The 576,716-nt window shown below is 41.4% G+C and overlaps 3 protein-coding genes and 1 pseudogene across 6 annotated transcripts; 2 read left to right on the top strand and 2 right to left on the bottom strand.

Annotated features, from left to right (window-relative positions):
- The first annotated feature begins 125,200 nt into the window (after nucleotides 1–125,200).
- On the top strand, nucleotides 125,201–141,767 carry LOC127029485 (probable tRNA methyltransferase 9B; annotated as a pseudogene).
- A 10,479-nt stretch (nucleotides 141,768–152,246) lies between these two features.
- On the bottom strand, nucleotides 152,247–164,674 carry RFC3 (replication factor C subunit 3). The gene is made up of 9 exons (XM_050900967.1): nucleotides 164,588–164,674; nucleotides 163,290–163,427; nucleotides 162,037–162,104; nucleotides 158,567–158,664; nucleotides 156,835–157,016; nucleotides 156,452–156,588; nucleotides 156,224–156,322; nucleotides 155,133–155,202; nucleotides 152,247–153,459 (listed from the first exon to the last, which is right to left on the bottom strand). Exons 1-9 carry the CDS (start codon nucleotides 164,672–164,674, stop codon nucleotides 153,268–153,270), a joined length of 1,071 nt encoding a protein of 356 aa, XP_050756924.1. The 3' UTR covers nucleotides 152,247–153,267.
- An 86,468-nt stretch (nucleotides 164,675–251,142) lies between these two features.
- Nucleotides 251,143–514,492, top strand: STARD13 (StAR related lipid transfer domain containing 13). Of its 4 annotated transcripts, XM_050897253.1 has the most exons (17): nucleotides 251,143–251,901; nucleotides 285,890–286,036; nucleotides 291,608–291,742; nucleotides 341,270–341,303; nucleotides 475,500–475,571; nucleotides 477,651–477,732; nucleotides 485,610–485,673; nucleotides 490,941–492,319; nucleotides 493,747–493,920; nucleotides 495,981–496,140; nucleotides 500,174–500,372; nucleotides 503,472–503,679; nucleotides 504,598–504,712; nucleotides 505,499–505,720; nucleotides 507,688–507,905; nucleotides 511,044–511,220; nucleotides 511,599–514,492. In XM_050897253.1, the coding sequence occupies exons 1-17, from the start codon at nucleotides 251,143–251,145 to the stop codon at nucleotides 511,714–511,716; spliced, it is 4,263 nt and encodes a 1,420-aa protein (XP_050753210.1). In that variant the 3' UTR covers nucleotides 511,717–514,492. The 4 variants fall into 4 exon arrangements, with proteins under 4 accessions (XP_050753210.1, XP_050753228.1, XP_050753219.1 ...); XM_050897271.1 differs by lacking the exons at nucleotides 251,143–251,901; nucleotides 285,890–286,036; nucleotides 291,608–291,742; nucleotides 341,270–341,303 and adding an exon at nucleotides 365,401–365,524; XM_050897262.1 differs by lacking the exons at nucleotides 251,143–251,901; nucleotides 285,890–286,036; nucleotides 291,608–291,742; nucleotides 341,270–341,303 and adding an exon at nucleotides 391,070–391,241.
- An 11,009-nt stretch (nucleotides 514,493–525,501) lies between these two features.
- Nucleotides 525,502–571,777, bottom strand: KL (klotho). The gene is made up of 5 exons (XM_050915121.1): nucleotides 571,028–571,777; nucleotides 538,239–538,749; nucleotides 533,417–533,685; nucleotides 529,701–530,817; nucleotides 525,502–525,839 (listed from the first exon to the last, which is right to left on the bottom strand). Exons 1-5 carry the CDS (start codon nucleotides 571,775–571,777, stop codon nucleotides 525,502–525,504), a joined length of 2,985 nt encoding a protein of 994 aa, XP_050771078.1.
- Nucleotides 571,778–576,716: the final 4,939 nt, after the last annotated feature.

The raw sequence follows: 576,716 nt of genomic DNA, 5'->3' as shown, positions 1-576,716 counted from the left end.
CTGTTATGAAGTAATAAATGCAGTATGAAAGACCTAATGCCAGTCTAATCACTCTGCAAATCTTGATCTTAAGTGGCAAAAATGCCTGTGCTGCTCAGTGACAAAACCCAACACTGAAGCTGAGTGGGGATAAGAAATAGAAATGCTTTAATACTCCTTGTTTTTCCTTTCCATTCCAAAGTCTTGGTTCAAAAATCTGGTTCATGTCTGCATTAGAAAGAAGTGATGTGCAATAGGAGTGAATCTGCAGAGTGGGACAGCTGGTGCTAAGGATCTGCAGGTCACACTATCCCTATTTCAGGGAGCAGTACTTCAGGTAGCTCTAGTCTCGTCCGATGGACTGAATGCTCACAACTGGCTGGAACACACTAAAGGCTCTCATTTTGTTTAGTTCAACCAAGAGCAGTCCAGCTTGCATGCTCAGGGACTGCTCCATGACCCAGAGCAAGGTACACAGGGACGAATGGGAGATTCTCTTCAAAACGTATCCTCAGTCTGCACTAAAGCACTGATCTAGATTCACTAGGCATTGTTTTCAAAGACTTGCTGTCAAACAAAAACTGTGACTGGGCAGTTGACTCTCTGTGGCTTAGTCTATACTACTGAAATTAGATTGTCAAAGCTACCTAACAAACATGCGGGTCATACCCAAAAAAGGAACTATTTTGTAGGCAACGTTACACTATATTTCTAAACACCAGCCTTTATAATGGGCATCTTTTACCAGAATAAACTGCCTACAAGATTGCATTTTCCACACTCTGTGCTAATATAGCTACTTTAGCAAGGATTTTTCATTTAGACATTTCATAAACTCTGTGAAATCTACACCATTCTGAACCAAGAAAAAAAAAACAAGACGGAATCAAAGTACCTAAACCTTCCCCTGGTGGACCAGAACACTTTTCATAAGCACATTTGATTCCAGCAAAACAAATCTGACCTCACACACTGAATGCCTGCTCCATGCCAGTCTTAGCTGCACTAATCGGATATTTGTGTGAGCTAGAATCTGCTTCGAGTAATGCTTAAATGATCATGGAAAGAATGTGGCCCAACTGTGAGAAATCTTTAATCCCCTTCCCGCCCCCCCCCCAAATGCAGGTGCACACAGTAACACTATGCAAAACTTTAAACACATCTTTCCTTTGACCTTTTGTGCTCTTCAGCTTCTTTTGGTATATAACTGATTCCCTGTGTCACATTATACATGAATTAACTAATTAACTTCATGTTCTTCATAGCATTAGGTTACTAAAGAAGCAGACAACAAGTCTGTTTTGATATCTGAGGTCTGGATCCAATAAAAGATATGGGTACTTGAAAATAAAGCTCTGCAAGGCCTCTGTCAGGGCTCCTGGTTCTTGGGGTGAAACCCAGAGCTGAGATGTGGTTTCAAAAACGGCAGTTATAAAAGAGACATGATACCTTCAGTAGCAGTCATCTAAGTCTTGTCATTAGGAAACACTAAGCGCAACGGTAGGTCTTAAACTGTGTCCCTCAACACAGTTTAACTGAGGCAAGACTGAAGGAATATACCTTCATATATATTTTCATATACATACATGCATACACACACACACACATATATATATGTATGCATACAGTCTGGATCCACAGCACAGTGTCCTGCTCACTGGACAGAAAGCTACAGTTGGTCTTTGCAAAGATGGAGACAGTCCCTTCTTTGCAGTAAGGAGAGCTGAAAGTGCCAAGGTGGTGATGTAGAAAATAGGAAACCAAGGCCTCTTCCTTCTTCAGCTTGTGTGGTTGCAAACAACACCTTCTAGTAGCTTCTCCTAAGTCTACAAGCAAGAAACCTAATCTGGACGTGGTCAGCGTCTATGCCTCTTCTTAACTTAATCACACTACATAGCAAAGCTCTTCAAACTCTGGGCAAAATCAGAGAGCATGTGCATCTCAGAAAGTGTGGTAGTCAGGGCACTTACATGCAAAACAGAAGACTCAGGCTCTGACATTAATATCCAGGATCCTTTCTGGGGTTTTATCCAAATGAATAAACAACCGGATAACTGGTACCACATCTGCCCTGCCCTCCAGAAGGTACCATCATTACAGAGGAAGACTGATTCCTGCTCCTGCCCTTCTGGCTCATGAAGCTTGCATTTTTGTCCCTATAGGTCCCGGCACAACGTCCTTGCCCATCACCTGCAGAGACAGACAGTGCTCTGCTGGAGTTAAGGTAGAACCAAACTTGCTGAATGGGAGCACTGGTGGCCCTGGTCTCCTGAGAGACTGCACCAGCCATCACTGTGGAGAGGAGGACCTCCTTCGTCAGCTGTATGTTTGAAAGTGAATTGTCAAGTTTCCTGGGAGAAATAAACAGCTGGATGCTCAGTTCAGACTAAATGGTAACATTTCCAGCCTTGCACTGGAGCGTAACTTTGGGCACTTGAGAACATCTTGTTACTAAAACTCAGGTCTTTCAGCTGCTTCAGCAAGCCAGGCACCACGGGGAGGGAAAGGAGAAGTGCTCTCTTGTACCAAATTACATGTAGCCTGCATCCAAAGTTCTTAAATACTGTTTTGTTCCCAATGTCCTTGAAAGTGAAACTGGGCAGAGAGCAGCAGCATGAGACTTTTGCAATCACCATTCAGGAACTTCTCAACTGTGCCTTGATCTTGTTTTACACGATGATGGCCTGTTCCAGACCCAGCCTAAATTCTGATGAGACAAATCCCCAGCAGGAAGGCCAGAAAAAATTGATCCCAGGCTGTGATCATCAGCCATCAGCTTCTGGAATACATGGATGCAGCTCACACAGGTTTCAGGTGTTTTCAATCTAGTGACACATGAGCACATCTGGATATGGGGACAACAGCTCTCTAGTTACTGCATGAAATCTGGCTGGCTGGTTACTTGGGCAGAATAAAAGTGTGATGTTGGTAATGCAATAAAATGCTTTAAATCTGGAGCTGTGGGTAGAGCTATAGATGTGATTCTTTGCTTGCTGCCCTACCTTCACCACACTTTTATTTTCTCCAGATGGCTCTGATTTTGGCGCTGAGTCCAGTTCCTCTTCTGGCTGTCACTGCAACAGTTGAACTACACTCAGGAGGTCAGGCTAGACTGCCAGACTGTCTGGCAGTGATGCTCCTTGGAGAACCGTAGCTGGCCATTTCTCTGTTGGAGGGACTAGGATGCTCTTCAAAATGCTGTAGTACTACATTTTCAGAGAGGGAATCCCCGCATGGCTTCTGAACAGTTCCACTTAATGATGCACCACAGGGCAACTTGATGACAAGTTTAATAAATTGCTCCAGGGCCAAAAGTCCAGTGGTACTGAGCACACGCAGAAGTTTATCTGAAATCTTGCATCTTTGTACAATGCAGATGGCAAACACGTGGGCAGTTACCCAAATTTGTCACCCCATTGATCTCAGAGCTATACTTGAGTCTGGCAGAGATATCACCTGGAATGGCTTCACTTACGGTTTCTGCAGTAGTCTGTTACTGATGGACCAGCTTGGAGAACCGGGTTCCATATTTGGAAGGGTCAAGGCCTGAACTGGCAGCACACACTTGACTTCAGCTCCAGGCACTGCTTGGAGCTAATCAAATTCCTACCTGTTTTATGGGAAAAAAAGTGCACCTTGTATTTTGTTCCAGTCCTTTTAAAAGGGGAAAAGAAAAAAGGGGGTCCTTCAGACCATGGCACTATCCTTTTTCTTCCCTTAAAACCAAGGGCTGGTTGAAGCATGGCAGAATCACTGCTCATTCTGCAGGAGCGCATGCATCATTTCTGGGGCATGTGTGATAATCGGGCAGTAGAGGCCACTTACACATGGGAGTTTCCATAGTCCTCCACAAGCAAGGAACAAGACCATTACAACTGTCTTCTGCAACACCCTTTGCAAAAATTGTGGAAGAGAGACAGATTAATATGAAGATATCCTTAAACAACCCTCTGATATGGCCAGTGGGAGACAGCCTGGTCTGTGTACCTCACATAGACACACTGTTAAAAAAGGTGAGTGAAATGCATTTAAGCAGGTAGCTGGAATAAACTAGTTTTAAAATATCTGATATTGTTCATTCTACTAATTTTATATGCAAAGTAAAATGATTTTAAATGAGTTTCTGATGAAAGAATAAAGTTATAAATAAAGCTTAGAACCAAATGGTGAATTATAATGATCTACTGAATGAAGAAATCTGCTCAGTACAGTTTATTAATCAAGCAGTTGGAGAAAAACCATTTACCTTGGGTCTGTGAAAGTAAAGTGGTCTTCACCAGAGTATGAAAGTTCCTGAAGTAGTTTGTACTGAGAGAGCAAACAGACAGAAGAGGCACAAATAAAACCTGCTTTCTCTCTCCACATCTTCCCTTTTCCTGGAGAGGATAACAAGTTACTCAGATTTCCCTAAATGTGACATTGGTCATTAACATACCTAGAAACTTTTAACTGAAAATGACAGCACCTTTTTTTGTATGACTTTTCTCAGAAACACACCTATCCATCTTGGACAGAGAAAGCATTTGCATTACCAGAGGACAGGAGCTGCACTCTGATATCCTTCTGTGTCTCTGGGAAGACAAACTGATCTCTCCTAACTTTAGATATCCAAGCAACAGACACCAGCATCTGACCTAGCTGAGAGCTCCTTTGGTAAGGAGGGAAATAGATACCTTTAGAGCTACCTTGGCAGCTACTTCAGGATAAGACGAAAAGCACCTTAGAAGCTCTTGTTTCTTTCCATTGACCATAAGGAAGCTCTAGATGGTAAACTCAGATACAGGTGTCCACCCTGTAGATGTCCACAGCTAGTCACTGAAGTCCCCAGTAGGGGAATTGTGGCATGCATCCCTGAGTGAAGCTGAAAAAAAAATTGTTAATCTTTACACTCTTACGAGCCCAGAAATGGATAAACAACAGAGTTATTAGGCCTCTCCTTCTGCCGTTTCCTGCTTTGTACTTCAAGGCCCATATCTTGTGAACATTAGCACAGGTGGCTGGCTGTCATACTTTGAGTAATCCACTGATTTCAAACGTAAAAGTGCATATGTGCACGTTTTAGCATGATTAAGGCCTACACTCAAGTTATTTCAATACTCCCATGACAGTTTAATTACAGAAAATAGCCACTGAATCTGCAGTTTCTGTTGAAAGGCTAAAATAAGGGTTGGGAAACAAGAAAGAATTTACATACTCTAAAGGGCTTTTCTCTAGTCTCTATTTACCTTCTCCCATGTAATTTCTATCATCTTTCTCAGTAAATTTAATCTAAATAGCTGTAAAACCAGTTTAAACCTCTTATATGGACACTGTTATTCAGAAAGAAACAGGACTAAATTCAATTTCATTTACATCACTTCTAAAGTCCAAAGGGAAGTAAATTATAGTGACTGAAAGTAAGTTTCATTTTGCATAATAGTTTCCACTGGCATGGGGGATTAATGTAACTTCAATAATCAATTTCAAAATCACTATGTTTAATTCAGATCATTTTCCCTCAGCATCAAAATGTAGACAGGCTCTAAATAGTAGTTATTTGCTATAGTGCATAAGCCCTTAAGAATGGATTAAGAATACTCTTTAAAAAATAAAAAAGAATCAGCTTCAGTTGCCGGAGAACCACAGGATGAAATGTAGCAGTTCTCAATCAGCCATTAATGACGGCCAGTATCATTAGGCACGCCATGCTTCACCAGCAGTCTTCTGACACAATGCACTATCATGCGATAACAGAAAGGTGGAAAACATCATTTTTAAAGCAGCATGGTCACACTGAATTTGAATGACCTGATTCTGTAGGGCTTGAAAAGAACGGTTTGCTGAGCTCGACTCCAAACACATCCTATCTCGTAGGTCACAGATTAGACTTTGATACAAGCTTAGGTTTTAGAACAGCTTTTGCGTTCCAAAAATGTTGTTGCAGACATGGGATTGAACTGTTAATTTGGCAGGATATCATTCTTTTCACTAGCACTGTGACATATGGGGGTGGAGGAGGAGGAGAGATGGGAGGGAAAGGTGGTCGTTTTGCATCCCTGCTCAGCTCTCTCTTTTTTTTAACACAGTCATCCATTGCAATCCCTCATTGAATAAACTTGGCAATCACAGGGGCCAGATGTCAAAGCCTGGCTTTGACTGTAACTCTCCAAAACTGGCATGTGGCTGTGCCATTGGCTTATTCATGGGCAGTCCATTACTTATTTTAAAACGGTAAAGGTGTTGAGTTAGCTTCATTGTCTCTCTGCATTCAATTCAATTATTTGCAAAATAGCCATTTTCTAGCCACAGAAAATTCCAAGAAGTGGTCAAGAATCTGTAACTCCATCCTTTTTTTTTATACTAGGATGGATCAAATATTATATGGTTAATTAGCTACTTCCTTAGCAATCTAAAATTGCTAATCCTGTTATGGAATCCAAATACCTCAATCTGTACGGAATTCGGAGAGCTCACCTTAATCTGCTTTTGTGTTTCCAAATCTATTGTGGATGCCTGTAAACAGTAAAGAAATGTCACAGTAACTTGTGCATTGATAGGGTCAGGCTCAGAGATGGCTATATATCAAAGCTAATTAGAAAAAAAAAATCTTGGAGGATATGAAAGCATTTTTCTGAAGTGCTGCTCTAGTCAACAGCTGCAGATATGTACCAGAGATTGCCACCTTCTGTGGGGAGTCTCAGTTTTCTTATACAAACTCTTCAGCATGAACAGGGACAGCTGAGCTGGGCCCATAATAAAAGGGTTTGGATTTGGATTCCTTTTGTGGAAAGAGCAATCTGCTACCCAATATATTTGAGATGTATCTATGGAGCTATATATTGTTGCCCAGTAATGGGGGAGGGATGTGGGAGATGTGTCATCATTTCAGCTCTTATAAAAGAAAAATGAAAGGTATTAGTTGGAGAAAAAAATGCCATTAATACCAAGAAGAATGAAGACTGCAAGGAAAAAAAAGCAATTGAAAGAAAATGCATTACAGTATTGTTTTTAAATATTCATTTCTATGAACTAAAGCTACTGTTCATTTTTATTGACTAAAGGTGCTTCTCATTAATATTGGAAACCTCTATATGGAATCTACTACATTTTAATTATTTCTTGCCCTGCCTGGGATATTAATGTTGTGATTACCCTTGAAAGAGTGTTACCATTGGTGATTTATGCAAAACTCAGCCAGTTCTATGGCTCTATCAGTTTGAATTAAAACAAGCAATGGAGGAAGTATGTTGCTATCATGTAAGCTGTAGATCATAATTATATTCAGTAGTTGGTGCGGTCAGTGTACTAAAAGCATTACCTTCGGTCAGTGTTCTGGAACCCTTCCTTTCCTCGAGCAGCAAATCACTAAGGGAGAAAAAACTTTGAGATTTGGCTCCACGGTTTTAAATTTAGGACTATAATAATCCCATAAAGTAATGTGTTTCATCTGCTGCACGTTGTTTAGATTCAGCATTTCAGGCCAATGCTTCTATAGTTTAACTGTTAATGGCTGAGCTGGCCAGAAAGTGTGTTTAATAGATACAATTTCTGATTGTGTTAAGCTCTCTATGATCCATCTCCTGGCACTCTGTGCTGCTGGATTTATTTGTACCCACTGAAACAGAGTGTATTGCATTTGCATGGCAAGGTTTTGGTAGCGGGGGGAGCTACAGAGGTGGCTTCTGTGAGAAGCTGCCAGAAGCTTCCCCTATGTCCGACACGGCCAATGCCACCCGGCTCCAAGACGGACCCGCTGCTGGCCAAGGCCAAGCCCGTCAGCGATGGTGGTAGCACCTCTGTGATAACATATTTAAGAAAGGGGAAAAGTTACTGGGCAACAGCAATTGCAGCTGGAGAGAGGAGTGAGAATATGTGAGAGGAACAACTCCACAGACACCAAGGTCAGTGAAGGAGGGGGAGGAGGTGCTCCAGACACCGGAGCAGAGATTCCCCTGCAGCCCGTGGTGAAGACCATGGTGAGGCAGGCTGTCCCCCTGCAGCCCATGGAGGTCCACGGTGGAGCAGATATCCACCTGCAGCCCGTGGAGGACCCCACGCCGGAGCAGGTGGATGCCCAAAGGACACTGTGACCCTGTGGGAAGCCCGCGCTGGAGCAGGCTCCTGGCCGGACCTGTGGCCCAGTGGAGAGAGGAGGAGCCCACGCCGGAGCAGGTTTGCTGGCAGGACTTGTGACCCCGTGGGGGACCCACGCTGGAGCAGTCTGTTCCTGAAGGACTGCACCCCGTGGAAGGGACCCATGCTGGAGCAGTTCGTGAAGAACTGTAGCCTGTGGGAAGGACTCACAGTGGAGAAGTTCGTGGAGGAGCTGGAGCCAGGGAAGAGTGTGAGGAGTCCTCCTCCTGAGGAGGAAGGAGCGGCAGAGACAACATCTGAAGAACTGACCGCAACCCCCATTCCGTGTCCCCCTGCGCCGCTGAGGGGGAGGAGGTAGAGAAGATCAGGAGTAAAGTTAAGCCCAGGAAGAAGGGAGGGGTTGGGGGAAGGTGGTTTAAGATTTGTTTTTATTTCTCATTACCTTACTCTGATTTGATTGGTAATAAATTAAACTAATTTCCCCAGGTCGAGTCTGTTTTGCCCATGATGGTAATTGATGAACGATCTCTCCCTGCCCTTATCTCGACCCACAAGCCTTTTGTTATATTTTTCTCTCCCTTGTCCAGCTGAGGAGCGGGAGTGATAGAGCTGCTTCGGTGGGCACCTGCTGTCCAGCCACGGTCAACCCACCACACTGAGTTACTGCAGATGCTCAAAAGACTCATTTATCTCAATGACTTAAGATATCTGGAGGTCAGAGGGTGTCGTGGTGAATCCCAAGGATCTTGTTTCTCTAGTTACTAATTTGGCTATGGTAATTTTAAATCTCCTCTAGAGTTGGCAGCTCTTTCCTAAACCTATTCCAGACCCTGTCAGAGTTTGCTTTCCTGGTCGACAAGGGGCCGTTCTGCTTTCCTGGACAATGAAAGGCCAGACCGTGATGCCTGATCTTACTGGCAGCTTTGCTTTAGTCTATCCAAAATATCAGGCTACTTCACTGCCTTAAACTGGGATCACTGAATCTTTGCTCTGAAATTGTCAGGGAGCCTATGGCTACCACACAATATTTGCCATTTGATCCCCAGAACTGGAACATTTTGGGGAGAGAGGCAGAAGCTGTGGAGGCAGCTGCTGGTAAAAAGTGAAGTTTTCACATGGCGGACCTGTGGACAGCATTAAGCAGATGTTTGTCATTTGTAAAAAGAACATTTCTCTGTTCTCCTCCTGGCTGTGGTCAGTCCCACTGGAAGCCACATGAAAGTTGTAGTAAAAAGACAACATCAGAGCAGTGATGCCAAGGGGCAAAGTGAAGAAGTTTATTTTATTCTGTTTTTTCTTACTGTCCCAGGTTAAATAAATAAGAGAGATACTGAAATACTCCACAGCAAATCTCACTCTAGGTTTCCTCCACAGGAAATGTGGTGAGAAAAGGATAATATGAGGCCACATTTGTCATCAGTGATGACCCACCCCTTGGGAGATGCGCCTTCCCCTCAGTCCTGTTTTTACTTCACACTATAGCTACTGAGGCATCCAGGTGTGAAAATGCTGATCACAAATGGAAGTTAAAAATCTGTGTTCCTGTATGATATCTAGGAGAACTAATCAGCTTAAAAAAGGAGTCACAGAAGTCAGCACGCTGTGTGAAGGACATCTAGTCCAACCAGAAGAAAATGTAGAAAGTGTGTCCGAAATCTTGTCCTTCTCTTGTCTTTAAGGTACATACTTGCATTTTTAACTTACTCACTTGGTTGAGAATTGGTTTTACAGCCTAAAATAGTTGTGAAAACTGTGCTTTCTCTTAAAATATGACTGCTGAGTCATAAGCTATATGACTGCCTTGTCCTATAAGACAGGGCAGTGTTGTTCATTTTTTGTACAGAAATGAATGAAACAGAGACTCTGTTCAGCAAAGGAATGGCCTAGGTCCCCTGCAGCCTGGGAAGGTTCAAACTCACCATCCCAGGAAAGAGCCCAAACCTTGGGATAGCACCACTTTCTGCATCGCCTTCTGAAACCAGGGAAATAACAAGGAGGAATACGAGATTCATTCATGCAGTCTTCTGCAGCCTCGGGCAGGGTGAAGACCCTCCGTTGTGAGATGGGATATAACGGAGTTCCCTCAAGGCAAAGAACGACTTGGGCCCAGGTCTCCAGCTCCATGGGTGGGTACCAGCATCTAAACTGTTGCATAAAAGGCATTGGGTTGTACATCTGTTATCCACTTGAATGAGTTTTGGTTCTTCAGAAGAATACTTACAGTAATATATGTTCAGGAATATGTTTTGCAGCCAGAGAGAATAAAGGTGCTTCCCTGCAACCCTCACTTCAGTTTCTGGCATCTGGAGATGGACAAGAGTTTCAACTCGGCCCTTCTTAATGTTTCTTGTCAGCTAGCTCTAGACAGTGTCCTGCTCAGTGTGAGGTTTTGAGTCCCCAGACACCATTGGGCGTATGCACGGGGTGTGCTACATATGCCTTTCAGCTTCCACTCTGGGACTAAATCATCCACTCCGTGCCTCTTCTCTCCTATACCTTCTCTTTTTACTAGAGAAAAAATCAAATGCTTGCTTGTATTACACATCGTTTACAAAAGCACTTCCTCATTTCCTGTACTGACAGGGAAATTTGATGAGGTAACCTAGAAAAAACTGTCTGAAGACACAGTATAAAAAAGAGAGCAAGAGGAAAATATGTAAACAGAACACAGGAAGCTACCAGTTTAACCACTGTTATCATTACTCAGTATGGTGTTGGTGAAACACTGAAGAACCCATCACAATTATCTGGAGTTAGAATTAGAGTCTTTCATGAAAACCCCCACATGTGTGCACACCAGTGCGTAAACTCAGGAACATTACATATCTGCTGATGGCTACTGAAGAGAAGTTGTAGCTGTCTTTGAAAGCACCTGGATGTGCGCTTGCTGTGCTCCGTTCAAACAAGTATGTGAAGTCATCTAAAACATTCTGCTTCTCTGCTTGATCATCATTACAGAGTTTGTTATGATATGGTTTCCTTGACAGGGCTGTAAGTTATCATCCTCCTCTGTGTACAACACTTAACTGCGGGCAGGAACCACAAGGAACAACTTATCACCTCGTCATTAGGCAGATTATTGCTATCCAGAAACCGCTCCACAGGCACTGTGACTAGACCCAGAGAGTGTTCTCACACCACCTGGGAGCATGTAGATTGGCACCCTCTCCTCATCACTGGGAAGAAACACCAAACATCTTTTTCCATCTGCACTGTAGGTGATATAGTACCTACCTCCTGCTGTCTGAGATCACATAGTATTTGCCATAACAAGTTGAATAATGGCTTCAGCACCAACTATTTAATGAAGGAACATATGTACTTTTGAGTGGCTGTCATCAAGATGGGTACTCTCAGTGTTGACACTGAGAGCATCCCAAGTGCTGTCAGAATAGCTGCGCTTTGGATCACAGCTTCTGGAAACTATTTTTGGCACAGCAAGAGAGGAGCCTCTGGATCGTTCTCCTCCAGCCTGACACCACTGTGGACAGTAGGCACACGTAAGAGGGTGAGGGAATGTTCTCAATGCAGCATATGGTTTACCATATAAAGGCAAGCTGCAACACGCTCTGAAAGGCAAGTGGCCAGTCCTTGAATCCTTCCCCATTGTACTGCCTCTGGCTTAGCCCCACACAGCTCATGGCTGGACTAGGACCTCTACCAGCCTGGCCCAGCGGGGTGACCATGCCAGGCTACTGCTGTGGGCCATGAGTACAGTTGGCCTGTTCTGACCCCATGAAAAAAGGGCAAGGAGGGAGAGCATGTACAGAAGTTGAACAGTTGACTGGAATGCATTTTATTTCTGTGAAGCTTTTTATTTATAATGAAAAAGGCCTCCAAAAAAAAGAAAGCAATAAACAGCAAAATGTTATGTTTGAGGTTTCAATCCAATCCCCTCCAAAACAGCCACCCAGAGCACCTACTGACTCCGCTCCTTGCACAACTCATACCATGGGTTTTACACTAGATGTGAACCAGTAGGTAACAGTGTCCTCCTGGACCAGGGCCAGAAGTTGAGGTTATTGCTGCTAAAGCCACTTTGTATACACTGCATGTTCTCTAGGGCTCTCTGGACTTCAGCCTGGCTGCTTACTGCTTTTAGGCCCAGGACTGGGGGAAGTCTGAAAGCAGAGGCCATTGATGGCGCTCCATCAGAAACAGCTTTTAACAGTGTACAGTTAAGGATACAACGTGTATGTGAAGAGGGAAGAGGATGAGTGGTGTAAAAGGGGTGGAGAGATCACAAGGGTACCTTTGGAGATCTCTGCGTGGGCAGGGAGTACTGGGTTGAAACCACACACACACTTCAGATCAGCTCATACTAGTGAGCAGTAAGTGTGCTCCAGATGACAACTTCCAAACATGCAACAGCTTGCAAGCAGATGAGGACTGGGAAAGAAATCCGGTTGTGCCCCAAAGGGACAACATACATGTACCTTCGGAGACTTGTGCTTTAAAATTTAAGTTTTAAAAAGAAGAAATAATTTTAAGTAGTTTTCTATTTAAAAGCCAGAGGGGCAGAATTACAGTTCCTGCCAAAGGAAGGGGAGTGACAAAAGTCTTCTTGGGCCATGTGAACTTAAAACTCATCAAAGAAGGTTAAATATGAATGAATATTCATCAATATACAAACTATTATTTAACCAGTTGTCAAACTGATTCCTGAAATATGTCTTTGAAGTCTAATCATGTATAAAATATATTGTGCATTTGTGTGTGTGTATGTATATATATGTACAAATAAAATATTTAGAAATTTTATATATGTTTGTGTACAATACATGAATTAAGAATAATTTATTTTCCCATTCCATTTCCCATTTCCTGTTATTTTAAGTTCCAGGTTATTATATTATTGCTTAAAAACATGTAAGACCACCTTTCAAATACAGAACACCAGATTTTTTCTTTATTTGAATGATGTGCCATTCAAAAACTCTAAATCGAATTTTAATTTAATCTACCCTATTACATGAGGTAAAACATACAGCCTTAGGGATGAAACACATCTTCCAACTTCCAACATTTTTATATTACAGACATGTGGTGGACAATCTGGTTCCTCTGCAATAAGAACACTAAAAATGTGAATGGGGTTATCAGTAAAAATACAGTAGTTCCTTTGCACATAGTTGAGGAAAATTCAGTTGATTCTAACATGAGTTCAGCATAAGGATCACCAGTTAAGAAAACTGAAATTGCATTTCAAACTACCTTTTCTCTTTTAAACTTGCATAGTAAAGAGAAGAGTATTGTTCTCATTTTAAGGCTCTACTTTCAGCACTTTACAATAAGCATTTTAAAACATTTTGCACTTCATCTTTTTCTTAAGAAAAAAAAAAACAAAGGCTGTTGATGGAATGAGTAACAGTGGGATTCATTAACATTCCTAAGAGATTCTTGAAGAATCACAAGACATCCAATGCTTTCAATCTGTGTGCAGTACCTCTTTACATGATAGCTTACTACAATTATGTCAACATGTCAATGAGAAACATGAGGCTATTGCAGAAAGTGTGATTGAAGAATAATCCAAGAAGATGGAAATTGTTCCAGGAAGAAAAGGCCCCCTGAGGAGCTTGCTAAAACCCTGAATGAGCATGCTTTTCACTGAGGGTATATTTTCCAAATGGCAGTACAGGAGGAAGCCTTTAGGTCTAATCAGCTTCATCATAAGACACTGAGATGTGAGCAGTACCAGAGCTTCTTTTTACAGCCTGTCAGCAGAGGCACAGCACCCATTTCTTTAGTATAATGCCCTAAGGAATGTAATGCATTTACACATCACCTCAAGATTACAGTCATACAAATACTATTGTCCTTTTACTTGGGCCTATGAGTCTCCCAGAAACGCTTGTGCAGCTAGTAGGCTTCTGAGGCAACAGTGCTTTACTGCACCACACTACCACTTTAACATCTTCCCTTCAGTCAGGTCTGATCTTAGTTCAGATCAGTTTGGGAATCAGAAAGGGTCTTTACCCAAAAATGTCATGTGTCCCCAGAGCCACCTAATAAGAAAACAGTCATGCAAATATGAAATAACCAGTAAGGAAGCAGGGATATTATCACAGTCCATAGCTATTTAAGAGGCAGAGTGAATAAGACTAAGACTGAATGAGGCTAATTATGTTTGCTATCTATGGACCTTGATGACTAAGAACAAAATAGCCAGAATAAAGTGAATGGAACCTCTTGGCTGACTCAGCAAAGTCTTCTTTCCTGTTGTTCTGCATGTCCCACTAGTCTCTTCCCCAGCCACAAATCCCTTTTCTGGGATGTACGCATCTTAGTGTCCCTATTCACATCCCCTGGGGACCCTTCACATTTCATAGAGACTTAGCACTCCAGTCAAATTGCTGAGACAAACCTTTGCTGGCAGGTGCATGCATAAGCAAGAAGTCAAACAGAATACGTTTTGACCCATCGTTTGATCAGAGAATGCTTTCCAAGGGTCACCCCATGTTAGAATCCTTGTTCAGCTACAACCTTCGAAAACTAAGCAAGGTCTACTTGCCTAATTGGACCTCCTAGACTGGGCCCCTTGTGAAGAAGTACAGTAACCTTCCACACAATTGTCTAAAAACACAAAAAATCTAGGAGTACATGCCTAGCTCTTCAGCTGAGTGTGGGGAGCAAAGGTCAACCATTCCCATTAACAGATATTTCCCCATTTTTCCCCACATTTTTGCTAGCTCAATATCTTCTAAAGGAGTCATCCTATCAGTCCCCTTCCCAAGCAGTCATCCTATCAGTCCCCTTCCCAAGGCTCTGTCTTTTAGAAAGATACTCCCCCCAGCAACCATCACCAGATCACCTAAACCAAATGGAAGCCTAAACCCATCTACCAACTTGGACGTAAGTAACCAAGAATACCATAGGGATAATAGCTAAAAGGCCATCCACTCTGTGACAGAGCAAGTCAGATCTTGGAGAGATTCTAGGAATCTCTTTCCAACAACTGAAATGTAAAATGCCCCAGACTCTCTTACCAGGGCACTACTTCATTTTTCAAAATTAGCTGCACTTTGACAGCTTTGATGAACCTGTAACTCAGATCATTAACCTACTTCCTCTGCCTTTCTGCAGGAAATTAACAGAAAGGTGTCTTCCAATTTCTTACACATGTACGGCTTTTCAATGGCTTAAAAGGATTTCCTCTACAGCACCTACTAAAATAAGGTTTCACTCCTCAGCTGAGACTCTTCTTGCCAGATGATAGCTCAGAATGACATTTTTTTTATGGTTCAATATGTAGGCATCTCTGAAAACTATGAGTTTAGTGCCAACAATAGATTGACTTTTAATGAGTATAGCATTTACCAATGTCCCAGTAATTCACTTATCACATACTATCATTAATGTACCAGTAATTGTAAATTGCTGCTGCCTACAGAAGCTCTCCTCACAGGGTGCTGTGAAGTCAGCATTTTTGCCTTTATGTAGACTGTAGCATCTTGCTTGGCTTGTGAATCTAATGTGTCATTTATTTTTACTGCCTCATTTGTACATTGTTCCCATTTCTTTCAGAGGCTGTATTCTGCTTTCCATGACCAAGCTATCCATCTTTATAAAGGGATAAGAATCCTTTTAAAGAGGATAAGTGCCAAATGCTGTACTTTATTGAGGTTGAAATACAGGCTGCCACACTGTATTCTGAAAAGCAAACAAAAGAACAAATTGAAGAGCTGTAAGATTTCAGAAGAGCTGTTCGGCAGATAAAACATCTCTCTTTATCAGAACCACTGGGATTATTAAAGGTAAATGCATATGGCTTCATTCCCCCTGCACAATTAGAAACTCCTTTTCTGGACTGTATACAGAGTACAGCACGCACAAGCTCCCCAACGTCTCAGGACAGTACTTAGGTGCTATAATAATTAATCAAAAACAGAAACAGGAAAAATTATCACTACATAGTTTATGAGAAAGACTGTGCAAATATAATTTCGTTGTTTAAAGTATGTCAGGAAAAAGAAGAACGTAAAGTCTTCTGAACAGCCGCGGATAAATGTGCTTGCCAGGTCTTTGTATTTCATCAATCAGGAATGAAGCCAGATTTTTTTTAGAACTGAGGCTTAAAGACAAAGCTCTGTGAAGAGGAGGAAAATACAGTATTCTGCAGTTTCCACTGATCTTTCTATGCCTGTTACTGACTTTTTTCAGAGATTCTTTGCAAAATTAACTTTATTAACTAATTAGCAACAATACTAATACAGAGATGACTAATCACAAGATGAAAATTCTATAAATATGCCAGTGATAATTGCACAAACCTCTCAGCAAACAACCAATTACCTCTATCCTTTCTCCTCAAAGAGGAAAAATACAAAATTTAAATAATCACAGTGTGTTTTCAATATCATATTTGCTCATAGAAGAGTTGCATCCACAGCCTGGAAGCAAGCAGTAGGTAGAGTTAAATTACCATTTATTCTAGAATAGCCTTACTTGGCCTTAATCTAGGTTTGGAGGGCAAAAACTGGAGGGGAAAACACAGCCATTACAGAGGAATTATAGTAATTTGCAAACAGAAAAGTGGGTCAAAGCTGCTGCATAAATTATTCATAATTAATTGTTTGTTCAGGTTTATACTGGATAGATTTGAAGACACACTGAAATTGAGATCAGAATTGCTGTAAAGGTAAAATTACTTTAGCATGTATCCGAGAACAGCTATAATATTTTACTTTATGAAATATCGAGTTGACATTTATTTATTCATTAGGGTTACCTGCATTACAGAACAATCCATCCATCGAGGAAACTCTAAGCACGAAATGCCACAAAGAGAATGTGCATTGCATTAATGGCTAGCATTTAAGGAGAGTGAATATGAGAGAAAACTTGACTAAAAATATCCACTAGTACTAGAAAATCACACTACAGGCTTGAGCCTCCCCGGTAATAGGGTGCAGGGCAGTTTGGCAGCTGCAGAAGCAGAATGCAAGATGTATCTGTCTTTAGGACTGATTCATCCTTTCTGCTGGCACAGTCTGTTTTCCCCAGCATGAGAACATTTAATCCAGCCTCCCGGGGATGTTTACACTGATAAATAAAACAGGTTCTGTTTCAACCTCGCTAACTAGCTGTCTCCCATTCACATCCACTCTAAGTGGTACTAGCCATAGGCATGGTGGGCACAAGCCTGCTGGGGCTATATCAGGCCCAGATATGTGCTCCTGCTTTATTTAGAGGTATGGCTGTGGAAGACGTAAGGAGGTCTCCACTGGCTCCCCCCTGCACTTGCCAGTCCCCACCCCACAACGGACATCTGTCAGGGAGGAGACCCAGGCCAAGCCTTTTGGGTACCTGATCAGAGCAGTCTCTGCAGACCAACCCCTCAGGCAAAGACTGGGCACAAGAGCCCCGCAGCAGCAACCTGCCATAGGAACTCGTCCTCCAACAACGTCTTTCTGGATCCCAGCAGGGAAGCACAGATTTGGATAAGATGTGCTTTTTCTGGGAGAGCTGCTTTATTTTTCCTAATTTATTTTTGGCAACTGCTTTGGTTTAACAGGCACGTCGTGGGGAATTCTCCTTCTCTTGAGACAAATTTGTCCTTGACAGAACTTCACTGATTGGAACAGTTACATGCGGGATAAATCTGGCCAATTATCTTTTCAATTTGGGTAAACATCAGTTAGCTGCTTTAGCATCATTTGCTCAGATAATCAATATACACAGCAGACATAGGGAAATGAAGGCAAATCCATTGCATAGCTCCACTGGACACAGCTGAGGATATACGCTATAACACTTGGGCAAGATTACGGAAGTGCTACAACTTCAAAATGTATAGTATGTTTCTCTCAGCAAAGGACTGTTCCTGGCTTTGATCACGTATATGTCCAACAGAACACTTTCTAAATGCTCATGACTTCCACTCTTGTTTTTTCAGTACAATTGGTACAAAAGAGAAGTACCTTTGGTGCTTAATAGTGTGCAGGATTACATAGCATTAGAAAGATGACCTTTTTATTCTTCTCTGCAAGTTACATAAAGTGCTTGTAAAACATGCTGAGCATTGCTCTCCAGGCTGCTGAGTGGCAGAGAAATTATAGCAGCTGAAAGGAAAAGGTACAGGTTAGATAACTATTTTAAAAGAACTTTTTTCAGCCTTTTTTAGCAGCAGACGGCATTTTATTTATTGTACGCTTGGAAAAAGCGGTACATGGAATCTTCCTCACTTTATGCATCAGTTGAGGGGAGAGAGATCCTGCTTGAGAAACATGCTCTGTTTTGTAAATGTTAAAAACTTGCATAAGATTTTTGCATGTCCTTACTCAGTACTACAGCTACCATCCAGGCTGAACTCTTCTTTAGAAATGCTACCTGCCCATATATCCCCTGGCCACACATGGCTCGGGTCAGAGCGGTCACCCTCCCTGGCCTCAGATGATATCTGGGCCTCTCATGCCCAGCTGACCCGGCATCAGTGCTGAACACCTTCCTCTCTCTCCTCTCTCTCTTGCTGCAGTAATGAAGGTCATCTTTTTCCAAAACCCCCCACTCTGTTAGAGCTAACACCTGCAGAAACACATGAGGGTGGATGCAAATTATCCACTGATGTGTCTGGAAGTCCCAAATCCATGTAACGCATAGCTAAATCACAAGAGACAGGCAAACCTGTAGCTAAAAGGATTGAAATCAGTACAGAGAAGTCCTACCTCTGATCCCTGTCAAAAAGGGATCTTGCCCTCTAGTAGCTTCCAGGACCTCCTCATGAGGGCCTAGGATGTAGTGGTTCTCGAGGTCTCCATCTGGAGATGAGTGGCTTTGTTATTTCTCCCCTACCACTTTAATTAGAGTTCAACCCATAGAAAAGCAGTTTCTTGGCTGATTTGGTGACACCATTTCCCAAGTTATCACCAAGAACAAGCCACTGGTTGCTAACAGCTCTTCTTTGCTTGGCCATATGCTTTTCCTTTGAAACTTTGGCCCAGGATGGAGGTAAAAAAAAAAAGCAGAGAAGTCACAGGGCAGACTTACAAACAACTAAATGGTCTTTTACTCATGGGACCAGTCAGGGAAACAGCGTGTTGTTTGACATGGATGTGGGCAGACATGCACTGAATAGTCACAACTAGGTTACCCTCTCAGCAGAATGAAAATAGCAGTACCAGCATCTTACCTTCCTCAGGTCCTCATCCTGCAAAATACTCCTGGCCTCTCCCTTCTGCCTGCTAAAGCTGCTCTGGCCATGTGAGCCCCCCAGGCATTTGGATTGAAGTCCAGCATTATGTCACCAAGGAGGATGCAAGTGTTGCATTGAACCTGGGCCCTCTCTCACCTTACAGAGTGTCCCCATCCTTGTGAATAAGGAATAGGTGAGAGGGAAGGTAGCAATACTTCCTCCTGGGAGTTTTCCCTCCCCGTTACCTCCCTTCTTGCTTAAAATCTCACATGAATTGTCCCAAGATAACTGCATTTCTCAAGGAATATAGTCCTTGAAAAAATCAGCTCCTCTTGTTAGAGTCATCCTGGACTGAAGTAACGAGCCACCTTCTTGTCAGAAAATGAAGATCCTCACACTCTGACCCTAGAGTGACCTTCAGGAATTCCCTCTTCTCCCTGTCTTCTCAATGCCTTTTCATTATTTGTTCTCCTTTATAAATTTCTCCCTGTAGAGAGCTGCTTCTCCAGCACCCCAGAGAAGCCAGTATACCAGCAATTTTGACAGAAAAGGTGAAAGGGAAAGGGGATCAGTGACAGGGCTTAGTGGAGAGTCAGGGGTGACAGATTGCTGTAGCAAGGTGGTCCATGCTATAATCTGAGTACTGCATCAGCTTGTGGAGCGCATCCTTTGGGCGCACGTAAGTGGGGCAGGAGGTCATGGGACTGGTGATGGATACAGCTTTCCACAATCCCTCCTACTCCAGTGCTAGGACTATAATCACACAGGATGGGATCCTACATACTGTGTTTCATATTCTTACTTTTACATTTGGAAAGGTTGTTCCAATTGTCAGCACCCTCATGACCCAGTGTCCCAATTACCATGGCTTTCAAAGTGTGTACTTCAGGGACCAACAGTCTTAATTTAGTGCACGGTTCACAGCCTTCCCTGTTACCTCAAGAAAATGTTAGAAACCACAAATGGTTACATACTCTTTGTTCAGCTGCTGCAAGTTTGCTGCAGTACACTTGCATCACCACAGTACAGAAGTAGCAGCCAGAAGAGCAGAGCAGGGGAGGCTGCCGTCTGCACCAGCCCTATCCAGCCCAGGACCTTGTGAGGGAATGGCACTTTATTCCACCACTAAATAGGATGAATAAAATGGGGAAAAAAAAAAAAATCCCTGTTGGCCTTTCAGAGGCATCACAAAATTGACTAAAGATGCTATTTTATTCTTGTCAAATTTAGTTGGCACCATAATTTTATTTGCATTTGATTCACAGACACAATAAAGGGGAAGATATAACACTAGGCAGAGGCAAGTGTTATGTGACAGGAGTATTAATCTCACAAAACAATCATCTGCATCAAATGACTGGGGCAAGAAATAACAGTCTCTTAGTAGCACTTTGGTGTGTCACACACCTATTACAAATTACATCACATCATTCCATAAAGAGCTGTTGAAATATTTATTTGAACAATAAATCTTTTTTTTTTTCCAAGATAAATACAATCTAAGTTGATGTCGAAGGTTATTTCCTAATATTTCTCTTTCTGTATTGGATCCAGTATTCTTAACGTAACAAATCTCTCTCAGTCAGATACAGTATTTCATGTGTTAATAATTTTAATTATTACCATTAAATGTGCATTAATTATCTGTGAGCTGTATTTGAAACTCAGATGTCCTTATCCAAACTGCAATCTGCTGGACACAAAAATATGGGCAAATGTGGTTTGATTTGATTTACTAACCAAGGAAGAACTCACAATTTCATTAAGAAATAGCTGAGGAAGGGAAGCTTTCTTCATTAATAAAAACAATTAACGAGTTGCCCAGCTGTGTTACAAAGCAGCCTGCTACTTCCAGGCTGGCACCCTGGCAGACTAATAACCCAGTGCTAATTGGGATATACTAGGCGAGACATTGAGCTTCTGGTTCTTACTTATACCAATCTCCATTCACAAGCAGATTTATTTCAAATTTTTACTTAAAAATAAAATAAGAGCTTGATTTATTTTGAAGTATCAGCCAGTCAAATCCTTGTGATATGAATGTTTCTGGGGACTCTGAGGAAGGTTTGCCAAGGAAGAGTGCAGCCTCGTGCTGCTGGTGAGGCTGTCACAAAAAGCATGTACCAGCAGGGGAAGGGAGCTGTGATTCCTGTTCCTTCGTCCTTGCTCTCCGAACAAACATGGTGAGAAAATAAAAGCATTGCTCAGGGCAAGGAACAGTAAGTGGGGCTCAGGGATCTGATCTTGCAGTAGCTGTGGAGCCAGACTTCTTGCAGGATCTTCAGGGAAGCATTAGGGCTTGCTAAGCACCTGTGCCTCTTTCCTCCCACCTTGATGGTGCAGTACCTACAAACAAGAGAAGTATTGATGCTGAATGCTTTCCCACAGGGTAAAACCCCCTCTCAGTAGCTGCTGCTTGTACTCCCTGAGTGAGCTTCTCACCTTAAAAAAAAAACAAAAACAAAAAAAAACAACCAAGAGCAAATCAAAAGCAAAACAGAAAAACAAAAGTGAACCACAGACACACACAAAAAATCCAAAGTCCCAGGTTACACGCTTAGTCCTACTTATTAAGAGTTACTGTGGTTCCCCAGCCATGTATGCAGCACAGCTGCTTCTTTTCATACCCAGAAAGCTCCTCCACACAGACCATTTGGATTTGAGTCAGCTGCTGCTGCGAGGCAATTGGATTCCCTAGTATCCTATCTGCAAACACAGTACCCAGATTGGTTTGGTACTCTTTGCCTAACTCCAGCTACTTGCTTCAGTCTGCATCCTCAGAGCACGCCCAACAGACACCAGCAAAACCTGGGTCATCCCAAAATGCCACCACTTAGCTTGATACTATTACATTACCTAACTTGCAGCCACCTTATTTATTTGCTTGACTCTAGCTTTCAACCCTAGGTGATTAACTAAGCCTTTCATTCATCTTTGGGAAATTAAAGTATGAAGCTTTAGATTCCTAGAAGTTCTTAGGTGACTGATGGAACAGATGATTTCTAGTGGGGAGTGCAGAAATACGTCCTTTCCTGACTTACCTCCTACCTATAGAGGCATCTGTATCCTTCTCTGACGCTCCGTCCCAACAAACAAGATCACACAGCAAGTCAGGAAAAGAGGTGCTAAAGGTCAGGGTGTCCCCTTGCAGCGGTGCAGACGTAGTACAACTTACTCTAAGTCAATTAACTCAAACTGGGTGTAAGAGAGTAAAAAGAAGCCATTATGTCAACTCTGGCATAATTTTCCACTTCTGACTCATAAATTATTGGCTGTACTCTGTCAGACAGCACCCGTCCTTTCATGTGAGGCATTCTTTCGATTGGCAAATGAACCAGCCTGGGGCAAACAAACAAAATTACTCCTTGCTTAGTGAAATTATATTTGCCAAGCCACACAACTGAGTAAACATCCTGAAGGAAAACCATTTGTCATAACCAAATGTATCACAATGTAAATATTATATAAAGAATGTAAATATCCCTTGAAGGTGCCCCATAAATAAAATGATAGAAAAATTAGTTTAGTTGCTCAGGTACTACATGTATAGTATGGTAGTCATCAATCTGTACAGGTAAAATTTAAGCAAAAAGCAATGTAATCGATCAAATCTGAAGCTTTCCTGCAAATGGAGGGAAAATTGCCTTTTAGATGATATACAGTACAGCATGACTGAATGACCATTGACTTTTAATCAGCTGGGACACAGGCAAAGCCCACCAATCATGAAGAATTTCCCTGTTACTGGTGGGAATTTTTTAAAGATTTAGTATTTTGCATGTGTCTGACCACAGTGTTTCAGTGCATGGTTTCTTTTTGAGATATTTTTTGCTTAATGGCTATAGTTCTACACAATCTGCCCATGCAGCTGTGTAACTGTGCTTAACACTTGTGAATTACTTCCAAGGTCACTCTTAACTAGCAAAAATATTTCGTTCATTGTCTTTTTTTTTATAGAATAAAGCATGTTAGACCACAGCTGGTGAAATATATAGATTAAAATGGAAACTCTAAAGGGCTATCTCTGAGCTTCATAGATTTAGGTCAAACCTAGCTATGAAAGTTCATCTGCAAGAAAAAAATTCAGATCTATCAAAGACTGAACTGAAGGTATCAAGGCTTCATATTTCACATCCCTCACATGGCAAATTGGATTACAATTGCAGAAATATACCTTCAAATGGCAAACATGGTGGGGAAAAACTAATGTGATCTGGCACAGTGAAGAAGCCCTTATGAGATGGTTCCACTATAATACAGTTTCCTCAACGTAATTACTTAGGCACAACCTCTGCATATAATGAAAGACAGTATTTTTCCTATTTGTCCTTGTTATAGATGTCACAAACCATTACTGATCCACCCAAACAGCCCTGCTGGGTACATGACCAATTGGTTTGTAGCGGAAGGCATGGTGACTTGCTTTTGGGGCTACAGTTGAGAAAGCCTAATTCCTTCTCCGACTCAAAGGACAGGTATGAAGGAGGCACCTGGGACAATGTCCCCTCTGCAGTCTGAGCTCAGTTCCCATGTCCAGCGACGTAACTCCTTTGCTCCCCACAAATTCCTGGCCTTTGTCATTACTCACTACACAGGCCAAATAATAGTACCATTTGATGGTCCCTTTTGTCTTCATTCTGCTGTGCCCGGGCCATGGACAATGTGTCTGGCTGTGCCAGGCAAAGCCTCTCAGGAGGGCTGTTATGGCATGGGGATGTGAAACTCTCCTTACTGCCTAACAGAGGAAGCCTTATCCCATGCTGAGAGAAGCAGGTGGTCTTACCTGGTGGCTCTGGGCACACCATGCCATCTCCTGGTGCCCAGGGCTGTGCTAAAAGAGACCCAGTCTCATTTGGGGAAATGTGCTGTTAGAACCACAGCCAAACCTCGAGTTGTCTGTAAATCTCACTTGCCTGAAATACAGCAGGTGCAGCAAGTGCAGCTCGGGATGCACCCCCTGCCCTGAACTCCATGTCCTTCTCTGTGACAGCTCGGTGTGCTCAGCACAGGGAAGGGGGATGCAGTCTCCCTATGCTCTCCCGGTGACGGGATGCTGGGAGCTGGGTGATGGAGCAGCTCAGCTTCAGCCTGGAAGTGCCTGCTATGAGCCGCCGGTGACTCCTCCCAGAGCTAGCTGATAGTGGAGGTATAGCACACCCCTGAAATGCTGTATTTTCTGCCCACTCTGCCCAATCATTAGGTAAAGACTGTCTTTTACAGCATGGCTATACATTGCCTAGATTAATGGAGTCTTGATCTCAGCTAGGGGCTCCAAACTCAACCACAGTTCAAATACAATAAATGACCCAACAACAGGCTTTGTGGGCTTCTGACAGCTTCTTTGGAAAACAAGCCTGGAAAATGCCTATGCAACTCAGAGAGTGACTGGGAGGTTGTACTTCTCTTAGTAAGTAGAAGAAAAACAAACCCTGTTACACTATTTCATGGTCTCTGGAATGTGTAAAGAGCTAGCACACAGGATAGCATAATAACATGCCAGTAAAATCAGAGCACAGATCACACCTGGAAAAAGCAGGCATCTGTTCACATTCTGAAGGCACTTTCTATAGCGCCAGAAAGATGACAGGTTTATGGTCTTTAAGTAATCAGTTAACTAATGTACTTTACCTTGTATTTCAAATAAGTTTAATAGTAAAAGAGGAGAATCATGAGCCTCTACCTATTTTGTAGCTGAAGGGCATCAATCATATACAATTTTGAAATGTTTTTCAAATTAATTGGAGCTTAAACCACTGCAATAAGAAGTTGGCATCTTTTCACTGAGGCACTGTTATAATTTTGTTATATAGCAATGTGAGTTACAAAATGAAATGTTAAAATTACACAGACCAGTAGATAAAGTATTTACTGAAAATCTATCTGGCAAAGAGGGCATGATTTGTTTAAAACACTGCCTGAACAGATGTAACAAACACAAAATGATGTATCTTCAGCCCACCTTCAATGCTCTACTTCAGTTTAATTAATTTTCTTCACCTCCTTATGTAAAACTTAGTGTCCGTGAAAATACCGGCAGCCTTAGAGAATGAAATTGTCTACCTGCTGCGCTACAGTGGATTGAAGAGATCAGGTCTTCGTCTTCTCTATTTTGCCCTACCACTGCGATTCAGAAAATGGCAGAGCCTCATTCACAGTACCTGAGTCGGGGGCGGGGGTGTCCCAAGAATAGACAGCATAGCAGAGAGAGCATAGCATAGCACAGCATAGATAGCATAGTGTAGCATAGATACATAGCATAGAACAGGACAGGTCAGGAAGCAGAAGGCAAAGGTGACAATCATTTTTCTGCCACGCTGTGTAAACCAAGGCAACGACAGACCTGTCCTTTCTACAAATACCAGCTATCACTTTCACTAGTACAGCTGATACCAGCCCAGGCTTGCAGGTATCCACACTCAATACTGAGATATATTGTCAAAACTGAAGACACTAAGTCTTGGATTAAGTTCCCTAGCAGCCTCAGCCCTGGTAGGAGTATATTTCCCTGGGCTCATGTCTAGGTGGACACCTCAGTACCAGGAGAAGCCCACCCTCAGACGTGACTTACATGATCTTTCTGCACTTTGTTCCCCACTTGAATAACCTGGAGCTTGACAGGCATAAGCAGCAATGCCTGGTGAAGAAAGAACTGTATGCTGACTGCTGATTTCTGTTTTATTTTCTTTGTCTTGGCATAGCAGTGCCAGGTTCAACACTGCACAATTTTATGGAGGGTTTGGGACAAAATGAGACCTATGTTACTTGGAGCTGCCTTAAGCCTTCTCTGGACAGCTGGCATCCTTAGAAGAGGTAGATCAAACCAGGTTCACCACCACTTGTAACAATAATGTCTATTAGCAGTACTCTTACTGCTTTTACAATAGACACTATATGATCTACTGTCTCCCTTCCCCAAACTCCCAAGTTTTACAAATAAGCCTTGCCCTTATGCAGCAGATGGGAAAATCCAGCAGCTCTCTGAAGCAAGAGGCCTACATCACAGCCTGAGTGACTCGATATTTTTATGAAGATCTTCATTGGAAAAATGCACAGCATTTATCTTCCCTATCTTTGAGGTCTGCCAACCACTTCACTGCGACATGCTGCTGGATTTATCAGGGCCATGGCAGGATGCAATTGAGATGCTCTGTCCCCACACACGCTAACAGCCTGACTTTCACAGGGAAGAAGAAATAGATAAGGGAGGACACTTCATCTTCTGGAGAGTGCAAACCTAGATCTGCAAAAGAAAGGAGTCTGGGAACACATGCTAGATAACAAGCAGAAGGTCTGACAGGTGCACAGCTTCTGAAATGGCAAACACAGGCAGTACAATCCTTATGGAGAAAAATATCAATTAATTTATGAAATTGCACCAGCTTACATGAAGGGTACATAGAAAACATATGCTTTTAAAAATCCCCCCAGCCAAAGAACACCTCAGGCTGCCTGCAGAGTCATGGTTTGCTCAGCATAGGCACACTTTTCTTTCTTTCCCTACCCCCACACTATAATATTTTCCCTCTTTGCTTTACAGCTTGTTGTGTAGAGGAATATCAACCCCTGGTTTAAGCAAGTCCCTGTGTGACACATCTCTGAAGAAGTATCCTGCACGCTTGCCCTGCTTTTACACTCCCTTCTGGACAGATGCTATTAGCTACTTCTGGACACAAGATGCTGGGCTACACAAACCTTTCACAAGCTCTCCTGACCTCAGGATGAATTTCAGCTCATTGCGATGCAGGGTAGCCATAAGATTTCCATGATGCCACTTGGTCTCCATATTAATAGTCCTCCTCTAAACCTCTCTTTGCAGATGTTCAGCATCAGCTACTCAAGTGACATCCACTGACACATGACTGACACATGACTGACACTGCTGCCAGGGACAGCCTGAGCTCCTCAGAGCCACTTTCAGCTCAAGCTCAGCCGTGGGACCCAGCTGGAGCTGCAACCCCTGCCACCTTGCAGCCCTGCCTGTGTCAGCCAAGGGGCCCCGGATCACCACCTTTCCTTAATCCTGTTGAGACTTTTGCTGAAGCATGATCAAAAGTACCTACTTCATTATTATTTATTGCCCTCTTTCCTCCTTCCATATTAAGATAAAAGTGATGGCAGTGTAAGTATAAACTACTGCCTCACATCACTTTAGTGTACCTCAAGGTACTAATCCTGAGCAAAGGAGGAGAATTTAGTACCTTCCAGGAATTTCACTGCTATGATGTACGGTCGACAGTCACATAAAAAGCCCAAGTTCCCCTCTCTCACACATGTTTAGGAAAGTTTCCCAGAGGACGGGAGAACATTTTCCTCTAAATCTCTGTCTTCATAAAGATTTTCCTCCCTCTGTTTATAGTTGTTTATAAAATACTGTTTTCCATGTTTCTATCAGCAATAAACGTCTAGCAAATGTATAAAGCTACACCTTATAAGAACTTGTCATTCTGTTTCTTTCTTAAAAATACAAAGCAAATCCAGTTTCAAATGTCCAGAAATTACAGGAACATAAATATGCTGGACACGTTTGTCTCATGGATAAGGTTTCATACATAGTGGGTGAGGCTCTGGTTCAAGATATAACATATCAGGAGTATTAAACTGGCTGCACATAAACACTTTTTTTTGATCATATGCTTTATACAACATTAGGGATTCAGCTTACATTTTCTGTAACTGTTAATTAAGAATAAGCCACAGATGTGTTTTCAGATATGAATTTCTCTGAGATAGGAATGCTGAAATCTAATATGCAAGGTATGGTCTTCTGTCTAACAAAAACATGTTCAGCCAAAATTAGTTGTTAAAAAAATCTAAAACTCTAGATCTAAATCTAGCTTTATTATTATTCATTATTCTGCAATTCCATTCTGCAAATTGTTAGGCCTGCCTAAAACTTGCACCACTGTGCAATGGCATGCAAGTTTCGTCCATGTACTTTTGCCTTTTTATTCTGTAAATATATCACTTGCAGGAGTTACCACCTAGAAAGAGAAGGGACCTGCATTCCTATGGGCTACCTAGTGCTTGTTGGCTCCGTAGCCTAAACCACAAATTTTTGAAACCTTGCTTGTCTTCAGAGGTGTACAAGCCACTGGGCTATAGGTTGCCTAAAATATGACTGATACTGTTTGTGTTTCCAGGGTCAGATAAAGAGATTTTTTGTAAATAGCAGAAATGGAGAGATACATGTGTCCAACCTGCAGTTAGGCAGGATTTTTTGAGGGGTACGACTTAAGCCACAGTTCAATCCTCATTGTTTCCAATTCATTTGGTGACCTGCAGCTGGCAGTGAGATCTGCATCACGAGTGAAACCCGGCCAGGCCCATTTCTGAACAGTGGTACATGTATCAAACACATCTTGACACTCCTTTGAGGAGCAAGTGGGAAAACACCAATTTGAAAAACAGGAGCGAACTTTCCATTGACTGCCAAGGACATGACAAGACATATTTTTCCTCTGGTTCCTGGGCAGTCTTGTCCCACAGAGCTCTCCTGGAAGGACTTGCTGGAATTAAGGATTTACAAGCCTGTCTCCTCTGGACTCAACTGAAGTAGCATAAAATGCCATGAGAGCAAAACCAAAAATAAAAATAGAAAAAGAAAAGATTAAAGGAAAAAAGTGTGTATGGTAGGCAGAAAAAAACAATGCTAATTTATTTACAATGGACATGCTACACAAAGCACAGCTGTATTATCAGTATGGAAAGAATACTTTTTCCCTAAAAGAGTGTGAGAAAACCCTTAAAGACCAAATAGCAGCAAAATGGAAACACAAGACTTGCCTGTAAAACAGGAGCCAAACATCTCACATTTAAAGAGAGTCCTATATCAGTACAGTAGCATTCAAAACAGAAGGGTTTCCGTTGACTTTGGTGGGTTTTGCCTCAAATCCTGTTGAATCAGTTCATCGTTGGAAATAAAAAAGCTCTATTGTTCAGAAACAACCAAAGAAACTCTGCTGTTGGTATGCTCCACGGAGGCAATCATCAGGAGAAAAATGTGCCATCCTTTCCTTCCCTCTGGCAATCCCTGGAGAAAACAATGGCTGCTGCCAACCACCAGTCCCAACATATTTACAATTTACTTTCCTTATATATACATGAATTAGACCTTTGTGTCAATATCTTGTATTTTTAGTTTACCTAACATTATTACTGTACCTATTTATGTCCTAAAGAATCTCTAATTAATCAAATTATCCATCTAGTCTGATTATTAGTGGTAACTGACCCTAGAGGTTGATTAATACATTCTCAAATTATTCAGGAAGGCTCTTGAAAGAGCCTACAAAATTTACCCTTTTTGCAACCACAAAGTGCCTTATGAGGCCTACAGCTGCCTGAGGGTTGAATATAATCAATAATCCATAAAGATAATTGTTCCCACATGATTGGTGAAGAACCTCAAGCTGAGTGCATAAGGGCTAACACAGTAATTGATGTTTTTGTTGGGTTTCTACACTTAATGCAATTTGCCTTGAACAAGCCAACTCATCCCTTCTGTTGGACAGTAAATATAGATTTAAGCTTTCCTCCAGGGTATTTCACATAAAGGAAAAACATACTTTATGCTCTGTTGTTAGTTAAAAGCCTGAGTTTAGCAAAATTTATATTTTAATTGCCCAAGATATCGTAACTAATAACACTAATATTCTATAGGCATATAGTAACTTCCATCTCATATGTTTTTCCAAGTGATTAACTTTCCAGCATTGCTTTGAGGCAGTTAATTATATTTATCCTAATTTTACAGATGAGAAAATCATTACAGCCAATGCCATGTGTTCAAAAGCATTGAGTCAGGATTAAAAATTGGGCAATTGTCTTAGAAATGCTAAGACACTAATTTTTAAAATGTTGATTTTTTTTTTAAGCTTTTTGAGTTTTCAGCTTTTAGTGGGCTCAGAAGTCTTAACATCAGGCTTTTCTCCAAAACTCTAAGAGATAAAAATTTCAAGGAAACTTGAACATCTTCCTGACATCACACAATTTGAAACTTTAAGGGAAAGAAAAAATATGATGAGGCTCACTGTGAAACAGTGAGAGGAAAGTCAAAGTTTGCTAGAGTAAACCAGAACTCAGATGTCTCAGCAATTGTGTCTTTTTTTATTCTCAACTTCATCAAACTTATGCCATGAGAGTACAGCTTATCCTCTCTTTTGGTCCTGTCGTGGTTTAACCCCAGCCAGCAACTAAGCACCACGCAGCCACTCACTCACTCCTCCCCTCACACCCCCGGTGGGATGGGGAGGACAATCAGAAAAAAAGCAAAACTCATGGGTTTAGATAAGAACAGTTTAATAATTGAAATAAAATAAAATATAATAATAATAATAATAATAGTAATAGTGATGAAATAGAAGATAACTAAAAGAGAGAGAAATAAAAGACAAGAAAAACAAGTGATGCACAACACAATTGCTCACCACTCGCTGACCAATGCCCAGCCAGTCCCTGAGCAGCAATCAGCCCCCCCGGCCAACTCCTCCCAGTTTATATACTGAGTATGACGCCCTATGGTATGGAATACCCCTTTGGCTAGTTCGGGTCAGCTGTCCTGGCTATGCTCCCTCCCAGCTTCTTGCACACCTGCTTGCTTGCAGAGCATGGGAAACCGAAAAATCCTTGACTTAGGATAAGCACTACTTAGCAACAACTAAAACATCACCGTGTTATCAACATTATTCTCATACTAAATCCAAAATACAGCACTATACCAGCTACTAGGAGGAAAATTAACTCTATCCCAGCCAAAACCAGGACAGGTCCCTTGGACTTTCCCATGTTCTAGAAGAATTTCAGCAACAATATTTCTGATTTTAGATTTAACTTTGCAAGAGTAGCATGCATGAAACACAAGCAGCACCATCACTGAGTGACTCAAACCCAGGTGTCCTCTCCATGTTCATGCACTGGCTGGCTCCAGACCTCACATGGTCTTCACAGGGTGGCCCCTCCGCATCCCCAGGGCTGCCCCGGGCAGGCTGCACTGCAAGCACTGGGGCTGCCACCAAGGACACCGTTGCAGGGTTTCTTGGCTTGCCAAGCCACCAAGCGCCACTGGCAGGTGGGCACATCAGCAAGGGAAATAAGCACAATTATTTAGAACAATGAAAATATGGCCATTCAGGCTCTCATTAATCTTATTAGACTGCAATACTTCCAAGTACCTTAGCTAAAATGCTGCTTCCTTATATCACTGCTGACTGCACTACATGGCGATAATTCCTGAAGCTGTTTTTCTTCAGAGAGATCCTCAGAGACTCAGAGAGATGGAGAGGGACAGTGAAACTAAGCTGTGGGTGTTTTCTCTTTCTGGAAGGAATGAGGCTCATAAGCAAGCACAGAAAAGGGTATTAACCCAAGATTCAATTATTACCAATGAACAGGAAGTGTTACGAAACTATTACAAATGTACCAAAACCTTTAATTACATATATATGTTTAAAATCTAAAAAGAAGAAAACAACCTCACAAGAAGCCAGCAAATTACTGCAGCTTGGTTGTGTCTTTTGGAAGAATACAAGTCTGATGCTTCCTCTGGTTCCTCTAGCATCTTTCTCATCCTACACTTCTGTCTCTTCATTGGCCTTCTTGAGATCTGCAGACATTAATGTTTTGCCCAGACAATGTCTCATCATGTTTGGTAGAGGAGAAGAAGTTTTCTGCTTGACTTTACAAATCTTAGGTGATATCACAATCCCAGAGCTTTTCAAGAATTTTTTTTCTTTTGTTTTTTTTGCCTCCCTCTTTCCTCTTCCCCACAGGTCTGTAAGACTTTCCTCTCAAGAGTACTTTGTTGCTGCACCTTCTGTACTTCGCAATGCTAATGGTCAGATTTGTAAAAACAGCAGCACCCAGGTGGTCCCCTTCTTGCTCCAGGTCTCCACAGTGGCTTATCAGAAGGAAGATGAAATATGTATGAACCTACTAGCCAGTTCAATAATACTTCATGACCAAAAACGCTCTATATTAACCAATGATGAAGGTACCTGCCAGAGAAACAGCATTGTCCTTCAGGCCCTTGAAATACTCAAGTGCCCTTAAAGACCAAAGGTGAAGGATTACATCAGCCTCCATAAGCAACGGTAGAGCTGTGCCCATCTTTGAACTGCAAATCACTGATCTCACATGGGGAAAAAAATCTATTTGTCTCCTCCTGCAGTTACGAATCAAACATCAGGAGAAGACTCTAGCCCCTTTTGGCTAAGGTGGCACCTCGTTGTGGTCACCCAGAGTTTCCTATGATCACAAACTCTGAACGCACACACTCTTGTTACCATCTCAACTTCCCCCTTTATTATTAGCTTTTAAGGTGTCCTGAAGAAGTCTGTGTCTTTTTATTTATTCCATAGTAATCAGAGCAAACACTTGATGATGTAAACGAATGAACAACAGGGATGTTTTGTTAATCTGTAGGTGCTTTTTGTGGCAAGAAGAAAAAAGAAATACTTGTGGAGACATTTTACCAGTGGTGGCAACAATTTTCCTAGGTTTGGGATCCTTGCTGCCACCTATCTTTATGTTGCCTTCTAGATATTGCAGATTTTAGCCTTTGTAATTATAAGGGGGGGGGATCCACAGAAGCAGATATAAGGTTTGAACTAATTAAGGCCAAAAGTATGACTTGCAATATTCCCCAGCGCTGTCACCTTTCTGCTTTTCAGCACATAAGCCCATTTAATTGCATGTCAAATAACAGGGAACCCTCCTGACTATTGTATTCCAAATATCTACTGTAACCTCTCTGATAATTTAATCACAGATTCTTTTTTCACATACTAGTAGCTTTGACAACCTGAATCACTGGAAATGTTTCTTACCCACCATAAAAAATTCCAGCACTGTCTTTAGGGAAAACCATAATAACACCAAGTTCATGGAGGTGAAAGGTATACATCTTAAGTAAACATGAATGATGAAAAAAAAATATTTTGCTTGTTTGGGAAAATTAGTACTTTTAAAGTACTAGTTGAGTATATCACTATGGCCTAGCAATTCTCTATCACGTTAAGAACCAAATTTTACTTAGTTCATCGACATAGGTAGACCTACTGAAGCCCTTAGATCTCTAGAGTTAATTTGAATTTGTTATTGTAGAAGAGAAGTTTTTAGTTTTGCCAAATATACCAGCATATAATGTTGAGCTATTTCCTTATCCCAAAGTAAAAGATATTTGGAGGAATATAGAAGTCATGCTCTTGGAAATTCTGTTCCTTGCTTCTGACCTTGCTATGTGTATTTTAGGCAAAACAGACCTGCCCAGGTTGATCTTTATTGGTGTACCTTAGCAGGAACAGAATAACATGAATTAAAGGTCTCTTTAATCCAGTGAAGGAAAGGAGAATAAAAAACTTCCTAGAAGATGAAGACAGAAAAATTCAAAGAGAACTATGGGATATCATTCCACTGCTTAAAAGCAGCTTGAAAAGCAGGAGTCTTCACATCAGCCCTGTGTTTAACAGTCCTCTGCAAATCACAAATCAGTCCTGTCTGCCCTTTTACTCCAGCAGATCTAACTCCTTCTGTCCTACACCCCATCACCTCAGTATGTAAATAATTTATTTCCTCCCCAACAACCTCACCTTTCTTTTTTCCCCTCTGTTTCTTGCTCTCTCCCAGTGTTTCCTTCAAAGATCTGTATTGCTCTATTTCCTGCACCGCGTGCCAGCACACCCTCGGCACGGTACCACCTCTGCTGGGACATAGTCCGTTTTCCCACTTCCTGGATGTACTCTAATCGCGACTAGATGCCTTTACGAAAGATATGTTTTAACTGATGGAAGTGTACTAAACAGTGGTAACAGGGTCTTTGTCATAAAGTGATGCCTTCATCTAACACAATCCAAGCCTTCACCTATTTTCACCTCAGGAGCTCCCTGAGCTGGATGTGGTAGGTATTTAGGAATTGTCAAAGTATTTCTCTTCCATGGACTGGTCCAGTCTCCCCTTTAAGCCTGTGGCTTTAGCATCCACAATAGCCACAGGCACTTTGTTCACAGGCTGACTACCCACTAGGTGAAATACATCTCTTTTTGTTTGTTTTTAACCTGCCTTGTACAATCTCTGTTAAATGCCTCTATACTTGTATTGGAAGAAACGGTGAATATATCAACCCCTATCCTCCTCTTCACGCCGCTCATGGTGTTTCATGCCTCGGTCTTATCCCCTCCTGTACGGGCTTCTTTCCCAGTACTGAAGAGTGCTGGTTTACTTAGTTGGTGCTCACAGGGAAGTTATTCAATACCCATAATCACTTTTGTTGCCCTTTATAGAAACTTTTTCAGCTCTAACATCTCCTTTTGAAGATGAGGGAACCTGTGCTTTATGCGATACTTACAATGTAAGCAAACTATGAATTCATACAATGGCATTATGACATTTTCTGGTTTGTTCTCTATTTTCTCCCTAACATTTGCATCTGCTTCTTTGACCACTACTGAGCACTGAGACTGACATTTTCATGGAAATATTTATTATAACCTCAAGATCTTATTCTTGAGAGGTAATGGTCACCTAAAAGGCCATCATTTCATATGCAAAATTAGGGTTTTTTCCTCTGTGCATTGCTTTCATTTATCTACACTGAATTTCACCTGCCATTTTATTCTCCAGTCACTCCATCTCATAAAATCTTTCTGCCAGTCTTCACATTCAGCCGTTGCCCTTGTTCTTAGTCCTGCTATGAATAATTTTGCATCATCAGCAACCTTTGTCATGCCATTGTTCATCCTTTCCTCCAGATTGTTTATGAATATGTTGAACAGCCCACATGCCCACTCAGACCTTACCAGGAATCCACTGGTGACCTCCCTCCACCGCCCTCACTCCCTCCAACCATTTACTCAAACTTTCAGTTTCAAACAATTAATCAGTAATACAAGGACTGTCTTTTTTATTCCATGACTTAGTTTCCATAAATGTTTTTTGTGAGAGAACCTGTTGAAAACCTTTCAGGACTCCAAATGGGGTCTGTCAACCAGACCATTACATCCACATTGCCATTGTCTCCCCTAAGGAACTTCAGCAGGTATCTATAAGGCAAAACCTTTCCTTACTGAGGCCACATCGATGCTTCTGAAGTAGATGGGACTTATCCAAAATGTCCGCTAATTCTGATCCTTATGTATTTTGCATTAATTTCCCCTGTGTGGAGATTGAGCATCAGCCCCATTGCTCCTTGGCACTCTTTTTTAAAACTGGGAGTCAGTGAGATCCTGGTGGCTAAGTTAGGTATAACTTAGTGATCCTCCATTCCTCCATCCTAATGTTTTATGAATCTGTACATCAAATGCCAGATTTTGACAAAAGGAAACCCCCCAAACCACCTGCTCTGTTCTCTTCTACTACGTAAAGATCATTTGTATATTGGAAATTACTAATCCTTAGATCATTGCTTTTGGACTATGATTTGGAAGTACACATATATCTTAAATATCCCTACTGCTGAATCCAAGAACAGGTTGGGGGTTTTTTTGTCTTGTAAAAAGCTGAACATGGATACATCGCTGTTAGTCAAGCTCAAAGCCCTCATCTATTAAAAAAAAAAATTTCATTGTGAAATTTGGATATTTTTAACAAAACTTCTCATTATTCTGCATACAACTGCTCTATCACATGCTCAATATTTTCTAGCAGATGTGACAAAAAACTCCTTGAGCAGGTTTCACAAGTTGTTAAAAACAATAGCTAAGGGAGACGTGTTAGTGTACCAAGCAGCTGTGTTCTGAAATTGGTCTTAATTTAAGTAATCAACAAGGCATTTACTGTTATAGTATGCACCTGTGTTTGTATAGTTCTGTTCACCTATGCATACTTTATCCTTAAAGACAAAACTGCTAGTAGGAAACAGGCATACAGATGCATGCTCGCTAGGTGCACCGGCTAGGACCACCACTTGAGAAGGGGAAAGTTAGATAATGTAATGTAAGTGTTAGGGTTGATTGACAACAAGGACTTAATATTCACACACAATTCTGTCAACTAGGTTTTTAAAATTCTTCCTCAAAACTACAGGATCATTAGAATCTCACAGAAAATTCAGGCTTCTGGGAAAAAAAAATCAATTTAGGACCTCCAAAAAGCTCTGAGATACTCAGAATGCTGTATTTCAATTGTGCTGTTCAGATTTTTTTTTTACCTTAACATTTGAATAATAGTGAAATAAGCATATATGAAATTACATATAGATATGCAAAATGTAATCTAAGCATATTATTGCCACAAAAAGAAACACTAAAAAAAATCGTTGAAGTAAAATGTCTGACTTTTTCACATTAAAAGTTTGCAAAAATCAGTGCTTTCCTACAAAACACTCTTATATTAGCAGAATGAATGTTTTTATCTAGGAAGACCGTTCTATTAAAAAAAAACCCTGGATTTATTATCTGATCGCTTGACTACACTCACCTCAGTATCTGAGCACCTCAAGAACATTTCTTTTCTGTGTTCTTTTTCCTACCCATGACAAACACTTTCCTTCCTGGACTATAATTACTGGCATTTTCCATGGAGAAGGATATCTGTATGGGGAATACTTGGTGTCCCAAAAAGGCAGACCATAAACTTCCTGCAGGAGTCTAGCTGCAGAAAAATTTGGCTAGAAAGACAAAGAGGCAGGATTAATCTAATCCCAGTTAGTCATGTAGAGTCATTCTTTGGTGAATGGAGAAAGACAGACATTTAGGAGCCAGTTTACATCCCATACAACAATACACGTTGGAGCCTACCCATCTCCCCTGATTAGAGGAGCCTACACATTTATCCCAGATGGTGTGCTCTGATGTTAAATACTGAAGGGCTGTAACAAGAGAGGATGAATTCCAGAGGTACTGGCAAGTACCAATAACCCCATTAAGTTACAGAAGAGCTGCAATTTATAGCACAACTGAATATAGAGCCCAGTGCTGTCCCTCCGCTCCAATAAAGTGCCTGCATATCACTGGTGAGGAAGGGCTCAGTATTGATACTGCTCTTGAATTAGAAGGCAGCTAATCCATGGAAAGTGCTGAATCGAACCTAGACTCACAAATTAACCTTTAGGAAAGGAATGACTTCTCTTGTACAGAAGAGAAGCCCTCTGCGAAACAGGGAGGAAACTGAACTGTGAAACTCTAAATCTCCAACTAACATGGTGACATTTGAGTTCTAATAATTTGAGGAGGTTTTAATATGACATGTGGCATTTTTTAACCTTTGAGGTTTTATACTAATCAAATTCTTGCAGTATGTTAAAGATGCAGGATTTTACAGGTTAAATGACTTTGCTAGAAAATAACATATTCCAGATTCAGTGTTCTTTGAGCACCACAATACAGAATACAGAACTACTTTATAATGGTTCAACCACATAAATTGCTATGGTCTGGTTTATGCGATTTATTTTTAAGGCTGGAGTTTATGATTACCATGCCATTCTTCACACCTTTATAGTCAAAGCCCCATCAGTGGTTTTACTTTAAATTGTGTTCTTCAAGGCTATATTATTTTATTTGGTGGTACTTCTACATTTCAATACACAACCAGGAAGCTCAGTGACACGAGACTGGGTAGTGTGCATGTAAACTTCAAAAGAGTGGATGAGGAATCCCTCTGGGCTTCCCTCTGTGACTAGTAAGTCTCAGGAGCCATCCCAGGAGGTGACTGTTCCTGCTGACCACCTAGCTGGCCCCAAACATCACTTTCATGAGCCAGTTCTCATAATGTCATTGAGTGATCTCTAATTCTTTGGAATTAAGGGAGCAATTTTTATACCCAAATCAGGAGCAGCAACTCTCCCACCAGTGTGTTCGGCAGCCATGAAGGTTTAGAGACAGCTTCAGGCTCTCCAGAACATGCTGCTCTGCAGGATGTCAGAGCCCGGGCTTTTCAAAATGTCACAGCTCCTTAAGGAAGCTACTAATTTTTTCAACACCACAACTGAAAGAGTTTCTACCTCCCTGCCAATAACATATTCACTGGAAACCACGGGTGAGGGACTGTTCCTGGAAAGGCTTCCAAATTATGTAGCTTAATACTTTTTCTTACAGCTGTCACTTAATAGCTTTCTTAAGGGAAAGGTATTTTTTTTCCTGTACAGCCATGCGAGGTATTCCTGAAAGAGCACAGGACTGATCTTCAGGAGACTTGAAATGACGTTGTTAATAAATCCAGCTGTAAGACAGGCACACTGTGTGGTTTAGTAATCCGCTAATGACAGCTCTCCTGGGAGTGGTGAGGCACTGGGCCCGCTGTGCTAGGAAGGTCCCCCATCAAGTCGAATGAGAAAAACAGGAGTGGATGCCTTGGTCTCCTTGCTGCCTGTCCTCTCTCTATTCCCCTGCCCTCCCCGGGGAAAAGCACGTAATTGGGAAAGTGCTCAGCTCACTGCTGTCCCTTCTCTGTCCTGGGGCAGGCCTGAGAGCACCTGGCAAAGTTGTTAAATGATGCCGAGTCCACTGCTGGGGAAGACAGCCTGAAGCATATGCAATAAGGCAGCCTCCAGAGCACCCTGTGAGTGGGGGAACAGTGGGAGCCGAGTCCTTACTCCCTAAAACAAGTATCATTTGAAGCCAATGTTCTAACACGCAGTCACCTGTGTTTAATTAGGGATATAATCAAATAGGTATTATACCCAAGATTAGCTCTAGGATATTCTTGCACAGGCAGAAGTTTAGAAGTAAAATGGCTGCAGGCAATTAGTACAATTTGTTCTGACCTAGCTGTCTGAACCAGTCAGTCACAATGTATCTGAGCTGCCAAGGAGCAGTGGAAATAATAGAAACACCAATTGATCAACAGATGGATTTAATAAGCATTGAGATTGAGATTTTCCCAGCAAAAATATATTTCAGACTTAGCGCATCAGCTGGGCATCAGGTCTCATTTCAAATCCTCCCCTGCCTGTGTCTTTGAATCTGGCGGAAGGATGGATTTCCAGATCGTTACGTCCCCTGCAGAAGGCCACTGTTGAGAAAGGTGGTGATGGTCAAAGTGTTGAGCGTGCCCTGCAGGCTCCAGCCGCTGCACAGGCATCAAGAGCCTTCCAGAGAAGGACAACGTCAAGGGGAAGGGGGCAGGCTGGCAGCTTTCACAGCCCTTGGCAAACATTCCTGAGGCCTGGTAACGAGGACAGAGCTTTTTGCCCTTATTTTGCCAGTTCCATGTCCCCATGTAGAGAAATGCCTGCACACCCAGCAAATGCAGAAACTGGTACTATAAACGTTGCTATAATGGAAACATACAAAGCTGAGGGTGAGCACGCTGCTAAGTCTTGCGTAGAGAGTTATATAAATACCACTATAAAAGCATTATAGATGCAACTAGTAAATGTGGACTTTAATTTTAACAGCCGTTCTTTGACCTCCTCAAACTCAGTTATTTTAGGCAGTAAAAACATTCTGCCTCCCTTAAAGCTGAAGACAAATTTCCCATTGTTTTCAACTTCTTGGGTCAGAAGCCCTTTCCCTTCCCTTCCATTCGCTAGTCCTGAGTGCCGCCACCTTTCATGCAAACAGCAGATTGCCTTTGTGTGTATAAGAGTTATAATGGCTCAATATATTAAGACATTGCATTCAGTTTCTGATTTCTCCTTTGCAATGTGCCCAGGTGCCCTATATCACGCACGTCCCATGGGCCACCTAGGACTCCTGCTTCCTGAACATGCACTGATGAAAAGCGTCTGCAGCTGTCTCCCTCACAGCCTATTTTCTGAAGTTATTCTGCCCTTTGCCTGCTATAGCCACATACCAGCACCAACAGCACTTTACAATAAATAAAGTGATAATAATGTGGGAGAATGAAATTCCTTATGGCTGAATACCAATATAATTTATGTACCAAAAAAATGCCTGTATCTACCCTGTTTATTAAGTCTGATGATTTGTATATTATGTTTATATTTAACAGATCTCTGATTACAATATATGATGCATACTTCACTTGTGTGTTGAAAATCTCTTCTCATTTTTGTTTGAACGTATGTTTCCTCTTGATTGAAGGCAATCTTAAACAATATTGAACAGAAAAAACCGAGAACATTCAGTTGATTTGCAGAATAGCACGTCATTCAGTAACTGTATACAGCCTGCACCGTAGCATCTGAAACTAAATAGTTGGGTGGATTTGTATTTGCATAAAATACTGTTATTCACGATATAATGCTGATACACAGATGGCAGATAGGAATGTGAAAAGCAAGGACTGAAGATTCAGGAAGAATAAAGGGAAGATTAAACATCATATTGGGCTCCACTGAAAAGGAAAAAAAATCAGAGGATAAAAAAGGAGAAAAACTGTTAAGAACGGTGTCTGCTCCTGTGACTAACTGTTGCACGTTCTTGAGGACCAGGAGGCTAAGATGGAAGGAAGAATCACAGCCATGTGAAAAGGAGATTTGTGTCATGGTTTAGGCCCATCCGGCAACAAAGCACCAGGCAGCCGCTCGCTCACTCCTCCCCCACGGCGGGATGGGGAGGAGAAAATACAACAAAAAGCTCATGGGTCAAGACAAGGACAAGGAGGAATCACTCACCAATTATGGTCACAGGCAAAACAGACTCGATTTGGGGGAAAAATAAACCAATTTAATTTGCTAACAACCAAATCAGAGTAGGATGATGAGAAATAGAACCATATCTTAAAAACACACCTTCCCCCCGCCCCTCCCTTCTTCCCAGGCTCAGCTTTGCTCCCGATACCTCTACCTCCTCCCCGCCAAGTGGCACAGGGGGGCGGGAATGGGCGTTGCGGTCAGTTCGTCCCACATTGTCTCTGCCGCTCCTTCCTCCTCAGGGGGAGGACTCCTCACACTCTTCCCCCGCTCCAGCGTGGGGTCCCTCTCACAGGGGTCAGCCCTCCATGAGTTTCTCCAACTCAAGTCCTTTCCATGCACTGCAGTCCTCCACAAACTGCTCCAGTGTGGGCTTTCCCATGGAGTCACAGCCTTTTCCAGGCCCAGCCACCTGCTCCAGCGTGGGGTCCTCCACGGGCTGCAGGGGAATCTCTGCTCCACCATTAACCTCCATGGGCTGCAGGGGGACAGCCTGCTGTCTCACCACGGGCTGCAGGGGAATCTCTGCTCCGGCGCACCTCCTCCCTCACTGACCTCGGTGTGTGCATGGTTGTTTCTCTCACATCCCACTCCTCTCTTCACTGTAGCTCCTCTTCTTCTTCCATATTCTTTTTCCTCTCCTTCTCTCTTTACTGTAGCTTCTTCTTCTTCTTCTTCTTCTTCTTCTTCTTCTTCTTCTTCTTCTTCTTCTTCTTCTTCTTCTTCTTCTTCTTCCTCCTCCTCCTCCTCCTCTATCTTCCTCCACCTTTTTACTCTCTCCCCCAGGTGTCTTTTTCCCCTTCTTAAACATGCTATCACAGAGGCCCTACCACCGTTGCTGACTGGCTCAGCCTTGGCCAGAGGCGGGTCCAACATCGGAGCCAGGGAAGCTTCTAGCAGCTTCTCACAGGAGCCACCCCTGTAGCCCCTCCCCCACTACACAAACCCAACACAATTTGGAATGGCTGAAGAGCATCTTAAGGAGCAAGTATCCTCTTATACTTGAAAAAAAGAAAATGTAACATTTTTTATACAGCTAATGATGATATATGGTATAGAAATAAAGTGACAATAATGATCGGCATCTGCATTCAGCCGTTCTTGTTGCACGCAGAGTGCAGGTGCTACAGCTGTCACCCATATAACTCCAGGAGAATCCCAGGACACCCCGGATGCCCCCTGCTTTGTCCGCTCCGCCCACAGTTATTGAAAGATTTTGCACTGGTGAACAGAGGAGCCAAAGACTCTGTGGAGACATTTTGTGTGTTTGTTAGAAAATACGTGGGATCAACTAAAAATAAGAAGTTGAAAATTCAGGCAGTATAGGAAGCAGCCTTCTGGCAGTTTGCTGCACCCTCACCAAGTTCGCTGATGACACCAAACTGGGTAGTGAGGTGAACACATCAGAAAGGAAAGCCATCTTACAGAGAGACCCGGACAGGCTGGAAGAGTGGGCTAGCAAGAACTGTATGAAGTTTAACAAAAAGACAAGTGCAAAGTCCTGCACCTGGGACAAAATAACCGAAGAGCCTAGTACAGGCTAGGAACTGTGTGGCTGGGGAGCACCTTGCTGAAAGGGACCTGGGGTTCCTGGTGGACAACAAGCTGAACATGAGTCAGCAGTGCTCCGCTGCAGCAATGAAGACAAATCAGCTCCTGGGCTGCATCTGCAGGGGCATTGCTAGCAGGATAGAGATGTGATCATCCTACTATATTCAGCGCTTGTCAGGCTGCACCCGGAGTACTGTGTCCAGTTCTGGTCCTCACAATTCAAGAAAGAGGCAGACATACTGGAGAAGGTCCAAAGGAGGGCCACAAAGATGATCAAAGGGCTGGAGAACCTGGCCTATAAGGAAAGACTGAAGGAGTTAGGTCTTTTCTCCGTGAAGAAGAGAAGGCTCGGGGGGGGGACAACTCCATTGCAGTATTCCAGTACTTAAAGGGCAGCTACAAAGGGGACGGAGGCTCTCTCTTCACAAGGAGCTAGATAGGAGAAGACAAGAGACAATGGGTACAAGTTGCACTGGGAGAGGTTTCATCTCGACATAATAAAGAAATTTTTTACAGTGAGAACAATTGGTCACTGGAACAACCTCCGCAGGGCCGTGGTGGAGTCCCCATCACTGGAGGTTTCCAAGATGCAGTTGGACAGGGTGCTAGATAATCTCATCTAGGCTCCCTTTCTCATGAAAGGTTGAACCAGATGATCTTTGGAGGTCCCTTCCAACCTGGGCTGTTCTATGATTCTATTCTGCCCTGTAATGCTGGAAATAGCAAAGCAAGGATCCCAGGCCCAAACAGTGCTATAGTACCAGGGCAGCATGAGGGCAGTGGGGGAAGAAGAGTTTCCAGTCTTTTTCAACTTCCGTAAACAGCAATAAAACAGCAAAAGTGAGTAAAGGCTTAACAGCAGAATCCTCCAGCAGGGGAAGGGAAAAGAAGAAAAGCAGGGGAAGTTGGAGGGACTGTGAGGTTCTTTCTCCAACAATATCTAGAGACACCCCCCATGTAAATTTACTGTTCTGGGGCTGCCCAACTTTGCAAATGTGATAGAACATTTCTACCAATAAAAGGTATACAGGTATGAGTATTCTGCAGCTGGCATTGCTGTATATAAAGCACCTGGAATAAATTATGAAAGCCAATTGGCTTGAGGGATCAATCAAGTGTTTTGAATTCAGTTATCTGAGCAGCCAACTGGACCTGTAAGTTATTTCAAATACTAGAAGAAACCTTCCCAAAAACAATGGCTGTTCATTGTGTAAGTGTTTATATTTAGTACCCCACAGAAACACGATATTTTAAAATCCACGTTGTAAAGCTGATGAAAACCTTGAAGAATCAGTAATGAAAGAACAGAAAGCAGCAAAGTAATTTTATTTTATTACAGTCATTTATAGGCCTTAGCTGAAATCAGATGCCATTATACTAGTTACTACCCCAGTTCGTAGGAAGCACTACTTCCCTCATGAAGAATTTACCATCTGAGATAATAAAATAAACAAAAGATGGGATTGATCCCATGTAACTTTAGCCATGTAAAAATGAGGATTGAGCTCTAAGATAGTTGTCCAGGCTCCTCCAAAGCACAGTGGAAAGAGAGAAACTCTTCCAGAGACAAATAATTTCTTTTACCCACCTCAGACATGTCTCTTCAGATGAAGCTGAAGTACTATCCTGTGCCAGCTTCCCATCCCTTCCTTCTCTTCTCATCTCTCTCCATTGACTACAGAGATCTCTCTCTCTCAGATGAGATACCCAACTTATGGATGGCCAAGTTAAGTGAGATCCAGAATGACTTGCCCCATGGTTATGAACTGGGCTAGCAGCAGCAGGGCAATGTGAATGCCTGCGTCCCCTGTGTGCATGTAGGGAAGCCTGGGCACACAGCACATAGTCAGTGAATAGGTGAAGCTCATGCCAGAACACGGACAAGGTGAAACTGAGAGCAGAATATGGGAGTCTTTGCAGGACCGAGTGGCCACAGTTACCCAAGGTGTTGTTGGTTGACAACATCAGTGTCAAAGAAGGCAGCACCTTCATCTGACTTACTAAAGTCACTGTGCTCTTGGGGCGAAGGTATCCTGATATTTGTTCATATCTTTTTCTGACACATTTGAGCTGTTACATTTTGGCTCGGATCTTTCAATGCTCCTAGAGTAAATAGCACAATATACAATGATAATGCTAAGATTCAATACCTCTCACCAGAATTTGAAAAATGAAAAGAAACATCAGGAGGTAAAAATGTTAAAAAATATATAAATTTTTGAAGTATGTGCAAATCCAGAAAGTCTCCCCCAAAAAAACTCTTTAAAATGATTGGAAATCAAAGGGCATCAAACAAGCTGAAAATGCAGAAGAATGTATGAGTTAGGTTCCCTACTACCTCAGTATAAGCATCGCCTGAGATTTGTGTATCATCACATCCAAGACCAAACTGATACCAAGTAAGAGGTATTTTCCATGGACTTTTCCAGACCTTACAGTCTGGGGAAAAAAAGAGTAGGAGAGGAAACAAAACGACTTATGGCTACAACTCAAGAATTTTCCATTATTATACTCATCTCTATTTTCCATTTTCTTACATGCCACTAGTGCAAGAGGCGGAAAAAAATACTGAAAATTTTACAAGAGTTTTACAGGCAAATCCAAACTAGGAGGTCTGCTTGAAGTCCCAGATATAACAGAAGCATTTTGTTTCCACTGAAAACTCTTGGTAAAGAAGCTTCTACTGAGAAATGGAAGGTTCTGAAAAGCAGAGATGTCTTCTCTGAGCCCCATTTAGCATAAGTCTAAATATTTTTAAATGACAGCAAATTCTTGACAGATTTCTGGTAATAAGCTTAGATCCTGTATCCTAGGAATGAGGTAGCAATGGTAGCATTTTTGCTTTTTTTTACACTAATTTGCCTGCAAGAAACTTTTACCTGGCCCTGCCTTCCACAATCTACTACTATTGTTTCATTCTGGGACGAGATGCATGCAAAATGTCTAAAATCAAAACAGCAGAAAATAATTTTAAAAATCGATACAGAAATAGCAGAACTGACAAGTCACTAGCTTAATGGCTGCTACCCCGCGGTTTCACTGTACACCATTTGGTACAACATTTCCCCGCATCACCTTATTGCTTTTTTTTTTAAGACCTGTCCTTGCAATTTACAATCCACGAGACTGCTGAGCTCTGTGGAGACGTTAATTTGAAAGCTCTTCAAGGCACAGACTTTGTCTTTATTTCTGTGAGGCATACAGGATGCTATCAGCACTATACAAATATTAACTGAGATAATGTAATAACAACTCCTCCACAAAAGGTGTGTTAGGGTGGATTTAGGGCTCTCCAAATGTCTTCCATTACAGTGGACAAACAAGTAGCACATTCAGCAGCCAGTTCGCAGCCCGCACAGGACCAGCCTTAAGGAATTGCCCAGTACCATCACATTCCTCACTGACACCAAACACTAACAACATCTCCAGCATGCACACGCTTTTGATTCAACAATGTTATTGTTACTCTCAGTGCACACATCAAATAGCTGAAAAGGACCAGCTAGTCATCAATACATAAATGTGCTTTGCAACATCGGCTGCGGTAATGGAATGCCTAATTCTGGCACTGTTTCTAAGGTGATAAAAATCTAAGTAGTGGAAGAGATGTATTGAGTAAAATAAAGCTGACGGTCAAGAAACGTCAAGGTTCTTTATGGAATTCGCTGAATTAAATTAATCCTACTGAACTACAAAAAGCAAGGAGCTCATCTAGTTCCATCCATGCCTGGGGCCAAGTAGGAGAAACTCAGACTGAGACCACATCAATCTATTTTCAGCCAGGTCTAAATTTTTCAGAGATACCTGGACCACAGTTGCTGTTCTGGGTGTACAGTTACTATCACTATAATGAACACTATTAATCCAAAGGTTTAGTGTGGCACGAAATGGAAGGAAAATGTCTTTCCCCCAAAAATATATCTCTCCCAAAAGACTCAAGTGTTTGTCTTTTACTCTCACTTTAAGGCCTTTTTATGGTGCCTTGATGGTGTGAAATACATGAAGGAAAGTCAGTGTGTCACTCTCTAATTTAGGAAGACACCAGGCAAGGGGCAGTGAGGGTCCTCTTCTTCCTCCTCCCACTCCCCCCAGCCCAGGAGAGCCCGGCTGCTGGGGGAGGGCGCAGCTCAGGAGCACATTGGGAGCTCATGCCCAGGGATCCCGCTAGGGTATTGGGGCGCAGGCACCTCTCGAGGTGCAGACACACAGGGGTGCAGCAACACCCACCCTCTCCCCACGCACCCATCCACAGCCAGAGCTGCACGGAGACATCCATTCCTTCTCTTTGTGCTCTGCCCTGCACAGCCATGTATATCTGGATTAACTCCATTACATCAGCGAAAGGGCAGCAGCATAAAACTGAGCGTGAATGAGGTCAGACCAGTACAGCTCTCAGCTAATGTGTAAAATGCACACTTGGTTTCGTATCATTGATTTGATCCACCATTCTGCAATTACCAATGAAACATTTTTTTAGGAGCCTGACATCCAGAACCAATATTTTAAATCAGGAAATAAAATAATATCCAATCACATTAAGGAAATGGAGAACATGAACTGAAACTTAATATCTAATTACATTATTAATACACCCAGTATACATTCAGATTATAAAAATCTTGAATGACTAAAATGCAGTTTGCAAGAAAAGAACCCTGGTTTCTGCTTACTCACAGGCTGGGGAACAAGGGTCTTCACACAGCAACAAAGGTGTCACACAGTATTTGTACTCAAACAATGAACCTGGATTCTGCAAAAAATTCAGGATGGGCACTACGTCCTCCAGTGGTCCAGAGAGGCAAAAATAGGTGGAGTTAAAAGAAAAAAGATAAAACAATGGGCAAGATCCAGCCCATCCTCTTCTGCTACCCAAACTGTGGACTGCAATACTAAAATTGGGAATCTGACTCTCAGCAGGGGCATCCAGATTACAACTCCCTTTGCAGGTAGTGGAGGGGATAAAATTGAAGCAGAGAGCATCCCTCTGCATGAGCCCTGTCCTAGAGGCAGTCAATGGGAAATGGCCATAAAAAACCTCCCACCCTTTTGGGGGGCTTGAGGCCAGTCAGACCAACACAAAATACCTCTGCTCAGAGTGCAGATGTCCCAGCTAGGGAGAGGCATTTGTATGCACAGGGCTCACTTTTAAAAAAAGACAGCCACCAAAAGAGCAAAGCGGGGCACCAGCACTTCACGTGGTGACCCTGGCAGGCAGAGCATGCACCTGCCAGGAGGCTGAGATCTTGACCCCACGCTCTTCTGCCTGGTGGGTTTGATGGGCTGTATGTAAAGGAGCGCACAAAAGTACCAGAAATTTGGTGAGTTTGGATGGGGGAAGAGGGGAGAGATTCTTGCTGCGGCAGCCACTCTTCTGGGAAGCCAAAGAGGAATATTCACAAGTCAGAAAGACCTGAGTAAAGGACTGTGGCCCCAGCCTCGAAGTTAGGGCACTCAGGTGGGAGAAGGGAGTTCTGGTTCCTGGCTATGGCTTTTATCCAATAAAGATTTAATGTAACATGCGTAAGCAGTCCAGGGACTTTTGTTGATCATTGTCTTAATTGACTAAAGTGCAGGGATACTGTTCTAAGTATTGATTTTCTAATCAAATTAGTGCCTGGTATTTACCCTCCATATGTTTATTCCTCTGTTGTGCAAGGCCCTCTAATGTCCCACAGGGTTAGTATCTAACTTATAAGTTTATTGTCCTGTGCCTTCTCTGCATATGCACAGAATGCGTCAGGCTCTCACTGTCTCATAACCATTAATAACCAACTGAAGTGGAGAATTTTTTTTTTAATCGGCAAAACTGCTGATAGAGAATTAGCCTTGCATTTAGGGGAATCAGTTCCATTATTGATTACACTGCTTCAGATTTCCTCCCTGACCACATGAAAACAGCTAAGTTTCGCTCTGCCTTGGTTTCCCACTAAAAAACCTGAGTGTGATGAAGACTTCAGAAGTTTTATGCTGGAAACAACAGCAATGAGACCATTGAAGTCTCTCTCCCATGCAGGGCAGGCTGTCCTGAGAAGCTGGGTTCTGCTCTCCCCAACTCTGATGGCTTCTCCACCAGGTACTCCATTTACTCGACCTAAGAAGTAAGTCTTGGATTTGATCCTAATGAACCAGGGGAAGAAAACATTATATACATTTCAGAAGTATCTCATAATGTGAAAGGGAAAAATCTTGTTACAGTGCACTCCAAACAGCCTATTCAAGGTAATCACATTTATATTTATTAAATGAGACAGCATTCACAAAATGTCAGCATTGCAGCCAAGACATAAACAACGTTACCCAAGACATAGTCCAGAAGCAACAAAATGGTTTATGATACTTCCTGTTCTCAGAGTCCTCCTTTCTCATTCCTAATGATCTCTAATAAGAGGATGTACCAACGTACATGCACGGCCATCTCCAGGCTAGCTGCTTCATATAAATGCCTTTTTCAATAAAGGAAACACCATGCAAGGTGGCATATTAAAGATCAACGCCAAAATTCTTTCCCTATAATTTAGTTAATTATACTCTGAAATAGTGTCTCCAGTAGGTTTTTAAATGTTCATTCTTCTGATGAAGATAACTTTTGTAAAATAGACATAAATTTACTTCCCTTGCTTATACAACGATTTATTTAGTTAATCAATAGTAAAAGAAAGCAGGTATAAAATAAAGTGGATCTGAGTCGGTTAGAGGTTCTGAAGAAACAGCTGCAGGAGTTTCTTTTGTGCAGAAGTGGTGGTGAGCTTTCAGAATAGGAAACAACCTAAACTGAGGGAGCAACACAAGGGGGTTTCTCTCACTGCTGGTTCGAGGGACAAGACACCTGGAGAAAAGAATTTGTCTTATTCTCATTTGAAAAACAGCAAAATATGGTGCATGACAATACACTCTTTGTTTCATATTTACAATCTCTAGTATTCCATGATCACTAAACACAAGCATAAGTCAACACATGATTTTAACCACAAAAATAGACACATCTCAGCAAAGTACTTAAGCTAGGCTTATATGCCTTGTTGAATAAGGATGCAATTCTGAATTTCATTCTGTAAAATTCTTTGGGGCAAAGTTTTGAAAATGTATCTGAAAATGCTGATATACCAGCATCACGCTTTAATGAATTTGTACAGAGATAAGTGAAGAACAATTGATTCAGGATTTTCAGACACATCATTGCAGAGGACAAAAATTACTAAATTTTAAGACAAACAACATATTTGAAAAAAGCTAGCCTGGCAAAAAAAGGAAGATTATATCAGAACCTGGAACTTATCTTGTGCTACAGCATATGTTTAACAAAGCCTCTTATAATCGAAACTGAAACAACAAAGTCAGCATTGCCTCCATATAGCAACAATGATCAGTGCACAAGAAGGCTGAAAGTCACCAGGGAAGCAGCATGATGTCATTAAAATTAAACTTATAAGCTGTAAATAAATACCCACCCCACCCCCCCAAAAATACCCAGCGTAACCATAAGACTCTTAAAATGATGCAGAAATGTCTAGAGTGACAGATATTTTGGTCAAGATGCCTACCTATTTTCTATAGTATTTTACATATCAAAACACTTTTCTTTCTAGGCTTCAAACACTAATTTGTCTTCTTTTATTTTGATGTGGCTTCCAAGAAAGAGAAGGCATTGTAGTCAGAGTGCAGTATCAGGTCTGTAATATGCTCTAATGGGCAAAGCATTTCTGCTGTCTTGGTCTCAGAAACATTTATTAATGGATGGGCTGATAATGCTTATTATGTGCATGAGATAACCTCAAAAGAGCCAGCAAATACAACTAGAGGTGAACAATGTCTGTTCTTGTGAGGGTTTCTTAGCAATAAATTGGATTTTCTATGCAAAATATATCACATTTTTGAAGAAAAAGCAATCAGACTTTTCAGAGCCTACTAGCTGTAGAAAGTGTTTGGGAAATAAGCAAAGACACATTGCATGTCTTCAAAATCATTTAATTCATCAAAGGGCAAAGAAATCAGCATCTCATTGAAACGCAGCCTTCTGTATCTTTTAGTTCTGATTCATATGAAGGTAGGGAATACAAGTTTTCTAGTATTACATTCTCTGGTAAGTGGGATTGAAAAAAATACAGTCACATCATTCAGACAAAAATGAGGTGATCCTCTTTTATTTCCCTCATTAGTATTTAATCATGTACCTCAAAAGAATTTCTGAAAACACAAATATTCCTAGTACCATCAGACCTTAAGATCTACAGCTACAGTTCATGTTGAAGTGTGTATATTTGTACCTGAATGCATGCTTTTAAATTAAATTAGTCTTTGAGGCTTACTCCTCTGCCAACTGCTATTTGTCCTGCAGGAAAACAACTCCCTAAAGAAATGCAAATAATTCACGGTTCTTGAGGGCTTTGGGACAATTACTATGCCATCTGAGTTCTCAAAATTGCAGTAAGTAGGTTATATAGCCTTGGCATCATCATTCCATATGGCTGCATCCGAAATAAGATGCTTAGGTGGGCTATAAAGTCACATAGTCTGAATACACATAATTGTATCTTAAGCTCAGCTACAAGCCCTAGGCCACCACCAGTTCAATAAGCGATCAGACACGGGTCAATTAAATTCTGTGAACATTTTATTATCTGGTAGCTGAAAGTCTTTAGCTGAGATTAGACAAATACGGATCTTCACGGATTATAAACACTGCACTGATGCACTGTTACCGAGTTATGCAATGAATATCACCTCAAATCACAGATAAAACTAAAAGGAAAATAATGTGAACAGGTAATTTCAGGAGACATTCTAGAAAACCAGCATTGATTCTGTGTTTTTTACACATCGGAGCCATTATATAGGGCTACCTTTGTAAAAGCTACACGAGCAATTAAGTAAGAAGGAAACAAAGATAAAACCAGTAGATTTTCTAGACATGAAAGTATAAAATATTTCTGTGTTGTCAGACTACATTTTTCACTGGAAAACGTTTTCCCCTAAAACTCCTGCCCAGCTCTTGTTAACTGTTCCCACTCTACTCGAGATCACCAAAATGACAGAATTAAGGTAACACAAAGGAGATGTTTTTTCTCTGTATTATTGCAGTCTTGTCTTAAACTGGACTGACTTACTCAGTTCTTTATGAAATCTCACCACGCTGTTTGTAAGAAGGCACAGTGGGGGCCAGCAGTTACGCTAAATTTTTCTGCTCTTCTTCCCGTCACTACATTTCATCTTTTGAACGCTTTGTGTTATCCCCATGGGAAGAACTACAATGTAGAGTATGAAGTCCCAGATCACAGAATATTTGGGGCTTTTCGGCATTCACACTTTCCTCTCCCTTCCCTTCCTAATCATCTGATAATTCTTAAACTAATTATTAATTTACTCTTATTTTAAAATAGTCTTAATTTGATTATTCTCATTATTCTTGCAATTCTTATGATTTACCTTCCCCCTTTAAAGTATTTTTAGAAAGGATTTTCAATGCAAAACAACTATGCAAATGCAAATTTTAACAAAAATTAATGCAAATGAAGAATTAATATTCAAAAATAGATTGGGAGTTTATTAATTTTTAACAAAAAATTGTCCTATCTACTTCACAAAAACAGTTTTTGGATCTTGGACCCTGTTCTGAGGCACTTGCAATTCAATCTTGACTTAAAATACAAGAACCATAAATCAGTAAAGGAGGTGGGGGGGAAACATATTACTGTTCCCCCAAGCAACAGCAACTTGACTATGTAGCACCAGTGATGCGATCGATTATGCTGAATACATAAAGAGATCGCCTTTATTAACAAACACAATTCAGAACTGAAAATTAACTGTATTTTCTGGAGCACACAATATCTGGTATTTTGCATTGTGGTATCTTATCACTCATAGAGCCTTAACAGATATTTCTTCCCAGTTTCCTAAAGAACAGTACTTTATTTAATCTAAGCTGCAAATGCAACGACACTGAATGACAGGGGACAATATGTAAGGGATTTCTAAAATAAAATAAAAGCAGAATTTTTAAAAGATAAACTCATTTAAGTCATTAAGAAGATCTAAGGAAGGAATGTCCTTGAAAGTAGGTTAAGGTTTTTGTCAGGTATCACAGATACACCTTAGTCCAACACTGCATTGCATTTTAACAGCCACCATCTCATTTTCTATGGATTTTTTTACAAGATTTACTATAAAGGCATTGGGGAGGGTGCATATAGCAATGATATAGTGGGGTTTATTGTTTCAGTGAAAAAAATAAGGTCTGAGAAGATTCAAAAGCCAAACCACTTTGGGTCTGTGTTTTCCAATTTGGAATTTCAAGGTTAGACATTCAGCTTCATGTGGGAGCATACAAACTAGAATGGCCTGGTTTCCAGTAGCACCAAACATCCCAAATAACACAGGAGTGGCATGCGTTCATACCTATGAAAACTGGACTTCATGCTTTGCGCTGAGGCTAGAGATCTACTTTGGGTAGGCACTTTGGGAGATTTTGCTTAGTTCAAGGTAGTTCACAAAATTAATACAAAACGTCAAATGACCAAATAGTTTTTCTAGGCTCACATCTGGTTATTTGATTTCCTAAAAAAATTGCAGGTAATGGAAGTAATCAGGAAGCTGGAAAGATTTTTATATGGGAAGTCACTAAAAAATAATAAATCACTGTTCAATATTTCTAATACAGTAATGCCTAGAAGTCAGACACTTCTCTTTGCTGGACACCTGTGTGCACATAACAGAGATATATTTTCTGCCCAAATTGTTTTGCAGCCTAAAATCCCAACAACTGTTTTTCATTAAGAGGGGAAATGGCAAAGCTCTATAGACCAACAAGCAGTATGAGGAGTATAGGCTACATGCACTGCTTTATCTCCTCTCATTACACAAGAGGCAAAGAACGTTCAATGAAATCAACAGGTATCCAGCTGCTACAAGGATATGCGGTTTTTGGTGAAACACAATTGACTTTGGAATTCACTGCTGCAAGGTGTCTCTGAGAATCTCTACACTGCTAAGCAAAAAGAGGACCAGGGAGTTTGCTCATACACTGGACCTCCAGGCATTCCCATTGCTTAAACATTATCTTATGTCTTTGCTCTCTCAGCAGCTCCAACTTGCTTTCTTGCAAAGCAATATTTGGCAGTAGTTCCCTTTGGGCAATACAGCTGTTATTGTATGGACAACAGTGCACCAGTTTGTCTCTTTCTGCCCTCCAATGATATCCTCAAAGGATCAGATATTCCCAGATGCCCTCCAGGCCACGAAATATATGTCCTCGGTTTCATGTTGTTAAAATGCCGCTTTCACAGACTCTGATGTATTGCAGATATTTGGGGGGGAGGGGGGGAGAACCACAGAAAAAAATTATTCTTATGTCCTAGGACCACCATTTGGGCCCTAAGAAAATACTGGGCCAAGCCACCGGATGGTAGGCACACTCCACTGCAGAGTGGCAGTGTGAATGCAAGCCAGCTGGTGCCATCAGTCCTGGGGACAGAGATAATTTCCTGGCCTTCCCGCAATGTGAGATGTGCCGCATCACTTACCCTCAGGCAGACGATGGGTCTGCATCTGTTTTATTTACTAGCATAGATGTAATCAGTGAGACCAATAACTTAGGAGGACCAAAAAAGTATCTGCTGGTTGCCAAGAGAGCATGAGAACCTACACAGCTAAATTAAACATAAAATAAACATTACCTTAGCTGTGAATCCTCATGTTTCAGGACATCAGTTAGTAAAATTCCTGTGATTAGACAGAAACTACCACCCTAGACAAATTTATACAGTATGATATTGCCTGCAATGGTTTCCCATCTTCCGTAGTACAAATCTTCACACACCACTGGTTTGATTCAGTCTGGCACCTTCTGTGATCCTAATATTGGCATCCAGTCATGTCACTGTTTAGCTAATATATCCCTCAACACACAATGGCCAAATAATTCCTTTGCCACTACTGGCCTTTTTAAGTTTATGAATTTAAAGCATTAACCTATTTCCAGCATGAGGTACTATATTATCACACTAAACTATGTAAATTGTTTACAAGAGCTTCCTACGGAGCATGCATTTGCTGATAACAAGCACTTCCTGAACGGAATGAGTGTTCTTAACTCCCCTTAGTGAGACTAGGAGACGCTTAGCATTTCAGGATTAGACTTGAGCCCCTCAATCCTTGCCTGATTCCTGGCAAAATCTGTCATCTGTCCTACATACCACAAGTTCAGCTTGCCAACCACCACATGATTCTCCTGCAAGTAAAACACATTGGCAGAGATTTGTTGGATCAAAGGTAGACATCTAAGAGTATGATCTAATGTGACCTAGTTGTCTACATTCCCTTCATAGCCCATGAAGGGAATAGGAAGCTCTACAAAGCAATTAACTTAAATCTAATGGCTAGAACTGATTTTCCATCAATTCTAAAGGGCATCTACAGAAATTTATCTCAGACATAAACAACCACACTAGATGTCTACCATTAAGTGAGGTGAATCCCACCATCACTTACATGCTTCAATAGCTTCATCAGTTGGACTAGACTGGAGTACAGGTAGGTGCTGCATGGTCCTCACCATGCACAGAGCTTTGCAATTTGCGGCTTCTGTTCCAGGGATGCTTGTGCATACAAAAGCATGCCACATTATTCCAACCCTGCTAGCTGATTTGGTAAAAAATATTAGTTCTGCAAACAAAACTCTCTTTGCCATTTTTCTTAGACCACCACCAGACATCAAAACTACCCCCGTTAATCCCCCATTCTGTTAGTATCCAGCATTTCTTTATGTGGAAATTGGTCAGCAGCACAAAGGCCAAGCAACAGCATAAATGAGCTGAGAGTATTGGACTACAGCTGAGATACATAACCAAGAACATGGGCCTTCCTCTGCCTAAACCCCAGATCTGGATGATTGTTTCAGACCGTGACGTAACTGTGGGACCCAGTGCCCAGGGCTGAGTACCTGCTACAACCTTGACCTGATGCTACATTAGAGTAAGATCCAGGTGCATACACCCTCACACATGCATCAGCTGTGAAATGGGAGACCTGGAGTCACGTCTTTCCTTTGCTTCCCTCTCCTTCTCCCAAGATAATTTCCTGAAGTACACCTGCTGATGGCAGAGATGGAGGAGGAGGGACCACATCCTGCAGGAGCTCCTCCTCGCTGCAGGCAGGAATAAGGCCAGAAAGGGAGCATGAGAAGAAACTTGGTGAAGTTTCCCTTCAGGAAGGGAAAAGGAAGAGAATAGGAGGGAGAAAAGACGGGACTCCAGTTCTTATTCCCTGGTCCTCAGACACAATGCACAAACTGATTTGGGAACACAATTTTTTCTCCTCATCCTTTGCCTCTCTTTGCTTGGGTACTCTTCTAGGACACAGGAGATAAAGGTGTTAAACTACTGATGTTGAGGAAGGAATCAGACCTCCTACTTCATAAGAACCTCCTGCTATTTAACCTAGTATGTTTAAGAACTAAGCCTTTAGCTGTGTATTAAAGGAAAGTAACCACAACTGCATTTGGTGAGGAATCAAAGCTTTGCAGCATGCACTGTATGTTATTAGAGAATGCTGATTGAATTCAGGACCTAAGGGCTTGCAGGCAAAAGGATTCTTAGTTTCTGGGCTGTCATCAGGTTAAGGCATTGACTGGCTGTAAACTTCTCAGACTGGAGAAAATTTTGGCATAAAGAGGAACTTTCAAGGGACGGCTCAGGTACCCCCAGAGTTTAGTGGCATCTAGATAGGTGTTTTTAGATTGAAACTTTGGACTTTGGGGAATTTCAGGCACCTAATTTTTCCCCTAGTGCCAAATCCCTTTGTGCAGTTTGGTATTGTTTGAAACAGGAACTATCCTGCAATTGAAACAAACAAGATAACATTTAAAATTAAAACAGGGAACAATGTGCTAGAAAGACATAGAAGCTGAATAAGGATAGAGTGGGAGAAGAAAGTGAGCAAAAAGGGTGTAAGAAGAGAAAGGCAGAATTAGGATGGAGTGGGAGAAAACGAGAACAATCAGAATTAAAAATAAACCCCAGCCACCTTTCATGTTGAAAGCTCACAGCTAGTAAGCTGATTGGCATCTTACAGCTCTGCCAGAGTATTACAGAAAGAGCATTTGAAGTTACCATCATGTATTTTATGTGTTTCATAATCACTTTTGTTAATTGGAAGCTGTGTGATTTCGTATGTACTGAAGTCTAGTACTTTACCACTAGAGCCTAATTAGTAAATCTTGGAAAGAAAGAAATGCAGGCTGATGCTTTGCTCAACAAACTTGTACGTACAGTGGAAGAATATCACCAGATAAAACCGGGGCTTTATTAATTTTCACTTGACTCTGATACAAATATATGAACCATGCAATTATTTCAAAATCCTAGCGGCATTAAACTCTCCCCATCTCATACTTCTTCGTCATCTCACTTCCACCCACAGCAGCAGAGAGCACCTTCCCCTGCTAACCTGCAATAAACTCTGCTTACAGCTGCCTTCAAAGGAGGTCTGCCGAAACTTAAAAACAAATGAGACAAGACTAAGATTAATAAAAAAGGCAAGGATAATTGTTCATTTTGTTATGACCCAAATTCAATCCATTAAGGGAAGAGTATAAGACTCCCTTCTAGTTAAATTGACTGAAACATTCTGCAACAATGGAGAATAATAAAGCACAATTAAAAGTGAAAGTGACCTGGGGCTTTAAATACCCAAGAACCACGTTAATGGAACAAGAAGGCCATTTAAAGGTCAGCAACTTATAAACAATATCCTCAGAGCAATTTCTCAAGAGAAAAATCATTTCAGATGGACCTACCGTGTAGTTTATAAAAGAGAAGGCTTCTCCCATTCTGAAGGAAGCCAAGCAAAATTAAATGCCTACTACGAGGCTCTGGCAGCCATTGTTTCCTGTCTCAGGTTCAAGAGGAGCTATTCTTATTCCAGCTGGCATTCAGTGGGATCGTCTGGCAAGGTAAATCTCAGAATACCATGCTTAGAGAGTCACATGTTTTCCAAAACATTTGTTTCTTTGGACATGATATCGGGGCTGCAGTCCATGAGCTCTGCCTGCACAGCAGGTAGGGGTTACCTGAGTACCTCCACTGCTGCAGAGCAAGAGGCGAGAGAAAACACTGAAGCTCGCAGTTCTCTCTGGGCGATGGTGGGAAGCAGCATCCGTCTACCCCTTCTGTTCCCTGCCCAGAGGTGCTTCTCTGGCAGAATTTCTGTGGCATCTCATAAGCAGACACCTCCCAGCACATCCAGGGGACCGGCGCCTGCTGCCAACCTGCACAAGTAGCGAGTGTCCTGGCACCACTATGGGAGTTTTCAGGCCTTCCTTGCTGAGATCAGTTGTCCTGGATGTGCTGGTCTATGACTTTGGAAATTTGTCCTCACGAGTGAAAATACAGAAACCATTATAAAAAACTAGTATCATTTTTCATATTTACGGAGATCCTGCAAGCTCAAGAGGAAAAAAATATCCTTCTCCAACTAGGCACCTTTTTTCCTTCATTTTTCAGACTTAAAGGTAGTACCCCATTCCAGCAGAGTCTGTACCACAGAGCTGGAAATACAGATTATGCCCAAAAAACTTTATCTTTAATTGACTGCAGGAAAATACGGCAATTCATGTGAACATCCATCAGAAATCTGTCAAAAATATATGGCTAGAAAATTATTTTTCATCCAAGCAGGCATATTGAATACAGTGGTCCAACAAAAACTGTATTGTGTCAGAACCCACAGCAAAAACTGCTAGGAAGGATTTGCAGGATCCAGCAAGTTATTCTGTGTCATTTAAATCCGTATCTGGGGGAAAAAAAAGTGATGTACATATTTATTTAGCCTGTGTTATATCTCAGTCATCATGGAACACTTCATAACCCAATGTCCAGGGGAAAAAACAACAGGATAGTTGGCACAAAGTATCATCATGTGTAAGGCATGTTTTATGTCTCATGCAGCTGCATCAAAGACTGACATAAACCAGTCATTTCAAAAGTCGTCTAATGACAGAGAAGAATTATACTCAGGCTTTTGGTGAATTCTTTGCAGATGTGTCTTAATTCCAGAGTTAGCCTAATAGTAACACTGCCTTACTCAACACAGGTTTCACTGGCTATTTATGGGCATTTAATATTTCATCAGTTCCCTTTCTGAATGCCTTTCTTCTGCTGTGCTCATTCTATACTTGTTTCTCCATCTGCCCTCTTTCTTCCTTTTGTACACCGCAAGTTCATTGAATATTTTACTCCCCATTCCTTTCATGCTCTCTTTTATCCAAGCAACACATCAACCCAATGACTTGAAGTTTGGTCCCCCTGTGTTCAGGTTAGTCAAAAAATTACCCAAAAGGACTTAACCACTTTGCTGTGGATGTGTGTTGCCTGTAAAGTACCAGGTGTTTTTTTAAATATGACATTGCATAGTGTTGTTGATATTTCAAGAAAAAGAGTCTCCTCTACATTTTCTGCTGGTACAGTTCATTTACGGCAGGCTGACCATGCACTCACTGTGCACAGACAGTGCATGCAGAGTCACAGGAAGGGCTGATCAAACACAACCAAGCTAAATTCAACTCAGTACATTTTCCATTGCCTATAAAAGAAATTTGGTTTTTATAGATTTTGTCTGGGTCTTGCTTCTGAGCTATAGGTGTAAAAATAAGACAGGAAGCTGGACAGATTTTCTTCCCTCAAGACTGTAAAATCGCTCAATAAACCTCCTTCTGTAATAAAACCCTTAAAATGATGGTTGAAATCCTGGCTCCACTGGAGTCAATAGTAAAACTCCCATTCACATCAGAAGCAACTGACTTCTGTGCTAATGAAAGCCCTTTAACTACACCAGGTATGCTGCATAATGACTCAATATAATAACTTGTTATAAACTACATGCTTTTCTCCAGATAGGATTTCACAATTATTTACTAATACTACCTTTTCAAAAATACTGATTTCTTCCATCAATAAAAGACAGTCAATATACCAATGCCCATTAATACTAAGCAGCAATTTAAAAAAGCACTCCTGTAGGCAGCATGGAAATGAAACTGCAGGGGGAATGTTATGTAGGCCAAATGAAATGGTCAAGGCTGTTTTATGTCTCTGCTGGAAGCTGGTATCTCTAGGACCAAAGTAAATGTTAAAAGCATTATTGGTCAAGATGGACTGACATTGACATCTGGCAAATCCATACAAAACTAGGACGAATTTGTAGTCTTTGTCGGTGCCTAACATTTTGGTTTAGACTGACCAAAGCATACATGGTAAGCACCCAGACAGAAAAAACAAATTCCAGTTTATCACCTGTAAAACACCAGCAAAAATGGATTTTGGAGGAGAAATTCACGTTGTCAGCTGTCTGTTCACAGTGCGGATAAATCCCGGTGTGTAATTGCAGCATTAATCATGCTGGCTAACAAAGGCACTGCAGTGTGGGTGGGGGGCCGACGGCAGAGAGCAGAGAGGTCATCAGCTGTCTGAGCCACCAGCTTTCCTCGCCAGCTTCCAGTACCGGCTCAGCAAGTGTGATGGGGAGCCCAGGCTGGAGCACTGTGCTCGCTGCCGCCCTCTCTGCACCCCACCATCGGCTCGTCCAGGGGATGGCTGCCACCCCTGCTCCCCTTGCGGGCAGCTGTAGATGGGCTCAGGTCCTTCTGCACCACTTGTCCAGCACAGAGGGGACAGAAGTGGGCCTTCGCATTGAAGCTGTAGCTGTGTCAATGCTCCCTTGGTTTTGGAGCAGGATGGAAGAGGAACAAAGAGGACGAAGCTTTTCCAAACCAGCCTCATGTCTGAGACGGGCTGCTTCTAAATTCAAGTGTTGGGTTAACAAATGCGTACCACCACAGGTGTGAAATGAAAGCCCCTTCTCCACTCACAGAAAACTCTTTTGAAGATACAGCCCCACACATTTTTTTTTTCAGTAAGTCAGTAAGTAAGCAAGGGCTTGAATCCAGAAATATAGTCCTCGTGTAATGATTTCATCAGTTCATAAATAGTAGCAGGGAAGAATATTTCTGATAGTGACATCTCTTACATTGTCACTGTTTGCAGCTATGGATGATCAGAATTGTAAATACAGAGCTACGGGAATAATCTATCAAGCAATGTGTTAGATTTGCGATCACTTGAAGTTGTTAAATCAAGTGTGGACATCTTTGAAAAACATATTCTAGCTCAATCACAAGACAAGTCTGTGTCATGGGCCTGCATTGTACAGGTGGAGGATATAATGACAATAGTTCTTGCAGGTATTAAAAGTTATGAATCTTTGAATCTGCTTTGCCAGGCTGGTTTGGATTTATTTTAATTCTAAGCTTTTGGGTTATTTCAGCATTCATATTTGTCAGCTTGAAGAGAAACCTCAAAAACAAAGGTACAAAGCCCAGCCTTTCAGGATATAAATAAACAGTTCCTAGAGGGAAAGGTACCTGAAAGACCCTGGCTGATTCTGAGCCCTTCCAGAAGGCTGCCACTAGACAAAGCCTTCCCCAAACCCCACTGTTAAGTGCATTTGAGGCAGAAGGAGATATTGGCCACAAGACAGGAACTCAAAGCACGCTTCCTTGGGGGTAAAAAGTTCAGAAGTGTTTTATAAGGAGCTAAAAGCATCTGAGGAGAACAGCTGTTTTAAAATACAGAATAAAGGCAGGAGGACTGAGGAGGCTGTTTCTTTTAAAGTTTGGAGAGTGCTGATACTGATCAAGAAAGTGTTTCAGCGTGGCTAAGCTGGAGCACCTGGCGTTGCATGAAACATAACAAACCTTCACCATTGCTCCAGTGTCCTCCTCCCGCTGAGCACTCCCTGTGCCGAAGGGGAGCCATGCCAATTTATCCATCTCAAATTGTAAATTCCAGCCACTGGCTGGAAGCAAAGATTTTTTTTCCTTCCATCTAGTCACCGAGATCGTATTGTTACAAACAGCAAGAGATTCTCCAAAGCTACAAATAAACTGTCTGCCTTAACACCACCTGATCCTGTGCAGAGGTAGGCATCATGGGTCTCTCCGCTGGCACACATCGTGCAGGAATAGGACCATAAGACTGCAGGATCTTAATCTTGCAATGAAGTGTGCAAGGGATTCATACTGAAGCCATACGAATCCTGCAAACTGTAACACCACTCCCAAACAGGGACTTTTTTTTCCCTTTAATACCTAGCATGGTAATGCCCCTGAGACAGAGAGGCATTGCCACAGCAGAATTCAGTAGAGCACAGTAAGTAATACGAGGTAATTTGCATGATTAATCAATAACATTTTGTCCTGAATTGTTAAGCTTTTTGTCAACTTCTTTGTTCTACCAACATGTTAATTAACAGGCAGTCTCTCAAATCATCCCCAAGCCACGCTGGCAAGATACTGGAACTTCACTGGCTGGGGGCAGGGAGGAGGATTTCACTAGTGAAATGTGTGACATGTACAAAGAGCAGCCTCAAATTTCAGACTTGTTTACTCATTTCAGACACCTTTGGAGTCCCACAAAGGGCACATAAACCCTGAAGTTTCTGGGATAACAACGGGGGAGAAAGAAGAGCAGGAGTGAGGAGAGAAGAAAGGAAAAGCTTACAAAGCCATTTTCCATGGTAATGCAGAGTGGTCAGGAAGAGTGGGAAGAGAAGGGCTGTGCTCCACAGGAATTAGAGAAAAAGAGGTTCAAACCCTGTGAATGAGGAGACACCGTGGGGCCTCCCATGTTTTGGGGCTGAGAAGCAAAGACGCAGGCAAAAAGTAAGAGAACACAAACCCAAGAGGAAAGTAGCATCTGTGAAAGAGTAGGGGAAGCTAAGGAAGAAAAGGTGGGGACAAATAAGATGGAAATTATATTTTTCTTGGTAATCAGTGAATTCGTCTTATGTGCTTACAGAGGAAATTGCCTTTCCTTGGAGAACCTGGCACATTCTCTGGAGGCTGATAGCTTTTCGGCAATGAAATGCCCTGCGTACCAGAGTAGTTTTGTATGCAAACAAGCAATGGTTTTGTTTACATAGTTCTCTAATCCACTAACAAAAAAACAGGACAGGGCTGTAGCAAAGCTGCTCCCCGGCACACCCTTACCTGAAAGAGGAGCTTCATGGTAACCCACTGATGGTCTACGCAGTGGCTAGGTCTGCGGCGCGGGCCAGCAGGTTGGGAGGGGAACCACACCTCAGCCACCCATCGATTTGTGAGAGACCCAGGACCATGCTAGTCAGGAGTATCTATTTCTGTACATGCAGATACAACATTTGCCTGGATGTATTTGACATTTAAATGCATAGGCCTGAAGTTGCTTATAGTCTCTTTGGAGAGAGTTCTACGTTTGTCCACCCCCTCACCATAACCTTCGGGCCCCTACAATTCCCCATCATCTCGACTAAAACATCTTGTTTCCTCCTCCGAAGAATACAGCAATATAATTAATAGTAAGTAAGAGCTAACCCACAACTGTACGCATTCTCTCATGTTCTCAGCCAAGCAAATCTTTCATTTTGTCGAGTAATTTCTTTTTAATGTAGTGGTTGCTATTATTTCTTGATAATGATAAAAGACCTGAAGCAAAACTCTTTTCAGAGAATTTGAGAGGGAAAAAAAAAATCTTTGTTGGCTGAAAGGAGCACATTTAATACATGCAGAAGGTGTTAATTAAAAATCCTTAAAGCTGACATTATAGCCCTAAAAATCAGGAATATTTTAAGTCTTAAATGTCTCAGTTATCATCATAGAACATGTCTGCCATGGCACCCATTTCTTTGCCCTGAGGCATTACTATAAAATTAAAAATGGGCATTTGGAGCTAGTAAGCTTTGATCTAATTGAATTTGTGGTAGGATCAAATCATAATATGCCCATGATTTGCTGATCTCATTCCTCCCTTCTGGCAAGGGTTTGTCAAGTGATACTAATGGACACTTATAACCTACTAAGAGATTTGCTACAAAGTAAGCTGATTTTTCACTGTGTAACTTATTGGGGGGGAGGGGGGAGGGCTTAACAAAACAAACAAACAAACAAACAAACCAACCCCTGAAATTTGCATATGCATTAAACAGCAGAGGAAGCTTCCAAGCTGCTATAATTCAGTAGGTATGACATTTACCTCTATGTGTTTTTCTTCAGCTGGCTTAGTGCATACCACACTGTGCAAAGTTGAAAATCAATTAATTTTGGAAACAATTTCTTTTTATACACTCTCTTCTGTGGATCCAATTTCTCATCTGTTCAGAGAATTCTTTTGGCATGAGTAGAGGTAAAACTGATGAATATTAAATCTCTGCAATCTAATAAAGAGTAGTGCTTACCTGAGTTTCAGTGAAATACAGATGTGTATATACATATACCTTGATATATACATTTTATATACATATGAAGACATAATCAATGCATAGGTTTTATGGATGTACAGGTAGAGGTTCTAAACAAAAAATTATTATTTTTTATCCTTTAAGATCTCAGCTAGAAAAAATGACTTTTGCAAATGAGAAGTGGCATCAGTCATCAGTGAAAGGAGTGTATGGAATCTGAAATAGCAAAGCAATTGAACATGAAAAGTTTGGCATAGAAAAGAAGGGTGAGTAATTTAAACCCACTCAGGAACAGGTGTGACTTGTTCATAAACCAGTTAGGAAAAAAATTTGTTCAATTACTCCTCTCTGGTAAATAACAAATTACCATAGCAACTCCATTTTCAAACAACATATGCATATATTTTGTTTCAGAAAAGCTTGAGTCAAAAACTGCATTTTACTACCACACCATGCCTTCTTTCCTAACTTCAGGATCCAAATTCTATGAACTTCCAGCTCCTTATTTACACACGCTGCCTTGGCCATGACCTGAAACCACCACCTTAAGGCTGACTGTATTGCTCAATCCGTGCTCAAAAAATATTCTGCCTATTTGTTGAGACTGTTATATTGAGCCAATCCAGCCAGTAGCTTTTGTAATAGGGAGAGTAAATAGCTGTCATTTTGGGGGTGGATTACAAATGTTTTGTTAAAAACAGATGGTTTTTATCAGCAATTACGAATAACCTGAGGCATATGCATGTACGCAAGTGTGTATTTAAATTCATAATTATATATGTTTGTGGTGGTGGTTAGGAATTTGTAAGCATTTCAATTTTCAAGAAGTAGGAATTATTCAAAGGGGATCTGATCAGAGTTTGAATATAAACACATATTGGAAGGCTGTTGAATTTAACTGAGTGACCATACAGAATCCAAACCCTTCTGTAGAGCTACACAGCCCACACGGAGCAGGAGTCCCAAACCCCACTGCTCCCCCGGCTTTGTTGTAGAGTTGTACAGTAACATACACTCCCTTCCAAATCCTGGCCCAGACTTTATAGAAGAAACGTTCGTCAGCAACAATGCATCTGCAGCATGCAACACTAGCATGATTTGTGATTAAACTTTCTTTAGAAGCAACTTAAAGGCAGCCAGTGTCAGTGTCTCCAGGTCTGGATCTGTGTACAAATACATAAGGGTTATACAGGCTCAGTTAAGTAACAGCATTTTAATACCCCGGATCTTTACAATATGTACGATCTGGACCTTGCACCTTGAAGAGTGACTATTTTTGTGCGCATTCATGTACTGAGGGGTGTCTCACCTGTTCAAATTAATCTGTCCTGGTTGAAATTAGTCGCCAAGTGGTCTTCAAACTTGGAGAGGTGATCAGAATCTGCTGTCGTTGACAGGTTTCCATTTTGCAGTCAGCAACAAATGGGAGTTTACTCAATGTTCCCATAACCATCTGTTGCCTCCACAATGGTAATTTCAGTCTGGATCCTTCTATCCTATCTATGTTTACATGATTCAGATGGCCAAAAATATCAGAATGAGCAGCAGCATAACGAACACTGACTCCTTCAATTTGAAAAGTATCTCAGATCCATTTCTGATTTTTTAAAACTATGCCAGAAGGTTGGCCCAATAAAGATAAACCATGTATGCAATTGTAAGCTCTGCTACCCAGTCCTCATTTTTCTAAACAATAAGGGAAGAAGGTGAAGTAGAAAATATAGGCACTTATTCCTTAGCCAGTCTCATCTCATAGTTCACTGGGCATCATTTTTGCTCGAAGAGATTCTCTGAACCAAACCACTCAATCATCAATAGATGCAGTTGAAACAAATCTCTTCTCATTCCATTGGAAATATGCAAACACTAATACATCTCTTGCCTGAAGAAGAATTCCCTGTTCATACCACAGTAATTTACCTCACAGAATTATCTTGCTTCAGTTATTCATTCTAGAAGCTTTTAAAGGAAAGAGAAAAAAACAAACAAACAAAAAAACCCCCAAACAAACCACTCATCAACAGAGCAAACATTTACAATTAGTTGATCAAGTTCACCTGTGTCCAGTGACTCAAATCAATTGAATTGCAAATCTTTTTCCAGGTCACGCTACGTGGGCTGCATCTATAGCAGCATTTCAGTCTGCGGCAGGTGTGCAGTTTTGAAAGAAGTCTCCCAGTTGTCGCCACTTGCAGTGCCTCGGTTGACATCATGGAGAGGGGTCAAGTCACTATGCACAAGCTGGGTTCCTCCCAGTGGAACTAAACTGGCAGATGCATTTCAGGAGAGAACCTAAGGCACTCCAGGCACTCATGGGTGTTCCGTCCAAGCAGGAAGGTTAGAGCTAGGCCAGAGTAAGACCTCCTGAAATGCAGATAGACACCAGGTCCACAGCCTCAACTGCTTTGCTTTGCAGATCCATTCCTCTTGGGTTGCACTACTTACTAATGTAGATATAGGTTCTGCCACAGAGCTTTGGTTCAGAAGACTTTCTTGCATGGAGTGATTCTGTCAGTGGGATTTTATTGATATCTTTGGTTGCATTATTTCCTGCTACCTTTTCGTCTTTGTATTCAGGTAAGAAATGCAATTCTGCACAGGTATAAAGTTATGATATCCTTGCCATAAACTGAGTGACACGATAACTTGTCTTGTCAGATAGTTTCCCAGTGCTATGCATCAGCTGGAAGGCTGAGAATGAAGCAAATATTCAAAGTTTTTTTGTATCTCCCCTCAAGCCACAAGGAGGTGTAAGTACTGATATGAAGTGACACTACATTTTGTTTGGGACAATTTTGCAGAGTTACTTTAGCCCAAGATGGCAGCTATTACGTAAGTAGCAACAACATCTTCTCTTTCAGATTCTTCATTTTCTCTTTTTCATGCAGACCAAATGTACTTTGAGCTCAGTTAGCTTTCCCTTTAGATAATGAGAACAGAGCAAAGTGCTTAAATCAGCACATGAAACTTTCTGAGGAAGAGACATAGGGGCTGGAATTAAAACAGCCCCTCCCAACATTAGACAGATGCCTCAAGCATGTTGATGTAGAGTAAAAATACAGTACTAGCAGCTGGAGGCGGGACAAAGCTGAAGGTAAAGAATCCTTTCTTGTAGCGTCTTTTTATAGTTTTGAATTTTCAACTTTAAAATTCTTGACCCTTGTTGCAATGACTGTCACACAGCCACAGATCATCCCCTCTGTCCAGGAGGGTCATCTCTTGGGCCCTGACTTCCTGCATCTCCCACAGTCTGAGTAGTAACTGTGGCAGACTACACCTTTCTTTGGCCTCGGGGGAACATCTTGTCAGCACAGCTATCCCAACACAGCTATTATATGAAGTTTTCAAGATTATCACTAGCTATATTAGTGCAAGAGACATGCAAATCGAAGTGAGAGCAGTAACAGAGCTGATATTGCTGTTCCTTGCCTCAGTTTTCTGATCATTCTTGAATGCTCCTTGGTCACCGCTGTGTAGGGCAGTTCCTCAGTTTTATTTTAGTCAGTGCTTCACTGCAATCCATGAAGAACTTTCTTCATGATTCCTTATAGTAGGTAGCTGCTGAATTATGTTGGTCAGGAAAGAGAAAAGGTAAAAGACATTTCAAGCTTCATAAATTTTTCTTAAAAACTGAACAATGAGACACACCAAGAAGTGCTGCTTTAGATACTATTTCTCAACTTTTTTAAGCCAAGGATCACCATGTCTTTGTGAAACATCACTTCACTGCTTTTCATTAACAGCCAAATAAAATTTAACCTAAGCTTTGAGTAGTCATTTATTAATTTTATTTTTCCACATTGTGTTTCTTATTTGCCTATGTAGGAATGTGTGTATTTGGAGAATTTTTTTAATGCATTTGTATTGTGGACCATATTCTGATGTCTCATGGACCTCTTGCATCCTGGAGACAACAAGTTGTTAAACACTTCTGAGTGCAGCTGCAATCTCCTGTTGGAGCGTGGTTTTTATTTCACTCAGAGACTCTAATCAGTCAGGTTTTGTTTTGTGCTCACGACAGCTTTCTTTAACCTTAGCTGATCCTATGGCCAAGAGAAATCTCCAGGATGTCCAAAAAAACTACACTGTCATTCTTCTCTTTTATTCCAAATGTTAGCTGCATTTTTAAACCCTTTTGCTACAGTAGACAGTAGCCTCCTTCTTAAAGCTTCTGGTGGGGTCCCACAAGGTCAGTTTTGTCAGTTTGGCTTTCCTGATTTGATTTTCCTTAGTTTATCTATGGTCAGAGGCTGGCTTTCACAGTCACAACTTATTTTGTTCTGTAGCTTCTTACAGAGGGTGAAATTTCACCTAAAGGATCTCATGGCTGAGTCCCTGCACTTGAAGCACTCTCCAAAAAGTAACAGAAATTCCAAGACTACATACGGATTCTCCCAGTTATACTGGCACGCAATTAATTAAAAATTAAAATAGAAATTGTTTCTCTTGTCCTAAGAGCTGTAGAGCAGCAGAACCTTCCCCATCCGCAGCTTCCCCAGCCACAGCAGCACAGTCACTGGTCCTCTGTCCAAAGTCAGCTGTAGGGTTCAATTTCTTCCCATAACTTCAAAGCACAGAGACTGTCAGAAACCAAAGTGGCTGCAAGGAAGATCTAACAAACTGTCAGAGGCCCTGCATGTCTGTTAGCAGAATTTGCTTGTGTTAGAAAGGCATTGAGCCTTGCTTGGGCATTGAAGGATCAGCCGTCCACATTTACCCCTGTGCCCCACAGAAAGGACGGTCTTTCCTTCTCACCTACAGCTCTGGAGGTGAATCAAGGAGGGTATATGCATGGCATGGTCACTGAATTAAAGCATGCTGAGAAAATAATGGGTCCTCTAAAGATTATTTTTAAAATCTCTTGACATTTTGGAGTTACAATGATGGAGCATTCATGTCCCAAAATAGGGTATCTTGGAACCTCTGTCATTACATGACAAATCAGGACACTGCTGACATTTCCTTGCTCCATAGCGAACCTGAACTCTGCGGCTATCTTACAAGGAAAACTGTGCGAGTACCACCACTTGAGAATTCAAAACTAGGCTGAACAATTCGCCAGAGAATATGCGGTAAGAAATAATCATCCTCTGACAAGTGACCTAGACTAGAAGGCCGAGCAGGACTTTTCCGGCTTTTACTTTTATTATTCCTTGCTGTGTGACTATTTGGAAAGGCATAGAAGTTCCTATCAATTTAGAGAGTGTCTTTTTATATGCAAAACTCATAATACAAATCTCAGTACAGGGAATTGCACTTTGCAAATAACATTTTCAAGAGCATTTCTGGAATTCCATTTCTGTCAGGCACCCTTACAAATATCCAGCCAACCTAAATAACAGCTATCCAGATTTCTTTTAAATTCTGACTTTGCTTCATCGATTCTATTTTGATACTACAATAAAATGGCACTGTGTAATTTTATTCTTTTCTTCATTCATAATTGCCCTTTTGATTTTGAAAATAATGCTTCTCGCTAACTGCAATGTGAGCTGCATTCAGTTTGTTATGTTATCTAAATTTCAGCAAATATTATAAAGCTTGCACAGTTCCACCGAGGGACAGAATGTTCTCATTTCTTCAATTACTCACATTTGAATATAATGTTCACTAAGACATTTGCACTTGTTCTTCTTTCTTATAATTGAAAACCTTAAGATTAACACTGCTACTTAAAATAAGATACATTTGAGTCCACAAGCCTTTCTAAACTTAATTTTCAGCACTGCAGGTTACTCATTTTTTTCTGTTCTAGCTTTCATTCAGAAGCAAACATATGTATCACACAAATGTACATTTTTAAATGTTCTTGCAGATTTAGGCCCAGTTCATCACAGAGATCCTGGCCTAATTATGCCTGCTCAAACACTGCAACTATTGAAAACATCCTTCAAAGGGATGTGTCTTTTACTAAACTCAGTAGAAATCTCCCCATTGCATGCAGGGTCACTGGGCTGGGTCTCAAGCCTACCACCACTTAAGCATAACCATCCACTTCTGAGGCTTATGCTTGCAACTTCACCCTCATGTCTGCACCAAGGCTGGCTATGCTAGAGCTGGGCATGAGGAAGGACGCATCATTTCATGGAGCGATGCTGTGTGTCTCAAAGTGCGGAGCTCTTGGAATGTATCTGGGCCTTTATCCCTTGAAACAAAAGAAGAGTATCTCCTTGTTCAAAAGGACAACCATAATAAGCATGTTTGCATAGAGCTGAAAGGGACCTCCTGGGTCGTTGAGCCTGGTCAGCTGATATTACAATCAATCATGTCGTATTAGCAGTCCAAGCGACGTGCAGAGCTGGATTGCTCGCTGTCTCACACCTCGTGCAGTTATCCCAGCCTGTGCTCACTAAGCGAGGCCCTTGGCCCCACAGCATCTGCCTTCTGCTTGTCTGTTGGTGGAGAGCAGCCGGCACCCTGGGTTCATCAGGCTTACCGTGTGTCAGCACAGGAGGTCTCGCTGGACTGAGGATGGCACGACAGGGCTCCAGTGCCAGCCTGGGTGGGTTTCCAGATTTCACTAGCCAGTAACCCTCTCACATAAAAATATATCAAGGTTCAGTTTTTGACCAATATTTTAAACTTACCTTTTAGCCCTTGAATTTGGAAATTAGAAACCCTTGGTTTGGAATGGAAATGGTGATGCTTCCCAGCTCCAGCAGGACACTGCTGACCAAGCCCACCGCTGGCTGGAGAAATTGGACAGCACACAGCACTGTCCCCCCCAGGCTCACAGCGATGTCCCCCCAGGCACACAAGGGACAGAGGCACACTTTCTCCAGGGGTACTGCCCACAATCTGTTTTACAGTGCTTTGGAGGAACCAAAGCTCCTGTCTTTGAGTCCTCTTTTCTTTCTTACTATTCCCCCAGAACCATGCATGTGCTTTTATAATAGAGATTAATTACAGAAATGTGGCCGACGCTGCCAAATTAATGGCTAGAAACAAAGAAATATAGACATTTTATTTAAGCAGTGTGGTATTTAATGTCACAAACTGAAGGGAAATCCAACTGCAGAATAAATAAGACATAGCAAGTGGATTAATGACATAAGTTTATGCACATAGCACACGCTTATAAGTAGGAACAACATGTATCTATGTACATTTGAATCTGGATGTATGCATAAACAGATTTTTTTTTTTTCACTCAAGGGTATAGCTCAGAAATGTTCTTAATGAATCATTTACAGTAAAATGGTCATAAGAAACATCATACTTGAGGCTCACCCTCAAGTAAAGAGTGTTTTTCTCAAGACTTGAAATACCGGTTAGCAGCCATGCCTGGCCTGAACGGGGGTATGCATTTCTTTCTGTTTAATGAATTGGGCTGCCCTGCTCTTTATGCATGAGAAGTACAGCCAGTTTGAGACACATTTAAATAAAACCATTCTGGCAGTTATTTGCCTCAGATGAAAGAAAGTAAGGCCAGCCTTCAACATCCTAGTGGGGTTTGTGGCTGCATATCCTTTTTTAGTTCCCCAAAAGTTATGTTCTCATTAAAATGTCACCTTACAATAATTCTCTAATGTACTGGCTTCTGCCTTCATTAGCTGTTGAACCAAAGCTAGTAATGGAAAAACAGATTACCTTGAATTTACAGTGGGCTAATTCCACTCTTTTTAGCTGCAATGTTAGATCACCCTTTGTTTACAATTGAAATACCAGTAATTTCGAGCAAAATGAAGAATGGATGGAAAAATATAGTTTTAACTATTGGCACAGATTGTTATGGGGCCCCGAAGCAACAACATGGTCAACAAGTAAAATGTAAAAACAAGCTCTGGTAAAGCCCAGTGAACAATGCTTTCAAATTGCACTTATTTTAGTCAGTTGAATATCCCATCATTTACCTCTGACAACGGGATTTGACCCGTGGGGAATTCTCTGTCACAGACGCAGTATTTTTAAAGGAGAGGTGGAATCCAAGACACCTGTACAGAGACTTCATTTCTGGAAGGTCACCACCTAAAACCTTTCTGGACTGAAAGAAAATTAGGGGACCGAAACTCTTCAGGATGTAATCACAGGACTGGAAGTAAAATTGGGGCTGAAACCAGACACTCATTTCTGTAGCCTGGACCTTGGGGGGGTTAGGAAGTGAGTGTTATTCCACCTCCAACTGCCTTTGGAGCCTCTTTTGATGCTTCTCTGAGACAGCATCAGGGCCAGCACACATTCTGCAAAGTACTGAAGCATGTATAAATCCACACACACACTCTGACCAGGCAGCAGAGGCACCTATAAATTACCCTTGTGTTTCTCTGGCTCAGGGATCCCCCCAAAACCACACAGATTTATTTTGGCTTGTACTACCCCTGCAGGTGCCCCATTGGAGCACTGCTGCACAGACTCGGTGCCAACGAGAATTAATCTGTATTGGAAAGATCCTTTGGGAGATATTTCTCTGGCTATTTCTCTGGCTGCATGGAGTAGTTCAGTGTTAATATACTGAAATGGACCCAAAATTCCTTAATTCTTTCATGGAAACACCTGAGGAAACAAAACAAAAAAAATATACTTAGGAGAGAGAGTAGTAGAAATCATGATAAAGTCAGATCTTATTCACAAAGAAAACTTCCACAGAGCATCTTTGGGTTAGATAGCAATTCACTTTTTTTTTTTTTTTTTTAAATCCTACTTTAAAAGCACAGATAGAAAAAGGCAATGAATAGGAATGTCATACAGTGTCATTTACTGGCTTAGTATAGTGCAGGAAAAGGTCCCACCTTCGTCGGCATGGGAAGGGAGTGGGGATTCATTATCATGTGTTAGAGAGATGACGGTGAATCCAAATTTATAACACTAAGCAGCTACATCGTGTGTGAAAAAATTAAAAAACTGAGAAAACATTTAGAAACTTTTCCTAAAGGCTTTTTTGTACCTGTCAAAATGCACCGTAATTCTGTAGAAAGTAGATTATACATATGAAAATTTGTGTTAAAACGATCAGAATATAAAGTAACAGTTTCATTTCTTCTGCAAATTAGTTTCTATATGTATACATATCTAACTATCTACCTATACCTTTCTTTTTATTTTCCAGCAACAGTGATTTATCTGTTCTATTTTAAGCAGGTTGTAAAAGCCTAGAATACCAAGTCAAAAAAAAGTAAAATAAAAAAATAAAAAGGATGCTGTTGGGACAGAAGTTCCCTAAGGGACAAAATGAAATGAAACATTTTAGCTCATCAGGCAAATACCATGTCAGCCTCCAATAAAGGGCAGTATTTTCATTTGACTTGTTCAAAGAAAGCGATCCTCAGAACCTGTTCATGTTCCCTTTGCTTCCCAAGTGAAGGAAGGTTGTAGTTAGGGTATAGATTTAACTGTTGAGGTGGGAAAACTTCTACTCATTTTTTCTGCTTAAAAAACCTCAGCAACTAATGTTTTTAATCTCCCCCCCCCCCCCCCCCCTTTGGGTTATGAAGTGGACTTCTGTATTCTTACATAAGATTTATTGCCTTGTCTCAGACATCAGAAGAGTAAGCGAATACACTGATAAAAGATGTGGCTAGTGTAAGATGCAATCTTATTTAGACCACCCACAGAAAGTAGTTGATTTAAAAAAAAAAAAAATCTTGCAACCATCTTCCTCTTAACTTCAATAACCTAAGAATCCCATTCTTACTCTGGAGTTGATGGCCAATGTATTCCTACTTACTACATTCAGAAAGGGATTTAGTTTCGCCCAGAGAGCAAAGTTTATCAGAGTGAGAGATATTTGTTTTATGTATGAACTGAAATCTGCTGCAAACTCTCTTCCTCCAAACTGCAAAACAACTGATTTCTATGTTTTATTTTATAAAGTCTCCGTGGGTGAGTCTGTCAGGAATCTACAGCTGAGACACTGTGAGAATATCTTCCTTTCTTCAACCAGTCGGTTGTTTCACTTATTTAAACCCTAACTCCTTCAGGGTATTTTGCTCTTCAAACGTACAATGAGATCTTTCATTGTACATGGTTTAAGGAGACATCACTGTTGTCAGCTGTGCCATTTTTATTTGACTCATTGATATTTGGTGGTTTTCCCAAGTTCCAAAACTCCTTGGCTGAAGCAATTAAATAAGAGTTTGAGAGGTGAGTTCTTAGCATTTGGGGTGAGATGAAGAAATTTTTAAAAACTTGAACATTAAAGCAAATACAGAGAGTCCAATACTTCTGAAATAGTAAGCTTTTAAATCCTTTCATGACTTCTTAGTCATGAACTAAGTCATGACTTCTTAGTACTCAGCATTAACAAAAATGCTGCAATAATACACATTATATATAATAATAAAAATGTTCGCTGAAAATGATCCTTCATTAGCAAGCAATAGAGCTTCTGATTCAACAATGAAATTCAATCAGAAACTAATAACCCCTGTGCCCATGCGAGTATGTCTTATTTCTGTGGCTGCAATCTTCCTCCCAGTATTATGAGAAAAACACTTGGCGCTCTCTGCCTTCCTTGTCTTTATGCTGACAGTTGTGAAGGTCTGTCTTTATAAAAAGAGTACAACAGCCCCTTTCCATCAGTCACCATACAATTTTCATTTAACAATGCTGATTTATCCTAATAAATATTAAATATGCCCTGAAAGTGTTTTCCCATCTCCCCCCCCAACAAATTTGGAAGAAAATCTTTCAAGTGTTTTCTGACTTACAGGCCTATTTCAGGATCTGACCCTTATGTTTCTTTGTTTCCCTCAGTGTGTTTCCACCCTTCAAAATTTCTGTATAGACCACTCATTAGAAAAATCATTTTGATAAGCCGGTTCTGAAGAGAGGAGGTTGCTCTCCTGCCAAGTGATCAGTGATCGTTACACCTAATTGCAGCCATTGCTTGGTTTCTCTGAGTGTTGTGTGCCTGAGTGCCACTCAGGAGGAACCCAAAACTCCCTTCCTCAGCCCTCTTACAGAGGCTTTCTTAGTGATTTTGAAGCTTTAATTTCCACTAGCCTATAATAAAGGGGTCTTTAGGAGCACCTACAATTGTCAGGCAGGCTGGAAAGGGTGCATGTCTGATTTCTGATAGTTTTCTTTCACTGGCAGATCCTCTCCTTCCTCCCTTCTGGGGAATCTTCAGCTGCTTGATTAGGGCAACTTTAAGTCGGACTGGTGCTTGCCAAGAAGAGAAACACTGTCTGTCATCTGCCAGGATCTAGCCCTGTAGTTCAAACACCTTTTCCAGTGCTAACACAAAGGTTTTTGTGAAGATTTTAGCTTATGTTGCATCAGGATGTTGCAAATCTATATGTTAAACCTGCTTCTTACCTAAAGCTTTCACTATGGGACATTGCAGGAATTCCTAAAGGAAAAAGGCAAATTATTAAAAACAGTCTCAAAATAGTGAGTGATACAACACACACAATAGAAGCAGAAGAAAGCAGGGACAGGAGCATTTATTAAGATCAATAAGGAAAATTAGAATACAGACTTAAAAAATGCTAACATTAAAAAAACGTAAATTTTGCAAAATACTTGGGGGTTTTGAACTTGGTATTTAAGGAAAGTATTACTGATCCTTTCCTGAGTTAATTTGTTCCAGCATCCTTACCCTGGTACAAGGGATTCTGCAAGCAAGATGAAAAAACAACTTCAAGGCATAAAGCAGTTATTTAATGGCAAACAGAGAGAAGCAGGTAGGTAGTATTTAACCAGCTGTAAGGCTAAGCATAGACACGCTCCCCACCCCTAATGAAGCACCCCGAGAGCTTTTGCTGGCCAGGCAGGCACGAGCGGGGAGGGGCAGGGCTGGCCTCTGCAGCTCCTTGGAGCAGGTCCTCAGTGTCACAGGGTTATCCTTGTCCCGCTCCTGATGGCACTGACCATTTGATCTGATGAGCTGACGCTTCGCAACTAGCAGCCCCGACTAGCATGACCAACCTCCCTAACGTTTTTCCTTCACTCTTTCACACCTTTCCACACTGATGTTTTTCCTCTTGAATCCTCCAGCTACTTCTGATCCTATCTCAGCAATCCTTCTTCAGCCTGTAATTTTACTTTTCTTATCTCCGTACAGACTTTCTCACAGCTTTTTCTGAGCAGTCTGGGTGCAGGTTATGCAGCTGTGCTGCATCAGAGCTGAGTCACGAGTCCAAGTACATGGTCAGAGAAACCCTGGGTGGCAGGAGAAAGCTTACAGCAGAGGCTACAGAGAGTGGGGGTTGCAAAAAAATGTAATAAATTCCTAAATACATCAATATAAATCTACTGTTTCTATCAGCATAACGTATCCACACACCAAAAAAAAAAAAAAAAAAGTTCCCTGTGAGTTATAAATAGCTTACTCCTGTAAGCTAGCTAGTTCCAAAGGGTGTTACATGGCAAGCAACCTATGCCTAGGACAAGCCACCCGATTTTTCACACTAAGGCAGTATATCAAATGCTCAGCCTGGCGTCCCTAGGCACCCATAATTCCTAACCTACTGAGAGCTTTAGAGACATAACATCTGTAAGACCGGACCTAAAATGACAGAAAAGTATTGAAGGTCATGCAGAATAATTTACCTCAGCTTCAGGTATTTGATAGATAAGAAGGCTCTTACTCATTGGAAATGTTAGGAAGCATTACAAGAACAAGTGAGAAACATAAATTTATAGATTCATAAATTTTAATGCCAGAAGAATCATCTAATCTGACCTGCATACCATAGGCCATGAAATTCTACCAAGTAATTGCCACACAAAGCTCATTAATTTGGGGCTAAAGTAGCGCTTATCTTCCCATAGTAACAATGACAAGATAGCATCAGGAAACTACTTTTTAAGAGCAAGAGGAAAAAAAAAAAAAAAAAGAAGAAATTTGCTAGTGCAACTCTATCCATCCCCTTTTTCTGTACGTTTGGTGGAAGTTTTCAGAAAGCTGTACCACAGTAAGATTTAAAAAAATAAATGAGAAGTACCTATGCAGGTTGCACATGACATTGCACTTCTTGAGTATCTAGCAGCTATAGAAAAGAGGATAATAAATTATCTTTATGCAGCAAGCAAGAAATGGGGAGTTAAAATAAACACAAAGAAAACTAAAGGTGACATAAAGCATTTACACCCAAGAAAAAAATATTCTTGGTAAATGGAAAGTAATAAAAAAGCTGCAGCATACATTTACCTTCAATAGCTTTTCACTTTAGAAAATGATGATCATGAGAAAGAAATTATAAAAAGAATCTAGGATAGATGGAGAGCATCTGAAAGAATGAATGCAGTTCTGGAAAACAACAAAAGCATGTCCTCTGCAGAGAAGATTACTAGCTGGGTCGGTAGTTACCTCTCTGTGACCTACGCCAGAGCAGGAAAAGTAGATGAAATAAGAGCAAAAGTTGAGCATAAAAGAAAGCAAGTTAGTACATGAACAGCAGAGCTAAGGAAATCTTGTTTCACATGGATTTGTCTTGCATGTCCCACATCACACCTACTCACCTCAAGAACAAGAGCTTCTCCATATACCTACAATCACTCCCACCATATTACACATAGCTCTCTCCAGTGTCTCACAGTTGCCCCATACTGGTCCCAGTACTGCTTTGTTCCCCATGCTCCCACACCACAGTACCCCCACCTGCCCATATACCTCTTCTCCACCTGCCTCTCAGGCTTACTGGCTGGGCAAGAGACAACACAAGCAAGAGAGAGGGCTACAGACACACTGACTGCCCATGCTAGCTGTCCAGGTGGCTGCTGTTAACCAGAACTAAGTCACGATCAAATCCTCTGTTCTTTTCACTCAGAAGGAGAATTAATGAAGTCAGTCTCCTCTACTCAGTCCCTGATTATTACAAAATTTGTAAGACTTCGTAAGCTCTGAGGCCTCTGCCTAAATTGGCTAAAAACAGACAAAGAGGGAGAAGAGGAAGTGGAGGACAGTGGGATAACACAATCTTATTAACCTTATTTCTCATGAAACCAGGCTAAAAAAAAAAAAAAAGTGTAATTTATTCCGTAAACAGAGGAAAAAACCATGCCATCTTCACAGGACTAAATCGTGACATGCAGGCTTAATATTTTTGCAAATAAAATGCAAAAGCCTCTTTTAACTGAGTCATCAGGATGCCAACTGCCTAATCAGAATAATTAGGGGATCTCAATATTATTCACTACTTTTTGTTTTAATCGTATGTCAGAGGTGGAAAATTGAATCTAAACATTTTGGTCAGAAGCAAGGCCTTTGTGGCTCTCTCATGAAGGAGGAACACACTTCTAGGTGTTTCATGAGGAGAGTGATGTACAGTACAAAGGATGATACAAAATGTACCCACCTAGCCAGTGAAAGAGTATCTAAAGTAAGGCTTGAAATTAATAAATGTATAAATAGATTAATTAAATAAACGCAATGGCAAAAGCAACTTCTCTCAGAACTAAATGATTATGAGACAAATGTGCATGTCATTTTTATTTAAAGTTCCTTATTTCCTTTAACTATAAATACTACAGAATCTCTTAGCATATAAACTTAATAAGTGTTTAAGTAGATAACACTTCTATAAATATAACAAATGTTTCTATAAATGCAACTGCATCTTGATGAAGAATAATTATTTTTCTATTTTCTCAAGTCTCTCAGCAATAGATACTTGAATAAATGTGAGACAGCATCATTCCAATAAATGACTGTAGGACATGCAACCGAGGAGATGGAAAGGAGACAGATCCTGAATTATTTATCATTGTCACTGCTACAGCTTTTTGCAAAAAAATAATGCTTGAGTGCCACCTGGGACATGGGACAGAGCTGTCCTCCTAACTTGGTGGAGTTTGATACTACTGATAGAAGGGCCAGAACCTATTTCATCGACGGTGATAAAACACTGATGAGCCTTCCAGTGATCTCATATCTGGGTGTAAAAGGAGATCCAACCTGCCTATGGTGCTGTTTTCAGGGCAGGATTCTATACTTTAAGTTTTTCTTCTAGAACCAGTTGTTGGCCAGCTTCTGCTTTCTTCCCAAGAGAAGGGTCAATAGGGAACTTCTCCCTTGTCCTGTTCTCCCTGTTTTTCAGTGTCCCATCAGGAGTGAAAAGTCCCACCCACCTAATGCCAAGGCTGAACGTCAGCCGCTTTAGCTTTCATGTCTTGCACTGGAGTTGGTCACTCTCAGCTTCTGCTACAGTCAATGGAGAGAAGTACTTTTAGTGGTTGGTTGACCTATTTTAGGCATCAACTTTAAGTTTGAAACATTAAGTTTAAAATAAAGCATGCTTTTCAGGGTTGATTTTTGTTTGGGTTTTTTTTTTTTCCATTGGAGGGACAGGGGTTGTACTTTTGGCACTTGATTCCTCTAATTTGTTTTAGGCATTGACTTTAAGGTCGAAATCAGTCTTGCCCAAACAGTACCAATATGCTCTGAACCTAGGTACATAAACTTTTGATTACACTCAGCGATGTCTGGAAGGAAAAGGCACATTTTATAGATGCATTTATTGCAGTCAGCTACATGTGAAAGCTGTCCCGGTTTAGGCAGGAGGAAGAGGCGATCCAAGGACACCCAACACACCGGCAGCTGGAGGTGTGGTATGCATGATTCCAATTACACCTGACACTGCAGTTGATGCCTTGATGAAATAATTACTGAAGCTTGCAGGAAACTGCAAAGATTCATACATATGCATCAGGAACCCTACTGAAATATGGGAGAGCAGCAGCTGACTTCAATCCAAGTCATTGGGGGACAATGACAATTTTTTCTGTCTTCCAATGTATAACAGCTAATTATTCTTGTCCACTAATTATTATCTTAAAAATGAATAACTTATACTGTTCTTGTTTTGTATACTATACTCCTAAAACTCCTTTGCATGTGTAGACACATAAGTCTACTACTGAATTATCTGTTGAGATTCCCACCAGCTAAAAAGCATTAGGGTTATCACTGATGGAGGGAAAGCAGGCTGCAATGGGGACAGAGGCAGTTTGGAAGAACTCGAAGACCTTCCCACTGGCTTGGGAAGAGATGTGAATCACCTTGAGAAGCAGCTCATCTGTGAGCTGAAGGGAACACAGCTCGAAGCCAAAACAGTGTGCAAGGCAGCTGTAAAGTCCGCTATTATTTCCCCTCCCTGAATTTGTCCTAAATATAGTAAATTATTTCTTCGCTTTGCATTCCAGACAGATAAACTTGTTTTCCTGGGAGGTAGAAGTTTGCCTAGTAGACTGGCAATTTCAAAGGACCTGGTAAGGTTCAGGTGGAGTCCCAGTTCTCTCCCATGAGGGAGCATCCAGCCTCCGTGTGGGAGTCCCAGCAAGGCGCCGAGGCTCTCCTCCCCTGCACAGCAAGGCCAGATGGCCATGCAGCAAGCAGGGGAGAGTGTCCGGTGGGCAGGGTGGCAGGGCGTCCCTCAGCAGACAGCAGGGAGCGCGGGCACAGCCGGGGGCTGAGGCCATCACACTGAACTCCCTACCTCCACCGAATACAACCCTCAGGAGAGGAGCAACACTCAGTTGTGTACATGACCTAGTATTTTCTTGTAAGAAGACCCGAGTCCTATTTTGTTAGCTGTTGTATATTTATGAATGCAAAGACGGCCATGGCTGGAAGATCTTAAATCATATACTTATATCAAGCAAAGACATGTATTCTGAGGTCAAGAGGAGTATGTTCCCCTGACTGATCATTTCTATTCGTGGCTCTGGTTTTGTGCTTACTTTCCGTGTCAGGAGCAGGGTGTGGGTGTAGCAGAGTGATGGATAATGTGTGTGTTTGCAGTTGGGGGGAGCAAGTGACTGCCAGATAACAATTCTCTGATTACTTAATTCTATTCACCAGCCTCATTCCTCCCACAATTTCTGCAAACACGTCCTTTATTTCTTTTTTACCACTAGATGGTAGTAGCAGGTAAAGGCTTGCTTCCCCCCCCCCCCCATTCCGCTTTCTTTGTTTACTGTCTGTGAATAGTTTTAGGACACCGGTTCCAGTAAAAGGTTTATTGTTTTCTCTGAATGATCAAATGATTATACAGATATTATAGATTTAAAATTCACTGTTTGCAAAATAACTGTTTCCTTCCTTTTCTAATCCTCACCCCCCCTCTCCCCACACATCCTTGCTGAATCCAGTGTGGGTGCAGATCACAGGCAGCAACCATTACAGGCGGAAACAAGCCTCACTTGCCCACGAAATCCCACTGAAGATTTTCTTACGTACTGCAAATTACACTCAGCATTTTCAGCAATTGCTTCTTTACGGGTATTAAGGGGCCTGGGCAGCTGTTCTGCGGCCTTCGAAGCACCCCCGTGCTCTCCTTCAGTCTGCCATGCCTTTCTTTCCCCGCTTGCTGGACTTGGGTGGGAAGAAGCATCCCCGGCCCTGGCAGCTCTGCAGAGGGATGCTGGCCGCCCGGCTGGGGTGAGAGCACAGCCAGGCAAGGGGGCAGCTGCATCTCCTGACATTGTCGGCCTCGGAAAATTGTTAGGAGAGGAGGAATGGGGTATTCTAACTTCCCCAGGACTCCAAAGGCAGGCTCATCTGTTCTGATTTTTACATAGGACACAGTTTTGCCCTGTAGATGCAGCCAACAGTTAATAAAACATTGTTTTAAATTAGTGAAAGCTATCCCAAACCCTCACTAACATTTCATCAATGTGCTCTCTATCAAAGCCATTTTGCACAACCATTATCATGTAGAAAGGAGAGAATATACACTCAGTACAGCTGTCATTTGATAATATCAAATATTATCCTTGGTTACTGATAAAGTATCACAAAAGCATCATTTAGCAAGTGCTTGATGACCAAAATATGGATATTAAGACTGCATTTTCTCTATAGATATTTATTATAAATGGACCAGAACAAATTAAGTACTACACATAATAACTACTATATACACTCTCTCAGTCCCTCGGGTACATGCTCATATTCACTTTATTTCATTTATGTGACCCCAAGGAGGACCCATATGTTAAAGTGCAGGTCAATTTACTTAAAGCTGTATTTACTTTTTAAATGGATGGCACCAACCTACAATAATGATAACTGAAGGAAGAGCCATCCTTTCATTTAGTGAAAAATGAACTTTTTGTAATTTTCTCAATAAGCCTATCTCTCAATCATGTATTTGTACACAGATAAAAATGCCTGTTTAGCAGACTGTTCAAGACTAAATTCTGATGGGTTTTTTCATCCTTTTTACATAACTACAGACACATACCAAAATAACACGCAAGCAAAACAAAAACATATATTCCTACATCTATTGGGGTTAGTCTGGATTAAAGCTTCCATTTTCCCTATGGCCACCTTTGCTTTTGTAAGGTATTGAAGACATACATCTTTCCTCTTTCATACTGACTTCTTTCTGCCTCTTCTCCCTTTCTGCCACAGGAGAGGAACACTTAAAAAAAAAAAAAAAGTTAAAACTAAGGGGCAGATCCTCAGGTGCTGAAAATCAATATAGCTCCAATGAACACAATTTATGCAAATTTTTATCAGCTGCAAAATTGGGCCCACTGGAATTTAATTGCACTTCAACATCTGATGTACCTTTTGGTAACAAAAGCAGAAGGCAGGCAGTTCTAAATAACCCTTTAATCTTCACTAGAGGAAGAAGGTTTAAGGTTTAGTGAAGCATTTTTCAGCTAGCTTTTCTCCTTTCAATTCATAAGCACACACACACTCTGTTCTGTAACTTCAGTACTTCATATTCATTTCCAGGTACCTGGTTCAATTATAAAACATTCAGAGAAATGACTGCATTAATAAGGCAAACCTCTATCAGAGGAGAAATATGTTCTTACAGTTAAATCATTTGTGCTGGAATCAGGCATTTTGGACCCCCTTCCTGCTCTCCCACAGGCTTTCTGTGTGTTCTTGCACAAGCCACCTATGAAATGGCTCCTCCAGCCTGACCATGGGCACTTAGTGAAGTCCCCAAATTCAGAACTTTGTAGCCCTGCACTCCACCGTGGTTTGTGCTCACATGAGACATCTGTTTCTCGTCATGGAAGGCAGAGTTGGACTTCAGCAATGACAGCTCAAAAAAACCCTTTGGGTGAGTACCTAAAGTTAGGTATGGCTACTCTGGATCTGAATCTCAGGCCATAGATTCACAAACATTTTAAGCCAACACTGCAGTCTTACTCTTTCCCTGCCCTCTGGCACTCATTAGTGCCCGCTCCTCCCCTTCTCATGTCCCTGCACAAGCAGTCAGGCAATTGCATGCTGAATAGGACTGGTGGGCAGATTTGGACTAAAACTGATGCAGCAAAAAAAAGATTCCTATCAGCCCACACCCACTGTCCATTCTGGCTACCGCATGGGTACACGTTTGTGTTACCATCTGCTAATGTCTATGCAAGCAAATAAAAGGGATCACGGACAGGACACAGAGGGCAAAAGGTGTGGTGAGGTCTGCCTGTTTATGGACCCCATATGTATATTTTCTCCCCTAAAACATGGTGATCTCATCCATACTGCTTACTGGGACCAGTCTCCCAAACCACGCCCAGACACAGTGCTAGATGGTGCAGGCCAAAACCAAGCTGGGGGAGCTGAGCCTGAGCCTGTTCAGTTTATTAGTGTAGACAGAGCACTGTGAGAGGGAGCAAAATATCTGCTAACGGTGCATCAGTGCTGGGTTCGTGATATGGAGACAGGAATACCTGATTTGTCTGAAAATACGCTATCTTGTCTAGTTAGGTTTGTATGGCCTCCTAACACTGTCAGGGCACTGTTGGTCAACAAGTAAAACAGACACCCGGCTGCTTTGCATCAGAATTACTTTCTCATGGGAAAAACATTCTCCCAAATTTTCTATGGGAAAAATTGGCTCTGGGGCTTTTCTTTGAGCCAAGATATTTTGTTTTAACTCGGTTCAGTAGGAACCTGGTTTCTGTAACAACACTGTATTGTATAATTGGGTTTGTAGTTTTAGCTTCCTCTATCTCCTGTGGTTAACTCCCGGATTAGACTCTACCTACACGGGTACAATGCACTCACTCCTCTCGCCGTCATCCCTACAGCTGCGATGCGGTGCTGGAGACGCGGCCTGAGCCCGCGGTCTTACCCGCCAAGGACAGAATGACACAATAGGCGATTCAACCTCCAAACCCCATCAGGCAGTGTAACATTGCAGAAATATGCAGCTTTTGTGCTCAGCTGGGAAAAGATGAAGTGTTCAATTGTTTCTGAATCCATGTTTTTCAGAACATTTTGTTCCACAGTGCGTGTTGATATTTTGACTACTTGTCCCACAGTGGATGGAAATTCCAACTTTTGTTCAGTCCTTGCTGCAGCCTCTAGCTCCTGCTACAATAAAAGCAAACCAATTACAATAAAAGAAAAATAGCTTTTAACAAACAGTTACACAGTTTCGATGATGCCCTGTACAACAGTCGCAGTATTTTAAAATTAAGCTTTATTCTTTACAGAATACAAAAGATTTCAAGACCTTCATCACAGAAAATCGCTAGTTCCTATTAGTTGCATTACATTTTGTGTGTGCTATATATTTCTTCCTTGCCTGACTCATGACAGGACTTCCAATGTGAACCATATAGTACATTCTGCTCTCAGTTACTGTGGTGCACCCGTATTGATTTCAGGGGCTATGCTGGGCTTTGAATTCTGTTCCCACCACTGCATGTTCACACACTCTGCAGTCAGACTTGCGCTCCGTTGCACTCCTTTGGGACACAATTTCAAGAATGAGTCAAGATGCCTAAAAAGTGCAGTTGTGGTTGTTGTTCAATATAGTTTGCTCCTGACAATAGTTATAATTAATCAAGACTTTTCACTCTCACTGACATTGTGGTTACTTCTGAGTTTTCTTTTGTTTGTTTGTTTGCAAGACAGAAAACTATGGAAAGCACAGATCATTTTTAAAAATAAATTTCAGGAAAGGTTATTATACCATGTTGTGTTATTGCTCGGAGTGCTTTAAAATTGGCAGCTAGGTTATGTTTTGGGATCAGATTGCTGTGCTGTTTGTTTGCAGAGGGATAATGATTTTGCAATATAGAAAGCACTGCCTAAAGGATAATGAAGATAATGAATGAATGTGTTCTTAAGAGCAAAACTCTTTCTTTCACATGGCAGATGAGAAGGTGTACCTCCTAAGAGGCTAGGCTGGCTATAGCTTTGTAATTCACAGAATTGTTCCATGTAAACATCTGCCTACATGCTGCATGGTATCACAATGAGATATTTTTTAAAATTCAGCTTTGAATTTTTGTTGCTGCTGTTGACGTATGAGTTGGTTAGCATACTGTCATAGTAGACTATGATGCCTAAAATCACCATTTTTCAGAAACACTATTCTTTTAATGCCTAGGACTTTAAGTATCTCATCCTCTGAGGCACCCAGAGTGGCTCTTTGAAAGTCAGTGACTTATCAAAGAGCAGGAGAAATAGTAAGATAGCACTGGAGTACCTCTTGATGTCTGAGGACTCAGCTATATCATCAACAACAATGAAAAGGAGAGGAATCTCTACTAAGCAAAAGTCTTCCCTGATAAAATCTTTTCTCTACAATTTTTACAATGCTTTATGAACTTTAAAGATCTGATCTGATTTACATGTGCGATGTCTTTGCTTTTTTATTTCACAGTTGCTAGTCATCATATAGAAGGCAAATTTCTGATGAATAGATCAACTTCTAGCAGCTTGAGTTCTCATGTTCAGCTTTCTGTCAGTACTGCAAGCATCCTTTGCTCATTTAACTGAGTAGTGGGAAAATGGCAATATGCTCAGAATAACTTCTAGTATAAACATGGATTCTGTGTAGATATATCACAGAGATGACATGTCAGAAAATTTTTCCAACCATTTCTACAGGCTTATGGCAGGGGAAGATTTACAGAACATATCAAAGGCTTCATCCGCAGTGTGAGCACCCACATCCTGCTCAGATGAGCCCAGGCTCTGTCCTCAGTTTTATACAGCGCCTTGCTGTAGATACCATGCACCTCAAATACCTATTCCTACACTTACACTCTGTATATATATGCTTAGCACTAAGACTTGTGGGTGCATGCTGCAGATTTCCCAGTGTCAGAAGGTATGATCCTTAAGAACTGACTTGTGGTTTTTGTGGGACACCTTACTTTTTCTTCACAATTCCAGCACAGAAGTGATTTGGGTCTGCTTTGCATCACAAGTGGAAGTCCAAACCTTAGATGAAATGTTTTCAAGATGAAGCAGGGAACAGATCCTTATGGGCTTGCTAAGCCTGAAGGACAAGTATGGCATATTTGCAGCAGACTGGACAAGCTTCAAGAATAATGCAATAGCTGTGCAATTCCACTGCATCCAGTGGTACATGTCAGGGATAAGGGCAAAGTTAGAGAATGGGTTCATACCATTTTGGATATTAGCAGTGGAAGCAGAGCCCCCAGGTGAAGGATCAGACTTTCCTGAAACTGCTAGAGAAACTGTGTCCCAGTTCCAAACGAAGGCGATTACACCGGTGCACAAGTTGATGGCTGTGCACTGCTGGAAGTGGATAAACCAGACTAGCGCAGGTAAGTGCATAACCAATTTGGTACTGGGCAGTCAACTGCTGGAAGTTTGTAATGGGATCTTATCATGGTTTACAGCAAGCAGATGGCTGGATGGGATAAGGAATATAACTTATCGTCAGTGAAATTAAACTTTTTGGCTGTCATGGGTATGGCCAGGATTTGCCCTGAGGAAGGAGGAACCAAAAGTGTTAGAGGCAAAAGACACTTCACCTTGGGTCTGCAAGGCATGTGGTCTTAATTGCAGGTTCATTAACGCCCACGTGGGAAGCAGAGGCAAGATGCGTAATGCCAGGGTATTGAGGAAGCCTGGCATTTATAGGCTGGGACAAATAGGAACTCATTTTCCTCCTAACGTTGTTATCAATGAGGTGTTAGTGCCAACAATTATTCTGGAAGACTGACTTTGGCTTTATATGCCTTGGAAAAAGAAGTTTAGGTTAAATACAAAGCAGTTTCAGCAATACAGTGGAGAGCACATCTAGCGGGTTAAATGGAGTATGCATTTACATAGCAGACGTTAACTAAAAGAGCATTTGGATACTGCTGTGACAAATATCATCCAGACTGTAGCACTTTGCGCTACAACTGCAGGGGTAAATTTGAGCACTTTTATACAGAAAGAATCTAGGGGGACTCACAGTTTTTGGACTGGTCCACACACCCAGAAAACTATAGCCCTCCATACTGAGCCAGGTTCAGAGCTAGCACAGGGGAGATCATATCTTCCTCCAATATCTTGACAGTGTGATAATGGGGAGAACTGCTCAGAAAAGCATGTGATACTTTACCGATTAAATGGAATGGGAGTCCTAATACATTCATTTAAGAAAAAAAAGTTATTCCATATGTTCTGTTATATAACAGTGTATTGGTGGGTTATTTTGTAAACACTTTGTAAAGGTATCTGTACTGCATGAATGATAAGAATCCACAAGGAAAGAACTATTATTATCTCAGGATGGATAGGGAGGGCTGCTGTTAGTATTTGAAGATTAAAGTATGGTTTCTGAATTTCAAGTCTGTTGCCTTTTATCTCGATTTTTAGATGTAGAGGGGACTGTCATAATCAATTTCATTTAACATCTGTGTCTGAGAGTTGTATGAGGCATCCCATGTGCAGTCTAGATGATTTGTATGTTTTGCAACTTAGTAAAAAACATTCTTACACTTTTCATCATATTTATTTATTTGATGGTAGCTTCAAAACTATTATTATGTAGAGAAACACACATAATAGAGAGTGGAGGAGCCCTATAAGTAAGGAAATATAGGGACCTGAAATACATCCATATGCCAGTAATGGCCATTATACTCTCTATCCTATTTGTTACTGCTTGTGAAAAATTATAGTGGAGAAAGGAAAGGACTTTTTGTTTTAAGATATTCAGATGAATCTATCTGCACTGAGCACAACGGAGTGACTAGAGTTGTTGATAAAGGCAATATTTCAAGAATTACTTTCTGTGATTAGGGAAAAAAGAGACTAATCCTAAATGAATAATAGGATGATTGATAGTGGCAGAATGTCCCTTCCACACTCCACCGTTCTCCAGTCTCCCCTGCTTTTCTGCTAGCACGAGTTTCCCTTAGAGGATGCACAATGACTGATGCCTCATTTTCTCTTTCAGTTCTTCCCTGTTCCTAGACTATTTTAAAAAGAGCATTTAAGTGTAATATTAGCTGAGCAAGAAATACCAGCCCTCTGGAACCCCTCCCAGGGAGCAGTCAAAATGAGGACAGGCTACAGCTACTGCCTGAAGATTTTGGCACTTATCACCATTGCACTGGCCAATATGCGCTTAAAACCTGGTCAGTGCTTTTATAGCAAAGGCATAAAACCCAGCAATGACTGATGTAACCACTCACCAAAATCAATTATATAAAAACCCTACTCAGGCTATGAAAATAACTCTGTAATCATGGTAAAAATTGCAGAAGTCCACTTAGGAAACAGGCAGGGTTGTATGTTGAGGGGGTTTTTTCCCCTCTCTGCCTAGCATTTCGAACATATGAGATCAGAAGGGATGCAGCTGGAAGTAGGAGACAGAAAATTAATTATGAAAAGTCACTTTATATTCTCTGCTCTTAACTGAAACTGAGCACACTCCAGAAGTAAACTGTTTCCTGTAGCAGTAAATGCATTGGCCAAAACCCAGGAAATTCCTCCCAAATATATTTATATTTATACTATAGGTACTTACAGGTAGTCATAAATAGGATAGATGGCCTTAATGGATTGTGGATATGTTTCAAGTCCATGCATTCCCCTGCCTGGGTCCTAGTGTAATTCCCAAATCTGTCCCTACGTAAGTATTCAATTTTTTAAAAGTTATCTAATGTATCAGCTTTCCTAGTTAGTTGTCTGAGTCTCGCTGGTTGCCGTTGATCCATGTTAGCTCTACTCAGAACCTGGGATTCCTCCTTGAGATCATCTTCTTGTCTGTGTTAAACTAGCCAGTTGAAAAGTGGAGTGGGGGAAGAAAAAGGCTGTGTGCTGTGGGTGCTGAGTAGGGCATGTTTGTACTCCCTGTTGCAAAAACACAAACTGGGAATTGTTGTAAGCTTACGCTAGGGTATTTATATTCCACATGCTTGATCTACACAGAGTGCTGAAATCTAATTCTTGTGTACTTTCCCAGATAAATTCTTCGCATGCTGGTAGGTTATCTTTAAACTGCCATAGCAGGGATTAGCCGTGTCTAGTTTGTGGTTCAAATGGTGAATAGAGTTTTCTCAGAGACAGAAGCCTTCCAGAAATCAGAGAACTGGAAAAAGCCAATGGATAGAACATAAAAGGAACAGAATATAAATTCAGGGAGTCTCAGAAATAGCAGTGGTGACCTGTTTGCACTCAAGTCCAAGTACATGCTAAAGCCATGAAGAATAGCAACTTGCTGATAATCTTTAGTGGTAACACCTGACTAAGATAGCTGATTGTGGATGCACCTAGTTGCAATTATGTCCAGAAATAGGAAGAGGGGAAGGGCATCTTTATGAACCTGAACCTGGAGATAGCCCATTTTGCTGTCATCCAAAAACACTCATCCAGAAACAATGCTCAATGATTATATAGCACTGCTACTGATGGGCCCAATCTTGCTTGCAAAGATATCCTCACTAGCTCCAATTATCATTAAATCTGACCTACTGGATTATCAGTGAACCTTTTTATTTCTTGCATTAAGCTCGTAATAGAAAGTTTAATGACCATCAAGATTATTTGCAATGCAAGAAAGATACAAATATTATCAGGTAAAAGGAGTACAATTGAGATGATCAGGGAAACGGAATGAGATAGTAATTGATGTGGTTAAGCTCTTGAAAGTTCCCAGTTTGTTTAGCTAACAAATTATTTGCCAAAAAATGTCAACAAGCGAAGCTACATGTAAAAGCTGAAACCTAAGAAGTCGAAAAATTAAGAAATGGGTATTTCCAATGTAAGATAGCCATGGTAGCCCAGGAAAATACGATGTTGTGATGTAGATGTCCACAGCACAGGAAAAGATCACAGAAGACCATGTAAGAGAAGTTTCAGTGCAGGAAAGAGTAGAGGGGCCACAGTGGAGGGATGTCAGGCCTGCGTACATGTAAGCTGATAAATGGTAACTCAGTATAATGGTTCTACGCCACATGTTTGATAAACTGAGACATGAAGAGAAGCAAGGAGAAGCAGTAAGGTCAAAGATGCATGAGATCTTGGGGCATGTCTGAGAGTATCTTTCATTGTCTTTTGATATGAGAGGACAGTGGATTATGATAGCCTTTAGGAAGGAGGGAGGTTGAGAACTGAGAATAGAAAGTCTTCGTGGATTAAGAGTGCCATGAAGGAAGCAGAGAGAACAGACTTAGGAAAACAGGCAAGGTTTTAAACTCTTCATTAGCAGCTTCAGAAGGAGGTAGTCCTATGACACAAAAAGTGTTTTAATTTGATAATGTCACATTGGAAGTCTGTAGGACTAAAACCTAGAGCTCTTAATGCTAAGAGAATACCTTAACCACAAAATCATTCATCTTCTGCTATGTTCCACAGTTTCATCACCACAAACTACCATGAATAATTCAGGAAGCACTTTGACACCAGTCTCATTAATAAGACATATAATCAAGGAGATGTTTAAATAATGATGTAGAAAAGGCAGAAGAACTCAATAAATATCTAATTTCATAAGAAGTCAAAGAAGTACTTCCCAGCCCATTCCTAGTAAAGAAGAAGGATGTTAAACTGAATGCCTCTGAGGTGTGGACATTAGAGAACAAATGGGTTAGCTTAATTTTTAATAAATCTCAGATTACTAAGGAAATTCAAGAAGACAAAAACAGTGCTAATGTTATGTCAATGTTCGAAAAAGGTTAGTGCATTGGCTGATAGGTCTTTTAGCATGGAGTCAGACTGGGCCCAATAACAGAAAAACTGGTAAAAGTTTGAATCTATAGCAAGAGATAGGAATAGAATTTCAAGATGTTAAATCAGTCTGGTCAAACCAATCTCATTTTTTGTACTACAAATTTGTTTGATAAAGGATGTGTGGCAGAGGTTTGTAAGGTATTTGCCTTAGTATCACATGACAATCTGATTAAACAAGTAGTTCTGAGAGCTAACAAAACCTGGCTTTCTAGGGAATTGTGTCTCTCTTGCTTAATTGACTGTTCAACAGTATTACACTTAGATTTTCTGTTTACTCTGCACATATCAACACAGGGCTATTATTTCTTGCTGCAGGGTATTTCAAAATGACAAACATGCTGTCATCTTTAACTATAGAAACTACCCAATGGATTCAGAAATTATTGAGAGTGATATCTGAACTCTAGTAGAATTTTCCTACAACTATCTACTTTTATGAAATATATTTATCTTTAGGATATTTATCTCTCTGCAAATGTGCTTGAAAATGACAAACAGCCTCAAAAAATATTGGGAGGGTGAGGGCAAAAACAGGCACCTTGCTTCCATGGGAATAAGAGTACCATGAGCACTGTAAAATCCTAACAAACAACAGTTCTTACATAGGTTGGAAACTCTCTATCTGACAGATCTCAGAAAGCAGTGATCAGTAAGAAATCATAAACAAATAACAGTATTTCTAAAGAAACCTCTCAGATGTTATTATTAGAAAACAGCAGATGAACATGGTGAAAAATAATAACAAGCATAGGGAAGCCATGGGAGACATCTATAAGGTGGACCATTAAAAATACATTTTAAGAAAGCCAAGTTCAAGCTCTAACAGCTAGGAACAAGGAAACAAGCAGTAGCACAGAACTGAGGGATGTACCCTAGAAAGCATTAACTTCAAGAAGGGTTTAGAGATCACAGTGAGGGACTGACTCAGTATGAGGTAACTGTGTGATGGTGTGGGGAAGGGGGCTTACTGTATCCAAGGTATAATACTAGAAGAAAAGTATTTTACATCTACACAAGGAAGGAAGGACCAACAGGCTTTTAAACCAGACATAGCTAACAGGCTACACCACATGGCTATGAGTAGGTATGTTTACACTGGGCTACCTAAGTGCTTGCCTTAGGAAGGAGGAAACTTCAGAAGTCAGCAAAGGCCCCTGAAATCCAAGATTTTGAACTTTCTGCTAGCTACATGATGCCAGGGTCTGCTCCTTGACTTGGAGACAAACTGGCATGTTCTAGCCATGGCCATACTATTTGGCTCTGTTTAACTCCCAGGCAGGATAGCCACATCCAACCTGCCTCTTGGGCAAGGTCTCTGACCCAGGATTTAGCTAAATCCTGAATGCCAAAACAGCACCAGGAACTGCTCCAACAGTTTAACGGAGGGCATTTGGGGCCACGTCTTGGTGTTGTGTTTTTTGCAGGTGTCAACTCAGTGACTCAGAAGTCATCACAGTGTAGTACAGAGAGCTCTGTGCAGTAATTTACCCTCCTGGAAACGCTGTACCCACACTGTAAACAGATTTCACAGTTTTTTCTTTGAAAACCCAGCCCAGCCACCATGGAGCAGGGTTCTCCTACACACCTAACGCTTTGACGATGTGTTTTCTGGTGTGCCCTGCAGTCCCTGGCTCCCAGGCTGACTGTATCAAGTCAATCACTGAAGCACCTTCACCATCCCCACCACTCTCATCTTTCTCCATGCCCATACAGGTGGCTTTCTACAATGAAAGCCAGAGTGGGGTGAGCCTCTTCATCCCAAGCCCTTGTAGAAGGACACAGGAGGTGCAAGATTTAGCCCAGAGAGGCAACATTTACCTCAAAGCTTCCTAATTTCTGAGTGCTTTATTGCGAAATGTGGGATTTTTGCCATTTTTGCTATCCACTAAGTCTAAGAAAAAAGAAAAAAAGTCACATGTTGCTATTTCATAGATAGTCACAGAATTAATGCACCACACTGTATGCTACATATTCACCATGGCAGAAACCTCTGGATATTTCTGTATCACGCAAAAAGAAGTATTTTCTGGGGCCCAGACTTCATTCATACGCCCTTTCACAGATCTCATTTGCAATGCTTAAATAAGTATTAAATTCCATCCACCTTTTTGTGCTTGCATCTTCATAGCTAATGGAATCCTGAGACATCATCTAATCAATATTCACTTATTTAATATATTCACAGAAGTAGAGTGCCATAAAAAATGGAAGATTTTTGCTTTTATCCATTTAATATAATTTACTATCTGTGTATAAAGTATGTTATTAAAGCACTATAATCTTAAATCTGATTTTTCAGCAGACCAATGAAAGGCATATCTATATTCCAGAACTATGGAACAAATTCCAATTTTTCAGTAGTTTTCATTGCAATGTGAGCGCTGTTCAGATGAAGATGGAATAAAAGGGCTTTCTCACCTTCTCACGCACTTATTTCCATCTAGAAAATAATTTAACAAGTTTTTCCTTAAGAATACTATCTCGTATTTGAGAATAAGTATATCAGATTTCAGGTGAAAAAGTAAAACTTTGAAAAAGTATGTTCATAAACAACTGAACATCATCCTTTACACAGCTAAATAAATAATTTTAGCATAGCATTTTAGCAAATGTTAGCATGTGTCACCTTTAATTTATCCTATTAACGTATCACCAATCACAGTATCAGCTAATTTTATGGCCCACTAATCTTTTAGCATCTAATGTAACGATAGTATCAGTTATTAGGCACCTGATAATACGAATGGATTTACGGGAATAACTGGTGAAATATCTGTTAGAATTGATAGTAATGGGTAAAATTTTGTGCCTTTCTGACATGCCCCAACTTCTTTGAAATCAAAGAGATAAAATCCTTTATGTATGTCATTTTAGGACCCAGAATTTGCTATTATTCTGTTTATCATGCATGGCACTATCGTTGTGACTTTCCAAAACCCAGACAATTGCTAAATATCACTAGAATACTAAATCACTAACATATTCTAGATGAATGGGGTTCATTGAAAACAAATTATTGTTATATAACAAACATCAGATTTCCTCTTGTTATTGAAAATATGACATGAGAAAGTCATACTATCTTATTTACTTGATAGACAAGGTTTCATAGTTGTCTGCTAGCAGTTTCCTTCACCTCTTGAATTAACAGAGGTTGGAAAATTCACTAGTAACTTTAGTTTCTTCGCTCATTATAGTGGCTTTTGGATAAAACTTAACACAAACACATTAACAGGAATACAATGGCACACCCATTGTTATTTGTTAAATAATGCCTTAAATGACGTAAATGCTAACATGCCAAAATAGCATGATACATCTGTGCATAACCCCAGTTTGTAACATATGTCAAGACACCTTGTGTGAGCCATTTGATTCCCAAGCTCAGCATCTCCAGTTACTTTATTTGACTCCTTTTTAGCTTCTAGCATCAACAGTAATAAGAAGTAGGCTCTGTTGTACTATTGCTTACATTTTGTAAGTGTACTACACATTTGTAGTAATGTTTTATATGACTTTCTGAGAAAAAAATCATGTTAATGGGAATTCCCTGACTGACTGAAGTGGGCTTTGAGTTCAGTTCTTCACCAATAAAAAAAATTCTTGCAACCATCTTTCCCAAATTCCTGATGTCTTTCTTCTCTTTCTCCAGTAAAAACAAGTCCCAGATCAGTAAAAAATGTCAGGAAAACATATTCTACTCCTTTATAATTTTTTCAATCACTGCTGTAAAATGCAAATACACCACTGAAAACAGTTTTTCCAGCCATCCAAGTTGAATACTTGAACTGCATTTTAATTGTGTTCCAGGTTACAAATATATTAATAATTTATTCACTTAATACCCGATTTATAGTAAATTGGGTGCCTTGTAGAATAAGGGCACAAGTGCACAGCCAGAGGAAGTAAAGGGTCAGCATAATCACACGGCTAGACAGTGTTCATAATGAAAAATAAAAGACTGCATGTCAGTAGAGAAATGACAGGATCCTTTGCTTAATTTCATATTCTAATGCTGTAGGACTTTCCCCTCCTGAAACCTTTAAAGTCAAATAATGTATATAAAGGAAATGTAAAGTATTTGTAAGATATGTGATGACACATCCTTAAAGATTTTTTTACCAAATCATTTTTTACCAGATTGTTTTATTTGTGAATTCCTGGGTTGGACAGCTGTGTACAGCAGACTTCTGGGTGACTTGGATCCATGGTTCCACTGAATTTAATGAGCTCTGCTCATGTACCCACAGGATTTGCCCTCATGCTTTAAGTGGGGTTGGCGTATAAATGAGCGGCCACTTCTTAAAGACCTTTGGAGGCTGAACAAAACAAAGGTCTGCTTTTGCAAATCTGTAAGCAAGCTGTGGTACTGACAGAGAAGTTTATTTACTGGTGAGGAGATGAAAAAAGAGCACAGTGGAAGGCAGCAGTGTAAGAGTAAAAAATTGTCAGCCTTTAAAGCAAAGATTTAAAAGGACCAGGCCAGATCCAGAAGGAGATAACTCCTGCTCTTAGCTAACTTAGCTGAACTGGGACACCTTTGGAAGCTCTCCAAGGTGCAGTTGAGGAGAAGAAGAACTGGGATGCTTAGGACTAGATTGCCACTCTTAAGTGTTAGTCACAGTGGACTGGTGATGACAACCACTGGTTCCCACTGACATCTCCCAAGAGCAAGATCAGTATAATTTTTTTTATTGCCTACAAACACCAGCAGATCAGGAACAAAAGTCCAGTTCCACTGAAATCTGGCATGTAAGCCTGTTCCTTTTATATGGGTAAGCCTTCTCTATCTGTGTAAACAAAACTACTGCCAAGAGTAAATGCTGATGGCTCCTCAAAGAGCAGAAATCAATGTTTGTTCTGGCAAAAACAACAAACAGAACAAGTGAAAAGAATGAAAGAAAGAGGAAAAAGGGAGGGAGGGAGGGAGGGAGGGAGGGAGGGAAGGAAGGAAGGAAGGAAGGAAGGAAGGAAGGAAGGAAGGAAGGAAGGAAGGAAGGAAGGAAGGAAGGAAGGAAGGAAGGAAGGAAGGAAGATACGGACAGAAACCCCATTTCAGATGAGTGAGGACTACTCATCTAAGCAAGGACTGTCAGAATCAGCATGATCAGGAACTCAAGTTTTATCCCTAGCTTCTTCAAATACAGATGGATCACCTGAAATTGCTGAATCAGAATATCTTCACATGCATGTATTTACAGTATTGGGACCTTAACTGGCTGTCTCTTGGGGTTTTTTGCATGATATCAAATAATTAATTGAACAAATACTGAAATTAGAAGATAATCTGTCTTTAGTATGTTTGTTTAGTTCTATAAGGAAGACCAGTATCTGAACATTTCATACAGACACCATATTTGTTAGGACAGTTTATTTTTTTCATTCAGATACTCTGCTTGCTTGCTTGCTTTTCCTTTCAGTTAGTTTTGAAGGTTTTTGATGCAAATAAGCTGCCTCAGGAGACAGTCTTCCAGAATATTTTTTTTACTTTTATTTCTAAAAAATATTTTTCCTCATACATTCATGCATGGGTATAATTAACTCTATGTACTTCTGCTGGCCTGTGAGTGCCTGCAAGCCCTAGTAAAAAAGAAGGACCCACATTGCACCAGGTATTGTACAAACACAAACCAAAATGATGGACTTTGCCAGGCAGATTTCACGCGTTAAGTAAGAAGACGACTCATATATACTGCTTTTCTTCCATGCAAGTTGAAGCACCTCACTGCTTTTCTTCCATGGAAGTTGAAGGCAACACACGCTGTTTGGAAAGGAACAAAACCTAAGTAGAAATGCAATGATTCAGAGCAGCTTTGTGCAGCAAGTCAGTGGTGAAATGCTGACTAGAAGCCAGAGCTGGCCAGAGCTATATGCAATTCTCCATTTCTTTTAGCTCATGAGATGTGTCAGGTCTGAGGGCTAAGCTTTTTGTCTTATGGCAGTATTCCCCATGCACTCGGATCCTTTTCTTTTATACCCGCGTCGGTGACCTGCATCCTCCTTTATATTGTTCAGAACAAGCCGGAGAACTGTGCTGATTTTTCTCCCCCTTTTGAAATACGCAATCAGAGTTATGGAAACTCTTTGCCATTGTGTAGTGAACCTGGATAAATGTCCACGTTTCTATTTATAGGAATTGCCTGAGGCAGGGGAGCACTGGAAGAGGCTGGAGGTACCTGGCATCCCCAGGTACAGCCGCAGGTGGGCTGCTTACCTCAGGGCCAGCCCGAGGGCAGAGACCAGCTCCAGCTTGGGACAAGGGATGCCGTGATACGGCCCTGGTGGGTTTTTTTCCCTCCCATTCACTTATGGAGGGATATGGAGATGTTGGGACAGGCAGCCCAGCCACGGAGAGGGGCCGTTCTCCGGGAGGCAGGGAGGGAGCACGGGCACCTCCTGGACCGGATCGGGGAGCTCCTGTGGGCCGGGCGGCGGCGGGGCGAGGGGCCGCGCTGCCGCCGGAGGAAGGAGGTGCCGGGGCAAGTGTTCGGGGGGTGTGCTGGGCCGGGCCGCCCGGGGGGAAGCGGGAAGGGAGAGGGGTGTGCGGTGAGGGCGGCCGAGGGGCCGGGGCCAGGAGCCGGCACCACCGTGTGCAGCTCGGCGTCCCGCCTGCCGTGCCCTGGGAAGGGGAGTCCCCCCCCCCGGAGCTGGGGTCTCCCCAGGCTGGGTCCTGCCCTGCCACCCCCTCCCCAGCAGCGCCATGACTCCCTGAGCCTCCCCAGGGCCTGCGGCCGGTCTTCTGGATCCCAGCGTGAACCAGGCGCGTAAACGGGAGTTCAGAGTTTGTTTCCTTGGGGTAAAACCAACGGCAGGGTCAAGGCCGCGCGCCAAGGGCAGCAGGCGCAGGGCAGTGGGGGTCCATCATGCAGGGGGGGTTCGCTCCCTCATGAGCCCCTCGGGTCGAGGCCCCTCAGGGTGCCGCAGGTGCAAGTTTCTTAGGTCCGCGGTCGGCCGGCCCAGCACTGCCCTGCCTGTGGCTCCATTTCCTCCGACTTCTCAAGGGCACGAGCCGCAGTTGGGCTTTTTTACGCTCGTCCGACACCAAGCTGGCTTCTCTGCACGGGATCTTAATACCACATGCCTGCCTTTGGCTGTCAGGGTGGCATAAAGGGTGTTTAGGCAACTGTGAGAACCACCCTCCCAGTATTTTGCCTATTTAAATAAAATCTTTCTCTGGCACATTATTTCCAGCTGGTGAAGCTGCTTACTGCACAACTTTGATGGATGCTTCACTGTGTGAAAGGAGGAACAAATCCCTGACCTCACAAAGGGTAAAGCTCTGACCTAAAGCATGATAAATGAGCTGTGGATTGGAGAGGTCTGTGAGGGTTGTGTATCTGCCCCCTTGAGGACCTTTACGGTTGCTTCATCCTTCTTTCCAGAGGAGTTTGGCTGGGAAGCCTGCATGCTTGCAGATTCATCGGCATACCTCTGCTCCCAAGTTCACGTCCCTCCTTTCCCAGACTCTCCCAAGCCCTCTGCCGTGTGATCTGGGGGAACAGACCTTTTGCACTGTGTACTGCAGTATGGTCAGGAGTTTCTGTAGCATGATTGACACTGGGGAGTTTTATATTTGCCCTTGCATTTTCTTTCTTCCTGTAAACATACTTATTTTACTTTCTTGTATCCCTCTATTTGTATTCCCCACTAATTCTTCGTCCAGAAGGAAATCTGTTTAGAGTATGAGCTGTCAGATGTCATTACATATTATCAGGAAACTATGTTGCTATGTTTTAAGAACATGCATATTTCAGGGCACACTGATCATAATGCTTGCATATTTAATATATATTTGCATTTATGAATCTCCATGCCTTTTGGAGCATTGCCAGTCATGGAACTGCCTGACTGTGGAGAGAAAGTAGGCAGCCAGAAGGAAAATCGTTCAGTGCCTGATCACCTATCCCATTTGGTACAATAAAGTTCATTGTTAGCAGGAGTTTCTAAAACTATGATGTTGATACAAGCAAAACCAGACCTCATCTGCCATTGTGTTTAAAACAGTTTATGTTCCCTACCTATCAAGTGGTATTTAGTTGAACTTAACAATAAAATAATCATAATAAGCACTATGCCTTGATGCAATGATTTTGTTAACACCTGTTGATTCTTGGTAAACAAAAATTATTTGAATTTCACATTAAAAAAAAAGGCATCTCAAAACACATTTGGAAGTCAGCAGTGCAAAATATGGAATGGGTCTTTATTAGTTGTTCCAAGGTGTAAAAACCAGTTAAAAATTTTGCTACTAAGAATGAAGTCTAACTGTGTATGATGCTGTACAACACTATTTTGTGCACATTCTGCTTGTTATTTTTCTCTATTGCTCCTGTAATTTAGTAGAGCTTATAAAATTAGTTGTTATTTTGGTTTTGACCACAAAAATCAATTTTTCACAGTTGGACACATTTCTTTATGAAACATAAATCTATATGTGTATATGTGTGCACTCACACATGAGAGAGAGGTGCATATGCAAAGGAAAGTAGCCTTGTAGTTAAGGTACAGGACTTCAGAGGCAGGAGATCTCTCCTTCTATCCTGCTTTACGTATTTTCTCTTTGACCTTAGGGATAAAAGTTAATGTGGTTCAGTTTCTTTCCTTATCTGTAAAATAGTGATTCAAATATGCGCCTGTCTTGCAGAAACATTGTTTACAGTAAGTTGTTTCCTCTGGCAGTAAACTGCCTGACACATACTGATTGATAGTTATTTTGTGTATTACCCCTTAGAGAACACTATCAATGTGAAATCTAGTCAGTTAAGAGTGTTCTTTCACAACAAGGATTACCTGACCTCCATTTGCACTGTGTGTGATGCCCTTGAAAGGGGTAATTTCACTCCTGCACTGGGATTTACATGGCTGGTTACATGATCAGCTAGGTCTGGAAACTGATCTGACTGAAAACTAACATGGCAAAACTCAAAAACAGAAAAATGCTTTTGGCTTGATCGATTTCCCAGTCTTGCTTTAATGCTGGCAGAAGGGAGTGGACAGAAACTTGCAGACTGGGGCAAAAGGGAAGGCAATAACTCTCATGTTTTTGCAATAGTATGTGGATTTAGTTTGTCTTAAGCTGACCATGAAACTTCACCTTAAGGCAGGTATGTTATGGCAGTTGATATACTGCAAGTATCTATCTATTGAAGACTCCCTGATCGCTTTTCATGGGCTTGCAATTACATTGCTGTTTTGTGCTGTCTCCTTTCCCTCTCTGTGTTGCTATATAAAAGACACATGCAGGCACTACCGGTGCAAATGATTGCACAAAAGAAGGGCCATCTGCAGCGGAGTTAGTTGTATCCAGAAGTATAAAATGCATGTTGCATTTCAGGTTGGCTGTGAGAGAGTGGAAAAAAAGACTATTTTGCATTTCATGTCCACTTTAAACAGATGGTGACAATTTAAATACAACAGTAAATCATGATTTACATCTGGATTAAGAAAGCATATGATAGATTTTTTAAGAAATAAGATACTGTGTTAGCATGTCTGGCCTATAACAAGCATGTTTATTTAGTGTTTATATTATAGTCTTACAGAAAAGCTTACCAGGCTGGGGCCCTGTGGGACATATAATAAATATCCCCAAAGGGTTTACAGGCTCTTGAGTGTGTAGCAAGGCTACACAGGATCAAGAGTGTGCAGCAAAACAGACAAACAAGCAGTCAAGGGCTGGTGAAAATGTGTGCAAGGTAACAAGGACAGTTACATGTGCATAACTCCTATCCAGTCAGAAACAGTAAAAAAACGACATGCACGCATACAGTGCCTTCCTTCCAAATGAACTGCACAGTGATTGAGCTTTGGTCACATCTGGAGAACTTCACCAGACGTATGAGCACCAGGTGGCCAGTGTGGAGGTTTTGATGGAGTTTAATGTGGCACCTTGCCTGGGAGCGCTGTGAGTGGGCTGGGGCAGTCGTCCTCGATTTACACAAATCACCTGTGTTGTGAAATCGCTCTTAAGGTGTAGGTGGAAGAGAGTGGAAAGCTGCCAACATCAGTGTGTTCTGGTTTTGTTTTTTTTTATTAAGAACTTGAGGATTATATGTTTAATTTGGTTTCTGTTTTATTTGTATTTAAACATTATGTAATACTGCAATAAGAATACATAGTAAGCTTCAACCAGGCGCTGTGTTTTGCATACCATAATCCATAGTTCCAGCTTACATGAAATGTCCTCCCAGGGCCATGGAAGTTGCTGTCCTCAGGACAGGGTCAAAATTAAGGTGCAAAAAATGGTGCTCCTGTGATTCCTAGCCCAAGCTCTGGGAGGCTTCTCATACCAGTTTTTGTGGTATTGCTGTTTTCAAAGGCTGAACCCCAACAATTTTAACAAATTGTTCCACTCTGCGGAGAGGGTTGCTATGGAAATGAACAGGGCTAACATCTCTGAGAACCCTACTGAAGAGCACTATGCAAAGGGATGGGGGGGAATTTAAGAAAGTAGAGCGTGCAGGGGATTAACATCTTTCTTTAGATTTGTGCACCATTCCTGTGGGCTTCAGAATTTGGCCCACTGGATAGAGACTGGGGTTTTTTTTTCAGTCCATTCTACAGAAATTTAATGCAAATTGAATTAAACAAGATGCAAGCAAATGATTTTGAAAGTGGTCTCTGGGCGTAAGCTTGTATGGACATAAACATCTGTATTGAATTATTTTTTGTTAATAATGTCTAGCAGAAAGATGTGATTATAATGGAACTGAAGAGGTTATTGAAGCATAACGCTTTACATGGTTTTTGGGATAGTTACAGTTTGCCCAAAACCTGAAGCAACTGTGGCGTTCAGAGCATTTGGATGGAAAAATATTGCTATGGCAACAAATTACTTTTATATTCACATAAAGCAAAAATAGATCTCTCTCCCTTTGTGGGAAGCACATATTTTAAAGTGCATGAAAGATTAAAGGTGATAGGCAGAAACAGCTGCATGAATATATTTTCATTTTTCTTCATTTGGTTTATACATATTTCTGTATAAATCTGAAATGCAGAAATAATTTACAGCTAGAAGCCTTTTGCAGCGAGAAAGTAGAAACAGTTTAGGAAAGGGGAAAAAGTATAATATAGTCAGAACTTCTTATTCTGATTGCAGTGTAGCAGCATCAGACTTTAATTGATTAAAACAAAATATCCCCAGTGTCATTCAAAAAGGAGGGAGAGAATCCTCTCTCTTCTGCATGTACCCAGCAAAACTGAAATCACTTTGCGTCCATAATTTAAGAAAGAGACAATGTTTTTTATTTTTGATCAGTCAGGCACCTTGTCAAACTCAAGAAATAGACCTAGTGGCAAGATTATTGATTGCTTCATTTTAGTTGTGTGGTGGTGGGGTTTTTTATTTAGAAGGCATGCAGCTCTTACTTCTGTGGGGTGAAGAGCTTTCTGGTACATCTATATGCCGTGGTGTGCACCATCTGCAAAGGAAGTATAATATGTCTACATTGATATGTAAGGTCTATCCTGAGGTTCCCTCTCAATTATTCTGAACCACGTGAGCTGTCTTACACCATCTGTATCTCTCTTCATGATGCGCAACAGAGCAGCCCAAATTTTGTGCTTCTTAGCTGCAAAATAGCGGCCTTATCGGAAGTGGTGTGTGAATTTCTTGGCTCTTTTTCCAGCTGGTTTCTTCATGTGGACAGCAGAGAGAGGTAGCAGAGAACTGGGGGTCAGACTTGAAGGACATGAGGGAGTTTGTGGGACAGTCACTCACTGACCTCCCATTCTCAAACCTTCAGCCTAAGCTGAACAACCTGAAGGACGAGGCAGTCAAGGGGTGAACTGGGATGAGTTGGAAGCGTGGTAGTTTCAAACTGGACTGCTTTAGGGCAAATATAGAGGTTTATGGTACAGATAGACCTGCAGACCTGGATTTGAGGGCCACTTTAAAATTGACTCAAAGTACCAGACAGTTCAAGGGGTGTCACATCCCTTCTGTAAATGCCCAGTGCACAAAGAGGGTCTGCAAAGGATTTGAAGGGACCACTAAACTGAAGTTCATATTGTCCATGCTATGAAAGTTGCAGAGAGGACATTTTAGGGTGAGGAAGGGAAGGCTCTAGATGTAATGGATGTAGAAAGGGGAATGGAAGAATCAGTTGGTTATTCTGCATCTCTGCAATACCTCATAAGCCATTTCTGTACTGCTTAATAGGAGGGTGCTACAGAGCAATTTGAGGCAAGCTGGCTCATACCCAGATTACTCAGGGTGAGCTCTTTAGTACGCTGACTTCTTCCAAGCTATAAGGTAGTTGGCTGTGGGTCTTCCTGGGCCTCAAGTGATGCTTTTGAGGCCCAAAGACATATTATTTTGTGGCTCTTTTCAGCTTGAATTGCCTGAAATAATGCGATACCTGTGTTGCAGCTCTCTGCATTCTTGTTTGCACAGTGTGAAACAAGGCACGTGGCGTACCCCGAGATGCGGCAGGAGGATATATGGAGGAGTTTGAGGGCCTGAAGCTGGGATTGTTGTAAGCCACCCCTGGTGCAGTTACTGCCTGTTGCAGACAGTCCCTGGAGTGAGCTCTCCCCTAAGCTGTCCCTGGGTGTCTTGGAGAGACCCAGAGTAGCCCAAAACATGCTCTAAGAGTTAAGCAACGTGGGTGAGCAGAGATCCAGTCCTTTAGCTTGGTCTCTGGCTCACTTCAACACTCTGCTGGCACAATTTTGACCATGCTTGTACTCATACACAAATCCTGGCCATGGATCAGGAGTAGACACGGGCCAGGGACTCCCTCAGTGGGCAGTATGGGTGCAGCCATGCGTGGCTGTTCTGTCTCCGTTGGCTGTTGTGTCCCAGTTGGTCTCAGTGCCAGCATGGTCCCAAGCACATTTAATTTACTGCTGTTGGCTGCAATACTAATGCCACTAGATGTGGTATCACAGCACTATGGTCAGAATAACCCAAATAAAGAGTTGTATCCTGTTTTTTTTTTAAATCTCTGTGGCTAGTTTATCCTGGGTTTGGAAAGAAAATGGAGTTGAATGTGTTCTATAATGGGACCCAGTCTGGATGAAATTTCAGTAGTTTGTATTTTCTGGCAACTTTGTCAGAAAACATGTTTTGGACTCCATCCACAGCTACAGTGCTTTGAGTACACGAACTAGATATTTTAAAAGTTGGATATATCCACACAATCCAAAATTAAGCCTTTGAATGCTGTGTTGACATACCCTCAATTACACTGATGCAAACTTCTTTGCATCAAAGGAACAGAAGTGGGCTAGAGATATTTTTATACATGCGACCTAGAAAGGGACGGGAGAGACATGTCATGTTACCCTTCCTTAATGTGGTCCTCAGAACTGTAGGACTCTTGACTTCTGCATATTCCCCCTATTTTTTTGTGTGTGCAGCTGAATTTTTGCCCTCTGTGCCCTGGGTTTTGTTGTGCTCATAGATGTCAAATGCAAATTCAGTCATGTTACCAGTTTAGAATAAGTGGTAAAGGTCTTGCATACCTCACTATGTCACGTGGCCTTTTTCTGAAAAAGAAGGGAGTAGCATACATCTCTCTTCAATTTTTGTGTCTTTTTTCTTTCTAAGAAGAAAGAAGATTGACGAAAGTGTGCAGTGTGACAGAGAGTGCACACATATAACTTAAAACATGCCTGAAGTAATTCACCCTATTTTGTAAAGAGAAGTGGGTCAGAATGAGGTATAAATCTATCCTAATCTAATCTTAGTTGTTTACTTACTTGGTCCTGTCCTCTCACTCTCTGTCCACCCTTACTGTGTAGTTTTCTGGAGTCTTCCAGGTTCTGCTTGATACTGTTTTTTTTAATTACTTAAGAATGAATAGAGTTGGATGTAGCTGTTTTAAGTCTTCTCTCCACGTGCACTCCAAATGAAGATGAGGCTAGAGTATTTTAGTAGCAAGTGGAGCATTGCCTCCCGGTGATATTCCCACTGGTGGGATCTCTGCCAATGAGAAGTCAAACACAGGAGGTATTCACAGGTAGTGATTTTTCCTATTTTGCCAACCAAAGTCTAGTGACTGTTTTATTATTGCAGACCTTGCCATATATTACCTCTAACATAACATTAATAATACACCTGTGCATGATAAGTCGTCTTCTGCATTAGGCATAAATCAGTATGGTGGAAAACAAGGAATTTTGGAAAAAGACTGCTATAGATTGTGACTAGCATATTCATTTATTCCTCTGTTGTTGGTGTAATCTAACAGAATTGCTGCACAAGTGTTTTTTGTTTAGGTTAGTTTAAGCAAGTTCTTGCAGAACAATGAACAAAGGGATCTGGGGATTTATACATTCCATTATAAATACAGTGGCATTTCCACAACCCTGTTTAGAAGAGTAAAGTTTCTATTTGTCTCCTGCCGATTCTGTCAACATTCACATGGTAGGTTCAGTAGAAATCCCTCAGGTATTCCAGTGTCAGACCACAAAGTCATTTCTGCCTTTTAAAGAAAATACTGTGTTTAAAGGAACAGGGACTTTGGGGAATATTCTTCTGAAGTGGAGACTTGATGCAGCAATGCAGATGTAAAAAACTGAAAGGCTGGGCACAGAACTGAAAAACAAGCAAAATAAAAAGACAAAATATATATTTATATATCTTCTAAGTTTAGTTACCTTGGTGAAAATGTGCAGCAACTCCACAACATCTACAGAATTTCCTGGAATAGCTCAGATTAAAATATATGCCTGCCTGAAGATAAAATGAACTGCAGTAAACAGAGAGGAGAAACACTAACCTGTGCTGGCAGCAGATAGTTGGGGAGGAAAAATAAATGGGATCATGAGTGTTTCCTTCTTTCTTTTCACAAATATTAATCCTTTGGGTTAATTCAGACCCACTTAGACAAAGTCAATTACTACAGAATCCAATTACTTATTTCATTTCCTGGTTTCCAAAGGATACACAGCTCATGCAACCGTGTTGCCTTGTCTGCCGGTCACTCCTTTCCCCAGTGATTTCTTAAAATGCCGGCTGATTTTAACCAAAAGGGCAGACAGATACCAGGCGCACAGGTACCGTGTTCCAACATGCACATGAAACTCAGTGTGTGGGTAGAGGAAAGAGATCCAGACCCACCAAGGGATAGGTGGTTATAGTTGAGCCTTTTACCATTTTGACAGGGACTGACAATTGGCTCTTTCATGTGTGTTTGCTGCCTGCCAGGGCATGGATATAGGTGTGTGTGATGCAGTGGGACACGTAGAGCACTGAAATGATGAGGTTCATATGAAATAGAAAGTGGAAAGCTGGTTGTTACACACGCAGATAATAGTAGGTGAAGCATAAAAGGGGGGCATAAGGTAAGAGTGGCGCAGTACTGGTGCCTGTGGTACAGTTCAGGCACAGTTTACTGCCTGTTGAACTGATCTCAGGGCTTTATAGGCATAATGGCACAGGGTAATGGCAGAAAGGGTCTGAAGGATGGAAATCATGCCTACTTATATCATAGAGCTGAATTTTATTCTGTTGCTTACAACTGGTGCTGAATTGCGGAAACAGCAGAGAGGGGCGTGATGGAGTAAACTGCATCTCCCTCCTGCTGGGCTCTAGTAGTTTTGCAGTATATTACAGCCTGAAAACTGCTGAAACCTGCCCTGTGACCCTAAAGGGAATTTTTCTCAGCCTGGGATTGGCAAAGCACAGCACATTCCAGCTGCATTCCTTCCCCACTTTGGTAGGCGGCAGTTCCCCCCTATAAGGGCTTTTGGTATTCCTAAAGCACCAACAAAGATAATCTGAGACAAGCTGGATTGTTTGTCAAATTAGAATTTGGATTTGGTTGTGTGGGATAAATTCTCATCATTGCATAATGAGGACAGGGCTGGTGTTGATTCTGTATAATTTTCTTTTCATATTACCTGTACAATTTGAAGTGGATTTTCATTCATGTAATGGACAAAACAGGAACTTTTTCTTTCTCTTTCAAAATACTTTCTTTAAGATTTTTCCAATCTTCAGCCTTTTGAAAAGATATATATACTGAATATTTTTCTCTAATTGGCTTAACTTTTGGGAGCCAATATTAATTGAAATTTCACACTCTTCAGTGATTCTTTTTGTGGCTTTGCAAAGTGGACACACAATTTTAAAGCTTCATTGTGAAAAAGCCTATGATACAATACCATCTGGAGGTGAAAGCTTTCGAAGTCCAGATTTCAAATCCCATTGCAGCAGAATATTTACTCATTAGATCTTGCTTGTTGTCAGTGTTGAAATGCATGTAATTTCCTGCAAGGGAGGGTTTTGGAATGTGAGGCCACAGCTGTAATGAAGGAAATTTGTACGGTGGTTGAGCTGATAGTGGGAGTGTGAGAACTCTGCATTGTAAAGTCAACACAATGCCAGCATTAGTATTCAGATGAAATTTAGGCTTCCATGAAGAGGCTGTCATGCAGTCAGTTTGTCGAGATAAAACTGTGCATGCACCCTGTGTGCATGCACCCTGCGAGCGGCTCTGCGGTATTTCAGAGGTGAAGTGCAAGTACTTTTTGGAGCATTGGCGCTGTTCATCCTTGGCATGGGGTGCCCTCTTGTCTAACAAACAGGAGAGTTTTAGGTTGTTGGCCCCTGTCTGCGCAGGCTCCTTCCTGTGTATTCCAAAGATAACTGAGCACTGTTTTAACTGATTTTGGTTGAATGGTATGATTTTATTTTTTTAAAGTCCTGTTAAAAAAGGACAAAGCAGAACATTGTATAAAATCAGAGCTTAAAATGCATGATACTTTGCCTGCTAGCATTAGTAGTTGTTGTTGCATAGTTACAGCAGCACTTTTGCGGTGCTTAGGGTGCCAGGCCATGGACTGGGTCCCTGTTGTGCAAGGCAGTAGTAAGAAGTCATGAACAAAAGAGTTTACAATTCACCTCCATAGTCTTTTGCAAGCGAACGTGAATGGCCATGCTCCTGGGACTGGGTTTTTCCTTGGCATAGTGCTGTGCCCAAAGAAGGAAAACTGTACTAGCTCAGCTAATGCAGTTATTCAATTTCCAGTACAATTGTATTATCGTATAACTGCATCAGAACGAATATTTTATAACGAACATGAGCAGAGAGCAGTGTGCTCATGTCTACCACAAAGGTGGCCTGGGCTGTGATGCAAGAAACAACACAGGGTTGCTGGCAGGCAGGGTAGTAAAGGAAATGAGGAGACAATTCTGGGTCAGCAGCAGTCTCAGACAGTGGCCTAAACACTGCCTGGTATTTTGTGGTGTGAAGATGGATTCTGTACTCATTTTCCAGCCTTCACTTGGCATATTGCATGTCAGGGACCCAGGGATAAGGCTGGGAAGTCACTTGATACTCTCTGCAATCCCCTGCTGCCTCCTTTTGATTCAGTGTCTTTGTACATCAGCCTGCTCACACAGACGGGCCCAACGCAAGCCTCGAAGGGAGCAGGAGGTGGAAAAAGATGGACTTATGTCTGCTCAGAGAGAATTCCTTCATAGCAATGGCCACATGGTTTCTTAAGAATTGTTCTATGGTAGGAAAATGGAAAATTTCCCCCAAACAAAAAAGATGCAGGGTTGCAAAGATTTGAACCAAGTATCTCAGCTGGAGCCCAGGGAGTTCTCATTTGGCCTCCACTATATGGAGGTATTCTACTAAGCGTAGGGAGGCGGTGAAAAATAACAATCTCTGATCAACAGGTAAGCTCATCGTGATGTACGCTCTCAGGTCCTCCTGCACCATCACCCACCTGGAATCCACAGCATATGCTTTCAGTCTGGGGAAAGCACAGCTCACAAAAACTTTGCTGAGTAGTGGAGGGTGGTAAAATGAAAACTAGAATACAGCCAGCTGCTAAAAATCATGTTTCTCTGAAGTATTAGTGTTCTTTGAAAGTACCTTCAAGCTAGTGTGGAAAGAAGAACAAATGGACATAGTTCTATCCTTTTGAAAAGGTTTGATAAAAGTTTTTTACAGGAGTTTGTGAGTGAACTTAGAAACCACAGAGCGATAGATGAAAGTCTTGTCGTGGATTAAAAACAGACTAATACATAGAAAAAAAATGGGTGCAGAAATAAACTTTCCATTCTAGGCAGGCAAATGAGCTGGTGGTGCATTGTCCTGTGAGCTGAAACAATGGTAAATGTATTCATAGGTTAAATAGCCAGTAGGCAAATACGCTAATGACATATATAGAAGTAAATGTAACCTGTCAGATAAGTAATTGGGTGACAAGGCAGACTAAGCATTTCCATTAAAATTTTAACCTATTTTTTAAATAGTTGGGCAGTTTGGAGAATTGCCTCTTCTCTAGTTTATATTTGTACATAAGCCAAATCCTCAGAAAGCAGGACACTTATGGGTAAAGGGGCCAGTGGGTTTTTCGGCCGCTGAGACTGAGTCAGCGTGTGCCCAGTCTTCCTATAACCTGTCAAAACAGCAGGATTTGTCTGGTTGGTTTGTTTTGCAAGGGTTTGGATCTGACCACATGTAGGCAACCTGTTTTAGCCCTCTTCAGAATCACACAAGCGCTTGTGATGGGAAGTGACAAACTGCAGGAGCACAGGGCAGGAGACGGGAGTGGGGGAAAAATAAGTTATCTGGCAAATGGTTAGAATTCTTTCTGTATTAATATTCTAAATTTAACAGCTGGACAATAGCTTTCTCCTTATTGACATGACAAGCTTATTGCCTGGCCAACATTGTTTAATTTAGAGGACAATTATTTTCCCATTGGCATCAATGAGATCCGACTAGGGCCCCAAATACTCCTGTGTAGGATTGGTGTCAGAGCAGATTTAATAAAGCTGGCATTTATATTCCAGGGAAGAATAGAACAGCAAGGTACAGAGGATGCAACACAGTCAAAAGTCACATAGAACAGCTAGAAACAAGATAAGAACAGAAAGTATGTCATAAAATAGAATTGAAGTAGCCCATTTTTGTAGAAAGGTGGCAAATATTTTTGAAAGAGAGGAACAGCCATGCAGTGTGAAAAAAATGTAAAAGGCTAATTTAATATTAGTAACATTTTTAAACAAAACATTTTTTTTATTTAAAAGCATATGTAATACATACATACTAATATATATGTCAGTAAGCGTATTCTGTGACATTTAACATTTGGCTGCCTTTTGTAGTTGTTTGTGGTTTCATTCAAACTGGGCGGAAGGAGAGGGAGCAATCCCAGATTTATTCTACGTAGGATGATGATAGAGATTATCACTCCTAGGAATTCAGGGGACCGGAGCCATTCTTCCCCTCCCTCCTGTGGGGCTGTCAGGGTGTCACATACAGGTTTTCCCCAAGGTTTCTGGCATGTGCTGCAGCCAGAGCCAGACCTCCAGCCAGGAGGCACCTTTGGCCTCTGCCAGTGCAGCGCTTGCTTTGTTTCTGGGATAAAACTTGGGCCTGCAGAAATGTTTATGAGCCATTACTGACATAATGTGATCTAAATTAATCTTGTTTTATCTGTTCCAGTTAATGATACTTTAAAATTCGGTAGTCAGTAGAGAATAACTACGCTTTTAAGAATTTTCAATTTTCCAAATGCATAACTTAGAGTTTGTAATTAAAAGAAAGGCACCTTTACTTTCTAGGAAATAATTTTTTGGGCCTCCCAAGATATGAATTATACTGAAAGATTGAACGTCTTATAATTAACACTAATTTACATGCATACTAGTGCTCTGTGCTAGTGGAATCAGATCCATTCATCCATGTGTCTCAGAATCTTTACCGCTAAGAGATAATTGAGGTTTTTCTAGAATATAGATAGAAGGAAGGGGTGACAAAGGTATCTTTGTTCCATCTTTTTGACTTACGGTCCTGCGAATTAGTCAGTCTCTGTCGTGAGTTGGTTCTGCAGCTGCTTCATTCGGTGTTGTCTGTGGCCCCATATACAACCTTGACGCCCCAAGGTCATTCTTGCCATGGAAGATCACTTGTGCAGTGAGAGACATAAAGACATAGGTATGTTGCGTTTGCCCAAGCCATGAGGGTGGGACCAAACACCTTACAGGAACCCCTTACGCAACAAGGCCACGCTCTGTTCTCCCCAGAGTCCTTTCAACAGAAATGAGAACCCTTCAGATGACTTACAGATCTGAAACCTCTATATTATATTATTACAAAAATATTTTTTTCGTGTCTTGCTGTAGTTCAGCAGGAGTTTAATCTCCTGAGTGGACTCTGAAAGTTTTATTGACTTATCAAGCTCTTATAGGTCATGATATCAAACGTATCCATCTTTTATAAACATTTTCAATTGTCCTGATTTCATCTAAGAGCTACTGTATGAGACAATTCTTCTGAAGAGCACGAATGACTGTTCTAATAGGGGACATATATTTCAGATTCCAGGAAGGTTTAATATCTGTCTAAGCAGCAAAGGTTTTCCCTTCCCTTAGAAGCTTGGATTGATGTCATCCTGCATGGAGCAGATGCTTTGACAGTGAACTTCTCTGATTATTTTACCATACGAGAAGCTATAGGCCACTTTATTCACCAGCTGGTCATTATTCTATTGTCTTTTCTTATACCAATGAAGAGAAAAATGTGGAGAAAAATGATGACAGATTTTCTTTTGCCAATTTTTCCTTTAATTTCAGAATATAATGTTACTGAATTTTTGGCACCCTACATCCTATCTCATTCCTTAGGCCAAGGACACTGAGCAGGACAGATTGCACAGGCAGGAGAATTACTATTCTTTGTCATTAGTTATAGTCCTGTTGGGGACATTGAAATTTTCCCTTGGCTTCAGAAGAACCTTCTTTATTTTGACTTTTAAAACCATATTTATTCCAGAATACATTTCCTACAGCAGACTGTATTTTTTTTTCTCTCTTTATATTGTTTTATATAAAGTGACTGGGCAATTGGTAGCAAGTTCACTCATGAGAAATAAATTACTTACAACTCCTATTAATTTTTTTCTCTTTCCTGTTGTGAAGCTTGTTTTGTTTAGTGATTTGTATATCAAAACTCTTTTAGAACTTTCATTTGACTTCAAAACTTAATGCTTAGGATGCTGTAGTGCAATATGACTTGCAACGTTTTATCTTCATACATCAACAAACATATTTTTTACAGATCACATCGCATTTGTCTATTTATGAGGACTACTTTGTGAATTTTCTAATAAATAAAAGACCTTCTTTGTTTATCTTTCAGACGAATTTTTGCCAACATCACTGAATTGCGTAGAAAGGAAGGGAGACCACTTTCTAGGTTTTATGCCAATGTAAAATTAATTCATATCTCTGCTAATATGGCTGAGAGATTTTGGCCCTTCTCTGTGGCAGGAACATATCGTCCTGTCCTAACGAGAAGACTCAGGATGTAGGTATGAAGGTGTCTTTGTGCATTAGTGGACACACACATGGGCAAAGACAGTGTCTTCTGGCAGAGCAGTGTCGTGCCATACCCACTGCTGGCAGTGGGTATCAGACGTCTGACCCTGTTCCGTCTCGCTTTCAGCTGAAGTTGCTTGGGACAGCAGAGGTAAAAAGTCTTCCAGAGTCAGCAGGTGTCAGGTGAAACGGTGTTAGAAAAAAATAAAGATGTTAGAAGGAAAGTAGAATGTGAAATCAGATTATGGGATTAGCTGCAGTAGCACGCGAGGAGGCAAATAGGTGACATAAGGACCATGGGAATGATGCAGCTACCACCGAAGTGAGTCCACCTTGTGGAATGAATGACCATGGCTGGCTGAACTTCACCAAACTGGACTAGATACAGCGAGTGAAGAGTTAACAGATGATGACATGGAACTTATCTGTTAGAATGTTTTGGGGGGAAAAAAATGATGAGATGAAATGAGATGAAGACATTGAGCATTCTTCAGGCAATAGCCGGAGAGTCTGACTCTTTCTGGGCTGCATTTTGAAAGCTGACTTACTACTGGGAGGCCAGGTCCTTTATGCAGCTTTAAAAAATGCAAACAATGGATTTATTTCTTCCAACTGTGATGCAGAAAACAGAGCTCTGACTTCCCACAGTTCCTTCCCCTCCATTTTATCCTGCACTTCATCCTCGATATCTCATTTCAGTTCCACCCCCCACCACTTCTCCACAACAGCAGCCAGGGCCGGGGCTCCTTTACCACAGAGAGCAAATTTATAAATTTTGCATGGCTTCCAAATCTCTCACACATCAAGGCTTTCATAGACTGGAATTCATTCAGCTTCTTGGCTGTGGGACACAAGGCCCTCACCCTCATCAGAAGGGAAGGGATCCCCTGAATCAAGCCCAGGCTTCTGCTGAAAAATCCCGTAAGCTCACTGAGCAAAACATGGTCTTTACGTTAGGCTAGCCTCAGTTGCATGCCAGAGGACAGGATTCTGCTGGGATATTCACAGTCCCAAGTCTGAGTCTTCGGTGACCTCGCGTTTAATTTTGATTGCTCTCATTATGTTGTTCAGCACTTTGGCAAGGAGATGAGAACACTCTACAGATCCGCCTTGTCCTAACTGATATACACAACACACAGAAGGTCAGATGCACAGCTCATGTCAGTCAGTAATTGGTACAAAGTTACATCAGTTTAAGATTTGGCCCATAGCATTTTGGCTAGTGTCTTTTACTATATCCATATCCTGGAAATAACGACAGCTCACTGAACAATTTTAAAACATCTATAAACCTGAGGAGTGTAGCAACTGCAGTGATGGCTTCAATAAAAATATGTTCAGTGCCAGATTATGAATCCAGTCATGCTGGTATAAAGCCAGAGTAATTCAGTTGATGTTATTGGAGTTACTTTGGCATTACATTATCATGACACAGATCAAACCTTAGCTCACAAGTGGCTCCATATTGCTTTCAAATTTTTATGGATTCCCTTTTGTCTCGCCTGTTCTCTTTAGATCATGTTTGTTTGGTTTAGCTTAAGAAAATAATTCAGGATTTATCCACAACACTTCCTTATTTTTTTTGGTCTGAAGTCAGTTGTAGAGGCTTTTCTTTTGTTCTGAAAACAAAAAGATATAGCAAACAAGCTGCCATTCTTTTCTTTCTATTTTGTAAGCTAGCAGCCAAAAGCTCCCATTCTTTGTATTTCTGAAGGGTTTTTAAAATGTTATCTTTTTTAAGCTGAAAGGTTTTGCAAAGTGAACATCATTTTGTCTGTTTCATCCCAGCAAGAAGAACCTGGGGGCTGTGCAAGCTACTATTTGCAGAGAGGTTAAATTCTGGAGGCCTGCAAGACTGGGGTCTTGCAACTCCTGTAGCTGTCAGAAGTAATTCTGGCCAGAGACATCTCAGCTTTGTATTCAGCATAATTAAAGCAACCACTTGGAATTGTTTGTATGTAAGGAACAAAACAATAGGCATTGAGAGTTTATTATTGAAAGCAGCTGCAGGAGAGGAAGTCCTGCAGCCAGGGGTTAGTTAGTAAATCCTGCTTGGGACATTTTATTACTGCAATTCAAATTCTCATGATCCTTTCTGTGAGGCTGGAAGCTATTTTGCACTGTCTTCTACCTTTTCTGTCCCATTCTTTCCTCAAGTATTAAATCTGTGAAACCAAATTTAGAAATATTGGAGGCCCCACTGTGATCCCACAGCTATCCGTGAGAATATAACAGGTTGTATATACCACCCCTGTAAATTTGATGAGCTGAGCATTGTAAAACCAGCTAGGGGAGGCTATAGCTGGAATTCATTGTGGAAGCTCTTGCCAGCTTCAGTGGGGTTGGATGTACGTATTTCAGTGGGCTGCAGTTGTTTACAGTGAAATCCTTCCTGCTTAGCTGGGGCACTGCCACACCAGCCAGACTTTCATGTTGCTTGCTCTGAGGTGGGGAGAGCAAGGAGGAAGGGGGAGTGGGTCAGGTGACTCAACAGAACTGAAAATTTAGAGTGTCACTGGGGAACAGTGGATTCCCCTAGAGACCTTAATGTGGAGATACGTGCTATTTAACTTCAGTGCCTTTGCCTTTCCACTGACTGTACAGAGTCTGTGGACTCCTTCCATGTTAATACTGCGTTGCTTGATATGCTTCTCCAACGGCCACCTCCACTCTGCTTAAATCCAGTATTTGGCTGTCTGAGAAGAAAGGGTGGAGAGCCAGAAGGAAATGTGAGGTGTCTCCATCTCCCTGGGATGCACACTGCAGAACCTTGTTCTGAGGAGACTTCAGGGCAATATGAAATGTCAGTTCCCAACTTCACCAGAGCAATTACAGCATTTCTCAGAGCATTTCTTCAAAGAGTTGATGGCTCTACTCAGCCTCTCTGCTCTGGAGTGTCTCCTGATGACAAGGTAATTAATAGGATAACCTGGGCAAAAACACTGTTCCTTTTGAAATTGTGGCTGTGTCTATACTGCTAATTAAAAGGTGAGGGACTGATCCCTGGCCCTGAGACCAACATTGACTGTTTTATACCCCCTCTGTTACGGGCCACCTCTTTACAGCAGATAAGACTTCACTGAAACCCAGAGCCAGGGAGTGAGCTAACAGCTCTGTTGCGCTAAAGAGAAGAGGGAAAGGGAGTAGTCCGTGACCCATAGGCCAAGTGACACAGTCTGGCTTGTGTCCATGCTGCTTAGGGCTAAGCTTCTCTTGGAGCAGGTTGGCCACATCCACACTACATAGCACGTGGCTTTAGCTGTTTTCTCATTCCCAGGAGATGCTTCTATGACCACTTGCTGTGATGATACTTCTGTGTGTTTTTTCAGTTCAGAGGGGGATCTTATCAATATATGTAAATACAAGATGGGAGAATGTAAAGAAGACAGAGCCAGACTCTTCTCAAAAAATCTGCTTGAGCATAACATCTTTTTACTGTAAGGGTGACTGAAGACTGGAAGAGGTTGCCCAGAGAGGTTGTGGAGTCTCCATCTTTGGAGATACTCAAAACCTGCCTGGCCATGGTCCTGGGCAACCAGCTCTGGCTGACTCTGCTCTGAGTAGGGGGTTGGACTAGACAATCTCCAGAGGTGCCTTCCAACCTCAACAGCGCTGTGATTCTGTGGCTGTAAGAGAGAGAGCCCATCACCACCTCAGGAGAGAGATTTCTGGGTATCCATGGGTGACTGAGGTTCAGAATTTGGGGTTGTTTCCAACCGAACAGTGACGCACCTAATGTTTATGTTCAAAACGTTAAGCAGGCCAAGAAAGGAGGCAGGGGTCTGTTTACTTTGATTTACATGGGTTTTATCTGCCTGTATCTCATTTCAGATGAGTCATCTCCTTAGGCTAGGCCAGATTATATGACTACACTTTCTGCTTAGTTGTCTTTGGGCTATTTTTAGAGTCCTAACAAATTTGAACAAAGATGGCAGAGCTATAGGCAGAGGGGCTGTGGTCTGCTCGCTAGCCCTGCTTGCTGGAGCAGGTTCCTGTACATCCCGTGGCTGGGCTGCTGCACAGCTCTCCACACACTGCCTCCACTCTCACACCCGTATCTTCTTCAGGATTTCTATAGCATCACAGTCTTAGCACCAGGTTTTTTTGAGGGGGGCCCTAATCTGTTGGACAACTGGGTTTTTTTTCTGCCCTTACACAGATTAGATTACCCATATCTCCCCGAACTTTGTCTGTGGATGTTGTTGTTGTATTTATGCATGCAATTTTCCTTTCTCTCGCTCTCTCACCTGCTGCCAGGTAGCCATTCTGCCATTTCAGCTTTTTGGCTGCCTTTTCTGAACTGGATTCTCAGCATGCATTGTGTAAGCATGCACGGTAGCGCAGAAGAAACAGGGGTAGGAAGAGATGCTTCTGGCAGTTTAGAATGGCTCCTCCAAGCTGGACAGCTGTGTAATTTCTAAATGGATGTGATGTTTTAATGATGACCTAAACTAATGTGAACTTAGGTTATTGACTTCTGTTTCAGGATCTGATGATGCTTCCATACCTGCTTTGATGTTTCATTTTCGCTGTGTTTTTTTCAGGCTCTGCAGTTAAAAGAAAGTAGTAATAGAGGTGGGGAAACAAGAAGCTTGTTAAAATCATCTTAAATCAAAAGCCAAGAAATTAACTATTACAATGCCAAAACTGCAGCTGTCAGTAACAAAATTAAGTACACCATTCCAATTGGCTAAAATTGTGCAACTTTTAATCCAGTTTATTATTCAGATGCCTTGTTTACAATGCTGAAGTTTTAATGAAAACAAACTTATTTTAGTTCCATCTCTTCTGCTGTTTTGCCCTCAGGAAGGAATATGAGGCAAGGAGCTCCCATTTCCCCTCTGTGGCAAATGTTGCACGGGCTAAGCAGGGGAGTTACGAAGCAGGAGCTTCCCCCCCAGCTGAATTGGCAGGACTCAACATAATCATTTAAGCATGAACCAGACCGGTTTTCTCTCCACTTACGTAAATCCATAATACTTAAATCCATAGTCCTTCACTGTTGAATTACTGCCAGTGGTTTCCAAATACAAACTCTTTATTAAATAAACAGGGATCAGATGACATGCGTTAGAGTGCAGATGACCAGAGCTACTACAGATTGCTTCTATCTGAAAAACACAGATTTGTAAGGGGATGCTAGAGGCATGCAAGAAAGGATTACCAGGCACAGATGGCAGTGCTCATTTATAGCAATAGAGCAAGGATGTAATAGTATTAACAAGTGAAGGGTCTGATTTTGTACATGAGGAAAGTGAAACCCATCACATGGAGATGCAGGAGAGAAAGTCACTGATACAAGCAACTGGCAATATTTTCCTGCCTAGTTTGTTGTCAGCTACATTAGTGAAGACGCTTGAGCTATTCCCATGTGAACTAGCATTTTAACCCATCTTTTGTCACTGCCTTGAGCCCAAGCTTAGGAGGAGAAGGAGGAATAAAAGAGTATAACATCATGTCAGTAGGGCATCTCACAAGTCCATCTGCATTGCCCACACTCTACCATCATCTTGTGTGCCAGGGTCTACGTGAAAGCCAATGTGTTTCACAGACATTTCTAAGAGCTAGACAGGCTGCCAGTCCCACTCTTCCACAGCATTGTCTCCAAAGCAACAGGTGAAAGTATTGAGATGTGATATTTCAGTGATGCCTTGGAAAAAAATTCCCCATGGGAGATGTACCCATGTTGGATTCTCTATTAAATAAAACCTAAGCAAGCCTATTTTACCCTCCTCAGACCCTTTTATAAAATCTGTCTTTACTCAGGATCCTTACTCTAACGTTAGGGTCTGTGAGGATGGAAAACAGAGTAAGAACTTTCCATGTCTATTAACCCAAACTGGAAAGCATGGGGATTAAGCTAGTACAAACACATGTATTTCAAGCACATAATTGGCCACTTTGAACAGACTATTAGACTTTTCAGACTTAACAACATGTAAGCAATTTATTCTGACTTGCTTATATCAAGATGGCATGCCTGATGCTCTGCTACAGAAAAATACCTGGTGAGTGGTTAATTCCAGTGCAAGTGCTACAGCTACCTGTTCAGGTGGTTGCATCTCTTTTGTTTGCATGCTACAAATCATAAAGCCTGGTACTGGTTTGCACTCAGGGAATTATATCAGATTTTGCAAAAAGAAGCGTTGAAACCACATTTTTCTCTGAAAATACCATAGATTATTTAATTTTTTTTAGGAATTCTCATTGCAACAGTCAGCTCACTGGGCTGTGGCCAATGTGTGTTTTCTTGACTATCTGGTTATTTGCCTTTGTTCATAGTTTGCTTTTTTTGTTTGTTTCTTTGTTATTAAACAGAAAGTTATACATTGAAAATTATTTTACATGATGTCTCTGTTCCCATCAGTCCCTGAACTGTAAAATGGTGTCATGTACTGTTTTGTTCAGCTGACTAACTGCATCTACATCTATAAAATGATTCAGCCTTCAGTGCCGGAGGCTCATCTTATTATTTTCTTCCCCTTAAATAACTCTTTAAATAAAACATTGAAAATGAAAATGCGGTTGATTGGTTATGGACTTTTTTTAATAAACTGTTATCTTTCTGAATATAATTCACTTCTTCAAGGTTGAAATTCTGAGTGTAAATATTAGCTCTATTAATGGAAATTGTATGCATAAAACCTTAAGCACAGTGCTGGAAACCTTTCCTCCTTTTTGTGCCCAGGTACAGTCCCTTCTTAGTACCTCAGGCTTGGGGGGGGGAGGATTTGGCCATAATGCAACTTAGAGAAATATGTATTTTTTCAAGGTCTCTGGAGCAGGGAGAGGGAAGTACTAAATTTACAAGAACTTCAGTTTAATACTTCCGATTTTATGCTTTCCACTTATATAATCATGTCAATTTTATAATGGCATAAAGTAGCACTAAAACATTCAATCCAGCATAATCCAATTACTATTTCACTCTCTCAGGCATGTCTTAGATGATAGGAGAAAATCACCAAGTACGATTATTTTATGGATTCACATGTACACTTGGTACCGCTAGTAAGCTATGTTGTGATATTTGCCTTTGTTTTCCCATGTAGCTGTTACTAAGAGGCTGTCTCAGTGCTGTGACATGGAAGGAGATAATAGTTTTAAAAGGTTATTTCATAAACTATGAAAGGGGTGCACTTGTTACAAGCAAGTTTGCCAGTGTCTCAAAACAGAGTTTGCAGGGTCGGTCTTCTTTGGGGGAACTTTCTTCTGCCCTCACTTAGGGTGATACCCCCTGAGCAGCATCAGCATGCTCAGGGATGTGCAGATGCGTCTCCAAGGGAAGTTTTATTACTTAAGCCCCCCTTCCAGTGACAGCTCCATGTCAGGAAGAGCGAGCTGTGATGGTGATGTAAGCTTGGTTTATTACTCATAGCTGTTGCCAACATGTGTTTGTAAAAGTTCTCCTCGGATGTCGGATGAATTGGGCAAGACATTAATTTTGTGTCACAACTGCAGCTGAGGAGAGTAAGCTGTAATCAGCACAGCAACACAGCTTCTAGGGGTGACATCTCCGCTCCACCAGTTTTTCAAACACTGTGAAGTTCATTTTCTTTCCACATTAGGACTAGAAGGAGGCTGCTTTTGTTATTTTTCAGGCTCTAAATTTGCCTCTTCCCTCCTTTGCTGTGAGAGGGACATTGTTCATTCCATATATTGTGTTTACTTAGAGACTTGCGAGGGGTTCCTAGGAAAAGATGTGTTGTAGTGCTACACCTCCAAAGGGCTGGGATCAGCAGACTGTATCGTTCTGGTCTGAGCTAGTGAGCAGGAAGAGATCTTCCATCCGTCTGTGAAGGCAACAAGAACAGGTAAAGGGGAATCTTATGACTGCTTATGGCTGAGTAGGCCAGGGTAGTGCAGCCACCATGGAAACAAAACAGAAGTCCAAGAACATAGCACTGATACTTAAGGCAAAGTGGGTTAATATTTATTTTAACACTCGAGTATCCAGTGTCCCAAATGCCCTAAACAGGTTTTGCCTCCATTACAGAAGTACTGGTAAAATTATTTTTTTATATCAGGACCAAAGTTCAAATCTTGCAAGTCACAAAGGGTGTCAGTGTGTAGCTCAGGTCTCCAAGGTTCAGGACCTTCTCTAGCCTGAAGGGCCACAAAGTTCTCCCGTTGCATCTGACCCGGCTACCAGGCTGCACTCCAGACTCCAGGACTATGGATCAGGCTCCACACTCCAGCTTTCTATGAGGATACCCAGAAAGCACCACCATCGCCCCTCTGGAGTTAGCTTTACCCTCATTTTCCCTTCAAAATGTCCTGGGCCTTTTCAGGCGGGCGTCTCTCCCTGCTCACTCCTGCAGCACTGGGAGCGGTATTGGTTATTGGCAATTAGTGAGGCTGCCCTTCAGGGTTAATTTCCTGGATTAGGTGAACATGTCCCCATGTCAGGTTTTCCAATAGTTGTGGCTTTTTCTGAGTGAGCGCTGACTCAGTCTCACAAATCCCATCCTTCCCTTTTAGTTTTTCCTTTCTGCTTCTCTTCTGCACGTAACCACCTGCCCAGCAGCGCCTGCGACATGGGGGGAATTCAGAAAGGCACGTACTGACCTTATGCTGCGGCTGCTGGCGGCTTTAGAAAGGTGGAAGAGATGCAGCTCTGCTGCCTCTCAGGTGAGGATAAGGCCAGTAGGATGTGCTGCAGGAACTGGAAGGCTGTGGGAGGGTTTCGCCGCGCTATGGTAATATTCATACGGCATTATGAGAAGTCCCCAAATGGCTGATTAACTGTCAAATTGTCATGCTGTGCCTGTGCGTGATGGTATCTGGGAAAAATGCAGCAAGGCAAATTAATTAAAATACTAACCTGGAGTTTCTCTACATGTCTGCTTTTTTATCCCCTTTTCTTTTTCTCAGTTTTTTTCTCCTCCTTTTCATTTCCTTCCTTGCCCTTCATTTTCCCTCTTTATTATTTACAAAATTCCCTTGTATCATTTTCTTCCCATCTAGCTTCTTTCGTTTCTCCTTTTCTCCTAGCCCCTCTGTGTCCCATATTGCATTTCCCCTTCTGTTAATCAGTCCTTCCCCAGATCCTGGCACCTCATGGGAACTGTCGTTCAAGGGCTTTGAGGCCGATTTTACAGTTTTTCCTCTCTTTTTCTTTTCTTATCTGCTGTGCAGGGGTAGGGACTGTTAGTCTGACTGGCAGAGTCCTCCTGTTGTGGCTGCTGCTGCTGGTGGAAGAACAAACTTGCTGAAGGTCCCTGAAGGGACCCTACCAAGGTGCAGCTGAATATTTGCAGTGTTTCACACACAGATTAGGCACTTCACAGAAAAGCTATTTCAATGCAGTTGCAATGTAATGTTGGTATATAAGGCGGGAATGATGATGGTGCAGGGGGCGCAGAGAGGGAGAAGAATTAAGCAGGCTTCCTAAATGTATTGTCACAAAAATACTCATTTAACCGAGGGGAGGAAAGCACTGCCGTCTCTTTCATAGGTATTAGAAATAGTGTGTTCCTGGAGTTGTTGGTTTGGATTTGCAGGTATGATAGGCCAGCTGTTATGTCATTTGCTGGCACTAATTACTGCAAGACTTAAGCTAATCTTGTTTCTGAAGAAGCCCAGCTCAGCTTGGCAGCTCCAGTTTTATCTCTCCAGCCGGCGGCAGGGAGGGCTCAGTGGCGCCAGGACACATCTCTGAGCCAGCCCTGTTTCTCCTGGGCTCCTGCCAGCTCTTCCATGGCGTGGCCCACGTGCACGGGGCTCCGGAGGGGCCAGAGGGGCCTTGGCAGAGCCGCTCTCAGCTCACCAGGCCAAGCTTGGCGAGAGCCGCTGCGCAGCCCCAGGCAGCCCGGTCCTGCGGCTGCCTCCACAGCTGCAAGTGCTCAGGGGCAGAGGGAAAGAATAGGCATTTTTTTAAATCAGGAATTACTCATTACATCTGGGAGCTCTCTGATGACACGTCCTTCTAGAAGACTCTCCCTGTCAAAAGCAAGCTTATTACCAATTCAGTTTATTCTCTCCTATTAGGTTGAACCACAGAGCAGCTGAGTTAAATTGACATCATTGGGTATTACCCAAAGAATGAAATTATTTAGAATTAGAAAGCCTATTCTCTTCCCAAACAATTTCTTTTTAAATTCAAAGATAAATTTAAGGCACTCTTAACCCAGCAGAAGCTGCCATACCGCAGCCAGCGGATGAGCTCCTGCTCTGGATGCGGGAGCCAGAGCCCCCTCCACCAGCTGCCTGTGGTACCCCCTGGGGAGCAGTGCTGCGGGGTGTCAGGGCTCCCTGAAGCACGGGGCACAGCCTGCACGAGGCTCGCATCCCGCACGAATAGTCAGAGGCACGAACGGTGTTCAGGAAGTTAATAATCACTTACGAACTCAGAAGTTTTTAATGGCTTTTAAACTCAAATTTAATTTCACTTTCAATCAGGTTGTGTCAAATTTAGCTTAAGATTAGGTGACAGGCAGTCAGGCTGAACTGCTGCTCTGTACCTCTTCGTTTTGCTTTCCTGCCAGCCCCAGATGAATAGATTTACTTTTTTTTAATTTGCATAAAGGTAGGGGTGAGTGTGCTCGAAAGAAAATATCTACATTCCCCAAAGCCTTTGTTATGCAAGTAAGCAAACAACACCAATGTAAAATGCCATTGTGTGACATTTGCAGCACTAAATATCCAATTTTGTGTTGGGCAGAAAATGTTTTTTTTCCTGATGTATAGCTTGATTTCCAAGTTATTTTCTGGCTTTCCCTGTGACTAAAGAAATTATGTTGGGGATGATAGAGAAACTGGAATGTCTTTGAGGTTCAGATTGGCATGTATAAATCATATGTTTGAACCTGAGTCAATCCCCCAGAAATTATTTTCCCCCAGGCTAGATTGGTGGGCATCCATGTTTGCTTTTTGATTTTGTTTTTTTCCTTGCTTCTGCAATGTGGGTCATAAGCAGCTTCCTTGGATTGTCTGAACATTTTTACTTAGTAAACTTAGTGGCTGTGCCCTCAAACATCTCTCTGCGCTCTTCCTCTGGCGCATTGTATTTTATACGGTTTTCAGTCTGTTGTACTAAAAGCATTAAATGGAGTGTTGACAAGCATTTTGTGGTTTATGGCTTGGTAAGCATAGGAGATGGGCGTTCATTGGACTCCTCTAGGCAGAAATGTCCATAGCATGACTGCTGGTGGTTGCTGGGGACCGCCCTGACTGGTCTCTTCCTCCAGCCTCCCCCACAAAGGGTTACTTTCTGTTAAGAACTTTATAGAAAATTTATTTTAATAGTGCCTTGCAGAGTTGGACTTTTAAATTTCAGAGAGTCCAGACCATTACCCCCACTCTTGAAGCCACTGTTTTAAAACAAAAGATGCTATGTCTTAATTCTAGGTGGGATTTAATCATAGCCCCTGTTACATCTTTCTTGCTCCTGTTCCAGAGGAGAAATTGTTTTACACACAACTCGTGATGGGTTTTTTGCATTTAAACATTTTTTGCCTTAGTTTGAAACGGTGTCTTACTATGTGGTTTCTCTTGCTAAGTGCTTTCATATGCACTCTCTTTCTTTTCCTGGTAATTAAGTGTCTCAAGCTGGTAGCAACTTCCAGGCTGTCCCTCTGCCTAAGTGAGCTATCCTGAGTGTAAGCCTAGAGTTAAACAGAAACAGCTCTGTTCTCTTCACTCCTGTGATCTCACATCAATTCACCAGTTATTATTTCCTCTTGTCAAACGAAGCGATAGCAAAGCTTTGAAATTATGTTGCAGCTTTTCCAAAGAACAATTTCCCTCTCCTTCTCTGGCCTCCTTCTGCCTTTCCCTGTATATTTGATAGTACATCAGCTTCCTCTTGAAATGATCCCCAGTAGAGCACTTCAGCTATTTCAACCAGGGTTTTTCTGAAGGTATTTTTTAAAAACTAGCTTCTACAGCAGAGTTTGGTTATAATGAAGAATAAAAAAATTCCTTCTGCCTTGGAGAGCCAGTCTTGTACGCGCTAATGCATGTGGTGAACTCTGTGCCTGGAATATCCCCACTGGATTCAGTCAGTGGTATTGTTTGCACACACAGAGTTAAGCACCTGTGTAAGTGCTTGCAAGGTGATGGCTTTAAATCTCACTAGAAGCTAAAAAGATATGCATTGCAGTGCAGGAGAGACTAAACCAAGGCAACTCACATTCATTGTCTCTTTTTTTAATTATTATCTGTGTTTCTAAAGTAGCTGTTATTTAGCAACACGTATAATGAAGAGAACAGTGATGATCTCCCAAAGAATTTCTTCACCCCGCTCCAATACTTGTCATCACTTCGATCTAGGCAGGATATTCAGGAAACTTGCAGTCTGGGCAATTTCCCAGTGATGCTGAGTGAATGTCTGAGATGACAGAAGACACCAAGGGCTACAGGATTTAATCCTAGAACAGTTTTTCAGATTAATAAATGACATAACCAAAACCCCTCCAGAGTTAGTTTCTTGCTGTTACTGCAGGATCACATTTGGGCTTAGTCTGCTCCAGTGTTTCTCTTTGATGTAATTGCCTAGGAAATCACAGAACAATAGTCTTTTGAGTTGACAGGATTTTAAATGCTTATGGGTTTGAAAATAAGGACCAGATAAGGACCATATCAGGGCTCAGATTAATGGCCAGCCTGCAGTGCAGAGATCTTGGGTGAGGTGCTGTCATTGATACCTTTGCCTCAGAGAAGTTACTCTGCATGGAGTTGTTTGCAGCATGCGAGTGGAGCCGGAGCAGCCTGTCTTGGTGGCCCAAATCTTCAATAAATCAATGGAAATCCTGGAATGGCCAGCATATGTTCAATGAAGTTCGCAATTTTTACAGCCTTTCCGTACAAATTTTCATGGTGAACTGAACAATGACTTAGGATGCAATAGGCTATTCACAATATCACGGGGTTTTCCTGGGGGCATTGCTAATACCAGTGCACCACGGCAATCCAGAACAGCTGAAAAAAAGGATGCTTGGAAAGCTGAAAAGATTTTTGCTCACAGAAACACACAGTGTCGATGAATTGTGCAATGGGAAGTCTGTAAGCATGGATCTTTCTGGGTGCTGAATGAAGCGGAGGAGAAATGACGCCTCTCGGAGCTTTTGTTTCAGACTCTGAGCATCTTTTGGTATTCATCATCATTTTCAGTTGCTGTTTTTTAAGATGTGTCTGTAAACAAAGGACTTCTTAGAAAATATCTTTTTCAAGGGTAGACTGAAAAAGGGTGGAAGACTTTATGAAGCAAAAGTTAACAGTTTCCAAAGTATAACAATATAAGCAAGTTAATAAACATTGAGTGGTAGGTCATAAAATTCCTTTCAGATTCATATAAGAAAACAATACATTGTATAAATTCATAGAATAGATGACCTTTATTCCTTTAAAAGCCTCAGCAATTTCTCTTTAATGGCAACATAGTGTTTGGAAATACTATTTCCTAAATAGTCAATGTCATACTGCTTAACTTCAGGAAATGTACTTTGGTAACAAGTTTCAGTGCTTGTTTTTCTCCCTTCCCTTTCTCTAGGACAGTTGCATTGCCTTCAATGAGTTAGCAAAGCCTTGGTTGTGATGGAGAAGGAGGCAAGCCGACTTGAGAGGGACCACATTCATAATGTATATGAGAAAATTGCTCCTTACTTCAATGACATACACTACAAGGCATGGCCAAAGGTGCAGCAGTTCATTTCAGAGCAGGAACCAGGCAGCCTGATTGCTGATATTGGTGAGTGGGGTTGTTTATCACATTGCTAAGGACAGTCTAAGTATGTCCTCTCTTTCTATCAAGCAATATTTGTGGCAGAAGAGTTTGGAGCTTGTGAATCAAACTGGGGAATCAAAATGGCAAGACTGCCTACCAAATTTGCCTCCTACTTTGCTCCATCATTCATAGGTATATGAAGACAATTTGACTTTTCCCAGTATCCAGTAGGTCAACTAAACTGAAGCTGAATTTATTAAGATGTCGTTAGTGGATGCTTACATTGTGTATTGGTATAATAATTCTGGAATTTGAAATCTTGTTTAGCTCTTACAATGTGTATTGTGTGTGGCCAATTTGAAGCAAGTATCATGACACTGTCCTGAGAGCTTTGGGGAACAATGTGTGACAGTTTTTAACTCCCCAAAGGTTTGAGAATGTCTAAATGGTAGGAGGGATACGTGCTGGTTGCCCAAATGAGATCTGGGCATTAACTCATCATTTCTACATGTTTAGGCTAGACTTCTAAATAGCTTTTTGGACTTGCAATCCTTTCCAGCAACACATATGTTTAGTCTCCCCACTACAGCATGGGAACATTTGTAAAAGAGAAAAATTACTGAGGATTGGGCTAATCATACTAACTTTTTGGGTGTCATTCGAACCTTACCATGTACTTTTCCCAGTTTATCACAGTCTAAATGCTGGGAACTATATTCCTACCAGATCTTGGCAGATTTTGTAATGTTTTCAATGTGAACAAATGAAACACGTACAAAGAACCAGCACATTGAATTTTTACCAATATCACAGACTTTGGACTTCGTTAACGCTGTAATTTAAGCTCAGGTTTGGCTCCTGGGCTTTGGCCTGCAGAGGCTGCTGGCACGCTGTTGTGGTGTCCGTGGCCAGAGACGAGTTTCGTGTGAAACACAACTGCCAAGAGTGGTGCCACGGCGCTGCCGAGGAGTCTACCTGCAGGGCTCTCCTCCGCCCCTCCATCCCTGGGAAGCAGCCTCTGGTGTCGGATTAGAGGAAATGTGTTTAGTAGCTGTTGTTTGGCTTATACTGGAGCCTTTCCCTCCAGAAGTAAAAACCAGAAAAAAATCCTGGAGTTCTCTTCCAGTCAGAGCTCCAGGGTAGTCCTCTTTCTGCTCTTTCTCCTTGGAAAATAGAGTCTAATATTAGCCAAGTGCTGGCACCGTTTCACGGCACCTCGTCTCAGCTGGTGCTGAAGTCAGGCATGGGAAGGACTGAGAGCTCCAGCTTTTCTCTGGATATCTTTCCTTCGTTCCTGGGAGATGGGATCAGCAGTTAATATTAGACAAGCAGTTAGGAGCAGACTTCTGTCTGCAGCTCAGCGATGATTCATCTCCCAATCAAATGGCATAACAGATTGATGGGGCTGGGAGGCTCCTTACTGAACATAGGGACCCACAGAGGGTTTCAGAATAGGTGCTATGGGATGGCTGTAACCTAAATATAGGGACTTAAGTATTTGGAAGGCTCCACAATAACTATAATTTTTTTTTTAAATGAATTAGAGGTAAAATCTGGGCTCTGACCCAAGCTTAACGTTTGATGTAAGTGTAGCCATAAACAGGATGTGAACTAAGGTCTGCACAAGGTACAGGGTATTATGCTAGCCCGATGCATTTACCTTCCTGATCTTAATCTGAACTATGATTTTTATGATGCAAGTGAGAAGGCAAATTTTTGAAATTAATAATCTACTTTAAAATGCACTTTGTGTTAAGATCCAGATAACTCTGCAAACAAATTATGAAAAATTTAGATAGTATCCATTTTACTGCTGACATTAAAATCATTCTTATCTAAAGATGTCTGCCTTTATTTCAACACAATTTGGGAAGATGTAAATTTCCGTGTCGCAGGCTCCATTATGAAAAGGAAACTGCATGGAGATACCAGAAAAAGAAACTCCACTGTTGTCATGGTGACAGCAATTAGCAGCAGTTAAAACAGCAAACAATGGATTTAATGGTTTGGTCTAATAGTGACTTAATTACTTAGCAGTCTAGTTTGTCTATCAGCATTTTAATACACAGGAATAATTCAGTGCTGTGCTCCCACTACATGATGCTTTCCCTTAGCGTTTTGAGTCTATTACAAGCAGAATTGCAGTAGCATCATTACCATAAATATTTTTGATTCTGCGTGTGGTGGGAAGGCCAAGGTAAATGCTCTCTAGCAATCCCACTTGAACACCTCCTGTCACGCAGCAGAGAGCCTGCTAGACAGAAAGGAGCAGTCTGTGCTCATTGTACTGTGATGGTAAAAAATAACCTGAATTCCACTGCAATTGTATCTCCTTTAAAATGGGTGGAGAATTTCAAGCTATTAGACCAGTCAAGGGCGTATATCATGGCTTATGTCAGAAATACATTTTCTTTTGTACAGACACCAAATGACCACCTTTCCTTCTCCTCCTCATTATTTCTTCAGGCTGCAGAAATGGCAAATACCTTCACATCAATTCTCAAGTCTATAAACTGGCTTGCGACTACTGTTTCCCGTTGGGTGGAATCAGCACGAAATGAAGGCCATGAAGTAATGGTATGCCATGGCTTGTGTCTGCCTTATCAAAGTGAGTGATTTGACGCTGTCCTGTCCGTCGCTGGTAAGTTCTGCGTGCTGCCAGTGTCTATAGGGCAGACCTTTAAAGAGTCTAAACCACTTAGGCTGGCATCACAGTCTCTTCTAGGTTTGGGTTTTTTCAGTGACCAACAGAGTATTTTGGATTGTGTAGACCAGGTAAAACTATATTAGCACAGGAAATGTATATTATTGCAAACTCAGTGAAAACTGCAAAATGGGTAAGTCACACAGATGTGAGCTGAGTTTTATTCTAGTCCAAGCACAACTAAACTACAATGTGCAAAACAGGAGAGGAGAGCCTTGTTTGTGCCTTATCACGTGGCAGAAATTTGAAATGTTGGCTCTGTCAGGAAGAAGATATAACAAAACTTGCTTAGGAACACTGAGCGTATTCGAAGCTCAGTATTAAATCCTTCTGCACGTTTCCAAACACTGTTTTTTACTGCCATGCTCCATGGTGTGTCAGCTAACACAATCATTTTTGTGCTTATGAAGAAGGATGACCATGACACTGATCCAGCTGGAAAGTAACCCCGCAAAAAGAAGGGTTGCTTTTAGCCAAATCAGTTACCCATTGCTTCACTGCAGAGAGACCTGTTTCAGGAAAAGCAGGGGATAATGCAGAGAAAGAACAAGGAGCCGATGACAAAGCAAGCAGAAGTGCTTATTTCAGTGGTGGTGCCGCCTTAAAATGTTCATCAAATAACCTCAGATTTCATTTCTTGTAAGATATTTCCTTTTTGTTTAGTTGCCCTTTTCAACCTAACTTAATGATGGAGGAACTACCTGTCTTTGCCACTTTTAAAGCAGACAGTGAATGGTAGCTTTAGCCTTTGCTTTTTTATCTTTTAAATTTTGAGGGTTCTTTTGTTTTGGGAGTCTTGAAATTACCCAACCGCCTTTTAAAAATTAGGTATTAAGCTTATACTGATTAAAAGTTGGACAATACTGTAAATAAAATGAATTACAGTGCTCAGCAAACTTGATTTTCATTTTCTCAACCAAAGGAGTGTGAAGGTTTCTAAGCCTTGTTAAATCAAAGTGAAATGTTAATACCTCACATCTCTTGAAGTTAGTGAGTAGCCTGACACAGCCTCTTCTCCATGTCTCGGGTGACCTTTCTTTAAGCCCTGAAGGACTTTACTTTTCAAGACCAGGTCCATTTGACATTTGATGGAAATTTGAGATTGCATTATTGTCACTGGTACATCATTGTATGGGGCTGTGAACCATGCTCAGCTACACCGCCTGAAAATCTTTCAGTCATGATTTAAGAAATGTGACCAATAGCTAACAGTCCTTATTACTGGGTTTTCACATCCTTTGCCCAGATGGAGTAACAGTCATCGTGTGCCCAAAGGTGATTTGGCATTCTTTGGAAATCCCGGGTAAGGAAGTGAAGGACAAGCCAGATTTGTTGAAAAGGGTATGTAGCAATGTTCAGAAGTTGTCTGACTCGAAGAGTTGGTGGCCCGGGAGTACTTGTGAACAGTCTACAGAAAAACAAAGTAGTTGGGCTGAGGTTGCTGCTGGAGATGCAGAACTACAGACCTTCCCATCCACAGCAAGCTGAAAGCCCTGTTTGCATGGCTGCTGCGCGAGAAGCTAGAATCAGTGGGGAATCCAGAAGGACACTTGGGTGACAGGTAGAACGGCGTGGTTATGGACTGTGGTCCTTTCAGCAGTATAATATGGCTGCAAATTACAAAGTTATTTCTGTTACAGCCTTTACCATCACAGATCATGCATGAATCATAGTAATGATCATGTTTCCTTATTATTGCTGAAAAATATGGTTCAAATGCATTATAAAGCTTCAAATAATATGTTGAATTATTATATATACTTGTATATAGTATAATACTAGTATAGTACATATATACTATAGTTTGGGTAAGCATGTGTTCTCTTAATCTTCAGGAGATTGTCAAAGGAGGCAAGAAATTTCTGTAGGTGTTCTAAAGCCAGGTGTGTAGTAGGAAATATTGGCCGAAGAGGAGTGTCAAGCCTGACTTGATGATTTTTCCTTTTACTCAACACCTATTGTATATGCATATATAATGAAGTATTTTTGCCAGTTCCATGAACGGAATAACCTATACTGACAAGAAACAAATCCAGACATAATATATCAGCAAAAGTTTAAAATGTGCTGCTTTCAAATGCTTAACTTTCTGTTCAAGGAGACAAATTTGCCCTGTGAGTATGCAGTTCATTCCACAATGTTTTCACTGCCTTAAGAAAGAAATCATACTCACTTTCCCAGTGATTATTCATAGCATAATTTTATTAGAGATTTAATATCACCGAACAACAGAAATCATCCCCTTTGCCATATACTGATGGCTTTGTTATTGTTAGCATGATGAAGCCATTTCTGTATTATTGAAATAAGTAGGATTTCTGCCGCTTGCAGTAATGGAAAGAGGACTGGCACTCATGTTTCCACTTCAGCTAAGGAATTGTTCCAAATCATAATGCAGGACCGATATTTTAGCATGGCTTTACCTCTGTCAAGCTGGCTTTCTCCTTCATACGGAAAGGTCATGTTCTGTGTTACTAAAATCTTGTATATGCTGAGCTCTTGGACTCTGAGATGGGCAAGGGGTAAGAAGCAGCTTTTTCTATTAATTTAGATAAGTAATTTCTTTCCTCCAAATGCAAAGGTGAAGACATCACATTTTCCTCTCCTATTAGGAGTCAGATACTCAAGTCAGTAAAGTTATTTTATATTACTGAAATATCTGATCAAACTCTTCATCCCAGTGGAAAATAGGATTCCTGGAGTGAAGGGCATCAAATGGCTTTCCTTGGTGTTAATACCAATATGTGAAAATTAACTTCGCTTTAATCTGTGATCTTTTAGTCATGTGGTAATTTAACAGAGAAAGTGAGGGGAACCTAAGGGATGTAAACCTATCTAGTCCTCTAATTTACACTGTCTGAGAAAATGGACTGCGTAATTGCAACTAGTATAATTCTTAAAGTTTACAAGGTGGAAGAGTCTCTTGGGGAAAAAAGAAGTCCAAATAAAAGGTCCAGGAGAGTTTCCTTACTATATAAGGTTCTGTCTTTATGATAAAATTCAGTGAGATGCTGAGCAAGAAGCAGCCAAGTGTTCGTATCAGATCATATCAGTGTAGTTACGTTGCACTGTTGTGCCCATTAATATGGGCACAATATTGCAACACCATCATGACACAGTCTTTACCCCATAAAGAAACCTCATATTTCTGTGCAACCTTGGTTATTTCTGCATAACACATATATCGTCACTACCTGCCAGTTCTCCTAAATCCTGTTTTTCCTAAGGATCAATCAGGATTACATTCTAACAGTTTTTTAACTTTTTCCAACAAAAAGGCACTGTGGTCAGAAAATTACATTCCCTAAAAGAAGCAATGTCAAAGGCACAAGAAGAAATCTATCCCAGTGGAAAGCAGAGTATAACGAGGTCTGGTATGACAGCATCAGCAACTCTTTAGTGCCATAGAAACTGAAAAGAAATCATCAAACAACATGATTATCAATAATTACAAGGGGTGGTGTGAAGAACAAAGGTCAGGATGACTACAGCAAAACATGAATTAGAACTAGGATAAGGTTTTATAAATGCATACAAAGCAAGAGGAAAACAAAAAGGAAAGAAGAGCAAATAACAGATGACAGGGGAAGTTGCATTTTTCTTTGGTCTTTACAGAAAGTTAATAGTAGTCATCTACAAGTTAGTAGAGTTTTAACCAGAGGACAGGAGTTTAGACTATAAAAAGGAAATAACGTCTTAAAGAATATTTAGATAAATTAGGTTACACAAATTGTTAGGAAATCATGAAATTAATCTTAAACTACTGTGAACTAGCAGATTATCTTTAAGATCTTCAGCAAGTGAAGAAAAGCAAACATGATACTTGTTTCCAAAAGAGAGAGAAAGGACATGAAGAGGAAGCCAGCCTAACTTAGATTTATGCAAGGATACTAGAATAAATAATTTAAATAATCTAATTTAAATAGAATAAATTATTCAAACCTACAGAATACTAATGTAATGGGAAACAGCCAACATGTATTTGTCAGGAGCAAGCCACTCTGCGTTCTGTCTTTGACAGGGTAATCATCCCAATAGACAGGGTAGCAGGAGAAGACGTGATACATCCTGCTCTCGTGTCATTGTTGCAAGTAAAATAAGTAAATAGAGCTAAGAATATGGAAAAAAATAATTTTCAAAATGGATCATTGGTTCACTGTCCAATCAGGACACATTTCAAAGGGGATGCTCCTGGCACCCACCCTACATCTGTTTCTATGCAAAATTTTAATTAATAACTTTGATGGCAGGCTAGAGAGCATACTGAACAATTTGTGAACGGCTCCTATGTAGGAAGAGTTGGAATTATTTTGGAAGATGAGATTTGACATCCAAATGATGGAGAGTTGTCTGAAATCAACAAGAAGAAATACAGAAATCATCGAGAGGGATGCACCGTGCTCAGGAAGGAAACTTTCAATGAACAAAGTGAGAAATAATGGCCAGGCGAGATGGACCACAGGCCAAATATGTGTGAGCAGTGTCGTGCTGTTACAAAACCAGGCAAATACCTGTCTGGGGTATGGTGACAGAGCAGTTTCATGGAAGGCAGAAGAATGAGTCGCCCTCCTGTGCTTGGTGCTTTTGAGATCCTAGGTGGAATATCGTGTCTGCTTTTGAGGACCATGCCTTACATAGTTTGCAATCAATATGGAGACATTTTAAATAACTGATGTTTAGAAAATCTGAATTATTAGAGGAAGCTGAAGGAATTGGGTTTGGCTAGTCAAGACGGGAAAAAAATAAAAGACTGAAGAAAACACAATAATCTTCAAATACATAAATGATTTTTATAGAAAGCTATTCTTTATTTGACATGGGAAGAAAAAAATAATCATCTTACCCTGCAGCAAAGGTTATTTACCTCAGATATTAAAAGGCTTTTAAGAGCAGATTAGACCAATTTGGGTCACATTGCGGCCGAGTGTTTAATTCTGTCTTGGAGCTGGAAAATTAATGACCTCTATTTTTCTGCATCTATTTTAATGTAAAGGCCGCCTGGCCTTTTTGAGAAAAATCCATTGCCTCTCCTATAACCAGTTGCTGCCTAATGTTAATACGGCGCCTCTCACAGCGGTGAACTCTTCCTCCTTGATGGAGGTCAGAGGTGCAAAATACTAACAAAGTCTGAATATCGCAAGAGGTCTCAGAGACAGAGGAGAAATGCCACCCATAGTGGGATTTTCTGGTTTTGACGAGGTGACCCACAGAGTACCTCTGCTTCTTCTGAGACATCTGCAAGCCCTGATTTCAGCTTTGTTCTCACCCCTTTTAGTGTTTTATTTAAAGCGAATAATACAGTTATTTCTAAGCTAGTAATCGCAAGTTCTTAGAGATGTGGAGAAGCTCCATAGGACAGTCAGAGCCTGTGGTTGACACCTGCAGGCTTTATCTGTCATTCACACGGTTGCTGTCACTGAGCTTGTCAGCTGAAAGCGTTGTCTATTGGTGTAATTCTCACCAACAGCGAGGAGCCTGATTTCTATCTCACTTAATTAAATCAGGAGCTTTGTGTTCCTTGCATTGATATTTTCATGCAAGTTATAATTGATTTATCAAAAATACCCTAAGTTTATTTCCAGTGGATGATATATAGTTATCTCAGGATGGGGTCAGGTCAGAAAACTTGACTCTCTCTGGGTTTTTTTCTTAGAAAAACATGCACCACAACAGAATGAGCTCTGCCCCTTACGGTCCCCTCTATTGCTCCAAGTTACTGGAGTGCAGAACTGGTGCAAACTCCAAATACACCCTAACGTTTAGTTTAATTTTCACAGTAGCAGCCAGCAGCCTGCTCAGCATTTTTAAATGTAATCCTTTATTTTAGATCACAGTTGGCTATCTGTGGTCTTATCACTGTCGTTGTGTTGACAGTATATCTGTTTTAAATCTCACCTACATGTTCTTAACAACATGTTACCTGGTGGCAAGGTCCTGACCAGCTGTTGGATGTCATTAAAAGAGGTGACAGCTTCTCACCGGCTGCACAACTTGCTCATGTACGGCTGTTGTCCTCTGCTCTCTTGGGGTTCAGAGCAACACGGCCGTGGTTTTGGAAGGAGGGATGGCTGAGCAGCTTCCACGTGATGGTTTTGGCAGGTTTGTGCTATCACCTGAGAGTAGGCTCCCGAGCACAGGGGTTTCACTCTGTGCTACCAAAAGCTTATTCTCCTGCTGAGTAAGACATCGAGATCCAGAATGGATCCAGAAAGGCATTCAGGCACCTGAGCTGGGTGCACATTTAAACCTTCTTCACTAAATAAAGATCCATAGTGCCAAGGCCTCTTTTGGGGTTGGTGTCTAACAGAGCATTGCAGAGATTTTGCTTTTTTTCTCTTTAGAGTGCAGCCAAGTCCTAAGGGCACTCACCCAGAAAGCAGGAGAGCTCAATTCCTCCTTCCTCAGCAGGAGAGCACCTCCTTCCTCAGCTGGAGGGGTTTCAAACCCGCATTTCCAATGCTCGGGGATGTGCCCCAGTCCTCCAACACGCAGCTGTGTTGGGTGGAGAAAACCACCACCACCATCCCTCGGAACCTGCAGCCAAAAAGCCCCGAGGTGGAAGGGGAGCCTAATCCTGTAGCCCAGCACGTAGGAGCACACCCGGGAGGGAAGGAAAGACAGCAGCTGCCTGCATTGTTTCCTCTGCATGCAGTGAGTGACTAATGTAAAGTGTATAAGCAAGATTAAATGGTGCTTGAGAGCAGACGGAGCGGGCTCCGAGAGCCCACTGGGTCAACCCCAGAGGTACTGCAGCTGGTGAGATCGGGGCAGCAGCTCCAGGCAAAGCCATGCTGCTCTGGATGGGAAGAGGGGAGGAATAATTCAGGCTCGGAGCAGGCGCCTCGAGGATGGCACAAAGCGAGGGAGGGGAATGGCTTGATGAGAACTGCTCCACCTGGTCTTTTATTACCCTCTTTTGCTGGTTTTAGCTATAGGTGTCCCCACTTTTATGCTGCTGTGATAAGCATTTCAGAATTATCTTTAATATAAACTCAGAAGTAATCCCGCTGAAACCAGTGTAGCTACTCAGATGCTTAAAATTAAGCATATAATTATATTCCTGAATCAAGGCTTTAATAAGTTAATTAAATTTCATAATTATAATGATTTTTATAAAGGCACCATCTTCATTTGCTAATGCTAACCATAAATGTGCGAAAATTAAAGAAGGAACAAATTTTCCAACCTAAGTAATTAATGAGTTCTGTTTTTAATAGGAAGAAGTTTTTAATGGAAACACTGTTTGAAGTTTACTCAGTAATTCTTTTAAATAATTCTTTGGTATATTAGTATTTTTGCTCCCTTTATTTTTGATACCACCATAATGAAGAGAATAAAATCATATTTAACTTAGAATCATGCCTGCTATGTATGTTCCAATTGTTCCTATTATTAGAGCTGACAGAGATAAAGTGACATCTGAAGTGTATACACAGTATATACAAAAGAGTCTCCAAGATAAAGATTCTGTGATCCTTAAATACCTACCAAATGTCTCTGAAGGGATTTAACTTCGGTAAAGAAATTTGACAGAGAAAAGCAATTTCTGATTCCATAGATTTCTTTTTGCCATTTAACAGGGTTTAAATTGAATCACTAACCTAAAATACTAATTTTGAAAATGACTTCTAAAAAAAAATTCAGACAAAGTTGTTGATGCTTTCAGTTTTGTTCTCTGAAGACAGCTGAATGACACAAAAATGTATCTTGCATTGTCTGCTTGTTCGAAATAATCCCTTTTAGTAGGATTAGTCACAGTATTAAATTAAGAGAAGGAGCAATTAATTATATTCTTATGAAATGAAGAAGAGAAGAATCTTTGAAATGTTCTCCTTTCCTCCTCTCCCCCTCCCTTTGAAATCTAAAATTGCATTATGTATTTTTCAGTTATGGAAAATCTTTCAGTCTTCGATTTAAACAAAAGTGGTGGGAATGAGCAACACATGGCACAAAATTAATTTGGATTGACTTTTAGGTACACTAGGGGAATGTATGGCCAAAATGAAAAGGAATGCTTGATTTGTAACAACTGTTAATCCATGAAGCAAGGCCTTGCTGCTGCAAAGAGCTGTCAGGGGTTTCAGACAAGCACCTGTGCTCACCCCAAACAAATATTTTTGTGCTTAGATTTCTTTTTTGCAATGGTTTGTTTGGATGTTTCAAAAATTGAATGTGGTCCAATTTGTCCTCGTCACCATGGCATGGTGTTGGTTAGTATGATAATGATGTAATGTTTATTAAAGCCCTTTTTGTAGCGAACTTAAGGGTTCTTTCTAGCTTTTGTTACAAGGGTTGCATAACAGCTAAAAAGCTCTGAATATTCTTCTGTGGAAAAAAGCATGAGGATAAACTTCTGGAAGATACGATAGTAGGTAGACAGCTCCAGGGGAGAGCAGTGTAATAATAGGGATGTATCACTAACTCTCTGATAAACTTGGGGAAAATGACCACAGATTATTAAGAGAGATTGCGAGGGCTGTGAGGGCAGAAAACACAATATTGAGAAACCGCAATTATCCATATGTAGGTTGTGTAAATGATACACAGGGGCATGAAGCCTCTTGGAAAGATTAATCTGAGAAGCCACAACAGGGAAACAACTCTTATTAGTCTGAAACAGTGCATCAGGCCCACATCAATAAGTAATTGTGCAAGAACCACATTCTTTCACTGAATTTAATGTGACCATAATCAAACACCCTGCTAGGAATGAAAATGCTTTAAAAAATCCGCTGCCTAAAAGTTTACTACCAAAAAGGAAGAAACTCTTAAGGAAAATTGAAAGGGAAAGCCAGAAGGGTAAAATGCTAGCAGACGGGTGTGGAAAGTGCTGAAAGACTCAATGATGAATGCTTAGTGTAGGTGTATGGCATCTATAAAAAGGCCGCTGTTCAACAGATTCCTATGTAATTTATAATTACAAATGAAATGAATAGGCTAGTGATAAAATTTGCTGGTGACATAGAGTTATTCAGGATTACTGACTGCAAAGAGCTGCAAAAAAAAGTCTCATGTGAAACTAATGACTGGGTGCAAAATTGCAGAAAAGTACTTGTGGATAAATGCTAGGTAATGTGCACAGAAAAAACTAACTAAGTGTACAGGCACAGTGGTACCCTCTATTCTTGTTCAGGAAAGAGATATTGAAGTTATTATCGGACTCATTTTCATTGCCCTGAAAAATACTAGTTCAGTGTTCAAACCTGGTCAAAAAAGTAATCAAATATTAAGAACAAAAATGAAAATCCAGAAGAATGGTAGAAGATAAATACCTGGTGCATCCATATCTTGAATACTGCATGAAATTCAGGTTTTCTCCATCTCTGGAAGGATATAGATGAACTAGTAAAGGTCCTTATAATGATCAAATGTACAAACTGTTTATGTATGAGGATAGATTAATGGGCTAGGGCTCTTTGCCTAAGATAAAAGAGTATCATCACAAAAGTATCATAAAAGAAGTGTATACATCATACTGCTCCTGAAGAAGAGGGAGATAGCATCCTGGAACCCACAAATTATATTGAATTAGTGAATAGGGAGTAAATTTCTGTGGTTTCTCACAACAGGAGAACCACAGGGAAAGCTTTAAAACAGAAAGAACCATTTTTCTAAAAATATATATAATTAAATTGCAGATTCCTTTGACATGTGAATTTGTGTAATCAGAAGTACAAGTGAGTCCAAGAAAATATCCATGGAGGACAGACCCATCACTGGCTATTAGATACAAGCTCTGGCCTGTGGCTAAAGAAGCTCTTAGGCTGCCGACAGCAGGAGGCGAGGGGAGAGAGCATCGCTATTCTTCCCTTCTTTCTTTCCTGAACATCTGGTGCTGACTGCTGCCACAGCCCCGTGCTGGAGGCATGTTTGCTCCAACCCAGGATGAGTTTCCTCTGCCCTGATATTGTTTTCACCACCTGCAAGCTTCTGTATTTATTGTAATTTAGGACAAAACTAATTTTCATTTAAAGTACCAGTCATTATGACAAATGCACTTTCAAGCATCTGGACCCTTGTTTTATAGTGTTTGGATGATGGGAAATCACCTTAAAATATGTTGAACAGCTGGTGAAAGATTGTTCTAGGGGTGTAGCACTGAAGGACTCCAGGGAGACCTTATTGCGGTCTTTCAATGCTTAAAGGGGGCTTGTAAGAAAGATGGAGAGAGACTTTTTACCAGGGCCTGTAGTGACAGGACAGGGGCAACGGTTTTAAACTGAAAGAGGGTAGATTTAGATTAGATACTAGGAAGAAATTTTTTACAATGAGAGTGGTGAGAGAGTGGAACAGGTTGCCCACAGAAGTTGTGGATGCCCCATCATTGGAATTGTTCAAGGTCAGGCTGGATGGGGCTTTGACAACCCAATCTGGTGGAAGATGTGCCTGCCCATGGCAGGGAGGTTGAACTAAATGATCTTTGAAGGTCCCTTCCAACCCAAACCATCCTATGATTCTATGAAATATTGCCCCCACTGCCATCTACTCGTCAGTATGAGAGGAGCTGCAGGAGAAGCGGATCTGAACCATTTCCACTGGAGGGGAAGGAAGCAGGCTCATGTCACTGCTGGGCTGCAATCAGGTGCTCGGCGAGTGTGTGTGCCTCACTGCCAGCTAACATGAGCCACTCCATCTCTGAAACGGCACCTTTACTGCACAGTACAGATTGTTCAGTTTAAACATAGTTTCAACAGACAAAGAATTTAATGTCAAGGAAAAGAAAGAAATGATTTTTTTATAAGCCACCTGCTTTAGGTGAATGTGGCTGCGTGGTGATCTTGGAGCCTGACAGGTCTGGCTTTGATTAAAAACAATCATGTGCAATAATTCGCGTAATAATCTGTGATATCAGGATAGTGTGATGTTGCCCCATGCAGATGCTCTGTTTCCTTGAGTTATGCATTTTTAAATGGAATACATCACCCATAGCTTTTAAAATTATCTGACAAATTTATCTTGACAACACTGAAGTTTTGCTCAGTGTGAGATTTTATTAATATGCTGTAATTTCTTAAATGATACTTGATGCTTTTTTAATTAAAAAGGCCATAATGTTTCAATGTCATCGTCTTGACTAGTGCTAGAAGACCTGAGTTTTTGGAATTGATTTCTGTTCGTCTCAAACAAGTGAAACCTACAGGCAGAGCAGCTGAATAACTAAATGTTAAAAGACCCTATTTCATCAAAGCTTGCCTTTTGATCGTCACGTTGCTGCCGAGGCTCTGAATGCATCATTCATTGCAGGGAGAGTGTTTTCCTCTCTCAGCTGGATTGCATGCTGTTATTCTTTTAATTGTAAAGTGTCTCTTTTTCTGAGGCAAAATGGATCTGATGGTGAATGGCCACCCTGACAGACACAGGGAGGCTGCACATACAGAGCTTCTGCTAGCATTTTCTATACTTACATTTCTAGAAAGAATCGAAAGCTTGCACCTTTGTTTTTTTCGTTGAAAGATCTGTTATTTTTCTGTGGAAACGAGCACCTCAACAGCTTAACCAAAAACTGGTTTATCATTGTAACCTGAAGTGGTATATGTAGAAATATCTGCCCAAACTGGCACAGGCATTTTCACTGAGGAAAATATAAGGTTGGATAAATACCACTAATTCTATTGCTTTTCATTTTCAGCATCTTTAATATGTGCCCTTTCCTTTCCAGCACTATTCCAGGATTGTTTCCTATTGTTATTTCTCATGTAACATTCATTTGATGTAGCTGAAACTTTGCTGAAGTCCCTGCTGTGCACCAAGACCTAATCAACCTCGACGTCTGTTGTGAATTGCTCTAGAGCTGCGCAGCCTGAGAGCAGGAGCCAACCTGCAGAGCTGCCGTTCGGCAAATTCCTGCCAAAACCTGAGACCAATTGCCCTTTTCAGGGCAAAAATTTTTTATTGAAATGGGAGTCAAATTTAAACTCTGTTCTGACTCAGGCGAAGCTGTGCTGCTTGAGTTTCACCATCGTAATGATGAGGCGTTCTCCACTTCATGCATGTTTGTGTGGTGTGGGGGGTTATCAAGCAAGAGTGGGATTATTTAATTATTTGTTTTCATGATATATGCTTGCTAATGGCAGAAGTAGACAAATGCTAGTTAACTAAGTGTCTTTCACCCGTATGTTGATGATTTAAATGTATCCCAGGCTGACACTGACTGTTCATTTTTTCTGCTCTGTTAGTGACATCTCTCAATAAAGGAGGAGAAATGGGCAGGCAGTTTTAACCGAGTCCTTTTTTAATGGGTATCATCAGCAGGATCACTAGCACGGCTGTTGCAAGGACCATGTATGGCCTCGGTCTTTCGGAAGTGCCTCTTTCAGGCTGCAGATGAGCATTAGGTGAGGGCAAAAAAGGGCCAGGGTGTTTTGCCACTGACCAAGTGGTAGCCTTTCACTGAGAAAACAAGACTGTTGTGTTGTTTAGTGTCGATCTGAAAGATGTCACTTGTTTCAACGTTTCTAAATTCTGCTGTGTTTTTAAAATAAGGCAGTGTGTTATGAACTCTTTAGAATTAGAGATAGTACAATGTTAGAGATGTTAGAGATAGTACAATAACACGTAGCACAATGGAAGATAAATGATGTATTCCTGTGGTGCAAACCACCGGCTGCCAGTGTGTCAGAGCCAGTCCCTGTCCTTATACTCTGTATTCATTAGGGCCTCGAGGGATACTTATTCACCTTATCTGTTCTGTTCTAGTGATTCACCATTTTTCAACGGAAGAGAGACGCATGCGAGCAATAAAAGAGATGGCTTGCATCTTGAGAGTAGGAGGCCAGATAATGATATATGTGTGGGCAATGGAGCAAAAACGGAGAAGATTTGAAAAGCAAGACGTCTTTGTTCCTTGGAATCCTTCACCTCCTTCCTGCTCCTCGGGTGAGCCTTGCTCATGTGGAGTACAAAAATCAATTCTTCACAAGGACAAAGAGCTGGCTTTGAACCAGCCCTGTCATAAGTTGGATGGGACTTCAGAGGTACACAGGACAGCAAGGAGCTCATCCTGTGGAGGGGAGAAAAAAGCACCATGCACAGTGTTAGAGAAATCTCTGAGATGATCTCTGTTCTCAAGATCACTTGACTCAGTATTAGATGTGGGTGATCAGTGGCACCAAGAAGAGCTCATTAGACACTGCAATTACGGTGTTCAGCTGAATGAATTAAACAGAGAAAAAAAAGGTGAAAAAAACAGAGCATGGCCTTCTGAAATGTGCTTCTGATTTTTTCCTACATTGCAAACTGAGTTTTGAAAATATAACAGCTTTTGAAGTGGCTGCTAAACCTGTGCTGCCCATGTCACGCTACTCGAAGGCTTTCAGAAGTTGCTATTCAGAATTAGGGCAAGCAACTATACAGCTCCCTATGGCTGCAGATACTCTTCAGGATTGCAGCGGAGTGTGTTTACCTGACCTGATTTCACATCAGAAAGAATTAGCTGTCAGACAACAACTTAAAAGAGACCATCACCCAAAACAAGGAGCTTTCTGCCAACCTCAGAACAAAAGGAGAACAGGCTGTTCTCTGCAGAAAGCAGTAAATGAGTGCGCCCTGACTACGCAGAGCCGGCAGCAGACAGGTCCTGGTGGGGCCTGGCTGAGGTACTACCGCATTTTTAAAGAAGGGGAGTTGGCTGAGCTGAAGAGCATCATATTCCTGAGCTACATATTACTCATTCATACTTTGACCATGCCAATTGGTGTGTGATCGCAGAAAAGACTGAAGTGTGGAAGATCTAGGGGAAATTTCCTTATTGAAATGCACAAAGAATACTTAGGGGCTTTCTTCCTTTTGAAAGCTCAGTGCCTTTGAAAATCTTTCCTGCAGCTTTTTATAGGCTTGGATTTGTTTTCGGGGAGCGGGGGACATATGAGGAGGAGACTGCTTTGAAACTCTCAGGTTCTGTGACTTTGTCTTCTTTGATTTTGTTCTTAAAATACATCTCTATTGAATTTTTTTTTCTAGAGTTATTATTTCAGACTGAGCACATTTTAGCACACTGACCCCTTTTCATAAACAGCTGCCAGCTGTGTTTTGTTGCTTGAAAATAGGTAAAATACAGTTGGAAGGTGATTGCTGGATTATTTTTTACATGTGCATTGAAAGTCTTTGTTATTCATTTATAACTATATAATCATGTCAACTTTTTATTTTAGAATTTATTGTACTCTGCCACTTGATGTAACGCGGGAAGTAGTTGAAAGATGCACTATTTTATTACAGTTCACTTTGTCAGCCTATATGATACTTCTAGTCATACCAGACAGACAGTCTTTTATGAGAATTAATAGGTGTATAGAGCGCTCATGGCGGAGACAGTAACTCATGACACTGTCATAGTCTAGAGATCTTTTTCATTGCCTTGTAGCAGTCACAGCCAAGAAAGCAAAGAGATATTTGCCTCCATATATGCCACTACATGACCCCACCAAAAAATAGTTTTAAAAGGGAGCTTGACATGTATGCTTAAGCCTGGATTGCTCTTTCTCCCTGTCAGCAAAACTAGGACGAGTCAGAAGGACTTAATAACTCATTTAAATCTGTACAGTGAATGAGCACAGCACCAAAAAGTGTTCCAGTGACCGCTAGTCAACTGAGAAAATATTTACTAACATCAGCATGCAGTACTAATGCTTTTATCTACACATTCGCCTTTTGCAAAGAAGATCAGGTTCATTATCTGATTTTTATAGATAAAGAAACTGAAGTAAGTAACTTTGCTTAAGGTTGCAATGTAGAGTAAATATTTGGAAGAAAAACAAACAAAAATCCCAAGCAACACGGCTGCTTTGCTGATGGTTATTTATGTGATGGGGAGGTCTGTCTGTAAGTGTACTTTCTGCCTTTGTTTCTGTCGATTTGTGAATCAGCTGGTCAGAGATCAAACTTGTTTTCTGAGAAATAAGCCCCTGCATGTTCTTTACATGTCTTGTCAGTAGCAGATGCATATCATGTTTTCCAATGTCGCATGGAACCGTACCGTAATCTGAGTTTTTTAATGCAGCTTTAATTCAATTTGGATATAATATCTGTAATCACATTTCCTTTACTTCCTCCCATGGAGTTCACATCAGCAGTATCATAGTACATCTTGTATTTTCAAGTGGAAAAGCTAGAGGGGCTAATCAGTCTCCTCCATCTCTAATGACTGCCTCTGCAGTGCTCCTTTTTTTCCCTTAAATGTTAGTATCATTCTGCAAGTGAAGAAAATAATTTTCAGTCACAAAATGTTGCTGCCATTCGGCTCTGACGACACCGTTCCCTTCAATTCGTACACTTGTTCCATCGCCAGAAGGACTTGACAGCATCTCCCTATTTTTCAGTGCAGCTTCAGGTTGCACTAAGCAGCAGCAGCAGCGCGTGCAGCTCTGAGCCTCTCCATCATGTCTGCTCCTACGGTTCAACAGGCTGTTGAACCCACACAACGCACCAGAAAAATGCTTTTGATCATAGCTGCCAGCCCTTGCCCTCGAGCACACCTGATGTGTAGTTTTCCTGGAAACAACACAGGTATTTTAACTGAACCTGACTGGTCCTTTTGGAAGGGTTTAGCCTGCTCGAGCATTCCCTGAACGAAAGGTGCTCATCATCTCCAGTTCTTCCCTAGGGTGCAATGAATCACCACTAGGTTTCTCCTAATGCCGATACCCCTGGTCTGCCTGGTCTGGGTCAGATGTTCCCAAACAAGATCCATGTCACAGGGACAGTACTAGCCTAACTAGAAGGAATTTTAATCTCTGGACAACCGTCAGTGGCTCTAAAAGCAACCCTCCCCTTCAACAAGGAGTTAATGTCCTTGTTTTGAATGAAACAAACTGCAAAGGCCCACTTCTTGTGTAACAAAGTGCTGCCTAAGGCATGGGTTAGAGCTGCTGCCACACAGGATGGCTTCCACTCATGATGGTTGCCTCTGGATGGTGCCGAGTGCTTCCTGGGATCAGAGTAAATTCAGCCTCTTGCAAACGAAGCTGCCCCAGCACAGGGCCCTGACTATGCAGGGAAAGAAAGTAAAAACATGGATTTGGTTGGAAGGATCATGTATTAATATTTCCTCACAGTTATGCATGTCACAAATGTTATAAAGCCATAAGCTCTATTTTAAATTCTTGTTTTGATCAGGATGCCAGTAGCAAAACCAGGACTGAGTTCATTCCTTCATTTCTACATCACAGTCTGCATTTGTAGTCCTCAGGGTAGGAGGTAGAAATGCTCTGCACTCCTGAGCCACGCTTGGTCCTAACTGGTATTCTTCTTGTGCTCTTTGCCGTTCTGAGCTGGATTTTAGAAAAGAAAGGTACAATTTTTCTAGCCTCATTTAGACACCTAGACTGTAGATCTGTATGTAAGTCTAGCTTTGTGCTCCATATTGCCTGTGGAGTTAATGGCAAGAAATAGCCCCTTCAGAAGATGAGCCATGAAATACACCTTGAGGAGCTGTTGGGATTAGAGAACTCATATTCAGCATCTGCTCATCTCTTTCCATTGCATGTGGAAGGAGCTTAGGGAGGAGCTCAGCCTTAAACACTGATTCTTGGATGCTTCAGTTAGGGGAGATGGATCCTACCTAGGAATCTTTTAAGTTCTGAGGATGGAAAAAAGGAGCACGAACAACAGTGAAATCAGCCAGATTCATCCCCTACTCCGCCTTTTGGCCAAGCAGTGCTGCCTACATATTCCTATTTTGTAGGAACCATGCAGAAAAATTCATTGTTAAGCTGGGAAAAAGAAGACAAAAAGCAGCAGCCTAGCTCAGCTCTTCTTTACAGCATCTGCCACTCTGAATTTATGGTCATTTGAGGCTTCACCTGCCCAAGGGACACTTTCAGAAAAGCTTCCAATGTCTGACACTATCTCTGATCTACCAATGATTATCACCTTTACAGATACCAATATTAATAAAGCCAATGTCTTCTCGCTTTTTCTGATTTGCAGGTCCCTAAAAATTCCCCAGTGTCAGAGACTTCTAATTTTCTCCACAGGCAGTTGCTGCGCTGTTCCTAATTTCTTTTGTGGACCCCTGGGAAATTGTCCACAGCCATCCCAGGATCCACGAGCACAGCTTGGGGTCCTCTGTTCTGTGCTTGCCACGTTAAGCACTGTCACATCCAGTCCCACGCAGCCCACATGAAGTTGGCACGGTAGCAGCAGCCAGTGCTGCTCACATCACTAGACCTAAGACACTGTGAGCGCAGCACTGTTTATCCTCCTTTGGCGTAAACAGGTTTGATGAGTGTGAGTCTATCATAAAAGATTTTTGCCCACTGGGTAAATGTCTTTCTTCTAATTGTCTGCTAATTGGCAAACAGCTAATCCCACTTATCAAAATTCCTTCTCCGGAGAAAACTCAGCCAAGAGTTTCATAAATCCTTTTCCCTCATCCTTTTTAATTTTAAAAATTGTTCCAAGTATCATTTGGTAGCTATCACCTAAGGAGGTGTTCTGTTTGAGTTAATCAGCTCCTGCAAGGTTATCTGTGATCTATTTGAAAGTGCCTTAGCCAGCATCTTGCCTTCTGTCTTAATTAGTAATTACTGGCCTAAAATTGTCACTTACCATAGGCATTTGTACTGACCTCCCAAATTAAGATCGCCCATGAAATTAAAAGTGGAAGAAGCCTATTGGGTCACTTACTCTATCCTCCAAAGTGCATTTATTATTCATGGTGTGTGGCAGGGAACCCAAGTGTAGGGTATGATTGAGAACACCGCAGTTAACTCGTCTTTGAAATGTAAATACAGTTAATGAGTATACCTGTCTTCCCCCAGGATCTGTCCTTGTCTGCTTTGTCATTCTGACTTCTTTCTTTCTTCTCTTTGATGGGGCTCCTGATTTCCTTTCCTTCCTTCTCACTCAAGACTGAAAACAACATTTTGCAGAAGGATTCCAAGTGGTAAAAAGCACAGAAAATATTCCATGGATTTCTTAAAACGTGTGCTTTACTAGCATGCTTTTCAGATCTCATTGTGACCAGGACTGTGCTAAGTGTCGCCTTCATAATTTGGCACAACAAATCATTTGACATGAACATACTATTGCAAGTTTAAAAAAGAACACCAGCTTGCTTGCAGTGAAAGCCCACATTGGCAACATTTAGCTATAGTGAAACTGTGCCATTCGCTGGCTGTCACAGACTTCCAACTAACAGCATCACATTTAATACAGCAAAGTAAATTGTCCTAGGCAAAAACAAGAAAAAAAATTTGGGGAAACACTGGGTCAGCCAAGAGAGGGAGCATGACAGTAGGTCTCCATCTCTCGGTCTTCAATTACCCCATACCCAAACTCTGCTCTTTATAACTGTATGCAGAGGCTTGAAAAGAGGTTAAAAATACCCAAGAAAGATATTTTAACAGTAAGCCATGCCAGAGTTGCCATAGAGCTTTTATGGGAACATGAACAGAAAAGGTACCTTCCACAAAACCAGTCTGGCTAGTAAAATGCAAGCTTCCTACTGATAAAGACCAGCAGCTTTTTTTTCCACCAGACTTTTCCTTCACCCCCGTATTCAGATATCTCTACACAGCTTTGTAAATTAAAATTGAAAATGTCTTACACTGCAGTCTGCTGATCTACTCCGTGTTGGAGCACAACCTCTTCCAAGCACAGGAATGCTCCATTTCATGTGCGGAAAGTTGAGCAGATGTGGCAGAAGGCCAACACAGCTGAGTGGGGATCTCCTGACTGAGCTCAAATGTGTAAAGGAAGGTTCCAATTAGAAATTTTTAGAAATTAGAAAATTAGGGAAATATTTTCCCTGTGAGGGCAGTGAAATGGGCTGCCCAGGGTGGACTCTCTGTCCTTGCAGATACTGAAACCTCAGCTGGTGAGGGCCGAGCAACTCGGTGTGGCTGGACCTGCTCGGAGCAGAGGGTTGGACAAGACGACCTCCAGAGGTCCCTTCCAGCCTAAAGCACTGGAGGCAGCAGGAGGCAGACCTTGTCTTTCACAGGAAAAGTTACTGAAGAACTGTTATCCTGGGCAAGGCTTGCTGGCCACAGCCAGACTGGGGTGAGAACAGGTACATGCTGGGGTCTGGGGGCAAAAAGAGGCAACTCTACTGTCAGACTGGCAGAAAAGGAGGTGTAAGGAAGTTTAAGAGGGAGAAGATTTAAGACTGGTTGGAGGATTACAGCTACTGAATTTGGGGTGTCCTCATGAAAGAGGAGCTCTGGGACACTAGGGAACAGAAGGCAGCAGCTCTGGGTTGGGAAGCATTGGCTGTGCCGGGCAGGAGGACCTGGGAATTGGTGGCTGTAAAGCAGGGTGGTGTGATGGACACAGCAGCGTGGAGCTTTGGGGAGGAGGAGGAGAAGTACTGGGGCTCTCTGAAGATCCCATGTTTTAGGGCAGGGAAACACGCAGAAACTGCCTTTTCTTTTTCTGTTCTTGGGCATTTGGTAGCCATAGACATATCCCAGGACTCCTCCTCTCTCAAGTGCCTTCTCAGGCACCAAACCAGGCTCTTTTGCTTGCTCTCCTTCTAGCCCACGAACCATGGCTGCAGTGGACCACATCAACAAAAGGGGTGGAGTTGCCCCCTCCTGAGCCCTGCCAACTCCATGGGCTGATGGGGAAGGCAGGTGAGCGAGCTGGATTTGAATTACAAATATTAGGCAGTAACTAGTTCACTGACTATAGTTTTCAGAAATTACAGTCAATTTGCCCTTTCACTACTATTTTAAGAAATTCCAGTATTCCCGTTTCCCTCAAATGCAGCTGTGCAGACCACTGATTCAGCAAATCTTGCGGGGGCTTCAAATGAACGGTTGGGTGGGAAAGGCAGGGACACCATCAAACAGATCAGCCACAGATACACGATAGAAATTATTTCCATCATGGAGGAGGCAGAATTTTAACAGCTATTTTTAACCTCTGACTTCCCTCCTAAACACACTGCTAAGTAACAGTAAAATGCATTAATAAGTACTATTAAAATAAACCTATTAATTGGAAACAGAATGAATCACCCTAGTTTAAATCTCTTTAGATGGAGCAAGCGCAGAATCCAGGTCTCCCACTTCTGGCTGAGTGCTCCAGCTTTGCACTACAGAGCTCTACTCCACCCTTTGGAAAAGCATGAGCCTTGCTCACCTCCTACAAGGAATATTTGTAGATCCCTGCCTAGGTAGATGGGTCCCAAGCAGAGTGGCATCTCCCTTGCAGCTGTCCTTCAAGTGTCTAAAGAGGAGGAGAAATCTCAAGGGCAGCGCAGGCATGGTTTGAAGGGACCCTGGGCAGAAGACAGCATGCACAAGGTGGAGCCAGGAACCTGCACTCCAGCAGTTACCATGGCATGAAACTACTTTGGGACTAACACTGAGAAGTCTGTGTAGAAAAATAATAATATTGATTGACTAACTTCTGTGAGATGGTCCCTGAGAAAGAGTTAAAAGTAACTGTAGGACTTCCATGGGACTAAGAAGTTGTAATTTTGATTAAGAGCTGCAAGTCACTTAAAAGACTATCAGGGACACGTTCCTGATAAAGTACCTCATTGTATCAAAGGCAGAGGTTTCCCTTGCCCCAGCAAAACAGACTCTTCCAAGCTGCAGGTACTCCTGTCTTGCTGAGCCACCCACATGCATTGCTACTGGACCACAGCTGATTTTGATGGAGCACTCTGGCGTGGCAGCGAGGACGCTCCCACCACTGCGTTACTGCAGGGAAGCAGAGGACAGCAACCTTAGCTGTTGCCCAGCATTTTAGGTGACACCTCATAGCGTCTTGTTCCTAAGACAGGCTCCATAGTGAAAGACCGACACCTACTCCATGTCTTGGGACAGGGCTGAAGATCAGCTCCAAGAAGGTGCCAGGACAGAGGTGGTGATGAGTGCCCCAGCACTTCTGCTACGAGAAACGCAGATGGACCAGTGGTGTCAGTGGTGAAATTACATGCTTCAGGCTCCTTCTGCTTGTATTATCTTATGTCTCACTCCTATTTAAGAGATGCCAAACCCATCCCCACTGAAATACCACCTAACGCTCAAATGATTGGGACAATATTTACTAGCTCCAGGATTGCTGAAACAGAGCATACAATTTCTGCCAGAAGTTCAGCACACACACTGTACACAACTGTAGAAGAAAATCTGTTACAGGAATGCTTAACTGCTAATAGGCTCATTTTTCAGACAAGCAAAGCATTCACTGCTTTAAAAAAAAAAATACTGGGTTAGGCCCCAGTTGTCCTAGTTAATTTGGACAGAAAATAATTTCAGTTTTGATGACAGAGAAAATTCTGAGTCAATTCCCCAATGTGTTGAAGTTAATGGCAAACTCTTTTAATCTTGGTCATTTTGTGATGTGCAGCTAATTCCTGACGTGCAACTTGCATGACGTACTATTGATTAGCCTGCAGGGCACATTCAACAATAGAGGTTAATTTCTTTTGCATGCTTACGTATCTTCATTCCTTCCCTCTTTATGAAATATAAAGATCAAGAGAAGTATTTGGGCCTTCAAGGACTAGAAGCACATTTCACTGTCACGTTAAGACAACTTTTGTTTAGCAGACTACAACTCTGGGGTTTGGTTTGGGTCATTGATTGAAATCCAATGCAACAAATTCCTACAGCACTAATTGTTAGCGCAGGCAAAAAATGTTAAGCAAGAAGGATTAAAGGCTGCTCAGGCATAGCAGAGCTCTTTCCAACAAGACAGATTACAGCTATTATTTTATATCAATGAATTGTAATAATCTTGAATTCCCTGCACTGGAAGGAAAATTTGTGCTAATGAACTCTTATCTACCTTACCTTCTAGCTTGCGACAATCAGGGTACTTCTTTGGTAGAGAAGGGGACATTCCTCATGTCAGCTTTGCTCATATGAATCTATTTAACAAAATAAATTTTAAAAATCATCTTCCAATCAGACAATATGTTTATTATGATTAATGCTCAAGTAGAGTTGTTTATCATCGATGTCTAAAAATAATGTGATTTTAAAAATAATGTTTCTCACAGGAGTTAACACTTGGACTTCAGAAACGGGGAATAAAGTCTGAATGCACGACTTGCCCTTTGCACAGCTGATCTTGGCAGAGCAGAGAAAGTTTTAGCAAAAATAGTTGCTGCCTTTAGTTTCTTGATTATTTTTTTAAAAATCGGTTTCACCTCTGGCTTTCTGTGCTAGCATGAAGCTGACTGCTCTGCAACCTCTTAGACTTGTTCGGTGCTTAAGTCCCACCTGGGTGGGAGCAGCTTGGAGTTTTCATTTGGAACTAGCAGGAGGTGACGCTGGATGAAAGCAAAGGTAATCCTCTCAGCATGCCATTCAGAAGCAATTCTAAGCAGGTCTCAAAAGATGAAATCAGCTGAAGAAATGGATCATCTAGAGGCTGGTCCTGTGCTATTCAGTGTTTAAAAGTCTATCTTCACTTCCTCCCCCACTTGATCTGTGAAGCAGGTGCGCAGTGCTCAGCATAGGTCCAGCACAGCACTGTCGCTGGGCTGTGTGCATGCAGGCTGCAGGGGCAGCCGTGCCCACCCCGGGACACCCTTGCTGACCACGCTAAGGTTCTGCTTTTCTGGTAAAAGGCTTACATGGTAGCCTCATGAGGGGAAAAAACAGCAAAAAAACTCCTTTTTGTTTCTGACAGCCAACAGCTCATATGTTCCCATCAGCCCCATTCGTCAGCGCACAGCAGGAGGGATGGGGGTTACTGGTCCCTGCTTCCTCCAGCACAGCCCAGGAACTCAGGTCTGCGCCACGTTGCCTCTAAGCAAGTGCTACAGCTACCCAAAAGGGAGGGGAAGCAGCATCCAAGGTGGCTATCAGCCTCTAAGAAGGTGTTCCCAAAAAGTACAACTTACTGATGATTTAAGGCAAGAGTTGCCTTAAAAATTACTGCAGGAAGAAAGAATGCGTGCAGAGACTAATGAGATACTGTGCCCGTGTGTTTAAATTTCTGTGTTCTAGGCTGTGGAAGACAGAGGCAGGAGCAGGAGCAGCAGGGGGAAATGCTGGCTTTTGGGAACAATGATAGCCATTTCCTCTGTCAGCGATCCCTGATCATTATCCCGTTTTTCCATCCTTGACTACTCTTGATTCAGCCAAGGTAGAACACGATAAAAATGAAACTTCAAGAAGAGGCAGCAGGAACACCTACAGAGAGAGATTTATGTTGGGGTTTCAGTCTCCTAGACAAAGCTGCTGAGATCTTTTGAAACAGCAAGCTGCTCCTCTGCCTCCTCCAGCTGACAAACCTACGATCCAGCTCCTGCCTCTCCACCCTCCACAGCAATACTGTCCCTGTGCATTTCCACTGTATTTCACAAATCCCTACGTACATTCCTCTTCTCCCATGTTATTTTTGGGTTTGTTGGGTTTTTTTGGGGGGGGGTGGTGGAAAGTGTTTCATCATCTTTTGAACTCACACTTTTGCTTCATCACACACTATACTTGCAGTAGGCAAATGGTAAAGTTTGTTCAGCTTTTAAAAATGAGTAGATAAGACTAGGCTCCTGAAAGAGCAGGCAATTTGTACATGCAGTAATTATGCCCCCTCTACCATTCTTGTGCTCTTCTTTGTAATGGATTGAACTACTCATTTTCACTATCACTGACTAATTTAATGGTTTTCCAGGATCTCTGACAGTCAAGACACTAACACACTGACAAGCTACCAGTGCTGTGGATTTGGGTGACAAGAGCAGATGGAAGAGAAAAATCCATCTTCTAGACTTCTTCAGTTTCAAGGAGAGCAGCTGAGCATGAAGGAGGCCAGCACCATCTTACTGACAATGAATGTGCATTAACACCACACACGGGATGGTCAAGTTCCTGAGAATGGCAGTGACACTACCTCTTTTAAGGATTAATGCTGCCTTTTTTACACTTTAGAGGGGATGACAGTTAGTAGTAACTAGTGAGATCCTCTTTATCAATTACTAGAGGGAGGGCCCTAGCTTCCCAAACACTGCCATTACACATAACTAGCTCTGACACAAAACACTCCCAAATACTAAACCCTTCCCTGCTTAAAAAATAAAAAGGGGAGGGGGGAGGAGGATGGGAAACAGTATTTAATTCACTTTATCTTTAAATACTATCTAGTAATAGCCTAAATTAGCAGAGTGAAGTAACAAAGGGCATGAATTCAGTCATTTTTAGGGTACCATAGTACATAGAGATAATGTGTGAAAGACTTGCAGCATGACTTGCAGGTGGTGTTGGTTGAGTTTTTTATTGTTTTGGGGAGTTGGTTTTGGGGTTTTTTTGTTGTTGTTGGGTTTTTTTTGTTTTTTAAACTTCAGTGGCTCATTTTAGTCTTACAATGGGGGGGTATATCCCACCTTTCTGAAAGACAGTCTACATCAAAGCAAATGAATGCACATACCTAGGTAGTCACAGACAGTGTAAAACACTAATTCAGCATTTCATTTGTTGTTCACATTTCTACAATTTATTTTGCCATTTTAAAAACGTCACATATCAATTTAAGAGGTGAAAGGATATTTGTTAAAAGTTGAACCCTTACCCTTGGTTAAACCACAGTCAAAGGAATAATCTTTACCTGAACAGCATTATGTATGTTGAGGTGAACTTGAAAGTGTCAGCCAGCAAGTGGCCTTGCTTTATATAGGCATATTCCTTCTAAAAAAAAAAAACCAAACAAAAAAAAAACCCCACAAAGTTCCACATTGTCAAACTGATTTACAAGCAACACAAAGGTATTGCTCATCCACAATTTCAATGCAACTGCTTACAAACAAGAGTCAGAAAACATTGTGTCAGCACACCACAGAAAACAATGTGGCTAAAATAAAAGAAGCCAGACAAACAGCAAGATATATAAATCAGTAGGCAGAACATACATGCTCAAACTGGAACTTACCACAACATGGAAAAACCACCTTTTGCTTACAGCCTTGCCCATGAACAATCAAAAAGCAAGCATGCAGCATCCATGTTCTCTTTTCTTAATGTCAGCTTACAAATACTGCAAAGCAACTATGATCTTGTACTTCTTCCAAGGCAACTTGTTGTCTTTCTGAAAGGCTAATGTATTTTGTATGGATCTGTGGCTATGGATGGATTTGTGGCTGTCAAACAATCCATCTGGTTTCTAAAACTGAACAAACATTGTACTTTAGTTCACTGTTTTATATTAATAGCAAAATAAAACATTTGACTTTGAACTAGATCCACATGCAATCAAGCATGGACAAGTAGACAACATTTGCAATATTATTGGCATCATGACACAACATTCTGTGTACGACTTTGGGCATCAGAGTTAGAACATCATGTCATCTAGTCCATCCTCCATAAACTTCTTGTAAATTGCCATAAACTTTGCAACAAATGCTTCCAGATGATAAATGGCTTTGCTGCCCAGTTGCAGGCGGTGTTCATAGAACGCTGCCATCTGTGCAACTTCTCCTTTCAGTTGTCCATCACAGTTATTTAGAAGTTCTGTCAGAAGGCCCTAAAAGGGGAAGAAACAGGAACAGCATTTGAAAAATTACATATTTTTTGTTAAGAGGATAACCTCATTTCTCTGAAAATAGCCAAGCTATGACCAATAGTTCATTCATGAATCCAACAGAAAAGACATTCAAGAATCATTACACCACCTATTTGACAGAACCAGATTCATGGAACCATGTCTCTTCAGAACTTACTTTCAAGATAAATTCCTCATGTCAAAATAGATGTTAACTATTGTGTTCTTAGATGGGAAAAAATCATATACTGGAACTACTTATGCCTTAACAAAGCAAATAAATTAACCTCATCTCCAAATACTATAATCTCTACTGCATGCAGGCACATGGCCCTAGTGTATTAAAATCACTTACTTCCTATCACGACAGCATCAAGCACAAAGAGAAACAACATTAATAAATAACAAGGGATTATTTAAAATTTAAGTGTATCTGTTTATATTTATGTACATATGTATGTGCAGACACACACAAGATACTTTACAACAATACTTCACTCATTACAAAGACCAAAAATGCATTATTTTAGATCCGAGACAGCAATAAAACCATTGCAAATCCATCTCTACTGAAACGGTCAGGATTAAGTGAGAAGTATCTCTAGACCATTTCAAGTTTATGGAGAGGGAGTGGGTAGAGAACATCCACCTCTGGCGTGATGACAACAGTCCTCAAACAGGGCAATGCAAGATCCACCAACCTACCGTAAGAAAGGAAGGTTAAAGAAAAGTCTAACTACCAAAACTGTCAGAAAGCAGAAATCAGTTGACGTGAAAAGAAACTTATTATCTTGTAATTATATCTGATGGCAAAGTCCACCTAAGGTAAGCTGCAAACGTTAGCTTTTATCTTTGTTCTGCTCTAGTTGTCTGCAGCATCCTTTCATCCTGCCAAAAATGAAAACATGCACATCCCATTTGTTTGTTTTCTCCCAAGATGACTTCTGTCTTTGAAGAGACCTGCTGGTCTAGCATCCTTCAGCAAACCTCTTTACTAGGACATAGCAAATATTGAACTTATAACAACAAAACTTTTACAAAAGAAAACAAACCATATCAAAATTAGCCGGTAAAATATGTCTATGCTTCAATACAGAAACTGGCCTGAGAACTCTTCAGGAGGACAAAGCATGTCCTCCTTTGTTTTTACTCAGCTATGATGCTGCTGTTCTGTGATCACAGAACAAGTTTTAGTAAACCATTCAACAGAGGTGTGAACAAGGAAGCCTGCGACAAAAATAAACTAGACACTTATATTTTCCGAATTAGAGAATAGAATCTTCCTGCCCCCAAAATCTACAAAACATCAAAACCAAATGTATTTAGGCATGAACCTAACTAAACAGTCTAGTATATCAACTGAGGGTCCTGAGAAGTGAATGCTATGTATCAGTGTTTGCAGGAACAAAGTCTTTAAGTACTGCTTCAGCGATAACCTGGACTATTTTGGTTACTCCAGTGGAAAGAAACACAAGAGAAAAGTATCTTTTGGTCACTCACATCTATTTGGAAAGGACACAGCTTTTCATCAATATTTGGATAATTTGTGATGTTTTGGTGTGCTGTGGTTTTTTTGTTTGTTTGTTTAAACTCAAATGGAGACTGTCGTAATGTTAATATTTATAAACACATTAAGAGCTAGACAGCTGAATTACCTTCATTATAATCTCAGGAGGAATGCAGTGTGTCAGGAGTTCATAAAGCCGTCCACGGACCTCTAGAAGCCTGTTGGAAAGACACCACAAAATATCAGAAGTATGTCCCCAAAGCATACTAATGTGTTTTCACTATTTGTGAAATACACTGCAGGGGGAAAAAAAAAAAAAGTCAACCCAAGCAAAGTTTTCCTCTGTTGTTTTTGGTTTTGTGTGTTATTTTAAACCCAAAAGCACTGCACAAGTCAGTTTCAATTCATATGCTACGTACCACCTTTTACTCAAAACAGTAAGATAAATTACATCTACTCTAGTTACAATAGTCTCAGTTAATCTAGAAGCTACAAGGCTATTAGAATTTGTCTCAGGCTTGTCTCCTTTTAATTCCTCTTCATATCTAAATTATTATTCATGCTTAAGATTAGTGAAGAAACACCACAAAATTGATTAGAGCCGCAAGATTCGTTTACACTGGTTTTCTGTCTTCATTGTTTACAAGAGGGAGTAAAATGATTAGGTGGCAGAAACTGACAGTTATCAATTCTCAACTTTTGATATCAGGAGGTCAGAGGCTACAAGCATTTAAATTAAATACAAGAATTTAAGTGATATCTCATTTAACATATGGAACAGACTAAAAGGATCAGGCTGTGTATATGACACCAAGATGGATAAAGGTGGCATCTCCTAATGTGCTTAAAAAAAGTGATGATTTCTCATTTCCAGTTCTTTTACAAAGGTGCGTTATGCTAAAGATGGTGAAACAGAAGCCTTAAATAAAACAACAAAAAAAACCCCAACACCCCTCCCAAAAAGACAGACAGCACAACATGCAACTAAGCTTATGCTCACTTTTGATTACAAAGGTTCAATAGAGAAAACCAACAATTCTTTCAGTTCCTGAAGCTCATTCAGCATCCTCTAGTAATTTTAAAGCTCACTTCCTCTGGCTGCAAAGTACCAGCTCCAGTAGAAATGCCAGAAAATGACATATAACTAAAGATGCCACGTTTTTAAATATAACTTTTTTTTCAGGTTCGAGAGTACACCAGAAACATAATTTATAGCTGCAAGCAAGTGTATTCACCTACCTTTGTGGCGTCTGTTGACCGACAATAGCATTTGCAGTTTCTCTCAAATAAACTTCCCAGTCCATCTCAGGAATGTCTTGATCAGCAGTAAAAGGATACCTACATAATAACAATATTTTAAAAAATTAAAATCAAAGCAAACTGTCACCTATTCCAACAAGGCCTCAGAAGTAAGTTCATTTATGTGTCTGAGAGTATAATTTACATTAATTTTTAGCAGTGACTTACTGTTGTACTCTGCAGGACTCACACATAAGTAGAGCTTTCCGAAGATTCCTGCCAGATTTCTCTGCAAGCCTTTGAGCCAGTTCCTGAGGAAGAGTCAGGCCTTCTTTCTTACACACACTGGACAAGACGTGGCAGATCTAGATGGAAAACAGATAGCAGGGAGAGCAACACTTAGCGAACAGTTTAGCACCTACAGATTCTCCTGTTTGAAACCTTTCTGGACCAGAGATGGACCAGTCTTTCATAACACATGCTTGACAAGTCACCCACCACAAAGAAAAACTAGGTCACTTTGTGGACGTAAAATATTTCATAAGTCCACGGCAAGAACTTATCTAGTAAGAAGTTTTAAATAACTTATTTTTGCTTCTGTTTCAACATACATCTTCAACGCTGGGAGCAGGCACCCGTACAGCCAGGCATCTGCTTTGAATAGGTCCTATAATTTTTGACATGGAGTTGCAGCACAGGATCAACCTGCAGGTCGCCATGTACTTCTCCATTGTTCTTCGCAAAGCATGCTGAGCGTCTTTAGTGAGTTTGTCGACTTCTGTTAACAGCACCACTGAAAAAGGATTAAAAATAGTGGGGTTTTTTATTAATATCAAATCTTTCTAAGCAAATGAGTACTTTGACATACAAGCGATAATACCAAAATAAATGATACAAGCAGAAAAAGGCAGCATGGTTCCACAGGCAGGAAAATAAAGATTAAGACAACCTGTGTACCTTTCTGACTCTATAATCTTCTGCTCCTTCACACCCTATATTCATGTCCTGGAACGTCAATTTCTTCATAGCAGGGCCTGCAATACTTCAGTGCCAGGAAAGAATCCAGGTAGGTGTAGAAGCTTTCACTTTGATAATTAGTACAGTAACTTTTTAAAGGAATTTTTAAGTAAGAAATGCAAAAGAATTTATGGCATAAGGACATAGCAAAAAGCAAAAATTTCTTGAAGACTCCTCCCTTTTTATATTTAAAAAGCCAGTGTCTTAGCTTAACAAAGGAGTAGTAGAAAGCTGCCTTGTTATTGTAGCTGCAGCGCCTTTCCATGGTCTTTTAAAGAAAAACATATTTCAAAAATGCTTCAGAACAATCAGGAGACACCTAATATGAAGCAGCTAACCTAACCAGCTACCTTCTGCAGGTTCCTCCACAGGTAACTCATAGATGGCTCATCTCAGTACTTTGAATGGTCCAGTGAGAACAGCCTGGAGGAACAAATCAGCTCATAACTTCTCCCATTTCTCTTCTCCTTATATATGCAGCTTAAGGAGACCAGACAGCTTACCAGATACTTTGAGGTGCATGGTATGACTGCAGCTGTAAGGATATATACATCAATAACTGGTAGGGCCAATTACTGTCTAACAGCTTAGGTGAAATATAGTATTTCCTGAGAGCAGTGAGGAAAAGAGACAAAGTACTAAATCCATGACCATTTTCAACTACTTTCTGCTCTACTCTATCTGTCAAGATTTCCTCTCTCCTTTAATCTCTTGTTATATAGTTCTGATTTTGCTTTCAATTTAGTCATGGGGAGGAAAAAATAAGCCAGTTGTAAAAACATGTGTCATGAAAACTCAATGAAAGCCTTCTTCATTTTCTTACCCAGTGTCCTTCCGTACACTATGGATAAAATTCTTCTAAACTTTGTGCCTAAGATAGCTCATCCCCCAAAACGCTACAAATAAGCGGCTAACACCTAACCTACACAGCACTGTTTGCCATAAGGTTATCCTGCCCCTCAACTCAATATTAAGCCTCAGTAGCTCATAACTCAACTGCTACTGTAGATAATGAAATTAAGTTACAGTGCATTTCAATGACAGACTTGGGAAAAAGACAGCAGGAATCTGGGCTCCCTCTGCCCAGCCACAGTCATTCAACTACATCTTGTCCTCCTAAGAAACCAACACAAGAGACAACCTCATACTGAGTATTTAACCACTCAAGATATTTCCATAGTGGAAGAAAAATGGGAGGTTGTTTAATTTGGGAAAGGTTCATGTGTGCCCTCATGCAATATACAGGTACAAACAAAACAGTCAGCTGAAATCTCTGAAAAACAAGTTTAAAAAGTACTTTGACTGGTTTTAACTGGTTTTACTCACCTTTAAAATCTCGTTGAGTACTTGTCTCAAGCTGTTGGGATTGTGCTACTGTCTTCAAGAGTTCCTGAATTACTACACGGTCATTGTTTCCCGCATCACTGTACCAGGAGTTTGAATAAAACTTGTTTTAAAACAACTTTATATTGCATATAAAATACATCCTCCTAAGCAGCCCCGTGATGAACTGACTGAACAAGAATGCCAAACGAATTCAGAAGCTGTTGAGGTTAGAATTACGCTCAACACACATACTTTGTTGAAAGTTAGCTTCCCAATAATAAAAACAACTCAGAGCTTATGCAGGCACAGCAGGATTAGGGGCACTGTATTGGGAAGTAGTGAAACCATTGTCAAATGTTTTATTAATTCATTAAAATAGAACTTATTTTTCTCGTACGCGAACTCTAAACTTTTGTTACCTATGACTTGAGCGAAGACACACAATGTGAACATTTTTAGCCATTATGGGAAGAAAAATTAACCACATAATAGGATGCCTGACTCAAAGGACTGATGTAAATGCATAAGTTTTTTTCCCCTGAAAACTAGATGTCATGCTATGAACAACCTACACGCTTAATGTAAACTTGAATGGCAGACACACTGAAGTTACAAAGAGTTACTAGTAAAAGACTGATACTGATATACTATTACAGCATAGATGGTTAGCTTTTTTTCCTCTTAGAAGGCAGGAAAACATGGGGAAATACTAGATCTCCTCCTGCCTCTTCTCCTCACTATCCCCTACAGTAGCACTGCACAGCTTCCTCAGTCCCTAGGTTAGTAGCTCAGCTAGTTTGACTCCGACTTGACAACCACTGGGGATTGACTTGCAAGCTAGATTACTGAAAAAGCAAATGTGCTGGTTTTGGCTGGGATAGAGTTAATTTTCTTCACAGTAGCTAGTATGGGGCTATGTTTTGGATTTGTGCTGAAAACAGTGTTGATAATACAGGGATGTTTTTGTTACTGCTGAGCAGTGCTTACACAGAGTCAAGACCTTTGCTGCTTCTCACCCCACCCCACCAGTGAGTAGGCTGGGGGTGCACAGGAAGCTGGGAGGGGACACAGCCGGGACAGCTGACCCCAACTGACCAAAGGGACATTCCAGACCATATGACGTCACGCTCAGCATATAAAGCTGGGGGAAGAAGAAGGAAGGGGGGGACGTTCAGAGTGATGGCGTTTGTCTTCCCAAGTAACTGTTACGCATGATGGAGCCCTGCTTTCCTGGAGATGGCTGAACACCTGCCTGCTGATGGGAAGTAGTGAATGAACTCCTTGTTTTGCTTTGCTTGCACGTGCGGCTTTTGCTTTACCTATTAAACTGTCTTTATCCCAACCCACGAGTTTTCTCACTTTTACCCTTCTGATTCTCTTCCCCATCCCACCAGCAGGGAGTGAGCGATCAGCTGTGTGGTGCTTAGTTGCCAGCTGGAGTTAAACCATGACAGCAAAGAAGAGGAGGAAAAAACCTCACACTCTTTAGCATCCCCAGACTATTGCCTTCACAGAGGCAGCAGTAGCTCTGCAATATTTCACTGGCAAGCAAATGAAAAAGCATTTGTCTGTCCTGTTCTAGTCACCACTCAACCAGATCTTCCCCATTCTTGCCAAGGAGAGGACAGCAGAACAGACAGAAGCATATTAGCTCAACAGTTCACAATCTGCTCTATAGGCTATGCTGACTTTGACTGCAGAGATCTGTCCTTCAGCAAGGGAGCAGACCTTTGATTACAGCACAAAAAACAAAAAGCAAAATGAAACAAGCTGGTTCTACTTATGAGCCAGGCCAGTTTTTGGAAATGGAAAGTGATTAAAATAGTTTCTTAATATTTAAAGATAAATTATTCTCTGCAGTAACAAAGAACCCAGAGTTATCATTTCATGGTGAAAGATTATCCTTGATATTATGTGACCATACCAAACATTCCAGGAAAACAATGAACAAAGGCAGTTACCACACAAACATTTATTGTTCCTTATTCTTTCACTACCCACTTACTCAGGAGAACCCATTTTAGAGCATCTACCCAAGCTAGTCAAGTGACCAGCAGACAACGCTTTAGAATTCAGACAATATCCTCTTTTTGGAGGAAAAAGAACAGTTCTATCTAATAAAGTTCCATAATAAATTCAATGTCTGCAGAGTCCTTCCCAGAAGTTAATTTCCCTTCCCTCTTAGCCATTTATCATGTTCCATGTTACTCAAGATGCACAACATGGTTTCATAGTATTATAATTCAATCAAACTTCACAGACTATAGCACAGCACACGCAGGTTCACTGTCTGGTCAGACATAAACATGACAACTGCTTGATCACTTAAAGCCTATGAATCAATATATTAATTCTTAATCAAAACTCAGCACTACTGTTATATACAATAACCAATACAGCAGTGCTACACTTTCAGGATTTTTATATTTGAAGTAAAATACAATTATTTTATATGTTTCAAGCTAAAAGTACTCTAGGGAGAGTAATAGAAGAAGTATTAGTAGTATTAGGTTATCAGAGCAGAAGATTGAATGGTCACACATTTTATATCACCAAAATGACATATTCAAACAGTTAATTACCAATAAAAGTCTCAGCTTTAATTATTTGGGTCTGTATTAGAATACCAGTAGATATTCACTAGTCAATACACAGAGATTAGCTGCAGAACAAGCTTTTAAAGGAGACATGGTACATGAGAATAGCTTCTAAAATGCAGAGCAACACGAGAAAAGGTTTAGCAATAAGCGCAAAGCTAAAAGTTACCTCAGGATACACACTGTCTTATAATTGCAACCCAGACAACAAAGCCAACATAACCAAAGCCTCCCAGTGCACAATGACATTTACTCTTATGTGATTTAAAGCAACATTAAAGGGTTTCAGGTAAATACAAGTATTTACTTTGGGTCAGTGAACTATCACCAGCAATTTCACAACTGTCAAAGAAGACATACAGTACACCATTATAGCTTCTGTCTTTTAAATCAACATCTGACCTCGCTTATGACAGGATTCCCAGTATTTTGTGGTGGTGTTCTTTTCTGTGCTCTCAACTCTTTACTTTAAGAGTTACTGGGTAAACCTCGCTTACTTTCAAATCACTTTATTTTTGTATTTGTGAGAGAACTAACAATATGGGGGTGTTGGTTCCAATAAAAGTTCTCATTTTCAACTTAAATGGTTAAATCTATGAATCCAGAATTGTTTCTGTTATGCAGTCCTCAACATCAGCATGCTTATGTGGCTAGTTAAGCAGACCATTACTGTCTTTAGTATACAGCAATCTAAATTTTTGTTCATTTACAGCTGTTCAATTAAAAATCCTCTCCCTGGTCCCATTTGCAGTCCAAACCCATAAACCATTATCTAATTTGCTCAGGCAATAAATTGGGCAATCAGGCCCTTATATACCCAGGTTGAAGCCAGCAGCTTATATCTGAAGTGGGACATTTTTACTGTACACTTACCTTGGGTTAACTTCAAGGTGATAATTACTTGCAATGGTGCTAATTTCAATTTTCTTTTTAGAAGGTGCCTATGTAGAAAGTAAGCATATTAAATTTCAGAGAGTGTTCTAAAAATCTGATGCAAAAATTTATCTTACAGATTACAACCGGCTGGATCACAGGCAAACCAAAAGTCTCAGAGATCAAAGAACTGCTGATACACTAGACTTACGCACCTCCTACCCCTCAAACCCCATCCCCAAAGGAGAAAAGGAGTACTGACACATCATCCAGCCTGTAGAATAACAACAGTAATGATTACTATAGCAACACATAGTGCGTATTACTGCATACTCCAGTTACTGAGTTTTGTAACAAGAAATCTTATTATTGGAATCAGCTGTTCAAAATAAGTGATACTTTGTCCCTCCAAACAAAAGTTTTGGAGGGAAAACCTCTGGACAAGCCTGAAGAGGCTAGTTACTTCTCTTGGCAAAGGATTTCAAGTCTATACTTTGTTTAAAGAAAACACTAGTATTTATATCACCACTGAATTCGGGTCTGAACAGTTAAATATATCCTGTATTTCTATCATCCAGCCCAAGTATTGTATTTGTTCCACCACCGAGAATTAAAAAGCAAGCATTAAATAACATACTTATCAATAAAGTTTGATAACCTTTTGCTGATTAAGCCTTCCATAACAAGGATTTTGAATGGATAATAACCTTTTAATAATAAACAATTAAATGCGTAAACCCAAGGCAGATAGAATTTAAATTGATTTTTTTTGCCAATGCTGCAATTGTCACTATGAGAATGAGAAAACAAGTTAAAACTTGCATATATGCAAAAAGCAGTGCTAATATTTTTAAAAATAAGGGTTATTTTTACACACAAATGAAATTCTACACATCTAATTGAGAGCTAGTCTATCACAACACATGCTATTGTCCAAACTGACCTGTAAAAAAAAAAACAAAACAACACAACAAAAAAAACCAACCCACAAAAACAACGAACCAGCCACAGAAAACAACAAAAAACCCCACATCCTCCCACCCATGAAGACGCAAGGAACAAGAACATCTGGCAAAAGTATTTGTTCATGTAACCAAACTAGTTTGATTAATTACATAAAAGAGCTTGAAGATACTGAGTGCAAAAAAAATTATTTTTAAAACTCAAATAAATATAAAGGCCTCACAACAGAAATACATCAGTATGTAAATATCCACATTACTTTGCAGCAGATGGGAGATTTATTTTTTTACCGTTATACTCTGATGCTCAATCCTCAGTTTTTCCACTCCTGCACCATATAATTCCCTTAACAAACACATTATTCTTGTCTTTTTTCCAGCTCCTGATGGTCCATACACCAACAGATGAGGGAAGTCACCACACTGAACCTGAAGACAAAGCAACAAGATTAGTTAGCTACAACAACATTTTCCTTATAAGAGAATATTCATCCTTCCATTCTCACCCAAGTTTACATGAAATGACTTTTCCAGCTCAGTCACAACATAGTACCTAGAATTAGAACTGCTGAATTCCATTTCTACAGCAGAATTTCCTATAGAACATCATATTTTTCTGAAGACCATATGTAACTCACTTAACTCCAAACACCCTCAAAAATAAAACCAACAAAACAAACCCCAAAACCAACCAAAAAACCCACCCCAGCATTTACATGCTTTGCAGGGTTTCTAGAGTGACAGCTGCAATAAACACACAGTAAAAAGGATTTAAACAAAGTTTAAAGCAGCTATACATACATACGATTTATATGCATATATATAATTACTTTGTTGTTTCATTTGCAAGCCTTGAATATGGGCAAATGAGTAATTGTAGCCTGTACTTAAATGAAGTTAGGAGTTTGTTTCTTGAAAAGCTAAAAAGCATGACCTGGAGAACATCTGACCAAACCCCACAGTCAGAATTTACATTAGTTAGATAGTCATAGAGAAATACTGAGAGAGTGGACGAATCCAGCGGTCTAGCGAAGAGAAATCAGCACATCTGGCAGGGGAAGCAGTCCTTTTACATCCAAGCAATTACATAGTCCCGACTTTTATTCCCAGCTGTTCACCTTAAAAAACTTCAGCTAACTTTAAGTAAACACGGTAAGCCCTATTCTCAGAGACACTGATCGTTCTCAGCTAAAACCAGCAGGAAGCACAGATGCACATCACTCCTGAAGAAGCCAAGCCACTAATTTCCTCGCAGCCTTTTACTTAGCCTACAGGCCATGCTCCCGAGCGGGACACGCTGCCAGCGGACCACTTTCCCACCGGCGGCGCCCGGTAGAAAAGCACCTCCGAAGGCTAGGGCCTGCACCGAGGGAAACCTCCCAGCCCCGGCCCTGCAGACCCGCAGGAGCGGCTTTACGGGCCGCGGAATCCCGACTCTTGGAAGATCCTCGCTGCGGGGAGGAGAGGACCCGATGACGGGCTCGCCTCAGGCGGCCCCCGCCGCCACGGCTGGAGGCCGCAGCGGCACCCGGCAGAGCCCGCCAGGGAGGCCGCCGAGCGCCGCACAGCGGGCCCGGGCGCCCCCTCACCAGATTGCGGAGCTGCGCCGCCTGCTCGCGGTGGTAGTCCAGCCTGCCGAGGGAGCCGGGCCGGTACTTGTCCACCCACAGGCTCATGGCGGTTGAAAAGCGCGCGCCGCCCGCCGCTAGCCCCGGCCCGTAGCGGCGGGAGGAGCGGCCGATACGGCGGCCGCCGACGGACAAGCTTCAGTGGCGTCCGCGGAGGGAGCGGAAGCGCGCTGCTGCCCCGCCCCCACGGCTCCCCGGGTGAAGCCCGACGGGCGCGCCTCGGCCTGCCCCGACCCGGCGGGGCTGGGGAGGGCGGCTGCCGCCCGCTCGGTGCCCCGCCAGCTTTCGGGTTTTTTTCCCTTCGCAAGTGACAATTTTTCCCTCTGTGCCCGGGCAGGTTTTGTGCGTGATGCTGCAAAGCTCGTGCTCCCGCTCCCGGGGGCAGCAGCTGGCACTGCATTTGTTGAGGGCTGGCCGTCGCGGGGGCTTGTGCTCTTGTGCGTGTACAGGGCCGCTGGTGAAACCCAGTCATGGCGCTGGGGATGCACCCGGCAGGGACAGGTAACACCAGGCCCGGCAGGGATAGTGCCAGCGCTGGGGACCGCTGCTGCCTGCTTTGTGGCAGCGGATCTCTTGCTATTTGTGGCAAACTCATTATTTTTTACTAATCGCACGCAGGTACTTCATGCAGGTGGTGGCGGCAGGGGTGTGCTGGTGGCAGGCTGACCTCCCGCAGCAGGGCCGGCAGAAGGCATGTTAGATCACGGAGGTGGGATCTGAGGTGAGCTGCCGTGGGGATGGCCCAACGCCCCAGCAGAAGGCATGTTAGAGCAGAGAGGTGAGATCTGAGGTGAGCTCCCGGAGGGATGGCCCAACGCCCCGGCAGCCGGCTGCCGGAGGGTGATCAGGCAGGGAAGGAAGCGGCAAGGGGCTGACAGAAAAGGGCCCTTCAGGCACGCATGGCCTGCCTGCCCTGCCTGTGACCAGGTTCATCAGCGTGCATCCGGCCTCTTGACCTCTACAGATGGCCAGCAAAAAGAGGCCGCTTTTCTGTGTCGGGGGAACATATGGTCCTTAGGTTGTTTGTCTTGGTGTCATCCCGGACTTGCAGCCTCATTATAAATCAATGGGTTGCCTATAATCTATGTAGCACTGTGAATTTGCAAGCTCCATCTATGTGTGTGGCTTTATGTATACACAGAATATGTATATACAGAATTACATACAGAATATGTATATAATAGAGAAACTCTCATTTTGATTCTTTGTGTAGTAGTGCTAATAAATGAAGCATCAGGCACAAATGATATTATTTGAAAGTAGGATTTCTTAAAGTAATAAAACACAGGTATCCATATGAGTAGTCTGAAATGTGTCAGCCTAATTTTTTTACTTATATGATTTCTGTGAAAAAAACACAATTAGACGAAAAGTTCATGTGACATTCATATTTTATCAGCTCTGTGTTCACATTTTTTCACGTAGTCAGAAAGTCATAATGCAGGTAATAGTTTCATTAACCTAGACATTCAAGTTTCTCATAAAGTTCACATAAACCTAGTGGGGGCAAAGAGAGAGCACAGCAGTTAGTACCATGTTACCTGTTTATCCAAAATAGTTACGTTACTCTCATAGACACTCATGAATCAGTTTTATTTGCAGATTGCCATGAATTAGCAAATTCACCTTGTACTGCTTTGTCAGCACTGCCTTTGAACATGACTGAGTCTGTGAAAGCTGCTGCAGCAATATCCTGCCCAGTGCTTACCCATCGAGTCCCTTTGTTCTACTCAGCACCACAGAGTGACCTGTTCCTCTGCCATTTTCTAAAGTTTGTGGGTCTACAGTTAGTCATGTGTGGCCATTCTCTCCACTCAGCACCTGCTGTTCTTCAGAGTAATCTCTGAATTTGACCATTAATTCCTTTGGTATTCTCTTTGGTTACCTATATTTATGACTAGCCTTGACTTTTTAATAATTTGAGTGATGTGCTACTACTCTTGTGTCTATCAATGTCATGCTTAACTTAATTGCAACTTCTGTGATAACTCCTTATAACCTGCCCAGTTTTTCCAGCCCCTAGAGATACTGTTTTTACTAACGCATGCCAGCTTCCAGCAAGTGCTCTGACAGATTCTGCAGGCTTTCGCAAGTACCAGTGAAAACAAATCCTTTTTGGATGAGGTCAGACTTAAGCAGGTAGGACTCAGTCCAGTAGGCTTTTAGATACTTTCAGCTCCCGAAGAGATCAAGGAGGCGTGAAGACATGTAGTATCTCTGAAAGGGCCCTAAGCTCTTTTTATTATTAGGTCATTAAACTTCCATAGGATTTCTTGTTATCCCGAGGAGAAAATGTTAGGAATTGTGCCCTACCTCAGCAATGCGTTTAAGCATGGGCTTGGGCTTACGCTTAAGCTTTCAGTTAAGTTATTCCTTGCCGTAAAAAGTAATTAAGCAGATGAACAAAAGTAGTTTGTTAAGTAACAAACTTACCATTTTAAAACTTGGGCCTGCATGAAGCATTGCAGTTGTGGTACTTTATATCTGATTAAAATGCTCTAGAATGCTTTGATTTTCTACTTCATTAATTTTTTAACTTCACTATAAACCTAAACAAAAAGAAGTAAATATCTAAAATGGAATGGTTTGGCCAAGTGTATTGCAAATAAATTAATGTGAATAATACAAGAGACACTGGCAATTTCAGCTGCAGTCACAATTCACTCAAATATAAGGACTGGTAAAATACGTCTTCACTCATTTTGTTCAGTCCAGCAGAAAGGTCAAAAGGTAAAGTGACTTCTCTGCATGAATAAACTAGACAATGTATCTGAAAATAGAGATTTTAACTACAAATGGCATCTTCAGCCTCTTACTACCAGCAGCCACGTTGTTAGAAAGTGACACAATGTCAGGCACTATAAAAGAAGCTCCATCTGATACCCAAATTGAAGTAAAACTATAAGACCTGGGTCCAGTGTTTAAATATATATATAGTTTTTAACCACTTTTAAACTGATTATTGAAACAGTGTTAGAACAAATTAGAGCGTTATTATACTGACCTCCTAAATATCTTTACAGCATGATTGCTGCTAGCAATCCAAGTAGCCATTAAAAAGTCCAAGTACCATTTTGCTGTACAACAACTTGTGTTTTTCAGACAGAAGACCGTTTGGCATCCTTTGATCCTTCAGGCTGCTTAGCTGAGTGAGATAGATTTTTCTTTTCAGTTTCAAGTATTTTAGTAGATTATTGCCACTCTGTTGGCTGTCACTCTAGATTATATCACCCTGTCCCCATCAGAGTGCCTGTATTGCTGCAAGTAAATTGTAGCACGTCATGAAAGACCAGATCACTAATTACAGTGAAAAAAAAAAAAAAAAAGAAAAAAGACCATAATAAAGTGACATCTGTTCTATTGGTGACATGCTGATGTCATGCAGATTGAATGTGACAGTGGAAAGAACAACATTAACGGTGATAGCCAAATAAATATCTAAAATAAATGTATCCCATATAGATTGGCAGGACTGAAGAAGCTGCTTCTTTGTAAGAGATGTAAAACCAAGAAATCCTAGTTCTTCAACAGTCTAATGGTTTATCTTACAGTCCTTTATTTTGTCTGGAAAATTAAAGTAATAAAAACATCATAGAAGTTTTCCAAGCAAGGATGAGGCAAACTAAAAAGGTGTAAAAAGATACATTTTCACAACCACTGAAGGTGTATTCTGGAAAAGGCTACAGAGATAACATTTAATTGGAGGATACATCCTGTCCATCAGCCATTACTGCAGAAGCTTTTGCACATTTCTTCACCTGGAAAAGCTTAAGCAAAGCCTTTTACTAAAGAAGTGGAAAGATGAAAATAAATAGGTGTATTTAAAAAAAAAAAGGCAAAAGTATCACATTTTCATGTCCTCAGGACACTTGGCAGTATTACAAAATGTTCTAATTTAATCGATACTTCTTCATGTTCCAACTCTTGCTGCTAAGGGCCAGACCCTGCTCAGCTTCCCTAGTCTCTAGTGTGCCTGAAGAATTAGAAGAAAAGGAGATGAGATATGTTTTGCTGTTCTTAGGCCTCTGTGGCCTCAATTGTGCATAGCTGTGCAAAGCTAAGACCTTTTATTTCTACCATTAGGAATTGTCCAACTACACATTTAAGCAAGATTTACAGCAGCACAGTTAATCATGATAGAAAAACATAAGGAGACAGTCGAAGTTTTTTAAATATTCTGAACATAAATTCAAACATCCATCTGGGGACATGTAGAGTTACAGATCCATCCTTCAAATGAACTACAGCTATGTTGAATACATGCCCATTTTCTACTGAAGGTTATGATAAAAACTAGAGGCTATTTTCATTTGTAATTTAGGTCTTTCCTGCTGAGATTTACCAGGTCACTGACTAAAAGATATAGCCATGTTCTTCAGTTTCCATCAGCCTGCATTTTGCAATAACAGAAGAACTGGAACAAAGGAAGATCTTGTCCACTTAGGATTGCAGACTTGAATTTAAAGGTATTCTGAAACCAAATCAGTAAGTTAAGAAATATTCAGCGTTCTTTTCTGGATATATTCGAAATACGACACACAAGTTCCTTATGGAAACTAATCATGAAGCTCTTTAAAGAATGACATGCTGTCAGATATTTAAATATATGAACAAATATTGGTGCTTGACCTGTAATTAGGAATTAATTATGTGAAGATGTTGACATATGACACTTTTTGTCTCTTTCTGGGCAAGGATAGATGTCGCTGATGAAGGACTATGGCTTATTTTGAAATGTGGGGGTCTTTGCTTCCATTCTCACCAGGACTTGAACTAGAAATTTTTTATTGACTTAAGCTACTTTTACAATGAAAAATTCATGAAAAATAATGCATTTTTGCAAAAATTCAGATGAAGGTACAGGGAAGAAGTTACATCAAAAAATCCCTAGCTAGCTCTGCCTGTAATATTCTAACTAATGTGGCTAAGATAATAGGTGTTTTCTAGATTTCTAACATTTGATAACTTTTTCTTTTTTTTTTTTTAACTTTTCCTCCAGATGATAAATAGCCCAGCTCCTTTGAATTCATAGAATATTAATAAATGAAATTCAGACACCTCTGAACACATCTTGGTGTATTTCCAAAGATGGCAATAAATGTAGGACATAAAAATCAGATTTCCATTGCATTCCGATGAAGTTGCTAGAATCTGATGTTACACAAACTTGTATCTATGCTGTGCCATTGACAGAACACATTGTTTGTCCCTAATCATGGTTTTCATACATTTACTGAAACTCGAAGGTTCTATAGCACATACTGTGTTTTATGAACCCACTCATATTTCAAAGCTTGAGTGCCATAATTTCATCTCCTATAAAATCATCAAATTATGTTTGTAGGATGTCTTTTATTCAGGCACAGCAGTCTTGCTCATGTCTCTTAATTTGTCTTTTCCCTTGTAGAGTAATTACATTTTTGTTGAATCAATGGACATACCGAAGCTTTTGAATTTCCTAGTTTTCTCCTGAGACTCTTCATTTTCGGAAGAGCTTTCATCTTAAATTCAATGTCAGTTTCAGTAAAGTTTGCTAATCTTTCAAGTTTTGATGTTTTAGTCAGTCAGTAAACTCATTGGAGGTTTACTCAGATTTACTAGCTAATCTGAGGCCAGCCCTCTTCATATGTAAGTAGGTGGAATCTGCTTACTGAGATGGGAGCAGTTCTCTGTAATCTGGATGAAAAGTAATACAGGGTGTATGACCAACAATTTATACGCACAATTTCCTTTTCAGTTAAAAGCAGTGTATTCTCATATCCTCAGTGTAAATGTGTTTCTGTTATATCTATAACAAAAAAACATGCCACATCATGCTACACTTCCTGGTTTTATACATTAAAATGTCCAATACAAAATGACAAAAGAAATCTGGAATAGAAATTTAGTTTGGAAAATGTTTACCACACATTTGTCTGCCTTTAGTAACAGTAGACTTGTGCACATAATACTACTTCGTAACTGGGGTCTTGGAAAATTACCACAGAGTAATACCTACTATGAAAAGCTATTAGTATTGATACATCTTCATACAGCTGTATGGCTATTGATGTGAATTGGAATGAACCACAGTCCCAGAGCTCCTTGTGCTGAAAAGCTTTACTTAGATGATTGACTTCCTGTTCTCCGCTATTACAACTCTATAGTGACAAAACTGCTGCTTTTCTTATTGTGGGACAAAAAGGAAAACTGTGTCATAAGGTCTTCTGATCATTCCTTTGGTTCTTAGCTTTCTTAGGCAAGGTCACTTTAAAATTAGTGGGTTTTGTTAAAGTCAGCAATGCAGAACCCAGCATTAAATGTTGAACACACCTTGAGGAACAAACTGCTATGCTGTTGAATTCAAGGAAAATAAGGCATAATAGATTAAGTAAATATTTTGCATTAGTTCTCTTTATCTATTTTATCCTTCCACTTCTTCAGGTATCTGTCTGAATTTACATTTCCTTACAGTGAAGAGAAGAACTCATCTTCAACTGTGTGAAGAGCCTCTTTTTAAACTTCAGTGCAAGTCGGACTGAGTTCATATGAATAATTTGCTGTATTCATGGCAAAGCTGTTCTCCTGTTTCATTTTGCCTCAGGTGTCTATCATCTGGAAGAACCAGCTTAAATCATCAGGGTATGCAGGCCTTGGAGAACCATTAAGTTCATCCTTCAGATATGCAGTTGTTAAAATTTATGGATTATTTTCTAGCTGCACGTATGTGACAGCACTGTTTTGTGATAGAGAAATAAGGTGCATAGGCTAGCACTTTATAACATTTTAAAATGATGCAAGTTGTGGCTGCTGTGCTGCTTTCTCTCCCCCACCCCACAACTTTCTACTCTTTAGCCTTTTCTGTTACTGTGCTTACCTAATTCCATGAAAAGCTGGTTTAGTGAGCTAAATGGTCAATAAAAGTAGTCATTTTTTACCATTCTAGATCCCTGGAATTCCTACTATAGAGTCAGCTGGGTGTAACAGGTTGGCAAGACCTTGCTTGTGCCAACTTCAATCAGTTTAAAATCTTGTGGAGCCACATTGTAAGAATGATGCATTAGGGCTATTTTTGCTGCCCTGTCCTTAACTTTATTTCATCTTCATATAAAGACCTAAGACCACTCTTGATAGTTTTGTAAGTGGTCTCTGTTTCATAGCTTTTGATCTGGATGATGGGGGACCTCCCTGTTTCTAAACAGCTCTTCAGCAAGGCAGTTGTTTACAGGGATCTGGTGGCTATAAGTAGCATTCAAAGTACACGTGCCCAGACTGTCACTTTTGCTGCCTCCTACAAAATTTTCCTTTCTGGAACTTGTTCTTTTTCTACTACGTTCTCTGCACTTAGGCATCTTTCCTTTTAGCAATTTGTAATATCCTTGCATGATGGCTAATTAGAAGTCTGTATCAGAGGTCAGAACTGAGATGAATTCTTTGTACCTAAAAGATAAGCTAACAAGCTTGATAGGAAAGAGGTAAAGAGGTAAAGAGCAAGGTCAATGTATCTTGCCTTTTTGGATGCCAGCACATCTTTTTGGACCTGGCCAATGGGTTCCACTTGAGTGCTCTAGATATACTACACTGCAGATCGTGTCTGGAAGGCTACATAAACGTGTATAGTTCTATTTGTGCAAGTGTCCTTTACTTCCTCATCATAACAAACACCTGTACTCGTAAATAAAGCCAGAGTGGCCATTCTCTGTTAATGAGACCAGCTGTCACCAAATGTTATGGAGGAGGACACTAAAATGTTTGTTCACATCCATGGGGCCTGCTGAGAATAGCCCCTGACCTTTGCTATTCCCTGGGCAACACCCAGGCTTTCCTTTGAGTGAGTATTCACTGGCCCAAGCCAAAATCATGCCAAGGATCATGTAAACAGTTTAATGATATGGGCCCAGGCCCTGTGTGGTTTATCAGTATAGATGTAAACTAAGGCTATATGTGTGCTGCTAAATCAAATTAGGCTTAGGGACCACTCTCTGGGCCTGAAGCTGAAGGATACAGACTTTGGTGTGTCTAGCCTTTATTATTTATATAATATAATAATATAATATTTTCTATTATATATTATTTATTTTATATAATAGTCTGTATTATTTAATTATTTTTAAATGTTTTTTTCTGTATCGAGTGTCTGATATAATGTGAGGGCTGAGTTGCATCCCACCAGAGTGAAGTTTTCGTAGCACGACACTGAAGATATGTATGACATCCTGGGGTATGACATGAGTGCATATGGCATGTATTGGACAATGAAGGGCCTGCTAGGGTAGTGCTGGAGCACCAGGTAAGGTGGAGGAAGCCAGATGGGGTGCAGTCTTTTCCATGCTGCCTGTTAGGAACAATCTCTAGCACGTGCTGTTCTCCAGAGCATGCCCTGGCATTGGCTTAGAAAGTGTTAGTTAGAATGGGCCAAAATTGTGCCAAGGAACATGCTTAGTCTTGGGTAGTATGGATGACCGGTGTTACAGTGCTGACATGCATTCTTTGGCCTTTCTCGCTTACCAATATAAAGAAGCATGAGTATTGTATGACTTCCTGGTCCTAGCTTCAGCACTCGCTGACCAGTCATGCTGCCTGCCTCCTGGAAAACCTTGAGCACAGGAGACTGATTGCTTATGCTGCTTGTGGAAACTAAGGGGCATGAACTCAAAGTAGCGCTTGACAGGTTCAAAACAAGGAGAAGAATGTGGTTCTTCATTCAGGGCGTAGTTTCGCTGTACAAGCCCTTGCCACACCATACTGTGGAGGCTAAAAGTTCACATGAGTTCAGGGAGGAGGCTGCATAAACTCACAGAAGAAAAATCTGCAATGTTTACTAACTTTGCAGAAGCTACATCTGGCTCAGACAGCCCCTAGAACACAATTGTTGGAGGCTGGGAGAATGTCCAGGGAAATTATCACTCTATATTTGCCCTGCTTTTCTACTCTGTCCTGTACATCTTCTTTGGCTGCTGTGAGAGACAGGATACTGAGCTAGAGTTGTCTGGTCCAGCTGCTGTGCTCTCCCAGATTTATCTTCAGTCTCATCTCTATCACTGTGCATGCATCTAGTGGACGCAGATATACAGTGTCTGTCTGCAGCTTGGACTGTTCATTTTTTTCCATTGCTTTATGTGGGGATTTAATCCAGACAGGATCAAGTCATATGTATTTATTCAGGGCCTACAGACCTAGGCCCTTTTGTCATCGTAAGCTTCCTGCTTAGTTTAGTAAGCTCTTAATTAGCTTCTATATCTTTTTTGTCATTCTTCCACTCAGCCAGAGCAGACTATTTCTTCTAGGAAGCAGAAATTTGGCTTTTTAGGCCATTAGTGCCTCTGCTGGTAAATTATCTTGCCCCCAGAAAAAGCTACTGTGATTCTTTAACATTGCCAGGCAATAAACCCTTCGTTTCTCTTGTACCTTTTCCTGTCAGCACCTTGTTTATCTTTTCCAGAAACTCTGCCTTTCTGCTCCTTTGTTGGTAACTGGTGGAAGAAGTCTTGGGTCTATTTGCATTCTGCAGCAGTATGCAGTGTCTGAGCAGCAGCATAAAGTGTCTGCACTTAGTATGTCAGATATGTCATGCCTTTTCAATTTCAGTTCTGTTACCACATTTTACCTGCAAGTCCTTCAGTTGGGCCATATTCTAGAAAACAGAGCAGTAATTTACTATGACATGACTTCCCCTATTAAAAATGAGTACATCTGTTCACTCAGCTATGGCTTCCTCAGCACCCTCCAGTAGCAACATAATTAGAGTTCTGATTGCAACCTGCTAATGATTCCTTCCCCAAATATCTCCCAATCTAATTTTAAATGCGACATAACAAGTGGAGCTAATAAACAGCAAGGAGAGAACATGGTGAGGGTAAATGAGTTATAGCAATATCACATATGAAAATTTATTTAAGCATTGATACAAGTGTAAACTCACGAGCTTCTATAGATATTGCAGAAGTGTCTTAGAACAAGGTACCTAAAACATCAAGGAAGGGTTTTCTTAGATGTTTAAGACTGTGGAAGAAGACAAAGACATAGATGTGGAGGTACATTCAGGACCATATCACTGGGCCTGTCTTGCATATTGTACCTTATCTAAACTTGGTAATACTGAAGATACAAACAGAAAATTTGCTTCTATTTCTAATAGAAATTTTTGTCTATTTCTAATAGACATCTAAAGTCTTAATTTTGCTCTAGGAGGTACACTGTTCTTTCAGAAAACTTGTGTTTATCAAACTGGTGATTACCAAAACAATTCTGAGACCTTCCACTGATTTCAGAAGGCAGCTCATCAGCTTTACTGTGTAGGTGCTTGGATACATGCGAAGCCCGTACTGTATCAGTAGTCAAAAAAACTTTGAGAAAAGTCAGATATGTAAGTTTAAAAGATGACACTATTAAAGTTTTTGGAACTATCAAAAGCTTTGATTATTAAATCATTACAGAAATGGAGGGAAATTTTTATCATAGTGAAGGAAATTATTATTTTGCTGTTGATTTCCATAGGTTCAGGATTTTGTCTATAACGTACACAGAAACTTTGATTTACTAGATTTAAAATCTTACTAGCTTTACAATATATTTAGTGGTATAGTGGAATACTCATTCTTGGCCATTCAGCTGTTCTGCTAAATGTTATAGAAGCACCCTTAGGTAAAGAGTCATTGCTTTCCTCTCCCTTTTTTTTTTTCCAACTTCTGTTTATCATTGAACACCATATGGTGCATGTCCTTGACATCATTCATCAATATAATATAATGCTTTCTGATCCCCTATTGTACCTGCTGGTGTCAGTCATCCTGTGATTTAAGAATAAAGGGATTGTCCCAAGTTTGTTTGTTTCCAACAATCAAATACTGTGCATGAATTATTTATGTCAACCTAATTATTTCCTATTAAATTTATAAAATAAGGTAAAAATAGGGCTATCTAAATCTTATGCATCAAAGAGTAAGCAGATTGTCTGTAAAGATCAGAAAGAATGTCTTTCTTCACATGCAGTACCTGATAAATAGTTAGATGGTTAAGAACAGGGCTTTCTCTTCATCCTGCAATATCAGATATTGATCAGAGTTTGAAACAGGATTTGATCTGTTGATCTGTTGTCTTTCTGATTTAGAATCCTGTCTTTCTTAAACCTTGGAATTATTTTGTAGGTAACTAAGAAATACACGGACATGACAGAATAACTTATTCTGCAATTCAGTCATCTCTGTATTAGGATTGCCAAGAAGGAGGCCAGATGCAATTAGCAAAATTTACACTTTGTCAGCATTGTAAAAATTACTTACGAGGTTATATAGAAATATTTTGAAGGTATTGAGCAGGAGATAAGGAAGTAGTAAGGGTCATTTTTCCTCTTTAAAAGTAATTTAGAGCAGCTCTTGAGCTTTTTTGTTCTGTTTCAAAGTGTGTTCCATTTAAATGATGTTTTATTCTTGATCTAGCTGAATGTCATCTTTGATTTTTTTATGTCATATAAGGAAATTCTGAATTTTAAAATCTCTCCATTAACAATGTATAGCCTTAGAAACCTTGTTGCTGTAGTCAGATACTCAATATCAGAAAAGTTTGTCATATCGCTTCTTAGTGAAATATTAATCTGTGGAACCTGTCAATATTGCTCTGTAAAACTTTTTGAAAATCACATATAAGACAGAGTGCCTCAGAAAAATGACTTAAAGTCAACAATGTAGCTTTTTTTCAGCTTTTATGATTATATTGCATGATGTGGCTTTCTTCGGATCCCGCTTAGATTCACTATTATTAACTTGTATTATATAGTGGTTCATTTGGACTATGATTTTTAGATATATTTGATAAACTATGTCCAGCTTCAGTAGAAGAGGAATTCTTTGTTTTATTAAAAGCAAATGTGAAGGTGCAATCTAATGCAAATCTATGTAAATTCAAATTTTCCCACTAATTTGAATGGGTGTTGTTTCAAGCAGTCTGTGTGTCATTGTGGGTAGACTAAAATTCCCCCTGATTTTGTGGGGGTTATTATAATATAATATATTATAATATTTTATATATTTTTATATATTAGAATTATATATAATTATAATATATAATATTATATCCCCCAGGATATAATATAGTCTTGTATCTAACTCTAGTGCTTTCTGCTGCTTCCTCTGCGAGGTGGTAGTGTTATGTGCAGGGGAAGGTCTTTAGTCCCTTGCTGCTTCCCCAGCCTGGCAAGGTTCCATAATTACCAATATCTGGGCAACTCTTGAATCCTTAAATCCCAAGCCCCTTTGCCCGCGAGCTTGGGAACCACACTCATTTCAGTGTCTGGGAAACCTTGGTACAACAAGAAAATAAGCTGGCTTTTAGGCCAAATGAAATACCAGTTTATAATGTAATTTTGAAAACTGCTGATATGTACAGTCTCAGGACAAATTAAAACCTCAGCAGGAGTAATACCATGCTGTGTGAAAAGATTGCAATTGATGCTTCTATTTTTTACTGTAATTGTCTGAGAGCCTCAGGAGAATACACACCAGACTCTGAAGGAAAGTGCGTTTGTAAGCCCTATGAGCTGTGCCATAAACTGGTGTTTTGAGCAGCTCAGGGATGTGGAAAAAAAAATGACACTGCATGAGGCTCTGGATGAGAAAAACAAATAAGGTCCTTCTGCTATAGTAGCTGCTACTCACATACTCACAGGTTTGTTTTTGTTTAAAAATAATATAAAATGCTTTTTTTTATTTTTAAAAATAAATTATTGCTTGTAAAAAGACTTAGGAGGTGGATGTTTTATAATCATGACTGACACAAGAATAATATACAGCATGAGCAGCTTCCTACTGCGGCAGAATTCGAATGGTAACAAAAACCTAAGTACTAGTATATAGGACAGAACAGCAGGAGATTTTATGGCGCTGGCCTGAATCATCAGGTCATTTCCCCATAGGTAAAGTGGTGCAAATCTAGCTGCAACTGTGTGTGTTCCTCTAGTCTCTGCCTTTCCTCTTGCAAGCCTTGCCTTACCTCCCCAAGCCAAGCTGAGTAGAGCCGCTTCATAATCGGAGAAGGCAGCATGTTGTGGGCCCTTTTTGTTCCTTTCCTGTATTGCTCTGCTGTCCTCTCTCTGGACTAAGGTATCAGACTAGTATGATTCAGGGAGGGTTTTATGATGTGGATTCTTGTCAACAACCAAGGGAAGGAGTCCATCAAATTCCTTTTAAAAGCACCATAGAAATACTGAATTTCAGTAATTTTGAGCTAGGTTGCTCCTGGTCCTAACCACCCTGAAAAGATGAAAATAATCTGCCTTGCTGTGCTTCTGCTTCCGAGATTAAAATAATCTCATTACAATATGACTGCTATGATAATCTTCGTGAATATTGACCATGTTTTAAAGGGTCCAGTGACACATATTTTCTAGAGCAGCCAGTCCTTCCTAAGTGAGAAAGGTAGGAGTCACACAACAGCTGACAGAATGCAGAGGGAGAACTAAACTGTATTGCCTGCTGTTTCCATGTATCTGGTGAGCTAGCAGGGTCAGATTATTTCCCTGGTTTAAATCTCAGTGACTACAAATACAATGTGTAGTGCTTATTAAAAATATAATTGGTAGTCCTGTGTATAATAAATGCTCTGCTAATGGTCCTAGGAAAGAAAAGAGCTCAGCTTTCGTCAGGAGTGTCTTTTTTTTCTTCATTACATGGAATCAAAATAAAAGTTTTTGTCAGCTCCTACAGGAGATCTTTAACTTTTTCTGCTTCATCACGTTAGAGACTTTTGTTCTTGCTGCCATTGGTTAATGGTAAACAAGGTATCTGCATCCCTCATCCAGGCTACTTACTTGATTTTTTTCCCCTCAAAACCATGTCATCAATCATATTATTAAATGAACATTATAAAAATAAATGTAAGGAACTGTCATGTAAAATCCCTACAGTTTACAGTGAAATCTGGGTTACCTCAGGAATTTGCATGACTATTTTATTAAAAAAAAACACTGCTCATTGAAAAACATTTAGTAGAATAATACAGTTTCCTATTTTTGTATCATCATAGAAGTACGGCTAGTTTCTAGCCCCCGTCAAGGGAATATGAATGTAGCATATGATTCATCAATAAATGAAGCAAAATCACATCTTCCTTATCTACCTATCTACTGCTACTCTTTAACTATTGTTAATCTCTTTAACTATTGTGCGTGCCTTCAATACAAAAGCAGCTACAATAGCAAAGTCACCTAGAATCTCTGATGGTTCAGTATATTTAATTTATCTTTTAAAATATATAATATATAAACATTGTTCCAAGTATATTGCTTAAAATCTATTGAAATGCATATTTTTTTTCCTTATTTTTTAATGCTATCACAGTGACTTCCAGCAATTCAGGTAGATTTGTCTATGTGCTTGGTCACTTGAGAAACAAAATTGAGCCATATCTTTTGTACACATCTCATTTAGCTCCTTGTTTTCATTAGCAATTTGTCAAGTGCTAGAAATTCAGAGATTTATCTTATAACAAGTAGTTACAATTCCTGAAAGCACCTGATGTTTTATGTTCTCGGCTTACTTTGGAAATGAGACCTAAGAGATTAAAGCCGTATGGATATATCTGAGAATTTTCTTCCAGGTCACTCTTTTTTTAGTTTTGTCGCAGAGAAATAACAAAGGAATCACTTCCTTTAAGAGCTGAGCGTGTTTGTTTAGCCAAGAATAGTCAAACTCTGTAATACAAAAATTTATCCCTGTAAATGTGGCATTTTCACAGACGTTCTCCTCTTTCTTATTTCTTGTGGCTTTTCAGTTCAAATTATTAAATCAAATATTAACAATCTTTTCCTTCTTGATAGATTACATGCAAACTGTTGGTTAGATGACATGGCTAAAATAGCATATATGTGAAGAGGACAGCTATATTTATGTCACAAGGTGACATCATTTTTTGGGTGTCTGCCACATTCTACACCACTGAGACTTTCTCCACTGCAAGGCTTAGTAATTTGTTTCGGGGATGGATCGATCACATATTTGTACCTGATCAAGGTCAGAAAGCCAGAGACGTGCGATAACACTGGAACTGTTGTGTAACAAGGGGTCTGCCCACACTTCTCAAGCAGTCCTGCCCAGTTTGGTGCTGCTGGTTCACAATTAGGATCTCAAGTCAAAAGCAAAAAGCTGTCTATGCACCTCGAGTAGAACTGTTGAATAAGGAGCATGCTAAAATTGGGGGCAACTGAAAGTATTTGCTGATTTTGCCCTGATTTGTTAGTAGTTTTATTCCTTCCTGAAAACTCAAGAAAAGCCAAAGCGGCACAGCGTTTCTAAAAAGGAAACATTCACTAAATAACGTTCTTAGCTTGAAATCACCAAGCTTGTATTTTCAACTGCTTAATGATTATCCGTTTCAGTCAAAGAAATTTTGTAGGTTGATCCGAACTATTTTTCCAGCTTTTCATTTGACAAGAAAAAATCCATTTTGCTTGTTTGTTTGTAACTCAATTCAGGTTTCTGTTCAGGCCAGCAAATTGAAAAATCAGTGATTTGCATAGTTCTGTGAAGTTCTGTTAAAAAAATGACAGCTACAAAAGAAGTATATCTAGGTCACAAAGCTGAACTATGGCTGCATCTAGCATTGCCTGCCAGGTTGCAAATTGTGGTGCTTTGGGATCTGTACGGATTCATTTACCTGCGAGTCAGGGTGCTGGGGTCTGTGGCTGGAGCACAGCACGTGGTGTTCCTGCAGGGATCTGGGACTTGCATGGACCTTGTACCTGGACCTGGGAGCTGAAAAACACTCCCAGATCCAGTAATACAAACACTGAATAGCTGCACTATATCTACTGATGCTTAAAAAGCTACAATCTAGAAATACCAGTTGGAAAAATCAGCTAGAAAAATATGCCTTGCTGCCCTGATGACATGATTTCCTTTATAACCAGAGCTGAATTTTAAGAATTATGATTCAAACCCCTCATGTTGTCCTGGTTTCGGCAGTCACACGTTAACCGCGACACATGCTAACGTAATTCTTTCTACAATATATTTTAAATATTCTTTTTGCTTTTTTTCAGACCTATTTCTCCCTATACTGCTTTGTACTCTCCTCCGGGCTGTTCTGCGCTCCCCCCGCCACCAGCTCCGGGCTCTGCCCTGTAAGAGGGCAGCAGCCCACGAGGTGGCAGAGCTCGCCTTGGAGAGCAGCGTTTGGTGATAAAAGCCTTTTTTTTGCTAGCAAAGCTCCCTCCTCCCCTTTCTTCCACTTAGTCATTAATTGCAAGTGTAGCTTCCTTTTTGGACATAAATTATAATTTCTTTAGACTAATAAAGGAAAAATATTCTAGCCAAATGTAGACATGGAGATCAGTTTTTATACTGCTCTTGGTTCAAAGGCTCTTCTTTCAACAAAACAGGAATTTTTGTCTAACTTTGTTTACCTCAACAGAGTTTCAAACTAGTTGAACAGGTTGTAATTTGTTTAACTCCATTATAATTTAACTCAATTTCAGTGTTTGTCTGAAAAATTCAAAACGGCAAAACCAAATGGAAAATTTGTTCAACCCTTCAGCTTTTAGAACAGTAAATAAAAAAAATTGGGATGGTTCGAAAACCATTCTCCAACAAGAAATGTCTGTCACTGTTTAGAAATGATTAAATTTTCATCTGCTCATCACAGAAAAGTGACGTGAGCCTGCTCAACATAACTTGACCAGTAAAAAAGTTCCAGAGTGTGACTCCATTTGATTTTGTTCCTTTTCTTTTTTCAACTTCCAGGCATTAAGGGAGAGCAGATATAATTAACCTAATTCTAAATTAGAGTCAGCAATGTTATTGTAGGAGTTAGTAGGAGTGTAATATTCATACTAAGTGTGCCAATCCTTATAAGAAAGCTGAACAGGAGAGTTATTTAAAAAGATTAAATGATGCAGAATAAAGCTTCCAAAAGCTGTAATTGAAAGTGACAGAAACATTAGGTTGGAAACAAGTAACGTTTAATCACACAGATTATACAGAAACATAATTTTTGTATGTTGTTTTCTTCAATAGAATTTAATTTTAATCTGTTGAGACAGCTCATCATTTTCAGCTGCCTACTGCCAGAAGCCTGTCAGAATATGTAAATGTACAGCTACTGTGAGGAGTGGGACCTGTTCTCTCAAACACTGGCCTCAACTTCTGCATGCCTAAAATTTCAATTGCTCCTACCTGCACCTGCGGGTTGCAGGTGTAAGCATTTGCACCACTTTCTTGCTTTTGTATGTACCATTTGAATGGTTGAACTTCTGAGTCTGGACAAGTAGTGTGGCCCCAGTGAAAGTATAATATTTGTGCAGTCATAAGTAGAAAGTTATTAAAGGGCAAAGGCACGAAGGAAAAAAGCATGAAAAAACCTTTACGTGAACACACGGAGTCCAGGATAAGGGCTCAAACCTTTCTGTAAATAACATTTGATTTTATTCTTTTGCAAGTATACAGGAAATCCAAATGGGCTACATAGTTTTAAAGTCACAGTGGCTGAAGGCAGAAAAGAATTTGTAAGTGGATTGATTGGTCAGGACACAGAGAGAATAAATCTCGATACAGTAACAGAATAATAACAGCTCATCTGGTGTTGCAGAACATGTACATTTACCAATGTCCCTGCCTTGACCGATATGAAACTGAGCTCTGTATTTGCAGAACCTGTGAACAGGAGCAAATGTGACCTTCAGGAAGGCTGATATCAAGTGCCTTTGCCTCCTGGGGACTCGGAAGGGCAACAGACAGGAGAAACTCACGTTGACACTAACCTGCTGTTTATAGCAGCCAAGAAGTACATGTGAAAGCATGTCAAAAACTCCAAGCATTTTGGATGGTTACCATCAAATATTTTGAGTTTATTTGCTCTTGTTACAAAACTTGTTTGAAAGTGAAGCCAGCTATCTAAAAAAGGGTTTGAACTACAAGGTTATAGGGAGGTTTATTTTATTTTTCTCTGCCAATGTCTTTCTCTGCTAATATGGAAGTTTAAAATAATAGGTTTCACCTGTGTTTCACTCTCAACTCCTCACAAAGTCTAACTTATATAGAGATGCCTTTTGTTTTGGGGAAGGTCGTATCAATAGGTCAGCACGGCCAGATTTTCAGAAAACAAGTATTTTGTATATAGAGGAGTTCATTTTGGCTTATTGTGAGAATATTAAAACAGAAGCAGTTTCAGTATGAAATGCAATCAGGGACAGATCCTGACCTCTTGAATTTGGAAGAGGCCAGGGTGTCATTGGTAAGTCCCAGGCAGCAACCCTGGATGTCCTCTAGTCTCCAGCCCTTAGGGCACTGCAACAGCCGTTTCCGTCCTGTGATTACCTTATAGCTCACCAAGGAACTATGTGGACCTATTCAAAACCCTAACAGAGTTGATGCCACCCCCTTGTCTTTGACAGGGTGCACCTGAGCATCGGATCAGGAGATAGAAGCCCTAGTTCTGGGCTCGCTGTGCCTAAAAAAGTTGGGTACTGCGGCTCCCATCATGGATGAGATTGCCTTAACGGGTAAGCTAAGGGGACACGGGGGAAAAGACACGTCCACCCTCGCTGTTACAGCCAGGATACTATGCATCGGAAATGTAAGACCCAGAGAGAGGCCCAACACAACATAGAGTGCAGGTGGTAGGGGAAAATCTGGGGATCTTGCTTCCTTCACTGCTCATACATTTCCCATTGACTGCCCTTCAGATGAGAAAATCAATCCATGGTGCAAGGCTGGGACCGCAGCAATCTCCCCTCCTGCCCCACAGATCGGGCTGTGGTTTGCTCTGCTCCCACAGCGCAGGTCTGGCACTGCTGGCTGCGCACCAGTGGGGGTAAAGTTTTGGTAAAGAAACCAAAAGTTCAGAATAAACGATTAATTTGTCTGTATCCAAAGTAGATTACATTCCCTTCAGGGCAGGGACTGTCTTACCACATTTGTTTGCAAATGTTTGAGCCATTCGCCCTTTGTCAGTAATAAGTGATAACGTAGCAAGGAAGGAAATGGACTTCAGACAAGGTCGCCAACCTAAAAAGAGCACCCAGAGAGATTAAACCTGCAGACGTAGCTTTAATGGTGGTACTGTCACTAAAAGAGACACAAGCTCTTGCCAAAGGAGAGTTACTATAATAAATACGCTGTTTATTACAGCGTCAGAACAGGACACATAGTCATCCTAGTACGGAGTAACACTTGCTTATTCAGAGTAACTTGTACTCAGAATGAGTAATGAATATCATGTGAGTAATGAATGTGTGAGATCTTTCCAAAACTGTATGTGGGCGGGCAAGGGGGTTGGCTGCCTCACTCAGCAGGACACCCTTGCTACTTTGTGCTACTTTGGTGGCACAGGGCTGCTAGGAGGTTTTCTTGGCTGGCTGCATAGGGACGCTGCTTGTGTAAGGACAAAGCCACCAATGGACAAAAAGCCCAGCGTGACTGGGGGCTGCTTTGAGGTGCCACAGACTTCCCAGCACAACCTTGATTGTCTCCAAGTCAAGAATCTGCAGGGGTTTTGAAAAGCTACTGTTGCCCCTTGTACATCACATTTTTTCTTGAGGACGGTTGGCTGTAGCTGTGATCAAAAGGTCGTAATTTTGGATTTCTCCGCAGCTGTTGATGACACCAATAAAGGGATTTGGCCAGATTACATAATACTCCTCTCATTATAATAAAGGAGCAAAATTATTCCGAAGTGGCATACTATGCTTCCCTTGTTGATGTGGCCCAGGTGGTGGCTGTGGTTCTCTCTGGACATGACTGGGTCATCAGACATCTGAAGCCACAGTGCAAAAGATGGAGAACGGGAGTTTAATGTCTAGTAGGCTGATGGGCCTCAGGTCTGTGCCTTCCTTGTGTCTGCTCATGGCACCGTTATGAACAAATCAGCAAACCTGGAGTTTCTCTGAATGCCAGTTGATTGCCACTTCATTCATTTGAGTGCTGAAGTGCTGTTGGTATCTGGAGGGATGCAGTGAAGAAAATCTGTTGGTTTCATACTGGTGCTTCTTACAAGGCCTCTTATAACTAAAGCATGTGATTTTGGTGTTGCAAAGACCTGGACAGCTCTTGCAAGGTGAGCTGGTAACTCTGGCCAGTAACATGCATCTTTCAAAGTTACCTTTAGGACATGACGTAAAGCCAAGAAGTATCTGCAGGTTTTGAGGAACAGAAGTGAATTTGGAGGATAAAGGAAATTGGTGGCATTTTATTTATCTGTCCATGTGGAGTGAACAACCATTACATCCAACTTTGGATAAACATCTACAAAAGCTTCTGAACAACAAACTAGACAAGTGGGAGCTTTTATAAAAAATAGAGTGTATTTCTATAAAAAGTCTTATTTATCTGAGGTGATAAAAGAAAAGCTGAATAGAAAAGCTTAATGCTCTACTATATCAGTTTTATAGCAGAGTAGCTGCCCGTAAATTCAATGGAATTTCACCAGCATTAAACTAGAAAAACACAATGGAAAAAAATGTTATTCTGAATTCAAAGAGAAAATAAGATCAAGGGTTAGTTTGCCTATTTTGATAATAAAGTAAATACTGTAGGAACATGGAACGCTATTAAATGATTGAGTTAGAAAAATCAGCAAGGGTATTTATATAGAAATATCATTGATGATAAACTCACTCAGTAAATTTTTCAAAGGCTAAGAGAGTGATAATTTCTACTATTAGTTCTTCATGTTAACAAACACTGTGGTATAGAATCTGTTATAAATGTTATCCATACAATAAGGGAAGAACAAATACTTGGTTATGAAAGGACTCCTCTATTTTTGTGAAGTGGCATACTTCTACTGCCTCATATCTGGCTTTTAGTTTTTAATCTTTTTTGTTTCCTATTTTAAAATATTGACAAACTTTCGTTTCCACATAAACATCTAAACTTCCATAGCAAAAAAATACCCTAAACAAAAAATAAGCCTTTCTTTTTTTTCTGTAAAATCACTTTGTAAACTCTTTCAAAAGCTGCCAATCTAGCAATTTCCCCAGATGTCTTGTTATATCTTAGTAATTAAATTGTAGTCTCTGAGCTGTCTTTTTCATAACTAAGTTTACAGGAAATGCATCTTCATCCTTGTCTAGCACAATATAAAAATGTTCTGTTGGGAATACAGTTGTATTTATTGATTCTTCAGAATTTGTAATTCCTTTCAAAAGAAATTTAGTTAGCTTTTTTGAGCTTTCATGAACTGATGAAGGCAGAAAGCAATAATAATTTGAAAAGATACTTCTAGGGAGTTTTATGACTATATAAGATTTGGTACAGGAGCTGCAGTAGAAATGCGTCCTCCTTGGTACCCACATATTCTTTGCAATACACATTTACAAATAATGGCATTCCTACATTCTTTAATTTTATAAAACGTGTCTGATTACAAGATCTCAAAAACTATATGCTGTGCTTAAAGGAATGTGTATACCACAATTGCTAATGTGAAGTATACAGGTCTTCCTCACAAAGTATATTCAATCCCGCATCAAAAAGCCAGAGCAGTAGAGAAGATAATCACCAGAATTGATCTCTTGGGTGAGTAAGAGAACTAATCCCAGCAATCTGCTGGGAGATGGTGCTTCTAGCCTCTTCATGTCCCTATTTAGGGACTGTTAGTGGGAGCTTCCTGGCTGACCTTGGATGTCAGAGCAGCAAGTAGAGCAAGGCACCCTACGGGTTGTCTGTTCTTGGTGACTACTTACAGGAGCCTTAAGCTGCACGTGGCTTTTTGCTTCCCAGCAGATGCCCCTTACCCAAGCACCGTCTCCAGGCAGACAGGGCAATTTTCTAGCAAGCCCATGCCATGGGGAGTGCACAGCAAGCCCAGCACCGTACTCCCATGTCTCTGCAGCCGTACCTGCCTGGGGACTCAGTGCCAAGGCTTTGTCCACAGCAGAGATCCCAAAGCACCCTCAGTGCCTGGCACAGCAGTGAAAGGGGCAACATAGCCAACAGGCCACCCACAAGCCACCGCCACTCTCCTCTGCAGCTAAGGCAGCCAGTGTGTTGGCTGGCCTTTGGGACCCACCACCCAACCTTCGCAAGGCCGTCCAAGAAACCAGCCTCATGAGATGGGAACTGCTTATATCACCTCAGTTGGGCTGAATTTACCCAAAGGTTTCAGGACTTGTTTTCCAGGAGCTTGACATGTAGCTCAAGTTGGGTGTGGGGGCCAAGTTAAAGCTTCCCATACTCTAGACTAGTATCCCAGCCAACTGAGTGTGGCAAGAGGGAAGGGGAAAGCAGTCTCCCTCTCCTGATGACATGATTTCACACAGAAACATTACTGAGAACCCAGGGCAGCAGATTTCCAGGAGGATGTCCAACCCACTGGGCTAGAGAGGCATCCTGACACTCACCCTCGTGTTTCCATGTCTATTTAGGATTTGTCATACAAAACCAACCAAGTCCCACAAGAAAGACTAAAGCAGCTCCCACCTGAGGATAATCTAAAGGCTTGTAATTAAGTTAGACTGCTGACAAATTAAAAACTTTGATATAATTCTCTTGGACAACTTATTTATTCGAGTGAGCTTGTACTGGGATTTCCCAACAGAATTTTCTCCCTTCTGGAGTACATCGTGGTTTCCTATGGGTATGCACCAAACCTCCCTGTTGCAGATGCTCCACTTTTGCATTAAGTGCCTAAATAGTCAAATTAAATGGAAATCAAGAGCCCCAATACTTTTTTACCGAAACTATAATGGCTTCCTACCCAAATAAAAACATGTTTCTGCGGCAGTGACCTCCTGAGTCATTTGGCTGAATGCTCTTAGTTTATGCAGCTGCGTCCATCACAAAATGCCTCTTAATCACGCAAAGGAGTTCAGTGTCTGCTTTGCATTAAAAAACTACATCCATAGGCGATATTAAACTGCTGTAATTTCAGTCCATTGCTCTTCTCTCATGCAGTGATTACAGCAGTTTTTCCAGTTTTGCTAGTGAAATCAGGAGGTCAAAATTTGTATCAGTATTGACTGATACTTGTTTGCATCCAACTATGTTTTTCAATATACATGTTGCTCATATTTAAAGATACCTGTTTTGCCAGCATCACTGGGAATCTAACATGGGTTACAGCACAATTTACAACATGGTGCCCATTTACTGCTTTTCTGCTGTTGCTGCATACCATTTTAAATGATTAAGAAATTATTCAGAATATCGCAGCTTTTAAAATTTGATTTTCTCTTAAAACACTGCAGTAGTTTTGTTCCATTCTTCTTGTTTTCCACTTGATAATTCAAAGACTTGGAATGAATGATTTAAATATGAGTCATGTGCATTATGAACTATTCAGTGTATTAGGAACACAGATGTTTACTGCCATAAATTATTGACATCATTTTGGGATGAACTTTGTTATAACCTTGAAATGAGCAAGCTGATGGAGCATATGAATCGATGTAAAGTTTTTTCTGTAGCTCTGGAATATTGTTCTCTAAGAAAAGCTCCAAAAGTATTTTAAAAGCAAAACTTTAAGCTCAAAATTATCTGAAGAATAAACCAGAAAATGTTTCCCATCTATGATAAGAACTAAAACGGGTTCATCTGTATTTCAAAAACCAGAATTCCAAATAGTTTCTTGTTTTAGTGTGTTTATCAGAAAAGAAAGATGGTCTGAATAGGCTATTGTTAGTAACAAGCTTTGCTTCATCAAGTCAATAAATAGTTGAGTTGTTATATCATGTAGTTTCATTTCATGAATTGTGCATCTGTTCAAGCCTTGACAGACTGAGAGCGCCTATTTAGATACTGCAAACATTTCTTAGCTCGCAATTTCACTTTTCGAAAAAGAAATAAAATGTAGCATCAGTTGCTAAAGGAGAGAAATCAACGTGAGAGTTAGGATAATTAGGGATATTTAGCAGTCTAGTTTGTCTCAAAACTGTGAATGGCAACAAACACTGCAAGCAAAACTTCCCAAACTCACTGTGTTTTCTTTAACATAATAACTATCGAAGATAACTCTTACCAGTGTAGTAGTTTGAATGGCACAACCAAGCAGATTTCAGGGAATTATCAGCACCTTTGATCTCGTGATCCATGTATGCAAACCCCTTTGATGTTGGGTGGAAATCCAGCATGAATCAAAGACAGCCTATTTTCTAAACAACAGAGGCTGATCTGGAAAAGGTCAGGCAGAAAAGATGGATACATACATAAGCCAGTATTGTACTAAAAAAATCACATCTTTCTCTAACTGGCTAAATGAACTTTTCTGAGGCTATTTTCTCTATTTTGTTATGCTTTAATGAAAGTGAAATATAATGCACAAAGAATTGTGGGTGTAGCTTTTTACTTCCTGGCTTTGACATTTCTGGCGGGTTATTACTGCTAAATATTTGTGAGCGTTAGTGGCCTGAAGAGCTCTAGAAACTGCCACCGGGAGGTAGATATACACAGAGTTACAGTTAGCGTAGTACTTAAAGTACCAGTGGAAGCTATTTTAGCTGCAACTTTCATTTCGACCTCTGTCCCTGGACTTCTTAAAGTCACTTCTCAGGAGAATGGGGTGGTGCACGATTGCCCGGGCAGCAGTAGTACCACTGAGGGGATCGGTCGGGACTGTGGGCTTTGAGAGAGTGTGGAGGAGGCTGCTGCTGGATATCTGCCACTGGCGTGGTTTTGAGTTTCTGTATGCAGGCCCATAGCGGGGAAATTTCCCAAAACAAACAGTGGAAAAAATGTGAAGAGGGAACAGCACCATTATAGTAGATACCTAAAGAACTAATGACCTTCATTTTACTGTGTGTCTCATCTTGCCCTCAACAGATGAACATTTTCCATAGGTTATGTTTTGGGGCACAATTCTTTTCATGTGTTTTCATGTAAAGAAAACATTTGGCCAACTGACATGAACATATTTATTCACAGCATTAAAAACTTGTTTAAATTGTCTGTTATGGATATGCTATTTTTAATCATATTTCTGGATATGTCTGTTATGGATATGGTATTTTTAATCACATTTCTGGGTATGTTCTTCTAGTAGCTGTTATCTTAATTCTGAAAGGGAAAAAACCTTCAGCCTTAAGGTGGTCAGATGCCAGATGCAAACTGCCCTTTTTTTTCCTCCTTTAGCTGCTTGTAACACATACTGTGGGTCTGCAGGGTGGCAAGTCCACTTGGTCCTTCCCAGCCATAGTGCCGAGATACTGACATACAGAGGTGTGCCACAAGGTTTGGCTCTCACGGTAGCCCCAGTTCCTGTATTGCTGGTTGCAGGGTTGATCTATAATTAGAATATTTCTCATTTACAGAGAATATTGCCATGCTCTCTAGTGTCTAAAAACATCCTAGCAATGATTTCACACTCATAAGGACATTTTCAGTATAGCAGCAGGAATATTCGGTAAGATTGCTATGATCTAGGGTGCTTTATTTATGGTCATTTATTCTTAAAAGGGGTGTCCTTCAAAAGTTGTTCTTTTTTTAAAAAATAAGAACTCAAAGTTTCAGATTATGTCTTTGACTGCAAAATTTCATGCATATTGATGCTTTATAAGGCCTCCAAAACTCTCTCAGAGAATGAATGGCAATACAAGGACAGTCTTTTCTTTCTTTAGCATTTCTGGAAAAGTGGCTGCCAGAATCTGGGTTTACAATTACATATGTTAGGATGAAAAAGAAAAGTCATAAAGGCCCAGATGCACAGGGACCCAGGTCTGATGACATCCAACCTGACTTTCCAGTGCCCAGCTCGGAGGCAGAAGTTTGCAGTCCTGAGTTACTCACCTAACTATCCTATACAGCTGAGGGAAAGAGTCAGGCACCAGGCTGCGGGATTCACAACAGCCAGGGTGCCAAGCAGAGGGGTGTAGAGAAAATGCTGAAACAAGGGATGTGTCTGAAGTTCCCTGTCTCTGTCCCTGGGATTCAGGCACCCATAAGAGAGAGGGATTTACAGCTCTGAAGTCCCTCTTAGCCACTTCAGTTGCTGCTTGTGTATGAATAACTTGTTTACTCTGTTAAAAGAAAATGCCTAACAGTAGTGATACTGTTCCTCACCTTTTACATAGTGCAAGTGATGGGCATCACTCCGCAGGGGTGTTTATTTGAATGATTTTGGAGTAACAGTAGGCACATGAACTCTCTGCTTTGTGCTGAGCTCAGTGGTGTTGGTACAGGCTAGGCATTGTGTAACCACCCCTGATCTACAAAGGATTTTAGGCATCCAAACAACTAGTTTGAGAATGCCTAAACACATCGTGAAACAAAATATCTGCTGAGACACTCATCTCATCCAAGATAAGAAGGCCTCTGGGAATATGCATTAGAAGTACTTTAGGTGCCTAAATAACTTCACTGATGACAGCTTAGGTGCCTTTCAGGTATGCATACCACAGGCAGAATTTTTGTGACTCACTCATTTGAATGCAGGCATCCAAATTCTGCTTGAGCTATGCCATAGGCACCTAAAGGCTTTTGAAATCTTTTGCTAAATTATTTGAATTTATAAAAATGTCTTGTTTCAAAAATATGGCAAGGATTCAAATGGTTTCTCATTTTGCTATGTAAATGAGTAGGAGGTGATGTTTTAAAATTTTCTATATTGCTTCATATTCCTTACATAATTACCAGAACAGGATTTAAATTCATCCAGCACTTCAAAGCTTGCATTGATCTGACCACAGCTATATGTCGAACAACATTAAAATTTTAAGCCAGTATCTCAGAACTTCTTAAGTTTCTTTGCCAACCTCTTTCTTTTGCAAACATGATTCTGAGACCAGATTTTTGTTATCCCAGAATATTGTTTCAGATAGCATCTAGGCACTGCTTTGCATTTTATATACAACCTTTACACCTTATTTGCCAGACAAGCACCCTCAGCTTCTACAAACTTTTTTAAAATTCCCCACAGCAATGGGAATTTAGCTAGAACATGAAAGGCAGCTCTGAGTGAATGTGCTGCTTTATAAAAATTGGAAAGTAGCTTTCTTTTTTGTCTCAAGTGAAGTTTTTTCACTAGGACCTGGAACTGTAACTTGGGGCTGGCAGTTTTAATGGTCCTACTGAAGACAGAGCAAAAGACAAAGGCTGATCAGCTCTGCAGAGCAAGACTGTGCTGTCTAACCAGTCTTATACTGGAAAACCCAGAAAAATAGATCTATTGCCTTAGCCTAAGATTTTACCTGGTTTACAGCAGTCCAATTTAATAAATCCTATATGCTGTTGTGCTGTAAGGGCATTTGGTTGGTGGCTGTAGCTATAGCCAGGTGATTTATTACTACTAATGCCACATCCTTTTGGATGGATGTATAACATTACTTGCACTGGAAGTTGTTCTGCTTCCAGACATGCACACCAGAAAATATTAGCTGTACTACATCTTCCCCCAGCTCAAATATCAGTGGTACATTGTTCCACATTTGTCTCTGTGGTCTTCTGTATTGCCAAGGCAGTAAGCAATGAAGAGGGAGTGCATCCAGGTTTGCATGACGCTGACTGTCCCAGGGACAGAGGACACTTGGGGATGGGCAGGAGCCTGCTCACTCCTGCCACTCTCCTTCTCCAGTTGGCATGCTGTGATTCAGGTATCACAAGGTGGTGCTCTTGTACTTATGGCAAATTATTCAGTAGCCAACACTTGAGGTGCCTGAGGCTCTCACTGAACCTTGTGCTATATATGGCAAGTTGAACTAAATAGCACTGTTGGTGGTTGCACGCCAGCTATACCAGAAGAAATGCCTGGTGAGAACAGCATCTCCAGGGATGGGTGTCTTGTGCCTCCCTATGTAAGAAAAGATTAAATGCTGCACGCTGAGAGGATCGGTATGTGTTGCGATACTGTGTGATCTCTTCTTGGTGCCTCATCGAAAGACATTCTCTTGAGCAGACGTCCTAAAATCTGGGCTGAATGCTTCCTTCATGTTTGTAATTCTCCAGTGGGAAGAGAAGTAGACCCAGAAGATCTGTGCTGTAGACTAAGGATCTAGCTATCTCTTTCCATCCTCTTTTAAAGCTGAGCTCACCACTCCTCTCCAAAATGAAATATTTTGGCATCGTCTCATACTGGTGTGATACATCCCATTTAAAACAGAGTATTCATCTTTTTTACCCAAGCTGGACTCTGTGTGTTACTTTCTGCATTTCTCACTTATCCATTGTCTTTTCTCCAAGGCTTCTTGGCTGTAAGGAGGACACATAAAAGAATTTGTGATATCTCAACGGTCCTTTGTTATTGTACATACAGATCTAATTCCGGGACTCCAGAAATCATACAAAGATGATCTCTCAGAGAGCAAGAGAGGGATTGTACATGGAAAGCAGCTCTGGGACTATGTTTAAAGATGATAAAACATCTACTTTTTCTACAAATCGAGCAGGTGGCTCTTATTATAATGAGGCTGCAGGAGGCTATTTCAGGAGACTGGAGGATGCAGCAGTCTTGTAGTTAATAAGGGCAATTGGATTACCAAGTAGGCTACTGTGGTTGCTGCTTATCGTGTACCTCAGTGAGAACTGAACATCTCTTGGTCCACATTTCTCTGAGCATCCCCTCTTTGCACATCCATTTTACTACAAGTAATAGGCTGTGTCCAATAGACATTACTCTGTACATGACAGAACACATTACTAAGAGCTCTGAATTGTACTGTAATAAGGTCAGTGGTCTATAGTTTTAAGCTACATACTGGAAAATAGAAATGCATTGCTTGTTGCTTCTGGTTCTCTTTGAAAATTTTCTCTCCTTTTCATGTTTAGTGATCATCTTAGTGCTCTGTACTTTCTAACAAATTCTGCAAGCCCAACTCTTAGCTATTTCTTGAGTATTTCAGTATCACTTCACTGAAGTGAGGCACACGTTGGAATGATGCTGTTGTCACCACTGCATATGCCAGTAATTCATATGTATGCAAATAAAAATAGTACTAACTTGTACAAGTTTGCTACCAGGTCTTGTATGGTAAAAAATGACTGCAGAAGCCATTGCTGACAACATTGCTTCAAAGAAATACAGAGAAAGTTTGAGCTTGCTGTGGCATTCTGGCAAATAAAAGGAAATACGTTAAGAACAAAGCAGCTTTTCTCTCTCACTCAATAGCATTGCTTATTCTTACGACTGCCTCAGTCTGGTTTTAACACCAGTGTGACAGCATTCGCTGTCTTCTCTTGAAATGCTTTCTCTAGCTGAAGGAAAAAATTGCTTGTATTTTCTGTGATCTTATCCTGTGAGGACACTGGAAAGAGCTGTGCACAATAAGTTCCCTACTTGCTAGGAAAGAAAAAGTTAATGATGATGCCATTTCTATTTTACCATCTATTGGATTCCATAAATGCCTCTATATTGACAAAAGCAGCCTGCAGTAATAATATTGAAAATACAGTTGAAACAAAATTTGAGTGTGTATTGGTCATGAAGTTCTTCAATATGATTGTAAAGTTCGAATAATATGTCATGAATTTTAATGCATCCTGCATTCCAGGTTAAGATTATAATTCATAAAAAAAGGCTACAGCATTCAAGCATGTACACGTGTACAAGTAGTACACTCAAATTACTTTGACTGTCCCCAAATGTGTAGTATGAAGGAGATCCACCTCAGGGTCCCTTATTAGCTTCTCCATGTAATTTCTTCTATTCCTCTTCTTGAATGCCAGTCCTTCAAATATACCAAGGACCCCTACAATCAAGCCTTTCTGTCCCCTTTCCACATCACAGATCAGACCTTCAGCCACCCTCACGAAACACCTGAATCTCCATATTATGTTCTCATCATTAACGTTCAGATTCCTGCATGGGTGTCACTGAGGATGTGATCTGAAGATAATGACATTGCACAGTTATAAAAGTCTCTGTAGATGCTTTTAGAGTCCCTCTTCTACAATATTGTATGGACTGGAAGCTAAAGCATGGTGTTCACTTTTTTGGGGAATAGATATCGTCTGGTTAAATTTTGAGGTTTTTAATTTTCATCTCAGTTTAGTTGTTTTTGTTGGCAGTTTGACATAAGCATTGAATTTCAGAGGATTTTGAACTGTTCAAATTATTAGCCAGCTTACGTATCTTTTTAAACTTTTATTTTCTGCTCATTCATAAGATAATGAAAAGCTAGATGGTGGATGAAAAGCTGGACATGAGCCAGCAATGTGCGCTCGCAGTCCAGAAAGCCAACCGTATCCTGGGCTGCATCAAAAGAAGCATGGCCAGCAGGTCAAGGGAGGTGATTCTGTCCCTCTACTCTGCTCTGGTGAGACCCCACCTGGAGTACTGCATCCAGCTCTGGAGTCCTAGGCACAGGAAAGACATGGACCTGTTGGAGCAGGTCCAGAGGAGGGCCACAAAAATGATCAGAGGGCTGGAACACCTCTCCTATGAGGAAAGGCTGAGAGAGTTGGGGTTGTTCAGCCTGGAGAAGAGAAGGCTCCAGGGAGACCTTATTGTGGCCTTTCAGTACTTAAAGGGAGCTTATAAGAAAGATGGGGACAAACTTTTTAGTAGGGTCTGTAGCAATAGGACAAGGTGTAATGGTTTTAAAGTAAAAGAGGATAGATTCGGACTAGATATAACAAAGAAATTTTTTACAATGAGGGTGGGGAAACACTGGAACAGGTTGCCCAGAGACGTGGTAGGTGCCCCATCCCTGGAAACATTCAAGGCCAGGGTGGACGGGACTCTGAGCAACCTAATCTAGTTGATGATGTCCCTGCTTATTGCAGGGGGGTTGGACTAGATCACCTTTAAAGGTCCGTTCCAACCCAAACTATTCTATGATTCTATGATAAAATGGCTCAGGTTTGCAGCTTTTACAGAGATACTAAGCCTCCATAATTCTAGTTGAAGTCCATGGTTAGCACTGCAGATTCAATACTGAAAATTGGCTCTGAAATGACTAACACAAAACTTCACAATATGCAAATTGGAGGTGAAGTGAAAAGCTAATACTCAACTCTTTGCATATGTTTATGCAGCACAGTGCTGGAGCCAGAGGAAAGTTCAGCTAATGAAGGCATCAGCAGCAAAATAGTCATATTAGTGCCCTTCCCTCCTCCACTGTCCCTGGGACTAGCATAGTTTTCTTCTAAGCAGAGCCATTTAGCTTTTGGGGAACATTGTGTTAGCACAGTTATATTGCCTCTAGTGCCTGAACTGCCTTATTCAGAAAAACTGTGCATGGCACTACAGTACAGACTCTCCAGTCTTAAGCCCCTATCATTGTGTCCAGTTATCATCTCTCTTTTTGGACAAGGGGAATGTGGTGGATTTGCTATAGCTTGACTTTAGTGAGGCTTTTGACACCCATGACGTTCTCACTCAGAAGCTGGGGACATATGTATGGGCTGGAAGAGCAGACTGGGCTGCACCACTGGGCTCATCAGGAGTAATCAGTGGTGGCTTGATGCTCAGCTGCAATCTGGTAACACACAGAGTACCTTAGGGGTTGGCATGGGGCCGATTTTGTTCAACATGTTCATAACTACCTCAGTGATAATACCCGAGTGCACCCTTAGCAAATCTGCAAACTAGGGGGAATGGCTGATGTTGACTGGTGTGCTTTGGTTCAGCATGCTCTTGAGAAACTTGAGGATGGGGCCAACAGAAATGCTATGAACTCTCCACTTCTCCTTCAGCAAGAAGGGCAAAACCCTGCATGTGTGGCAGAATAACCCCTGCACCAGTATGGGCTGGAAGCAACTGGCTGAGCAGCTGGCTGGCACCAGTGAAAAGAACCTAAGGATCCAGGTGCCAGACTGAATATGAGCCAACAGTGTGCTTTCATCACAGATGAGGCAGACTGCTTCCTCAGCTCCATTGCAAGGACCATGGCCAGCATAGCAAGGGGTGTTACTATCGCCTCTGCTTGGCACTGGCCCATCTGGAATAGTGTCCAGTTTGGGGCCTAAAGCACATTACCTGAAGGAGATGCTGAGGTGTCTGGGATGAAGAGGAGGCCAAGAGGCGATCAAATAGCAGCCTACAACTATGCCAAGGGGTATTACAAAGACTACAGAATCAAATATTTCTTGGAAGTGGGAGATGCCCAATTGCAGAAGGGGAAATGGCCACAGATTGTGTCTTGAGAGATTCAGGCTAGAGTCTGGGAAACAGTTTGAGAGACTAATGAAAGCGCTGGTGGAATCTCAGTCTTGGAATGGATCCTGAAAACTCAACTAGAAAATGGATGGCTGACCTGACCAAGTGCTGGCAATAGTTCTGCTTTGAGCTGCAGGTTGAACCTCCAGAGGTCCCTTCCAACCAACATTTCTGTGAGCCTATGATATCTCCCTAAGAACACTCCTCTGGCAAGAAAATTATGATTATTATTCCTCCAGTAATCATGGAGGGTGTTGGGGCAGTAGATTTTCCCTGTATATTGCAAGCCAACACAAGTCTGAAATGTGACATTGCCAAGATGTGCCCACTTGCCAAAAAGAGAAGAGCATGCCACACTCTCATGCCAAAACCAGAAAGCTGTATGATCTTGGCAAGCATAGTACATGAACGTAGGGCTGGCACACTCCTAAGGCATCTACTTTCCCTTCTTTCGCTTGGATCAAAGGCAGAGGTAGTTCAGCTCTGCCCAGAGCATGGCGAGGACACGTGTTGCTCACAATACGCACACTGGTGATGAGACTGAGACTGATCTGGCACATTCAGTGTTTTTAAAATACTCGTAGAACAAGGAGATTTTCATTTTATAGCCAAATTTGAGAATTTCAATTTTTGTTTGATTCTGTGATAGGATTAGAAGTCCAGCTCTAAGAACAAAGATATGTGGCTGGGACCCTTGCTCTTCAGGGAGCACACGAGCAGCAAGCTGGGGTTCAGTGATTAAACTCCAGACTGAAACTCAACTCTTGCTCTGTGAGTGGGCCTTGAAGGAAGCTGAGCACCAAGCTAAAAGTCTGTCCCCAGGAAGGTCTAGGTTAGCAGGGAGTTTGAAGGGTCCCAGCTGTTCTGTTGTGTGGAAACTGGTATGTGGAGGCATGACAGGGAACAGTGACTCATTTGCTTTAGGACAGAGAAGATCAAGGAGGAGATGAATGGAAACAGAGCTTCATAAATCCAATTGATTCAAGTGATTTTTTTATTAAATACAATTACTTTCCAGATTGTTTCTGCTAGACACAGAAGCTGGTGCTGTAAGAAGCAGGAACACTACATAAAATGGGATAATGAATAATAGCAGATCGTAGAATATAAAGAATAATAATATGAGCCCTCCAGAGGTGGTGGAGAGCTGCTGCAGTATGGACCTGACAGATGTTGGGGCCCTGTTTTGGTAGACCCCATGCAGTCACTTTATCTCACCTCTGCTTTCAGTATAACTGTTGTGATTAGATGGGGAAGAAAGAGGGTATCTTCCTCTTCTGTATCCTCCCCCACTTTCATTTCGAAGAGCTTTATCCTGTGCAAAAATTGTCTGAGAACAAAAGAGATGTCCTCTTTGTTCATAGTTGCACAGTACGATCTCTTAGACCTTATATTCATTCTTACTGCTATAGCCACCAATCTCAAATAAGCCAGAATGTATATTGGTGCTTTCGTGGATCAGAAAAACACAACCATCAAGAGCAGTGCAGAAAAGAAACATCCAAGAATGTTGTTGCCTGGATTTTTATAATTAAAGAAAGATCTTATCACCAGCAACAGAGCGTCTGTCAGTATGGAGGAAAGTTGCTTCAGTTTTGTATTTCTTTGCAGGGTTCACTGCAAGTTTTCGATAATTCACTATTTCTTTTTAAAACATCTGGGTTTGGAAAACAGTGCCACTGCCTTGCGAAATTGTTCAGACCTGATGGGGTCAACCTCTCAAGGCCAACATTTGTGTTTGGGGGATGTGGAAGGCTTTTAGATGTAAGCCTGTGAAATACCTTGTTCCGTGTCAATCTGATCTTCAGAAATGGGGATGGTGCTATAGCCAGCTGACAGGGTAAGGATGGAGAAACAGGGACATTTAGGAGGTAAAGTTTTCTGCTTGCTCTTAGAAGGCAACATTTGCTCTTTGAAGGTCACAGTTACCTCTGAGCAGGACAGACTTACGTTCTCCTCTCTCTGGAGTTTGTAGCCCTTGTTCTAAAACTGTGCCCAGGGAAACCTCTCTGAATGGTTTTTCTAGCATTCGCTTGAGAAAAGGAGATATACATCATTTGGTAGGGTGTTATTTTTACACTCTAAATATCAATTTATTTCTGCTTACCTCTTGCAAATCCACCGCCTTGGGCCCACACACTATAATGCATCTTCACTTTCAGCTCCCCATGTGATACTTCAGTCACTTTCAGTCCCTCCATCACCTCCACTGTTCCTTCCCTCCCACTATGACCTCTGGAGTGTAGCCAGTTTAAGTTCAGACTCTATAATTGACTGGAGGCAGCTTCGATGAAAGTGGGTAGATAATAATTGGTTTACATCTGAAAAATGAAAACTGAAAAATGTATGGGTAGCACAGAAAAAGTGTGTTATGACAAGTACATTTTGTTAGACTAATTACTACATCTTTTAGGCATTTAAACCCTTTCCCACTAAAACGTTCTTGCCTTCTGTATCAGGACAATAAACCTCACAGTAGTTTGAGTTATCTGAGTTTTGTAGAAATTGAATTCCAACTGTGCAGTGGTTGCCAATGCAGTGACAATGCCCAGAACTTCCTCCTGTTAAGTCTCCCATAATTTAACCTTGAGTAAGCTGCATCAGGGGACTTCTCTGCCTCCTTGTGTTAGAGAAGATGTGACCTAATCAGTGTCCAGCCTGAGGGATGGGATGATGGCATGAGCTAGCATTCCTGTAAGGTGACGTGCTGTTGTCACCAAGTAGAATCTTAAACTGAACTGCTGTGAAGCAAAGTATTTCGGGTCATTCCAGCAAACTCAGATGAAAACTTTTTTTGTCTTTTGGGCATGTCAGAACACTTCATTTCAATATGTTAGTAAGAAACCTAATGTAGACATCTTGCCTAAGAATATTAAAAAAATCAGGTTGGTATTTCCTACCATGAATAATGAAAATTTCAAGTCCTGTAGTTCTGACTTGTAATGAGAACAAATGGTGAAATGTCAAAGTATCCCAATGGATAAAAATGTTTTCTTTCTCAGCTGTGCTCTTTGGGAATTGGGTGGAATGACATGTTTCTATACTCATTTTTTATAATATCTGTACGCCCTGAGACTGCTGGAGTAATTTTAAAACAGACCTTTCTATCCAAAAGTAAAATTGGCACGTAGCCTTTTGATTCAGTTAACAGATGGTGTATGGTATTTATGAGAACAGTTGTTAAATGCTTTATAGTGTGACTCACCAACTGATAGCTGCATATTAATGGAAAGTGGACGGTGCTATCACATTTACAAGTGCTGTATTGTTGAGGAGAGCTGGTTGAGCTGATTTATATAAACAGTTGCCCTCAGAAGTAAAGTCTAGAATATTTGGATTGTTTCTCAAAGTACTGCTTTTATGGGGCTGAAACCTGCTAACCTTACTGAAAAAATGAAAATCTTTTAAACTAGAACTTAGACCTTAGTTTCTGGGGGGAAATGGAGCTCAGCAGTTAATTATGTTTATTTTTTAGAATTAATTTCTGAGCTGGGTGATACTTCTAGTTACTAACTGAAATTATCTAGGGAAAAATAAAATTTATGATGCTGATATCAGTATATGATATATTAGCTGTTAATCAGACCAGCCAGAAGGCATTCTTGCCTTTTCTTGGTATGAGTTATGAAGAATTTTATGTAGAAATTTGTTTTGCCCATTTTCATAGTCTTAAAGAAATTGTTCTAGAACAACATGATTGGATTGAATTCAGTTCAGGTATTATTTAAAAATCCTTGCTATGGGGTTTTTCGTTGAAACACTCTGTCTATCAGTTATTTCAAGAGCTGGAAAAACCACTGAAAGCATGCCATACATTTCATGAAATTAAAAGGACCATAAAACAGGCCTAAATCACAAGACCATGAAAATTATTGCAAAGACAACTAGCTATCATTGTTAAAGCACTTATTTTGTTGCCTTTATCTTGCATTTGTTTAGGTTGTTTTTGTTTGTCTTTGAATGGTAAAAGAGCCTTAATGGAAACACTGCAGCTGAAGTGACATCAGCGGCACTGCTACAGCTTACTGTAGTTCGTGTGAATAAAAATAAGCCCTAATATAACTAGAATACAATTACAGACCTCGTTCTCTCCGGCCCCTGCATTGCACAGACAGACTGGGGCCCAAAGGGAATAGCCCCTGATGGAGAGAGTTGTACAGAAGGTGCAGAGTTTAACCTTTTGGCCAGGATCTGGAAGGAGCCAAACTCCACAAAGTACCCAAAATACACCAGACAGAGGGCAGCCCCGAACTGTCCTCTGATTCTTCGTCGTCTATGCAGGAATTTCACTTATCTAAATATTGCAGTCTGGATTTACTAATATTGCAGTCTGGATTTAGGGGCATCCAAGCAAAGGGGGCGGTTGGAAAACAGCAGTCTGGGGCAACGCCAGAGGCTCCTAACAAACCCAGGAGAATTTCAACATTCCCCTGCTGCTCCCATGAATAATCAAACCTTATTTAAACTGTCTGGGGATTATTTTTTTCTCCTTCAGTTCCCACTAAGCCTGAGTAAGTATAGTGAGATTCCAGTGGGATCTTTAGCAGAGTAAAGTACTCTTTGTGCCATAGGCAACCACGCAGTGTCTGGTGGCAAAGGTTGGAGAGACGCATGTGGTATTCACAGAGTGTTGCAACGCGGTTCTCTTTACTCAGATGCCTGTTTGCACTTTGGCCACGGGGTAATGTAGGGGAGATATAGAGACAGAGAGGCTGCTGCAGGTACCGACCTTCTCAGGTGACCACTGCCCCAGCAGCCTGCTTCTAAATCCCTGCCTGTGACTGGTATTTCAGGTGGGGCTGAAGCTCCTCCCGGGCTCTGCGTTTCGGCTGCAGAGAGCCCACCTCTCTGGCAATGGTGCAGACTGGATTCCCAGGTACCGCTGAAGGTCTCGTCCGGAGGCTGCAACCATACAACTGTTTGCACACACATTTACCTGCATGTCCAGGTGGCTTCGTGCAAGTCAATGAATTTACCCAAGACAGTGAATTATGTATTAGTGTGTTTGACAAAAGGGGATGCAAAACTTTGCAACATCAGGGTTTCAATAAAACTCCAGTCATCCAAACAAATGTGACAAATGAAAGGAAACAAGTATGAGGTTTAGAGTTGGTCAGCTCAAATACAAATTTGCCTTAAACTCTCCTTAATATGCCTTTATTTTCATCCAGCTATTGTCCTTCTTTAAAGAAAAGAGAATTAAACTTCCCTCTGCTGTCTTTTAAAAACAAACAAAATCTGCAAACTCTACAGGAAAGAGCAGCAAAAATAGAGGGGTTGGAGGAACTGATTAATGAGGAAAAAAATACATAGAGCTTGGTGAAGCAGTGGCTCACAGGCGATGTGATAAGTCTACAAATATTTGCAGGCTGTAAATACCAAGGACAGGAATTTAGTATGACACAGTCAGGCATAATCAGGACTAAAAGGAGAGGAAAAAAAATATATGCTGGGAGTTGAGGAAAAAGACTTGTCAGTGAGATGCAATAGACCTGGGAATTAATAGATGGCACGCATGTCCTGCGGAGAGCCGTGCCGTGTTGGTAAGTAAATAGGCTGAGAGAGATGACAGGACTGTTCATCTTGAACTGCTGGGGTAAGGTGACTTGTTAAATCTCAGCCATTAATGCGTATATGCTTAGCTTTCAAGAGCTGGCTTGGCTGTGTGTTTAACACAGGCTGAGTTTCCCAGGCCCGATGCAAATTTGGGCCAGCGGTGCCACCGCCTGCACCGCTGCGGCCGGTACCGACACGCGGAAGGCCAGGGCAGGTCTCAGGGGTGCCAGTGCAGGTTCGCAGTCCCGCTTGTCACTGCCAGGGGGGTATGAGGCTGGATGGGGCAGAACTGTCTCTTTTGGAGGTTTCACCTTGTGTAGTATCAAAAAAGGAGAAATGAAGCTAGACCCTTTTAAAGCTTGTGGAAAGCCAGTGAGGATGTTGGGGTAACAGAGCTGGCGGTCTGTGAGCAGGTCTCTGCCCTGGCCGTACAGGGGAGGTTTCTGCTCGGGTTCCTCTGCATTGCCCCAGCAAGGTCTCAGACTCAGTGGAAATAACTGTTTTACAAGGCTCAACATTTTTTCCTCCCCCTCTCCCTCCAAAGTGCTGCTGGATGGTGCATCTTCTTCAGCAGCAAAGCGGGGTGAAGGTTTGTCCTGCCATGCTGCAGGGGCACGACCCCAGGGAGAGCCGGGCAGGCTGACCCACCTCCAACCTCCTTCCCAGCCCTGGGTATGGGATCAGGATCGGGATCAGGCAAGAAAACCTCCGGCCAGCCTTGCCCTGGCGGCTCCCAGCTCGGAAACCTCTGAACAAAATGTTCCCGGCCGGGAACTGGAAACAAGTTTGCTCCTTGTTGCAGATCTGAAAAAGACCTTACACACCCCAAAGACGGTCCCTCTCGCTCCTCCCCGCCCCGCCAGCGGCCGATGAAAGAAATCACTTCCACTACGGCTCTTGGCTCTTACTAACGGAGAGTTATTTCCTGCTCGGGGTGTGCTGGCCTCAGACTCTGGAAATGGGAAATTCCACCCTGAAACCGGCGGGAACTTATTTCACTGACTGAAGTCTGTCCTGTCTCGGTGTCTTTCTGCGGGAATTTTTCTTCTGAGAAACCGGTGGGTTCTGGGGGTGGAAAAAGGAGCTTTGTCAAGGTTTTTAACCAGCCTGATTATATCCGCCATAGGAAAAGCATTGGAAAATGAGCCTTTAGTGAATTACTAATCTACTAAGCTAGGATTTAGAAGCAAAATTAATTTAATTAAACCAGCAAGTTATTCACAGACTAGAGCTAGCAGTTTTTATTACAGCCAGTCCACTCTAACCTGCACCCTGTCTGTGAAAGTAAGGCTATTTGATCGAATAAAGCTACTCTTCTGAATTAATAAAGCCAGCACTGAGATTATGAGAGGTGCAAGATGGGAAGGCCTTTCGGTCTCATACTTCAGCTGGAAAAGGCATGGCTTTTGCACTGGTGTGTTTACTGATTTCCCTTCCCAGCATGTCGTGACTTGCAAGTACGCTTCCAGGAGGGAAAACAAATCTACAGATGTTAGTTCATCACGCTTACCTATGTACAGTCTGATTTTTGACTTTGTGCACTGCGTTACTGCTGCACTTTCAACCCACATTAATGTACACGCATTTTTCTCACCCCTGCTTCTGTGCGAGGGCTGAGCACGCAGCGAGCCGGGAAGCTGTGGGTGTATGTCTCTAAATACGGTTTCTAAGCAGTTTGAATTTAAATGTCATCAGGTTAAACAGATGCAAGAAGAAAATGACCTCTCTGACTGACAGGCACGGAGCAAAGCTGCGCGCGGGGAGCTTGCACGGCAGAGCCGGGCAGCTGCAGCGGAGGCAGAGGAGGAGCAGGGAGCCCACGGGCAGCCAGCCATGCGGTGAGGGGAGAGTGCGAGCTGTCAGGGAAAGGGAGGAAAACCCAGGCGAGGCTGACCCGCTGGGTCCAGAGCACTGCCAGCCCCCCTGTTACGAGGGTCTGGCAATGCCCAGGACTTTTCCACAGGCATAGTTTTGCAGGAATGAGGTTTGGAATCAAAAGCCATAAATGGCATTAGAACAGCAACTAGGAGAAAAAGTGAAGAAGCATTTGATACAATGGTAAATGAGATTATTTTTATTAAAACAGTAAAGAATAAGGCCAAAAGAAGCAAGGCACAATTCTTGGCCTCAGGCTCTGGTGTCCTTATGGCTGGTTTTGCAGGACCAGTGGCACTGAGGCGGTCTGCGAAAGGCTCTGCCTTTGCTCCCCCGCCAGCCCTCCGTTTTGCCTCCTGCGGCTGGGCTGGGGGTCAGGCAGCCCTGGCTGGGGCACCCCCGGCTGGGGCACCCCCGGCGCCGTGTTTCGCTGACACCCGCGTTTGTCTGGCACCGGGGTCCCACAGAGCATATGCTGCTGGTGACCGGCGCACAGGCGAGCGGCTTTCCACATGTGCTCCCAGGGTCTCCCGATTGGTGTGCTCCGCAGAAGGGGCTGGTCCTTGAAGTCAGCTCCTGTGCCTGTGACAGATGATATTTTTATGCAAGAAAACAAAACCAGGATATCTGATGGACTGCATTATCTTTCCAGACAGCTTGGAGCTACAGCTGCAAAGTAAGAAGTTTTATGCTTAGACTTCAAAACTGTGAGTGGAATTTAAACATCAGTTTTAAACGCCTACTTTTTTTTTTTTTACTTTTTTTTGTGTGTGCAACTTTGCATGAAGTATATATATCTGCATAATAACTTTTCATTATCAAGCAAGCTGTTGCGAGTTCTCGTAAGATGAAATAATTATTGCTTTGGAAAACTTCACAAAGTGTTAGCTGCATTTGCAGCTGGACTAATAAATGTGTACTGAGGTGGAGGAGGATGCTCTTTTCAGTGAATGCAATTAGTCTAGCTGGAAATGGTTTCAAATTATCTTTTCCACTGGAAAATATGTTTGAGCAGGACTAGTTGTGCTGAGGGAGAATCTCCTTGGAGTTATCAGCAAATGTCAGGCTGGTCTGTGTGTCTTTGTGATGGGCGTCATTTGATGTTTGCTTGTGTATGGAGAGGGATTAGGTTAAAACCTGCTGTTACCATTATGTGGCACTGCACTCGCTAGATGAAAAATCTGTTGGTACCAGGTGTTAGCAAGCTGGCCAATTAATGATGATTGCGGGAAATTAGTTTAAGAGAATATTGTCCACTACGATGCAGATTTATAGAAATAATTTTAACAGACACATAGCATTTACTAGTGCACAGGAGGATCATTCTTGTAGCTGAAACATTAATAACCTGCTCTTTCTTGCATGTGTTTGAATAGGAATAATGAAATGGTTTTCTGTGGGAGAGCTCTAGGGGCTGATACCCAGGTCAGGAGTCCAAACCTGAGCAGACAGTTTGCGACTCCAGGCTTGTGGTATTTTCACTTTCCTATGGGAACTGTCCAGGATGGTCTAGGATGATCTCTGTCATCTTAGGATGTTATTTTATATACAGTCTTGAGTGAAAAGAGCTACACGGTGGAACTTTTCTTAATTCACTTGAATGTTAGTAAAAGCTGAGATACATGCTTTAAAAAAGAAAGTTGTTTCAAATCCTGTCTGGATTGTTCCACAGCTCTTTCCAGCTACCCAAAACAATCCAACACCCTTCCCAATTTAACATATATTTTCCTTAGAAAGCAAGCAACTTCACGTTTCTGTGCCTTGGCAAGTGCATTGCATCAGTTTATACTTTTATATTCTGGTGGACCCAGGTGAAATCCAAAGGTGATATGAAAAGAAAAATCAGTGGCGTGTTATTGCTAACTAGGTATGGCAGAAATCCCATCCCCGGTGGATCCACCACCACTCATTCTCCATCTGGGCACCTCCAGATCAGGCAGCAACACAAACAGCATCCAGATGAGGTGTGGGCATACAAGTGCATTTCTGCTGAATTAGTCAGAGCACATAACATGGGATGTATACCAACTTTGTACAACTGGCGATGAGGCAATTCAGTCCATCATTGCCTGGTACAAAGTAAATGTCAATATTTCTTTAACAAGTGAACTGCTAGAGTAGATCTATACCATTTTGCTACTTTTACATCATTGGTTGCAGAGTTTTTGTTACAGCACTGGGATCTCTGAAGTCAGATTTACAGTATCATCAAGCCATGGCCTGAGTGAATCTGAACTTACAGGAAATAATACAGTGATGATAAATTTCCCTTACCTTCATTCCTTTCCTCTATCTTTTGTTGGTCACTACAGCAGGGACACCCCAGATTTGTCCAGCAGAGCAAAGCACAGTGTTTTTTCCCAAAGCAAAATTTGGCACTGACAGAAAAATGCTCCCACAGAGAAAATCATGAAACTCAACATATTTCAACCAGAGAGGCCTTCTTAATTGATGTGGAGGAAATCCTAAATGGAAGATGTCTTAACCCAAACTGCTAATAAATGTATAACGAAATAGTGTTCTGTGTTGAATAAATTGCAGTATTTTTATTTCAATAATGTTAAAATCAATCAAATTTCTTTCCATTTTCTAAAATAGCAAATAAGGGTTGAAAAAAAAAATCTAGGCACATACAGAAATGCGTTTCAGTGGCCCATCCTATAAATGCTGATAAAATCCTTAAACTAAAGGGCCTCTATAATCCTTATAATGTAAAATGTTACCTCTTCACGTGACATAGTCTGGTTCTTTTTGTTCCCTTAATTTGGCAGTCTTTTCTCTATTAGATAGTGCTACCTAGATAGAATGGGCCAGATTCTCAGCTAAGCAAGCGTGAATAAAGAATAACTTCACTGAAGTCAGTGACATGACCCTGGATTCATTCCAGTGTGACCGGAGTTGGAATGTAGCTCCATACATGCAGCTGGCATCCCTGCCAGGCTGGGGGAGGAGGTAAGCGAAGAGCTAGTGTAGTTGTGCATGTTGCTAGCAGAAGGATGGCTGTGGTCCTGCCAGCGTCCAGTTGTGCTTTCACCTGCAGCTTCTTCCAAAAGAAAAGATTAAACAGCACAATCTCACTTCTATTCCACCAACTTCAGTTATGTCTCTTCAAACTATGCATGGTTTTGCAGAAAGGTGCTAAATCCAACTACCTGCCATCATACCTTGTCTAACCCTTTGACATATATGTCAAGCAATGAAGTGCATGTGTTACTCTATTTTCTTTCCTCCTGCTCAGAAAGATTTTAGGTTTTCCTTGATAACTTTTAGGTTTATGTTGTTCTTTACTGGTGATGTTGTTTTAGGTAGCTTGGCTTCTTGGTGTGAAAGTGCTGCTCTCTGTGATACTCTGGGACCTCCTGGAAGCTGCTTCCCCATTCCTAGAGAAAGTTCTGTTTCTGCCTCTGTTTTGTGATGATAACCACACTGTTCCCATGGCCATCTACCCAGCAAAATAACTCCCAGGTCTTTGTCGTGCAGAGACTAATGGGATTATTTTGTACTATAGGTGGGGCTTCCTTACGACTGCTTTGATTTCCCTGTTCTGCATGCTAGGATAGTCCAGAGCTGCTGCCCTGAAGAGAAGAGAGGTTTTGTGTGGCTATCTGCAGACTCTGTCCTATCTCCTGAAATTCATCCCAAAGGCATAAATTGGCCGTGTTTCAGATGGGAGAGCCAGCTCATACCACTATTGCTGGTCAGAAATGGCTGGTTTATACCTCTCTTGCTGCAGCTAAAGAACTGAGTTCTGTGATATTTTTACCAATAGCAATTCATCTCCGCTAGTTGGAAGTGCCAAAGCTACAAAAGGATCTTAAGGGGAGGATTCCGCATAGGGTCTGGGGTGAGGCTGGTTTCCTGGTTACTCTGAATGGGAAACAAAAACGTGGTATGTTCAGATTTTAAGGAGTTCATTACAAGTGCTACCTGCTGTGTGGATTTCCAGGGACACTCAAGTCTCTAAACACTCAGCATCACCAGGAAAAAACCACCAGCGAAGCCAACGGGCAGGGGGGTGCTTGTTCTTCTTTGGTGCTTCACAAGTTCCTAGAATGAAGTGTGCTCCTATCTGCCACTGAAGTGGGGATTTGATGAAGCTAAGGCTGAGCTGAACTGTAGCTAAAATAGTTTCTTTTGAAGTACTTTTTATCATTACTCAGATATTTTTGTGCTATGTGTGCATGTTCTCAACAACAGCACTCTATTAGTCCAAAATGTCTTACTAAATTCTGTCTGTATGGGCACAAGGTTTACCTCTAACACAAAATATTCATATGATGTATGCAGCCTAATTACAAAACTTTTACAAAGATTTATAATGTTTTATCAAAACTTTAAAGTTTTATAAAATCTTACCTTTGATAAGTATTTAGCATTCTGTTGCATCTGGTGCTGATCACAAGAATGTATCACAGGCTTTTATTTTGGAATAAGTAGTTCCACTAGGAAACTAGAAAAATGTGCCTGATACTTTTATTTTTAAAATGAATATTCTGCTTCCACATATGCATTTGTGAGATGGGGATATTTGTCGTGCAGTTCGTCAGTAAGGGTTATGAAAGGGATCAAGCAGAAGAGAAGCAGTGGCTTAGCACATACAAAAGATTCCGCAAATTCAAGGAGGTTTGTGGACCTAAGAGATAACACCTTGGCTGCAACGCTGCTAATATCACTGTTTTTTCAGGCCTGAGAAGTATCACGCTATAATCTCATAAAATCTTTGTGAAATTGGGGCCTTTGAGTCACCTGAGAGAAGCTGTCCAGAAGCAATGTGTGAAAGGAAGGGAGTTACAGGGCAAAGGAAAGCACTGAAAAAACAGACTCGTGCTAATACTACACAGATGCTTCTTGAAGCTGAAAATGAGAAAGCTCAAAAGCTGGCAAGGGGAAAGATGAGGGTATGAGTAAGAGTCATGTACCTCTGATGTTGTTTTTTACCCTTTGTGCTATGTGTTTCGTGCCTTAGGGTGAATGAATAATACTCTTTTTTGAAGACAAATTAAGTTACCTTAATTAATGCATAATACATTGTTTTGAAGACAAATTAAATTACGTTAATTAAATTGCTGGTTGTGGGTTCTCAGAAAAAAGGTGTATCCATGTGTCAAAGATAGGTGCATCATTTGGGTTCACACACTTGCAAGGGGGATGTGCAGGGCCGGAGGGAGGTGCACTGCTGAGCAACCCACACCACGAGCTCTCCGGCTCTATCCAGAAAAATTAGAGGGATTGCAAATGCAGTTGATCCCAAAACCTTTACAACCACAACTGGATTTTTCAACATTTAAACGTCAGCTGTTTCAGTGTCGCTGCATTATGTCCTGAAATTACAGCAATGTGAATGGCATGTCTGACCATCACAAAAAACCTACCTTTTTCAACGGTTTACGTATCATACAGAACCAGCAACTGGTATGGTTTAAGTTATGTCTGTCCCTCTATGAATAAAGGGCTAAGAGCCCTTTCCCTGACATATTATTGCAGTGACACAAATGGAGGAATTAAGTATATTTTAAACAGGGGGCATTTAAAGACCTAAGTTGTGAGGAAACCAGTGGGACTGACTCCAATATTTTGGAGTTTAGCCAAAGAAAAAGAAGTCTGAAAATAATTTTGGATATTGTCTGTCATCGTCTCAAGCTGAAACTTTAAAAATTCCAATCCATATTTTTATACCTTGATACATATCTTTACACCTTTATATCTTTACACTTACCTTCATGTCTTCATACCTATCTTTATTAACCAGCAGAATTTAGGCCCACCTAATTCTAATTCTTGGAAACAAATGTGGATTTACCTTTTGTGCAAGGGAGGATTCTAGCCTTGATGTTAACCAAGAAAATGCATCTCAAAAGAAAATCCAGGCAACTGAAATGGAAAATAATTAAAGGCAACATAAACATTCATGATTTTTAAGCACTTTGTGAAGTTTTTAATGGGTGGCTGAAGCAGAGTCCAGTTTTGGGTTGAGCAGTGTTGCAAATCCACTAAACCTAATGGGAACAGAAATAACATATAATTAAGGTGCCCTCAAACACTTTGTAAACTCTTCAGAGAACTCCCTCCTGTGTAATTTCTGCCTTTGAAACATTCTGCACCGAAGCACAGCAACAGCAACTGCACGCAGCTCAGGCTGGGGAGGAAAGATAAGGATACTCTGCCCCTTGTTGTATCAAGAGAGCAGTATCGGGAAGGAGGACTGTGACTATATTTGCTGGAATTTGGCGGGGGTTAAAATTTAAAACATTGCAAAATGGCATGAGAGCTGTGATGCCAATATAGGATCGGGATATCAGTATCAGCATAGTCCGACATGCCTGAACACAAGCATCAGTGTTGAGGATGCCTGCGCTGTTGGTATTTCATTATTTTAATTGCAATAATACCTAGAGGTTAAGCTCCGCTGTGTCAGCTGCACATAGTCCGTGGCAGCACACCTACACGGTGTGTCTGCACTCCACAGGTTCTGCTCTACTCGCAAAAAAATACCCGTGACCTCAACTTCAAGGTGGTTTAAGCAACCCTGCCTGGCTGCAGGGCAGAGGTAGGTTATAACCCTGCCCACTCTCGGTGCTAAATCTGAGGCCTCGCTTGAACGCTGCATTTTCCAAAGGCCTTTCCACTATTTCCCTGGAGGGAAGAGAAAATTTTACTCTCTCTGTCAGGAATATGTGGGGGTGAATCCCTGCAGGCTGGGGAGTGACAGCACCACGTCCTGCCACATCCACAGCAAGTGCCCTCATCCCCGAGAGCATTGCACAGGCTGCAGGAGGCACAGCTGCTGCTCCCTCCCACGCCACCCCTGATTTTAGCAAGAGGGATCCCAGGGGATGCTCCGGCAGTCCTTCCTGAAGCAGCTTCTCAGGCACGGTGGAAGAGCGCTGCGTTGTCCCTCAGGCACCGTTGCATTCTGTTACTCCACCACCCCTCCAAGGAACTCAGGCACCAAACTTCAACACCTTAAATTATGCTGCTAGGATCAGGAGCTGTGATGCCTCAGGTGGGTATCCAAGTCAAGCATGCTAAAACTCACCCAGAATCTCCAAGCAAGTAAGTAAAAATAACATTCCTCGTCATGTTCTTGGCTCTTGCTATCTCCATCCCAACATGGATTAAACAAACATACAGGTGTTAGCAGAAGGGGATGCCAAAGGATAGGAAGTTTTATATAGATTATTTGCACACACAGCTCACGTGTAGTCAGGAGCAGTCATTTCAAATGCTGCCAGCTTGGCTGCCCAGTACTGAAGCAGAGAGGAGCATGCCTCTTCCAGGTCCTCAATACAATTTTCTGCAACATTGAAGTTGGTAGTCTGTAAGTGATATATCTACTCTTCATTGCTGCTCTTCATTGGGGTACAAAGACCTTGGGATGTATGCACTGTCCCTTTTTTACATTTTGAAGTTGACTTCCATTTACTTTTTCCCCCAAATCTTAAATTGCCAAATGCTTCTGAGGAACATCTCCATGGAATTGAGATGCTGCTCTGTACTCTTTGCAAATGTAAATTAACTAATCTTGCAGGAGTAATTGACAGAAAAGTAATTTCCCTTTATCATGACAAACAGTATTGCAGTATGAGAGTAATGACTACAATTTAAGCAGCTATGAATTGTGCATTAGGGAGCTCTAGGCCTGAATATTGCTCACAATGAAATTTAAATTGCATTTTTTCTGCATCTAGCTGTTTATAAATAACACTGCAGTTACAACCACAGTAGTCATTTTTGTCATCAATTTCTTATTGTCACTGACAGTAGAAATAAAAGATCTAGCTAGCTGATGGTCAGTGTAGTAAGTAGAGGTTAAAATACTCTTTATTACACTCAAACTTCACTAGAAATGGGAACAAACTGAAACTCTAGATCCAATCACAGCATGAAGTGTAAGTGCCTTGAAAACCTAAGCAAACATTTAGCAGCTAGGATCTCTTTCAATGGCTGGTAATACAAAAAAAAAAAAAAAAGGATACAAGGCTTCTTGAACTCTGTCATATAAATTGAGATATTGATACAAATTTCTGGCTTGGACCTAACTCTCAACCTACCTGGCAACCGTATTTAGATGCAGAAGAATAAGTAGTTTAATATGTATTGTAGTAGCCTCCAAAATCTGCTGGATCCTGCACACTCAAGTACTTGCACAGGTGTGCTGTAAGCTCGACAGCTTTCAGTCATTGGTAATGTACTCTGTGCTTGCATCCATGGTGCACCAACCCCCTCTGACTGTGCAGGCATCCCATGTGCACGCTGCTGAAATCCTTTGTTTACAGTTAGCTTGTGAGACTGATCTTCCTGTGAGTAAGGGATAACTAAGGGACAGTCCTGCTTGTGGTTTTGATATGGCTATTTTTACAACTCATCAGCATGATAGAGTACACCAGCAATCCTCTCTTGACCGTGACGGATCTTCCTGGAGGGCTGGAGCTCGGTCTGGCACCCATTCTTTACATGTGTTTTACTATGTGTGGACATGAAATCTGTGAGGGCATTTCTTAACAACGTCAGAGCAGGTTAAGCTGCCCACGCAGCTGTAGTCACAGCCATCTCCATGCTGCGTTTTATAGGTGGGGTGAGCATGGACTGTCATTTACCCCACGGACAGTGATGCTGGAGCTGCAGGTGGTAGAGGCAGCCACATCTGCAGGAGGAGTGTGCTGGTCTTCGGTGCTCTTCCTCCAGCCCGGGTGCCGTACGCATATACCCAGAAACTCTCTGCTTCTTGGAAATGCTTTGTCTGAGAAATGCAGCGCTACCCAAATGGTAGGAGGGGAATGCAATAACATATTTTCTTCGTGTATGTTTAAAATATCTTTTATTGCTCTACAGTTGAGCCATTGCCCTCTAATTTCTCACTGTTTTTACAATAGCAATGAGTCCTCAAGACAGGGCTTCAAAGAGGAAAAAGAGTGTTTTGAGGCAGGGGGTGAGGTTGGTAAACCAGACATAGGAGATGACATCAAGAAATGCAAAGCAAAGCAGACATGGGCATTGCTGTATGATGTGTGTTGGCTCGACTAAATGGAAATGAGCATCTATTACATTTTTATAGACCAGGCAAAAATAATCATAGGTAGAGATAAACTAGCTTCAGTGTAAATACAAGCTCTGCTGCATGCTCCTCTGTGATAATGGGATAATTTATTGATGTAAAGAACTTTTTTGCTGCAGTCTGTGAATTAGCTAGCATAGCTGTGTATGCAAGATATAAAAAAATACCCTGGTTTTCTAATGGCCCTCACAGGGAAGGAGTAAAGGATCTAAAAGATCAGTGGAAAAAAAGACAGGCTGAAATAGCAACAAAGAGGCAAATGAATAATTTTGTGCATGCAGGACTCTTGTGTAGGTTTTTTTGCAAGGGTGCCTAACACTGTTTTCTGTTCCTCTGACCCTTTCTTACCACTCTGTATCTTTAGAGAGGTACAGCTATCACAACTGTCTAATGCCTGTAAAGGAGCAAAGGAAATAACCTAAAGATGCAGATCCCTGTGCTGCCAAAAAAGCATAAGATCATGATTAATGGAAGAAATAGTTTCATGTGACAGCTGGTGAGAATTCACCTTGAAAAAAGGAATATTCAATCTGAAAACACACACCTTGAAACTGGTTGTAATTGAAAGCCACTACAGTAGAACAAATTGGAAACCTTTTAATAGTGGCTAAAATATTTTCTCTTTAACGGAGACCTGCATATTAGGTTCAGCCTGAGAATAAATATTTTGAGTCAAGAATTTTTTTATAGAAATCTATAATTACCTTTGCAATATTGCTGGTATCCATCTACTTAGCAAAGACTCTGACTTTATTAGCTATTTAATCATCGGAAATACTCTATTAACAAATGCTCAGGGAGAACAATGTCTCTGTCAGATTCTGCAGCTGTTGGGTTGTGTGTTTAATAACCTATTATATTTCAGACCCTGTAGAAATTAGTCACTGAAAATTTTTTTTCTTTTAATCAATACCCAGATTAAAGATATGGCCAAACTAAATCTTTCTTTGAAGCTAGCTTCACAGAGTTTTCATCCTCACCTAAGGTTTAGACTACCTCAATGTCTCTGTCAGCAATCTGTGTTCCTCCAAAATGTTTAAAAAGTTGTGATTTTAAGGTCACGTCCTTGTGTGTGTGGCAACTGATGGGGACTCTGCCCCGACCTCAGCAGGAGCAGGGACGGGGAACTCCTGGTGGTGTGCCTCCAGAGCTGCAGCACCCGCGCGTGATCTGGCCGGCAAGCCCATCTGATGGTGAACCTCCAAACTGCCAAGAAAATGATGGAAATAAGGCCACGCCTGCCAGTGGGGATGCAGCTCTGATGTAAATGGGAGTGATTGACTCCCAGTCCCTCTCCTCCTTTCTCCATGAGGTTGCCTGCTGGAGGCAGCCTGAGGCAACGTGACTGTAACCTGGGGGAATATTATTCTCCATGCTCTGACCAGCTCCATGTCTTTCCTCCAGGAGACACTATGGGGACAGAACTGCAACAGGGAAGTGTCCAGAAGTTTGGCAGGGCTTAGAAAGCATGCAAAAATGTTAGAGACCATGTGCCTGATTCTCCTGGTAGAGCTGCAGCCGTAAGTAAATCCCACATCCCTTCTTTTCTGCACGCAAGGTGTCTCTGGCCAAGTGAGTCAAGGAGGCCAGCCTTTGCTAACTATGTTATTTGGATAACAGCTCGCGGGCTGAGTCAGTGTCAACAGCTTGTAGAGCCAAGACAGCCAAGACAAGCCTTCTGAGGAGCCCAAGCCTTGTAGGCCAGCGCAGTAAAGAAAGAGAAACACTGGGATTCAGAACAGGGAGGGTAACTAATCCTAGTCTTCATTTAAAATATTGAATTATACAGCTGAGAAATGAAATAACCTAGTATCTAGTTTGTTCCTCTGCCACTGCCATTCTCTCCGTTGCATTCCTTTGCCATGAGTTCAGCCCGTATCATCTCCTCCCGTTGCTGATCCCAGATTAAGCTAGCTGAAAGGCATGGAGTACGAGGGAAAATGCTGCTTTTCACAGATTGCAAACCCAGACCGCTTAGTGGGTTTCCCAAGCGTTAGGACTCCAGGGACAAGAGATTTGGCTTACGGCTGGTCAGGGAAGGTTCTGCAGCTGCCTGGAGGTGGGAAAACAAAACGGTGTTTTTATTTTTACGTTGTTAATGACAGATGAGGGTGGGTCTCTACAGCTGGAAAGACAAAGGGCAAATGGAAGTCAGGGCTGTTACACAGATTCAACAGATGTCTCCTAGCCTTCCTGGAGATGATGGTAATGAGAGCAAATAGGCCCTAGCCCTGCCCATAGTGAAGATTTTCTATGGTAGGAGGACTTTTCTTCACGGTACAGTGACTGCACTGACAGTCAGATGGCTTTACAGCCCCACCTTGCTCCAAACTTACCTGCAATGAGGGCTGGGGAGATGAGATGGCAACAAAAAACAAGAGGCAGAAGTAGAAGAAGTAGAAAGTAGAAAGAAGAAGTAGAAACAAAAGTCCACATTCACCTAACCACTGTCAGATGAGCATGAGCTGCAGGGCACCACAGCAGAAGTAGGTTTCAAGGAGAGATTTTGAAGATGAGTTTACTGTGTTAGCTAAGTTAAAAATTAAAAGCTAACTATATTTAAAGATTTTAACTATATTAAAAACTATGTTTAAAGTTTACTAGGTTAACTTTAAATATGAGGGGAAGGAAAGCAAGAGAGGCAGATGATAGACTGGAAGTTGAATCTGCTGCTGTTAGCTGGGCAAAGTGAGGAATAGTCAGTCTCGTAAGCTGTAAGATTTGATAGAAAAGGTGAGCTCAAAGGGGAGGACCTTATAGGGAGGACCACAAGTCTGTGCCTGTGGGGAGGATGAGAGAGTATAAGTTGATCTTCTGAAACCAGGATGCAAAAAGAGCTTTGTTTTGTATGGATTTAAATGAGGTAGTTCAGAGAGCGTCTGAATATTGCAATGAGGATGGGATGCTGGCCTAACATTAACAGGATCTGGCCTCCATAGAGCAAGATACAAGCATAGTCAGCCTAGAGAGAGGACCCTTTTGGTGATGCCTTGTGGAGAGAGGACCCTTTTGGTGATGCTTCGTGGGCTGTTGCATTGTCACAGCAGCAGTAAAATGAAGGACAAGAATATCCAAGCAATATTTTAGTGGTATTGCATCTAACATTAAGCGTGTCAGTAGCCGACTTACTTCATACTGAAGGGCAGTCCAAATGATTTGAATTACTTTCTTTAGGAAGACTGATGTGTATTTTGCCTTCGGGTAGTGTCCAGACTTCCCTAGTCTGGTTCCTGCACATTCTAAAAACTTCTGCTTTCTGTCCAGCCTTCCCGTTGCTTGAACATTTTTTCTCCTTTACTTCCTCTGGGTCTTTTTCTATGCTGGCCTTTCTTGGTGCCTAATGCATGCGTTATCTTACTGACTATGGCATATTCTCTGAATTCAAATTCTTCTTTAAAGCACTTTACCACTGGGTAGCTCTCCAGGGAAAACTGCCTCTTGCGCTGTTGTCTGGTTCATTTATCCCAAAGCACATCCTTGCCCAGGTTCAAGCACATCTGTTTCAGATCTCCTTTATTTGATGTCACTTCTCAGCCCTTCCCACTTTTCTCCTTCCTGCTCCATTGTTTTAATTCTCTGTGTTCATCTGATTTATGCTGTCAGCTCTGCCAAAGCTATTTGGCCCAATTCTCATCCTAATTATGGAGATTTATTCCACAAAGATGGAGTAATAGGAGTTACTCTGGTGTTGCTGATACACCAGGATCTGAATCTGGGACTGATTTCTTTCTTTCAATAGCATGCATGGTTTTGGCAAGATCATTGAATAATAACCTGTGCTTTCATTTAGAGTACTCAATACCAAATTTAAAATTTTTGGAAGATGAATTCTGAAAAAAATCCTTCTTATTGTCATTGTCTGTCTAACAAACGATGTCATCTGGCAAACAGGAGTCGCTAAAGAAGCTCCTGACAATACAGTCATAACTGGAAATAAAATGGTATTCCCTGTTGTGTAAACCATCAAACCAATATGACAGACGGGCTAGCCTTCAGCAGCCTACAGCAGGGCAGACTTTAAATTTCTTTTGAAACATTTAAAAATATTTTGAAACTTCTAATCTCAGGAATAAGGAGGAGACTGGTCATTGTTACCTGGAAGATGCGAAGCTACAGGGAGGAATAGCATAAATCCTTCAGTTCATCAAGAACAGACTATTTTTCCATTAAATACAGCTTGAACCTTCCCTAGTGCTTCTTTTTCATCTGATATTCAGCTCACCGAAGCTATATTTTCTCAAAGCATCACACTTTGGCTGAAAACACAGCGTGGCTTCTTGCAAGATATAATGATTTGAAGATATTTGTATGCTTACTTGACTTGCTTTGAATGGACATAACTGCTGGGTTCTGTACCGTCAGCTCCTTACATTCCTGCAGCGAACTCTTTCCTGTTACACTCTGAGTCTCTCAAACTCCCTGGCTGTACAGGTTAGGGGACACTGAAAAAATGTGTAACCCTAGAGTGTGATCGCAGCTTTTGCAAAGCATGTTGTTAACTGGTGCCGATTTCAGCAACGATGGGTCCGTCAGGGAATTTAGCCGTGTGCCCAGAGGATGCCCAGGAACGCCTGCCGCGGAAGCGGTTCCCCGGCCAGAGATGCCTTGTGTACGTCTGAGCTGACTCACAGGCGGGAGGGAGAGTCTCCAGAGCTGCTGAAATCCCCTGCATGAGATACCCACACAGCTTTCTTCCAAGGGACAGAGGGGAAAAAGAGAAGAGATACAAATAAGGGTCTGTAGACCTCCATAAAAGGACAGAGAAATGCTTTTGCTGAAGCTTAGTTGCCTGCTTGGTGCACTCAGTGCACTCAGTCCCCCCACAGCTCGGGGGACTGCAGCACAAAAGCCGTGGATGGGAAGCACCTGCCAACCATATGTGCACATTTTCTTGCAGGCTGCACCCTGGTGACCGCCATTGCCTTCTGCTGTGATATGTGGCTCAATCCTTTTCCCAGCCACATCGCTGCTGTCAGGAGGTGACATCAGTAAAGGAAATCAGCTGTGAACTGACACGAGTATAACACTGACAGATATTAAAAATATTTCAAAGCTATTCAGCATCTCCTCTTTTCTGTGTGGATTCACTTCTTCTGGCCCTTCGTGGTCTCCCTGACCTTGCCATGTGTCTGTGAGCTGCTGACACTTCAGCCGTGAGTTATGACAGAAGTTATGGATCTGTGCAGTCCTGTTTTATGATGATGATTTATTGTTTGTATTACAGTCATGCCTGGAGGCCTCAAGCAAGATCAGGGCCTCATCATGCTAGTCACTGTATAAACATGTATTAGGAGACGGTCCTGCTCTGAAAAGATCACAGACAGAAGGTGGGAGGAGGAACAGAAGCCTGGAGATGTGAAATGCATTCCCCAAGGCAACCCAAGGATAAGTACCAGGGCAGGGAGCAGCAGCGCTTGTGTCCCCTGGCTCCTGCTTGCCCATGTCTGCACCGGGCTCCACCGTCTGCTGCTCCTCCACTTTCTCCTTGCCAGCGGGGCTGTGCAGGGGATGGCACATTCCTGCTTCGCCGTGCCTCTGCCCATGGCCTGAAATCAGGCACAGTGTGCCAGGAGGCACATCTCTGCCTCCTCTGCGTGGGTGCTGCCGGTGCACTGGTGCCCATGCAGACCACTGCTTCTGCTGCACTTCTGAAATTACTTTCTTTCCATTGTTTTTTCACCACTGAGCTGACAGTCATTGCTACCAGCAGAGTTGTTGGTTACCACCTCCAAACTGAGACTGGATGGCCTCATTCCTTTTCAGAGCAAAATAAAACAGGTAACTTAAAATGACTGCTATCTTATATATGGATCTAAGATACCTTTGGTGCAACAGCAAGACTGACAATGTATGAAACTGAAAGCACAGAGACATACTATGGGACAGCTGCATCCTGCCTCCACTTATGGGGCTTACATCTCACTTCTGGCTATGCTTAAACACTACCTTTGCTTTGCCTTTGCAGCACTTAGGGAATAATTGGAGGGCAATGTTTTTCCTCCTTTTGTAATTTTTATTGCATTTGGCATTAGGACCAGAGCTGTTCTTTACACATAAAAATGCAGTTTCCAGAGCTTAACCTGAAAGCTGGGTGTGTGGACTAGCATCAGTCCTGTTGTAATATGAATTATACATTGAATATTGCTTTGAAAACATTATGAGCTAAGTCTCCTGAACTGCAAAACTCTATATAGGAAAGAAAAATGAGATGCAGACTTGGCCCCAAGATTTTCAAAGAGGAAAAAGCCAGACTGCACTTATGAAAATGCTTGGTTATGCCCTTTAGAAAAACAGGGAAATAAAAGTACTGAGAGAGCTGCTCTGCCTCGCACCACTGATAGGAGTACCAGTACTTGACTGCTGGTGACCAGCAGTCAAGAGTAGGCAGACATGCTGAGATGACATTAGGGTAACAGGTAGGTAGTAAATTGAGAGGCCCTAGTGGGCTGTGAGGGCTTACAGGAGACTCTCCGATGCTGGCTAGACTCCAAGGCCTGCTAGAAGAAGCAGAAGATGCTGCTCCCGAAGAACCTGGAATGTGTGAGCTGCATCTAAGGGCAATGGAAACGTTATCACGCCAGCAAGGCCACTGTCAGAGCCACACAGGGGGGCAACCTGCCCTTCAGCGAGCTTCTGTAATGAGGAGCTCACCAGATAATGGGACAACTTTTATCTCCAGGCAGATATACAGCCTGTCTTGCAACATCTGAGCTATCTTTTGGTGCTTTCATGACAGAAAGTGCCTACTCCAGCTAAAGCCAATATATCCTCCATCAGCTTAATATTAACACTGCAACTGTGGCAGGTGGGGCCAGGCAGACATTTTCTATCTACTCAATTAATCTTCAGTGTAGTTCCAGAGCACAGCAAAGAGTTGAATCACAAATACATCTAGGAGTGTTTGCAAGATGTAGGAATTCCTGTTTTCCTCTCAGAGACAGGGAGCGTCCAGACTTCCCAGCCCCACCTGCATCTTTCCATGGCATGCTCCACCAGTTGCTGTGTGTGTCTGTCTGACTCTTCTCTCTTCATAACAAAGTTCAGCCTATGCTGATTATATGTGCATGATACTGTCACCATATAATGCCACGAGGAGTGGAGACTTTCCCCACAAATGTGTTTAAAAGGAGATTTTTTACCACTTAATTCTTTTACATGGATGCAAATAACATCACAGTAAGCAATCTCTGCATCAAGCCCATTCTCCTGGCAAAGCGGTCCACCAATGCCTGGTTCCTCATCCCTAGCAGGACCTTTGCTGCTGTTTGATTCATCCCCATCCTTCTTTTTTTATTTCTTTTTTTTATTCTTTCTGTAAAACGGACACAAAGGGTAGTCCTGGCCTTCTTCACAGTCAGTCCAACCACCGCCCCATGGCTCACTGCAGATGTCACACGTTACGTACTGCTCTATGCACTGATGGAGAAGCAGCCTCAGCCCAAAATGAACCATCAAACAAGTCTGCTCTCACCGAACAGACATTTTTATGCCTTGTCTATCTGAGCCAGCTATTAACAATCCCAGCACTTCGGCCTGGTTTTCCTTTCCCTTTGTCATCAGAGATATGAGGGTGATCTAAGCTTCTTCAACTGCGAGACGCAGAGCAAGTAGGACACACAATTTTATGGCACCAGGCTTTGCTACTTCCACTTCTCAGGGAGAAAATCCAGTTCTGATGTGGCACGTGGTCTGTAAAACAGCTTAGCAGCAGGTCCCTTTGGGAAATCTGGCGGAGCTGAGCTGCCTGTGAGGCTCACCTTCAGTGCCTGAAGCTCAGACACCCCGTCTGCCACGAGGCCTCCCTCCTGGTCAAGGCAGGGGCTGGCTCCTTCTTTGAAAACGTACCGTAAATACAACACCAGCAGCAGCATGAAGAGGTTTGGGGATCAAATCAGCATCGTTGACTTTTGTGGAGACATACCCATAAACAGCTAGGCTGCTGCACTTCTCGTGGGCTGTTAGCATTTACCAAACAACCTAACACTACAGCGCTGGCCAGCAACGTCTTGCAGACTGGATTGCAAGCGTATTCATTGACTGCAGCAGCACTGTTTGTAGGAATAAATATTACACCTGTGAGGTGGAAATGTGTTATTAAAGCCATAAAGATAACAACATTGCTCCTAAGTGGACAAATTTAGTGCAGTGTCTATTACTGTTAAATGGCAAAATTACAGTTGTAACAATATGGAGATGTAAATGTAATTGTGTATAACATTGTGTAATCATTAAAATCCATATAAATTTTGTGCACTCAAATTAAACACAAGCGACTACTGCCTGACACCTGAAACATTAGCATAATATTCATGCCATATGGTTAGCATTTTCTGTTTCTTATATCTGTCACTCTTCATTCTTGTCAGCTGCTCATGAGAACTTGCCAGATAATATCTGCACCATTGCCAAAAATGTCTAACAGCTGGTGTAGTACTGGTTAAACACTCCGTAATGTTTTAAACTTTAGTGCTCCTATCTATGCATTAGAGAGCTGGTTCTTGGAGCAGATGTTTAGCTTTGTTTTTAAATTAATTTCAGTCTGCTTTTGTGTCAGTGGTGTGTTTTTATGCTCCATCATGCTGCTGCTTTGTGTGAGATGAATGAGCCCAACAGCATCCTAGCTTTGACAGCCTTAAAACACAGAAACTGGCATGATAAACTCTGTGTCAAAAATGCACTCTGCTGTCTGCCTCGGTGCCTGACATGGGCTTGGGGGCTGGACTTGAGCTGCAAACTTACAGAGACCAGTTCAGACCATCTATTAGCTGAGGCGGTGATATCTTAAATTTTCCCGTGTCCATGTGATCCTCCTTGCAGCACGGAGATGTGCATCTGCTTGATGCCCTTGGCACCACTGGCCACTGGAGCCCCTCTGTGATTCAGAAATCAGCACGGAGGGTCCTAAATGCCCAAATGAGTCTCCTGAGGGACCCAAACCGTAATGTGGGCTTAAGGCACAAGCACTGCATGGGCATGGTTTAGAACTCTGTCCCTCCCAGCTGGGGAGAGGGCAGCAGGGTCCATACTGGCACCCAGGCTTGCACCTGGAGTGCAGCCCAGGGCCCTAAGCCCACCTTCAGCTTGCAGGGTTTGAGGCCACTGGTGGAGGACTGGGAGCAGGAGACACATTTTTGACTCTTTAAATACCCTTTAAAACAGTGCTGATGACTAAACCAGGAATTCTCTGATGTCTTCTGTATGGAAATCAGTGTGAACTCTGAACGTGCTGAAATCTATGTAGCTGGGTGATTTACATATTAAGATTTACGATGAGCCAGGCACATGAACACCGATGAAGTAAACAAACATCCAATTTCATAAACAATCTGATTTTATGGATAGCATATGCAGTTCCCTTGGGGCTGTGAGTTTAAAAGGCTGATTTACGCCTTTGGAAAAGAGGACTTTTTCATTTTGCTCTTCTTTTCCTGGAGACAAGGAGTTATCTTTCTTACCTTTTGCTCCTTCAGGTTCACTTCCAAATGAAGTCACTACCCAGTTAAAACACTGAGTGGAATTTTGAGACACTGTGATGGAGGGCGTTTACTGAGAAGCTGCTAAGACATCCTTCTGTCCCCAGATGGCTTTGTAGGGACAAAAATGGGGAGAGAAGAGTGCTGAAGAGAGGAGACCTCTGCCCCTCCAGAAGTGGGCAATTTGATCCTGGCAGGCTGCTTTGCCTCAGGTAGACAATGACCTAATACGTGTCCTTTTTAGACAGAGGCATTTTAATTTCTGCTACCTTTTGGCATAGAACACCCTTTCTGAACCACGACTCCCCTGTTTTGGCTGCTGTACAGGCACACAACGAAAAGGTGGCGGCTGCCTGAATAAGCTTCCCATCTAACACGAGGCAAGAAACAGAGGTATGGACAGGCAAAGAGTACAGGTAAATATATGGGTTCATGCTATAGGCAGTGGTCTTAGCATGCCATCACCAACAGCAGACTAGACACTCATTTTTGCCATATGGGATGCATAAACGTTGGATATTCAGATAGTGGCTTGTGCTTCTCGTTTTCCTCTTCTCTGCACATGCAAACCTACTCAGATGGAAGAAGTGCAGGCAGAAGAGTCGTGGGCTGCATATATCAGAAAGTAGATTTGCACAGTTTTTATTCTTTGCAGACGTTCCTGCCCCTGTAGTGTATCCCTGGAAATTATCCATCTTGGATAATGCATGGAATTAGATTAAAAACAGGACAAGATGCAATTACTCACTGAGGACGAATTGGATAAACTGGTAAAATGAGGCCTGCAGCTGGGCCTGTCAGCATCTGGTTTGTGTGCATGCGGAGGAGTCACAGAGGATTTTATCCTTGGCATTAGCTGTAACAGGATAAATGTATTTTCTGCTTATTGTGATATAGCCTTGGTATCACTTATTCCAGTAACCTGCTATCCACGTGAAGCCCCTAAGTTAAAAAAACCTGTGATTAAAATGAAAATAATCTTTATCTTTGATGAGGAATAAAGAAATTACCTTAGGCCAGAGAACTGCATCGGGGTGCTCATAATGCCTCTTCAGTGCCGTGGGATCCAGGACAGGAACAAATGTCAGCCCACTCATTTCTCGGTCCAGGCTCAGCTCTTTTCCTAAGGAAGTCCTTAAAGGAAATCCACCAGGGGTTGCAAGTTCATTCCTGAAGTATACAAGCAAATGGGACAATCTTAATTTGTTTAGGTGCTTGGTACATCCCTTTAAATGATTTTCTGTTTCTTTAGGCATTTGGACACTGTTGAAAGTCAGGCCATCAGATTAGTTTAAGGCCACACAAGAGGTATGACAGAGCTGAGAACACAGATGCTGTTGGGAGGGGTATTGCACCGCTTTTCCTCTCACATGTGTTTACTTGTGAATGTGCTCATTGACAGGGCGAGGTTTTGAATTCAGAGGTAAGGAGGGAAAATGGGAAACTTCTGCTAATGAATGTTCATGCCTGATTTTTTTTTTTTTTGTCTGTAGAATCCTTGGACCATTTTGTTGTAAATATTTCAGTGTACACACAGTAATTGAGACTAAAGATTCAGCACAATGCTACACCCCTGAAACCAATGATGTTGGTTATCAAACTATGATGTTCTGCTGCAAAAAGATGACTAAAAAGAATGACATAAGTAGATGTTCCTGGAGGCAAAACATGTAGTACAGTGCAGCTCATTACTTAGTAATGTAGCACACAAACATGTGATTGTAATCCATCATTTTTACCACCACCTTGAACAGGATCGTAGCCAACTTGTAGGGTCATACAGGTACCTGTAATCCTAGGCAGTAAGTTCCTTTCAGCTCAGGCCATTGCAAATCTGTCATTTGTGGTGTTCCACTTATGTTCTTTAGTTTATGAATGTGAATTAGTTGATGGAAGTAGTTTCAGTGCAAAGGTAACCAGGCGATGCTTTTGACTGAGTGCCAGCCAGCAGGTCAGGAAATCAGTTTTGCACTTCTTGCTGTTGATACATTTAGCTATGGGACTTTTTTTTAAATGTCTCTTTTATGTCTCTGTATTGATATAAGATATATTAACGTGAAGTTTCCCAACTCGGCTGTTGCCCTGTATAGCCTTTGTACATGTACTTAAGGCATTTGAGTTGTCCCATTCACTTCAGCAGGCTAATCAGGTACATAATCAGGTGTGTATAATATTTATAGGGTCAGGGTTTAATTCCTAACAAGACTACAAAAGAAAGGCAATGCTAAGCATGGTGGTTGTGACACAAAATTGTTAAACATTTATTTTATGTGCTGCTCAGGCCATTAAAGCCATGTGGATAGACCCCAATGCCAGTGGGGCCTAAGAGGCTGCCCCATAGGTCTGGTGTAAGATGTCACTTGATGCTCAGTGTGGGAAAGCACCCATGTATACATAAATTCAACACAGTTTCTAAAGTGAAGAACAGAGAAATAGAAATAAAAAAATCTGGTTTTCTTTCTGATTCCTCTGTTATGTTGCTATAGCATGTCAATGCCTTCTGCTGACGTGGAAATCAGTAAAAGTAGCCAAGTCCTTTGTGCACTGTAGAGGGGGGACTGCGCCCTGCTTTTGGGAATCAACCTTCTTTTCATTTGGAGTATTTCTAAGGCCAGATTTAGAGAGGTTGAAAGGCTGAAATAGTTGTGTATATTGAGCATCATTTTTATAATGGACTTTATCAAAGATTTTGTAGACTTTTAAATGCTTCATTTCTCAGAACTCCTCTTGAGGCTGGTATACTTCCCCCAGCTTCATAATGTCAGTAGCAATGACTTAAAAGAAAATCAAAGCAATGCAAATAACTCACTGTTCAAAAAATACGTTGGGTTTTTTTTTTGCCAATACTTCTCAAAGAAATATTTTGCTGAATTTTAGTACAGAAAAATACTGTTGTCTATTTAAATTGCTTAAGTAACTTTTAAGGGTTTCACTTGGCTGGCACTTCTTGGCCTTGCGTTAATCTTGGGATTGTTTCACAAGAGACCCAGGGAACACCCACTGATAACAATGTCAAACATTCAATGTATTTACTGAACGTTTCCACTTGCTTGATCATTAAGGCATGCTTTGAGTATGAGGTCACCGATGTTGTGTAAGTGTAGAATTTATGGGGTGATTTGAACTATAGGGGAGTCCTGACATGTTTTTGGCAAATACCGTCAGATACCATGGACTGATGCCACTCAGAATTGTAGCTCTGGGATATAATCAGGTTCTAGCATGAACGTTTTGCATTAGAATTCAAATCCTCTGATTACAGAGAAGATGGGAAAAAGGTTATTTAAACAGGCCATACATACACTGTAGGAATCTTTTAACAGAACACATTTTCTTGTCTGTTAAAACAGATGATTTAAACATTAAGTCTTTTAACAAACAAAAATGAAAATGTAGTTTTAGACAATCAGAGGAGAAAGCTTTACATCAATGTAGCATGCAATCATTGTGCTCTCCTTTTGAATCCTGCATTTAAGTTGGAGAGAGCCGTGAACGACTAAGTTAAGAAAGTGGCAGTGAGACCGATTCACCAGCAGCGCGGGCTGTATCAGAGTCTGGGCTTCCTAAACTGTACTCCTGGATTTACCACCGACTTGCTAGGTAGCCTTGCAGAGCCTATTCAAGGCCTGTTTAAAACTCATTTAAATCATGAAAAAATCTTCAATTGGATTTTAGCACCTTTTAGATATAGTGATAATGACTTTGGCTGCATTAATTTGCCACTTCTCTGCTTGTACTGTTGTTAAAATAACCTAAGACTTGGAGTCCTTGAATGAAACCAAACAGGAACAGGATCTGGATCTATGCAATTGCTGACTTTATCACATACCTGCTGCCTGACTTAGAGTTTTCTGACTCTGTTTTTCCTCCAGCCTCTTGTTTTGCATGTTTAAATTGCAAGCTCCTTCAGACAAGGTCCATTTCTCACAAGAGATTTGTAGAGTCTGTCGTCTGTGGTCGTGCTGCAAGACAAACAACTGGCGATGGCTGCCACTAGTGCGGGAGGTTTCAGCAGTTCTCTCCCATTTTGTCTAAAACATGTAAAGAAAGCCAGTGCTGGTATTGTGCATGCTTTAATTCTTTGCAAAGACATTAACCCTTTGACATTAGTCCCACTAATTGGACTTTGTTTCATTACCTGAACTTTTTCCCTTAGCATTTTAAAAATCATGTTAGCTGGTTGCCAAGTATGAGAGACCACAGGTAAATGAGCAGCATTTCAGTGTGGGTTCTGGAAGGAAATACTCTCCTGGTATTGACTTACACTGTATTTCTTCATCCCACCTATAATATAAAGGAAGGAGACAGAATAAAAACCACAGAAAGTAGAATAAAAGATAGAAGGAAGGAGTGATTCTAGGAGTTTGAGTATATACTTGTCAGATAAAGACTAAACAAGACTAGCTGATCCATGGCCAGGGTCTTTTATAAAGGGGGCATGACTGATACACAAAATATTAGATTTTACACATATTTTATAGGGATCCCTAGCAGAATAGGCACTGGAGGATTTTAAGGAACAGTCCTGCTCTTGACATGGAACATTCACGGAGCTCCACAGTTTTTGGAAATGTGCTGTCTAGCCCTAGGAGTCCACCTCTTACAGGAAAGGCCTTTGAATAATGTGTTTCAGAACTTCCTGACCCACTCCCTGAAAGATTTTCAGTATTGCTTTTTAAAAATAACTTTTTTTTATTAGACCCATTTACATAGGATAAATGGGCAAATACTGCGATCTGTTTTCCTACCCTTATGTTTATAACATTTTATATTCCTGTTGGGATTAGGACTATCCTATGACACAGAAAGGACAATCCCATTTTCTGTGGAAAACAAAGCGCAAAGTCTTCTGACAAATAGCACAAAAATTGCTTTGCTTTTTAGGCGGACATCGTTCTCCAGATATCTGAAAGACTTAGACATTAGAGAAATGGGTGTATTAGTGTAGTGAAGCTGACATTATCAGATGTCGTGTATGAGAAATGTCATTTATGAGTTGTCACACAGCTATTATTGACTATTCAGAAGAACACAGTACATCATAGTGACTGTCACTGCGCTCGCTGCAATCACCAAAAAACCAGGCATAGTTAAACAGAACATTTCTTTCACTTTCAGGGCAAATTACACTTACGGTTTATTTATGTGATGTATTCGTTGCGTCTAGGCGCCCTCCGTGACTGTTTTACGCTAGCTCTGGAGGCGCAGACCTGCGGCACGGTGCCTGCCAGGCAGGACGGGCGGCAGGCAAGCCTCCCGCAGCTGGCCGAGCCGGCCGGGGAGCAGAGCCCTCCGCGCTTCCCCAGCGTGGCTGGGGGTGAGGAGGTGGGGGTGCTGGCACCCCAGCTCTGGTCGCCCTCTCTCCCCTGCCTCCCTCTAGGCAGTCTCCTGGCCCTGGCTCTGGGCAGGATGGGAATCCAACAGCTTCCAGAGCTGTTCCTACCTTGTTGCCTCCCCCCAGCCTCTGGGGCAGGGACCCTTGCTGTCCTCCTTTCCCTGCAGCATCTTATACACACTCAGGTGTCTCCCTCCAGCTACGCATCACTTACTTAGAGCAAATTGCAATTACTCCATGGGCTTCCCCACAGCCATAACTATTTACACCAGGTATTAAAATGCACACAGACCAATGAAAGTTAGCCCTAGATTTAGGATTTGAACAGACACTGCCTGAATCCCTGCTAACGTCTTTAGGTCACATACTGCATTCAGACTGTTAAGTCTTGATCCTCTAATCTCTCCACGGGTTGAACTTCCATTGACTTTAACCTGCCCAGCCATATCCTTTAAAGCCAGTCTCCCCCAATTATTGCACCACGTGCAGCCCCGCTGGACCTCTAAATCTTTCAAGAGGTTTGTAATTTGGTGCATTCCCTAAGGAAGGTTTGGAAGGGATCCAGGGAACAAGGCTAATTTAGCAGACAAGAGAATACGTCTTCTGAAGAAATGGCTCCAAGACCTTAACATGTTGGGCCGTGAAAAAGGAGCAGGTGAGATAGATAGGATTTAATTACAGTGTACAAGTACCTAAGGGGGTGAACACAGAACTAGGTCTGAATCTATAGCAAAAAGGTAAAATATGAGGTCATGGGCTGAAATTGAAGTGTATTTCTCTCAGCAGAAGGCTACTCTGTATATGTCATAATCTGGCAAACAAGGTAGTGGAAACCGGTAGTAGATGCAGGAACCTATTTATTACTGTTGCAGTGTGATCAGGTTGCCCTGCTGATGGTTCTTGTCAGTCACAAATGGCTCTTTTTCTGTGTTGTTTAGTGTTTCGATCTACTATGCTGTTGGAGGGGGGGTGTTCTTCAAAGCTGAGCTTCTGGGGGTTAAAAATAGAGGCAATATTTAAAGGCTAACAGTAAGAAATATGTAACTATTTTTTCCATGAAATGCTTTGAAGGTTTATGTACATAGTATTGTAGGTCTTACAAAATGGCATGACTCCCTCTATGGTCTGGTGCTGCAGAAGAACACAACAAATACTGCGCAATTCTGATGAATTTCTGGCAGGTGAAAAGTAAGGTTTCTGTGATATCAAAAATAGTAATACGGTACTGGCATAAACAGGCATTCCACCTCATTCACCCTTTTCATGTTTATGTAGTAGGGGAAAAATAAAAGATCTAATCTCGAAGCTGAGTACAGCATGTGAAGCATGAACTTAGGCTCCCTTTAAAAAAAAAAGGTGTCTCTCCACTAATTTGCAATGGTTTGGTTTTAAGTTTTTGAATCAGTTTGTGCAGGAGATGGTCCAGTTTCAGCTGGTGCCTCCGACTCTGAAAAAATGTCAGGACACGTGGAGGCAACTGGGACATTGGTCTGCCCCTTTGCAAGCTGAGTAGCTTTGTTTTCACCCATTTCCAATCACTTAATCATCTACTAATGAAAAAGCTACTCAGAGGAAAGGTTAATGTGAGATTTAAGTTGGATTTATAGATTTTATAAGCAAGTTATTTTAGACAGTCTATATTAGTGCTGCGAGTTTCCTAAACAATGTTCAGAGTTGATTTATTGACTCCACCAGAAGTACAAGAAAATAATGAGTAAGGCAGCAGTTCTTTCTGTCAATATCTCTATGTACGCTCTGCACTTTTTTTTTTTTAATGGTAAACATCCTATTAACCAGTTTGATAGACTATAGCAAGTCTATAGCATCTGTAGATTAACTGGGAATGGGGCGTGCCTAGAACTGCTACGTCCTTTAAAGGTACCTGCTGAAGTACTGAGACTTTGGTTGCTTCCCATAGCACATCAGAGCTCTGTGCTGGTCCCCTCTAGCAATGGAGATGCTCCAAGCTAAACCAAATGCTCCCAGGAGATCACTTTTGGTCTCTCCTGGTGGAACGTGTGGTTTTCGGCTGGATAGTCCTGGTGAGATTCATCTAGGCAGCAAAGATAACCTTAGCTATAGTGGTCATCCTATGCTCCTTCTGCTGTCCCTGGAGAGAGACAGACTCTTCTAACGTGCAGCTTATTTTGAGGAAAACATTGAAAACTGGTCACATGGACTGTGCCTAACGGGCCCTGTTCCTAAACTTGGATTATGGAGTAAGTCTTGGGTGACTGGTCAGGCTCCTGGGGTCTTTTGACAAGTTATGGTTGCAACTTTATGAAAGATTTATCCCGGTTGCCATAATTGTAGCCACCCAAACTCAACAGTTTTGTCTTCTCCAGGGCTTTCCTTGCCACTTCTATCCCAAGGCAGCTTCAGCAGGTAAAACTGAGACTGTCTTCTACTAGCTTCAGTTTTTTTCATCTGTATATCTTTAGACCAGTGTCTGTAATAGAGATAATAGTCTTCAAAATTAGGTTAATAATCCTTCTTTATCAATTTTGACAATTTATGTGAATTTTCTAGATCAGAGACTATTTTCTCTAGGGTTTGGACTGGTGCATGGCAGAAATCATAGTTTATATCTTGCAAGAAATTTTAGCATTTTAAAATATATTTCACTGCAGCTTAGGATGGAAACAACTTTGTTAATTTCTTCAAAACAGGGATTCCTGAAATAATTAATAATAAAAACTGTTTTTCCATCCTTTCAAATTACTTTCTGTTATTTCAGAAAAGGCATTTTATTAATGCTGGTAAAATGCTTCCCTAAATTAATTCAAAAATAAAAGAAGAACTAGAGTATTTGACCTATTATAATGTCATACTACAACATGTCAAAGTAGTGGCACCAAACATAAACTTACTTTTAACACTGCTAAATTTTTCCTACTTCAAAATAGTTGGTTGGGTTTTGGGGTTTTTTGGTGGGAAATCATTTTGCTCACAGTTTAATGAAAAGAACAATTCTTTAAATAAAATGCCTTTGAGGAGCTTTAGTTTTGCTTCCATCCCATCTCCTCACACCTTTCCTCAGCTGAGTCTTCTAGCTATACTAAAAAACCTAATACTTTTTATTTTATCTTGCAGCTCAGATTGATTAATTCCCTGGGTGCACTAGTCAATAAAATGAATAATGGAGCAATGACATTTTTTACAAAAAGTTCGGAGTACTGCTGTGGATTGCTTTATTAGATGATATATCTATAAGATCTAGTTATATTAATCAACTTTAACAAAATACAACTAGACAGCACAGCCGTAAACATGCCAAACCAAGACTGTGTGAGCCTCAGCAGAAGACACACCTCAGCAATCTGTTTTGCTCTGATTCAGCCAGTCACTCGGAGCAAACCACCAACTGGGTTTAATCCTTTGTTGTTGTTGTTGTTGCTCTTTGGTGTGGTATCATCTGAAGAACTGTCTTAAATAACTACATTAAATAAGAGCAGAGTCACTAATGGAGGAGAATCACATCTCTGACCCAGAGATTTCTCATGGAAGAAATGCTAGATTCAGTTATTATAGCAAACAGTTCCCTCTGCCCATATAGCTTATTTCACTCCAGAAATTGCTTTATGTTATGTTAGCAAAAGAAGTTTGTTGAGAACTTATTTTGCCAAAACAAGCTGCATCTCTCTGGAGAGCAGTTTTCCAGGATTATTATTTTTTTAAGAGTAAACATGGTGGCAGACTGAGAATTACTTCACATATGCTCTGAGGGTAAAAATCAATCCTGTTTCTAGTAACACATTACTTAAGATGAAGTGTAAAATGCACAGGCTTTTGTCTTTAAATTTGACATAAAATTTAATTCCAGAAGTTGTAAGGTGCAAAATGTTCTAAAAATTATATACACATCCCTCTTCTCTTTTCCTACATGGTCTTTCCCCCAAAATTGTGATAGAGTATTTATTTTTTTTAGTACTTTATGGAATCTTGGAAAAGAGGCACAAACATGGAAAATGGCCTTGAGTAGCTGGAATTATCATCATTTGAATGAGGGGGGTTTAATTAATTTCTGGCTGAGAAGAAATGGTTCATTAATCTTCAAAATAGACTGAAAATCCACTTAGAAGGATGATAGTAAACACACAACAGAAAACTGTCGGCTTGCATTGACCTATCAACACTTAAAAATACTTTAGATGGCTGAAGTAGTTTGGATGAGTAAAACAATTCAAATCTCCCCTAAGTCAAATTTGTATAAAGAAAGTGTAAGGCCAGCAACTAGCTAAGTGGTCTTCCAACAAGATCACTGAAAATATTTTCATTATTCTTTACTTCTTGATTCCACCTGAATTTAGGGTGGCCGAAAACCCCACAACATCCTGATGTCTTTTTAGTACTGAGGCACAACTCGGTAACGCTTTTATGCTTTTTTAAAATGCTTTTAAAAAATGATCCCTGATGTGACTGTAAAATTAGCATTCTGTGATGTATTTCTACAGCCTTCAACCAGCCTCATGAGCCTCTAGGGGCTGGCTGGCCAATATTTGTGTTTATATATGCTCATCACGATCCACCTTCTGTACGGTTGTTTGTGCTTTCCATAGTTATTTGTGTGGTGTCATGTTCAGAGGTATAGGCTGTGAGTTCCTTGAGCTGGGACTCATTCCTGTGAATTTACTGCACTTCACACAGTAAAGAACTGATTCTTTATATGGTGCCCTGGCTCTACCACAATATAAATAACATTTTTTTATATTGGCACAACTCCTTCCAGTCACGGAAAGAGGCAGTGAAGAAGCAGAGATTTCATCACTTTAAAATCATGTTTTTTGAAGCATGTCTTTCTGTAAGATGTTATCCAGAGAAAGCAAGAATTATATTTTGAGAATTCTAGTGATATTTTTTAATCCCCATCAACCTACTATTAAACACATTCTGGATCTTTTAAGGTATTGACATAGCGGCAAAAAAAATCCTGCCTTAGGCCACATTTTCTAAACCACAGATCCAACTGCAGATATGATGCTTTTAGTAAATTGACAGAGGGAGCTGTAAGAGTGGTTTAGATGATTCATATTATTCCTCTGGGCAGAGTCCCAGCTCAGAGTTCTCTGAGTCAGCTTTGGTGTTCCCTTATCAGGAGGCAGAGCATTGTTAGAAAACACCATTTTGGGGCTAAAGCAACTCTTCTGTTGTAATAGCCCTCTGGCATTGACAAATTTTTAGCTCCCTTTAATAGGGAAGGTCCCTATGCATGCCAGCTAAATCCAAAGTGCTGCTTCTGAGTCCTCTTCGCATCATATCTTCTTCATTTCTGAGTTTTTGCTTTAAGCGCTTTAAGCACTGATTAACTCAGCTTCTACATGTCCTTGCTTTTGACCCCCAGGTTTACCAATGCTGCCTATATGTTAGCTTCCATTCTGATTTAAGTCTAAAAACAGACCTGCTGGCTTGCCAGGTATAGAAACTCAGGCCTGGTTAGCAAAAAGACTAGAGGCCAGCAGCAATCGGTGCTTTGGCCCACTTGCAGTTGTGTAAAAGTGTGGGAGCTTGGGGTGTTGCACACCCTCCTGCCCCCATCCCATGGCAAGACCCGCACGGTGACCTATGCTTAGCACCCCAGGCTGTAAAGCAGGACCCTGTTTCCTGGGAAGGGATTTTCTGCTTAATGGCATTTATGGTAGATGGATCCATTAATCCAGAAGAGATGGTGCTCTAACGGCAGCAGGAGAAGAGACTTCTCATTGATTGCCCAGGAGCTGGAACATTTCCTTTCTAGACCCTCAATCTGAAACACTGCTCATACTTTTCAGGAAAGTCCATCAGGCTGCAACATAGTCTGGCATGGCACAGTTCTCCTGCCAGCACCAAACGCTCTGCTGAAAGGGAGGTGAGATTTACAGGACAAAAGCTGGTGAGCAAGATGGTACTGGGGTCTTTGGCCTGTTGTGAGAGGAACCTCCCTGGAAAGGGAGAGTCCCAGGCCCTGCTCCTTGCTCCCACTTATTTATTTTTTGCAGTTTATTTGTGACACTGAGACTCAAAGTCTTTCTAAGTTATGGCTCCACATGTAACTACAGAGTATGAGCTCACTCATTCTCTGACCAGTGCCAGTAAGGTGTCAGATCACTCCAAGTAACATATAGCTCAAAAATATCAACCTTCACCCTAAATCTAAAGCATTTCCAGCTCTCTGGGAAAGCGAGCCTTCATTTCTGTCCATGTGAGCCCTCCCCAAATCCCTCTCTTGATGTACTAGACAATTCTGCTCCTCAGGTCCTTTCCTTTAATCTTTATCCTCACTTTATAAGTCAAGATAGAGACATAGAAGGCCTAATACCAGATGTGTTGTTCATGTACAACGAGCTTACAAATGCATGCTCCAGGCACCACCAGAGTCAGACAACTTGGCCTGCCAGAAGGCAGAGCTGCCTGGGCTTGCCAGAAGGCAGAGCTGCCTGGGCTGCCTCCTCCCTGCCTGCAGGCTGCCCTGAGAGAGGTGCTTCTAGAGCCGATGGGAGGTCATGGACCGTGCAGTGGGGCAGCTCTCTCATGCCTGCCCAACCAAGGCTACAAGGACAGTCATGTCGCCGCTTGCGAGGTACCATTCACTGCAGAGCATCCATTAAGAGAAGGGGAGCATCAGGAGTGCCAAGGTGTTTGGCATAGGTAGGACAAATGGGCATGCAGGGAACGTGATGGGGGGAAGTAAGTGGGAATGGAGTGCTAAGGGCTGGCAGAGAAGTCTCTGGCAGAGGACAAGCATTGGGCAGATGGGGCTGAACAACTAGATTTTGTTGGGGGTGACTTTGGGAAGAGCTTGGAGTTAGTTCTTTCTGTGTTTCAACCTCTCTCTCTCTCTTTTATTCTGACTCCACAATTTTTCATACTCCTATAGCAGACAGACATCTGGTTACATCTCTTACTGCCGTTAACCCTTTCTGCCCTAATAGCTTCGCCTTTCTGGCCTTTAACCTTCCCTTGAGCAGAGACCATTATTGCTAGCTGTTATGCAGAGGTGGAGTAGAAAAGTATAGCTCAATAATGGTGATCATACAGAAAAAAACTTTCCAGAGTCTGGAAAGGACTGTGTCGTGGTTTAACCCCAGCCGGCAGCCAAGCACCACGCAGCCGGTCGCTCACTGCCCCCCACCCCGTGGGATGGGGGAGAGAATCAGGAAAAAAAAACCTCGTGAGTTGAGATAAAGACAGTTTAATAGAAAGGAATGAAAAACAATGATAATGATAATAATAATATGACAATAGTAATACTAAAAGAATTAAACTATACAAAGCAAGTGGTGCACAATGCAATTGCTCACCACTCGTTGACCGATGCCCAGTTAGTTCCCGAGCCGCGATCCCCCTCCCAGCCAGCTCCCCCAGTTTATATACTGGGCATGATGTCATATGGTATGGAACAGCTCTTTGGCCGGTTTGGGTCAGCTGTCCTGGTGGTGTCCCCTCCCAGCTTCTTGTGCCCCTCCAGCCTTCTTGCTGGCTGGGCATGAGAAGCTGAAAAATCCTTGACTTAGTATAAACACTACTTGGCAAGAACTCAAAACATCAGTGTGTTATCAACATTATTTTCCTATTAAATCCGAAACACAGCACTATACCAGCTACTAGGAAGAAAATTAACTCTGTCCTAGTTGAAACCAGGACAGACTGATAGAAAAGGTATACAAATCCTATGGCTCAATATCTTCTACTGGCCTATGAAACAGAAGTTTTTGGTAAGTTGACAGACGTGTTACTGAATAATGGCTGCATTTATTCTCTTCCTCTCCAAACAGTCCCTTTAAAAGTCTCTTTTTTATTCTCAAGATGTGAAATTACTTTGATAGGAGGAAGACAGTTGCAATTCCCTCTTCGGCTAACTTTGTTAGATACTAAGTTGTGATATCTTCAGCCCAATAATGTTTATAGATCTCAGTCCCTTCCAGTATTCAGTACATGCCTACCTGTAATGTCTACCGTGCTCTAGCTTGTAGAAAAACAACACTGCAAGAGAGGGAAAGCTAATGTTCAGCAAATATCTGAAGAAATGACAGCATAAATTGGGCTCTAAAGCCAGATGTTCATTTCAATGTAGCAGGCTATTTGAACTTATTCTGCAAGATCAATATTTTTAGAGTTGCTGAATTTCTAGAGGCAATGTTTTCAATTTGAAAGCTTTTTTGCCTGGGTGAGAAGGTGAAGAATATCAAGGGAGATGCATAGGAGCCAAAGAAGAGACTTCAAAAACAGCACATTGGAAAATCTCCAGTTGTTTTAACTCCAAAGAACACTCCGTTTTACAGTACATCCAGCATACGATGCCTCACCTTCCACCCATAATTAGGCCTCTGAAGGTGTTTGGCTTCTCTCTCTGCATCACTAGTGGTCAGTTTATCTCTGCTGTCCCAGCCAGTTCCCCAGGCCAGAGACACTTCTGTCTGTCAGGTGCTCCTGCAAGGGATTTCTAAGCTCCTCTGCACTTCTATGGGGAGTGATTTGTCACATATCTTTTGGGACAGGAAAAAAATTTGAATGCATTTAATTCAGCCTCAGCCACTGTTCCTGGTTAAACGTAGAAGTATCTTGTGTTTAGAAATTCCTAAGTGTCATACTAGCTGTTACAGAGTAAGAGGCACTCACAGCATTGCTGAATTTGTAACAACAGGCATGCAAATTTGTGACTGCTTAGCTTCAGTTGTCTTTCTTCTGTTTAGCATAAGCTCCTCAAATACGCACTAATGGAGCATGCCCCATATGGAAGATGCTGCACGAAATAAAGCTATAAAGTTTTCTTGAAGCAAGTGGAAAAGGAGAGTTTGAAAATTTGGAAATTGGCATAATTTTGTTTCTTTAATTACCTGATCAAGTACCTATTAGAGTAACAGAAATCTTGCCACACAAATGTTAACTTGAGATAACATGATGTTTGATAAAGAGCATTTAGACTGGGCCGTACGTAACTAGTTGCCACTGCCATCTATGAACAGAGTACACACATTTGAGGGAACCTTCCTAGTTGTCTTTTAATACTAGTTACCCCTTAAAATACAACTTTCGCAGTATGGTGGGCATTTCTACAGTAGCATTTAAACTGTCTCTGAAGTATTGCTTCCATATGCAGTATTTGACTGACACCACTATGTAAAAACTCTCCCAAAGCAAATCCTGGAAGTTAGTAGGCCAGCATATTATCTTACTTACATAGGTTGAGGTTCATAACTGAAAGAGTTGTTTTGAGCACCCAGAATACTGACACTGTCTTCAGCCTGGAGGTTGGTTGGTGCAAATGAATGGTGGACATTGCTGTTCTCCCATATTTCTACATTGTATAGGGAAATGGAAAGTGGTGAGGGGACTTTGTAGCAGTAAACCCATAGCAGGTAAACTCACTGGCACTCCACATCTTGCTCTGAGAAAAGGAAACTCAACAATATCTCAGATAGAAGCTCGTAAAAGCCTTCTACTTGCCTGTACCCTCGCTGGTATGGTGTTTGTTTAGGATACTTTCAAATATCTTTGGAATTGTTTATGTAAGTTAACATTTCTTTACTTAACTGAAGGTTATCTATGACAAGAATTCACTAAAAATGTGATGCTGCCAGGTAGGTACCGTACTAGAATTAAAGGGAAACTTAGCCTTTTGCACAATTACACAAATACATGTAAATAACTCACACAGAAGCATGCTAAAACAACACTAATTACTTATCACAGCATGCAGTCAAAAATTAGCATGTCTTGTTTTACCATTGCCCTTCCTATATTGACACCTCCTTGGTCGCCTGTCTCATGTGCAGGGTGAAGCAGGAAACCACGGGCTACGAAACTGTAGGATTGTGTAATTAAAAACTATATTGTAATACACATTTTCAATGGGAACAAGACGAAGGTGTCTAGGCAGCTCTTGGTCTGATACTTGTCGATCTCTCACTGCAATGGGAACTCCTAGGAATCTAAAATCATGACAGCCCTTCTGATGATTTAAAGGGATGATGACAGTAGTGCATTATAACAAACACATGTGGAGTACATCCCAGACTCTCTAATAAGCAGAGTCCTTGCGTGAGTGTTTGCATATGTGCCAATATTCCATTACTGTATGGGAGTAGTTCAGGTTTTTAGAACATAAAAATAATAGGTTAAAATGCGACATAAAAAGGCTAATAAGTATGTTAAGTTGTGAATATAAGCAATTTAAGAGAGGTGTTATAATTTTCTGTACATTTGTGCACAATCTGACCCTGACCAAGGTTCTTAATTTTCATCTGCTGGAGCAACAGAAATGTTAAATAAATACAAATCCTCATTTGCCCATTTATTTCTTATCATGCAACCTATCTCTGAGCTCAGAGCATGGCCCTGGCATGTTCCAGGGCTTGTTGAAGCCCTGAGGATATAATTTTTTGGGAAGTGGCACAGCTAATTTCCCACTTACCGCACATCCTTTTGCTTTGTTTCTTACACGGGCCTCTATTTTTCCTGAGAAAGCCTGAGAGTAACTCCGCTTTTCACCGCTTTTGGGCATCATCTTGCAAAGCGGGGCTTGCCTAAAGCAACGCAGCCCTATGGCTAATAATACACAGTGCCTTTGTGGCTGCAGGCACTGCCACATGTACACACAACTTGCGGTGAAGAAAGATGAACAAGACCGATTCTTTGTTTCCCCCCCCCCACCGAAAAGCACAAACAATGTTAATTTACTTCAGTTTAAAGAAAGTGAGAGGTGGCAGCGAGAAACCTGTCAGCAGTAAGTGCCCTGGTGCGGGTGGCCGGAGGCGGTGACATTGCTCGTTTCTTGTCATGGCCACTCTTCCTGGCGTGGGTGGTTTGCAATTTATGCCTGGCTGAGGTGTACAGGGAAGTCCGTATTTCAGACAGCTGCTTCGCCCTGTCATCGCTTTGGCTCGGGGAGCCAAGGTTGCATTAGTTACAGTCTCTTACAATTTTTAAGCTTCCCTTTAGAACAGTGGGGACTAAAACATGTTTTAAGAACCAGCCAAAGAGAGCTTGATCTTTTGAAATCAGAATGTTTATCATTACACAAATGATCCCTTTGGAGAGGCACACTTTAGAAGTGGCTGGTATTTTTCAAAAGGAGACGCCCATGGCTTTTTGAAGATCAAGCCCTCTTAAGGTATCTTGTGATGAAAATACCAAAACCTTTGGCCTTCAACTATATCAGGCATTAGAATAGGAAGGCACTGAGAGCATAAACTGAGAGCATTTGTTCTACCATTTGTTTGACCAGAAAGCTAATGAAACTGTCAAATATACATATTTACTTGCTTTTCTGCTTTTTAACTAACAATTACCAATGTAGCGATTATTCCTCATTGTCAAAAAAGATTCTATATCTAGCATGACAAATATATGCCAACACTTTAGCCTGGTATGATTTACAGTGACTGAGTTTCATACCCATGAAAAACTGATTTGCTGACAGATCTTTAACTCATACTATGATGGTACAGGCATCCTGAACCGTAACAGAGTCTCTATAAAAGTACATGCAATATGCACAAATGAACACGCTGGCATTTTTAATGAATGAAGATTAAAACTGAATTTCTGGCACTTCTAAAACTCAGTCAAGGCAACTAGTTTTTTTCTTGTCTCAAGGGAAAAAAACTGACTAATTTTGCTCCTCTCTGATATCTGAATTAATGACTTATCTGCAGCACTCTGAAGGAAAGAAAATCTCTCTTACATTAACACAACACACTTTGTACTTGTAAAAGAGAGGATGAAAGACACCAACTATCTCAGAGGTTAATATATTTGAACAGAATTGCAGAGGCCCTTGCCTAGTGAGAGGAGGGTGTTGACCATTTGATTGAATGCTTGTATACTGCGTAGAACCTGGAAATAGCCATTCTGCTTGTTTAAAGGGCTCTGTAACAGAGTTTGAATCAATACTGTGTTTCCATGGGAATCAGATTAATTGAATTTCATGTTCTGTGTGAGCTTCATCCTGCCAGGCAATGGACATCCGCTTTGATTAAGATTTCTACTTATCTTTTGGTTTTATTTATTAAAAGTTGGAAAGAAATGGCTTATGTAGGAAAGGAAAGGAAGACTAGAAAAAGTTAAGAAATAAATTTCCTGCACTTTTGCTTCATATACTTTTTAGTCTGGATATAAAGTGAGAGTTTCAGATATTTTTTTCTACTCCAAATTTCTTTCGGAAAAAATATCCAGCTCATTCTTTATTTGTGGACTACACTTTAGGTGTAGTAGACCCTTTAAAATTTCTAGTAGCATCCACTAGTGGATTGCACAATCTTTCATGATGGAGTGGTTATTTGCTGCTTCATTCCACAAACTCATGTGGAAATGCCCAAAGCAGTTTTATTCTGCATAGAGGAAAGATGTCATGGGTGGAGAAAATCGGAGGGAGTCTCACAGGAGAAATTTATACTATAAGAAACCAAACTTATGGAGGGTCCAGAGAAAAGCTTCAAAAATGACCTCTGAACTTGGCATACAGTTATTGCAGGTGCCATGTAAAGATCTCTGAGTTAACTCTTTGGATACCCCAAAAAAGGTGTATCACAGCAGTATGCCTCAGCTCCACTGCTTTATTATTTGTGAGACCTAAGCTAGCAAGCTTAGAGCTAGTTTAGATATTTTTAGACTACATTTGTTACACCATTTGAAATGTTTAGTTGTTTGAGTTTATCCAAAAAGGAGAGCTGTTATTTGATAAAAAGTCTAGAATGACCCCTTCTATGGGGAAACGATCATCTGATACCATAAGTCTCTTTAATTTAGCAAACACAACAAGAAATCTCACTAAGTAGAAATCTGGAATTTAGGAACTGAAACTGGAAAACAGATGAGTGTAACTAATTATTGGAAGATCTCAAAAGGGAGGAGAAGAAATAACCGAAAAGCAGAAAGGCAAACAGGGAATTTGTTCAAAATAGCTATTCAGGCCTCAAATATGCATCTTGGCTTAAGAAACACTTCCTTCTGTACATAAATAAAACTTTGGACACCTCTAAAGCAGCTGTCATTAAGTGTTTTGACTTTGCCTGGTATATCTGGGCAAAAAAACCCATAAACTTACCCCCAAAAACAGAATTCAAAAGAGCTGTGAGTTTCTGTCAAATTAACTGAATACTTAATAATATTAAAAAAAAATTGCATGGGGAAGCAAGAGATAGAAGGGTTGAAAATACTGTAGTACTTATCTGAGCACTTTATATTTGAACACTTCTTTCTTCTGAAAGCTCTGAAAAATTAAATAGATTAATCAAAATGAGTAAATATCCCCCAACACAAATGAATTTCCTTTTTTTTTAGTTAAACAAAAATGCATTGGGTCATCCATCAAAAATATGTTGGTTTTGAGGGAAGAGTTCTTTTACCAAAAAATATTGCTTGACCAAAACTGATTGAGCAGGATTTGCCTTGGCCTTATTGCACCTATAGATAGGGATCACAGGAGGTTCCTCCAAAATAACTTTTGCTCCCTCTGAAATAACTTATCTTCATTGCGGCTGACACAGTCCTCCCTTGCTGCCATTCATATCTCATGTACCCAGCAGGTCTTGAGAGGAGGAGTCTGCCCTCCGGCACGGCCTTTGTAGTAATAGGCATTTATTGCAGGGGTCACCATTTCTTTAGCATTCATTACAGACACTGATTAGAGAGGGTGATAAAGATGTTGCTGGAGTCCAAAGCCCATCTTGGACTGAAAAAAAAAAATGCATGCAAAGCAGCATTTTAAATGGATGCATCTATTAACTGCTGATATTTTCATACAAATGGTTTAGTGATATTAGATTCAGAAGGTGTAGCAGAAGCTTTAATTTGCTGCAGTTCTGGTCTAATAGGTATAAAACACCAGAGGATTGTGAAATACTGAACTCAGAGGTGTTCTGACAAACCTTTGTACTCATAATAACAAGAGCTAGTGTGAGCTTATACAATTTAAAACTAATTGCACAGCCAACATCCTCATTACCATATTGATGCAGTTCATAAATCAAAGCCCTGCCTATTCAAGCTGTTTACTAGTCTTGCATTAAGCAGCGTATTTCAACTGAGAAATGTAGCATGTTGCCAAAACACTGCAGAAACTTTATAAGACTGATAGGAGTACAAACCTGGGGAGCCAAAATGCCACAAACTGATTTAATACACATGGCACTAAAGTGCTTGTTCTTGTTTGTTTTCTGAGTATGTTCTGATTTAGCCTTGAAACTTTCCATAATAATGTATTGCAGCACAGATACAGGTCCTTACACAGCAGAAAGATGCTGGCAATTTTGATCAGTTTGGCTTCCTACAGGAGCTTCTTTGCTTAACCAGGAGACTCATACGTACTTTTTTTTTGGAAGCAATACAGTACTTATGCCAGCTGAATTTAGGTGCATACATTAAGAACATAGGCTTTTTATATAGGCAAAGGAGAGGTTGAGGCTCTTACCTAGGAATCCTAAATCAGTCACCAAAATTAGGTGCCTGAAGTTAAATTCTTTGAATAGCCTACCAAGCAAACTGAAGGTACAATTCATTTGCCGAAACAAGTGCCTACCTGCAGGTGCCTAGCAGTACCCTGCTGTCCTACGACATCCACACAGTAGACGTGTCAAAGGAGTTGGAGGAGCTTCACACACCTCTGAGCTGGCAGCTGAAAGCCAGGTGGGATAGTCTAGGATGTCTCAAAGGGCACTAGAAGCCTATGTTCAAGCAATTGAATTTTTCCCTATTTTTCCTTCAGGTATTCAGTGAGCTGGCTTAGGTATCAGAAACAGCCCAGTCCTGGGTTCTGTAATGAAGCAGGATTAATAAACTTGTGCAGGGTTCAGTAGCTACCACGGTCCGCCTGCTTCCAGCTCCCCAGGTTGGCTGGTTTTGGACTAGCTGGGAATTTCTGCAGAAGCCTGAGCCTGTTCTTATCCCAAACACCAGTGTCCTATGAGTTATTTTTCTGTTTATACTTTGCTCAGAAAACAGCAAGAGAGATTTATTTTTATTGTGCTTTCTCATGAGCTGAGCGCAGTAGATCTTGGCAGCTGCTGGGAAGTCTCTCCCCCTGTGCCAGGCTTTCACCCCTGCGGTGGGCACGGCCACAGATTGCAAGGACAGAGAGAGCTGAAGCAAGAGTCAAGGCACCGAAACAACTTTGAAGAGTAGGATCAGGACTTGAAATTTAACTTGCTGGTGTGAGGGAAGCTTGAAGCAAAAGCAGGGCACTAAAGAGTTACTGAAGGTTGTTGGAGCTGTTGGGGGGAATTTAATAGATTCTGGGAAAATCAAGGGCATGGGGGGGGGTAGTTTGGTTAAGATCATTGATTTATCCCTGTTTAAGAGAACCCAGTTCAGGGAAAAAAGGGCAGACATTTCTAATGAAATGCAACTCTGCTCTATAAATAGAATTAGCAAGAATATTTCAGGCTATTAAAACAAGTGCTGATCTTCAGTCATGATGCCTATTGAAGCCTCTATCTCTTATGTGCTTTATGTAAATTCAGTCATGACAATTAGTAAATCAAACAAAACCATTTTTATGGATGGAAGATGAGATGTGATTAAGACATGGCTTTAGTGATAAAGAAACTTTGATTCCTGTTTACATCTCTTCTACTGGCTGTGTGGTCACAGTAGATGCAAGCATCCAATTCCTTATATGCAGACGGTGGTTAATAATGATTATAAGTGAAATTAATATGAACTGATACTTTCTCATGAAGGCACCCAAGGCAGTGATATGTTTTCCTTCCTCAGAGAGGGAAATAACTTTAAAGAACTTAATTCCTTTCATTTTAAGGAATTATGAACCATACAATAAACACAGACCATACCAGCCTCTGCCCCTGTGAAGTGCCAAAATAACTGCTTTTGTCCAGCGTCTTTGGCTGCTGGTGGGTGTGACAGGTTCAGCAGAGATTTCTCAGAGGGATGCATGCAATTTTGGAAGTCACTTGCAGGCTGTTGTGAAGGACAATTTTGTGCTGATATACAACTTTCAATAGACAAGAGCGAAATAGAAAAAACAAAACCAAGCTGCTTGCTATTTACGTAACTTGTAGAGTGAGAAGTGGTTGTCTTATGTCATTTCTCTTTCATGAGCTTAAAAAAAAAAGTAAAGATGTGAATATGACCCTTAAGCCATCCATATTAACATAGATATCCTCCAATATGAGAAAATTGGTTCTTCCAGCCTCTTTCCTCTTGTGCAAAACGAAGATTAATTTCCAACCAGTCCACTGAGCATCCCATGAACATATGTAATGGAATTCACTTTATAGCCTGAAGAAACAGTGGTAGTATTTAAACTGGAGGGAGAAGCAGCTCGTATCTGTGTGTCTTTGCTTGCAGAAAGGCTGTTTCCTGACTTTGGTTTGGACTGGCTGCTTAGATGAAGAGCTGGGATCTTACCAATGCCAAGATCCTCAACCTAAAGGCAGACAGACTTCCCCCCCCCCCCCATGTGGTTTATCCAGTGTTATTTTAAAAATATTTATTAGGTGTTGGTTCGTTTTGGGGCCTGTCTTTATGAGCAGTGTCTGTGTATGACTGGCTGCTCTTCCTGTTTCATGTTGATTGCACCGTTCATATAAAAACAAAGCCAAAGTATTCTAGGGCAATATATAAAAAAATTCTGGTTTTCATTTAATACCACAGATTTTACATAAACGCATATGCACGCACACACCCCTTTCACCCCTTCTCTCCTGTGAGTATTAGGATTTTCAGCAACTTCACATCACGTTTAATTTCTCAAGTAGTTCAGAGTGTAATCTTAAATCACTCAAAATTGCCTTCTGAAAGCATGTAGTCAAACAACCTCCAGCCAATAACTCATCAGGAGCTTGATGCTGCATTTCATAGGTGCAAGACAAAATACATGAGGCAGAACAGGGAATACAAAAGCAATACATTGAATGCAATGCTAAAAGAAGCCTAATGGCAGAAGGAAAGCCAGATCTTACTCTTTAAAGATACTTCATTCATGTTCTCAGAGACATGCTGAAAGACATATGCCCTCAGTTCCCCATTCATACTTGACTCCTTTTTGATGCCTTCTTTTGAGAGGATGTAATCAGGTATGCAAGAGGTATGAGACTTTTCCAAGTGTGAAGAACCATGTCTAGTCCTTCGCTTTACTGGTGCTCGCACATTCTTGCTGTTTGATTTTGCTGAGGATCGTAACCATGCTATTCATGGGCTGCACAGACCAGAATGATTTGCAAAGTCAAGGCCCACTTTATGTAAACTAACTAGGACTAAACATTGCCCATGGATCTAAGTTCTTAGAAATGGCAATAGTTGTATTACAGAGGGTATTTTCTCACCTTATTTGCAGTTAAACCACTGTTCCCACATCGTGGTAAGGTGACAGTGACAGTGCTGTTGAGAATGCTGTTTTAGACCGTAACACAATTGAGTCAGCACACTGGCAAGATGTTAGCGCCTCGGCTGGATTAAACTCAACCTCAGGCTCAGCTAATAGCACGAAATGTGTCATTAATTCCTCCTGGAGCAGAGTCTTTCCCTCCTATATATTGCAAGTAGGTCCAGCTGTAAATAAATTGCTGACATAGCCGCGTTAGTTAAGATGGTGATTGGAAAACAGCACATTTGTGACCAACAGCTGCACCTAAGACAAACGTGAATGTAAGCACAGTTAAATTAGCAAAGTGTCCCTTTATCATTGTAGTTTATTGCATTTAGGAAGATATTTTACTTTCCTTGGCAATGTAAAATGAGCTTCTGCCGTGGTGGAGGTGGGGACAGACATGGCAAAGCTAAAGGACAGGCTTGGTAGTACAGCTGTCCTGGGATAATAAACACTTCTAAGTTGAGACAAGCCTCACTAAACTGTCATATAAAGTAATTCCTGTAAAATGGTTGCCTCAAGATGTGGCTTCATTTGCTGAGTGACTCATTCATGAACATGCCAAATTCTTTGCTGACTAAAATACTGTTTAACTTTAGTGAAGGCAATCAGGTACATGAGGTGTAAGAGAAATCAGCATCTAAGTGCTGCCTCCCTCACTCACTGAAATGAGTCAGGAGGGACGCAGATATGGCAGCATCTGTGCCAAATATCTGTGCCTGGGTATCTCAAGGTGAAAAACGTAATCTACTACTACTAGCATGCAGGATCCATTACATGAGTAGAAGGGTATTGCTGCTTTTCCATTTTTGCTGTTTGCTCTAATCAAAAGCAATATAGAAAAACACTTCCAAAATTAAACTATAACTCAGAGTCTTCTCACCCCATATTTCCAGTGACAATTCATCCTTTTCCTTTCCAGGCTAGATTTGCAAATAACTGATTTATAATTGCACTCAGAAACTCACATGTCCAGTGACCTACGCTATAGCTACACTTTGCAGCGTATGCAGAAGTCTGTCTGCAAGCTATGATCCTATATATAAAAGGGAAGACTTGTGAAGCTTTGGCAGCAAATGTAGGTCTTGAAGAAACATAGGCAAACAATAATTAGAATTTGCAAGTGACATGGAAAGCTAATTTTGTTATTCCTTTATGCTGGCTTTATACTACATCAAAAGGCATTTCACAGCCTACCTTTTCAAAACCTGACAGCATCCGAACTCCAGTGTGTGCAGTGGGAACCTGACTCCAGGTGCTCCAGGTGATAAAGCAAAGCATAATGTTAAGGTCTGGCATAATGCGAGGAATGAGGTCACACTGTATTTTTAGAAGTGCCTGGTGTTCCTGTGAAGCATGCTCTTGCTCCCTCTTTTTATTTTTTTCCTTCCCTCTCCTTTTTTTCTGTCTTTTTGTGTGAATAATTTGGCCAGTGCTTGCAGAAGGCTGTTTTCGCCCCAGGGATTCTCACACATACTTCTGTTGACAGAGTTCTTGTGCAGCAAGCAAGCTGAAATGCCTTTCGTTAAGGATCTGCTCACTTCTTTTTCTGTTCTGCCCCAACGCTTGGAGGATCTTTTGGCTACTAACTGAGTTCCTGTTGTTACGCTTATGGAAATTAACTGAATTGAAAAATATGGGGTTACCTTGCAAAACAGGTAAAATTATCATCAGGGAAGAAAAAATCCTAGTCTCCTAATTTGCTCTTAGTCTATGTGTCTCACATTCTCTTGGCTTGTTTGCTTAATTTTTCAGGGGAAGATTGTTTAAGTCAATGGGAAATATTAAGCAAAGTAATTGTGAAAGGGAAACAAATGCATTAGGGGCTGAGGGGTAAAAACTCGTTATTTTAGATGAGTGGTGTACTGTTCCAGCCAAGATCAGGACTTGATTTGCTGGTTTACTATGTCAGTTCAAGTTTAAATTGAATTTAAAGTAAGAAAATTCCACACATTCACACGCTCTGTAATGCCAAAATACATAATGGGTATTGAAATGCACTAATTTAAGCAATGTTTGAAAAGTTAGTTTAGGTGACTTGCTGTTATAGTAACCCTATGAAATAAAGCATAATCATTTGCCCCAGAAAACAATTCTCCTTGTATTGACTCAAGAAAATAGAAATGAGTCTATGAATATTAAAGTCTCTGTAAAATCCTCCTATTTAATGGTTAAGCCTAATACGTGCTTTTTGTGTGATTTTTATGCAAAACTTGGTGAGTTTTAATACAAATTTTCATTGTCTGGGCAAAGGGGAATCAAGCCAATAGAGCATGATACACAACAATTTATCTGTGAGTCTGCACATACACATTTGCTTGTGCCAGACCATATGAGAACTTTCTTTCCATAGCATTTTACTAGCTGTATCACAAATCTGTATTCATTTATTGCTGATTTGTAAGGAGCTTTCCTTAATAAATAAAATTTGGGTTGTAAGTTTTAAACTCATGTGCGTAAAAAGCTGAAGTTGCTACACCCAGATATGCATTTCACATTTTAGCTTAAAAAAAAATCCTGTGTTGCTTTTTTTGTGCTCTTGCTTAAGCTGTTTTGGAGTTAGTTTTGGTTGGACAGTTAGCCGTGGTAGCCCTACATTTCCCTTTTTAGTTGGAAAAAACACATATACACCCAAGAGACTTTTATTATTCAATATCTTTACCTACACTAGCGCCTACCAGTAGAGCTAATGCTACAGTATATATTTAGAATTACGTATGCATATGAAAGTAATTTCCCTATTTATAAAGTCTTGAAGACCTTTTCCAGAAAGATTATTATTTTTCAGAACTTGTAAGTGCATACATTCAGAATTGTGGGGAGAATTATATTATTTTGCAGGGCTGTGTTACAGGCCTTTTACGACATGTACAGATTTAGCTCTGAATGTTCAGACCTCTCTGAGTTACACATTTTGCTATGGGCAGGATTTCCAAATCCACAGCTCTGCCAAAAATGCTCCATTTTTAGGAGCTATAAATGTCTATGTGTAACTCTTCATAAAATATGGAATTTGATATTTTGTATAAAAGTGTGGTTTTTTTCCCAGTCACTGCTAGATTGAGTAAAGAGATATGCTCCACAGGATGAATAAGGGTAAACTCACACTCTCTCTTCTTACCACTTCCTCTTCAGAGATTTCTTGCCATACTTGCACAAAACCAGCCTGCTTTTGCATACTTTCTTTGTTCCAGTCTCATCCCAGGAAAAATAAAAGAGAGTCCAATGGAGTAAGCAAATCTAATAAACAGAAGAAGTCTTTCATGCCTTTTGTAATTAAACTGTTAAAATTACAGCTTTGCACCACATCCTGTAAAAAACAAAACTCATTTGAGAGAAAGGACTTAGCAAAATTTTAAAAGAAGCTGGGTATTGATTTTAGATGCTAGAAATATCCAGAGATCATGAAAAATACAAATTTTTGCAGGGATGATAATTCATGTTTTGGAGTCTAAAGCATCATCCTAAAATACTAGAAATAAAAAACATGTAAAATTCACTTATCCCACGCTTGCCTACTGCAGAATTTCTGTAGCTTCTTCTGGAGCATTTTTTGCTGTATTTTGGGTTTGTTACAGCAAAGACGTTCCTATGAACACAGGGGTGTATTCCTGCAGATGTCATCACAGCAGAGCCTGCTTGCCAGCATTACCAGAACTAAAGAGGGTCCAGGGAACCGGCCAAGGATGGGTAATTTCTGCCAAAGAAGGAAGAGTGACAATAGGAAGGAGTGAGGCTGGGAAATAGAGTCTGTGGGGGAGACCTGGAGACCTGAGCATTGCTACTCCTGCTGGAGCTACCAATAGGTGAGGAACAGGGCAGCCACCAGCAGCAATGGCTAGTGAACACAACCCATCCTCTCACCTGATGGCAACAGGCTGGTGTGGGCAGCCCGGCCAAAGCTCTTTTGCTGCCTTTTGGGGAGTCTTCTAGAATACACAAATCTTTTTCGCTTATACCTGGCTTTGCATGGTGGGAGTATGGGTGCTAGCAGCATGCCTTCTTGCAGGGTACTGCGTGCCAGTGACTGAAAAACAAAGGTGATGGCTCATAGTGAAGCACAGATAATAACATTCACCTGAAATGGCAGGAGGCTTTTTCACTGTGTCCACAATGTACAAAATATTATGTGAAATGTTAGTTATTCCAATCATTCCCTACAAATGTGGGAATGTGTTTTCTTTTTCAAAGACATTGTGCTCAATTCGTTTACATAACGTTAGGGAGAACCAAGGGTGTTCAGCACTTCTGAAAGTGAAGTCACTTCTATGTAGAAGGCTAACTTGAAGCTCATGAGAAAATAAGGGCTTCAAAAGTAAGTTTCTCATTCACATGTAGACAATGTAATCTATTATTATTGTATAACAAAGATATGGGCTGAGATTCTTCTTGCTTTTATTTGTCCCTCTAAAAGCTGGGTGACCAGTGTAAGATTTTGTCTAGACATCATCCATAGTTTTGCATAAGGCAGTCATGCCAGGAGGGAGACTCATCCCATGTCAAAATAAGTACCCAAGATAAATGAGAGCATTTACCTTCTGGAAGCATTTTTCTCTCTCCACTGACTCCAGCAGGAGGCTAGACAGCTTACAATAATGTCTGACTTTTAAATAGCTAGCAATAGCTGAGAGGAAGTCTACCTAAGCAGTGTGTACCTGCATGCTCACACTTTTTACAGCTGCAGTTCAAATGACAAAGGTAATACAATAAATCCAAATTTTCTGTATGTGTAACAGTATTCTTTCTATTACCCAGTGTATGTCTGTAACACTAAAATATACACTAACCAGCACTAAAATATGCCTAGCTGGTGTGCATTGCTCAGTTTATGGCACATGCAGTGAGAGGCACATCACGTGCCAGCATCTTACTTTGCTTGCTTCCCACTTTGACAGTCACAGTGCTGCCTTCTGACACGTCTTCCTCATCACTGACAGGTTTGCCACATACATCAAAGGCTTAAGCTTCTCTTTTTATTTTGAAAAGCTTCTGTTCTGCTTTGCTTTCTCACAGATGGAGTACTGAAACAATCATTAAAATAAATACTATCAATATTCAATCTGTCACAAGAAATAAATTACATATACGGGTGAATGTAAGCTATTCAGTGATGCAAGATTGGTTCTTCAGCTGCTCCCTTCTTCCCATGCGTTGGAGGTGCACAGCCTAGATGTGAGCACAGAAGTTAAGACTGATTTAAACCAGACATGGCCAACTCTGATGTAGTACTGAAGCTCTCTGTTATTTTTAGCCTCCTCTTTTTGCTTTGCAAATTTATTGGAAATGGACAGGTGCTGCACTGCATTGGCAATTCACAGAAGCCACGAGACAGAAAATTCTACCTATATTGAAATTTTCTTTCTTTTCTGTCAATTACTTTGGCTCCTTGCTCTTTCCTACAACATTTTAGTAGCTTTATCAGAACAGTGTAAAAGTTTTCAGTGATTTAACAGACAATAAAAATATAGTGAGCAGCAGCATGTTTCAGTAACAAGCATATATCTAACATCACTTTGAATGATTCTGAACCATTGTGTCAATAATCAACGTAAAGTCAATATTTAAAAAACATTTCTGCATTTGCCAGTTCTGTCCTAGTCTCTAAGGCAAACACTGAAGGTTCTCATGTTTTAAGTTCATTTAATCTGCATACATCAAATATTTTTGACGAGACCTATAAGTAAATTTGATACAGGAATTTCACGTTTCAGGATTACTTTTGCTGATGCACTCTAATGCAAGCATGCTACCATAAATTTTTTTTTTTTTTTTTTTTCAGGAGCAGAGAAGATTCAGATGTTTTGTATGAGAATCCAGGCATTAATAATGATGGTTTTGGAAAAATAAGAAGATATTTCCTGGCTACATATGTGGAGTTATGTTTCTTCAGAAAACCAAGGATGAAGTCATTTTGATCTCTGATGGATGAAACTCATTGGAATGGAAACTAACATCTACGAAGAAGAACAAGGCTCACCTTATCTTACATCTGCCAAGTGCCTGGGGACTCCAAAGGAAGCGAAGTATGAAGAATACCAAAGAAAGATAGAAAAACAGGCAAGTACATCTGAATTTCAGAATGTTTTACTGGAACCCGAGTTGAGTTTGCTGTCTGCGTCATCCTCATTAGACCACAATGAAACATCCTTGCAACCTGGCACGGCTGCAGGGTGTGTCAGTGCCACCGATCAGTCTGAGACAAAGCACTTTTGTGAAGAATTACTGTGTTCTGCAAGGCACAAGCCAAAAGAAGATCCTTTAAACCTTCCTTTGCACACAGAATGGCCTGTCCTTCCAGGGAAAAAATCAGACAAGAAACCAGAAAGGAGTCATGAGATCAGAGTCATAAAACACAAACCAAGTGCTATCACATTTTCTGATTTCGAATTTTTATCACATGAAGCTAATACTAAACTCCATATTTGTGAGGCAGGAGAAGCAGAAGATTTTTCATCTGAAGAGGAAGAAGCAGATGGTAGAGATGATGATGATGATGTGTTTACAGAACTGCCACTGTATGAGGCATTTTTCAATGGTCTTCATAGAAGGAATGTTTCTCAAAGAAAGCAAGCTAAACATGAACTTACTAAATATCAACACATCTGTCATTTAGAAGACTGCGATGATCATTCTGAAAAGGAATTGAAGGACCATGACAAGGAAGAAAAACACATGGAGCTGGAGGTAATACAAGCTACTCTTTTGTTCCAAGTGTGTTTTAAATAAGTGGTATCATTTAAGGTTGGTTACAGGAGGAGACAGAGTTGCGCAAATTGTTACACAGTGATAATTAATGTGAATTACATGGTTATGAATATAAACCTACAGTAAATGTATACTAGGTTTTTACATTAGACAAATCTATTACTTCAGATTGGCTACATTTCTATTAGCCTGAACTTCAAACTTTGGTTTTCTGTTTTCCCTTGCTTTTTAGAATGGGAACATTGGCTCAGTTTCCCCTGCTGCTACAAGATCATATATCATTCCATGTACAGCATATATTCCCTGAGTCTATGGACTGTTCCAAAGGGATAGAGCTCAGATTTACTCTGAGAGCAGAGTATATTTCTTCATGCTAAAAAATGGCCTTTTTTAGTGTAGTGGCACTGTAGCACTGCGCCACCTAACCCACAGCACTGCTTCTGCTAAATAACAGTGTCTTCTGTATTTGTAATTCATTAAAATAATATGGAGGACAGGTTACAATCTGGTCTATAATAAAATAAAATAAATAGATTTTTTTATATCTGTACTGGTACATATCATGATGCTCTATAGTCCAATGTCCAAAATGAAAACATAAGAAGATTTAGGACAAAATGAAAAACACTTTGTAATAAGAATCATCCAACTATAACCTTTCCAGAAAAAAAGGGTTGAGTAAATTAGCTGTGTTTTTTGGAACTGGAGGAATAGCAGCTTTCCAAGTGACTTCTCACTAGTCTGGAGAATAAGCAAGGCTCTCCCCTGCTCCCAGCTGGTGACAAACCAAATGCCTGGAGCTAAACATGTTTATCACTGGAGAAGTTCAACTCTAATACAAAAATATGAAGTGACTCCAAATAGTGGGCAAAACAAACCCTTAAAATTCCAACGTTCCTGACCTTGCAGCACAAATTAATCTTAAACTGCAGGTCAGGCATACCTTTCCTTCCTCTCTCTTCTCCTCCTCCAGCTTTTAAAAGTTATTTTCCATGTAAATCTGCTCTATTCCTTGAAAATCAGGGTGGAGCCCTAGTCTTTTACCCAGTGTGTTTTATTTTTCTCTATCTGCAGTTCTCCTTTTACTTCTAGTGCTTATAACACCGAGCTGCTTCATTGCTTTCTGATTAAATGAAAGTAGAATTTGGACTATAATGTTCATATTAACATCAAAATTATGGTATACAATACTTAACTACTTCTCTCCTTTAATACTGATCTATCTCCAGTTTGGGAGGACTAATTCTGTCCTTAACTGAGTGGGAGTTATGTGCCATATTTCATACATATCCCAACTTTACTGCGGAAACCCATCATCTCACAGAGAAATAAGCCAGATTTTTACAAATTTTTCTCAGCAGCTAATATTAGAAAACCAAGGCCTAAACATAGTTCCAAAACAGTGCACCTTTTGATGCAATACTGACCCTGAGAGATTCTTGTGATACATGGTTTATTAAATAATTGCATTGTTACTCTACCCTAAGCCAAGTCTTGCTTCCTCATTTACTCAAAAACATTCCCATTAATATAAATATATATCAAAATGCATGTGCAACATCCCTTGGATTCTGTTTACTGAAGGTCATTCCCATAGATAAAAGGGAGAGGCCAGGGGCTGTTGTCATTTAGTTTACTTTATGTCTATGCCATAAAATAAACTCAAGGATGCAGCCTGTAGTGCAAAATAATGGATTATAAATTGCCAGACAAGCATGTGAAATTACCTAGTAAATCTCAGTGAATGTGTCAAAACATTTCAAAAACTGTACAGATGCAATGATGCAGTCCTGGTTTTGATTTTTTTTCTATGTAAATAAGTATGTATCATTCTAGGAAAGCCTCCAAGAATTAAAAAAAAGGATTATCTTGTCTCATATTTTAGCAGCAGTCATGCATTACTATTCAGACTGAAAACTCCCCCCATGACTCTGGTTGAAGCAAATGTATGCCATTGTCAAGTTACTTATTTCTATTATTTCGAAATGGGGCTGTGGAAAAATGTCTTTCTAGTGGAAGGAAATTAACTAAATAAAGACAGCATGCTGTAAAACTGTTGTCAAAAGCAACCATTACTGCTAAGCCTTAGACTTAAAAATAGTACAACAAACAAATCACCTTGGCCATACAGATACAGGTTATCACACACAGCACCCTGACGGAGATCCTGGGTAAATCCTTGCTACCAGAGTTCACAGTGAAATAGTGATTAAGATCTACCCTGCAGGGGCATTCCTAAGTAAATGTACTTGTTACTGACTGCAAATCTCCTATTTTATGTATAGAAAGTAGGAAAGGCTGTCACCTTCTCCAGGCTGGGGAGCACTGGCCCTTGCAGGCAGTCACCACGAGCAAAGCCAGTGTCCGAATCTCCTCTTAAATAGTTGTTACAAACATTTAAGTGATAATCATTGAACTTCTTGTTTCTTTCTGATTAATAAGCAGACAAATCTCCAAGTACACTGAACAGTAAACAAGTAGAGGGAAGATGGAAAAAATACAACTTGTGTGTGCTGCCAACTCTGTTACAAGTGGAAGAAACTCTGCTGAAAACCATTCATACAATGGTGCTCATTAAAAAAAAAAATGCTCTTTCTTTTTTTCCAAAGGCATACAGCATCTGCCTGTTCTGTGTGGTACAAGATAAATGATACTTCTGTTCAATTTATTAATTCAGTATGGTCCCTGAGTTTCCACCCTTAGACCAGTCCCATATGTATTTCCTGTGCTTTCTCATCAAATCTAAATTTGGCAACCTTTTTTTCCTTGTCAGGAGTCTGTAATCAGTGTACATTTAATGCCCAAATAGAGTTCTTAAATTAAAAATAACATTTATTTCAATTGGGAAGCAAAGTTTTGAAGATTTAAAAACAAGTCTATATACATGTCTGAAATATTGTTCATGTTATTTCTCATTTTGGGATGGTTATCTAGGTAACATCGTCGCTAAGACAGCACTTCCTTAAATACACCAGTGAGTCTCTGTACCCTCATTATAGATTTGTCTTCTACTCCCACCTTCCTTGCAAAACTCCCCATCTATCTTGAATGGGAATTTTTTTACATCACTCATGTCCTTGTAGAATCATAGAATCACAGAATGGTTTAGGTTGGAAGGGACCTTAAAGATCACCTAGTTCCAACCCCCCTGCCATGGGCAGGGATACTTTCCACTAGATCAGGTTGCTCAAAGCCCCATCCACCCTGGCCTTGAACGCTTCCAGGGATGGGGCATCCACAACTTCTCTAGGCAACCTGTTCCAGTGTCTCACCACCCTCACAGTAAAGAATTTCTTTCTAATATCTAGGAAGAAATGTCCTTCTAATATTTGGTCCTGCTTGACTAACCTGATCTCCTTCTGTGACAAGGTGACCCACTTAGTGGATGAGGGAAAGGCTGTGGATGTTGTGTACCTAGACTTTAGTAAAGCCTTTGATACCGTTTCCCACAGCATTCTCCTGGAGAAACTGGCTGCTCATGGCTTGGACAGGTGTACTCTTCGCTGGGTGAAAAACTGGCTGGATGGCCGGGCCCAAAGAGTTGTGGTACGTGGAGTTAAATCCAGTTGGTGGCCGGTCACAAGTGGTGTTCCCCAGGGCTCAGTGTTGGGGACAGCTCTGTTTAATATCTTTATCAATGATCTGGACGAGGGGATTGAGTGCACCCTCAGTAAGTTTGCAGACAACACCAAGTTGGGCAGAAGTGTTGATCTGCTTCAGGGTAGGAAGGCTCTACAGAGGGATCTGGACAGGCTGGATCGATGGGCCAAGGCCAATTGTATGAGGTTCAACAAGGCCAAATGCCGGGTCCTGCACTTGGGTCACAACAACCCCATGCAATGCTACAGGCTTGGGGAAGAGTGGCTGGAAAGCTGCTCAGCGGAAAAGGACCTGGGGCTGTTGGTCAACAGCCGGCTGAATGTTAGCCGGCAGTGTGCCCAGGTGGCCAGAAGGCCAATAGCATCCTGGCTTCTATCAGAAACAGTGTGGCCAGCAGGACTAGGGAAGTGATTGTCCCCCTGCACTTGGCACTGGTGAGGCTGCACCTCGAATACTGTGTTCAGTTTTGGGCCCCTCACTACAAGAAAGACATTGAGGTGCTGGAGCGTGTCCAAAGAAGGGCAATGAAGCTGGTGAAGGGTCTAGAGCACAAGTCTTATGAGAAGCGGCTGAGGGAACTGGGGTTGTTTAGCCTGGAGAAAAGGAGGCTCAGGGGAGACCTTATTGCTCTCTACAACTACCTGAAAGGAGGTTGTAACGAGGTGTTGGTCTCTTCTCCCAAGTAACAAGCAATAGGACAAGAGGAAATGGCCTCAAGTTGCACCAGGGGAGGTTTAGATTGGATATTAGGAAAAATTTCTTCACTGAAAGGGTTGTCAAGCATTGGAACAGGCTGCCCAGGGAAGTGGTTGAGTCACCATCCCTGGAGGTGTTTAATAGATGTATAGATGTGGCACCTGGGGACACGGTTTAGTGGTGGACTTGGCAGTATTAGGTTAACGGTTGGACTTGATGATCTTAAGGGTCTTTTCCAACCTAAACAATTCTATGATTCTATGATTGTTTGCTTTGTTCTGTCCAGAGGGTTTCTCAGCAACTCTGAAGTGGTATCTTGAGCCATTCTTCCTTGCTTGTTTTACTTGAAGTCTTCATATTAAACTACATACTCTCTTTGTGCATGCAGCCAGCTCAATATGCAGTGGCAATACATTATTCAGAATAGCTTCTGAAACATAACATTTTTCTAGATTGTCATTTCTTCAAACTGTACTGAGCAGGACCCAGCTGATATAACCATATTTAACCAGGAACTACTGTGCAGCTTCACATCAGTGATCTTATCCTATCCTTACGTAGTCTCAAAACGATATGTGTTACTTCCAGGAACAGCATTTCAGTCAAGTAAAAAATTTAAGATATTTGACAGATATTAGGCAAAAAGAAGTATTATGAAATCATACCCTTGACTAAGTGAATTGTCATGGATCTTCCCTCACCTCAGTGATTGTATAGAAATCCTGCTAATGTTGTTGGCTACTGCAAAGAGGCAAGCATAGTGTTACCAACACAGCATCAAACTGGAAATTCTCTCTGGGACAGTTTCAAAGCATCTCTTTGGGGAGCCCATATTAGCTATTATAATAGCCAAAAAGGTTTCTGGTGCTGTTGACATTATTTAGGGCACCTAAGTGAGTTGTCACAGCTTCCTCTATTGTATCAGAGAGAGAAGGGGGCAAGCCAGGAAGCCCACGTGCTGGCAAGGAACCGCTTAGAGCTAACCATCAGGACGTGCTAGGTGCTCCAGCAGCCCCTCTGCAGCCTCCCGGTGTCTGCGCCAGGACCATGAACTGGGTATCTCTCCCCACTGGACATTCAGGGTTCTCCAAATAAGTCCTCTTCTCAGAGCTGCTGCTTGATGGAACACAGTCACCCCTTTCTAAAACATATCTGGAAAGGTTAAAGAATTAACTGTTGGCAAGTGTTGCATATAGATGTAACTTCCAGAAGAATACTGGAAAAATAATTGTTTCTTAAAGAAACAAGAGTCTTTCCTAATTCAGGAGGAATCCATTAAGGGAGCCTCTGTCATACTATTTTCCCCTGCACTCTGCCACCTCTGCTGTGTAAGCTGGCATGTCAGGCCCAGAGCATCAAATCTGCTAGCCCTTACACAGGAACCTGGGAGACCTTGCGGGGGCTCGAGTTGCAAACATATTTACATGATGCCTCTTTCAACACAGTTAGGAAGATCTAAACCAAACCTGCTTGTTGGTTTAAAGCACAATGCTGATGGTCTAATATTTGCATTGAATGTTACCTTGTTCAGCTGGGTCAAACAAAGAGTGAGATACCACTCCCTAGGAGTAACGGAGACAAGATGACCCAAACAGATAATTTAGGTAATTAAGGTAGTATTCACAATGAATATCTTTGTCAGGATTTGGCCTTCAGACTGTAAACTCAAAGACACTTGGAGGAGGCTGCACAGTCATGGGAACAGCCAGTACAATGTCAGGAGACCCAGTCTCTCTGTACAGCACTGGGTAGTGTTAATGGGGTAGCTGTGCCATCACCTTTAACCATGAGTAAATCTTTGTTTTAAATAAAACTGTGGTGTTCTAAAGGAGATTTGTGAAAGCTCCATTGCTTTTGACATTTAAAGCTAAGGCAGCTGAACTATGCAAATGGTTACAGAGAATAGTCCTTTACTGGCAGGAAGATGGATGATCTGGCTTTGCAGTTTCTCTTTCCTTGATTATTCACTTATTTTCATTAATTTCCTTGTTCCATCCTTGTACTACAGTTACGTAAATTTTATCCTCATTATACAATCATTACTGAGTGACAAGTTTGATAATCATTGTATCAGCTTAGACCACGAGAGTTCAGATTCAGGCTGGAATAATTTGCTGGGATGTAATACGGAAGTTTCCATAGCATCTGTCCTACATTGTGTCTGCTTCTGGCCTGTGTTTTTCTTCTTCTTTTCACAAACACAGAAATTCACCGAAGGAGCAAGACAAGATAATAGACAAGACATGCAGGAGAAGATAAATCCACAAAAATTTATTCAAAGCCATAGTCTTTGAAGTTAATTATGATTCCTTAAAAGATATGTATTCTTCTGTGTGGCTTGTAAATATTTTAATCAAGTAATCATGCCCAATGAGAACAGAATCAGAAAGTTTTAAGTCTTTGACAATGAATTTGCTTTATTCAGATTAGATTGAGTTCATTCAATTTAAATGATCAAAACAGAGCAGCAGTTAAGCCTACAACTATGATCAGTAACTGAGCCTGCCAAAGTAAGCTTCTTGCCCTTATATTTGGATGGCTTAAACTCTGCTAAGTCCTTGTACCTCTTGTGTTCCCGCTCAGTGCCTTGCTTAGCCACTCTGAAGCACTTTTCTGAGAGGTACTTTGCTGTTTTCATTAATGAGGCACTGGAACTTAGGTGGAATTTAAGCTATCCGAAAATTGCCCTGCAATACTTTTTTCTTCTCTAATTCAGTTGTACAAGAGCAAAAGCTAGTAAAGAACATATTAGAGTGAAGCACAAATTCCTTCTCCCATTCCTCCCATACTTTGAAAGTTTGTTCTTCTCTTTACCCTATGAAACTGAGACTCCAAAACTAGAGGAGGAGAATGGTTGCAAACTTGTGATGACTTCTTCATGAGGAATAATGCAGTTATTATTATCTCCTTTTTGTTCATCTTCTGCAGACATGGGATGTCTACCCAGGTAGGAGAGCCGAGTGCTGAAATAACAATACCCAGGGAGAACAGAGTAGGAAGTTAAGGGGAGGAAAATGGGAAATGACTTGTCTAAGACAGGAGTGATGCACTGAGCTTTGTACATTCTAGTTTCTTTTGCGTGTCTGTGAGATTTGCACTTTCTGTATTTCAATTATACATTCTCTCGAGCTGATAGGTGGAGACATGGTGAGTTGAACTTTGCAAAGTTTCTAGTGTTTATGCTTGTTTTCTGCCTGCTTGGAAAAGGAATTGGAGAACTGCTGATTACTTTAGCATTGATGCATTATTATCGTCCAATAAATAACCACAATCAGCTCTTAATAATAAAGTCAGGTAAATGCTGGCTTAGGGACTTTAACTATTAAGTTAAAAGAAAGAATCTTTTCTTAGTTTCACAAATTTGAGGGACTAATGATGAACATAGCATTTTGTATAGAGTATATTTTTCTCTAATCTCACTATTCCTAATAATGTAACCATTTCCCATTGGGATATGGCATTTGTTGTGTCCTACTTATTGTGAATGGAGGGAGCAGTAAATTCAAATTTGCATCTTAATTCAGTGGAAATTAGCTGCATGGCTGTTTCTACTGCAAAATTATAGGAACTTTGGAAAATAACAGTAAAGTTATAACAGGAATAGTAACTTAAAGATATTAATAGTAACTTAAGGAAAGATCATATTGAAGAGAATTGGTATATTGGAATCATGTAGGAAAACATGTAGATACTATCAGAATGACTGTCCTTTATCTCATCAGTATACTTGCATGCTGCTTGCATGTTTTAATAAACATGCATGATTCATTGTTCATTAATAGAGAATTAAAAAATAAAAATGTATATGTGCCCAGAAAAGATGCACTTTTGTGCCATCAGCAGATACCTCTCTTTCAAATCACGAGATTGTCTTCAGCAAGCATCAATGCCTTGATTGGTTGAGATTAGAGAAAACATAGGCACTCTGGTTTTGTAAAAAATATCCTATAAACTATTTTCAGCAGTCCCAGCTTGGGCTCTGCCAAACTCCTCCTGAAGAAAAGTTGGAATACGAGGGGACAAAATCTGTCCTTTTTCAAAAGCAAAGCTGATAAACAAACTGCCATGTCATGGGTGGACTAGCACTCAAAAAAATTCAGAAGGCTTTTTTGCAGTTGACCCTTCATGCAGTTTGAAATAATTTGTGGTACAGAATACCATCACTCTCCAGAAATGTATACTATATGGCATATATTACCTATATAGTGAGATTCTGAGAAAATTAAAATTCCAGGACAAACTAATGAAGAAGATCAGATAGTGAAAAAGACAACTCACTTCTTTGACTTTCAAACTCCTTCAGAAAATTTACAAAGTACATTTCAGCTTGGTGCTGAATTAGGTAATATGAAATTACAGAAGGTGAGATTATTGAGTTACATTGCACAGGGTGAAACCCTTGGGCTGTTGAAGTTAATGTGTAAAACATTGGCCCTTCAGTAGTTTTCATAACATTATGAAAGATCTTTAGGCTACCAGTTTCCAAAGTGCGACTATCTGCTACTAGTGTCTGACAAAGGTTTTATGCTGCCCATCCTAGCTGTAGCTATCCTACTGAAAACATACTGAGCTGCCAACGAATTTTGTTGCACAGCCTCATCGTGGTCCCACACACACACATTCAGAGGCCCCATGAACAAAATCTTGGGAACTCCTGCTTTAGCCTGTTCATAAGTATTAGTGCATGGTTTATATTTATCTTTAAAGCTTCAGGAGAACAAATAGTTAACACAATCGGTGTATTATACTAAAAGGAGAGAGTATTCATCATATGTAACTTAGGTTATGATTTTTTCAGATATTGACTCCTTTATCTGTTGTGTATTTGAATACTTTAGAATCATATGGCCACTTGAGGAAACAGCAATATTACTATTGCTCTTGCCAGAAAACATAAAACAGGTTATGTGTTTATGGTCGCACTAAGCCCATAAAATGAAAGAGGTATATCAAGATTCTTCTTTACAAATATTTGACAATATCTGGAACCTGTGCAATGTGAGACCATTCAAGTGTTTCACGTGTCTCTACAGAAGTAGAGCAAAAGTCAACAGAAAATAAGCCCTGTCTAAGTCAAGGCTCTGATGAACTACATTCCTCTGTCAGAGCACGGGAATAGGCACCTGCAAGAATTACAGACTGGGTCTTAGGCGGGGGGAACCAGAAGAAACATGTAGAAATCTGTTAATCTGCTTACCATTGAAATTAAGATATTCCTTCAAGGTGTAGATGGAGATTCTGGATAAACTGTGGGATGGGCAGTAAGCAGAACAACTTGTGAGACTGGAAACTTGCACAAAAGATGAGGGGACCGGGTTGGGTTGCATTTTCAAGCTGCTTTGGCTGATAGGTGAGGATTTGGTATGTTTTTCAAGTTCAGCAATAGAACTGCAATATAGCAAAAAAAAGGAAACAATGTTACTGAATTAACAACCTTGAAAGTATATTTCATAATATGGCAAAGTTCTTGAGTGGGAGTAAGAAAAATGAGTTACAAATTTCCTCACATGCACAGAAGTCCCACTGAAAGTTTGTGGCACTTCCTATACGGCATTTAGGTGCTTTTGAAAATTCTTCCTAGGTAACATATGCCCAGTTAATAAAATCAGATTCTAGTGATATACCTAGGATCCCTCTGTCCTTCTTTGTGTGAAATTCCAATAAAATAATGTTAGCTTGATATTGTAATGGACATATTTCCTTGGTAGTACCATGGGACCACAGACTATCGTATGATTTGACATGCCCAGGGATCTGTGATCATTTTGGTACTGCCACATCACCAGCTATCATATAACCAGTGATCTGTGCGGACACCGAGGTCCATGTTTGAAACAAATTCAGAGAAACTTACAAACTTTTCAAAAATGTAGTGAACTTCATAGAATTTTAGGATGATGGATCTGAGATTTCACTTTATGACATTCTTGTGTGGTTATTTTCTGTAGGAGAGAATGTCATCACCCTCAAGACTTTTCTTAACAATCACTCCAACTATGGAGTATTTTAAATTGTGATAAAAATGGAAATATACTGTTTTTACCTATCCAAGTTTTTTGTCCAAACTAAAAGTCTTGCCCAGTTTTGAATTACCGCAGAGCTAAGACTTTTTTCAGGGAAACCTCCTCTGAATTAGCTTGGAGTTCTCCAGAAATAAAATGGACAGGACATTGAGGCCAGCACCTGCATTTGAAACATTTTTCTTCCAGAAGTTAACTTCAGTAAAATCTCACCAGACTTTTGGATTGTATTACTGGGCTCTCTTTATCTGTGCTTTCTATGGATTCTGAAATTCTCTGGCGTTTAGACTTTCAGTCCAATGTTTCAAAAATCGGGTCTAGAATAGGTAATGTTTTAGTGTCAAAGATTTATCAGCTTATTTATACTGTATATTCAGAGAAACATTGTCTGGCCTTAATCTAATCTTTGTGATGAAGTAGTTAGTGATATGGTATATAACTTACTGTAAGTTTTGCAGTTAGCATTTATTGTTCCTATTCAAACAGTATAATGGTGAAATTTCAGTAGCTATGTAATGATGATTTTGCACTGTGGCAAAAGCCTTTGCAGTTAGTCTGGGGACTGATTTACTTAAATTAAAATGTCAAAAAAGCTGCTAAGCCTGCCAGGAAACAACAGACCATAACACTGTGACTTGTATGTATTTCATTCTATAATACGTACATCATACATCAAGACCAAAAGAAAAGTACGCAAAGCCAATAACTAGAAGAAAGAATATACAGACTGCTTTTTATTAACAACACGCCTGATCAAGATCAGTGTCTGTACTGACAGAAAGCAGAGTACCAAGTATTTGTGCAGCTAAGAATCTAGACTCCGAGAGCTCACCTCAAGCTGTACTTTCATCTGCTGTGTTATCAGAGTTTACTAAGATATTACGAATAACTGTAGATATAGATGTAGAGACAAGGAGGGGGCGTCGCCCTCTATGTCAATGACCAGCTGGAGTGCATGGAGCTCCGCCTGGGGATGGATGAGGAGCCAACCAAGAGCCTATGGGTCAGGATTAAAGGGAGGGCAGGGACAGGTAACATTATAGTGGGGGTCTGCTACAGGCCACCTGACCAGGAAGACCGAGCAGATGATGCCCTCTATAGACAGATAGGAGCAGCCTCACGTTCACAACCCCTGGTCCTCATGGGGGATTTCAACCACCCCAATATCTGTTGGAGGGACAACATAGCAGGGCATAAGTAATCCATGAGGTTCCTGGAATGTGTTGATGAGAACTTCCTTCTCCAAGTGATGGAGGAGTCAACGAGGAGAGGTGCTATGCTGGACCTTGTTCTCACCAATAAGGAGGAGCTGGTGGGGAATGTGAAGCTCAAGGGCAGCCTTGGCTGCAGTGACCATGAAATGGTGGAGTTCAAGATCCTTAGGGCAGCAAGGAGGGCGTACAGCAAGCTCGCTACCCTGGACTTCAGGAGAGCAGACTTTGGCCTCTTCAGGGATCTGCTTGGTAGAGTACCATGGGATACAGCCCTGGAGGGAAGAGGGGCCCAAGAAAGCTGGTTAATATTCAAGGATCACCTCCTCCAAGCTCAGGAGCAATGCATCCCAACAAAGAGGAAGTCAGGCAAAAATGCCAGGAGCCCTGCGTGGATGAATAAGGAGCTCCTGGACAAACTCAAACACAAAAAGGAAGCCTACAGAGGGTGGAAGCAAGGACAGGTACCCTGGGAGGAATACAGAGGAATTGTCTGAGCAGCCAGGGATCAGGTTAGGAAAGCCAAAGCCCTGATAGAATTAAACCTGGCCAGGGACGCCAAGGGCAACAAGAAAAGCTTCTATAGGTACATCAATGATAAAAGGAAGCCTAGGGAAAATGTGGGCCCTCTCCAGAAGGAAACGAGAGACCTGGTTACTCAGGATATAGAGAAGGCTGAAGTACTCAACAACTTTTTTGCCTCAGTCCTCACCGGCAAGTGCTCCAGCCACACCACCTGAGTCACAGAAGGCAAAGGTAGAGACTGGGAGAATGAAGAACCACCCACCGTAGGAGAAGATCAGGTTTGAGACCATCTAAGGAACCTGAAGGTGCACAAGTCCATGGGACCTGATGAGGTGCATCCGCGGGTCCTGAGGGAACTGGCGGATGAAGTGGCTAAGCCACTATCCATCATATATGAGAAGTTGTGGCAGTCCGGTGACATACCCACTGACTGGAAAAGGGGAAACATAACCCCCATTTTTAAAAAGGGGAAAAAGGAAGACCCAGGGAACAACAGGCCAGTCAGTCTCACCTCTCTGCCCAGCAAGATCATGGAGCAGATCCTCCTGGAAACTATGCTAAGGCACATGGAAAATAAGGAGGTGATTGGTGACAGCCAACATGGCTTCACTAAGGGCAAATTGTGCCTGACAAATTTGGTGGCCTTCTACGACGGGGTTACAGCATTGGTGGATAAGGGAAGAGCAATGGACATCATGTACCTGTACTTGTGCAAAGCATTTGACACTGTCCTGCACGACATTCTTGTCTCTAAATTGGAGAGACATGGATTTAATGGATGGACCACTCGGTGCGTAAGGAGTTGGCTGGATGGTCGCACTCAAAGAGTTGCGGTCAATGGCTCGATGTCCAAGTGGAGACCAGTGATGAGTGGTGTTCCTCAGGGCCCAGTATTGGGATTGGCGCTGTTTAACATCTTTGTCGGCGACATGGGCAGTGGGACGGAGTGCACCCTCAGCAAGTTTGCTGACAACACCAAGCTGTGTGGTGCGGTCGACACGCTGGAGGGAAGGGATGCCATCCAGAGGGACCTTGACAGGCTTGAGAGGTGGGCCCGTGCGAACCTCATGAAGTTCAGCAAGGCCAAGTGCAAGGTCCTGCACATGGGTCGGGGCAATCCCAAGCACAAATACAGGCTGGGCGATGCGTGGATTGAGAAGAGCCCTGAGGAGAAGGACTTGGGGGTGTTGGTTGACAAGAAGCTCAATATGACCCAGCAATGTGCGTTTGCAGCCCAGAAAGCCAACCGTATCCTGGGCTGCATCAAAAGAAGCGTGACCAGCAGGTCAAGGGAGGTGATGCTCCCCCTCTACTCCGCTCTGGTGAGACCCCACCTGGAGTACTGCATTCAGCTCTAGGGCCTCCAACATCAGCAGGACATGGACCTGTTGGAGTGAGTCCGGAGGAGGATCATGAAGATGATCAGAGGGCTGGAGAACCTCTCCTATGAAGACAGGCTGAGAGAGTTGGGGTGGTTCAGCCTAGAGAAGAGAAGGCTCTGGGGAGACCTTATAGTGGCCTTCCCGTACTTAAAGGGGGCCTACGGGAAAGATGGGGAGGAATTCTTTATCAGGGAGTGTAGTGACAGGAAGAAGGGTAACGGTTTTAAACTGAAAGAGGGTAGATTTAGATTAGATATTAGAAAGAAATGCATTACTGTGAGGGCAGTGAGGCACTGGAACAGGTTGCCCAGAGAGGTTGTGGATGCCCCCTCCCTGGAAGTGTTCAAGGCCAGGTTGGATGGGGCTTTGAGCAACCTGATCTAGTGGAAGATGTCCCTGCCCATGGCAGGGGGGTTGGACCTAGATGATCTTTAAGGTCCCTTCCAACCCAAACCATTCTATGATTCTATGATTCTATAGATGGAAAAAGATCATGTTTGGGATATGAAAGATGATTAAACTAAAAAAGATTACCCCTGGAAGACAAAAATATTCCACAGACCCTCGGGTTTTTTTGTTTAAATAAACGTTGCAATACTATCATGTATCTCTTATGCAAGAGGGCTATCAAGATAGCCCTCCATTTTGTGTTTTGTATAGTGCAGATCATGTGCTCTCTTGACTTGTCCAAGCCTTGTAAGGACTTAACAGTTTTAGTCTTATCTTGGGGGACACATAATGCCACCGAGGTAAATAAAAAAAAAAGGAATGCTAAAAGAGAGAAACAAGTTTAAAAAGCCTTAGTGGGAAACCCCCAGTATTCCAAGCAAGCAGGGACAAACTCCATTCTTTCCAAAATAAAGGCAAAAGTACATTATACAGGTTCAGAAAATGCTTTTGAAACCAAACTTTCCAGACATGACAAAGCTTGCATTTTGCTTGTGAATGACAGACAGTAAACTCTAAAATTGCCACTTCAATATTCTCATATAAAACTTCTTTAAATAAAAGAATTTACCATGAATACAAACAATAAATAACAGCAAACTCTAAAATAGTAAGGATTGCTATAAGTTGGAATGTATACATTTACAGTTTTAATGTCAGATCACCTTCTCTTGTTCGCAATGTTTCCAGTTTTGTATAAAGTTCTTAAGAAGATGAGTTTAAGTTGCATTAAATGGAATGCATATATCTAAGCTAAAAAAAGACTAGACCTTCTTGATGGGTGTTCTTTTCTTATTTGGAAATTGTGTTCAAATGGTTGCAAATGCCAAGGAGTGGTCACACAAGAAGCTCAGGACACACAGCATTTAATTCCAATGCAAATTATAGTGAATGTGTAAAAGCAGCAAGTATGAGGTTGAAAACTGGACAAAATTAAGAAGGAAAATTTAGTTTATGCATCCAATTTACAATTGGCAGTATATACCAAAAAAAACCTTCTAGGTATAGCATGGCAAATAAAAGCACTCTGTTTTGCAAAGGAAGTAATTATTTTTAAATTTGGGGTTACTCCAGTTCAGAAAAAAACTCCCCAAAGATTCAAAATTCTCCATGACAGTGAATGATTCCTTAGCCTGGGTGTGATATGTCAGAAGCCTCCAGCAGCTTGCTAGGTGGGCTACTAAGGAGCTTGTATAGCTTAACTGGCAGGTAAAGGTATTTTCCCCAGAGGAAGGCTGTCAAAATTAAGCTGTCTTTGAAAAGTAATTCAAGTTTGATGAATTGACAAATATCAATTAAATTAAAAGAAAATAAATACATCACTTTTAGATTCCAAATGAAATTGCTATCACTTTGGCATTTTAAATTTAAACACATATTGGGTGGGTTGCAACTAGGCTGGTTTCTACATTGTCTATCCAGTTTTTTCCAGCAGGGCTAAACTATATATTGATCAGTTATGCACATTCTCACTCTAAGTGTGCTTTAGCCCACTTCCCCTTGTTGTTGTTTTTTGAAAAAAAAGTTGGCAATATCACAATAGGGCTATACAGAGGTGAGCAGGATTGGAGAGCAATTGGGAGAGCTTGTCACTTTTTTAAGTTCCTCAAGTGTTACATTAAGACAAACTATTAAAATACAAACTATGATCCTTCCAACTTTTATCCTGGAATGTCTGGATATAGCCCAAGTGCTAATACAGCACATAAAGCCTTCTCTGCAAGGATATCTAGATATGCCTCTTAAACCTGCAAATCTTGCAGTTCTACATGATACTGCATTTTGCTAGGAAGATTTTGCTTATTATTGCTATTGTTAAGTCTCTTGCATTTCAAAATACACTTTTTAAACCTTGTCTGAGGTACATAATTGGAGGAATGAGCAGAAATCCTAGCCACCTTGAATTAGGCTAGGAATTGTTTGTTTTCAGTTATTTGCCAGAGTTATGTCAATAGATCTTTTTTTTTTGGATGATTGTGGTTGATGGGGTTTTGCTAAAATATTTCATATCACATGGAACTGAAATATTTGTGAATAGAAAATATCACTGCTGATAATCATCCCACAGCAGTTTTTTTCTTCTCTTTCTTATAATTCTCTTAGTAATTCCAAACAATAATGTTTTCCTGTTCTTTTTAATAACTGTTACTTTTCTAAGTATAAATAAAGCTTACAAAATACCTTAACATAGATAAACAGAATTTTCAAATGCTTTCAGTTATGGTACTTCACAAAGAGCGAGGCAAGTGCAAATAACACTGAAGTACTCAAAATATAATGTATATTAGAACTGGAAGTCAATAATGGTTAGGCTAAACCTCTGCTTGATAAGTGAAACCCTGGGACAGGCTCATGCTTACAGCTTCGCCTGCCTCAGAACATCTTTAGTGCATTTGTGTTTTGAAGATTTTGCAAAGTCCCTGTAGGTTTATAAAAGTAGCTGCTACAGATCACTCCTCTCTCTCAACCCCTCTCATTCCGGCAGAAGATGTCTGAAGCAAGGAACAGGGAAGATGCCTGAACCTTAAGGTTCTGGTAACAGTAGTCGTTGCTATTTAGTGACCATCATACTGTTACAGTAAGACAGATTTTTTTTGAGCTCTAGGCCACATTTTCCAACCTTTGTGTTACACAAAAATATTTATATGATATAAGCAATATGTTTACATGCTCTGGAGATACAGAAATTGTTCTTTCCCTCCAAGAATGATGCCTAAGGCTACTTTATCAAAGCAACTTTTCTTCAAAATTGAGATCAAACTGATTTAACAGAATGTGTTTTATGGTTTTTAACGGAGTTATCTTTTTCCCAAGCTAAAAAGGACATGCTAAAATCTATAATCATTATTCTGTTTCTGTTTATGATTAAAAAAGCCATGAAAGAATCTTCATAAAGTAAGATGTCCAAGGGGAGCAAAATACACAAGTCAATATTACGCAGTAATAATACAACATTTCCACATACTTCACCGTGCTTTTTTTTTATTCTAGCAAGACACGGCTTCAGCTGTTTACAAATGCCATTAATAGTTACAAATACCATGAATAGTTTAATTTTCTGAAATTTGTTTTGATCACTCACATGGTATTTATGTCTGTTTCTGATCTCTGAATGAAGAAATATAGCTAAAATTCTGAAAACTTTAAGTTGATAACTAGCATTAACAATTAAAAATATAAGTCAAAATACATACTACATAAATTAATAAGGGATTAAGGAACATATGCATGCACAGACGGATGACTGTTCTTGTGCATTAGGTGATGATCTTAAATTCAGCATTTAAACTCTACCTAATTCCTTCAGCTTCTTAGTTTCTACATTTGCCATGGGTATTCTCGCCATTTAGAGGAAAAAGAAAGAGCATAAACTACAGCAGGTTATTATAGTAGCACACCTGATATTGTGGCTTTTAGCATAGGCAGGTAGCAGGAACATATATCTCAGTTTACCAAAGGGTGGTGAAAAAAACAAACCAGAAACACAGAGAGGTGACTTGCAAGACGTGTCATTGGTGGAGCCTGTGGCCTGTTCAAAACTTTATCTATAAGACTATATGTTTCTCCAGGTTGAAAGCTTTTGACCGTTTTATCAGGGAGGGATGAGTGAAATCTGATCTCTATAATTTAGGCAATTAATTTTCATCTAAAATTTAGATATTTAAATATCTATGGTTCCTGATCATCCACCAGGCCTGGTGGAGTAGGCTTGCTGCTCTCATAGTTTAATTTTCTTCCCAGAGAAACTAGGGATGTAAGAGGAAGACAAGAGGGAGTGGGAGTGGAGATGGTGCACACCAGGTCTTGCCTCAACATGGAGTTAAGACATCAGCAGAATATTATCTGGATCTGGGTGTTAGGGAACGTATCCAGTTTCCACATTATAGAGAAAGCAGTCTGTCAAATGAAGCACATAAATTCCTTACACAGTCAGAGGAAAAAACGTTGGTGTCTTTGAAGAGCTCCAGAGGGAGATCCCATCTGATTAAGTGCAGGCATTTAAGAGACTTAGACAATGAAAAGAAAAATGTGCCTCTTCACTCATCTCTCTCATTTCCAAAAATTTATACAAGGAGATTTATTTGTTGCTATGATCAGTGTCCTTATGTCATTTTGACAAGCTTCTTATAATTGAAATGCTGCAACTCGTAAGCCCTCTCAAAACAGGGGGTACAAAACATTAAAACTGAACAATGTACATGTACTATAAATAATACCTGGAGCTAGTTTTATCTAGTCCCCAAGTGTAATGACATTTCTGATTTCAACAGCATACTCAAACTTACTCCCACCTCTCTTTAACTATGGCCAATTCAAAACTTAAAAAAACCCCAATTTACTGTTTGTGCTAAACTGAATCTTTAATTACAGATATCTTTAGTTTACTTCCTCACTACTAATGATTTTTTTTCCAGAAAAGATTTTCAATGATGTACTGCTCCAATGATGATCTGCTCCAATTTTGCCACATAAAATAATTATTTTCTTTTATGTGACTGTTCTTAACCCAGTACTCTTCCCCCTGGTTGACATTCAGAAAGGAACTAACTACATCCCTGTCTTGATCCTTGGCCACTAGAGATGGGCTTCTAATGAAGTTCGCTGAATTCATCGAGGCTCTGCAAGGACCAACTTGGCAGGGCTGACACCTAAACAGAAGCTGTTGAGAAACCCCTTTCCTCCTTATGAAAAAATATAACAGCTTGTGGGATGAGTAAAACAAATCCTATAAAATCTGAAAACAAAAAACTGAACAGCCTATTACCTCCCTCACAATGTATTTTTCTTCAATTTCTGATCAGGGACTAATTGCCCTTCATGATGGAAAAAATGTCATTTATAAAATCAAGTGTCTCAGGGTGGGAAGCGAAAATTTATTGTCCTACTGTTTCTACAGAATTCACCTAACCACCCCATGATGATTATCTCAGAAAAGTAAAGAATTGTTCCAACGTGTTTTTCAGATTTAAGATTACCACACTGACATTCTGCAGAACTAATGCATCCTGCTTTCCTATGGCCTCCTGGCTCACCCCTTGCAGCACCTCCTGCTCCCCAATCCATTCCCCACCTCTCAGTGTTTTGCCACCATACTCCAGTCCTCTCCCAGCATTCTTATCTCCAGTTTCCACCTCCCACTATTTTCTCCACACCTGCCCATGTCTCCTCTATTTCCCTTTCCCCAGAATGTCCCCAAACCCCGCCATGATTCTGGCAAGAGGCAACATGTGCTTTAGCTATAGGTATCTTTTCACTGCCTGGCCAGTTAGCACATACATGCTTATCAGCAGCTGCTCAGAAATGATATGGGCTGATATCTCATCCTTAGCTTATAGTGCGCTGTCATTTGAGTCTCTTGTGTCTATCCAGCCACAAATTTTGATGCAACTTTGAAGTTTGATCTCTCTGATATTTCTTCCCATCTTCCAAACTGGCTTGAAACTATCTAAAATACTCAAAAGTTGTGGGGGAAATGTCACAGCAGTTGAGCAACACCAAGACAGAACAGTATGACTTTGTTCTCTTAACACACCGAGCAAAAAGACAAAAAGAGAGAAAATATTAAATAATTACTTAAAATATAATTACTTTACACACAAGTACCATTAAAATATAATGGAAGAAACTCGGAGGAAAAAATACTAAAGTATTTTAGTTAAAACTATAAATTCCAATACTGAACACTTAGGAAATGTCTATTACAAGAAGTAAATGAAACTAGAAAACTAGACCATCCTGAAGGAAAAATTAAGAGAACTGATTTTTAAAAGGTATTTAAAAATATTTTGACTGATGTGGTCCAATATGTTTGAATTTTATCTATAAAGGAAGAATAGAAATTGTTTTATTTATTATCATTTGTATTGAACCAAATGACAAAGGACCGCAATTAAAATTAAGTTTCCCCTGGCAGTAGGAGCTCTATTGTAATATCATTCAAATTCAGGCTTCAAAGCCTTGATTCTCTGTTCCACCAGTTTCTCCTGAGTGTCATGATGTCAAGATAAGAGGCTGATCCTCCAAATCTGGATCTGATGCTTTGCCAGACTTCACTCTTGGTAATAAAAGAAACTGTGATTACAGCCTGACTTTGGCTTCCAGCAGCCAGGATTTCTATTCTTCCTCCCTCCCTCCCCATATCCTTCCCTTTCATGCCCCAAAATGTAATGGACTTTGAAGAAAAAGCTTTTCATATCACCAGAAAGATAAAAAATGAGACTGTCCAAATCTGCCCACTCAGGCTCATTTTAATATGTCAAACCAAATAAGCAAATCTTAAATGCTTTCGGAAATGCTTAATTTTAGACATTCTTCTCTTGGGCTGTGCTGAAATCTAGGAGTTTGAAAAATTTTCTCTCCTGTCTGAAGTCTCCTTTTATATTCAAATATCAGAGCTGAGCTCAGGCTCTCACCACTAACAAAAGTGATCAACTGTCCCAAGGCAAACTGCGGTACAATCACATGGTTCAAACACAGTTATGACTTCAGAGTCGTGTGCTTCTGACAGCCAGTGTTGCCTAGCTTTGAGAATTTGGGTAAATTTTACATTTATAACTGTCTGCCATTATCCAAGCAGTTCCTATTATTCATAAGACTACTGAAATCAAGGAAATCTAATCAGATCTCAAATTTGACATAATTATTTTTCTGAAGTTGAACAGAATCAGTCTCGACTGAGTCAGCGCGATTAATTCTGACATGTCAGGTATGACAGGCAGATTGTGTAGAGCATTACAGATTTAATTTTCAGAAATGTGTGTATGTAACTATTTAGACGTGCAGTTAGCCATTTTTAAGTGCAATGCTTGTACAGCAGTAACTGTAGCTTTGAACGTACAAGCAGTAACTTCCCACCAGTGTGTGCAATTGCAGAAATATTTCTGAAAATCAGATTGTCTTTAGATTACTTTTAAGCCTTGTCCACTTCTGCTTAGATGTGCAGGCAAGGCATCGGTAGTAGGCTCCGCACGCCCAGCTTTGCAGGAAGAAGGTCTTCCTAGCTGAACTGCCCTTTCATACTGGGGAAACTGAGGCACAGCCCTATGGAAGAGTCATTTTATGAAGGAGCAAAGCCAGCCCCAGTTGCGACAGTTTTTATACCAACGCAAAGCACGGGGGAGGCTGCTGGGGAAGGAGCGAGGCAGGCGGCAGCTCGGCGTCCCCCTCACGGCCCGGGCACCCCGGCGGCTCCTCACGGCCGCCCCTGGGGGCGTTGAGGCCACAGCCCCCGGCGGTCCTGAAGACAATGGGGACGGCCCGACCGCTGCCGAAGGGCCGGCGGGAAGCGGCTCTAGTGCTCAGCCTCGCCCCCTGGAGGAACGGCTCCCCGTTGACTGCAGCGCCGCCGGCACAGCGCTTCTCCTCAGAGAGCCTGCGAGGGCGGCCCCGCGGCCAACGGCTGCCGGGGCGGGGCGCGGAGGGGGCAATGGGCCAGGCACAGCTGGCTCCCAGGGCCCTCACCCAGCGCCCCCGCCGCTCCCGGCCGCCCACCCAGCCGCCGCTGCGCCCTTCGGCGGGGCGGGCCCTTCCCCCGCCCGCGGCGGGAGCGCCCCTTCCCTCCCGGGACGTTAGGGCGCGCTCTCGGGCCGCGGGTGCCGCCGCGCAGCGCTGCCCGCCAGGTGGCGCTGCCGCCCCGCGAGCCGGCGGTCTCGACCCGCCTTCCCCTCCCGGCTCCGCCCGCGGGTGACGTCACAGCGGCGCGCGCGCGCGCGCGCCCCGGCCGGGGCGGGGGGCGGAAAGACAAGAGGAAGCTGGCGGCGCTGCGCGCGCACCTCGGGGCGCTGGCCGAGGGCGGGGGCCCCGCCCCTCTGCTCCCCGCTCTCTTCCCCCAGCGCGCGCGCGCGCGCGAGCTCCTGGAAAGGGCGGGCTCGGGCTGGGGGCCGTTGGGCGCGGGCGGCTGTGCCGCGGCCATTACTGGCGGGGAGGGCGGGAAGCCCTTCAGCGGGGCCCGCGCCCCGCGCCCCGTCAGCCGCCCCCTCTTCAGGGAGGTGCCGTCTCCTCTCACGCAGCCACGGCCAGGGCTGCTCCTCCTTCCCCCGCGGCCGGGCGGCAGCGCCGCTCCGAGCATGGCGGCGGGGGGGGAGGGGGCAGGGCGCTCGCCGGCTGCCTCACGGCCGCCCGTGCCAAATGGCCGAGGAAGAAGCCGCCGGTGCAGCGTGAAGGGGCGCGTCTGCTTCGAAATGTGCTCTGAAGCCGGCCTCCCGTGCCGGGGGAAGGGCGGCAGCGGGGGAAGCGGGCCCTGCTGGCGCCTCCCCTCAGGGCCGCTCGGCGGGACGTGCTGGTCTCTGCCTTGGCCCGCGGGCCAGGGCCGGGCCACGCCGCGCCGTACGCGGTGCCGGGACGGGCCTGGCCTTCGTGCTCCTCAGCGGTGCCACCACGGCCTCGGTGAGGGTGGCGTTGTGCTGTGCCCTTTCGCGCAAGGGTGTGGAGGTGGCACAACCTGGTTTGTGATTTTTGGTGAAATAAAGCTTGTGGAAGTGAAGGATTGGGAAAAAGCAACCTTTTTTTTTTTTTTAAAGTGTGCTACTGCCAAACGAATTATTTGGGTCTAAATGTTGGAGGGATCTGGGTGAAATCTGGTGGCCTGGCGGTCATAACATTAACAAATTGCTTTTTAGACTGAAGTGGAGAAAACCTTTCTTTGTTCTTTCTCTGCTGTATGATTTTTGGAGGAAAAAGCCTTCGTGGTGCATTTTACTGGATGGTTCTACTGTTTTGTGTCCAAAATCCCAGGGAGGTTCTCTGCTGCTGTGAGAGCTGCTGTTCCAAAATTAGGTTTCTCTCTAACTCCTATGTGATGTTATGAGTGTGCCTGTCATAAAATAAACATAAATTAAAGCACATGCCACCTTTAATTTGGTGTGGTTATATGCAGGTGTTGCAAGACTTGCAGGTCTGTGTTATATTGGGACAACCACAAGGACTTTTGTGGAATTATGTTGGTATAATATGGGGAAACTTGGACCAGGCTCTTGTATACATTATAACACAAACTAACTTTTCATAAATGTTTTTTGTTATTTTAGTTTAACAGATAAGCATAATTTGACATGAAGCTAAGTAATGTGAAATAACGCAGGGATGTTTTGACAATTATCGTTGCATTTATTTAAGGAAAACATGATTTTTATATTACATAAGTTTTTGAAATAATGTTAGCAATATGAGCGATATAACTCTTGTTACTTTTGTTACTCTAAAAGTTTCAGGAGTTTCAGGAGTGGTTAATAAAGTAATGTATTTTTTAAAATGAATTTAAATATATCAATAAATACTTAACTCACAGCAAATCCATAGACTGCATTTAACTTGGTTTTGAATAATACTGAAGCCTAGTAGTTAAACCTGGGTACTTAGGTGTCAGACTTCCAGTGAAGATCTGGGAATCGTGCCTAATTACTTTTCTGGGCCTGGGATTAATGCCCTCTCTTTATTGTTAGCTTGATGAAAATCGGTTCAGGATATAATTTAGAAGGTTTACATTATTTCAGTTATCTGCTGTTCTCTTGTTCTCTCATAATTCATGTTCCATCCTTTTCCCTATCACCACCTATTCTTAGCCACCAAAAATATCTTCCCTTCTGCCAAGCTTTATCTTCTTTGTCCTTGAGTACTCTTTATTCTAGAAGGTGCCTTTCACTCTTTATTTTCTCCATTAATTTCTGATTTCTGTTTGGAAATGGATTGCTAACGTTAATATTTCTTCTCAATAGTAGATTGCAAGAACTTTTCGGCAGGGAACAATGTCAAATTTGACAGAACTCCAGGAATGCTTGTGAATCTTGGGAAGAGTATCGGTTTTATCCTGTTCAGTGGGGTTTGGAGATTTTTTTGGTAGTTTGTCATAAAAATAATGACAGTATTGCAGTCATTTTACAAGTTTTGTATTAATCAGTAGTGGTTTTGTGAGTTACGTTTTTGTATGTAATGTAGGCACCAAAGAAGCACCATATGACTTACTCAGAAAACAGTGAGTAGCTGAAGTTCCGTAACACCTGGAGACAATCTCTATTACCAGTTTTCTTGGAAATTCTTTCACTGTATATATGAATTTTTTAAATTACGATAACTGAAAATTAGGTACATGAGAATGTTGGTATTTTAAGAAAAAAAAGTGTTAAGGTTTTAGTTACCTACACAGAGAGTTATTTTCTAAAAAAAAGTATGCTGGCGCTTAGTGTCTCAAGATAGGTTCTTTATTTACATTTAGAAATTTGCCAGATACCACTAGACCTCTGTCTTTATCCTTTACCATCTTAATCTTTAGAATCCGCTCCAGAGTTCTTCAAGGAAACATTGACATTTTTAGGAAAAAAAAGGCTCAGCTTGTGTGTCAGATAGCCAGGGCAGCCCTGGCGCTAGCACGCGGGCAGCGGTTCGCAGCTCTCGGTGCCCTTAGTGCCCTTTGCCCGCACACCGAGCACCAGCTTTCGTCAAGCTGCGCTCTGACAGTTGACCGATCATCGTGGGTGGTGGTGCGCCAAGGAAGCAGACAAATCCTTGCTTAATTCAACTACTATATTAAATAAGATTATTGCTTTACCAATTAATACTACACAAAATCTTACTTCAGCTGTTGAAACAAGTGAAACGCAGCACACGCTGATGACCCGTTAACAGTTACGTGCTGTCCACAGCTAGGCCCTGACAGGTGGGTGGAGGAGGGCACCCGTGTTGGCTCACGTGGCTCAGGGTGGGGGAGAGCTTCCCCTGCTCCAAACCGGGGCACGCCACGCAGCTAGCTTTGTTCTGGGTCCAGCAGCAAGAGTAAGGCACTAGTGGCTCCTCCCTTGAGGCTCCAGTGCTTTACGCTGCAGATAAGCCTATCGGTGGCTTTTCCTCTAGGGCTTTGGAAGGCTTTTCCCCGAAGTTTGCTTTACCCCTTATAGGGTTTATGTCTGGGATCTCCTGAGTGTTACATGGGTCACAAAATCATTTTCAGTTGTACCATCCTATCACTATCCCTTTTATCTGCTGTTACTGTTTTCTTCTTCATGTTACTTTTCACTGCTGGTCTCTGGGCACAGTCATTTACTTCTTCCAGTGTTACTTTTGAGTTACTCATCTCCAGGCAAACACTGTAGTTTCCACCAGTCACGCTCATTTTCCTTTGTTACAGGCAGTAGGGATGAAGTTTACTATACACACTTTGTGTCCAGCAAGGTTGTGGCACGAGGGGAGGCCTCTGTGGGCTCCACATGGATATTTGTCTTCCCTACATCCTTCTAAATCAGAATCACTTTCAATACAGGAGAAATATGTTCTCATTTCCACATAGAAAAAGAACAAGGATCTGATGAAGAAGAAGCAAATGCGCATGAAAATTTTCTTATTTTACTAGTACAGTATAAGGAGGGCCGTATGTAGCATGCAAGCGCAGCATTAAAGCTTTAAATCTTGTTAGCATTTAAAAGCTACTAAGGTAGCAGTCGTTCACTCTTTGGAGAAGAATTTTTTTTCCCCTCCCTACTCATTGTATTAAGATGCAACAAGACCTGGTTTGCATTTATGTCTTGGAAGACCTAGATCAGACTAGAGTATGTATTTGCTATAATGGTCTGATATTTAGACTAGATCATTTATTTACCAAAGACCTCAAACGTCATCACAGAAGAATTCAGAACAGTGCGCTATTTCTTCAATAAGTGGGACCTTCATCAGGCTGTGCACATCTTTAATAGGAGATGGAGGATTCAGAAGCAGCAGTGGACCTTGCAGCATTTTGTAGCATGCATATAAGTGAAAAAGTCATAACTGAAGAACTGCCCTTGTCATGCTTTGGTCGGCTATGACCTGAGAATTCATCCAGACCTTAATTTTTAATGTTTGGATCAAATCCAGAGTAACCTAGGATCACAGGCTGAATTTGGTTGCTTGACATGGAAGTCCTGTTCGGTCTGCTGCTTAATGGCCACTGTTGTGATACAACTTGCAGCTTATGGTACTGAAAACTGGGAGAGCATCCTGTGTGAAATACCAGGTTATTATTGCCCAGTTCTTACACCCTTTCTTTAGGCATCAGCTGCTGACAGCTCTCTGAGACTGGCTATTAGGCTAGCCAGGTGTTGATAAAGTAGGGGGGTTTGTTGTTTCCTGGGCTGTTTTCTCAATTTAAGATCTCCTGCTTGCTTTTTTCCTGCATGTGTCAAAATCATACAGTTCATCCTAAGACCAAGAGCTTGATGCTTATCGTGAGGCTAACCTTGATTGGGAGGCAGCACATAGGTGGGACTGGTTACTCTGAGTCACTTCGGTGGACATAGAGCTTACATGTATATCCTGAGGATGAAAGTTTCCACAAAATGCAATGGCGGCTGCTGCTTTCTTTGTAAACGAAGGAGGTGCTGTATTTACATTTTCCATAATTTAGTGGTTCATCTTCCCCAAAAGAGAAGGATTCAGGTTCCTCAACTGTTTGAAAGACGTTAGCCTGTGTTTTCTACCTTCCAGAAGAATTTCTGATGGTAAGTTTTTATGGGCATAGGTTCTCCTCTTGTAGCTTTGCCTATGCAAAAATAATTCAAGATTTGGTGGACAAATAAGAGAAACTACATGTGGTGGAAGCAACTCAAATGTGTAGCCTGGGGATGAAGTCCTGTTTGTAGGACTAGAAGACCAATACCTAGTCTTACCAAAGTGCTTATGTATTTTATAGAGCATAGTTGCTGGCTAAAACTCGCAAAACTCTTCTGATCTATTCCCCTTAAGGTAGGTGCCACAACTGGTAAAGTAGATTTTCATGCTTGTTTCCTCTTTGGCAAGAAGGAGAGGAGGAACTTCCTGCACAGCTATTTGTACCCGGTACTAAAGTGATACTATTCTTCTGCTTCCTGCCCATTTTTAAAATGATGGGAGAGCTGATACAAAATGCATTAGGCCAAAGATGAAGCTGAGCCCAGCTCTTCTACATCCTGGATAGCTCTAACCGCATGAAGAGATAGCCCTATCCAATCTCAAAAGGCAGTCTGTAGGTGCAATTAAACACACCGGGGAGAAGGATCTGTAAGTTACCTATTCCAGTATGTAACTTTTTGTGGATTTAGTGGCATGAGGCTCCTCAGCTTTTGTGAAACCCAGTCTGAAACACACCATTGCTTAGTCAACAAGTACTGCAGGAAGATACTCTTCTGTAAACGGGCACAGGTTAGTTACATTTTCCAAGGTAGTCATTGTAAGAGTTACTGTATTTTGAAGTTAGTAATTTTTGGTGAAAAAGAAGTTAAATGTGTCTTAATACCTATGTGTGTAAACTGGTTTGATATTCATGGTCAGTAATTGTGATATGCCGATACAACCACCGTTGCAGATGGTGCCAAGCCGAATGCAAATGGATGGCGTCAGGAATTTGACTACTGCTTAGAGCAGGTGTTTGGGATACAAGAAGCGCAGTTCACTTCCTCCGCCTCACAAGGTGGAGGAACTGGTAGACTAGATAAATGATGAGCTGGCATCCGCTCTGCAGTAGGTGAAGATGGAATAACCCAAGAGGATAATTCATGTGCTCAAATAGGAGCAGATGTCAATTAAGACAGCTTGTCTGGCCATTCGGGTGCCAGTTCTGTAGCATGTGTCGGCAGTACAGGCTTGTCAGACAGCCTGATTGTGAAATTCGGTGTTGCTTGACATCATAATTTGTTAGAAGGTGGAGAATTGCTGTAGGCATTGTGAACTGGGAAAATAATAAAGGGGTTTTTTAATCATTGGAGCAAACCCAAATTACAATTTGATGTTAAAAGCAACTACATGCCATTTTAAGTTGTCATTTTTTAAATAAGTCCAATACAAAACTAGTTGCTTTTCCTAGAGACAAAACAAACCTGCAACAGAGTTCCCATACTAGGCTGTCTGGGACAATGGGCTACTGCACTTTAAAACTCCTGCAGTATTGTGCAATTGTTTTCCAAAGCATTTTGCCCCACGCCTTTTCATCAACTAAATTCCTTTCTTTTCCCCTTCCAATCTCTCTCTCTTGTCTTGGGTGAAGCACCATGCTGATACAGCTTATGGCCTTCAGTCCCAGAAATTAGCTCAGGTTTCTTCATCTGGGAAATATTTCCATGAACTAATATTTGGAAGACTCCGTTGGTATCAGAGCTTCTGTCCTGCCTGCCTTAGAGCAATGATCCTTAAGAACTGATGCAGGAACCCTTGAAAGAGAGATGGGACTTCAGGATTTTATTTTCTTTTATACGATGGACATTATCGCTATGCCAGATCAATGTGTTGATTGCAAATTAAAGGCCAAATTTACCAATTTACTGTCCAAGAGATTAAAAGCTGTTATAAAAAGTAATGGAGTCCATTTCTGAGCTGGTCTGAGTTTGCCTTTAAAAAGTCAAATAGTCAAATACATGAAATGAGGTAAGGGTTGTTTTACATTATTTTCTCATGGTACCACCTCTTTGGGTTCCCTTTTCTCCCATGTGGTGTACCTTTTAATCATAAAAAACCCCCAAGTATATATCCTTATTGTACTATGTCTTGAAGTTGGCACTTCCACAATATTTTCCTGTATTATACTGTATTCATCCTCAAAGACATAGCTAGTGGTTTACTAAAATGCAAACACGTAGGTTATAGAAATGCATGGTTCAGCTTAGTGAAAGAAGATGAAGTCAGTTATGTGGTGGCACTGTCGGGGAAATGGAGAAAAACCAGAAACAACCTTAAGTGTCTTTAAAAATCAGTTTAATTTGCTCTAGAGCATCAAGCACTTAGAAGTTTTCATCAGATTCATATAGCTACGGCTTGTGTCACTTCTGAAAACCTGTTTGAAGAAATCAGTAGCTGGGGGCAGCACACCCTCAGGCAGGAAAGCACAAAGGAGAAAGTGACTGGACAGGAAGGAATAATGAAGCTCCATACACAGACATATTTAAGAAGTGTAAATATCATAGGTTTAGGGGTCAAGGGTTCATCCTGGAAAAGGTATTTCCTTTAAAACCAATTAAATTAACACTATCTTCGTATTAGTATTTCTGTACCTTTTCTTTGGGAAAACTGCTGAGGTCCTAATAGCCCATTTTAGGTGAATGCTTCCATGCTTTGGGGACCAGAAGGATCCAGATTTCTCTGAATTTTATGTGATGTCCCTGAAGAGCTTTCATTTTCCAAGCAACCTAGCTATGCGCATGATTTTGCCTGCTGACTTGAGAGATTGAAGAGAGTTTCCATGATCATTTCAGATGGATAGCAGTTCTTAGAAGTGGAAAGGTTGCTAACTGCAGAGTTGAGTTTACCTGCTTTCCAGGATGAAGGTGCCACAAGTTAGTTGTCCATCTAAAAGCTCTGTATATCTTTAAGCAACATTATAGTGGGATATGAGGGAAGATTCCCTTTGATATATTTTATCTTCAATATAGAAGGAACACATAAATCTATTTTGAGAATAAAAGAGTCCTTTGTATTCCAAATACTTTTTTTTTGGAAGGATTTTGTTTAAGGAACCAATCTGGCTTCCTGCCCCAGCCCCTGTAGGCAAAGCCACCAGTGGCTGGGACACCTTCTTTTACACAGAGCTTCTTTTGAGAACAGAGGAGCCCCATCAGTGCAGCAAGAGCAAAATATGACATTTGGTCTCTGAAATACTTCCATAAAATGATTCTTTGTGGATCTAGGCTGTACATCAGAGAGAATTTTATCTAAACGGATTTAATATTAGGGAGGAGAGTTAAATATCATTGATATTTTTTTATTTGGAGGTTAGTAATTTATCACTCAAAGTTGTGCAATACATTAATTATCAGAACAATTGGACCTATTGAAGGTTTCTGAAGTGAAAGCCACAAGTTAACAGATAAATTTAGAGTTGTGTAATTTTCTCATAACCCTTCACTTGGAAGCCTTTCTGCTTCCAGTATAGGATGAGGTCTGGCAGCGAGGTTAACCCTGACCCCTGAGTGTTCTATATGGACTTCTTCATTTCTACCACATTCTTTCAGTTTAAATTTAGATTTGCTGGCAGCTATTATGCCTATTGCAATAAGCTTCATGGGCAAAACATTGAAACAAATATGCCTTTTATCACAGATGTTTTTGCTGAATAAGATTAGTGAAGAACTCTTGAAAGCTGAAAAACAGGGTGCAGAAGCCTTTGGTCCAAAAGGCACAAGTAGTTGAATGTCTGGAATGTATTTACTTCTCAATCTAAGGAAGGAGCAAGTAATTGTTGAGGTGATGGACCATAATCTTGCGCCCTGTTTTACCTCTGTAATTTGTTATTGGTAGTAATAAAATTTCAGCTATGTAAGTGAACACAGAATCTGGATATGAATGTGTACACATAACAAAAACTTTAAGCTTGCTGTTCTAAAACAAACTGTGGTTGCTGTAGGAGGTAGCAACCTACAACTAAATTTTATGTTTGTCTCATTGCTAAATGTGTCTTAGTAAATATTAAACAGTTGGGTTAGTTCTTCATATACAATAACTGTGTGAAGCATAATAGCTGCATTTGTAACTGCTTCAAGTTTAAGGAAGTGCATACCACTTAATTTTATATTTAGCACAGAGCATGATACTTCTGTTTTACGATATTTTTATTCTTTTTTTGTCTAACCTGGGTATTTGGCACTTGAGAAATGCATATGGCAAAGGAGTTAACTTTCAAGGCCAATATGTCATTCTCTGCCCAATGTACGATGTAATCTTCATAGACAAGGTAGCTCCACCTTGAAAGTTTGTTTGACAAGGGATTCTCTGGTCTCACTTTCTACTACTGCTCATCTGTCTAGGATAGGACGAGAGGAAATGGCCTCAAGTTGCACCAGGGGAGGTTTAGATTGGATATTGGGAAAAATTTCTTCACCAAAAGGGTTGTCAAGCATTGGAACAGGCTGCCCAGGGAAGTGGTTGAGTCACCATCCCTGGAGGTATTTAAAAGACATGTAGACGTGGCGCTTAGGGACATGGTTTAGTGGTGGACTTGGCAGTGTTAGGTTAACAGTTGGACTCTATGATCTTAAGGGTCTTTTCCAACCTAAATGATTCTATGATTCTATATTCCGAGGTAACATACAAAAAGTGTTCCTGTAATGCACCTCTGCCTCTAAGCTTTTCAGGTTCTTCAAAAGATAACAGCATTCCTATGCGTTGCTGAATGACTATGGCTCCAACAAAGAAAGGAGACCTTGAGAGTATATGGAAAGGAGTGTTCTCCCTGTACACCTTTTTAGGGGAAAAACAATGAATAAAGCAGACCATGATTCTTAGATAATTTAGAGTGAGATTTTTTTCCTCCTGAAGGGCAAGACACAAAAGCTTCCAAAGATGCTCTGACCCTGCTGCCTCTGCAGTTGCTATGGGGAGGATACACTGATACTCAGCTCTTCTGAGCACTTTGATAGTGTCCAACCTAGTTACTAGAGCTGAACACTGGGGAGCTGTGTTCCTCGTGAATGGATTAGGCAGAATTTATTCACTGGTTAGAAGTCCTACTGTGCAGGCTGTATATTTTTGAATGTAAGTAGCATCATGTTTTTGCTGTTCAGCAGGAATTTCAGGCAACCTTTGAAATACGTAGCCAATCAGCATTTGTTCCAAATGGTGCTTTTGTGCCAAATTTCCAATTAGTGAATGGCATTTGTTAACTAGGCCCATTTGGCTTTATCTTGAAGGATAATGAAAACCCATCTTTTTCCTCATCCCCTTAATAGACACAAAATAGAGTCTTACTGAACTAAAAAAGACAGAACTGAATGGAGAAAGCTAGGAGAGTTATAGTTTGGGGAAACTCCTTAGGAGCTGTATTTTTAAGAAATGACTGTGGTTTGAGTTCTGTTACAGTAAAACAAGAAATTTATAAAAATAAGGGGTTTGGCTCATACAGATGTATTGCAGAGTATTAGTGAATGCTGGAAGTATTGTTCCAGTAGGTAAATATTTGTGGAGATAAAAACAAAGTGTGCTTCGCTACGCATGGAGCTGTACTTTTTTTGTAACATATGTATTGTTATGTGCATTTGGAGTATCTTAGAAATATTTTGAAGCCTTTCTTAAAGTCTTCATGAATTTTCATCTTTGTATTTTCTGTGGAAAATGCTAAATTAGAGACACCTCTCCAGCCCCCTGAAATACTCTTTTCTGTCATGGAACAGAGAATGGACTGTTTGCACTTGTGTAAATCACTCCTACTTTTTGTTGAACTCAAAAATCCAAACTTCTAATGTAACCTTCAATGTTTGTCACCTAGCAAGTACAATTTTTGCATAGGTCATGGAAATCAAACACATTTTACTCATTTCCCTGTGTAATTCTTGCCTCAGAATTGTTTATCACTGATAAGTAACAAAGCACATTCTTACAGCTCCTTTTTCTTAAATTACAGTTTAACTGTGTTGGGGAATAGAACCTTCATATAAGATTTTGACAGACTTTCTACATTCATTGCTGCTGGAGTTTGGGTTGGTTTGCATGTTTTGTCCTTGTTGAGTTTTTTTGAGCATTCTTTAGTATTGGAAAGATCAGTACGTGAGGAAGCATAGCTACAGGAAAATGTAGAATCTTTACTTTGTTTACTAATGAGTGTTATAGACATATATCAACATGCACATTTCGTGTGTAAGATCATCTCACTCAGAATAGATTCAACATGAGGAGTGTCTTTTGATACTTGCTTTCTGTGGGACAGCCTATATTTTACTTTAAAATGGTTGGGAAGACAATGGGAGGCAATCAAAATATCTGTTTAAATAATTTTAATAGCTACAGAGTTGAAATACAGCTTAGCACTTTTAACAGCATTTCAGAGGCTGTAAAAATTTGGGAAATTCCAAATAAAGATTTGGAAAACTAAAGATGGGTATTTAATTTTCTGTGCTTCAAAACAATCCCTACAAAGATAATACTAGCCCCTCTGAAGGGAACATGGGTTTGTTAGTAATATGGAGCAGGTCTCTGACGATTTGGGACCTTAGTTACTGTGGTGAAAATGAGCAATTCCATTAGTAATAATATATGTCAGTGTGATAACTGGAGTGAGCCTCCTGGATTCTATTCATAAAGCTTTTTTCTATGATAGTGAGCAAATTACAATTATCTGTGTCCCACTTGCGAAACCCTCATAAGGAAACACATCACCGTAACGATTTATCAGGTAAGAATAATAACAATATTCATCTAGCTCCCCTAGGTGTTGTGGAGTGTTGGTATGATGCTCTTAGGATTTTGGCAGGATGGCAACGCAGTATTATTGTTTGTATGCTCAGGCTGTTAGAATTGTTTGCTATGAAATTATCCTCTGTGCAAAGATATGTATTGTTTGTGAAAGTAAGGAAGATGAAATAACTGAAGTAGCTTCAGGAGAGAGACTAATCTGGGGAGCGGTAGCTGCCCATGATGACAGGGAGGTCAGTGTGACTGTATTTTTCTTGTGGATCATTAGAAGTGATTTGAATAAGGAAAACGAGGCATAATGCAGCAGCATGCACAGGGACTGCCATGGAAAGATGCTTAAGGGGAGTCACTGGAAAGGACTTTGAGGAAACCAAGGAACAAGAAAAGTATTTTTGGCAGTTACGCTACAATGGATTAATGTTTTCATTATACAATGAAGCGGTTCAGATAAAAGGGGAAGATGCATCCATGAAAACAGAAAGTGTTTGAGACCAATAAAGTATTCCCAACAGATAGACAGAATAAAGCTGCAAGACTTGACGAAGTCTGGAATTATAGTAAGGAATAAAATACAGTGCACATGATGAACTTCAGTGTTCTGATTCTTACTGACAACGATCAGTGAAGAGATGCTAAAATAGAAGTGGCTTAAGGAGGAGACATTAAAGTTACTTTGGTTTTGGTTTTGGTTGTGCTCAGCTTGAGCTGGCAGTGGTTCACCCAAGATGAAGTGTTAGAAAGCCATTCTGATATACAGAAGTGGAGTGTACTCTTTTGAGTATGAAGAACAGCTATGAATATGTGTCATCAGGATTGGAGTGATAATTGAAGCTTTCTAAATGGAGAAAAGTTACTCAAGGACAAGGAAGGAACTGGTCAGCTTTTTCCTTGAGGGCTAGAAGAAAAATTAGTCTCTTCAGGTTACAAAAAGCTTGACTGTTTTAAGACTTCACGTATGTTTGATTTCTTTTAGACCCAACCAGAAAAAGGATCTGAATGGTCAGACTCTATGTCATGTCTTATGAAGAAACTGGAAAAGTTGAACTTAGATATTGAAGAAGCTCTGAGTGCTGGCTCTTCTCCCTCCAGTACTCCTTCTACCAAAAGGCACAAGCAACTGGTAAGAATGTGTGTGTCGTATGATACGTTTTCTAACATTTAGTTATCAGATGCTCATCAAGCCATGGTTTTCAGATCTGGTTGTGTTTCTGAATAGGCTGAGGAGCTCAGGTTCAAGGGTGAAGTTACAGTTTTCACTCAATAATAATGAAATCTCTAATTTCATTAGACAACTAACGGCCAAATAACCAAAACTGTCATAGGATGAAACTTGTCAGTTTTCTGTCAATATGGCTTAAAATCATTAAACACCTTTTTTAGAGGGGAGTTTGAATCCAGATGATTGCATTTGATCAGGATAGAACATTGTTAATTTAAAATTCCAGTGCTAGCCTGTTTATACTTGTTATATTGTTTTAAAGACATAACAGCAAGAGAGACACCATGTATCTTCATTAAGAGTTGAATTAATATTTTTATTTCTTTATTTTATCTGAATATTTGATTTAGAGGTGCATTCCTCTAGTTAAGAATATTTTGTGATGGCACGTGTCATCAGTTGATGACACACAGTTTCCCAAGCTTTTATTTTGAGGGCAAATGGGATTAAGGAGCAATGATATTATTTTAGTAATTTTTGAATAAGCAAGGTTTTTTATAGAAGTAAGTAACTGGAGAGTGAACAGCATGAGAAGTAGGAGTGTTTGTTCTCTACTTTAGGCTATGATTAAAGTCAGTTCTTAAGATAGAGTTGTTTGGATTTGCAGCTCTGAATGGTAGCGCTGGCTTGAAATTCCTGGAAGGTGAGCTTGTTCGAATGCTTTGGCCACCGCTGCTGTTCCGATGCTGCTTCATTTTGTAAAAGCAAATTCTTTAAGAAAATGTCTGTATGGATCACAATGTAAATGTTCATGTCTCTCAAGGTGGGACATTCAGAATCTTGCATCTCAGTGTTGCGCTTTGCAGTATGCATTTCATATTCTGCAGAGAGAGTGTTAGTAACAGAGTGGCCATGACTGTCTCTTATTTCTTTCTTATTGTACATGTCAGCAAGTCAGAACTAGCTCTGTCCAACTGAATCAATTTCATCATTGACTTGTCTGTTAATGGACAGTGTTCTGTCTTCTTGTAGGAGACTGCTCAATCTCTTCTGTCAAAATACAGTGGCAGTGTAGTCTGCTTTTCTGCCTGAAAGGGAAATCCAAGCTATCAGAGTTTAAGCACTTCCCATCGTGAGGCAGTCTGGTTTTGGTAACCAGTGATCCAAACACCTGTGATTTTATGGCTGTGCCTGTTGTACTAACGCAAAAGCCATGGTTTGGTTAGGCATCATTCTTTTTCCATGACTTGAACATCATAGGACACTGGACTTCAAATCCATTGCTGGAGCATTCAATGAAGGGCATGTAGTGTGCAGACAGCAGAAAAACAAATCCAAATAGACAATGTTTTCACTGCCCTTTGATACATAAGAACACCATCATCAAAAGTGGTTGCATAGAGAATACCAACACCAGCATCCCAGATGCTTGCACTTCTCTTACTGAAGTGTAGTGGCAAGACATAAGTACAGAGGCCGGGACTTGAGGCACAGCCTTCTTCCTGGGGCATATCGCCCCGCCAAAAGCCTGTGCTGGTGATACAGAGCTGGTCATGCTTACTATGCTGATAAAACCTACCTCCAAGCCAGTGTCACTGGTCTTGGCACACTTGTTTCCCTTACCAATAATTGCATCTGTTTGGATAAGTCCAAAAAGATTTCAAGGATGTTTCTAACATCGATGCCAAAATTACCATTTCCTTTAATATGATATTTGAGCAGTTACACTCCTCTTTATCAGGTCACGTCTTCTTCCCACTCTGAAGCAGGAGAGCTTGCTTCATTTTAATTGTCTGTGGACAGGCAAACATGTGAATCAGGCACATTTTTATTGTGGCCTTATTTGGCAGAGTGGAAATGTCCTTTAAACCTCCAAGAGCCAAATTCACTCCAGAAGCTGGAGAGGTCATTTAACTTAAAGGTCTTCCTGATGAGACCAGCCAGATCAGAGCAAGAAAAGAGTCAGGGACAATCTGTTCTGGAACTAATGATGGGACACCGTTTGCTGTCTCCTGCAAAGGTATTTGTAGGATGTGGTGGGTTGACCCTGGCTGGATGCCAGGTGCCCACCGAAGCAGCTCTATCACTCCCCTCCTCAGCTGGACAGGGGAGAGAAAATATAACAAAAGGCTCGTGGGTCGAGATAAGGACAGGGAGATCACTCACCAATTACCGTCACGGGCAAAACAGACTCGACTTGGGGAAAGAAATTAATTTAATTTATTACCAGTCAAATCAGAGTAGGATAATGAGAAATAAAACCAAATCTTAAAAACACCTTCCCCCCACCCCTCCCTTCTTCCTGGGCTTAACTTTACTCCTGAATTCTCTACCTCCTCCTCCCCCCAGCGGCGCAGGGGGATGGGGAGTGGGGGATTCAGTCAGTTCATCACACATTGTCTCTGCCGCTCCTTCCTCCTCGGGGGCAGGACTCCTCACACTCTTCCCCACGGGAGACAGTCCTCCACAAACTTCTCCAACGTGAGTCCTTCCCACAGGCTGCAGTTCTTCATGAACTGCTCCAGCATGGGCTCCTCTCTCTCCACGAGTCCACAGGTCCTGCCAGGAGCCTGCTCCAGCGGGGGCTTCCCATGGGGCCACAGGCATCCACCTGCTCCGGCATAGGGTCCTCCACGGGCTGCAGGTGGATATCTGCTCCACCGTGGACCTCCATGGGCTGCAGGGGGACAGCCTGCCTCACCATGCTCTTCACCACGGGCTGCAGGGGAATCTCCACTCTGGCTCCTGGAGCACCTCCTCCTCCTTCTTCACTGACCTTGGTGTCTAGGGAGTTGTTTCTCTCACATAGTCTCACTCCTCTCTGTTACACAGTAACTTTTTCCCTTTCTTAAATATGTTATCCCAGAGGCGCTACCACCATCACTGATGAGCTTGGCCTTGGCCAGCGGCGGGTCCGTCTTGGAGCCGGCTGGCATTGGCTCTGTTGGACACAGGGGAAGCTTCTAGCAGCTTCTCACAGAAGCCACCCCTGTAGCCCCCCTGCTACCAAAACCTTGCCATGCAAACCCAATACATAGGACAAGGGAATCATCTAGTTTAAACATTTAAGCATAATTTGCCTCAAAATGGGTTGGCCTTAGTCTTCCCATATAGTCAAAGAAGAGAAATACATCCTCCTAAATCTCTCCATGATTTTACTGTGAAGAAACAGATTTTGCAAATCTCAAAATGACAGTTGCAGTGGAAAAAATGAACAAACTCTTGTTTTCATACAAGTTGTATGAGTAATTTGACTTCTATCAATTCATCCCATTTGGTCCATATTTCTTATTATAGCTTGTAACTTGTTCCACACACATCAAATATTTTATTCTTGTCACTCACAATGAAACTTGAATAGGAAGAAGACCTATCTCAGTCATATGTTTACTAGTAACTGTGTAAATTTGGCTTCTATAAAATGATGAACCACTTATGGGTTCTTCATATGTTTTTATCCTATTTTGATTATATAAACTGGGAATTGACGCAAGAAATTATGATTGAAAATTATTTTGGGTGAAGTGCTCACAGATGCAAGGCCAACTTGTAGACCCGAGATCTCCAAAGTAGGTGACTACTGTATGAGTGGCAACAAGTTTGTTGGAGCTGCTGCTCTGAAAATTGGTCTCTTGAGGGCAATTTTTAACAGATGACAGAGTATTTATTTCTTATGACAAATGCTGTGTCTCAGAAATATATTTTGTAATGTAATCGCTAGGTTGAGCCAGTTGTTTTTCTACTGCGGGATTTTTCATCTGTTCATGGAAGTAACTCTTTGATATTTTATTATTCTTTAAATTTTCCTATTGTGAAGGTATCTTATTAATAATACTCGAACAAAAATTTTACAGGAAGAAGTCTAAATATTTGCTAATGAAAATAAACTGGGTGAATAAATGTCATGGGACTTATTGGGTGAGAGTAGGAGGTCTTGCAGTATTTTGGTGAACAAATTTAAGGTGTTTTCTAAAACGTAATAAGTTTTAGATGAATGGTAAGAGGTGGTCTGTCTTTACATCTGTGTAAACTGCAAGTTACTGCTGGTCAGTTTTTTATTGGGAAATAGTATGGGGCAGTAGCGCTGGCTGGATGACTCAGTATCTGATCCAGAAAAGATATTAAAAATAATTATCTGTCATCAAATTATTTTCTGAAACAATCTCTCACCAATACTGTAAATACATAATTTAAGTACAAAAAGCTGGGCTACCTGAATGTACTAACAGCAAAACTGCTAGCTTTGGAAAACTGCAATTAATAGTACTGCTCCTCTAAAACCTGTACCTTTCCTATGAAAAAAAGTCTTTCTTAGCAATATTGAAGGATGTACTTTGTAAATGAGACAGCAGAGATAAAACACTCTTGCTGTAAACAGCATGTTTCCCTGTTGTTTAATGTATCTGCTTCATTGCCATTTGATGTCTAGTACTCAGTTTCAGTACAGAAAAAACAGCAGATTTGAAGAACGCGAATCACGTGTTTTAGTTCTTTATCGTTCATGGATAGTGACAGGGAAATCCTGATTGATTATAATTATCCCATCTTATATTAGAGATATAACTTTCATTGAACAAAACTTTGTCTTTAACTTACACGTTCTCTTAATTCTTTTGCAGTAGTATATTATCTTCAGACTTTTTTGGGCCACATACTGATTCTTTTGTCAACTTTTCAATGCCTCCTCATTTTACATCCCTAAAAATATGCTAACTGGGAACTAGGCAGTTGCTGTTAAAGACCAGCAGCAAATTCGTCCTTTTGTGAAGGGGAGCCTCCAGAAAATGGGCTGATTCTGACTGATTGTACCCAGCAGCTTGGGACTGCTCTGCAGTGCACCCATGATCCTGGTTCCCTGATTGTTCCCAGCACGGATCCTGCTGGATTGAAGCATGGCTTGCTCCTTGCTTGCACACCTTGTTGTTCTTTTGAGGCAAACCAGGATACGTGGAGGAATGTTGTGCAGTTGGTCTCTTCCTGACATTGCATTCAGTGTGGCCGGGTACATGTTGGGCCCAGAGTTAGGACATGCATCTTTTAAAAAATGATGTGGAAGTGGAGCAATCGAGTGAGATCTCCCCAGGTTTGGGGGACAAGGAAAAGCGGATTTGGAAAGTTCAGAGTCTGTAATTTGAAAATGGGAATTTGCTGGGTCTCTGTTTAAGTGAGAAAAACAAACATGAAATAAAGTGAAAAGATAGTTTTAAATAATTCGAATAAAACCATTTCTCTTTCTAAGGTAGAGGTGATTCAGTTCCTTGATATTTAGGAAGGTGTACTACTATTTATTAGTTCTCCAGTTGTGTATACTAGCTGTTAAAGAAACCACATAATATCTGGATGTCTAATGTAGCAAAATGTAAAAATGATGCAGCAGGTGGTTTTAAGAAAAAAGATTGAGGCCAAATGTTTACCTTACATCAGAGAAAAAAGCTTTAAAAAGATAAAATTCCAATGTTTTTATCTTGCAGTTCACATTAAAAATATTTATGACTTGCCTTTATTTACAGGGTTTTTAAAATTCTCTTACAGTGCCCTGTTCAAGCGGAGACAGGCTTTTATGGAGATCATCAAGGAAAGGGATCTTGGAAAAATAGAAGAGCAGACTACCAGGATCTAGAATGTTTACCTTACCCAGTGTCAACTGGAGCACGACCTAAAACTGATGTAAGTAGCTATAGCATATTTACAACATTCTCTGACTCTCAGGTTCAGTAACCTCAAAATTTACTATTTATCATTAAAATTGTCCTTGTGTTTCTTTGAAGTAATTTGTTCTGCAAACATTGCACTACATGGAGGAGTTTGGTTTGCAAAACAGGTACAGATAAAAGTTAAGTCGGTCTTGAGTTAATGAGACTCCAGGGCTGTGGGATTCATCTAATCTGATTTTAGACACTAATGAAGAATTCTACATCGGAACTAGTTTCTTGGATTGCCTTCATAGTCAATGGAAAGAAACAGGCGCTTCTGAAGAGTAATTCATCTCATCTGGAGGTTACATGTGATGGATTCCAGGCATCAGAGCCACTAGTGCATCTTTTTCTTCATTGCTTATTTTAGAATTAGTCTCTTAGGATTTTTAATTTGACTGTTGGTTATGCCCAGTTCAGGGTGGATTCCACCCTGCATTCTCTGTAAGCAGAAGTGTTCAGCTCTGGAGGTTTAGTTAAGCCCTATTTCTAACCAGTAATAGCAATATTTATTTTGGTTTTTTTCACGAGGTGATGCTGTAGTCTGCAGTTGAAGTCTGTTAAAATCTGTGAGAGGGTTTTCTCAAAAGGCTTTGATTCACTTTCTCAATAACTAAATGTAAGCTATTTTAGTATCAGTGTCTTGGTTCTGAAATGCAGGTGGGTTTTTGCCTCTCAGTTTTAAATTACTTGGGTGCCAGCCATGTCCATGATCATCACACAACATAAAAATGGCTGCACTGGATTGAATCAAAGGTACTTATAGTCCAGTATCCTTTCTTTGGCAGTGGCCAACGTTGGATGTTCAGGAAAGAAGTGTAAGAACAGGGTAAGCAGATAGCCATCCCAGCTTCCTTTGAGGTATTTATCATGCAGACACATTGAAGCCAGACACTATATTGCAGTTTTGTAATTAATAGCCCCCAAGGGTCTTTTTTGCCACTAGTTGTGTCTTTTGTATTCATTTGTATTCATTTGTTCTTTTGATATTCAAAGCGTCTTGTAGCAATGAGTTCCAAAGTTTAATTGTGAAGTATGTGAAAAAACACCTATTTCTTGTTGTAAATTTGCTACTGGATTATTAATTTGGCTGTAATTCTTGTACTGTGAAAAACTGAATCTTGGGAAACTTGTAGGAACTAGTGAATACCTGAGACTGGGGCGGGGGGGGGGGAGGTTTCTGTGTGTCTGTTTATTGGTATTGAATTTTATCTGCCTGTTTATCTTATGCTCATTCAGCATCATGAGGTCCTTTTGCAGCAATCGGCAGTCAGTTTTTGTTTTTATTAACCTCTGTAATTTAATATAATCAGAAAACTCTGTCCCTTTTCATTCCTCCATTTTCCAGATCATTTATGAGTATATTGAACATGTATTTGTGAGACTGTCAGGTAATATCCATCCACTGTAAAAGAAAACAACCAATTATTCCTAACCTTTTTTTTTTCAATTTAGTTAGCAATGAAAAGGTATTTTTATTTCTTGATGTCTTTTTTGTTGTTCCTCCTTGACAGCATAGTTTGAGTCTGATAGATAACTTCATCAGAAGCTTTTTGAAATGGAAGTACATTGTATCAGCCAAATCACCCATATCTGCATGATCATTCAAAGAACTTGGCCTCCAAAAGCCATACTTACACTTCCCTGTTAGCCTGTGTTACTCTCCGTGTGTTTATTCTGTTCTTAAGCATACTTTCTGGTAATTTTCTGCCGTTCGTATCTGTCCTACTAGCATCTCTTCCACAAATAGCTTCAGAGGCATTTTCAGATATTGGCGTCACATATGCCACCCTCCATTCCTCTGATCCCAAAGCCAACAGGTTTTAGCAATAATTACACGTTAAGTCAATAGCTCAGCAGTTTTCTTTCCTCTGATGAGGTGCTTATTTCAAGTTATCTACACAATTTTGATTGAAGTAAAATCTGTTATATTAAAGGTATCTTTAAAAGTGGCATACTGTTCATCTACCAAAGAATGATAAGCATGCCACCATACAAATTCTGTACTTCATTAAATGAGCCTACTTCTGTTCACTGAAATGGAAATTTGAAGGTGGGTTCCACTTGCTTACTAATTGAAAACATTATTGTCTTCCCACTAGCTATTTCCTTTCCTTAGAAAATAAGTTCACTGTTTTCCATTTCTGCAAAAGCACAAACGTTTGTTCTGATTTGTCACTTGTTCTAGTTGGAATAGATAGTAGAATTCAGTAAAAAGATATTTGCCAACTTTATTTGTTTTTTACCTCAGCCAAATGTTCAGACATGTACAAGTATCATTGCTTAACTGCCTTCCCACTAATACTATGTAAATATTTTTGAAGTGATGTTGCAGTAATACTATTGTTTGGCTAGAAGAGTGTGGGAGAGAAGGCAGAGAAAGTAAGTTTGGGTTTTTTTTCTTTTCTGAAGTCTACATTTCTCTTTTTGTTGAAATTCAGGAAATACTAGTACAATAAATAGCAGTTCTGCGAATCTTCATCAGTACAGTCCATATATTGTATCAAACATTTTTGTAAAACTGTAGTAACAGCAGTGTAATGCAGAAAGTACTACTGTTGCTTAGGGCACCATCTAGTCTAGAAACCTACTGGAGGCACAGAATTTCTTTAGAAATTAATGGGCTGTTTTTTTGAATTGGCCAGTGCTTTAAATTAGGGATAAATGTTGAAACTGGGTGTTTGCAAATTTCATTCAGGAGAGCAGATCATTTTACTTCCTTCAAAGTGCTGCTTTTGGTGTATGTGCTATATTTCAGGCAAATACAAATAATGCCATGTCTAGCTCCAGGCATTCAGTCTGCATGAGTCTGTCATGTCTCTCCAATACCTGAATTTTCACCCTTTATTCCTTAAGATACAGACTTTTCCATATTTTTTAAAAAGGGCATGCCAAAGTTACTTTTATTACAGTAAAGGGGATGGATCCAAATGACACAAGGCCTATTTCCTTCTGTGTCGCACCCAGGTTGCATCCGTTTAACTCCCATGATCCAAGTGGTATAATACGTAACTTGGGAGTAACACAGAGATAAATCAGATCCATTGTATTTTGATGAGCTAGTTTTTCTTCTCTTCCAATTTTTTATAAGTCAGGAGGTCAAAAAGACCTTATCTGTCTCCACTCCCCAGGAGCTCATATACCGAGGCATTTAGAGAACAAAATACTCCATAACTTAGTGAGATTAGGAAATACAGTGGAGAAGACTAATGTTACAAATAGCAGCGTTGCTGTAATTCAGGAATAATATGCAGAGAGTTACACAGGACACAGTTGTTCAATTCTCAGTACAAGGCAGTGACGTTAGCCACGCACTTTCATGGTTACCAACTAGGCTGACAGCTTAAAAGGTGCAATGAAGGTTTCTTTGGCAAACTTTTGTCACAGTAGGTATCCTGCTTATATGCCTTTAAAAGATGACTCACACTTTTTACAACATTTTGATAGAATAATAGTGAAAATCATGATTTTAGGGCAATGATGTGTCATGTCATGTCTCCCCTCCTTCATTCCCTCCAAAAAGTTGCTTCACTGAAGCATTATTTGTGAGGTACTAAAGGAAATGTGTACTTAAGGTGGTAGGGAAGTCAGGTGCCTGAGAGACAAACAGCAAAGTTTCACCTGACAAATGCTGGCATTTGTAAGTCCGTGTCTATATCACAGAGATTCCATTAATGGAGAGAAAAAAACACTTCTACAGCAAGATCCATCTCACCCTGAAGTAGTCGTCTGAATGTAGGTCACCTGGTTGAAGTGCTTTGTGCCCCCAAAGTGCTGATGTTGGTTGTTTGAGTATTTGAAGAGGCTGGAGTGACTGGCTGAGGCATAGGTGCTTAGAGCTGGGTGAGCTGAATCCCTCCCATGGCGTATAAGTTACGATCTGGCATTTGATGGGCAGGGCCTGCCTCTCCATGCACCGAGCAGAGGAAACTTTGAGACCTGGATGGTCTGACTTATGAGTCTAATACCAGGTGGTGGGAAAACCCTCTAGCTCTTGCAGATGACACAATATCCTCTGCAGTATGCACTCTCTGAGTTAGGAAGGAAATAAAACTTCGTATATCGGTAACAAGGTGGGCTTTTTCCTTTATCTGTGGTAAGTCTGCTTTTATGTTTTCTTTTTAAGTACAGTTGATGAGCAGAGTGTTTGTTTCTCATGCTTTAGTTCCACGGATAGCTTGAGTTCATTGAACCGAGAGGGCTAAAATTAATCATTTTATAGGTTTATGGCTTGTTTTAACCTGGATTCTGGGTCTGGTTCACTGCTCAGCCACATGAATATGTAGGCTGGTGCAAGAGAGGGTCAGAGTGGCTGGAGATGAGACAGGGTGAATTGCTTCTTTCAGCATCAGTGCTAGCTTCTGATAGCTTAAACTGTTTGTAGAACTGTAGTTTATCTGTGCTAAGCCACTTGATTCAGAAAATGGGAAGCAAAACAGTGCCTTGTAACCCACATGACTGAAAAGTGTTTGTGATTCTTTTAAGAAGACATTATTCTTTTTTTTTTTTTCCTGAGAAATGCTTTTCAATGCTATAAACAGTGTCTCAGAGTTTAGGTCAGAGGTTCTAGAGATGTCTGATATCTTCTGACATTGTTTAGAAACGTAAAACTAATAATAGCGTGATCTATGACTATAGTAGTCATTATCTCTCTGTAGGCAGTGTGATGCCTGCCTGACCCTCTGACATTGTTTGAGGCCAGAGAATATCAAAAGTAAAAACAGCTGAAGGAAAATCAGAATCATTGTGTTTCTCATGCACTACTTTTTCCGTATTGCTGCCCCTGGACCAGCGGGGATCAGAGATTATTCCATTAGTGAGCATGTGTGACAAGCCTTTTATTAAATAGCTGCCAACATCCAGTGCAGAAGGAAGTTATAATCTGACAACTCATAACAGTTTGTATTTCTACTAAGCACTCTTTTGGAATTTGAGGATCTTAAAGTATTTACAAAACCTACAAACCTCATTTCTCCATGAAGTATATAAGCAGAGTCTTCATTTTACATCCAAGATTAGAAGATAAGTGTATATAACCTGGCTCTGAAATAGTTTCACACACTGTCACTGCTGGATGTGGTCATAAATTTATCGGTTCACAGTACAGTTTACAGCAGCAGTTATGTCCATTATCTAGTAGGGTGTGTTTCCCTAGGTGAAGATTAGGCAGATCATGCTTTACTCTGACCTTGCCCCGCATTGACAAAGTTGATAGTAAAGCCCCGAGAAGACTTGCACAACCTCTGGGCAAAGATTTCTTACCTCAGAGAGCTCTCTGCCCATTCTGTTGTTGGGCCACTTTGTACGATCCACGAAGTGCAAGAAGATGAAGTAAGCCTAGACCTGAGTGATGGAGACATAGCGTTCGATGCTCCATTTTCTCAAAGAGATGGTGTGCTTGAAGACACAGTTATTTGGCTTCGTTGGAGCTGAAGATTTCTGTCTATGCTTCAACTAAATGTGCTTGTAAAAGTAGCATAACTCATGCAGGTAAGAGATGCAGAAATCTTTGTAGAAATCAGGTCCTCATTGACTTTCTCAAAGTCATACTGTTTGGTTGCAGCATGGTCAAGAGCAGAATCTATACACAATCTGTGTTTTTGCTACCAGACCATCCTTCCTCATAAAGAGTGCTAACTCCAATTGTTCCCATTCTTGCAAAAACAAATTTCAGACTGTGTCCTTTAGACATGTGAATTGCTTTCCTATGTGTCCTTAATATTGATATTAATGATGTCAGCAAATTAGCTCTCCAGTATAGACACAGGTAGCCTGAAACATCATCTCTGCAGAATTTTTCTTCTTGCTTTCAGTACTTAATACGACCAGTATCCTGCTGGGACAGAGGCATGGTGAAATAGTCAGGTAAAGTGACCCACTCTGCTTCCAGCTGTACCCCGTTATGGTGGACTTTCTCGCCTCTGAACAGGATGGCTGCATTTCCATTCTTCCCCCGCTCTGCCTGCATGGTGAGGAGATTACCCTTCTTGCCCAGGAGCACTCTAGACTTGCAGGCATTTCTGAGACGATCAAGTGCTCCTGAAAGACTGAATCTTCCCTGCTTTAAGATGAACTAGTTTCTTGGTAGTAGAGGAATTCATTGTCCCAGGAAAAGCGTGTATTAGCTCTAGCAAAAAATAGGCTAATAGGGAGTGAAGGGCAAATGGCTTCCGTCCGTCCGTCCCATTTTTAACAGCGAGAGCTATATATATATAACTAATACTCCAGGCTTTCTCATCCACTTTGTTTCCAGTCCACCTGACAGCACTCTGGCCAAAGTCTGCTCCCAGCAAGGAGTGGTTGCAAATTAAGAGCCCAGCGTAGCCCCTTCTTTTTTCCCTTTTGTCTTTATTCCCTCCTCCCATCAGTCAGCTCCTTCACACAAAGCTGTCTGTGAACCAGGCAACACTGTGCTTACACATTACGCTGAAATCATGATGCCACAATGAGTTCAGAGAACAGGGGAAGGGGAAGCTCAGTATAAATTTTAGCTTTGCTCCGTATAAATATTTTGTACATGAATGGGTAAACTTTCAAAAACTTCTGAAAGGAAAACTGGCAGATTAAAATCTCGTCTAATACATCTTCTAAACAGTCCTAAATTCTGGGTCTAAATTCTCAGTCTGCCAATATCTGCACATCAGTGAAACCTCAGTGGAAATAGGATCAGGCTTTGTGAATCAAGAAGATGTAAATATACCAAAACAGCAAACACTAAATCCGTCTCACTGAGCAGCCTGAGTATCTGAGTAGCATTTGCAGGATTGATGCCAAAGAATGACTGTCTCAGGGGTTCAGTTCTGATGGTGGCAGAAGGAGGCCCTGAATTAGAAAAGGTAGGTGAATAGTATACAATTATTGTGTTTATCAGCAATGGCTAATAACAAACTGTTTCATTACGCATTCTTACTGATTTTTGTATCTAAAATTACCATAAAGAGGTCACAGGGCCAGTTGGTAGGCCACTGCCTTTTCATTTTAGAAATGGCATCTTGAGCTGTGGGTCCCTTTTAACAACGCTTAGAAATTTTAAACTGAAACTTGGCATTGCAGTGTTTATGTATAATGGTAAGAAATGCTATCATATTGTTATGAAATGTTTTTTTGAGGGAGGACAGGATTGTTACCCGTTAATTTTACTGCAGCTTCTCCTTGGAATTTTGCTTTTGCATTTATCTGATTAGAATTAAAAAGGGGTTGTTTTGTTTGGAGTTTACTTTCTTTCTTTTGTGTTTTAGCAGCCCTGTCTTCACTAGTACAAGAACAGACCGGAGAAACAGAAGTCGTCCCAAACACACACAGCCCAAAAAGTTTTTCCAAATGCACATTTATAGATTATCTTATTTATTCTGATTTACCACGTACGTTTTAAATTTTGCTGAGAGTATTTTAGTGAGGAGACTGCAACATCTTGCACCATAACTACTCTGCATGTAGATGGTTGGATAGCAAAGGGGTTGTTTTATTTCTTGGCAGTAGTAATCCTGAACTCCAAATGGACTGAAAAGCCCCTGTCTTCGTGATTGATGAGACTCTTGAGATGTTAGTGTCAGTTCCAAGGAAATAAAACCTTTTAGATCATTCTGGTTCATTTAGGAGCAAATTGTGGTGTGTTTCAGAACTGAACGAAAAGTATTTATTGAATAGCTTGTTTGGCAAATTTCACAACATTCCTTAAATAAAATACTGAACATACTTTTTTTCCTAATTATTAGCTCAGTTCCATTTTTTTTCTGACAAAAATGTTGAAGTCAGCTGAAGATGATAATCCTAATGTAGGTATACAGCAATTAATATTACCTTGAACTGTTACGGTTAAATCACTCGATCTATGAAAATATTTATTTAATTTTAAATTACATTAACGGTGTCCTTTTTACACAGTATTTTGCGTCAGATTCATTATTTTAATTTAGTTTTCATAAGGTTTATTTGGAGGCAAGGGACATGCTTTGTGTATTTTTTTTTAAAAAACTCATTGAGTTATCTGTGTAAGAAAGGAAAGAGCTTCTTTATCCTTCTTCATAAAATGGCTTCAAAAGGTGTATGAAGTCCAAATCTGTATTGGGAGGAGACTAGAATTGGTTATTTTTATTGCTCGGCATTACATGGCTATTTATGTAGTTCAAACTGATAATGTCTGTTTATGTTGTAAGAAAAGCTTTGAACAAGCGAGCGACCATGGGAGCAGTTGGGAAATGGAGGTGACCCACATCTGCAAGGGCAGCCAGCAGGTCCGCCAGGGACAGCAATAGCAGCAGAGCAGCTGGGCTTGGTGGTGATTTCGCTAAAACCTCGCGAGCAGAGACTGCCAGTGAAATATATTGAGTGAGCACTTTTCTGAGCCAGCCCGGTCCCTGTCTCGTAATAACTGTCCCAAGCTCACTGAGTGAGATTTGCCATCTAGGTCCAGCTGTAGTGACAAAATGAGAGCTGCAGACGGGCATGGATTAATTAGTATATACATCCCAAATTAAGCCTACGTATGCTACTTGGCTTTTATAGACATATTTATCATATGTAAATTGAAATATTCAGTGTTCTAGAATGACATTTGTTGTTATGTTAATTTTGAGATCTTCCAGCTGAATTCTTTTGCAGAAACTATAATGCAAGGTACCAGTACTCTTCAGTGCTGTTTTTTGTGTTGTATTTCTGATAACACTGACTGTTTGCAGGAACACAATCAAATTTCATAATAGTGCAATCTTATTAATCTAAAATTGCTAAACTTGCATTTCAGTGTTAGTACACAGCCTCAGAAATGCATTGCTTTTCAAGGACAGACTGAAATGTCCTGACTCTTTGTCGGTAGATGTGGGATGCAAGCTGTCAAAATAAGAATCTCTATAAATGCATAACAAGAGGCGATCGGGAACCATACCAGCAAATTATACCATGCATATGCAAATATAAAGAGAGATACCCTTACTTCCCTACAGTTAACTTCATACTCAATGAAGTGCAAAAAGGAAACAATTTATCTCTCTTTTCTTCTGTTTGCATGTTTTATACCAGCAGCTGGACTTGCGTTTTTAAATGCAACACATTGTTTAATTAATTGGGTGACGGTACAATTTTCTACTATGTTTTGTAGCAGCCACAGAAAAGAACAGGCAGTAGACTACACTGGCTCCCATGGGTGAGACGGGCAGGCGTGTGCTGGATTGGACCCTAGCAGACTGTCTATTGTATTTTTGTTTGTGGGATTTGTTGAGCACAGTTTTCTTCAGGGAGGTATGTACAATCATACCTTATCTGTCTATCTATCTGTCAGGTTTTTGCTTACTCTTTTTCTGGCCCTGTAGTATGTTTCTTACAACAGCATGAAAAAAAAGAGTGAATATGTTCTGTGTGTGTAGTTTTATCAAAGTCATTTCTCTTCCAGTGTAGCTATTACTCATTTTCACCATCTTGGCTCCTGTTTTGAGGCTTTTGTCATTCAGGCAGGGTTCTCTCGGCTACTTCGCATGTTGATCAGACGGCACACACGATTGAGCTGGAGCCTTTGACTTTTACAATAGTTGTTCATGGCAAGAGGAAAGTGGAGAGATTCAAACATTACCAGATATGTATAGTTAAAAATGTGTCCTGCCTGGACTGCAGAAGTGCTTGTGTGGTGCTTCGGAGCTTGGGTAGAGTCAGACCCCTAGTCCCACTTAAGCAGTGGTGCAAAGGTCTCTCATAATACAAGCCTCCAAGCTCTTTGTACTCTGGAGAGCTTGTAGACTGCTCTCTCCTGTTTCCCACGCTAGGGAAGAAGGGACTTCCATCTGTAACAGACCAGAGACAGAGGCTGGCATAATGCATAGGGAGAGCATTTTTTATGCAAATGACTGCAGCAAATCGTGCATCCTGTCTCTCTAATAGAGATAATCCCTCTCAAGGTACAACTTTCTCTTGTGCTTCTGCTGGGAGGAGGCATCTTTGCCCAGCTGCCACCCCCTTGTCCTGGGATGTACGGTATCTCACAGTACTGAAATGGGATTATGCAGCCCTTTGTGTAAGTGATGTGCGCTAAAGCTGGTAGATGCAGGAAGGCCCAAGATTCTGCTTGACTTGAGCAGCTTTTTCAGACAGCTCTATGTTTTTTTTTTCTCTCAGGTGTACCCAATCATTTCCCAGGACTTTTCTTACAAGTTTCTGTAACTCCTCCTTCTTTTTCTCAAAAAAAGAAAAAAGAAGGAAGAAAAAGATAGATATATATGCATATTATATATATATACATGTGTATATGTATATATATGCATTATATATATAGATTTGGTTTTGATGGACTTAAGTTTTTTAACAGTAACTCTCTGTACACAGGTAGCTTGCTGTATGGTCCTAGCAGCCAGTCCCCTGGGCACTGTTGCCTCACTGAACTGTGTTTAGCTTTTCCAGAAGCCTCTACATTGCTTCAACTCTTTTAGAGAGGGATCAGCGCTACACAGGACTTACTCTCTTAGCAGAGTGGAGCCCATGCATGTGTCCCATGGGAATCAGGGAGTATGGGGCAGTGGTATGTTCCCGAGTCTCCTGTTGACCCAGAGTCATGACGCACATCCAGAACCAGATGAGGGGCAGGGCTTCTATAAGGAGGCTTATAAGAAAGATGGGGACGGACTTTTTAGTAGGGCCTGTAGGGATAGTTCAAGGGGTAATGGTTTTAAACTAAAGGAGGGTAGATTCAGACTAGATATAAGGAAGAAATTTTTTACGATGAGAATGGTGAAACACTGGAACAGGTTGCCCCGAGAGGTTGTAGATGCCCCATCCCTGAAAACGTGCAAGGTCAGGTTGGATGTGGCTTTGAGCAACCTGATCTAGTTGAAGACATCCCTCTTCATTGCAGGGGGGTTGGACTAGCTGACCTTTAAAGGTTCTTTCCAACCGAACCCTTTCTATGATTCTACACCCCATGCCTTAGATATAGTGTGAGAGCTCAGCTCCTCAGCAGCCTTCATCATTGCTCTCATGGAGCTCTGAACTCTCCCAGCTGGTCTCAGAAGAGAGCTGCCCCTCCCTCTCCCTAAGGTCTGGAGGCTTACCTGCAGAATAGAGAAATAACTCCTGGGTCACGTAAATGCACTGCTGGTGAGGCTCCTGAAGGGGGAGCATAGCAAATCCAAGCCTGGAGCTGTTGAGTTTGAGAATATAAGGTGAGTTGAGGGTTGGGTTTGTTTAGTTTTTTTTCCAGAATGACTTTTCTGAAAGAAAAAGCAAAATTAAGCAAAACAAAAAGGTCTTTCCAGCAAAACACATAGCAAGAATGCGAAAGTAGGTTGATATTCTCCAGTGTTTCCATTTTCCCATTCATTTTTACAGAAGCCAGTTTTTCCTGTTCTGGGCAGGAGAAAGTTCAGACGTTGAAGTCTTGCTGCTATAATCTTCTGGTGTACACATGGGAAAACATACAAAAGCATCAGAAAAGTAGTCCTCTCCTATCATTTCTTAGTGTATGGAGGGAAGTGCAACTTCAGAAAAATTATTTGCAGAAGGTTTCTATCTAGCTACCGTTCAGATGGCATTTTGGTAAATTCCCAGAACGGAACAGAGAGTGATAGAGTAGTGATTTTGAGATGAACTGCTAGTTGTTAGATGGGGTCTGCTGATAACCCACAGTAGGAGAAAGGTCACACATTATTCGAAGCAGCCAAGTGTCATAATTATGACCTTCTTTAAATTGGCATTACATGGTTTAAATATTACAATGACTAATCATTTGATACACAACCAAAGTGCACAGAAAATAAAAGTGCCTGAAGCTTCTGTATTGCAAAATGTCCTAATGCAAATTTTCAGATGAGCCATTAAAGTAGAGCTTGAGAACGTTGTGGGTTAGCCAGCACACTGCAAATTGAACTGAAAATTTCCAGAGGTACTTGCGTGTCTTAAAACTTGAGCTAACAAATTGGATTTTGCATCTAGGACTGTGAATCTGGACTGAAACAGAGTTAGCACAGCCTCAGAGAGGAACTGGAGCAACCTGTAGTCTGAGAGACGTCAGGAGGACTTCTAGGCTATTCCCCTGTACCAAATCAGAATCACCTATACCTATGTCACCCTGACAAAAGTTTGTCTAGCTTCTTTTCTAAGTCCCCCATTGACAGATTACTGTTCAGATGACATGTTTCAGTACCCCACTTACCATTAGAAAGTTTTACTATGCTTTCTTGCTGTAAAATGTCTTCTTGTGTTCACCATCAATATGCGGAACAAGTTAAGTTCTTATTCTTTCCCTCCTGCCTTCCTTCCTCAGGTCAATCTGGTTCATCTAGCTTTTTCTTGTAGGTCCTAGTTTCCAGGCTCCTTGTTCCATCTAGTGTCTTGACCTGCACACTAAATGTTAATTTGAGCATGTCCAGAGCTAGTTACGCGTCTCACAGCTTTGTCTGGGGGGAAAAAAAAAAAAAAAAGAGTTTTAGCAATTGAGGCCGTAGCAGCATCTGGGCTCTTTGTAATGCACATCATTGACTGGTGAGTTGCATAGGCACTGAAGTAGATAGTGGTATGCTATCCTCCATAAGCCAGCCGTCACCAGTACTAAGAAAAGAGAAAAATAAAGTAATTTGGAACTCAGAGGAGGATTGTACAGTGATGGTGATGGCCCATCTAGGAATAACTGAAAGGGACTTCAGATGGGGGTAGACTTGCAAATTTGATGGTCCGTATTGAAGAAATGTGTAGTACTCTGAGTGTACAGAAATCCAAGAACTGAGTAAATCATTAACATTTTCTGTTGAAAGGAGGCCACTTGTTTCTCAGCACAAAGGCAAAGGCTTCATGGAAATGATTAAATGAAAGAACAAAAGAAGAACAAAGAAGATAACCAGGCAGACCAGAAGTCAGTGAACCTCTCTCTTGTTCCTTAGTGTTCACTTTCATATTCTCCACAATCATGGTTGCAAAAGTTACATGTTTCCTATTAATGGTATTAATTCCTGTAGCCTGCATGTCCTTAGTCCTAGAATGTCCTAAGAAATGTGTTGTAGTTTGTGTTAATTGACCAAACTTGATCCATGGTTGTGCCTAGTATACAGGGGATCTCTGTGCAGATAAATACAAAATTCATCAAAACACAGTTACGGCCAGACAGTGATTCCCAGGAGGTCTGCAGTCTGATTCAGGTGAAAAGGGAATCCTATTCTCTTTTAATTTCCCAGGCTGAATGCCTCCTCACTCCCTTCAGTAATTACAGCGCAGCAGGAAGCTTTGTTGATGGCAGGCACATGGTATCTGGGAGCAATTTGAAATACCCCACGGCCAGAGGAGGATCAGATGTGGTCAGCGGGACAGAGACACACAAGGACAGGCATGGAAGCATGACAAGTGACTCAGTAGGTGGCACTCTTCCCTCTGCATCAGCAGCCAGGTGAGGGAACAGCTCACATCAGTACTCAGCATCACGCTGCCGACACACCGGTTCAGGATGCAGTGTGAAATCCAAAGCCTTGACCTCTTTTGATCGCTGGGGTTTTTTTATGGAGTCGGCCTTGATTCACGTATAAAAATAGTTTACCAAAGGTTCTTGAAATTTCAGCTCAGATAATCTGCCTAATGAGATGTCTATCTATAGCTTTGGCTCTGTAAATTATTCTTCACTCCTTGTTCAGGCAGTGCAATCCTAACACAACTGCACTTTGATGTGAGACATAACTGTCTTTCTAGACTAGTGGTGATTCTGGTCTGTACAGTCAGAGCATTTAGAGATGCAAATCCTCATATTCTTACAGACTGTTTTCTGTATTGCACTGGCTTTTCAACCAGTCATTCGGTCTGTTTGCAGAGTGAATTTAGTGAGAGCTTAGGCAACTAACGTAAACTTGAAGTCTAATGCTGTATGAATGTACCCCGTCTTTTTAATGAACCCTTTTTAACAGGGAACCTGGTTTGCATGATTAAGGGTGTCTTGTTCACCCCAGTCCTAGCCCTTGTGGCGATATAAAGAAAAGAAAAAGAAGTTTTGGCAATAAATGGTTATAATGAGTTTTAATCCCCAAGCTGTACCCATACCAAAGCCTCAAGGACTTCTTGCTTGCTTTCTTTGGGTGTTGTTTTCTGAAGGCGTATCTGGAGCTTCACCAAGTACTTGCCTTTGAGTCCTTGTTTCACAGCAGGGATTCAACCAGGATCAGGACTGTCCGGTTCTGGGTTGACAGAAGCTTGCACGGTTGGTGGCTTTGCTTAGTTGAAGAGCCTCCTTTTGTCATAATCTCTTCGGGAGTTTTGGATGGTAGGTAGCTCTCAGTCAATTTATTGACATTTCTCTCCACAGGGTATTTTTTTATTAAGGTCTGTCAGAAGTGCTACCTTTTCTGCTGACCACTAGTTTTTATATATACCTCTTTGAGAGTGCTCCTTAGGACATCTAGCTTGAATATACTTGTTGTGCTCTACTGGGTGGCCTGTTCTTTTATACTGAGAGACTGATTTTGGTGCCAAACTGTCCAGCTGTGTATGCGTCTGTGATGTGGAGTTCCAGCTGCTGTGAACTGATTGAAATCTCATCAGCAAGAATAGCTTGTGCCTCTTGGGAAATCAGAATGTTTTCCTGCCCCCCACAGTCCTGGCTAGCCTACATCATACCTGTGGCCCCCTTCCTCTTGGCTGGCACGTGTTTCACACGCTTACTGTCCAGCAGCCTCCTGCAATGCTATTCACTTAGGATGTGGCAAAGCAGAGTGTGGTGGGTTTTGTTGATTGTCTCACACAAAGTACATTGGGACAATGATTTTTTTATGTTATAGCTCCTTTGGAAGTGTGTGGCCAAGGTCCCCACCCAGTCACTGCATATGGGACAAGATTGATCTTTAGTGGGGAGTCTTGCAACGGTGGTTGCGGAAGAACTGACTCAGCCTTTTTCACAGTGGCTGTGGTGGTGGTGTCCAAGGAGTGTCCATCCCTGGTTTGGATGGGCTTCCTGGGAGTGGTCTCAGAGAAAGTACTTCTGGTTTACTGACAGCAGGTGTAAGCATGATGTGATCTTATCTGAGAAGTAAATATCCGTAATTCCCCAGCAAATTTGAGATACAGCCCACAATGGTTGAAGTTCAAGATGTTTTTTTTTTTCACCGTATCTGAGGTTCACAAAGTCAATGGTAGGGATGAATTCCATGGCTTAATACATGATCTCAGACTAAAGTAAAAACCCGCAATAAGGACTAGAGGAAGTCCAGACTCCCCTGACAATAAAATCCTCTGGGCCAGTCTGGTGGGAGCAGACATTGATAGGATGTGTATGTGCGTGGTAGACATGCTTACAGCAAACAAGTCTGTGGTAGATCCATCCCCTGGTTGCACTGTCACAGGTGCTTCATTTTCTTCCAGTAAGAATTAGATTTATGTAAGTACACAAAAGAACCGTTACTATGAGTTTGTTCACCTAGCAATACTAACAACTGGAGAGTGAGGTTAGTTGGTTGACAGCAACTATGAGTAAGGCATTTATCAAACTGGGAGGTTTTTATTCCCCTAAGATATGTATTACTCTAAGATATTAAAAATTACATTAAAAAGGTCACTCTAGCTCTGGAATTAATTACTGGTACCAGATATTCTCCAGCTCTGAAGACCTCAGGGTCATTAGGTGGGAACAAAAGTTATGTACCGTATGGCACGTCTAAAATACTCAGTAATTTGAAGAGAGTGTTTGCTGAAAACAAATTTTACAGCAAACTAGGCTGTAAGTTTTCTATAGCTTTGAAAAATCACCATGAAAGAAATAAGAGGACAGAACACTGAAATGCATACCCTGCCTTGCTTCTTGAATGTAGGTTTATCAGTGAATGATTATATTATTTTCATTGTACAAAAGCATTCATCAAACCTTTCCAACTATAAACTCTAATGATGATTAGCATTTTAGTGTGGGGACCTGAAAGCATTCTGTAAACATGACTTGAGTTCACATCCAGCGTTTCCGGACGGACATTTCTGTAATAATACATTTCATCTGCTTCTGGAATTTTTGCATCCCCTGCTTTATGTGTGAGGAGAAAAATGGCCACATGCAAAGAGGTGAATTGCAATATTTAGGTTTTCAGACCCAAGAAGGATGCTTCATGTTCTTCGGTATCTTCATTTTGCAGCTGGAAGGCAGAAAGGCAGAATGTGAATGATTGCCCAGCATCCCACATGAGGTCTCTCACAGTACTGAAAGGATCAACTGGATCTTTTGATCTTCAGTCCTGCACGATCAATCACAAGATTGTCTTCCCTGCTGTGCAGAACTCTCTTGTATACTCCCATCAGTACTTGCTTTGCTCCTTCCTACCTAGCCCAAAATATACAAAATAACATTCTTTGTAATACCATTTACTTCTTCAAACTTACTACAGTAAGGCAAGTCCTGGACCCTGCTGCCTGAGGCATTCAGGGTACTGTTGACGGATGTCCCAGTAAAATCAGTGTAGTTGCACTTGTTAGTGACTCAGCATCCCAATAACATAGTTGACATCCAGTAGCCTCCCAATTTACACCCTGCTCTGTCTGCAAAGGCTGTATTTGCAAAGCAAGGACTCTGGCAGCTAAGAAGATACCTCAGTCAGCTGGAGCACACTGCTGAGGCTCTTAAGGGTAACAGTTCCCCTGGTTTGACTGAAAGGTACACATTTGTGGTAGGCATTTCAACACAGCAGATCGTGGGGCATCCTGATTTCCAGTGTGTATCGTCTGGCAGTTCTCATTCGGTTGGATCAGCAGTTAATCTGCTGGAATTGCCTGTTCTTTCTCTTTTTTTCTTTTTTTTTTTTCCTTCTTTTTTGTTATTTTCATTCTCCAGAGTCTAAAAAAGGGAAAGTGCAAGCCTAAATGAGGCTGCTGGGACCCACACATTTAGTTGCACAGGTCAGCCGTCTGCTTTGCGTGCTATACCTTCGCTCCTTGTTATATGCTTATTATGGGAATATTTATTCTGTCAATGACTAGCTGTTTGCTCTTAATACGCTTCCATCTGCATATAAATTTGTTAAACCACTCCCCTTAGGCATATGAAAGTTTGGCTTTCCCTTTAAGGTGGCTATAACTATGCAATTACGTTTACCGTATCATCATCAGGATGTTCAGCTCCCACATCCGCTGCAGGATGCACGTGTGGAAGATGGGCTGGGAAAAGCAATTTATACAACTCCTCAGGTGCGAAAAAGGTTGAGTTTTAGAGTGACAGCCAGTAGAGCTATAATCTGTGTAGGAATTTTGGAGGTCTTAGAGGTAACAATATGGTGAAAATAAATGGGGAGGAGCCATAGACACCTCTAGGTAAGGGCAGTGGATTGCTAGGAATGGTGAAATGGCCCTGCCGCGTGGTGTGTGCCACGTACCTGGCAGATTTGCCTTCATTGAAACTCCCAGTGGGCTTTGAGGGGAGCTATGTGAGGAGAACACCCCTCATGGGCCTTCCTTCTGGGAGGATCCAGAACAAGACTGAGTTGCAGTTGAGGGTGGAAAAGACAGGTTCTGATTTCTGAATTATTTAAACTTTTCGGAGTTGTGCAGTTCGTGCACAATGAATAGAGAAGAGGAAAGAGCAAAAAAAGAAAAGATGGCTTGGGTTTTAGGGATTTCTTTGTTTTCTATCTTCTGATTTTGTTTTGTTTTCCCTGAAGAAAATTACTCAGAATAATGTATTTCTCACTAATTCTGCTCCTGTTAAATTTAACCAAATCCTAAGAGACAGGGCCGGATCCCCTAGCAGTGTCCATCTCAGCATTTGGCACATGGTACCACGTTCCTTGACTAGCGTGAACTTTCAGAAATCATGTTCTTCTGAAAATTAATTAGATTCTCCTTCTCATGCTAATCAATACTGGTAGCATTTTGTCTACAAAAAACTTTATCCCAGGAGCACGGATGTTTTAAGTGCTTGCCAGAAACTGTCAGCTATCCCTGGGGAAATGATGTGTTCAGGCGTATCTCACTTTAAATAATTTTTAAAGTAAACACTTTGCTTTGTCTTGCATATGAGTTATGACCCTAATGACTTTTGGTTCTGAGTTTCCTTTCTCAGCGTTTCCTCTCCCCAGACTTCTCCTGATGATAACACCGCACAGTGTGGGAATGAGCCCAGGCTGCCTTTTATTCCTATGTATTTACCTGACATTTTGCCAGTGTGCTATTATGCTACTTTTTATATTGAAAAATAATGCCCTGAATCTCATGTTGTGAAGATCAAAACCCACTTCAGCAAGGTATATAGTAGACCAAAATCTCAATTACAGGGATAGAGATGGCCAGGCAGTAGGCACGCGGGCTGTTAGGGGACGGATAGAGAAAGCATAAGGCACACTGGCTTACTGGAGGCAGTTCAGTCCCTGCAGAAGCACGATGAGCTCTAGCAGGCCTTGGCACAAAATTGCAAGAGCTTTGAAGAATTCAGCAACTCTACTGATGCCTGTGGTGAAGGCATCCATTTTCTCTGTTTAGCCTACCTTATGCAAGGAACTCTTGATGAACTTTGTCTATTGAAAGCCAAAAGATTAACCAGGGATTTTCAGGCATAATGGCTTTTATTGTTGAAGACTGTCTCCTTTTTTTTTTTTTTTTCCTCCCAAGAAGATGTTGATTAGAGTTGTAGCTTGTTTGTTCTGTTTGATTGATAGCTTCTGAGTGAGTATCTTGACATTATATGACATCCTATCATTAACTGGTTCTCTGAAGGCTTTCTGTAAGTGTTTTGCAAATCACTGCTACATTATAAGCTCACTGTTGGGATCAATAATTTAAGACATATGCTTACAACTTAAAATTGCTTTGTTCATAATGGGAAAGCAGGCAAAATTGTGGCTACTTGAATATTTAAGAACGGTGTTGTGAACACGATGCAAGAAGACACTGTGCAAAGGAAAGCTGTAGTTCTAGCCCTGCAGGTCTGGGGATACATTTGTTCCCATGGAGGTCAACAGGAGTCCTACAGGAATGTCTTCAAGACCTCAGAGCACGGTGCCTGGGGGAAAGTTCAGCAGCACCAGAAACTAGACCATTCGTTCCCAACTTTTAGATAATTGACGCCTCACTGGAGAATATTGATAATGTTTTGTGTCTTGCTGTTTCGGCTCCTCACAAAAATCTCTCTCAGGTCTACTGTATCTCTTCTTTATCATCTTTCTTGCTCCATGATTGCCATCATATCCATCCTGCATCCTTACTTCTCCATTGCCAGCTTTGCTGGCAGATCCAGGACTGAGAGTCAGGTTACAAACCTGACTTTATCTGGCTAACATCACCCAGAGCCATTGGGCTGTCTCTGCACCATGCTCTCACGTGATTCTGATGTAGGAATACATAACACAGACATCCAAGTTGGCTTTGCATGGATCTGTACGGATCTGACAGAGCTTGTTCCTTCCCTCTCCATGCTTCATCTGTGACATGCTCATGAGTCACCACTGAGATCCACCTCATCCATCAGAAAACTGAACAAGAGTCCTTACCATTTTAACTCCACTGCAAATTATTTTATAGACATGGATTCAGTTTATTAACAGTGGAAAATAATTTATTTCTGTGTAGTTAATGTGCTGTTTCAGAGAAATAAGAAATAATTGCAGAACAATTAGAAAGAATTTGCTGGCAGGTGGAAAAAAAAAGTTAATTTGTGTGAAAATCGACAGTAAAAATATTAAGTAGGCTGCATTTTCTTTGGATACATGTACCTCAGCATAAGAGTTTCATTTATAACACTTGATATAAATAGTGTGATAACACTTCACAGAAGCTCCACTTATCAGGGGAATTCCAACTTCTTACAGAGACTGAAGCATACTGGTTGTCATGCCATCCTTGTAAATATTTTATGTTGGCTTAAGACTCAAGGGCAGACGTCTATTTTTACTTAGTGTTTGTGAAGGACTATGAACCTAAAAGGCTTTTGGTATAAAACATTTAGCAGTAGCAAAGTCAGTTCAAAGCTGTCTCCAGAAACAGAAATTGTGATGCAGCTTTTTTGTTTGTTTTTATATTATATTTAATGTTTGCTATACTTCTCTGGTAAACATGTCTGTAATAAACAGTTGTTCCGAACAACAACATCCATTCAGCAAAGTAGCTGGGAAGTCAGTATTCAGAGAGTGTAGCCTGCCTTTCCTCTTAAAGCAACTGCCTTGCATTGACATCTTCAGCAGTAACTTGCTACTTTTATTTTTTTTTTTTAAAAGCAGCTACAGCTTAGTATTGCCCACCTGCCAAAATAATGAGCCTTGTAGACTGGCAAAGACAGCTCGTTACTAATGTGCATCCTTTATTGTCTGGTGTCCCAGCAAGCTTTCCTGGATATCTACTGGTTGTTCAAAGAAATGACATAAAACTTCTATTTGGGACATAATCTGAGGTTCTTAAAACCACAAAAAAAAGTGTCATGTGCTCTTGATTAAAATGAGAAAGTTTGAGAGCTGAAGACTTTTACTGTGCAGATAACCAGTATGAATGCCTGAGCCACATTGCGTGCTAGCATAGACTCCTCAGCTGCGTCTGTGCATTTGGAAATGGGGCAGAGAGATTCAGTCATTCAGACACTTTAAAAAAATTCAGGCAGCATTAATATTTATTTTAGAATTCAGATTTCAATAACTTAATGCTCTTCTATGTTTCCCTGGCAGACTCTCAAAAGCCAACCAGATTACCAGCTTAAGTGGCCATACCTACTTGTCGGCTTCTGCCTGCGTTAGTGCAGGGCTTGACTCGGCGCTGCTGTGAGAGGCCAGCGTGTGACATCATTACTAATTAAGTTTGAATACAGAGCTATGTTTGAGAGCCAAAGGAAGTGCAGGAAGGAAGCTGAGTGTCAGTGAGTCATGTCGTATGAATGCATGGCAAGCAGTTATTGATAACATACAGCCAAACCACAATGTTGATTTTGGAAGATTTGGCATGGGAACTAAAAGCAGCATCCTGACCTCAGTTGCGATTTGTTTGTATTTAGATTTCCAATAATGCTGTTTTGATTTTTTGGAAGAATTGTTTCTTTTCAGATACTCTGTCTTTATTTATCTCACAGTTCTTGCTAGAATAAGGACCCTTAGGGACTTGAACGTTTAATCTCTGTGAACAAGGCATCAGCATTTTTCTGAAGACTGTCTCCCATTTTCTGTGTGAAGGAAAAATGTCTCTTCAGTGGCAGGCACCCTGCCTTGTAATTTCCGTTGTGTGAGCTTGGACATCTGTGCGATTATCCTCTGGGAACACTTGCAGCTTGACACACATGCATCTAGTCTAGCTATTTTTAATCACTGTTTTTCAAGTGTCTGTAGTGAGTTCGGTGACATGAATGGGAATAGTGTTTTCCAAATTTGAGTCCTTTGGTATTTGCTTTTTGTAATCCCTCAACCCTGCTAAAATCTCAAAGTATCATAAAGGTTAATCACTTCCAACTGTCCAGGAAACTTCATTATAAGGCTTGAAAATATTACGGTGCCCACAGAATTTGAATGCAAAGCTGCATTTGAAGACTATAAGAAATATCTGATTTCTGTGTTAAGTGTAGCCATACTTATATAGGAACAGAACATACTGGGAACTAGGTAGTCTTTAAGCTTTTTAAAAGTTATTTTAAAATTAAAATATGATCATATATGTGTTTTGGCTTAATTTATAGGAAAGGTGATAGTTCTGTACCAGCAAGAGTTACTATGAGAGTGGTTCATCTTGCTGGAGAGTTATCCTGGTACTTTTTTCATTTTACTCTCTCGGACAAAACTGATCCCAGGTAACAATCTTTTCCTTACCTATCCCTTTCTGTCACAGCTCCAGGGACTATACCTTTACTGCTTACCTTATTGCAAGGAAAACTTCTGTACCACATCTCCCATTGTCAGTGTGTGAAGTAGTTGTAAAACAAGACCTGAGGAGTAATGATCCATTTAAGGTCGCAGATCTCTAACTGACTCCTATTCCAATCAGCGAAAGACACTTCAAAAACACAGCACACTATTTGGACTTGTGAAACAGTATTTTAAGTAAGATTACAGATGTAAAATTCAAGGATGATATAAATCTCATTGTATTGATCAAGTCATGAAGAATACCTTGTATTACAAGTTTATTTAAAACTGGTTATTTGAAGGTTAATAGAATAAGAGAGAAAAAAAGGCTTTAAGGGATTCCTGTAAACTATATACTTCATTTCCTTGGCCACAGTGCAGGATCAGGTAGATCTATGTCACTTCTGAGAGATGTTTGTGTACTCTATTCTTGAAGACCTCTGATGATGGATGGAGACTCCGTAATCTCACTATGCAACCAGTGCTTCACTATATTTTAACATTAGAAAGTTTATTCTTTAAAGTGTAGCCTGAAGTTTTCTTGCACGTTAAATTCATTTCCTCTTGTCCTCCTCAGATGTGGAAAAAAGATTATTTTCTTTCTCTTTATGGCATATGTTTGAAAACTGCTCTCATGTTTCAGCCCACTCTTTTCTAAATTAACAATCCTACTTCCATCAAGTTTTCCTTGCAATTCTTATTTTCTAGATCCATGATCATTTTTTGTTTCTCTCCTCTGGTCCATGCTCTTTCTGACATGCATTGCCCAATACTGAATGCTTCAGGTGAGTGCAGTTCAACAGGAATCACGCTGAAGTTCATGGAGCTCTATCTGACACTGGAGACCGATAACTCACAAAAGTAATCCCTCTGGATTCAGCAGAGCCACTGAGCTGAATGCTTCTCAGTGTGAGAAAGGAGTGCAGTCCTGCCGCTCAGATCTACCAAATGTTGCTGCAGAGATCATTTTCCTCATCTGTCACTTCAGCCATATTCTTTTTGCATTCCTCAAGCCATGCCTCCATTTTTTGCTGTATCAAATATAAGGTCTTTATTTTCACTTCCAACTTCCTTAACAGCCTATTCCTGTCTTACCATATTCTCTTCTTAGCACACTCCGACACCTTCCATCTCTCCATTCCCAAATCCCAAATTCCTAGATTTAAGGAAGTTCTTTTGTGATTTCTTTTACTTGGGGCCTCATGCTTTAGGAAGATTCTTTGTAAACAGCCAGGGTTCAGCGACAATCTTCCTTTTAAAACCTTCTTAAAACTCTGTTTCTGAAAAACTTGGTGGGAATTGGGCCGCTTGTGTGCTGCACACGGTAGTGTACCAACCCAGCACAGTTGTGGTGATTCTTTGTTCTCTCCTGTTTACATGCCGTTGTCTCATGTCTCTTTTACACTTACAAGGAAAGCTTTTTGGAATATAGGACATCTTTTATGTGTCAAATGAGAAGTACTTCACACAATAGATTTGTCTATAGTTAATATGACAATACTAATAACAATACTGGTAAATGTGCTGGAGAGATATGGCCCTATGCAGAGCCTTCTGTTCCTTGTGCAAGGAGCCAAATATTTCAGAGACAACTCTTATATCTTCATGTATTTTTTCCAACCCATAGAACTATGCTTTAATAGTATTTCCACAGGAGAGCAAGGTGAGCCAAGGCCCGGTCATTACAGAGGTTTTTCCATGTAATTGAGTGGTTCAAGAAAACATTATGAAAGATTATCTTGGCAAAAGATGTAAATGTGAAGAGCAGCTGGTAATCCCATGAAGATCCTGCTCATCTATAAATTAATACATGCCACTGGGGATACTGACAATTTGTCTTGGAAGTGAAATGGTTGAGAAGAGATTTTGGCACTCAATCAGCAAAAGATATGACACTCATAAAAGCAGAACTATATTTATGACATAGTACAATGGTTAATTGGTTTGGGATATATTTATATTAATATGAAATCCAGCATCTATTTTTGATATCTTTGTGTGTGTGTAAAAATGGAATTGCATTCCATTGGGAGAGAGAGAGAACTTCTTTTGTTACCTTATCAGAAGAGCATAGCTCCTACCAGAAGAGCTCAATAAAACATTTTTGCAATTTTGTGGGGTTCTTCATTGAACAAATGGTTTTCTCTCAGCCCTCTTCCTCCGCTGCCTTAATTTTACAACATAATGAAAACAAGATGCAGCAAACTAACTGAGCTAGGATCAGAAGAACAGTTTTAGCAGGGTAATAGCTGAATACATAGCTTAACAGTTACATAACTGGAAGGAAGGCCAGAAGATATAAATGTTTCTCATTTATACGTGCATATGTACATATCCATGTAGATGTAAAGAAAGTATTGTTGCTAAACATGCCATTGATGATATAAATATGTGTGTGGATATAGATCAGATAGTCAGACATCCTGAAAACTAAACTTGCTTTATGTAGTTAAATTAAACGTAGATTTGTTGGTGGTAGCTAGTGTGAACTAAATATAAGCAGAACTTGAATGCGTTGAGCTGAAAGTCCCAAACTTGTTTTCTCTGTGACCATCAGCAGTGACAGATGCCACCAGTGGCAACAGCAATGCTCCTTCCAGGCTGCCAGAGCCACAGGGCAGCTGTAAGTCCAACATTTTTTCTGGACGTAACTTCAGTCCAGGCAGAACGAGATCAGTTGAAGTTGTCCAGGGTTCCTGGCAGCCTGTGCCATCTTGCTGCTACGCAGCAGCACTGACTGCAGGGTGCGTGTGACCTGATGCTGGACAGGAGCCTCACAACCACTCTTCTTCTGCAGCACGCCTTGCTGTGACTACAGGAATCAGCTTTGCAGCCTGCCTTGACTCAGGCACAAGTCTAATGCATCCCCACGACTGTCAAATTTGCTATGTGTGTACAGTAGGATTGATGCTACCTATTTTACTGATATATGGTACACAACACCTGTATACATATTTCTATCCAGGGACTCCCAAACAGAAATAAGGTAGCTTTCTGTATTAGTGAATCCCTTCCAAATTAATATCCATCTCTATATTCCCTGCCTCACTTCTTCCTAGAGTATGTGCCCTTCCACAGAGAAGCCCTACCCCTCACCACCTATCTGCTGCAGGTCCCATCTCTTCAGGTTAGGAAACCTACTTTCAGCACCAAATTAGGGTTCAGTGCGATAACTCTTATTTTTATATAGCACTACCAAAATCAAAGAGCTTTCTGCCCTGTATTTTGTATCTCACCTGGCTTCAGATCTGGTCTTCTTCATTTATGTTATCTTTTTCTGTTAATGATGGTTTGTTGATCTTAGATTTATTTTGTCTTATTTTTATTATGAAAAAGCCATTATTTTGGTCACTGTTGTGTCTTTCTATGCTAAGTTTTGTGCAGTTAAGTTTTGCAGTATTTTTATGTGTTTGATACTTTTTTCCTGTAAAAGCACCTTTTTATTGAGTGAGATATACAACCTCTCCAAATGTTCAGGCTTTGTACTGGGGAAAGAAAAGGAGCACCAGAGGGAGCACTACAGTTTTCTCCTAAGTAGATCCTTTTTTTCTGCCCCATATCGCAGGCTATGACTCTAGATACAGGCTGAACTGTGATCCAGATTGTGACTGAATGCTTCATGGTTAAAGGCAAAGATGCTTCTGATTGCAGACCTGCACCCCAGCTCCCATGCTGTAGCCTCAGGAACAAGGGAAAGGACAGCCTTGATTTCACTCTCTCTCCTTTGATATCTAGTGGCATTTCCAGCAAAGGCAATCCATTCTGTACCTGAGAGGAATATTATCTATCCCTGCATCTGCTGTTCAGTTCAAATAGCCTTGAGGCCTTTCTAGAGTTACTGGAATCATTCTGTGAAAGCCGTCCTGAGGTCTTTTGGGACAGCATCCCAGGTCAAATTGATATGCTGCATCTGCCTGCTCTGACCTATACAGTGATGCTGATGGATAAGACTGTATTTCTGTTAGTTCATTTGCTTTAGCAAGTACTGGCTTAAGTGCAGCTTCTGCTATGTGTAATGACAGATGCTGCCAAATGTGACTCACATTTTCTCTTCATTCCCCTCTACAGCAGCTTCTCCAATTGCTGCTGCAACTTCTCAGCATGAGGAGCAATCTTATTTCTTAATAAACAAACAAACAAATTGGCAAGAACTCCAGACATCTAGATGTTTTGGATAAAAGGCTGTGCTCATTAGCATTTCTCCAGTAGAGAATAGCAGATTCGCAAACCATACTGTCTGGGGCAGGATTCATACCCTATGAAACTGTATGGCTCTGAAGAGAATGGAAGATAGTACCTCTCCAAGAATAAAAAGTTTCTGTTTCACATTTGCCTTGCCGGCTGTCCTGGATGTGTGACACACATAGTGTGTGTGACACATATTGTGTGTGACACACAATAGTTTAATGCTTTCCTTTTTTCTAAAGAAAGACTACAATGATAGGACTGCTCTATGGGGTTTAGTTTATCATATGAATTTTCTCTAGTATGGGATGTACACTCTTGTGTTCTGGACAAGACTGTCTGAGAGGCTAATAGAGTTATCATTGCCACAAACTTTTTGCCCACATCTCTTTACCACATTTACAGTCTCCAGCTTAGCCTCTTTGAAGGTGCGCTGGAAAGGTGAAGAATCCATTTCTTTGCAGTATCTTTCTTCCCTCTCTCCTTCTTCTGGAGGAGCCAGGCTGTTCTCTTCTGCCTCGTCTGGTATTGTACTGCCCGAATGGGATAGATCTTGTGTAATTTCAGAATTATAAAGGGAGGAAGTCTAAGTCTTTGTTTCAGTCACCAGCAAGGAAGAGGGATGGCAGTCCTGTCCAGTCATTCCCTTTCATCCAGAGCCCTCATGCAGTTCTCTGGAGGGTTTCTGAACCCACCACAACAGCCTTCGGGAAAGCTGGTTGTTGTCTGCTTGGAGGAAATGTGAATGTGCAGTGAAATGTACTTTGAAGTACCTGCTGGGCTCTTCTTTACCCCAGTAATGGTAGAAATGACACTAGTGCATGTGTTTGAAAGTTGTAGCCAGCACCAACTACTTAGTTTGCCACCATCAGATTATCTCATGAGAGCTCTGAAAGTGTAAGCAGGTGAGCTAAACTGTCTCAGACTAGCTGGAGACTGGTGGAAAATCTAAGATGACATCCTGAGTGTGCTTTGGATCCATGAGAAATAACAGGGAATACCAGCTTTTCTGCTCCAGAGCCAGTCTGTTTCCAGGCTCTCTGTTCCTTCGGTTTTCATCAGGCCACTGCAAACCTGCTTCTTCTTAGAGACCTCAGAAAGCTAAAGCAAGACAGTATGAATGCGATTAGGGTAGCCTGGCATGGTCCCATAAAATTCAGGTTGGCAACTGCACCCAAACTGTTTCCCTCTGCATCTTGTCTGCCAAGCACGAAAAGTGGCTGGAAAGACAATTCCATCAGGGCTGGGACATGATTTCAGAGTGGGGCCCATAAATCTAAAAGCAGTTCTTTTAAAGAATCTTTGCTTTTTGTTTTTTTATTTTGCCTTTCCAGTTAAGTCTGCCTACATAATCTCTTCTTTGTCCTGTATTCAGTCCTCGTTAAAGCTCTGTTAGATTTTTGTTTGTACTTTACCCATCCCAAAAAATAAAACAGGGGGTGGGGAGGTAAGTTTGGGGAAGAAAGCAGTAATTCAGGATCTCTTGCAATTTCAGTCGCTAGCTTGGGTTCCTCATTGCTCATCCCAGCATACAGAGCCCTCGTGAGTTGGTAGCTGTTGTGGTCCGTGAGTCCCGGTCACTCCTGAACTGATCTGAGAGCAGCTGCAGGAATTTCCTTGCAGATTGGCGTGTTACTTGGTCTTGAGATCTGTTATAAGGAGTTGGCAGGTTTGTCTGTTTCTGCAGTCAGTTTTGGCTCCATTTCCATCCTGGAGCAATTTTAAATATTCCTTTTCAAAAGTTGGCATCGCTGATACCAGAACAGAGTACTTTTTGTAGCACTTGATTTGATTTCTGTACTTAAGGTTGTTTTCTTTCCTCTCAAATGATTGTACTCAACTACTGATAAAATTCCTTTTCCGCAATCTTTGATTAATAAGTAACATGGGCTGTGCTGGCCTGGGAGGAGGTGATTCAGAGCAAAGTACTGCATTTTAATATGAAGTGAAGTGAATCTATTTGCACAAAATTATGTGAAAAGAATACACTTCCAAGTAACCGTGTTCTTAAAATATGCTCTTCTGCTTCTATTAGTTTGATCTGCAGCCTTACTAATTCTAATTTCATGTAGGCTTAAGGTGACCTGTTTCTCAATGTACAGACACCCGTCCTGCATACGACACCATCTGAATGCAAAGGTCCATCCTTGGTGATGATGATTCAGTGGTGTACTGTTACAAGTTTTCTCATCAGTGGCAAAAACCATGGCATTATTTAGTTTGCTTTAAAGAGAAACCATGTGTGAAGTAAAAGGTATAGAAATTACAGAGATGTTGCCAAAAAAAGAAATTAATTAAAATGAACAAAAAAAGTAGGTCAAATTTTGGCCTAACTACGTTCAAGTTGTTCCTCTTAAATACAAAGAGCAGAGAAAATAGGCAGATGGGAGTACAGAAAAGGGAAATAAGCCAAAGTGATTAGCCCGGTGACCTTCCCTTATTTCTGGTGGATTTTGTATTTATGTGCACTGTGCCATTGTTTTTGATGAATAAAATTAACATATTCAATTTATATCCTAAAAGAAGCCTAAATTCAGTAATTTACTCAGTACTGCAATTCCAATTTAAGGTGGAAGTTTTAACTTTGGAAGATATTTGTGGTACTTATTTTCTATATTTTGCATATTTATGTGTTCAGATTGAAGACACACAAAAAAGAGAATAGTAGTTTTATAATATAGCATTAGGACTAATTAAGAAAAGAAAATAGCTCAAAAAAATGGCATTCTCCTGGGGTTTTGTTCCTATGCCATTTTTAAACAATTGAACATTGAGCCGCTCAGTAACAGATTAGCTTATTCATCAGCTTTCTAAGAGCTAAATTTCAATGGATTTCTTCCCTTTCTTATATTCTTTCAAATGATTTATATAAAGGAAGGTTTTCACTATGTTGGTAAGGGTTTCCCAAGAAGTTTCCAACTAATGCTTAGTTAAACAAATTGAGTAGAAATTTATACTGTAATTAGTTTGATGAGTGGATTGTGTTGCACAGCCCAGATTATCTAGAGTTTTCTACTAAGGGAAATAAAGAAATGAAAAATGAAGGCAAAGAAAATTAAGGCGTTTTACTCATGGCTGTTATTTATTACTTTAAAACATAATTATAATTAATGATAACTTTAAAGTATCTTCTAGTGTTACATTTAACTCCTCTTTGAATGTTTGCTAGACATTTTGGGGGGCATAGGACTTGTCATTTGGATGAGATCCACAGTGTCTTTTTTCAGAGTGGCCAGAAACAGAAATTTCAAAGAGCAGCATCAATACTCAGGTAGCCTGGTGAGTAGGCTTACATGGAATATGCTGCTAAAAGTATGGGTCTTATCCTCCACCCTAAGAACTTGGCTCCTGTGTGGAAATAGGTTTATTCAAGTCATTTCATTTCCAAAATGCAGTGGCTTGAAAAATAGTAAATCTGGATATTTCTGATATCCAAAAAGGTGTCTGAGTTCTTTTGCCTATTGCTAAGCTCTTGCTCTCAAAACCTTCTGTAGAAATGTACGCCATAGTATAATTTCCTGTTTTGTGAAAAATCTGTTTCCTATTCCCATTTTTAAAATTCATAGTTTTGGACGTCCTTCTTCTGGAGTTACAAATTAAGTTAAGACAGAGTCCTTGATATACCTTTTATTGTTTATGCACTTTTGAACATCTCCCATGCTGTTAATTTCCTTCCTAGGAGCGACCATCCCTTTCTTTTCATGTTCTCTCCATAGTTTTTGACAACTCTGAGTGGTCCCTCTGTGAATCCTCTCCAAGTTTGTGATTCTGCATTTGGAAGAAGATGACCAATGCTTCCACGATGTCCTACATGACACTGCACGCTAATTCACAGAAGGACGTCACCATGTTATCAGTGTCATTCTCCTTTCCACTCTGTGTGTATCCTAACATCTCATCAGCTTCTTCTGGCTAGAGCAAGCCAGAGAGCAGAGTATCACTGAGCTATCATAGTGGCACATTGCTCCATTTCTTTAGGAAATTAACACACCCTCTTCTTGCCGTAGCTATCCCAGCTGCAAATGTTTCCATATCCTCCTGCACTTCACCACCTGGCCAGTTACTGCTTCCTCAGGTCTCGCTTTCGAGCTGCTCATTTGAGATGCTGTAAGCTGTTTCAGCTGGGTTAGCTGAAATGGTTTTAATGGTAGGTCTTGAGTCACTCACTGCCTTTTCAGTGGAAGAGGCGATGGAGGTGCCTGCGAGAACCCTTCCAACAGCAAATCTTGGGGGGGTGGAGAGGAGGAGTAGTGGTACATGTGAGGAGGGCAGGGTCTCAGGGGGATAGGATCTGAGCAGCAGGCGACAGTGACCTGCAGGTGGTACATCACAACCAACAGAGAATGCATGTCAACATATATAGGTCATTAACCAGCCTGTATCGTATTATTTTGCATTACAAGGCATCACCTCTTATTTTTCAACATCTTTTCTGTTGGTTCCTCTGTGATTCATCTGTTGAGCACTCAGTAAATATGTTTATAAGGGCTAGCTCTGCTATATAAATCAAATCCTAAGTTTCAGCCTGTTGGAAATATAAGTGTTTTGAAAAACTTACGCAAACATCTACTGTCTCCTTGGAGGCAGCTTTGATACCAAACGTGTTTTTCACTGAGATGTATTTGCACTGAAGAAAGCAACTTGGCATCAGCAGCTTTGTCTATTAGCATCTACTTTCAAACAGTCTTTTAGAGTATTCACACCTCATATGAGGCTGTTACATTTTTGGTTTGGTTCAAATTTTTCACATTTATTAGGTACCTTCCCTAAACCTCGGTACTGCAGGGAGATCAGGTAGTACCACTGCAGACATTCACGAGACTATTCAGTTAGACAAGGCAAATGCTGCACAACTACAGTTCTGTGGAAAATGCTGTTTCTACAAAATGCATGTGTTGATTTTTCTGATTTTTTACCTCTAAGGGGAGATGGTCATCCCAGTGAAAGGCCAAAACAGGCACATTTAGAGAGCGCTTTATTCAAAAGTTTATTTTGTGAGATGACCGATACCCCATACAGAATGACTGGCTCAGCTGTAAATGTTTGCATTGTAGACACCTATTACTAGACGAAATGAATCCCACCCGTTCAATGTACTGTTAGACTAACTCAAAGTTTGTTTTGTTCCACGTGCCAAAATCTAGCATCTTGATGATTTGGAATATCAAAGCATTTATTTTCAGTTAAATATAAAAATTAATCACACATTTCCAACATCGGTTTGTTCTTTTTTTCATACCTTACATTATTTTGATTTTACATTATGTATGACAAAAACGTTGCAATGGAAATTCTGATTTCTCTCAACTCCTCGTTTTCATTTATCCTATTCTGTTCTTGAACTGAGTCACTTCTGTGGAACTGCCTTAGCCACTGCTGAGGACACTCATGTTCTGTAACAGGCATGTCCCTGTGGATAAAAGAGTTCAGGATACCAGGAGATGTCCCTTCGCAGTACAGATTTTCAGGTGACCTGCACTTTATGTTCCTAGCCCGCTTTAAAATTATATCTGTTTAATTAACCACTCACAATGTTACTTGTTACACCTAATATCTCTTCTCCAAAATAAAAAAGGCAAAATCTTATTATCTGCAATTATGAGCTTTACTTTTTTTTCCCCAGAATGAAACATAGTAAATAAATTTAAGCAGTAAATAGCCCTAGCAACTTAACCTGTTTTGTTAATTCCAATTATATTTATTTCTCCTCTGGCATTAATAACATCTTCCAAAGTGTTACTGCATCGGTATGGTGTTTGTAGAACTTCTCCAGCAGAGCTAATTGATTCTGAAATGCCAAACCAGTAAGCTTTACTAATTGTTTCCCCTGCAAAACTGTTAAGGTAGCTGTGCTTTTTATTACAACCATGTCAGAATCTCAAAACAAATTGAGGAGACTCTCAGGGGTAAAATATTTAGCTGCATAATGGAGGCTGTTAGATAAAGGCAGTGATGAGGATAGTGCAGTTAAATACCTACTCTCTAATTAGGTTCTCTCTGAAAATGAGAAGTATATGAAAATATGAAAATGATTACAGTTATCACAGTAAGGTACAAGTTTAATGTTCTTGGTTACTAATACTAAGTAAGCTTTCTGACAAAGCAAGATCCTTAGAGTCGACCTTTCTCTTTGGCTCCTAGAAACAACTTAAAGGCAAACAACAGATAGGTCTTCTCAGGAAAAGAGTTTCACTCTTTCTAAGTATACTTTTACCTTCAAAGTGTGTAAATTAGAGTAATAAACTATATCCGTTGCTTAGACACTACACAGTATGTTCAATATGCCTTGTTCTATAAGTTAACATTACACTTACATTATAATATCTCCACAGTAATAATATTAAAAAGTTAACGTTGCAAACATCTTTTGAAAAAACATTCCCACTTTGCTAATGTCTTAGAAGAACAGTTGATGTTAAATTATCTCTATTACCAAATTTATAAATCTTTCAAAATAACACATGCATGTGTTACATGGATAGCTGATCTTTATTATTCTGCTAACAGTAACTACGCAATGTCCCTTTTATTAAACTATTACATTTTTGTTTCACTCTTATGCCCAAGATCTAAAAACTGTAATGTGTGGCACAGAAACAAAACCAGCCTTTCAGGTAGGTATCTGAGAAGTGTAACTGATTTCTATTGCATTATTGTAAAAAAATCCTAGATTAGGCAACACCTACCCAATTGAAATCAACGGTAATCGCTAGTGGCACTGTTTAACATCTCCTGGCTTGTAGAGTCTTTCTGTATTGACCTTTTCCTTTATGTTTCCTAGTTTTCACTTGTAACTCCAGAAGAACAAGGTCTGTAATTGTAATTAAATCAATCTGACAATGAGTCACTCTCCAGCAGCTAAAGAGGAATCAGGAGAAAAATAATCTAATCTTAAACATGAATGGTATTTGCTGGAGGGAAGGGAGGAAGGGAGGGTGTATGTAATTTTTTTTTAAAGGGGAATGTAAAACTTGCCAGGAATTCATTACATTTTTTTCTTAAATTTTTTTCATAATCTTGTACTTTATGATCTAGAGTGGCTGCTGAAACAGAGTATCTTGGAAAATTAGTGCCATATTGAAATGACCTGTAAATACATATTTCCTTGTGTATGCAAAATGGCAGGTTTCAAGTTTTAATTACAATCATTGTTAGAGGCAGAACTAGTGGTAGGAAAAAGACCACCTCTTTTTTTGCATTCATTATCCACTGGCACCGGTTCAGAAATTGTGAACATCTGTAGGAGGCACCTGAGCATCCTATACTGGTGAAAGCTACAGTTCTTGAGAGCCATCCATACAGCCTCTATCCTGGCATACAAATCTACAACTGGCTGGTGTGAAATGCTGAGCTCTGGGGGTTTCTGAGCTCCTCGTCCTCTCTGGAGCTCATGTGCCTGCCTGCACATTTTATCCTCCATCCTCTTGAGATCCAAGCTTGGATTACACTTTTGAGAACAGGCACCCAACTGAGCAATGGCTGTTCCCTTCGCAGTTGCATGTCAGATGTCATCTTCGCTGTAGCATCTACAATGAAAGTCTCAACTAGACTGTGAGGTCTTTGATGCAAGGATCATCTTTTCATCCTATACATTTGCATGGTTTTTCACGTAGTTTTTCATATATTGTGTGTGTTCCCATAAAAAAGTGATCTCATTTCTGCTTGCATCCTGAACGTGGGATGTTTTGTAATGCAAGTAATAAAATATTATAACACTACATTAATGGTAAGTTGCTCCATTCTCATGGCATTGTCTTGAATTGGTGCTTTAAGCTCATATGAAAAAAGCTCTCAATAGGTACTCAAAAACACTGTGACTATCAAAAAGTTGGCAGGTAGTGTACGGCAAAATCACAACACAGGATCAAAAACTCTAAGACTTTTGGAGATAAGAGAGGTGGGTACATTCTGGTACCAAATGTGGAACAACCCTTGTGTTGAAGGTAACTTGAGTCTTTTTCTTTCCTCCAGAACTATTTAACATAAAAGTCATCCTAGAATTGTCATTTGTCTGACTGATTATTTACTAAAATCAAAGTGTTCTTGCTAGAATGCATTTTAGTCAAGGATGAGCTTAGGCTTGCCTAAGATTAGATTTGAATTATATTAGCTTTAGCATAGAGTGAAGGTGAATATTGCAATATGTAGTAGAGAAAATGCAGCAAGAAATCAGACTATTTTCTATAAAGAGCCTTAAGAATGTTTAGCATGAAGACCAGAGGAACTCCAGGTAGTGTATCATGGTAACACATATACCCAGTGTTTGTTTCCTGATTGGGCTTGCATAGCTATACATTCAGACTAAAGAGATACTAAGATTCTGAAATATTAAAAAGTCAGTGAAATAATGATAATTCCTTAAAGTCACAGGCGAATTAATTTATAGGTGAGGCCTCCTCTCCCTTCTTAAATCATCTGTCCAGAATTACATGTTCTCATTCGTTATACTTCATGAGCTAAAATGTGCTGTCACGAAGTACATCCTTGTATCTCATTTTATGCTGTTGTATTTGGTTTAGTGTGAACACTTAGCTATTTAAATTAATGTTTTAATTGAATGTTTCTTCTTTTCATCAGCAGTAAAACATTAGTAGGTCTTTCTAGTGACAGATGGGTTTTAAAGACAGCCTAAAAATACTGGAGGGCCCTGAGTATGAAAATGCAAGTGGCCATTAAGCCACAGCTATTGCTGTAAAAGATGAAGCATTTGAACTTACATAATAAGCAGAACCAAAATTCCAGACATTCTGTAAGTGATTCACAGCGAATCTCTAGCAGCTCATAGTAAGGTTCTATGTATCTGATGGTCTCCTTCAAGCTCTCATGAGTGTGGTAGGTCCTAGATTAAGTCAAGACCTAGCCACCAGTCTTGAGGTACAGCTAGTCCTGAGAGAAGGACCTCAGACTTTTTCCATCAGCTGTCAAGCAGCCAGTGGCCTTTGAAAACTCAATTGCATGAAGCTACATGCTTCTGTGGCTAAACAGCTACTGATAATTATTTAAAGGTCCTGTCCTACTGCATCTGCAGTATGGACATGTCCTCAGCTACATGTCACTATGAATTGGAGCGCAGGAAGTAAGATGACTGTAAAGTGGCATCTCTCTGTTCTTGTGTCATTACCCCATGAAGTACAAAATGATTGCTCCAGCTTCTGGGTCTTGTAGGAAATCTGCCTAGGACATACCTCAGCTGAGAATCTAATCCACTAAAATCTGCTCTGATAATCCACTGCTAATGCTTCTGTTGTCTGCCACTCTTGCTAGCAGAGCTGTCCTCCAGGCCTTTTCTTGGAAAGACATTTAAGTTCCGTAACAGAGCAAATTGGGTGTGTTACATTTTTATTCTTTCTTTTATTTGTTTCTTTTTTATATTTTTATTCTGTTTATTATTTAGTCTTTGGAGAGCTACCTAAGTCTTGGTAGAACTTCTTCCACTTTCTTGGTTTAAGTGGCAAAGGGAAGCATGATTTGATGCCAGTTGTTTTCCACCATCTACCATAAAAGCATACTAATGCTCAGGCAATTTAAGCACTCGCGCACGTGGTTGTTTCACACAATTGTCTCCAGAACTGTGGCTATCTTGGTTACATCCAAACTGCTCCCCAGCAAGTCTGATTATTCAGATGGAGTTTCTGGTGGAAAGTCCTGCAGCTTTTGCCCCATCCATGTGTCCAGGTGCCACTGACAGCTATTGTTCTCTGTACAGCATGGAGGTCCCCGAGGAGTGGGGAGCTGGTTATCTTACAGCCATGAAACTTTGGGAGAGCCGCCATCACCCCCCCCAATAATATAGCAAAACAATTACTAATCAAATGTACGTCTCCAGGCTGGAACAGAATTCAGGCTGTAAAGGTAGAGAGGCATCTCAGCATCCAGTTTTCCAGCAGCTGGTATCACCAAGGTTGTTGACAGATGTGCATTTTGACAGTAGTCCAGAAGCCCAGCCAGAGGACTTAGGAAGCTGAGATTCCTTTCTTGCATTAATTAGTAGGTTTTGCCCACTGAGAGGCCCTTTTCGAATGTTTCACATTCTAATTCTTCCTGGAACATTAGAATACACCAATTAGGAAATACTTTTAAAAACAAGATAGCAATAGCCGCTTCCTGAGTTCAGATGTTGTGTTGTGAGTTAGTATTATTTTTAGTCGTTACAGTTGAGTGAGTAAAACTATACAGAGGATAGATGTGGATCAGTAGGTGCATCCTTTACTGTTGGGTTTTTCCATTTTCAGAGTTGACAGCAATAATTTTCACTTTAAAAGTTTATTCTTGTTGGACCTGACTTTCAGTTCGTATAAATCAGACTTACCTTGATTTAAGACCAGCTGAAGCAATGGTGTTTTTTGTCAAATCAGTGCTTCTCAAAAGATGAATAGTGCCTTAAATCTAACTGTAAAAACAAATTTCAAGCAGTGGCCATTAACTTGAATTATGAAACGGAAAACAGAGAAGGATGACATTTGTCTCACAGTGATTAAGGACGACAAGATATGCAAGGTGATAGAAAAATCTTCATTTATTCTGTCAGCATTTAGTTGTAGTCCATGATATGCATGTGAGCGGTATAAAAATTATGCAACAAATATTGTCATAAATGTTAGGCAATGCTATGAAATATTTCTTCTTATTTTAATTGTCTGAAACTTGCCTAATACCACTTTTTTTGGAATTATATAATCTTAAATTCAGTTCAGAGATCGTACTGAGCTACCAAGAACAGTAACACTATAAGATTGTGGAGCTTTCCACTAAAGGATCCTTGAATATTTTTAGGAAGGTCATAGTGCTTAGCAACAAAAAAAAAAAAGGAAGAGAAATGAAATGTTTGTCTGCATTGCAGAGAAGCATAAAATCAGTTCATCATATAGGAGCATAAGGTATGGAGATAGTTCTGTGAATATATTTGTTTTGGCTGTCCATGACAGCTGAGAAATAATACATGCCAATTTTAAAACCCCTCTGTGGGAGTATAGTTATTTTATTCTATTTCAAGAAGTAAAGTATGTCTTTTTTTGCTTTAAAATAGCTTGAGTCAGTAGTACATATATTAAAATAAGTTTGAAGCTGCTTTAGGCTATGCAGGAATGCGTGTGTGTGTGTGTGTGCCTGTGAGAATGAGTGAGTGAGAGAGAGGGGGAGAGAATTCGAGCCAGTCCCTAACAAATCTCTGCTCTCTTCTGTTGCAAGAGAAGGATGCATGCAGGCAACTCAGTATCTCATTATGATTTTTGTCCATATATTTAAACATGGTGTGATGCAGAAAAGTCAAGATGTTAATGCTTCTGTACAGACATTTTATGATATCTGTATGACAAGAAATTATAAATGATGAAATATGGTTATGGTTGTGGATACCCTAACAGCTTTTACTTCTAGCTTTCAGTTAGGCTTTGGACATGTATATTAGTAGTGATACAGATGCAGAAGTTAGAGACCAAACTGGTTAAGGGTTTGGTCTGGACAGCAGTAATCCAAGTGTCACTGTAGGAGTGGAGATGCTCATGATTAGCTGAAGAACATCCATTCCTTTGTTCAGTCAGTGCTGCACTGACTTGCTGGAGGTCACAGATTAAGCCAGCAGCACCTTCGTTATATGGGCACACAAATCTCTGCTCTCTTAGAACCTCAGCAATTTTTGAAGGGAAAAAATTAGAAGGGTGGGTGAATCAGAGGCACAGATATATATATGTGTATATATATGTGTATATACTTATTTGGGGAGGGGAAGAGGGGGCGATTATGGTTCATGCATTATGTGTGTGTGGTAGCAGAGGCTTCCAGCTCCGGTCTTTCCAGACTGAGATGAGTCAAATGCAGCTCAACACCACAGTTAGTGTATAAAAATAATTGGATTTAAGTATATGCTTAACATCAAGCATGCCTAATCTAAATCATTTCAAACCATACATGTGTTGGTCCTTTGCTGCGTTACAGCCCTCATGTTCTTAGTTCACATGTGCATAAGGGGTTCTCAACTCCTAACACAGCATAAATTCACCCAACTTTTCTCACCGTGGGCATACTGTTCTGCATAATCTCAGCGGGTAAGGCAAAAGGTAAGGCAAATGACTGGGAACGCAGAGCTTTGAAGTTGTGTAGGTGTTTACATGGTAGTTATCTGAATTGCACCTGGGCATTTGCTGACAGCAGAAGAGACAGTGAACCCCACTGCAAAGGGAAACATATACTTTTCTATGGAAATATTAACTTTACGACCATCACACAAATGCATTGTCCTTTATTTATATGGGTTGAAGAGTTCATTTTGAAAATAAACAACATAAGTTGACATACGTCACAGTTGAGTTAAGTGTTCATTTTCTGATGGGCTACATCAGAATTTGCAATGGAGTGGTCATTTCTGAAATGTCTTGTGTGTGTTTGCTGTGGATGTGGTGAGGTGGTGAGGTAGATGGCGTCATCTTACCTGGTGCTGGTGATACTGAAAGACATTATGTTCTTTCTTAGAAAGGGAGAACTATGAAACCTCCCAAAGGGAAAGCATGTCATTTGCATGGGAAAAGAAGGCATGGGAAAGATTTTTCTTTAAATCTGGCATAAAAGCAAACTGATAAAGACAAAACCACGCAGGCAATCAAAGAACATTGATCAGAAATTGAAAAGGTTTTACAGCAGGTTTCCGATACCGAAATGTCATATAAAGATTAAAATCTATAAAGTAATTACAAGATACAAACCAATCAGCATCTCAGCTTCTCCTAAGGGCATCAGCCTTTGCTGGGACACTAGAAGAGGCAGAGATGCTACCTAACATTTTCCCACAGGTATCCTCAGGAAGAATGCTTCAGCTATGCACAATTTCTGTAGTTTTCAGTAACTCTTTTGAATAAAATACTTTATTCTTCACTTATCCCTGCTTTATCTTTTACTGAAAACTGACCACTAAACAATCCTCCTTTGTTTTGTTTTTCCTCAAAAAGCGTAAAATGTTGACCAAGATTTTAACTGATTGCTAATACATCAGTTTACTGGGAAAAGTGCATTTTTGGTTGAGGTTATATTACAATGATTAGTTTTATTGACTGTGAAGGAGAATATCTGATACCCACTTAGAGCCTAGCCATCATGAAACATTTGTGTGGACACTCGATAGTGAAAACAAACAAACTGCTGCTAATGGCAGTCTGAAGTTCATTCCTAGCTAAGTGCTACTCCGGGCCAAGCTAAAATAACACCACAGCTCTAGCCAGAGCTCACAAGGCTTGGTTTTCATGTTCTGCCACGGATTACTGCTAGCTGCTGTTTGCTTTAGAAGTCACTCATTTCCCATAGCAGGATAGCAGAGTCCCCAGCTTTCATGCCTGCCTCTGTTGTGTGACCTCTTGTATCTTTCTCACTTCATTTTATCTTTAAAACAGATATAGCACTTCTTCTTACTCAAGAGGGTAAAAATGATAGCAATGTGTGACTCACTGTATTGTTCCAGGATCGTAAAAAACAGGGACTGTTCTCGCTTCTCACTTTTGTCCATCTCCATTTGGCAGTCATTGCTCTTCTTTTTGTCTTTCTTCCTCCCACCTCCGCCCCATCACATTTCCACCTGACCCCCGCACATATATTGTGACAACTACATTATCTCCAGTTTTTATTCATATCTTTGTTTGTACAGAAGCGTAACTGGTTATCTTAACGCAGGACTGAGCATTAATTGATATTTGCACAGTTCTGAGCATGTTGATGTTAATTCTGCTGCTGAGTCGAGAGTTCAAAATGACTAAGAGCTCCTGGGACTTGCCAAAGGTAAAAGCATCATAAAGAGGACATTTTTCGTTTCTATCATCAGAACCAAATTTGCTGAGACATGGCAAAACTGTGTCCTGTAAGGAAGTGATTGCAGAGGGTGGGTATTGGGAACGGGGCAGGATGAACTGAACATTCAGGACACCATGTAGACCAAACTTGGATACGTGTTCCTCAAACTGTTTCCTTGGCTAAACACTCGAGACTGCCTGCACCTGCTTTGCTCCTGACTGTGCAAGAACACAATACCAAACTGTCAGGTTAGATCTTAATTAGATTTAAAAATATCGAGTACTATAAAAGCCTATTTAAAAGCACAAAAGTGGGAAGTGCTGTGGAGAGTTTGCGTAAGTGAAAGGGCGGGCGGGGGGTACATCACCACTTTTTACTGGGTGGGACCAGAGCAGTTTGGCTGCCTTGGTCAGCTTGAAGGGATGAGGGGCATCTGTTTCTGCAGTGGGATGTCTGTATTCTGTCTCTCAGGTATATCCAGCTGGCCACAAAGGGCAAAATAGTGACAATAGATACGCTATTGTCACAGCTTGCTTTGGTTAGAACATGGACTTCCACGGACATAATTTAGAATCCCTGAAAATTTAAGAAAATTGCCATGGATATGTTACAGCAAAGTAACATTCTGGAGTTTTAAGTATCTACATTTCTGAAAAAAATATTTTAATTTTAACCAATCAGAGCTATTTTCTAAATTAATTCCAGTGGCCTCCAAAATCACAAGTATAATAAAATCTTTGAAGGTGAAGAAAGGATCTGACCTTATGATACCTTGAGGTCCTTTTTTCATGGATCGAAATAGAGATATTGGTAGAAATAGTTTTTCTGTTCTGTGAAATGTTTTGTCAGTTTGTAAAATTTCCTTATCTGGTTCAAGATCACAGGCCAAGACCAGTTAAAAATGGTTTTGTGAATTTCTTATCTAATGTAATATAATTAGTTAAATTTTAAAGTAAACACATTTTAAACACAAAAAGGCATTTTTTCTTTGAAAGCTATCAAAATGAAACATTTCAACAATGCCAATAATTTGCTTTTTTTATTTGATAATTTGCTTTCTCTGTTGAAAAGTTGTGTCAATTGAATTTTTAAATGGAAAAAAGGTGTGGAAAAATTCCTCAATAATTGCAGTCTCCAACTTACCGCTTCTGCTGATTCTGGTATCATTGCTCTTGTCCTTCTGTGGGTTTTGTGAATCAGTTGCAAACCACAGCAACATTTTGTTTCCCTAATGTGAATGGTGGTATCTGAGCATACCTGCATATGTGGTATGGCATAGTCAGCAACAAAGAGGCTTTTCTCAACACAGAGGCTTTTCGCTATTCATTAAATAATAGGAAAAGTTTCATGTTCAAATTTCAACTATTTGTACTGGAGCCAAATTTAGGAGACCAGATAGTTAGCTCTTCAGGGCTGCTGCAAACTGCCTGTAACGTTTGCAATGTCAGTCATCTGTCCTACGAGGGCAGAGCCAGAGCTATGAAGGATGGAGGTTAAAATCCACCTGCGAAGACCACCGCGGAATAGCAAAGTGTCATGTTATCCCATAGAGGAAATCACAGGAGAAGCAAAGGTAATGTAGAATGGTGATAGCAAAAAAATGATATTACAGAATATCAAACAAAGCACTTGCATCAGAGCGACATGTCAGACAGAGGAAATGGTAGCTGTAATGGAGGTCTCGTGACGAAAGCAACAAATTAAACAGCAGAAACTCTTTTGGGATAAAATCAATGTTCTGCTGCTTTCGTTTCCCATTTGTCAAGATGAGTGCCAGTGCTGGTGCAAGATGAATTGGCATGGCCAGCTGAGCCACAGGGATGAATGGCATCTTCCAATCTGATGGCAAAATGAGCAACTGGAATGATTTAATATCGTAACAAATACTGTAGAGGCACACCCTAACACTCACTGCAGGTGGCTGCTCCTCATGTGTTGGAACCGAATCCTCCTCAATAAAAATTTGGGTACAACCACCAGTGCCATAATTGCTTGACATTTTGAAATCATATTAGCAGCTGCTAGAAGTAAAAATCGCCCTGGTCTGTTAATATAATAAATTTTTTTAGTTAAGTATGATAAGTTACAGTTACTAAAATGCATGTTCCTTTACCGTTAGTCTTTCAGCTTGTTTTCTTCTAATTTCACTTTGAACATTGTTGAAATGGTTTTCATTGTTGCAGACTTTATTATTGCCCTGCTCCACTTATTGTAAACCTTTTTCTTTAATAAGTCATTCAAAAGTTTTCACTGTAAAATAGTTTCCAGCCAGTTTTCTATTTGATCAAAGCTTTCAAAACTACAGCCACATGAAATGTCACATTACTTTCTGGACTTTTATCAATAGTACATGGGCAAAACAGATACAGATTTGTAGCAAACAGAAGAAAACAATTTAATAAATCTTTCTTTCTATTTCAGTGCTTTCCAAACTAGCACTGATCTTGGTGTAAAATTTGAAAGAAATATTTAGAACAAAGTAAAATGCATTTTAAAAACAAGTCTTATTTTGCCAACTAAAACACTAAACTAGGGAAAATAATTTTCAAATGTTCATTAAATGTTCTTTAAAGCTGTGCACAATGACTAAATACGCTTTTATATCTGCAGGCAATATTTACAGTATTTCATCTTTTTAGAATACAACTCAGTGTATTAAGTCTATGGTTTTCAAAAGACATTTCTGTGTCCTCTGAATTCTTCTAGATGCTTGAATCACATCAGCTCATTTTAGAAACATAATCATAAAATATTAGAGTTCAATTTTCTTTGCACAGGATTAAAAGGTTCTATATGCTAGATCCTCAGAGAAACCAGGAAAAAGACAATTTCTATGATTTTGCCAGTTTAAAGCAAAGAAAGAAATTAGAATCCCTAAATTAGACTTTCTCCATGTCAGCTACAGAGAAACCCAGTTTATTTTATTTACATTCCTTTCCTGACAACCCCTTGAAACTTTACATAGCTCTCAGGAAAATGAGATGAAGTGTCAGAGGTTTAAAATGTCTGTGGAAAGATGGTGTCTGCAGTGCTTCTACAGAACTGGACTCGTTTATGACCAATTATTTGGTTCATTTTCAGTAACACACTTGGAGTGCAGGTTAGATAGCAGCAAGCATCTCAATGAGCTGTGCTAGAAAAGGGAAGAAGCCTTAGAAATCCTTTCAACTTGCATCAAATTTTGTAGATGTTCATTTATAAAATGGGCCAAACCTCTGCTTTGCTGGGGTGCATGTACCCATTAATTTCAAGTAAGCTGATACGTATTTGGACTACATGTCTTTTTTGCAGTAACTGGAACAATATTAATTATTTTTTACATATTTGTACAGCTTCAAAATATGGAACATTATTATATTTGAGGATACCTGAAGTAGCCATCTATCACTGTGACAGCTGTGCTATAAACTAACATAGGGAAAATACTTTTAATGTTAAATTGTTTAGGATAGGTGTGTATAAGAGAGTGCTGAGGGACCCTGCAGAGCAGACTGAGCATGTCCGTCCTCTGTAGCGCTTGGCCCTGGCTCTCCACTGTGCTCTTTGTGGTCTCCTGGGGTCCTGTGACTCAGTTATTATTTTGCGTATGTGACCTTTGTACCCACGGTGAAGTGAAAGCTGTGCTTTCCCTCACTAGGGAATGAACACGTGCTGCACGCCACAGAATACAGCACGAGGGGGTGTTTAAGGGTACAAAGGATGCAGAGATGGTGCTGGAGGACTCTGCAGGGTGGCAAGAAGCAGATCTAGAGCTGAGTCTACCTCCATTCTGCCATTTGGGAGTGGTCCCCAATCTCTTGAACTATGCTAAGGTTTAATTTGTAGATAGTTAATTGGAGCAGTTGCAGATAGAGCTAAGGGTGACCCAGCAGTTACGCAGTGTGGATGATCAAGGGCTCATAAATGCACCCTGGGCTTTGGGTCCAGCAGGGGCACGCTGTCCAGTCCAGTAACAAATACCCCTGCTGAATCTGACATTCATGTGAGAAACAAGATTGCCTTGATCAGTGCTGTGGGTATTCTTTAATGTCTTACACTGTTTTAAAATACCATGATGAAGACAGCATAAGAACATTGAGTTCTTAATAATGTTTTCTTATTCCAGATATTAAAGAGTCTAGAAAAGGGGACCTGGACCCAAGTTTCCCCACTTCATAGCATAGGATAGAATCATAGAACGGTTTGGGTTGGAAGGGACCTTAAAGATCATCTAGTTCCAACCCCCCTGCCATGGGCAGGGACACGTTCCACTAGATCAGGTTGCTCAAAGCCTCATCCAACCTGACCTTGAACACTTCCAAGGAGGGGGCATCCACAACTTCTCTGGGCAATCTATTCCAGTGCCTCACCGCCCTCACAGTAAAGAATTTCTTCCTAATATCTAATCTAAATCTACTCTCTTTCAGTTTAAAACCATTACCCCTCATCCTGTCACTACACTCACTGATAAAGAGTCCCTCCTCATCTTTCCTGTAGGCCCCCTTTAAGTACTGGAAGGCCGCTATAAGGTCTCCCTGGAGCCTTCTCTTCTCTAGGCTGAACAACCCCAACTCTCTCAGCCTGTCTTCATAGGAGAGGTGCTCCAGCCCTTTGATCATCTTCGTGGCCCTCCTCTGAACCTGCTCCAACAGGTCCATGTCTTTCCTGTGCTGAGGACTCCAGAGCTGGACGCAGTACTCCAGGTGGGGTCTCACCAGAGCGGAGTAGAGGGGGAGCATCAACTTCCTCAACCTGCTGGCCACACTTCTTGTGAATGAGCAAGTGGACTTGCTCGACTGCAGAGTGGGGAGCTGTTTGCTCTTCTTTCTTTCTTGGACTCCATCAGTCATGAATAGTTTGCAGTGCAATAGCTCAGCTTCAATGGAAGAAATTGAGGATTTCCCCTTCCCCCTACTTTCTAACCTGGCGAGGAGGCCAACGTGTTGCGATGCAGCAGGTATGAGGCTGAATCCCATCCAGCCAAGAAGATCTGTCTTCCATGCCCCAAGTGACTTCTCTAATAATGCTCAAGCTGTATATTAAACATGGTCTCTAAGAACACCTCCGGAGTGGTTGTATTTTAAAGGAAAATTATGAGCCCTGTTGTCAGCCTTTGAAGATACAACATAAGTACCTAAATCCAGCAGAGGTTTCAAGCCTGTACCAAAGATCAGTGCCAAGTCTCTGAGAGAAATCGGATTTCTGACACAGCAGTCTCAGCAGTGTTTTCTATGGGATAACTTCAATATTGCCATTATTCTCAGCTGACTAACACTCTCTAGGGAACTTGCAAGTGTAATCCAGACTGAAGTTCTCATTGCTGGGGCCGGGCAACTTCAAGTTAAGGCTGACATCGCTGAATGTCATAATATTACTTCCCTTTTTGGGCTGTAGAATTTTATTTTGAAGTAGTAACTAGGATTTTCTTTCCTTCTGTCAACATCTTTCTGAAAGGATCTAATAAACCTGCTAATCAGGTGATTGAGTTTTGCATGTGGATTGCTGGTTTCCTCCTTTAGAACTGTCTATATGTCACTTTAATTAAAGTTTAGCAGATCATTAAAATCGCTAGAATGAAGAACCAGCAGGATTTTCAGTCTTTATACTTTGCAGGACCTTTTTCAGCTCAGAGTGCTTTCCTTCTGTATCAGTTAACCAGTAAGAAGTTGTACAGATTTATCCTTTTTTCCTCTGAAGGAAGTGTTGTGTTTCAGAGTGGTGCTGCTGGTTCCTCACTGCAGAACGTAAACTTTCAGAATCCAAAGCCTTTTTTATTAACAGCAGATGTCAAGTCATCCTGTCAAAATGCCAGGGTTTATTTGATAGCAGTGATATTTTTGATACCATATCTGTGTTGAATAAATTCTCTCATTTTTTATTAAACATCCAGAAGAGTTATTTGCATGCTGGACAGATACACTAATTACCTTTTTTATTTTTTTTGGAGGGTGTGATTTCCTGAGAGTGAAAGATTACAGTTTGACAGGTACTCTGAAATATCAGTGGCAGATTTGGGCATATTTGAAATTAGAGCATAAAATAGCTAATAACTAATAGGAGTTGATGGGGAAGAGGGAAGCAAAAGACTTGGATACAAAATAATCTTTTTTTTTTTCTTTTAAATGGTATATGATATTATGGGATTGGCTGGCATTGCAGAATCCCTGTGCTGTTGCAAATTAAAATGTTTTTTCAGTTGTTCAAGTCAACCATTTTGTATTCATCTTCTGTGTCAGAAAAAAGCTTTTATGTGACAATAAGCTTACTGGGACATTATTAAATCATTTAATCCAGTTGTTTGATGAGTTTCATGCCCATGAAAGATTATGTATACCTCAGAGAAGCAATTTTTTGATGAGTGTGTTTATTTTGCTTATTGAGTTTATGATGCTGGTCTTTTGCTTCTACCTTCACTTCCACTTAATCCAAGGAGTTCATTTGAGTAATTTGTTTCCACACAGAATGCCTTTCAGGAAAATCTTTCAGGTTCTTTATAAATGCACTATATTCACTTTCTGCCCCCGGCTAGGCCCACAGCCTTTCTTCCCTCCTTTGCTCTGTGCCCCAAATACACTTTTTCACATGCATGGCTCTGTAAGTGAAAGGTGGTTTTAATGGGATCACTCACATACTTGAAGGTGTCCCTGGTTTTAGATATCGGTTGAACAGAGACATTATTTTCATCTTGCTCTATGAGGTTCAGATTCAGGTAATGATTTCTAACGAATTCCCTGGGCATCTTGTTCATCTGTACAGGACCCATAAATTTAATACTATGGACTTGGAGGCTATGTTTATAGGGCAATATAAATAGGCCAAGTGGCACTGGGTGTCCCCTCCTCCCCACTGCTGAGAGCATGCTTTTCCAATAGCTGGCTTGCTCCGAGCAGACCTCTTCAGAGCAGTTCGTAACAAAGCCGGAGCTGCCGAGTCAGGTGGACAAACCCGGGTCCGGTGCTTCAGCCTCATCAGTGGCCATCTTGTATTTAGCAGTGTAGATGAGCCCTCTGAGCTTCACTTAATTGCAAGTTGTCCCCTGAAGTAGTTGCACCGCCGCTGAGGGTAGGCTTGCCTGATTCACCAGGCTGGCTCATCCTGCTCTGATCATAAAGCAAAGGGTGGTGCCCTTCGCACAGGCAGGCTTCTTGGGGACCTTTGCTTGCGTAGGTGAACGTGGGATGGCCCTGCTGAGACACAGGACTGCTGAGGGGGGAGAAATGGACCCAGTATCTCATAAATTTCTGGTTTCTGCGTGCTAGTTTACATGCTTCAACAAATAAAACATGGTTATATCAGCAGAGTGTGATTGTCTTTGGCTGCTGTTTGACACTTCCACTTGCAAAATTGCTACAGCTGGAGTTGTAAGCAAATGATTTCTTTATTATTCATAGCAGCAGGTGCTGCAACAGCCTTTTGGCTAGAATTGTACTCTCTTGGTCCATGGTTTCTATATATTTGATTAGATGGTGCCATGCTGCTCAGATGGGATGCTAGTCCTCCAATAAATGTATTTTGTTATACTATCAGTTATATAGTGCATTATCATTATTATTTCCATAAATCAATTTTAGTTGGCAGCTTTCTGTTGCCACTTGGGATTGTTCTAGCAAAAATTTGCATCCTTTTTGTATGGTATCCTAAAAAGATTTTGGAAGTTAACATAGCCTGGGTTTGATTTTATAATAGCTGGTGCCCTTCTGGCTGCGCTAGAACACAGAAACCAGCTATCCAAGCAGGACTGACATATTTATTTTGATTCACATATCGTTTATGTATTCTTCAAGAAGTGCCTATCCCAAGATTCAGTACGGCAATTTAGGCACCTGCCTCCAGTGTGCTTATGCCAGCGTCGTGATGCAAAAAATCAGGTGCCTGTCCGCAGCAGGGTGACTGAGAGCAACGCGGCTCACCGCACAGTGCGGGGACAGAATGATGTGCCTCACTCAGAAAGGCATCCCAAAAACCTGGCATGCTGATGTGGGACCTGCCTATCCCTTGCCAATTGACACAGCCTGTGCCTGAATTTCCCACTCCTCTATGGAAGTAAGATGCTTCTGCTAGAGCCCTCTCCTGAGGGCTCAGCACTGACTCTTTTTAAGTGATGCTGCTAGAGAAATTTTGGCTTGTAGTGCTGTAGTTCTGCTCCTTAATCTTTGCAGAGTGGGCCAATGTATAAAGACTTGGGAAATAAGTTTAATTTCCTCTTCAGCCCAATGGGAATCAGAAGCACATTCTCCCTTTCTAGGCTGTAGAAGACCTAGGGGGAGGCAAATCCTCCAGCCTCTCTAAGAGCAAGAGCAGAAGAGGTCTGGCACGAGGGTCTGTGCAGGTACCACAGAGCCTGGCACTGGTGGGCCCTGGTGGGGAAGGGGGCTCAGCTCCAGTCTCTGTGGGCATTTCACCATCACTGAGCTAAAAATCAAAAGGGAGCCTGGATGAAATCTATACAAAACAATTCAGTCCAGGCAAGCACACAGCAGTGTGCAGGAGCCAGAGCTGGGCTTGACTTGGAACTAAAGCCAAGCTACACATTGCCATTAACAAAACGTGATTTGGACTCATCACTCATCTAGAAGTGACCACCTCACTTGGTCCCTGCTGGCTAAAGACAGGCTAACTTCAGCTGCTGCTCAGGCAGACCTTCAAATGGAGCAAGAGGCTTTTTTACAATGAAATTGTCTTGCAGAAGGGAGAACAACTGTAGTCTAGCTGTGTTTTTCCTATTAAGAGAGATGCTTAACCAATTCAGTTCCATACTTAGAGGAGGAATTTTCCAATCTCTCAGTAAAATTCTTAACTAAATAAAAGGTAAATAAAGCCCATTTTTTTATAGACAGATTCCTCTCAAGGCTGCAGAGGCAATATTGACTGAAGAGATAACGGAGCACTTGGTGCATCTGAGGGAAAGGTGCAGATGGTTGTCCATATGGGGACCAAGAACAGGGAGTGTGTCACTGCAAGGTACAGGAATGGCTGCCTTTTCAGCTGGCTGCAGACTGGGCACTTCACACATGTGAATTCACTGGTATCTGGAAGAATCAGTTCAGCCTTCTGTTTAATTAAAAAAAATCATTAGGTGTGGTTTCACCCATTCTGCTAGTTTCATTTACAGGCTGCATTGCTGGGAGAGTTGATGGATCTATCATATGAAAGTAGAATGGTGATATGCATTTAATCACTGGCAACAGCCTCCTCGTTTGGGCACTGAAAGCTACTAAAGAGAAAAGTAATGGACCGAGAGGTGCATCCAAGTATGGTGCTACTGGTACCACTTTCAGTTAGCATGGCAGACCCGAAGCAGGGAGATGAAAAATATGAAGAAAACAACACGGCAAGTCAGTTTGGCCATGTCCCTCAGACAGAGGGACCCTCTCCTGGTCACAGATGAACAAGAACCATCACTCTACTGCTCCGAGCTGCTATAGCTACAGTGTCCTCTGTTTCCCACCTGTCGGTACAGCTGCCCACACCTCTCGCCGGCAGCCTGCATGCTCCCCGAGCCCCGCCAGCATTGTGAGACACTTTCAGGCATGTTCCAGTGTGCTGGACCTCATGTATCCTTGCAGCACATACCCTGCTTATGCCAGAGACTGCTCCTATGCTCACTCCCTGCAAACAGGTGAACCTGGTTTGGGAATGAGCACCAGGTTGTCCTTAGCAAGCAAACCTAGATATTCCCCACGATTTTTATTGATGAGCTCTGGATTTTATGCCTTGTGTAAGGTGGTGGTGATTAATAATGACATATATGTCATCCTGAAATGTGGAACTCATTTGAAGGAAAAAAATGTATAATTATTAAAGAAAGATTAATTTGTTTCTTACAGGTGCTGTTTCAGAAGCTGTGTAAGGAAAAAGCAGGTAAGACACTGCATTAATTCTTGAAAGTTTCTTGGTGGCTTGTGTAGACATGCATGCGTTGATGAATGACCCACGGGAATCTCTGCTATTATATTAGTTATTTTGTGCAGTTGCTACGATCACTTCCATGCTGTTGTTCATGACATAGTGGTATAGGACTTACGTGGTTCTTAGGAAAGCTGATAATTCAGCAACTTTCAGCTTACACCTTGCAAGGTGAGTTCTGAAATAACAGGGATAAAACCAAGTGTTTGTTATTGGTGTCAGAGTGGGACTGAAGGGCTTGCCATGGCACTGATGGGCGTAAGGTGAGTCGAGGTGAAGTGTACCTGAGTGCATTTTCTGGCTCAGTGCTCGCACAGCAGCCAAGTCTGGTGAAGAGGCTTGTTACAGAGGCACATTTTCCAAAAAATATAACACCCCCCCAGGCCTTGTCCCCAGTGGCAAAGTCATGGTGACAGAATCACTCCTTACTATGAGCTCGCTAGCTAGTTAATGCAGTTGTCAATATTAACGGCATTGGTGAGTTTGACCATTATGGGGAAATTATTTAGTTACAGCTGACGTTCTGTGAGGCACCAAGATCAGAGCAGTAAGTGGAGTTAAAGACATGGATACCCTGAACTCCATGTATGTTAGCATGCCAGGAGCTAAGGAAAGGTTTGGATAGACAGATATACACACAGAGATCCTGATTCAGCAAGATACTTAACACGCAATTAAACCTGCATTTGACAAAACCAATTCATTGCAATGGGGAGTAAGCAACTGCTTGGATGATTTGCTTAATTGAGGGTAAATGTCCTTATTAAATTGTAATGAAGCACAATTAAGAAATACAGAGAAAAGAAATTGCTTCCCAGGTTACTGGAATTTAATAATAGCCCCACAGTTTTGCAAAAAGAAATGTCCCCAAAGTCTAAGTGAATCCTCATTCCCACAAAAGCCTTTGCCAGCTAGAAATATCTCAGTCATAAAACAACTGACCTCTGGAGTCACCCATTTCCAACTGCTTTTTCTGTTTCATTACTCAATATGTATGCAGTGTGTGTCAATTAAAATGAAAGCAATTGGACATCGTTGTTGTAATTATCCCTCTGTCCCTAGATGACTTAGTATCTTTTTTTGGCCTGAAGGACTAGTTTAAGCCAGTTTGCTAACTCACTGATTTCTTCTTGCTCAAAGCAGCATCTGTCTCTGCTCTAAATTGCATCCTCAGTTCTTTCCAAGGGCCACCTTAACTCTGTTAGAAACAGATGAACGCAGCCTTTTGCAGCCAATGTCACTGATTCAATGGCTCTGCTGGCAAATGTGCTGACTTAGCAAAATGCCAGCAACCCTGGGCTAGAAAACTCAGGTCTCCGTCGGCAATTTAGCCCTCATGTACTTAACATCAGGTCAACAAAATATGAAGGCTGTTGAGCATAGTATAAATGTAAGTATTTTCATTCAAGTTCTGCGCAAATTAACTTTTTCTGCTTTATGAGTTGTATGTGTATTTATTCCATGATGGTATTTGCCAATGAAACGTATGCCTGTGCTTTTCCAAAGCTAAACAAATCCCATCGATTTTGAGATTGATTTAGCAATTGTTTTTATTGTTTTCATTGCTTGGATCAAAACCTCTCTGTGATACTGAAAACTTGCTTTATAAAGAAAAGGAAAACACATCAACGGCACATAAATTTTAAATAAAACTGATTATTTCATCAGTGCTCCCATTTTTTACTATGATTAATTTTTGAATTGTTTTACTTTTATGATAACATTAATTTTGTCACCAAAAGAGACGAAGTTTAGCACCCATCTTTACAGTAGAACGTGATGGTTGAAAATTTGATAACTGCAGACATGAAAGAAGAATGACAGGTCATTTTCTGACACACTTTGGTCACTGAGGTGGAACTTTAATCATGGAAATCTAGCATATGATAGAGCTGGTAATAAATTTATCATTGAAATGCTTCTGGCAGAAAATGCCCATTTCTTCGAACTGAACCATTTTACAGGAAAAGGTTAGCATCCATTAATTTCTATTTCAAATCATTTCTGTAAAAAAGGTGTGCACGTCTTGACGTGCGATGATATAACAGTTTTCAAAATGAGAAGTTTTGATTTCTGTTTGGCTTTGAAACTTTTTGCTTTGAAATTTCTTATGTTAAAGCATTTAAAAAAAAAAAAAAAAGGCCAAATCTATGTCTTGGACTGAGGGACAGAGTTCCTTCTGGATCTGCAGTTCCTAAACATTTCTCATATTTTCTCTGCTTTCTGGATAAGAATTTTTTTTCTGTTTTGGAATTTCTCACATGAGAAGAACACCCATCCCGCCCGTATTGGCCACGTACAGAACACAACACTTTTCTGCTCAAGTTCATTTTCTGCACCACTTTCCTCTTACATCATCGCTTCTTATTCTTTCTCATTCCCTTTTGTAATTTCTTCTTCTGACCTCTTTCTTGGGAAAAGCTCTCTCAAACTAGAGCTCTCAAGGCCCAAAAGAGTCATTTCCCGGAGTACTGGTGGGTCATAGCGGGGCAGCACCCTGCACTCCCCACCATACAGCATCAACCATTTCAGATGGATGCAGCCCCTCTGGCCCCATCCCAGCAGGAGCTGGGGACGCACAGGGCAGCTCAGAGCTGCTGCAGCCAGGGTGGGGGGCTCCTGCAGCCCTTTCCCCAGGGCTGGGATGTCCTTGGCTTCTAGTCGTTCTCTGCATAAACCATATTTATGTGTGAGAGGGAAAAAAACCCTGCCCTTTGGACTGTTGTTCTCTCTCTTGCTTGCATTTTATTTTACAATTTTTTTTTTTTTTAACAAATAAATGCAATATTTTGGGGCTTCCATTCCCTGGATTTGTAGTGGGTGCCTCGCAATATGTTAAGCAGGATACCTGAAATGTGTCTTAAGGAAAGACAAAGCTGCACAGACTGCTCAGCCACCCCGGGGGAACCTCCCTTGGAGTACGAGTATTGCTGGCAGTGTTGCTGCATGCCAGCCAGGCCTAGTACCATTATTTCCAGAAGCAATAACACTGGTACTGGTGCATGCACTGGCAATAATGATGTTCTGACTATTAAAAAAATTGTGCATTAGGAAAAAATATTAAATAGTGAGGCATGAATTTATTCTGCTTTCTGGGTTTTTTTAATAGCAGCAGTGTGCTGCATGGGCCGGTGGCTCCCTGAGGGTCAGGAACAGACACGGGAACAGGGTCAGACATGGGCCAAGGATAGCCGGGCAAGGCCGTGGGGATGGGGATGGGCTGAGGCTGGGCTGGGACATCAACCTGCAGGTCGTGCCCGGCTCGGCGGGTCCCATGGCCAGGCAGGGCTGTGGCAGAGCTGGAGACAAGCCCTGCTGCAGCATCGTGGGGCTGGGATGAACGGCCCTGGGTTGGGCTGAAGTGGAGCTCCACAAAGACTTGGAAATTTATATAGTTATATAATTGCACACTACTAAGTAAATACAATGTTATTAGGAGTTAGATCTAGGTTGCAAACGTGGTGTCACCCACACGTTTTAAGATGTAGTTAGCAAGGTGCAAGGGACAGTTGCAACAAGAGAGAATATGCACTTTGGAGTGGAAAAGCTGGTTTTCGTGTAGACAGGCTTACCCTTGGTCTGTAGGTTAGCAAGTTGTCCTTTGGCTCTATGTAGAAGCAGTAGACAGGAAGACAATTCACACTTGTACTCCTTGTACATGGTGGCATGAATAAGTTTTATGAATATGTAAAAAATATCCTGTTGTGTGGCTTTACCAAGATCTGTGAAAATGCCAGCTTAATCCACTGAGCCCTACTTTCTTTCAGAGTGAACATGGCTATCCTGGTGGTAACTGTGGTTCTAACTATTAAACCACATTCCTGCTGTCACTAATAAATGATGTCATTAATAGGACTGCCACAGTCCCCTCGCTATGCAATAGACCACTCTGTTCAAGTCATCATCAATGCTTGTCTTCTCGTATTGCCAGGCACATAACACCAAACCCAATCTGCACCACCTATCTCTATTCTGGACTTGTAACCCAGGAGGTCCTAATTGTCTGCTGTGGTACCACAGAGAACACCTTGGTTAGCTGCTCCTCTTGCCATCAGATTGCTGCTGGGTTTTTAGACAGCCTGTGGTAGTCACTATTAAAACCTGGCTGACTGATGCTATGCATTCTTACTATCTCTGAGTATACGTCTTAGTAAAAATCGTTCTATGCAGGTTGAGCATTCTAGCTGCCTAATGTATTTTAAAGTTATCCCCACATAGCTCAAGATGACTAACACAGAGCACACTTATTCACTGGTAGGGAAAATGAGCTTTTACTTTGCTGACAAAAATCTGAAGTCAGATTAAAAGCTGACACATCCTCTATTTTAGTGGTATGTATGAAACACTAAATATAGCAGCGTGCTTGTGTATTTGCTGATACATGGTAATGTAGTCTGTAGGAGAACAGCAATGGGCTGGCAAGAAAGATGGTGCACTGCAGTAATACGATAAAATCCTCATGTGACCTTGGCCATTTCAGAAGTACTCCATGGATAATTGTGTATCCTTGACATATATTACAGAATTCAAATAGAGGCAGTTGTGGTCCCAGGGCTTTAACAAATAGCCTGATCCTGCAATATTTGTCCAGGCATAATGCTAATTGATTTCAAGGAGAGGTCTCCATAGTGTATGAAACCAGAACTGTCCTGTATAGCAGCTGTATATGAACAACTGCCAACAAAGGGCCTGATTCTGGGAACTGAGAGGGAACTGCAACTCCATCTGGCTCTTGTTAGAAACTGCAGGTGCTTGATTCATCGCAAGATCAAACCCATATACAGTAGTTCCCACTGATTGCATATTTTTGTGTTTCCTTGGTCATATAACATTTTATGCTCATGTTTATATTTTACCTTTGCTGCAGTCCCTGGGCAAGAGTTACGGGTTAATTGCACCGTGAACAGGGAAATGGATGTGACTCACAGAACCATAACCTGTTCTGGGATTTTCCTTTTGCTCATGGGGAGATGGAGAGGTGATCTCTTTCAGCCTTTCACTTCCTATGGATGCCTGGCAAGTGTGCTGGGGGTGGCGCTGGGGCTGTGGCCGTGAGCCCCCTTGTCCCATCCTCTGCAGGGGAGAGCAGCAGCTGGGTTAGACATTCTGCAGTCCCTCCCGAGACCTAGGTAGTACTCATGCCTCGTGCTGTCATTACTCCAGCTACAAGAGTTTACCCAAGATGAGAACCTGACCTTAAATAACTGGGGAAAATAAAACATCCTCATCCAATGATCCCATGCATTTACTAGAAAGCAGAATGGGGTCACTTTGACATGTTTCCAGCATGAAGTGGAGATGCTTACTTTGGACTGAAAAATGAACAGGCTGTTTTCCTCAGCAGTGGTATAGTGAAAGTAAACTAGTGAATAAACCCAGCTGTTTGGTGGCCTTGGCCTGTTAACTAGTTAAGCTCTGCATTGCTCAAATTAGAAATAGGTAGACTTGGTGCTTGTCCTGCAGTCAGTGCATCAGAGGATCCTTTCATTTGGCTCCTGTTCTAACTTCTGTGCGGTGCCAGTTTGGCTCCCACAATTAGGCAGTGAGATTGCCTCTTCCTGCCTATATGCTCCTTTCATAATCAGAAATGATAGAACAAACCCCTTCTTTGTCCTTCTGAAAAGGCAAATCTTTGCTACTCAGCTCCTACTGATGTATTGGAGCAGCTGAGGGCAAACTGTGATCCTCAGCTCTTGAAAGCAAGAGGAAAATGAGAATTGTTACTATATATATCTCAGGATATTGCTGTTTCTAAAAAAAACCTAGGTGTAGATTAAAATCATATATGTTTACTGGTTTAGTATGTGAATTATAGACAAAAGCTTGATCTGTTAAGGAATACTCTGAATTTTATATAAGAAACTTCTGAAACAAGCAGTAATGTATAAAGACACTTTATACACATACTAATACTCAATGTCATTGTAAATATCTTCCTCCATTTCCCTGCTCCATAGTTCTTTCTGTAACTTTGATTTTCAGTCAACATTTTTAATAAGAAAGAAAAATATTGAAAAGACTAGAGCTGATAAATGTTAAAAATAATACCTAGTCAATAATTGTACAAAATATAGGTGGTTTCAGAATGAAGGTATTATAAACATTTTTCCTAACTAATTTTTGTTTACAGCTTGGACTCCTAAGGAGAGCTGAACACTAAACAGCTGATAGATGAGCTTGGGTTTGTAACTACTCTCGAGACGTGACAGGAACCTTGCTGTAAATGGCGATCTCATGCTAACTGATAAATTGCTCTAAAGTTTTGCCTCTGTTGGAATTAGAGGGTGTTGGTTTCCAGCAACAAAGGTCAGACATGGAGCCGTAGGATTCTCCAGTCATTTTCTTCTATGACTGAACAAATGTCTGACAAAGGTTGTGGACAAACAGCCATTTTCAGCTCCATTGCATCTGAGCAACCAACTTCCTTTAAACTGGGGTTTTCCAAGAGTCATGGCAGAGGGCACATTTTGGCATTTAACGTTTATTCCAAAACTAATAAATGCCTGGAAAATTTTCACTGAATAATAAAAAAATCTAGTATACCTGTTTTCTGTTTCAATTAGACCTTTCCCTCAGACCTCTCTGATAGCCACAATGCAAGCTATGTCCTTGTATTTTATTTCCTGGGCAAGGTATAACTTCAAAAGTTTGAAGGTTAGACATTTTAAAGTATGCAAGCAGCAGAACAAATCTTTAGTGTTTTATAATGCTAACTAAGCATTACAGCTCTGAGACACACACATACATGGAAGAATGAGGTATATAGTAGGAGCCTTTTGTTTTCACAGAAAGCATTTCTAATGGGTAGCAGTTCCAGCAATTTTAGTGTTCCCCATTAGAAAACACTTCCCTCATGTAGCAATTCTCTAGGTTCAGCTTTTGCTATTTAACTACTTAAGATCATAGAATCATAGAATGGTTTGGATTGGAAGGGACCTTAAAGATCATCTAGTTCCAACCCCCCCTGCCATGGGCAGGGACACCTTCCACTAGACCAGGTTGCTCAAAGCCCCATCCAGCCTGGCCTTGAACACTTCCAGGGATGGGGCATCCACAACTTCTCTGGGCAACCTGTTCCAGTGCCTCACCACCCTCACAGTAAAGAACTTCTTCCTTACATGTAATCTAAATCTACCCTCTCCCAGTTTAAAGCCATTACCCCTTGTCACTACATTCCCAAGAAGTAACTTTTGAGTTTTTGTGCTGTATCAGAGTGACAGGTAGCTCCTCTCTGAAAGGCTCAGGACACAAGATAGATTCTGTGCTGTTTCTTTGTTTGCAACTCAGGCAGGCAAACACAGAGGAATGCTTCTGGCTGGAACGTATGGTTAATGTAAGTTATTTGGGGCAATAAAGCTACTGAACGAAGCAGCCAGCTTCTGACCTTTTGCAACATAGGACCATTTGTGGGACCATAATCAGACCATACCACTGTTTCATGCTATTGAACAACCTGCCGTGGTGCAACGTCTGCTCAGAGGAGATGGCCGTGGCACAAAAAGACAGCATCTGTGTAACTGTAACTGGCTATGGTCACAGGTACCAGTTTCCACTTCCATGAGCACCAGAGAGATGAAACCCTCTACTGTTCCTGGTGTTAGGATTGAAGGCAGGATCTGTAGGCATGAGCCTCAACACCTTGCGGTTGAGTGAAAACCACATTAACTTGAAGGAAGTAATCACTGCATAAGCCTCTCCCTAAATATAATGGGACCACTAGAGGAGGACAAAGAGCTGTGTAGTGTTAATGATGTGAACTACAGGGGCACCTTCCTAAGAAGCAGGAGAGTTGCTTTAGCAAGCTTTTCAACGGAAAACCATCCAGTCTCTGCCCTTCCTGTTCTCTGTATTAGATTCCATCCAGGCCAGCAAGATGGTATGACAGAAGTGCACATAGAGATGCTGGTATTTATTGAGCGCTCAGCACAAGGCAAAAACAAATTAGTAATTTCCACCATGCTGTCAAGCCACAGCTGAAATGCAGCAATAGGAGGAGGCCGGAGCTGCATATGAACACAAAAGACATGCCAAAGCCATCCCATGTATAATTCTGTTGCATATAATGGCATTTGCCAGTTGTGAATTTGGCTCTGTGCCTTTATGAAGGCAGGGCAATAAGAAAGGCAAGTTCAAGAAAACAGCTGGCCAAAAGGTTGCTTTATATGTGGGTATTATTAAGTGGATCTGAAATTGCTATTCCAGTCTTGGTGAAGTGTTGGCTTTTGACATGGGGTCTGAGAAGGTAATGGCTTTAGGCTTTTATTTGAAATTTGTTTATGTTAGGTACATACCTACCCTGGAATTTTTCTTGGTTCCTAAAGACTCTGTTACATAAGGCTAGTATGTATGTCAGGACAATTTGTTTTAAAGCAAAAGGACAAATCTTTCCCTGGTGTAATTCTTGTGAAAACTAATGGTTTTACATCAGAGTTGACTTAAGCATCAATTCAACGATGGTTTAAAATTAAGCAATATGATTAAATAGTCAAGAAGTTGCTCAGCACACTCTGTGCAAGGCATAGGTCTGCCTGATTACCATGCAGGTTTTTAGTATTAGCTGCAAATTTTTGAATAGGAAGGACAGACTGCGGCATGTGCAATGTTTGAAAATTGGTTTGGATGACTTCTACGTGGAAATGTAACAGGAAATGCAGAATTTACTTTTAAGCAAAGTTGATGAAAAATTCATTTATTCCACGAACTGCAACGGATAGTATTTTTTTTTGATTACTTGAACAGTTACAGTTGTCATTGTATATTGCTTAGTAATAACTGTCATTTTGTGGAATTCTTAGCTTACCAGGGATGTAAGGATTTCTTCTTACTTTAAATTCAATCCTTGCTACAAAATATGATTACATGTGATATGTAATTAACACTAAGATAATACTTGCTAGTGAGAAAAACTTGCTTTTGAGTCAGGAAAATGCCCATCTGCAAGCATCACTGAAGTTATTAGATTGGTTGAATGGTTTTCAAGTCCATAATTATGAATTTCTTTTAGAATTGCCTTAATTCTGAGAAGTAAACTGATTCTAGCATAGAATCTTGCAGCTTTATCCTGTAGAATATTAAGGATTCCTCCTTTGTACAATCTAATTCTGTGCCAATTGCAGTCACTGGCAACTTGGTGGGGGTAGGATTAGTCCTTAATGATGCATTTAGAGCTGTATAGAAAATTATTTGTATCTGTAAATATAAAAAATACCTTCCACTTTTCACAGCATTTCAGAATCAAACAACTCCTCTAAGTAGCTGAGGAAATGGGAAGCTCAGGAACACTATATGTCATAAAATGTATATAATTCTTTTAGCAAAGTCTTAAAACTACAACTTACTTGGATTGTGAATTAAGTCATTTATTATTTTTAAATTGTTTGTACTGAGGTAGTGACAGTGGGCCTCAGGCATGGAGCTGTGTCCTTCTGAGCACCATACAGGCAGAATGGGAGTCCTTCCCTCAAACCTTACAGCCTTACATTATCACCAACGTTCTTCATACAAAAAGGTGACTATTAAAACATTTACATTTCTTTCCAATTCATAATTCAAATAATTTGTCAAGAGCTTATTTTCATGCATGTTGGTCTGTGAGCTGATTGGTGTCCAGGTTACAGTCCCCATCCTGCTGGGTGCTCTTTGCCATGTCCTTTGTCCATGCCGAGCTCCGCACCGGGAGGAGCTTACGTTAGTGCTGCAGTTGTACGGAGAGCCTCTGTATCTGCTCGTGCATGCCACAGCACTCATGTGAGCTGGTAGCATTGTCTCAGCCAGCGGCAGGTCAAGGCTTCTTAGTATAGAAAAATCAGAGAACGAGTGGCTAAGGCCCAAGGTGTTGGTGGTCCACTCCTACCAAAGACAGAAGGATCTGGGGTGCAAAAATAGGAAGGAGAGACTCGGAGAACTATTTCTTCTGTGCCTGCTTCCCAAAGCAGTGGAGAGGGAATATAGAAAGGAATAATTACAACCTCCCACAACTGACTGGTCTTCCTTACAGCTTTTCCCAGTAGTAGTTGCCTTACTATCCGTGCCAGGCCTCCACTGAGAGAAGCCACTAGTTTTGATTTCCAGGGTCTTTTAGTAGGCAAAGTGAGCACAAGGCCATAGGTACTCTGGCGTCACTAGCAGACTGCTGATGTTGGCATCTGTTTGTTTTATAAACATATAACACATAAGCCCTGCTTTTCACACTTTCATTTCTTGTCTGCTCACCAACACATTGTTGAAATCTTCAATTTACAGCTCTCTGGACTCTCATTTGGTAACAAAAATGTAAGATGAGTTTCCAAAGTTAAACTAAACTTCTCCTGCTATATATTTTCACCTATTTATAAGACAGAACTGATGCAGTACACTCAATGGCTGGATGATATATTGGAGAACTCAAAATATTCAATAACGTAATTTAAAGTACACCTTTTCATTTGTTGCTTTTGTTGCTGTGCTCCTTTTCTATGGCCCCATATCCTTGTAATTTTTTAAGCATAACAGCAACCGTATAGGGATGATATCCAGAGTATTAAGCTACACATAGGTAAGTAACTGAGTGTATACAGAAATATGTGAGAGTGCCTCTAACTTGCTGTGATATGTATATGGAACATTGATGTAAGTATAGTATATTGTGCTTCCTTAGGTCTTGATAGACCCTGTGTCTTATGAGCGCTGGGGAGGAAATACCTTCAATCTTCAAGTGTTCATTTGCAATGGCTACACTTTATTCTTACACAACAGAATTTGGATGGGCACAGAGAAGTCCTTTCCAGTGGTTTTCTTCCCTTGGGTTTGATCCTTCTTCTACCGAAGTCTGTGGCACACTGTCCTTGACAATGTCAACAGAGGCCAAGTGGAGCAATGAAGTACTGGAGTTCTGTTGTGTGCGGCTGTGGGGTTGTCGAGTATGCGTCGCTGTCCTTTGGAAACCACAGAGCCACCTCGGTTTACAGGGCTAGGCTTATTTCATTGTTATCTTTTTAGATGTTACAGAAAAGCAGCTCCTGTTTTTTGGCAGGAAACGCTGCCCCACACCCACTTTAGACTCTTTCCTTCTCTTTCCCTCCTCTCCCATGAGCAAAAACTTTGTCAAGAAAGCACATTTGTTTGGGCCAGGAACAGAGGCAGCTGATACTCAGCTAGTTATTTTGATTGCCTGGCTGGTAGGGGTTGGGGGAACAGATAATGTCAAGATTTCCTCTGCATTCCAGATCTGTTTTCCTCCTACGGTTAGCAGGCGGCAAGTGTGACTTCTCCCACTCAGCTTTTCCCACAGTCAGTAAGACTTATCTGACAACGGAGTTAGTGTCAACTGTCCAAAACTAACTAGGAGATATCTTCCTTTCACCACTCCTGTGCTGTTATTGCTTATCAATGTCACTCTCCAGCTTAAATGACTGGTTAATTTACAGACATACTGAGACAAATTCACTTGTGTTGCAGCTCCGTTGAGTTCAGTGGAATTACACTGGGAACGAGTTTGGCCGTAGGTGTCTGAAAAGCACAAGTGGTAGGAATGTGATACTAACAGAAGCAAGAGCAGTGCGACGGTCAAAACAAAAAGGAAGCCCTGGGCTTTGGCAGGATTCCCATTTCAGATTTCTGGAGTGTGATCCAACAAGGTGTTCATGTTTTACAGCTGGTGCTGCAAGAGAAAAGTTGTTATTCAACAGCAAAACAATTCCAGTGTCTCCACATCAAAACGTACCCCGTGTTAAAAAAGAACAAAAGGAGAAGTAAGTCATAGGATTTCAGAACACAAATTCTATCGAGAATCATGAGGACTGTGCTTTTAAATCTATTAGAGACTTTTAAAAAGACTAGAGTGAAACCGAAACATACTCAACCTGAGATTTTCAAATGAGACTATTAACAAATAGTTAAATACTTAAATCCTATTAAAATTCCACAGAAACAGGAAACATGAGATGGAATTGGTACCTCCAGCTTTACCTACACTCTAAGATGGCTTTCTAAGCACTTCTTCTGTCAAAGGGGAGAGAGAGACATTTTCAGAATGTACCATCTTCTTCAGCTGGATCAAGTCCTCCTCCACAGGTCTGCTGTAGCACCTCTTCCAGGCAGCTGGTTTGGGGTGGAAGGAGTCACCCTCTGAGGGACATCCCTCTCTGTCCCAGCTTCCCACTTCCCTCAGTTCTCTTTTAACAAGGAGTGCCTAAAATTCAAGGAATGGGAATCTTACATCTATTACTTTTGAAATTTTATTAGCATTTCTGATTCACAGATTAAGTTAAAATGAATGAAGTGCAAAACCAAGCATTTTAAAGTTATGTTTAACTCCGTTAATTCAGTTAACCTGGACTAGCAGTGCAAACAGCGAACAGTGTATCCAGAGCACTTTGTTCATTGCTCTGCACACTTCTCTAGACCACGCACATATCCTACCTGCTGTTTTTGTCTCTTATGGTCTTCTAGACTCCCCCACCTCTGTTCATTTTCTCTCCATTTCCTTCTTTGCAAAATCCAGTTTTAGTTTTCCTCCTTACCATTTCCATTCAGTATTCAGTTTCCTCTTAAAGGCACTGCCACTTTACAGTCTGGTTACTCTCCTGCTCATGATGCCTTACAGCGGTCTTCCTTCCTTCCTTCTCTTCCTTCTGCCTCTCCTGTTGCCTCCACTCCATACCTCTATGATGTTCTCCAGAGCTTCTTAGTCCTCTTTAGTTCTCAGTGAAATGGGCAAATGGCTCTGCAGGCTCTCTAAAGCCGTGCATAATACTCCCTCTCTACCCTTGCAATCAAAACAATTTCTTCCTTTTCCTTCTGCCAGTTAATGGACCTATCATGATCTATCATGACATCACCCATGGGTTATGTCTCCTTGACTGGCTGAGGATTAGCCAACTTTCTGTGTAGTAAGAAGCAAGATTTAAAAACTGAGGACCAAAAGCTGAACTGCCAGATTCCTGTTTATGCCTTTAAATAAATCACCTGATTTTCAGAAAGGATTTCAGAAGTGGCTGATGAGTGGTAACCACTTCTGAAAATCAGACAGTGACTTAGGGTGTAAGACTTAGGGACATATAGTTTTTAAAATTGTGAAATTTTTGTGCCTGGGCAGAGTATTTCCAGACTTAATGCCCGGATGTGAGTGCATTCTGGAGTCCTCTTTGTAAATAAAAGATGAAGCACTGTCAGAAAAGGAGCTAAAAGTGGAAGTGTTGGAATACACTCATCAGGTTCAGCTGTCCAAGGCAGCTAGAATGATACCCATATTTAAAGATGAAAAGAAGTCATTGTGGGCAGCGAAAATAATTACAGCTTCCCATATTAATTATCATATATGTTTCTGAAAAAAAACAAAGCAAGCTGTAATACGCCTAGATGAGAATACAGATGTAGGATCCAGTATGGCTCTGTAAAAAAGACAAGAGAAACAGCTTTTGCACAGGAAAACAGGAAGAGATAAAACTTATCTAGGCTTTCCAAACTAATATTCCAGAGATCTTCAAAATAGAGAGGAAATAATGTGAGAAATCAGTGTGGGAAGGAAATTTTGGTCATAGAACATAAACTTTATAAAAGATCTAAAGACACCCAAATTAAACTTGTCAGTTTTCAGAATGAAGAGAGGCTAATAATAGGTTGCCTAAAAGATTTTTACTAGGACAAGTATCATTTAAAGCGTCATTATCTTGACAAGTGAGTGAACAGATGGCAAAATCTGTAGCAAACTCAAGATTTCCTAGGGTACTAAAGATTAGAAAGATTTCTGAGAACCAAATTCAAATCACCAAAGCGAGGTGATTTGACAACCTCAAAGCAGATGGGATTTCAATTTACCTAAGTGTGAGGTAATGCTCAGGAATGATCTGAAGCGTTCACTGATACTGCGTACTTAATGAAGTGTTACCAGTTCAGAAAAATACCTAGGCAACATTATGGACAGCTTAATTAAAACAGCTCAGTGAAAACAGCTGTTCAATTTGCAGCGCTAGTTGTGAAAGCAAATAAAATGCTAATTTATATGAACCGTAAAGAACAGCGCTGATATTATTATAATGTCGTCATATAAATTCAGGGAGCTATATCACAGTGACGTCCAGAATTGTCAACATTACAAAACTGTCCTCAAAAAGAAACATTCAGAGAAGTCAGTAAAGGATGATAGGCAAGGAAGATACAATCATTTTACTTAACTAATGAAAAAATGTTGTGGCACTAAATTCCTACTCACCCTTAAGTCATAGGGATATGCAATGAACGCAAGATACAGAACAAGCGGCACCCTCGTGCTGGAACCTGTTCCCCCAATTAATGAGGATCATCAAATCAGCAAGAAATGGAGGGCTTTATGCTCCTATATTCTTAAGAAGCATGATGGGAGTGAACAGGGAAAGGGAATTACCCACAGTGGATGAAATTTTTCAGTGAAGCATATGGGAATTTTTACAATTACTTCAGCAAGTCAAGAACTTCACCATTAATGTGAGATTGTCACTAGTGTTTGGTCTAAATTGTGGTTTGTTTTCTTTTAAAGAATGATTAGAGCAGTTCTTGTAGGAAGGGAGGCTGTCCCTGGTGATTATTGATAAGACCTTCAGTTTCATCAATTCTCCATTAAAAGGGTAATTTATACCTGTACAAAGTAGAGTAAGAGCCTACTGTTACTTGCTAGGAGTACATACAGCCCATTTCACATTTATCCTGCCCAGCTATAAAAGATGAGCTATAGGACAGGAGGGAGGTGGATAAATCCAAATCTATTTAAGTCCTAAAGGAGGATAATGTTTTCCAGATGAAATGGTATTCTTTATGACTTGACTGACAGCAGTGAACTACTTTAGATCACTGCAAAACCATTTAGCAACATTTCAAAATAGAAATTGGGAATAGCCTCCAATTTGAGGCATAAAAAGACTAGGTTTTGGTTTTCATATTTACTTCTTATACTTTTTTCCCCTTTAGCAGTGACATTCACTAAAATATTTTTAAGGCCTGAACTCTGAAACTATGTATCTGATAATTTTGATCAAATTAACATCAAGGATTATTTAGTATAAATATTCTCTGTCAGGTAAATTAACTGATCTCCTGTCTCAAAAACTAACACTGTGTAAGATCCTGCTGAGTTATAATCCCTTTAGCACCTACTCTCCAAGCAATTTTCATGGATTTTTGTAACGTAAATGATTCAAAAAATTTCCCTGAAATGTAGAACAGTGTCAGGTAATTACTACTGAACAGATTTATGTCAGCACAAAATGACAAAAAGCTGTTGAGATGAGTCTGCATGACAGTAGTGTAAGTAAACAATATAAGCAACATCTGTACCTGCAGCACCATAAAGGAGTTCCAACATCATCCATAGGAACTAATTTCACTAGAAACCGTTGGAAGGCTGAAAACAAACTTTGGAAGCAGCAATACATACAAGCAAAATAACAACTTTTTCTTGCCTTCTCGAACAGTGCTAAATGCATATCTCCTTCATTTGCATGGCACTTAATTGAAGTCAAGGGGAATTGTGTTTGTGGAGTCTCAAAAAAGTGTCTATTAATAATAAGAGGGGGAGTCAGGCCAGCTGGAATACAGTGCTCCAAGGGAGTGCAAGGGGGAGGTGAAGCCTGCTCTGTTCTTTCTGGAATCAACTTTCCAAGTAATACTAAATAAAAAAGATGGCCCTTTCTGGAAAGCAAGTGGTGGCATTATCAGTAGAGAGCAGTGGCTGTGACCTCTGTCATCGTTCTGGTCACATCACTGTACACAGCAGCAGGTGATGGGGAAACACCTCCTCAAGCTCTCTCTGCCTTTGGTATGCTGGGCCAGCTACAGAGCAGTCCCTGCTGTTGCCTTTCTTGGGAATTAAGTTGCTTTACCAAGTACTGCTTTCAATCTCAAACGAGAAAAGAAAAATATCTTAATATTTTCTAGCTTTCTCCCATGGTGTTTAATGTTACTATTTATATAATAGTAATTTAATGTCACTATTAAAATTCAGTTCTGTGAAAAGCAAATGGGTGCATAGCATAGATTTTTTGCCTCTTGCATGCAGAAGTTGGAGTCTATTTGGAAGACCACAATAAGTTATGCTTTGCATGGTGGACTATTTCATTTCTCACAGTTGAATTCTTTTACATAGACTATAATTATAAAGCAGCACATCAGTGCTCTCATAAAGTCCGCTGCCTACTATGCAGTGACACCTTATAGCTTACCTCTCTGTGCATATATGGAGTATAGTCCACATAAAAATATACCGTAGCTTTGTTTCCAAGATACTGAATCTTGAATGAAATTACGCCATTATGCAAACCCCCTCAACCTACATGCAAAAGGCAGGAAGAGTGTAAGCAAAACTAAGGTGAAGAAGCTACAAATTTGGTGTCACAAGTATGTTTTGGACCTGCAGTTCACAGCTATGCTTTTGCCTGCCTGATTATATGAAGCCATTACTGAAGCAATATTGGACTTCTTTTGATAACTTTTTTCTCCAAAGCTTTCTGTAATGGTTTCAAGGGCAGTACTACAGGCCTGTTCATGTTTCAACCAAAAAAAGTAAAACTCTCAGCGCCTCACAGTAAACCGCTCTCTGCGCAGCTCTAAAAACTGAAACTGCAGTTGTTACTGCTGACTTGTTAATATAACACAGACATCGACATTTCCTGGTTACTGTAAACACTGAAATGCTTTTGGAGTTAATGGAATACAGGTGCTGCCTGACACTACCAAAATGTTCTCACAGAAACAGAGACATTTTTGGATAGAAAAAGCTTGCAGATCCACCTAGTCCAGCCCCTTCTTCACAGCATGAATATCCTGCTTCTCAGCGGGAATACCCAGATATGTTAAATGTCATGAAACGAGCATTCTTCCTAAGCTTAAGCTCCTTTATACTAGCAGGAACGGCCATACCACTTAGCCTGCTGGAACAGAGAGTTCTGTAATGCCAGAGCCGGGTGATGGAGTGGGCTTAGGCAGGCTCTGAGCCGTCTGGGAAACCCTCCCAATGGGGCTGTGAGAAATGATGCTTACAATCGAATCGCCACCAGCCTTCACTTCGAATGAGACTCAGACAATACTGCGAACAGCCGATGGGCCCTTCTTTACTGTAGAAGCAAGAAGAAATTTAAAGTCAGCCTTAATGATTCAAGATCCTGTAGAACTGTTTAGGTTAATAGGGGTTGGCTTGGGCCTCAGCCAAATTTTGATTCTGGTCATTATAATCTGCCTACCTGAAATTCTATCCCCTGTTGCAACTGGCCACAACATTCTTTATTTCCTGTCCAAAAACGTTAGTAGCATTGCGTTTAAATTCTATTAAATATATATTTTTAAAATCTGTTAAATAAGTTAAAATAGTAGCTGTGTGACCAGTAATGAAGGAAGCTCTGTAAAAATCCATAGCTTGCTATATATTGTTACTTGGCCATATGCTCCCATCAGTCAGTAGCCTGATTACTAGGAAAGTGTGTGTGCACAGGAGTATTTGTGTATCTGAAAAAGGTTCTTATTCTTATAAGTAAATTGGTTTAGGGAACAATTCCGTTGCATTGTTGTTAGAACCTGTTGTCAAGATTGATCATGTTTTCCTGTGTAATCCAGGAGAATTATAAAAAAAAGAACAAGCTCCCAGGTCTCTGAACCAATATCCAGATATGGTGTGTGCTAAATTGCCACTGACTGCTGCGAGGCTTTTTTACACAAATGTTCCAATTATTTCTACTGTGATGGTAATAACAGTTGGAAGTTTGGAAAAAAAAAAAAAATCTTGGTTTAGACAAGGTCCCAATACAATATTAAGGAAATGAGCACTTTGAGAGCAAAGAAAGATGTAGTTTAAAATAATATAGTTTTGTCAAGCAACTAAAAAGGAGGGGAAGAATCAGACACCAGAAGCTGGAATGAGAAGAACAGGGACAATATTCTGTGCTGAGACATTTCGTGTTTCAACATAGCTGTTCGCTTTTTCAAGGGCATTAATCACCTCAAAATTTCAAGCTCTGCTGCAGTGAAAAACCACTATATCTACACACATAAAATGTATTCCACTTTCCCAGTTGCTTAATCGTTGAAGAATTGGCTGTTTCTACAGTGACCAGCTTTGCCCAGCCCAAGCTTTCATATCTGCAACATACTGTATTTTAAAGATGTCCACAGAGCATCTTACGAAAGGGAGTGAAAGTTTATTGGCACTTGGTTTGTTTTGTCCATTCTTCTCCTCTGCTTTCTGAGAAATGTGCAAGGGCTTTTGTGGCTGCAATTCTTCAGAATTTCAGTAGAAGCGCTCTGTTTACTCAGACAGTAATCCATCCAATGATCATTTGTGCCACAGTTACCTCCCTGTCCCCTTTTTCACCATTCTCACAGGACAGAGCATCCTCCTACCTGTCACACAGGGCCTTCACCTGGAGTTCATCATTCTCCTGTGACAACTTAGGCTGAGTTAAGGAGACAAGATCGGAGAAGTAGAGGGGTTATTAAAAAATAATCTGCAAGAGCTAGATACAACTAGGATGTGAGATGGAGAGAAAAGTCCAAGTTAAGGTTGGCCAGAATGTGAAAATCCTGCTCCGTGGTAAAACCAGGAAAATGGCAGTTATTTTCCAGAAAAACTGACATTTTTTCTAATTTTTATTCTGTAAGAAATGATTTTTTTGTCAGAAGGAGTTTTCCAGTTGAAAATTCATGGTTGCTCTAGGAAGAAATTTCATCCCATGTTTACCATCTCATCTTTGTTCTCACTTACTCTGCCTTGATAGACACAATCTGGTCTACTTCAGTGCATCCCAAATGCAAATACTCTGGCAGTTCTCTGCTGTCACTATTCATTGCAGTTCATCCTGCCTTTATGTTGCATCAAGTGGAGGCTACTTGGCTTAAGGCTGAAGGCCCTTCCCTTCCCTATCTGTCATTTGTTCAATATTAAAAGCTTGATTCCCACAGTCTGTCTGTACAGGATGCCAGCTTTCGTTGTCTACTCATTACGTTTTCAAATACACATTTGCAGGCTTTCTCTAAAAGAGCCCCTCATGCTTGGGAGTTGGTCCTCTGAATATGTAACGATACCACATTAACCTCCTTGGAGACCCTCGTGCTAACTCGCTTTGCATCAGTGCCTCCAAAACCTAATACTGGTGTGCTAACACCAGTAGTTACTACGCTGGCCAGTATTGTTTTATTGTTCTCTTGTACTCCACCCTTCCTACCCCAATTAGCTCTTCTCTCCACTGGTGTCTTGTTTTATATTTAGTTTGTAATCTCCTGAGGGCAAGGATTGTACTTTTGCTCCATCCAGTTTCTGGTTCTAAGTGTATTGATAATACCCTTTATTAATAATAATAATAATAAAGTACCATCCTCTGTACGAATAGAAGAAAAGCTTAATTCCCCCCATCCCCTCCATGCCAGTTTTAGCAAGGGAGAGGGAGCAGAGTCAAACAGCAGATACTTTGTTACTGTAGTCTGTATCTGAGCATACTTAGAGCCTTTCACAGTGACTACTGCAAGAAGTCCAGTTTATTTCAGCATTAATCACTGTGAACAAAAGTGAAAGAATTTGGCCCCGACTAATGAAAGCCAGCAGTGCTCTGCTGTTGGCAAAGTGCGAAGTGATCCTTTCCCAGAGCTTCAGAAAGCTGAAATGGAGAAGGATGAACAGATAGGTGCCAATCTCTTGATAAACGGGGAAAGAGTGAAACTGCTTTATAATTGATCCTCATTAAAGCTACCTTAAAATGATGATAATTTGCATATGTAAATAACAAGCAAGGAGCGAGTGCCAGGGAACAAGCTGGAACATTTTGTCCTCATTCACAATGATTCTTTTCTCTATCCAAAATGTTTGTTTGTTTACTTAGATGTCAAAGAGGACACCTACTCATATGCCCTTGGTGCTTTTCACATAACTTCAACCACAGAATTAGTATGCAATTCACTGTAGTCTGCTATTAGGAAAACAAGCAATGGAAAACCTCAAATCTGTTCTTCCCTTCCAGTGGTAACCCAGACTGACAACATCACATTCAGGACATTTAGCCTGTGTTAGAAAACAAATTCCAGAGCTCTAGGACCCGCAAAGAGATAAAGATCATTGCCAAAGTTATAAATATTACTTGATGTATTTATATTTAGGCTGTCTGAGCTACTATTTGAAGCTACAAAAGCACAGCAACATCATTTTGAGTATAATAAACTTCAAGAATCTTCATTAATTTACAGTCAGTTCCTGAAGAATTAGATGTATTATAAAATTTGGTATTGCACTGATTAGCATCAGACTGCATCAGTGATCCTGTAGTACTAATTGATTTCCTCTTTTGCTTTATTATTGCTTTTTAAGAGATACAAGTGTAAGGAGCTTGTGTCCACTAAACAGCATGCAGTAACCAAGGATGTACTCTTCTCACATTTTCCTCTGCAAGACGTATCCTGTTTTGCCCTTCTATAAGCAGACAAATATTGTGAAGTGGTTAAACAAAAAATCCTGACTCACCGTAATTAAGGACTAGAGGGAAAAAAGGAAAGAAGTTGTACTTTTATCGTAGTCTTTCAGTAGTTCACAAATTGCAGACCAAGATGTAGTTATTTTTCTTTTTCCTTAGGCCTGATTCTCTTCTTACCAGATGCATGGGAGTTTTTACAGTGACTTTATTAGGACTAGATCAGGCTGCATAATGGAATCTGTAACAAATTAAAAACACACTGCTAATTAGAGGCCAGATTATTATGTAGTATCAATTAACTTGGCATTTAATTACCATGGTGATTGGGAGGAACTATAAATTGCTAAATATATAATTAGAACATCAGACTTCTGTGCCACAATGGCATCAGAGCATGGGTGTAATTAGCTTAGATTTTCCCCCATTTTACATGCTTGCAAGATTTTAAGACAGACAAATACCACTTTCATTCCTGCCAATATTCTGTTATCAATGAGAAAAGACAAATATCGTAGTTCAGCTTCTTCTAAGGCAACTGGGAATTTCCTCCTTTCTGTTCATCATATACAGTGTTTTTATTGCAATTACTCTGAACAGAACCATTTTGGCGTGACTAGTATCAAGCAGGAAAACTGCTGTTTCTGTAGAAAATGTGCTTTCCTTTCCTTTCCCCCAGAAAAGTTATCCATCTTGTTCAGGATGTCAAAATGTTTCAAGCTGTGGACAAGAGCACTAATCAATTGGCTACTTATGCACTTAACCAATAGATGAAAATGCATGGAGGGGGACCAGAACTTTACCATTTAGTCACGCTTTCTAACATCCTAAAAGGAAGTGAAACATCTTTGACCTATGAATGATCCCTAACGCATACCTTTCTTCAAGCAGGTTGTGTAGAACAGCTCTTATTGTAAATGCTACTACTAGGTGTAATACATCAAAAATACCTGTGTTGGTAACTTGACTTCTGAACAGCTGACTATGATTAAAGGCATAAAATAGGAATGGGCCAGTTGCTGCAGGAGATATTTTCTCATGACTCAATAGCAGTGTTTTCTTTGGGGAGAAAAGTGCAGTATCTGATCTTGCTGCTGGATTTAGTTTTCCACAATAAAGTACCTGAAATTAGTAAGATTTTTGTCAGTGCCTGCCACAGAGTTTGGTCTAGGCTTGCCAGTTCACTTCTGCTGCTGATTATGAAATACAGCTGTATCACTGGAGTTTATCTTAGTAACCTGCGGTGAGATAACATGGCTACATTCTGGCCATCATAGAAAGCAACTGAAGAAGGGGACATCTATCTTCCAGACAGGCTGGACACGGTAAGAGGGTGCATTCAAGTGTGGCTGCCAGAAGAGCACTGTTGAAGGTTACAGTACTGGCTGACAGGGACTGGCGTTTGTGGATAGTGCCACAGCAGTATGATACAAAACCTTCAAAACTTGATTTTATGATTTCACCTTTAGACTGTGTGTCACTGCTGATCTTTACAGGGCAGTTGAGTACAATGGCAGAAATTAATTTCTCATCTCTGCCTGGTTCCTAGTGGATAGGAGCCCGTGGCAGAAAACAGACATCGTAGGTCTTATGTACCTGTAATGGCTGTGTTGGTAGGGAATTAAATAAAGTGAGGCAGAGGTCAGAGGCAGATTTACAGGGCAGAGGAGCTGATTGTAGGAACTGTAATCCTCTCTTCTCCCATTAACATCAGCAGGTGTTTGCTCTGGATCATGGGATGTGGGAGTATTTACACAATTATGCTGTCCCCCTTCCAGATCTTGGATGCATCCGTCCCTGGAAGGCATCCCTTTTCTCTGTAAGAGTTCGTCCAGTCATTTGGAGGACATTGTAGCTGGAATTGCAGGAAGAGGAGTGACATACAACATCTTCACAAGTTCTGGGCAGGCACATTGTCTCCCCTATATCAGATAGAGTAGTTTAAGATGAACCTTTTAAGATGAACCTTTTAAGAACAGGGACAATGGAAAACAAATTCACATCAGAGAGTAAGCAGAAGACATTATTAAAACTGAGTGGTAACATGGAATACATCTGTTTGTTTGCTTTTAGCTTCTATGGGTATTGCTGACATTGCAGTTATGGTTTTAATTTAAACAAGACAGGGATATCGATAATGTTTAACATGACTGCTTTACCAGGGCATTCAGCTGTTTCAGTGTATGGCACTCACTTTCAGGAACATCAGCCTCTTCATTGTACATCACGAATACTCTGCAAAAAGAGTAAGCAATAGGTAGTGGTTTGTGACTAAATGAAATGAAGCCCCTGTTGTCCTTCTCAGCTATCAAACTCTGCTGCCGGTCGTGCTGGGGACCATCCACTCTGCAAGAGGCCAGGGTAGGGAAGGGCCACTGTTACAACAGTATTTCCCAGGTCACAGAGGAAGGAGAGACCCAAAATTGGTTTTCTAAATGGGATAAAGGCCCTGATGTTGCTTTCTGGCTCGTCTAGGGATGGAGGAATTGGGATTCCTTTTAGTCTGTAAATGTGTGCAAAAAGTGCCTGCCAGGGTTTAGTTTTGAAACCTTTTAGGAGTGTAAGAGCTTGTTAGAGAAGAGGAGATGATGCAGGGGGGTGGAAGGGATGAAGCAGGGGGAGGGAGGCGAGAGGTAAGTGGGTGGAATGCAGAGAAAGTGGGAAAGAAATGGGAGAGGCTGTATTGCGAGGACTGGGGCTTGAGCTCGGGTGGAGAGTTGATAAACAGAGACCTCGGAAAAAACAATTTTCTTTTGGCAAAAGTCGCGGCGTGGGTCTCCACAGCTTCCCGAGAAAAAGGCAGCCCGCTGCGAGCCAGGTTTTCTGTCACCTCGTGGCGGGTGATCTCGCTCTGGAGCGGCAGATGCCGGCTCTTCGCGGCGGGACTCCCGCAGAGCTGGGCGGCAGGGCTGGGGTGGCGGCTGGCGGCTCCCGGTCGCTGTCCAGAGGCCACGAAGCCTGGCCGGGGCCGGTGGCCCCGGGCGCGCTGAGGCGGGCAGCGGGAGGCGGCGAGCGGGCAGCCCACGGCTGGGCGCTGACAGCAGAGCGGCCGGGGAGCGCTTGGCCGGACAGTTCCCAAATGAAGGGTCGCAGGACAAGCGGGGTCCCGAAATCTAGGCGCGGGGCCGCGAGGCTTGCGGTGGCCCGGGCCGTCGTTGGCGCCTCAGCCCGAGGGGCGCGGGGTCCCGGCCGGGCCGGAGGGCGGGGGCGGCCATTTCCCGCCGCCGGCCCCTCACGGGCAGCGGCTGGGGAGACCCTCGCGCCGGGGCGGCCGCGGCCTTCAGGCGGGGCCGACGACCCGCCTCGCTTTGTGGGGCAGGAGCCGGGCCGGACCCCGGGGCACCTTCCCCGCCCCGCGGGGGCTGAGGCGCGGGGGAGGGAAGGAGGGAGGAGGGCGGCGAGGCGCCGGGCGCGGGACGGGGCGCTGAGGAAGGCTGGCGGCGACGCTGCTGCCCCGGGGGCCGGGGCGGGGGCGGGCGGCGTGCCAGGCGGCGCTCAGGTGAAGGGGCCGCCCGCCCGGAGCGGCGGTGACGCGGGCTGCGGAGCGGCGGGGCTGCCCCGCGGCCCCATGTGGCCGCCGCCGCCCGTCCCCGGCGAGGGGAGCCGCCGCCGGCGCTGAGCGGGGCTGCCCGGGGCGGCATGCGGAGCCGCCGAGGATGAGCAGCCACCGCCGCCCGGCCAAGGCGCAGCTCCGGAGGTCGCTGAGCGAGCAGCTGCGGGACTCCACCGCCAAAGCCTGGGACTTGCTGTGGAGAAATGTCCGGGAGCGGCGGCTCGCAGGTCAGTCCCGCCGCGCCGCGGCTGCCGCTACCTGCCTGTGGCCGCCTGAGGGGAGCGCCTGGGGGGCACCTACCCCGCTGTCGCCGCCGCGCCGGAGCGTGGAGACCTCGGGGCATCTGCTCGGGCGGGACGGAGAGCGCCCCGGCACCGCCTCAGCTACCGGCACGGATGCGGTTGGCAGTCGCCGGGCAGGTCGGGCTGCAGGCAAGAGCCGGGGTGCAGGCAGGTCGGACCCCCCCCCCCCCCAAGCCCCGTGCAGGCAGCACCTGCCCGGGTCCCGGCGGGCACGGTGGGGATGGTGCCACAAGCAGTCGGGCTCAGGGCTAAACCTGGAGGTAGCCCCACGTCGGTGGCACCTTCTGAGCATCTCAGAAATCAAGAGGGTTGACTGCCTCCGGGAAGCGGGCTCACTTGCTTGTCTGATCAGTTTTCTAAGTCACTTGCAGGTCCAGGTTGGTTCCTCGTAGGGTTTGCCTGTGAGGAGGACCTCAACTCCCAAAGAAAAATGGTTTGTTTCATTTCAGGCGCTTTTATAGCTTTCGGTCACCTAACTGCTCTGGAGAAGCGGGCTCCTGCAGTCTTACCATTCCAAGGTGGAGACCAGAAGGACACAGAGCAGGGCGGGTGCCCCAGTGGGTCAGGGCATATTTAGAGCGCTGTTATTGCAGCAGCACATTCACTTTATACATGCAAACATACAGCTAATTTGTATTTGTAAAATACTTAATGAATTAAAAGATCTGTAGGGTACCTGCAAGTGCAAGGTAGAGTTATTATACTGGAAAACAATACATCAAGATTTATGAGCAGAATCATGTATAATGAAGGCTAATTTGTAAAGATGGATTCCTCTGCCACATCCTACAGCATTGTTAGGAGTTTGGTGACCTTGCCTAGGGCACTGTGACATGCTGGTATTGTATAATACAGAGGTAAATAGTGTGTGATATAGGTCTTTAAACTGTCTCTACAGCACGTTAGTTCTTATGTACATACAATTAAAATAACAGATAAAAATTGCATGGTAATTTTTTGAAAAATGAATCTAAAGTGGGTAGCTTCAATCATTAATTACTAAACCAGCTAATTTTATAGTGTTATGGTTACCCAAAATATTAATCTGTCTTTATATGTAATCTATTTATTCCTATATTAATAGCAGATGCCAGCAGACATTCAGCAAGGATACTGTTGGCTATTTTTTTCTTTTTTGGTCAAAGACAACTATTGCTTGATTGAGCAAAGGACCTGGGCAGGTTGCCATGAAGCTGTAGCCAACTTCTTAAAGCAACTGGGTATTAAAATTGATGGAGTCAGACTTTTTATTTAAGGTGGATAGAATACTAATGTCCTGGGTTTATGCACTGCCATAATTTAAGTGCTATTCATAATATGCTGGTGAGATACTGATACACATGCCCTTTAATTAAATGGATTATCTGACAACATAACAAAATGTGTACAAATAACATCTGTTGATTCCAGAGATGTTCTGTTGTTGAGATGCTTTCATGTCTCTGGCAGTTGTCCTTGTTTTTATATTTATTTGTCCCTCTGGCCCCCATAGCTCCAGTGCGTATTGCTATGCCTCTTCTTCCAGCTTTTGTTAATGAGAAGGCAAGGAATTTAAGCTGATCTAAATGTGTCGTTATTTGCTGGTTGCCAGACCAGCTTCTCCTCCATCACAATAGATCTGATCCCAGTCAGGTGGAGAGTTGTACAAGTTTCCTTTTTTTTCTCAAAGTTGACATTGTAGTTCAGCCCTGGCTGACAGTCAGAGCAGCAGTGTAACTGGTAACTAGCGTTTAAGAGCAGTGACCGAAACAAAACGCAGTTTTAACCATCAATGTGCTGACATATTCCAACCATCAAGCCAAATAAAGACTTGTGATTAAATAATCGTTGTGATGACGGCTTTGCAGGCCCTTACATAGTTACTCTTTTGGTCTGCTTTACTTTTTTATCTATTTGTTAGGGTTTCAGACACCAGTGGCCCGACATATACCTGTAAAGAAAGTAAGCACAAGACAGCTTAATTCATAAAAATGATATAATTGTTGGAGTTGGATGAGACGCTGGGAGGTCTCTAGTCAAGCCTCCGGCTCAGAGCAGGATCAGCACAGGGAGCAGGGCAGGTTGCTCAGGGCTTTCCCCAGTGCTCCTTGGGAAGAGTTTCTGCCCTGATGTCCATGCACTGGAGCAGAGGGCAGCAGTACACGGTTGGGCAGCGGGTGTCTGAGCTGGAGCAAGGAGCTGAACCTTGCCTAGAGCAAGGAGAGAGCTGAACCTTGGCTCGGCCGCTCTCAAAGAGGCAGACAGTGTGGCTGGGTTGCTGTGGAAAGTAAGCTGTGCATAAAAAGACTGCTACAGTGTGCTCCTTCCCTCCCTCCCTCGCCCTTTACAGCAGAGGTGATGAGCAGCAGCCTGGCTCCCGGCGTGCTCCTGGGACAGGGCTGCTCCGTACTGTCTCTTATTCAGGACAGATCTATGGTGCCCAGCAGCTCTTAGTCACTCTTTCTGATTCACTGACCGGGATTTGTTTTTTAAACAATAAGTGTACCCGCTACAGTGCCACAAATGACAGCCTTAGTTTTTCTGTGGTTTTCATAATTTTTGCAGAGGTATTTTACACTTTTTGTGTTCCCACCACGCTTATGGTTTAAGTTGGGATTCACGAACTGATGGGGAAATGTACCAGAATTTTAACTCCCTTGTTGGAGTGGGGACCTATTTGTCTGAAAAGTTATATGAAATACTGTTGGTTTAATGTAATTCTGAACCACTATGCTATTATTGAAAGCCATTGCTTTAGGAATTTGACTTACATATTTAACAGAATCTTCAAAAGTGATGACCCTAAGGTGATTCTGAGATCCCTGCTCAAATCATGATCACCTGTTACAGTAAAACACAACAAGTTGTAGTTCTTACATCCGTTGTATGTAAGTGAAAAGTGCCACTCTCTGTCTGGCATTCTTTCAGTTACTATATACTAAAATAAAATAAAATATATATTTAAGTTTAGAAATTCAGTACTTCAAAGTCAGGAAACACCAGAGGTAAAGATGCTTGTTGCTGCCTTGTTGTGCAGCCTCCTCACAGTGTAGAATTGTCTTTTAATGAGATGATCACATCCCCCTTTTTTTGCACAGAACTTTTCTGCCTCATTCAGTGCACAAAGTAACGATCCCCATTGCTGAATCTGCTAACTTAGAGCCTGCTGTACTGCAGCTTTCTCAAATCCTGGACTGATCACAGAATTACAAATTCCCTCAAGCGCTCATGAGCATGGTGCTTAGGAGCACTGAGTCTTGCATACTTCATACCATTAATGTTTTAATTGTATTCCTAGAAGCTGTAAGGTTACGTTGTTCCCATTTTACAGATAGGAACCAGAGGCACAATGACATTGAACAGAGGAATATCAGTAACTCTCAGTGTTGGAACTTGAATTTTCTACTTCAGTATTCAAATTATGGCTCTCAGTGGCCCCTATTGCGCAGCACTCATGCAAATCAGCCTCCGGGATCTAATTGTACTGCACCCAGGGAATAAGTAACTTGCAGTTTCCGGTGGTCTGGTCAGATTTTGTTTCAAGTGACTTGGTGAAAACCAGACAGAGAGGGATGGAACCGCAGGGGCACCGTTTACTTGGCATAGTCTCAGAAACCCGTTTTTTTCCTGTGTGCTGACTCCCACCCTTTCCTGCACACCTCTGCAAGAGATGCAGCAGGAGTCCTGCAGCAGCTGGCTTAGCTGGGTACATGATGCTGATACATGACTAGACCATTGTCCGTCATCAGATGGGATCCTTGGGAAGTGCATGTGTGGCTGAGGTTAAGACTTTGTGCCTAATGGGAGGAGGGTTGAGTTAGGATTAAACAGGTGACTTCAATTCTGAGACTTCCTGAAGTTTGAAAACTTGACTTTTTGACCCTAACGTTTTTCTAATAATAGAAAACTTTGTCTCTAATTTCTTACATTAGCTTTTAGCTGTGGTTTAGCAATCCATGCAGATTGCTCTGTAAGGCTGCCACTGTTGTGTCTGCAGTGTAGATACACCCTCAGCCTATTTGCCAAATCTCTTCTCCCCTGAGCTTCATGTCCCACAATACTTTGTATGTTCGATGTTCTTGAAGAGTTTATATCCCCATTCAATTTCCTCTAGCTCTTCAGGTACAATTCCTCTTCTCTCTTCATTGACATCCTCTCTACTGCCTGACTGCGACAGCAGTACAGGACAGGATACCCCTGAGCACTGTCCCAGCTCCTACTCAGCTGCAGAGCTCTCCAGAAGCAACTGCCTGGGGTGATTTTGGGGAAGGATTTTGGATGCTCCCACCCTGTTTTGGGCTTGGCCGCGCTCTGGGTAAATGGAATTCGGGGGCAAGTTTTCCACCAAGTGTCCAGTGGTTTGCTGAGACTGACATTTCAAAGCTTTATAACTTAGCCAAGTTTGGACAGATTTTTCAGAGACTGATGCTAGTCTTGAACCTTGAACCTTTGCTGTGAGGTTACAGGGGTTTGTTTCAAAGGATGAAGCATTAGTTTCTCAATCAAGCAGCATGAAAATGTACAATGGGACAACATACCATGGACTAATTTTATCTTAGAAATAGATGACCTGCAGCACCAAAAATTAAAATAGGAGCATGAGGCAGGCTCATGATTAAAAGAAAATTTTAGTCTAAAGAAGCCAAAATTAAGATCTTTAAATGGAAAGGTTTAAAAGACCTACTCTTGGGTATCCTTCACTGTTCAGGAAGACCTTATACACTGATTTGCAGCTACAAGTATCTGTTCAAATATGACTGAAATGCATTTATGTCAGAGGTGAAACTGAACATTAGCTGAAGTAGGGTAGAAAATGGAGAATAATTTGTCCAGCAGAAAGTAATTGCCACATTGAGCATTTGGCAAAGACATCAAGACAATGCCCCTTCTCATCTCAAAAGTAACTTGTGGTTGGTTTGTGGGTTATTGTGGTTTTATTGGCTGCAAATGAGCAAGCCTAAGTTTGTAATTGCACCTCTGGTGACATGGTGCTCCCTGGCACCAGCTGATTTGTTGATCCTGGGGAATATGGAAGAGAAAAGTGGATCTGAAAAAACTAGTGGTCACAACCAGAACTATATGAATTTTAGCACAGTTTTCTGTCGTGCCTGTATGGAGGCAAGAGCAGCCATATTTCTGAGGCCTAATTAAAGAAGCATCAAATCTATAGGTGCCTCATAGTTTTTTGTTTTGAGTTAAAATGAAACATTTTTAAGAACCTGCTTTTGCAAGTTTGTACTCTGCGAAGCAGAACTCATTATTTCTGGTGTGATGTATCCTGAGGTCAGTGTTAGGAGAGCCCAAAGGAAACGCATGTACCAGGCTCCCAGGTCCTCAGAGAACCCCTGAGCAAAGGCAGGAGTCCCGGTATGGGGCCAACCTTGAGTCTGCTGCATCTTGATATTATTCTATTACTGAAATTTCTTCTTGATTAAGACCTTTGTGTACAGTGCAAATGCAGCAGGTTAATCTAATTAAAGCCGTTCAAGAAAATAGTGGATTTTTTTATAAAATAATTTTGCCAGGTCAGTTTTCGTTAGGGAGTGTGGGAGATGTGTATGTGAAAAACATGGTATTTGTTGTGGCTGGTTTGGTGGGCATACTTTTATGTTGTTTTAAAATCATGCACATAGATTTTTAGAAAGCAAAGTAGAGATGTTGCAGTCTGTGTCCCCACCAGTACACTGGAGAACACAAGATGCTGATTCTCATGTATGTTGATAAGATGTATATGTGTAAATTCCCCCCTAACCCGACCCCCTCAATGGGAAAAGACTGTCCTTTGTCAAGGAGAAAAGTTATGAAAGATGTTCTTTATTCGGGAGGGAGTGCTTCAGGGAAGAAAGTGACTTATGAGTGATTCGTTTGGTCAGGCATGCCAGGAAATTTTCTGCTCTTGTATCAGTCCTAAAGAAAATGTAGGAGCCAAAAAAATAGTCATTGATCTCATAAATTTTATTAATCGTGCTATATATTCTATATTAATGTTAGGAGGGTTTTTTAGGTGAATTTCTTTAAAGTATAGATGCTCTTCTTTGCGTGCATGTTATGTCAGTATTCTGTAGTTTCCATCTCCTTCCTTAGACACTCCCTGAAGACCAGTGGTTTGAATCTGAAAAGGGGGCAATGGTGGCAAAATACCACCATTGTTAGTTCTGCTGCTGCCGGGTTCTCATGACCCTCAGCAACAAGAAGTTAATTCCAGAAATACAATTACAAAAATACCAATATGCTTGACCTGCCAAGTATTTCTGTATCAGCATGAGACTGCGCAGGGGGGTGATGGAGGGCTCCTCACTGTCTCAAAGTCCAGAGAAAGATGTAATTTTCTCATACTCACTTCTGTGGCTCCACTGCTGTTTGCCGTGTAAGATTTGGAGTGACTGTGGAGGAGCAGCAGAGGTTCCTGGGGCGACAACAACATTCGTCTTCTGGTTTTACATTTAATACATAAATTCTGTGTTTGAACAAGTCCTGCTTCCATCAAAAAGAGCTATCTCAGAGATTATTTTCCTAAGAGAAATTCAGTTTTGATTACTTAGTTTCCTAACATTATGACATACAAAACTCTGCTGATAAAATGGGGAATCAGTGCTGGTAATAGAACTGGATACCATTTGAATCAGTTAGTTTCTATTTGATAGCTATTTAGAAAAGATTCTTGATAGGTCTCCTTCTTTCTGGAGCTTGGCTGTTCACTGAGTTCAATGACACATTAATGTTTAGAAAATACACTTTTTTTTTCTAGAAAGTTATGATGTCAATCCTTTCTATCGTACAATTTTTTTTTTTTTTTTTGCTACTGACTTTGCATGGTTCCTTGAGCATCCACAAGGTTCTTTCAGTTCTCAGTAAGCAAATATTTCTCCCTATTTGTCTGCACATATACATGGCCTCAGTTCAGTCCACCTGTAGATGTTTCCTATGTGACTAGAAGAAGGCTGATACCTCATCAGTATGCTACACCATGCCTTTATGGAGGATTCCTGTAAGCATTGTAATTATTGCTGATGTTTGCAGACCATAATATTTGGAACAAATAGTAGTACTATTTTTCCAGAAGCAGTATATATAATACAATATTGTTTAAGTTCCTGTATGTTTAGATAGATGTGTTTATTGGTACTCATATTTTTCTATAATATATAGGAGCTCATATAGACTGATACAAATACTTAACTTAATTGTCTGACATTAAACTGTAATGACGTTTTTCCATCCCAAGATTGCTTCTTAATACCAGTCATGGCATATTAAATTATGTATCTTCTCAGTTATTTCCTATTAGGTGTTTCGTATTTATTCATATGACTGTAATCCTGCAGACCACTTTCCATATCCCCATGAAACTTTATTTATAATAATAACTATGCCAAAACATTTATATAGAACATTTATATCCACAATAAACTCTTAGCTGCTAAGTGAACACCATAATAATTCCCATCAATACAGCCTTGTTGGTGGCTGGCCAGCAAATTCCTAAACATGGGAAATTTCTGGACTCAGTAAGGCTCTGGAGACTGGACTCCCACTCTTCTGCTTTCCCAGCTACATGGTGTTTAGTTTCAGGAATCGGTGAAGTCTCAATTTTGAATTTTATGTTATCACTTTTTGTTTGAACGAAAAAACCTCTTCAAAAATGTCCCATATTGTAATGTTTTTAAGGATTCTGAGAACTTAGATGACTGAACAGTTTGATTTGTGTGATACTTGCCAGGCAATGGCCTTATTTCACAGCACTGGTTTGACTTACGTTTGTCTTCCCGTATTTTGTATTTCTTGCATTTCTTGTGAGACAGATGTTGTGTCTTGCTCTTCCTCATTTCTTATGTTTTTCTGTCATAGCATGGCCAATTCCTGTGCTACTATGTGTCATAATTCCTTTAAAAATCATCTCCTTGAGTCACAATTCATTGAGAAACCCAGCTTTCACTTCAACTGAAGCATATTTTAATAGGAAATTTGTAAAGAAAAGCTTGAAAACGTGAACTTCAGAGTCTGAAAAGACAGAAAAAAAAAATTTTGTAAAATGTCATAGTCTTAAGCCAGCCTCATGATTTTAATGAAGTGATGCCTGTCTTGTGATTCTTGAAAATTTAGTTTTGGAAATAGTATTTTCAATTAATAAAGAATTTGTGATGGTTTCTTTTAATTATTACAGGCTTAAAAGTATGACAGTGTAGGAGGTTCCTTGACTGTCGTTAGAGCATCCACAAGAAGACTGCACTTCTGTAGCTCCTTTGCATGTCCTGTTTACAGTTCAAAAATGAAAATATTTTGACAATCAGACCATCCTGGTGCAGCTTATACTGCAAATAAGCAAAGATTGAATGCACACAGATATGAGTGCAGCAAGTAGCTATAGTGTAAGAAGTAATCAGGAACATCTGCAATTCATGGCACTTGGTTCCAAAAAACTCCAACCTCCAAAAATCAATTTAATTAATTTACGTAATAATCGATTTCATGTGAAATACTCTGCCTGTTGTTCCAGTAGAGGGCAGTAATTTACATACAGTAATACCAATTAGTATGTGTACGCAACATGCACCACAGAATACTAGACACAATAACTGGTTTTATTAAGGTAGTGCAATTTTCAAGGCATACTAAGTCCCTCAAGGTTAGAGTGCCATCCAGAAGTCTTAGTTTCTGTGCTTTTGCAGAAGGACTTAATCACATTTAATTACAGTAGAGTTTATGCAAGTTGTACTCAGCTCACTAAACTAAATCACCTCCATATGCCCCAATGCGACACGCGGAGGTGTGCAACACATGCCCGCAGTTTAATGCCATAAACCCCCCAGACTGAGGGACTGTGACACAGCTCTTACATTATGTGGGTCACTTAAAGCAAGAAAACACACCAAAAAGTACGTGTTTGGCTCCCAAGATAATCACATGAAGTCCAAAACTATGCAGTGCAGATATGGCCTCTCTCACCTGCAGGGTGCTAGTCTGGAGCAGTGTGTACAAATGAACTCTCCGTCCTTTGGCATAGAGTCCTGAAATTACTTCCAGCAATTACTACACTTAGCAATGTAGAAGTAGACCAAAATTCATGAGAATTAAAAAACCGAGATGTTTTCAGCTAGCATGCCAATCAAAACTAAAACATACTCTGCTCTATATAGTCATCAGAGTGAATCGTATTTCAATGGATAATTTCATTGAGATACTGATTTTTTCTCTGTTGCTGTTGAACAGTAAGTACATAGAAAACTTTTTGTGTCCAGAAATAATTTTCACAGATCCAGCAACATGCTGTAGTACAGTGGAAGAGGAGGCACTGAAACTTATAATCATTGTGTTTCTTTAAGCTGTAAGAATTTGATTTTTAATCTATTTTGAAAACACTACCACTTGAAATTTATGCTTAGCTAAAAATTGTTTAAACTGCGGGTATTTCTTTAGCAGCAAGATAAGTTCACTAACTCCAAAATAGCTTTCTTAATTCTGTCAATACTTCGCAAATTTTACTTGTCACAGATCTAAAATAATGTGGGGATAATCAGTTTCTTCGGTTGCTCTAGCTAAATGAATGGTACTGCTGCTCCGAGAAGCCAAGCGGCATGTTTTCTGGGGAGGAGGGCCTCACGTCCTAGGCCATGATGATGTAGAAGACACTGAACCTTCACAGGTCATTTAATACAGAAGCACTTTAAAAAAAAACCCAGAACTGGAGTATTGATTTTGTTATAGAAAGAATTTAAGGGGAAATTACCTTCAGCACAGCAGCATAATTCAGATGTACCTTATATCATATGTAGATCTGTCTGAATCTGAGCTAAGAGTAGCTTGAAATATCTTTGTATTTGGTCTTCTGTTGCTGTAATTTGAGAAGAAATTCAGGGTAACTGCCAGCTCCAGGAAGGGAGGGAACGTTGAAAGAGTTCAGTCAAAATCAATGTTACAAATGATACTTCTCTCAGTCAAAATACTGAAAAATTACACTTAGCATTACAAAAAAGAGTTCCTAAAGATTTAGGAACCTCCTGCATTGGTTCATAGCTTGGACTTCCCTAAAGTGCATTGCGTACATATGTAAGTTTATTTTGGATTCACTGCATGCAGGAGTGAGGACTTGAGCATTTGTCCCAACTTTTAGGTTATTTTCAACGTGCCTCTCATTCCTCTGGTAAATGCACCTCTCTTTCCCCATCCCAGTCCCACTCATCCTGATCTGAATGACTTGCTGTTTCACAGCTTATCCAGAATAATGCTGTAGTAAATTAGTTGAGACTATGAGTCATTTATGTGTCAGTTGACTGCTGAAAGAATATGCGATTGGTATCTCATGGTCTTGCTCATTTTAAGAGGTCTCTTTAATGCAAGGACAGATTTTATCTAAATTATTTTTATCTAAATCAATTTTACAGGGAGATTTCAGCCATCAGATTTGTAGTAAGAAATAAACTTTTTATTTATGATGTTGGAAAGACCACAACTGGGAATGCACCCATTAATAGATTCAAACAGATGGATTCTGACAAGTCCGTGAACTATTCACACTCTTTTTCAGCAAATATTTTGCAGCAATCCCAACTTGCAAATGCTACTTCAGAAACAAATATGGAATTATCTGTCTGTCTCAAGGCACAAAAAAAGAAGTCATGAGTGACTTTAAAATACTGTGGGTTGAGTATGCATATGATACTCACTTGAAATTTAGGAAGGAGTGCTTTTAATGGAGAATAGTTATGCCTTGATGCAATGAATGTTTTGAATTATAAATAAAGTCATAGAGGGTAGGGTGTCTTTATAGATGTAGTGAAGTGAGGATTTTCAGCAAAGGCTGGCACTGCTTTTTTCAGGAAACAAAAATATTTTCCATTTGTGGAAGTCACTGTCTGAGAGAAGGTAAATGTGCATCTTCAGAATATCTCTCTGAAGTAGCAGAAATAGAAGAAAATTATACAATATGGGCAAGCACTAGAGGAGTTGATAGTTACAACAAAACTGATGGGAGGAGGACTGCTGTGTAATAGTATAACTAGTGACTCAGATCATGTACTTTCAAGTAAAACCAATGCGTGGCACACATTATTTCTCTTCAATTTTTAAACTTCTATTTTTAGCTTTAAAATTTTACTGAACATCACTGTATTTCTGGTATCATAGGAAAGTAAAAATGACAACTGATTCCTCTTTTCTGCATTATTTATTACTTCATCCACCTTTACCATATCTTCTGTTACTTTTCTCAGTTGAGATTTTCAAAGCCCCGTGACAGCATTGAGCCCATCAGCTGCCTTTGAACAGACTGGGAAATTATATAGCCAAAAAGACACAGTCAGCTTTCAAAGTGTCAGTAATCGCCATTAACATGCATAACCAAACATACGTACATCGAACCTCTACCTGAATTTCTGCCACATGGTGAGGTGTTCAGGGTTTTGCCCAGTTTCTTTTCTGGGAAGAACTCTTACAGCTTCGTTATCAGTTAAAGATTTGGACCATTTTTTTTCTGCCGGTTACGTTAAGGAAAATAAAGAGCAACTTCTCCAAAATCAGCAGAAATGCTCTGGATTCTGATGTAAGGATAGCTTTTGTCATCTTGACTTGACTCACTCCATCACTCCTGAAAATAGAGAAGCATTAGTTTGTAGAGAGTCAGAAGCATATATTTTTACATCAGCTTGGCAAATGAGTATTTTGGTAATTACAGTTGCTCTCTCTCTATGTCCCTAACAGCTCCAAGTGCTTTTATTTCAGAACAAAACTGGTAATTTGATTATGGCCTTAATTCAGCAGAGCACTTAAATGCTTTGTAAATTTAAATGGTTAAGTGTTCAACTCATGTGGACTTGTCTGTTTTGTTACATTTAACCTCTAAACCAACAGCATATTCTTTTTAAAAATATTATCTATTAAATCAGTGTGGTAGGATGTGTGAGTTCATCAGAAGCGTGAAGGTACCGGAACATCCATATTTCTGGCGTATAATAAAATAGAGGATACTATACGTAATCTGATTCAAATAGAGATCAAATACATTTCAGAATCTAGGTTAGACAAGACACCACCAAATAAAATTGGCTCTGAAACATCTGTTTTGTTTTATACAAAACCATAAACATGCGTAATTACAAAACAGCCTAAGCTGTTTCTTTTGAAGGCACCCTAAACAGCAAGGACAGCAGGACAAGTGTTACAAAGCCAAGGCATATACATTAATCGTGGCATGGCAGCTTTTTAAGGAAACTATCAAATTCAGAGGGATTATAAAACAGCTGGGATGAATTGTAGGTAGGAACTGTTTTAAATCTCTGGATTCTAGGTCACAATAGAGGCTATAACACAGGGCACTCGCTCTTTCACTCCATGTTGCTTTCTCTTAGGGGAGGATCATGACTTTTAGAGGGCTGGAACCATTATCTCTTCTTTTAAGGAAAGCATCAGTTGGTGCAATCGTTAGGGATCTTGAAACTGGGAAGAAGTTTATTGCTGTGACAGATCGGGCAACATATGGAAGGAAGTAAGACGTTCTCCAGAGACAGATTAAGTTTTTGCCAAGGCATTTTATTGAAATTTTGGAAAATAAACAGGTCATTAATTGGGTCCAGATTTAGCTACTGCAAATTGTGCAAAGATGTGGCAAACCAGATGCTTTCCCCTATTTGTTTTTACAACCCTTTCTATTTATGGATGTTCTTATTTAATGACTTATTTCTTTAATAGAAGGCATTGTTTTGCACCGGAAGTCTCGTCTCTCAATTAGTTTTGCCAGTAGATGCCTGAGTAAAACATACATGTCCACACAATTTCAGGGGACGAAACATTCAGCAATAACATGATAAGTAGGAAAGAATCAGTAGGAAGTTGTGGAATACAGTAGTTCTTGTAAAGTTAACATTTAATTCTTCCCTGGGTTCCTTATCACATAGCAGTTTTCAGTCTTTCTCTATGCAGACCCTGCTAGTGAAATGGTATAGACAAAGACATTCATGCCAAGGACAGCATCCTGAGACTTGGCTTGCCGATGAAAGTGTGAATCCAATCCATGTCAGCATTTCCCTGGCTTTCCTGAGGTATGCAGCACAGCCACTGTCATACCTGTCAGCCCTGTTGAAGCACAGTTTCAACTTGATCTCCAGATCAAGGCTAGATCCCAAAATGGGAATGTAGCAGCCAAGTCAGCTAAGCTGTACTGACTGACAGAAATACTTGAGAAAAGAAATCTTTGTTCCTTTTCCACTTAGGTTTCGTTTAGTCCTCGGAGTACAGGCATTATATTACGCTCTATCCACACAGTCTTGATTCATGTTATAAATAACATACAGGGTGAAAAGCATCTGCCCTGACTTGAAAGCAGTGAGTCTAGTGGGGATGCCTTCTAAAAGGATTGAGCTAGTCACACGAGGTTCTTTACAGTCAAGACAGAAATAGGTACCTCTGAAAGCAAGTCCTGTCATCTTGAAATAGGTGTGTGAGACAAGGGGGATGAATTGCCCTCCGGTGGTGCTTATTTCTTTCCATAATCCTAGCCAAGTGACAGCACCAAAGACCTGCCTGCGTCAGTGACAGGCGGGGAAAAAGCCATCTCTTCAACTGCCACCTGAGTGCATTTGATATGGAAATCAGTGAGCCACTAGCATTGCAGAAGTTTAATTTTAGAGATTGCTGCTTATAGCATCTCTGGCTTCATTTTAAGGTACCTGCTCAAGTAAGCAAAGCAGATCGAGCTGATAAGGCGCCTGTGAATTCAGTGGCACTTGAACATGCACTTAAAGTTACACATTCCAACAGTAACCAGCCAGTGTACCTGAACCTTGCATGAATGTATTTCTCCTTTTCCAGTTTATTCTGGGGAGGCAGATTGTGAATTACATGTCTTTAGAAGACATACCGAATTTATCATAATAAAAGCTGTGTGATTTTATTTGTGATCCCTGACTGGTTTAGCTAAGCAACAAGGGCAGCAGCCATGCAGATTTCATACTGCATGTTTTAAAGTGCATTTTGAGGTTTGCTTTTCAAACTACTAGTTAGTTATCTGGTGTGTGAATATTTATTGTACTTGGTACAGTGTCCTTGGTCAGAGCAAAAGTCCATCAGCTTCAGGTATCCTGTTTTTCACAACAGCTGCTAGTGGATACTTAGGAAAGAGTATAAAGACATGACAAGTTTATGGTATGACCTCTTAGCTTCCAGGTTTCAGTAAATAGTTCTTTACTGATGTTGTTAACAAGGCTGCCAATTAGGAACAAAGTAAGAGGGAGGTTTACGATGTGACTGTGCACTTCCTAGCTGAGCTACACCTAAGCTGGTGAGACACAAAGTCTGTTTCCCGTTTGTAATCTTCTGGAGACGTGTAATCCCTCACATCACAATTGCTATTTTAAAAAGTTATTTTCAAATCATTCACAGGTGTCACGGCCAGAGTTGCCTCCCTGTCACATGAACTGTCACTAGTCTGAGCGAAGTGGGAACAAAGTTTATTTTTAAAGCAATACGGGCTTACTCGTGGTTTGAAAGCAGAACGTTCAGAACTCCATTTGGTTTTAATTTATCATCCAACCTATTATGTTTGGTAACATATTAGGAACCAGTGAGTATATTATTTGTCATAAGTTCCCCAGTACATAAAAGGAGGAAAAATAAAGACTGAAATACATGAATCTCTGGTTCATTCTTTTGCAACCCAAGTACAGAGTACATACAAAGTACTTTAAAGCCAATTCTGATCTCAGCTACACAAGTGCAAATCCTGAGCACTTATAGGGTAATCAGTGAATTCTGGTTTGGAGTAAAAGACCTCCACAGCAGCATGGTCTGGTAGCTCTTTTTTCAGGACCCAGTTTTGCCTCAATTTCATGTCCTTATAGCTGAGAACAGCACTTACCTGTCAAAATCCAATTGAACAAGAGGAAGAAAAAATCGGCAAACATAAACAGGACCAACCTTTTTCAAAGGTCAGGTGCAATTTCAGTTCTGCAATTTTTAGTTGCTCAACTTGAGATACTTCAAAGAGATCTTATGTTCAGACTGAGGAAACCAACGCTCCCAGAAAGTCAGAGCTTTGCAAGTGTCATGGAAAATCAACCCAAGATGAGTAGTTCCTTTTGAAGGTTTTGGCCAAGGAATTTTTCCAGTAAAACTACATTCCATAAACATGGAGCAACACCTTAAGTAGACAACAACAAATGAGGAACACTGTGGGGTTGATTTGAAAGAGAGCTGTATATTCAGAAAGCGGGACAGGGAGGAAGCCTGGTAGAGGACGTGATAGGATGCCAGGATAAACAGAGGGTAGGCAGCAATATTTTCATCACACTGGAATTGAGAGAGTAAAAAAGAAATTCACGGCTGGTATGGACCTTATCAACCAACTCTCTTGGTCTGCCTATTTCGAACAGAGGGGGAATCAACAGAGGAGAAGAAGTCTTGGTAAGTGGTTGCTGGAGGAGGGAGGAGGATGTGCAAGGGAGTGTAAAGGTATACAGAGCTAGAACGGGGAGCGGTGGAGAAAGAGAATATGCTCCAAGGCAGTTCAGCTGATATGGGGGGCGAGGGGGAGAAGGAGGGAACATCTGCTGGAGAATAATTCACCCTGCCTGCATTGCTGTAGGTTCTAGGCTCTCTCTGGTCCTTCCTGCTCACTGGAAGCATTTTCCAAAGGCAGGCTGTGGGGAAGGAGAGAAGCAGGCTGCCTGCTCTTTCTCAGGAGAAGCAGCATGGTGGCTGGCAAGGGAGCTATGGGAAGCCCTTTCCTCTGCGTCGCTCCTGCTATTTGGCAGGCTTCCACTCTGTAAAAAAAAAACACCTGCAGCTTGTTGGCCAAAATGACTTTATCCAGTGAGACACATCAGCTCTGTGGTGTCTATATAGCGCAGTGCAAACTGTGAAAAAAAAAAGTGCAAGAAAGAAATACTGAGTCTAGAAATGGAAAGCTTAAGTTGTGCACAGAGGAGTTGATTGCTGGGAGACAGAATATCCTGGTCAGGGACTTGTCCAATTCATGAATATCTATTTATATTGTAAACTGTTCCACTGCTGGTTTATTGTGGAAGGTCTGCCAGGGATTATTGGGGGTTTTTTTTAGGAAAAAAAAAAATGTATAACTGTTTGTTACTTCTAAATCTTCTGATATGAAAAAATAATAATTTGGGATTAAAAGCTGTGGACATCATGCATTCTGTTTCAGACACACAGGGCAACTAATGTACTGTACAGAGCAATTGATGTAGATTATGCTAAATTCTAGCTTTGGGTGAGGGATAAGTGATACATGCACATCCCATATTCCCCCTGGCTTCTTTATTTGTGAGGTTGCTAATCAGCCACCAGTATGGCTGAAATTACGCAGCCAGCTAAGTGTGCAAGTGAGTTGGTCACACTTGCAGTGACATGGTGGGTCAGCCTTAAAGCTGGGCTAGTGACCAAATTCACTGCTCATCCATACTATTTTCTGTGCAGGACCTTTGCTCTGGTTCTGGGATGCCCAAGCTGGTAATCTGGGGAAGGGAAGAAAACGTCATGTGCACCCTGTTCCTCAGGGCATGGGCAAGCACATACCCAGATGCCATGGGGACAGACCTCAGCTCTGTGCTGGATTCAGTGCCCTCACTCACCCTTGCAGCAACAGCACGGGGCTGCCACGTGTCAGACCAGATGGTCCTGCACTGTACCAGGGATGCTAGCTGCCACAAGGCTTAATTCAGTTTGCTTCGTTAGGGAGATGGGAGAGTTGGAGGCAGAAAGGGTCACCAGCTTCTGCAGAGGGCATCCCTCCCAGGAACACTTGCCATCCCACCATAGCCTAAACTTCTACCACGCATCAGCCAAAACCCTTGTTTCCTGGGTCTCCAGGAAGAGTAACCAGCAAAGGGATGGCTGTGCTGTACCTGGTCGCTGTCTTGGTGATGATGGCTTGGGGATTGTAGAAAAAAGGGAGACATTTTTACTGTTAGTGAACAAAATGCTTTATATGCATCCTGCAGAGTACTTCCTTCCATGCTAGGCTGCAGTCCAGCCCTAGAGTCAAGACCCAGCTTATCGGTTAGTGCATGTTGCTCTGTAGAGCCGCATGTACAAACAATACATCCTTGTTACGCAGTATTTATAAGATCCGATAACATGCATTTAATAACATATTGGGAAATCTGTGGCATTCTGCAAGTTTAGGCAATAAGTGTCTCATCTGAAGGAACCCACTACAGGTGTAGGACCATTTTGAAGGGTATTTATTTTCTCCTTGGTTCATGCAGTTACAGTAGACTTTAGCCTGCCTCCAGTGGACTGATATTGCTTGTAATGAAAATGAATCTGCCTACAAAATTATGTTTCCTTTTTTTTACATATAGGTACCAAAATAATTAAGCACACAAAGATTACTGTTATCAGTCAGGAAACTGGTACAGAGACAGGTCCTACAACTTCCCTGAAGTCTTACAGCAAGTCACTGCCAGGTAGTCCTGTGCCCTAACCATCATGTCCATCTGCCTCACTGGACCAGAGACTGAAATCATGCAATGAATATTCATTGATTTCAAGGAGCCTGGAGAATTTCATGTTCCCATGCACCAGTCCCATGTGGCTGTGTTGAAATAGAGTTGCCAAGAGCTATTCTGTTTTGTCTTGTTGGGTTTTTTTTATTTTTACAAAATCTAACTTTGGCATTGTCTCTCTAGCACAAAGAGACGAGAAAACCCTCTCAAAACCAGTTCAAAACCTGAATATTTCCTCTCTTGCCCATTTCATCACCATGGTACTGGAGTCCTGTTGAAAAGAAAATAAATAGCGAAGGCCTCACATGAAGTCTGTGAAGGCATGAACCTTCAGCTGAGATAGGAATGTTTGCCTGTGGTTCAGAGTGACACCAGCAGTAGGGCTGTGTAGGGATTTACAATGTATTTGGATAACATAAGAAACTAAGTTTATCTAAACACTTTCTTATGTTATCACTGTGTTATCCAAACACTTTGTTAGTGAGACTAGGAGATTAGGATGTGTGTTAGCCCACCACTACTTAAATATATTTAGACAGTTCCTGTGGGTTTAGTTTTAGGAACTTGGGTATAGATTTAGCAGATGGAGTTGCACTAAGGGTATGGCAACTACTTTTAGCTCATTCCTGTCATAACAAATACTCTCCGAATGCTTTGGCAGAGGAGGTCTGCCACCTGAAAAGTCTTCCTCTCTTTTGACCTCTATTTTGAACTCTATTTATTATCCAACTTTTTTTTTTTATTTACTGTTGAGAACCACTGTCATTAGGGACTTCACATAGCAGAATGCTGGCTATTCTTGCCTTGTGAAGAGTTCAGCTAAGGCCAGTGGAGTCTATATTCATATGCTGGTGTGGTTTGACTGGGAAAAAATGTGCTGTTTAAAACTGAACAGGAGTGAGACCATAATGCCTAAATTAGCAGCCAGGCAGTGAACGAAACAACCAACCCCTTCCAATGACTTTACCCACCGGCCAGGAGCGCCTGGTCCCTTCTAACCCCCTGGGAGAGCAGAAAGGACAGGAAGGTCACATCATCTGAGCCCGTCATTGTGGCCAACGGACCACCAGCTTACACTTTACCAGCAAATATGACAAGAGGGCACGGAGAGGTTGTGCCCAGGGAAATACTGGCTATTCCGCAGGCTCCAGCCACAGACCACAGGAGTGGTTATTTTGATGCATTTATGCTCTAGCAATGCTGTTAGGATCCCACTTCTGCATAGTCCATGGGGTGGGTGCAGGCTGGTTAGCTCACATAAGAATACAGACTGGCCACTCCGGGTCAGACCACAGCTCCATCCAACCCAGTATCATGCGTCGGCCAGCTGGCAGATGCAACTATTTTGGGAAAAATATAACACTGGGATAAGTATGTAGCAATGCTGTGTATGTTATATATCCTACCTGCATTCATGTGGTTCAGGGAGGTCCTGAGCCACGAGCTGGAATTTTATGCTTAATGGCCCTTGCTGGATTTTTCTTCCAGGAATTTACCTAATCTTTTTTTGAACTCTTCTAACTTCTGGCAGCCACAGCGTCCTCTGACAATGACTTCCAGGGGTCAGCTGTGCAAATATGAAGAAATATTTATGTTCATTCATTTTGAACCTGCCCCATGATCATTTCACTTACTGTTCCCAACTTCATCCACTGCGAGAAAAGACCCCAGCGTTACCAAGTGGTGGGCAGACCTTTGTAATAGCATAATGATGTTTGTTGGTTTGCTCTCAATCACTTTTCTAAAAAGTTTTAAAATCTTCTTTGCTTTTTTGTTCCTACTGAGCACTTGTATTGTATTTTCATAAACCTATCCGAGATCTGTTTCCTCAGTGATAATACCTCCATTAAATCCCATCACTGTGCACTGTGTACCTTTAGGGTGTTTTTTTCTCTGGTACATTTATCAGCACCCAAAAGCTACAGTTTTAATGCCTTCTCAATCAATATCTTAAGAACCTTCAGTTTTTCCAATCAATTTCTGTTTCGACTTCCACACTAATGTGGTATCGTCATTACATTTTGCCACCTCACTACTCAGTCCCTTTATAAAAATCACGTATGGATAGTGGACAAAACAGGTTCCAGCGCCTGTGGGAGTCCACTGGGAACCTCACACCATTGTGAACATGGAATATTTATTACTACTTTTGTTTCCTGTCTTTAAGCAGCCATTAAGCCACAAGTAGCCTTTTCCTTTTTATCCCTGATAGCTGAGCTTCTTTATGATCTCTTGGTAGAGGATCTTGGAGGAGCCTTTTTCAAATCTGTTACTATTCATTTTGTTGATTTAACATTGCTGAGCTCCTCTATGGGAGGCCTGATGAAAGGAATCACTTCAGCTGTCTTGCCATGACCCTCATCTTCTTGGCTTTTTGCATGTTTTCTTATTTCTGTAAGTTTGTCTGAGTGGCTGGTGGGGCAGTTACCTCCCTTTTCTCCCTACCATCCTTTGTGCCCATAAACACACTACTATTGTTATACGGAGCCTGCATATCATTTCTAATCCTCTGCTTGTATTAGAGCTACGTTCTGTGGTTTGGCCAGGCCACTAATGGTTTTGTAATCAGGAGATACTTCTTATACCGGTACTATTCACAAAACATGTGGATCTTAAAATGCAAATGGATAATCCTCTGATGCTGGAACAGGGACGCTAGAACAGAGGAAAAGGATATAATGTACTATTCAGAAGCCTCTTCTCCTGGTTTGAAGTTTATCAAGGGTGTCTATAAGCCTGTCTTCCATGCATAAGAGGAAGCCTTGCTTAGCAGTACTCATTTTTAAAACTCACTATCAGTTAACATAGCAGCTGACTTGCCTCTAGAACACATCAGTATCGGGCTTTCTAGTTAAACAATCCTCTGTTGTAATGCTGTGCAGCTATTAGCCGCTTCCATCCCACTTCCCGGCGATGTCAAAATCTCGCAGAAACTATTTTCTTTTTGCCCCAGTCCGATTCCTGGCAGCCCCAGATGAGCCGCAGAGCCTTGGCGCCCTGGCACGGCTTCAAGAAGACGGTCGAAGTGCCGCTGAGCCAGAGAGAAACATTTCTGGCTGCTCTGGAGACCCTGCTGTTTCATGCCCTGTATAAATGAGTTTGCAGCCTGTAATAATCCCAGCTCAACTCTCAAACGAACGTCTGCGTTCAAACATAAAACATTTTTCCTAAACAGCAGACAATAAACTCCTGCTTTTAAAAGTCCCGGTCCCAGAGATAGGATTCAAAACACGTGAAGTAAGTGAAAGCCTCATCATAAAAACAGCTTTGGGTTCCCCGCATATGACTGTTTTTTCTTCCTAAATTTGAGAAAGGAGGAATTGCCTGCTGTTAACACATGAGCTGCTGTGGAGGCATCTGTAAAGGCAGATACAGGTATGAAATATAAGATGTGTGGATAGGATAGGGATAAGATATGTGGATAGGACTCCAATATCCAATACGGGATATATTGCATATATAGGATATCGGAGTTTTGGCCATAATCCAGCAAACTGAACTATTCTTCTACCTGCAGAATTATAGAAGGGAATCCAGAAATCAACAAGTTAAAAGCAGACGCCTGATTTTTTTTCTTCTGTGACTTGCAAACAAGAGTTTCCGGCTTCTTCTAACTACATGTCACTAATGTTAATAACAACTGTGCTCCCCCAGTGGTTAGGAAGCTGTGTTGTTCTCATAGCACCAGTGCTTTCAAATGAAGAGAAGCCATCAAGTTGCCATTTAATTTTAGACGTGATATAACAAGATAAGTGCAACTAACAATAAAAGGGAAATGGGTCACGGCGGGAAGATCAAGTGGCTGATTACTGTGTGAGAACTGCAGGTTCAATCCAAGCCCAAAGAACTCCACACCAAGTACGACATCATGGACCTATCTCGCAGTTAATTAGGAGGGGTGCATTATAAGATGTGACTAAGCGGTCCTGTTATATATATATATATGGGAATACAAGTGGGAAAGTGCTGTTCATCTCAATTTACCCTCAACTACCCCACTGCCTATAGCATTGCCTCATGCCTACATGAGTAATACTCTAAGGCCAAGGTGGTGTGTATAAACTCACCCTGTTTTTTCGCTCAGAAAAGCTGGTTGTAAGTGGATAGTTTGTTATCAGCTATATTTTAGCATTTCTAGAGTACACTGGGCTATTCTCTCCAGCTGATTACAGCACCCTGCTCTGAGTGAAATGGAAGCAGATCTCAAGTGTTGCCTGTGATACTTTGGTATATATAGGTAGCCCTGGGGTGGTTTTTTCCTGCAAATAGTTTACTCTTTCTCTCTCACACCAAATGCAATTTCGGGGAGAAAAGGTGGCAGAGAAACATGAAGATCAATGAACAGAAAATGAAGTGTTGCAATTCTGCCTATGAATGCATACAGAGAAGAGTACACATCCTTGAGCTGACTTTGTCAGTTATACTAATACTGTGCAGGTGTCAGTAGCGCTGTGCTGTATTAATAAGCCTTATAGTAAAGATTCCTGATCTTCCAGAAAATTTCAGTATCCATCACATCACCGATTGTCATGTTAGATGTGGCATGTAGGTATTACGCTATAGATGTAAGCGTGGACATTTCTGATTCAGATAAAAAATCACTAATTCCAGCTGTGGTTTTGTGCAGGAATCTCCATTCCTGTGTGGATCAGTTGTGACGTGGGAACGTGGGGTTGGGTTTCCATCTCGTGGGCTGTGCTGCTGTCGTGACAGACAGCGATTTCAGGTGTGTGCTGGAGCTCCCCCGCAGCCTTTGTAAAACACACGGGGAAGCTTTTATTTTGAAGTGCTTTTATGAGATGCATTAGCATGAAGTTCAATGTTGCTCTGTTAACTATTCCAGAAACAGTCTGTAGACTGAGACTGAAATATTAATTAGCACTCTTATATAACAGCTTAGGCTTCTGTAGTGCTTTTTGTCTGAAAGATTGATGGCCAAAGGGGTTTCCTCATTTGAATGACATATTTTTGAAAATAAACAGTGAGTGTCAAGGCAGTCACCGAATGAGGAGACAATCATTTTAAAAGTATGCAATGAGGACTACTTGTTTCCTCCACCATGCACAACTTCAAGCACAGGAGCTTTCAAACAAGCACCACAAGACCAGCTAACTCTTGTTGTTTCTTGTTTTATTTGACTACTATGCAAGTGCTGGACTGGAGCCAAAGAATTCAGCCTCGACAGAGGCAGTGCTCGGCAGCGCCAAACCTGGAGCAGCCCTCTGGCTCTGAAGTCGTGTTTGGACCCTCGTGTCCAGGAGGAAGGGAAAGTCCTCGCCCTACAACGGAGGCTCCTCATTCTGCCCTTTGTGAGCACTGAGATGTGCTGCTGGGGAAGCTGGGAGGGCAGCTCTGCCCTGTCGCTTACCCTCTGGCGGGGACATGGGAAGGACGGGCAGCCACAGGCACACTGGGGCTGGTGCTCTGCTCTCTGTTATAAGCATATAACTGGGCTCGTCGAGCCCTTAATGGACTTGTTCCCTAGTCAGTACCTTACTCAGGCTCTTGCCTTGGGTTTTGTTTCTTGGGCTGGCTTTTGAAGCATTAGATTTCTATTAAACTGCTTCCTAGTCTTTGGAAATATTGCAAGGAAGAATGCAGAATCCCATTAGCTGAAAAAGTCAATGCCTTTTCCAACAGAAAAAGAAATCCCTATGAAAATTTAAACAGTGCTATGAAATGTTAATAATTGCTTTTTCCACTAGCAATAGCATTTTATAAATAGAATTAGATTAAAGGACTGTAGATTAATCGAATAAGAATTTCCCCACATGGTGATAATGTCTCTTTGGATAAATACTGTGCACCTCATTGACACTCGGGAGTCTCTGGTATATTTATTCTTCAAAAGACAGCCACTGAGTGACTGACACGCTGACTTGGCAAGCTGGGATGGGAACAGAAACTATCCCTTCCCTGCTGCTCAGGCTCTCTCCAATTGCACCTGTGCGGCAATCCTGCCTCTCCGCTTTGCACAGCAAGGCAAGGAGGAGACTGGTCATTCCTGCTCCCTGGCTGCCAGTGACCAGCCCTGTTTGGGAGTATAGATGGTAGCGGTGCCACCTCTTTTGTCTTGACTTTGAAGTCCCTGCTGGGAGTCTCGGAGAGGACAATACAGGCACGCCTGGAGCAAAAACCAGCAAGTACAGGACTTGCAGGTGCTGTGGCTGGTAATAACAGGTAATGGAGGCTTTCAGTCTAGAGCATTCATTTTAAATTTCTAGTACCCGGAATTATATTTCTCCATTTTATGGCACTGCAAAAGTCCCACGTCGATTAGGAATAAAATTCATAAGGTGTAATGAGAACAGATTGCATCGCAGTAAAACCCTGCCCTAAGGGGTTTGCACAGGGAGAAATTTTAATGAATAATTGTGAATGAGACAACTGTCCTTTCCCCCCTCACGTTTATGTGGCTACCTCTGCCCTTGCAAGCTGGCCTGACCCTGTCCTTTGCGAGCAGGCAGGTCCCAGGCAATGCTACCCCACGGCTCTGCCCTGGTAGGCAGCCGCATCCAGGCTGGGGGTGGGAGGAGAGCTTCGTCGTACGAAGGCGCGTCGTGACATATTATTGGCCTCAAGGCCAGAGAACAGGATGCAGACAATAATGTCACCGCAGGTAGATGTCCAAGTGGAGTGTGGGGAGGTCAAGATCCCCCATGGTTTGGGATGGGGGTTGAGCCCTTTCTGCGCAGGGCTTGCAGCCACTCCAGCAGCGCTGTCAGCTCCCTGTCCCCCAGCTTGACACTGACCTCATGGGAAGGGACACAGATTTGGGAGGTGGCAGCATGGTTCCTGAGCTGTGCAGAATCCATGCTGGCTGGCCACCCCGCTGCCTCCCCTCTGCCTTCCTCTGCCCTGCTGCCTGCACACAGGTTTTGGCAGGAGCCCGTTCAACCGAGTGGGTGGAAGAGCCTTCTGAGTTGCCGTCGTCTCCAGTTTTGTGATACTGTGAAGTTAATCTCCAGGGCTGTGAAATTGCTTCCCGTGGGCCAGTGGTGCTCGTATCAGAAACTGTGTCGATCACAAAACTCCCTGGCAAGAGCTCTGCTCCCTTAGAAATCAGCTTATGCTAGGGGTGTATTAAACCAACATATTGGTGTTTTAAAATGTAATGGAAAATTATTTGACAGGCATACTAGGAGGGCATTTTCAGTATATTTTTACTCAGATTTGCTGCCTGCTTGCTGATAAAAATGGCAATGTTCTGCTTCCATTTGATTAACTAAAGAAATGGCACGTTCTGCAAACTCAGTGATTGATATCTAAGACTGAATGAAAACAGATGCCCCTCTGTCTGTTAAAAAAAAACAAAAGATGTTATGGTGAGGAACCTGAAGAACAGAGAATCTCCCCATCTCCTTCCCCTCTTCCAAGCTGTGACCAGTTCTCAGTAAAACTAATATTAGGGACTCTTGGCTTGTGTTTACTGCTGAGTGCCTGCTGCTAGGCGTTGTTGATTTTTTTTTCATCTCAAGGGCTTCATTTGTTCCAGTGCTCGTTGTACCATGTGGTTTTGGGGATTCAGACAGCTCTTCCGTAAACGGACTTTTTCTTGGCAAACAGGGGTATGATTTTTAGAAAACAAGTGAGGGCATCTTCTCCAGAGATGAGTCGACAGCTGGGCGGCGTGGAGCAGAGGAGGAAAAGGTTTTCTGCAGCCCTGTGTACTCTAAAACAGGCATTCCCAAGTGTCTTCAACTTTTTCTTTTTTGCTTTCAGAAGCGGCCCAGTGCAGCCCCTCCGTGCTGGGTAAGCTCTGTCCGCCCGGGGGGCTGCAGGGGCTGCCGGGGCTGGGGCAGGCTGGCTGTCCCGCTCCGGCAGGCTGCACTTCCACAGGCTGGACTCGGAGCGATTGGCCCGTGCGGATCATGTGGGAGAAGCAGGAATCCTGAGTTGTAGCTTTTGGCACTCCTTTTTCTTTTAAAGCGCTTGCTCTTTTCAGCTCCCTAGGGCTTGTTGCCTCCCTCCTTTCATTACCCTGATTATAATCTGGACTAGCCACAGCGGAGACGGACGGAGTGATTTTAAAGGAGCAGAGATGTTTAAGCAGGTGCCCAGGACTTCGGGCACGGGCTGTTACTACCTAAACTCGGTGTCACCTGAGGGCCAGGAGATGTACTTGCGATTCGATCAAACCGCCAGGCGCCCTCCCTACAGGATGAGCAGGATTCTCGCCCGTCACCAGCTACTGACGAAAATTCAGCAAGGTGAGTTACTGGCAGAAGCACTCCTTAGCCTGGCGTTGTCGCAGGGTCTGCAGATCCCCTCTTTCGTATGAGAACAGGTTTTAATGCCTCATATTTCAGGCTCTTTTCCTGTCTCTATTCTGAACTCATCTGGCTAGAGTCAGAGTTTGAAATAGTCATTCATACCTTTCTGTTTCTACACATATACACATACACTGAGAACCAAGAGACAAACACTAGTGCATGATTAGCTATGTAACTTAATTATCTTTTAATCATAAACTATGCAGTAGCTTAGGTGCTGAAGTTCGTCTTTTCCGACTGGCAGAGCAGTTACGGGCATCAGTACATCTGCTCTGATTGCTACAGGTAAAACCTGCCCGTGGTAAAGCACAGAGAGAAAATAGATGATCATCCAGTTAAAAACAAAGCAGAAGTCCAGAGCGGCTGGAAGAAGGCAGCTGGGATAACATCCTTTGGAAACAAGCATGTGTAACTGTCAGAGGATTAGAAAACTTGTCACATGTCCTTAAAAATAATTGCTGACTTGGCTTTCTGCAGCTGCTTATGCAGTTATCTAGGCAGTCATTACAGATATATTGATTTTGTTTTTCTGAATATATATCTATGGCACTAAAGCTAAATGCAGATTGGCCTCAGAACAAATCCTCCGGCTTGAGCGTGCAATTTAAAATCATCTTCAGAATCATTAATGCAAAGATAAAAAAATAAAAGTCAACTGTACGGATATTTCCAGATTAAAAAGCAAATCAATATATAATTTTGTATTGATCATAGTTTTGTATAGCATCCTGTTTCCAAGAATACCAGTTTCCAAAGTGGATGTGGTCCTACATGCAGAAAAGAAGTATGTGATATATTTGTCATGGAAAAAAAATAAAATCCTGAAGATAACAGTCACTTTCTTGACAGCTTGCAAAAAGACGTTTGATTCTGCTGACTAAGGGGCAGGCATAGAGTTAACATCATTTACTGTCATATCTGGCAAATATCACAAAAATTGGTGTGAGCTTCTGACTAGCAGCAGTTAAAAGGAGGGGCTGTTTCTGTGTGTTGCTTTCCAGTAAGATTCTTTATATCCGTGGCTGTCAAACTCTGGCAGAAGTACAGGGGTATAATGATGAAACTTTTATTGTGTTTATAAAGAAAACAATGCATAATTCTTTGGCCAACTTTTAAAAAAGATGAAAAAGGTAGTTTCTGTGGCAATTAGGAAAATGCAGTTGTTTGCAAGGCGGTCTCAGGAACTGGTCATGTTTGAAGTATACTGGTCCTCACTGCAGCTCTAATTTCAGGAAGGATATTATGTCATTCTGTGTACCCAGTGTACAGCCTGGATTGAATGGAAAGAAAGGGTAATTTATTTCTGTCCAGGTTTATCTGAAAATGTTTTGGGTGTAGTGGTAGTACCAACTTAATTTTCAAGCAGCACCTGCGGATGAGATGGATTAACACATCTCCTCTACCTGTCATGGTGCTGTTTAACGTTCCCTCTTGTAACCCATAATGCGCCAGCTGTCCAGGACAGCCAGGGCTGCCAAAGCCACCCAGCGGTGCCGAGGCTTTCGAGAGGCTGCGTGGTGGGACAAAGAGGAGTTTCCGAGTTGTAACTTTTCTTTCTGCAGCTTGTTGCATGGATGGTCAGTCTGTGGTGAATGACCTGTGCTCCTCTGCCACAGCTTTCCAACCTGTCCTGCACAGAGTTGTGGGAAATGATATTTGTATAGCGCCTTGATGATGTGGTATATGTTACAGTTCAGTATATGAAATATTTCTGTATTTTGGATCACTAAGTTGTTGTTTCCTTCACTTCTTTTATTGATGGAAAACTGGGGACAGAGCCTGCTGTTGGTTAAGTGTCAGTTCATTAGCAATAATGAAATTACATGTGCAAATAGATGCTGATGTCTGTGTATGAGCCCATATGTAGGAATACACACACGTAGGGCAAAACCATAGGCAACGTACACATTTTTTCTGCAGCGCCCCAAGTAACGACTAATGATTTTGATACAAATAGCTGTGTTTTAGCAATAACAAAAAAGCTAAGTCTAACTAGTATAACTCAATCTGAAACCTCCAGTTTACACTCTGGATGAAAACCCTAGGCCCATCAGTCACTGACAAGACTTTCACCAGGTTTCGCTGGGTCAGCATGTCACCCTCCATGCTCGCCTTGTTCAGACTGTAAGCAGTGTGAGGGTACTGCAGTCAATCCCAGTCCCAATCCCAGTCTCAGAGGGTTCTGGAAGAGTACTGTAATATGGATGGAGGTATCAGCCTATCCCTTTAGAGGTGAGTGAGTTTTGCCCCATTGGCAAGTGGGATTCATCACTAATGGAGTGCCACGGAGCAACTTATCAAGAATGTATTGAAAAGTAAATCAGGACATGCAAGATGACAACCAAATCTTGCTTTCAGTCACCCAGTTGAGTAAAGCATGTAAATCATTATTTAGTCTCCTTGAATTTGTATGTTCTTGGATCATACATTTTAAGGCCATTAAGACAATGTATTTGAACCCTGCTACCCCAATTCTTGTGTTAGCACCTCCCCAATCTAATAATTTGAATTATAGCATATGTTTAGAAAAACATCCAGCCTGCATTTTAATATCACTGGAACGGTGAATCCTGCCTGGTTAATTGCTTTGCTGAAAACAGATCTGCCACATATTTAAGTGCTAAGCTGCCTTGGGGCTTGTTTGAATACCTGCTCTCTACTTCTTGTGCAGATATTTTTCAGTTGCTGGTTTTCAGGCTGGAGGCACCCACAGTAGGAAACACTGAAGTTTTTACATCAGGGATATTTTTCCTTAGTGAAAGGAATGATTTACAAAATCACAGTGTGTCCAATTTACAATGTATAAAGCAGTCAAGTTTCCATTCCAGGATAGGAACCTGGTTCACTAATGCAGTGTAATACAAAGTGTTGCATATACTGCTATCTTTTCAGTCATTAGCTGCATGTACTATTCTAAACGATGCTAAATTACTCTATCATATTGTGCAATACAGCTTTTTTTCCTCCTTTAAAAACATGTTTGCTGAAGAAGCTTTCCTTTGTATTTTCCTTTGGTGTTAGTTAAAAATAAACTAAATGAATCATTAGAGGAATTATGCTATTTAATCATTTCTAAAAAGAAAACCACCACAAGGGAAATGAAAGGAACTAGACTGTTATTTTAATCAGATCATACTTTGAAAGTCCTAAATATTTGGTTTATGTACACCACCGACTCCTTGAGGCAGAATTATGTGGTGGCCTGTGAATGTGAGTAGTAATTATCTGTCTGATATTAAATAGGTATTTTCAAAATGTGATCTTTTGATGATTCCCTTTCCCCCATAAGCCCGTTAGTTTCCACGCTGAAGGGGACACATGCCTCAGCATAAAGGAACAGGGTGTAGCATGCTTGGTCTGAGGTATTTATTCAAACTGTGTATGCAGTAACTGTATGAGAATTCATTAATGATTACTCATGTTCTCTTTAAATAAATAAGGTGGTGACTTTCAAGAATTTATATTACATGAGTCACAAAGTTGTTATTTCTTTCACGGTACGTGGCTAAATTAAGTGCAGAACAGAAAATGTAAGAAGCAGCTGTAGGTAAAAAGTAATGAAGAATTAAGGCCATACTCTGAAAATGTTAAATTGAAATCGTTGACTGTGCAGCACAAGTAGAGTGTAAGTCAAGGTGAATGAAGCCACATCTAGGCTGAACGAAGCACAGCTAGGCATCGCTGGTAAAGAAGTGTCCCCATTCATCTACAGTAGAATATGATTCTTAGACTGCACTTTCAGTAAGAAAATAATATGAAGAAACAAAAGAAAATAAGACAAATTCCTGTTTTCAGTGAGTAAATTCCTGCCCACAGTGAGTAATGCTCTGTGATTCGTCTCAGTTTATGTCCACAGGCAAGAGCAGTTGAAGAGAATTGTTCGATGGAGCGATTTCAAAGCAGACTTTAACTTTTCAAGGCAAACTCTCCATTCAACACTCAGCAGATGTTTTATACTCTTATATGTTGCAAGTTCGGTTTTGATCTTTTATGAGTACTGTTACCTCTGTGTCACCTGCATTTGTCTGGTTTGAGTGAGCGTTAGAGGTACAAACAAATGCACTTTTCTGTCTCTAGTCTTCCCTTTGGAGCTAGTTCAACATGTTTAGTTCTCCTCTTTTCTAAGCATGAGTACAGTTTGTGGAAGGTGTTACAGAGGGATGCGAGTGACTTGGCAAAAAATCGTGCATTTTAGGTGACTTTACATTTCAACTGTTAGTGTAAAACAAGCTGTAATATACTCCCATGCTCAAAAGGAGAACTTGGAAGTCATTTAAGTGAAAATGTTGCAGTCGTAGTCTGCGTTAAAAAAGACCAGATCACATTCTGGATATGCACACAGGTACGGAGTATCTGTCCATCCCTGGAGATAGGAAATGGGATACAATTATATAATTAAAGACTGTGGTTTTGTTCAGGCATACAAAGAGGACAAAATATGGTTGTTCAGGCAACGTGAACCATAGTATTTCCCACGTTCTGGGTGCTGGCCACTTTACCTACACATCTTTAAACCTCGTTGTCTGAACCCAGGAAAGTAAAAGATTAACCAACAAGATTCAGCCTTGGCAGTAATCATACAAACACCCTCACTTAGGTCATCTCTGACCAGTGCCAGTGACCTACCGCCTCTTGAGCTTGTGGGGTAACGCATGGCAGTAGCAGTTTGTAGTTCCCATTCAGCCCCTGGTGCCTCCACTTGCGGTGGCCCCATGTCTGCACTCCAGCCTAGGCATGCAGGAGAGGACAGGTCTAGGGCCAGGGTGGCCTGGGGCACCGGGAGGAACATCCTCAGCTGCAGAGCTGCCTTGCAGACCTCAGCTGGGACATAGTCCGTCACCCTTTCCAGCGTCAGACACGTGGGGTAGGTGTGTGCTCACAGCACAGGGTTGGTTAAACAATATCAAGTCTTGACTAAGTCTGTGAAAACTGTGTTTCTAACAGTATCTGAAGGTCCGTTAGAAAGTGAGACCCTACATCACATGACGCTTCTTCACCATCATCTTTCCTTCCTTACACATTCTCTTTCCTCAAGTCCTTAGCCCTAAACTTGGAGAAACTGGAGTTTTTCAATTAAATTGTAGGTTTTCTTTAAAAATAATTTTTTTCTAAACTTGTACTCTGACATGGTTGAAGTATTTGTGTGAAACTTTCACACAAAAATTGTGAACGTCCTCAGGGGTATTTATAAACTCAAAATGCCCTGAGGTATGTTTATAAAAAAAAAAAATAGTAATGTGAAAGATTGCAGTCCAGCTAATTAAAGTTTTAAAAAGTTGTGCTTCATAGATGACAGGACATTTGAAAGGGAGAAACCTTCACTAGAGCCACTACTTGGCAAAGAGGTACAAAAGCTGAAATTATCATGACATACCTGTATGGTATGTAGCAAGAAATAGCCTGTGCGGTACTGGAGATCAGACTCGATGGTGGTGGTTCCTTCTGGCCTTATAACTTCACAGCCAGAGTGTCAGTGACACTTCTGTTGACACATGCAGGTTGGACACCAAGAAGTAAATCTTGGCTATTCTTTTAAGTTAGGGGACTTTTGCTCTGGATTTCACTGAAAGCAGGATTTCAGCCAAGGTGAAATCTTAACTTGAAACATTTTTGTTTTGAAATTGTTTGTGGTGAAGTGAACTGCTGTAGTTGTGCTATATATCTTCTGTATTGATCACTGAGAAGATTTTTAATTTTCACATTAACCCTATTGTATAATTAGAGCCAGTAATGTTAAAAGACATTTAAGCCAATAAATGCAAGATGTATGCTCAATAAATGAATCATTAGAGTAATAATAATTGTATTTTTTTAAGTTTAAATTTAGAAGAAGTGATAAGTCACTGAGGTATATAAAATGCTACATAACAGAAGTAAAATAGAAATTACTCACAAAAATAGATTAATTAAGAGAATCTGTACATAGCACTTTTGTTACTGGGAGACTCTTATGTCTGTATTTGTACATATTTCCCTGAAAATAAAGTGCAGTATTCGTACCATGAGCACCATAAGTGTTAATTAAAAATATCTGCAGTTTTAGGTTCCAGCCAGGTATTATTTTTCTCTCTAGACAATAGATCCTTATGGACTTTTTCTTCATTTTGATTCAAATGCTAACTATGAAGTCATTGATAGCATCTTAGCCATAGTCATTGTTTTTATCTTACTCGTATCATACAATATTCTCAGATTTTTAGTTGCACTTAAACAATTATATGGCCTGTTTGATATAGGGAGTCACATATATTTAGATTAGTGCCTAAGCCTCTAATGGAAGGGACTGAGAAAACAGGTCCATTGTAGTTAGGTTATTAGGTTGTTAAACAATTGTCTGTAGTTGAGTTTGTTACACCTTGTAATAGCCGCTTTTGAGGGTAAAATGCTGGATTATATGGCCTGTGGGCTTGATCCAGTATATGCTAGTTGTGTCATTTCTTACTTATGCTTATTTTACAGGTATTAGAATGTGGGCAAGTCAGTAAACCCTCATCTTCATGCCTTGTAAAATTCTCATGTGTTGTACTTTTTGCTTAAAAACCTGTTGAGTTTCCCCTTTCAGGTTCAGTTCAACGGGTCAGCTGAGCTTACTAGAGCAAATCATCACAACATTAATTGCACACCATAATATAGTGGGGGAGAGGAGGGCTTGAGCACCTTGAGCTGGACTATTTAGAAGCTATTGAAGAGCAGACAGCATGATTCAGAGAACTTGGGAGCATTATGGCTTAGCTGAAAAGAATGTGCGTGACTCAGTCTGAAAACGTCTTGAGGCTTTTCGTCTCTCATCTGTTACAGGACTGAGGAGGTTAATTCTGCCGGGAGAAGAAAATCACTCCATAGCACTTCCAGCTACATGGGGTTTTGACTAACATACACCTGCAGATGAGCAAAAGTTTCTGTCCTCGTGATAAGTTAGGCGAACTTGGAGAAATAACTTAGTTTAAAATATGGGCTGCGCAGTATGTCTTAAGTAAATACCATCTGCCAAGCATGGAAGCTGCCTTGCTGGAACATACCAGACGTTTTGCTTTCCACTCAAAGTCCTTTGCCAAAGAAGGACTCAGCCCTGCAACTTACTCAGATGAATCTTCCTCTGTACTAAAGGAGCAAAATAATAAATCCTAATAATGTCAACTGGTATTGTTTTAATGAGCTAGATATTACAGGCCTTTGGCAATAGTTGTGCTCTCTTTTAATAGGATTGTGGTTGGAGGAAGGTCTGTTCGTGTGAGCAAAGTTTTCAGGATTTGGAGGCAAAATCTGTATGTATTTATTGTTGTCGCTCTCATTTAGTCCTAATAGCCTAAAGGGTATCTGTCTGACTTTTTTCCCCTTAATGTGTCACTAGTGTCTTTCATGGTTTGTTTATTTTATTGATTGTGCTGTGCTTATTTCTACTTCTCTATCACTTGAGTGATTTAGAAGTATGGAAAAAAGCAATAAGTTCAAAGTGGAATCTTTAATTTAATTCTAGCTTTTATCCTCTTTAGTCACAAACACACACCCGCCAGCATCCCCCACGCCCCAAACCTGCCATTTTCTGGGAGATTTCTCAGCTTCCTTCTTGAAATCCCATTTGCAGGAAAATATGACACCCTCTCGTTAAGGAAAGGCATTTCCTTAAAGGCTGCAGCACAGCTTTTACTGCCGAATGTGTCCAGAAGCGAGGATGATGGTACAGCTTTTACTCTTCTCTGACACTTCTCTACAAGGGAGCAGCTGCTTCTGCAAACCCCCCAGCACATGCTGAACCCTGTGGTTTTTCTCTAGACCTCTAATAACTCTTTCCCCTTCCTTACTACATGCATCCTTTGGGCCACTACTTCAATGTGCATTATCCACATTACCCAGAAGCTCCTGCTTGCAGGTGTTAGGTGTTAACATGTCGTGTTCCTGTGTTGGTACTAGGCTTATGGCAGTAAAATGTCCCTCTGAGTCTGAGTGGGCATGTCTGTACTGCTAAATAAAAGGGATGGGAGGTGAGCTGGAGCACCCCCTGCTCCACTGAGCAGATGACTCCCTGGCTCTGTTTTGGCCTTCTCCAGCTGGCTCAACCCAGAGCAAGTTTATTGGAGAGAGGACTAGTCCTAGGTAGTGCGGACATGAGCTGAGCGATGCCACTTGACCAAAAAAAGAGAATCAGGCCGTCTTTCATTTAGCAGTGTAAATGTAACCACTCTTGCCACTGCCGCAGAAGATGCAAAATGAGGAGAAACCTTGCTCCACAGGTCTAAAGATCTAACAAAGTTTCTGCAGTATTTACCCAAAAAAAGGTAAAAATTTCTTGCTGTAATACAATTTTTAATGCTTGAAGTTTCTGAAGGAAGTACATGTAAGTAAATGTATCCTATCATGAACTGCCTTTCCATTCCTGCATAAATGCAGAAGTAAATTCTGTTAAAAAGCTGACTACTTAAGTCTTTTTCATTATTTCATACTGTGCAGCAGACAGTTCACATTAGCTAACCACAACCCCATTCTTCTTCTTTTGAAATCAATATCCCAAATTTGTGTAAAAGCAGAACCTGCAAAGACTACTCCAAATAATTAGATCATATTGCTCGTCCCAATAACTGCAGCATCATCGAGCATCCTTCCAAAGGACCTAAGATTTGAAAAGGGACCAAAGATGTAAGATCACTCTAGATTTGAGAAGGAAGAAGTGTCTCTGTCAACACTCAGATGGCACAAGCGTAGGACTCATGTAAAAGGCACAGTCCTTTTGCATCCTTTTAGCTTCAGGAAGCAGCAGAACGGTTATTTTTTTCCTAGTCTCCAACTGGTATGGGAGTGGGAGTCTGGACAGGACAAGACTCTCAGAGCCGCACAATGTGGCTTTTTCATAATATATTTGGCAAACTTGAATGTTCTGTGGGATGAACCTAAGTTTTGTGTCTTTAATTGCATCTGATGGCGGCAGCTGAATATCTAATCATTTTGTAACTTCAAAGATAATGGCTTTCTCTTCCTGCAAACATTTATCTGAGGGGGATAATGTAAAATCCAAAAGTTAATGCTTGGCACAGTCAGTGAGGCGGTAAGTCTTTGGCTTTTAATTTTTTTCCTTTTTCTTTTCATTTTTACAGCTATATTTATATATATTTCTGAGGACTTTTTAAAACTGCCATTCTGTCAGCTTCACTTCATTAAAAGCATGGCGGTCTGCCTAGGTCTTATCCAGAGTTAAAAGGAGTTTCGTTTCTTTTAAATTCAGCAAGCATCAGACTATATCTGTTTTAAAAGTCCCTTCCAAATGAACAGGCTGAGATATTCAGAATACTTTGTCCAAAACCGCTTTATCATTTAAACTGCTGATTCTGCATTAAAACCAGACATGCCTGCCAAAACCCAAGCCATTGCAGCAAAAGTTGCATTTCATACCACTGACTGAGTGATGTAGCCTGGATCGAATAACACGGGCGCTGATTCATGGCCGGGTTTGTTATATCTTCATCCAGCGCTTCACGCCGAAAGCCAGATCTGTCTTCATCCCACCGATGGCCGTTCAGACATCGCGTGAGTGGTGCTACCTAAGGAAGTGCGTGGCTTCGGTTCATCTCTGAGATACTTCAGGCCATCCCTCCCCAGCAGCTCATGGCCCTGACGTCCTCGTCGAGGGGCCGCATGCGCCGGCGGGAGGCCATGGGGTGCCCTTGCACTTGCACATGGGGTACGAGGTTTTGTCTGCTCAGACCAAGAACAATCTATTCACTAGCAACTACTGAAGGAAGGAAAAAATTTCCGGTGACATTTTAATTCTCTTTTATGCGGAGCTATTTTTAGACAGTGCTGCTGCCAGTCATGTCAAACGCTTTGTGTCTTTTGAGTTTTCGCTGAACTGCATAATAAGCGTTTCAGCTCCCTGGCACATAATGGCAGTGTTATTTGCTGAAAGTCTTATTATTTCAAGTAGCCTCTTATCTTAAGATCAATTCATTAGTTCTGGCCTCTGAAGTTTAAAAGGAAACAATTGCAGTTGCTAAAAAAAAATCTAAATTAAATTTTCTTTCGGTAATACTTATTTTCTCTAATATCGGGTTCTGAAAGTCTATTTTAAGACTAACAAAGCAGATGATCCATATTTCAAGGCTGTAATCTGGCTTCTGACATCCACAGCTAAGTTGTTAAACTGGGTGAGAGAACTGGACTATCGTTGAGGGAGATTTAGTACCTTTTCCGTTATTTGGATTATCTTTTTAGTCTGAGAGTGCAAACCACTCAGCAGCAATGACAGCTGCGAGGAGGGGTCACTTACGTTTCCGTTAGCCCTGTTGTACACTGCTGCCTTCCACTGTTGCTAGTCCAGGGGCTACTCCTGACACACAGGGGGTGGCCTAGAGCCCAGCGCATGTCCCAAAACCCACCCATGAAGTACTGCTGTGGCTCCGTCACTGCTGGCAGCCAAGCTTGCTGGGGGATGGAGCTCAGGTGCATGGACATGAGACATCAGGTGGACACATGTGAGAGCAGAGTGAGAGCATGTCGGCTGATTGGACTATGGTAGAGAAGCTGAGCAGCCAGTTTGCCTGTTTTTATCCATCTGTCTGTCTATCTATCTATCTTTGTATAGATATTTTTATAGATATTTGTATATATTTGTATAATTTTATAAGCCTAAAAATTACATTTCTGAGGGCACTAGGCACTTTAAGTACAAATATTTAAACAGCTCACTGTTGCTGGAAGTTGCAATGACTCAGAATTTTCTCATCTGCCCAGAGCACAGGGAGTGCTGCTCAGTACCAGACCCAGCAATCCACCCTTGTCTTTCTGCAGAATATCCTGTCAGCTCTTAGAGGTGTGAAACTAATACAATTCTGTAGTGATTCAACTGATTTGTATAGAAATTAAGACTTCAAAACGCATAGAAATCAATAGTTTTGCCCCAAGCAACTATCGTTTCACCATCCTGCTTTGCTTTATTCTGACAGTACTCCTGTCTGCACTTTTCTGGCACTGGGGGAGCTGGTCTCCAGAAGGCTTCATTCATTAGCTCTCTGATAGCCTCCAATTAGGACCACTGGCCAGCGTTGCTCAAGGCGTCCTCGCCTGGACTGGCTCTACAAACACCAGCCTGCAAAACGTGTGATATGGAAAAAAGAGTGTATATTACTTTATCATAGCCCTGATTTGGGAATGTTTCCTGCTTCCTTGACAATAATGGTATTTTGGACTGGTTGTGTCCTGACATCAGAGGCTTTGATTCAAACCAGTTATTTTTTCATAACTAAGCACACACAGCTTATTCAAGAAACCATTTGCTTACTTGACTTTAACCAAGTAATTATGTGTTAATCAGAAATGGCTCAGACCTTTGAAGTTGCATTGTTCTAGAAAGTTGTGGTTTGGACCACTTCTGTAGAAGACTTTGGCTAAGAAAAATGCTGCATTGCTGTTGGACTCTCGTTGGACATAGGGCCTAAAGTTGTTGTACAAGCAGGAAGACAGTCTTCACCAGCCACCATGTATGAAGTTACATGAGAATTAGAGGAAGACTGCAGTCTAAAATCCTGGAAATATCCCATCTTAAGGCTTTAATGAGGACCAATATAAAACTACTGGCATTTTCACTGTAGCTCTACAGAGCCATTTACTCCCCACACTGGCAGGGCTTTTTATAGCTCCGTGGTGCCTGCTGATTGATTCTGAGAGCAGAAAGTTTTTCAAAACACGGTAGTCCCAATGAAGAGAGACTGTAGCTTTTAAAATACAAGCTGCATACAGATTATCCAGAATTTTAAGGGTAAGGATGCAAGTAGTTGCGTGTGTATGTTTTCTTGTTCAGCAAAACATTTCTGTTACTACAATGTTTTCTTCCTCCTGAGCACCTGAAGCTGACAGTTAACAATTTTCTGGTCTGAACTATTGCCATATGGCTTGTTTTGTAGAAAAAGTATGAAAAACTGAAATCATAGAATAATTGTCTTTAGTGAATGTTCAGTAGAGATGGCCACAATCCATTTAAAAAGTGAATCAAAAATACACCACCCATTTTTTAAAAGTATTCCTTATTGACTATGTAGCAGCTGGAAAACTATAGCAAGTTTTAATTATCTTCAGAAAACAAAAAGCTCTTGCCAACACATGCTGGTTATTATCAGCAGCTGCTGTATGCTGACATACTCTTTCAGCTCATATGAGGCTCAGCTGTCTTAAACAATCATTGTAAAATGTAAAATAGATTTATAGTGATGATCATTTCTTGTTAGATAGTTAACTACTGATGTAATTCGTACTGAGTTTAGGTTCGCGTCTTTGTTTAAGCTGTAATAAAATTACATAAAACTATGATTAATGTTTCATGTAAGAGGTGCAAATAGCATGCAACAGGAATTTAAAATATTGAACTGTGGTGCTTTTTTAACAATTCATTAAAAAGAGTCAAATTCCCTGTTGTCATGGTTTTAGCATTTGTATAAATGTAAAATTTGACTTTCTGCCTTTGAGTAACAATTACTACAACTTTATCACAACGAAAAAGATACAAATTAATTTGCTGATTTAAACAGAAATCTTTATCTTTTACATGTCATCCTTCTGTTAGCAGAAGTGGAGATCTTTATGGCAGTGGCTGTTGTCAAATCAGATGCTGCAATTTTGTTTATTGTGTAATTTAGTAGAGTTCGGTTTTTTAATGACATTAATGTACTCTTCAGAATCTGAGACACCAAGAAATATATGCAACATTTATGCTTCAGTGTCCTGTAGAAAGACACATAGGTATGGTAGATTCTTTTTCAATATATCTAGAGCCTGCATCTTCTCGAAACTGGAAAATTTGTGATTAACTTGATTTTCTGTTACCTTATATTCTCCATGATCTCTTTTAATTTTGCACTGACAAAGTAAGTACAAAAGGCATCAGGCAATCTGTAAAATGTTTTGTTTAGTCATTGGCACCAAGGCAATTTTAGACCCTTTCTTGTTGACATGAATGATTGAGATTTGACGGTTTCTATTCTGAAGCTTAATATGGAGGGAAGTGTTACATTCAGCAGACTGGACTCTTGACATTTTAAGGAGTTCTTCAATATGGATTAAATATATACATGATACTCCACATAGTTGTATTTTACTGAAAAGATTATTGACTTTTGGACTTGAGTTGTCACCCAATCTGTTCTTTAATCAAATTACAATCTACTGGAATACCGTTCAAATTCTAGTTTTAAGTAGGACTCAGGTGATGTTCACTCCTAGAAAACAAGCAGTGTACGTATGGTTACATACTGTCTTCACACCAGCTATGTAAGGGACATGTTTCTTTGCTGTCTCAGAGACCCAGAGTTCGATCCCTGAACAGATTCCAGCAAAGAAAAACACTGTGCTGAAACAAAATAGCTCTAGTTTGCAGACAAATAATCTGTGCAGGAGTATCACAGTAGCATAACAAAGTGCAAGAAATACACCTGGTTGTAGTCTGGTGTTCAGAAACCATGACTGCTGGTTTGATAACAGTCTGCTTCACTGAAGCTTATTAAAACCTCCATAACTTCAATGAACAAGAACCTCCCAGGCATCGAGACCAAAGACTTTACAGAATCACAGAATAATTTAGGTTGGAAGAGACATTGGGGGTTCATCTAGCCCAACCCCTGCTCAGAGCAGGGACAGCTAGATCAGGTTGCTCGGGGCCTTGTCAGGTTTAGTTCTGAGTATCTCTGAGAACTGATATACCACAACTTTCACAACTTCTCTGGGCAACTTGTGCCATTTGACCACCTCATGGTGAATTTTCTTTTCCCTTATATCTGATTGGATTTACAATGCTGCAGCTTGTTTCCATTGCCTTTCATCCTACAGCTGCGTACCTCTAAAAAGAGTCTGGCTCCACTTCATCCACTGTTAAGTAGATGAAGCCAGCAATAAGCTCTCCTAGCCTTAGCCTTTTCTTCTTAAGGTTGAACAAACCCAGCTCTTCTGATCTTTCTTCCTATGTCAAGTGCTTCAGCCCTTTGACCATCTTGATGACCCTCTGCAGGGCTTGCTCTGGTATGCCCATAACTTCCTTGCACTGGCTAACCCCAAACTGAACAGAGTAGTCTCACAAGTGTGGATTAGAGAGCAACAATCACTCACCTTGATCTGCTGGCTACATCCTTCCTAACACATTCCTTGGCCACAAGGGCACACTACCTACTCATGTTCGATTTGTTGTCCAACAGGACCCTGGACTTCTTTTCTGCAAGGGCCATCTCTGTGCTGTTAGCCCCAGCCTGCCTTGTTGCTGAGGGTTATTCCATCCCAGCTGCAGGACTTTACATTTACCTATGTTGAACGGTATGAGATTCCTGTCAGCCAATTTCTCCAGCCTGTCAAGGTCACTTTGAAGAGCAGCCCTCCAGCGTATCAACCACTTCTCCACAGTTTGGTATCATCCACAAACTTGCTGAGAGTGTGCTTTATTCCACCATCCAGGTTGTTAATAAAGACATTAAACAGTATTAGTCCAGTATCAATCCCTGAAGGATGCCGCTAGTAACCAGCTACCAGTTGGACTTTGTACTGCTGATCACAAACTGTGGGACTAGTGGTCCAGCCAGTTGTCACCCACGTTATCTATCGTTCACTTACCTGGTTTGACTATAAGGATGCTATGGGAGACCAAGTCAAAGACAAGCCCCTGTCTCCTTCCCTAACAACCACCAGAGAACAGCCCATTGGTTGTGGTGTACTTAATACCATGTCTATGAATGACCCAAGTTCAAGATCTTGCCACATTCCTATGGCATAAGCAATGGTAAACCTTTCTCACTTGTAACTCTTGTCCTCTTCAGTTTTATATAAATTAATAACTATACGTCAGCACAGATAATTGAACCAGGACCTCCAACTTCACTGATCTGTGCCATAAGCACTATGCTGCCAAGTTAATCTCTGTAGACCTTCCAGTTCTGTAAGGTACTCCATATTGTATCCATAATTCATTGAATGAAACTAACCTGCAGTTCCTCTGCAGTCTTTAAATAGGAAAATATGATGAAAGCAGAGAAAAATAGACTTTGCAGCCTTGTTTACTTGTGATTTGTCTTGGTAAGCTGCTGATGTGTATTCAGTCAAGTCCAATGAGTTGATGCCATTTGAATTAAATTATTTTATACCAGCCTGAGGAGGTGCAGATTAGTTTAAGAAAATATGGGGCAAAGGAGAGATACAGGGTGCGATAACAGGGGAGCGGCAGGTCTGTTCCACCGTTCCCAGTATCATTACTTCCCGTGTACAGCATGAGGTGTGGCCATGCTGGCAGAGCAGCCGAAGAAGCCACAACTGAGATCAAATATAAGGCAAAGGAGGTATAAGGAAACACACAAGGTGGGTCACTTGTCAGGAGATAGAGGAGTCCACCAAAAATATCCAGGGCTGCTGAATCAGAAGTTGTTTTTCACCCTGACTTCTGAGTCTTATTCTTGCCAGCAGCAATGGAGAGCTGTATTTAAACTGCCATTACCCATCCAGGATTACAAATATGACTCAGGTAAATGAGGGCAAGTACATGCAGGTCTACTGCAGGGATGTACACATAAGAAAATGAATCTGCACGGTTTTTTATTCCTATGAAAACAGAAGAGTTTGGAGCTAAAAATAGGCATCTAGTTATTGTTACCTACCTTTTTTTTTTATATCCTCTGCCCCAATTCCTATCAGTAGAGGAAAAATAAAAATCCCAGAGAACAAATGCATATAAAAAATTACTTGCTTATTCTTTCTAGCAAACATTTAAAAGACCATCACAGATTTCTTTTTTATGATCAGGGTAATTGGTCTGGAGAAATTAGCTTAGCCAGATAAATAATTTTACTGTTTTTCACTACTGATGGCTTTAATAATAAAGTAAGTCACTCATTAAAAAAAAGAAGCTCTGAAGTACTGGCTTAAAGGATTTTGACCTAAAAATCCTTAGATTATAAGGAGTCTACTGTGATTCTGCATCTAGAAAACCTTACTAGAGTCTCCTCTTAATTGGAATGTTTTGTACCACATCAAAAACTAGAAACAGTTCCCACTGGCTAGCAGAAATAATTAAGCTTACCATTTATTATAAGTGGTGCTGTGTGTTTTCAAAGTAAAGCATGACTTCTTTAAAGATGTGTTTTTGGAACCTCCCTGACCCTCCTCCCCAGACCGTTTGAAACCCTTGAGGTAAGCAGAAGTGACAGGTGTTCAGCACCCTTTGAAAACTGTGGTAGCAGCTCTGTAACGTGGGATCTGTAGCTGTTACTGCAATTTGAAGATCAGAAAATGGACATAGCAAAGCTCAGACATTTTGATGGAGGATAGATGGTAACAGAGCAGTGAAGCCAGCTTTCCAGAATAGAAGAACATACAAAAGGCATACTAGCACTAAAATAATACCATTTATTTCATGGGGCATTGCACCTACAGCTCTTTCCAAAGGAATTGGCAAAGATACTGGTATGGCAGTAGCAAGGTGACAGATGTGGCGGCCGTCAGGTGCATAACATCTCTGCACGTCAGTAAGATGGTACCAGTCAGGGCAGGTAGCTGGCAGGGAGCACCCTGACCTTTTTTAAAAACTACAGCACATAACACCTCTACCTTATAAGTGAACGGAAACTATAGCCAAAATTATCTCCATTAAACACCTGAACAAAGCTTCTTGTACTGACAGCAATATTAGTAATGGGTTTGAGTCTCAGAGTGAGCGGGACAAGGGCTGGGGCTTGTTCCTGCGGCATTGGCTGTGACCTGGGTGCTGGTCTGGAGAAGTCAGCAGCTCGCTGCTGAGCCCCCTGTGCTGGGCAGTGTCACTGGACACATAATCCAGCTGAAATGTACGTTCTTGCCAAAAGGGGTGGTTTTGTCCCTGGCTACTTCCCTCCCTTGGATTGAGCGCAGTAAAAGTGCAACTACAGGATGACTTGGGTCAGGTCGTTTGCCCAAGAGAAAATAAATGATTGTGCTTGTATGCTTTTATTACAAGGGACGTTGTAAGAACATGTAGCGAGGGATGGGACTGCTCCTTTTAATGTCAGTCAGCAGCGTTATTGAATTAAAAGCAAAGTAAGACTGTAGCTACACAAGCAATGTAGACAGAGGCAAAAAAGCAACTCAGTGTATTGGATCTGTTTGCACATTTCTAATGTGTCCTTATTTCATAGCTCAGCAGAATTATTTTAAATAGACATTTCACAGTATCTTAGTTGGAGGTCTAATTAAAACATAGCAAGGTTATGCACAGAACAAATTTAAAATTTTTGTTCCACATTCGCGTATAAGAATCCAGAATAAAATCCTGTTTTCGTTTGCCTGGGTTGTACGGCCTTTATTATCTGTGGTACATTGATGTTTGCAACTCTCTTGATTACTATTGGAAAGTGGTGTTATTAAACAGGGTCTCTCATTCTTAACAAAAGTTCCCTAGAAACTGGCAGGGCTAAAGGATTTAAAGGTCTCATTCTGAAATGCAGATCGTTATCTTTTTATTAAGAATTTCTTCATGGATATTGGAAATGTAAAGTTGACATTTCAAGAGAGATGAGCACAAGCAAAGCACACAGTGCTTAGACAGAGGAAAGCCAGATTCTCCTAGCATTATTCATAAAGAAAAATATTGGGAGCTCATGTGAATCAGCAGGTAGGAGGTTGCAATGTGCCAGTAATATCATAGTGCTCTTGAGCATGCTTGGGAAATGCAGAGATTCAAAATGGGTCTAAGCTCTTGATTTAATTGCTTATCTTTCTACTAGTCCAATTTTTATCCTCTATTTGCTTTACTTTCTTGCCTTATCACTCTACCACAAGAAATAACAACACAGATTTTGGCCCTGTATTTTGCATCTGCCTACAGAGATAACTTTCTGTAACTGCCATTTTCATTTTGGTATTTTCCCCTTCCTTATCACACTACACACATGCTACCTCTTCCAAATCTCCTTACAAAGTATGCTAACAATGTGCTTTTACATGTTTGACAGAACTCTAGTATGCATAAGATCACTGATCAATAAAAAGAAGCTGTCTAAACAAAATCTTCGAATTTATTTTTAGTTTATATACATTTTATTTCAGTGTTTGTGCATATTTTAATTTGGTTGCACAGAGTTTGCTTGTGTAGTTGCCCTTTCACCCTTTTTTCTTCTCCTGCTGCCTCCCTACTCTGTAAACAAAATGAAATGGAAATATGCCCATAAGCTGATCATTTAAAAAATCACAGATCTGGAATGTTTTCATTATATATCCACTGTAGCTAATAATATGCAGTTTTATATTTGGGAGCCTACTTTGCTGCACATTTACAAATCAGAGAGATGGACACTCATCTGCAGACACACTCATGAGCAAAAATGACACGTTCCCAAGTTGATGTCATTTGGGGAGGCTGTAGTACAAATTCCCTGGCAGCTGGGAAAGCAGGACAGGGTGCAAGGCAGCACTGATAGAGCTTCTCTGACAGAGGGGAACTCAAGGTGAACCTCTGGAACTCCCTTTGGGTGGCCATGCGCTGTTCTGAGCAACAGCCTGACCCTACAGGGACACTACCAGACAGGCAGCAGGAAAATCTTCTCGTTTCCTAGGGTTAGGGTGATTTACTTCATTCAAGGTGTTCTCAGTTCTTTTTGCTTTAGGCAAGTGTGGTTTCTTGTCCATAGCTTGTTCATGTACCCTTGCCCTGAAGCAGTATGAGAAGCGATCATAGCCATAGGAGTATGGCTGCTTGTGAACCACACGCTGTCATGTCTTACTTTTGAGCGCATCCTCCCATAATGTTAGATATTCAGGCACTGTAATAATAAATGCGGAATTAAAGCTAACAGAAGGTAGACTGAATTAAGGATTCTAGTCTACCTCGTACATGTTCTAAGACACTTGCAATAAGCCGTGATTCAGCTATGCAAACACAGCATATATGCTCAATATGCCTGAATAACTCTTCCATGCATCACGGAGAAGATGAAACACATCTATGGAAGAAACTCTCTACTGTTGACTTTGCACATGAGAATTTTGGAAACGCTCCAGCAACAAGGCATCCATCAGTCATCTGTTTCTTCCTCTCTCCTGCAAGGTTTATTGCCAGTTCCACCTGTGAGTGTCCCGACTCAAACCCATGCAGAGATCCTGCCCTGCCCTGTGGACACCCAAGGACAGCACTCCAGGAGGTGTATCCCAGGGGGCTCTTAGCACCTTGTCAGCTTGACCCCTCAATAAATTGTGTGGCAGTTTATTGTGGGGCACTGTGGCCGTCCCCATTCAGCTTTTGGGTAACACAGTAATTGAAGGGCCTGTGGCTGTGCACGCTCCTCCTTTCTGACCTTTGTAGCTGTGGCCATGTGTGGAGCCGGTGCGTGGAGATGGATTGTTCTGCAGTGGGTTGTGCCATCCTTGCAGCATGGTGTAGATACAGCGTAGGAGATATCGTGGGGTATTACAAAATGGCTTGTGACCCGAGACAGGAATGGTGAGATCACAAGCGCTGAATACTGCCGGGACTGCCAGGGCGGCAGCTGTTGCCTGTTGCAATCCCTGTGGCACAGCTGCATGCAGACAGGAATGTCTGGCACGGAGGGAGTATGCCAGTGAGGGGATTACACGGTCATGGACATTAAGACAACCAGGAATGCATCAAGTAGTTTTGCATAAGGCTCTTGAGGTTAGCTAGAGGCAACTGTGCAGATGCAGGTTTTGAACATCATCCCAGCCCAGAAGTTAGGTGCCATCACTAAACTGTGACAGGTTTAAATAGTGGCTTTAATGAGTGGCTGCCTTGGTGCTAGAAGTCAATAAGCAGTGTCCCTGTAGGGATTTGAGAGAGGACCCAGGGATAATGAACATGGCTAGTACGTAAGATAGTATTTGCCTCAAGAAGAGTTAGTTTAGCTGAGCTGGGCTGGTGGTGGCATTATTTGTTTGCCTTGAGGAGCACATCAATAGAAAGGATTGCATACGTAAGGTGGCCCCAAAAGCAGGTAGGAGAGGATCTGCTGGCAATGTGCATGGTGCTGACATGACCAGCAGGTCTGGCATTTACCTGCTTCAGAAGAAAGAATCTCCTTTTGCTCTGAAGAGAATAATTACCTTTTCAGTGTCAGTGCTTGCACTTATCTGCTGCTGTTGTGTATGAAACCACATCCTGGGATGACAGCAACCAGAGGAAGAAAATCGCATCACCAGTTTGGTTGGTAGAGTGCACATTTGCCTGACTGACGGCTAGATGGTGGTGCCTACAAAGCCCATTAGGTGCCAGTGTGCTCAGTGTCTTCGACTGCAGACACTGCAGAAACTGCAGAAAGTGCAATTATCATCACTGTAGCTGCTCAGTACCACTATAGAGGGGAGTGCAGTGCTGTGTGATGTTACAGTTGTTTATTTTGACACTGCTTATGTGTCCCTGTATGAGACTGAAATATGACTAAAAGCTCTAGATACAGGTTTGTGCCTTGTCTTTCTTAACTAAGCGCTCAGAGACTGGTGTAGTTCTGGGTCATAACATTTGATTAAAAAGTAAGTAAGCATTAAAATACCAACATTTCAAGTGTTCTCGTAGCAATTAAACGGTGTGGAATAGGCAAGAAAATTGGGAAGTGCAGTGTCCTTTGTAAGCTGAGCATCAAGCAGTGAGTGATAATGGAAGTGGAGTCTCCAGCAGGGACGCTGCCATCAAACACACCGTCTGTACAGCCGGGAACTCCGCATAAAAGCCTGGCCTAATTTGTCTGATCAAAGCTTTTTGTCAGATTCAAGTGCAGGCTTTCTCCACCTAGGCTCTTTGTAGTGTGTGTGTGTTGTGGGGGGAGTGTTCAAGGGCCTGTTCAACTGGTGCCGAGTGCTATTTGTTTAATGCCAAACCTCCTGAGTGGGGTTAGATGTACTTGACAATGTCAAATATCTTAATCTGAGCCCTAAATGCTGTGATAATACTTTTCTCAGATGCAATGTCAAAGTTAGGCAGCATGTAAGTATGGCAAGGCTCATGACTTAGGGTATCTTATTAATGAATATCATTGCATTGCATATTAACTGCCTCAGCAGTGTCTTTATTAAAAATTTAACTTGCTATTTCTACAGTAAACATGATGATGTTTGCTTAGCAATAGATAACAAGAACTAGTTCATGAACATCAGACCCAGCAAAGGCTTCTCTGTGGTGAGTTTGCACGGTGGGATTGAGCTTTGTGCGGATTTTCTTTTGCTTAATAAGGAGCCTTTTCTTTAGTGAGCCACTAAGAGGCTCTCTTTCCATTACCCTGCTGCTTATTTTCACAAAACTTGTAAGAGTTTAATACCTTTGAGCCATCTGTCTCTCTTTCAAATCAGCCAATTCGTTCAAAAGTTATTGGGGGAGGTGATGAGGAGCCTGACACAGACAGACAGACAGACCAGCATGCAAAGCATGGTTGTGTGAGCGGCATTTCCTTAGGAAATCAGACTAAATATACATTGCACAAACAAATTCTTGGAAGAAGTCTTTGTGGACTAGATCTCTTTCATATAATTTCCTGCAAGTTTTAAATTAAAAATTGGCTTATAATAATAGGTAGCAGAGAATTTCAGCTTATGAATGGGAACCTTCCCCTAGTTTTCAAATGCAGCATGAGAGAAAGCCCAAAACAAGGCCTGAAACACAGCAATGGTATTTGTTCAAGAAGAGCCTACTCAGTTAAAGGAACCATCCAGCTGTGGCAGTGGGATCTGCTTAGAAATCTGCACCTAATGGGCATGGACGTCTGACTTGCCAGTTCACCGACCTCTTTTACAATGCCATTATTTACATTTCATGGTGTCATATCTGTCCAGGAGCTCTGGCATTACTTGGGGAGTTCAAATCTGCTCACAGTGAGTAAGTCTCTTAAATCAGCCCATGTCAGCTCAGGGTACAGTGCTATTGGCATTGCAGCTGCAGCCGCAGCACCATTGCTCTAGGCTTTCAACAGATGGTGGCTCTAACCCTTATCTTTATGCACCATGTGTAGTTCCACCCAAACAAAGGAGGTTATGTTGAGCAACTGGGTGAGTCATTGTAGGATCGAAGCTGAGTGTAGGCTTAGGGACAACAGTTGGTTACAACAGACGGGAGGAGCACATGCTAAGAAAGATATGACTATCGGCAATTGAAAACATAGCAAGGCCAGAAGCACATGATATGTATGTATGGCTTATGATGTGTATATATACAATGTTTCTTCCCCACTCAGTAATTACAAAATTTAAAACATTGTCCGGTGGGAAATTTAAGTTTCTCACATTAAAAAGTGGTATAGAATTGCATTAGATGGTAAAATGAGACTACCATATAACATTTGTCTCTACTTTGCCCTATAATAGGGACAAAAATATTCTTGGGTCATAAATACCAATGGACCTTAGTCATAATTGTATAGTTGCTTCATTATGTTACTGTAATGCAGCAGGGTAGTCTTCATGACCGTATGGAAAGCCCACACCCAGGGCTGACTGGGAGTGCCTAGTCCTGGACTGATAATCCCGCATGCACAGGTCACCAAGTGGCACCGTCGGTGCTCTTGGGCATCTAAAAAGCAGCCTGTTGCTGCAAAAAATTGGAAGAAGTTACATCCTGTATGCTTTTCATATGGTTTGTGGCTACCGTAGCAAATACCCTGTGTGTGGAGCATCTGGTGTCCCTGGTCAGAGGCTGAAGCAATCTGGGGCTTCTTTCCTGCTGGGGTCCCGTGTCAGGACCCGAGGGGCCCGTGCATTAGGTGGCACCACAAGGTACACTTTAAACCCTTTGGGCTGCTCACCCATTTGTTAACCTCTACACTTTCTGATTTATTAAGTAATAATACAACATAGTGGAACAGATACAGTGATACAGGCTTTCAGCAATGAGTCCATTTTGTAATAGTTGTTTAATGCCTGGAAATTCATTTAAAATCTGTATCACCACCGAGGCTGAATCAGGACCAGAGGTACTGGATGTAGTTACCCAAGCGCAGTGCATCAGGCAGAGGTAGCCCACCACGTCAGGTACATACAACATCTCTTCCCTACCCCTGCAATGAGCAGGTTCTTTCATTTGGTGGCAACAGCTTAATAGGATTGCAAAAGCTGCACATGCCAGTCATCCCATTGCGGGGTAATTTCTAATGACCTGCCTCTCTGTTGTGCCTCATTCGTGGAAGAAGCTGTCACGCAGCTCATCAGAGTGAATTTAGCCCCATTTGTACTCGTCTGTCAAGTGTCTGAGCTCTTGTTTAAGCATCTCGCTTATCAAGGTGAGGAGGTACTAAAGGTTATTGTTGTCCTGTCTTTTTCAATTATAGCAGGACAGTATTTTAATAAATGGTGACAGAAGTAAACAAGTATCAGAAAAGAAAATGAAAGATTGTATTATACCAGAGCTATTACTTAGCGTGCCACAAATCAGTTGGTTGGTAGCTATAACATGTTATTGCTGAGGACCTGTATTAGCAATAGCCTTGTTTCCAAGGCTTTGATATATATATCCAGTCTTTGCTACCTTATTAATATTCATGGGATGAGAGAAATATAACTATGAATATCTATCTAGCAACAGACCATTTGGGAAAGACACAAAAGTATTGATTTCTATTTTACAGTGTTCAGTGATCATTAATTTCCCCACACCAGTTGCCATAATTAAGTTAAGGCTCTCTCTCCTGAGTGTGAACAAATGATAGCATACCACACAATCAGGGGTTTGATGTTCAATGAATAAAACCAACTTTTTCACTCCAGCTCCCACCTTTTAGGGAAAGTGAAGACTTTCCCTGTAACTTTTAACTGTCTTCATATATATGTATCAGGATGGGATCTGAATTGTTGAAAACTTGGGTAATTAATATTGTCTGACACGACGTGGTGACTGAGCACCTTTACGGGGCTTGGCGTCCCCAGGATGCAGATGCTGCTCGGGCCATGTGCATGCTGGGGCAGATGCAAGTACTCAGGGGTTCCTGAGCAGAGCCAGAGGCAGTCGCAGCTCTGGTGGAGAGGCTGGGGACCAAACTGAGTGTCTCAGACTTTACATTAGTTACTTGCTCCGGGTACTCTGTGTCGCTGGAGTTTCCCACACTGACCCCAGTGAGAAAATCATGTGGCTCAATGCCATTCTGCATTAATTTTATTTCTCCTTTCATTTCTTCATGTCTCTGAAACCAGGTTTTCTTCTAACTTGGCATATTCCTTAGAGCTCAATGAGATCTGTGAAATATTTTTCTAATACTGAGCAATTACAGAGCTTTTTGGATGTGGCTCCCAGGGAGAATCGTCTCACATGTGTGTCTGATTTGAGAACAGGTAAACTGTTTGAATTTACATTTACGTGCATGAAAATCACCTCTGGGCTGAGATTAAGCCCAGAAAGCGTGAGCCCCAAAGGCACTAGTTTGACAGAACTTCTAGGAAATGTAAATGAAGGTTAAGAACTGAATTTGTTGTTGAGCAATTATCTTCAAAGCAACTAATACTAACTAATCTTCTGCACAAAATGATGAAGTTCTCTTGCATGGGAGAGACAGGCCGCAAAATCCTCCGGTAGCTGCAGTCGTGTGATATGCTCAGTCTTCAGCAATGGAAAAAAGGGCTGAGAATAGGCAGCACAAGAGTGTGGGACACTGGCTGGAGACTCAGATTGTAGAAATCTTGCACTCAAAACTACTGAGTGAAGCAACGCATGGTAGGAAGGGCTGCATGGACAGGCTGGGGGTGGTTCTTTGTCTTTGGAGGCTGAGGATGTCATTCTCTGACACCTTTGCCCCTCCCAGGATAATTTAATTCAGGTTTGAGCAAGTAGTGTCAGTGCCCAAACTCTTGTTCAGACTCAGGTCCAAATCTTTCTCAACCACTCTGCTGAACTGTTAGTGTGTAAAACGACAGGCTGGGGTTTCTGTCTTGCAGTACATTATTAGAAAGAAAGGGAGTGTCCTCAGCTCTCAAGAAGAGAGAGGCTTCCTTCATATTTTACTCTCACTGATGATTTATTACATCCAAAGAAATGCTTTTTCTTCTTAAGCTTCAGCTTTGGAAAATTACAATTCTACATTTCCACAGCCAATTTAGTTCTTGTGGTTCGCAGTTTAATAGAACAGCTATGTTAGGAACATCTCTCTGCAAGAAGTACTACTAATTTGAAAAACTTTGAATAAATCTTGCTGAAGTTTTCTTTGAGTTTTATGATTAAAAGTACTAAATGTATATAAAAAGGCAGGAATACAAAATGTGATGGTTATATGTCATTTAAATTACAGCAGTGTGAGTTAAACGTGTGCTTGCTTTTTAAAGATAATAGAGTCCTGCTTCTTGCAAATTAGCTAATAGAAATGGTGTGATTAAGGAGCTAATGCAGTTTAAAACAGCTTTCTTGTTACAATAAGAAGGAGAAAACTAAATTTTGCTCTTGGTTTCACTTTACTGGGTTCATCAGCAATTGGATGGTTGAAAACAAGCTGGTACCCAGCTCTATACCCATCCTGGGAATACAGTTCAGCACTCAGAATATGACAGACTCCTGTTTATCACCAGAGAAAGAAAATTGTATCAGTAAACTGTTCTTTACTGGAAGCAAAATTGTACTTTGTTGCTTGATGTTAGTGTCTATGGTTTTAGTCTCAGTGCTGCCCCCTTTCCTAGGCATCTGGCATTCAATGATTTGTATGTTTCAATTAAGTTGCTATAAAAAATGAGTAGCTTGAGGGCACTGGTTTATTACTGGTATCCAACTCTGTTTTCATTTACTAAATGACATTCTGAAAGCTTCTATTCTGAACATAATCACCTTAGGGTATCCACTGAGCACAGTCCTGGATGATTCAATTATTGCTGAATGCTCTTCTCTCCCCAGAACATAGGGCTTCACGCATTAGCAGCATGTTTAGTGTTTCACAGTTGTTCTCTTTGCACTCATCAGGGTTTTCCCAGGAACACGCTGGAAGGATACAACTTGCTGCTGCTTCTTGAAAACATGTTATCTTTATGTCTCTTCTCACAGTAGCTGACTACTCCAGATGAGTGTGTTAAAGCTGATGGACATATTTTTTATTCTGTTTCTTTGCAACTATGCTTTCCCCTTACTGTTTATGAAATCTTTGCATACTTTTCATAAAGCAGAATTACAGAAATTTACAGGACATTTTTTGTCCACATGGATTGTCAGACAAAAATACGGTTTCCACAAAGTTTTCTTGGGAGCTGGTGTCAGAGAATCAAAATCACCATCAGCACATTCCTCTGTTTCCAAAACTGTCTCATATTCCACAGAACATAAAATAGTCCAGACCAAGACGTAAACCATGAATTTCAGAGCTGCAGTAGCTTGTGATTTACAGGTCAGAGCTGTCAATAAATTTGCAGAGCTATGACGGTGAATTTTATATTTGAGAACAAAAGGCTGAAAAGAAGGAACCTGTCAAAACTCACCCATCCTTTCTGAAGGGCCGTCAGGAGTGAATGCGTTAGCAAGTGCTGAACTTCAATATTTTTTATTTTGTACAATTTTCCAAATTTCAGTTTACCTGGTACCCCATGTTTAATAGGCACCTTTGAGTAACAAGATAGCAGCCACTGGCCAAACTGCCACGTAATTGAGAATTTCCTTAGTCATTAATGAAAATTGGAAATGCGCAGGTTAGCTGAAGTCCCTTATCAGCAGATATCCCGGGTAATTTTGTGCACATCTCTCTCCTGACGCCTCAGCTGCTGCTGTTCCATTGCCAGTACTATTCCACCATATCCCTGGATGTGTGCTTCTCCTTCCTCACTAATCTAGGTACACACACTCAACACAAGTTTGAAATCTTTTTCCCTGTGCTTTGCTACTCAACACCTCAGCCATCTCAGGTGCACCAGCAGCTCAGTCCAAACACACACACCAAAGTGTTACTGGGCATACTGGTCTTTTAATCACTCAAACTTAAACTTTCTCAGGCCTTTTATGGTGACGTGGTGGGTTTGAAACATATAGTAAAAGCATGCCAGATTTGACAGACTTCTGGTGAACCAAGGTGTCCTTCAATAGCTCAGCTGGTGGGCTGTGGGGGGAGCCAGAGCTTTCAACATCCCCTGTGCTGGTACAGGGTCAAGTTTCCAGATCCCCTGTGCCCTAGTCAAGAGCCTGGAAATCACGGCAAAGACTTTCATACATGCAGCTCAGGGCACTTCTGTTTATACGTGGGTCTTCTGAGTCCATCGACTTAAGACTGGTGACCTCAAAACACCTCAAAACTGTCAAGCCTGGAGTTCATGATGGGTGCTGGCTTCTCCTGGTGTTGCTGTTGTCAATGACTTGGCTCTCAATTTCATATCAAAGAATGTGTTGTTGCATCCTTGTCCTTCAGATGGGAAATCAAGAGGCATTGGCAAAGGCCGGAGCCAAACACTTTTTTCCTGGTATTTCTGAAAGGTGAATATGTTTGAATCCAGTTTGGAAGAAAATTTAGAAAAATCACTTTTGATCCTGCTGAAAATTAAACCGAACTTCTACATCTCCTGCATGTGGCAAATACTGTAGACACATCGCTTCCCAGCTGCTCAACAACCCCAGAGCAAATGGAAGAATGAGAAATAATGGCAGCGTTCATGAGTCTCAGGAGGAACAAAAGCTTGACAGACTATGAAGCAGAGATGGCCTTACTGAAGACCAGAAAATCTGTATTTTTATTCTCTTTTCTAACCTGAAAATAGATTTTTATTTCTAAAAGAACGTGAATGGCATACTAATTCCCCGAGGACTGATGTTTGCATCCATTCAAGCTTGGCAACCGACAAAAATGTATTAGAGCTTAACTTCTATTACTTCTGTAGTGCATTTGCTGTTGTAAAAAAATGGGATATGAGAGGAAGTCAAGGCATAAAATATGAATCGAGGCTTTATGAAGGCATTGTTAAAATCTTGCCATCTGTGAAGGGATGAGGCTTAATATTTCTTCCATTTGCACCAATGCAAATCTGATTAAATCAAAGGGGTAGTCAGTTCCAATTATTTTTATTAATGACTACAGCTGTAATCACTGTAAACATAGAGTTTCTGACACTTAATAGAAAGATTTGACCTCGTAAAGCTTAAACCCATTAGTTCATTTGACCTGGCCTCCTGTCTATCTCATGGCTTGTGTTGAGAACAGAATTCGGTTGTTTAGCTTCAACATCCTTCTCCGAAACTCATCCTGTCTTGCCTTGGAGACAAAAATTTAAAAAAAAAAAAAAAAGGCAAAAAGCAGAATCTACCACATTCCTTGGTAGTTTGATCTAGAGTTAACTTCTCTTGTATGAAAACTATACGCTTAACTTTTAATTTGAATTTGTCTGTCCTCACATTCCAGACATTCTTGTTGTGCTATCTTCCTGAAATGAAGAGATCTTTACTGTCAGGTACCACTGCACTCTGATAAAACTGTTTCTCAAACTTCTTTTTTAGATAGGCAAAATTACTGCTGCTCACTATGCCATTACTTTATCCAATACTTAAATAATTCCTGTGGCTGTTTTTTGAAACCTCTCAATTTTTTCAGAAAGGATGTCAAAGCTGTCCCCAACATCAGTCCCTGATTATTATTTCCCTGACATATCCCTAAGGATCAAATTACTCAGTTATTTTTTCCAGAGCATTACACAGCTATTTCTCCACTCAGTCCTTTTTGGAATCACTGACATCAGGATCGCAGCATCTTTTCAGAGGATGCAGTCACTCACCTGAGGAAGGAATGAGTTTTACCTCCTAAGGGCAGGGGCTCTTTGGCTGTATCTGCAGTGATGGAGGGCAGGTGGGAAGGTGCAGGGAAGTTACAGGTTATGGGGAAAAAAATAATTTTGTTTCTAAGGGAAGCTTGAAAATCCCTTTGCAGTAGTCATGGGCCAGGATGCTGCATTTTGAGCTTGACAGTTCAGCAGTGTTGAAATGGAGAAGTACGAAGTGAAGGCATTTGGGTGGGAAGTGAGTAGGATGTGCCTCCTGTTTGCTGGGACAGTAATATGTCAGGTTTATTGCTCACAGTATGGGTACACAATGATATTGCCCTGATACTGGTTCTGTCATATTTTTAGTATGTTTCTGGTAACTTCCCTGAAAAGTAGTAAGTTTTAAGTTGAAAATCTCTTTTCACATATGTTCCAGTCAGAGTCAGCCTCTTGAAAATCCATTTAAAGAGCAAATCACAGGCCTCTGAAAAGAGAGGCAGGAAAATCTTAAAAGCACTAAATTCAGCGATTTGGAATAAAGGAAGCTTAAAACAGACAACATCTGTTGTTTTCAATCCCATGGGATTTTCTGCCTTTTTTTTTTTTCCCCAAATCCCAGCCCTAAATGAAGAGCAATGTCAGATTTAGAAAGAACAAAAAAAATGGTTCATACAAAATTAGAAATGTGTCTGGAAATCTGGAATCCTTGAGTATGTAAGCCAGTGTCTGCTCCAGATCTTTCTTTGGTAATGGAGAGAGGTCTGACTATTGTGTGTTCACAACAGTTTTCAAATGCTACCATATATTTAATCAATCTACATTGAGATGAATATTGGTTGAAGAAAAAGGATTTCAGTTTAATTTTTAAGAGCCGAAACCAGCTATAGAATTGGTCCCAAAGGTTTTTAGAAAGTTGGGAGGTCTCTGCACAACACTAAGTGGAATTGCCATCGCATATACAATAGTGTAGGCTACTAAAATAGTGGTGGGATCACATAAATTTCAGGGAAATGCAAAATGTTTCCAAGAATAACCAGGGTTATTAGGATATTGCTAGAAATATTCTTCTATAGTCAACAGGTTTTTTAATACTAAATTTCAACATACTAAGTAGATGCATATGTAAATCAGATTCTGTCAAAATAACTTCTTGTATAAACTTTATTTTCCTAAGGGTTTGGAAAATTTTAAAGCAGTTCTGAGGCATTGAGTCAACATACCAATGTCTTAACAATGTCATAGCCAGCACTGCAGGACTCTTCAAGTATCCTGTGATCTCCCGCTTGAGTGTTAGAAAAGGAAGTGTAAAGGAAAGGATTCTGAAAATGGCTACAACACTTCACACTTTCCCTCGCTGCAGGTATAGGAATAGCCTTTTGGCAGTGTAAGCTTGTCACAAGCATCAACATATTTTTGTACGTTATGCCATGAAGCCAGACCATGAAATTGCTGAATTATACAGTGATCTGGAAACAAACTGGCCTGCTATGCAGATTTTTGGCTTAAGAGGGGAATAAAGTTGATTGTGCGATGTAAACCTGAGCTTTTCTGCTGTAAGTATATCCCTGAAAATTTAAATTCTATCCTGCTTGCAAGTGAAAGTTCATGCACCCTCAGCTATGTGAGGGAAAACCAGGCAAAATCTTTAGGTGCTTTGTTAGCAGTTGATCTGGACTGGAGGGATCTGTCTTAAGTTATCACTGTTCCTTGGTCAGCAAGTTGCACTGGTCAAGAGTGCCACCAAACCAACATCCCTTCCCCTGCTGAAAATACAATTGCCATCCTTTTTTCCATCAGATATGTCTTTTCTCTGACATTCGTGCTGTTGCAACCTTTCGGCTGGTCTTCAGAGCACTACTGCAGTCCAGTGTGCAGTTATCGTCTTACTCAAGGCACCAGCAAATCTGGCATGTGCCGACTCTCCCTGCCTTTCGCTGCCGCACAACATTTGAGCACTTGTTTACCCATTCGCAAAGACCTGTAAACTGCAGGTCAAATTAACCTTAATGATCCATCACCATTTGCAGTCCAGAGGTACTCAGCTGGGATGCTGAAACTTTATGTCGCAAGGAAGAAGATTTTGGAGGATGACTGCATGGCCCTCTCAGGGCTGGTCAGCCCTTGGGAGTTCACTCCCTGGACACATGCAGAAAGAGCGACGCAACAGAGCTTTTTGCTTAAAGCCTCCCTTCTTCCCCCCAATAATTATAGTCTGATATGCTTAGGCAAATGAAGAGCTGGCAGGCTGAAATGTAGGCTGAAAGGCACGTGGTGCTAAGGAAGCCCTTCCCTTTGTGCATACATACTATTACATGCCTATAGCAATAACAATTCTAATTTGTCCATGAGCTGCACTGAGGAGTACTTTCAAGATATACATGTCTATTAAGCTCTTTCACAGAATCTTTACAAGCAGCGTCTGTATGGAAAGAATTCAAAAGCCTTGGAGTGCGTCACAGATACATTTGTTAAAGCAATGTGTGTATGGCTATTTTTTGTTAACGGACTATAGACTAATGAAAAACTTAGTCATGTAACTTCAGCTCTGTATTTCTATTCTTGTTAATGCTGCTACCACATCTCTGATACAGCAGAATTGCAGTGGTACAAGGGAGGATTAGCTTGATTTCTGGCAATGCTGATATTAATGATGCTGGTATGGTTATTTTATTAAAGTCCTTATTATTTTAGCTTAGCTTTGACAGCTCTGAGAGTTATGTATGCAAGTAAAAAGAAGGGGCATTTACTCTGGGGTAAATCCACCGACTCAGTTTAATATTGACAGCTTTATCTGGATTTACGCCACTGTATATAGGATCCAAATCTGAGCTGACCTCTGACTGTGAGCATGTAGGATTTCTTGTTGTGAATTTGGTACTGTTTCAATGTTTGCAAGTAGTCCTGTAAGTCTAGATGGTTTAAGGCTCATTCACTGTGTGAGCTGACCATCTGCTCTCAGTAATTGCGAATTCACTTCCAGTATTAATAAACTGTTCCTGTGTTCTTGCATGTCTCTAAAATGCCTCAAGCAACTGTTTCTTCCTCACATGGAAAAATCACAGCAGCTGTGGAATTCACAAGGACCTTGGTGCTTGTCTCTTGCTACACTTCTGGCAGCAAATTGCAAAGTGCAAATAACTTTTCTAACTGCCTAATAACTGCAAACCCATTAAGTGTAACTTCTGTGACACCAGAAAAAAACCCTTGCTTTAAAAGAGCCCTAATGGGATTAGAGAGTATGTGAACACCTGGGGTTGCTCTCAGGGCCGCCTACTAACTGGAACATGTTAGAGATAAGGACCCAGCTTCTCCTTGAGCATTGGCCAGAGGAGCTGAGTGATGCCCAATGGAGCTGGGGCTGGAAGTGTGAGGTACAGATGCGCCTCCCCATCTCCAGGCACCCCTCTCCCTCCCTGCCTCCTTCCTAATGTGGAAGGATGCTCATGCCCCTTCCCACATTTTTCTTTTGCTAGCAAATCAACAGTCCTGGCAAGGAAAAAACTTTCTTCTTCACGAACACAATCACATCTGTCTTTTACATTTATTTAGCCTCCTTTGACAAAGGACCAGTCCTAGGAAGAGCTCAAGGCACTGCTTTGCACGGTGCTTCCCTGCGCACTGGTTCGGGCCTCCCGCTCTGGAGCTGCAGTCACAGCGTGAGCTCCGGTGCTGACATCCCCGCACCCTGCCTGGGGCCGAGCCACGCACCACGGCCAGAGAGTCCCCGCCAGCCTGCGCGGGGAGGGCCGGCAGCCTCAGCCCACCGAGGCAAGGGGGCATCCACTGAAACGCTCTCTCCTGCACCTAGGTACTTATCAACAGCTACCTCTATCCTTGTGAAACGCAAAAGCCAAAATCCTCTTCCGCACTGAACTGCCTAAGTTGTATATTTGGGCACAGACTACCTGATCGCTAGTTTCTTGCAAAACAGCTGTCAAAGGACAAAAAGTGACACATTTTGCATAATACCTTAATGCTTTGAGGTATCTGCCCACCAACCAGAAGGGACTTAAATCCACAGTCCCCAAATCTTAATAGAATATATGACCACAAGGTTGCCAAGTACTTGAGGGCAATACAAGGAAAAGGAATAAATACACAGTCTCACTAAGGTCTTTATTTGGTTTTTATTGGGCTGCCCTGAAATGTCATTTTAGGAATCATGTCATATAGTTATGCTGTTTAAAGATCTGTGGCAAAAGTGTGGAAAACATGACAGAGGTTGCAGAAGACACAAAAGCATTTAATTAATCCAGATGGCAGAAGATAAAGGAACTTAAACAGGTGTATTGGGTTTGCGTGGCAAGGTTTTGGTAGCAGGGGGGCTACAGGGGTGGCTTCTGTGAGAAGCTGCTGGAAGCTTCCCCTATGTCCAATAGAGCCAACGCCAGCTAGCTCCAAGATGGACCCACCGTTGGCCAAGGCCGAGCCCATCAGCAACAGTGGTAGCGCCTCTGGGATAACACACTTAAGAAGGGGGAAAAAGAAACTGCTGCTGGAGAGAGGAGTGAGAGTACGTGAGAGAAGCAACTTTGCAGACACCAAGGTCAGTGAATAAGGAGGGGGAGGATGTGCTTCAGGTGCCAGAGCAGAGATTCCCCTGCAGCCCATGGTGAAGACTGTGGTGAGGCAGGCTGTCCCTCTGCAGCCCATGGAGGACCATGGTGGAGCAGATATCCACCTGCAGCCCGTGGAGGACCCCACGCCAGAGCAGGTGGATGCCCAAAGGACACTGTGACCCCGTGGGAAGCCCGCGCTGGAGCAGGCTCCTGGCAGGACCTGTGGACCCATGGAGAGAGAGGAGCCCATGCTGGAGCAGGTTTGCTGGCAGGACTTGTGACCCCATGGGGGACCCACACTGGAGCAGTCTGTTCCTGAAGGACTGCACCCTGTGGAAGGGACCCACGCTGGAGCAGTTCATGAAGAACTGCAGCCCGTGGGAAGGACTCACGTTGAAGAAGTTCATAAAGGACTGTCTGCCGTGGGAGGGACCCCACGCTGGAGCAGGGAAAGAGTCTGAGGAGCCCTCACCTTGAGGAGGAAGGAGCGGCAGAAATAACATGTGATGAACTGACCGCAACCCCCATTCCTTGTCCCCCTGCACCTCTGGGAGGGAGGAGGTAGAGAAAATTGGGAGTAAAGTTAAGCCCAGGAAGAATGGAGGAGTGGGGGAAGGTGTTTTAAGATTTAGTTTTTATTTCTCATTATCCTACTCTGATTTGATGGGTAATAAATTAAATTAATTTTTTTTTCCAAGTCGAGTCTGTTTTGCCTGTGATGGTAATAGGTGAGTGATCTCCCTGTCCTTATCTCGACCCACGAGCCTTTCGTTATATTTTGTCTCCCCTGTCCAGCTGAGGAGCGGCTTTGGTGGGCACCCGGCTTCCAGCCAGGGTCAACCCACCACAACAGGACATAATTAAGCTAGGTATACGAACAGCACAACAGCAGATGAAATTCAACATTGCAGAAAGCAGGGCAATCAATAACTGTGAGGAATAATCTGATCTACATTGACCCTTTGCAGGTTTCTAGATAACCTGTCACAAATTAAGTTTGCAAGAAGACATTTAGATCCGATTTCCAGCCCTAGGCTCTGTAGGGGCCATGTTCCTTCGCCTCCTGGGAAGTCGGGTTTTAATGTCCTCCCTTAGAGCACAGCTCTGTGCAGGTCTTGTCTCCAAATTTTTGCTGATTTCACTGTGTCTCTCACACAAGGGTGTGATATGATCTCTGAATAACCCAGCGAACCCTAGTTTTGACTCAGTTAAAACTGGAGGAACTGAGTTTCTGCCAGCATTGCTTCTTTTGCTTATACTATCCTTATGTGTTTCTCGGCATACAGAGAAACATCTTCAGGTTTCTTCCCCACACACCAGCCTTCACCGTGGTTTTTCTGCACACGCATGTTTGTTGCTTTAGTTCTCCAGCAAACTCTGCTCGTTAAATCCCGCTCACGCTTGACATCCTTTCAGTTGACTGCTGCAGCTTGCCAGGCTCTGATGAGTGATGTTCAAAAAGAAGATTTGGTTTTAAAAGTGGCCCATTATGTTTGACTACTCATTGTTTACCTTGGGCTTGTCACGGAGGAGTAGCTTCCCTCCAGCCAGCTGCACTGCGCGCTCCTCCTCATCATCATCCTCCTCATCGTCCTTCTCCTCCACCTCCTCCTCCGCGGTTTCCAGTTGCAGGTGAGCAGAGCTGGCTGCCCACCGCAGGTCTTGCTGCTCCCACCAGCCTGCCAGGGATGGGGTGCTTTGCTCCACGAATGAGATTTTAAGATTTTAATGCTGGAAGAAAAAAATTCTCATTTTTGGTACTTCCCATTCCTCATCTCCTTTTCACTGGGTTTGGATAGCCGGGGCCAGGGCAGGCGTAAGGCCCTCACAGCCTCTAGCAGGCAATGGCCAGAGCTGCAGGACTTCCCAGCCACTACATAAATCCACAAAAAACTATTTTTTTTAAATCAGTATATGTTTTCCCTGGTTCCCTATGGAAACAAGGCTTTTGAAAACACTCCCTCTGTGTGCGCTGTCTCCACTTCACACCCTCAGCAACTCTAGAGCCTGATTTCAGGTTAATTTGGGAGAGGTGCAGAGATTTCACAACTGGTGCCTCTAGGGTTTGTGTCAATAGATGTGCCTGCATTGAGGAGAAACTTTTAACACTCTTTCTAAAAGCAAGACTGTTTCTGTGCAACTTCACACAGTACAAGACACCAAAATATCAGCATCGGAGTGAGATTACATGTATGGAAAAAGCTGCTTGGAAATCCGTTGCGAATCAGGCTTATTTGTTCATGTGCTCATAGAAATCCTGAGCCTTAATTTTGTTTGATGATTTGGTTAGTGTAGACTCGAAGAACATCATGTCTCTTCCATGGTACTGTCAGATAGTCCTGCTGGGAAGGGAGAGGGGAGACACTCCAGGTTGCTGGTACTGCCCAGACCATCACAGCCCACTGCCTGCTTCATCGCTTATAAATCTAAATGGGTGCTTGAAAGACACCCCGATTCTTGTATTTTCTTTCTGGTTTTAGCTTCCCTATTCAGACTGGTTTATAACAGCAGTCATTAAAATATAGCAAATAAAAATGAAGCTCAGACAGATTCTTCACCAGAGTTCAGACAAGCTGTTCCCATATGTCAGTAAAAACAAAGGAATGAATATTCCTTTGCCCATGAAATAAATACTTTAGGTTACTTAAAATGAAGAAAAACTTTCCTGAAAAATGGTTGCATGCGTGATACCTTTTCTCCTCCTTGTTTTTGCTTGGCTGTAGTAAAGAAGAGAGAAAAGATATGACTGGACTGCAGGCTCACTTTGGGTTAATCCAACAAAATAGGCAGTCCTTCAAGTGAACAAGAAGGAAGCATATCATCTCCTTCATCATGTCTCACTACTTGTAGCATTTCATTTTTGTTTAAAACCTCTTTCTCAAGTCAGATGTTGGATGCCTTGCTTTACTTAGAGCATCTGAAAGTATTTTTTAAACATAGTGAAACGGTTTTAGGTTGAAGTTGTACGAAGGTGATCTGTAAGTGTCCATGAAGTGGTTAGGATCTGACTTCTCATTTTAAAAACACTTATTTCTCATGTGTTACAAACACTTGAAATGATAAAATTACTGGTAATGACTTTTCTGAGTTCATACCGCAAATGCCAAGCCTGCGAAGATTGAAAATGACTCACATGGAACCATTCAGCTTTGTCCTTGGGTACAGAATATCTTGCAGAGATTTTTTTTTTTCCTCTCATTTTTCCTAGAAATGATGTTTGAAAACAAAACCACAGTGTGGCCTTTTTGTGCTAGGAAGTCTTTGTTGCTTTTGCCAAGAGAGTTAGAGGAGGACAAGGCCGAGTGTGGCATCATATGCTTTTGGTACACAACAATATGTCTAATTGGGACCATCTTAGGAGGTAGTAGAGTGTTGTAAATGAAATCAAATCTCAGTGTCTTCAACTCTTCTGAAAAATCTTTTCTCTCTGTTTCCTTGTACTCAGGCTCTTCATTTCTAAAACCCAGTAGTGGCCTCTGTCTTGGCTGCATTGGCTGTAAATGATAGTCTCACGTGTCTGGGTAGCTTCCCAGCACTGACATATGTAATCAAGATCCTTACGGCAAATCTCACTTTGCAGGAAATGACTTTGGGAGAATCCATCATTTTCTTTGCCCAAAGCTGCCTAATATACTGCCAGTTTTTGTTTTTCTTTTATTATTTCCCCCTCTGTAAATTGTGCTGAAAGATCTGGAGGAGCATGGTGATAGAAATATTAGTAAAGATTTTTGTGCATGTGTGTGATGAAAGAAAACAAATTTATCAATAGCATAACTTACCAAAATACAAACGTTAGTTCTTTGGGTTTTTGAAAGGTCAGGTAGACAACATTTCATACCTCAAGCATGCTGAATTTTGTTTAAAAAGAGTCTTTACATATTTAAAAAAGAAATTTTATACTGTGAAATAGTCACAAACCAGACTCTTTTGCTTTCTCTTCCGTCAGTGTGAGGATGGGAGAATCACACACTGACTGGCACCACTAACATCAAGAATTCACGCCCATTCCCCTAAGTGCTTGTTCAAAATAAACCTCTGATATCTTGATTACAGCCTGTTAAGCTCCAGAGCAGTTCCTCAGATGAATTGTCAACATGCAAGCATTTTTTTCTGCTGATGTTTGAGGCAGGGCTGTGCAGAAAAACTTTGTCTTTTCCTGTTGCTTAGACACAATCTTCTCTTGTGATAAGAAACACCTTTCTTTATTTTAACGAATCCCACCTTAAAATCTCTGGGAAATGTGTGATACTCTGCAAGAGGTGAGGTAAGCCTTCTAGCCTTGTTTGGAGTTGGTTTCGTTACAGGAGGCTAGAGAACTTAGGTATACGGATGTGCTGTGAAAACTTCATCTTTTCGGTAGAAATGAAAGAGGAGGTGCTGGGACACTTGTTTCCTCCCAAGCTCCAGGCTGCGCTAGTATAGCTAGTAAAAAACTTGTAACAGGAGAGCTGCTTTGTGGAGAGCTCTGCTTGTCTGTTTTCATAAGTATGGTTATGAATTTTTTGCATATAAATGTAAGAACTGAGTTGCCATAGGGTACTTAAGGCCTGGCATACTTCACGCAGCGTGCTTTCTACGAAGAGGCTTTCAGATGCTGAGAGCGTTCTGGCCATAATTAAAACATTTCTGCATTTAGATGCTGCTTCTTATTTCTGATCTGGAAATGTGTTTTGGTCAAACCTTAAGAAAATGTAGTCTCAGATCCTGCCTGCTCATAAACAGGGTGTTTGGGAATACAGTAGTCTTGTCAGATAAATTACCTGAAATAGTCACAGACCTGGCATTGAGATATGATGGTGGAAAATCTATACTTAGGGCTGTGGCACAGTCAGTGCATTAACTACAGCTCCTGTGAAAGACGGAAGAAATTTCACCCTGGGCAGCGATCATACCTGATTTTCAGAAACTTCAGCAGTCAAGCTAGAGCAGTATTTGGAAGGAGGCTCTTGAAGTTTTAGGCAGTACAGGATGTGTTCTAGGCCATTTACTGCTCCCCAAGCCAACGGTAAGCTAGCACTTGGCTGGGTATTTGGGGAAGGCTCTGTTTCCATAGGTATTAGTGCTTGAAACCATTAAGTGTTCCACAGCTCTTTTACAAGAGGAGTAATTACATCCTGTCGGCAGAAATTACTCCCCCTATTTAATTTGGAAACCATATTCTTTGCTTCCAGTCTTGTATTGTTGCACTGCAAATAGCAGCTGCATTTTCTGCCCAGGGTGGTGGCACTTCTCTCTGACATGTGCATGGGGGATGATGGCGATGGCGATGATGTCCCTTGGGATGACATTTCAGGTTTGCTTGTGACTGAGGTAATTTTAAATGGTGCAGGCATATAGCTTCAGAAATCCAACTTTTCTTCACAGCAACAAAAATAACTTTTCTAGCTCTGGTTTCCCTGCAGGAGGGATCCTGAGCCAGCCCCTGGGTGCATTGGGTCTTGAGGCAAATGCTGATGCTGAACTTTTCTCTCTTACTCTGTCCTTTTTAAGCCTTTTATGTACAGAAGGAAATTAGCACTCCAGATGATTATTGTCTGTTAGTGGTGTTTTTAATTACTGATTTTCAGGACACCCAATTAACTTTTTGCTGAAAACAAGATTTTTTTCCTCCCCTGAAGCAAGCCAGTGATTCACATTTAATATAAACTTTTAAAAAAGTTTGACTCATGCAGCAATTCCAAGAATTTTTATTTCTGAGCTCTTTGAAGCGTTTAAACAAACTAATGAACTGTGCTTCTGCCGTGCACAAACTGTACCTCATGTTAAACAGGGCTCCTGTCATTGAAGTGCAGTAAGTGGCATTTTCAGGCCCCTGGAGATGCTTTGTCCCACAGGACCACATTAGTGGGAGCGTATGGCCATGCTCTCCCAGGTCCCAGCCTGTGGGAGCAGAGAGGCAAGGAGGAGAGGCCGCTGAATCGAGCATGGCACCGCTGGTCCCTGGGAAGGGAAAAATTTCAGGCAATAGAGCTTGCTGAAGAGTGTTGGAAATCAGGAGGGAATTTGTCACCCTGTTTGATCAAACCAAAGCGAACTGCTTTGGGCTGGGCTCTGGGAGCCCCTGCTTTGCAGCGAGGCAAGCGAGAGATCAGCAGTCGTTCGGTCGCGTGACGAGTAAAGCAGAGAGGCGCTGCTTGACTTTCATAAGTGAGACTCAAGCTGTAGACTTTAGAGTTGAAAAACATTTATATTGGCTATTAAAGGGAACACATGTGACACAGAGATATGCCATGTAAACTCCAGAGGCTTTCCAGCAGGAGAAAGACTCTGAAAAGTTAAATGAGTACCAAGTATAAATGAGAGAGGTTTTCCTGAAAAATAAGTTAGGTAATACATATTTTGATCCTTCAAAGAATGTGTTTTATATTAAAATGCAAAAGTGTATGGCTTTGTCATCAGGTGGAGATAGTACAACTGTCCTACTTTACATAACCACTGCAATAGTAAATGAATTACAGATAGTTCAGGATCCCTTTGGGAAATGGCAGTCTTAGGTAAGAGCATCTACTGCATGAAAACTGCCCAGGAAAAAAGTCCCCACTCAACGTACTATCATTACTATTTTCTGCTTTAGATGGGGAGTTTTCAAATCACTTTTTTCTTTTGATTTTGCCTTGAAATATCCATTTTGATGCAGAGTTTCAAATAGTAATAACCCGGATATTATTTTTCCTTTCCCCTTGTCTTTTTTGCTGAAAGCATATCCGTGTTACGCGGCACTTTGTGTTCCCTCATCTCTGTAACTTTTCAAAATTTCATAATCTTTAGGAAAAAATATGAGTGTGTTTGTAGGGGAAACCTGAAGACAAGGGTTCGCCTGGTCCTGGTAGCACAAAGTAAAACCTTTGCCTCGAGTTCTCCTCCAGAATCTGCCAGGGTCAGCGCAGGACATGCGATAATAAAACAGGATGAAAGGGAAGCGGCAAACAGTGGGGCACTGGCTCCGTGTGCCCTTCCTCTGCAGGCAGCTCGTTTTGCGGTCGTATGGTGGTTATCGGTGGCGTGGTAGCGTGATTAGGGGAGAGCAGCAGGAAATACTGGCATCATCTGGGAGGCTGGCAGTTGGAAGCAACGGAGGAGATCAAAGGCTTGAATGTGTTTGCAGACTGGAGAATAATTGCAAGTCACTCTCGAAACTTGGCCTGGCAAGGCAGCCCGGCCGTCGGCTCTATCCGGCGACGTATTTCCACAGGAGAGGTGAGTGCTTGGCACCATGGGGTCCCATCTGCAATGCTGCACTCAGTTCTTGTTCCCCATGATCCAGCTCCCGTTCAGCTGGCATCAGTGGATTCAGAAAAGCTGTTAGAGGGGAAATGGCTTATTTTATCAAAAGAGACTGGAACAGGGCTGTGTTTTAGTCTGCAGGACAAGGCTGCTCTCGTTGCCTGCAACTGGAGGGTAAACACCAATCAGGGGAAAAAAGCCTTTGGGCTAGAGGACTGTGTAGCCCAGCTGTGAAGAAGCTTCAGCTGAAAATAGAGGTCCTGACCACCAGAGGAGGAAGGCTGCAGAGCAGTGGTGAGGAGGAGATGTAGGGAGACATGAGTGCTCATCTTCATAGATGAGCATCTTCATCTTGCTCATCTTTCCAGCAGTGTCCTCATACCTGTTGTTTCTTCTCAAGGGGCTCACGGTGTTTCCAAATCTATCTAGTGGCTCATGCGTGCTGTCTTAGCAAAGCAAAATCTGGCAGTAAGGAGAAATAATGTGTTCTTGAGTATCTTAGAGTTTTAAGATGCAAAATACAAGTTTTTTAATAATTCTGTTTACCGCATTATAAGCAAATATGCTGCAGTCAGAGTGCCTTTAAACTATTAAAACTTTTCCCCCGACAGCCTCATGGTAGAAGGCTCAACACATTACATTTATTAAACTCCCAAAAAGAATCCAGGGCCAAGCAGGCATAGCCATCCTGGTTGCATGGAGAAGGCCAAGCTTTTCTATTTACAAGTCACTGGGGGAAAATGGCAAGTAATTTATTCCTCCTCCTTCCCCCCAGTGCAGGTGTGGGGAGCTGAAACTATTTGTGAACTTGGTGTTTCAGCAGGGTCAGAAAACCAAAGGGACTGTTGGACTTGAGACCTCCTGAGGTCTTTTCCAACCTGAATTACCCCAGGGCCCTGTGATTTTATGATCCAGCTTTTTTAAGGACAGGGCAGGACAGACTTTCACCAGAGCTCTCACGTGGAGCTCTGCAGTTGCCCCCTCTGCCCTACTTTCATCACAGGGTCTGTGAGCACTGAAGATCCTTGGATGGAGTCCTAGCTCCTTGCAAAGCAGCTCTTTACATCAAGGTGAAAAATCTTGCTCTGAGAAAAGTTCACCCACCAAAATGTTTGCTCATGTTTGTTCTGGTGATTCCCCAAGTGTCAGCAGAAGGAGAGGCTACAGGTCATCAGGCCCAAATGTAGATCTGTGTGGCACCCTAAGCTCTTCCCCAGCAGAGCATTCTTGCCTGTTGAACTTCTGGGCAAGGGGTCATCCTACCAATTGAATAAATCAGTAGTTCTCCAAGTCTTTCACTTCATATGATGTTTTCTAATCTCTTTTTAAATGATAATGGGACTAATTAGCAATCTAACCTGTGGAGCCACGGTTTGGGAAGAAGTCTCTGATTTTTTTATGGTATCCAGTCTCAGCAGATCTCACAACTATCTCCAGGTGAGGGGGAAGTGAGGGCTGCAGTATCTGCCCAACAGTGGCAGGAGGAACTATCCTACTGTCCTTCATCCCTGGAACAACATCTGTACTACCAGACAAGGAAGGGTCGGGGATCCCACAGCCAGGGAACATAGACTGACTCATGTTCACACTGCTTAGGAGAAGGTTGGTAGGAGTGGTCCAAAACAGAGCCAGAGAGAGAACCAGCTGTGCAGATGATCTGGCTCCCAGGACCTGAGCTCATTCCATGGCCATCTTGTGTTCAGCCATACTGGGCTACTGTTCACAATTAGCAAATAGTGTTGCCCAATAGAAGATTTGCAGAGAGAAACAGTCCTAATAAACCAACATCTATGTTACCACGTTTTGCTGCTTTATTGTGGATTTACTCTAGTTTGGGCCTGTGAACTTAACGCTCACTAATGGTGGGGGCAGATCTTCCCATTCATCCCCAAGGAACTCGATGCACTGTCAGGAACCAAAGCACATGGAGGACGATGTAGAGTAAATACATTTCTTTTCACCTGCAGCAAGGTTTTTTCCTTGTTATTCAGGTGATGGTCAACAGTCTCAGAGCAGAGAAAGAGCAAAACTTGCCCTATGTGCCATAAACATTACTCCAGGCAGTAGACAAAATGTTCTGTAAAAGTCCTTCGAAGATCCCCATCCTGGGTTCATATAGTGCGTGTCACACTGTGGTATCGAGCCATTAATCTCCTCTTACAGCCTTTGCTAGAGATTCAAAATTCTGTTATTATTCAAATAGGTATGTACTACTGATTGGTCTCATTTATGGGTTTTCAAGTACATTTTAAAGGTCAAGCAAGTAATTTTAATCAGTCATGTGGTTTTTGACAGCTGATAAGTATTGAATGTACAGCAGCACCTAGAAAGCAGATTTATTATATTTGCCATTACATATTTGGATCGGGCGCAGGGATGGTGCTTCTCCCCTGCTCGTTTCACTCCCCATCATCAAGTTACTGGCACTGATCAACCAGTGCATCCGCAGGAGAGCACTGTCGTTGCAGCACTTCAAATCTGAGTCACAGTTGCTTGGATGGGGGCCCAGGACCCGTGTCTTACAGCTGCTGCTTAAGAGAGTAGTAGCTGCATCAGAGCAGTGCAGCCCTCGGCTCAGAGCATTCCTGGCTACTTAATCCATACCGCTTTCTCCTAGGCTGCCTGGCTAGTAACTATTTGGAAATTAGTCTGGTGTAGTTGTTCTCAAATTCTTGTGTGCAGGCCATTCATGTGGTGGTTGTGGAGAGCTGTCGGATCACAAGATGACAACTGACTGTCCTCAGTTACTGTCTGCAGAACTCTAAGCAAAGAAAATGAGAATATTTTCCCATTTCCACAAATAGCAGTCACAGACTGGGAGCAAGGCTTGAGCTCTGGTGCTGTAACATCAGCTTCTACCATGTGAACTAAAGGGCTAACTGCATCACTTACGGGAGCAGTAGTACATACAGGGATGGGCAGCAAGGCTGACCAGCCCCAGCATGAAACAGATGAGATTCTTCAGCTTAGGAAAAAAAGAGAGTTAAATGGTATCTGACAGAAGCCTGTGAACTCATCTATCGCGTGGAAAAACTGAACTTGGGAGAACTGCGGGGCATGTAATGAAGTGGTTAGAGAGCTGGTGTAAGTAGACAGAAGTGCTTTTTTTGGTGTTTTTCCACTATGTTTTTGGAACGCGTTAGGGTTGGGTGGAAGAGACTCAAAAAGGGACGAGAACCACTCATACGAGACTGGTGACGCAGTAGTCCAGCTCCAGCAACTGGCTGGGGAAGCCCTCGGGTCCCTGCTTGCCAGGAGTCGAGCGGCACACCTGGGGAAAAGCCGCTCCTGGGACACACTGATCTTGCACCCTTCCCTGAGCTGCTGGCAGAGCTGAAACTCGAGCAGTCCTTCATCGAAACTACGGCAGCAGCTCGGCTGCTCTTCAGCGTGGGCAGTGGTCAGAGGACCTTGCGTGCCACCGGGACGCGATCAACTGTCGGTGAGGAAGGAGTCGGTTTTAGCCCTGCCAACACTTTCAGCTGGGCTGCAGCTCTCACCATAGAACAACCCGAGAACCCCAGGATTTTGCAGCTCATTCAGACTGTATCCAGATCTGCCCAGTCATTTTTAATTTCCACAGCACAGTTTCTTAAGAAGATCTGGAGGGTGGAGGATTAAAACAATTTACAGTTTACAGAAATTCAGCTCTGGTTTGCCCTGTTCATGGGAACAAAGTTCATGGCGCTGGTTTTATGGTACCACCTTGCTTTTATACTCCACGCTTTGTTAAACATGATAATGAGTTCAGTGCTGTATAGCGCACTTAGTGCTGTGCAGAAAATAAAAGTATTTCCTGCCCACACTTCAAAAGAGCTGCTACAATGGTAAAGGCTCTTTCAAGCTTAGGGCTGCTAGCCTAAACAGTATGTACACTGGGTTAGTCTGTCAAAAAGCTCTGTATTGCAAATGTAAATTTATCTTTGTAAGAATGACAAGCTCCTGTTCAAAGCAAAACACTGTATAAAGCAGTTCACTGAGGCAGTATGTTTTACCATATTCCCCCTCTGGAACAGAGAGGAGTTTTGTATTACATTAATCAGCTTCTAAGCCCTGAAGGTCACAATTATCTGGCCACTATTTTTCAGTATTAGCGATTTTAGTACGTGATTAACTTTCATGTGTGCATCATTAAGATGAGGAATTGTTTTTGAAGTTTCAAATAGAGCAGCAGGTCTTAGCTGTAGTATTTGCCGTACTTGCTCAGCCACTGTTAAAAGGGATGATTTATAGAAAATCCAGCTGTGAGTTTTCGTTTCTTCAAGAGCAGGAGGCGGGACTAGAAACCAACCTAAAACCAAGCGGAGCATTGATCAGCGTAGAAATGATGTAGAGCACAGCTCCGCAGACAACAGCTAAGCATCGTGGAAGTATTAGCTGGCAGCGATAAGGAGGCGGAAGCAGCGCTTGGTGACAGAGGAGCCATCTGTCAGGAACTGGGAATCCGATTTCAAGAGAGCAGAAAATGAAGTACAGAAGAAAGTGATTTTGGTTCAAAGATACAGTGAAGCCCAAGGATATCTGTGGACAGTAAGTTTCTGTACTGTAGCAGGGATGTTTAATACAGCAGCTAGTACTGTTTGGAAGGGCTTTTCAGCATTGAAAACAGACATAAGTAGCTCCTTAATAAAACAGCTTTTACTTAAAGTTTTTTATTTATTTTTAACATGTAAATAAGCTTATCTGTTTGAGGTGGCTTGTTTAAAAACTTGTAAACAAACTTTAAAACTGCTGATGTCCATCACTTCAGAGGGTGGTTTTGTTTAATAAGGTCATCTCCTGTCGAGGATAAGATTTGTTCGTAACCTTTCTGAAAAATATCTTAGAAGAAAAGACTGCTTTGGCCCCAATTGCGAGGTGAAAAAGGGTAGGCAAGAATATTTTTTCTGGAAAGGGGAAAGGAGTTCCCACCCAAATAGATCTAAACTAACTGGAACTACAGTGTATAAACACCCCGGGGCTAAATCCTACCCTCACTTACACTGATGTAAGTCAGGTTTAAGTCTACTGCAGTTAATAAAATTACTCCTGATTTAATTAAGGATAGAATTTGGTTGCACATTTCTTAATCATGAAAAAGCCCCATGGTTCTTTCCAAAGTGCATTTTATGTTAACAGATTATTAAGGACATGCTTTAAAATACTTTAAAATTAATTGTATACTCACATTATGATGCATCTTTTGTCATGTATTTGTATCCTTCTTTGAAACTAGCACAAAAGCCAGCGTGAGATATTGTAAGCAATCCTATTATTTCTTGTTAGCAGGTTCTCAGATAAGGTTTGCACTACTCATAGTTTCATGCTCGTTTCAGTTCAGTGGCTCGTATTTGAGGTGATATGCTTTAATCCCAAAAAGGTTTGTGAAGCTCCAGCTGGGAGCGATAACGCAATATTAGCTGTAGCAGAAAAGTGTGAAAGTTCTGTACAAGACCCCAGACTGTATTATTGGGAACGAAACTGTTCTATTACAAATTGTACAGAAAAATTACTCTTGCTGCAGTGGTTTTAATGTACGAGTTAGAAGCAGAAGCATTGGCTGCTGACTGAGAAAAAAAAAAAACCAAAACCAAAACCCACTCACTATTATGGCCCAATATGGATGACAAAACACTGTAGCATGTGTGGGAAAATGGCTGCAGTCCAATGTCTGGAACCATTTATCTTCTGGTAGAGTCTGGAAGATGACTGTTTTATGTATTTTACAGAAATCCCTGCTGATTGATTTCATTTACTTAGGGGGAGGGGGCACAGTGACTGATGGTGGGGACAACTGGGGAAAAAAAAATGGATTCTTTACATTATCCTGACATCCTGTTCTGGTTAGGGTTATTGGCAACTTTTGAGGGGACCAGACCGTGCTGGGCAGCCCGGTACGTCCTGCCGTTGCTTTTGCTGCTACACACAGCCAGAGGTTTGCTTCTTCTTTCTGGCTCTCAGTGAGCTGAAATATTCAGGTTCTGCTTCCACTAGTGCCAGGCACATTTTGGAAATTATGATCTGCAGAGGTCTGAAGGGAATGGACAGATATGGGTACAGGTCTCTGTAGCCTGCTGGTAGCTTGGCTGATCGTGGGTGCTGTTATTGAAGAGGGAGGAAAGAATTTGTGAAAGATCTGGCGGAAAAGCCTGCTTTCAGCGTGCAGGGCTTGCTGAAATAGCTCATCCCGCTTTGGCATATGAGGTCTGTACGCTAGGATGATGATACAGTTTTCTTCTGATGTTTGTTGCTCAAATAGCCACAATTCCTGGTGTTTCTTTATTTGTAAGGAATAAAGAGCTTGTCAAGCATAGTAGAGACAACAGGGATGTGCTGTACATCAGTGTCTTTCCTTTACCATACTGGGTTTTTTGTGTATGCTCTGCCTGCCTGTCTGTCAAGGTGTTTGCCTTCAAATCAATTAGTCTCACATCACGGCATGACAGTCACTTGTTATATACCAGGAATATCTACAGATATTTGCTTTCACGTTGCAGGGAGTCAGTGCCAACATTTTCATATGATGAAACAAGAGTAGGGGGATACGTTGGGGGATACGTTTCCTTATCAGTACACTGCTACTGTGTTGAGGTTTAACAAAAATGGAGAAAAAATGGATTTTTCAATTGACAATACTACTTTATTTTGTACCCTTCAGTCTCTTCACAGGGTCCTCTACTAATGGTTACAATGCCAAGTCCAATGCAGGGTCACATAACAAACCTGGAGAAAGGGAAAAGTATTGTGTCTTTCCCATCACATCCAGTTTCCCAGACATAACCACTTAGTACAGTCAAGACATTCTTCATTGACAGAGTGGGAAAGAAAGAAAGAAAGTTCTTCTACTTTACCCCAACCACCGAGGAAGCTTCACATATTTATCAAGTATTTTTATCAAATCGGTAGGAGCTATTAAGTACTGTGCTTAAACAGTATCCCAAGGATAAACCCAGCATCACCTCCCTTCTGAACAGCATCCTGTACTATTGCCCTGCAGTGTCGTTCAGCCCACTCAGGTTCTTTGGCTTCACTGCACATCATGCTGTCTTGATGCGCACTCATTTTCTGTGTCTATTTGTTGAGGATGTGCTTATGGCTATCAGACATCTCTTTGTCACTCATGTGTTGACCTCTGATTTGTAAGTTTACAGAAATTTAGATTAATCGTAACCTTTTCTACTTTCTTAACTTTCCTAGCCTCCTTTTCAGCCACTATATGTTTTGGTTATCCTCCCATGGAACAGTTTCTTGTTGGGACCCTCCCAGAGGGGTAGCCGGTTTTGCTCTAGATTAATTGAGTTTGAGCCTTTCCTGCTTTTTAGTAGATCTAATTGAGGAGGGCAGTGGGTAGTGCCATGGGTTTCAGGTGAGGGTACCAGTTCTTTTCCTTGGGTATGCCACTGAGCTGCCCTATAACACAGAGCAAATCTAGTGCCCTGGTGACTTTTTCAGAAAATCTCTTTTTATCATGGGGTCCTTGAGGGGGACTGTCTTCCTCATTGAGAGGACTCTTAATGAGATAGTGCTGGTAAACAGATCCAGTGTAGATCCAGTGTCTCCCTTTAGTCTTGCATTTGAGCAAGAGGGGAAAAAAGTGGTCTAAGCTGATGCAAACTTGTTTTTTCATCCAATGGGACTGCATTCTCCTGGTAATTTGGAGCATGTTTGGGGACTGCCAGCACCTGACCCTTCCTCTTCTGTAAGGATTTGTAGGATGGGGTGCTCAGGCTCCAGGCATTTCGGCTACGGCCCACACAGTCCCTACGTTTTTATTAGTCAGCTTTTAGGTCTCTTCATTACCTGGAAACATCCTTCAGGTGGCCACCACAAAGGTGCCTTCCTGAGTGTGCTACTTCTTACAGGTAAAATATCTCAGAACATATTTTACATACATTGCACATTATCCCATTTTTTGATAAATTTTGTGCTTTTGTACTTTGCAATATAGTACATGACAAGCATAGGCCGGGTGGTAGAGCTACAGCTGCCTCTTGTTTTCTTATCACATATTGTTAAAAACAGAAAATTAGATTTAAAAAAAAGAAGGGAGCTCTGTAGGCTGTGGAACATTATAAAACCTCCCACTGAATGTCTGCACAGGACATACGGCAACAGCAAAGCTGTTATGTACTAAATGAGTTCGAAGTAGGGGCCAACTGAATGCAATGCATAAGTGATTTACTTATTCATTTATAGCTCTAACCTAGAATCATGAATTTTTGCTGTCCCATAAAAAGGATGACTTTTTGTGACCCTTTAAAGCCTTCAGCATTAAGTGGCATTAAGTTGATGGCTACTTGTTTTGTACCTTCAGTGAAAAATTATGCATAAATCAAGTAGGCTTTCCTTGTAATGTACTCATAATCCTCACAAGCAAAACTCCCACCCAAATCTAGTGATCAAGCATGGTTTCTTGAACTCAGCAGAAAGGTCACCTCATAAAAAATATGGGGGTATAATATTCAGGCCATGCAGGCAATTTTTTTTGGCTAGGACATTGCTTTAATTAAGTGATTGTAAAGTTAAAATAATAATAATAGGATTCCGATTTAAGCAGATGAAAGCCAGGGGAGCTACATTAAACTCAGTTTCCATCCACCGAACACATCCAGAAGAGCTAAGCTCACTCGCTGTTTAAAGAACATTTTTGCACAGAGGGACAGACAGGATGGGCTGAGGTTGAGTCCTGAATGTTCTGGGGTTTGCATATTTAAATCAAGCCCTTAGCATTGTTTTGTTCCTTAATTACCTCTGGTTTGTTGATTTATTGATGCTTTTGAAGGCAAGTAGACTCAGTAAAACATAATCATACTATGTCACGTAAAAGCTCCTGTTAAATCTGTGGACGTTATAGACAAAAGGAAAGGATTGATTGAGGGGACTTTTGTAGACATGGTCTCCCACCTACAGGTAAAAACAGTGGTAGCTGTCTTTTAAAGGTGGAATTGAGTTACTGAATTGCAAATGAAATGGAAGGTCTTGTGAAATCACTGGTTAGGGCTATCACTCTTCTTGAAATCTGCCAACGCAGCCAACAATTTGGGCAGAAGGTGAATGGGAACCAGTGGTCCTGCAGGAGGGGTTGGTGGCTGGAGCATCTTCATGGAGTGCTGCTGGCAGGAGCGAAGGCTGGACTTACCTATTCTGTATGAAATGGCCCCTCCATTTGGGGGTGACTTTGGGGGAAATAAGAGTACTATTTGCTTTAGCACTTGTTTCGCAGGCTTTGAACAGGGATGAAAACCACAAATGGCGGTGCTTTGCCAGCCATGAGCACTGATGTACAGTTGAAAAGCCACAACATGGTCCCACCTGGTTTAGTTTTGGGGAAATATTTGGAGCTTGCACCTACTCTCTGCTTCCCATGTCCCTGGGGCCCCCATACCTGCACCATAAACCCCAACTCCAAAAAGCACCTCTGCGTCTTCTTTTTTGGCACAGCAGAGCATAGCATCCAGGCATTACTCCTTCCCTCTGTGTCTCTCCTGTGTCTGTGTGTCCCAGCTGGTACACCTAGAGCAGGGCATGGGCCCTCGCTTGTCAGAGAAGGATTTAGCAAATAATTGTTTTTTCAGGAGAAGTTAATTTGTCACATCCCTCCACCAATGGCTAATGACCTACTTGGGCAGCTCTGTTGTATTAATTTAGTTTGCAGGAATATGCACACAGATGACCAGGAACGAATGTGGTAGATACAAGCACAATGATGTGTACCTCTCTTGTGCTTCTGAGCCACTGAATTAAAAATATAGATGTATGTTAATATTTAGCGCTTACATAGTGCATTAAATCTCCATAAGCCTGTAGGAACATGTGTAATTTATACATCCAAATTAATAGAAGAGGTAATCACACACAACAGTCAGTCTTTTCATCACTTAACCCAATAAGGAATGAAGACACCATTTTGTTTGGACTGTAATTGCTTATACATACCTGAAAATACCATCCCATATTCTCAGTTCTTTGTAAAAACACCACAAGTTTGTCATTACAAGAACATTTCAGACAGCTGCATAATGAGTTAACTTCACGTTTTAACTAAACTGAAAATTAGGAGGCTGACCCAGATCTCAGTGGGATATCTCCATTGGAGTTTTTCAGTGAACTTAGGTGCTGAACGAGCTAAACCAGTTCATTTTAAAAAACTGTTTGAAAACCATCTTTCAGAAAATAGAGTCGTGAAACCCTGGTACTGATAATGAGCATGCTGGCAGACCTTTAAGGCAGCAGTCGAACACCCTCACACTTCATATTATTTATTTATATTACATTTATATTGCCCACCCGAGCTTCCAGAGTGAATTCAATAGACAGCTATAGTTCTGCCTTAATTCCTCAGCCCTGGTTGCTATGGCATCCAAGTTAGGAAAATATCTGCCAGCTCCAGGTGGCTGAGCACGCAGATGGGTGAAACATGAGCAGTAATTTAGGGAGCCATGAGGTGGTGTCCTGTGACCAGCGGGTATTGTCCATGGTTTTTGCAAAAAGGGGCAAGGAGTTGTGAACATCGCTGCGAAACCTGGGCTTTATTTAGCTACAGCGAAAGAAGCAGCCTGTACCAGCAACCTACATTTGTACTGAGAGGCTCTGGTAGTGAGCTATGAAATAATTTAATCAACTATTTGAATTAAATAATACAAAATTAGAGATTAGAAGGAGCTGACTGGTATCACCTACAGTCATGCTCAATAGCATCCTGCTCAGTGATTCGTTCCACTCAGCTCAGTGGGATTATAATAGTTGTTGCATAAGGCAGAACTGAGCCTTCAGGTTAAAGACACATATAACGAGAATTGTAAGCAAGTACTGTGCAAAAAAATCCTTTCTTATTTACAACCTTGGTACTCAGAATTTGTCCCTTGAGATCTGCATAATGTAATACAAATAGGATCTACAAATTCAAACATTTTAGTCTTAACTATGTTCAGGATCAATATTCAAATGCTTTGGTAGAGTTTCTTCCTCCATCCAGTTGTCACTGTTTTAAGTCGCTTTAATAGTGAGAATTAATTTTCATTGAAAGCAATTTTTTCCCAACATTTCTTTGTTTCCAGTAAGAAAAGAACAAGAACAAAGACTACCAAACAAAATACAACTTGTCTAAAATCTCATAAAAGCTCTTACACAAGAATCTATCAAGCCTGGGAAAATATGTGTTCTTTTGTAAAAACATATTTTTCCTTGAAGTCACTGCTAGATTGCAAAAGTTCACATAACATACTGGTATGTGTATGTGTTTATGTAAGACGGACCTCTGTATTTCACTTTCTGATGTCAGTGTTGCCTTGGCAACTATATTTTATTGATTAGTAGAATATATGTAATTTGTTTCAGAGCTGCACCATCTTACAAGTTCATTTTTCTTTGTGAGAAGTTGTTTCATTTTCTTATTCTCTGAGTAAAATTATTTTTCTGATATGAGAAATAACATTCTTTTGATCCTTTTGGAGGTGTTTCTGTGGCTGTATACAAAACCCAACAAAGTTTGACAAATGCATGCTGATAAAGTTGTTAAATACTTTATCTACTGATACATGCATTTCTTATTAAAGTTCTTTTGCTGTATCTGTTAACTGGAGACTCTGTCCATGCAGTTCCAGTTATTAGATACTGCATGGTGGTTTTCCTCCAGAGATTTCAAATTCCAATTAGTAATACTTTGCAAGATCACTTTGAACTAAGTATTATTATAGAATTTATTTTACACTTAGATATGCTGAGATATGGAAGACTTACCCTCAAATAAGAGTAAATCTGAAATAGTACTGAGAGTAGCTCCTGAAACTTAAGAATCTTTTACTCTTGTTCTACCCATTGTGGGTTTGTCAGGTCTAAGGGTTAGTTCCTGACTTAGTAGCATTTAACGAACCAATTGTCCCATCGCCAGTCCTATTTCTGTAAGTGCTGGTCAGGTTGTCACATGGTCACATGAGAAGTTGTGGTCCTGACCTGAAGACCTTTCATTTTCACACAAACTGAGCAGGGGAGAGGATAGAAAGGGTAGGTGGGATACCATGTCTCGGTTCAGGTGGTGCCATTGCCTGATTACATGCACAGCTGGAGAGATCGGCATAGTTAGATTTACCAAATCTCTTCCTGCTTTTGGTTTTGTCCTTTCCTGCTGTGTTTATTTGTTTCATGGCTTATGAGTATCACAGGAGCCAAGAGCAGGCAAGGTGTGCAGCTTCCTGGATCAAATCAGGCAAGGGAGCAACAAGAACAAAATAGGGAGGCCAAGGAGAAGGAGGAGGAGTACAAATAACGGATGGGAAAGTGATGGAAGTTCAGCCAGATGTTGATGTAAAAGCTGTCTTTTTTATGTAGAACTGAAAGCATAGCCATCCCTACAGTCCTAATATTAACAATTTACAAATTATAGCAGAGATTGTATTTATATGTCATACAGAGTGTAAATGATGGGAATGGGTTGTCAACACACATAGGAAAACAAGTCTGAAAATCTCTAGCACTTTATTTAAATATAATAGTTCCTGACAATTAAATATCCCATTGGTTGTTATCTAAATATTTATCTTCAGTGAAATTACAAGAAGTCCACAGTCAGAGAAAACCCATGCTCTTCTGTTCTCTATCTTAAAGATTAAATTATGTTCTACCTTTGAAAAAGCACTTGGTTTCTGGTTTTATCCTGGTTTATTTTTGTGGATAACTTTGAAAAAAAGAAAGAGAAAAGAGTCTGCCATTGACAGCAAGCAGGGACAAAGGCACTGTTACTAGATTGTGGTTTTGAAGGCTGTTTACCATGCTAAGTCAGAGACCATAATGTGAAATCATGTTTTTAATCTTTTGGATTAAAACATTCAACAACAGGCCTTCCTAGCAACAAGGCTCCACCTAACACAGAGCTTCATTTTCTTGCAAGGCTCCTGCAGTTTTACATGGATTTTCTGGGCCAGTCTTTGGCAGCAACAACACTAATTTATTCCAGATGAAAGTCAGGCCCACTATAATTAGCAATACCATGGTATTTGTCTAAAAAATCAAGAAATGCTGGCATTTGCTAGAGACGCCATGTGTCTTGTGGAGAACCCAGTCCATTCAATTCAAGCTTTTAGGTGCCCGGGGTTAAGCAGATGGTCCAGTCCATTTGTCGTAGCTGCTTAAATTCCTTGTGCAGTCTAAGGAGAGCAGCAGTTGCTTACTGAAGACCTGCGGAGGGAGATCGTTCCCCCTCTCCATCCATCCACCCACCCAAGGATGATTCAGTCCGCCTCATTCAAGTAAATACCTCTTCCATTGGGAATCTGGAGGAACAATAGGAAATAAATGCTGGCACCTCCATGCAGTTGGGATCCATTTACTCATTTGAAGATGGATGTGACTTATCTTCCTCTTGCATAGTAACCCAAGAATTAGAGCACTCACCCCAGAGAGAGGAGGTCCTGGACTCTACTCGGTCTGAGTGAGCTGAGCTCATATCTTCTACATTTAACTCAGAGGAGCTAAATTCCTCCCTTCGTAGGATGACTATCCGTAAGTCTCCATGCTTTTTTTTCTTATCCTTTCCTTTTCTGCCTGTCTGTGAGGACTGTAAACTCTGTAAGGCACCAGCTTGTTTGTCATTGAATGTTTGAGCAGCACTGACTTATAAGGTTCTGGTTTTGGCTGAGGTTTGTAATGAAATATAAATAATAGTAACACTTGTGCAAATTTCTCCCTTCACACCACAAAAAATGCTGAGTAAAAGCTTTGTTCTGCTAGATGCATTACATGGTTTTGGCTGGTATTGGTAGAAGGTGGGCTTTGTACAGCCTTTGGTTGTGACATGGTTTCTGGAACAGAAGATGAATCTCCAGTGATGTTGGACTTGATGTGTATTTAGGGAATGGCTGGCTGCTTGTTGGTTTTCTATGGGCATGATTATTTCCTCATTTTTGGTTGTCTCTTCTAGGGACATTTGTGCTGGAGCTTAATAGATCTGTAGCACTGGGAAATACGGTGCTCCAGGGTCCTTTCTTGCTAATAACTCTTTTAGGAGCTTTTTTGGACCTAGGCAAGTACATAGCTCAGGGCAGAGGTAGGCTGCAGAGCTCCTACTCAGTGCCACAGCCCCTCAGCATCTTCTTCTCTTGGAGTTTCTAAAGAAGGAAGCGGTGGGAGGGATGGGGCTGTGAGGACAATGTGAGGGCATTATGCTGTGAGGACATTATGCAGTCACTTCTGCAACACTGGCGAAGAATGCAGCAGTGATATGTTCCTCATATGAGTCATTCTGGAGCTGCCAAAAGTTGGAGCAGCCCATTGCCCAGTGATGAGTAGTGGTTGACCTTTATTCCCATCTTAGAGAATATTGTAAAATTGAGCTAAATGAAGTGCTTTCTGAGCACTGGCATCAGTGCAGCCTAGCTTCCTATGGATTTGGATTCCTTCCCCCCACCTCATTGAAACCAAGTCCTTACTTCCCCTCTTCCGTGCCACTCCCCAGATCTCTCTCCCATCCCTTAAATATTTGTTGGGAAAGTAGTACCTATGCTGTGGCTGATGCAGAGTACTGTGTCACTGCTGTCCACTGCTTCTCAGCATGGATAGTGGGTCACCCCACAAATGCCTTTCCCTTACTGGAATACTAATTTGTATGCTTTTCTCTACCCAACATCAGCTTTTCTAAAACGTAGTATCTTTGGGACCTGGCTCCCCCTGTGAGATTTGACTGAAACTGGCCAATAGATTCTGAAATTATTTTGGGGGGTGTCCCAGAGAGACAGGTGGTATGAATATTATTTCCTTAGGAAGCAATAGTACAAATATACTGTACACAAGCAGAAATTAAAAGCGTTATGAGGAAATCAGTAGGTGAAGCTCTGTTAGTTGTGTTGTGGAGACAGGCATAAAAGGAACACATTTTTAGGTTTGCCATAAAATCTTTTACATTATTATAGTGAAAAATTGTTGAGCAACTCATCATAAAGAAAATACGGGACTCACCCTGCCAGTTCATCCCTAATGTATTCCAGCCCAGCAGATGGATAGCCAGTGATGAATTTGGTCTGAGCTTATCAAGCATAATAAACAACTATACAGCTTATAGATGGCCAAAGTTGTATCAGTACATTGCACCTATAAAGTGACAGTTATTTGGTCATCTCCTACTTTGCCACCTTTAAAAGTATTATTAACTCTATGTACCTTCTATTAAATAACATTTAAAAGAGAAATAAACTTGCATATAACTTCTCAAACTATATTAAAATGTATGTACAGTCAAGGAGAGTATTAGAAGTTCATGAATGCTGTGTTTAGCCTTCCATCTCCTTCCGTGTCTCCCCATCTGCAGTTATAAAAATATCATGGCTCACACATATGGTTTATTCTTCAGAATATTAAAAAAAAAAAAAGATTAACTATGAATGGGTAGGAGTTATTTCCATTGATTTGGAGCTTGTCTTGAACTATCCTAGGGCAATTCAGCTACTGGCAGTTCAAGAAAGGCATCCAGAGATGCTACTGGCTACTCTTGAAAACTAATTTTCCTCTTGAAAATCAGATTAACACAAATTGTTCAGTAAAAGTCACAGAAATTGAATATATTACAGTGCCAAAAATATTTAGTATGTGGAACCCACTAAAGTGTTTATAATTTAGGATTTATCCTTTGCTGTCAGACCTCAGGCAACTTCCTCATAAAGCTGTTCTAGTATTTTTTTTATCAGTCTGAATCTGCATAATCATTTCTCTGTTTCAGTCTGTGGTGATCCACCATAATACACTTGGATAGACTTTCAGACTGTCCACTTGGCTTAGGATCTTCTCGTGCTGTCACCACTTCTGCACGTGGGAGTTAGGATAGTAGTGGCCAGAGACTGGCTTCAGCCTGGCGAGGTGGGTCTCCCCAGTACTTAGTGGGGAGAAGCTGTTTAGAGCGGGAACCTAACATCGCATTGCTTTAGTTTCCTAAAATGCACCATCACTTTGAAGTTTTTAACCCTGATGTATGATATGTCTAGTCTACAAAGACTGTTCTGAATTAGACTGTACTGCAGAGGGGAACTCTTTCTTACTCCATGAACAAAACAATTCTCAGTTCTCAGTTCCTGCCAATTTATATGCATCAACTCCTGGACTGAGTAGGACTTGTGTACACGTACACTTCAGGAGAGAAATCTCTGCTTGAAAAGCTTGACCCAAAATGTTAATCTCAGGGAGAGCATACTCTGCTATTTGCACAGCAGGACATATAGTTTCTGCATGAGAACAGTAATAAAAATATATTTATTATTTATCAAATGAGACTTCTAGTGTGTTTTCACACTGTTGTATATCACTGCACAGTCCATCTGGGGTGATACTGGGTCTCCTCAGGGAGAAAATGCAAGGCACCATCTTGGGCTGTCGGAGCAGTATCCTTATCTCATGGGATGCCCTCAGGGAGCAGAGCACTCTTGGAAACACATCTAACCTGAAGGCCCTGAGCATTAATCTGAAAGTCCTTCAGTGCTCATCTCCTAGACTGGCAGCAAAATAACCCTCCTGAATAAAAGAGCACAGTGTTAAAAAAAGCAATGCCGATGTTATTCCTTCAGAAACTTGATAGAAGTTAAATTCCGCTTTTGAAAATGTAACTTCTCTCGGTGCGGGTAGGGATGTGAGGGGTTTCCAAGTGACAGAGTGTTCATCCAGAAAGAAACACAGGTGAGTGGGGAATTTAACAGGTAAAGCACTGAGTACGTTTTCACCTGCAGTCACAAAATACTTTAGGGAGAGAGTCTCTTGTAACCTAAGGACAGAAGGAGATTTTATAAAGGGATGGCATGAACCAGTACCTACCTTGAATCAAAATATCTTCAGATTAGGGGTATATTCAATATGAGCCCAAATTTGAATATTTCTGATGTGTCTTCCCCTTAGCCCTCTTGTCTTTATAGTGGGCCAATCAATAATTCTTTCAGGACATTTTTTATATTTGATTGCAGATGTACATTTCCTATTTGAATCAACATATTGTCTTTAGGAAATCATTAAAGAGAGGAAGAGACTTGGTAGTCTCAAGGTAGCACGTGCTCATTGCAGATGATTTACTCTCCCTTCCTAAGTATTTTAGTGCAAATGTCCAAAATGGACAAAGGAAGAGATGACTGTAAGGTTACTGTAGTGAGCTCCTGGAAGCTTTTGTAGTGTAGATGGTCAAATTCACGTACCTGAGAAAACAGTGGCAGAGACAGAAGGCAGCAATGATATTAGAAAAATAATTCCTGGAAGTAAGATTTGGCAGTCTGGAGACTGCTTTTTAGGAAAAGATTCTGACTATGGTTAGGATGTAGGATTTTAGGAGAAACATAAGGTCAGAAACTAAAATTGTTTCTAAATATACCCAGTTGTGCTTTTTATTAAAGGAAATTGTCCCTAACTAGAAGTCCCTGCGAGGACTGTGAAAGCATGCACCTCTCATGTACACAACAACAAGCTACATATATCACAGCTTGGAGTCAAGGTAGATGCCCAGTACTGTGTGCTTTTAATTCTTGGTGGCTATTACAGGTATTTCCAGTAGAAAATTATTTTTTGGGGGGCTGGCAGAAGGGATCTAAATATCTTACAAAATTTTGTATGGTTATGGATGAAATAATTATGAAATAAATTTCTAGGTAATTCCAAGGTAAAAACCCACAGTAAAGCTATGTATTATATTTCAGTTAGGGATAATCTTCCATCTTAACATTCCTAAGGACTCATTTGTGATGCTGTCCTTTCTCATTTTTTCATCTCCCGAAAGCCATATTTGCCTTAGGGGTATGGTATCATCGTGGTAAAAATGAGCTGGTGCTACTGGTCTCACGATTGACTGTCATACTTTGAGCAGCTCCATTAGCGCACAGCTCTTAAAGGCTGCTTTGGAAGGGTCTTTACACTTACTACAGATGCTAATGCTCTGATGTCTTCCAAAATGATGGAGGAGAATGTTTTGCCCTTTTCATTTCAAGGCATCATAAAGTCTTGGAGACTTTTGAGGTCGGTTGCCAGATACAATTAAAAATTAATGAAGCAGAGCAAGTATACCTGATCCCCCTGACAGACACTTGAATAACAGCTTTTCCTAAGACTGCCTTTCTAACTGGTTCTTTTTGTATCTGTATTTCTCTCCTTTCTGACCACAATGACAACTTCCTTATAAAAAATGGAAAACAATAGTAGAGGACATTTGGGGATTTTTTTCATGCAATTCCCTGCAAAATCTAGTTGGATTCTGTTCATTGCACATAGGGTGAGCTACCAAGACAGACTGTAAACTGAAGCATAAAACTGAGTCAACAGGTATTAAGTGAGGAAGCAGATATGCCTCTGTTTAGTGGTACAGGAGTTGCCTCAGTAATGCTCACACTCAATGTGTGCGAATTGAAATGTAGCAAACTCTGTTTTTTTGGCATAGGCCTACTGCATTGCTTCAAAGCCTGTCTGCATTGGAAGAAAGAGTAAATATCATCTTTTCTGTGTGCTATTACCTCAGCCTTAAAATATTTTAACGGAAAGGAAATAGAAAAAAGCAGGCGGTGAGGAGGCATGGGATCTCTGCATTGATGCTTTAGGAGGTCGTTGGGGAGTGTTACTGCTCAGGCTCTGAGACTGAAGAAAAACAATAACATGACAACACAGTAATACTAATTAATGCTTCTTTACTGCTTTACGCATGCTGAGCTTTGCAGAGACACCAGCTAAATGTAGAGACTTGGTTATACATACATAGATTTGGTTCTTCAAATCCTGTCAATCTTTTTGAACAGTTATATATAAGTAAGTATATATTTGATTGAGCATTTTTCTTCACAGAAGCAGAGAAAAACAGTCATCATTATCTGTGAACTATTCATAAGGCTTTGTATACAAAAGCTTTGAGGGCTAAATTCTGGTATTTTCAGTCATACTAAATAGGAATGTACTCTTCAGGTTGTTTATTAGTAGTGAGAGTGTCTGGTGTTTGGCAAAAATGTTCACCATAAAATACTGTTTTGGAGAGGTATTTATCACTAAGATTATAATTTGGGGATTCTCTTTATTTGAAAGAACATACTCCTGGCTGGTCAGACACACTTTTTGTTCATTGTGCCCTGTACAGGATAACCATGGGCTATTTAGAAGAGCAGTATTTGCCTGACACAAATACCGTTCTCCTAAGAATAGACTTCCATGATAATCCATCACATTATCATGACATGAGTACGAACAGTTACTCATAGTCACTGCAGTTACGTAGCTCCCCCCAACAGGATACTGTTAAATAAACAATGTTATTTGAGGAATTGGCAATTCTCTTTTCCATGCTTCACCCAAAGTATATTCTTAGCTTTTCATTCACTGATATTTTTGCTTTCCTGGAGTCTGCTCTTCTGCCTTCTGAAACTCACAGTTGTGCAGACCTCTCATCCAAACAAACCTGTGATAGTTTGGAGAGACCTGCTCTTTCGTATTCATCAGAAGAAGTGAGGGTTAACTAATCTGGGCACTGCAGCTGAGGTTATCATCCAGCACCCCTTACAAACCGTGGAAAGCAGCTTTTGTATGAGATGGCACCGTTTCTGTAAGCAGGGATGCAAACGATGCAGAGATGCCAGCATGACAGGAATATAAGATACTGTTTGCAGGAAAAGAAGAGAAGTTTACTGAGTTTCTGCTGAATAGCTACAGGTGTGGCAATCCAGAGGTAGTTAAATGCAAGGGCTGGAAAAGTAAGCAGTGCATTCCAGCCGCAGCAGCTGAACACTGCTTGACTTAATGTCTCCATCTGAGAACAGAGCTGGAACTGTGTCATCAAAACATCTACTTCAGCAAAGAGTAGTAAATTTGCCACCTAGCCGGTTTGAGACCAAAGCAACCTGTTTGGTCAGGTGTATCTCAGAGTATATATTTTTCGGAGTTGTCCTGAATCCAGGATTCGTCTAAGGAAGAGTAAATATTAGTCCTGCAGGTTTTGACAGAGAGTGGATTAGATGAACTTTCACTCTCCACTTTTGGCCTTATTTTCTATGGTTAATTTCAACTTCTTAGATGAAGTCTTTTTAAAATAAAGATGAGCATGGTCATTCTTGGGAGCAGAAAAAGTGAAGTCAATTTTTTTTTAAAAAACTGGTCATTTTACAGGATGTGGCTACAGTTATTATCAGTCCCAAGTACATGAGTCAGATGGTGGTATTATCAATTTATTCCTTACTCTATGTTTGCGTAAGATCCACTGAAGGAAATGTGACTGCGTTCACAGGCAGTGGAGTTCAACATTTTCCTAAACTCAGTGACCAGAGCACATGGAGGAATGAAATTTGACAGAGTATACACTGAAGTATCCTGACCATTAGTGGGATAGGTGTGGAAACCAAGACAATAAAAAAACAGATGGAGAGTCAGAAAGAAGAGGTATCCTGATGAAAATAAAAGAAAGAGAAAAGGAGCCCAGCAGTAAGGAATTGTCTATTTTGTTGAAAATACAGGAGAGATCAAGGACGTGTGGTTCTTTTTCAAATATATTTCTTACATAAATAGTACGATGCATGCCTTATGGCACAATCCAGCAAAGCAAGCAAGGAAATAAATATTAGACATGCTTAGGTGCAGTGATTTCGATGACACAAATCTGTTGAAAATCCTCATCAGGAAAGCAATCTTATTCAAGACAGCACGAAACTGCACACAGTTGGACCCCTCACAGCAGGAGTTTAAATTCATCTTTTCTTCAGAAGAAAATGACTTTAAATGTATTGCTTGATTGCGATCTAGGTTATAGGAACATACTGCTATAAAAATATAGCATTAGTGGAATTTTCCAAGTCCAAAAATAATTTAGTGTCCAAATACTTATTTTATCTGATTTATGGCTTCACAGCCCTGTCTAAGCCAGTACTGCCAAATAAAATTTTCTTTACCGTGACATGTATGCAGTTCTTCTTCAGGTATTTGGAATGATGTCTAACATATAAATTAAGCAAAAGTTTCCTTCTAGAAATATTCAGCTATATTTATACTTTTGAAGTGCAACTTCATTTTTTACATTTTAAAAGTATAACTTCATTTTTTACAGTATCAGTCCCTATACATATATATGATATGCTTCACGAAATCAAGGACCCAAATACATGGAAAAACTGTGTAGTCATATCATACAAAGGTGGTTTTTTCTTAATATAATTGTAAAAGTACTTTTCTGTACTCCAATCATTTACCAATTATTTCATTCAATGAATATCTCTCAGGAAACCAATCAGACAAAAGAATAACAGTGAATTTGCCCTCCGGTTCTCCATAGATGGGTGTGTTCCTGACACCTATGTAGAAACATGTAATTGAAATAACATTTGCATAAGTTCCATTTAGTAAGGATACATTGGCTGATGCCAGTGAATATTAGGGCACTTAATCAAACAGTAAATAGCAATGCATGTCTAAACATTGATCATTTAATGCAGACATTGTCAGAAGAATTAAATAGATCATGATGTCCTTTTGTTCTTTCTTTTTACTTAGTATAATATACTGTTGCTTTCTAAATCTCCTCAGGCTCTTTAATAAAGAAAAATTTCTTCTCTTAATTTGGACAGCTGCCTAATTGGGGTGCTAAATCATCCTCAGGGATGTAATCAAAATGATTCTACTATGTGACAATTTTCTGTTTTTCCTGCTTAGTTTAGAGCAGAAGGAACAGATTTAGGTGATTGCAATCTGTTGCAGTGCCTTAAAAATCAAGCATTGATCATTATAATATAATAGTTTTGAAACTGAAGATCTCCAGGTCCCTTGTAAATAGATTTAATTCAAAGTTCAAAATATTTGTTGTGGTAGGTATGGTTATAGCCCTTTTAATGTAGGAAAATCTGATGCGCAAAGATAATTTAACAGAATTACAGGGTTTGATTTGCCCAATTCAAATCATAAACCAGCAGCAGAATCTGGAAAAAAAAATCATTAAGTCTGACTTCTGATCTTGACTTTTAGCTACACAAAATGCACCAAACAAATAACTGCCTAACTCTAGACCCTGTTCATAAAAAGTCATGCACCGATCTGTGCACCAGCATTTTCCATACTTGATGGGAAGGTAATAGCAGTGACTGTGAGGCTGAGGCTTCATTCACAAGGTGCCCAATGCAGAGAAGGGGTCCGAGAGGAAAGCCCCAGACTGGGATCTCACCATGTACTGCCCTTCCCTGCCTGCTGGTCAGGCTCTTGGCATTAACCCTGCAGTTGCCAGTGGATATATTTGTTCTGATTCCAGGTATTTCTGCTTGAAGCCAGTGAAGTGGAGGGAGACCTTTATCCTAGAAAACTCTCAGAAAAGGGTAACGATCCTAACACCTGTACAGTTTCACCCTTCAGTCAAATGCTATGGTCACCAGTGTACACATCAATTGAACCAGATTTCCTATTTTTATTCTAAAAAGAGGCAGTAGCAGGGCAGGACTCTGACCTAAAAACATATGCTAAGATATCTCTGCTCAGCAGGAGGGACTTCAGCTAATGTTATCCCTTGGAGTTATGCCGAGCTGGTAATTTAAGTGCTCAAGGCATGATAAAGTTCCTGTAGTGACACTCTGCAAAAGAGCGACTTTTAGCTTAGAAATGGTGCAGAGAGTGACAAGGAAGTACAGGCGAGCCGGGTGGCTCACGGACACTGCAGCATTCTCCTGGAAATGACCTGCCCATGCTCACTGAGAGCATTTCTCTTGCAAACAGACTACATGCTAATTTCTCGATATGCCCTCAATTTCCACTGTATAATAGCATTAATGACCTTGACAGAAAGCATTTCCTGGGGATTAATAACCATTTGAGGTTTAATGACCTGAGGCTATGCCTCAGGCCATCAACTCCTCCAAGCTGCTCATTAAATCCTTAGGGTACACAGTCTGCTTCAATCACTCCTGCTTAAGCATTTGCTCAGTGTCACCTAATAACAATATTCTCCCTGAGGTATTTCCTCTTCAGAGGCCCTGGCTTTGGAAATGTGTTTGTCCTTAAGTCATTTGGGAAAAGAACTCATCACTAATTTTTTATGTGACTGTGTATTACAAGTCAAAGCATTTACTCAGGCTGTCACTGAGTTTCTGCTGTGATGAACACAGTAAAAATGAGACAGTTAAATTCATAAATTGCACCTTGAGATATAAACTGTTTGTTTTAGTTGCTTAGAATCTCATCATATAAATCAAGAGCCAGTAGCCTCCCCCCATCCTAACACTGGTGGTTCAGCCAGAGGTAATTTATGTGAGAGGTGGTACGGGACAGGTTACCACTTTCTAGCAAACAGTGGCTTCATACTAGCTCTAAAGGATACCCTAAATTCAGATCTGTTCAGAAGGAACAATACAATAGAGAGCACATCTGCCTATTGGAGGAGAAATGCCCTTGCTGGGCCGATTTCTTACCAGTGAAGTCATAAGTCAAAGATGTATTGTCCTGTGTTATGGTACATACTTGTGAAGGGTGAACTTGTTTTTCTGTCGAAGAATTTTCATTTAAGGGAACATTCTTCCCACATCCAGATGGCATCAAGTACAATTGGATCTTAGTTAAATCTGCTGCTGTGGTGTTACATCGTGTTCCCTGTTTATTTGTGTAATAGTGCGGCGCCGCATGCCAAATAGGCATGGCAGAAACAAATTGCTATTAGAAGTTTCTTCCCAAAGTTTCTAAACTGAAAGAGAAGAAAAGCACAGGGAAGTGGGCAATCAACAACAGTTGTAGGAAACCGGTACAGTGAGCATGGTGCAGAGTTATGTGTCTACAAATCAGTTATATTGTCTTCACGTCAATTATAAGAATCGTCTGGTGAGGCTTTGCCAGCATCACATTTGCACATTAGTCTCCGTTGTGCACTGAGCAACTAGTTAACTTGATACGTCTAAGGAGAGCTAGGAACAGTGCTCTTAGGGCACTGGGAAGTGGAGATGCTTACCTCCTTGAGAGGTCTGGGAAGACCTGCTCTCAACCTGACTTTAACTTAGAACTAGCTATGCTGGCCCTGTGCTTTGAGCTAACATCTTTGTCTAGTGACAGCCCGCATTTTTAGGGAACGAAAAGATTTTTCGGGCAAATTCTAAAAATTAGAAGTACTTGGAGTTGTTTATAAGCTTAAGATACTTAAAGAAAACCTGAATAACAACAATATATAGTATCAACTGCAGGGGAAATCTTGGTAAGTGTGGCTTAGTTCTGGTAAGTGAGATATACATATATCTTATGGAAACCAGCAGGTGAATTGATGAATAAGACACAGATGGGGTGAACAACTCCAATACTCACTTCCTTGCTTGTGTTTGAGATTAGTGGATTCTGAGGTCAAGTAACTCTAATTCAATGACATGCTTTGTGTGGGAAATAATACATGCTGTTTGTGGTAAACACTGAGCACCTACACAGGAATGTTCCTACATAAATCTCAAATCCCTTTACAAACACGGATACAGATCATTTATGCCGTCACTGCAAATGGAGAAAATCAGGTGCAAATAGGTGAAATGACGGACCTTAAGTCACACAGTCCATTAACAGGAGATGCCTCAAAGAAGAATTTATTTAATCTCACTGTAAATGTCTCTAGCTTTGTATGCCTCTTCCTCCCAAATTCTCTGTATAGCCCCTAGAGAAGAATGAGCACTTTCTGGGCACAAGCCGTTTTACCTTTTTTAGACATTAACTTTAAGATAACATAAATATTTTCACAGAATCACCTCTTTCTCTCCATAGCCTTCAGGAGCACTTGGGATGAATAGTTCCAATGCAGTTGCAGATAGGTGAGATGATTCCCACCCTTTATATCCAGAAATCCCCATGTATGTAAATAAATATTCTACACGGATGACAAAATGGCTGCTGTGAAGACAAATCAACTAGATATTTAAGCATATGCTTAATGCTAAGCTTTGATATGTCCTATTGAAGCCTGGTTTATAAAATCAGCCCCTCTGCTGAGACCCTTACTGTTGTGTGGAACAAGCAGGTCTGCTGCTGACCCAGCCTTAGCTCCAATTCTCCTGGCTGCTGTTGGTTTGAGACAAGCATACAGCATCATTCCCACGTAGATTTTAGGTGCAGGAATACACTTCTGGTTGGAATTTCCTTTCTAAAGTCTACTGAGAATTCAAATGAGAGCCAGATGAGTTTTTTCCTGTTCATTTAGAAGAAAAATGCAAAACATCATGAGAAACTTTAAAACTGCAGCACTCCCTGAAAGTCCTCACCACAATAACATTTTCCTGAAAAAGTTCTTTCCAGGGGAATTGGAGCTTGCAGGTGATAAGCATTCGTTATGTTTTTCTACCCCTGATGAGGAAAGGCCAGATCGGTAAACAATGAATGAAGGAAATGCTTTGAGATACATTCAACAAATAGTGGCTTTGTAGACTCAGTTTTAAGGCTACTTTTAGCAATTGGGTTTGGCTTGGAGTTGCAGAAAGATTAATGAAAGCCCCAGCTCTGTTCCCAAAATCAGAGTCAGCCAATGGAGCATCACAGCTATAATTTTCACCTTTTGGCAGTGTTGCCTTCCCTGCACATCCTCCAGTGGAGTCCAGGCTGGTTTGTTTGGGTTATTGTTTGTCTTTAAAGATGAAGCTCTACCAGAAAATAAGGAACTGTAATTTTCAGTACACCAGTGTGATTCCTTAGTAGTAAGTGAGCTTTGAGAGCATAACGCAGTGGCCACAGGATACCATGGGTCCTGGGTTTCCAACTAACGTTACAGAGTAATAAAATACTGCAAAATACAGCCCATCTCCTAAATCAAAATACCTTTATCATGTGTTCAGTTGTAACCGGTGGTTTCAGAGCAACATGTGAGCTCTTAAGATGGTTATTTAAAATCTTTAACTTCCATTTTGCTGAGATTTCGTTGTCAGATTTAGGCTTCTCCTTTTGAAAACTGAGCCAGGCATTTTTACAGTGAAATCCGTAGGAGAGACCATCTTTTGTAGGCAGCTGCCTGCTTCTGCTTCTGTTTCTGTCTGGAGAACAACTTATCTCATCATACTTCTGGCATATCTGAGGCTAGACCCTGCCAAAATCTGAAAGTGAAATAAACCATCAAAAAATGTCAGATTCTTAAAAGTGCAGACCAAGGTCAAGTCTAGAAAAAGGCTAGACTTGGAAAATAAAGTACTTTGTCTTTTCTTTCAAAGCGTACACAACCAATTTTCAATCTTTGTGTTTATGTGTGTATCATCTCATTACTGTAGCACCGGACAGCCAAAAATGGCTCATGTCCTCAGCACATACATTCATTCTCCTGGCCTTGAGGGCACATAAAGCCAGAGCAGCCCCTGGATCCTGCTCTTCATGGAGCACATCTGGAGATGGGGAAGGGCCCCGAGCTGATCCCAGAGGCAGCGCAGCAGCCGGTGGGGAGCTTCCAGCTGGAGCGGGTCCGGCTGGCCCTGTGCCCCTGGGGATGGCTCCCACCTCACGCTGGAGGTGACGTCCGAAGGAGGGAGGTGTCCTCACACACTCCTGGGCAAGGGCAGCTGCTGTTGTTCAGGGACTTATTTTCCTGAAGACCAAACAGAAATTTTGCCCAACAAATTGAACCTCAGGCCCCAAGATTTTGAATAGCAGCCATCTCTCATATCTTCTTTAAACAGGGTATTTTAATGCTCTGCAGAATTACAGTGCGAGGCACGCTGCCTTCCATCTCCTTAATCCTCTGTAAATTTACTTCTAACAGCTACTGCCAAAATACAGTATGGCACTCGCACAGCACATGCTTTTTCAGTGGTGAGCACAAAGTGGCTTCTGTTCAGAGGGAGTATGTTGCAAGCCCGTGAGTGACACATTGTGAGTGGTGAAGATTATGAAACATATTCTGAAACTGAGCAAGCCATAAACACTTCATTTTTCAGAAATAGTCACATTACTTCTGTCATTCTGCTTGGCAAATGTATATATGCAGACCTCGGTGCATCCACGTAGCACACGTTGAACAGGCACCAAGTACTAAACCAGTGGCATGCCAGCAGCGCTGCAGAATTCAGAGGAAATATTTCAAGTATGCACTTCAACACTCTTCTCGGTTTTTATAAAAATCCATGATCTTTATTTGTTTATTTTTACTTCACTAGCCTCTCTCTTGGACTAAACTGACCTCAAACTATAGCATGGAGTTATATTCATTGATCACCTGGTGAATGCTCTCTAAATGATCAGGAATCAGGTCATGGCTTAGGACAACTTGTAACTCCAAGTGGGAAATATTTGCTGGAAGGACAAGTGTCTTGTGTCTGTCTATGGCCAGATGCTCCTGTGAAATAAATAAGTCCAGAGATCAGCCAAGGGCTGGACCAAATCCTTAACAGCACCAAAAAACCTCTCCTGTTTGATATCCAGGCAACCTCATTGTTGAAGTCGTAATCGAAGGAAGATCACCTCATGCAAGGTAGCTATGTGGTCCTCATGTACTTGGAGCATATTTTTGATCATAGTACACACTTTAGCATATCGAGTCTCAGAATTTTCCTTCCTAAGGAAGGAAGAATATTTTTTCCCTTTTTTAACTGAAGTGTAAGTGTTAAGTGATGTGTTTCATTTCCCACCAGAAGTCTAGCTGAGCAAGGAATTAGTCATTTTCTTTCCAAATATCTAGCTGGTAGCACTGTCTAGTGACCAAACCATCTTTGCCCACAGTCAGGCAAGTAATGATTCAGATGAGTGGGAATGTGCTCTCTAGCAGTCAGAGCAAAGGGACTCCGTCCATGAGATGGCAACTGAAACTGTCCAGCTGATTTCCCATCAACTATTAGAAGATTAAGAAATAGATGAAATTCAGCCAGCGAGTTAAAAAGTGCCAGGGACTGTATTTCACTGACATTTGCGGAGTCAACCCTTCTGGATTCCCTCCTGTTATCCAGCTAGAGACGTTGACATGAAAATAGTAGGTTTGTGCTTCGGTAGCTTTGGTGTCTCCTGCTGTCTACCCCACAGACCCACTCTCCTGTACCGGCAGGGAGCAGGCACTGGTAGGTCTCCAGCCTTCCTGTTGTCTTCTTCCAGGGTAATATATGCCACATAGCTGAAGGGCAGACTCCAGCTTTATAGAGTGATAACTGCAAACATCTAACTTACCTAAGGTCTTTCATGCTATTTGATAAAAGAGCAATTTATGTCTTTTCTGCTTGTAGCTAAAAATAACAGTAAAAAACTGTAGAGTGTTGTTAGTCCTGGGTGGTGTGCTAATTAGTTCTTTGCTAACTCTGTTTTATTGCTGGCAATGATTGTTGTCGAGTAATTACAGGATTCCTATGAATCTGGCTTCCATTTGCTCTGTGGTGTAACAAGGGTAAGGAAATGAGCAGTGTCAGTACTATGGATACCCAGTGTTATTTCTGCCATAGCAGAATTTTGTATTATAGGGAACAGTTATTTTGTACAATGGTTTTAATAGCTGGAAACAGACCTAGGTGAGCTGCAGAATGGCAAACCAGTATTTTCACTACATTAAAAGTCTGTTCTCTGCTTGAAGGAGCACATAAAACCCCCACAGCCTTCTATTAAAAAAAATGTACGTAAAGGAAACTAGAGACTTCAGCCAAAATGCTAAAAATAATAACTATCCCAACATAGCCAAGTTATCTGTTCCTTCCTCCCTCCAGTATGAACGAATAAATGTTTATGTAGGAATTGCTTTAGCCTGATTTCTGTACGTTGCTCTGTAGCCGTATGGACTGCAGCTTTCATTGCAAAGGGGACTGAACAAAAAAACCTGATGATTTGTGTGAAGAAAAATCCTGGAAGTATTTTAGTTCAAATATCCAGAACATTTCAGTTCGTTGGTAAAACTGTTTGCTCTGTAATCTTCCCTTTAGGTTTTCAAAGTGCGTTTAGATGTATATGTGCCAAAGTGTATAGAAAATGTCTGCAGCCACCTGGTAGTAGAAGGCAGGATCGGGTGAATCAGAATCAAAGGTGCTTGAGGAAGCAAATGAGAGTTAAATACTTGATCTTCACCCTACCAGTTAGGAAATTTAAATATCCTTAAAATTCTGGTCTTTGAGTTCACCACTTTCATATTGAAAGTTATCTGTATCTATTCAGTAAAATTAAACAAAATTTCCATCATGTGATGGATGATGGAAACTGTCTGAACAGCTGTCTGAACAGTAGCTCCACTGCTACTGTAAAAAAGAACCTTTAATTTGACTTTCCCACATTTAGTACTGTTTTTGTGTTGGAGAGAAGTGTTTGGAAGGCACTTTCGTAAAAATGGGTGCCTTTGTGAAGACAGAGTGAGGAAAGATTTTCTTTTTTTAGTAAGCGAGTAATTGTTTCCGTTAATCTCTTTGTTTTTCTCATGACTCTATAAAGATCAGCATACAGCCATGTAATTAGTGGCTCTGGACTAGATCACGCTGAAACACACACTAGTGTGACTCCGCTGTTTTTACAGCACTGCACAGTCAAAGCAAAGGGTAAAATTTAGTTCACAATAACATCTTTATGTAAGCATATGCTATTTCTTCAATCACTGAAATAATTTTAAAAAGTAGTGGAACCATCAAACAATGGAGGTCATCTGGTCCAACCCCTGCTCTTGGCAGAGACAGCTTATCACATCACATCTGGCACTGACATAGGATCAATCCAACTCCAAAAAGGAAGGTGGACCAAGTTCAGAATATCCAGTTAAAGAAAATAATATTTGTGCTTAGTATTAATTTACTAATTTTTCATTTCTTCATACAGTCATAAGAAGACATCCTGGCAGCTCTCATTAGTAGTATTCTTGCAGTAAATAGCAGCTGGAAAAAAGCGTTAAACAGTGTTTGATCATAGAATCATAGAATCGTTTAGGTTGGAAAAGACCTTTAAGATCATCAAGTCCAACCATTAACCTAGCACTGCCAAGTCCACCACTAAACCATGTCCCTAAGCACCACGTCTACACGTCTTTTAAATACCTCCAGGGATGGTGACTCAACCACTTCCCTGGGCAGCCTGTTCCAATGCTTGACAACCCTTTCAGTGAAGAAATGTTTCCTAATATCCAATTTAAACCTCCCCTGGCGCAACTTGAGGCCGTTTCCTCTCATCCTATCACTTGTTACTTGGGAAAAGAGACTGACACCCACCTCGCTACAACCTCCTTTCAGGCAGTTGTAGAGAGCAATAAGGTCTCCCCTGAGCCTCCTTTTCTCCAGGCTAAACAACCCCGGTTCCCTCAGCCGCTCCTCATAAGACTTGTGCTCTAGGCCCTTCACCAGCTTCATTGCCCTTCTCTGGACATGCTCCAGCACCTCAATGTCTTTCTTGTAGTGAGGGGCCCAAAACTGAACACAGTATTCGAGGTGCAGCCTCACCAGTGCCAAGTACAGGGGGACGATCACTTCCCTAGTCCTGCTGGCCACACTGTTTCTGATAGAAGCCAGGATGCTATTGGCCTTCTTGGCCACCTGGGCACACTGCCAGCTCACATTCAGCCGGCTGTTGACCAACACCCCCAGGTCCTTTTCCGCTGAGCAGCTTTCCAGCCACTCTTCCCCAAGCCTGTAGCATTGCATGGGGTTGTTGTGACCCACGTGCAGGACCCGGCACTTAGCCTTGTTGAACCTCATACAATTGGCCTCAGCCCATTGATCCAGCCTGTCCAGATCCCTCTGTAGAGCCTTCCTACCCTGAAGCAGATCAACACTTCTGCCCAACTTGGTGTTGTCTGCAAACTTACTGAGGGTGCACTCAATCCCCTCGTCCAGATCATTGATAAAGATATTAAACAGAGCTGTCCCCAACACTGAGCCCTGAGGAGCACCACTTGTGACCGGCCACCAACTGGATTTAACTCCACGTACCACAACTCTTTGGGCCCAGCCATCCAGCCAGATGTTCAATCTTCTCAGAAATAATAAAAAAGGAGATATCCACAAATTATATTAACCTTTGTTTTATAAATGATTCTTCACTACAGTCTTGAGGCATGATGAAATGTTAATAATGTTGATATACTGCAATGGTAGTAATTATGATACGGTTGTGAATCAGAAAAAGCCATCTGGGTTTGTAGGTACAGCTCTTGCCTGTACTTACAGGATAACGCCAGCCTTCCTGTTACTGGATTGTATGTAGATGACAACTTCTTCCAAACTGTGTGAACAAGTGACATTCTGCTGTTTGGGGTTTAGTTTTTTCAGAAGAAATACACAGGACATCTTTCTCAATAGGCCCTTTCATGGAAAGAGGTAATAAGGTAACAGTGGGATCTGAAGGCAGATCTGCTTGTAGTGTTAATCAGCTGATAAGGGTAGATAATACTGATAACACCAGGTGGGAGCTCAGCACTTTGCATTGCATTCACTGTGCACAAGCCATGGATTTGGACCTCTGTCTTGAATATTTGAGCTCTTCTGTATGTGCTGTATCTTATCAGTGTTTCGTGCATTACAAATTACTCATCTCACACAGAACTCCAAAAGAAAGTGCTTTAATCTTAATTTATGATAAAAAAGAACTGAGAAGTCTTTTTTATTAATACATCAAAGTATTATCTCCAAGGGGAGTTAGTTTCATATTAATGTTCAGTGTTTAATATAAATTCACAGCATGAAGACCACCTCGGATGGGTAGAGATTCTCTGTTGTATATCTGATTGCCCACATGTAATTTGAACAACTACAGCATATGAAGGGTATAATCAAAGAATAATTAATATGTTGATAAGGAATTATGTTTTGTTCTACTTATCTGCATAATTCAGAGAGAAAGTTTACTATGACAACATCTATCTTTTGGGGTATTGTTTACATTTTCACTCAAATTATAACATGAAGCATTCTCCTGCATTCCATAGTGCCTTTCATCTGATGAGCTCCAATTACTGTCTGACCAATTAACTTCAGTACCACACACATGGAAACCACATTGGGTATTGTGGAAAAACTAAGCGGGGCGTTGAAGTCTGAAACTTGACCTCCGGTTTAGGACACTGAGCTTGAAAACCCTGACTTCCAGACACATTAAATCTCTGTCTTTAATTTGAGTTACAAGCACCCATGAGAGCTGAAACTAGTGCTCGGACCAGCACTACATCCTCTTGGGAGCCCTCTGAATGTCAGGCCACTCCAGAGACCTTATGCATCTTGTATGCTGCTTCAATTCAAGCTGTCTGCAAATCTCCCCTAGCCTTGCAAGAGATGACATTTTTGAAAACCTTGCAAGGATGGGGAGTAGCTGCAAGCTGCATGTAGTGGGGTCCATCTGCTGCATCCAAATTCAAACCAGATCTCAAGGGCAGAGTACCAGACAAAATACCTTGTGCAATTTCTGTGCACTGAAGAAACATACATTGTGTACAGATTGAAGAATTTACTGCTCCTGTAATTAAAGTATTAGCAATCTAATAAAAGAGTGAGTCCAGGTACAAAGATAATAACACTTACAATTCCAAGTATAAAGATATGGCAAGTTTCCAGTAGTGGTACAGTTGGAATTGATGTGTATATACTTCCTATTAGCTACACCTCTCCCTGGTGTTATGCTTACCCTTCCTATGACTCTCTGGGTCCTAAAATCAATGATGCTAGTCTTCCTCAAGAAGAAAAGGGATTTAGAGTTGCTTACAGCAAGTCTTCATCTGAAATTCTCCACTAGGAGAAGTATGATGTTACTGGTGGAGATATTTTCCTCCTCACTGTTGGGTCAGTTTAGGGTCATTTTTACACATTTCCTGAAATAGTCACAGAATCACAGAATGTTTGAGGTAGGAAGGCACGTCTGGAGGTCATCTTGTCCAACCCCCCTGCTCAAGCAAGGCCGCCTACAGCCAGCTGCCTAGGACCATGTCCAGATGGCTTTTGAATATCTCCAAGGACAAAGCCTCCACCAACTCCCTGTGCAACATGTACCAGTGCTCGGTCACCCTCACAATAAAAAAGTGTTTCCTGATGTTCTGACGGAGCCTCCTGTGTTTCAGTGTGTGCCCATTGCCTGTCACTGAGCACCACTGAGAAGATCCTGGCTCTGCCCTCTTTGCACCCTCCCTTCAGATATTTATACACATCGATGAGATTCCCCCGAGACTTCTCTTCCCCAGGCTGAGCAGTCCCAGCTCTCTCAGCCTCTCCTCTCTGTCAGATGCTCCAGTCCCTTAATGATCTTTGTAGCCCTGTGCTGGACTCACTCCAGTAAATCTGTATCTTCCTTTTACGGGAGAGCCCAGAACTGAACCCAGCACACCAGATGTGGCCTCACCAGTGCTGAGAAGAGGGGAAAGATCACCTCCCTTGACCTGCTGGCAACATTCCTCCTAATGCAGCCCAGCGTGCTGTCTGCCTTCCTTGCCAGAAGGGCACATTGCTGCCTCATGTTCAAGTTGGTGTCCACCAGACCCCCAGGTCCTTTTCTGCAAAGCTGCTTTGCAGCTTTGTGGGCCACTGTGGGCCACTCGCTCTTTCACTCTTCAAAAATAGTGATCCAATAGAAGATATATAACATGAATATGTTACATGAATATATAACATGAACATATAACATGAATAGGTACATATAGGTACAATGTTTCAATGACTGCTTATTAATAATATCTATTAGTTATGGAACTATCAAAGGTGCATAGTAAAAATTGCTTTATAGCACATCTGGGTGGCAAGTGAACATGTACTTGAAGGTTTTCTAAATACCAGCTGGAGTCAACATTTCCCTTTTCAATATGAGCTCAGCAGCTATTTTGGTCTTCAGGCCACTCTTTGGTCCATAATATGTAGAAATTTAGATGCCGCCTAGATCTCTTAACTTGGGAACCCAAAGCCAGAAACTCATAAAATAAGAGTCTGTTTTCAAAATTTGGCCCATAGTGACTCTTTGAGTCACCAGAAGTTTTGGAATAGATCCCAAGGGATGGGATTGTTACCCCTTCTCTACCTATTTGCTAATGTTCCTTCCACATGAAAAATACAATATATTTTATATTAGAGCCCTTAAAGACTCACGTTTTCCGTACCTTTATCCAAATACATTTTTCCGTGGACATACAGCGCTCATGTATCAAAGCCCTGTTAATTCTCAAGTCAGCAGTGCTCAGCTTTTGAATGGCAGGCCAAATAGGTGGGAAGGGCAGCATGGTACTGAAGAATGGGTGGGTGGTACTCTGTCCTCCAAGTCTGTGCTTAGCCAAGACTCATGGGGGCTGTCAGAAGGCAAGAAAAGGAATATAAATCCTAATGGGGAAGGGGGAGGATGTGAAGGCAACTGAGCTCTTAATCACTTCTGCCCATTAGCAATACTAGAGTATTTTTCCTAAGACTAAAGGGAGGAGAGCCTGGTGTCCTTGTCAGCTCCCAATATATATATATATTATTTGAATTTTATCTACCTCATAAATCCCGTTAGTAGTTTCAGCTGGATAAAGTATTCTCCTTGTTTCTTGTCATAAACTGCTGCAGCGTTCTTTTATGCAGCTGCCACATTTCATCCTAATGCAGCTGCATTTCACCCAGGGATGAAGTGATCCCTATATATAACTTTCGCATCAGTTTTTATAACCATTTAAAGTGCCTCAAGATGAGATGTGGGATGCAAGCTATTGTTTTATTAGTGTCATCACAAAGTGCTGCATTGTACAAATCAATTGTAAGCTAAGAAGAAAAGTGGTTTCGAAGTGATACTTGAAGATAGGGAGAGATTTTGGGGGTTAGAAGGGATTTAAAATCCTGTTTCAGGGATTTAAAAGGAAGATGGCAAAAAAAAGGAAACAAACTAGCATGGAGTAAGATTGTATAAACTGAGTGGACATGCGGGACAGTGGGTAGCAAAAATGTCAGAGAAGTGAATGGAAGAGAGTTAGTTTTAAGTGACTTTGGAGTGGAAGACACGGAAAGAAAAGGAGAAAGGGAAACCAGCAATAAACAGAAATGATCATGATGATAAGCAGCAACCAAAGACCTCGAGAGGACACTCAAAGGAAGGCCTGAATCTTGTTTTTATCACATAGCTGAGCCATACAACATGGATGTGACTTTTCAGCATCAGTTGGCACTATTAAACATGTTTGCTGTGTTATTAATGTTATGTCTGAGGCTTTCAAATGTTAAGACAACTGGTTGTCTAAATCTCATCGCATTCTCAGGTTTAGGTGCCTGATTGTGCTGAACAGCCTGTACCTCAGCAGAGGGAGTTACTTAGAAGTCTACATAACGGAAGAATTCCCTGGGGAACCAATTTTATGCTAAAGACTCTTAGGGACAGTGATGGCTGCCTGGAAGGGTGGCTAATTACTCTGAATTGGGAGTCCTTCAGGTTATTTCTTGCTCCTGACGTCTTTATGTGTCCCGGCGTCCCTGCTGGCTTGTTGTGCTGGCTGCTTCAATGGCCCCTGCGAGTCACCTCTCAGCTTTTAAGAGCTTATGGAGTGTAGCACATTGTACAAATCTCTCTCCTACACTGCAAACTGTTAGTGTTTTCCCTATTGTTGTGATGCTATTTGCGTAGATGCCTTCATGTTATTAGCATGAGGGAAACCATTGTGTTGTATACCTAGCTCTGATGAGATCTAGATGTAAAAAATATTAATACAGACACTGTTCCCAGATCTGTAAAGTTTCATGCCTGATGAACCTGCTATAAATCTCAGGCCTACCAGTTTTACCAGTATCCCATTAATTTAGGAAAGGAATTCAGCATAATCCTTTCACCCAAAGGGGACTTAGGTTCCTAACTCCTTGCTGGAATAACACACCTGTCTTCTTGGGAAGTGCAGCCTTGCTCAAGATAAAAGGCTGACAAGAAGTCTCCCAACTGGGCTGTGCAGAATTTGGTTGTAGTAGGGAACAAAACAATTGTCGAGGTGGTTGAAAGAAACATTTTATATAGTCCCGGACTATGCCTGAGCAATAGAAACATCAGCAGCTCAGAAGGAAAAGCTATATAAGGGGTCATCTAACCAGGAAAAAACAATCTCATAGCACTGTCTTTAGTTTGGTTTCATTTATTCCATTCTGGAGAATCCTTTTCCAAATCTGTGGTGGTAGCAGTGGGTAGTCAGAAAAGACTCTAGCTCAGTTTTGAGCCCACTCATCTCCTGATCCCAGTGTCCTTTGGCAATGAATTTTATAGACTATTAAAAAAATTACTTTATCAGTTCAGATTGCCTTCCTTCTTTTTCATTCCTCCCTTTTCATTAGTCTCCCTGTCCTTGTGCTGCAAGGTAGAGTGAATAGAAGTTCCCAATTTCCTATTTTTGTATTACCCCTGATTTTGTACCCTTTTATCATAACCCTTCCTTATTCATCTGCTCTCCAAGGTAAACAGTCCCAATCTTTTAATCTCTCAGCATATGAGATTTTTTTTCATGTCCATAATCATGCTTCTCACTTTTAACCTTTCTAAGAAGTCAGAGCGTGAATGGACATCGTCTGACTATTATTCACCAAGTGTAAAGAATTACACATAAAGAAACTACTCATGAGCTTGAAAGGATCTTTTTCTATTGACATTTGAATTATATTCAGCCACAGTACTTTAAAAGGTCCATATTTTATTGTATTATTACTAGTACCACAATATTCTGCAAAAGCTTAAGGTCTATTAAAATAACACTTTGACAGCTTTATTTGTTCCTTGCTTGCAAAACATAACCTTGCCTCTAATAGTAATTATATGGCATGATATAAAATAATTCCAATGAAATTCCACTTTTGAAAACCTTATTATCAGGATTTATTGAAGAGTAGGCACCATAGTGTAGTAAAATCATATAAATATATTGTATGCTTATGTTTTATTTTATTTATGATATATTTGTACTGTAAATGGTAATTTTACGGGTGTATGGTACAATTACCTTTGCATTATTATTGGAATTCTTCTGGAAAAGTCTTATGGAGTGGAAGGGAATGGGGTAAACCGTTAGACCTCTACCTAAAAGCATTCCCTCAAAGGGAGTTCTCAGGAAATTATGCTAAAAGCCTAAATAACTTCAGAGACACCGATATCCTTTGCACAAAAATTTATGCCACCCTATAAATAAAACTTTAGAATTTTCCCTTTTAAAGAATTCTGGTGGGTACAATGCAACATGAAAGGTTACAGAAGATTGTATCTGTCTTTATTAAATTGCATGGGACTTTTTTCTTAGGGAATTCTTAGGGAACATGAGAAGTTTTGTATTTTTCCATTATCTACACCAACCTGCTTGCAGTAGTGAAGCGAGATGATAATCTAGTAGTTAAGTTATTAACCTGCTCCTTGCAAGCTATAGATGTGAGCCTCTGTTTTGCTGTGAATTTCCTACGTGATCTTGGAAAGTCATGTTTTCTCATAGTTGTAAATATTTTCCTGTTCTTTACAATTTAGCACCTTTACTCTACTGTAGCCTAATTTCTTAGCTCCAAAGTAGCTTTGCAAATGCCATTCAATGGAAACCTATCAGCCTTTAGTGTTACATAGTAGCTGAGTGACAATGGAGTGATGGGTTTAGGTATCAGGAATTTGGGATTTGGTCTCTCCAGACCAGATTTCTAAGGGTATTAGTAACTGAGGAGTGACATAGCCATATTTTTATGAGCAGTTAAAGGAGTCAGGCACCAAATTCCCACCAACGTTATCTCTAACCTGCTTATGTACTTCTGAAGTGCTTTAAATCTCCATCTGTAAAATAAGAATAAGAGTTACACAGATAAATATCCTAAAGACTATGAGATGTAGGGGCAGGAGAGTAATGGTGGCCATAGAAATATCTCATATGGGGCTGCAAGAAGAAGCTGAAACATGCTAGACCTGTTCTCATACAGCTTCAGCCTGAACTGAACTTTCCTACAGATCCCATCTGCCCTCATGAGTGCTTTTCTGGGAAGACATCAGGGTGGTGACATGGCTTGTTGGTGACATGACAGGTGTATGGGGCACAAGGGATGCATCAAGACCAGTGAGGCAAGGCTGAAGCTGTCCCACACAGTGTCTACAGCCGCCTTGAGGATGCCTCAGGTGTAAGACATGATCAATGTTTCCTCCCCGGGAGTATTCTCTGGTTCGCCTTTCACGCAGGTCCACAGCAGCTCCTGAGAGTAAAAGGTATTATTAAACCAGGGTTGAGCTGAGCCTCCAAACTGACCCTAAAATGCCAGGTAGATGTTGTTCTGGAAGATGCAGTACAAACTCTGTCATCCCAACAGTTTTCCTCCTCTTAAAGGAGAGAGTAAGACAAGGACCAAAAGTTAATATAAAGCATAGCACCAGACTAACCACCTGCAAACCCTGTAAGCTGTACCTAAGCTGTTACTCTACTCCCAAAGAACACTTCCAAGAGTGAGACCTCTTCTACCTAACAGACCAACTTGGGATGGCTACTGGAGCTCACTGATGCAGCTGCACAGTAAAATGCACTCCTTTCCAATGACTTGATTAATCATTTTCTCTAACACTCCCAGATATTTTATCTGAAGTCTAGTAAATTAGATTTAAATGATGAGCAATATAAGGGGAATAAAAAAGTGAGCATAAACGGTGATTTGTTACAGACAGATGAATAATAAAGGTTATCACATAAAGTTGACATAAACACAATAGATGGGGTAATTATGTACCTTATTTATTCTAGTTGCCATTTCTTTCACTGCCTTGTGCAAAGGGATATGTGAATCTTAAATAAAAAATATAGTTTAAAAAAAAGGGAGAAACACCAAAACAGAAGATAGAAGAGACAGAGGGAGAGTGGCAGAAAGGCAGAAACAAGATGAAATGCTGATGTCAGACAGGAAAAGGGAAAGGACTGTAGTATCTAGGTCTTAGCACCAATATTTGTGGACAGTGATAAGGTCCCAAGCTAGAAAATTAATTTACTTACATGATTTTCTCTTGACAGAGCAATTTTCTCCAAACAACTTTTTAGACAGTTCTCCTGCATTCTTTCATGTGAGGAAGGACTGTCCCAGTGGTTTGGTTTTCTTGGGCTGATTAAAATGCAGCTGATGTGGACTAAACGGGACTCTTAGAGGATCTGGGTCAGCTTGCTAATCCAACAGCAGACCGTTCCCAGTTTGGGGGGGTTGGTTTTCTGCCAGCTTAGAGAGTTGAGCTAGATCTCTGAAGGGTTAGCCAGGAGCTGGTGTGGCACGAAGGGAAGCAGGAGAAGGAGCCAGCTGGCATGGGGTAGGCAGGGCAGGATGTCCCCTTTGGTGGCAGCTGGCTTCTAGAGTATTCCTCTGGTGTTGGGCACCATCAAAGCAGTTTGTGAAGAACCAGAGAAAGTGTTGGAAGAGAGAGAAAGACTGCAAGCAACCGTCTCCATTTCAGCCCCAGAATAGCCAGAGCACTCGTATGGTCTATGGGAGACAAGCTCAAACCTGCTTAACACTAGAGATGGACTCAAAGCCAACTCCCAGCTGTGCTCTGAACATCTGTCACGTTTCCTGGGTGAACCTCGCTCTCTTTATTTCACTCTACTTACATCCTAAATAAATAAAAAAAAGGATCAGAGATTTGCATTTCAATCTCTACTGTGCAATATATGCTTTGGGCTACCACATCAGTATCTCTGATAAACATTAAATTTAATGCACAGTGGGACAACTGTAGGAGGAAAGATTAAGACACAGTTCCGTAGGGGGAAGGAAAAAAAAATGATGGCTTGGCTGATCAAAGAGGTGTATGACAAGGTTTTAAGTCACTGCTTGTATATGGGCACTGAAAGGTTTCGGTGAAGCAGGGGCAACTTCTGGGGGGCCTCTGAGGCGAGATGAGAGGAAGGTCAGCAGCAATCTCTGTGCGCAGGGGACTTTGGACATACCTCCTGGGAAGAGCTGGTAGATGAGAGGAATATGGAGGCCATGAGGATATCATCACCCCGATCTCCCCAGAAACGTGGCTGGAGGGCTTTTGCGTGTGTGAATCTCAATTATAACTCACTACTGGTAGAAAAGTGAAATGGAAAAGAGAAATTTGTTTCCTGTCAGGCTTCAACTAAAAACTGAAAAAAACCCCTGAGAATTCAAGTACTGTGAGACATCATACTGATGCTTGTCAATATTTGTGACTGAATTATTACCTAGCCTTAATAATTAATGATTGTCATTAACTGCTGCCCAAGCAAGTGGAAAGCAGTAGGTAAATTATCCCTGACTTTTTTTCCGTCAGCAGAGCAGGGCAGTAGTGCATAAGGACAAACCCACTATCAGGTGCGCTGGGGTCAGCAGTCTTTTGGTCACGCCAAGGGAGATGCTGCTTGTGGGCCGGTGGTGGCTCACGTGCTTCTGGGAGGAGCTGCGGCTCCTGCCAGCCTTAAGTGCAAAACTACAAGCCATGTCCTCTCTAAAATCACTCTTCTCAATGTGACAGCCCTTCTCTGTGCTGTTGACAAGCTGCCTTGGAGCCACCTGTGAACACATGTAGTTTTCCAGGTCCTTCAGGTTTGCACCGAGACAGTGTAGCTGCTGCAGGCTGGTTCAGACCCCTGCATTAGCCTGGACAGGGGAACAGAACTGGACCAACACTGCCAAAAGTATTTCTGCAACCTTTCATTGACAGCTTCAGCAAGGTCTTTTTGGTGCTGTACTCATCCATTCTCAAAGAAGTCTTCACTGATGTTTTAACTAGCAAGTAACAAAAAGCAAATATTAGAGTATGTGCACAGAAAAAGAAGGTTAAACTGAGCATCTCAAATTATGTTTTAAGCATTACAATATCCAGTAATGAAAGCATCTGCGTTGCATTCTGAAATATAACTTGGATTACATGCCCAGAGCGAGATACTAGGAATCACCTTTGGTGTCTGCTGAGGAGTAAATCCTTGGTTGTGCCTTTTCACCTAACCTGTAGGAGCAGCCAAGAGGGGAATGGCTGGAACAGGTGCCTTTAGCCAGTGGAAATACACTTGTATGAGCAAAGTCATATTTTTGGCTGGGCCAGCAGCACATTGCACTTCTCCCCTTCTGCTGTCTTCTGAATAAAACCAAAAAGGAAAGAGAGATATGGGAGGGAACTGGGCACTGATACGTGTCGGAGACCCAGTATCCTGGAAGCTGACTTAGCAAATCTTATTCAAGGCTGAATCTGTTTTTTTGAGGTGATCATTCAGAAAATGAGAATACTCCCCATAGACGCCTTCGTGGAGGAGATAGAGTCAAAGTTTTGAAGGCAGAGGTTAATCAGTCAATTATTTTTGACTGGTTGCAGTGTGTTACAAACAGCCTCATACAACAAAAAAACCCGAACACCAAAACCCCCAAAAAGGGTGAGATTTATTTCCTTGGTTATTCCCTGCAATTATTCACCCATTGCAACCTGAGATTTTTTAGATTTCACTTGGGCTGCAAGAAGATTCCTCAGCAAGCTCCTCTGAGCAGCCAACTGCAAAAAACATTGAAATATGATAAGCGTATAAGAGCATTAAATGGTAGCATTCTCCATCACCCACAGCCTCTGTTAGTTGTGCTTCCAGGCCAGATGAAGCTAGAATGTATGTACAGCTGTTCTGAGTTGTAAAATACATTTTGAAATGGGATTGATTCATCTGTGTTTCATGAGATTGAATTAAGCAAACGAAAAATGTATAAAGACTTGTCTTTTTTCCAAGCATTTAATAAAAATATTCAGTCTCACTGGAACATAATAGAGATGTGCTTTCAGCGCACAGATGTGCAGTAGTGAGAGCCACGTTTTATGTAAGCTGCTCATTCTTTTGTGCAGTGTTAAGAACTGAATGTACTTTCATACTCCTTTTTTTGGCCTTGATGTGAACTAATGTCAAAGCAAATGAAGACCTGGTGGTAAATCCTTTTCAGCACTACTAATGATTGCGGCCATTGCGGAGCTGTTACTGGCTGTCTAATCATCTTTGGAAAATCGGGCTTTTGATATGTAGAGCTTGTAGTCTGAATTTTGATTTCTGCAACAAAATTTGCTGGTGTGACTCAGTATTTAGAGGATCAGAAAGGTGTGAGGGTCACATACTGCAGAGTATATTCAAAGCAAGTTTTATGGTGAGCTTCAGTGGGTAAAGTCATTAAGGCCATAATGGGTGATTTGAACAGAATTACCTGGGGAAAAATTCACGCCAGCATCTCCTATCTATAAAAATGCATTTTAGTAGAAAACAGATTTACAACTGGAATTTTTTTTGCATGCAAGGCAGAACATGCAGAAGAGCAACTGAGCCTGATTTTCTTTTTCCAGTTCCATTGCTTGCTTTATATTTAGGGTTTTGTATTATGGCTGTGTAGATTTTACAACCACAAATGTGCCAAAACCCTTGACTGGTTCATTCAGGTTGAATAATAAGCAACATAAAATGTCTACCTTCTTCAACACCTGTACACTCTATTCCTTCACGTTTTGCAAATGTAAGAGGTGCAGATATGTGTTTTGACTTTGATCTTGTAAACCGAAACTGTTCAAGTGGTAGATCCTGATCTAGATCTGGGCAGCAAGGAGATGTTGCCCAGGTTTCCCCAGCAACCCGCATTTATCTGGGTGAGCCTCTATTTTCAGTTGTTCCTCCAGTTGCTCTGGGAGCAGCTGCACAGGCAGGCAGTGCGGGTGCTGGGCAGAGCCGGACCTGGCACACTGCTTTCCGTAAAATGAGCCCATGGAGCTTGGTAAAAAGTGAGGTACCCCACCGTCAACACGCATCAGTCATCTCAGAGGTTGGGTGCATAACTGTGTGTGTGACTGCTGGAGCGGACAGTCTGTTTCGCTGGACACACTTCAAAATTTATCCTCTGGTTTTGTGTAGCTGACATTTATTTACTGCTGCTTTAGTAATTGCATGGGGTGGATCTGCCTCTCCTGTGCAAAAAGCTTTAGGTCTTATGTAGTCCCCCTCTTGAACGTGATTTTCTTCCATTCCCTCATGCGTACCTATCCCTACTGTCACCCCCAAAATAAGGAGGGACTATTCTCTTGTCCAGCTGATGATTCCCTCACCTCTTCCATAGGGGTAGGATACATCTTACCCACTGAAAGCTGTTTGAAAGGGGAAACCTCATCCAGCATCAGCTGTGTCCATACTTCTAAACAGTGGAGAGGCAGGGACAAGATGACACAGACTGATTTCTCCCCTCACTGCTTAGAACTAGCCTTCTCAAGAAAAGATTTGTCTTGATAGATAACCGAAACAGTCCAAAACAGGCCTGGAAGTGGATTAAAATTAAAAAGTGAGTGGTTTGGGGTCCAGTGCTTGAAGCTGCTGCCTGTATCTATCTTACTTAGCTGCACAGACATACCTGTAGCTGTTTATTCTCCCTCTGTTAGCAGCCACAAGAGAAAAGCATTGTCAGTATTTGATTTATCCCACCTATTTTAGACACTACTTTAAGGTGAAATGAATCACCCTTTGGAAGTAACTGTCTCTCTGTTGACTATGGAGGAAGTCTACATAATGGAGTTCAAATGGCTAAAGGTAGGAAGGCACATCCTACCTGTGCAATTGTGCTTTCAGAACGTTAGACCTGCACTGGGGTTTTCCTGGCAGAGCTTTCAGTGGCTTTCACATGGGATTTTTCTCCGCAAGAAGTGTCAGAGCAGGAGAAAACACAGTGCATGCTCCCTGTCACCCCATTTCCACCCTGCTTCATCTTCACCTCTCCCCAACAACTTACCCTTGGGGGAGGATCGGACACAGGACCACAAACCTGGCTGAGCAACTTCTGCTGCTCCGTGGAGATGATTAACACTTCATCCCAGTCACCAAGCAGCTATGCAAATGTCAGGGTCCTGTGGAGGCAGGTGGATTTCTTTGAGGGACTGTATTTTATTTTCTGAGGCTATAAAAAAATACTTCAGAGTGATGACAGTACTTTTAAGCAACAAACAGCTACTACCAAGTCTCTCTGCTATTTCCTTATAATTAAAAGAACTTCTAATGCAAAATAACAAAGTGTGAACTTTTCTCTTTTCTCTTTCTGCTCAGAAATTGAAGCAAAGGAAGCGTGTGACTGGTTACGTGCAGCTGGATTTCCCCAATATGCTCAGTTCTATGAGGGTAAGTAGGTTTTTCTCCTCATTGTGCGATACTGAAAGTGCACTGGGCCCTTGCCAGGAGAGCTTGCAGTTCGCCAACTCTACATTTGACTGAGTTATGGCCATGGCTGGCTGCTTCACAAAGCCTCAGCTGCTGGAGTCATACCAGTGCCTAAAGAAAAGTAAGATTCTTGCCCTCACAGCCATGGGAAGAAAAAAAAAAAAAAGAGGGACATAGTTTGTGTAAATCTCAAAGGTTAACAAAAACAGGTACAAAAAATCCAAATACATAGGTCTTTTTTTTTTTAACTTCCTGAACTGTGTCTAAAATAAGATTGAAGACACTGAAAGTTACTGAAAATTTCAATCTTACTGAAAATTTCAATCTCACTGAAAATAAGATTGAAAACTCTGCAAAGTTACCAAAAGTGAATAATCTGAGCTGCGTTTTACATTTGCAAAGCAAGAAAAGCCAATATTTTGGTGCTAATTCAAAGTAAATGGCCGTGTCCCCTTCCTAGCTGTAAAGTTCGTGCCCAGGGAAGCGGTGTCCCCGAGGGCAGGGCGAGTGGTTGCACCACTGCTGCGTTCAGGAGCAGTTTGGGGACTGGGGCTGGGCTTTTCCTGCTCTCCGTAGCTCAGTGCTGAGAAGGAAACTGCAGCTGATCCTCATTTTTCCCAAACTGCATATTCTCTCTGCCAGAGACACAGAGCCAGCTCAGGCCCGGTCAGGCTTATTAGCCGAAGCACAGCTCCGCCAAATGCCGCTGGACACTTTCCAGGGTCAGCTTGGGTCTGGAGGCAGCACGGCTCCATGCATGGAGCGCTGGCCAAGAAACCTTGCGGGTCAGAGCCAGCTCTCTAGAGAGCTGGCTCGGACACCATCCATCCCCTCACATGGAGCTGAGGGCAGTGGGGAGCGTGATGCCGAGGACACCTCCATGGCTTCTGATGGCCAGCTGAGGTCCCTCAAGGCTCAGGCACTGGCTCCTAATGGGCTTCTTGGGTGCCTGGGGACTAGGAGCACCATGCAGATGCTCAGGTGGCTCCACAGGAACCAGGCAGACTCTGTTAAACCCAGCAAGGAACTAAGACTAATAAGTCTGCCAGATCAAAGCTGACATAGATGTGTGTCTACCACGGTCCCTGGATGCCCAGTAGTACTTTTGTGTCTGCCTTATAATCAGAGTATCTCAGATACCAACTCCTCCAGGGAAAGGAGAGCCTGCTGCCTGCTGAACTCAAAGGGATGTTCCCTCCAAAAACCAACCTGTGCTGGGCTCGCACAGTTCCCATACAGTCAATATGCACTCTAGACAGTCCACGTCTCTGAAAAGAAGGTCCTTTTTATAGGCATCTATTATGTCAGTGTTAAGCACTAGAGTCTGAAAATGCTGGCTGCAGTTCCCGTATCCCAGCGTCCTGCTGCGGTACCTAAGCATGGCAGAGCAGTCTGGAGAGCAGCCACAGTGCTGGAACTCGTCCCACCATTACGGAGCCCACTAATGTGTTGCAGCCATGTCACTTTTCATTACAAATGTCAGCTTCCAGCACACTAGTCTGGCTTTTTAGCTAATATTGGGGGTTATAATTCAGCTCATTTTTTTATCTCTATTACTTGAGTAAGCCTTTGTCTGAAATCGTTGTTATTGGGACCTGTATTAAAAGCAAAAGGCACAGAACATTTCTGTTTCATGGGAAAAGTCTGTCTAGCAAATAACTCATTAAGTCACTGTGATGGGAATGGAGAACCTTGCTGCTCATGCGGATAAAGAAAGTGTGTTGGTAATTCCCTGATCTCATTCATTTGTACGAGGCACTAGAAAGAACAGCTAACAATTGAGTATCTTATTAAAGCCAAAATGAAATAATCTTGCTCTCTCTTTGGTGCACAGGACGTTCAACTATATCTTTAACAAAAAAAAAAAAAAAATAAAGTGACTGAAAGGGCCACAGATACAGCTGGAAGGAAACCAGAGCTGAGTGAAATCAGTCATACTAGATTTCAGTGAGCAAGCACATGCAAAGCATTTTAGATGTAGACAATGTATTTTCATTTGAATAGCAAGCAGTCATCTTAATATTGTGTCTCCTTTTATAGACTCCCAGTTTCCCATTGACATTGCTGCAGTAAAGAAAGATCATGATTTTCTTGACAAGGACCTTGTAGAACCGCTTTGCAGGTAAATAACATCTGAAGTTTCTTTTCTGATAATTTAAAAACATAAGCTGATTTGTTATTGTTAGCATAGCAGCAGAAGCAGCAGCAGAGATGTTTGCTTGTTCACGTGAATTAAGCAATGATATCTATAATGATACCATTCTGAATTCATTTCTCTTATGGAAAATCCTGGAGTAGGACCCACTACACTCATAGTAAACATCACATGATTTGAGAAGACCCAAATCCAATGGATTTGAAACACCTGCCTTTTAAGAAAGAACTAGTAGTAGTACAAGCAAATCCTGAATAAATGAGTCACATTTGAGTTGCACGTGAATAACTCTTATGTCCAAGCACAGCAGAAAAGATGAAAATTCATTGCACAGAATTCAGCATGTACTTTCTCTGGCAGCAGACATGGTTTTCATGCTGCTATGATTCCCTTGGTACTCTCCTTTTGGCACCACTAACAGAAGTGGGACCAGAACCCCACAGTACTACAGCTGCTACAACTAATCACTGGCTTGCCCCTCCCAGAGGGCTTGTGTTTGCTGTTTATCTAGCTTTTTATACTCTGCCTGTGATGAATATACCGTATTGCATTGCTGAAGTACTGTCCCCCAGGACTCAAGAAGCAGCAATTCTGTGGTAGCTTTGCAAAACCACACTGCAGAGGCATTGTTCCCCTCTTCTTTCTCCTGTGCTCAGCTCAAGCTGGGTTCTGCTCCTCTCCTCTTCAGCAAGGACAAAGGACCATCTGGCCCCTAACCAAGCAGGCTTTATTACATGTTATGGAAACTTTCACAACACCAACATCAGGATAATTGGACAAAACTCTATTTCCCCTTCTGCAACTGTGGCTAAAGTCATCAGAGAGTATATGCTGTTCCACTGCACATCGGACTGTGCATTGCAGGGATTAATGAGTCTGTGATGGAGGACTGCAGAGAGGGTTTCTGAGAACCATAGAAAATAGGGCTGGAAGGGAGTTCATCTAGTCCATCTCTCCATCCCAGGAGATACCCTCCTTCCTGGAGGATCCAGGTAATTCCTGGGCGCAGCTGTCAGAATGCTTTCCCAAAACTCCCTTGCTGCTAGTGAGACCTATTGCTTCTCATTTTGTCTGTTACAGATATGGGGAACAGAATATTCTCTCTCTCTGTGTAGTAGCCTTTGTGTCTGAAGACAAATCAGTAGGAAAGACCTGGATCCTTCAGTGATTGCTCTCAAGGATGCCGGGGAGCAGAATAACTGCAGACTTGATCTACTGCTGTTCAGTACGGCCTGGTGGGAGGGATTGCTATGCCTATGCCTAGAGAAACCTTCTTTCCACACGTACATGCATCCCCCTGCTTCAGTCTGGCATGGTGGAAGACATAGTTTGCTGTAGTTTGGGAACTGGGAAGTGGTAGGAGGTTGAGATCTCTTCCCCTCTGCCTTTTCCCACAAAGTTGAAGGACCATCCAGAAGTTCAAGTATGATGTCTGTCCCTGTCTCTTTCTTGTGAGAGCAAATGGTGAGGTGCAGTCACAGCATAGCTCTGTCACTCTCCCAGTCTTTGTTCTCTGAAGTAATTGGCAATGGCAGTACTTCAATCATGGTCACCAGGCATCCAACACCTACACAGCTAAATGGGAACAGCTCACATCTTGTTCCTCTGACCTCTCTGTAGACCCACAGATACATCTACAACAATTACACTAGGTTTATATGTTTATGAGGATTTCTTTGTGAGCTGAACAGCTAAAGACTGGGGGTTTTCCCCTTTTATTGAAAGATAAGGTTTTGGAAAATAAACTAGCAGCTGGAGAGATGCACTCATGTGACAAAATGCTTTATATTAGCCTCAATCAAGTGATACTGCTGAGACCTGTAGTACATAAGCATAGACACAGATCTTTCCAAATGATGTTATTCAAAGATAAATGGTTTATGACTGTCTAGTAACTTTTTCTGTAATGATTTTATTCAGAAGACACCACCTGTTGACTTAAATTTTTGTCGGGAGTTTTTAAACAGTTTAGATCTAAGAAAGGAATAACACCTCATCTACTAGCCAGGTAGAAATACAAGTATTATGTACAGGTTATGTTTTCAGATTGCAGACATTTAATTTGCTGTAACTCAGCAGCTCCAAACCTTTAGCTGAGAGCGACCCGTAAAAAGCGCTTATGCCAAATGTCAAGATTCAGGTTCATCAGAAACAGTAAACAGTGTCAGCCACTGCCCCCAGTACCAGCTGTGTTACTGTATTAGCTATCAAACCAACATCTTCCAAGTTTTCCAGTGTACTGGAAATCCTCACAGCTCAGCTGACCAATGTGGCTGGTTTTCTACCCTTGCTTTGCTCTGTGGTGGTGTTACTACAAGGTGCATGCCAGTATATCATATGAGAGCTGCAGGCTATGATGTACTTTCATGAAACAGAAAGCTAAAAAAAAGATTGGTTATTATTTCTGTGTGCACCAATTCCCAGGTTGGGAGCCAAACTTCCATTCTTCAAACACCCAAAACTGCCCTTGAAGCTATGCATGACCAAGCCTTCACACTGACTAATACTGCATTCAGCCCGTAGTACTGAACAAAATGGGTTTCTCATTTTTATTTGGAGGATAATTTTAAAGCTGGAATGCCAGAGTGGATGATGAGTTTGAGCAGAGTTTTAGCTCTGGACAGTAATGGTTCTAGCATAAACACTGAATTTCTCTGCTCTTGTGGGAGTCTCACAAGACTCTTGTGAGAGTCTTGAAATCAGACTCTCAATCTCATTTTATAATCAGTTTTCTTATGGCATTGCAGTATACAAGACAACATGAGGCACAAATGCAGAGGGACCTTTTCTGTTTTTTAAGGCAGCTGGTAGTATTTTAGTCAGAAAGCCTAAGACTCCCTGTTGTAAAAGATTCCAGTGACCTTTTTGAGATATTCTAACACTCCTGCTGTTTACAATATCATTTGGAAATTTGGCAAAGACCAAATTTGAGGCCTTTGGGTTAGAGGCGTATCTATCAAGAGATTCCACTCAGATTTTATTGAGTAACGAACAATAGAAAATTGCCATGCAATCTGCAGGCGAACGCTGTCAGCCTGCCAAAATAATAATTGGGCATGAAAATTTTATAGCTCACAGGATCTCTGTGTCGTTTCCAAAATAGCAGCAACCAACTCTGCTCTGGGAACTTTTGTGGCCGCTGTGATAAGAGGGTGAGAAGGAAAATCCAAGCCATGTTGTACTTTTTGTATTCACGTAAATACAGTGACTAAGAATACAAAGAACAAGTATGTAACAGTCTGATACATAGGCCCCTAAACCAAGCTCTTAAAATTTGAACTGTGCCAAGCAGCCAGCAGCCTTTTTTTCCATAGCTATTGTCTCTTAGATAGCTTGTAAATAACCCAAAGGTCGCTGTATATGGGACAGCCTACCATTAGAGTTTTGAAATTATGATTGTATAGTCAGTACTGTCTGCTGAGTTATATTGCTCTAGGTGCTGTTAGGAGATCAGCCCGGCTCTCCACAGGCAGTACAGAAAGCCCTGCTCTGAAGGCAGTAGAATGGCTCCCATCATTGACCTCAAGGAGAGTTGACTCACCTCATGTAAGCATGTAGCCTATAAGGTAACCCACTCAGTTGCAGCCACGATAAAAAGTGATAGGACTGGAAAACGGTATGTTCTCTTCACACACAAAGCTGGTGGAGCAGGGACATGCCAGTGCGAGCTTCGCACACCAGCTCTGACAGTACTGGGAGGACCCTTATTCAGTGTTCAGACCTCAGCAGAGCCCAATACGAGGAGCTGGATGTCCTCTTCCCAAATTCCACAGCACCAGAAGAAGCCAGCTAGGGGCATGTGTATGCAGCACATAAACTTGGTTAGGAATAATAATAAAACAAAGAAATAGTGTCGTGTTTCCCTCAAAGAGGAGTTTGCGGAACCATATAATGTCTTTGCCTGGTCACGATCTGTAAGAGAGGACATCTGCAGATCTGCTGAGGTAGGAGACACTGTGCTGTCCATGTTAGCCCTCCCCATGGTGCCTCCTCCTGCATGACCAGCCGGTGCCCCTGGCTGCATTCCCTGCCAGCTGCTTGGAAGCAGCTGCAGAACAGGTCCAGGGGAATGCATGGAGCTCCAAGTCACTTCAAAGTTGTCTTCCTATTATCTGGATGGCTCTTCAAGCAGGACAACAGGTCCCTCACAAGGTTTTCCAGCTAATTGAATCCTGCATTGCTACAAGCTTGTATTTATTTGTAAACAGTGCTTAAACAGGATGTGAAAGAGATTTCCTGCTTCTGAAGAACTTCCATCATAAGGGTTAATAATTACAGCACTGGGATTGGGATTCAGAGCCCTAAATACCTGTGTCTATTGCCATCTTAGATCTCCCAAGATATCTCAGACTTCTCCATGGACTGGCTGGACCAAGAGGACCTGCAGCAGCTGAAAGCCAGGCTTGATACTCTAGGGCATCTAAAATAGCACCAGATACCTCTGTTTGGGCACCTGAACCGCTCCGCTGATGTTTAAGTATTGTTTCAAGGGACACTGTTCAACATAGAGATGATGTTTCACCATAGTGTTAAACCATAGAGGTAGTGTTTACCTGTGATGGCCTGGAGAAGAAATAAAATTAACATCAGTGAAGCACTTGCTGTAGTAAATATTTTGCAGGCTTCCCCTGAACACTGCAGAGCTTTCCAGACAAGCATTCAAATGCATCCTAGATGATTTGGTTTTTATATAGCCACCTCTCTTGTGTTTATTTAAAGTGTTTTTTCCTGCCTTTTCTCAAGTCCAGATTTTGTGTTTTGTTAACATTACAAACAGGCAGTCTTTTCCCATGTTTTTAAGCAGTGACGTGAAAGTGTAGTGCTTCTCTCACTTCGACTGGGACATTGGTGACAGCCTTTTGTAGCCAGAGACTTTTATTTTTTGTTTTTTGAAAGATTTGCTGAGGACTTGGCTGTCAGTCATCTAACAACTTTAAGCAGATGAGAAAAGCTTTCTGCCACTGCTGGCACATCAACAAGGCAAAAGAAGTTGAAACAGACTGGCTTTGATTGGAGTTGTTAGTACTAGGCAAGCTCACAAATATGATCATTAGTTCTCTAATTTCACTGGCAAATCTTTCCACAGCACTGGAAGAGCCCCAGAAAGCATTCCAATGTTTTGTAGATGGGTGAATTTAAAACCTGAGGTTGAGCCCCTGGCACCCAGTAAAAAGTAACTTTGTTTTTGATGGAGCAAGTTCTTCATAACAAAGCCAGGTTAGAAAGCAGTCAGGACAATGGTGTGGCTTCCCAAGCCTCCAGTTTAAGTAACGATATTCACTTTCATAGACATGACCTCTCAGTCCCTACTGAAATGATCTCACTTTTAGATGCCGTTAGCGGGAAAGCAATGGCTTTGGATGGTCTTGTCGGTTTGATCACGTGCTTTCTGCACCTTTCTGTGCTGAAGAAGCAGACCCTCTTAATAGAAATGCCACAACACTTTCTGCTGTCAGCTGGACGTGTACAGAGGTACCTGGGTGCAAACAGGGCAAAGGGTATGTCAAGGGCTGTTGCTTCCTCATCTTCCCGCTCCTGAAGTGCGTGGCTTGCTCCTTGGTTTTTAGAAGGCAAGTGATACCATAGTGAATGGAAGGAGCACTGGTCCCTGTATTTAAAATGTTTTCTTGTACATCTTCTCCTTAACAACTGCAAATAGACAGTAAGTAGAGAAGTTTTTTATAAACTGTTGAGGAAGCAGTTGCAGAGATCATATGCCAGGGGCTGTTGTGGAAACAGCCCTCTTCCTCAGGAGAATTTCTTCAGTGCCTGCTCTCGTGGAGGCGAGGGAGGTGGAGTCGATGGCTTGGTTTTCAGAGTTGATGAGCAGCTTGAAAGGAGGCAGTGGTTTCTCAGGATTTCTGAGCCTCAGGGCATGAATTTAGCTGCCTGTCTCCCGGTCAACCTTGCAGGACACGTTTAGGTCAAAGAAGCAGGGAGCACTTCCCCATCCCTGGTCTGGCCGCTCACCATGTAAAAGTGTGAGGACACAGCGACAGTCTGATTCAGATATGCAGCTACGAGCACTTAGGTGGCACACAGTGGCATGTCAGTGTGGAAATGTGGCTACAAACTTGTCCCTTCAGCACAGGCCAGCTAATGCAGAGGTGCAGGGGCTCCGATCTGAGCCTCTGGTTCACCTCTCGGAGGAAGCTGTCTCCAAGGATAGAAAGTTGGGCTGGAGTCCTTTGAAAATATGTCTGTGCCTCTGTATATTTGGAATTTATATCAATACACAAATGTAAACATTTTGCACTCAACAGAAGTGCTGAACATCATTCAGCCCCAGGGCCCCAAGAAAATGCAACTTTGGGTTGAGAAATTCCATGTTTGGGCAAAAGATGAGCTTTGCAATAATGGATGTAATCCCAGAGGAGGATTTGTGGGCAGAAGGCTGAAGATATAGCTACAGAGCCGCAAAGCTTGAAATTTATTTCAAGAACATTACTATCATGCATGTGGGGTGTGCTTGTGCATGCATTATACTCACATTAATATGATGAGCTCAGGATTTTTCTGATATGGCATAACAGGTTTATTGGCTGGAGTTAGGGAGGAGTGTTTTATCTACAAATGAGCAGGTGATATTTTGTGAGGGAATTTTTTTTAAGGAAGATCCACATTTGGTGGGCTAGTTCTTTATTAGTGGTGGCAATTTGAAAGGATTTCTAATATTAGAAGTTCCGGGGAGGAAGATGTTAATGCCATAATGTTCTTCTGCTATGCGAGAGATTATATCATTGATGTGATACTTTTTTTCATGTGTCCTTGTAACTTATCACTTACATTTCAAATGTTATCAGTTCTGGAGACTTTCAGCCTCTTCCTGAGACCCAGAAGCAACAGGGGCAGCTCTTGCTGCAAAAACACAGGAGGTGCAGGCAGCCTACAGAAGAGCGTTGTGGGCACATGGCTCTCTCACTCTGCCTCTCTTTGTTTTGAAATTCAGCCCTAAATCTGGAAAATGTTCAAAGTTGAACATATTTAACTCTGAGCCTCTGCTTTCAGAAGATGGATGGTTTCAAGAATCAGGACCTTTAAGTATAAATAAAAACTAATCAATTATGATTAGCATGGTAGGTTCTCTATTGAAAGAGCACGTTTTCTTGTCCTCTGACTGTCCCTGCACATGGACGCGCACACACGCACACGTTCACTTTCCATCTTTATCAGATTGTCATTTCAACCCACTGTCATCATGGGATAGCCTTGGATTTAAGGAGCAGAAGCCTTACAGAGTCCCTGGTAACATCATTATGAACATGGTCAAAAATAACTAAAAATATTTATTTAAAGATGTTAGATTTGTTACATGTTGGGTGTGTTAACCTGTCTATAAGATCCACAGGTACGGGAAAGGAACTATTGGCTGTGGCGAAACATTTAATTAACTGCTAAAAGTTCTTCTTTATGTCAACTTTTTAAAGGAGGTGCTAACTGCCTAAAGTGAGGAACTGCATCTTTTTATTTTGTCTTTCACCAGTGCTTTGAAATCCCTGTTTTAGACCAATTATGTTACAGTCCTGCAGAAGGCAACTTACCTCCTTCTTCTCTTGTCATTTCCCCAGCCATCAGAGGTGTTTGTTTATACCTGATTCCTTTGCTAAGTGCTTACATGTCTGTAAATTAAAAAGCAATGTATAAAACCTGGCTATCAAGTAATGTGAAGCTAAGATTCCCTTTTAACGCAGTGGTCTTATAGGCTGGAATAGTATGACCACTATCATTTCTGTTGTATGCAGTTGGCACCCTACAGGCAGATAAGAGAAAAGCTTTTGAACTTACAAAAAGTCATGCCCTTTAATCAGAGGCTGTTAATCTTTTGAATTTGCTTTGCCCTGTAGACGACTGAACACACTGAACAAGTGCGCCTCAATGAAACTCGATGTGAACTTCCAAAGAAAAAAGGTAAGGAAACTTCATGAAATGTGCTGGCTTTGCCCTGGCTTTTGTGATAAGACCTCCCCAATTTAGCCTTTAAGTCAGTAATGCTCTTAAAAGTAAGTTAAGTGTATTTGACTTTGAACATGTGTGCCAGCATTATCTGGACGCATGATAATGTGAATTGCTGAATCTTGATATTATAAATAAAATAGAAAAAAACTGTGACTAATACAGCAGGAACAATACTACGTGTGTTAAAAGGGCATACATGGTACTTAAAAATTTACGTATGTGCAATTCAAGTTAGCGGGTGAAAAGACAGTGCGGTTTCATTAGGCTGGCTTGTTTGCCAATGCCATGTGAGTACACAATGGAAAATCCTGCTCGGAAAAAATGGAAGCTGCTCGGACGAAAACAATAGCTTTTCTTTATTTCTTGTACTGACTTATTCCCAGTTAAGAATATGAAAATAAACTCTGTCATCCTTACAAGCGCCTGTGTAACGTGGGAATTATTTGAGCTTAAAGGGTTTCTGCAAGGACTGCAGAAACTGCCTATTGATTTTGAGAGTTTTGTAACATGTCCAGTGTTAACTGTTAAACATTTGGGTTTCTGGTCACAAATTCCCCCAAGCTCTTCAGCAGTGTACAATGGTGGTTGTCAACTCTGAGAAATCTTGGTGTCTGTTTTTCCTTCCTTCAAGTGTTTGTCTAATGCTTTTTAAAAACTACCTCTGAGAGTTGCATTTTTGGTGTCTTTGCAAATTCGGTCTCTTCATACCTTATTCACTGTTTGAGGGAACTCAAAGAATTGTTTTAATGTCCAGCTATTCTGCCTTTGGCACGTGCCCATTTGTTCCTCTGTGTACATAGCCTCTTTAGCTTGCATTTTGTCCATTCACTGGAGCCGCAGGGACCTCGTCTCTTCACTGCTTCAGACCTGATGGGTTTTTCTTCTCTTTGATAAGTGCCAACACTTTCCCCATCAAACACCCATATCATACCTAAGAGAGGGAACAGTAAAATCCCCTGACTACAAAATAACTTTATGATTTGGGCAGGTACGCACTATAGGAAGAGGCTGAGGTCCTTCAGCAAAAACTAACTCAATCGACTGTGTTGTTGACTTGCTTGGAGCAGTGTCTGGTTTGCGTCCATGAGCTTATGTACTTGTGTTCAAGCAGAGATACTGGAGCTGCACAAGAGACAGAATTACAAAAAGCAACATATAGGTGAATGCTGATTGTCCTCTAGAAATTTTGTTTAGTTCCTGTCCTTCTCTTCAACAAGTATTTTGGGTTTGGTGTGAGGTTTGTATGCTTGCTTGCTTGCTTGCTTCTTTACATGTCTGATTACGTTGGGTTAAAAAAAGGAGGATTTTCTTGTTGTCTTTGTTTTTTATTAATTTCTGCTGCCACTTCTCCCTGTTCTGAATGGACTGAAGCCCTCAGCTGCTCTCCTTGCAGATGACCATTAATTTGCTATGGAAGTGAGACTGTCCTACTTGGTACCCTTTCAGGGGGACAGAAGCTAGTTGGGTCCATACCTGCACAAGGCCAGGGAGAAGCAGAGCACAGAAAAATGTAGAGAAAGAGGGGATGAAGGAGATTTGGGACGACAGATACAGAGCAGCTGAAAGTAGAAGAGAATGTGGGGGAGAGAAGGAGAGGGAGAAGAGACTGCTGACAGTAGGAAATGTAAATGCAAGTGTAAAAGCTGGAAATTTGGTCTGGAATTGAACGCTGAACCAAGTAAACTTTTTTGCTGTAGATACTGCCTTTCCTAATAGTCTCTATGGTGATCTGAACAATGAAATGCAAAATCAGCTTGCTTTGGAGGTTCAGCATAACAGGTTTGCACAGGACTAGCGCAGCTGCTTGAGTGATTCATCAAAATATGGCCAAGTGAGCTGCCAGGCAAGGTTACTGTGAAAGCCAGCACAGCGTGAGCGTTCCCCACCGCCTGCTCTCCCACCCGGACCATTCACACTGTGGGCTTCTCTCTTCCTGCTGGCTTCATCGAGATGCATACAGAAATCCTCGTGTATGTGTTGCAAATATGTCCGTAAGCGATTTGGACAGACAGAGATTAGCCTTTGGATTAACTGCCTTCTGCAGCTGTCGATTTATGAGAATTCCTGCCCCCAGCTGGAAAAATGTGGCAGAATTCCACCACAAATAAACCCGCTTTTGGCCTTTTGTTAGCATCCCTCTGTATCTCAGGCAAGCACACCCTCAGTCAAAAAGCTGTACTATTTTAAATCAACTGTGACAAATCTGTGAATCAAAACCTCTTTCTCTTTGGCAAATGTTATCAGTCACTCCTCAAGAAACTTGCCCCTTCTCATCTTCCCAAACATAATGGTATTAAATGGACTTTGGGATATGCTCCAAAGCCGTGCACTTGATTTCACCCTAGGTCAGTAGAAGTATACAGTCACTGCTCCAAGATGTCTGCTCCGCCTGTGTAAGACGAATCGTTGCTTTCAGACCTACTCTTGATCCATTGTCCCCATAGCTGGTGACATGTCAGTTGGCAAAGTGCTCTCTGCATTTTTTTTAGGACAGTCTTGTTTGTCAGGGCACTCTGATATCTAACAGGAACAGTAGGTCATTCAGGATGTTCGTGGCTTCCAGAATTTCTACTGATTCCATCAAAAGAAAAGCACATTATGTCACAGGACTCACAGTGCAGCCGAATTTGGAGTGAGTCACCATGGCAGCATGTCAGTATCCAGATATTTCATTTGTCTGATTTTGCTTCTGATGAAACACAAGCATGTTTCATTATCAATTAAAAAAAAAAAAAAACCAACTAAGCCTTTTTTTTATTTAGCTGCAAATTTCGACACAGAAAACTCTCCGTATTTTCTGACTGGCTCTTGGGCAGAATGTGATCCTGTCTTTGTTGTGGTTAGAGGCAAAACTTGTTTATTACCAATGTCCTTTTCTGTTCATCTCTACTTTCTTTTAAAAAAAACTTAAAACTTATTTTCCTCTAAAAATGATTTAAAGTACATTCACCACTGAATTTATGTTTCTTTCTGTCTCCTACTCCATGCTCTCCTCTTGGTGTTTTTCACAATGGCTCTACCACTTTGGCTAGTTTAATCGATTCCAGCTTGTAGAAAATACAGGCTAAATCCTGTCAGTTCATACAGTAATGTCAGTGCAGCTACAGGGATTTGTGTCAGCCAAGAATCTTCTTTAAGGTCCCTTTGGCATATTGGGATGTACAACAAATAAAAACCCTACATTTTTATCCTATTGGCTGGTGCCATCAATGCTTCAGCAATGGTATGCTTTGTAGATATAATTACCACTATTAAATATTTAAAAGTACATACCCTTGCAGTTTTTAAAATATGCACTTTGTGGCACTACTAAGACCACGATAGATGGATTTTTAAGTGCCTGAGTCTGTGCAGTCCTTCACTCCGTATATGCATACAGCAAACTGTGGAACTAAGATGAAGGTAGAGCTATCTGATATGCCATTTCTTCCCTGCAGACAAAATGGCCAAAGCAGTATTAGCCTTTTCTAGCCCCTTTCCTGATGCTTCACTAGCTGCTTAATTTTTCTTTCTAGCTAGCCACAGAACTAAGATCTCCATTCATTCCTGTGAACTAACATCAGCTGCAGGAGCACTGCACACCTCAATGTTAACAGATAAAAGAGGAATGACTAAACCCAGAATTTCATAGCTATATTTTATTGTATGGTTTGGACACGATCTAAAACATCTGGCTGACTTGAAGTGATAAACTGGCAAAAGCTTATGGCATTAGTGAGACCTGGCACGCTACTGATCCCAATCTCCATCTTTTGAGGTTTTGCATTATTTAAGGTTTTGGGCGTTCTTGTAAAATTTGGTTTACATTTTTCAATTAGACAGGCCAGCAGAGATCTAGTCAGAGATGGGAGATAACTTTACCATCAAAACCTCATAGAAAAATACTTCTAATAATAGACTTTTAAAATGAGAATTTTTCCAGTCCCAAAATAGTCTTTCTGGTTTAGCACCTCATTTTAGTCTGACAGCCTGTCATATTTTACTGCCTTCATACTGCTTCCAAGAATGTGAAGAGCTGTTTGGATGTCATGTAGGTGAACTTAGTTTGTTCTGCTTTAAAATAAATGTACAAGAATAATGCAGTATAAACCCGGTTCAAAGTCAGGGGAAGGATACTCATTAGCAACTGTGGGCTTCGCATCCTCAGAGAACAGCCAGTTCAACACTGACTGCGCATTTCATGCTGAAGATGTATCTTTTTTGTTTGGGCAAACAGATGAGAAAAATGTCATAGGGAGAGCTTTTTTATCCAAATTTTTTTCAAGGCACGTGTTGTCTGCATTGCAGAGTAGCTCCTGGAGCTGCCTAAACATAAGCATAACTCTGTGTGCCCGAGGCTGAGGGATGAGACCAGGAGGGGCTGTGAGGCTGCTGCTGCCTCGGGAGAGGTTGGGGGAAGCCAGAGACAGCGGGGCAGGCTGGGGGTCATCAAGTTTGGGGTGCCTCTGATGGAAAAGGCAATGAAGATAGTGGTTGCCACTGTAGGAAAGCTCACCTCAACTGCAGATGCTGCCCCATCCAGGACTGAGCATGGCTGCTCCTCCTCCCCCCACCTCCACGACTGCCTTCGCTGCCTTCCTTTGCTTGTGCTCAGACCCACCCTAAGTGATACCTCCAAATATTATTTTTTTATTGTTATTTTAAGCATCGTGGCTATTTATCTGTGGTTATGTTCCTGAAACATAAATCCTGTTAGATGTACCTGGTCTGTGAAGTTTATAGATGTTTACTTAGTTTTCACTGCAAAACTAAATGCAGCACCGGATATTTGCTGTCTTGGTTTCTTGAATGGCTCACATTGCTGTAGTATCCAGCTACTTCCCAGTCTTTACTGTGTGTATCTTAACACCATCCCTGCAAGTCAGGATCCCTCTACTTGGACCTTTCAAAACCCTTTTTTTTCTAAACAGTCACTATGGGCATCAGTCCTACACAGTTCAGTGCACAGGCAATCTGCCCCACAGAAGCCGAGACACTGATGCGACTCATGAGCTCCCTAACATAGAGCAGGCTTTTATTCCTTACTTGTTAAGATGCTCGCTGCAGTCTTTACAATTAAATGAAAGAGGCTGTTGTGAAAGGACTGATGACCAATCTTTCATAAACCAGGTTCAGGGACACTTTACCACCTGTTGCTCACATGGAGCAGCACAATCATATTAATTCAAATAAAGAGTAAAAGCACCTGCTTTTAACATGTGCCACTTGCTGTTTTCCAGAGTGAAGATTCAGATGAAGAAGACCTCTGTGCTATCAGTAATAAATGGACTTTCCAAAGAACCAGCAGACGATGGTCTCGGGTGGACGACATTGATGCTTTGCTTCACCGATCAGACAGACATGGATCTTCTGGGGACATTAAAATGAAAAATACAACAAGTAGCGAGAGTGTCCTTACAGATCTGAGTGAACCTGAGGTCTCATCTATTCACAGCGAGAGCAGCGGGGGAAGTGACAACAGGAGTCAATCCGGCATCAGCAGCGCTGCCAGGGAGACCTGCGACTGCTCTGGCCAGCATGATGTAGAAAGCACACTGCTGCAAGACTCCACTGCAATAAGCACCGCCCTGTCACCCAAGGACAACCTGAAGAATGAGAAACCACCACGAACCAAAGCAAAAACCTTTCTAAAACGCATGGAGACACTAAAAGCAAAAGGCGTGCATGGAAAACTAAAAGGCTCAGGAAGAACGGGTCCTTTAGAGATAAGTGGACCTGTTCTCCAGTATGAGCCGAAATCCTTGAAAGACATGCACTGTGTACAGATAGTCAATGGCGATCTCCAAAACTTAGGACAAGATTCAGTCAAAAGAGGACTTTCCTTTTCTGCCAAATCCAGCAGTGACAGCAGTCAGTCTGAAAACAGCAGCAGTGGGGTGAGCACACCGTGTTTGAAGGAACGCAAATGCCATGAAGCAAACAAGAGAGGTGGGATGTACCTGGAGGACCTAGATGTTCTGGCAGGAACAGCCTTACGGCAAGTGGTGGACCAAAACCGCAAAAATGAATTTCATTCCCAAGAGAACTTGGTTGTGCATATTCCCAAGGATCACAAACCGGGGACCTTCCCAAAGGCACTTTCTATTGAAAGCCTCTCACCTACAGACAACAGTAACAGTGTAAACTGGAGGACAGGCAGCATCTCTTTGGGAAAGCAGAACTGCTCTACTCCAAAAGAGTCTGGATTGATGGCTTGCTGTCCTAAAGAGAGCAGAATTAGTATTTATGATAATGTGCCAGGTTCCCATTTGTATGCTAGTACTGGGGACCTCCTGGACTTAGAGAAAGATGTCCTTTTTCCTCATTTAGATGACATTTTGCAACATGTCAATGGACTCCAGGAGGTGGTAGATGGCTGGTCAAAGAATGTGTTGCCAGGTCTGCCGGTTGATGATGTGTCAGTCAGGGAATCTCCGTCGTTGCCTTTCCAGTCGCCCACACAGATCACTCTTGATTTTGAAGGAAACTCTGTCTCTGATGGCCAGACCACACCGAGTGACATGGACAGAGATGGGACATCCCTGAATGAATCTGAAGCCACTGCTGTTAGGGACAGGAGAGACTCTGGGGTGGGAGCATCACTCACAAGGCCAAGCAGGTAGGTAGCAAAATTTTGTACACAAGTCCGTAGACTGTGAAATATGATATAATGAGGCAGAGGCTCTCGGCCTGGGAGTCAGAAGGTGCAGGGTACCATTACAGTTGTACTCATCCTGTAAGGGGATGGGGACTTCCCAGGGAAGGGTGGAACTTTGGGAGAAGGAACATCCTGCTATGGAAATTCTTATGTGGAATCAATGGAGAATTGGTTTAATAGAGCAAACTAAGGCATTTTTTTCTCTCTCGATCCATTGATTACATAGTAGGACCCCGTATATGTTGTGGGATTATTTTCAATTTGTCTTCTAAGTTATGCACCCCAGTATTTATGCATCAGTAGCCTTGTGCACTTTTTTTTGCGCACTGGTTTGCTTTTAAAATGTGTCCCTTTGTGCTTAGAGGGAATTTCCCTACCCTGCCTCAGTCCCTTACGTGATGGGATGAAATGATGGTATACAATTAACTTCTTAATAAAAGTGAAAAGCAGGATTTTGTTAATAGTTTGCAGACCTGTTTTAAGTCAGAGGGATGAGCTCCTGTTGAAGGGAGCATGGTCCTGGGTAAAAGCCTTTGTGAATCCATACTGCTGTGTGTAGGGTGGCTTTGTACGTGCAAAAGCAGTGAGAAAATACCTGGTATTTTCTGATCTGCTGTCAGTCTTGTCACGTCCACGCAGAGGATTCTACCATGCCATGGTTTACTGCTGCCCGTGCTTGCTCACCACCATCACAAGCAAGTGAATCGAGGAAACTACTGAATAAATGAGCAGTGCCAAAGTTTTTAGGATTTGAGTCAGAACTCATGTTTAGCAAAACAAGAAACTGAAATGAGTTTTTTTCCAATGTATCCACTATATAGAGAAAGTGCATTGGAGTAAAGAGAAGATGTGAGTGGCTCAATAGCTTGGTGGTTACATCTCTTGCCAAGGAGACACAGGGTTCAATCCCTTCTCCAAAAAATCCTTCAGTATTTAATAATAGAGATATTTGGAGAACCTCATCTCCAAATACCTTGGTGGTCAGGCCAGTCCCCTGGGAGGTGAGGGACAAGGCATCAAATCCTGGTTCTGAGTCAGGGAGAGAACATTTGAATCTGGATCTCCCACATCCTGTTGGAAATGTGTGGGCTAAAGGGCACAGCAGGCAGCACTGCTTCCCTGAGTACATGGACGGGACCCACACCCAGTTGTGAATCTAATGTTAAAAAACCAAAGCTTGGGCATTTCCAAAATTAAAGATAATTGAGCAAATTGGTTTATTTGCCTCCAAGCTACATTTTCTTTCAGTTGACACACCACGAGCTATAATATGTGTGTATATGTTTATGTATGTTTTATATATTGCCCAGCCCTATCTCACAGTATACCATCTTCTTCTGCCCAATTAAAGCAGTTGTCTGATTTTCCTATTGTTTCTTTTGCTAAAGGCGATTACGATGGCATAGTTTCCAAATCTCTCATCGCCTGAGCCACTCCATCGCATCACTTCACATCAGCAATCAGTCAGCAGCCCAACTGAATCTACTGCAAAAATTCTCTCTGCTTCGTCTTACTGCCATCATGGAAAAATACTCCATGTCCAACAAACATGGCTGGACCTGGTGAGTACCATTGATAACTGGAAAAGAGATATTTTTAGAAGAAAATAGTTTCTCCTAATTCTGTTATTTTGATAGTAAATTCAGTAAATGCAATTAGGAGGAACAATTAGCTTCAACTGTAGAATTTGAAACTGTCCCTTTTAATCCATTGCTGCCTAGTGACTCAGTGGCGAAGTCAGAAATAGATCCTGAAGATCTGACTTCATTCCTGTGCTCTAACAGAGAGACAACCCTGGCCTCTCTAACAACACTCCAGTTCCAGAAAAACAAACAGGAGTAGGAGAGAGTGATTAAAAGTAGGAAATGTTTACAGTAAGTCTTCCCCAGAATTCGTTTTGTGATTCAAAAAGAAACAGCTGCTGCGATATTGTTTTTTTGTGCTTTAAAAGAAGGGTTAGAACAGTTATGGGACTTTTCTCTACAGATCAAAAGATGCAAGCTTTAGCCTAGGCCTGGACCTGCGTTAGAGGGAGCTTGCAGCTATAGTAGCTGTAACAGCTACCTGGTCACTCAGAGAGCGGAGTGAAGGGCAGATGGACATGAATGCCGGCAATGTGGCTCCTTCTGTAGCAACCGGCTACAGAAACCTGCATGTCTAATATTATACGAACCCTGATGGGCCACACAGACTGAGGTATACCGGAACGGAAATGGGCATAGATAAGAGATTATAAGTATCTGAGAAATAATCCAAAGGATAACAGAAACTTTCCCTAATACACAGAGACACTGAGTCCAAAAATAATATGACTTGATATTTACATTGTGATTTCCATGTTCAAAGCACTTCACCAAAATCCCACTAAATTCAGCTGTGAGCTAGATAAGACAAGTTTTCCTTTAGAATTGGAAAAATAGGTACAAGGGATTACATGTGAGACTCACCTCACTGACATCAGCCACTCCAGAAAGTTATAAGTCTAATCTGAGCAAGTCGGGTCGGCTGTCTGTGGTCAGTGGAAAAAGAAAGGCAGCTCATTCTATCCATGGCTGAGGGTTTGGGTCACCCTCCAGAGGTGCCTCACTCCACAGTGGGTATAGAGGCAGTCTGGACTGCTAACTCTTTCTAAATATCTCCGCTGGAGAGCTAAAATTCAGTAAGATGAACCCTCAGATCGCTGTTCTCCTTTGGTGCAGCTCCCTGTGGCTAGCTGACAATGTCTGTACTGAAATGAATCTCACCTTAACCAACTCCAAATAAGCAGAATAGAATACAGCAAATTCTAGATCCTGCTGTTTGTACAGAGCTTTTCCCTCCTGACAAATATTTCTTCAGTTTGTATAATCAGTCTCCAAGGATTTATGAGTGGGACACTAAATAGCTGTGAAGTTATATGCTGTACTCCTTCAGTAGATCATTTAATCCAAATTTTATCTCCTTCCCACACAGATGAGAAAAATCTTTGTCACATTCAGGTCATATTCATCCCTTTTTTTTTTTTTTTTTAATTCCACTGCAGTCATGACTCCCACAAAGGGAATCCAGTTTGTTCTCGTTTTCACCGTCACTTTTGGAAGAAAGCAAGCTCACCAGCTTCACTTAAGTTACTCAACTAGAATAAATCATATAACACCAGGGATGAATCTGGCACAGAGGGATTCCCCACCATCATTTATTACTGTAAATTTTTAGTCAATAGAAATACTAAATCATGTAACTGGTAGTATAAAAATCATTCAGCATGTTAGAGGACTGAACCTTCTTTTCTCTCAGATACCCTCTCCACTATGCTTTGCTGTGCCATTCCTTTGAGTCCATAACGGATGCTTTAAACCATGTTGGCTTCAGCTGGATGACAACCGCGTAGTAAAAGTTTTTTGTTAGAACAAATTGTCATGCTATATCTTAGAGCCAGAGGCTGTCTACTTATAAAAGTTGTCAAGAAATCCATCAATTATACAGATTGTAAAGTGTCCATGTATTGTGCATTAAACATTATTTCACCATCTTTGTAAAAAAGGAGGTGGCCCCAGTTACCAATTTCTGCCAGCAGTGTTACTCGGAGAGACTCTGTAAATACTCTGATACTTTCATGCAGCCTGTTCATGTTAATTTTCAGGTCTGTGCCAAAGTTCATGAAGAGGATGAAAGTCCCTGACTACAAGGACAAGAACGTCTTTGGTGTGCCTCTGATAGTTCATGTCCAGAGAACAGGGCAGCCTCTTCCCCAGAGCATACAGCAAGCACTACGCTATTTACGGAACAACTGTCTAGATCAGGTATGAACTTTACTCCAGGGACTCAGTTGATTTTTTCTGAAAAGCCACCCTAAGCAAGCAATGGTGAAGCTTTTTGTACGTAGTACCGGAATTATTTGAAGATTGTTATATCTCATGTTGGGCCCAGATCTCCTCGGGTGATTTGAGACTTGGTGCCAATACTAATGGTTTGCCATTTTGAGATTTGTATCCAGCTACTCTGTTGAATTCTTGTAGCTATAACAGTCCTGCTGATCTGTATACAATAGCCTGCCTCAAAGAATGACATCAGATCTTCATGTCTATTGAATCAGAGCTCAGGACTCCCAGCTTCTACCTGTATCTGCATTGCTTATGCTTGACTGTTGCCACTGAGGGTTAACTGCATTCACCATTTCACAAGATATGGTACAAAAGGTTTTATTTACTTAGCAAAGAAAGAAAAGTCCAAGAATAGAGAGCAAACTCAGCAAAATATTCAAAGTATTCTGTTGACAAAGTCAGATATATCCAGATAGAGTTAGGTCAGCAGGGGTTCAATGCCAAAGCCATTACAGTACGTTTCCTTTTATAGTGTTCTTAGCTGCAACAAGCCAGCTGGGAGACCCTCATGCTCAAAGTATTTCAGATTTTTTGATTCCCTTTAGCTACAGAGCAGGGACATACCAATCATATTTTTACTGTTCTTCCCCTAAGGATGAGGATGTGTATCTTTATGAACATAGGACTGGGAGAAACCCCCTGGCTGAGTTCAGTCCTCTACTATTATTGACCTCATGTCATATGACCTCTTCCATAACTGCTTTTACATAGTTGTAAGTTCAAAAGGAGCAACCAGAATTTTACTCCACAGGCTTTGCTGCTTTCCTAGCTCTGAGCACATGAAAAAGGTGGAAGTGGTCCCTTCTGAATCTTTCCATTTTTGTGATCACCATTCTGGTTGCTGTTCAGGTTGTTTTGTTAGGTGACAGTCATCTTCCCCAAAATGGAAGCCTAAAAATTAAATGCCCAGCTGTGAATCACAGCCATTTCCCTTTACAGCCAGTAGGGAGACACAGGCCCTTCCTATCCTTTCTCTCTGTGACTGTAAAGAGATTCTGTAGTGGTCAGACCTTGACATCTAACTCCTGGGTGTCAAAAGTGAGGTGAGACGAATTCTGCCTATCATATGTAGCACAGGAGTTGAGGGATGGGAGGAATAGCCTATTGGAAATGTATTAATAGAAGATGCATAGAGACAACTAGAAGCAATATATTCAGTAGCTAACATGCCAGGTTATCGCTGTGGTTATCTGGGTTTGTGTACTGAGTGGGGAAACCCAGTATAGGAAGAAAAGTGATGGGATTGAAGGAGGAGACACTTGCCCAAGTATGAGGAACAGGAGATGTGGGGATAGGGATGCGCTTGTCAGCTAAGAAGCAGAGCAATAGGAAGAAAGAGAAAATAGAGGGGGGATAAATTGGGGAGAAATTAAAAGGGAGGGTAAAACCAAAGAGAAAGAAAAAGCTCTTGAGAGATTTGAGGCAGTCAAAAGGAGTGTCCGTGGGCAGTCTCAGACAAATATCTGCTCTGAGAGGGAGAGTTTACTGCTGGTAAGAATCAGAGCTATGTGAACAGCCATTTCAACTCAGCTTGAGTTTCCACTCAGAGTGAAATTGGGAAAATATTGAATAGAAAACAAAGGAGGAGAAGTACAGATCAGGACCATTTAAAATATGTTTCCACCAAAAACCTTTCTAGGCCAAAACCCTCCAGGCGATTCAGCTTCTTTGCTTTACAGTCACTCCCTTTGTTCCCATTTAATTCAAAGTCTCCTAATGCCCTGTCAGAGGTCTGAGCAGCCTCCAGTCTCCCCCAGCATCTTGCTTATGCGTCTCTTCCGTGCACTGCAGAAGGCAGTCTAGAGTCCTGAACAGGCATGAGAGCTTCTACTGCACGCACTTGGTAAAGTTGAGGTTGCTCTAAATCATTGTAAGGTCTGGCTCCTGGCACTGAAATGTCTAAGATGGTATGAGGAGCCTCACCATTATTTGCAGGATATATTATTCAGTTCCAACTTGTGAAATAGAAACTGCTTTGCCTTTGTCAACTGCATCTTTATTTCTGTCATGCATCATATGGCTACTTGCAGGGCAGATGATCCACAGCATGAGGATAATAAAGAGATTGGGCCAGACTAACCTCTAATAAATCACTGGATTTATAGTGCCATTTTATGTACAGAATGAGTCTGTAACAGGCTGTGAACAGAGCCTAAAACATCTTTTTCTATCAAGTAAAGAACTGTCCTCTTTCAATTAATTATGATTTTTTTCCAAGAAAAAGGGAAATAGGAGTTTGGATAAATATCATTAAACAAAAATAGAGATTGAGAGTAGCAGAATGATGTGCAGCAGATTGTGCAGGTGAGATTTGATGTCTGACCTCTCGAATCAGACTTAGCTGGAAGTTTTTAAAGGTTCTTTATACCAGCAAGGACACTTTCCATCAAAAGCAGGGAACTGAGTCTCTGCTTTCACATTTATCTACCACATGCCAAAATTGTATTTTTTGGATAGAATTACCATGTGTCCTTCTGCATCTTCAGCACACATCTCTAAGAGGAAAAGGGATTTTAAAAGAAGAGGAGAAAGGGAAAGGGAAAACCAAATTAAAAGAGCCAGATATACTCTTTCTTGTATTCTTTTGTCAGCATAAAGAGCAGAGCTTCACCTGTGAACAGAAATACAGTGCACCAGGATGTACACAGGGCACGCTCCAGTCCTCTGCTTCCTATACATAAATTTAGCTCACAAGTGATGCTAAATTCATCAATAAGAAGACACAGCAGAAGAGCTGCCTCACAGCCAGTCTGGTGTAGCAGTTCATCTCCATATAAATAAATACATCCCCTCACAGAGCTGCAGAGTGTATGGTTTATGGAATTAGTGTCATTAATGTGTGAGTTAACAAAAGTCCAAAATACCATACAGTTGAGCATGGGAGGTGTTCTAGGGAGAGGAGGGTCCTATGTGAACTCTGTGCTGGCAGAAGTAAGGGGAAGAAGGCCAGAAGGCATTATTTCCTTGCCTTTACACATTTTTTTTCGTGGACTACGTCACACAGAAAGCTGAACTGACCACCAGTGAGACAGCGGGCACGGAGGAACAGAAGTCTATAATTCCAAACCTGAAATGTGCCTTTTTCATAGGTCTTTCTCAATATGTCACCTTTTTCCCTGCAAAACTGAAGGAAAACAGTGCTAACACTTCCCAAATGAAACACTGTAAACTCACTTGGGAATAAATAATGTGGTTGAGGCTCAGGAATTCGCCCCGGGGGAATTCCACTGGCTAGAAGGACGTAAAAGGGCAGCACTGCCGTGAAGGCATGATTTGAAGAATTACCGCTTCCTTTAGAATAGAAAGCAAGCAAGACAAAAATGGATCTTAGTGACACTGCACAAGTAATCCCTCTGTGGCCCCCGCTTTTGAACTGGGGTTTTCAGTGGGATTTGGGGGAACTGGTGGAAGCAGAGAGCAGGAAGGGGGAAAAATAGATTTGGTCTTGATTTTAAAGCTGTACCAGGAGGTACTAATCTTTTGCCACAGCATTTATTACTTAGCTGAGCATAATATTTTCATGTTAGTCTTCAAAATATATACCCAAATAAACATGAGGAGCCAGATTCTCAGCTGGAGTAAATCAACGGACAGTCACCCAAGCCAAGCAAGCCACACTGATTTATATCAGCTGAGCATCTTGCTTAAACTCTTCAGGCAGCAGGGAAACCACTTGCACTCTGAACTCTCCCTCTAGGATGGGATACAGAGCGGCAGCGTTATTAACTCTTACAGTCCTGCTGTGAGAGCATGCACTTGCCTACGAGACTCGTGGGCAAGTCATGACCATCGCATTTGCACGTTTTCCTTGTTCTTGCCTAGAGTAAAAAAAGGCAACCCAAGCTTTGGTCATAATCATAGTCCCCTGTAAATAGATTATTTTTTTATATATATATATATATTCTTTAATTAACATTTTCTTTTTACGCAATTCAACATGGTGCCTTTTTAGGTGGGTCTGTTTCGAAAATCTGGAGTGAAATCCCGAATCCAGGCCCTACGTCAGATGAACGAGAGCTCCCCAGAAAACGTTAGCTATGAAGACCAGTCGGCATATGATGTGGCAGACATGGTAAAGCAATTTTTCAGGGACTTGCCGGAACCTCTCCTCACAAGTAAGCTAGGAGAGACTTTTCTACACATCTACCAGTGTAAGTTGCAATATTTTTATTATTATAAACAATTGGAAAATATTATATATTATATAATAATATATAGTAAATAATTTTGGTATGTTAACACTGGGTGGGATTCTTTCTGCTCACCTTTGAGATGTATAAAAGAACCTCTATGCCCTCAAAATCTTTCGCTAAGAGATTTTTAGAACCGTCCAAAGGTTTCAGTGTCAAAATACTAGCAATTTTAATGGAAAGACAGCGTTCAAATGTTGAGAAGCTTTGAAAATATCAGCCTCACAATCGGAAAGAAGCCAGAAGGACAAGCTGCCATGGACATAAAAAGTGCGAAGACTCACATTTTTGTCAGATTTCTTTAAACTGTGGGCCCATTTCATGCAGACATTTCAATACAAGTGAGTCTTCTGGGCATGGAGAAGTGGTACTCGACCATGAGAACATGTGCCTGTGCAGTCCCCTTCCTTGCTGTGACTTCTGATTATTTGCCTGTTCATTATAGTCAATAAAATGTACATGCAAGAAACAAGCTGCCTTCACTTAGATCCTCAGCTGTTATGTGAAGATCTCATGGAGAAAGAAAAAAACCAGAAGATTTCTTCTTTTCATTTCAGCATAAGCAGTCTTCAGCAAAATCTTAGACTCAAATGCATCAGAATGATGAAAATCCCTGTAAATCAGGAAATGACTGTGTATCTCTTCTCCAGACTGAGGGAGAAATAAACAATGAGGAAAACACTGAAAAGCCAGAGGAATTAGAGTTTTTTCCTGACAATGTCAATGAAGGCCAGTCAGCCAGTGCTCTGGCAGATACAGAAAAGCGTACCCAGCCAGCCTAAGCCAAATAATTGGAAGCACTAAAGAGAAGTGTGTCTAGTCTCTTCACTTGCAGACATTTCAGCTGCCAAAACAATAGAAAGCCATTTTTAAACACTGTATAATCCCAGTGCTAAAGAATCTAAGTTACTTCCGTTGCCTCCCTTTACTGTAAAAATCTGTCTGTGGTGCATAGTCACAAATGTATTTAACATCACAGTGTCTGTAGCTGGTAGAGAAATGCTGTGATCCTGCACATGAGAGACAGCATCGCAAATAAATTTAGTGGATTTGGTCATACATGATGTCTTGGGACGCAACTGAACTGAAACAGTTGGTGCCTAGCCCTGGACCATCATTTCCCCCTCTTCTTTCAGGCTTACAAGTTGCAGGTCTTGTCTACTTACACACCCATCAATAAGCTTGTTCAGAAAAGCAACAGAAATTCTTGGTGCTAAAAAAACAGCGATCAATATCACAATTGTTTCCATAGTGAAGTGGCCAAGGAGAAGATTATCCACTAGAAGGACATATTCTACATGTCCTTGGAAACAGATCACCTTTAAACTATTGCTTGATGAAAATTGGGAATGTCCTATCTTGGCACAGGAGAGACTGCAAGTAGACTACCCCCTTGCCAAAGGAAGAGAGACATAGCAGACAGATCTCAGTGTCATCGGCGTTATTAGGTCTGTAGCCAAAACAACTCCCCATCCCTGAGTCGGGAGCCTGGCATTAGAATTCACAACAGCCACAAAGCTGAACGGTGAAACATTGCTATTAGCCAACGAAAAAATGTAAAAAGGGGCATGGGCTGACTCTGTAACCCTAAGTGGTACTGCAGTGGGAGGTCTGAAGAACTCTTCTTTACACTGATCGGAGGGGGAAAAAAAAGTGCTAGGAAAGATTTTCTTGAACTGCACCAGTAGTTTAAAGGATTTCAGAAAGACTTGAGGATGGGTCTGTTTAAACCAAGGTGGGAACAGGAAAAGGTGGGTTCTGTAGGCACTGGAGACCAACGTTTGGATTAAGAATGAGTAGCAGTGGTTTTTTTCCATGTGACCAACAACAAATATATTTTTCTGTTTTAGACGGTACTGACAAAACTCCTTTCACAGAAAGAAAAATGTTGAAAATTGCTGGGATACCAATTGTGTTTCATAATGTCTGCAATTAAATAAATCTGTAGCTGGCAGTTTTTCTTCCTCTTCATCCTGTTTAACAAATTATTAATGTGACGTTAGGAAGGATTTTTCCTGTCTTAGCATATTGGCAAGGGATTTCTGATTTTCTGGGACTCACTGAAAATCTTTTTCATATATCCAGCACTTTTTCATATATCCAGAATGGCTTGATTTGCTGCAACACAGAGGATTGGGGATGAGATGATTAGTGTAGTAGTCTGTATGGCATAGCATTGATGAAACTTTCTCCATTTCCCTAAAACTCTCAGTTGCCTAATGTTTACCTATGACTTGAAGGGCTGTCCAGTCTTCTCTATGCATCAGACCCACCAGTTCAACAGGGAGGGAGTACCAGGAGGCTATGTGGGGAGAAAAGACACGTTGCATGGATTTAGCAAAGGCTTCTCTGACTTCTCAGAAAGACCTGGCCTTGCTGCTTCTAGAAAATTGGAAGCATTGGGCTGTCTTCAGTTTGTCATTCATGTCTGAAAGCTTTTAAAATAAAGTGCTTGTACAAGGCTAGCAGGCAGACCTTAAAAGCCAGCTGTTCCCTCTACTGTAAATCTGCTTTTGTTCTTCTTCCATTCAATTATACAGAGTGTATGTAATACCCAGAGGAGGGCTCTAAGTCCAAACTGAGAAAACTTACAGTAGTTTTAGAAATGAATCTGTCTCAGGTGCTATTTAAGCATATCCATTATCACTTTCGTTAAACTCTTTTACAGTTTAGGACAGTATGTTCCTGAAGCTTCCCTAAGACTTTTGAACTGTCTTCCCAGGGGACAAAAGAAACCTGAAAAATAGCATTTAAAGATATGAGTACTGAGTATTACTTTCCCTTCATAAACTTTAAATGAAGTTCAGTCTCTTTCTTGGGGAACACCCTTTCAAATGAACACAGAAATGTCGTACACTGGCTAGGCAAGCTGTGCTTGATGAAGGAGCCAATACCATGGCCCTCCAACAACCAGCTGGTCTTTGCCCCTTTGTCCCCTGTCATCTGCCTCTTCAGAAAGCCATTCCCAGAGTGTGAATGCCTGTGCTAATTCTATCTTGTTCCTGGCTCCTTAACTGATCTTACAGTTGACCCCTCTGAACATCACTTGCTTTTCCTCAGATGTCCCCAAGGAGCAGCGGCTGCAGGCGGTGCAGGCAGCCATCATGCTGATGTCCGATGAGAACCGGGAGGTTTTGCAGACTCTGCTGTGCTTCCTGAGCGACGTCACCTCTGTGGAGGAGAATCAGATGACTCCTATGAACATAGCTGTTTGTCTGGCCCCTTCCCTCTTCCATCTCAATATAGTGAAGAAAGAAAGCTCACCGAGGTAAGTTTCTTCTCAACACTATAAATAGTCATATCCTTAATACAAAGTGATGCTTTCAGCGTTTCTAAAGGTATGCAGGATAAAATTTTCCAAAGCGTCTGCTTTCCAGCACACATTACACAGGGCATGGCTTCAGTGAGAGGGGAAAGCCCATGCTGCAGAGCCAGAAGCACACTTGTACATGCACAGAAGGTGTTTTCACAAGCCCAGCAGGCATTTCTGGCTGTCTGTTGTGAATATGCAGTGCCTGCTTTCCATGCGAAATTTCAATGGGGCACTAGTGAGTTTTGCATAAGTAATGTTGGCTTCTGTGAAGGGAAAGGGCCTGATTTTGCTCTGGTTGAAGTCAAAGATTGAGCATGTTTTCAAGGATTTTAATACGTAGATTTTCAGTGAGTGGTTTTTCTGGCTACATTCTGCCACTTGGGAAACCGAGTTTATTTCAGGCCACATTAAGATGGCGTGTAACATGGTGAGTGTAGACTAAACAGGGCATAGACCCTGCTAAACATTAGTGGTCCCGACTTGATGTCCCTCCTGACTTTTTTTTTTCCCCCACCTGGTTCCGAATACACTGAGATTCTTGGTCATGTGCATGTATAACCAGTGTCTGAGTTAAGCTCTTTAAGCAGTAACAACGTAAATCACTGTACATCATGTCTGTTAGAAATCCATTTCAAAATGTACAACACCTAATGCAGGACATGTATAGTCTTTCCTGCTTTTACCTTTGGCTCAACAATATTTTAGGTAAACATTTTTCCTTTAAAAAAGGCCCAACCAGTCTGAGCAATCTTTGTGATAAATGAAAACTAAAGATAGGCTTTTCTCTCTGGTGTTCTGAACATCTTGCTGCTGTTTGCTTTCATATTAAAAAGATTCAGCTCTTTTTACCTGAGACACTGAATTCAATTACAGAGTCATACAGAAAAAATATGCAACAGGGAAGCCAGATCAGAAGGACCTCAGTGAAAACCTGGCAGCTACTCAGGGACTTGCTCACATGATAATGGAATGCAACAAACTTTTTGAGGTGAGAGACTCAAACGGCATTATTCATGGCCACATAATGCAGCATCCTTTGAAGTATTTATGTTTATGCTTACATTTTCTGTCTTGTATTAGCTCAGAGATTGATGGTGCCTCACTTATTTGTAAACTTGCTCCATCTAAAGTTTATCTATCTCATTTCTTTATGACTGTTCCCTTCTAGCATTCAAAGACACAACTATTAAAAATGCAGGGTAATTATTGGGTGGCAGTTTTCAACCCAAATTACTGGATTAGGAAATTTTAGTCTAATTAAAATCAAAATCTGCTGTTTTAACATTTCATTTTACTATAATGCTTTTAACACCTCAAAACTTATTCATCTCAAAAAGAAGAGCTGATACACTTTATTTCTGTGTGTCATGCAATCAAGTTAAAATCACATAGGGAGATGCAGTCATTCCTGCAGCTACTTTCACTGCAGGTGGAGGAGAGATAATGCTCCTATCTATCTCCCTTCCCCAGAAGCACAAGGCAACATTTCGGGGAGGGCTAGAGGAGTAACACGGGTGTATTGACATACAGTTGATCAGTCTAATATGGTTCTGCATGAGTAGTGCTATTCTGAGCCATGGACTGTTTCATTATACTACTTTGATTTCTCATCTTGCATAAGAAGCAAAGACAGAAATAGGTATCCATTTTACAGATCATAGGCTCATTGCAATTGGATGCTGAATGGTCTACCAGCCTAGAAACACATTGCCTTAAGGAAAAGTTCTCAGCAGGAGGTTTTCTGTGTGTGTTTTCCCTCCCTTCTGTGGCACAGGTCCCACACGAGATGGTCACCCAGTCCCGAAACTCCTATGTCGACGCAGAAGTGCATTCTCCCACCCTGGATGAGCTCGGGAAACAAGTGGATGAGGAAGGAGGGAACTATCAGGTGTACCTGGAAAGTCTCATGCAGAATCTCCAGAAAGAAGCAAAAGAGAAATTCAAAGGATGGGTCACGTGTTCCAGTATAGAGAACACAGAACTCGCCTACAAAAAGGTAATTTGGGGAGACATGGAAGAAGCAGTAAAGAAACCAAAGCAAAATACAGTCTAGCTATGGGACACCCTGACTTGTTGCACAGCTAAATACATACTCTTCTGTCTGGTGAGGCACACGATTTTTTTTTCAAAGACTACTGAAAGCAGTTAAAAATATAATATAATAGTGATTCAAGTATGAGATTCCAGGAAAAGGCACACAAAGCAAGCTAAGGTCTCCAAAATGGATAAAGTAAGTGATATAGCAAACACCACAACCAGAGAATGAGCTGAGACTTTAAACAACAGATAACATTACCCAGGTAAGCTCTTCGACTGGGGGACAGGCAAAGTTTCTGACCATCTCCTGTTGTTTGCCAGCAATTTGGAGAACACAGCCAGTACATAGGTATTAAAAAACCTCTTCAGGCTGCCCACTGCTTTACTTAGCCAGGCCAGCCATATGGCCAGTTTTATCCCTGATCCTCTTGTCCTTGTGTCCAGTGGATTTTTGATATCTGCAACTTTTATTAAAGTTTCTGAAGTTGTTCCAGGCTCTGTCACTTCTGCAGGGAAAGCCAGACCGCTGCAGCCAGGAGGAGGGTGCTGCAGAGTCCCTGCAGACAGTGGAGTTCAGGGCTGCTGGAAATGCAATGGCAAAACAGAGGTCTGCAAACCAGCGGCAGCTAGCAAGAGGAGGGAATGGATTAGGGGTGGGTGACAGTAGTTAGGTAGGGGAAGGGCACTGGGAGGAGTGTGGGATCTGGATGGTGAAGGGGCAGGAGGCAGCATTACCCCTATTTGGGAAAGTGCAACCCCTCTGTTAGGGCAAAGAAATCACAATTGCTCTGGTTTGTAGCCAGCTTCTGTGAGTGACCTCTCCAGGGAGGGACTGTGGGAGGTTGGGGAGGGAGTAACAGGGTTCAGGTGGGAGTAGGATGTGGGAGAGGGGAGGGAGTGAACAGGGGCACGCACCCGTCTGGGGTCAAGGGCATGTGGGACTACAGAGGGGATTTGGAGTCCCTGGGGCTCTAGGGCAGGGGGACTGGGGAACTGAGAGCTTTGGGGAGAAGGAATAAAATAATTTAAGGTGGGAGAGGTGGAAGGTGGGTTTCTGGGGACACAATCCTGGGTCTGTGGGAGGTGCTGGAGGTTTCTGGAGCACTAGCATTGGTATGTGAGGATGCTAGGGTAGGGAGGGATTAGAAAAGCAGGGCTTGCAAGATCCAGTGCTTACAGTTAACTTGTTTGCTGCCTGAAATATGACCCCTAAAACCATGCAGAAAAGCTGTATGTGTGGAATTTAGGATATTCATCTTGTGCGTAGCCCAGCACTTTCCACTCCCCTTATTGCATGCTGTGGAGGTCTAACTTCCGTGAGCTAGGAAGAGTTAGCAAGCAGTTTGTGTGTTCCTTCTGTGAAAGGCATTTTCCCAATACCTCCCTTGCAGCTATTCTGAGGAGCAAACATCTGTGTACCTGACACATAACTGAATCAACATATGTTCTGCTCTTCCACCAATTAACCAGAAGGGTTAATGGACCCTCAGTCCCAGCTAGTGCATCAGATTGCCCAAGGTGGTAGCTTTATTTCAGCTCAGGGTTTCAGTCTCTCCTTTCATCTGTTTTTACTTCTGCACACACGTATTCTTCATTACACTTAGGATGCTTGGGGTTGAAAAAGTATCTGTCACACCAGAAATAATACAGCAACTCCACTGGCACCATGGGAACTGGTTAAGATATACACTGGTGCGAGAGCAGAAGTAATGTATCACTTCAGTTTTCCATCCAGGACTAGTATGCATATGTTTTCACATACAGTACAACAGTAGCAATAGCAATAATAGTAATGATTAGCAGGGACATATGCATGCTCTTAAGCTAAAGTCAGATACCCGTATCAAGATTTTGTCCTCAGTTATCCTCTGCTGAACATAGGCACATAAATCATGGGGGTTTATGTTCTTTGTTGCTTTACTCCAGGTTGGGGATGGGAACCCGCTAAGGCTTTGGAAGGCCTCGGTGGAAGTTGAAGCCCCCCCATCAGTTGTCCTGAACCGAGTGCTGAGAGAACGTCACCTCTGGGATGAGGACTTCTTGCAGTGGAAGGTGGTCGAGAGCCTGGACAAGCAGACAGAAGTTTACCAGTATGTTTTGAACAGCATGGCTCCTCATCCTGTCCGAGACTTTGTCGTTCTAAGGTAAGCTAAGGGCAATTCTCCAGTACCATTGCTTCCTGCAGTGCATACAAGGAAGAGCTGGTCTTATCTCAGCCTTCGCATCTGTATAATTGTGCTTCAAGAACTCTACTTCTGGGCGGCAGTGTTGATTTCTCAAACTGAATTAAAATTGTACACCTAGAGCATGCTGACCTTTTCTCTGATGTAATTTGAGCAGCACATACTCCTGAGGCCATAAATATCATTTCTTCCTTAGAACAGACGTCTGATAATAGCTGCTGTTCTCTCTTAGCTTTGTTTGTTGTCAAAACAGTGCAAATAGAACCCAATTGTTTTTTACACTGCTTTTGCTGTTCTCGGGGGAATGTTTGATGTTTAAGAGCCAAAAGTTTAATAGAGAAGACAGTGATGCTTTTAAGCTAAGGTTGTTATACGGTGTCTATATAAGTTGTTATTTTAGATTTGCAGTTGGAGTCTTTGTAGATCAAGAAATGCTAACCCATAAAAATCCTAGTGTGGAAATGAACAGAAAGAGGCAGTAGATATGTATTCTGACTGTCTTCCAGGGAATGACATCTCTCAAATAAATGTATAGCTGTGTATCAATATTCCAAATTCAGTCCCAGTTCTGCTATTGTCTATCTGCCTGTACAGAACAGACCAAAAAGATTCCTCTTATGCACCTTCTGCCTTTGAAATCCTGGCCCTTTGCTTGCTAGGAGCTATTGTGGAGCTGCTGACATATTTCACTTACAGGGTCAGTCCTACAGTTATTTATTTCAGGATGATTTTGTGCATTCCTGTTCTTGGTCTCTGCTTTCTTTGATTGAAATGATGTGCCAGAGAAATACTAAGCAGTTTTGACAAAGGAAATAGTCCAGTGAGTCAGAATTGTATTAGAGGGAACAAAGATTGAAGGAAAAAGATGAGCCCAATAAAATATAATTATAATAGTACATCCCTTGTATGAACTTCAGTGTTCTTTCGGAGAATGATAACATGCAGATATTGTCGGTATAAGGGAAGAATTATTGGAACTCTTAGGGGAAGATTTTAAAAATGTTTTCTGTAAGTTCTTTATAATATTAAAACACCAGTCCTCCCATTACTCTCTTTCCTTTGCCTTCGCACAGTATGCTGGGCTAAATTAATTATTTTATAATTAATTTTCTTATATAATATTATTGACTTAAACCAGTGATAAATTTGGCCCTCTGCATAGCACCAAGAAGATTGTCTGGGAGCAGCAGGGAGGTTTTGATGACCGTAATTCTGTCCTCTTATTTGCCACTTAGTTCACTATTAGGTTTCATGGTGGTTTACGTTCTTGAAAGACCTGCTGTGCAGTCACATCAGCTAAAGAAAAATCTTGCCATTCTTTTCACTAACCCAGGCAGAATGACCCCCAAGGACTGAAATACATATCATAAAACTGTATCCTGGTGGGTTTTTAAGGGCTGAAAACAGCCGTCAGGCAGATCTGTCAGATTCTATTGTTTATCTCTTTTCATTTATGTCATTAAGTCTAGAGCAAGGTTAGCCAGCGATATCGCAGTCAATTTGATACCTTATGATTGGTGGGAAGTGAACAGTGAAATTATAATTCACCTCTGGGGACATGAATAAATATATTTTAACAGACGGCAATTTTCTCCTTCCCAATCAAACTTTTGGCTGTGAAAGGATAAACGTAGTTGTTCTTTTTTTTTTTTTTTTTTTTTTCCCTCCCCCAATTTGACAGTCATAACAAGGGGATTAGGCTCCCTTGAGAAGACTCTGATGGTAAGAGGACGGGGCGATGTTTCATACGCCTGGGATCTGACACAGCTCTCAGCTGCCTTGCAGAGGCATCACTTTTCATTAAAGATTCCTCAAATGTTTAATGTTCATTAAGTATCACAGCATCTCTGTGAGTTAGGTGCCATGCCCGTTTTTACTCCTGTAAGATACTTAGAGAAGTACAGAAACTGCCCTAAATCCGCATAACTGGGAATAGGAATCATTAATCTTCTGCAGTCTCTGGGATACATAGTTTTCCACTTCACGAATGGCCCGAGTAAGTGCTGCGTAGTTACCAAAATGATATGGTCACATCTGAGCACTGTGCAGGCATTCACAGTAGGTGGTTCAGCATTTCACAGTAGATCTGAGGTGTGATTTCCTCCTCTCCACGTGTTTCATCTGTCCAGATAGCTCATCATTTTTATTAATGCACAGACACGTGCAAAACCTTCTGAAGTCAGTATCGTCCTGCAGTGTCTTGAATAACAGCTCAATTTCATATAAGAAAAATGCAGAATGTTAAAATTATCTGCTGAAGTCCAAACTTCAACAGTCCTTGAAAGCAGCTTACCTGCTAAAACACGATACTTCCCAAGGCAGCATAATCCCTGTCTCAGACAGTCCATGGCAAGATGATGCGCATTACACAGCACAGTGGGAATTTCTCATTTCTTCCCACAGCATAGGAAAGAGCATAGACCTATCCTGTGAGATTCAAGGCAGACAAGAAAGACGTGAGACACCAGAATATGTAAAGAATGCTTACAGAACAAGAAAAAAATGTTAAGTATTAAAGTCTAGGTCTCCTGAACTTGCTGGAAAACTTCTGCAGCATGTAAGAGAGGATAGAAACTTGGGAGACGGAAAAAATGAGAGGACATTTTGTTTATAATTCAGATGCCCTTGAAACACGTTCTGGGAGTTTCAGACGTCAGTGTGGGTAGTAGTGAGGATTTCTGCTGTGGTAAACTGTATTTGTTGTTCTGCAAGTCTGCATGGGTGCAATGCAACATTTCAGCCTTTGCTGGATGGCTTATGCTCACTTTATCTCCTGTCTCTTTCCAAAACTTCTGTCTGTCTGCAAAAGGCTGTATCATGCCCTGTAATACATAATGGTTACAAAATGCTCATGTGGAGAAGCAAAACTTCGCTACCTGGAGCCTGCAGCAACGTAGATGAGTGGCCAGTCCACATCATGGTCAGATTCCCAACTGGGGAACACAAAACTCCTCCAGGGACTCCTAGGACAGTCTAGTGGCATTGCAGGCAACAACAAGGATAGGCAGACAAGCAAACTGTAACTTTAATTCTGGTTCTTAGTCATGTGCCCAAAACTTTCGTTACTGAAGTGATTCCATCTTGAATGTGTTGCTGCAGGACATGGAGGACGGATTTGCCGAAGGGGATGTGCATGCTGGTTGCCATCTCTGTGGAGCACGAAGAGGCTCCTCTTATGGGAGCTGTGCGAGCCATCGTGATGGACTCTCAGTACTTGATAGAGCCATGTGGCTCAGGAAAATCCAGGCTGACCCACATCTGCAGAATTGACCTGAAGTAAGTATCCCACCTGCAAAAAGCAGATGTCCGTTCAGCAGGGCAAAAACCTCCAGCTCAGGGAGGGGGAGGTGTTGGGAACAGAGGACATGGTCAATGTAGCTTTGCTGCTTTGGAGTCTTCCTGCAGGCTTTTCTATCCGCCAAGCTCATTTCTCTGCTCAGTGTCTACCACTGTTATTATGTGATCATAGAAAGAAAATCTGCTTATTTGATTACTGCAAGGGAGAACTTCAGAGTACGCTTACAATGACAAGTATTTGAAGTCCCCACCACCACCGTGGGCCGCGGGGGAGTAGGAAGCATGGCAGGCCAGTTCCTGCGGGGCATATTTCTTGAGTATTTGAGTTTCTCAATAATTCTTTTTCCATTTCTTCAGAGGACATTCCCCAGAGTGGTACAACAAAGGCTTTGGACATCTGTGTGCAGCAGAAGTTGCCAGAATCAGAAACTCATTTCGGCCTCTGATTGCCGAGGGACCAGAAACAAAAATCTGAGGAAGTGTTCCTGGGAGCGTGTGAGCATAAATTGGGGTCTGGCAGGGAACAGGAATACTGAAGGCGAAGATCTTATTTAAGCTGCAGAAATCTGACCAGCCCTGGGTCTGTACAAAGCTGAAACAGGAATTTTATAGGAAAGTTCTTTTGTTCTGGAGACTTCACCTCCCCCTGCCACATACCTTCTGTATTAATTTCAATTATTGAAGTAAACATTTCTTCAGAGAGCTTTTATCATTATTACTTTAAACCCAGACTATTGCCATTACTTGTGTGTTATATAACTCTGGTATTTAAAGGCTTCTAAGAAGCATATTTTAATTGTAAATAAATTATGTACAGTATGTATATATTTATCTATATTATATCTATCTATATATATGTATATGTATAAATTAATTATTTTGTATATAACTCAGTGCAAATCACTTGCATCAGTTGGACCTTAAGTGAATCTGTCACTTGTTTCTTAGTGTGTCACTGCTGCATAAGCTGTGTTTGCTATTATCACAGGGCTACCAGGCATAATCCGTGTGATAACAGAAACGCCTGTTCTCAAATATGTTTCGTGTTTGTGTATGCTGTGAGAAGGTACCTAGAAATAGATGTAGGAAGACTTTAAAGAACTAAGGAAGAAGGAGGTTACTGTACGTTTAAACATAATGAGTGGATCAGTTTCACAAAGTAAAATACATGGAAATGTAACTGAGATAGATAGACATTTTGAAGGCCATTTACATTCAGCTGCAGAATTGTGACTGTTAGTACAAGGTGTTGAAAACTTACCTATTGCCTTAATTAATGGTGTATCTGCCGCTAGAGAACCTCACGATGTGCAGCATTCAAAGTAACTGCTCATTCTTGGAGAGTACAAGATAACGCTGTGTGTACTGAGGTGTCTGAAATCAGACCGGTAAGTTATTAAGCTGTAAATCTTTTTTTTTTTTTAGCATTTTGTCTAGGTTCTGAGTAAGTGTTTCTGTGTTGTTCTTTCCTTCTCCTGTAGAGATGGCTAATTGTAAAACTCCAAAGCAGATTTTCCACATCCAGTGGACACAAAGACATGCAGATGAATACCATGCCTTTTAATATTCTTACTATACACATAACTGAACTTTTTTAAGCTTTTAAACACATCTTGGAGATTTAAAAGACTAAATGCAGACTATGCTTGGAAAGATTGCTTTTATAGTAACAGCAAGCATTTTCATATTATATTGCACTGATCTGCATGATCCTGCCTCTGTAGGCATTGGTGGGAGCAGGATTAGCCCCTGACTATGAGGAGTAGGAGCCATTTAAGCCTGTTATATCATTTCATTTTCAGGGACCTATTATTTTGCTAATGGAAGAACGCTTTAAAAGTAATAATAATAATTTGTCAACATTACCTTTCAGGCAGGGTTCCGTTTTGTTTTTAACTAACCTAAGACCAAAAATGATACTACATCTATGATTCAATAAGAATGTACAAGCCTGTTAATACTGTTCTTCATTAATCACATTTGTTCACTTTGACTTTATTTATTGCTGCATAAACCAGCTGAGTCATTCATAGCCAGTGTTTTAGCTCAGTCCTTCCAACAAAATCCACTAAGATTTAGTATGAGGTCAATTAAGCGGGATACATTTCTTACACGAAGCCACAGTTTTGTGCCCTGATTCAGTAAATGGGGAAGTCTCTTCAAAGCCAGTGCTTTGAATCTGCCCCAGGTATGGGGGCTGTGGGGTGGACCATGTGCGGTCCTTGATCGCTGCTAGAGCACAGTCCCGTGTGCCATCGTGCACACGTGTAAGGGCCGGGGGACAGCCCTGCAATCCGAGGAAACAAGCCGGTGGGAGCTCAGGGTGGACGGGGGCAGGGTGGAGCAGCAGGACCCAAAAAAAGTCACTGTCATCTTCCCCCATGAGCTGTCTCACCCATGTTTTATTGTGCAACTGATAGGATCAGGGAGGTTGGCTGCCCATGAGCTCCTGCCTTGAGTTTATGGCCAACAATAGTTGCAATGTGCAACTATTGTGTGTTTTTAAGTCTTAAAGACAGAGGAGCGCTCACACCCTTACATGGCCGTGATGAGGTCTGGCAGTCATCAGCCAGCTGCCGGGCACCACCGCTGCCCAGATCCAGCCTTCCCGGGAGCAAGCGGTGGCTCACGAGCTGGCAGGGCAAGGCCAGTCCCCTGGTTCCAGCGGGATTGCCATCCCAGAAAGCGGCACCTCCTCCCCAAATGCCTGTAGCCACGGCAGCAGGTTTCGTGCCAGCCGTGTTTTCCAAAACACTAGCAATTAGAGCACTTCTGCTACATTAGTTTGCATAAATGAATACAACAGTGCCTCAGTATTAATGGGCGCAGAATTTCTGGACCTGGGAATGGCAATTGTCTGACAGTAAATAATTTCGTAATGAAATGAAGGGAAAATCTGGACAGTGGTTTTATCCTGTCTGACAAGTCATCGCTCAGCTGGAAGGGGCCCTGTGCCACCTGCCGCCGTTACCAAGGTAGGGTTGTCCTCCTACCCTTGCAGAAGCTCTGCCGTGCTTCTGGCATCTCTAAGCCATGTATCAGTGAAATAAGATTTCTTTAAAATGCACATTATGCCATGTCTACCATTCAGCTACCACAGTATTTTGTATTGTTACATTGCCATTGAGAATACTTTATGGTAATTGCATTTTTAAATGTTATACTCATATCAATACCTCATATTTTTACCTCATCTGTTGGTATCAGTCATTAGTTGTAAATAAATAATTGCAGAGTTAAATAAATTTGCATACACTAAAGAATCACGTTTCCTTTGTGCGTTCATTTCATCCATTGGCGCAAGAAACACGGTACATTTAAGCCCTTGCTTTCTTTATTGCAACCTGCTGTACACTAAACTGTTCTGATATGGGACTTCAATAGTGATTTTAGGCTCAAAATTATATTGTTGTCCATTATACTTACCCTATAGTGTCCTTAAGTAGACATGAGCTTCATGGCAAAGATTGTGTTTTCCAAAGAAGCCATTAAGCTAGGATGGCTGGCTTGAGAAAGGTAAATTCAGGTCCTCAACAGTGTTTAGGGCCCTGACTCCCACTGAATTCAACCATGTTTCTGCATCTATGTTCTTGTCAATAATCTAAGTCTAGGTTCGTAAGAGTGACAGTGGAGCTGGGATGCTGAATGTTGGGTTCACATTATCAGACTTCAGCCATCTCGAATCCATTAAGCCACTGCAAAAGAGAAAAAGATGCAACAGCAGGATAGTGATTCCTGTGGTTTATCTTACACATATCTACAGATGGAATAAATGTCCCTTTGGATGGGCCTATATCTCTCCAACTGTCTCTTGAATTATCGAAAGAAGCAGTGTCTTGCTGAGCAGGGAGTCAGCTATGAGAGACCATCTAGGAGGGGATAAGCCTTTATTTCCCACCATTCAGGGAAAGCTCAGTATTAGACTTCGGACTCAAAGGAAGTACTTTTCTCCAATTCTCTGCTGTGGCAGAGATGGTCCATCCTTTCTTGCAAAAAAATATAGTATGTGATGATCTCTCCCTCCTACCCACCTGCAGCAAAGTCAGGGCAAACGGACTGTCAACCCTAACAGCACTGATGTTTCAGCTCCTGGTATGTGCAGTCTTTATAATGTTGAATTCTTGGGCATCTATCCGCTTTACAACACCTTGCAGGAGTCACCAGCAAGGCATCCCTCTGTTTGATGCACTTGCTCTGCAGAATCGGTGTCAGCCTTGGAGGATCTTGGCGTGCCTAAGAGATGTTGCTCTTTGAAATGGCAGGTAGTTGTTAGATGAGAACACGGGCTGAACATACTGAAATAACTGTGAGATGAAAATTTTGGAAGAAATATCCAGAAGACTGCTGGAGCCTGCAAATCAAATAGGAGAGGATGAAAACTGATACTGCTGCTCCAGCTCAACAGTGACATGGAAGAGACGGGGAGTGAGCACAGACCTTGCCAGACAGAAAGCAGCACTTAAATGGCATCACCCACTCACGATCCCTTAGGGATTTAGCATGGCCATGTCATGCTCTCCTTGCCAGATGTGTGTCAGTCACAGCTGCACAAGGGCTTCGTTTAGATGGGTGCTAGGCCAGGCAGACCATGTTGTTACAACTGCAGTTGCACGTTGTGATGTGACAGGACCAGGAATACAGGGCATCAAACCCCAGATTCATAACAAGGTGGGTGTTTGGACTTTCCTAAAATGTACGATTTAAATCGTGACCCTCAATATCATGGGTCACTCAGCTATACTATGTAGAAAGCTAACATTTTTCCCCAAAGCAGCAATGGATGCAGAGCAGATCTCACCTAGCACTGTGTGACTGTAGACTCTCCCACTTCAGCGTGCAAGAAACTCAGCTCAGCAAACACACGGGTACGTGGAACTCAAGGGCTAACACAGAGCAGAGCAGCGGGTCTGGGTTAATGAGTAAACAACAGGGAAAACATTACAACACTGCAGGTAACTATTTGCCTGTCTTTTACACAATAATGTTGGGGAGGTCTCACGCACTCCCAGATACCCTCTCTAATCCACAACAGGACCTGGACACCAGAGCCTCTATGCCTCTGATAAAGGTTAGCACCTCTTGCAGAAAAGTAACCTGGACATTTCTCTCCTTCCACCCCCTGGACTCTGAAACTAGGGTCTCTATCCCGCTACCTTCCTACTGACCTCCCACACGTAGCTATTTTCCACTGCTCTCTTCCACTGTTCTAAGCCCAGCTCTTGAGCCCAACATGCCTTCTTCCCCGCTCAGTCCCTGCATGCCTGTCTGCAGGCTGGGCTCCAGCCTGCGCCCCACTCACCCAGCCCAGGCTGCGCAGGAGGCCACAGGGTTCAGCCTTCAGGGCAGGCTGATCGTGGCCAAGCGGTCAATGGTCCTAGCCCCAGCTGCAACAGGGGAGAGTCAGGCATTGCCAGCCTGCCAGGGCTCGAGTCTGCAAATGTCCCATGCCCCACACTAGGGACAAAACTCTGGGGTGAGGAGAGATCGTTTCTGCTTCGCTCCTCCAAAGAGGCAGGAAGGCAAGTGCAGGAAAATAACCAAGAGCCTGTACCACCGCACAGGTGCTCCTCAGTCCCACCGCAATGCCAAGTTGGGGCTTGCAATCCTCTCCCAGGGGGGTATGTGTCCAGCAAGACGGGGAGGCTAAAGGCAGCTGTGGTTTGAACGCAGTGAACTGCTTTTTACTTTAAGCAGAGCCTTGAACCGTAGCGTGCAGTTCATTGGCAGCAGTTTGCAAGGAGACAGGATGGGGTCCCAGCTGTGACTGTGCTTTAACAAGAAAATACCTCGTTCTGCAGTAAGAGCTTCTGCTCCAGCAGGAGACTGCCCTGCTTGGCCAGAGCAGCTGCATGGAGCTCTGCTGGCAGCCAGCTAGAGGATTACAGCTTATTTCTTAATCAAAATACTCAATTCTGCAAAAGGCACTAGGGAAACTCAGCCTAAAACTGCAGACTCTGCTCTTTCTCTTTCACCTGCTCGTAGCAGCTCTGAGACAGACACATGGCTGAAACACAGAGCCAGCACTTGCTACAGTGAGGATTTGCAACAGCTTGCGATTTATGGGAGCAAATTAGCCACAGGGCCATCTGTCCCTCCCCAGACCACGCCTGGCCCGCTCGTTGCTGGAATGACTCCTTTTCCTTGAGAGGATGTATATTGAATTACTTACCTTTTTTTTTTTTTTTTAATTAAATAAACGTGGGAACCACAGGTGGTGGAGCAGACGACAGTAACCCTCTCAGCAGCATCTGCTGGCCAGCAGTGCCCTGCCACGCGTGCGGGACAGATGCTAGCTGGGTGCCTGCGTGCAGCTTGACCCCAGACCCGCGCGGGGCAGCAGCCCGGGGTCTGCCAGCCTGCTCGGCCACCCCGCTGCACCTCGCCGACTCCAGCCAGGCTTGGTCTTCATGGCAGTAGGGACCAGAAGCACCACAGCTGGTCTGGCTTGACCACAAACAGCGAGTCCTTTATTTTCCCCCCGCAGACTCTTTCAGTTTAGAGACTTGCCATGGGGGTAGCTGAAAGCAGGGAGTTTGTTTATCAACACCAAACACCCGTCCATGTGCCACACTGCTGGCTAACCAGCATGAGCAAGGAGCCCACCATGGCTGTACGTGCAGATCGCCCTGGGTTCACGGCTGCTCCGGTGTTTTGCCCAGTGTCAGCTGGCTCCCGATGGGACAGGAACTCAGAACTAGGCCTATGAAGAGAAAGGCCAGGGAGGAGGGATCGCACCAGCCTGCACCCCTCACCCAGGCTCGCAGTGTTGGGCTCATCACATGTCTGCTGCTTTGCAAAAGAGGTAAAAAAACTGATTGAGGGAAAACTTCCCATTCTTCAGTGCCTGTATTTGGGAATCCCTGGTGAGCAATAGGGCTGCTGGTGAGGAAGGACGAGCTCTGCTGCTGCAGATGCATTGTTGCAGCATTGGCGGCAATGCCCATACGCAGGGCACAGCTCTGGAGCTGTGGGACAGTGACAGCATCATTTCAGAGCTGGCTTTTGGCAGGCCACCTTTTCCACTTCCCACGAGGAAGACTGCCCAGCAGCACGGCACCGATGCACGCCTGGCCCTACCAGCGGTGAACCCACCCCAAGATGGAGTGAGCCACCACACGTGTTTTAATTACAAACCCTTCCCAAACACCGGAACAAACCCCATCCACAAGCATCGCCGTGAATGGGGTTTACTGCCTGGCCATGCTGATGCCCAGCCGTGGCCCTCTGTCTTTTTGAGCTGCGGTTTTCATCCAGTGGTCTCATGTCATTCTCTCCGCAGTCAAGGTGCCAGCACACTTGTAAATAGCTGAGCAGTGACATTCATCACACTGCTGAAACCACCAGGACAGCAACGGAAAAGTTTGTGGTTATTATCAATGCAAATAAAAATAATGGTTGCAAATAATGAAAAATTAAATGGGTATCACTGGGCTAAGCCAAAATGTTACAATATGGCCTCCTTGGCCTCCCAGTATTTCTTGCCTTGGGCAACCTTTTCCAGCAATCACTGGTATTTATCAGAAAAGAGATACAGTTATTGCATTTGGGTTTTTCAAATAATTGAGTAATTTAATCTTTTAAGTGCCTCTGAGATCACTTGTTGTAATTAAAGACAGAAGATGAATGACTGAAGTACCAGAGCATTGGAGGACTTTAAAAATGAATGTGTCCTTGACTGCGTCTCCTTTGCATTTATATAATGATTATCCCACATTAATATGACTAAACAGATAAAAGGAGAAAATAATAAGAGCTTGGTTGCATTATTTTTCTTCCAGCCCAATAATAATATATCACCAGCTGGAGGAATGTGCCTGTGAATATCAAGCAGGAGCAACCACGTGCTGCCGAGTGCAGGACCCCGCCGCCTCCCGCTGCGAGGTGCAAGGAAAGGCAATATCCGCTTATGGATCCTGCAGCAATGTGGCAGATAAATGAGTTACAAATGTGCATAAAATTCACAGACTTCCATCAGAAGCGGACTTAAAGGCTCAGCTAGTGCTGGGAGACATGACTGCAACACTGGCAGCTTACTTTATGAGCATTTATTTTCTCAGCTTTTGGAAATAAGACCCATTTGATCCTAGTGGAGAGAGGGAGGCAGAAGGGTTGCTGCAAAGTAGTAACTATCAACAAAAAATCTGTAAGGCCTGTAAACAGTATTTTGTCTTCTAAATAAGCTATACGCCCCGGCATACCTATGTCATACCTTGGTATTCAGCTCCCCATTTCGTAGCCCAAATGTAAATAAATACGTGCCCAAAGAGGGAAGAGGAGGTGATGAGAGAGCTGGAGCTGGCCCTCCTCCATTCTTCACGCAGCACTAAGCCCCTGGATCACGCCTGTCCCCGTCTGGAGGAGCGGCAGCCTTGCACCCCTCGGGGCACCCTCCCGGCTGACCAGAGAGGCCGCAGCCTGCCGAGAAGCCCTCCTCGCCGCCTTGCTCCTCTCCCTTTCCTGGCAGGGCATCCGATGGCCTCCAGCTCGACTGCGCTATTGCCAGACTACAAAACTTTGTCGCCTCGTAAAACTTTACAGCGCAGGTAGTTTATACCCTTACACCTCTTGAACTAAACACTCGGCCAATTCGCGGTTCCCTCCGGTGGGAGGAAAAACACGTTTCTCCGGTCAGGTGTTGTGTTTGCTGGTTTACAGCACTGCCGAAAGCCTGTTACAAAGCCCTGAGCGCAGAAGGCAGCAATGCAACAGCCAGCTCGCTCCTGAGAGCCAAGCCGCTGTTCCAGCCAGCATCTCGCCAGGACGCACCACCGGCTCTGCTTTTCCTCCGGGCCCCGCCGCGTGTCCCGCTTGGGAGGCGCCTGGGGCTCGGCACTGCTCCGGCTTGGACGTGCACCCCAGCAAGGCACAGCCCCGGGGGGAAGCTCCAGCTTGGAGGCTCCTCTGGCTCCTGAGAGCCGAACAGGTGGGACTGAGAAGGCGCTACCCAGGTCCTCTCCTTCCCTGAAAGGACTGATGCCATAAAAAAATCAGTGAGAAGTACATTATACATCCCCGGTGAGGGGAGAAGAGTTAAAACTCATCCCTCCCTGCCAAAAAAAACCCCAGTCTTGTGTGTTACTCTCTTAGTAAGGAAGAAACTCTTTCCACTAATAGAAAGGAACTAAAGTAGAAATTAATCCAACTTGATGTGAATTTGCAGCATTTAGAAAACATGATGGCTGTCATTCCCACTGCTTTGCTCAGTGCTGGTGACAGTGACCACCTCTCCCACCCGCCAGTGCCTGGTTTCCCTCTGCACCTCAGACTCCCATGGGCCTCTTGGGACTCGGGCCAGAAACACATCTGGATGCGCTCAGGAGAGCTGGGACCAGATAACGATGCTTTGCCGTGTTGTGTTGTGAGTAACTCCTGCGACAAGGAAAAGGCTTTTGACGATAAAATCCATCACGTAGCAGGTATATCATTAAGGGACAAACATGGGAGGTAGGGAGTTTTCAGAGTAGATTCTTTTTGTAAATTTTATTTTTTTAACAAAGAATACTCAAAGTCTCACGGCCCATCCCCACACCAGGGGACTGCTCCCTCAGCTCCCAGGGCGAGGAACTCACGCATCCGCTTGTGCCTGTGGCTTTTCTGCTCTGCTTCATTAGTGTTTTCCCTGGCTTCTCTCTGCCTCGCTGGCCCTTTTGCCACTCCTTCACAAACACACAAAGCATCACAAAATAATAGCCAGCAAAATGTCAGCACCCACAAGTGTCTTGGCTGTAGGCTGCTGTTATTTCAGCTTCCTGGTTTCTTAACGATCTTAATTTTCTCAGAACTGTTTGACAGTGGTGTTTCTGTTCAGCTCACAAAACAAAACAAAAGCCTCTGATGTGTTAGGCCTTGCCACTTTCATCTCACCTTGTTGTTCCTTTATCCAATCTCTTAAAAAGGGTGGGCTTAACCAGCTAGCATCAGCCGTAGCCTTGTGACGGCTCGCAAAGAGTGGCTTGGCAATCCATGAGTGGCATATCAAAGATGGGAAGAGCTTCCCCCTTTCTTTTCCTCACCTCGTCTTCTCACCTTTGCATGAGTGAAGAAGGAACAAGACTGGACTTTCTCAGCTGAAGCGGAAATCTAGCACCTAAAACTGACTTCTTCGCCCTGAATAAGGGCATTTTCACCTAAGGGGTTTTTGCAAGCAGAATGAACAGATCAAGTTTTCTGAGTGACTCAAAAACAAACGAATACAATGCAAGGAGAAAAGTGAAGGGCAAGTTCTGTGTTTAAACATGCTGACACTTGTATGGCCGCTGTCCCATTAATTGGTCTTGTCCCCTTCTGCTCCCACTTCCTTTAACCTTGACATTTACTTTCCTTAGGATGTTTAAAAAGGATGCCACAAACTGACTGCTTAGAGCCACAACTATGCTGACAAAATCCCTCAAGCCTGTGAGTAACTCTACTGGAACAGAAAAGCTGTAAAATTTACTGCAGTGTTACTATGGAATAAGCTATTGCAACAAAACACTCTTGTATTGGCATGGTTACTTCCACAGGCTTTTTAAATAGCAATAGTCACTCTAAAAAAAACAAACAAACCATCAAAAAGTCAAAGAACCAGAACCCATCCAAAGCCCTAGGTCTGTTGGAAAAAACTCTGTTTAGATACAGGCCCCAGCAATCTCCAACAAAAGTTACAGTTATTTATGTGGCATCGGAAAAACAAACAGCAACACGAACTCCTTGCAGAGTTATCGTAACAGCCTCTCCTAAGGTACTCTGTACTTCATGTTGCAGACAGAGAAACTGGACAGAGTAAACAGTAAAATCATGTTACAATTTGTTACATACAGCATCTTTATTTCATTTCTGAGATTGTTATAAAAACAATGTAACATTCATTCTTTCATTTAGCAAAGACATCCTTCCCACACTCACTCTGCACAATCTTTTCAAGAAATAAAACAGCAGCTTTGCACTCAGGTCACAAAAATATTTTGAATAAAAATGTAATTTTGTATTTTACAACATGTTTAATCTGGAGCATTGAGCAAACTGGCAACATCATTTCATTCCAGAAACACGGTTAAAATCAAGAAAGTAGTCTACATAAGATACTGCATGTTAACATCCATCACATGCAGACTCCAGTTGCTCTTCAGAAAATAAAATACCATCCTCCCCTGAGCTGTCTTTGCAGCCTGACTATGGAGTCTCCTCTGCTCAAAGTCCTTGCCACTGTCGGCATTTCTGCTCTAGATGCACAGATGGTGACGGGGAAGTGCCAGATCATCGCTCACACGTGGGTATCGAACGGAAGAAGTGCCCCACGGCCCACAGCCTGATGGCAGGAGGCGATTACCGCATCAGTTTGCATGAGCACACCGCAATTCTCCTTCGACAGATACCTAATCTTTGCCTATTCAAGGGCTTTTTTGTTGTTAGTGGAGGGTGATTTTTTTCAAGAAGATTGCAAAGAAACTCGCACTGGCCCCTGATTACACAAAATGAAGCAGATTCCCGAGGCAAAACCATACCATTATCTCCATCAGACCAGCCTCTACTTTTCCTGGCCCATCACTGTGCAATTCATTCACCGAGAGCTACACATCGCTGTGCACAGGCAGCACCGCAGGCAGACTGCTTAGGAGAAGGCTTTGGCAACTGCTGTGCCCAGCTCGAGCCGGTCGCTGCTCTGCAGTGATATTTAAAAAGTCTTCTGAAGGGAACGGTGCCAAAGGCTGCGTTATTTCTATGGGCCACGGCACCATGAGTGGATGCGATCATACAGCTTCATAGCAACAAATCCCAGTTTACCTACAAATTAGATATCCAGCTGGTGCCATCTGCCTGCCGGTGGTTACATATCACCCAGCCTCTACGGGAAGAGCCTGCAGTGTCTCCTCCGTGCTCGGACTGCCATTCTTTCACACACTGCGCTGTGGCTGGGCCATTAAATAGCACAGGGCGGCAACTCGCTGGGTGGTTAACGGTTAGTGAAGTGTCAGGACGGGCCGGTGCCCACCAGTACGGCACCCGTGCTCTTCTGGACTTGCCCTGCCCAGGCCCCCTGAACCCCCTCAAACCCAGGGGAGGCACGTACGCTCGGCTTCTCAGAAAGATCAGCTCCAGACTCTTTTTGTTTTACCAACAGCAAAATAATTATAACATACATACACGCACACACATAACATACAAGTTAGGCATGACCTGGCTACAGTTTGTATTAAATGATTGTCACTTTTTGTTATGCACTATGAAGGCATCTGATTACTGGAGTAATGCATTGCAAGGTGATTCATTGCCATGCCATGGAGAAAGCCATTTGGCATTTCATACATTTAGGGAAAGCTATTTCTTTGTAATCCACACTGCGCCAGGCACCAATGCATAAATATAAAGCAGTTTAAAATTTGCTCTTCTTCAGCAAGTCCTATCAGGCTATAAATAATTTTTATATTTATTTTTAATACTTCATCACTTACCCTGAATTTTTCACCTTAATCTCCATACCAAAATATACATTAGTGCAAAGAGAGACCATTTTAAGACTGGAACTAGAGGACAAATATATTAATCATTATGATAAGATACTAATTCTTTTCTATTTCTATAGATTACTTAAGAAAAAATATAATCTTAAGTTACAAATGAAAATCGTATTTCATCTGCAAGTTTTAATTTACAGTATAGAATCACAGAATCACAGAGTATTCGGGTTGAAAGGAACCCTGGGAGGTCATTTAGTCATCTACTAGTCATCTAGTAGATAAACATCACATTTAATACAGCATAATCAGCTTTAGTAGATAAATAATTCTTAATTAACACAGAGCACATTTCCTTTAAAATATTCTTTCCAGTGAGTGACATTATTCACATAGCAATAAAAATACAATTACAGCTGAAGGCAATGCAGGCCTAGAGTTAGAGAGCGGAGAAAAATTACCTCACTGCTTTATACCGAGGACACTCCTAATGTAGCGATTCACAAGGCAGGCAAAATAATGTAGGGGATTTTTCCATTCTCTCTCTATGTCTACTAATAAACAATGTTGCTAATATTTTGCTAATTTATCTTGCTGAGAGAAAAATGAGAGGCCCTCAAACGTTCCTTAATACTTTGGGATGAAATGCTGCCAGGGCCAGATCCAGTTGCTCAAAGGAGACCCTCCAGCCAACCTGGAAGAGGCTTGGAGCAACAGCTCCAAGATCTCAGATCCTGGCAAAAGCAGCAATAAAGTGCTGGATTATTACACCAAAATGCTGGGATTTAAAGTCTCCACACTCAACACAAATGGCATACAGAGACCATCTTACTAAATTACCCACAAGCTCCCAGCAGGTAAGTAGCCAGGCAGCAGCGGAGTGGCAGCTGTGTGCAACTTGCTGTGAGAAGTGCAGCAATGGGGTGCCCCAGCCCTGCCCTGTCCATGGGTACGGGGCAACAGGGCACAGGGTCAGGCACACAGCTTTCTGACAACTGAGACAGCAAAGACATCCCAGCTCCTGCTCTCTGTTTTTTTACTGAGCAAATCAAAGAGAAGCCCTTTCAGCCTTCCCATCTCTTCCCATCAGATGGCATGACCCCTGCCATCACTGGACATACCCCTGCTGCTTTCCCCACTGAGAAAGACACAGTTCCTTTAGCTGAAGTTCCCCGATGACATCCTGAAGTCAGATGCAGCCGTCAGCAACCTCAGTAGCAGTTAACTGATTTACCGAGAGCTCCCAGCAGCACGGACTCGTGTCCCCCTGTTCTTCCCCTTGCATCTGCTTTAGGAAAGGGGGTGTCCTTTCCCCTGGCACTGCTTTGTGCAGTTCCGCTCCGTCTCTGCTCAGCCACGTTCCCTGCTCCAGTCAGGTGCTGGCTCTGATCAAGCAACATCACCATTAAACCCTAATTTGGAAAAATAAACCATTTTGTTTCTCCCCAGTCTTCTCTTGGAGAATTTGACATTCAGGCTCTCCATCGCTCCATGTCTTCAAAACATACTTTCACCTGTCCAACTCAGCAAGGCAAAACCAAGGAGGGGAAAGCATGTGCTCAACAAAAGGTTCCAGGGAAAGTTGTGAGATAACTCCAACCGCAGGAATTAAGGACTGGTCATAAATCAAATGTACTAAACGAGAGAAAACGATTTCTGGAAGCCATATGCTAGCAATCTCTTCTCAGTGTCAACGTCCTGCAGTATCAGGCAACGTAAATGCCTTCCTACTGCTGAAGCAATCACAACATTGTGTGCTCTTATTTCAGATTTCCCAACGGGATACAAGAGAAAGGGCAGTGAGTGATGTATTCAAAGGGGCAGCTCTATTTATACCTTCTTTCTACCCTCTTGGAGTAGTAAGTAATTAAGAATATAGTAACAATAAAAGCAACAAATATGAAAGAGATAAAGGCTAATAATGATTTTCTGGTTCGGAAGAAGTGGCATTCAGGACACGAGGCGATCTCTTCTGGGCACAGCAACTCAGGAGTTTCAGGACCAGGAAAACCGTTATTGTCAATTATTTCTCTGTAATGTTTCATAGAAGGCTTTGGTTCATATTGATTTGCAACGTAACTGTAGAGACCATATTGAGGAGCAGTCTTGTCATTAAAAGAATAGACAAAATATCCTTGCAGGTTAACATTATCCAAGGTGTAAGCTGTGAAAGAAAACAAAGGGTTGAAGAAATGAATAAATGTCACTTTGGCATTCAAGAGCGGTACCATATGCCAGTATGTAAAGCAGGGGCAGGGAGGTGTTAAACCCACATCTGCACTTCTCTTCCCCAAAATAAGGTAAGGTACACGAACACCTATGAAGTGTTTCTCATAAAAAGTAAGAATCTGTCAGCCATCGCCAGACAGTGTGATCTGCGAGTATCCTGCAATTTATTTCCTGGTGCTTGGTAAACACAGCTGTGAGCAAGTGCATGACTGTGTTTAACGATCAGCATGGAGCCTATCGTGAAAAGATGGCTCTCTTTTTTATGTAGGAAAGAATACAGCTTTTGGTTTTCCTGCACCTGGATTTCTGCAACCTGTTTCTCTGATTGCTCCTTCTCCCTTCCAGAGCACCTCCTGATGGGGACGGCCAAGGAACAGAGGACATCAGGCTGCACTTCTCACTAGCAAAGGCACAGTGACACCAGAAAAAGACGTGCCCATGCTAAGGTCATGTACTGGGATATCACCAGTGCAAGTGGAAAGGTTATGCAAATCATAGTCCTCTCTTGTTATTGACCTGAGTTTCTGATGCAAGATGACCTGTATTAGTCTTTATTGAGAGCATGTCCACAATCCATACTGCTAACTTGGCTACTGGAAGAGGTCCAGCAGCTGGAGCATTAATCTTGAGCCGTCAGTCCCACTTGACAAAACCAATCAATCCACAGTAGTAAATGCAAACTGTAATACTTTATCTCTCAAAATCACTATTTTTAACAAATTAAAGCAACATCTTCTAGCAGTTGAACACAGGACTGAAAGCTAACAATTGCTGAATCTTCATGTGCCTCTGGAAGTAATTCCTTCTGCAGCCACATGCAAGACATTTAGCACCTCTAACCTGCTTTTCATGTGTAAAATGAAGTAATATTTACCTGCCCTTTTACAGAGCTGCTACACTGGATAATTACTTTGTGTTTGTAAAACTGCATGTGGATTTAACGGTGTTACATAAATGGTTACTGCTGTTCTTTGTTTTCAATTGGCAAAGATGTACTTAAACAGTGTACAAAGCACTTAAAAATACAGCCTCAGTCCAAAGGGTCCCGTACTGTATTCTGGAATCATTTATCTGCACAAACGTGTTGGCTCCCCTGTCACAATGCAGGTGAGCAACATTACATGCACAAACGCTGCCACACACAGTCCCTGAAACCAGCTGGAGGAAGAAGGCAGAACATGAACTTTGAGGCGAGAGCACACATGTACCAAATCCCTTCTCATTCCTCTCCAGCATGACACTGAGGTAAGGATACAAGCTTTGTAATTCATCTCAGTTACTGCACAGGGTCTTGCAGAAAAAATGCAAGTTTTGGAGAAACCTGAATCAGTCATGATGCCAAGGTTAAGAGCTTGCTCTCTGTGTAAGGACAAGATGGACAAAAGCACAATACCAGAGCAGGAGAAGAATACAGAATGAAAAAGCTGGTATTACTGATGGGCCAAATATTATGGAGGAGGGTATGGTGTCAAAAGTGGGAGAGTGATCTTTAGGGCAAGTATTATGGCTATTTAGCAGGGACATATTCATCCATGACAAAGAAAGTGGAAAGAGAGGAAAATATGGCTTACATGTGATGGTTCAGCTGAAGAACATAGGAGCTATTTCCAGGCTGGATAAAAGAGGGGAGAAGGAAGTGATTGGGGGATACTGGTACCAGATCAGTACAAATGACAAAGTTCTGTAAAAAACAGGGGGATGTGCAGGTGTTCTGGCTAATGGGAACCGGGAGAAAAGCCCATATCCATACACACTTTGAAAACGGAAGGGCCAAGAACTGGTATGGTCTAAAGTGGTAGGAAGGAGAGAAGCAATACAGATAAAACAGATTGAAACCATAAGCCCAAATATATCCAAGATTTGTTTTTTAACTACAGATGTAGAAAACATGCAGCCAGTGCTTCAAAATGCTGGAGAAGGAACTCTTGGACACTTAATACTGATGTTCAGTAATTCGTGAAAGAACTGGAAATTACAAAGGAGGAAGTTAAAGCCAATACTTAACAGAGTGGACAGGATGACCTAGCAAATTATGGAACTGCCAGCCTTCCTTCACTACCTAGCAAAAGAGTGGAATAGACTATATAAGGCTTGATAAATAAGAATTACAGGAGATATATATGATTAATGCCAATCAGCTTAGCTTTATGAAAAATAAATCTTGTCGAACTAACTTGACATCTTTTTTATGAGATCAGCAGATCAATAAAAGTAATGATGTTTGATGTAATATACTTAGAACTTCACAAGGCAACTGACTTGGTATTATATGGCATTTGGATCAAGAAAATAGAATGTTACGAGGTCAAGGGGAGCCCATAATAAACAGATTTCAACTGGTCTCAAATAGAACTAGTAAGTCTAGAAATGTAATTGCAGGTAAGTAAGTGTCACAGTAGGTGTATTTCTACCATGGTCATGGAGATTGGCTTTTAGCACTAAGATATTTAATGACCTTAAATATATTAGTGACCTGGAAGAAAAGTAAAACTATTTCTCACAAAGTTTGCAAATAACACAAAGATTAGGGACATAATTTAGCTAGTGTAGCAAGCTTTGCACAAGCAAGCAACTGGCATTTGAACATGACCCGATGTGAGGATGTCAAAGAACAAGCAGACCATACTTCAGCAGAGGGAGTTCTGCCTGGGGAGCAGGAATCTGTAACCGAGTTTGAAATCTCAGTAGATAACCACAGAGTGTGTGTAACCAACCTGCTGCCATGGCCAAAAGGGCTAATGGGCTGCTTAGATGTACGAAAGAGGAGTAAAAGGGTAAGAGGTTACGTTATACCTGCCTGAGATATAGGCGTGGCTGTGGTAGGAACAGTGTCCAGGTCTGGGTTTAACCCTCTCAAGAAGAATGCTGGCAAACAGGAAAAAGTTTAATAATTGAAAGGTTCTAAATGATGTTTTATAGTAAGGGACACAAAGACCTTTGTCTGTGTTATTTATCAAAGAAATAAATGAGAGAGAGCTTTTTTTCTGTCTGTGAATTGTACCCACGCAGGTAAAATACACGGAAATGCACAACAAAATGGCTTAAAGCTGAAGCTAAAGAAATTAATACTAGAAGTAAGATTATGTATGTCTATACACACACTTATATATAAAAACAGTGAATAATTACCCACTGCAACAGCTTACAGTGACATGTAGAAGGTTCTTCATCAGTAAAAATTATCTCATTCGGGTCTTGTGCTTTTCTTAAAAAACAGTGTGTGTTGTATGACAGGATGACTCAAAATGTCTCCTTTTTGCCTTATAATTTATTAACCTTTTAGACAGAGAAAAAGACTGGTTTGGGTTCTGAATAGCAGGAAAGAGTCCAGGAAATGGCATAATGAGGTAGATAGCTGAATTATTATGAAGATCACTGTTGGATAAGATCACTGTTGGATAAGATACAGAGACAGCTGAGGAACAGAACTCATACCCAGCCCTGAGGCACATCAGTGGAGAGAAGCAACAAAGCAAAACAACAGTAGAAGTGCAATAAGAAGAAAATCTGACTAAATACATGTGGAGCTACTCACACAACATCTACTGAAATTTCCTGAATCCACAAAAAGTTCTTCTGCTGTCTTATACAGAATATGTGCAAGGTCAGTCTTCCTGATGTTTAGTAACAGCAATCAATCATAAATCAAAGGAAAAACTATCTGTTGTGCTGTAATAATATCTCATTTATGGAGTATTCTACATAGGATTTCTTTTTTTGAAGTTAAACATACTCTATCACACAGTGTACACTAATACTGGGATTTGTGACATATAAACCATCTATGGTTCCTTACCTTTTAAAGCTTCATTAATGTAGTTCTCTATGTAATACACTCTAAGCTTATCATGCACCATATTCTGGTCATCATCAATTCCATTAGCCATAACATAAATTGGGACATCACCATACTTTGATTTAACCCACTTGAGCAATTTACGCAGTCCCCAGGGCACTACTGCAGCTCTGCTGGGGGAGTGCAGCCATGTGATGTCATTGATCATTTGAACTTCAAGATAGTGGTCATATTTTAGTGCATCTTCTTTCTCCCAGCCCACAAGGGTCGTAGTGTAGTGACTCAAGGCAAAAAAATCAAACGAGCCCTGGATTAACTTCTTTTCGTCTTCTGAGAAATAAGGCAAGTGGAAATTATACAGGTCAACACTGTTTCTTCGGTGAAGCCATGCTCTCATCACCTGTGGGTAGTCACCATTCCCAAAGATGGGCTCTGCAAGCCAGCCAATGTCGAACTCTAAAATTCTGTCAGCAACTTCTTGGTCATTCCTGGAAAAGGGACAAGCTGGTTCTACCCAGTCAGCTTGCAGAGCTATAGATATTTTACCCTTCTGAGATCTCCTGAATTCTTTGTCATAAAGATGCCATGCTTTCGCATGGGCTTTCAACAGGTTGTGCCCTGCGGTGTATGTCAAGTTTTTCACAGACGGTTCATTCATTGTGATCCAAAATTTGACCTGGTCCCCAAGACTTGTAAAGCAGAATCTGGCATACTCAACAAAAGCTTGAATCGTTTCTGGGTTTTCCCAAGCTCCATATTTGGCAAGGGAAACTGGAAGCTCTTGATTCTCAGCCATAGGTTGCCATAAAGCAACAACAGGAGTTATGTTAACTCTGAGAAGTTCACTAGCAAAACACTGATAATAATGAACAAGTGTGTGGTTGATTAGAGAAAGGTTACCTAAAGGAAGGATTAAAGACCATTTCAGTGAAAAATGGAAGTGTGTGACATGCATTTCTTGCAGAAGAGAGATCTGGAGCCTGATAGCAGCAAAGTCGACACAGTGACGCTTGCGTTTCGAAGTGAAAACTCCATCCACTTTAATGAGCTTCTTCGTCTGGTGAACATCCCACACATAAACATTAGAGTCAAGAAACTGGGCGGGTGTTGTGTCTACCTAGGTAGAATAAGAAGCATACCAGATTCAAACTGTTTGTTCTAGGTAGGTGGGAACATCATAACCATCAGGTACAAGGTAGTGAAAGAACATCGTAAGTCAAAACATTGCATTTAGCACCTCTCTCGCATCTCTGATACGATAACATCTCTGGCTCATATGAATGAATTAATTTTCTGTTAACATGTGACGTCAGAAAAGTACCAAATCTATGTATCATTTTCATCCTACTTTCCAAACAAGCTTATGCTAATGGTCACCATGTTTATATCTTCTCCAGATTGCTCCAGTCTGTATGGGAAACGAGGGATTGCTCAGGGATAAGGCACTAAGCCTGCGACAGATCTCCAGAGAAGCAGATCTTCAGCAAAGACTACAGTAATTTTTAAAATATTTTTCTTTCAAGATTAAGAAGGGCCTACAGAGAGACTGTCTGTTGTAAATTACCCAGTAGATTCAGTTTCAAGACCACTCCCTGAACGTAATAAAAGAAATAATGAATGTAACATCATTTCTGTGTGCAGTTCTTTTCCTGACTATGATGAAAGATGAGTAATGCTCTGCACTTGATTTTTAGCACGAATTCAGTTGACAAGCAAAATTTTTCCGTCTTGCTAAAGACGTCCTTTTTATTTAACTCATACTGAACTCATTTCCAAGTTATTTCAACAGGCTGTTGATGTCTGAATCAATTTTTTTTCAGGCCTCCGAGAAAACCCACTATATGTCACTCCAACAATAAATGCATTTCCCATAAGTCTTTAGGGCTTCAGATGTCAGAATTGCCTGTATGACATACTGACACAGTAGAAGATGAGCTTCTCAGGGTCCTACACAATTATACTGTCACTTTTTAATGAATATCACAAACACAGTAAGGACTAGAAAATGGAAAATTGAATTACTTAAAACAATGCACAGTGTAAAATCTCCTCATTCATACTCTAGTGTAACTCTTACAAGAAAGATCCATACTACAAGATACTGGTACCACATGTGTTTATTCGTCCTTTTTTCCCCTTTTTTTTTCCTTTGGTGCGCGGTTTCCCCCCGAGTTCAGATTTCCTTGTCCTGCCCTCTGTTTGAAAAGCAGGTGTCAGCCTACAACCAGTGTTCAACTTGTAGCTGAGGCTCTGCAGACTGTATAAAGAAGCTGCTGAAAATCAGTTGCTATTTTCTTCGGAGAGGTCAGTACTGTGCTTATAGAAGAAAGTAATAAAAAACAGCATGTCTGAGGGAAATTGCTTTTCTGGAGAATTGTCCCTTGTAGATTACTAAAGCATGCATTGCCACTAATACTGTGGGAATGCTGTCAAAAGAGTTTTTCCACTGTGATGCATCTACAAATCACACTACCTAAGCCTTACAGCACAAAATGTTTGAATGACCTTTTGAAATGAAAATATTCAGCTTTGAAGGTTTTGGGGATGGGAGGGATTTTTTAACTGTCTTAGGCTGACTGACTCCGCAACTTTATAGCTGTTATTGAACCCAAAGGCAGCAATTCCATTTCCAATCCCTAATCTATCTGGGAGCTAGGAGGATAATGACTGTTGAATTTTCTTGGAAATCGATGTACCAGGAAAGGAGGCTGCAGTATTTTTCAAGAGAACAAAGTCAGATCTTACTTTTGGAGTGAGAAAAAACAAACAAGCCCCCTATACTCTAGCCTTAAGAAAAATTCTGTCTTTGTGGAAAATCTAAATTAAAAATTCTGTTCTTGGATCAAGCCTCAGCGCTGAATTTAACTACACCTCTTTACTGTGGTTAGAGAAACCCTGCAAGCCAGAAGAGCATCTGAGAATTACAGAGCCAAACTGTTTAAGAGACCGTAACTAAGCTACAACTTTTACTCATGCTATGAAGTCTTAAAATTTGAAAGATTCTCCCAAAGTATCAGGTTTAGTTGAAACAAAGAGTGAGAGCTATGAACTGGATCCATAATCTAGCTAGGTGCTATCCAGGGGCACAGCAGGCCTCCGTCAGACACAGTACTACACAAAATGACAAAGAAGGAATACAGAAATTTCATCTAAATCTGATATTGTTTACTTTTTTTTACACAAAAGCTCTCTAACAATGGTACCAGGATATATATGCTTAAGATGCAGAAACATGCCACTGGAGTTTTAAGAGCTTTCAGGAAGTTTTCTAAAACCTGTATTATCACAGCAGACAAATATATTACCATTAAAATTACGGACATGAAAAAGCAGTTAATATTTCCCATTTCATAGACTAGGACATTTGGAAATACACTTTAGCAGATCTAATCAACTTCCATTTGAAAAGGACTGACTTCCAGTAACTGATCACGTAACATGTCCAGGGAAGATGAGCATCAGAGCTCTTTCAATTTCCGTATGTTTTTCTAAAATGTTATTTATCATATCTCGATCTGACTGGATCTCCTTGGTCACATGCAGACATTCTAGTGAAGACTGAAAGACACAGTATTTGGCACAAAAGCCTTGTACCCATCTCCTTGCAGCACTGTGGTAATATATATCGGCAAAGACACTCTATGCAGCAAATATATCAATATGAACTTGTGCACTGATCTGGCTGGACAGCCTGTCGGCTTTATCATGAGACTCACCTGAATGTAGTTGTCAGCAATTCCCCAAGCAAAGCCACAGGGAAAAACACCTTCCATGGGCTGGTTTTCAGGCAGAGGTGGGAAGCCATTTTTTTCTATCAGCTTTTGATAGAACAAGACAGAAGATTTGGGCATCAGCTTCTTGTCGTGGCTTTGAAAATCAACATAAAACAATCCACGTCGAATGCTGTATCCCCTGTGCCATTCAAAGCCATCCAGGAGGGACCAGGCTGTGTAGCCAAACACATTAACTCCATCGTACCGGATGGCTGAGGAAAGAACAAAACCAAACTTATCGCAGTGCTCATTTTTCCTCTGTAGATTACACCATATCAGCAATGTTTGCAGTATTCATGTGTAAGAACAATGCAATAGGTCAGATAAGTATCTCGAGGCCTGCCTCAAAGCCCATTCGGGGAAGATATTTCAACTACACTCAGGGAGCTGCCAGGTCATGGGTGCACTGTGCAAGGCAGCAGAGGTACCTGGCTTGCCTTTAAACAAGCCAGATTTAGAAAGAGAAGCAGTGCAGCAGTGGTTTGCGCAGTGCTGCTAATAAGGCATGCCAAACCTCAGCCTTGGAGCAGAGCACGCTACACTTGAACCGTTTGCAGCAGCTGAGCCAGTAACTGCACTGCACTGCACTCTGCTAAGCACGCACTGCAGCTCACTCCGGGGTAGCTTAAGTGCCATTAATGCAGCACTATCCTGTATGCAAACAAAAGTTATACTCTTTTTTTCTCCTTCCCCTCCGCTACAAATACATATTGAGAAAAGCCTGACAACACTTTTGGTGTGCTGATGAATTTTTATTACCACAGATTTTAAGTAGAAGTGATAATGCGGGAAGACCCTCTTTGTTTGGTAATTCTGTCTCTTTACATCTTTTGGCATAGCATTTTTCAGCTTAAATATTTAAGAGTTTCTAAAAATATGTATATGTTCTAGGTCAACTGTTTGACTTCTAAGAATCACCACACACTTTGAAGGTTAATATCAAGGTCTACTGGCATCTGTTAGTATTGCCAGCATTACAGTTTTATTTTAAGATTCCAAATGATACTCACTTTTAGTTGTATTAAACACTGAGATTCAGCAAAATGTTCCTGGGCAAGGCTCAGCTTCGGGAAAGCACAAAGGAGTGTGCTTATTTTAATTACATAATTAGACCCACCCTAATTCAGCAATGCATTTAAGCACATTCTTAAATGTTCTTTTGAACTTTAGTTTGGCTCTGTAGCCAGCAGAGTTTATTACTCACCATCTTCTGTCAACCCAAACTGGGTACTGACTGAACATAATATTTTCCAGCCTAGTAACACTCAAAGCGTTATTTCAGGCAACCAGAATATCAAGATCCTCATTTCCTGGTTTTATTAATGTACCTCATTACAATCAGTTATGAAGGACCACATGGATTCTTGATTGTAACCCTGTTTGAATCAATTAAGTGAACTGCAGTTAAATAAGCAATGAATTTGGCCCAGACTCTATCAGAGGTCATGAGAAAATGTCTAAGGAAATGGAATATTTCTCCTCCTAAAGGCATCATTCTTTTGTGTTTGGCAAATGCCAGTATTTTTCTAACCTCTGCGTGCATCCATAATGACATCTGCCGTATCAGCAGAGTAAAAGCCAACACAGGTCCCCTTTGTGAACTGGTCTCAGTGAGAATTTCTCTTTGAACAGCATCTCACCCCGTCTGTAAGTCATCACACAGTACTCCCACACTTCCTGAGCACCTCATAAAAATTCTTCTCAAATCCTTCTTTAAAAATGTATTAAGTGTCACCTATGAAAGAAGCAACTTGAAAAATTTCTGGAAGTTCCAAAAAGTTGGAAAGTCTCAAACACAGTATCCCACACGGATTGCATGTTACTGAAAAACCACCATGAAAATTATTCTCTTTTTTTTCTTTTTCCTTTGTCTATCTCCCCTCTTTTTTATGTCTGTTGGTGTGCAAGCCAGGCTGACTGAAACCTGAACTGTCCTTGCTTCTGAAACTGAGTGGCCTTGTCCATACTACCTACTGGAAATAACTCCTGACCTGAGCAATCCCCCACAGCATGCCTAGAAGTGTGCTACTGTGCAGGCCAGAACTCTGCCAGAACTGGGTTAAAAATTAAACAGCAGTTCAGCTCACACTCTGTTTAGCTCACTAGTGTAGAAGTAGTCCAAGGAAACATGGCAGACCCATAAGCATCAAATACAGATCCTTAAAACCCTCTGCTCAGCTGCTGTCCAACCCCAGGGCACGAAGGTGAGGTGTGTGAAGCCCGCAGTCTTTCTCCTTAAGACTCTTTGAATTCAGACCTGCTCACTCCCCAGATGATGACCTAACCCCTCGGCTAGTCAACATGGCACAGAGGAGCTTGCACGCCCTCCTGGTCAACATGCTCCACTTTACAAGGAACAATCAATTTATTTGTTGCACCAGAGACAGAGCAGGGAAGTGAATATGACCCTAGAGTAAGTGGTTAGATATCCACTCATGTGAGAAGACATCTCCAACCAATTAGCAGCTCTAATTAATATTTAACTACTTTGTATTACAGCTCTATTTACTCTAGTCAATCCTAAATGGTATTTAGAAAAAAAGAATGATCATTAATAGTAAATAGTAAAAGGATTTATGGCTGTGAATCCCAAATAAAGAGACCCCTTCCCAGAGCCAAAAAAAAAAAAAAAAAAAATGTACGGAGCTTGTCTACAGCATGCAGTGTCAAAATGGACATCTACATCAGCACTTTAACTGAAATCAGGAGCACGCTTTTGAGCAAATCTCCCTCATCACCTTTGGTTCCCATCACAGAGTGGTCTCAGGATGCATGACCTGGGTTCCTTTGGGGCAAAATTAATCCAGAAATGGGCTTCAGGAATGCACACAGTGTGGACACCAGGCCCTCAACACCAATTCTTTTTACTCTACAGGTTTGCTCTGACAGGGCTGCACTTACTTGTTAAAATAGATATAGAAATAAGCAGATTTGTCTGAACCAGTGCATATACAGAATCAGGCAAAGGTACTGGCCAGATCTAGGAAGCAGCAAAACCACATTTATGTGGCCCTGGGTCTAAATTAATTATCCTTGCTTCTCAGTGCTATAGCTCCAATGCCATTTTACTGCCCCGTGACTGCTGGAGTGAAATCTCGTAGTAAATGGCTTACAAATCTCTACATTACAGTGCTTTATTGCACCGCATAGACATGTCCTAAATCTCCGAGAGAGACAGTATGTGCCTTTGTCTTTAGTCTTTAATGTTGTCCAAGAAGACTGTTCACAACCAACATGATGCCTTTTGCGGATCTTTGTCAACTAAATTCCCCTAGGTATTGCACAGAGAACTTTGGTATTTACATTGGATTTTGCAGATTCTAATGGCAGAAGATTTGGGTGAAATAATTTCCACCATAAGGACGCCAAAGTCCCTTCTGCAGATCCAGTCTGTCTCCGCTTTCTTTTTTCTGTAAAAAGTTTAACCAAGTGCTAGTATTCTTAAGTTAATATGACAAGACTGTCATACTGTTGTTGTTGCTGTTATTATGATTTACTGAGTGGCACATGAAAAGGAAAGAAACTCTGTAAATTGAGATTGCTTCCAGCCAGCTGTGATTAGAAGGCGGATCCCTGTATGTATGTCCAGCAATTTACAAACTAAGCAGAAAGAAAGAAAGAAAAGCAGAAAAGAAACACAAACTTCATGTAAACTAGTAATACTGTACTTGCAACAAGTAGTAACTGTTTTGCATTCCATTCTTCCCATTTTGGATGCACTGGCTCATGTATTTATTCACCTTTTAATTTATTTGCAATAATTAGGTTTCTGGAATAGCAGATGAAACAATGTGGGAATCCTCTGCCTCTTCATGAGTGCTGAGAATAAAATGAAAACCATTTTTGCTCATCCCCTGTATGAAAATGACAATGTAACACAATGGCTATCTCATCTGAACTAACAGCTACAATAATACTGTTTTTAAAACCAGAACAGTAAACTGTAGACAAGTAAATCAATTATTAAACTGTAAATTAAGAAATTAAAACACAACGAAAGTGGAAATGGGAACGCTAACAACTTATTGGTGACTACTTGGATTGAAAAAATCTTTTTTGCCACAAGGAAATGGGAAAATAGAAAATAACTCTCATACAAGGTAGTGTATTTCTCTTACTGTTTGGAAAAAATAATAGGTTAACAAATTAAACAATTTAGATTATATAACCTCAAACATTCATCATCTCCTTAAACTGATGTAAATTCAGATTATTGTGACTGATGTCCAGAGCTGTACCAATGTAAACTTTGTGCAAGGGCAACACTGAGATGCAGAATGAAAAGGTTCCAATTTTTCATTTAAAAATTTATTCTTTCAGCCATATGTTTTCTTCAGAGGAACTCCTATTGCATAATATTTACCTTCCCACATATATATTCTTACGTTTTGTACATATTCATTCATACATCTAAGATATGGAAAACAACTATTAATAAATAACACAGTAAATTTCCCTAAGTAAGTCCATTGAGAGTATAGTTCACACATGTTTTGCACTTCCTCCCAGCAAAGACAGTAGAAATTTTCCTACTGACTTCAAAGACAGCAGCATCAAGCTCACCAAATGCTACCTGCAGATATTAGGAGTCTTCAAGAGCTGAAAAGAACAAACCCAGGAAAGGGATTTGGAGTCTCATTTCACAAGTACCAAGATGAATGTTAAAGACTAAAATTAGTTTTCAGCCTGGTTCTTTAAGATGTCTCTGTAGGTTATTTTGCATTATGATTTTGTCAAGCACATATTAATACAACCTCAGTCCTACCTTTTAAAGTTTCCATAATGAACTTTTTGAGATAGTAAATATATTTGGCATCATCTCTCTTGGTGCTACCAGAAACAAACCAGCCGTTCTCCACAATGAATATTTGAGGGTTGTTATATTCATTGCTTATCCAGTAAAGGAGCTGCCTCAGGCTTATTGATTCCAACTGCTGGAATTTCATGTGGGAGTCCAAGAGCTGGAAACTCAGGGTAGCTCCAAAAGAAAGAGCAAAAAAGTCTGCTGTTCCCTTGATATATGTCTTCTCAACTTCACTGAATTCGGGCAACAGAGATGAGAGGTTGCTCCTCATGCTCTCTGGATAGTCACCATCAATAAATATGGGCTTAGCAAACCAGCCAAGCACGAAATCAAGGGATTTTTGACATTCTTTTATGTTTTTTTCAGTCATATGTTGAGGTTTTATCCAGTGGGAGCTAAGGGCAATGGACACTTTTCCTCTTTGAGTTGGACGAAAATGGTCATTGTAGAGATGCCAGACTTTAGCATGGGCCTGTTGAAAAGAAAGACTGTAATTAATGCACCTGAAATTCCATTTTAAGTAACACAATTAGTCTCGAATACTAACATCCAGTGTCATGTAGTAATCACATAAACACAGCGTTTGAGGGCTCAGCCTTAATCATTCATCAGCAGTTTACAACTCCTAAATTAACTTTTCTTTAATACCATATTAATACCATATATCAACTAGAAATCCCTAGTTGGTCGGGGAAAACAGCATCTCATTTTTCCATGAGATACTATTCCAGGCACTGAACACACTTTTAGCTAGACACCTTTATTAACTTTTATTATTGAGTTCAAACATACTTCCAGTATTTACAAAAATGAAAATGTATTTAACTAAACATGTTTCAAAGTATGTTTTCATTATAGGAATATCACTTTATCTGTAGATTCACAGATATATAAAGAAGGAAGGTCTATTCTTAAGAACTGCCAAGATCTCTCAAACAATACAACACAAAGAAACACCCTTGAACTTATTCCTCTTTGAACCAGAACACACAGTATAGGAAAAACTACCAATCTGGATTTTAAAAAGTCTGGTGAAAAACAATTTACCACAGCTCCTGAAAAATCATTCCAATAATTCAATTTAATTTGTTTTATTAAAATTTGCTATTTACCTCTAGCATCAGATTTCAACCACTTGTCTTGGTATAGTTTTATCTCTTACTGTGAGGAGATCTTTTCTACCAAATTTCTTTCCTGTGATCTTACAGAGTCAGTTGAAACAGCCTCTTGATGTTCCCTTTGAAAGCTAAATAGATTAAGTTTCTGGAGCCTTGCATTATCTTCAGGCATAGCTTCAAGCTCTCTAACCATTCTCACTGCTCTCCTCTGATTCTCTTCCAATTTGTCATCATCTGTCTTAAACTGCAGAAGCAGAATTGGACATAATGTGCCAGTGGTGGTCTTGCCAGCAGTAAAACCAGAGACAATTTAATACACTATTTCTGCTTATGTGACCATAGCATTACACTGTGAGCGTATGCTCATCTAAACTACCATATCTCCAGAGCCCTTCACCATCTAAAATGTATTTTTTCTTTGCATCTAGCTTATCAAAGAATTTCAACTGCTCTATGAATCAACATCCCATCTTTTTGTCATCTACAGATTAGCAGAAATTGTAATGCTTTTTTCTAGGTCATTGATAAAAAGGTAAAAAATATGAGATCTGTTCATTAGAATAAAGCCTACCTAATAACTATTCCCAGTTTACATTTCCATTTTGAGACTTATCACTTTGTATTTGTTCATATGTGCTGTGATGACATGAACCTCCATTCTTCCTATACAAAGTCACAGGTGTGATGAATATATATGACAGATTATTAATCAAAATGTCACACGCATTTTTAGCCCTCCCTGGAATATAAGCCATATAGAAAGCCTTATAATTCCACTCCATGCAGTTGGTATGTTGGCAAATTTTATCATTAATTTATTGATAGCTGCTGTTCACAGTTTCCTTTTCATACACTCTTACCATTCAAGCTTTGAACCACATGATTTCCAGTTGCCAGCATTACTAGGAACATTAAGCAATTAAGATTATTAATCATTTTTGACACAGACAATGTTAATTACCCAGGAAAAATAATGAATTCTATCATTCTACTGTTCTTGCAGAATTTTAATTCTCACTGCTGGGAGAAAAACAATTGGAAGTGAAGGACAACTAAAGGTAAGATCAATATCCAAGGCTCAGTTCAGCAGCCCCCATACAGAAACCTGCTGCCTTTGAGTCATCATGGGGTACATAAAACATCTGTGCAGATCTGACACTGGCTCTAGAGAAGACTAGACCCATGCCCTTTTAGAGTGGTCACCAAAACCCAAAGAGAACAATCTTGGAAACTGTGAATCACAATACATACCTATGTGCGTGTATCTGAATCAAGCTCTCAGTTGCAAACTTCAACATACATGCTCTCATTTATAATACATCAATAGCTCAAATAAATGTGATGCAGTCCTACCATCTGTCTATATTAATACAATGGATTTTGATGCTAGTGAGAAACTAAATATAGTAACCACTTCAAAGTCTCAGGTCAAAAATGAGAGCTGACCTAAGCACAGACTTAATTTTACTTCACACTGAAGCTCCATTACGCTGATGAAAGAACAAAACACATTACACATCATGACCAAAATGCTACACACCCAACACTTTAAATATGATTTTAAACATACCATTGGGAACAAATGTGCCACCACTTGCAACTAAAATTTGCACACCCAAATTTTCCCTTATAAAGGTGCCATATATTCTTCCTCTGTTGGACCTGACTCATCTCAAGATTTCCTGTCTCAAATGTTAAGATACCACCACGCACTCTCTCAAACACACAATTTCATCTCTGTCATCTGCACTTGGAAGTATGCTGCCCACCCATAGAGTACCTTGAGGACTGTGGAGGACTTGCCCCATAACTCTCGGCCCTCCCTATTCCTGTCAGTGGAGAGAGATCTTCCAGCATTTTAGTGGCTTTGATTCTACCATGAAGAAAGGAGGAAGAGAATCCCACAAGTTATCCCTCTACACAGATAAGGAGGTGCTGTTTACTCCCTCGTTGCAATGAAAAAGTATGAAATGTAGCAATGATGTGGGATTATCTCACTCAACTTTCCTTTCTAAGCAAGTCACCTAGTCTGCCTCTATAGAAAATGAGAAGACTGTTGTCTAAGATATGCAGGGTGAGTCACTCTTTGGGAGTCCATCTCTCTCCACTGATGACAGACAAAACCTGTTACTCAGTTTAGACAAGACATGTTCTACAGACAGATGAAAGCAGGCGAGAAGAAGCCCACTTAAATGTCTGCCCTCTGGAGTGTGCATGAAGTGGAATTATATTATTTCCATAAAAAAACAGCTAAACATAGAAAATAGTGCATCAAAGTCCCCAGGCTCTGCAGACACAGATTAATGTAGTAGTTCAAAACTGCATAGAAATAAAGCTGGAAGAAGCCAGTGACAGAGCAGAGTGTCTCTATGGAAATCTGGGACAGAATTCATTTGCCTAAAATTAGGTGTCCAATGCAGTTTTAGAGACTTCAGAGTATTCCAGCCTGAATTCCAGCCAGTTTCAGAAAGCTGTGAGTCTCCCATAAATCCTAAGTCACCTCTCTCAGCTCCACAGAGACACCTGGGATACTACAGAATGTGTCGAATGATAATTTGCACCTATACCTATCTTCAGGCAAATGAATCCCACTTCTAGGGTGGGACTCATTTTGAGCTGAAGACCCCTTATATTTCGCTGTCCACATGTGAGCTAGATGCCCAAGCTCCCACTATAGGCAATGGAGATCTCAGGCTCTACTCAGCTGCCTGAACACAGGCATCTAGTTGCCACTCCAAAACGATACAGGCCTAGGTCACATCTGCCATTTCCATGCAGATGTACTCAATAGCCTGGGAAGTCTCACATGGCACTACTTATACCAAGCTAACAGGATCCCACTCCAACTCAATCTACTCAATGGAGTCTAGTGAGTGATTCCCCAGTACAGTACAGCAGCCACACCATCGCACTCAGCAGGACCTAGGTCCCAATAACTGTATGGATTAGCTGTAGGATTTAATGTAGGTGCCTAGACCTTTTTGAGATGTCTTACCTGAATGAGGCTGGCAGACATGATTCAGGATCCAATGTGAGACCTTGGTCTTCTGGAGCAGCAACTGGAGGCCAGGCAGAATATCCTAGGGTAGCTCAAATGACACTATACCTCTGCTGGGACAACTGAAACCTAGATGTCTATTACCTATAAGTGGAGTTTAGCCTCCCAGATGACATGCAGAGAAAACAAGTAAGAACCTATCTACCATCAGTTCCTCTATATTGATCTGAAATCTTACTTCCTGATCTCAGTGACTTACCTATTGGCACCTATTTTTAGCTCACAGCTGACTAGGATTAAGATCATGGCAATCCACACTTCAGTACTTTTACTGACACACAGCATGGTGACTCCCATGTCCCTGGATTTGCAAGGTGCTGAGGGGTCTTACTTTGTTCCTTGTTAGTTCAGACAGTGCTCATAGATCACTTGGCTTGACTGGAAAACCTTACTAAAAAAGGCTGGTTACAAACTGGCTCTAGGAAGGGTTGTGCAGTCACCCATGTGTTATGAGCAGAACTTACTGCTAAAATCTGTGTGCTAGTTTCCAGGCTGCCGAATTTGGGTAGTCTTGTCATTATTACTTGTATTCAAAGAGTAGCACATATTGTTACATACCAAACACTTGACTGACACCTTTTTTGGGGATACTACCCTATATTCTTGAACCCACTGAGACTTGAGCTAAGTTGGTATTGGGAAAGCTGAGGATTAGGATGGGTGCATTGTGCTTACTAGTGTCTATTCTTCAGGAACAGACTGTCAGGAAAGCTTTTAAACAGCATTTACCTTACCCTTAAAATACTTTCATCACTAAGAAAATAATGAAGTTTTATATCACCATGCAAATGAAAAGAAGTCTCAAGGTGTAGCTTGTCCTTAGCTAAGCTATTTGTATGTCTGTACTTTACTCATGTTTCAGGCTCTGACACAGTCCCGTTTTCAAGTTGATATGTTCTTCTTCCCCTGACTTTCCCAACCAATATACCCATTTGGACCACGCTCTACCTATACTCAACTCCTGAAACTCTGATATTGGTCATTTTTGATCAGCCTTAAAGAGATCTCTATGTGAGTCAAAGTCAGTAATGCCAAAATTGAGCCTGGACGAAGTGTCAAACACTTTTCCAAGATAGAAAAGCCCCCTGAAATGCCATAGCGTGGGCTAGTCCTTCAAAGTCCAAATTCCTGCAGTGATAGCAGAAATAATTCAACACAGGCAAACATGCTTCACAATCTGACACAGTCATGTCCTACTCTATTGCAGGACAGATCTACATAGTCCAAGAATCATTAGGTGAAGTCAATTTAGTAACACACAGACATTTGTTTGCCTGACTACTTCTCTAAATTCCTGCCCAAGATCATTAAGACCTTCCTGAGTCTGGCACTGATATGTATCATTCTGCAAGTTCTCAGTACTTACATCTATCATGATGCATAACCTTCACAAGAGCAAATCAAGAATTATAATTGGGAACATCATGATTCCATAATTTGTATCATTCCTCTAGAACAAGTTGTCTCAATTTTAAGTTGTGTGTCTTTTGAACCAACAATAATACCATTCATTTCACAAATAAAGTGTACAAATACCCTGCTCTCCACGCTCAGATGAACTATCCTGTATTAACCCTCTATTTGCATGTTAATGAAACTGAATAGGAAAGTGTTACTGAAACTCATTTAGCAATACAAAGAGAAGAGTTAATTGGAAAAGATGTGCAAAAGCTTTTTGATTACTAGAAACCGGGCCGATGTACCTCCAACAAAAACGTCATTATTCAGTCCTACATCCAAAGCCCTTCTGAAATGGATATAATTATTGGAATGACATGGGAAAGTCTAGTATATCATTAGTCAGAATGTGCCTTGTACCAAGAAGGGGAAAATATAATGTGTTTTTTCCCTCATATCATCAAAAGCAAGTATTTTAATCAAAAGCTACAACAAAGGATGTCACATTTCATGTAATGTTTCACCCTTAGATCCAAAGTCAGGTAGGTTTTACCCACACAGTCTTTGGGCAAATGTTCTCTTTCACAAGCAAATTATATTCTTAATACTGAGTAACAGATACAGGTATTTAGAAATTGCTTGAGGTTTTTCCCATATTTCAAAACTGGTAAGATAATATCTTCATATATAAAGCACAGGATTTTGCCACAGACAGTATGTTAGTCATGTAGTAACTTCATTTTTCCGCTATAATTCCTCCCCAAATATGTATTTTTCTAGTTTTCTTTTTAGAGTCTATTAGCCAATATTACCACTGATGATCGATTCAATATATTTGGCATTTTTGACCAATCTCAACAACCTGGGACCAGAATTAGGCTTGTAAATGCTACACAGAACGCCAAGTGAACATTTTTCAGTCTATAACCACTTAATGTAAAACTTGCTACAATTATAGCTTTAAGTATTGATCACACACCTGAACTGCACTGTTTTGTTCCAGTTCCTTTCTCAGTGCAATTTAGTCACTGTTTTTCAGACTGTGCTGGTCATTGTAACATGTTAACGCCTCATGAACATGAATGAATTTATGCCTGCCATACGTAAGGCAGGAAGCAATATCATTCGTATTTTAAGAACTGGGAACAGAGATATGACAACACGCATAGAAGAAGAAAAATTAAACCAAGTACCTTAAGTGGTAGAGCAGTATATTAACTCCAGAACAATGCCTCTGGTATGATACTCACTTCTACAGAAAAAGCACCAAAGATGGCATTAAATACTTGTCTGAAGGCACAGCGGCTAGCTAAAATACCATTTCTCCCCATCACAGGCTAAATAGAGGAGCTTTGCTAGCACGAGAATAAAAAGAAAGAAGGTAACCTGAAAGCACGAAGCTAAGCCACAGGCATCAAGATGTATTGCAGGCACTGCAAAAATATTAGCAGAAGGAAAAAAAAAACAACAAAAAAACCCCAAAAGATAAGAAAGCAGGTAAGAGTTATTTTTACACTTTGATTTTGAATTTAAAGCAGATGAAAGTCTGGGAAGGCTTGTACTTTCACATACTGTATGCATAAGCATAAGCGAACGTTATCACAGACAGATACGCAGCAGAGAGACACAAAGTGACCGCAATGTGACAGAAGGAAACCAAAAACCCCTTGATCTCATTGTGTCAGGTGACTGCTGTAGGAAACCTCTCCTTTGAAGTACAGAAAGCCTAGATGTTCTGGCACAAGCCCCGAGTTAAGCCTCTCTTAGACTCTCCCTGCCTTGAAAGGCCACTAGCTCGGCCGGTACCCTGTGGCGTGGCAGCCAGAGGGAAGGCAGCTGGACTGTGCAATGCCCTCTGCAAATCCCACCATCACCATCGGAGGCTGTGCAAACACAGGCGTACACCTTCAGAGGGGGGACTCATCTCACCTAATTTTTGTCATCACCTGCATGTGAGCAATTCACATGCACAGCAGAGGGGAAAGCTTCTAGGCCACAATTCACCCAAGCCATTTTTAATGCCCAGACAAGAGTGAGATGGAAAGTGACTGTTCCCCTCCACTCACCACACAGGCAGGCTGGCACGACCGCTGGAGTCAACATCCTGTCCAAATGAACTAAAGCACCAAGAGATGAGTGGGCTGGGAAAGCAGTCTGAAGTCTCCTGAGACATAACAGTCTCTGAAAATATAAAGGTCATCTGGAGAAGAATTAAGCTGCATTTGACTTTGAGAAGCAATGGGAGAGGAGATAAAAATAGCTTTATTTCTGACAACAAGTGCTTCTGAGACACTTGATGTGTTTAATCATTTTCCGTTACCTCTGACAGAAAAGATTAATTACGGAACTGCACAAAAATAGTTCAAGGAATGTTGTGACCCATGTGAATATTAAAGATATGAGAGATTCTTAAACAGAGTACAAAAAGAAGATAAAAGTACAGAGCAGTTTGAGTGATTTAAAGCTGAGAGACAATCTTGCAGTACTGAAGGGAGCTAAAACAGTCCCTGATAAAAGACTTGACTGATTGGAATCTGGGACACAATGCTCAGGCTGTATTTAGGGGAAGACCAAGATACAATCATTGCTATCAAAATTGTTTTGGGTGTGCTGGAGCTACATAAACATATAAAAGCTCCAGAACTGAGACTGATCTGCAAAGCCCTCTACCAGAGCATGAACACCTTGGAGGACAGGCCAGGCTCCAATCATGCTGACATATTCAAGTACAACAAAAAAGATACAAGGGAAAAAGACATGGAGAACTTAGTTGCAACCCACAAAAGCAAGCACACAGAACTGCACAGGCAGTAGTAAACAGCATGAACCTCGACAATAACACCACTTTGCAAGAGCTGATAATCACCAGATAAATGTGCTGAACAAGGAGGATGAAAAAAGCACCATGACTTTGGAGGAACTCTTAATGGGAACAATGGTAACAGTTGTGGCAACTGAATACATCATTAGCCCAAAAAGCAAATGAAATATTAATGGATTTTAAGTCACATTCTGGTTGGAGAGAAAGTAACATGGTGCTAGAAAAAGTAGTGAACAAAAAAGTTAAGAATATAAAACTCCCATAAAACTCATATAAAACTGATATATCAAATATATATGTAGAATATATTAAACTGATAAAATAATGCCTAGTCAGAGCACTGAGAGTAAATGGACACTAAAAACTGGAAAAGACAGTATTTGTAATAGTACTGATGAGAAGGCATCCATTATGGCTCCAAGACTTTGGTTTCATGAAGGTTTGTACAAACTGGATGGAGAGGGTAAAAAACAGCTGAGGAAGAAGTAGAGGACTGTCTGCAGGAAGCTCTCAAACTACAGAACAGAGCTTCAGAAGCCAAAAGCCCCAGAACCCATGAGCCTCCCCTGCGCTTTCGGGGGGGAGCTGAAAGAGAAGATAAATAAGCCTTTTGCTCTCAAAAGTCATAGTGAGGAGGACAACCACAGTAACATATATACTCTTTAATGACATCAGTTTAAAAAAAGAAACTATTTTTGGTTAAATACAGAATCAAACTAACTAACTATATACAATGCAAACATTTCCCAATACCTTTAAGGGTAAAAATTCTGCAAGAGGTGACTAATGTCAAGCATTTTTCTGTGTTTGATGCATCACCTGTTTTTCTGGTAGATGCACATAGGGAAGCCAAATACTCATCTGTGCGTATTCACCCCCTCAACATACCACTTGGAAATGCTTGTTCTACACACTGTGGAACTATGTTTGCTAACCCAGCTGTTTCACAGGGAGAAAGAATCTATTTCTGATGGTTTAGTGGAAACACATGAAGAGAATTGCTTTGGAAAGTCTCAGAGCAGTTGGCAGAAGCTAAACAAACAAAAAAGGCCAATGAAATAAAATAGTGTGTTAGAAAGAAAAATTTTCCTAGCAAGAGATAGAGGTAAACACAAATAAGACTAAAGCCCATCATCAATATGTGCACCCGATGGACAAGGAAGTGACAGAAAGATTTCAGCTTGCTGGGCCTAATCTAACTAGCTAAACCAACAACCCAGCTTGGAAAGATGTTGAAGACAACCTATAATTTGGGGTGAAAATTACAGAATATAGAACCCAGGTTACTCATTACCACTATCCCTGCATTTAAAGCACCCAGAGTAGAAGCCCTATGCTCTGGTGTAAATAATTAACCCCAAATCTTATTCTGGGCACACCAGTAGATTAAAAATAAATTGACCCAACTGAAGCGTGTATCTGCTCCTGGAGATGTACTAGAACATTTTGTGTGCAACTTAATGCTGAGAGTCTCCCAGGAGAAAGACAGGAAGAAATCCCTGTCATACCATTATCAACTGATACTGGATTTGGCAAATCCATGTTTGTAGAGTTGGGAAAGGCTGACAGACTGGCAGTCGGAAATTATTGCTAAGGTACATGAGTGTGCTGCCCTAAAAGCTCCAGAAGTTCACCTAGAGATGAATGGGTAGAGGCTTTTCCCCAACTACGGTCCCAACTGAAATTAGATTGCACGAGTATTCATGCCAAAGTGTTTATGAGTCCTGACCATCAGCCAGAGAAGCAGTAAAAATATCCCCAAACCACAGGGAAAAGTTTATTGGAGCAACAAATAATTGCATGAAGATCAGGCATTTCTGATGCTCCAATCTGGCCTATCATAAAAGCAGACAGCAGGATTTACTGGGTAATGGTTGATTTTTGAGCAATGAATTCTGTTATACCATAAACCACACCTGTCGCAGCAAAAATGCCAGAGTCTGGCACAACAGATTTAGCATATGCTGTCTTTGTGATCTTGTTATCAGGGCAAGGCTGGGAAGAATTTCCCCCTACATTTACAGGGCAGCAATACCGCTTTACATGCACATACTGCCCAAGGATTTCACTGTGCTCCAGCTTTATGCAATATTCACATCATCCAAACATGGGAAAAATTATCAGAGGCTGATCAAATCCATGTAATTTCATGAACAGGTGATATATTAACCTACAGCCAGACTCAAACAGAGCTGAAAGAGTTAATTAAACAAGTGTAAGCCATAACTTTGGGAGCACAATTCTAAGTGAACTGACAAACAGGTCAAGTGGTACAGGAAAGAGAAAAATATTTAGGAGTAGACTAATCACCTTATCAATAGTGAGCAAAATTAATAGGAAGCTCCTTGCTCTACAAGTTAGCATGAGCTCAGATCTCTTCTGAGTTTATTTTTCCCCAGGATTTTATATCCATGTTTGCAGATATGATTAAGCCTTTAACCAAGTTGTTAAAAAAGGTGCAGCAATGGGAGTGGACATTAGGACAAAACCTGACCTCTTCAACATTCAAAAAAGGCTGGCATAGGTAGCCACACTGGGGATGCTGTTCCAGCACGGCCACTTTATTTGCACTTTGTTACCCCTCCAGCAGCAGTAGAGGCCATGTTATCACAAAACCAAGAAAAGTCAGTCAGCTCACTGTACGAAAAGGAGCATGTGGGGCTCCTGGGAGACTTAACACGGTGACTCAGAAATTACAGAGTGGGTGAAAGGCGTACTTACCAAGCTCAGCATATTTAAGAGTATCAATAGAGTAGTGTGGGCTCAGCAGAAGAGTGAACTACAATAGGTGGTCCCCAGAGCATACTATGGGGATCTCATCCAATTTGTTCACAAGAAAAGTCACTTTGAAGAGGCTAGAACAACAGAAAAGTAGCCCCCTCTGCAAGAAGACAGTAAGCAATCAGTACAGAATTATTTAATGTGTACTACAGTAAACGTTTCTACCACATAAACTAGACTCTCTCCCTTTTCAGCACCCAAAGATATCAGCTCCATGGTTGCAAATATAAATTGACAGGTCCTTTATCAACTTCGCAACAAAACAGTAACTGCTGCAGTGCCCAGGTACATCACTACAAGGTAATGACAATCAGAGATATGAGAACACCACGGTAGTGCTGGTTTGACTGGGTGCTACCCACCAAATGGTTTCAGAAGGTATTTCTGGATGAAATGCGGTGGTGGATAGCTTTTCCCATTGCGAGTTCCTCTGTGAGAAACAACAGCCACTGGGCAGCAACAGCAAAGGAACTGGAAGAAGTCTCCACCAGTGGAGGGTACCAATGAGTAATATGGAGGCATTTGGTCCTACATAGTTGGCACAGGAATTATAAATTTAGTCAATGTATATGCAACCAATACTTTACAAGCTGTCGCAGATCATACACCACAGCAGCCCCAAACGAATGAGGATCAAACAAAAATAATGACAGCCATAAGGTTAGCAACATTGTTTAATGACTGCAAAATCTTCAGGCTGTCAGACAGACAATGGCATGTAACAAGACTCTGGTGTTTGCGCACAGGGCAAAGCTGAGCATCATTAAGCAAGGTCAAAACAAAATTATTGGATCAGAGCTCTGTGCTATAATATAGGTAAATGCAACCCAGAATGAAGGGGACTTACTTGAGGTGATGTCTACAAACATTCTTTTTTAAAACAAACATTTGGATTGTTCATGCCCAAGTCTAGCTCAGTCACTCACATCATAACCTGAGTTTACTCTGCTATAAGCTTGGCTATTAAATTTAATCATTTTGAGATTAGAGCTGTGCATCAATGACAATGGTCTACGGAATAAGATGGAAGGTTTCAGCCAGCCCTCTAAATGGATGCAAAAAGCAGCTAATCAGGATAAGCAATATAAATGCGAAGGTACCAGTTTTCAGTCTTCAGACAACTGTTTAGATTACAGTTTGACCAGATGTGAATATGGAATTCTTCCTTCTTTTTCTAATCAGTCTGCAACTGTTCATGTGAGATCCAGCTGTGTTTGCATGCATACCCAATATAATGCAATCACTACAAACTATCTCATTGTGTATAACCTGCCTGAAATGTTCTGGTTTGTGCGCATGTAATAGAACTGACTGAAGGGTGTGATTTCAATTATACACCTTTACAAGTGATGCTCAAGTTGCAAAAATCACTGAAACTGTATACTAAATTAACTTTAATCCAGTAACTTTTGGAGTAGCTTTTGCGTGATTGTTGCAGATAATGAAGCATTCGACTGTAACATCTGAAGTCTAGTTGGTTGTAAAACAAGCCACAAAAGCAATGATTACAGTGCGCTGCAAGAGCAAACAAATCACTCACAAACAACTGTAATAGAGAAGGCAAGGTGTCATTCTTGATGGGAATCCCTCTTGTGTGGTGCCCTTCAGCTGCAGGAGTTCTGAACCTGGCTCTACATCCTGTAGCTGTAATCCTACTTACACTTTTATACTTCATAATTTTCACAAAATAGAAGAGTATTAAGTGCTGAGCAAGTTGAGGACTAGCTATACCCTCAAAGAAAGAACTGTGGACTACCCTCAGACCTATACACCTTATCATGAGGCCATACTAGGCAAGAAAGAGCTAACAGCTCCAAGAAGAACCATTGCTCGGTTCTGATCCATAGAAACTGTAGGAGGATTCACAACATCATTGCTAGATTCAGAATTGATAGCTCACAGTTTGCAGACTGCTGAAAAAGGGGATTACAGCCCAGTAAATACAGTATTGCTAGTACCAAGCTACAGGATGCATATGAACTTTATCTTGACTCAGCAGTCATGACTTACTGGGATCTGCTTTGGGTGATCATGAGTCTGTTTTAGCTGCAAAACTGCTCAACAATCAGGGGATTTTATGGCGGAAAAAAATTTTGAATCTTTGCATTTCTTCAGGGGCAAGGATGATTTATGTGTATTTACCCAGTCTTTTCTACGAGCTTTTGGCTATACTGCAGTCACAGATTAAACTGGATTCAATTTATATCTCCTTTGATTTGGGAAATACATTTAGAACCTCATCCAAAGCGTGCTGAAACCACGAAAATACACTTTTGAGGTATGAATAAGTCCCTTTATGTCTGTTTCTAAATGCATGTTTAATGGTAGATATAAAATTGCTCTACTACAGAGATGAGTGTTAACTCACAAGCATACAAATAAAAGTTTTCCTGCTTTATTCTTGTAGTCTGCAGACATAATAAAAAGCACCATTTGAGCTAAAAGTTGGAATCCTGTAGAACAGAAAACTGCAACAAACAAAAAGCATTTACAATTAAATATCTAATTCTTACTTTATAAACACAATCTTCATATTGTTGATTATCTGTAGAAATTAAGCTGGGTTTCACCTGTTTGTATGCAAGGAATCCAACTAGTTTGGCTGACATAATATTGAATAAATGTTTTAATGTAGTTGCTAAGAAGCTCAATGTTAATAAAGTTGATACAAAAATACCAGCTACAGTTCCTTCCTTTTTGAAAGTATATCCCGTATTTTTATATGATGCAATATAGAATAGGGGGGTTTACTACATCAATGTACTGCAATCTCAGCCTTAGCAATCAAGAAAAGAAATCACAGTAAAAGACCTAAAGCAGCTTTTATCCAATTATTAGAGAAATAAAAAGAAAATTTAAAAAAAATAGAAAACAGCAGAAGAAAAGGAAGAGCGTTGTCAGGGTAATTGTTCAGTCTAAGCCACACAGAAAAGGGCATGTGATGGTTAATACATACAGTTGCAAATGCTAATTAACTACTCTTCTTTCAGCAATCCTTGTTTCAGCTTCTGTGCTCTCACCACCATAGTACTAGACACTTTCTGACCAGAATTAACATCATATTAACAGACTGAGGTATTCATAAATATTGTGTCAATTGGACAAATTTTAAACATACTTAGCACAGTTAGGTTGAGACTTTACTCTGGCAGTGTATCGAGCACTCCTGGAGGCCTAGCATGTGATTTTTTAAAAGAACAACTTAGCATGTTTCAGGTTTCCTTAACCAGCTCTTTGCCAGTTCTCTGTTCGTATTCTTTTTTGGAGAGAAAATAGTTGTCTCCTGAAGAAGAGACAGTAACTTTGATATTGGGCTTTCTTTACATAAGAAACCAACAAAAGACTATTTTCAGTTTGGCTAACACTGCTGCAGAATGAAGTCTAAAAAAATACTGTCTGAGTTAAAGGAACTGGCACAAGGGGAAACTGATAGAATTTATCTTTTGTCTACTATTTCAAAGTGCAATACTAAACTTCAAATTGCTCTAGAACAAAATATAAAGCCAGTGATGTCAAGACTTTTGTATACATGAATGAGAGTCATCACTGGACTATGAATATAAAAAATGAAATGCCTGTATATCCACCTTTTCTTTTTCCTACTGATTCCAGATATGGCTAAGAACTTTATTTTTTTCCTTGGCCACTTTAAATATAGATACAGAAACATAAGGACAAATTAAAACCTTAACAAAGCAGTTAACTCACAGATTCAGATACACTTTTTAAGCAATTTGTCTGGGATTGGCATTTGTTTCTGTATAACCATGTCTTTGGAAATTCTGCCAGTACACTGTAATATGTAAATATCCAATATCAAAGTACAATAATGTTTTCAATAATTTAAAGAAAACTTGTTCTGGGAGAAATCCCAGTTTTAAGATCAAAAGGTACTAGAACAACAGAAATGTAAGTTCACATATTTCCTGTAATGGCATAATTTCATCCTCCTATGTCCAGCTATATATATGCCAGAAAGTAACACTGCTCTGCTTCACAGCTACCATAAGGGTAGGTACGTTAGCAGTTGTCAGAAGGCCACATACAATTATGGTAATTAGGTCAATATCTAACAGTGAGACAGATGCTTACCATTTAAATATTCCCTGTTTTAAAGGAGGGCAGTTCAAAGTAAAGAGTTTGGAGAGATGCCTCATTTCTAAGTAATTGACCAAAGAGCTGTACAGGTACAGCACAAACTTTCAACAGATTTCCATGAAGACATCTATCAAAACGCTCTCAGAGCCACAGAGGTTTTTGTGAACTAGCTCAGTGTTTGTTACAGCCCCACTCCTAGACAACAGACTGATCAGAGACATCTCAGGCTTAAATACAGGAGGACAGAAAGAGCAATAAATTCAGTGACTGAATTTTTCTGAAATACTGTCTTTGATTTTTAGACCAGTACAAGCTCATGTAAGCAGCCAGATGGCTTGCATATATTCTGGGCGTGTTAGATGGAAAAGGAGATTAAGTGTACCCCTGTGCCTAATATAATTACAATATGTAGCTGGTTAATTTCCAGCCATAGTACCTGCATCTACTTTAGCAAACAGCAGAGCTGAGGACCCAATATCTACAATAACCCATGGACCAGAAGCCCATCAGCAGCTGGATTACACTAGGTGTGCTCCTGTAGAGCAGTTTCCAGGTTACCTTCATCCAAAACCAATCCAGCTGGGTACTCCAAAACCAATTCAGGCTACGAACCATAGTACATACAGCAAATGGAGGCAATTAGGAGATTCACATTGCACACACACTCCTGATTTGTACTGTAATGCTATTGTAGATGCATGCTTAAACAGCCTAATGCTACAAAAGCACAAAAAACTTTGTATTTTTTATCAAAATCAAACAGGAAAATAATCTTCCATTTTGAGAGCTCCCATACAGTGCACAAGGTAGTGAGAGAGCTGTCCAGCCGTTTAGACCTAGAGAAAAAGGTTTTCATTAGCCACAGCTATGCCAACGCAACCTTCAATGAGTATGTAGTACAAAGGATATTGAAAAAAAGGATTTAAGACAGGATACATTAAATCAGGATGACGCTTTAGATATTAAGAAATTCACAGATTACACAGCTTACATGGAATCGTGGTTCAATCAATGATGCTACAGGAAGCAGAGCAGCTGGCAGTTCAGCAATTAACTAGTTGCCCAAACACCAATGAAAAGCAAATTGTTGGCCTGAATCAGGGTGTGAAGAGCTTGAAGAGCCAGGCATTTTGCTGAGACGAAGGGAGGAAGGCAGGGAGGGAGGAAGAAAGGCAGGAAGGCAGGAGGGAAGGAAGTAGAAGAGATTGCATCGTATTAACTGAACTTTTTCACTGGAAGCTCTTTGATACATGAATGCTCTTATAGAAGAGCTAAGATACTCTGCATGAGACACATACGCAAGTTCTTACTGTCTTACTGGGAAGAAAAAAAATCTCTGTAGAAATGAGCACTTGGAAAAAAAGTAAGGCTCCATCTATAGCAATCAAAACCCACTTTCCTCATACCAGTGAGATGCAAGAAAGCAGAGATGTTGGACAGAAATACTGAAGAAACAGTGGGGATTTTATGTACATATTTTGAAACATAAAATAATTCAAGAGTATTAGGATATGATTTATAGTCAAGTGCATTAGATGCATTAGATGTTTATGACCAAATAAGCCACTGGGCACATTTGGTAATACAGGGACAGAATATAAGGACAAAAGGGATGCTCTGCTGGGTCACATCAACAGTCCATCCAGCCCAGTACCATCTCTGATAGCAACAACAGGACAAGGTGCTATTTTAAGAGAGCAAGTGAGTCCCGTCACTTTCTGAGATCTAGCCACCAACTTCCCGGACATCCACACTGTTCTGCTGGGGATGTTAGGGGATACATTCCTGCCTATTTTGTTTAGTAGCTGCTTACGGACCCACTGTTCACAAATTTGCCTACTCCCTTTGTGTCTGCTGGTACAAACTGCTTCCAAAACCTGCTATGGCAATAAATGCCCAAAGTTCATGACCTGCAGTGTAAAAAGGACTGAACTGTTTGCTCCAGGTTTCTTTTATACTCCATGGAGAGAAACGGGAAATTCTAGATTGCAATTTATCTTACCTTAATGTAGACGGGTAAAATTGGTCAGAATTATCATGCCTTAAAAGTCTCTCCACTGAGCACACAGGGAGCATAATCTAACTAGTTCAGATATAAGTATGTACAATGCAAACATCTAAAGCAAAGTGACATGAACCACACCCTTTAAGTCTTTAATTGGTCCTTTCCAATTTAAAGTATATAGTTTAGCACAGTTTAATTAAATATACTTAATAGTTATATATAAAGTAAGAGAAGTTTATTGCTACTCTGAGAGTGCTGCCTCCGTAATCCCTCCTTTCAGGGATGAGTCTGCTGCAGGAGAAAAATGGGAATGAAAGTACAGTCCTTCCACAAGCCTGATCTACTGTAGACCAGGAGTTAGTCCTGCTAATTGTGAATCTCCCAAAGTTCCTACATGATGATGACTAATCAACTGCTATGTTTTCATTGTGGACCCAACAAAGGATTTCACATAAAAGTATGAAACGTTCTGAGCAAGGCACTGGAAATGCTTTGTTAAATGATACAATATTCCAGAAGATGGTGATGAGTCATATTACTGTGTAAGAGGAATTCTGACTTCAGAGAATTTTCACAGAAATACAAAAAATACCTTACTGAAAAAAGTCATTACCATCTTTATGATCCTGTGTCTACTATCTGCCAGGGATTAGGAAAACTGGATTATAAAATTAAGAAGGGCCTCAAGGGTATCAGGTTCAACCCCCTGCTGCTATGGGCATAGATATGACACAATCCTATTTATAACCTGATCCAGAGTCACTTTAACATTGGCTAGGTATTTTGTTCATACTGTTCTCTCTGGAAGACTACTACCGAATCACACTTCACAAATGGTTTCCTTTTTTTCCTGATTTTCAGGTTAAAAGTATTCATGTTCAATCTAAACACTTTGGTTCTCGCATCAGAACTTTCCCTGGACTTAGATAGTTATTTTCCTTCACTTGTTTCTACCATTGATCTATTTATAGATAGCAAGTATATCCTCTCCCAGTGTTCTTGCTCAGGTAAATAAGCCATGTTCTAGTAAGGTAATTCCTTGTCTCTGCGGGAAATATCACCTGATACAGACTAGAAACAAATGTGTCTTTGTCACAGCTGGATTATATTGGCATCTGATGGTCATGCTGTGATCAGCAAGTTCTCATCTTATGGAAAAAAATTTTTGAGTCTTTCTGTTCATCTGTTTATTTTCCTGATTATCCTTTGCACTGGCACTGTTTCCTCAAGTTTAGCTCATGCTCTAATTAGTGCAATCCTAGTCTGTGCCAAAGCATGCGAGTTAAAATACGTTAAAAAGTTCAGCTAGGAACTGCCCTTGAGCCTGATGCTTCTACTTTCAGTGCAACTTATTGTGATATTTGCTTTAGCAATTTCCTAGCTACTGGTGAACATTCCCTTCCTCCTGAACTGAAACAGTAATTCTCCATGTGCCACCATCTCAAGTGTCGTACTGAAAATATAGATTGATTAGGTTTATCATATTTTCTTTTTCTATATAATCAGTTATCACAGAAAGCTATCAGATGGGTCTGCCTTGACTTTAATACCGTAAATTCATAGTGTTTTGTGTCCACTGCACCTGTAAAATCTTGTGATTTGTTTTAAAATAATGAGCTTTTTTATTTTTAAGACTTAATGCACATTTTAAATTTTCTGCTTATCGTAGTCAGTAAATACCTATTGTATTACTTAAAATGAAATAAGGTTCAATAACTTCCTGGAGAAAACAATGGGGCCCTACAGGAAAGAGAGATCTTTTGCTTCCAGACAGAGGGATACTGTGACAACTAGTATATGGTTTGCATTTGCATATCAGTTCCAACTAGGGGGAAAAAGACTGTGTTAATTTTAAAGTTTTTAACTTTTTTTGATGTTTTAAACTACATTTTCCAAGGACTGCTCTCTTTACATTTTTGGAAAAGGCACGAAATGCTTTCAGCACACTTCAACAGCCATGGTGGGTCAGCGGCAGCTGACTGGCAAAAGGGAGTGAAGAGCCACAGGATGGGGCTACTCAATGCCCACGAGATCTCACATGGGAAACCATGGCTATTTGCTTGCTCCGGCTTTACAGGACCATGCAGGTGCTGCTGACCACCCTTGCAGGGGGGAACTGCACTGACATGCATCAGCTGCTTCCCTGTGTCAGAAGACTCAACTCAGTCCTCAGGAAAACCAGGGGAGAGCACGAGGTACAGGATTCCCCCCCAGATACGCAGAAGGTATCACATGCCTGAAATAGGTGAGACTCAGGCAAAGTTTGCATATGATCCAGACCATGTGTCAGAGTCCACCATCTGAGAAGTCACAGGAACACAAAGTACCTCAAGCCAATTTTTGAACTAGCCCGTCAGTACTGCCCTCCTCTGTCATCTATCCCACCTCTCCCCACCCTCATCAGACTAAGTGTAAAGGTCTGTCTACAAAAAGTCTGGCTTTGAGTTTGTCACCACAGGTTTTGTCTATACTGCATGGACAGAAATGGAACAATTATTTTCTTTTTTTTTTGGTCATAGGATGAGAGACACCATGCTCACTTCTCCCCATTACCTGTAAAAGGACCCTAGGATGGCAAGCTCAAACATAGAGGTCTCTGCTGAACATCTCTGAAATTAGCTCAAGTGTGATTGCTCTCCCCTGTGTTTACTTTCCTGTGCCCTGCTCCCCGCTATTACTTCCACAGCCTGCAAAGGAGATGGCGCTACTGCTATGAAGCATCTGCCTAGCAAAGCATGTGCATTGCATTCCTTCATCTTCACCCAGCCATCATCAGCCCTGATACAGCACTGCTCTATGACTCTTGAGCTCCTGGCCCACCACTTCAAATTATGCGGCTCTATGCCGAAGGCTTGCAGGCAGCCAAGGACAGCTTAGTCCATGTCTTCACTCGCTAGTTGCAGTGCAGAGCCAAAGTACACACAGCTACACCCCTGGTCAGCGCAGCGGACAGCTGGCTCAGAGCTGGAGAACAAGTCCTAGCTGCTCTTCCCTCTGGGATCACTGGGAATGCTGCCAAGCCACTTTAAGAGAAATATCTTTACACTAAACCACATTTCATAATGGTTATTGAAAAGTCAAATATTGAAAGGCCAAGCAGATGCCAAACTGTGTCTCAGAGCTGATGCAAACACTGCCTGGAAGACAGCACGATTACGCTGCTAAACTGTGGGGCAGGAGCAATTTTCCATGCTACAGCCTCACTCAAACTAGCAAAATGCCCCGCTGCTGACAGCTGTAACTCGGGGTGGACATGAACCCCGGGTAGTTTAACATTGTTTTTTCAGCTGTTGGATATAATTTGCTATTGATAATCTTTGCAGGTTGAAGACTGTCCCAGTCGTACTCAGTGCCAATTGTTTTCATGCTATACACAAAGGTGAATGTGGGGACTCTGCAGGCTCTAATCCCCATCCAACTCTCCTATTAGCACCATGAAGTGGAGCTCGAGAACTGGTGGCCAACTGACACCGAAACAGACTATTTCTGTATTGGCCGTGTCCACCCTTGATTAGGCATACTTCGTTGCATGCTCTCCTGTGTCCTCGATCTGGAAGAGACAAGCTGATAAAAAAATTACTTGCATATTTCACAGACCACTCTTCAGTTAACCCATCCACTTTACAGTCAGCAAAACAGAGACAATTTTTTCAGCTAGAAAAGGTATTTATCTGTATCCAAACTACCAGGTTACACTACAGTTCCAATAATCTATATTGTTTTTCAGCATTTACATCAGCAGTGTCATTCCACCAGTGCAGAACCGCAGTGGTTTCATTGGACACACTCCAGAATGACACCTGCTGCCTATCTGTCTTCTGGACGTACTCTAGCCTTTTAAAGATTTTGAGACACAAAACTGAGGCTCTTGGGCTGGTGCTTCCCAAACCTATGTATAGTTACTGCACAAAGCAATAGTGAATTATTCAGTGGTGGGGTCGATAATTAATCTTACCACAAACATAATGTGGGGACTGAGAAAGTAATAATTTCCTACACTTGTAGAAGAGTAAGTAGAATATAAGAATCACTGCAATGGGTCAGGCTGTTCAACCCATCTCATTATCATTGAAGCAGTTCCAGAATAAGGTGTTTCAGAGAAAAATCTTCAGCTGCTTGCACCAGCTGCTCAAAAATCTGGAATTGCTTTATTATACAACCAGTGATGTAACAAAAAAGCTGAGTCTGCCTGGCAGCTTTTTGGGCAGTTGTCATTGCTGCTGTTTCTATCTTATGTCCAATGTCAATGTTCATGTCACAGAAGCCTCACTCTCTGACAGTTAACTGTTTATTCTGGTAAATTACTCCATGGATTTGACATACCAATTGACTCCCTTGTCTCTGTATACCTCCCAATATAATTTTTTCCCCTAGATGCTTAAATAGCTCAGTCAGGCGTTTCTATGTGGTCTTGGGTCTACAAAATGCTAGTGCCCCACAAGTCTGTTTCCAGACCCTCCAGGTCCTTCCCACACTGGGAACATGCTGCTCCAATGTATGTTTGACCCTTTCCAATTCCTCTCACTCTTTGTAGTTCACTCTTCCATACTCACTTCATTCCTAAAAAATACTCCGCAGAAGCACTCCCACAAAATGAACAGTCCCTCAGCAAAAAATGGAAAGGAGATATATGAATCATCTAGTTGCCTGCAATAGTGTAGCAAACTTTTAGCCCCAAATGCTACACAATAATGTCCATTATATGCCCCCTCTTTCCCATGTTCATGGCATTATGAGCTACAAAACAAATCCCAAGACCTTTAACATAAGAAAAAACACCCAATGCTCCAAACATCACAATGAGCCACAAGAATAAAACAGGAAAGACCAAAGGTATCATCACAATCGTAAACTCTTGCACACAAGGCAAATTATTTAGATAAAATGCCTTAATGATCCTGGGAACCTGGCCACCTTTCATGGCACAGAGAGAGGGGAAAAAGAGGCCCAACAAGAAACATCACTGTTCCTTGACAATATAAATTCCTTCCTGACCACCAGTCCAGAGCCCCCAAAATCAGCCATTATCTCATCCATACCTACACTCACCACCTCTCATTTCTACAAACCCATTCCAAATTTCCAGTTACACAGGAAACATTCCTCTCCAGAAAAGTCCAACTTGGGTAAAGTAGGATCTGACTGCTGTAGTTTAGGGTTCTCACCTTTCATGGCTTAGCGTTACAATGCTGTTTCTATAACCGTTTCACCACCAACCAATTTTGAAGTGGTCTCTATTTCATTACCCTAAGCTGGGCTATGGAAAAAGGCTGTTTCTGAGCTGCCCTGTGCTACAGTTTGCTGGTTCTAACATCCAGACTCAGAATGACTGTGCCAATTTGATGCTGCTTTTATTAGAATTTTCCCCCCTTCTAAGCAACTGCCTCCTTCAAGTACCACTTTTCTTTTTACCAGAAATAGGAAAGAAGAGCAGGATAAATGACTGAATAATTACAGTTTCACACAGAAGTGGCACAAGCAGCCCAGCTACAAATATGAGACACAGAGTAACTGCTACTGTGCAAGAATTCTGTCCTGACAGCTCTAAGGCTGTTTTATTTCTTTCGTCAAAGAATAAAAGGCATCAATCTGCAGCTTCAAGAAGTCAGTCATATTGCAGCAGGTTATACAGCAATTTCACAAGGGTAAACTGACCCTATTTGAAGCAGTGGGCACTCATCCAATGAAATAATACAGAAGGCAGTGTGTGAAATGACTGACTCACTATATCAAAATGAAATTTTTCAATATCACATCAAAATGGAAAACCAAGAATTTCCATGGCGAAGTAAAAATAAAATGACTGATTTTTATTTCCCTAGTTCTCAACATTTTCTGGGAAACTGAAGTCTCTCTCACAAATATTTCAATTTCAATGAATCAGCAAATTCCAGTTTCACAGGTTTTAGATCTTTCTGACTTGCTCTAATTACACTATATTACTTTGTGAAAACAGGAGGTATTAGGAATATGAGAAAAAGCTAGTTGATATGACAGGGGGGTAGTAATCACAGCTGACTATGAAGAAGAGGGATTTTTTACACTACCAAGCATATTAAGATGCAAAACTGCAGCTGAATCATATTCCTGCAGCTCTGTTCCTTGCCCTGCATGGTATACCCCAACATTTTCTTCTCATTCAGAACAAGAGGCATGTTCATGGCTGGGAAGGGAAGTAGGATGCTAAACTGAGTTCAAGAGCTCCTTCAGTGCATTTCCAAGGTCTTACACTTCACACGGCAGAGGTGCTACTTGAATATGGGAACGCACATTTTCTTCAAGTTAAGAGGAATACATCTGTTCAACTGGCTAATTTACTTAACTGCTTGAAAGTGACAGGATTCTCAAAAAAGCTTAAGGAAAATTCAATTCTCACGTATTTTCCTTAAGCTCCTTTGAGAAACCCAGACTTAATGTAGCATCCTTCCTTTCTTATGCAGGCTGCTCACTGTGTCCCCCACTCCCAGTGCTGGTGGCAATGTGGGGACAGCAAGTGGACACCATAAGCCAAGACAGTCTCTTTGAATTAGGCTTCATCACTGTGAAGCATGGTTTGTGATTTCATTAAATCACCAGTCAGCTTCCTCAAAAAAATTCATACGTCATTTATAAATAAAAATGAACCAGAGAACGACTTATCTTTGGGGGACTGCACGCCATCTCATTTCACATCAAGTTTAATTTTCAATGCTAACTATACATACAAAAACGCAGCATTGTCTGATAAACCCAGCTCCTGCATTCCCACTCACGGCCAGTCACCCCCACATCTCACCAGCTCCTCATGCATTGTCCATTTTCCTAATACTCCTCTTTCCCATCACCCCATGTTTTGTTACGACTCTTTCTGGCCTGGATTTTGCCTCCTGATGGAATACATAACTGGTGATGGCTATTCTGTTGTGGTGGTCCTTCTCTCTGCAAACACCACTTGTACTCAAGTTAACATTGTACTATGACAGGAAAAGAAATGAAGAACGAAATAAGAGTATTACAAAAAGCATGCCATCACTGTACAGTCAGGAGCCAGCTGAACTTTCGTTTCAAACCTGAGGTCAGAATTACTGAATTGATTTTGAAGCAAAATGTTATTACTTACAAAATATAAAACAAAAAATAATCGCTCAGCCTGACAATGCAATATATTCCCAATCTACTTTCTCAAAAGAAAAGAAATGCTGCATAATTCTACCATTTCCATCTATATTTGAGTTAAGGAACCATAATTAGAATAATTAATTAATAACTATGTTCAACAGCTCCATGCCTGCAGCAAAAATGAGATTATTTCTTAAAATGCAGAAAGTTAAATAAACAAATTGAGTAAACTTTGCCCTCAGCTCTGAAAAACAACTGATTCAGTGGAGCTACTACATATTCAAAAGAACAAGAAAAAAGCTGACTGAGAAAAGGCATTAGAAAATCACAGTGAACTCTTACCAGAACGTGTGACAAGTCTGTCTCCCCTCCCCACCTGACCATTTCATGTCTTTTCTAGAAGCAGGATCAAAACAAACAAATGCTACTATCTTCCCAACTGTAAAGCAAATAGCTTGTAAAATATAATCCCAGTGGTGCCAACAGTTTCTAGCCTTTAGTAAGGGCATTAAACTGACTAACCTACAAAAGGATTCCTGGGTTGACTTTTGGACTCACAAAATAACAAGACATTTCCATAGTGTAATTTCTCCTGGCCAATTTTAAACCATTCAGCTGTCTTTACAGGTGTGCTAAGCTGACTAAAACAGAAGTCAAAGCTCAACTGTTAACATGAGACCTAAAGTGCAAGTAACAACATTATCATGTGCAGACCGAAGTGACAGTGCACTGGAAATGTGCGTGGCTCCCTGTCAGCTCACCCTCTTGCTGAAGAGCATGTCGCAGGGTGTCTGGCAGCACTCCTCGGCCTTTCAGCCTCCCCGGCTGGCCGGATCCTGAGACGTGCAAAAGACCCTGGGCTTCCCATCATGCAGAAGTCACAGAGCCCTGGCTGCCTGGTCGCACTGGAACCACCCATGGACTCAGTCCCTTGGTTCCAACACCAGCTGTTGCAAACAGCATCTGTAAAGATGTCAGTAACTGGGAGAATTTAGAATATGGGGGTTTTTTCCAGAATCAAAACAAAGCCAAACTTTAAACTTTTGCAGTTCTTCATAACACAGAATGCTATCTCTTCTCAGACTAAACATACATAAAAATGAAGCAACACAAATGTGCTTCAATGTGGCCAAATCCAGAGATTCTTAAATTGCTTTGTCTTACTCCAGTGTGCATCTAAAAGGACCCTCCCTGCCAAATCTCCAGGGAAACATACCACAAACTTAACAGGCCAAGCTTCTTATGAGTGTTTTGTGTTCTCAGAGTAGAGTTGAAGCTGCCACAGCAAGCCAGAAGTTGCCATCACTGATATCCTAAACAGTTTACTGTTAATATAGCTTGTATTTCATTTTTTCCACTGAACTACGTTCTCAGAGTTTAAATCATGCCATGTATCATTCTGTTATGAATTTGCAAGCAAAGAGAAATACACATTCACAAGTACTGTCACTTCCACTGCCACCAAATGCATCAAGAGTATTTTTTCTCAAACTGCTCTAGCTGTCTTAAAAGAAGATTTTTGTTCCTACCATTAACACTGAAAGGCCATGCCAGAAGCTCTTTCCTCCAAGGGCTATCCACGACTTCTAAGAGTCAATCTAACTGTATTGAAATTGAACTTTTATCCTTTTTTGTGTGTGTGCATATGGTCCTTTAACTCTAAATTTTGTTCCTGTCATTGATATTTATGTCCAGGAGTATTTACAGAGAGCATCAGTGTGAATCTAATTCCTTCCCTTCCTTGGTATCATTTGTCTCCTACTCATCCCATTTTACTGAAGGCTCCAGTCCCTTGCTATGGCCAATATCTCTTTCTCCTCTTGTGCTTAGTTAGTTATTCTTCCTTCTTGACAACTCACCTTCTCTTTCTGCTGGCACATTTTCTCTCAAGTGAAGTAATTCAGTTCTTCCTCCAGAAGCCAGTCTCTTCTTTCATGTTTTATTCATGGTCATATTCCATGGGTCACCTTCTCCCTCAGAGATCTGTCCAGTCTTCATCTCAGTAATTTCCTAAACATCCCGAGATATTGTCTACAACCTTATTCTTCTGTTCCATTCTTCTGATTTAATCTAAAATCAGCATTCAGTTTTACCTGTGACACTCTTCTATATGCTTTGGCAGGCAAATATTCAAGCATGAGCAGTTTTTATTTAGTACTTAAAACAGGTAACACACATCCTATAATTTTTACAACCTGTCATCATTGTATATGGAGGTCACCTCCCCTACTTCTTCAGAAGCACTTCTTCACCATTTCCTCTTCTTTATTTTTACCATCATGGAAAGGAAAAAGAAAATCTCCTTGGGTACATTTCTTTACCTACAAGTCTGTGCAAGCAGGCGCCTTTGATTGCTGGCTTCTTGGCTTTTTTAAAACTTTGCCAAGATCAGCCTTGCACCTTCAGATTAAGTTCAGCAGTTTAACTGTTCATCAGCAACAACCAAACACACAACTCACACACTCAGTTGCAAAGATTAGCAAACAGCCCTCAAACTCTGCCAATTACTTACTGAAACCCACAAGACTCTACAAACTGGAGCTAAGCAAACTACAGAGCATCTACATGCACGTGTCTGTTCGTTCTTTCCTGTTTCTCCCAATGAAGGAGGATATGCATCATAGTCACCAAAAATAACTAAAACGGAACGTCTCCAAATGCCTACACCCTGCACGGCTCTCTATTCGCTGTCCTAATGGTTACTGCTTGCCAACAGTACAACCAGCTGTATAGACATATTCACTGCTTTTGTCTAGTTGAAGAAATACTGAAAGATAGGGGAAAAAAATGTTCCGTTCCCCAGAGCAGACTGGGAAGGAGATGCTGTTACTCAAAGGAAGAGTTAAGGTGAGGAACGAAGCTAAGGTAATTGCCCAAGCAACTGCCGGAGTCCTATTCCGATTTAATTTCTACCAAAGCAGGAGAGATCAGAATTTGACCTTCTAGCAGGTGGGCATGTGATGAGTGAAGCAACTTTCTCTTACATCACAGAGCGTTTCTTCCTCACAGAAGATGACACTTTCAACAGAAAGGACTGTCTCTGCACTTTCAACATGCTGACGGCTGCAGAATAGAGGTTTCTACTTGACCTATCATGGGAAAAGCTCTGAGAGTTCCTTGCTTTCAGTCAAAAGGGAAAGGCAGGCACTAAAAAATGGTGAACTATCTTAAACTAAAATATACATTTCACTCTGCAAACATTGAAGCTAGGCTTTATTTTCCAGGTCCCAACAATATCCTTAAGTACAGGTAGGAATTATGCCCGTCAACTACCTAAAGTACTGGAAACCTTCCATAGAAACAACATGAAATGGAAAATGGAAAAGTTTGTCATACGAAGGAATGCACAGTAACACGAGTCCTTCCACACACTTCACTTCGGATCCCGCAAAACTGCAACAAATACAGGATCTCTTCTGCTTGAGGAAAGAGGTTGAAGGGGAGAACCAAGAATGTCTCATACTTTATGAGGTTTTATTAATGCAAAATGAAAGAGTATCAAGGAGCAGACAGCTTTACACTCATGCACCCAGTGAGACTTTATGAGATATGAATTTTATGTTGCCTATCTAAATGCCCTTATCTGTATCAAACTGCTGTTAATCAGTAGTCATTATCTTTCCGGCACTGAGCAGAGCCCTGCCCAACATGTTAAACAAAAACTTTGATCTTAAGTGAAAAGCATGCTATTTAAAAATGAAGCATAGTAGATTACCTTGGATAGGCACCAGAAATATCACCTAGGTACCTCCAGCAACAGCTACTGCAACAATTAAAAATCATGCACGTGGCACTTAAAATGAGATACGAAAACAGAGATTTGGGGCTGCCTATAGAATTAGAATTAAACACAGAGATTCACAGCTCTAAAAACCACAACTACTAAGCACTAAAATCCTCATAATGAACAGGGACCCTCAAGAAATCGTCATCCTCATAATGAGCAGCAAAAAAGTTGAGGTGGGACTTAACATACCTACGGGCTCGACCTGGTGCTCTTCCACACAGAGAACACACAAATTCTGCTTCCATCCCACTTCAGTCACCAGTGTAGTCTTTCCAGGTCCTGCCTGTTGAGTTTTAGTAAGATTTCCTATAATCTCTAAAAAGCTTTTCAAGTTACAGAACCCCTACACTTGAGGGAGGCCCACTCTTACTTTTCCATGATAACACCTTATTCTCCACGTAGTCCTGATATTTCTATAATCAAAGATCAAAGTACTCTGTAAAGATAACAAACCACTTTTTTGTTACAGCAGAATATTTGAAAACAACGTTCCTTTTGCAAATGTGTATGCAATCACGTAGAAATGGCAAGGGGAAAGTTACATATTCTATCTTTGAGCTGATTTTAATAAAATGAGCATCCTTGAAACCCAAACTCCTCTGTTTATCACATTTTAAAATGAAACTCAATTTATTTTTTTTCTTTTGATGATTAAAGCTTGAGAAAGGCACGCTATAGCTTTTAATATGATTTGTGAACATAGTATAACCATCCATAGCTACTGGCACAGAAAACTGCAGCATCAGATCTGAATTTGCTCTATGGTTTGACTGCACTTCTTTGTCATCTCTGACATTTGAAAGATAACTGATTCAAATGATTAGTGATTAGAATAATCACTACTGCAATAAATTCTTTGCAAATGTATACTACCAAACTGATACTCAAAACCAGAAACAGAACCAATTTCTTCCTTGTTCTTCCTTGAATTGAGTCTTAAGAAAGCAAGAATAGAAAAAAAAAATTAAAATACTATTACTTAGAATTATTCCTTCTTTTTCTAAAAATTCTGTATGTCTTCACAACTACAATGAGCTGTGTTACTTTCAGGAAAGTCCGAAATCACTCCATTTGCACTGAGTGAAAATTTGAAGGCTGTCTGAATTTTGAAAGAAACAATACGCACTGAGAAAAGACCATTCTCCTATGCTGCAATTACTGATACTTCATTAGGTTTAGCACTGAAGGTCAACAAAAGAGTACTTACCTTTTGTTTTGGAAAGAGTTTTGGAATAGAAATCAGTCTGTTGCTACGTGACTGGTTTCCAGGCAGCAATTCCACTCACTTCTTTGGGGAAACAATGTGTTCTTCTGTTTCTGCAAATGCTGTTTATATTGAGTAAATCCAAGTATGTTCAACTCAGACAATATATTGTGAACTCGTAATGAAAAAATGCATTTGCAAAAACCAGAACATAATACAATGACCTCTCTCAACTCCTATCTGGAGAAAGAGATGCATCATATACGTGACAGATTGCTGGCATTACATTTTCTGGCTGTTGACTCAAGAGAATGCCAACTTTTATGAACTATACTTGATCCATTCAATTTCTTTTGTGAATAAACGCGTACAGCTTCCTCCATTTCTTACCATCTTTGAAGGGCTTAGACATATCAAAAGCGACAAGTGTCAGTGGAAATACTATAAAAGGGTGAAGTTTTCACCGAATACTGATCAACATCCCTCAACAACAAACCAAGGATACATCCATAAAATGTTTTTTCTTACAAGTTTTTTTACACTATTTTTATTTGCTCTTTTTTATAAAAAGTGTTTCTTACTCTGTCCACTTAGAATCTGTTATGACTCACTTGTGGAAGTTCAGAAAAATGAAAGGTAATTTAAAAATTCAGTACAATAGGATGAAATCCATTCAAGCTAAATTTAAACATCATTATTCAGATCCAACTTCATTGTCCTGTTTTCACCAGCCCTGAACTGAACAACTTGAATTGAATCAAACTCTTATTTGATTATTTACTCAGATAATAAATAACTCATTCAGAAAGACAGAGCCCAAAATCCACATTCATATCTGTTGAATTTTAAAGAACTTAAAGGAAATTATTTCATCTTTTAATGTAATTAGCAGCCAGTAAAATAAATTAGTAGACATCAGCTTTCACTAGCTATTAAGCTTTCCAAGGGTCTTTGGTTTGAATAAAAGCAGAAAGAAGACACTTAAAACTGCATACTGTAAACAAGGAAAAAAAAGTCAGAAAACATGCATATTAAGAGTTAGTCTGCTCATTTGCTAAGAACCAAACATTTATGACAACACATTTTATCTTTTAAAAAACAAACATGTTCTGCAAGCTCAATTTCCCTGGGAAAAAAAGAGACAAGAATGCCACAGAGAAGGAAAAAGAATTAGGAAGAAACCTGGGACCAGACCTTTTGGGTAATATAAGACATAAGCAGCAAAAGGTTAGGCAGCTGAATGGCTTTTTTTTGTGTGGGATCATACAACCACATCTTTTCTGGTGGGGCAATGAGGACTGTATCTCCCAGCAGCACTGTCTGGTGCTGCACACATCCTCCAGGTTATGTGATGAAGCGGTAACTACTGTACAGCCAAATGAAGGTTGCGTGTGCTGCTGAGAACAACTGACCAAACTCACCTACAAAATGATATGCAACCCACAGACACACATTAAAGAACATTATTCAAGTTGCAAAGTCAATCACTCAAGAGTTACATAAGAGAAGAATTTAATTTGCACATGGAAATGTAATTCACTCCTTGCCATATGTGGTATAACTTCATCTTTCATTACATGATTACATATACTTTCTCTATGGATATCAGGCTGTGTAGTCAAAGAAGCCATACTCTGTAGCTTCCTACTTCATTGCTTGCACAAGTTGAAAGGTCTAATATCAATAAGCTACGGAGATGTAAGAAGGAAAAGGAGTATCTCACTGTTAAAGCTGTTCACTTCTCTGTCCTGAAGTATTGGGCTCTACCTCTGCCGCTACTGAAGACTCCTACCTGAAGGAGTCAGGGATGGGAGCTCTTCTGCATAAACTGCACGTCCCTTATTTGCCCTGTAGGTGATTTGAGATTTTGGGATCTGACTTGTAGAAGAGCTGAAAGTATAATATAGCTGACCCAATATTCTAAAAAGATCACATGCCAGGAAAAGGGCACTAACAATCAGTGGACACTTTGGGTCTTAATTGCATCTGTGTTTCAGTTCCTCATTCATGAAATGTGGAAAAAAATGATACCTTGCTGCCTTACACTGTTGTGTAAAAAGAAATGTCCACTAATTGTGAAAACCCTGAATGACAGTCACTAGGACAAAACTAATCCTGAGGTTCTGTCACTAAATCAAGTATCGGTAGACTTTCCTGGTTTAATTATACTTTTTACATGGTGTAGGCAAGTCTGTGCCTCAGTTTCTCATTTGTTAAATACAAAAGCACCTTACTTCTCCACACGGCTTTTATGAGAATAAGCATATGCTTGAGACTATGAGGGACTCAGACAGATACTATGGTGATGTGGGATATACTCAAGTGTAGAAACATGGTCAAGTACACCCGAAGGTACTAAATGAAGAGTTTAAAGGTTTCAGGACCAGGAATTTAATCTGCAATTTTACCCACATTTTCCCTATTTATTCTCTTGACTTTTTTTTAGCACTAAACAATGCAAAAGTAATGCATGGAAGTGGCAAAAAGTTGAATAAGGCATGCGTTGGGTATTTTCTTGGTGTTCACATCTAATAGATGATACTCATTAGGATATAACTCTTGCCAGTAAGTGTACGTTGAGCAGACGGACATTAGCAGAGTCTGTGAATGTATACAAGGTACGATAGATCATGCCTTAATGGCCACACCATTCCAGTTAGGCTGAATCCCTTCTGTCACTGGAAGGATCTGTACACACTTTTGCTTAATTCTCCCTGAGAATCCACAATGTTTGCTTCTAGCAAACATTACAATTGCACCATATATAGATACACTGCATAAAAATTATGTATCGCAAACTACTTATGCTACTTTTACTAGACTAGCTGGGGAACAGAGGGTCTTTTTTCCCCAAAAGTGTTCACACTCAAAAAAACACATACTCTGTAAAGAAAATCTCTCAGTATGACATTTCGGCCACCTCTACCATCTCCATTAACTCAGTAAGATTTTTTTATCAAATGCATGAATTCTCTTTACAGTGGTATTAAGCATTTCCACAGTAACCTTAGTAAGCCAGCACTGGACTGGCACAGCCGAATGCATCCACTCACCCACCCAGAACGGCATTCGCAAGCGTTGGGGGCAGGATTGAACATTTCTGCAGAATACAGAGAGCGCTTTAACTCGGTGTGTTTTCCCTAACCCAAAATAACCGCAGATACGAAGTTCCTGCCTCCCATCTACGAGCTTTGCCGCCTTTAGCCCATAAATCGGCTGCCCACACTCTGTCGGGCACATCGATTCGGTTTCCACTCCAGCGGCCGACCAGGGAACAGGTCTGCCAACGGGGTGGGCTGAGGGCAGCCTCCGCACCCTTCCCCTTGGCACGACCAGGGGGCCTAGGAGCCGCCAGGGCCCCTTCCCACCGCCCGCCATTTACCTGGAGCAGGTGGTGGGCCGCCCGGTAGCCAAGGCGTGGGCCGCCCTGCACACCGGGCGGCAGTCGCCCCGTGCCGTAGCCATGCCAGGCCACCACGTAGGGGTTGTCCATGGTCAGCCAGTAGCGCACCTGCCCGCCAAAATGCCGGAAGCAGAGCTCGGCGTAGTCGCAGAAGAGCTGGGGCAGGACGGGGCTGGCCCAGCCACCGAAGGCGTCCTGCAGGCCTTGCGGCAGGTCCCAGTGGTAGAGGGTGACGACCGGTTCGACGCCCAGCTCCCGCAGGCGGCCCAGCAGCCGTCGGTAGTGGGCCAGCCCGGCGGGGTTGAGGGGCGCCGTGCCGTTGGGCAGCAGCCGGGCCCAGGCCAGCGAGAAGCGGTAGTGGGAGACCCCCAGGCGCCGCAGCCCCTCGACGTCGCGGAAGAGGCTGTTGTAGCTGTCGCTGGCCACGTCGCCGCCCGCCGGCCCCGCCGGGGCGGACCCCGGCGGCGTGGCCGGGCGGTGGGCGAAGGTGTCCCAGACGGAGGCGCCTTTGCCGCCCTGGCGCCAGCCGCCCTCCGTCTGGTAGGCGGCGCTGCCCGCCCCCCAGAGGAAGCCGTCGGGGAAGGTGTCGTGGAGGAAGAGCTGGTCCTGCGGGTAGGGCAGCCGGGCGAAGCGGGACCAGGTGCCCGCGCCCTGCCCTGGCGCCCCGAGAAGCGGCTGCCCCAGCAGCAGCAGCGGCAGCAGCGGCGGCAGCGGCGCGGCGGGGGCCATGCTCCCGGCGGGGCTCCGCGACGGCGGCTCCCTCCTCCCAGCCCCCCGCCGCCCCCTTTTATTACACCTCGCCCCCCGCCCCGGTGGGCACGGCTATTAATAATTACCTCGGAGCTGCCGTCTTCATCCTTCCCGCCCGGCTCCCTCGGGAGAGCTGCCTCCGGGGGCGGGATCCAGGGGGTGAGACGGGCTGGGCGGGGAGGAGAGGGCGGCAGCGGGGCGGGGGCTCCTCGGGGGAGAGGTGGACCCTGTCTCCCCTTCGGGGTCGCCTCTGTCACACACACACAGCACCCCCTCGGCCCCCGGCCCCTCAGGGCGGAGATCCCCGTCCGCGGGCGGCAGGGGCGGCCCCCGCAGCCCTCCGCCCGCTCCGCCGGGCGCCCGCACCTCGCTGCGGCTCCGGTGCCCCCTTCGGAGGGGGCAGCCTCGCCGCTGCCCTGCACCCTTTCCCCGAAACGGCTTTTCTGAGGAGCCCACGGAGAGACTCGACGGCCGGATCCATCCCCTCTGAGGAGCTGCGCGTAGCCCCCTTCCCTCCCCCACCGCCGCAGTGCCGCCGTCGGGGAGCCCGAGGGCCGGCGGGCAGCGGCCCCCGCGGCAAGGCCGAGGGGAGGGAGCAATCCGCCGGAGGGGGGGAAAGGCGAGGAAACAATAAAAATTATTTTTCCTTCACCTAGTATTTCCTTCGTGCTACCTTGGCAAGAGACATTGCAGCTGCGATCGCTCGTGTAACAGTAATTAAACTCGTTGTCCAAGGGCATCATACACTCACCCCCCTCACCCCCCCAGTAATTCATGGACTGTCACCTCCCAGTAATAACACTTTTCTTTTCTGGAGTAGGAGGTTGGTGTATTTGGTTGTTTACCGCATGCAAAACAAGTTCCAATTAGAAGTGCCTCACAGATCTTTATGGGGAGGAAACAAATCGAGCTAAGTTTGATTATTGAGTTATGCTTTTTAACCGATTGTGTGGGTGTGATGCATGGAACTCTCTTTAAAGGCAGGTCTCAGGCTGCTGTTCTCGTCTCTTTCGGACAAAACGATTTGACCACGGCTGCAAAGTGAGAACTGGCTCAACATTGCAAAAACCTGGTATTCAGTTGTGTGGACTCTAACACAAGTTGGGACATCTAAGAACAAAACACACCTACTAGACAGGCTGTTAAGGACAGGGAGATGTTCCCAGGAGATAAAGTTGTTGTTTAACTACAGAATGAAGGCATTTAGGTAATTTCATTTCATTTTTAGAAAATAAACTCCCTCAGGGGAAAATTACAGTTCATCGCTAATAATGAGTCGATGGATTTAAATGCCAGTTGTGATCTGCTGAAGGTTTCCTCTAGTGTGCAGGATGGGCTCTCACACCTCCCAAGTGCAGGCAGGGCGTTTGCTGTGCCTGTTTCTAGAGCTTCCAACTTCCACCTTCTCTGCACTGATTCAGTTCAGTTTCGGGGGTTGTTTTGTGCTGTTTTTGAAGAAGAGACCGAAGATGTAGCAGACAGGATTGTAGTTAGTCTTCCATTAGTGGTAATTAGTTAATGCCCATGTTAGAGGGATGAAGCTCTAAACAGCCCAGGGGACCACAACACCCCTTCCCTAAGGGAGGAGGTTTGTGGGGTGGGAGCAGGGGGGTGGCAGGCCCAGAACCAGGGCCGGTCGTCGGCTGCCAGGAGTGAGTTTGCTATACAGTCGGACAAGCTGCTGAATTTTGATTGCAGTCTAAGTAAATGACAACTTGATCTTCAGCAACAGAGCTGCAGCAACAGAAAAAGGTATTAGCATCACGTGGTAGTTACTTGCAGAAGCTGGAGATAGTTGTTAAATGCATAGTGGTGTTGCTGCAGTTGTCCCTGTGCAAGGAGTGAAGAGCCAGCCTTCTGTTCAGCTACTGACCTGATTTCAGTGGAAGTGTAATGCCTTCACTGGAGCTCACTGCCAAAGTATTTTGAAAATCGGGATGTAGAGACATGCCTCAGAAATACCTCAGCCCAAAACAGACTATTAGTGATGCTAAGTCCATTGCTGACACTTAAGGAAAAAAAACTTCATTGGGTATCTGGGGACACAAGAGATTTTAAAATATATCTTGATACATTCTCTTTTCATTTTCTAATTATTAACTAAAACCTAGATCAATCCTTTTTATACTTAGGCAGCACCGATAAGTAGGCACTTAACTGAAGCTCGTTCATTAGGAGCTCGTTTCTTCCAGACCCTCTCAACAGTCAAAGGAAAGAAATAGCCTCATGGTGTTAGTGTAAGTCAGTCTAGCTAAGATCTTTCTCAACTTCTGGCAGTGGCTGTCTTCTCCAAAAACTATCCACGAAGCCTACAGTGACTGTGGTCCTGAAACAAGCAGCCCATTTTTGAGGGATAAAATCTGGCCAGAAGTTGCTAGCACAAAGCTGTCACTTCACCTGTATGTCTGTCAGATGAAAACTTTTTTTTTTTTTAGTGTAAATGTCAGAAAATGTGCACTGTGGCCTCCAGTTGATTGTTTTTTTCTTACAGAGAAAGCTTGTTTTCATGTTTTAGGACAACACAGTCATCCACTGCTCTGAGCCAATATTTTTTTTTTCTAACAGACAGTCTAACAAACTCTGTGTAATATTAACCATGCAGAAAGGTCAGCCAAACACTTGCAGACATCCAGGTCTCCCTCACTGCTCCTTGAGTTCAAAGCATGGCTCCATTGTGTCTGTGTTGCTGAGCAAGCACACTTTCAACTCTGCCCCAGGTCGGCAGATCGGGATTTACCTTTCAGCCTCTTTGTACTGGTGATTAGTGAATGTTCAACTTTTGATAATATGTATAATGGATACTGTAAGTGTCAGTATAATTTTCATTCAGGCTGTGCTGAGATTTTCTTTGCTAGCTATGCAGTCAGTGCACACAATCAAATTCGACAGTGTTCTGACTGAGCATTTCTGTTTCTACCCCAAGGAGGCTGAATCTTCTGGGATACCTAATTTTAGATAAAGTAACTCTATTACTGCTTTAGATTAATTTAACAGCCTTCCCTGAGGTCACATCATGCACTGGCTTCAATGCAGCAAACCCCTTCCTCATGTTAATATCTCCTCAGGACAGCTAGCAGCCTTACACTGGTAGCACCTGTGCTCCTCACTGTGGTAGAACAAGTGGTCTCAGTGCCTAAAACCACCATCTTCTGTTGTAATGCCCCTTCTCTGTTCACAAGCATATTTCCAAACATACAAGCATACAGTCAGTTCAAAATAGCCTTGTGTAATAGATTTATATTCTCAGCATTTCATCTCAAGACATGAAAGTACTCACTACCAGTTGGGGACACTGCTTAAAAAAATCACGACCTGAATTAGACTCAAGTGTTTTCTCTACTGCTTCCATCACTGCATAACAATACTACTTCTTTATTCTGTCTGTTAAATGCAAACTGCTAAGCTGTCAAATTTTACTTCCACTTGCTGATGAATAGCTGTTCCCAGTGGAAAGCTGTGCAACAGCATTCTAGATTTACCTTCTGCATCCCTGCCAGAACATCACAGCCTACCAGGCAAATAAGCTCTTCGTCAATTTTCTCAGAGAAGAAGTTGCAAGTCCAATTTTCTTGAAAAAATGCAGCGTTCCATACCTATTCCTTCTTTCTCTCTTGATCACACTAGTTATATACATTCACTGTACATTCAGAATGACTTAAACACAGCTAGTAACTGACCATATTGAAATTGGAAACACAGTGTTGTCAGGTCCAAAATATGCCTGCTGGTGTAATGAATTAGTGTAGTGCTGAAGAACGCTTGGGAAGATGTCAAATCCTCCTCTATTCTAGTCTTAAGTACCAAATCATTCTCATCTCCACTTTTTTGTGGTTGGAAAGGGTGGTAGAGAACCTGAAATGCCATTTTTTGAATCCTGGGGACCCTAGTCATCTCCTGTTTCAAGTGTGACAAATTCTTTTTATCGCATAAAGGACTCTGAATTGTTCTTTATTCTGTGGTAGGATCCAGTGTGAGGTGGGAAATTAGAAACCTAAACTCCAATCATTTTCTCTTTACCCCTTTGTAACTGTGTCTCCAAGAAGTGGGCAAATCCTTGTAGGAACAATGGAATTCCAAATCCTTTGGCCCTTCTTACTTTGGAGGGTGATGGGGAGTAACTTCAAGACAAGCCTAGAAATCTGTATTTTATTCACATGGGGCAGGGATGACAATCCCGTTGTAACCTAGGAGGGGACATGTGGTGTCCAGATGCTTCCTCGTACCTGGATGGCAGGGGCTGCAAAGCCTTCCCAGTCTTGCAAACCCTCCTTCAGGGAAACCGGTAAACCCATTTCAAACCCTGAATCACAGAAGGTGATGGGGATGGGAAGAAAGGTGAAACACCATCTTGGAATGCCATTTCATTGGAAATGACATCTTGGAAATGCTGTCTCTCACTTCTGGGAGGCCACAAACACCTCCCCATTATCCAGATGATGAGACAAGAGTTTGTAGATGATCTCCTTGTCTTCCAAAGTGCCTTCTGAATTGGTGGAAGAAGGAATGGGCAAAGACAGAAGGGAAAAGAAGTTGCCTCTCTCCTGAGAAGGGAGATAGTGAAGAGGTGAATACAGCTCTTCCTGTTCTGGGCAGGGGACATGGGCTTGGCTGGCAAGAAGGTTCCAGAGCTGAGGGAGAAGAGCCAGGGGTGTTGGAGAGAGGACAGAAGACTGCTCCTTGCCAAGTCCAGCCATGCAGCTCATGAGCCACAGGCTTCAATTCTGTTTTAGGCAGGAACTGAACTCTGGTTGCAGTGGTTGAAGAAATAGGCCTGTCTCCCCAGAGTCTGCTGAGCCTGTGCGGACAAGTGAAGGTGGGTGTCCAGGGAAGTTACAGACCAAACAGGGAGTTGCCTAATGAGTTTGGGCACTTTTAGGGTAGAAAATCCTGGAAAACAGAGGGACTGGATCACTCACAA

Source organism: Gymnogyps californianus, chromosome 1 (genome assembly GCF_018139145.2).
Source record: "Gymnogyps californianus isolate 813 chromosome 1, ASM1813914v2, whole genome shotgun sequence".
NCBI lineage: Eukaryota > Metazoa > Chordata > Aves > Accipitriformes > Cathartidae > Gymnogyps > Gymnogyps californianus.
This window is presented reverse-complemented; position numbering and strand designations above follow the sequence as displayed.

What these genes read in the sequence shown, in the direction of transcription:
- RFC3 (XM_050900967.1), bottom strand. Translation starts at nt 164,674, where the DNA reads ATGAGCCTGTGGGTGGACAAGTACCGGCCCGGCTCCCTCGGCAGGCTG. An exon ending in CGGCGCAGCTCCGCAATCTG is followed by an intron (nt 163,428 to 164,587) that starts GTGAGGGGGCGC and finishes CTTTGTCTTCAG; the next exon opens with GTTCAGTGTGGTGACTTCCC. An exon ending in CACCTTGAAGTTAACCCAAG is followed by an intron (nt 158,665 to 162,036) that starts GTAAGTGTACAG and finishes CTCCTGGTACAG; the next exon opens with TGATGCGGGAAACAATGACC.
- STARD13 (XM_050897253.1), top strand. Translation starts at nt 251,143, where the DNA reads ATGAAACTCATTGGAATGGAAACTAACATCTACGAAGAAGAACAAGGC. An exon ending in CCAAAAGGCACAAGCAACTG is followed by an intron (nt 286,037 to 291,607) that starts GTAAGAATGTGT and finishes ATTCTCTTACAG; the next exon opens with TGCCCTGTTCAAGCGGAGAC. An exon ending in GGAACAACTGTCTAGATCAG is followed by an intron (nt 496,141 to 500,173) that starts GTATGAACTTTA and finishes GTGCCTTTTTAG; the next exon opens with GTGGGTCTGTTTCGAAAATC.
- KL (XM_050915121.1), bottom strand. Translation starts at nt 571,777, where the DNA reads ATGGCCCCCGCCGCGCCGCTGCCGCCGCTGCTGCCGCTGCTGCTGCTG. An exon ending in TTGCTGACAACTACATTCAG is followed by an intron (nt 530,818 to 533,416) that starts GTGAGTCTCATG and finishes TATTCTACCTAG; the next exon opens with GTAGACACAACACCCGCCCA. An exon ending in CATTAATGAAGCTTTAAAAG is followed by an intron (nt 525,840 to 529,700) that starts GTAAGGAACCAT and finishes TTTCTTTCACAG; the next exon opens with CTTACACCTTGGATAATGTT.